We start from the raw sequence: 576,716 nt of genomic DNA on the forward strand, positions 1-576,716 counted from the left end.
GCAGCAGCAGTAGAAGTAAGTATGAACTAGGAGAGAAGGCTGATCGTGGAAACTTGCAAATGTCCAGAGGTATGGCTAAACCAAATAGGGAGACCCAAGGTGGAAGCCAAAAGGGGAAATGGCTCCAGACAGAAAGCAGCCGAAGTAACCGCAAGCAGGTAACAAGGGCCGTCAGAACGGTAGAAAACCGGGAAAAAAGAGGAACCAGGGAAAAGGACAGGAAGCGGTGCCAGAGGGAACCGGAGGGAGGAATAAGGGAAACCACAGAAGGAACGGAAGGCAAGGAAAACGGAAGGTAAGAGGAAAGTAACACAGCGTCTGACTCACGAGGAAAGCAGTGAGTTGCAACGCAGTGTCCGCCCGGAAAGGCGGGGCTTAAGAGCAGAAGTAAACAAAGAAAGACTAGACCCGTACCCGCACCCGGAAGAAAGGGAAAGTGCTAACGATAATACACTCGTCTGTGTGGCCAAATGCGCCAGGTGAGGCGGCGCATGACAATCGCAGGCCACCCAATAACAATGTCTACACCAGGTGCTGTCCTGCATAACAGCATGTGCATGTGTACACAGGCACATATATATGCCCCGAACACCAGCGACAAGGCAGACAGTCATGCAGGATTTGTATGCAGTGGCATGCTTCCCTGTTGTACTAGATGCAATAGACTGCACACATGTTGCGCTACGACCAACCCGATTGACAGAGCACATCTACCGGAACAGAAAGCACTGGCACTCCATCAATGTGCAGGTAGTGTGTGATAACAATGGAATCATTATGGACGTCTGTGCCAATTTCCCAGTCTGCACACATGGCAGCTACATCTTTTGCATTACACCACTGCACAGGGTTCTGGTTTCTGGAAAACATGGCAAGGCATGATTCATTGGTGAGTATGAACACTCATGCAGAACAATAGACCATGACAATAAATTACACTGACAGTTCAGTTGGGGGTGTTCAGTGCATGTGAGATGGAGGTTGGCGAGATCTTCTGTGAGGGCTTCCACTGGGTAGTTCTTGAAGGACCTGAAGGTTTCTCTGATGGGTTTCTGTTGGGAGTGCTTGACTGGGGTGGTGTACAGAATGTTGAAAGGCACAGCCAGGTAGTCAGACCAGTCAAACGGGAGAGGAGAGCTGTAGTGGGGGGAAGGCAGTGAGGTGATGATTAGGTTGAGGGTGTTTCCTTTTCATGCGGTGGGTCTTTCATGTGCTGTGTTTGCCTGAGGGTGTCGAAAAGGCAGAGGAGAACTTCCTACATTGGTTTGGTGGCCTTGATGTCTGGGAGGGAGAAGTTGTCTAGGAAGATGTTGTTGACGTGCGTGAGGGACATGGTGGTGACCAGGTCAGTGAAGTCTCAGATGAAGGTGGTGTTGGGTTAGGGTGGTTGGTAGATGAGCTGGAAGGGGACTTTTTTCTGTCGGGGAGAGCAGGAAGTGACGAGAGAGGACTATGAAGGAGCCAATGTTGTCGGTATCAAGTCTCATGCTTGGCCACAGGAAACACGATTAGAATTGAACAGAAGGTGGCATAGCAGAAAGTCAAATTAGGTTATTTCTTGTGACAAACCTGTATATGGTAAGCCAGTGTCCAGCATACAGATCAATTCACAAATATCTAGCACCAATGCACCATGCTATCCTTTACCCTTAAAGGTGAAGCATAGCGGGGAACATGAAGAGAAGGGGCCACGTATCTGACTTTCGAAGATTCCTAGATTGGCTCAAGGTAGAGGATAGAATAAAATTCAAAGTGGCGTGTTTCATCTACAAGTGCCCGAATGGACTCACCCGGAAGATCTGGTGGATAAGATCACCCATTATTGTCCATGCAGCGATTTACGCTCAAGAGACCAACTCTTGCTCTGTGTGCCAAGATCTAATTTAGTCTTTGGAGGAGACAGAAGATTCAGGGTGTTTGGTCTGAAATTATGGAACCAATTACCACTGGAGATCAGGTCCTCCAAATCTCTATCACTATTTAGAAAGAGTCCCAAAACCTTTCTTTTTAGATAGGTCATATCTTCCACTGAATACAAAATGAGTATATACTCTGAAACTCCACCTGAATTTTGAAACGTCATGAAGAACGCATGCCATCTAATACGACATTAGTCTTTAGACCAACATATTAAATCAAATAATGCAAGGAGTTCCCATAAATGCCTAGCACCTCCCATTCTTATGTGGACAAATCTGTCATGGTGTCATTAATACTGCACACTTTCACCCCAATATTATTTGATTACTAGTTTCTTACTGTCAGGTGTATTGACCCATGTTCGAGCTATTATGCTGCAACATTTGGTGCTGTGGGCTTAGAAAATCCAAGATGGTCGAAAAGCCCACATTGCGCCAGAATCCAGGAAAACCGTGCAGTTTTTGCACACACCAAAATGGTTGCCTAACCTGCCACCCACCAGTGCGAGCGTGACGGGCCAGGAGTGCCATGAGTGGAATGTGTGCCAAAGGAAAAACAGCAGTGCCTGTTAGCTCAAAAACACTTTGAAATCACCTTTGTTTCTCTGAATGCAAGCTCAAAATGCCTATTTCAAACATTGCAAGAAATTCAAAAATCTCACTGAACACCAGCAGACATTTGGGAGAATGAAATCTTGTGTGGATACAAAATCTGGGAAAAGAAAGAGCCTAAAATAAGGATCATAATGAAACTGTCTGAGCTGTGGATGTCAGCAGCTTAAGTTAAATTGGACGGAAAGCCACTAAAATCTAAATGTTTAAAATAAATGAGTGACCTACTTTTGAGTGTCACATAGGTTGCAACTGTTTAAAGGTCATAGTTTTGAACTTAGAATCAGTTTTCTAGCTGCATGTGTAAAAATTGTAAGTTTGTTTTGAATGAAGAAAAACTGGGAACAAAAGTGACATTTGGCTGAAGCCTGGCTTGAAGAGATTGAATTCTGCCCGGCAACTACCCCCAACAGGAGTTGAAACTTGCCCAGCCACTGCATTCTCAGGCCTGGCTACCTTCTGCTGTTCCCACCAAAAGGAGGTTACACCTCTCTGATTGAATCAGGGGAGGAGCACCTGGGAGCAGGGAAACAGAACAATGTACTTTCCTTGGCAGGCAAATGTTATATTGGGGGGGTGTCATAAAATAGCTTCCTCTTGGGAGAAACTGGGGGGGGGGGCAGTGCCTCTGTGAGCAAGCTGATTTGGAGGAAGTGGACAAACCAGAATTTCCACCATGTGCTTTGGGAAACCACACCCCTCTGGGCCAGAGCATGATTTTAAAAAGATGGATAATTCATAGTGCGGACTTGTCAAAATTATATAAATAATATCATCATTCTTGTGATTTTTCTGTGCACATTTTAAGAGGTGTTAGGTCCCTGTGGTATGTTCTGGGGGGGTAGTAGCAGAAAATAGGTTGTTACTCCAAATGTATGTATGTTAATAATCTGACACCTTATCATCTGATACCCATATTCCTTTTGCACATTTGTGTAAAATCTGGAAATGTTTAGAGGTCGTTATCTGGATGAAAAGGGCAGAATTCTGTCAGAAGTGGACACGACATCTTACAAAGACAGGGATCGGATGGTTTGGTGCTACAGAAAATATGTTAACTGGACATATAATATTAGAAAAAAATGGTACATAGATAAATGTGTATTTGGATCAAATATAGATTTGTGTGCAATTTGACAAGGGGAGGGATTTCAGCCAGCCATAAAAATATCATCACTCTGACTCACCTTGACTCACAACTCAGTCCCCCAATCAAGGCAGAAAGGAAAACTAACTTGGCCAATGATAAGTTGTGAGGGGCAGGCTTAGTTATGCCCACGCACACACCCACTTGCAGAACATATAAAAAGAGACTGCTTGGACAGGCAAGGGAGTCCTTTTCCATTTTCTTGCGGAGCATTTTGCCGGACCACACAACATCTAAAAGGAACATCCAGAACTTAGACTCCAGATAGACTAGAGAACTTAAAGCAAAGGCCTAACCCACAAGCTGAGAACTCTTCTCAGCAGGCTTTCAGAATCCAGCAATCCAACCAAACCATTCTACAGCCGGGCGTGCTGTGGGATTCTTTGCCAAGAACTTTTGCCAGAACCGGTAGCAGACCCACAAAGCCGTGCTTTATCCAGAGAGACCAGAACCAAAGAGACCCAGACCAGACCGCTGTGAAGTGCAGAGCAGAACCGGTACTAAAGACCGTCCGTGGCGAGAGAAACGCAGCCAACCTGACCAGACCCTGACGGCCTATTTTAAATTCATAGTGTGAGTACTCAGCCAGAACTGTGTAAAACCAATCTCTTACTTTAAGATAATCTAATTCAAACTATTTTAACCTATTAGAACTGCATCATAAGGAATCGTGTGTCCATCCTGTTGATTCAAACCTTCCAAGCGCATCTGTCGTTCTGAAACTGTAATTTCATTTCTGAAAATCTACCTCCACTAAATCGTCCGTATCTCTTGAACCGTTTGTGCTAGAAGCGAGTTTTCATTTTAAAGCTAAGATTCTAAGCTTTCCAACAAGCCTAAAACCGACTTTCTACTCGTTGTACTTCCTCCGTAATCGCGATCGACGCACTCGGAAAAAAGTGCCGCAAATTGACAGTTTGCTTCATTTCAACCCATGTAAAAAATATCTGTCTTTTGCTTCCATTACTGAACCCCGTTTTCAACCTGATAACCATCCCTGAATCATTGGTAGGGCTGACCTGAACTGATTTAAAGTATCTATAACCTACCCTGAACCTCCTATAGGGAATTAAAAGCATTTTTAGCATATTTTACTTCATTGCCACCACATTTAAAGGGATTTGCCTGATTTAAAATCATACCTGTTTTCCTCTAAGCTCGCTGGGGGGAACTGGAACTTTGTACTGCATTTTGTTTGTATTCCTGAAAATTGTGTGCTCTCCTTCCACCTCCTTATATTGCATAGGGTGGGAGTGAATTGCCACCAGGGGAAAAGTGAACATATTATCTCTTGTGAAACCCTATCAGTTATTTCTGTACTGCATTCTTTCCATCATTGTTTTTACTTGAAACCATAAAAGCATTCTCAGTTACCTTATCCTCCCTATACTAACTCTTAAGTAATTAAATCAGTGTGCTAGTGTAACCTCATCCATTGTTGATCACTGTCATATGCCTAAGTGTGCTATCAAATATTAATTTATTATCAAAGTGTGATATATATATATAGTGTTTAATTGTTCCAATAAACTTTTAAATTGCAAAACAAACCTACTTCTTGGCTCAGTGAGGTCAGGGGGATTCAAAGAGAGGGGCGTTATATAATGGTTTATCATCCAGAGTATAACTTGTCATAAAAATATATAAATAAGTGCTTCCCTTGAGCGTCCCAGGCGAGGCACTGACTTAGTGGGATTGCTGAATTGAAGTCACTTAACAGATTGGGGGCTCGAGCCAGAGATTCTGGATTAGATCTAAAACTTGTGCAGATTAATACGGTGTGCTAACTGACAGGATACATAAATTCTGTTGGATCACCACGCCGTGTTACACTGTAAAAACACCCCTCAAAGGAACTCTCTAAGGAAACGGTCTGTTTTGCAAACATAAAATACAAACTTCTGTAAGTCAGAAAGGAAATCAATTTCAAGAATGACGACCTTGGTAGATATCAAAATAGCCAGAGAACACCTCTTACAGAAGCTATTTGTGAGAGGTGTGTGGGCTCATCAGCACCAGGCGGTCTGGTTGCAGGCAATCGCACCCCAGATCACTGAAACAGGGTCAGATATATGGAGAGATCAGGATCCCTTACATGTGGCCCTGAGTGAACTATATATGGCCCCTAAGACCAAGGATGAGCACAACAAGATTGCCATGGTAGCGGCATATTTATATTTATATGTGGAAGCCATACAGGACAAATGTGCTGAAGGCCAAGATCTGGCAAATAGGCAACTGATGGCATTAGAGAAGGCCCAATCTGACCTGGTCTCTTCTGAGCAGAGGCTGCAGAGGAGCCAGGAGTCAGAAAATGATAGTAGGCAGTATGTTATTAAAATAAAGTAGGATATGGATATCCTGCAACAGGAAAAGTCTGACCAGGATAACAGATTTCTGGCCTTGCAGAAGGAGTACCAAGAAGGTTTTGATGCCCTACTGCAGAGCCAGAAAAAGCTGGAGCAACAACTGGACTTCAATAGGGCATGCGCAGAGCAGGTAGTCACCCTGCAAAGCCACCTAGATAGGGAGAAGACAGAGAGCAATAAACTGATTTTGAAAGACCTGGATACCAAGGCAGAGTTTGATCAAGAACGCCAGAAAGCTGGTGCCTTTCAAAGGCAGAGGGGCGACCTGGCGGCACAGATGCAGGCTGTTAGTCAGGAAAGGGATACCTTAGGCCACTTAAAAGAAAAAATTGAAGAAAATTACCTGGCCCTCCAGGGGCTGGGTGACCTCCAAAAAGAGCATCAGAACTTGTTAAAGCACACCAGGAGGGTGGAAGATGCTCTGGCAAGAAAGGAACAGGCCAGTAGGGATGGGACTCAGGAGGTAACCCTCCTGCAGCAAAGACTGGCCCAGTATTCCAGGACCAACCAGGAAGCGCAGAGAGAAAATGAGGCTCTCTGTCAGCACAATGATAGGCTCCAGGAACAGGTTGCCATGCAGGAGAGACTGATAGAGTCTAGTAAGGCCTTAACTGAGGAACTTGCAACAGGGAGCAGGGGCTGACAGAGATGAAGTTCGCTGGGAAAAGGAAACACCTGAGCATAAATTCAGGAGCCCTAGTACCAGAGGCCTTCATCTCTCCCAGTCCTTGGACTCTGCCACCCCCATGTCCCCTGGCGCACATGAGCACAGGGCCACAGGGATGGCAGATTGCTATCCAGCCAAAAGTACGGGGTTCATAGGCCAGTACCTCTCAGGAATGGATGGGCAGGCATCCGGGTATGGGCACCCAAGCACAGTGCAATTTAGCGGGGAACCCCAGGAAAGTAGGCCCACTAAGGGCATCCTAAAAACCTCTGCCCAGTTAGGTCAGTGGGGGAGTACCCATCAAATCCTGGCAGCAAGGAGGGATCTGAAGACTCCTCTGAGCGGCCCCGGACACAGGAGACTAGGTCCCTACATTCTGCCAGCCATTCTCAGGCTCGCAGAATCCGGGAAAACCTGGAAGATCAGACGGGCACCTCTGGGAGCAGTGTCTCTGAGTCAGAGGATGAGTGGACCAGGGTTACCCGAACCAAAAAGACCAATAAGGCAAAAAAGGGCCTTGCTTAAGGACCCCTTAAAGCAGATCAAGACAATAAGGAGTGTCATCACCCCTTATCACAAGAACGCCAAGTATTCTGTTTGGGAACACTTGGAGCTTTATGAGCAAATGATGGAGACTTTCCAATTGAAAGACAGCAGTAGCTGCATTCAGTATGTAAAATGGACATTCTCCCCAGAATACTCCAGTTTCTTTGCGGGGCTGGAGGACCAAAATCATTCAAGATGGTCCACCTACAGGGCGGCCATCTTGAAACATTTTTCTGTTCACAGAAATCCCCAAGAGGCTCGCAAGGCAGCCTACAATTTGCAATGTTGGGAGGATCAGGCCCCAAAAGAATTTGTGCAGGAGTTAAAGCGTGCTTTTGCGCAGACTACAAAAAGGGCACGCACGGACAGTAAAGAATTTGTTAATATGTTTTTCCATGCCTTACCCAAATACATAATGACCCAGCTCTTGAGAGACTTTCACGAGAAAAGATCTTTAGACTGGGTCATTGAGCAAGCCACCCACATCTATCAGGTGCAGAAACCAGAATCAGCCCAAAAACCCCAAAACCAACAGCACCCCTGCTGCTGCCAAGGTGGCAGAGGTAAAGGTTGCCCCCATTTTAGATTTGGAGATGGGGGGGCCTAAAAACCTGCCTGCATGGAATAATTCTAAGCCCAGAAGGCCCTCGGGCAAGTCACAGACAGGGAGTCAAGGAGGTAATCCCACAAATGGGGTCCCTCGCTCCCCTGACTATATAGGTCCCCGCTACAGGGGAAACAGACCCATCCTGGGTTATGTGTGGACTCCTCCAGCCCAAGGGGGGGGATCCAGCCAAGCACCTGACCCAGGGAACTTCCCTCCTAACTTCCCACAGGAGGGCAGAAATTCCCCAAATCCTGGGCAGAACTTGTTCCCCAGGTATCCACCCAACTTCCAGCCCCAAAATCATCCTTCCTTCTTTCCCCACTTCCCTGAACCCAGACAACCAAATCCGGGAGAGGGGAGGCCAGGGGTGGAGGGGTACCCAAATCTTCCCAAGCCGGGGTACTACCAGAGAAGGGATAGCTACCCTTCCCTGGATGAGCCCAGGGGAGAAAATAGAACCCCGTATCAGCCTGAGCAGGTTTCACAGTTAGAGCGGCAGGTCCAAAATATGGCGCGGGATCTGGGTCACATTCTGAGGGCTCAACAGAACCCTCAGATGAGCATGCCACCGCAGAATGCTCCAAACTCTGGGCCTGGTGCTCCAGAACAATGACGGGGCAGCACCCCGATAACCCACCGGTTCCCAGGGAGGAGTCACAAAGGGAAGGGGGGTGTAAAGCCTTGGAGGAAGCTTCTTTCCCCACTTGTAAACAGCCCCTGGAAACCCAGGAACTGGAAACAAAATCTCCTACCCCTGGAAGTCTGCCACCCAAGGAGCAGAGAGGAGGTAGGAGAAACAAAGGACCCAAACAGACCCAATTTGAGGAGGAGGTACTGATCTTCCAATTTGAGGGAGAGGGATCCCAAGAAGATCCTGGGGAAAGGATCTTTTCCTTCAGAGATGGGGAACTCCTCCCAAGGAAAAATGGGTCTCAAGGGATTCCAATCCAGACTGGGTAGATGTGGGGATTGAGCTGTCGCCGCCCATTATCCTATCCCAGAACCAACAATACCGAAAACCCCTGGTTCAAACCCATTCTGGTAACTGCCTCCAAAAAGGGGGGGCGGCCCAGAACCAGAACCAGGGGAACCTAAAACCGAATCAATAGACTGGGTAGATGTGGGGATCGAGCTGTCGCTGCCCATCATTCTATCCCAGAACCAACAGTACCAAAAACCCCTTGTCCAAACCCATCCTGGTGACTGCCCCCAAAAAGGGGGGCGGCCCAGAACCGGAACCAGGGGAACCCAAAACCATATCCAGTTGCCAACTTTTTCTTTCAGATTCCTGAGACTCTCCACAGAATTTTGCCCAGATCTCTTCTCTCTCAATGTCCGAAACCAGAAGATTAGCCCACCAGTTGTCCAAAAATGTGCATTATCTGTGCCCCCTTGAGGAGAAGGAGGGAAGATACTATGCCCCGGTACAAGTACAGGGGCAGGGTACAATTTTGGCACTGGTGGACACTGGATCCCAAGCTACTCTTCTGTCCAAATTGGCCTTTGATGAACTAAATGCAGGAAGGGAGGAGAATTACTGTAATCCTCTCACCTCTCTTCCTGGACAACTTCAGAACTTTGACGGGAAGGAAATTCCCGTCGAGGGGACTTCAGATTTGGACATCAAAATTGGGCGACACAAGGTCAAACACCCGGTCATAGTAGTGACTACAGAGGGCACCCCTTGTTTACTAGGGATTGACCTCCTGAGAAGGTTGTCACCCCTAATAGATTGCGTAAACAAGGTCCTCTGGACCCAGACTAGTTGACCAATAAAATTAAAACAGAGCATCAACCATGTTAGTTTAAACGGCACCTGCCACATGGTTGAACAAAAATCTGACCAAGTAGAATTTCAATTCTAGAACAACCAAATTCCAGACGTGACAGTGATAGCAGTAGGACAACAGACTGGTGATGGGGGGTCCTCTCTATTTCTGAAAATCAACCTTCCTCCAGTTTAAGGTGGTATTCCACACTGGAAGGAAATACTCTGAAATTCTTTACTAATCCACAATCAGAAACTCCCACTCCTATAGTCCAGAAAGATGTGAAATCAGCTCAGAGCCTGGCTGATGTTCAGCAAATTGGAGAGCAGTTGTTCATCCCAGTTAAATGATGGGAAGGACTCTGTTCTCGCCCGAGTGTGTGTGAACAACGGTAAGAGCTTCATCAGCGAAGCCATGTTCCGCCAACTCCCAAAAGATCCAGCCATTCCCACATTCAAACTGATAGACAAATGGGAAATGGATTTGGAAACACCCAATTCCAAAACTCTCCTGCCAAGCAGGTGTATACTCAAAATCTCCATTGGCAACAAGAGCATAGTCCATAATTGTTGGGTCGTGCGAGACGTCACTGCCGCCTTTTACTTAGGCAGTGACATTCTCAATCGCTTTGCCATTAGTTTGGACCTAATAAACTTCAAAGCTTGGTCCCGATTAACGGATAATCCCATGGGCTTTGATGATCCAGAATAAGCATTTAGGTCAGCTCAATTGCTACCTTATGCAGTTGAAATTCAGGTTAAAGAGGAAGTCACCATCCCAGAAAGGACCTGACAATTCTCCCTGGAAGTGAAAGTTAAAAGAGGACAAAAATTGAAAAACCCTGATGCTTATATTCATCTAAATGCTTCTTTACAACAGCAAGGGTTGTGGGTAAACAGAACACCCTTAGTCAACATAGAACATGACACCATTCCAATAGAGGTGGATGACAGCGACTTAAAGAGTATTACTCTAGCCGCGGGCACCATTATTGGAATGGCGGTTGATGACCGACATTTCTGCATTGATTTAGGAAATTAACTGTTAGGACCAATCCCCAAGGACTGTTTTGACAGTGACAGTGATGACAATACAACACCAGACAGGCTCTTTACCCGGCATGGGGGGAACTTCCTGGTGTACACTTCCTGCCCTTATGGTAAGAAAGATGTGACTTGTGACTTCAAGAGGGATGAGGTGATTTTCCAGGTCCAAGAGGGCTGCATTTCCCCCCTGAAGCCTCCAGTTTAAATCAGCAGTCTGACCAGGGACTTCTCCAGCCAGCTGGAGGAGGCTGCTGAGATAGCAAAAGCAGAAGTCTTTCCAGGCTTCAGGCAGATGGTGGAAGAGAGAGTCAACCTTGCTGATGCCTGTGTGACTCTGTAACAGAAGCAAAAGTTGAAACAAGTTTTCTTGGATTTCCAAGACCTCTTTGCGGTAGACTCATATGACTGTGGTTGCATCGACATCCACACAATAACAATTCCCACAGACCCTGGCATGACTCCAGTGGTTGTGAAGCAATATCGTTTGCCCCTTGCATCCATGGAGTCCCTTACTGAAATAATTAAGAACCTTGAGTCCCGGGGAATAATCCTTCCAGTCCACAGCACCTTCAATAATCCGGTGCTGGGAATATTGAAGCCAAACGGCCAGTGGAGACTCTGCGCCGACCTTAGGGAGCTCAACAAACGGGTCCATACTTCCGGACGGCCTCTGCCCTACATTGACCAAGGGCTGGCCCAGATTCAGGGGTCACAGGTATTCACTGCAATAGACCTGACCAATGGATACTGGAGCATGCCTGTCAGTAGAGAGGACCAATACAAACTGGCTTTTACCTTTGGGGGCCAGCAGTACACATGGACCCGAACTCCCTTCAGATACCTCAAGTCCGGCAATAAATTCAACATTTTCCTACATAAGGCCATGCCCGACCTGGGTGCGAGGGGTAACCTTGCTTATGTAGATGATGTCCTCATCAAAGGTTCATCTGTGGAAGAACATATAGCGGTGATCCGTTATGTTCTGACACAGTTGAGGGCCGCCGGAGCAAAACTTTCCTTTCAGAAAGCACAGTGGTGTAGAACCCGTGTTAATTTCTTGGGGCATGAGATTACTCCTCAGGGTCTCTGTCCCCAAGAAAAGAAAGTGGAAGCACTTCAGAAACTGAAAGACCGCACAACTCTGCAGGAACTAAGGAGCCTCCTTGGACTGACTAATTACAGCAGAAAGTTCAGTGAGGGCTACGCAGAGCTCAGCAGACCCCTGATTCATCTCTTGAAGGGGGGGGTAAAGTGGGAATGGGGTCCAGAACAATCCGAGGCAGTAAGACAGCTCAAAAGAAGCCTCTCACAAGCGCCCTGCCTAGCTTACCCTGTCAGAAACAAGGAGTTTTTCCTGGAGACAGGGTTCTCTAATACGTGCTTGACGGCAGTATTATACCAAAAGCATGACACGGTCAATAAAGTAATCTCCTATGCAAGCAAAACTTTATCCTCTGTGGAGGAAAATATCAACGATTGTGAGAAGGCACTCCTGGCAACGGTGTGGGCATTGAAGAATTACTGCCCGTTCATCCAGGGGGAACACATCATAGTGGAGACTCCACACCAGCCTCTGCAATATCTGGGCAGGAAATGTGAGTAATTCCCGAATCACTTCCTGGATCCTGTCAATGCAAGGCTTTCCTGTGGAGGTCAGATATGGCCAAAACAAGAAGAGTCCCCTCGCGCAAGGTCTGGCTGACTTGCATGATTGTGCCAGAGAAAACTGTCTCGAGGACGAAAGTCTAAAAATCAAGGACAACATGGAGGCATACCTTAATTCCCCACACAAAGTCTTTGAAGAAGACAAGTGTGAGGGAATGCCCACTGTCTATGTGGATGGATGCTCTTACTATGTTGACAACAGCAGGGAAAAAGAACTGGTGGCCGGCGTAGGGAATGCATGGGTGAAGGAGTCCCCAGAACCCTCCGCTGGGTACACAATTGGTCCTCGAAGTAGTCAGGTGGCAGAATTGATGGCTTTGTATCAAGTCATCCTCACTGCTGTCCAACATCAACTCCACAATCTGGTCATAATCACAGTTTCAGATAATGTACGGAACGGGTTCGTGGAGCACCTGGTAAATTGGAAAACCAGAGGCATGTTATGTGCTAATAACAAACCCTTGAAACATTGGAAGTTAATTCAAAACATTGATGATCTGGTCACCTCGAATGGGATGACCATCTACTGGAAGAAGTTCAAGGGTCATTCCAAAGTAGAGGGACCAGACAAAACTGGAAATTACTTAGCTGATCAGCTGGCCAAAACCGGGGCCATCCAAGGGGATCTAATAGAGATTGAGTCCCTGTTGGGGGAAATCCAGGTCACTGCTATCACTAGGTCCCAGACAAATGCTCAGAATGGTCTTTCAACTGCACAATGGAGTAAGGAGACCCCAGATGCTGATTTGATTACGGCTCAGAATGGGGATCCAATAATTAGTAAGTTTTACCAACACACTGAGGACTCTGAAAACTTTCCCCTGACGGATACCGACTACATTGGGAAAGAGGACCTTAGAGTGTTGATGAAATGTCCAAAAATGTTCTGAATCCAAGATGGTTTGTTGGTAAGGAAATCCCAAGCTGGCCATGATCAGTGGGTGGTCCCTACCTCATTCCGAAGCCTGATGTTAAGTCACGCCCATGATGCGGCCACCGCCGGTCATAAGGGGTTTCATACAACACTTGAGATCTTAAGAGAGGTTGCAGACTGGCCACACATGGGGCAGGACCTCGACCAATACTTGAAGGGGTGTCTTGTGTGTGCACAATTTCAGCCAACATCCCTCACACACCGTGCGCATCTCCAAAAGAGGGGGATGACACTGCCATGATCAGATTTACAAATCGACTTCATAGGCCCCGTGATTCGCTCCTCGAGGGGGAATAAGTACATGTTGACTGTGACATGCGTATTTACCAAATGGGTGGAATGTCTCCCAGCCCCAATTTGTAAGGCAAAAACTGCAGCTGCTCTGATGATAAACCAGATCTTCTCTCAGTTTGGTCTACCTCAAAGGATTGAGTCAGACAGAGGTAGCCATTTTACCAGCAAAGTAATGACTAAGATGTGGGAGATACTGGGGGTTAAAAGGAAGCTACGCATTGCTTACCGGCCAGCCTCTTCTGGTGCAGTGGAGAGATACAACAGAACTATAGTGAGCACATTAAAAAAGTTTGTGGCAGATTCTGGGCCAAGTTGGGATATCCGATTACCTCTAGTCCTAATGGCCATCAGATCTACCCCTTCATCTGCAACTAAAATGTCACCATTTGAGCTGATGACTGGATGCAAGATGGTGCTTCCCCAGCATTTGCTCTACAGAACCCAAGAGCAAACGTTGATAAATGCCTCCACAACTCATGAATATGTAGAAAATTTAAGGAAACACCTCCAACATGCTTTTGCCTATGCCCAGCAAAATCTAGAAAGATCAGCTGATAGCATGAAGACCCATTACGATTTGAAAACTTCCAGGAAAGTATATAATGTGGGAGACCGGGTCTATCTATACAATTTCCAAAGGAACCAGGCCAAACAGTGAAACATTTTTGCATACCTGGAAGGGACCGTTTGAAATTGTAGACAAGATCTCCCCAGTCGCTTACAAGATCTGCATCCCCAAAGTTAGTTTGGTGGAAGAGGAAGAAAAGTGGGTCCATATTAATCAGCTAAAGTGTTGCCATCCCAGGCACACTCTGCAGCAACTGGAGGAGTCCTCTGCAGTACCAGAGGGGGCCGCTCCAGAGTAATTCAGTTCGAACCCTAAAATATTGCACATATAGCTTATAAAATTCTATGATTCTTGAATGCAAATTGTCTCCTGATTTAAAAAAATGTATATGTTCTTGTCTCCTGATTTAAAAAAAATGTATATGTTCATGTTTTTTGATTTATAAAATGTATATGCCGCCCCACTATATCAATAGTGGGGGAGAAATGTCTACGAATAGGTATTACCGCTTTGCTTTGTCATCCTAGGAGAGATGAAACCATGGAGACTGACCCTGGAGGACGACCCGGGGACCGGGAGCAAACATCCGAGGGGCCCGGGGTACCGGCCAATACTCCCATCAGGACCGGCAAGGAGAATTGATCGATCTACCCTGATGAAGGAAAAGATGCTGAACTGTGCCATCTGCAGAATCGGAAAAGATGCTGAACATTGCCATTTGCGGAATCGGAAGATGATGATGTGGACATCCCAGCGCGTGGATAAAAACATCGTTTGCACCCGACTCCCCCTCGACTCGAAATCAAAGTGCAGTCGGGCGAGGGGGCTTTGTCAGGTGTATTGACCCACGTTCGAGCTATTATGCTGCAACATTTTGTGCTGTGGGCTTAGAAAATCCAAGATGGCCGAAAAAGCCCACATTGTGCCAGAATCTGGGAAAACCGTGCAGTTTTTGAGCACACCAAAATGGTCGCCTAACCTGCCACCCACCGGTGCGAGCATGATGGGCCAGGAGTGCCATGAGTGGAATGTGTGCCAAAGGAAAAACAGCAGTGCCTGTTAGCTCAAAAACACTTTGAAATCACCTTTGTTTCTCTTAATGCAAGCTCAAAATGCCTATTTCAAACATTGCAAGATATTCAAAAATCTCACTGAACACCAGCAGACATTTGGCAGAATGAAGTCTTGTGTGCATACAAAATCTGGGAAAAGAAAGAGCCTAAAATAATGATCATAATGAAACTGGCTGAGCAGTGGATGTCAGCAGCTTAAGTTAAATTGGACTGAAAGCCACTAAAATCTAAATGTTTAAAATAAATGAGTGACCTACTTTTGAGTGTCACATAGGTTGCAACTGTTTAAAGGTCATTGTTTTGAACTTAGAATCAGTGTTCTAGCTGCATGTGTAAAAATTGTAAGTTTGTTTTGAATGAAGAAAAACAGGGAACAAAAGTGACATTTGGCTGAAGCCTGGCTTGAAGAGATTGAATTCTGTCCGGCAACTACCCCCGACAGGAGTTGAACCTTGCCCAGCCACTGCATTCTCAGGCCTGGCTATCTTATGCTGTTCCCACCAAAAGGAGGTTACACCTCTCTGATTGAATCAGGGGAGGAGCACCTGGGAGCAGGGAAACAGAACAATGTACTTTCCTTGGCAGGCAAATGTTATATTGGGGGGGTGTCATAAAATAGCTTCCTCTTGGGAGAAACTGGGAGGGGCAGTACCTCTGTGAGCAAGCTGAGCTGGAGAAAGTGGACAAACCAGAAATTCCACCATGTGCTTTGGGAAACCACACTTCTCTGGGCCAGAGCATAATTTTAAAAAGATGGATAATTCATAGTGCAGACTTGTCAAAATTATATAAATAATATCATCATTCTTGTGATTTTTCTGTGCACATTTTAAGAGGTGTTAGGACTCTCTGATATGTTCTGGGGGGTAGTAGTGGAAAATAGGTTGTTACTCCAAATGTATGTATGTTAAAAATCTCACACCTTATCATCTGATACCCATATTCCTTGTGCACATTTGTATAAAATCTGGAAAAGTTTAGAGGTCGTTATCTGGATGAAAAGGGCAGAATTCTGTCAGAAGTGGACACAACATCTTACAAAGACAGGGATCGGATGGTTTGGTGCTACAAAAAATATGTTAACTGGACATATAATATTAGAAAAATGGTACATAGATAAATGTGTATTTGGATCAAATATAGATTTGTGTGCAATTCGACAAGGGGAGGGATTTTAGCCAGCCATAAAAATTGCATCACTCTGACTCATCCTGACTCACAACTCAGTCCCCCAAACAAGGGAGAGAGGAAAACCTGGCCAATGATAAGTTGTGAGGGGCAGGCTTAGTTATGCCCACGCACACACCCACTTGCAGAACACATAAAAAGAGACTGCTTGGACAGGCAAGGGAGCAATTTTCCATTTTCTTGCGGAGCATTTTGCCGGACCACACAACATCTAGAAGGAACATCCAGAACTTAGACTCCAGATTGACTACAGAACTTAAAGCAAAGGCCTAACCCACAAGCTGAGAACTCTTCTCAGCAGGCCTTCAGAATCCAGCAATCCAACCAAACCATTCTACAGCCGGGTGAGCTGTGGGATTCTTTGCCAAGAACTTTTGCCAGAACCGGTAGCAGACCCAGAAAGCAGAGCTGTATCCAGAACCGGTAGCAGACCCAGAAAGCTGTGCTGTATCCAGAGAGACCAGAACCAGAGAGACCCAGACCAGACCGCTGTGAAGTGCAGAGCAGAACCGGTACTAAAGACCGTCCATGGCGAGAGAACCGCAGCCAACCTGACCAGACCCTGACGGCCTATTTCAAATTCATAGTGTGAGTACTCAGCTAGAACTGTGTAAAACAAATCTCTTAGTTTAAGATAATCTAATTCAAACTATTTTAACCTATTAGAACTGCATCATAAGGAATCATGTGTCCATCCTGTTGATTCAAACCTTCCAAGCGCATCTGTCATTCTGAAACTGTAATTTCATTTCTGAAAATCTACCTCACTAAATCGTCTGTATCTCTTGAACCTAGAAGCAGGTTTCATTTTAAAGCTAGGATTCTAAGCTTTCCAACAAGCCTAAAACCGACCTGCTACTCCTTATAGTTCCTGCGTAATCGCGATTGAAGCACTCGGAAAAAAGTGCAGCGAATTGACAGTTTGCTTCATTTCAACCACGTGTAAAAATTATCTGTCTTTTGCTTCCATTACTGAACCCCGTTGTCAACCTGATAACCATCCCTGAATCATTGGTAGGGCTGACCTGAACTGATTTAAAGTATCTATCACCTACCCTGAACCTCCTATTGGGAATTAAAAGCATTTTTAGCATATTTTACTTCATTGCCACCACATTTAAAAGGATTTGCCTGATTTAAAATCAAACATGTTTTCCTCTAAGCTCGCTGTGGGGAGCTGGAACTTTGTACTGCATTTTGTTTGTATTCCTGAAAATTGTGTGCTCTCCTTCCATCTCCTTATATTGCATAGGGGGGAGTGAATTGCCACCAGGGGAAAAGTGAACATATTATCTCTTGTGAAACCCTATCAGTTATTTCTGTACTGAATTCTGTCCATCATTTATTTTCCTTGAAACCATAAAAGCATTCTCAGTTACCTTATCCTCCCTATACTAACTCTTAAGTAATTAAATCAGTGGCCCTCATTAGGACCCTGGCGGTAAGAGGTTTACGCTAGCGTTAGCTGCGCCGACCCCTTACCGCCAATTCCGAGTTCCCAGAGCGCCATGGTCATTTTTCCGCCCGCTTTTTGCGGGCGTAAAAATCCATGGCGCTATGGGACCTTGGTGTTAATTACGCCACCGTAATTTACGGTGGCGTAATTAACTCCTTCCCCACTCCCATTATACCCTATGGGGCCGAAATGGGAATGGGGAAGGGTAAATGGGTCAATGGGGACTTACCGCCCCGCCGACCTCGGAATGGGGCGGTAAGTCCACCATCCGCCATGGCGTAAACGGACTTTACGCCATGGCGGAAAAGTCCGTCGATGGCGGAAAAAATCCGCCAGGGTCCTAATGAGGGCCAGTGTGCTAGTGTAACCTCATCCATTGTTGATCACTGTCATATGCCTAAGTGTGCTATCAAATATTAATTTATTATAAAAGTGTGATGTATATATACTGTTTAATTTTTTCCAATAAATCTTTTAAATTGCAAAACAAACCTACTTCTTGGCTCAGTGAGGTCAGGGGGATTCAAAGAGAGGGGCGTTATAAAAGGGTTTATCATCCAGAGTATAACTTGTCATAAAAATACATAAATAAGGGCTTCCCTTGGGCGTCCCAGACGAGGCACTGACTTAGTGGGATTGCTGAATTGAAGTCACTTAACATTACACAAAGGTGTAAAACATTCTCCTCCAATTGCCAACAAATAGGTCTGGATAATTAAGGTTAATCTTTTCCACAAAATAGGGGAGGGTATGTTTAGATAAAAATGGGATGAGTGGTTTAATCATACATGATGCAGCCATGATACGTGGTAATTAACTCTGCAATTTATAATACATTTTACATGTGGAAATATTTATAAACAAACGGTGCAGGAGTCGATGTGCTATGCCCAATTCATGGTATCCACTCCGGCTGCATTCCCATACTAGAAGTAGAATTCAAAATGGTGGTGCCAGCATTAACATTGCTTCCAATCCAAATTGGCACCTCCTAGCAGCTCTTTGCATGGCAGCCTAATCTGAAATGGCATAGCAACAGCATTGCTGGCACTGTATCATAAGGCCTTAAAGCTGCACAGTGCTGTACTCCTCCAACAGTTGTACCAGGCCCCTCCTCAAATCTCCTTGCTGTGAGCACAATTCTACCCAGTACTGTAATATACTTGGGGCACGCCTAGTGTATTAGGAAAGGGCAGAGAAGCGTGCAGAATCTGGAAACGAAAAGGAGCTATACAAGTTAAAGCATAATAACAGAAATGTACAATGCCTACTGTCATAACTGATGTACCCACATTGCAGGCCTTTTGAGCATTGATGTCACCAGTAGGGGAGCAGAGCCACAATCGAGACAGCCAGCAGCAGTGGCAACCTTCTTCCTTTGTGCTGCCTTGAGAGCTCTGCACCAGAGGGAAAAGTAATACAAAGACATATCTTTAAGGTATATAAAACCAGGGGACTAGCTAAATATTTGATTATTGACTGCATTTCTTCCCTGAACAGACAAATTGCCAGTGAACGTTCGATTGGTAAACATTATAACACTGTCAAACACTAGAAATGGCAGGAAAGATACAACATGATCTTTTTCACCATTAGCCAGTGAGGACTGGCCAGCAGGTGCGAAATTATTTCCCTAAGGGGTCTAGTCCTCGTCCATGAGGCTGCATTTTGAAAATGTGCAGGTTCATGATGCTACCATCTGGCTGGCCCAGGTAGAGACAGTTTGCACCAATAGGTCAATAACTAGTCTGACTGTTTTTGGAATAGGTATATAGTATCTTTTAATAACTCTTAAATGAAAGAACCTCTCTAGACCACTTGGAGGGTTTATGATTGAAAGAGAATTTAGGGTCAAACTTGAAATCTATATTTTTGACAGCACTGATGTTTCTGGGCAGTGGGGAAAGTGAAGAAATTGGCAACGGATGGAGCTCCAGCTTTCAGTGTTTGTTTCAGCTGGGTAAAGAGTCTGTGAGATGTGCAGTCTTGTTTTACACTGTAGATATATCTGAGTATCATTGGCATAGATAAACAACTTAAAATGAATACTTCATTTGAAAAGGTGTAAGAGGTATATGATATGTAATAAGCAGAACCCATGATAGTGAAAAGGATAGTGAGAAGCTCCAGTTGGTGCTGCCTGTATTAGAGAGAAATATTGGTATCAAGCTGTCTGTGGTTTTTCTATAGGAATTAAGCAACCCTGCCTGGAGCGAAGGCCAGTCACTCGTTCTTCCTTAAGCAGAAGTAGACAATTTGGTTGATTGTTGGTGTTAAAGGCTGCAGAAAGTTTAAGAAGAATCACACCACCTAAAGCACACATTTTCTAGAATGACAGAGTAAAGATTGCTCATTTATTAAATAGATGTTGCAATTATTCCTCTTCATTTTTCAGCTAGTAGACCTGGCTGGATCTCTTTGCTAGAACTTTCAATCACAAGAATGTTGGGTGAATCAACCAGGTCAGATCTCAGGCAAGATTTTTAAGTAGTTCGACTTAGACTGACTGCGGGCACACATCGGGACACACAAGGCTGGGGATACTTTTCAGTCAATGTGGCTATCAAAGTGGCATGGGGTCAATGCTGTAGTCAGGTTTAGGAAATTTAGTGAAGGGGAATAAACTTGTGTGAGATAAAGGACTTAAGAATGAAGAAGGGTAAGGAGAGGTAGTGGTTGTCTTGGAACTCAGAGATTTAGAATTAGGTTTGGTTAACATTTTATTTATACAGATCTGTATGATGCATTTAGTGATTTGAAATAGGTGAATAGTACAAAGACAATCTGGACAAAGTATTGATTGAGGGAATCACTGTGAGGAGTTCAGTTTGGGTGACTGCGAGAAACTGGCAGACAATGCACCAAACTCAATAAACCACTAATGTGTGTCTGATTGACTGTCTGATAAAAAAACAGACTCACTCGTCAATTTAGGTTGGTGGCAAACAGAGGTGATTTATTCATTGGCTTGAGAATCAGAACAGCATTGTGTCAATAACAAAACCCCTTCTAGCCTAACAGACCCTTTTAATGTTCACTATGGTCACTTGAACTCAAAACACAACCTCTGCCCACATCTTCCAGCAAGTTTATCCCACCTCTTGCCAAACAATGCACTCATTCATAGGTGATTGAGGTCCTACTACCATGTGCATGAACAATAGTGACGTTTACCACTGTATTAAGGTGGAGTGTTACCTAGTGGAAGGCAGGACTCTCTCATTCGGAGGAGTCATTCTGGTCCTGATTCATTTGCTGAGAGGCATAAATCCTCCACCCTGTGAGGTTTTCTGCATCAGTACACCTTTCCATTGTTTATTATTCAATTTCCACCAGGCTCCATATGTCAACTTTATGTCTACAAAACAAAATGCATATTGACAGAGGGAACACATACCAACTCTATGTAGTAATCTTCTGTTCAAAAGAACAACTTATCATGCAATTTGAATCCAGTCTCCATCATATACCAACACACCCATTTTTCAAAGCCTAACCACATGTCAGAGCTAGTCTCTGGGCCAGAAGTCAAATACTGTGGAGGACTTTCAGTTGGTTGCATTTCTCAAATGTCTCTGAGGGTGACCCATTCCCAGATGCAGCCTGCCCAAGTGCCAGGTACCATGTTGCTAGTTGTGACCATATTCCTATCAATGGGCTCTTTGCTTTGAAGGTGCACATCCTGTAGTCTCAACTCCATCCACTGAACTTCCGAAGGTCCTTCCAGGACCACAGGTCTGCTGGAATTCCGAAATTATTGCAAGGATTCTTGGCCAGTTGTTCTGTAACATGTCTTCCTCGACGCTCAGAAGCTGATTGTTTAAGTAGTCCTGTACTCCCTAACAGACAATGTACCATTGCATCATACTTCCAGATGATACAACTCTTTTCATCAGTTCATCACTCTCCACCCTATCTGAGACTTGGTGATCTGTTCCCACAGTCTCCTCATATGGTTGCTTGTAAATCTCTTGCTGCCAATTGCTTGCCTTCCCTGTTAGCTCACTGCTTCCTTTTTCTCTACTTCCCTCAATGTGTTATTCCCCCTATTAACTGTAAATCACTCTTTTGCTTCCTGAAACTAGGTTTGCACGTTCAGCATGCCTGAATTTGCTCTCCAACCAAGATTCAAATTACAGAAATGTGGAGGCAGCAGCGTCCCTGCAATTGCTGCTAGACATTGGAAGACTCTACCAACCAAACTAAGGTCAGAACACTGTTTCTGGGCCTTCCGAAAACAACTGAAAATGTTATTCTTTACACAGGAAGCTCATGCTAAGTCAACATTTCAAGAAGCATACTAGATAATTAAGTAACAAGTCAATTAAAAGAACATTACTGCTTGGTCGCTTTATACTGCCTGCCTTTGTTATGCGTAACTATGTAACCTGTACTGATTTGTCCCATTCTGTAAGAGCAGCGTCTAGATGCCTTGGGACTGGGTGCACTGTATAAATTGCAAAATAAATAAATTAAATAAATACTCTAATAATAATAAAATCAGAACATCTTGATTTACTGTGCTGAGAGTTGCGATTACTTGATATTTTCTGATGTTCCTTTCTGTGTTGGACAGCTGTGTCCAGTGATGATCTCTGCTGCATGTTCTAATCAACCTAAATGGTAATTTAACAATTGGCCCTGTTAAAGTTCTGATCTAAAATGGCTGTATTTGCACCAAACAAGACCTTAGTCACCGGTCCCTCTTACCATTTCTTCTAGTAAATATCTCTTTGACCTGTTGTTGCAACCTAATTGCGGCTCCCTCAGTTTAATTGAAAAAACTGCATTGTGATATGAAATGCAGATTAAGGAACTGGAAAAGTCATGGTACCTTGTGAAGCATTAAAAATGACAGTTCAAAACCTGAGCTATCAGTCTGACTAACAGTATTGTACCACAATGACTGTAAACCAACTATGGTATGATTGCAAAATTCTGTCACCTCAAAGGCATGTGAAACTAATTAGTCTATTGAGGAGTCCTATGATGATGGGAATCACAAAGCGTGTCCCTTGGTATAAAATGTTTTATCAGAATTATTGCAACCGTGATAGCATCAGATCGTTCACATGGTGGAGCAATCAGTAAAGTCGTCAAGTAAAACCATTACATATTCAAAGTTATCGCAGTGGGGCAGGTGAAGAAAATCTACTTTGAGGTTTACATATTGACCACAGGGTGAAGACTGAGCTCCTGGCGTGGATGGGACACGTCTTCCCCACATTATTATGTTGGAAAATGACAGATCTTCTGAAATTCCATGAGCTAAAGCTGCAAACTCTGCGGCACACCAATGTCTCCCCAAGATGGATATCGTTCCTTTCTTGTCTATAAATGCGTGTCCATGATATAGCCTTACTAAGCATGACAGCAATATCGTCTGGGGTACTAAACAGCCTTCTTCACCTCTCCAAAGGGAATCTGCATGGAGCGAATACCCTTTGAGAGCCCAATAGTATTTTTCACTAGAAGGAGCATTTTCCTGTATTAGAGACAATTATTTAAGAGTGTGTACATGTGCTACCTGAGGGACCTTTTTTCATAGGGAGATTATATGCATCCTGTGACTAAGCCACATCTGCTAACTTGGCAGTGAAATCATCAAAATCATTCCCACAGCTCACCTCATTGTCCAGAGGCTGGTGCGCTGTGTATTTGATGACTGTTGTTTGGGGAGCATTATGGCATTTAGGCGATCCTTGCCATACCAATGATTTTTAATGGGAGAACCTGAGGAAACGAGAAGCCTATGTTGCTTCTGCAACTGTGAAAAATCATTGTCCACTTCAAAGGTATATTGAGAATCAGTGCAGACGTGCCCGTTTGCACACTTAAATGAGTGCCACAACTCCTGCAACTTGTGCTGAAGTGACCAGTGATAATCTCCTGCTCTGCGAAACATACACTGATGTACAGACTAGATACCTGCCAGCAATATACCATGGCCCATACACAAAACTAATTAAGTTTTCATTGGGTCTTTAAAAGGGCTTATGTGATAGCAACACAGTCATGTGGTTCTATTTCTCATGGGTTCATCATCCTCAAAAAGGTTCGGGATCAGTGATGTCGGATTCAACACTGGGCATTGGGTAAGAGTGGTACTGAAACAATTCATTAATAAAACATCTCATCTGTTGGCCAGGGATACAGTCATGTGTTGTGTTTTTGTTTTCAGTGATAGAGATACCACAGAGTGTGTTACAGCTATCATCAAGGGAGACCCTAACACAATGTGTTGACACTGCTGCACTGTTGTTGGCGCTGCAGGGAATATATGTAACCAAGGCAGCATGCAAGCAGTGACTACATCAAGTTCTTTTCTATAATGAGCACAATAAGTATTTGATGTAACACATATTTCTGCATTATAACAGCAAGCACAAATGCATTGTTTCACTTGACAATGCAATGTGAAAGTTTTTTTTTTTATAATCATGTAAACTCAAAGCAGGTTCATCAACCAGTTTACACATTATTTTTGAAAATGGTCTTCAGCTCGTGCTGACCATTGCAAAGGGTTTGTTGTGTTAACTTGCATATATAATTGAAATGTCTCACCAGTTCTGTATGAACCAGAATCCATTGTCCACAAGAATAGCTTTGATTTTGTGTGATTGTTCGCAGCTTTGGCATTTTGTATGCAGCATTTTTTTCTGGATGAGGCTATGATTTGATGACACATTACAATATCATGACACAGATAATGTACTCTTGCTTTGCACAATTGTAATTTCTTCTTCAAGGCATTGTGCCCTTTTATAGCCAGAGCAGCCAACAACGTCCTGCTTGCAAGTCTACTACTGCACCAACACAGACTTCCGTGGAAACCTTATACTGTCTAAATCTTTCTTGAACTGCTGTGAAACAGAGTGAGGGGCGTAGTGTACAGCCTGGGGCAGCTGATTCCTGGTGTACTAAATTCTTTTATGGGCAAAAACAAACAAATACTTTTTGTCTTCAAGTATGGGAACAGAGAACATAGCAGAAGACACATATACTACCATAAATAGATCGCAGTTGGGCATCTGCAAGTTAGAATGGTGGCTGCATTTGGAATAATGGGAAATGATTGATAATGACTAAATTCACAGCCATCAGGTCGTATACAAATGTGTAAGTGCCCTTGCCAATCTTCTTGACCAGCAATATGGAGGTGTTACATGTAATGGTAGAAGGAACAATAGTACTTTGCTTCAAAACAGCCTCAATAACCAAAGTGATAATGTTTAAAGTTTACCATTTCAACATTGTGGATGTACATGCAAAGACTGGAGAGGGGTATCTGTACTTCTTCCCCCTATATATGGTAGGGTAAATGCACAGAACACCCCAGGTAGGGCTCTCAGTTTGGTAGCAATGGATGAGTAGCCAGACCTAAGCTTTCAGGCGGTGATGCAGGCTGGTTCTTAAGTACAATGAATCCCCAAAGCCACCAGAAAGGAATGTCCACACACTATGCTGGGTGATAACAAAGCAAATAAGATATATATATATATATATATATATATATATATATATATATATATATATATTTATATATATATATATTTAAATAATAACACTTTGTACTTGGAAATACTTATTCAAAGAATGGAAAAAATATATACACTCTATGTGATATGTGATACCACACAATACTTAAATTCAGTAATAGATACACTATCTACAAGCAGTTTTTAATAGGCATGTGAATTCTTAAATGAGGTGTATCAGCACAGGATAGAGACAAATGATAGGTTGGTTGTGAACAGTGGCAGAATGCTTTCTTTAGACTAGACATAGAATTATGTATGAAGATCCACCCACCTGGGCAATCTGTGATGGAAAAATTAGAGAGTAAGTTATCTTGTCTTTTACAGCCCAGCCCAATAATTAGGCTATATGACCTGAGGAGGGAGGGAGGGCATTCCCGGTCAGGTAGTGCCCCGTGGCCATAGTTAAAAGCCCAAGCGAAGCAAGGGCTTTAATGGAACCCTGAGGGCATTAGCCGACCTGCAATGTCCCCCCCTCTGAGAGTCAAATTGCCATTAGTACCCCGGCATGTTGTGCCGGGTATTAATAGCAATTTTTCTCGAGTTGATAAATGGCCTTGTAACCGTTTCTCAACTTGAGAAAACAAAACACAAAAAAATGACCACCAGGCATCGGGGAGAAGGGACTAAGCATAGTCCCTTCTCCCTTTTGATGGCACCCAATGAAAAAAAAAAGTAAACAAAACAAAATGCCCGCCATGGAAGGGTCGAAGGGAGTATACGTAGCTCCTTCTCATTTTCCATGGTGGCCACTCCGGGATGCTGTGGTGGAAAAGCAGAGGCTTCAGAGCCTTGTCTGCAAGGTTAGGCCCGGCCAAGGGCCAATGACCTTGCTTGTAACAAGCTCATTGACCCTCACCGGGTACTAATCTTCAATAACCTTCTGCTTTCCTCAAAAGGTTCTACAACCCCAAGTACCTGAGAGGCCACAGGAGAACAGGATCCAAGATGAATCTGGGACCCCAGGACAACTCATGAAGCTAGAAGATGCTTTTCCTCATCACAGTACATTTGGTGCCTTGACAAGGGAAGTGGCAGAGTTTCTCTGTGTAATTCTGTGATTCCCTCCGAGGATGGACCCTTCCTGGAAGATGGAGCCACTGGGATGCTGAGTACCAAAGCCTTTCTGAAGTACAGCTGTTTCTCTCTTTGCGGTGCTCTCCTTTGGTCAACAATTTCAATAACCGTAGAAGTCCTGTGAAGATGAAACTTGCTGTGGGTTCCATAAAGGCTTGGCAGATGAGAGTAAGACCCTTGGGACCCTTCAATGACTATTAGGTGTGTAGGGTGCATTGGTCACTTTTGGTGTCTGGTTTTGGAATATTGCAGTTTTCCACCTTTCGGTTGTTCAGTGCTGCAGCACAGACAGCTGGGTGGCTTCCGGTGACCTGGACTCAACCACTGGAGTGGACCTCGGACCTTCGCCAAGTCTGGACCCTTGGGACATCCTTGTTAGCTTCAGGTGGCGGGAAACTCACTGGGGGACCTTCCTCTGCACTCAGTGACTCTGGACTCTCTCTGGTGAGATTAAGTGGTCAGTGGTGATGTCATGCATGTCATTTGAAATGTTCTTAGGCAGTTTGGAATTTTCGCAGCTCCGGGTGTCCAGCAGAAATATGCCAGCATACCCCATCTTCTGGGCGGTTGACAGAAACGGCTTCCAGCGTTCATGAAACGCACCTCTGGACCCTGGGTGACACCAATGGACTTCTTCGACTCCAGCGGTCTGGGCACACCTCAACAGGACCCAGGAATACCCCTTATCCAGATGACAGGCACACAGGACTGGCTTCCAGGGTACTTCTGATGAAGAGTCAGAGAATTTGCACGATGGTCCCTCATAGCTCGGGGAGAGGTCTCCTTGCAGTTCCTCTCTGGATCAGTCCTTTTGAAGAATGTGGCAACTTCTGGATTACACAAAGAAATGCAGCAGCAGACGTGTCCTCCAGTTGGCAGCCAATCAGGCTCACAGGCATTCATGCCATTCACTCCACCAAGACACCCATTACAAAGAATGTGGTTTGGGGTAAGTACCCAGCCTTTCAGCATGCTAAACTGCATTCATGTCAGTTTCAGTCAGGGCTGTCTCATTCATTGTGTCTAGCACACACAGAATCCAGACACCCATAATGTGAGTTCACTTCAGAATGTGAGTTCACTTCAGAATCCATTGATTCCTTTGGCAGTAAGGGTATTCCATGTGTGTTGCAGTCTTCTTAATTCTTTACTTAGTCATCAGATTGCATATCACCTATGCATTCTCTTCTCTAGTCATCTTTTTTCAGTGCGTCACATTCAATTCTCGTGACATCACTAGCTTATCCTTTTACATCTTCACACTTCTTCAAGCGCTCCCTTTAGGAGACCATTAGTCTTTCGGGGGTACTTCTCATAGGGTCTTCTCAACACATACCTTGTCTCAAAGATTCTTCGTGGTATAGGTATCATTACTGGTGTTCCACATGTCACAATTTCTGGTTTGCAGCATGTAAGCAGAATAGGGGCAGGACTTCCTGTAGAGGCATTCAGCTGCTCCTCTACATGTGTGTTCTGGGTCCCCGCTGTGGGAGGCGGGAGACGGGAGCAACAGATCAGCACACACGCATTGTTTAACTTTCAAATATATTTATAATAAAACATGTTTTTGTGGGTAAAAAACACAGATTTTTTTTAATAATACATTTCTGGCCCTGGGTGCTAAAACACGGCCTGCACAACACAGACAGTGGGCCTCATTACACGGATGGCGGTAAGGATTTACTGGTACCGGTAAAATACCAGTACCGGTAAATCCTTACCGCCTTACTACGAGGTTCCTTTGCGGGTTGGGGGATTTAACACCTGCTTTTTGCAGGCGTTAAAAACCAACCCGCAAAGGGACCCAGGGAGCTAATTACGGTACCGCAATTTGCGGTACCGTAATTAGCGCCTTCCCCATTCCCATTATGCTCTATTGGGCAAAAATGGGAATGGGGAAGGGCAATGGTGGAAGGGGGAATTACCGCCCCGCCAACCTTGGAATGGGGCGGTAATTCCCCTTTCCGCCAAGGCGGTGCCCGTATTTTACCGGCATGAACCATGGCGCTAATAGCGCCATGGTTCTCTGCCATCCGTGTAATGAGTCCCAGTGTCACCCCATATTATTGTGTTATCCGGTGTGGTCCGCACAGTGACCCCTCTTAGTGACGCCACTGTTTATCACACCTCATTGTAGTCACAACAGCACCACCTTAACAATCATAATACACTTACCAGAGTATATACAATTAAATACATTTTGAGGAAGATTGCAATACGTTTAGGCAGTTGGTGTTACATATTCATGCTTTGAAATGTGCACAGGCTACTATTGATGGTTGAGTGGTAATTGTTTCTGGTAAAAAATTGTGTACTGTGCATGGGGTGTGAACTGACATTCTTCCAGGGGGCAAGTTGTTTTTTATGCCATTGCCCAGTAGTAAGGAGCTACCTATGGATAACCAGGGATTAGTACAAAGCACTGCAAACCCATCTTCCTCATGGCATGCACACTTCTACTTATACTGGTTTAATTGTCTCCAGTGTGTGCTACTTATTCGTCAGGTGACGATGGAGAAATGAAATTTAGGAATAGTTGGGGGCTATTTCAAACTGAGGAACACACGTGATACCTCACCATTAATTAACATTGAAAGAAGAACATACTGAGACTGGGAAACATTTATTGACAAAGTACTCCAATATGGTAAAAACATATAATAATCAGTATTAATATTGAACTCCTTTTTCCTCAATAAAAAGAGAATCGCGTGTCCCAGTGAGTTTATCCCAGACTCATAATAAAGGGGATAAGAAGCTTGTTGGTATCATGTAAATATGAATCTTGTGTGATGTATACAATTTGGGTTATAAAGAAAAAGTATGATTCCAGCATTCTTGAAATTCTCTGAGGGAATAGACATTTGGTATGGTGATAGGTTATGGAAGTAAGGTTGGCATCATGAAGGATCCGAGTTGTGACTATCTTGGCTCAGCAGTAAATTGAAACAAACCCAAGGAAGGGCCTGCCAAGATATGATCAGTATTTTCCAACTTGCCATAACATATGGAAATCAATTATATACATGTGCCTGCAGTTGTCTGAAAAATTAGGGCAGCTGCCATATTGTTAGATTTTTAAGAACAATGAAAGTTAAACTTACCTGTCATTTTGGGATGATGAATCTTTCTTCTCCCTCAACCTCCATCATCTACAACTCCTTATCCTATCAGCAGGCAGTGGGCATATTGGAGGAGGAGGAGGGAGAGAGCTGAGTATCACCTGTCTTATAAGAGATCAGTTTTCAATCTGAGAGGGATATTTATTTGATGCTTTGACTCTTGTGACCTTTATTTGGACTTTTGATCTTTCCCTTGACTTTCCCGCTCTATTGCTGAAGGTAGTCTACTTCTAGACTTTTTTCAAGGAACAACTAGCAGAGATACAGGGACATCTACCTTAAACATTGCATGGGAGCCAGAGACTGGGACATCTAGAAGCTAGCTGGGCCTGCCATTTGAGGAGCCAGAGGAAGTCTGGGTGCTGGGGAAAACCCTTGACCGAAGCCTTTGACCAGATGTGTGCTGTCCTCAGATGAGCCCTGCTGTTTCCCTGGATGCCCCATAACGAAGCCTCCCATGTAAGTAGATTAATCCAAATGCCAAAAAAGTGTGGGGGAATCTGCCAGCCCTAATCTCCATCTCACATAGAGGGTAGGGGGTGAAACCGGGGAGACCCTTGGCACATTTTATTAAATCTAACTCAAATTGTATTCCAATCGGCCTATCCATTTAAATTGAATTGTGTTGGTAACTGCCTGCCTTAATGTGTTTCATTAAAATGTGGGGCCAGCGGCTGTGTAGATCCTTGGCACATTGAATTGAAGTTAAATAAGTTAATTCCCATACAGAAAATTATGGGATGAGTGTTGTTAGAGTTTGAAACTAACTAAGTTCATGCCCAGTGTGTTACAACCGGTATAGACAATACAGTACTTGGGTGACTCCTCCTTTCCCAAACCTTGTCTCAAGTACAGAAGGGGGATGCCCATAGTAAAAAATAAGTAACCCTAAAACGCTGCCATTCAAGTGAATTTAGAGTGTGCAAAACAAAATGTCCCATTAATTTACTTGCATCCCAAAACGATTTTCCCATCACCCTGCATTTTAAGCAAATAAAAAGCCCAAAAATGTTTCCCATTATGTTCCTTTCCTAAACTTTGCCTTTCAAATAAAAGGCCTAACACGATTTATTTCACTGTGTCTATTTTTAAACCCAGCTTTTGAAATAAAGAGCCCAAAACTATGTTTTTCATTGTGTCTATTTTTCAAAACCCTCCTTCCAAATGAAAAGCCCAAAACAATTTGTTTTCATTGTGTCTATTTTTCAACCCCGCCTTTTTAAAAAGAAGCCAAAACGATTGTGCCACTTTATTCCCACTCACTGTACCTTGCCTTGAAATTAATGGTTGTATATATCTGATACATGGGGGTTGGGTTTTTTGGGAGAGATGAGCATTTTGATAACCCAAGCAATCACTGGGGGGTTGTTTTACATTTCATAATTGTTCATGTGCAAGAAATCCTCTGTTTGGGTTTTGATGTAAAGTCTCTAAGTTTTACCTGTGTGTTGTAGTATCTGTAAATTCATTAGAAATACAAGACAGTCAATTGGTGCAAGTAATTTTAAATTGTCATGTTGTGTTGTGCCATGGCGTTGGTGGCTGATGTTTTGGTTGTTTTATGGTTCTTTGTCATACCTTAAATAAATATATATTCTTACTATACACCAGCCCGGTTCCTAGCTCATTGGTGGTATAGAGGGTATTTGCTGGGGTGGTGCGAGATAGGTTGGATGCCTCACTAAAGTTGAATCTGTTTAAGCGATTTGGGTGCATGCCACCTTGTTTTGGGGGTAAATTAATTGTCTGAGTTGAGAGTGACCACCTAATAAATCGTGACACTATCCTATTTCACTAGACTCTGCCATCACCAAGCCATTGAGCGCTAATGAAATAATCGAAAAAAGAAAATACAAATGATATTAAATATGACTTTTAAAGTTATATCAGTAAGTGATTTCCTTGTTGGAACACCCTTTGATTTAAGTAGACACAGTAATCATTTTAACAATAGAATCTGTAACTCAGGTGTTTTGTAAAAACGATTTACGAATACATAGAAAGGAATGAACCAGAGCTAAAATTGTGAGCACAAACTATTTTGGAACCATATCACCTGTTAACCTTGTAACAGACTTTCAGAACGCATTTCGCGCAAGACACACTAATAGAACCTAGAGTCCCTATCTCGGGAGTTTCTTTTCTAAAATGATTTGTTGATACACGGAAAGGAACTCATTAGTGCTTGTATTGCGTAACCCTAATAAACATCATTCTTTAGAAGTCCGAGGACATACGTACACTAGAATTCATAAGAATACTGAGTCTTTGTACTTATTATTTTTTTCAAAGGGATTGAACTCATCTATCCGTGAACTTGACTTAATACAAATATTTGAGAACATACAGTAATAAGGTAACAACATTTGCACAATTTTATAAAACGGCTGAGCAATTTGTAAAATGGACTTTTAAGGAAGTACCTGGACTAATTGAATATCTTTCTTTATGTTTTTTTTCCCTTTTTTCTTGATATATTGTTTCATATTTGTTCTTTACCTCATGAATCCTCCCCTTTGCCAACCCATGTCTTTCTGTGACTACTCTTTTTAACTATTCCGCCTTTTGTTTTTTATTGTGATGAATATGACTGATACTTTGACTTTATACGCTAAATAATTGCAAAATTAATGTATTCATGCCCTTTCACTTCCTCCTTTTCCACTTTTTCACTCCTAATTGTTTTCTGTTTTGTTATTGTTATATTAAGGCCCTGATTTGAGAAAGGCTAGTGGATGTAGCCGAAACATGTGTCATACAAGGGCAATATGAATAATTAAATCCCTTTTTCTTTGCAAAACTGGATTTTGGCACCGTCTTTAACCTGAGTTCTTCGAATTATGCAACCTATATCAGTGGTTTAGTTGGCATTTTCAACCACAACTCAGGCTAGACGCGACACAGACCTTACTTTTCTTTCAAAATATTTGTGTCTATAATTTATATTTGTCGCCTTGACAGACTGCGCCTACAAAGCCATAATCTGAATATAACAGTAATTATATACTTGTGGATATGGATCAAGTCATGTAAAATGTAACAAGTTGTAAGTGTAATCACCTGCTCTGAACATAATACTAACACTTTACCTATACTTTGTATTGTACTTTGTATTGTACCCTGTACTCACATGTAAGTTTTCCGCAACAGCGCCACGATGCCTAAGGGCCAATGTGTGCTTTACAAATGGAAATAAAGAAATAAATAATTACATAAATAATGCATGTTTATTAAGGTTTCTATGTGAGATTATACCTTCTTTTTTATGGACATGGTATTTAGGCAACAACCTCTTGAAAGTATATACTATATTGAAATTATGAAGCTTATCTATGATCTAACTTAGATTGTTTTATAGGACTGCTTTTAGGGAAATTCATTGTGTTACTTAATACTTTTTAGAAGGGTCAAAGTAATTATCCAGTGGCAGACTGTAGTTAAAAAAAAGGATAATTCCCAAGTTAATTTAGATGTTCAGAATTCGGTATCTTCTTTTTAATTGTCAGTCAACAGGTGGAAATCTGCCTGAGTTACATGGGATTAATCTTTCTGTGAACGATTGGAATCTAGCAATGGTGTAGAAGCCTTGGCTTGTTTGGTTATTGTTATTAATAACATATTCTGGGTAATTCTGTCTCAGGAAGGGTGCCCTGCTAACCAGACCCCCCTTTCAAAAATCCCCATGCCAAAGGTATATTGTACACCTGTGCCATGCTACTTCTGTTCCTGCACTGTTCAGGGTTTGCAGGTGCCCTCTTGACCACTGCACGGACAGCCAAGTCACTTCAGCAAAAGGGCTGCATTGAGGATATGCACCTCTGTTCCCAAACCACATTACTATTGTATTTCTATTTAATGTGCTATGGCCACCTACATTGATCTTTCACATATAAAATCACAATACATATTAAATTAAACACAAAATAAGTCTAGAAAAAAAAGAAAAGGAAAAATAAAAGTAAAAAAAATGAAATATAATCACATTATCACATTATATACACTCAAAAAATGCAATAAAGAGAAGTAAACAGAAGTAAGCTTATTAACAGTTTCAAATAGCATCTAGAAAGATTTGACCAGTTTTCACAGGCTTAAAAACCACTGCATACAAAATAGTTAAAAATGATATCTCAACCTAAAAGACCATAACATATTATTCAACACATTTAATAATCTCTTAGCATCTAATTTGAATTAAGCCAAAAGTGGCTAAACATTTTAAAACCTCCAATGTTAATAAAGTTTTGTTAAGCCTGTCCCAGAATTCATCTGTATTGAGTCAGTCCATTTGTCAACAAAACGCTCTAGACATTATACTCATAACTCATGAAGTGCTGGGCAGGTGACCATAAATTGATTAAATATTTGGTGTGGATTCATCTCTGGGTAGTAGTGACATAAAGCATTGTTCTTAGTATCGACACAACACATGGATAAGCCTTCATTAGTATGAAACAAATTTGAAGAAAATCTTAGGAATTGATTTCTCCAATATGCATTGGGGAATCTATTTAAATACCTTACAGAATTCCAAGAGGTTTATTGGTTTAGACAACCAACAATGTAGAGTTTAGCCACGCATGATATCTTTCGTATTACACCAATCTGCCTCCTGAATTGATTTATTTACTGAACCTGGATAGTTTAATAAATTGTCTATGGTTCAGCCAAAATTGAATCTGCCAAGGTTTTAGGTTTCCTTAAGGATGATATTTTATCCCCTTTCATTTCAGTATACAAATCAGCATACAAAGACGATTCCATTGGTGAGGCTACCTTACTATTTATTGTTAAAATCTTCCAATTGAACCAAGCATTTAACAAAACTTGCCCTAACTCAAAATGTAAGGTATCTTTCGGGAGGACAGGAGGGAAGTTAAACATATTTGTCCAAAGTCTGCCCTCCAATCAAAACCAGTCCAAATCATAGACCTAACCCTCAATTTCTAATCCATACAAAAGTGCTGGAACCACCTTTATGTTATAAAAGTAAATTAGCAGCTTAATTGAAAATCTACAAAATCGTATCTAAATGTTTTGCATTTGATAAGGAAATCAGTATATGTTATCATGCAATCTAGCTAGGATCTGTTTTTGGTTTGCGTGCCCAGAAATCTCAAATCCTCAGATTTGCTATCCTATTAAATCCACCCGTGCATCTGTATCATACATGTGTCAACACTGTGAGTAAGCCCAGCCATAGACAGGTTGTCTGTATTCCCCCCAAAACTGGCTGTCTTTTCTGCAGCCAGCAGGGCCATAACCATTGGGGACTTCCTTCTTTTGATCCTTTGGTGGATCAAGTATCAACCCTTGTAAGAGGATTCAATTCAGCACTACAGCCAAGTTAACGCCTAGTCTAAAATACTGAATGAAAACCCTTATTGATATATCTTTAGGTCCAGTTCATGCGTTCTGGATGACTACCCTTGTATAACACCCCTCTCTTGGAATCCCCCTGACCCCACTGAGCCAAGAAGTAATTCTGTTTTGCAAGTTTAAAAGGTTTATTTGATAAATTAAAATATATATCACACTTTTTAATAAATTAATAATTGAATAGCACACTTAATCTGATATGATAAAGATTGACAACGGAGAATCTGGCACTAGCACACTTCTTTAATCACTAATGAGTTGACATGAAATGGATAAGGTAGCACACTGGTAAATAGGAACAAAAGTATAATGTGGTAGAGGATGCTTTATGTAGGCTCAGGTGGATGCAATATTCAATGAATGCAGTACAGAAAATACTCAATATGATTTCAACCAAACAATGTAATCACTTTTCTCTGGCTATTCACTCCCCCCCTCTTTATGCAATGCAAGGAAATGGGAGGATAGCACGCAGTTCTCAAAAATGCAATCAACTGTAATTCAGTTCAATCCAGCAAGCTTAAACAGAAGTTTGAAAACACAGGCAAATGCTTTGATAGGTGCTAGCAATGAATGAGAAATATGCTGGAAATGCTTTTTAATTCCCTTTCAGAGGTTCAGGGTGAGTGGTATCTAGTTAATATTAGTCCAGGCTCACAATAGCAATGATGCAGGGATAGTTAGCAGGTCAAACGAATTTCTGGCAAATGGAAGGCAAGCAGCAGCAGTTTTTACATGTGAAGAAATTGCAAATCGTGGTAAAATTCGCGGATGCGTGTTCCGCGATTGCGGTAAAACTATAAGGGGTAGGAATGCGGTTCTTGGTGCGATTCAAAGCTACGATTCTAAGCTATCAGAGGAAAGTTACTGCAAGTCTCTAGCCCAAATGGTCGCGGAGATATGAGCGATTTAATAAAGGTCGTTTTTGGGTTTGCAAATTTCAAAAGCTCAAAATGACAAGTGCAGCTTGCAACTAGAAATGACAGGTGACAGCTAGGAGGCAGTTCTACTTAGGTTAAATAGATTGAATTAGATGAATTTAAACTAAGAGATTGGTTCTACACAGTTCTGCTGGGTACTCACACTGTATTCTTGAGTGAAATGGGCCTCGCCATGGATCTGGTCAGGGTTTTGGACTGGGCTCGGGTCTCTCTCTGGGCACAGCACTGCTTTCTCTCTGGGTACAGCACTGCTTTCTCCCTCTGGTCTGGTCTCTAGTTCTGGATAGATTGAAGTCTCTAGTTTGGCTTTCTGGAGGTTGATGGAGGTAAATATGGATTTTTCCGGCAGAGTGCGTTGCAGCAAATGGAATTGAAGAGCCTCTATCTGTCCTGTCTGTCTGCTTTTATGTGTTTGGAATGTGGGTGTGTTCTAGCATCACTGACCCTACCTCTCTCTCAGCTTCTAATTGGTCAAACTTCCATTTATCATTTGATTGGGGAATGAACTGTGAGTCAGCGTGATGTCATTTTACAGCCTGCAGAAAGTCCACTCCTCCTGTCAACTTACACACAAATCTAGATTTGAAACAAATACATATTTGCAGAGGTACATATTGTTTTAAAATCATATGCACCCATCATGCATTACAGGAGGTATACCCTGTTCAAACTCTGCTCTTCCTGGGAGCTTGCATTCAGAAATGGCACATATTTCACTTTTTAACTGATTTTGCAATTTCTGACATTGACCCAACTTTCCATACATGTGTGCAGGGAGTAGGGACATTAACTGATGAAGTTTCAGATTTTTAACATGCATACATTTAGAGTAATATCCACTTTTCCGCTAAAACCCCCCTGAACATGCCACCGGGTCGAAAAACCTCTTAAAATGTGGGCAGAAAAATCACAAGAATTATGGTATCATTTATAAAATTTTCACATGTCCGCTCTATGAGTTATTCATCTTTTTAAAGTTATGTTCTGGCTCCAAAGGGGTGTGGTTTCCCAGGTCACATGGTATAGAAACCAGTCTTTCCAGTTTCTGCCAAGCCAGCTTGCTCTCACAGGCAGTGCTCCTCCCAGCTCCTGCCAAGAGGAAGCTACAATTTACGACTGCGGTAATAAAAACCTTTGCCTGAGTGAAAAGGGCTTTGTTCACTCTCTTGCAGAGCACAGATAATTCAGTTATCAGATAGATGGCATATCCTTAGTGGGGGCAGCAAAAGGAAGGTTGGCCTGGGAACACAGTGGTGACTCAAGTTTCACTGCTGATGGGGGTAGTTGCCAGGCAGAATCAAGTTCCTTAAGCCAGACTTTCAGCTACTGTCATGTTATTTGTTGCTTTTTAAATTAACTTGCAATTTTACACATGCAGCTAGAATGCTGATTCTAAGTGCAAAACTATGACATTTCAACAGTTACAAAGGCATGTGACACCAAACATAGGTCACTTATTTAATCTAAACATTTTCGATTTTAGTGTCTTTAAATCCAGTGCAACTTAAACTGCTGACTCCATAGCTCATCCAGTTTTGTTATAAGCATTGTTCTGGGCTCTTCATTTCCCAGATTTTGTAGGCACACAAAACTCCATTCTGCCAAATGTCTGCTGGTGTTCAGTAAATATTTTGCACATATTGCAATGTTTGAAAATAGGCATTTTGACTTGCCTTCAGGGAAACAGAGTGGTTTTAAAACGCCGGCTTTTGGATAGTGGTGAGTACTGGTACTGCACCCATTTTTGGGATTTAAGAAATGAATTCCCCACAATTCTAGGTTGCATTTGGCAATCAGCATTGCCATTCCCAATGGTTTCAGACTACTGTGCGGGTAGTCCAATGGTGGTTTTAGGCAGCGTCCTTCTGTGCCCATAACATCGGCAAAAATGGGTGGCAGCCTATTCTTCCTGCATTTCCCTGTGCATTTTCTGGGAAGCTCTGGCCATCATGATGTTTTCATGTCAGTACTGCACAGTTTTGAGGTACGGCTCGGATGCATGGGTAAATACATCCCACAAGCCCCCCTCTTGCGATGGCCATTCTATTTCACGAATGGGACTCGCAAGACCTGGGATGTTTCCTCATCTTCTTCCAATAGATGGCACAGTTCAGCATCTTTTCCTCCATCCGGTCGGATCGATCGGTTCTCCTCGCCGGTCCTGATGGGAATATTGGGCGGTACCCCGAGCCCGTTGCGTCTCAGCTCCCGGTCTCCGGATCGTCCTCCTTGGCCCGTCTCAAGGTTTTCTTTCTCCTAGGATGACAAAGGAAGAGCGGCAATACCTACTCATAGACGTTTTTCCACCACTGTTGAGATAGTGGGGCAGCATATGCATTTCATCATACCAAAACATTACATTCTTATTTTGAAAAAATAAAAACAGTATAACTAAGAGACAGTTTCATGCAAATCACAATATTTTAGAGACTAGATGTGGTATGTTTTATGATTGGAACAGAATTAGTCTGAGACAGTACCCGCTAGGATTCCAGAGGATTCCTCCAGTTGTTGCAGAATGTGCCTGGGATGGCAACATTTCAACTGGTTTATGTGGACCCACTTGTCTTCCCCCTCTGCCGAACCGCCTTTGGGGATGCGGATCTTGTAGGCCACAGGGGAGATTTTGTCGATGATCTCAAATGGTCCTTTCCATGTAGGCAAAAATTTGCGCTGCTTGGCCTGGTTCCTTTGGAAGTTGTATAGATAGGCCCGGTCTCCCACCTGATATTCCTTCCTGGAAGTTTTCAGGTCATAGTGGGTCTTCATGCTATCAGCTGATCTTTCTAGATTCCGCTGAGCATAAGCAAAAGCATGTTGGAGGTGTTTCCTTAAATTCTCCACATACTCATGAGTAGTGGAGGCATTTATTAGTGTCTGCTCTTGGGTCCTATAGAGCAAATGCTGAGGAAGCACCATCTTGCGCCCAGTCATCAACTCAAATGGTGACATTTTGGTTGCAGATGAAGGGGTAGATCTGATAGCCATTAGGACCAGAGGTAATCGGATATCCCAACTTGGCCCAGAATCTGCCACAAACTTCTTTAATATGCTCACAATTGTCCGGTTATATCTCTCTACTGCCCCAGAAGAAGCTGGCCGATAAGCAATATGCAACTTCCTTTTGACCCCCAATATCTCCCACATCTTTGTCATTACTTCACTGGTGAAGTGGCTACCTCTGTCTGACTCAATCCTTTGAGGTAGACCAAAACGGGAAAAGATGTGGTTAATCATCAAGGCAGCTGCCGTTTCTGCCTTGCAGTTTGGGGCTGGGAGACATTCCACCCACTTGGTAAACAAGCATGTCACAGTCAACATGTACTTATTCCCCCTAGCCGAGCGAATCACAGGGCCCACAAAGTCGATTTGTAAATCTGACCATGGCAGTGTCATTCCCCTCTTTTGTAAAGGCGCCCGGTGCGTGAGGGATGATGGCTGAAATTGTGCACACACAAGACACCCCTTCAAGTATTGGTCGAGGTCCTGCCCCATGTGTGGCCAGTATGCAACCTCTCTTAAGATTTCCAATGTTGTGTGAAACCCCCTATGACCGGCCGTGGCCGCATCATGGGCGTGACTTAACATCAGGCTTCGGAATGAGGTAGGAACCACCCACTGATCGTGGCCAGCTTTGGATTTCCTTACCAGCAAACCGTCTTGGATTCTGAACATTTTTGGACATTTCATCAACACTCTTAGGTCCTCTTTCCCAGTGTAATCGGTATCCGTCAGGGGAAAGTTCTCAGGGTCCTCAAGGTGCTGGTAAAATTTACCAATTATTGGATCCCCCTTCTGAGCGTAATCAAATCAGCATCAGGGGTCTCCTTGCTCCATTGTGCAATTGAAAGGTCGTTGTGAGCATTTGTCTGGGACCTAGTGATAGCAGTGACCTGGATTTCCCCCAACAGGGACTCAATCTCAATTAGATCCCCTTGGATGGCCCCGGTTTTGGCCAGCTGATCAGCTAAGTCATTTCCAGTTTTGTCTGGTCCCTCTACTTTGGAATGACCCTTAATCTTTTTCCAATAGATGGTCATCCCATTCGAGGTGACCAGATCATCAATGTTTTGGATCAACTTCCCATGTTTCAAGGGTTTGTTGTTAGCACATAACATGCCTCTGGTTTTCCAATTAACCAGGTGCTCCACGAACCCGTTCCGTACATAATCCGAATCTGTGATTATGACCAGTTCGTGGAGTTGATGCTGGACAGCAGTGAGGATGGCCTGATGCACAGCCATCAATTCTGCCACCTGACTACTTCGGGGACCAATTTTGTATCCAGCGGAGGGTTCTGGGGACTCATTCACCCATGCATTCCCTACGCCGGCCACCAGTTCTTTCTCCCCGTTGTTGTCAACATGGTAAGAGCATCCATCCACATACACAGTGGGCATTCCCTCACACTTGTCTTCTTCAAAGACTTTGTGTGGGGAATTAAGGTATGCCTCCATGTTGTCCTTGATTTTCAGACTTTCGTCCTCGAGACAGTTTTCTCTGGCACAATCATGCAAGTCAGCCAGACCTTGCGCGAGGGGACTCTTCTTGTTTTGGCCATATCTGACCTCCACAGGAAAGCCTTGCATTGCCAGAATCCAGGAAGTAATTCGGGAATTACTCACATTTCCGGCCCGGATTCTGTCACTTTGGAGATATTGCAGAGGCTGGTGTGGAGTCTCCACTATGATGTGTTCCCCTTGGATAAACGGGCGGTAATTCTTCAATGCCCACACCGTTGCCAGGAGTGCCTTCTCACAATCGTTGAATTTTTCCTCCACAGAGGATAAAGTTTTGCTCGCATAGGAGATTACTTTATTGACCTTGTCATGCTTTTGGTATAATACTGCCGTCAAGCACGTATTAGAGAACCCCGTCTCCAGGAAGAACTCCTTGTTTCTGACAGGGTAAGCTAGGGAAGGCGCTTGTGAGAGGCTTCTTTTGAGTTGTTTTACCGCCTCGGCTTGTTCTGGACCCCATTCCCACTTGACCCCCCCCTTCAGGAGATGAATCAGGGGTCTGGTGATCTCTGCGTAGCCCTCAATGAACTTTCTGCTGTAATTAGTCAGTCCAAGGAGGCTCCTTAGTTCCCGCAGAGTTGTGGGGTCTTTCAGTTTCTGAAGTGCTTCCACTTTCTTTTCCTGGGGACAGAGACCCTGAGGAGTAATCTCATGCCCCAAGAAATTAACACGGGTTCTACACCACTGTGCTTTCTGAAAGGAAAGTTTTGCTCCGGCAGCCCTCAACTGTGTCAGCACATAACGGATCTCCGCTATGTGTTCCTCCACAGATGAACTTTTGATGAGGACATCATCTACATAAGCCAGGTTACCCCTTGCACCCAAGTCAGGCATGGCCTTGTGTAGAAAAATGTTGAATTCATTGCCGGAGTTGAGGTATCCGAAGGGAGTCCGGGTCCAGGTGTACTGCTGGCCCCCAAAGGTAAAAGCCAGTTTGTATTGGTCCTCCCTACTGACAGGCACGGTCCAGTATCCATTGGTCAGGTCTATTGCAGTGAATACCTGTGACCCCTGGATCTGGGCCAGACCTTGGTCAATGTAGGGCAGAGGCCATCGGGAAGTATGGACCCGTTTGTTGAGCTCCCTAAGGTCGGCGCAGAGTCTCCACTGGCCGTTTGGCTTCAATATTCCCAGCACCGGATTATTGAAGGTGCTGTGGACTGGACGGATTATTCCCCGGGACTCAAGGTTCTTAATTATTTCAGTAAGGGACTCCATTGATGCGAGAGGCAAGCGATATTGCTTCACAAACACAGGAGTCATGCCAGGGTCCGTGGGGATTGTTGTTGTGTGGATGTCAGTGCGACCACAGTCATATGAGTCTACCGCAAAGAGATCTTGGAAATCCAAGAAAACTTGTTTCAACTTTTGCTTTTGTTCCAGAGTCACACAGGCATCAGCTAGGTTGACTCTCTCTTCCACCATCTGCCTGAAGCCTGGAAAGACTTCTGGTTTGGCTATCTCAGCGGCCTCCTCCAACTGGGTGGAGAAGTCCCTGGTCAGAGTGCTGATTTGGACCGGAGGCTTCAGGTGGGAAAGGCAGCCCTCATGTACCTGGAAAATCACCTCATCCCTCCTGAAGTCACAAGTCACATCTTCCTTACCATAGGGGCAGGAAGTGTACACCAGGAAGTTCCCCCCATGCCGGGTAAAAATCCTGTCTGGTGTTGTATTGCCATCACTGTCACTGTCAAAACAGTCCTTGGGGATTGGTCCTAACAGTTCATTTACTAAGTCGATGGAAAAATGTCGGTCATCAACCGCCATTCCAATAATGGTGCCTGCGGCTAGAGTAATACTCTTTAAGTCGCTGTTATCCACCTCTATTGGAATGGTGTCATGTTCTATGTTGACTAATGGAGTTGGGTTTACCCCCAACCCTTGCTGTTGGAGAGAAGCATTTAGATGTATGTAAGCATCAGGGTTTTTCAACTCTTGTCCCCTTTTAACTTTCACTTCCAGGGAGAATTGTCGGGTCCTTTCTGGGATGGTGACTTCCTCTTTAACCTGAATTTCAACTGCATAAGGTAGCAATTGAGCTGACCTAAATGCTTTTTCTGGATCATCAAAGCCCATGGGATTATCCGCTAATCGGGACCAAGCTTTGAAGTTTATTAGGTCCAAACTAATGGCAAAGCGATTGAGAATGTCACTGCCTAAGTAAAAGGCGGCAGGGACGTCTCGCACGACCCAACAATTGTGGACTATGCTCTTGTTGCCAATGGAGATTTTGAGCATACACCTGCTTGGCAGGAGATGTTTGGAATTAGGTGCTTCCAGGTCCATTTCCCATTTGTCTATCAGTTTGAAGGTGGGAATGGCTGGATCTTTTGGGAGTTGGCGAAACATGGCTTCGCTGATGAAGCTCTTACCGTTGTTCACACACACTCGAGCGAGAACAGAGTCCTTCCCAACATTTAACTGAACAGGGATGAACAACTGCTCTCCAATTTGCTGAATATCAGCCAGGCTTTGAGCTGATTTCACATCTTTCTGGACTATAGGAGTGGGAGTTTCTGATTGTGGATTAGTATAGAATCTCAGAGTGTTTCCTTCCAGCGTGGAGTACCACTTTAGACTGGAAGGAAGGTTGATTTTCAGAAATAGAGAGGACCCCCCATCACCAGTCTGTTGTCCTACTGCTATTACTGTCACGTCTGGAATCTGGTTGTTCTGGAAGTGAAATTCTACTTGGTCAGATTTTTGTTCAACCATGTGGCATGTGCCGTTTAAACTAACATGGTTGGCACTCTGTTTTAATTTTATTGGTCGGCTAGTCTGGGTCCAGAGGACCTTGTTTACACAATCTATTAGGGGTGACAACCTTCTCAGGAGGTCATTCCCTAGTAAACAAGGGGTGCCCTCTGGGGTCACAACTATGACCGGGTGTTTCAACTTGTGTCGCCCGATCTTAATGTCCAAGTCTGCCGTCCCCTCGACGGGAATTTCCTTCCCGTCAAAGTTCTGCAGTTGTCCAGGAAGAGAGGTGAGAGGAATTTGGTAATTCTCTCCCCTTCCTGCATTCAGTTCGTCAAAGGCCCTTCTGGACAGAAGGGTAGCTTGAGATCCAGTGTCCACCAGCGCTGAGATTGTACCCTGCCCCTGTACTTGTACCGGGGCATAATATCTTCCCTCCTTCTCCTCAAGGGGGCACAGATAATGTACATTTTTGGACAACTGGTGGGCTAATTTTCTGGTTTTGGACATCGCTAGCGAGGAGATTTGGGCAGAATTCTGTGGAGAGCCTTGGGAATCTGAAAGAAAAAGTTGGCAACTGGAGATCAGAGCCATTGTGGGTTCCCCTGGTTCCAGTTCTGGGCCGCCCCCCCCTTTTTGGAGGCAGTCCCCAGTATGGGTTTGAACCAGGGGATTTTCTTGCGGTTGGTTCTGGGATGAGATGGTGGGCGGCGGTAGCTCAGTCTCCACATCTCCCCAGTCTGGATTTGCATTCCTAGGGACCCATTTTTCTTTGGGAGGAGTTCCCCCCTCTCTGAAGGAGAAGATCCTTTTCTCAGGATCCTCTGAGGATCCCTCTCCCTCAAATTGGAAGATCTGTACCTCCTCCTCAAACTGAGTCTGTTTGGGTCTTTTGTTTCTCCTACCCCCCCTCTGCTCCTTAGGAGGCAGACTTTCAGGGGCAAGAGATTTTGTTTCCGGTTCCTGGGTTTCCAGGGGCTGTTTACAAGTGAGGAAGGAAGCTTCCTCCAAGGCTTTACACCCCCCTTCCCCTTGTGCCTCCTCCCTGGGAACCGGTGAGTTATCGGGGTGCTGCCCCCGTCATTGTTCTGGAGCACCAGGTCCAGAGTTGGGTGCGTTCTGCGCCGGCATGCTGATCTGAGGGTTCTGCTGAGCCCTCAGTATGTGACCCATATCCCGCGCCATGTTTTGAACCTGGCGCTCTAACTGGGAAACCCGCTCAGGCTGATACGGGGCCCTGTTTTCTCCCCTGGGCTGATCCCGGGAAGGGTAGCTGTCCCTTCTCTGGTAATACCCTGGGTTGGGAAGATTTGGGTACCCCTCCACCCTTGGCCTCCCCTCTCCCGGATTCAGTGGTCTGGGCTCAGGGAATTGGGGAAAGAAGGATGGATGGTTTTGGGGCTGGAAGTCGGGTGGATATCTGGGGAAAAAGTTCTGCCCAGGGTTTGGTAAATTTCTGCCCTCCGGTGGGAAGTTTGGAGGGAAGTTCCCTGGGTTAGGTGCTTGGCTGGATCCCCCCCCTTGGGCTGGAGGAGTCCACACATAACCCAGGATGGGTCTGTTACCTTTGTAGCGAGGACTTACATAGTCAGGAGAGCGAGGGACCCCATTTGTGGGGCTGCCTCCCCGGCTCCCTGTCTGTGACTGGCCCGAGGACCTTCTGGGCCTAGCATTATTAGGTGCAGGTAGGTTTTTAGGCCCCCCCATCTCCAAATCTAAAACGGGGGTGACCTTTACCTCTGCCACCTTGGCAGCAGCAGGGGTGCTGTGGGCTTTGGGGTTTTTCTGGGCATTGCTTTTATTTTCTATGGGCTTCTGCACCTCATAGATGCGGGTAGCCTGTTCAATGACCCAGTCTAAAGATCTTTTCTCGTGAAAATCCCTCACGAGCTGGGTCATGATATATTTGGGCAAGGCATGGAAAAACGTGTTTATAAATTCACGGCTATCCGTGCGCACCCTTCTTGTGGTCTGTGCAAAGCCCGCTTTAACTCCTGCACAAATTCTTGTGGGGCCTGATCCTCCCCACATTGCAAATTGTAGGCTGCCTTGCGAGCCTCTTGAGGATTTCTGTGAACAGAAAAATGTTTCAGGATGGCCGCCTTATAGGTGGACCATCTTAAATGATTTTGGTCCTCCAGCCCCGCAAAGAAACTGGAGTATTCCGGGGAGAAGGTCCACTTTACATATTGAATGCAGCTTTGGCTGTCCTTCAAATGGAAAGTCTCCATCATTTGTTCAAACAACTCTAAGTGCTCCCAAACAGAATACTTAGCGTTCTTATGGTAAGGCGTGATGACGCTCCTGATCGCCTTAATCTGCTTTAAGGGGTCCTTGAGCAAGGCCCTTTTTGCCTTATTGGCCTTTTTGGTTCGGGTAACCCTTGTCCATTCTTCGTCGGACTCAGAGGCACTGCTCCCAGAGGTTCCCGTCTGTTCTTCCAGGTTTTCCCGGATTCTGCGAGCCTGGGAATGGCTGGCAGAATGTGGGGACCTGGTCTCCTGTGTCCTGCGCAGTTCAGAGGAGTCTTCAGATTCCTCCTTGCTGCCAGGATTTGATGGGTACCCCCTCCACTGACCTAACTGGGCAGAGGTTTTCAGGATGCCCTTAATGGGCCTACTCTCCTGGGGTTCCCCATTGAACTGTACTGTACTTGGGTGCCCATACCCGGATGCCCACCCCTCCATTCCTGAGTGGTACTGGCCTATGAGCCCCATACTCTTAGCTGGATAGTAATCTGCCATCCCTGCGGCCCTGTGCTCATGTGCGCCAGGGGACATGGGGGTGGTAGAGTCCAGGGACTGGGGGAGATGAAGGCCCCTGGTGTTAGGGCTCCTGCGGTTATGGTCAGGAATCTCTCTTTCCCAGCGGACCTCATCTCTATCCGCCCCTGCTCCCTGTTGCAATGCAAGAGCCTGCATTTGTGCTTTCAGTTCCTCTGTTAAGGCCTTACTCGACTCTATCAGTTTCTCCTGCATCGCTACCTGTTGCTGGAGCCTATCATTGTGTTGACAGAGGGCCTCATTCTCCCTCTGTGCTTCCTGGTTGGTCCTGGAGAACTGGGCCAGTCTTTGCTGCAGGAGGTTTACCTCCTGGGCAATGTCCCTATTGGCCTGCTCCTTTCTTGCTAGAGCATCTTCCACCCTTCTGGTGTGCTCTACCAAGTTCTGGTTTTCTTTTTGGAGATCACCCAGCCCCTGGTGGGCCAGGTGATTTTCTTCCATTTTTCTTTTTAAATGGCAGACTTCCTGGCCTAAGGCGTCTCTTTCCTGACTAAGAGCCTGCATTTGTGCCGCCAGGTCGTCCCTTTGCCTTTGGAAGGCACCAGCTTTCTGGCGCTCCTCATCAAACTCTGCCTGGGTATCCAGGTCTTTCAAGATCAGCTTGTTGCTCTCTACCTTCACTCTATCTAGATGACTTTGCAGGGTGGCTACCTGCTCCGTGCATGCCCTGTTAAAGTCTAACTGTTGCTCCAGCTTTTTCTGGCTTTGCAGTAGGGAGTCCAAACCTTCTTGGTGTTCCTTCTGCAAGGCCAGAAATCTGGTATCCTGTTCTGACTTTTCCTTTTGCAGCACATCCATATCCTCCTTCATTTTAGTGATGTACAGTCTGCTGTCATTTTCTGACTCCTGGCTCCTCTGCAGCCTCTGCTCAGAAGAGTCCAGATCAGATTGGACCTTCTGTAATGCCATCTGTTGCCTATTGGCCAGATTTTGGCTTTCAGCACATCTATCCTGCATGTCTCCCATATATAGGTACAGGTATGCTGCTATCCTGGCAATCTTATTGTGTTCCTCTTTGGCTTTAGGAGCCATATATAGTTCACTCAGGGCCACATGTAAGGGACCCTGATCTCTATATATATCTGACCCTGTTTCAGTGACCTGTTGTGTGATGGCCTGCAACCACACATCCTGGCCCTGTTCGGTCCATTCACCTCTCACAAATAGCTTATGCAAGAGGTGCTCTCTGGCTATTTTCATGTCTACTAAGGTCGTCATTCTAGAGATTGGTCTCTGTCCTGACTTACAGAAGTTTGTATTTTATTTTTGCAGAACAGAACTTTTCTTGGAGTGTCCCTTTTGAGGAATGCTTCACAGCGTAATGCAGCGTGGTGATCCAACCGGATGTATGTATCCCGTCAGTTCGCACACTGTGTTAAGCTGCACAAATGGTAAATCTAACCCAACGTCTCGGCTCGAGCCCCCAATTTGTAAGAGGATTCAATTCAGCACTACAGCCAAGTTAACGCCTAGTCTAGAATACTGAATGAAAACCCTTATTGATATATCTTTAGGTCCAGTTCATGCGTTCTGGATGACTACCCTTGTATAACACCCCTCTCTTGGAATCCCCCTGACCCCACTGAGCCAAGAAGTAATTCTGTTTTGCAAGTTTAAAAGGTTTATTTGATAAATTAAAATATATATCACACTTTTTAATAAATTAATAATTGAATAGCACACTTAATCTGATATGATAAAGATTGACAACGGAGAATCTGGCACTAGCACACTTCTTTAATCACTAATGAGTTGACATGAAATGGATAAGGTAGCACACTGGTAAATAGGAACAAAAGTATAATGTGGTAGAGGATGCTTTATGTAGGCTCAGGTGGATGCAATATTCAATGAATGCAGTACAGAAAATACTCAATATGATTTCAACCAAACAATGTAATCACTTTTCTCTGGCTATTCACTCCCCCCCTCTTTATGCAATGCAAGGAAATGGGAGGATAGCACGCAGTTCTCAAAAATGCAATCAACTGTAATTCAGTTCAATCCAGCAAGCTTAAACAGAAGTTTGAAAACACAGGCAAATGCTTTGATAGGTGCTAGCAATGAATGAGAAATATGCTGGAAATGCTTTTTAATTCCCTTTCAGAGGTTCAGGGTGAGTGGTATCTAGTTAATATTAGTCCAGGCTCACAATAGCAATGATGCAGGGATAGTTAGCAGGTCAAACGAATTTCTGGCAAATGGAAGGCAAGCAGCAGCAGTTTTTACATGTGAAGAAATTGCAAATCGTGGTAAAATTCGCGGATGCGTGTTCCGCGATTGCGGTAAAACTATAAGGGGTAGGAATGCGGTTCTTGGTGCGATTCAAAGCTACGATTCTAAGCTATCAGAGGAAAGTTACTGCAAGTCTCTAGCCCAAATGGTCGCGGAGATATGAGCGATTTAATAAAGGTCGTTTTTGGGTTTGCAAATTTCAAAAGCTCAAAATGACAAGTGCAGCTTGCAACTAGAAATGACAGGTGACAGCTAGGAGGCAGTTCTACTTAGGTTAAATAGATTGAATTAGATGAATTTAAACTAAGAGATTGGTTCTACACAGTTCTGCTGGGTACTCACACTGTATTCTTGAGTGAAATGGGCCTCGCCATGGATCTGGTCAGGGTTTTGGACTGGGCTCGGGTCTCTCTCTGGGCACAGCACTGCTTTCTCTCTGGGTACAGCACTGCTTTCTCCCTCTGGTCTGGTCTCTAGTTCTGGATAGATTGAAGTCTCTAGTTTGGCTTTCTGGAGGTTGATGGAGGTAAATATGGATTTTTCCGGCAGAGTGCGTTGCAGCAAATGGAATTGAAGAGCCTCTATCTGTCCTGTCTGTCTGCTTTTATGTGTTTGGAATGTGGGTGTGTTCTAGCATCACTGACCCTACCTCTCTCTCAGCTTCTAATTGGTCAAACTTCCATTTATCATTTGATTGGGGAATGAACTGTGAGTCAGCGTGATGTCATTTTACAGCCTGCAGAAAGTCCACTCCTCCTGTCAACTTACACACAAATCTAGATTTGAAACAAATACATATTTGCAGAGGTACATATTGTTTTAAAATCATATGCACCCATCATGCATTACAGGAGGTATACCCTGTTCAAACTCTGCTCTTCCTGGGAGCTTGCATTCAGAAATGGCACATATTTCACTTTTTAACTGATTTTGCAATTTCTGACATTGACCCAACTTTCCATACATGTGTGCAGGGAGTAGGGACATTAACTGATGAAGTTTCAGATTTTTAACATGCATACATTTAGAGTAATATCCACTTTTCCGCTAAAACCCCCCTGAACATGCCACCGGGTCGAAAAACCTCTTAAAATGTGGGCAGAAAAATCACAAGAATTATGGTATCATTTATAAAATTTTCACATGTCCGCTCTATGAGTTATTCATCTTTTTAAAGTTATGTTCTGGCTCCAAAGGGGTGTGGTTTCCCAGGTCACATGGTATAGAAACCAGTCTTTCCAGTTTCTGCCAAGCCAGCTTGCTCTCACAGGCAGTGCTCCTCCCAGCTCCTGCCAAGAGGAAGCTACAATTTACGACTGCGGTAATAAAAACCTTTGCCTGAGTGAAAAGGGCTTTGTTCACTCTCTTGCAGAGCACAGATAATTCAGTTATCAGATAGATGGCATATCCTTAGTGGGGGCAGCAAAAGGAAGGTTGGCCTGGGAACACAGTGGTGACTCAAGTTTCACTGCTGATGGGGGTAGTTGCCAGGCAGAATCAAGTTCCTTAAGCCAGACTTTCAGCTACTGTCATGTTATTTGTTGCTTTTTAAATTAACTTGCAATTTTACACATGCAGCTAGAATGCTGATTCTAAGTGCAAAACTATGACATTTCAACAGTTACAAAGGCATGTGACACCAAACATAGGTCACTTATTTAATCTAAACATTTTCGATTTTAGTGTCTTTAAATCCAGTGCAACTTAAACTGCTGACTCCATAGCTCATCCAGTTTTGTTATAAGCATTGTTCTGGGCTCTTCATTTCCCAGATTTTGTAGGCACACAAAACTCCATTCTGCCAAATGTCTGCTGGTGTTCAGTAAATATTTTGCACATATTGCAATGTTTGAAAATAGGCATTTTGACTTGCCTTCAGGGAAACAGAGTGGTTTTAAAACGCCGGCTTTTGGATAGTGGTGAGTACTGGTACTGCACCCATTTTTGGGATTTAAGAAATGAATTCCCCACAATTCTAGGTTGCATTTGGCAATCAGCATTGCCATTCCCAATGGTTTCAGACTACTGTGCGGGTAGTCCAATGGTGGTTTTAGGCAGCGTCCTTCTGTGCCCATAACATCGGCAAAAATGGGTGGCAGCCTATTCTTCCTGCATTTCCCTGTGCATTTTCTGGGAAGCTCTGGCCATCATGATGTTTTCATGTCAGTACTGCACAGTTTTGAGGTACGGCTCGGATGCATGGGTAAATACATCCCACACCCTCTCCTGAGAGGCTGCCCTTCAGCAGAGGTTGTCCTTCTAAACAAGTATCATAGGACACAACATATACAAAAGGAATAACCTCACACCAGAGTGATGTATATCAACGGGCCTTGAATGGTGCAGGGTAAGTGTAGGCAGATGGATCTCAGCATACATGGGGGAGGTTTCCACCATCTTGTTTTTCTCTGTACCTCCCATTCCTTCCTGTCCCCTCCAGGTCATTTAGCACAATGCACTTCAGGTATGATGCAAGCAGGCCAAGCCCACTTGTCACATGAAAGTAGGCTTGCTTTTGTCCAATCCATTGTGCACTTTTGCCTATAAAAGAGATAAAAGAGAGGGTCTACCACACCTTCTTTTATTAATTTTTGGACTTCACAACTTAAGGACAAATTCATTTAGACTACTTTTTGGAGAGTTGGCCTGTCTAAGGTGTTCAACCATTTTTGTGAAGAAGGAGGATTCCAAGGCATAGGCAAGTGCTGCTCCCTACCCACTCCCACAGCACATTGGTGGGGAGGGGCTCCTGTTTAAAACAAGGACCTGGTATTGCGTACCAAACCGCCATAGGCTGGGGGAGCGGATCCTGAAATAACTCAGTCTTTCCTTGAGCCCATGCAGTGGGTCACACATCAACTGGAGGACCAGATCTGACAAGGCTCCTGGTAAACCGCATTGACCAGTCAAGACACATTATATTCATATCGTCTGCACTTGAAGCAGAGCTACAATGCTACTTCTGACACTTATTCAAACTTTAAACCACAGCTGCTTCACACCTGTCAAACTGACTTGCTGCTGCATCATTCCAAGTGGAGCATGTCACTTGCTTGTCTCGAAAACAAGAGCCGCTGCCCCTTGGAACTCTTAATCAGATGACCAAGGTCACTGCATCGAGCCAATGAACCTCAACCCAAACATTTGGAGGATCTCTTCACACGCTGACCCGCACAAGTGGTTACCAATGTCTCAAATTGGCTCAACCTACAATACAACCCTGGTGAGTCATCCGAACCACACAACCCAAACACCCCACTCAAGCCGCACCGAGCTCGAGCTCCAAAACAACTAGAATTCACCTTGCCGCTTGACCCAGTACGACTCACTGTGACTGCATGCAAACCTGGCTTGACCTGCATCGCATTACAGTTCAAAACCTGTTCCGCCACTGAATGAATTGAAGGCTTAACACCTCTATGCTAAAGAGCATCAAAGACATTATTTGAATGCTCCCTAAGAAAAAAAAGAGAAATGCTGTTATTAGATAATTTTGCTCTGAACATGAATCCACATAACCATTATTGACAACTGTTGTGTCTTGACTGTCGTGTAGCCGAAGAGTCCTCGGTCCACAAGTGCCGCACAGAGAGAATCAAAGTCACTCTCTGTGCCGCCTTTGAGGCCACAGGTGGGAGATGTTCTTTCCGGAACTGCGGTACTCGTGGAACCCCGAACCACTGTAAAGGAAACACCGGTTAAGTGTCAAGCCAAAACAGAATCAACAACCAATCAACAAGTAAGTGGAACGGTCTTACCAAAAGGTGTCTGTGGAGTGGCGGTTGTACCTATGGGGAAGGTTCCGAGACCCAGCAAGGCAGTTCTTTCAGTATGTAAGTATCAGAGCAAGGTTGCAAGTGCCAGGCCCACCTGATGCCAGAATCCGCACAAGGAGGGCGGAACGTAGTAGGAGTCCGTGAAGCAGTCCGTGGTCGTAACAATGATCCAAAAGCAAGTACCAAAGCCAAGTGTTATCCGTTGCCAGTCCGTGAAACAAATCCGAGGTCAAGATCCAAAAAAAGGGGTGAAACAAAAGGTATGTATCGCCGTACAGGAATTCGAAGAAACAGCTGTGAAGCACCGAAGCACCGCAACAGAGCCGTTTAAATACTGGCGCTGCTATTTCCTCCCGGTCACATGACCCGCGAGCGCATAACGTGAGTGTAGTCCAGAAACACGTGAGCGAAAGGCGGCGGTCATGTGACGCAGAAGAAGTCGGTCTAGCAGCCGCCACGGAAGACGCCAAGGGGGCAGACGTCTCCGCGGGCAAAGAGCATGCCGACCCAAGCTTTGTGGCAGTCGGTGCCGTGGCAACTGGGGCGAAGAGAGAACCTGTGAGTCCCAGAACCGGGCAAGAGGGCGAGGGGTGTTTGGGGCACGGGGATGAGGAATGGGATCCCCAGAGGGAATGGAATGCGTGACAACAACCGTCAACTTTGTTATAATTTCAATGAATTGAAAAAGCCCAGCCTTGAGAAAGACTGTTAATTAAGGTTGGAACACATGATGGCATAGGGGCAACAACTTAGGTGAAGGGGCAGCACCTCAAGGTGTAGAGTTATTACCAATGGGTTCTAATGTGATTTACTGACTAGGGTCAGATTTACGATTATTAATTTGTTGTACTTTCCATGTGATTGGATCATGCAAGGTTGTGAATTTGTATTTTAGAGTGTAAGAAGGACAACTCTTGTACTAAACTATGTGATATCAACTTTAAAGTTCAAGTTTGTGGCAACAATGTGAAACAGTGTTACTGCATTATCAACTTTGTTTTGGAAAAAAGAGTTACATATATGTGTACATATTTGACGCTAAAACCTAAGATTTAATAAGTGCTTAATATTTGATGCAAACGTAATAATTAGCATGCGTTCAATTGAATGATTAGACCCTTGGTCTGGTCTTATTATGTTACTCTGAACCAACAAAAGCTAATGTATCACTCTCAATACTGCTTATTTTAGAGGGAGTTGCACATGATGCAAGGTGTAGTTGATTTACTGATTTACAAAAAATTCAAAGTCACATTGAAAAAACATTTCTGTGCAGCTTTTTGTAAATCAGGTCACATATGTTGAATCCACAGTTGGAATGTACATAGTGGAAACTTGGTTTGACATTTGTGCATGCTTCTAGCCACTAACATCACAAGCACACATCTGCATGAATCTAACCCGAGTGTCAATGAAGAGGCAGAGCTTAAACATTTATTTCAAAAGAGTATTCGCTGAACTACATTATTACCTGGTGGGATATTTTGATGGCCTTTAAAGGGTCTTGGGAAATGTTCTTTTACTGCCATCTTGCACTTGCAGGGCATTGAAAAGCATGGGGTCCTCATTGGTGTGATAATATTTCTGTTTCCATTTCATCCATTGAATTGCAAGGCTAGGTACCTACTTCTGTTGAATATGCTTTAGACAGGAACCACACATCTACTGACTGCATTTACAATGTTGTGAGTTATATTTGCATCTATACAAAACGTTCGAGAAATAACGTTTGTATGTCAATCCTTTGCAGTACAGCAATGTCCAAGCTAAATTCCTTTCACTATATTACTAATGCTTTGCGTGACATGTAACCTGCCACTGCAACTGCAGCCAGTGAACTCAACTCTGTAGATTTGCTGTAGAGTGCTATACTGAGGGTCCCCCAAAACATATGAAAGTAATACATAAATATATAACTAAGTGGTTCCTGGTCGCAATACCATTTGCGTATAAGAAAGATGCTTTTCACGATAATTATAGAGGAACACAGAAACACGAATGGTTACTCATTTTGTGGCCATCCACATATGTTGGACTACAACTCCCTCGTTTCTTCACCACTGACTATGTTGGCTACGAATCAAGGAAGTTGAAACCAAAACATGAGGAGGGACGCATACTATAACCATGTTAGAGCTAAGTTAGATAGCAGTTGATGTCCATGTTTAATGTCAGACAATAGCTGAAGTTAGAGAATACATGTAAGTTACCAGCACACACAATAACAACTCCCTTCCGTGCATGAGAGCAAGCACCTCAATTCCAGATGTTTATTTATTTATTTTATTTTTATTGCATTGCTCATTTCTAACAGTGCAGACAATTAAAATTGTTTAGGCACAATGTCTATATTAATATAATGAAACAAATTCAGAATTAATTATATGTTATTGGGGTGTTTTTGTCTCCTTTTATCTACATGTAATAATACTTCATTGGGGTAATTATGGGATTCTGTTTTTGTTTAAGTTCACAGTGTTGACACTGTAGCACTTGCAGGAGAGGCACCTGGCATTCAGGTGGCAGGAATGTAGGCTGAATCCTCTAGTACAGCTTCACATTCCATCCTGGACACAGAAATCTTTCCATAAGCCTCCATATTTTCTTTCGCCCATTTGCCCTGCCCCCAGGCATCAGCCTGTAGCCACCCAGGAATCACACACTCCCTTTGTCCCATATTTCCAACAAGACCCTTTGCCTGCCCCGTGGTCTCCAACGGCATCCCGCTCCAAACTGAATGCATGACAATGGAAATAATAACGGGGATCTGCATGACCTCCCTTTACTGTTTCTAGAAACAGCTAATGTCCCTTGAAATACAATGGCCATTAGCAGTATGCAATTTTGCCTGGGTTGCTAATTATCATGCTTATTTGATTAATGGCAGTTGGTGAGCAGGTGCAAGTGGATCTCGGTCACCTGGCATAAGCCCCACCTACCTTCTTAGCCCTGCCTCTTCCTTCCTGCTCTTAACTAAAGGGCGTCTCTGACCCAGGCATCTGAAGTGAAGGGTAGATGAAAAAATGGCAATTCCTGATTGGACCTGCAAGGACTGGGAGGAGCCAGGACCTGAATCCCCTGTTCAGACAACAGGAAAGCATGAACCAGCATGTGTTTTCTCCCTCTGTCCCGACAGGCAATAACCACCATCACCAGACTATGCCAACATCAACGACATTGCCCCTCCTCTAAGGCATGGACTGCACAATGAAGCAACCTGACCCGCATGGGCCTCAAGCCCATCAGCACCCCCTCACCATCCACAACACGGAAATTGATACTCCCCAACGTCCTCTCAGCTATCACCCATGCAGCAGAGATTGCCAACCTCATCACTACACACAAACTTGACGCCATCTTCATCACCAAGATCTGACTGACACCCACCTCCACCCACATCCTATATGTCCGTGTCCCCGACAGCTACAGCATCCAACATGGAGACCGGCAGAACAAGACGGACAGAGGTCTTGCAGTGATACACAAGACCCTTGTGGCCCTGCACCAGAGTTGATGTTGACAACATTGGCTCCTTCAAAGTCCTCTCCTTCCATTTCCCACTCTCCCCCATGGACCCAATCACCTTCCTTCCATCTCATCTGCTGACAACCCAAACCCAACAATGCCTTCATCAGACTTCACCGACCTGGTCACCACCATGTCCCTCACACATGCTCACAATATCTTCCTAGACGACTTCAACCTCCCAGGCTACAATGCCACCAAACCAATGAAGTTCTCCTCACCCTTCTCATCACCATCATCATCACACAGCACATGAAAGACCTAACACATGAGAAAGGTAACATCCTCGACTTAACTATCTCTGCACTGTCTTCTCTGGACTACAGCTCTCCTCTGCAGCCTGACTGGTCTGACCACCTAGCCGTGCCTTTCAACATCCTGCACACCACACCAGTCAAGCATTCCCAGCAGAAACCCAGCAGACAAAGCTTCAGGTCCTTCAAGAACTTCCTAGTGGAGGCCCCCACAGAAGACATTGCCAACCGACACCTTACATGGAATGAACATCACCCAAACTAAGACTCTCTACTGGAAGCACTCAACACAACCCTCTCAGACTCCATCGACCAACACATGCCTCAGAAACAACGCACCTGCAAATCTAAACCATCAGTATCCTGGTACATGCAAGAACTCAACTTTGGCAGAAGAGTTATCAGGAAAAAGAGAAACCTGGCACTGCTCTAGGACTGCACATGAGCTGGTAGTTCTCAAGGAGCTCTGAGAAACCCAGCCACAAATATTCAACCCAGCCAAATCCTCCTATTATCAGAATACCATAGCAGAAGCTGACAACAAAAGCAGAGCCCTCTTCAAAGCGGTGAAGCACTGTTGAACCTGCTACCCAACCCTGCCATACCTCACTCCATCAAAAAATCCACTGCCATCAATACATTCATCAACAAAATCAGCAAGATTCACTAGCAGATATACACCAGCTCTGCATCAACAGAGCCACCTCACGTCCCTCCTCACAATATCTCCACACCCTGGACAATATTCAAGACCATCTCGACAGAGAACCTGGAAGAAACTCTGGCCACCCTCAAAGCCACATCACATACAGATGACATCCTCCCTGCATCCATCCTCAAGACCCTCCACACAGAGGCTATCCTTCCCTACCTGGAGATCAACAGCTCCCTAACTTAAGTAACCTTCCCATTGACCCTAAAAACAGGACAAATCCTCGCTCTACTGAAGTAATACAATCTGGATCCTGACAACCTAGCTAACTATCGTCTCATCACCTAGGGAAGATCATTGAGAAAGTAGTAGCCACACAACTGCAGCAACACCTCAACACCAACAATCTCCCCCAAACCTACCAATCTGGATTCAGACCTAGATGCGGCATGGATACAGCAACCATAAAAGTGGTTGATGACGCCCTCAACATCCATGACGACGGCCACCCCTGCCTCCTGGTTCTGCTCGACCTCTCTGCCGCTTTCGACACAGTGGACCACCAGGCGCTTACGGACACTCTACATCAGAACATGGGGATCAGCCAACTTGTACTACACTGGTTCAAGTCCTACCTACCAACTGCAAGCAGTTTGTTCTAGATGGCCAATGTTACCCGTCACCTGTGGAGTCCTGCAGGATTCCATCCTCTCCCAAGTGATCTTTACACTATACATGGAGCCGCTGGTAGCCCTCCTAGCCACAGACAGCATCCACATCTATCAATGTGCCAATGACACACAGCTATAACTCAAAATCAACTCCATCAATGGCATTCATAGGCTGAAAACCTGCCTCTCGCTGGCCCAGTCTTGGATTTTCAGTGCATATTTGATACTCAATCCCACCAAGGCCAAATTCCTACTCCTCACCAACAACACTGAACCCCCCGACATACAGACCTGGCTATCAAACATGAACTCAGAGGGCATCACACATGAGCTCAACTCCTGCGCCAAGTACCGGGGGTTCCACTTCGACAAAAACTTCTCCTTCAAGACACGCAGAACATATCTATGAAAACCCAGACAGCTTGCTATCAGCTCTCCCTCCTGAAAAAAGCCATGCACTTCCTGCCTCTGTAAAGCTTTAGATCCACTGTTCAAGCACTGGTCCTATGCTACCTGAATGGGGGCAATTCCCCCCTCAAAGGCCTCACATCCTCCTCCCGTGTACACCTGTGAAGTATCCTACATGTGACCGCATGCCTCATCAAGGGTCTGTGCAGATATGACCAAATCACCTCCGCCCTCATCGAGCTTCACTGGCTTCCTGTGCATGCACACATCACCTTCAAGTCTTGCTGCATCATCTATAAGGTAGTTGCCCAGATGTCACCCAGCTGCCTTGTGGAGTAACTGAATCTCTGGTAGACCATGCACCACCAGAAGCCAGGACAAGTGCAGACTTGAAATCCACAACTGCAAAAATAAAAGGACCAGAAAACAAGCCTTCTCTGCCAATGCCCCAAGACTATGGAACGTCCTCCCTGTCCTCAGCATCTGACTCACCCTCACACTCCTACAATTCCAAAAAGAACTCAAGACCCAACTCTTCCAGGACTCTCTCCTCCTCAACACCTAGGCCATCAGATCGCTCTCTCCTCCCCACTACGTGGTACAGCTGTACCCAAACTCTGTCCCCACGTATATCCTACCCTCTGCCGTCCATATGTTCTGTTGTTACCACTGAAAGCGCTCTGTTATGCATCTGTATTTGTGTATACCTCTGTAAAGCACTCCATTGCTTCTCGGAGTTCGTACTCAATAAATAACATAATACCATGATGGCAGACTGGAGATGACCAACCAGTACGAGGTGAAAGCTCAAGCGAATGACATTGGGAAAGCGGGCACTTACCAACATATCTCCCAGGCCATTAACTCTGTTATGTCACATTTCTATGGGTGGGAGAACCTGTTGCAATACCAGGATAGTCATGTTTGTAATTTTATTTAATTATAGTATTTCTGTATTGGGGTAATTAATTGCAGTCCAATATCCTCTCAGACACACTGTGTACGGGCTCAAAACAAAATAGAGTGTCCTGTAACCTGTGTCCTGAAGGAGGACTGGTGCTGTGCTTCAAAGTGGCGCATTTGCTATCAAAAGCCTTTAACTTGCCTATGTTCCAGCCACAACCGGCTGTTATAATCTGACAAGCAGTAACCCTATAATTGTATGTTCATGAATGTAGAGCCCTGTTGTTTGAGAACAGTACATCGAACGATGGCACAATCCCCTCGGCTGTCGAGCCAAGCATTGTGAAACCTTCCTCTCGCCAAATGTAACAGTGGAATCATCAAACTTCCTGACCACTGTGGAATGTGACTGGAGACCTACCAATCCCAGAGTCCCGTGGCCACACTGTCTTTCTTGTTGAAAAGAGAAAGATTGCTCAAAATATAATCATGTGGTTTGCTTGCACAAAACTGTGCTTTTCTTTTCAGGCATTAAGTAACTACAACAAAACGGTCAAGAACAATCTGTATTTCTCATGAAGTCCACTAACATTTCCTTTGGCTTGCATCGTCCGGGAAATCTGTCATTATGATCCTGTAATCTCTTCCCGCACAGGGCTAACAGCAGAGGCGTTGCTAGGAGGGGGCTGAGGGGGCTATAGCCCCTGGTCTTTTCGTTGTAGCCCCGGATAGAATCTCAGGATCTACAACCAAAAAGGCTAGCTAGCCCCCAGTCCCGACAGTTCCAACATCAGCGTAGCCCCGGGTCTTTTCCAGACCTAGCAACACCCCTGGCTAACAGGAACATTGGAGTTTTCCATCCACCCTGCCCTCCGCTACATGCTAGCAGCTTCGCTTTTTACTGATTGTGTAGCATGTATGTTTCGATTCTTAATAGCAGGGTTTGGCTCCTACCATTCAATGGTGCCTGGCACATGCTAAGCTACTGTAAATGAAGATGCCAAGAAAGAAACTTTCAGAAATCCAAAATGGAATAAATTCAACAATACAATCATTGAAGTGCACTCCGTGGCCTGTTTAAGAATACTTATTCACTTCATCCAAGTAAAGGGATTTATTTGTGTGTGTGCATCCCTTCACATGTGTGCACAGCGTTGCGTTACTCCCTATCCCAAAAAGGCATCACCAGGTGTGCGTCATAGAACGGGGGATTTTCGTGCCCTTTTTCCACCCTGCACATAATTGCACAAACCAAGGAGTGGAAAGTTAATGGAGGTTAACATGTGTGGAAAAGACAAGTATTCTCCTGTGCCTATTCGGATCATTGTGCAGTGCCAGGAAGGGTGCGTTCTAACCTTTCTTTGCATAGATTTCAACATGGGCCAGTAGCTGTATGAAAATAAGAAAAAATAAAACACTTCAAAAAGAAGTGTAGCTCACCAACTATGACCATGTTAGTCCTTCTGGGACTTGGGCAGGCCCGGTATACATTATTTGTACTGAATGAGGGCTTACTAAATCTGATATTATGACCATAGCAGTGACAACAAGGTTATGCAAGTGTTCGACTAGTTAAACAGTGTGCCATAATAGTTCCCATATTGCTCCTAGTAAATTGCGGTTACAGGATTAAGATCATCCCAGAAAATGCCTTCAACCTGCTGTCAATTGTGCATGCCATTGCTGTTGCGGATAAGTACATAATCAACTTAATTTATACATTACCCCGAGAAAATGTTCATGCCAAATTCAGTGTACCCCCCAAAAACTGCATGTCAGTAATAAACCACCCAATAGAAAATGTCTCTGTCGCTTTCACTATGGCTACGACATTTGAAGCCTTCTTCAAATTGTCCCCAGAAAAATGTTTCATGCCATTTTCCTACTGCAGCCCAAAAATGCCCATTTTTAATGTTACAGTGCCCAAAGCAAATTGCCCACGAGAATCTTATATTGTCCCAGAAAAATGTCTAAATAGGCTTGCATTGTGCCGAAATAAAATATGCAATGACCGTATAACAGTGCATGCAGCAGACAAATGTCCCATGTCAGGTCAGTTTCAAATGATGTGCCCAGAATACATAAAATGCCGGAATCATATACTTCCTCTATATCTCCCTCTCTTTCTCTCCCTTTCTCTCTCTGTCTCATGCACACACACAGACATACATACACACACACACACACACACACACAGTCTACCTGGTATGTGAAGTGACTCCTGGAGGTCCACCACAACATGGCACTGCACACAAATGCATGTGCTCGACAGCATAAACACACACACACTTATTTTGTTCAGAGTAGCCTTTAGTAAAAATATCAATGTTCCCATTTTGGACAGGTTGTTGAAATGGAATTATATTACAATTTGGTGTGAATAAATAACAAATTATTCATTAGGGAAGTGCTCTTGTGAAATATGGTTGAAGAGACTGCATGTATGTTTCCAAGGGTTTACCCCCCAAATTCCAGAATAAAAAGACTGAATGCACATTTAGTGTGCATTTGGCCAGGTAGAAAAGATCAAAGGCCATAATACCAAACATGGGGAGGTGGGGTTGTGGGGTGTCCCCCGCGTACCTAGTTTGGTATGATGGGCTGCAGGGAATGCAGGGGGGTCCCCTGCATATATTAAACAGCCAATGGGGGACAAGCAAAATCCCAAAAGCTCGAATTACAAATGCGATGAAGTGGACTTCGTAAATTTGGGATTTGGTTTTATAGCACACATCAATTTCCAAGTGTATGAAATGTGTACGATTATCTTTGTAGGGATGTGTTGTTTCTCTAGTAAGTACATTTTCGAATTCTTGTGGAGCATGTTGTGTGTTTATGGTGAATTTAACAATCCCTGCACAGCAGTCCAATGCATGTCTTATCCCTATGACAGTGTATATAGTGTCAGGGTTGTTAGTGACATTTCTTGCAGGATGAGCTTTTGTAAACATAGCTTCGCTGAGCCATCCAAGTCAATATTGTCCACAATTGGTGGCAACCGGAATAGAAGATTGATTGCTTCATTTGCATAGCATCTGCTGTGGTTTCTGTTTGTGTGAGCTGTCTTTTAAGATGTGTTCTTTTGTGAGGTACAGGGTACATATCCAGATGTGGAGTGTGCAGTGCACACATCCTGTTGTAGTCTAGGATGCTAGGAATGTCAGAGTTGAATTTTGTTGCAACAAAGTTTACTAAGAATAGACTGGTGAGAGTATGAAGAAGATATATTTCTATTTAACTTATACCTTTTTTGAAGTCTCTGCTGCCAATGTCTACAAGATTGTGGTTGGGAGTTAGACCATGTGACTTGTGAATGGTAACAGCATATGCAAGAGACAGAGAGGATTGTTCTCTGCATACATATATTGTCAACATTTTTTGTTGCTATAGACTTAATGTCTTGATAGGATGTAAGTACCCTTTTCCACAATGAAGCTGGACTAAGTGAATGACTTGTGAATGGTAACAGCATATGCAACATTTGATCTAGAAAATGTTCTCACATTTCACATACAAGGCTGTACCTGTTAAATGATCTGCAGCTTTGTAGGACCCACATTCTCTATGTGGCTGAATTTTGATAGCAATGCTGTACAGCTGGTCTTTTAGCACAGTTTCTCAGCTTTGGTCATATAAGGTCTGGCATATCTTGCAAAGGCAGTTGAATTGTCTGCAATTTATTGAATGGGTATGTTAGCATTTCATAAAAGGACAGTGATAGGATCGTAATCATTGATCTACTTGGATGTTTCATCTGTTTTAATGTTGTATGGGTTTTTGGGAGATTCACATTCCACACTGTGCCTAACTGAAGACTTTCAACTATTTACTTGACCTTTGGTACAAACTGGTCAAGGTAATCCAAAGCCACATTTTGTGAAGCATTTCTCTCTGTTTTTGTATTCACATCGGCACACTTATGTCATTGGAAATGTAAGATTTGTGTCCGTAGGTTATTATGTATATTTGTTTATTTGTTTGCTTGTTTATTAATTTACAATGCACGCCAGACCCAGAGATAGCAGGGTACAGCAGTAAGAATATGCGAGGCTTACAATGTTACAAAAATATACAAATTACAATGTTACAGAAATATACAATATAGAAAGTTGCAGAAATGTACAATTTAGACTTTTACAGAAGTATACAATTTTGCAAGATGGAATGCAAATATATACAGATAAAGGATGTAGGTGCGGGATAATTTACAATTGTCGTTAGAAGTCCTATACATTTGTTGGCAAAGTTCTAAATGTGCAGGTTATGTATAATACTGCTAGGTCTAGGCTTGAAGTGACTCATAGGAAGGTGGCTAGAGGTTATTGGAATTAATGTGTTTGATGAAGTTCCTTCTGAAGTGTAAATAGGGTTGGTCCCCTCTCAGGTTGTGTGGTAAAGAGTTCCAGAGTGTGGCAGCTTTCACGGGAAAGCTATTGCCGCCAATTGTGGAGAGCTTGAATCTTGGAACTATCAGGCAATTGGAGTTGACAGTTCTAGTCTGTCTAATGGATAGCTTTCTCTTTATTCTATCCATCAGGTAACTAGGGGCAGCATTATTAAGAGCTTTGTAGGTCAGGGAAATCATTTTTAGTTGGATTTTGTTATCAGTAGAAAGCCAATTATGTTGGCGTCTAATGGCGGAGATGTGCTCTCTTTTATTCATGCCGAGCGCAGTGCATTGTTTTGTAAAATTTGTAGCCTTTGGTTGATAGTTTTGTAAGTCCCACTGTAGAGAGCATTGCAGTAATCAAGTCTGGAGCGTATTAGTGCTCTCGCCAGGATCATGCTTGTCTACGGAACGGATGTCACAGATAGGTAGTTGTCAGTCAATTGAAAAACAGTGTCATCACTAGCGTAGCCGAATTTGGGAGCATTTCTAATTCACAAAAGCATGTTTATCTGTGGTGCTCCACTAGATTGATTTTCTTTACTTCAACAGAACTGTTCTTCTTCTCCGAGTGGGGGACCATTTGTATTAGAGTTGAAGTGTAACATGGCAATGAAACTATGGTGAAAGTTTCTTGAGTCATTGACAGGATCGAGAGAACAGAGCTTGTTTTCATGTACTGTTCATGCCAATTCCGTCTTTATTTTGGTTTGCAGTGCCTAGAAAGTCATGCAAGTCATCCCATTCATATTTGTCACAACTTAAAGTAACACACTATGAGGGGGGGCATAGGTTCCTTAACATGCAATATATATCTGCAAGATGTCAGAACCAGTATTTCTTCATACCACAATTATTTTCAAATAGATTTGTAATACTGGACTGCAACACTTCATCTTTGTCTTTTATCTTTTGAAGAAGTTGAGTAGCTGACGTGTTTAGGAAATGGGTGCCTGTTTTTAGTGTTTGTCCAACTCTAATGTTTCTTTCATGGTGTATTTGGAATGTAATGGACACATTGTATACTGGTCAAGAATGTTCTCAAGTAATATGATCCTCACATTCAAATTGACCAGTTTGTGGTGCATTTTCATTTATGTCTGCTATCTTTTGTAAGTTTTCCTCTATGGTTATATCTTTGTAGTATTAATTGTTTTGTTTAAGACACTCTAAGGCTTCTTTTACCTCAAGTCAATTAGTTCTTGCCAAATTTGTTTCTCTTTTGTTGGCATGCCATTAACTATTTGGGGTGGGAGCAAGCCTGATTTGCATATGGCCTTTCCCCGTCTGCATTTGTTTGGCAGGTAACAAATAGTGATCTGGAAGATTGCCCAGAACAATGCCCGAGGCTAAGATTCAGTCTAAACCTTCCAGCCATTGCCTGTTTGTTTTTGCTTTATCACCCCAAGTGGGACGGGTATGCCAAGAGGTGGGTCCAGTGCCTGCTGGGCCTAAAGACCCAAGCTCCTTCTCACTGATGAGGCCCAATAAGCCTGAAACATGTCTGGGGATGCTTGTGGTCTTGTGCAGAAGGAATGTAACCTAACAGTTTGGGCCAGACTGTCCCTTTTGGGGTGGGACTAAGCCTGATTTGCATATGGCCTTTCCCATTATGTAATGGCTTGGCAGGCAAAGAACCATGGTCTGTAGGGTTGCCCAGAGCAATGCCAGAGGTTAATATTCAGTCTAAACCTTCCAGCAATTACCTCTTTGTTTTGCCTACCCCATTAACTATTATAATCAAAGATTGCTATACTGGCCGTCCTACTCCTAATGGTTATACATTTTCATTACGGTCTAATGGTAAGTATACTACTTTGAGTAATTCTGATGCAATCAATTTGGCAGTTTTGGTTTGGAGGTGTAGCTTGGAATGGTTGCAGAGTTTGAATGATGATACTCTCATATCGATTAAGTTGTTGGAAAGCATTTGGAACTGGAAACATTTGGAAGTTATTATTGATAGTTTGAGGTGGTGTTTGGTTACTATCGAGCTTTGTATTGCAGTGTGTGTAAACTTTTAAGGGATCAGTTATTTATTTATTTTTTTTATTTTATTCATATTTATATAGCGCGCAAGTAACCCACGGGCATTGAGGCGCTGTTACTTGCAAAAATCTTAGTTACAGGCATATAGTCATTCATAGGTACAGTATGAGTTCGACAAAGCATAGAGCTGACATTTTGGTTGGTACAGTATGTCATTACAGTACAGTTTATGCATTAGGAATATATGAGATGTATTCGACTAGTGCAACGCATCTTATGTGAATAAGATTGTTTTCAAGGTTTTGCGGAAGGTGCTGAGGGAGGACTCGCCTCTGATTGTGGGAGGTAGGGCGTTCCAGTGCGTGGGTGCGAGATATGGGAAGCTGGATCCGCCCGCTCTGACTTTTTTTACTAATGGCACAGAGAGCATGTTAGTATATGGTGATCTGGTTGGCCTCGTAGAAGAGACGGGGTGGATCCTCTGGGAGAGGTAGTCAGGGGCAGTGAGGTGAATGCACTTGTGGGTCAGTGTCAGTGTCTTGAAGATGATTCGTTCTTTTATTGGGAGCCAGTGTGCTAGCTTTCTGGCCTCCGAGATGTGTTCCCTTTTGGCAATGCCTTGGGCTGCCCGGAGAGCACTATTCTGAATGATTTGCAACCTCTCTAGGTTTCTGTTGGAGGTGCCTAGAAAGAGTACATTGCAATAGTCAAGCCTGGATCCAGTGATGGCTCTGGCTATGTTAGTGCAGTTCTCTTTGGAGAGAAAGGGCCTGACTGCGTTGATAAGTTTGGCATGGTATGCAGCTGCAGAGGCTATAGCGTTGACTTGTTTATCCATGGATAGGTTGGAGTCCAAGTAGACTCCAAGGGTTTTGACTGATTCTGAGACAGGTATTTTGATAGAGTCTATGGTGAAGTGGCTGAATTGGGAGTGTCGGGGGGAAATTCTGCCGGGGTCGGCCGGGCCGTCCGCAGACCTCCGGGCAGGGAGGCCCCAACACCTCCCGTATATCCCAGGTGTGAGATAGAGTATGAGACGCACACAAGGAGCAAGGCGACTCTGCTGTTTATTTATGCAAAACGGCAGGGATGGTTCAAGGAGCGCACGCGTTCGTCCTGACACACACTTAATCGTGGGGCTCGCAGGCCCTTTTTACTGCATTATGACGCGCTACTTGCGTCACTTCAGAAAGTTACCAAAAAACCTATCGCCACTCTTAATTGGTTGCTCGAGTGGTAGGGTTAGTATAGTACACATATAGAGAATGATATTAGTGGTCAAGGTGTAGTCAGGTGGTATATCTGGGTTGTCCCTTCAATTAGATACATAAGAATTGTTACATGAAGACCCCTGAGGATTGGCTAATGTTACTGACGTCTGAGATAAGAGCCCCATGTTCTGATTGGTGCATCCGTGAGCTCCCCAGCCTGGGACCACCGTTGTTCCCAGCTCTCGGTGTACCTGTGCTTGCAACAATGTTTCAATATGGGTACATGCAGACAATGTGAGGATTTATTCATAGGTGGAAGCTGACCGTTCCCACTGTAGCAGGTGTCCATTGAGCCTTTCAAGTGTCCCGGCCTGTGTCTCGTAGTGAGGGACCCAGACGCCTTTTCTCTCCTGGGTTTTGGCATCTCGTCAGGTTCGGCTTGGTCACGTGAGGCGGGACCGTGTTTGAGGCAGAATTCTGCACAATTAATATTGTTTTTCCACTGTGTGTCTGGTTTAATTTGTAGATATGATTTTAACGTTGGTACGCGGAGTGCGAGGTTGCAACATCGTGCCTTTGATGATTTGTTCTTGGATGTGGGTTTGCAACATTGCGACCTTGGCTGGTTGCTCCACCAGGCTCATTCTGCAGGATCAGCAACCTGACTTTTGCTTGTTAATGTCCACGGGAACTCTTGCTCGAGGCCTACTTGGGCCTGGTGCATAAGTGATCCATTTCGTGCATGGGTGCTTTAGGTTATAGTGGCATATATTTCCATGATCAGTATCGTGTTTCCATTATACCTCTCATGGTGGTAACGGGTTTCAAGAGAAGCGTGAGCAAGCGTTATAGATGAGTTCATGATGCATCTTGCGTTTCTGCATTCTGAAAGCCTATGTAAAAATAATAAAGATGCACGTCCGTGAATATGCCTGTCGCCTACGTCAGAGCACTGAGTATGTTCTTCGTGTAGATTGGTGTGGAAATGTTAAGTGTGTATATTTGTACAGATGTGCTTCCCGTTGTCTAGGTCGTCATGGCATCTCTAACGACGTGTGGTTTTTAGTCTAGCTGATCCGAGCCGCAGGTGTCGGCATGGCCAGTGCGGGCTGCTGGGCAGGCAGGTGGACACATCCGTATGTTCCTGTACCAGGGTACCTGGTCGTCTGGTAAATGGACAAACTCTTCTCGTGGCGGGTGTCTGGGCCGTGACCCTCTAGGCCAAGCGCGAGAGGTGAAGGACGGGAGTCTGGTCTTCCATTCTCCCACTTCAGTCCCCCCTCTGGTCGACTTGTCGACCACAAACATATCCTTCTCGTTATCTCCTCTTACTCTCCATATCTTAGTTATCCCTCCGAGATGTCCATAATGGTTTACATGATCTTCAAATGACCAATACATGTATTCACATGTTCCTCCAGGAGTACAGTATACCCATCTTCCTATGTAGCTCCTGGGGTTCCTTGGGTTCTCGATCTTCACTGATGGTGGGTCTAGATGATTGGTGATGATTTGGGTGCGCAACTTCTCCCTTTCTTGTATTATCACACCTGTATGCTGGCCGTCATCTGCTGGCATTAAGGGGTGCATTCCCACCATTTCCAGCAACTCGTCAGTCGTGCGTGCCTTCCGGGCCTTCCAAAATCTAATTATGATCAGGGCAGCTCCAGCCAAAATAGCACATCCCACTATTATTTTCAGTCCATCTGACAGCCAAGATGGCATCCATGACCATAATAGTGAAAACCAGCTCTTATCCTTGTTTACACCGTTACTTTCCTCCATCATTTTGGAGTGCATCTGGGCCAATTGTGAAACTGCTTCTGTCAGTGTACCATTGTCAGCATCGTTGGCAGGTATGAACGTGCAGCAAGATTGTCCTATCTTTGCACAAACTCCTCCCTCCATTGCTGTGAGAAGGTCCAATACATATCTGTTCTGGAGTGCTACCATCCTTACAGCTCGCAGCTCCTCTTTAATTGCGTTGAACCCATTTACTGTTGAATTGATGGTCATCATTAGTTCCCACCTGGTTATTTGGAGCCATTTTGCGTTTGCGTATGCCTGCAGTCCCGGATGTATTATTGAGGAGAAGAACATTGCTGCTCTGCTGAATAGTCTGTGTTCTGGCGGTATTGATGTTAGTTCCGTTTCCGACCTTCCCCACAGGTAATTTCCTGTCAAGGGCTCTCCTTGTCTTTTTCTCCTATTTAAGACAGTATCATTGCTGTTGGTCCTGTTTTCTTGCTCCTTCTGGAGTGGTGCAGATCTCTTTCTTCTCTTATCCCCTTCATCCATTTTAGGAAATTTCGCCACATCGACATGCTTCTTAGGTACCACTAGTGATGGTACATTGACGTGTACCATTGTGCACACACCATTCCACAGGGGAGGCAGTGTATGATATGCCTTTTCTCCACAGGCCCAATAATGGTCCATTATTACTGCTGTTCCCGCTCCCCCCTCAGGTAACTCCATCACGCTTGCACAATTGGTGTTATATCCTACATCCTCCTCTCCTTTATGCTGGTAGCATACTTTGGGCGCAGTCAATGGTAGTATAGTTATCGGGTCTTCATCTTCTTCTACCCATGTGAGCATTGGTACATACTTGATCCACGTCGTCCAACATCGATGATTGTGTGTCTCGATAGTTGAGATAGTTTCTTTTGTTACCATGTTGCTGCCAATCACTCCTATCTCCCAGCTGTTGCCCAGGAACACCTTTCCTGTTATCGTCAGTAGCGGCCTCTCCCAGCATCCTTGTTTACCCGGAACTTCAGTGGCGTACCAATCACATGGTAGGTACTGCAGTGTTACCTTCTTTGTTTCTCCTTTTGCAGGGCCACTTGTTATGTACCTGAATGCTTCAGCATGTAAACTGGTCTTGTGATAACTCAGATAGGTCTTGAGGAAGTTGTTTTCATATGGGTATGAGTCTCGTGTTTTCCATGTCATGTGCACTACTGTTCCTTGAAATCTTCCTTTCGTTTGAAACAGGGCCAAATATATTATGCACTGTGCTGTTTTTTCATCTATTTCTGTGGCAACAAATGTTCGTGAAGCGCTCATGGCGTATGGTATTAATGAGCAAACGTAACAGCTGTCCTCAGTTGTCTGCTTACCAATGCGGGTCATGTGCTGGTACCATATGTTGTTTGTGACGTGTGCTGAATCTTGTACATAATTATCAATACCTTTATTGTCTGAGTATGTGCTGCGTTTAACTCTATTTTGCTTGGGTGCAAAATTACTATTACCACCTGACGTAACACCTGTTGCAGCAGGGGACGGGGGTATATTAAGTTTGGGTGCAGCAATAAAATCAATAGCATAGCTGTACTGCCAGACAGAAGCAGCCAAGAACCCGGTGATCATAAAAATCCCTATTATTTTTATTACATATGCTAATTTCACCGGCATTTTGCTCTTACCTTGCTGCGGTCCTGGCAGCTTATTCTTGCGACGTTACAGTTGCCCGCCTGAAAAATCTCAAAAGTGCTGGTTATTAAATGTTAGCTTTGTTACCTTTAAGCTCTCCCTATCAAGTAGTCATTCAGTGCCCAGGCGAAGAGCTGCTCCCACGCTACTCTAAGTGATGGGTCTCTTAGGACCTGCAAGTATGGGTGGAGGTGGGGCATGTGATATTCTATGGCCAGGAGGAAGGCTGTGTAGTAGACACGTACCCTTCTCCTTTTTAAGTATGTTGGCCTCTTTATTTCGTATACAAATTGGTGTGACAATTCTTCTGGGTAGTTATCATCTGGCAGCACCATCTACACCTGCACACTGAATTTGTTAATTAGCTTTTCTTAACAATACAATATTACGCAGTTCCTGTATGTGCGAGAGAAAAAGGAGAACATTCACGTGTTTACATGTGTATTGGTGCAAGCAATGTCCTTCAGTTTTAGTTACAACTGTACTTAGCAGTCAATGGGGGGGGGTTTGCGCTCAGATGGCGGAAGTATTTTTACTCTTTGAGCGTGTGACCATGGGGTGGGCAGTGGGATCACCCCCTTCTTCGTCAGTTATTGTCTCCGAGGGAACAATTGGGTCGTTGTCTGTGGTGGGACTTTCTTCCGCTGTCGGCGATGTTGTTGCTGTTCTTCCAATGGATCTGTCGTTGGTGCTGGGGCGGGTCTGCAGTTTGTAGATCTTTACGTCATGTAGGTGGTTCCAGGCACGCTTATCCTTTAGTTTTACTGCTCTTGTTGATACGTCCTCTACCAGATGGGGGCCAGTGAACCTCTTCTGGTTCCACTTCCTATTGAAATTGCGAAGTAGTACGTGGTCACCTTTGGCAAGTTTGCACGAGTTCTCCTTTCCCAATTCCGTACTTTCGTCTTTTTCTTGATTGCTGGTTGACCCGCCCCGTGTGCGCTCGAGCTGTTGAGACACAAACACGACACTAGTAATCAAAGAAGACACATATTGATACATTTCATCACCTAACACATTCGCTGAACTTTCGTTGTCGGTGAATGCCCTTGACGTTGGTGTTAGGGGAAGGCGCATTTGACGTCCAGTAACCACTTCGTGAGGGGTGAGGTGGTGGTCGGACCCTGGCCTGTTTCTGAGTTCAAACAATGCTAACGGAAGGCAATACAACCAACTTTTCTTTGTTGTTTGTTGTATTTTAGCAATTGCCTCCTTCAATAGGCCATTCAGGCGTTCACATACACCATTAGCCTGTGGGTGGTATGCACATGCAAATTTGTGTTTAATGTTCAGCAGGGATGTGATATGCTGGAACATTTCATTTGCGAAATGGGGGCCGTTGTCTGATCTTAACACCTCGCACACTCCCCACCTGGGGAAGACCTCCCTTACTATGAATTTGGCTGCTCTAAACGCATCAGGGTGTGAACAGGGCCCTGCTTCAATCCACCTAGAAAATGGGCATACTACTACAATCATATACCTATTGCCTTGACAGATGTTGATCATATCAACATAGTCAATGTGAAGGTGCCGAAAAGGTCCTTCTGGCCGGGGTATGGTACCTCTTATCACTTTTAGAGTATGACCGGCCGTAAACTGTTGACATGTTAGGCAATTGCTAATAAAATTTGACACATGGGAGGTTAACTCGGGACAAAACCAATCTTCTCTAATTCGTGCTGCAATTATTTCCTTGCCTGTATGGGCAGGGTGATGTAATTGGCTCAAGGCGGTATTTAACAGTGCCAACGGTATTACAACTTTCCCAGTGCCACCCTGGCGCCATAGTGCGTCGGTTGGTGACATTGTGCATCCTCTTTTCACCCATACTTCTTTTTCGGCCATTGGTGCGGCCGCTTGTAGCTCCATAATCTGTGTAGCTGGGAGATGGGTGTACCCTTCTCTTATTAACATCTCCCTCGCTATCCCCCTCCCTCTCCCTCTCTGTGAGTCTGTGGGGTTCCATATCTCACCAAAATATGCAGCATATTTCGCATGTGCGTCTGCTGCTGCATTTCCTTTTGAGACGTAGTCATCTCCATTGGTGTGTGCGGTGCATTTTACTAGGGCTAGTTCTTGGGGGTTGTTTATTACTTCAATTAGTTCAGCCAACAAGAGGGCATGTTGTACCGGAGTGCCATCAGCTCTCCTAAACCCTCTTCTTCTCCATTTTGATAGCCCTGAGTGGACAGTGGATGTAACATATGCACTGTCGGAATATATAGTTACTCTTTTATCAAAACTTTCCTTTAATGCCAATATTAGTGCAAAGAGTTCCGCGGCTTGAGCAGAGTAATGCTGTGGTAATTGTACACACTTCATAGCCACACACACCGGCGCCTCCATCATTTTTACTACTGCTGCCCCAGTCCTTCGTATCCCATCTCCTTGATCAATAGTTGATGACCCATCAATAAACAAAAGCTCACCTCCCTCTAGTGCGTTTTCTTCAACTTTCCTAGTACATGAGTATAATTCAGTTACTTGGGTGCAGTCGTGGGCGTAATCTCCCTCTTCAATTACTTCTGCTAGGAACCTTGCAGGGTTAACCGTGCTACATCTAACAATTGCTAGTTCAGCTTTAGACAAAATAATCTCATAACCTGATGCCCTCTGTGTCGTTAATGTGGACTTAGGTTTATTTAATATCGCAAATAGTGCATGTTCCACAAATAGTGTAGTTGGACACCCCATAGTTATTGCTGATGCTTTTTCTACTGCAAAAGCAGCTGCAGCGAGACCTTGTTCACAAGAGAAGTGTCCTAACATTATAGGGTCTAAGTGACCGCTGTAAAATGCTACTGGTTTATAGCCCATGCTAGTTTTTTGGGCCAACACTGCTTTCATCACTGCTGAGTCGCAATGTGAAAATATAAAGAAGCGCCGCTCATAGTCTGGGGATGCCAGTACTGGAGCAGTTGATATCGCGTCTTTTAATTCGTCAAATGCCTCCCTCATTTCCATAGTCCATCCCAACTTTTTCTCCCCTTTATTTGTTTCCTTCAAACCCTCAAGCAGGGGTCCTATGTATGAGCTGTAATCAAATACCCATGCTCTACAGTAGTTGCACAGCCCCAGAAATTGCTGCAGTTCTCTCACAGTCTGTGGCACGGGAGTGTTTGAGATGGCCTGTGCTCTTTGTGGTGCAATCCTTCTTCCATGTTGGGATATCAGTTGGCCAATGTAAAGTACCTGTTCCTGACAGTATTGTATCTTTTCCATGTCTACCTTGTACCCCTTTTCTGCCAGTATCGTCAACATTTTTAAGGAGTCCTCTCTACATTTACTTTCGTTTGTACTGCAAATTATTATATCATCCACATACTGTAACACTGTGCTTTCCACCTCAACGTTACCCAAATCCATCTGTATTACTCTATTGAAAATTGAGGGCGATTCACAATACCCCTGTGGTAATCTGGTATGTTTCCACTTTGTATTTCGGTAAGTAACGCTTGTCAAATCTTGTGAGTCTGGGTGTAATGGTATTGAGAAAAAAGCATTTTTAAGGTCAATCACTGTAAATCGTGATGCTTCTGCTGGAATGCCACACAATATTGTGGCCGGGTTTGCTGTTACTGGATACTCTGCTTCTACTATGTTGTTCAAGGGTCTGAGGTCCTGTATGAAGCGCCAAGACCCCCCTTTAGCCTTGCGCACCGGGTACACAGCTGTGTTACATGGTGATTCTGAGGGGACCAATATGCCATTGTTTATAAGGGCCGTTATGGTTTCATATATGCCCTCATCTGCCTCTTTTGACAATGGGTACTGTTTCACTCTTGGTAGTATGGCACCTTTTTTCAATTTTATCCTTACACCCCCTATGCTTTTTATGCATCCTACGTCATAAGGGCTAATAGTCCATAATGATTTGGGCACCTTTGACATATCCTCCTTAAAAAATGGGACTGGGGTGCCTGCGGGTGCCTCAAGTGCCATTGCAATTTTCTGTGCTACCTGTTTGTGAGCCACTCTTAGCCATATTTCTACACTCATCATGAACACCATTTCATTTTCTTCCTTTTCTTCTGAGAACAGCTCTTCATCTGACACCTGGGTCAGCCTACATCCTTCTGCTAGTGCTATCACCGCCCTCCATGCTCTCCCTTCTTTATCTTGGGCGTGCACAGCAACATAATCAGCCGTTGCAATAATGCTCTCAATGTCCACTACAAACACCTTCCCTTCTAGTTCATTAACTGGTGTTTCTGGTCGGAATAGATAGGCTGCGGGTCTCCTCCATATTTTCCCTTCTATCCCTGGCATCCATGCAAATGCCATGTCTGTGCCATATTGGAATATCTCGCCATCTACTGGCTCCGCCCTAATCGCTGTCTGTCCACAGTATGCTTGCAAAATCTGTCGTGCTGCGAGCATGTTAATCCCTGGAGTAGAGCAAATTATGCCATCCTCTGTAAAGGAGATCGTCATGTTCAACCTGTTCATTATGTCCCTCCCCAGTATATTTACTGGTGAGGCACTATAATACAAAAGTGGAACTGACAGATCATAATCTCCAATAGATAACGGAACGTTATCAGTAAATGGAACCAACCCTTTAGCCCCAGAAAATCCTTGGGTGTTCATGGCTTCGCCTGACATCTTAAATTTACCTTCCCTTATGCAAGACCGGGTTGCCCCGGTGTCAACAAGAAATGATAATTTTTTGTCACCTATCGTTACCTCTATGCGTGGTTCCTCCGCACTATTAGGTGTTACTGACAGGATGGGACACACCAAAGTCGTCTGTGGGCTGGCCTATTGGGGGTACAATGATTGGCCATTCCCTGTGTAAGGGTTGTGTCCCAACACCGTCACCCCACCCAATTGTGTTCGTTCATTTTGGGGTGGTGGTTGTATTAACGCTACTTGTTGTTGTGGCGGTGGCAGATACTGTGTTATTTGTTGTTGTGGCAGTGAATAGTTTTGTGGCTGTTGTGGTTGTTGTGGTTGGCCACTCCCTTGTTGTGACATCTGCTGTTGTTGTATGCCCAGCTGTTCTTGTGAGGTCCTAGGTTGTGCTTGTTCATTCCATGCTGGTGTTCCTGGCCTGACCCTACATGTACGTGACATGTGTCCTAATAGTCCGCAGCTCCAACACACAGGTGGTTCCCTGTTTTGCCATGGGAAGCTCCCTGTGTTGTCCTGGTATACGGGTTGCCCTGTGGGGTAGTTATTTCTGAGTCCCCCAGCCTGTTGTTGGGTATTATATCCATATCCTCTCCCTCTCATAAACCCTCCTCTCCCTCTGTTATAACTATAATACCCAGTTCCTTGCATTGGGTACCCTCCTCCCATGTTTGGTGCGTGTGATTGCAGAGGCGGCACTTGCTCTATTACCCCTTGTGGAGGCGCTATTTGAGCGGGATCTTGTGCAGCCACTACTTGCGTTGGGCTTTGGGCCATTGGTGTGGGCGTAGTTATTAGTGCCCCTTCCATTGTGTATTTAGTAAGTTTTTTCTGTACTAATTTGGCCTCTTCTGTTTTCCTATCCTCTTCCTTTTGTTTCATTTTTCCTTGCCATGTTCTGCAGTGATGTACTATAGTCAGTTGTATTTCTGGCCATGGTTTTGCTTCCATCCCCACTACTTTCTTTAGTTGTTTTTGAACTCCTTCTGGGAGCCCTTGTACTAGTATATGATAAAATATGGCTGGTGTTTTGTCCCATTGTTCTCTAGTTTCCATGCGCCACTTCTCTTGAATATCCTGGATATAATCAACAGGATCCTCGTTTTCACCCATCTTACGGGAAGTAATGGCTCCTATGTCTGATGTGTCTGGGTACTGTACTCTCAGTGCCTGCCATAGCGCATGTCTGCAGTTTGCAAATGGTGCCCCATCATGCGATGTGTTCGTTATTGTTACCCCATGGAATCCCGCTCTTTTCCAAATGTCATCCGCTCTATCCCCTAATATTGATATTAACAGGCCCTTCACATCTCCTACTGCTAGTTTCTGTCCTGCTGTGTGTTTTTCCATTTCATATATCCACTTACCCGCACCTCCACTTAGTGATGGGAGCCTACATTTTATATTTTCTTTATCCGTATGTTTCCAAGGTACATACTGTGGTCTAGCCCCTCTTCTCTCTAGCAGTGGCATTAAATTCTGTCTTGCGTCACCCTTTACGCTCCATAATGTTGAGTCTTCACACCCCTCCTCTTCCCCCATTTCTTTTACTTCTTCAAAGTCTTCCTTACTACCTCTGCTCCTACCTCCCTCTTCTTCCTTTCCCCTTTTTTCATCATTTCCTGTGTTCAATATAGGTATGTTTATTTGTCTGTCTTGCCTGCGACTAGGGAGGTCCCTAAGCCGACATGCATAAGGTGTAAGTTCATTCATGAAGGGCGCAAGCTTTATTCTGTGCAGAGAGCGCGCGGTGGTTGAACATGTAGGGCGTGACGTGGGAGGGCGCGGTGGTGATGTAGGTGGCGTGGTTTCATTGGTTTGTGTTTCCCCTATTCTTTTCACTTCCTCCTTACTTCTCTCCAGCTCCTCCCATCTTCTACTCATCCAGGGCGAATCTATGTTTGTTCTAGTGAGGTATAGTTTATCTAAGCTTTCCCTTTCACTCTTCCTTCCATCATTCTCCACTCCTCCTTCCTCCTCACTGCAAAAATCGTTCATAAATGGTACCCCCCACTCTGCCCTTTTTCCTTTTATTGTTACTGTTTTTAAGTCTATTAGGTCTCTTTCCCCCTTTCCGTTGTTACCAACTGTTCCCCTTAGTGCTGATGTTGTTGCTACCTCTCTACTTTTATATACATCTCCCCATCTTTCACTCTCCCAACCCCTCTCTTCTCTTCCTCCTTCACTCCTCTCCTCCATTTCCCTACTATTTTCCTCCCTTTTCCTTTTCAATTCCTCCATTACTTCGTTGCTCATCTGTTCCAATATCCTTTCATCCTCTTTCTTCCTTTCCCTTTTCACCCTTTCTCTTTCTACTATACTCTCTATTACCTTCCCCTCTTCATATTTCTTAGTTGCCTCTGATATTATCCTCCTCCTCCATATTTCCATTTCTTTTTCCTTTTCTTCTTCTTCCTTCTTCTTCTCTCTCAGCACTACTCTTGATATCCTATCTGCTGCTCCTTTTACCCTTTCAGCTTCTCTCTTTTGCTCCTCACTTCGTTCCCTTAATTTTTCCAATTCGTCCTTACCTTCTTTCCTTTTCCTCACTCTCTCTCTTTCCTCCCGCTCAAGTTGTTTCACCAGTTCATTCTGCTCGTCCCTTAGTTCTGCTAATCTTTCCTCCAAAATCTCTTCCTTCTGCCGTAGTAGCTCCTCTCCCCTCATTTCACTCTCTCTGGCACTATCCTCGTTTGTTCTCTTTACCGCCTCCCTTTCTTCTCCAGTTAGTGAGCCTCGTAATTTCAACAATATCTGTGCAGCTACCCACTCATCGTTTCCTATCTCTACAGTCTGCTCTTCTCTAATCCTCCTGTCCCCCATTGGTATCTTCCCATGAGCCACATATGGTGGAGGGCTGTATGCCGGGTTTGAGTATCCTTCAGCCGCCCTTAACTGTCCTATTTCTCCTAATTCTCTTAAAGGGTACAACCCTCCTCCCTCTGTTTTCACACCCGGTGTTATGGGTATCTCATTGCTCGGTTCCTTTTTTATGTCGTCTGATTTATTAATCTTTTCTCCTCCCTGTCTTTCGTTCCCCGTATTCTTTGTGCTTTCGTACTCCTTTTCCCCACCCGTTCCTTCTTTCTTAATCTCCTCTTCTTCCGGTGTTTCCCCCATAGTGAACATTCCATTTGGTCCTGGTCGAGACCCCTGGAACATCCTCCATAAGTTAAACACCTCCACATGGTTTGCCAACTTCTTCCCCTTGTATGTATTGTGCAGATGGTTTAGTAGTGAATGTTGGGCATATGGATCGAAACTACCATTAGGCGGCCATGGTGTTAACATTTTGTTGTCTGTCCCCTGGGTCCACTCTATGCTGTACTTAATTAACTTCTCCCTATGTGGTGGCAGTGTGGTGCATATGTGCTGTAGTGGGGTAGTGAGGGTGTTCCCCCACCCTCCCGACCCTCTCCCGTATGACATAATTTCACTCCCCTTGTTACCCTTCCCCTTACTTAGCAGTTTACAGTATACAACCTTGTATTGCTTACCTCGCCCCGCAAGTGTGGGGACTTACGACAATCCTTTGACAATTTATGCAATAATAATAAATATAATGTTATATTATATTCCTTCCCCTACGGCCCCCTGCGGCCGAAGCGCACGCAGCCCCCTGCGGCTGCGTACCCCTTACGATGATCTTAGACAGTCGTCCTGTTTCTCCGTTCTCCTCCCCCTTTTACACTTGCCGTGGCCGGCGTTCTCCGTGCGCAGCCACGCCCCTTTCCCCTTCTTCTTTCGATCCACTGGTTTATAGTTTATCCCCGTACCAGCTCCTTTATTATGCTTCTCTTCCCCACCATTCTCAAACCCAAAATTCCTTGTGCTCGCTATATCCTATTAAATCCCTACTGGTGACGTCACCGATTTCTTCGAGCTACTGGTATATTCTTGTCATGTTTTTTAAGTTCAAAATACACTTGCAATCTACCCCGCTAACCCTACAGCTGTCTTCCTGTCTCTCCTGGAACAAGGTAATCTCATCAATATTATAACCGGACTGCGCACGCTGCGTCGCCTCGCGTGTGATACGCCCCTCAACAGGAGGGCTTAACCAGCCAATTATCTTCCGTTTTGGGCAACTATGTAACTAGCTACCGGCCACAGGGAAACGTCATCTACCTATCGAGTTTCTTGCTCGAACAATAGGGAACCTCATCTACTCATTGATCAATAAATGTCAAGTCGTAGGAAACCACACACACCCATCCACACACTTAGTCGCAATTTAAACCATCAGTGTCTTACGAGCGGCTGCACGTGATGTTTTCGTGCCCCGCCCCCCCTCTTTCGCGTAACGTTAGCTCACTGTTACGAGCGGCTGCACGTGATGTTTTCGTGCCCCGCCCCCCTCTTTCGCGTAACGTTAGCCAACTGCTCTCGCACTCGTTTCGCTACCATTCATTCCATTTGCAACACTCAGTTAAACCTTCGCCGCACATCTCTACAATACCTCCCCCCTCCCTTATTTACTTCCTCCCCCTCCCTCACAATTTCGCATTGCTTGTTGTGCGTGTCATGCTCACCAAGTTCTCTCGATGCAGGGCCGCTCGACTGCGTGCACCCTCCAAGCGGCTCGCCACCTCCCCTCGTCTGGACCACGTCTGGACACTCGCCGACCGCAGGCGGGATACTTCTCAACCGGCTCCCGAGGGCCAATATCCGGATTGCGCTGTCCGGTCTTCTCGCGGCTCCGCGATGGTCCTGTAGTCCTCAGAAGGGGGCAACGGCAGAGGGGCCGCGCCGCCGGGCCTCCTCGCAACGGGAGTGCCTGGAAAAACTAAAAATAAAAGTTGATCTTAAACAGATCTCAGCAGTGCCTCCAACTTTTCGGGGGGAAATTCTGCCGGGGTCGGCCGGGCCGTCCGCAGACCTCCGGGCAGGGAGGCCCCAACACCTCCCGTATATCCCAGGTGTGAGATAGAGTATGAGACGCACACAAGGAGCAAGGCGACTCTGCTGTTTATTTATGCAAAACGGCAGGGATGGGTCAAGGAGCGCACGCGTTCGTCCTGACACACACTTAATCGTGGGGCTCGCAGGCCCTTTTTACTGCATTATGACGCGCTACTTGCGTCACTTCAGAAAGTTACCAAAAAACCTATCGCCACTCTTAATTGGTTGCTCGAGTGGTAGGGTTAGTATAGTACACATATAGAGAATGATATTAGTGGTCAAGGTGTAGTCAGGTGGTATATCTGGGTTGTCCCTTCAATTAGATACATAAGAATTGTTACATGAAGACCCCTGAGGATTGGCTAATGTTACTGACGTCTGAGATAAGAGCCCCATGTTCTGATTGGTGCATCCGTGAGCTCCCCAGCCTGGGACCACCGTTGTTCCCAGCTCTCGGTGTACCTGTGCTTGCAACAATGTTTCAATATGGGTACATGCAGACAATGTGAGGATTTATTCATAGGTGGAAGCTGACCGTTCCCACTGTAGCAGGTGTCCATTGAGCCTTTCAAGTGTCCCGGCCTGTGTCTCGTAGTGAGGGACCCAGACGCCTTTTCTCTCCTGGGTTTTGGCATCTCGTCAGGTTCGGCTTGGTCACGTGAGGCGGGACCGTGTTTGAGGCAGAATTCTGCACAATTAATATTGTTTTTCCACTGTGTGTCTGGTTTAATTTGTAGATATGATTTTAACGTTGGTACGCGGAGTGCGAGGTTGCAACATCGTGCCTTTGATGATTTGTTCTTGGATGTGGGTTTGCAACATTGCGACCTTGGCTGGTTGCTCCACCAGGCTCATTCTGCAGGATCAGCAACCTGACTTTTGCTTGTTAATGTCCACGGGAACTCTTGCTCGAGGCCTACTTGGGCCTGGTGCATAAGTGATCCATTTCGTGCATGGGTGCTTTAGGTTATAGTGGCATATATTTCCATGATCAGTATCGTGTTTCCATTATACCTCTCATGGTGGTAACGGGTTTCAAGAGAAGCGTGAGCAAGCGTTATAGATGAGTTCATGATGCATCTTGCGTTTCTGCATTCTGAAAGCCTATGTAAAAATAATAAAGATGCACGTCCGTGAATATGCCTGTCGCCTACGTCAGAGCACTGAGTATGTTCTTCGTGTAGATTGGTGTGGAAATGTTAAGTGTGTATATTTGTACAGATGTGCTTCCCGTTGTCTAGGTCGTCATGGCATCTCTAACGACGTGTGGTTTTTAGTCTAGCTGATCCGAGCCGCAGGTGTCGGCATGGCCAGTGCGGGCTGCTGGGCAGGCAGGTGGACACATCCGTATGTTCCTGTACCAGGGTACCTGGTCGTCTGGTAAATGGACAAACTCTTCTCATGGCGGGTGTCTGGGCCGTGACCCTCTAGGCCAAGCGCGAGAGGTGAAGGACGGGAGTCTGGTCTTCCATTCTCCCACTTCAGGAGTCTAGATTTTTCAGTGTGTCAGGTGAGCCTACCAAAAGGAGTTCAGTCTTGTCAGAGTTGAGGCATAGTCCATTGTCTGCCATCCAGGCTTGGATGGTGTTGTAGAGGTTGTTGAGGGTCATGGAGTCAGTGTCATAGTTACCAGTGAGGGTTAGGAGGATCTGTGTGTCGTCGGCGTAGTTAGTGTATGAAATGCCCATGGCGTCGAGGATGAGAAAGAGTGGTCGTGTGAAGATGTTGTAGAGGGTGGGTGAGAGGCAGGAGCCTTGGGGCACACCGCAGAGAATGGTAGTTGGCGATGCGGATGCTGAGTCCGAGAATACTTGCATGGTTCTGCCTTGTAGGAAGGAAGTGATCCATGCTGTGGCTTCAGGGGAGAATTTGGCAGTAGAGGAGAGGTGGTGGCATAGGACGTCATGATCCATGAGGTCGAAAGCCGCGGATAGGTCAAGAAGTAAGAGAGGTGCTGGTTTGGCCATGTCTCTGGCATCGTCCATTTGGTTTTTCAGGTCAAGTAGGGCGGTTTCAGTCCCGTGTCTGGGGCGGAAGCCTGATTGGCGGAGTCCTAGGAGTTTGTTCTCCTCAATGAAGTGTTGAACCTGCAGGTAGGCTGCTTTGTCCAGTATTTTGAGGAGGAAAGGGACAGTGGTGATAGGTCTATAGTTGTTGGGGGATGTGGGGTCGAGAGTTGGCTTTTTTAAGAGAGGGCGGACCCAGGCTTCCTTGAGGGAGGCAGGGACTTTCCCAGTAGCAAAGGAGGCCTTTACAAAGGCTGTAAGGAAGGGAGCTAGCGCTTCAGAGCAGTCTTTGATAATGGTGGCTGGGCATGCATCACCTTTGCAGTTGGAGGGTTTGATGTTCCTCATTATGTTGGTGATGTCTTTTTCTAGAATGGGTTTGAATGAGAAGGGTTGGGGGGATCCGGGGCTGGTGGTGGGGCAGGGGTGTGTGTGTTGGGTAGGGCTTGCTTAGTGGCTAGTATTTTGTTTTGGAGCAGGTTCAATTTATTTTTCATGGCTGTTTGTATAGCATCACACCAGGCCTTGTCTTTGGTGAAGTTCTGGGGGGCGGGCGTGGGTGTTTCAAGCTCCCTGAAAATGGCAAAGATTTCTTTAGTGCTGGATTGTGCTTCAGAGATTCTGGATTCAAAGGATTTGGCCTTAGCTAGGGTGATTGGTTTTTTATATCTAGTAGAGCAAGATTTAAAAGTCGTCTTGTCTTTGTCGGAGTGAGACAATTGCCACTGAGTGAGAGCGGCCTTTTTTTCAATGCGGAGTGCGAGGAGGTCCGGGGTGAACCAGGAGTTGGAGTGGCTGGTGGGTTTGGGCTTACGGGGTTTAAGGGGGGCAATGGAATTAATGGCTGCTTTGATGGCAACTTCGTAGGCTGTTGCGAGTGTTTCTGGGTCTGTGGAGAAAGGGGGTCTGAAGGCTGGGCCTTGGAGGTTATGTTGTATTTATGTACTGCTGTTAGATACAAGGCTAATTGGAAACAATGTGATTTCTCATTGTTGTCTATCTTGTAGGACATATCTACTATTTTTGTAATTTTCATATAGAATGTTCTGTGACAATATATACATACTCTGTCTAGAATGTTTAACTAATGGTTTTTCAATGTTTGCTATTTCTTTTATTTAGTTATGTGTTTGTAAGGAGGTTAGTGATAGAAAGTTTTTGGTTAATGTTTTCAAGTTAACTGTGTTTTCAATTTTTTTTATGTTTTCTAATTTGAGTTCAGTTCCAAAATATTTACTTTGTATGTGTTCTATTTGTCCGAGGAGTTGATCAGCTATTCCATTTAGAAAATTATGATTGCATTTTTGTAGTTCTAAAGCAGGAATGTGTTAAGGATTCCAATCGTGCATCACACACCGGACCAGGACTCTTGCCCTTAGACTATGATGCAGCGCTCAATTAGAATACTTTTTCTTTATTTTCTGTGAATTCAGATTGAGCTGGCACCCAACCCGTGTCACACCCCCTTTTGCAAATATCCCGGGTCACAATGTGTCATGTACAGGCGTGCAAGCAGGGCTAAGCAACGGATGCATGGCCCTTTAAGAACACTACGACCAGGTGCTTGGAAGTTGGCATGGCAACGCTGGCGTCCTCTTGGCGTTTCCCACGGTCGACGCTGGGAGCCGCGGAACGCTGTCATGTGACCTCTCCTTCTTAGTCTCCGCCTTCACTTCGTATCGGTGCTTCTGATTGCGAGTGGTGGCCCCTCGTACCTAGCTCATTGTATCCTGCTCCCTTGAAATCCGGTCTCTGTAACCCTTTCCCCTCCCCCCCGCTTCCTCCTGTATACCTGATTGCCTCGTTTCCTCGACCCGGACCGTTACCTGGCCTTGATTTTGGACTGCTTGGTTCTCGTCTACTGCCTGCATCGTTCTTCGACCTCGGACTGCATACGGACTTCTTGCCTTCGCCCTTCTGTTGTGGTTGCTCTTCGCTTTTGTCTTCTGGATCCTCACTCACCTGGACTGCGTGTGGTCAATATTGTGGAACATTTGGAAACTTCGAAATTTGGATTCTTGACCTTGGAACACTTGGAGTTTTGGATTGTTGAACTTTGGAACTTTTCGAACTTGCGACGCACTCTAACAAGTGTGCCTTAGGCGTCCTCGTGCCGGCGGGATAGGTGGTTGGGTTCTTCTTGGACTGGGCATCGTGGACTTCGGAGTTCCTTCCCTTCCCTGTCCCATCTGGTTCTCCCCGGTGTTGATCCGCATAAAACACGGTAAGCCATAGTCTCATAGGGGAAAGGGGGTGGTTATCAGAATTTTGTGGAACGTATTGCAATTTGTCACTATTTTTCGGGTCTTGTTCAGAAGGGCGGTTGGTTATACTTTCTGTATTGTGTTAACTCCTCACTTGCAGATCCAACGCCTGTCCTCGACTACCCGTACCACCCATACTCTGCATTTTCAACTCCTGCGGCACGTGTCTACTTCTGGGTCATCTGGATCTCATCAGGTATCCTTTCTTTCCTCTGATTGATCGCTCTGGCTGTCCATTTCTGGAGCCAGAGGGTTCCATCAGGTGGAAGAATTCTTCGGCTACACGACGTGGGCAACTGGATTCTGACATAATCAGAAGCCTTTAAAATGGATACCAATGAGACGCTGTCCACTATTTTACAATTGGTGGCCGATTTACGTAATGACATGACTGCGGCTCACTCAGCCACGCAGCGACGCATTGATGAGTTGCAGGCAGGGTTCCAACCCCTTGGGGCAGCAGCGCCTTCCTTGGCTAGTTTCTCTGGGGCAGGTGCTGGTCCTCCCCAACAGGGTGCTGGACCGGTTTATATGACTGCCCAGTTCCCTTTGGCCCCGCCGGAACGGTTCAATGGAGACCCCAAGACATTTAGGACCTTTTTGAACCAATGTAGACTGCAGTTTCTGTGCCGTCCTGCTTCTTTTCCGGATTCCACTAGCAAGGCGGCGTTTCTGTTATCCCATTTAGGGGGTACCGCAGCTGCTTGGGCTAATCCGTTGCTGGAAGACGGCAGCCATCTTCTTTACAACTGTGATGCCCTAATCGAGGCTATGAGTCGTGTGTTCGACACACGTTATGCCACACAAGCCACTGATTTGGAACTGCTCGGTCTCCAACAAGGCAGTTCGCCTCTTTTGTCCTTCCTAGCCAAGTTCAATCAGTTGGTGGCGGAAACCAGTTGGCCCGAAGAGAAGAAGGCCTCTCTCTTCTATAAAGGGCTATCCGATTCCCTGAAAGATACACTGGCCACCGTTCCGGTAATACCTACAGCTTTTTCGGAACTATTGGATTTGGTTCTCCAGATTGATTCCCGACAAGCAGCCCGGAGGGGTGAGAAGAGAACGACTCCCCCTGTTGCTCTTTCCGTCCCTTTACCTGCCGCCGGGTCCTCGGAGCCCATGCAGATCGGGGCACTTAGATCTCCTCTGTCGGCTGAAGTTAGGGAACACCGGAGAAAGAATGGTCTATGTTTCTATTGCGGAGGATCCGATCACTTACTCTGAGAATGTAGCAAAAAACCTGCTAAGAAACAGGGAAACGCCAAAACCCGGTGACTGGAGGGGTCCGGATGCCGGGTATTTCTTCAAGAGACCCCACAGGTTGCAGTCCTTATTGTCTTTCTGTCTCCCTGTCGTTCCCCGGTTCTGAGAAATGGCCCGTGATGATGGTCCTGGACTCAGGAGCCACGGGGAATTACGTGGATGCTGCCTATGCCCGGGAGTTGGGTCTGCCGGTTATGCACAAAACATGCCCTGAAGTGGTGAATTCGGTGGATGGCTCTTCCTTGGTCTCTGGGTTAGTGACGAAGCGAACTACTGACCTCACCATGATCACAGACTGCGGTCATCAAGAGGACATATACTTCGATCTCATCGCAGCACCACAGTTCAAGTTCATTCTTGGCTTGCCATGGTTAAAGTTGCATAATCCCTCTGTGGATTGGCATTCTGGGGAGGTATGTTTTCCGTCAGAATACTGTGAAAGCAATTGCCTAACTATCAGCTCAGTGATCACCAGCCCTAGTCAGGCTCTTGCTGAAACTACCCGTACTGTGGGGGCAGTAGTCAACACTGTCCTTCCTATGGTGTACAGGGATTATCATGACGTATTCGACGCACGTGGGGCAGAGATACTCCCACCACACAGGCCCTATGATTGCCCTATTGAATTGATCCCTGGAGCCAAGATTCCGTCTGGGCGCATATATTCCCTAACCCCTCAGGAGGACGTGATTTTAAAGGAATATATTGACAAATCCTTGAGTACTGGCTTTATTCGTCCTTCTCGCTCACCTGCTGCCTCACCCATGTTCTTTGTCCCTAAGAAGGAGGGGGACCTGCGTCCTTGCATCGATTATCGTGCTTTAAATGCCATCACGATCAGGAATCAATATCCGATACCTCTGATTTCAGTCTTATTGGACCAATTGGGTGCAGCCAAGGTATTCACTAAATTGGATTTGAGGGGGGCCTACAATCTCGTACGGATTCGCAAAGGTGACGAGTGGAAGACGGCCTTCAAAACCAAATATGGCCTCTTCGAATACTGTGTTATGCCCTTTGGCCTGTGTAACGCTCCAGCGACCTTTCAATACTTTATCAACGACGTGTTTCATGACATGCTAGACCAATATGTAGTCGTATACTTAGACGACATCTTGATCTACTCTCCTTCAGTTGACACTCACGTCATCCATGTATCTAACGTTTTGCAACGTTTAAGGGAGAACCATTTGTATGCCAAGTTGGACAAATGCAAGTTTCATGAAACCGAGGTGGAGTTCCTAGGCTATGACATCACTAGCCGGGGAGTGCAGATGAGCCAGTCCAAGATTGCCGCGATATTGGAGTGGCCTTGTCCTAATACCTTGAAGGCTCTGCAATCCTTTTTAGGCTTTGCGAATTTCTATCGGCGGTTTATCCAAGACTTCTCAGCCATTGCCTCTCCACTCACTAAACTAACCAGCACCAAATGTGTGTTCAAATGGAACAAGGACGCTCAACGGGCCTTTGAGACCTTAAAGTCTGCCTTTACCACGGCCCCCGTCCTTCAACATCCGGATCCGTCTTTGCCTTTCATTGTAGAAGCAGATGCGTCAGATGTTGCACTGGGAGCTATCCTGTCCCAGCTTTGCCCGGAGTCTACTGGTTTACATCCTGTTGCGTATCACTCCAGAAAACTCACCTCTTACGAGAGGAACTATACGATCACCGAACGGGAATTGTTAGCAGTGAGGGACGCCTTTATGGTATGGAGACATCATCTTTTGGGGTCCTCCGAACCGGTTCGAGTATATACTGATCATCGAAACCTCTTGGCACTGCAATCGGTGAAGTGTACCACGGCGCGTCATGCCAGGTGGCATGAATTCTTTGCCATGTTCAACTTCACTATTACCTATCGCCCCGGTTCCCTGAACTCGAAGGCGGATGCTCTTTCCCGCATCCATGGAGTCCCCGAACCATCCGAGCTTAAGGGCGCTCTTCTACTGCCCAATCAAGTGGTGTGTGGGTGTACCTTACGCCCCTCTCTGAAAACAAGGATCCAAGACTGGGTGAGAACCAACCCCTCCGAGATTGCTGGTCTGGGATTGGAGATCATCCATACATTGCCTTATAAGAAGGATAAGATATATGTACCTGATGCCGACACGAGACACACAGCCATACAATGGTGTCACGATTCAGCGATAGCTGCACATCCAGGTACTGGGAAAACTCTTGACCTTTTGAGAAGGTGGTGCTGGTGGCCCTCTATGTCACGCGACGTTAGGGAATACATCGTTTCTTGTGCCACTTGTGCACAGTGCAAACATCAACCGGGCAAACCTGTGGGCCTACTTCAACCCATGCCTATACCAGAGAGACCTTGGCTTATGGTTTCTATGGATTTCGTAGTAGAGCTTCCAGTGGTCGACGGCTACGACACTATATGGGTGGTCGTGGACTATTTCACTAAATCAGCCTTGTTCGTACCCTGCCAGGGGATTCCTTCTGCTCCGGTGTTGGCGGAACTGTTCTTGAAGAACGTCTACCGAAGATTCGGTCTGCCCTCCATTCTCGTTACGGACCGGGGACCACAGTTCACTTCTCGTTTTTGGAGAGCAGTAACTTCAACGTTGGGTATAGACGGCAGGTACTCCAGTGCATACCATCCACAAACCGATGGGCAAACTGAAAGGCTTAATGCCACCATGGAGCAGTATCTACGATGTCTTACCCACCAACGCCAAGATACGTGGGTTTCCGTTCTTCCTCTGGCGGAGTTCGCCTACAATAACTCTATGCATACAGCAACAGGTGTTTCTCTGTATTTTGCCCTGTATGGCCAACACCCCCGTTCTTTGCCCAGTATTGCTGATTGGCCGTTACACAATCCGGCTGCCTCTGGTTGTCTTAGGAATCTATCCGATACCCACACTATGGTCAAGAATCAGCTGTTACTGGCCCAGTCTCGTACTAAGTCTTCTGCTGATGCACATCGCTCCCCGGCTCCTAGCTACCGACCGGGGATGAAGGTCTGGCTGTCCACAAGGAACCTACGTTTGACTGGTCGACAAGCCCTGTTGCCGCGGTTTGTGGGTCCCTACAGCATCCTGCAGGTTATTAACCCTGCTGCCCTCCGATTGGCCCTTCCTGCTAAGTGGAAGGTACACCCGGTATTCCATGTCTCTCTAGTGAAACCATGCCACCCATCTACCAGACTACCTGCTCGTCCCCCGCCAGTTAAGGTGCGCGGGTTTGATGAATTCGAGGTGGGTGCGATCTTAGATAGCAAGGTTCGAAGGGGCAGGCGACTCTATCTGGTCGATTGGAAGGGCTATGGTCCCGAAGACCGTACGTGGGAACCTGCGATAAACATCCATGCTCCGGCCCTTCTGTCTCATTTCTGGTCTGCTCGGGGGGTGAGACCCCCTTTGAGGGAGGATACTGTCATGTACAGGCGTGCAAGCAGGGCTAAGCAACGGATGCATGGCCCTTTAAGAACACTACGACCAGGTGCTTGGAAGTTGGCATGGCAACGCTGGCGTCCTCTTGGCGTTTCCCACGGTCGACGCTGGGAGCCGCGGAACGCTGTCATGTGACCTCTCCTTCTTAGTCTCCGCCTTCACTTCGTATCGGTGCTTCTGATTGCGAGTGGTGGCCCCTCGTACCTAGCTCATTGTATCCTGCTCCCTTGAAATCCGGTCTCTGGAACCCTTTCCCCCCCCCCGCTTCCTCCTGTATACCTGATTGCCTCGTTTCCTCGACCCGGACCGTTACCTGGCCTTGATTTTGGACTGCTTGGTTCTCGTCTACTGCCTGCATCGTTCTTCGACCTCGGACTGCATACGGACTTCTTGCCTTCGCCCTTCTGTTGTGGTTGCTCTTCGTTTTTGTCTTCTGGATCCTCACTCACCTGGACTGCGTGTGGTCAATATTGTGGAACTTTTGGAAACTTCGAAATTTGGATTCTTGACCTTGGAACACTTGGAGTTTTGGATTGTTGAACTTTGGAACTTTTCGAACTTGCGACGCACTCTAACAAGTGTGCCTTAGGCGTCCTCGTGCCGGCGGGATAGGTGGTTGGGTTTTCTTGGACTGGGCATCGTGGACTTCGGAGTTCCTTCCCTTCCCTGTCCCATCTGGTTCTCCCCGGTGTTGATCCGCATAAAACACGGTAAGCCATAGTCTCATAGGGGAAAGGGGGTGGTTATCAGAATTTTGTGGAACGTATTGCAATTTGTCACTATTTTTCGGGTCTTGTTCAGAAGGGCGGTTGGTTATACTTTCTGTATTGTGTTAACTCCTCACTTGCAGATCCAACGCCTGTCCTCGACTACCCGTACCACCCATACTCTGCATTTTCAACTCCTGCGGCACGTGTCTACTTCTGGGTCATCTGGATCTCATCAGGTATCATTTCTTTCCTCTGATTGATCGCTCTGGCTGTCCATTTCTGGAGCCAGAGGGTTCCATCAGGTGGAAGAATTCTTCGGCTACACGACGTGGGCAACTGGATTCTGACACAATGGACCATGAACCAGGCCGGTGGGTGGTAATACAATATTTATTTATTTGAAATTCAAAAGAAAATCACACAGTTTGAATAATGGGCAGCACTCACCAATTGGCTGATAATTACAATGTAAACAAATGAAATTGGTTGACGTTCTACAAGAACACATCCAAAGCACAAATTAATAGGAACACTTTTTCTCTTCGGGTAGAAAGCACCCGAGTTAAGATTTCCCCCTGCAATGCTCCCTCAAACCCCAATTAATCGCATTTTGGGTGGATAGAAAGGTGCAGAAAGCAGTCAGGGATATTAGACAGCAAACAGAATCAAAATCCGACCTTCAATAACAAAATAAGAGGCAAAAACCCTTTGCAATTGCATAAAATGACACTCAGACTTGACAAAGAATTAATTTACGTGCGGTTGAATAATGAGGTAAATAAGATTTATCACAATATCATGGATGTAATATCACTAACAACTACAAGGCAAGGTATCAACAAAGAGCATACAGTACAAAAAGCAACTTGAAACTAAAAACACAGTGCAGCCAAAATCACACGTTGAAAAGTTGCATGTTTCTCTTTTGCAGATTTAAATGTCAAAATGTTTATTTATTTTTTTAACGGGTGAAATATAGAGAATCGGAATGCCGATTTTACGCTGGGTGGTAGATGCACATCACAGGGATAGTATACAAATGAAAGAGTGACTCTAGCTGAACAACTGGATGAGATTTTCAATGTTGAAGGAGATTTGGTTTTGGGAAAATAAAAGCAGTTAACAGAGAAAATCGATTTAGAAAGAAAGGACAAGTTTTACTTAAACTAGATTATCAAGAAGATAGTGCTGCCCATGAGACAGGTATAGCGGCCGTCTTAACCCACGTCAAACTGTGTGTCTCTTTATGTGGAAATTAATTAAATTATTCAAAATATGACTAAGGACTTACGCAAGACAGAAATGAATGGGAGAATTATGCTAACACTAGAAAATCAAGGAACAGAATATAGAGAGGATTCAGACTATATTTACCAAGTTATCAGAGTATGGATGGGATTACTTAAAAGATGGAACCAAGACAAGGTATCAAGTTGGGTATACTATGGGCCTCATTATGACCGAGGCGCTAATGGGTTAACAGCGCCGTAAAAGGCTGCGGCGCCGTTAACCTATTAGCGCCTAATTACGAGGTCCCTTTGCGGGACCCAACCTTACCGGCTGGTTTTACCAGCTGTTAAAGTAGGGACCCGCAAAGGGACCTTGGTGCTAACTACGGTGCCGCAATTTGCGGCACCGTACTTAGCGCCTTCCCCATTCCCATTGAGCCCTATGGGGCAAAAATGGGAATGAGGAAGGGCCGTGGAGGAAGGGGGAATTACTGCCCCACCAACCTTGTAATGGGGTGGTAATTCCCCCTTTCTCCATGGCGGAGTCGGTAACTTACCGGCATGGACCATGGTGCTAATAGCACCATGGTCTTCTGCCAGGGTCGTAATGAGGCCCTATGTGTTGCTAGAGGATTGAGTAATACTCAGAATCAGCGCTTAAGTTTGGGATTTGGGACAGCCAACCGGTTTTCTGGACTCAAAGGATCTGGTTACAACAGCCTGTACAAGGCAAAAGTCATTAGAAATTGACATATGCCCAGAGAGCTAGGGTTTCTTTTTCAGGGTTTCTTTTTGACACTGTGTAGCCAAAAGTCAAGCGTTTTTCCGTACGGCTGAAAGTGAAATCTCTGGTGATTTCCCAGATCATGCCTGCACAGACATGTTATTCAGTGATAATGCTTTCTTTTGCTTGGAACACAATCTGAATATATATGGGCACAGTCAGATCTCCCTGGATCAGAATTGTATAAAATTTGAATAGATGAAAAATATCATCATGGTGCCATCATTTTGAATGCCAAATATTGCCTTTTTCAAGGGGAAATATGGAGCTAGCAGCAAAGCAGCGCTGCTTTTCGATTTTCCTCTTGGGTGAATCTAAGAAAACACACTGGGAGACTTTCTCAGTGTGCTCCCTGTTCCATCTTGGTGCTCAAAGGAGCCAGTGCAGCCATTTTGCTGGTAACTGCTGAAGTGCAGCTTGGTGATGGGGGAAATCTGCTGAGTGGGTAAATGTACCCCAAAAATTTCCCCCAACTCTCCTGCAACATCTTGTTGAGGGAGAGTAGGGCAAAGTGAGGTTCATCAGGTCAAGTCCCTCTTCCATTGAAGACTGGTATGCCACAATCCTCCAGTCTTTTTTGTGGTGTGGAGCAACACCCCCCGCTTTTCCCTTGGTCTTTCTTTGTGATCCCCGGGGAAGCCCTCCTTGGTCTATGAAGGGGCAGAACCGGTACAAATCTAGTGACTAAATCAGAACCGGTTACTACATTTTCCCACTTCCCGGAAGGTGGTTGACAGCAGTGGGACACACATACATCACAATAATTATAGTACGCAGACAATAACCACAAATAATCCCTCACAAGACACAGATAGTTATGGCTGTTTACTAGAATGTTTGGTAATCCCTTTTGCACTGACAATGAAGAAAACTACTCCCTGTTAGACAGATCTACCTATGAACCTACCTGTTCCCTCCTGGTTCTTCTTTTTCTTGTTCTCATTCTCCAGATGTCTCCTGTATTTGACCTTCTCTTTGCTCCTCAGTCAGCTGTAAAGTGTGCCTACGGTGACCACTCTTTAACGGATTAATATGGACCCATTTCTCTTCTGTCAGCTCTCCTTTGAGATGCAGATTCTGTAGGTGACAGGTGGGATTTTATCTACAATTTTGAAAGGTCTGCACGAGAGAGATATTTGCTCCTTGGTCTGGTTCTTTTGGAAATTTTACATTGTTTTTAAGTCATATTGAGTCTGCATCCCCTGTGCAGATTCCGCTGAGTGTGCACAAATGCATGTTGAAGGTATTTTCTTAGATTCTCAACATACTCATGTATTGTGGAAGTGTTTATCAGTGTCTGCTCTTGTGTCCTGTAGAGAAGATGCTATGGAGCACCATCGTTCGTCCAGTCATTAGCTCAAATGAAGACATCTTGGTCGGAGAAGATGGTGTAGATCTGATGGCCATCAGGACAAGTGGTAATCAGATGTCCCAATTTGGCCCAGAATCTGCCACAAACATTTTTAGAATGCTCAGAATTGTTTTATTGTACCTCTCAGCTCCCCCACTAGAGGACAGCGGGATGCGATGTGAAGTTTCCTTTTTACCCCAAGTATCTCCCACATCTTTGTCATGACTTTGTTGTTGAAGTGACTTACTCAGTCTGACTCAATCCTTTGGGTTAGGCCAAAACACAAGAAGATGTGGTTGATCATCAGGGCAGCTGTTGTTTCTGCCTTGCAATTTGGGGCCGGGACACATTCCAACCATTTGGTAAACAAGTATGTTACTGTTAACATGTACTTGTTCCCTCTAGAGGAGCGAATCATGGGCGCAATGAAATCTATTTGTAAATCTGACCAAGGCACTGTCATCCCCCTATTCTGGAGGGGAGCTCGGTGTGTGAGTGAGGTTGGCTGATTTTGTGCACACACAAGACACCCTTTCAAATATTGGTCAAGACCCATGTGTGGTCAGAATGCAACCTCCCGTAAAATTTCCAGAGTAGTGTGAAACCCCTGCTGACCAGCTGTGGCTTTGTCATGAGTGTGACTTAGCATCAGGCTTCGGTATGCGGTATATACCACACACTAGTCATAACCAGAGATGGATCTCCTTACCAACAAATCATCTTGGATTCAGAAAATTTTGGGACACTTCAACACCCTGAGGTCCTCTTTCCCAATGTAATCGGTATCCGTCAGAAGAAAAGTTCTCAGCGTCGTCAATGTGTTGATAACATTTTCCAATAATCGGATCCCCTTTTTGTACAATGAATAAATCAGCATGTGAGGTCTCTTTACTCCATTGGCAGCTGAGAGCTCTTTGTGAGCATTTGTCCGGGACCTAGTGACACCAGTGACATGGATTTCCCTCAACAGGGACTCGATCTCAAGGAGATCCTCCTGGGTGGCTCTGGTTTTGGCCAGCAGATCAAATAGGTAATTTCCAGTTTTGTCTGGCCCCTCTATTCTGGAATGACCCTTAATCTTCTTCCAAAAGATGGTCCTCCCATTAGAGCTGACCAGATCATCAATATTTTGTATTAGCTTGTGATGTTTAAGCGGTTTGTTATTAGCACAGAGCATGCCTCTGGTTTTCCAATTAACCAGGTGCTCCACAAACCCGTTCCGGACATAATCTGAATCAGTGATTATGACCAGTTTGTGGAGTTGGTGTTGGGCGGCCGTGAGGATGGCCTGATAAACTGCCATCAACTCTGGCACCTGACTACTGCTGGGACCGATTTTGTACCCAGCGTAGGGCTCCCAGGCTTCATTCACCCAGGCATTCCCCATGCCGGCCACCAGTTCCTTTTCTCCATTGTTGTCAACATGGTAGGAGCACCTGTCCACATAAATTGTGGGCATTCCCTGGTACTTGTCTTCTTCATGGACTTTGTGTGGGGAATTCAGGTACGCCTCCATGTTGTCCTGGGTTTAAAGACTTTCATCCTCGAGACAGTTTTCTCTGGCACAATCATGCAAGTCAGCCAGACCATATCTGAACTCCACAGCCTTTCATTGACAGAATCCAGGAAGTAATTCTGGAATTACTCACATTTCCGGCCGGGATTCTGTCAATTTGGAGGTATTGCAAAGGCTGGTGTGGAGTCTCCACTGTCATGTGTTCCCGCTGTATGAATGGGCAGTCATTTTTCAGTGCCCACACTGTTGCCAGAAGTGCCTTCTCACAATCGTTGAATTTTTCCTCCACGGAGGATAAAGTCTTGCTTGCATAGGAGATTACTTTATTGACCTTGTCATGCTTTGTATATAATACTGCTGTCAAGCATGTATTCGAGAACCCTGTCTCCAAGAAGAACTCCTTGTTTTTGACAGGGTAAACTAGACATGGCGCTTGTGAGAGACTTCTTTTGAGTTGTTTTACTGCCTCAGCTTGTTCTGGACCCCACTCCCACTTGACCCCCATTCAACAGATGGATCAGGGGTCTTGTGATCTCTGCGTAATCCTCAATGAACTTCCTACTGTAGTTAGTCAGTATAAAAAGGCTTCTTAGTTCATGCATAGTTGTAGGGTCTTTGAGTTTTAGGAGTGCTTCCACTTTCTTCTCCTGGGGACAGAGACCCTCAGGGGTTATTTCATGTCCCAAGAAGTTGACACGGGTTATGCACCACTGTGCCTTTTGGAAGGACAGTTTTGGTCTGGCAACCGTCAACTGGGTCAGAAAATAACGGATTTCCGCTATGTGTTCCTCCACAGTTGAGCTTTTTATCAGGACATCATCCACGTAGGCCAGGTTACCCCTTTCACCCAAGTCAGGCATGGCCTTATGTAGGAAGATGTTGAATTTGTTGCTGGAGTTTATGAATCCAAAGGGAGTCTGGGTCCACGTGTACTGCTGCCCCCGAAGATAAAGGCAAGCTTGTATTGGTCCTCCCACGATCCAGTAGCCATTTGTCAGGTCAATGGCAGTGTATGCCTTTGACCTCTGGATTGGGCTAACCCTTGGTCAATGTAGGGGAGAGGCCATCGGGACATGTGGACCCGTTTATTTATATCACTAAGGTCTGCGCAGAGTCTCCATTGGCAATTTGGTTTTAAAATCCCCAGCACCAGATTATTAAAGGTGCTGTGGACTGGACGAATTACCCCACGGGACTCAATGTTTTTGATTATTTCTGTCAGGTACTCCATGGATGTGAGAGGCAAGCGATAGTGTTTCATAAACACAGGGGTCATTCCAGGGTCCATGGGAATTGTTGTAGTATGGATCTCGGTGTGACAACAGTCGTACAAGTCCACAGCAAAGATTTCTTTAAAATCTAAGAACACCTGCTTCAACTTTTGCTTTTGCTCCAGAGTCTCAGAGGCATCAGCTAGGTTGACCCGCTCTTCAACCATTTGCCTGAAGCCTGGAAAGACTTTGGGTTTTTCTATCTCAGCGGCCTACTCCAATTGAGTGAAGAGGTATCTGCTTATAGAATTGACCTGAACAGAGTGTTTCAGGTAGGAGAGGCAGTCATTGTGGACCGGAAATATCACCTCATCCTGCCTGATGTCACAGGTCACCTCTTCCTCCCCGTAAAGGCAGGAAGAGTACACCAGGAAATTCCCCCCTTGCCAGGTGAAGATCCTGTCCGGTGGTATGTCATTGTCACTGTCATTGTCAAAGCAGTCATTGGGGATTGGTCCTATCAGTTTGTTTCCTAGATCCATGGAAAAATGTCGATCAGCAACCGCCATTCCAATAATGGTGCCTGCAACCAGAGTGGTACTCCTAGGGTCGCTGTTATCCATCAATATTGGAATGGTGTTGTGTTCTACATTGACTAATGGTATTGGGTTTAACCCCAACACCTGCTGTTGGAGATGGGCATTGAGGTGTACATATGCGTCAGGATTTTTTAGTTTCTGTCCTCTTTTGATTTTTTATTAAAGTGGGAATTGTTGGGTCTGTCCTGGGATGGTGACCTCCTCTCCAATTTGAACTTCAACCGCATGCGGCAGAAATTGGGCTGACCAAAATGCTTTTTTCAGAATGATCAAAGCCCATGGGATTGCCCCCTATTCAGGACCAGGCCTTGTAATTAATCAGGTCCAAATTTATTGCAAATCGATTGAGAATGTCACTGCCTAAATAGAATGAAACAGGGACATCTCGCACGACCGAACAATTATGTTCTATGCTTTTGTTACCTATGGAAATATTTAGCATACACCTGCTAAGCAGGAGATGTTTGGAATTGGGAGTTTCCAGGCCCATCTCCCACTTGTTGATCTATTTAAATGTGGGAATGGCTGGATCTTTTGGGAGTTTTCTGAACATGGCTTCGCTGATGAAGCTCTTTCCGTTGTTCACGCACACACAGGCGAGAACACACTCCTTCCCCTCATTTAACTGAATAGGGAGGAAGAACTGTTATCTAATTTTCTGAATGTCAGCTAAACATTGAGCTGGTTTTTCATCACTTTTGACTATAGAATTGGGATTTTCAGATGGCGAATCAGTATACAATTTCAAAGTATTTTCTTCCAGTGTGGAATGCCTCTCAAAACTGGAAGGAAGGTTGATTTTCAGGAATGGAGAGGAGTTCCCATCACCAGTTTCTTGTAGTACAGCAATTACTGTCACATCAGGTATTTGATTATTCTGGAAATTAAACTCAATATGATCAGATTTTAGTTCCACCATGTGGCATGTGCCATTTAAGGTAACATGGTTGACACTCTGTTTTAATTGTATTCTCCTGTTAGTCTGAGTCCAGAGTACCTTGTTCACACAGCCTATTAGAGGGGACAACCTGCACAGGATGTCATTCCCTAGTAGACAGGGTGTTCCGTCTGGAGTCACGACTATGACTGGGTGTTTCACCTTGTGTCACCCAATTTTTGTTTCCAAATCTGCAGTCCCCTCGACAGGAATTTAATTCCTGTCGAAGTTCTGGAGTTTTTCCAGGAAGAGTGGTGAGAGGAATCTGGTGTCTCTCCCCCTTCCTGAATTTAGCTGCTCAAAGGCCCTTTTTGACAGAAGAGTCGCTTGGGATCCAGTATCCACCAGTGCAGAAAATGCATATTGCCCTTGCACTTGCACTGGGGCATAAAATCTCCCCATATCTCCTCAAGCAGACACAGGTAATGAGCATTTTGAGCAAGTTGGGTGGTCGATTTCTCTGAGTCTGGGAATCTGTAATAGAAATGTTGCATTCTGAGATAGAAGGGATTTCCGATTCCCCTTTTTCCCATAGCTCTGTGCTGCCCCCTTTTACCTGGGGGCAGTCACTAGGACCAGTTTGTGGGGAGGATCCCTCCTTTACTATTTCTTTCTCAGAATGGCAATTCTGGGGTTCAGGGATGGGTGACTCTGAATCAGCCCCCACACCCACTCAGTCTTCATTCAGACCTCTTGGGAACCATTTGTCTATATGAATTCCCTCGTCCCTGAAGGAGAAGATTTTTTCCCAGAATCCTCTAAATATTCTTCCCCTTCAAACTGGAGGGCACTAACTTCCTCCAAAAAATGGGCCTTCTGGATGTCTTTATATCTCCTACCCACCCTCTGTTCCCTGGGTTGCAGATTTTCGGGGGTAAGAGATTTTAGTTCCGGTTGCAGGGCATCCAGGGGCTTTTCACGGGTGGTGAAGGAAGCTTTACACCCCCCTCCTCCCTGTGCCTCATCCTCGGGAACCGGTGAATTATCGGGGTTCTCTCCCTGCCATTGTTCTGGGGTGCCAGACACTTGGTTTGAGGGGTTCTGAGCTGCCACGTTCATCTGATGGTTCTTCTGAGTCCTCAACATGAGATCCAGCTCCTGTGTGAGGTTCTGGACCAGGCACTCCAGTTGGGACACCCATTCTGGCTGGAATGGGGGTCTTTGTTCATACCTAGGGGGTTCACGGGAAGGGTAACTGTCTCTTCTCCTGGAGTACCCTGAGTACTGGGAATTTTGGTAACCCTCCACCCTTGGCCTCCCCTCTCTGGTACAGGGGTCTTTGTTCATACCTAGGGGGGTCACGGGAAGGGTAACTGTCTCTTCTCCCAGAGTACCCTGGGTACTGGGGATTTTGTTAACCCTTCACCCTTGGCCTCCCCTCTCCCGGATTGGGTAGTCTGGGCCCCTGAAATCGGGAAAAGAAAGGAGGGTTGTCCTGCGGGTTGGGGTTTTGTGGATACCAGGGAAAGAAGCTTAAGCCAGGATTTGGGGGATTACTGCCCTCCTGAGGGAAGTGAGGGCAGTACTTACCTGGTTGGATCCCCCCTTGGGCTAGGGGAGTCCATACATACCCCAAGATAGATTGGTTTCCCTTGTCTCTGGGACTTATGTAATCAGGAGAGTTTTGGTTCCCATTGGAGAGATTACCTCCCTGACTGCCACCTGTTACTGATTGGTTAGAAAGCCTTCTTTGCCTCTGAATTGTCTGGTTTTGGGTAGGTGCATTTTTAGCCCTCCCCCCACATTTCTAGGTCCAAAATGGGGGCAACCTTCACCTTTGCCACCTTAGCAGCAGCGGGGGTGTTGGTTGGTTTGGTTTTTTCTACCACATTTATATTTCCGGCAGGGTTTTGGACCTCATATATCCGGGTAGCCTGCTCTATTACCCAGTCCAGAGATCTTTTATCATGGAAATCCCTCACCAACTGGGTCATGATGCATTTTGGAAGCACATGAAAGTAGGTAGTTATAAACTCTCTGCTATCCGTGCGCACCCTCCTGGTGGTTTGTGCAAAGGTGCGTTTTAGCTCCTGCACAAATTCTCATGGGGTCTGATCTCCGCATTGTAAATTGTAGACTGCTTTGCGAGCCTCTTGGGGATTTGTGTAGGCGGAAAAAAGTGCTTCCAGATGGCTGCCTTGTAGGTGGACCATCTTGAATGGTTTTGGTCTTCCAGTCCAGCAAAGAATCTGGAGTACTCCGTAGAGAATGTCCATTTAGCATAATCTATGCTGTTCTGGCTATCTTTTATATGAAAAGTGTCCATCATTTGTTCATAGAGTTCCAAATGCTCCCAAACAGAATAGTTTGTGTGTTTATTGTACGGTGTTGTGAAATTCATAATAGCCTTGATCTGCCTAATGGGGTCTTTCACCAGTGCTCTCTTTTGTTTATGTGCCTTCTTTTTCCGTGTCACCTGATTCCATTTGCCCTCAGACTGAGAGGTGCTACTGTTTGAGGACCCCTCATGCTCTTCTAGGCACTCCCTGATTCTGTGAGCTTGGGAGGGGCTCGTAGAATGGTGGGGCCTAGTTTCTTCCAGGGTTGGCGGAGGGTTCTCCCCACTGGCCTGAATGGGTGGAGGTCTTCAGAATGATCTTTTGGGGCCTCATTTCCTGCTGTTTTTCTGAAAATTGAGCAAGGTTGTTCCTTTGGAGATAGTATTTCTGCAGATCTAATTCCCTGAGTCTCCTCATAGGAGGCTTCCTTGTCAGAGACATCAACCATAATATTTGTGTATCTATACAGGAACACCTGCCCCTCAATTTCTGGGGTGCGCTGACCTGTCAGCACCATTATGCTAGGCCTATTTAATTCTGAAAACCACATGGTTTCTGGCTCATGTGAACCAGTAGACATGAAGTCAGCAGTGTACAAAGTATTAAATGGGTTTGAATCCCCTAGTACAGAGGTCATCATACTATGATCAGGGGTTGCCCTGTCCCTCACTACTTTTTCAGGGTCCCTCCAGTTTGGATTAAATCTAGCATACTCTTTCTCCAACCTTGCCAGTTTCTCCTTCTCAGCCCCATCCCTCTTGATAATAGGCAAAGATCTGAGCCTTTTGCTCGGCTATCAGGGCTTTATTGGCCTCTATGACCCGCTCTTGAGCTGCCACTTGCTGGTGGAGCCCATCTTTCTCCTCACAGAGGGCCTAATTATCTTTATGTGCTGCCTGTATAGTTTGGCAACACTGAGCCAATTTTTGTTGCAGGAGATTCACCTAGGGACGTCATTTCACCAAAATGCCAGGGGTAGCAGAAGTGGCATCACACGACTCTTGATCCCCTGATGACATCACAGGAAGTGATATCATTTGACCCCACCCCAAAGTGATATCACGGGAAGCGATGGAACACAACCCTTCACCCATTGACAAAACAGGAAGTGGCATCACATAGCATTGTACACTACGAAAAATATGGTTACGATATTACTATAATGTGATGTACATTTCATACAAGAATGGCTCGCCAAATGTATCATTAAGATCAGTGTATGTAGGCCCGTATTACCAAATTACTGTTAATGCAAGCAGACGTCCATGACCAAATGGTAATGATATGTTATTATATAGCACTTATGCTTAAGCGCTTTATATAGAAAAAATATACATCCAATATCACCCATCCTGTGTTGGTAAACATTTATCGACCTCAGAAGGATGAAAGGCTGAGTTGAGGTGTTTAAGAACAGACTAAATCAGTGACTCACCCCCTGAAGTGTGCCTGCAATAAACCTTTAATGAGTCTAGAAATTATTTTATAGAATTCCAGAAAGACACATTATTTGGTATTCCTATTCTTTCTTATTTAGGGTCAGTGCTGAAAGTGTTAGACTTGTGACACTCCTGTTCTTATTTTTCTTCTTTTTTTAAGGGGCCTGAACAAGAAAGCCAGCCACTCCAGAAGTAAAGAGCCACATGGTGCTGGCCACAGCCCAGGAGCTTGCATTACAAAAATTGCACACAAAAAATCCCTTTTTTTAAGTGGTTGCAAGGGAGACCACAGAGGTAGCAAGGGAGACCTCAGAGGTCGCAATTGCAACCTCTGGTGACCCCTAAATGACGTCCCTGGATTTACCTCCTGAGCTTGTGCATTTTTTAGTTTGGGTGTTTTCTTCCAGAGCACCTTCTACCCATCTGGTGTGCTCCAATAACTTTTCGTATTCTATTTTGAGTTTGTTTAGTTGAGGCCCAACTCTCTTTCCTGTAAATCTGTTTTTAGGTTGCTTACTTCCTGACATGGGGCATTTTTCTCCTGATTTAGGGTGCCCCTCCGTTCCGTCAGGTCATCCCTTTGTTGCTTGATAGCATTTAATTTCTGGTGTTCTTGATCAAAACTCCAAGTTGGAGTTCTTTACTGATTCATTTGTTATTCTCCTCTACCAACTCTTTGATCTGATTTTATAAAATAACTATCGGCACTGCGCAGACTCTATTATATTTTTTTGTTGATTTAACTTCTGTTGACTCTCTGCCAGAGAGTCAACTTTTTCCTGACACTCTACTTTCAATACATTCAATTGGGCCTCTTGGTCTGAAATATTCTTTCGCTGTAGGGCCAAGTCCTCTTTTATCTGTTTAATATAGTGTTTAACTTGGACCTCAGAATCTTGGCCCTTTTGCATTTTTTGATCCGCTAATTTTAGCTCAGTCTGGATTTGAGTTCAGATTGATTTTGCGCAAGAGTTCTATTTTCTTCATGCTTTTTCCGCATCACTGCCATATGGAGATACGTGTAGACTGTGATTCTGACAATTTTAGTCTGCTCCTCTTTAATTTTCGGAGTAATGTACAACTCGCTCAAAGCTTGATGTAATAGTCCACCGTCCTGTCACATGTCCATGTCCATGGCGGTGACCTGTTGCATCATTTCTTCTAGCCAGACTTTCTCATCTTGCTGTTCCCATTCCCCTCAGACAAATAATGTGTGCAGAAGGTGCTCCCTAGCCATGTTGATCTCTACTGTGGCCATTTTGGAAAGTGTTCTTTCTTTATTAACTTATTTATGTGAGAGTAATCTGTATTCTGTTGCTCTTTGTCTATTTTGGGGTTGATTTGGCTTTAATTTTATACACACGCCGGGGATTTATGATCTTTGTTTTGGGAGGCGCTTCTACAGCATAACCAAGTGTTCCAACCACACAAAGTATCACTACCTTGAAGGTTAGACTGCTGTGTTAAGTTGGGTGAATACACAAACCCAATTCCTGGCACGAACCCCCAATTTGTTAAGGATTCCATTCGGGAGTCATACACCGGACCAGGACTCTTGCCCTTAGCCTATGATGTAGCGCTCAATTAGAATACTTTTTATGTGTTTTCTGCGAATTCACATTGAACTGGCACCCAACCCGTCTCACAGCCCATTTTACAAATATCCCGGGTCACAATGGACCATCAACCAGGCCGGTGGATGGAAATACAATATTTATTTATTTGAAATCACACAGTTTGAATATTGGGCAGCAATCATCAATGGGGTGATAATTACAATGTAAACAAATGGAATACACTCGGTTGACCTTCTACAAGAACACATCCAAAGCACAAATGAATAGGAGCACTTTATCTCTTCTGGTAGATAGCACCCAAGTTAAGATTTCTCCCTGCAATGCTCCCTCAAACCCCAATTAATCGAATTTTGAGTGGATAGAAAGGCGCAGCAAGGAGTCAGGGATATTAAACAGAATCGAAATCCGACCTTCCCTCACAAAATAAGAGGCAAAACCTATTGCAATTGCATAAAATGACACTTGGAATTGGTATATAATGAATTTACGTGTGGTGGAATAATGAGGTAAATATGATTTATCACAGTACCAGGGATGTAATATCACTAGCAACCTCAAGGCAAGGTATCAACAAAGAGCATACAGTTCAAAAAGCAACTTGGAAGTAAAAATACAGTGCAGCCAAAATCACACATTGCACAGTTGCATTTTTCTCTTTTGCAGTTTTAAATGTCAAAACGGTTTTTAAAAGAACAGTGAAATATACAGATTTGGAATGCGGTTTTTAGGCTGAGTGGTAGATGCACATTACAGGGATAATATAAAAATGAAAGAGTGACTCTAGCTGAATAACTGGATGAGATTTTCAATGTGGAAGGAGATTCGGTTTTGGGAAAATAAAAGCAGTTAACAGAGAAAATCGGTTTAGAAAGAAAGGACATGATTTACTTAAACTAGATTATCAAGAAGATAGCACTGCCCATGAAACAGGTTAAGCGGCCGTCTTAACCCCCTTCACGCCTCGTGTCTCTTTATGTGGAAATTAATTAAATTATTCAAAATATGACTAAGGACTTAAGCAAGACAGAAATGAATGGAAGAATAGCCCTAACACCAGAAAATCATGGAACAGAATGCATAGAGAATTCAGACTATCTTCACCAAGTTATCAGGGTATGGATGGGATTACTTAGAATGTGGAACCAAGACAAGGTATCAAGTTGGGGTATACTCTGTGTTTTTATGGGATGGGGCAATACTCACAATCAGCACTTCAGCCAACCGGGTTTCTGGACTCAAAGGATATGGTCATCCGGCAGACTCTCCTGGCAAAAGACAGATGGGCTAAGGTCTGGTCACGGCACAGCGACACCTCAGCTGGATGAGGTGGGTAAGCAGGGCAAGCAGGCGGCACTGGAGAATCCCAAAGTGGGCTCAGCCACCTTTACCCTTTCTCTCTGAATTTAGTGGGATTTTGTTATGGAGTTTAGTGCTGAAGGGTGGTTCTGCCTGGATAGGAAGGCCTGGATCAACTATCCCTTTTCTGGCAGTGGGGTCTGGAATCTGCAGGGTGAATCTGGAATGCCTGGATATGCAGAATGCACAGAAGCTGGAAAATTCATAACGGAGTCCCCTTGTCTCTGTCATCCTCAACCTTTATAAGGTGGGTGACATCACAGGATTTATTGTGGGCGCAGGCTTTCGCTGGACATGCCACTAAACAACTGGATTGGTCAGGGTCTATTATAACCGCCTTCCTGTCAGCAGGTTGGATTTTTAGAGACATGACATCAGCTTTATGATGTGGGTGCACTATGCCCTGTTACTTACCGCTAGTTGAACAGGTCGGGCATTGCTCGACCTTTGGACACTAGGGTAGAGGGAGCAGCTCTGGTAAGCCTTCAGTCTAAGCTGGTATGTTCAAGATATTGAACTCTCCAGAACCAGACCTCCTCAACCTGAGGAGCTCTTTAATGCAACACACCCAATGAATTGGTTACCCAAAAGAGCGGAGATACCCACACCGCTATATCAAGCTGTGGAAAAAGGAAACACTGTAACAAGGCAATGATTGGGTAACACAACACAAGTACGGTGTTTGCAAGAGAGAACAATACCTGAAAAGGGGGCTTGATAAGGCTTGGTAAAGGTATCAAGTAGAGTAGTCGAGAGGCAACTACTAAGAAAAGAGAAAAAGAAAAATGTTGGGTTAACCTTAATTATGCCCGTACAGAATCCCAAAATGTACAGAATATAGTTGGACAGCTTACCCTAATAGGAGAGAGTTAGGAAATTCAACGTCAGGATAAAATAAGAAATAGGTAATTAGTATTAGTAATTAGTATGGGTACTACCCCGAACGGCACGAGGGACGCAACTAGTTCCGGGGTGGTGCATTGGTTCAGGATAGCGTTCAGGTGCACAGTAATCACTATGATGTTGAAGTATTCCAGTTAAGTTGATCCAAAGGAAAGCAGGGCAGGCACAGTAACTCGAATCTCAATCCTGAGAAAAATGCCCAAGCCACGAATATACAACAGTACTGACAAAGGAGATAGATAAAGAAAGAACAGTCTTACTTTAGGGATGAAAGGCAGCAGCTCTTCTTAGGCAGCAATGAAACGCGATGAATAGAGGTTTCTGGGCGGCTGGGAGTTCACAGCACAGCTTGCACAAGGCTGGAAGGGATTGCAGTGATAAGGAAATACACCGCGGAGCCAGCGAAAGGGAAGTGTAGGATGGGGCCCGGAGGCAAGGGGTTTGGCAGACGGACAAGACCACTGTCGAAGAAGCTGAGTCGACAAATCCAAGGAACAGGCAAAGAAGGGTCGATGAAGGAAATCCAAGGTCAATATACAGATCAGCACAAGGTAAGTAAGTCCGCTAATTAGAAGCAGCGTTCTGGTCTCCGCGGGCTTCTTTTGAACACCTCTGAGGTGTAGGGGGGCGGAGCCTATCCCACCGTAAACGTGACAGTGAAGTCACATGACTTCCACGGAATCGGGACTGTGAGAATGGGAGTCCCCGTCTCCATGGTAACCTCCAGCGTTGCCATACGGCGGAGGCACTGAGGCGAGGGGATTTCGTAACATGCCCAGACCCTCCCAAGGTTATGGTACATTTTTACAGTTATGGCGCTTTTGAAACTTACATAGGCAAATTGCATATTTCATACAGAGCATGGTTTTCTCACTCCCAGATCCGTACGACATTGTTTTGCCCTTCTAATAGTTTTTCGCGATTTTCTGTGAGAAATATTCGACCTAAAATTCTAGAACTTTATACATGTATACCTATTATCATAAGGCATGTTAGTATTGAATTTTAAGGGGCACCAGATACACTTTCCTCAGAATATACACTTTCCCATCATTTCAGTCCCCAACATGCTAGAGAAGGCTTAATTTAAAGCCACCAAAATTCCATTTAAACTGTAGCACTTTTACATTACTGCATTGTCCTGTTATAAAATTAACAGTTTTTAAAGTGTATTCATTAAATAGTCTTTTGAGCCAAATGGGCAGCATCGTCTCCCAAATAAGGGCAAAACTTCCAAGGCTGTTCTGGAGCTAGCTTTGAAGCCCCCCACTTGAAGTTGCGGGGACGTGTTAGTCAAAAAGTAACACGTAGGTGTCCCAGAAATCCATTGTAGCAGACTGGAGCACAGACACAAAGTCTGATGAGCGTGTGAGATGCATCCTCCTGGACCATTCATTGGGGGAAGGCCACTCCAGTTGTCAGCACCCAAATGTCCTTTTAAACTGAGCAGGAAACCTGCCTTGCTGGTTCCCCAGTGCATCCAATGTATTGAATTATTTATTTTATTTTGTTTGGTTCTGCATCAGAAGCAAGTCTGTTTGAAATAAAACATTATATTAGATTTTACCCAAACCCCCCTTAAATTTCTAGGCAAGGACAGGGCCTTATTCAACACTGCACTTTCAAACAGGCATTTTTTCTTGTTCGCAAAAGCACATTTTGACACGTGATGAATTCTGTTGGGATGTCTCATTCAAATTCGGTTTCTCTCCCATCTGGATTCCAGCATTGTTTGCAGCCCTAGCCAATTTCCTTTACACACCAGTCTATACAAGACAAAGGTCCATTGACATTGACATATGCACAGAGAGCTAGGGTTTCTTTTTCAGGGTTTATGTTTGACACTGTAGCCAAAAGTCACGTGTTTTTCCGTACGGATGAATGTAAAGTCTCTGGGGATTTCCCAGATCATGCTTGACACAGCCTGTCATTCAGTGATAATGCTCTATTTTGCTTGGAGCACAATCTGAATATGTATGGGCACAGCCAGATCTCCCTGGATCAGAACTATGTAAAGTTTGAAAAGATCAAAAATAGCATCAGGGCGCCATCATTTTAAATGCCAAATATTTCCTTTTTCAAGGGGAAATATGGAGCTAGCAGCAAAGCAGCGCTGCCTTTCGATTTTCCTCTTGGGTGTATATAAGAAAACCCACTGACAGCTTTTATCAGTGAGCTCCCTGTCCCATCTTGCCCAATAGGTGCTTTGCAAGACAGTGTAGCCATCATTTTGTAGCTGCAAAACAAAGTTTTGATGCGAGGCAATGGTGCTGAAAGGAGCCAGCGCAGCCATTTTGCTGGTAACTGCTGAAGTGCAGCTTGGCGATGGCAGGGAATTCTGCTGAGTGGGTAAATGTACCCCACAAAAGGTTTTGCACTGTAGAATGGTGTGTTGCTAACATTTTAATATGTTGGCAGGTGCTTTGACAAGCAGTTCCTGAAATGCAGGCTAATGAATGTCGTTGTAGTCCAGTGTAGATGTGCACATGGCAGGAGGCCATGAATTTGTTTTTTTTAGTTTAACATAGTGATTGTGGAATTGTAGTAAACATTGGAACGACGGCACACATTGCATATTGAGCGGCATCCGATTTGACACTGGACAACGTGTGTGTAGAAAAGGAACATTTGGATGAAAGTATATTGGTGAAGATTGTTCTATTAAGGATTCTTTTGCCATTATGGTGTCTGCTTCTACGTCATTGCGTCTTCCATTAATGTTTATGGCAATTTGGTGTTTTTGTTGTTGCTTATAAGCTTCTTCATTGAATTATGTTTCTATGGTACTGGTGTGAAACCATATACATACAAATAATTTAGACTTGTTATCTATGTTCACATTGTGCATGTTTAGAAGTTATTTCTTTAGCTTTTAAAATGAATTTAGTTAGTGGTTTCATACGGTTTAAAACTAATATAAAGGATGTTCTTTTTTGTTTGAAAGCATAGACAATCAGAGCTTCAAGTATCAGTTTTCTTTGGTAATTTTTAAATGAGGAACATGACTTTTCAGATCTTTTTATGATATTGATGAGAACTCTGCACTGGGAACTTTTTTGTAAAATTGATTTTTGGAATGTTTTACTGTGGCTACATTGACATTGCTAGATACAGTTTCAGGTTCATTTTCAGTTGTGATGTGTGTACTACATATTTGTTTACTTTTCTTTTTTGAAGGAGGAACAATACTTGTATGTGTTCTATAAATTGTATTCAGGCAGGGTGAGTATATGACTTTCCCTTCTTTTTATCTGCTCAATCTTTTCTTTGTTTTCAATGGAGCTGAGTTTTAGGAGGCATTGTTTTGTATCTCTTAGAGAAAAGACAGTGTGTACTTTAATGTTGCAGAAGGGTTCTGTGGGTGTGATTGTACAGGGATGAGGAAGAGTCGTGTATGGGTTATGATGTGGATACATATTGGGTACTGGGGAAAGGAAGAGGGGTGTTGGAGTGGTGATATAGTTTAGAGTTGTACAGTAGGATGTGGAAGAGTACTGTATGCATAAAGGGAGCTATGCAGTAAAACATTTGGAGAGGAAGAGGTTGTAGACCTTTGGTGTACTTGTTTGAGAAATAGGGATTTGGGATTAATGCAAAATATTGTGATTTCAATAATTGCAAGAGGAAGAGTCAAATTGAGCAAGCAATGCATTGGCAGTAGTTAAGGCACATGAGGGAGAGTAGTGTAATTATAAACACTTAGGTTAATGTTTGCCATTGGGATGAGGAACAAGGACATTGGAGTAATAATATAGAGTAGAATTGCGCATTGGGATGTGGAAGAGGAAAGTATAAATAATGGGATGTATGGAGTAAAACATGTGTAGAGGAAGAGGTTGTAGACTTATGGTGTAGTGGTGTGAGGAAGAGGGATATGGAGGTAATGCAAAATGATGTGAATTCATTATTAGTATGAGGAAAATGGGAAAAGGAGCAAGTAATACATGGCTGTTAGTTAAGTCACATGAGGGATAGTGTTGTTCATATAAACATACAAGTAAATGTTGGATACTGAGATGAGGAAGAGGGATGTTGGAGTATAATATAGTATAGTTGTGCAGCACAATGTACAGGAGGAATATCTAGATAATGGGAGGAATGGAGTAATACATGTGTAGGGAATGAGGTTGTAGACATCTGGTGTAGTGCTGTAAGACAGAGAGAGGTGGGCATAATGCAAATATTGAGATTTGAGTATGGTATGCGGAAGGGGAAACACGGGATTGAATGGATTGTTGTTAGTGAAGTCACATGAAGGAGAGTGTTGTATGCATAAACAGGTAGGTTAATGTTGGATACTGGGATGAGCAAGAGGGGTGTTGGAGTAAAAATATAGATCAGAAAAGTGCAGCAGGATAAGGGAAGAGGCATGAATAGATAACGGGAGGGATAGAGTGATGTGGAAGAGGGATGTTTAGATAATGGGAGGTATGGAGTGACAGATTTGTAGAAGAAGTTGCAGACCTCTATTGTCGTGGCATGAGGTGCAGGGATGTGGAGATAATGCACAATAATGTGATTTGGGTAATGGTCAGAGGAAGGGGAAATACAGACATTGATGGATTATTGTTAGTGAAGGTACATGATGGAGAATGTAAGAATAAAGATGTATATTAATGTTAGGTGGGTTGAGGAAGAAGGTTGTTTAAGAAAGAAGAGACAAAGATATGCATAGGTGATAGGAGGTGTCGTACAACAAGGTTTGTAGAGTGAGAGGTTTTAGAATTGTGGGGTGTTAGGTAAATTATATCAATTGTAATTGGAAAGTGGTTTATCAAAGAAGTATGTGATGTTGATGGGGATTTTGTGATACATTATTTGTAGTGGTATTTAGCGAGTGGTGGTGTTATTGAATAAGGAGTATGACAAATCAAAGGAATTTGTCTTTAGTCCCCAGGAGTGAGCCCCCCTGTGAGGCGAGGCATGTGAGCCCACTCCACAACACCCTCTCTAGGGGTCGAGGCAAGTGGGAACTCACCAGAAGTTATTACGCCTTAGGGGTCAAGGACACTTGTTCCCATGAGGAACTACCTAAAGCAATGTACTCTGTGGTCTACATGAGATGCTCCAAAATACCAAAAACCTTTAAACACCAAGACTGGGATGAAGAAAAGCTTAATAGATCTCTATTATTGAATAGGAAAAGAACATGTTAGTTTAAATTGAGATATCAAATCCACTGGGATAAGCCTTGAAGCCTGTGAGTTTCAAACACGCTTGATGCAAAAGAGCGGGATGCCAGAGCCACAATGCAACCACAGTGCAAGAATACAAAAGGGCAGGAACCCGGAGGAAGGTGGTGGCAAGACCCCAAAGCAGGATCCATGGTGGACAGCCAGACCACACACCATCAATGATACTATTGCAAGTAGAGAGTCACAGGGTGCCCGGTCACTCATCGGAAAACACTGAGACACCAAGAGGAGAAGAGAGACCACGAGGAGGAAAGGGCAGACAAAGACAAGGCACAGGCAGTCTGGGACAAGAGAGAAGGTCCCTGGGTAACAAGGCTCCTGAAGATATTCTCCCACACAGTCGAAGGTAATGGGGAGAATGGGAATAACAAGAGACTCCAAGTGAATCATTATGCAGTGCAAGCAACTCATCTCAGAAGTCATGAGACAACATTAACCTGAAAACAAATGAACCTATGATGTTGTGAGACAAGAGAAAGAATTACAAAACATCTGAATACTGAGAGAGAAGAACAGTCAGTACTTTAAGTGGGGCGGGGCTAGCTGGGGCAGAGCCCCGGCAGTCTCCAGAACAGGCTCCCAATCTGGGGCCCTTCCGGGGCCCACCCTGACTAGCCCTCGCCATGCTCACACTTGAGCCGGCCCATTTAGCGACTGAACCATTACACGAGCTGTCTGCAGGTGTCAGAACTTCAGATTAGAAGAAAAGAAAAAGCATTGCCTTTTCTTTTTTCTAAACCGAAGTGCAGACACCTGCATGCAGCAGGTGTAACTGTGCAGCGTGGACTGCCTGATAGCGCTGTACTCTGAAATAGTAGGAGGGCTGGACTGCTTGTTTGTTTCTGAGTAAATAGCCTTCACCCAGCATGATGCCCCTGGGCTCCTCACACTGGCTGATGGCTATTTATTCAGAAACAAAAGGAGAGCTGGGCAATCCAGCCCTCCTCCTGTTTCAGAGTACAGTGTCATCAGCAGCAGGGAGCACTTACATTCAAGGAGCCTGTGGTAAAGCATTCACCACGTGGCTCCTTGAATGACAAGGCAGCCTGCTGGGTGTGAGCTGGAGCACACTGGTGTCACACCTTTGGTGCACCCAGTGCCTTCTTCTGTTTAAAAGGAGGGGCTGGGGGCATCAAATGTAATAATGCCATTGCACCCAAGTTCTACTTCTTTAGTAGCCCACACACTTAGGTGAGGGGGGTTTCTCGATAGGTGTGTGGCCTAAGCACACCCATACCTAGGCCACACCCCCTAATGAGAGTCCCCCTCGATCTGTAATCTCACTTAAAGCACTGAGAAGAGTGGATAACAATACCCGGCGAAAAGTAGAAAGCAACTCAAAATTCTGTAGAAGAAGAATATCGTCAGGCTCCCGAAGATATTCCCCACACTCCTCCTCACCTGTTTCCTCTATGGAACTGTCCAATGTTTCTGATGTCTTCTTCCTTCGTGGATTTCTCTGTTCTATAGGCTTCTTCTCTTTCTTCTGATGAAGATAAGGAAGTGCTCCCTTGGAGGCCACCTTGACTGGGAGTTGTAAACCAGACCAGGTGAACCCCAGGGAGCAGGACCCAATGTATCAGGGAAAAAGCCTCCTTGCCTCCTTGGTAGATGGAGTATGGCTGTTGGATCCAAATGTTATCTTCCGATGGAGTTGCTTTGTATTGTGGTAATCCGGATCTTGATAAGTAACGAGGAACTCTGGGAATCGTAGTTCCGAGGAAAGAGAAGTCTGCTGACAACGTTCTCCGTTACAACCCGATCTTGGTAAGTTATAAGGAACTCTGGGATTTGTAGTTCCACAAAGGGTAAGGTTCGGGCTGGTCTTCACATAAATAGAAGCACAGAAGGATGCTGGCGGTAAGTTCAGTATGAAGGAAAGCTAATGGTTAGTATTGTACGATTGGAGGTAAGTGGTAAGAAGGAACGAAGCTTGCAATAGGGAACCGGAAAGGAAGAATAAGAGGCAGAAGCAGAGGCTCCAGTGAGATGGAGGAATACCGGATCAGAGGAAATGAAAAGAGATGAAGGTAAGAATAGTTATCTCGTGAACGCCGGTATGCAAGGACATATGCGGAATAAGGGTGTCGCGAGTAACAGAACACCAGTGCGGCGAAGGAATGACGCTGTGCAAGGAAGAATAAGAACTCTGACGGCGGAGCGTGCAGAGACGGAAAAATCTAGGAAAGAAAACAATTGAGGTAAGAAAGGGAGAAAGGTGTGAAAGGAAATCAGAACGAAAATAAATAGGTAAACAAACCACAATACCTTAAGGAATGAGATTATCACCCAAATGCAGGGAAAAGGTACAGAATGTGGAGAGAACTTTACAGAAAGAGAAATAGTAGAGGAGCGTTGTACTGTAGAAGTAAGTCGCTGGAACAACACAGAAGCTGTGAGTGGGAACCATAGATGATACAACGCAAAGTTTGTATCCAGATTCTTGTAGATAAACAGTCCGTGGCCATCTTGGAAATAGACTAGACTGTAACAGTGGGACACCGAACCACCATATTATGTGTACTTCCATTTCTGCCAGCACTTCCAGGGGCGGTGCATGACAAATATAATAACAAAGTGTGAGGACATTATGTGCCAGAATTCAGAGGAACTATTCAATCAAAATATTTACAAAGTCAAGTGGACCAAAGCAAGTTAGACTATCATTTCTCAGGAGTGGGAGTCTACCAGAGCAATTGTACTTTCCAAGGCTATACTGAAGCTATTACCCTGGAATGTAGATCTCATAAAAGATCCCCAAAAGGAATTCCCAAGGTGGAGGGAACACTTAGAAGTCCATTTGAAGAGTTACAGAGACTGCTCTTATAAATCATGAGAGATTATTTAGGGATTATGTATTAAAAATAATCCTGCAGACAGTTTCAAGAAGTACCATTAGGAAAAGGAAGACATTCTCCAGATCTAAGTTAGTTTTCATAGAGGTAGGGTCAGTTAGGATAGTTTTGGACAGCAGACGTATTCCTTTGGATATTCATGAATGACTGATGTGCACTATACTAAGTAGCATAGACAAGTTTCACCCATGGTGACAGGGAAAGTTAGGGCTTATTGTTTTACTGTAATACAATCTTGTGAACCATGTCCTCAGAGTGTCTGCACCCATCTTCTGACTCACCACAGGAGGCATGCTCTGCTTCAATGGAGCAGAGTGTGAATGCTGCAATGGAATGGGGAAGTAGGAAATACTCTAGAGTATACTATGAATTGATAGTTTAGGATAATACACAGTATATTTATGATATTATAATAGTTGCAAATTATAGGGCACATCAATATGCTTACTTTGTAGAAATGGAAGAGTGTTCATTAATTTGTATATTTCTTTGGTAATCTGTTTTCTTATGTAAATGTAAATGAACGATAGTTGTCAAGTGTGAATATTGTTTACTGTTATAAGTAGTAAAATATGGTATTCACTATGGAAGGAGAAGTCATGTTAAAAGCAGTAATAAGCTACTGGGATGGGTTGTGCATTGAACCATGTTTTGTAGCATAGAAAAACACTTGCAGTTGAAGTGAAGTTAAAGACAAGGTTGTGTAATATAAAGGCTTGCAATAGTTTTGACAGAAGCTAGGTCATTTTTTTAAAGAAAGTGCTATTATTTGTTGTACTGTCGTTTGATAATGGAGGTAACTTTAATCATAGAATTGCATAGTTGCCAACATACAGAAGTACAAGTTCCAGAATGCAAAGGAAGACAAAAAACAGGACTGGATGAGCACCAACAGATTGGAATCGGAATTGTGGAGTGCTATTAGTAGCAGCACATCGAAGAGACTCTATGTATGGAGAAAGCAGTAATTATGTATGTGGATAAGTACTGCAGTGATTCTTCAAATTATATTACAAAAAAGGTTGTATAAAATATTACTTTGGAAAATCAAAGCCTACCTATAGCATGTCTTCTTAGATGTAGATGGCGTAATGTAGATCTTGTTAATTCTGGAAATATAAATCTGTAAAGGTTTGTACAGTAGGCGGTGAAAGAGGGGTCTCTGAATCAGATCACAAATGCACTTAAAACGATACATCTGAACTGTTGAACTTAGGTGACGGGGTTAGATGTAAAGTTTTTGGATGTGATTGGTGGATGGGTGTGTGACTGTTAGAATGTAGTAAATCACAGAGTGTTGCAGAGATAATGGTAAAAATTGAAGAAGGACTGCCCTATTCCCTGACATCCATGGACATATGCGACTGTTCGCGGATGGATTGCATGTGCTACCGAGGCTCTTTTACCATGCCCTGCAGGGAAAGAGGACTGAAGAGACCGCGGACACTGTGCATACTTACGATGTCGGGAGGCTCAACCAATCAGGGTTTTACTGTGGTGGACCTCAGCAAATGCTTCATATCTTATTTGAATTGCTGAAAGTGTGGAGATCAACAAGAAGACTATTTGGATTATAGGAGATGTGTAGTTTAATTGGCTGCAGATATACATGCAGAGCAGTTCGTCATTTCACATAGGGCCTCATCACACGGACAGCGGTAAGGGTTAACGGTCACCGTTAATGGTACCAGTGACCGTTAACCCTTACCGCCTTACTACGAGGTCCCTTTGCAGGTTGGAGACTTTAAAGCCTGCTTTTTGCAGGCATTAAAAACCAACCCGCAAAGGGACCAGGGAGCTAATTATGGTACCGCAACTTGCGGTGCCGTAATTAGCACCTTCCCCATTCCCATTATGCCCTATGTGGCAAAAATGGGAATGGGGAAGGGCAATGGGGGAAGGGGGAATTACCGCCCCACCAACCTTGGAATAGGGCGGTAATTCCCCTTTCCTCCAAGGCAGTGCCAGTATTTTACCGGCATGGACCAAGGTGCTAATAGCACCTTGGTCCACCGCCGTCCTGTAATGAGGCCCATAATCTTGGCTTTGAAAAATCGTTGGATGTCGGTTTGGAGTTCATGACATGAAATGGAGTCAAGTATTACCCATGTATGAAGATATGATGAATTTGAAACATCAACATATTATTGTAGTACATTGTGGAGGTAATAGTTTAGGGTATGTAACTGGTGTATCTTTGCAGTTTTCTATGAATGATACTTTCAAAAGCATGATGGAATATAATGTTTATTTTTTCACAAATTACTTAGAGACAGGTGTGGAAAAGATCCAAGTTGTTTTCTCCACAAATCGAAAAAAGGTGGAATGTCAGTAAAGCTGTATATGTATTTCAGCAGGATTTTGGAATGTATTCTTTTTGAAAATGATAATATATACGACATGATTGAGTGAACATTTTCAGGAAAGATGGAGTACATCCAAAAAGTATTGGAAATGACCATTTTCTTTGCAATATTCAAAATGCATTGAAACATTGTTTGCACAAGAAAAGAAATTGGAAGATGGATATGTAATGAAACATTTATGTAAGCACCCATTGTAAGTATACATATAAAGATCAAAGTCTTACACAAACAAAATGGCTCTTTTGAGAGCCAACATTAAAAAGACAAAAAGAATTGAAGTTCATAAAGCTTCCATTCCCCATTTTTTGACTGTATTGTCCGCTGAATTATTCTCGTGTCCACAGTGAAGAAATAGCAAGGGAGCTCATGATGTTTAGTGGTGCTATGTGAATGGAAGCTGTACAAGCCTTGATTACTGCTTTAAAACCTTCTATTTACGTCACCCTGTATTTTTTATAGTTTGTATGGCAGAGAAGAGGGGTGGAAAAGACCATTATTTCTGTCACCTTTTTTCCTCTGTGCCATACAAATGCACACATATTTGAAATGGCATGCAGTTAAATTCCGAAGGAAACAATAGAGATTCTGATGGAGTTAACCTGCTTAATGTATCAATATAAAGTAGAATGAGGTCATAAGGATAGCCCATTTTCTTGTATTCTATTTTTATACTTTGAAAGGTGTGTCCCCATGGAAGTTTTTCTTTCAGGTTTAAAGATTCTTTGTTTTTTTTATTTTCTGGCAGAGAGAGGGGGAGTGAAGGAGGTAGGGCAGGGGAAGGGAACCAACCACTATAAGGGCGGGAATGGTCGACAAGAAAAGATGTTGAGCACTGGTTATAAAAACTAAGGTGGGGACAATTCTTTTCATGGACCTTAACAGTGGACTATAAGGTGCTGTGGAATTTCTCCCCCTGCAAAATAAGTGCATCATAGTACACAAATAAAACAGATGTCTGTAGAAGGTATGGGTCAATTTACTCCTGTACGGCCAGCAAAGCAGCAGGAGTAATACTCTGCTCCACTGAGGGGGAGTGAGTGGTGGAAGGTATGGAAGATGAGCAGTGATGAGGTGTCTCGACATCCAGTGAAAGGATTTACCTTTGTGAGGGCAGTCAGGTGGAAATTACAGATGAGGCGGCACATGGAGTTGGTGCTGAAGAATACTGCTGCTTCTTGCTGCCTCTGACTGTTGCTTCACATATGCAGTGAAGTGTGCACAGGCAGCCTGAGCCTTCCGCACTCTCCCAACAGTGTTTAAAAATAACCACACCTAGGACTCTCTCCAACCACTTCACATAGAAGGTACCTCTTCTAATGCATCCTCATTCTTGTCTGCCACCAGCAGCTCACCTGCTGTGGTGCTCCTGCTCCCTTGTCCAGGTACTCCATGTGGATGTGGTGGTGCTCGCCGCCACTGTGGGGGAAAGATGACCTTGACTGATGTCATTTACAGAGGTTTTATCTCCCAGATTGCAGCTCCCAAAATTGGTCCTCTCAAGAGGTCGCTGATTGAGAATGACTAAAAGAAACTTCCATAGTCTTTCGTACTGACCGTGAACTTCGGAAGGCTAAAATATCAGTTAAAAGTTGTCAAAAGTTCAGAGAATAACAAAGAATGCTAGTAACAGTTGTAGAAGAGTAAAGTGTATACTTGAGAGTTGCTAGTGTGGACGCAAATTGGATTTTAAATGTCTGCTGAAGCATGGACATCTACCGCGGACACGTCATCACACAGCACTGGTATGGTCATGTTAAGACATTTGCGGCTGTCTGCAATCACATCATGGCATTTGCAAACGTTAGCACACCCGGGTGACATCACACCGGTGCACTGCGAGGACCGCGGCTGAGCCCTGACATATGAAAACTAATTAAAAGTGCATCACATCATTTTGGACACATGTGATGATCCCGAACGTCCGCGCATCTTGGTGACATCACTGGGACGTGCTATCTGGACTTCAACCACGCTGTGACATTCGCAATCCAATTGAAAGTAACTGTCGCCTAGGACGTGGCAGTTAGTTTGCGAATGTCACCACGACATGTGACATTATTGCATGTAAAGGTGCACAGACACAAACTTGCATATAGGACTTCAAATTGTCATTAAAAAAAAAAAATCAACACATATTTACATTATATTTACCTTAATATACTGTATGATATGGAGGAAGAATAACAATGGGAAACAGAAATAGGGAAATTTGGGGGTGGTATATGTTCATGGATGGACGAATTAGGGATAGAAATCTCACCAAAATGTTGATCACTAATATCTTCTTGAAATGATTGGATTGATTGATGGCAAAAGGGTCAAAGGTAGGGGAAGGGCAATGAAAATCAATATTTTGTATGACATGAAATTTTACATATGTAGATAGTAATTTGATTTGTCACGTGCGTCATCTGTACACATACATTCTTCATCTGACTTTCAATGTTATCCAGTTTGTTTTCAGTTTGTTTTTCCTATATATGATTAGTTTGGTCTTCTTCTTGGTCTACATTATGAAATATAAGAGATATATAACACATAGAGTTTAATAGTTTATGAATATGTAACAGTACTGTATTATTTTGTAAAATATATGAAATAATTTACCATTAGTTGTTCCTTGGTCATATCTTCTTTTGGAAAATATAGCTCAAGTCATTCCAAAGTGCTTCTAACAATGCTGATGGTGTCGCACAATAAATCATTTATAAGTCCAACCGTATCAAACATAAAATCTACATATTTTATTTAGAAAAAATAAACAATTTCATAAAAGATTCCTGTGTAGATGCACAGAACTCCCAAACCTAAAACCAGGTTATAACAAACAATTACACAGTACATATAGTTATGAGATACAAAAAAACACACATTGCACGTTTAGGATCGGAAAAAAAACAACAACAACATTTAACATAAAAAATCATTAAACATTAATTTGTTATGTTCTTATATATTGACCCAACATTGATATTGATATTGATATTGATATTTTGTTTCTATCGCGCTCATACACCAGTGTTTCAGAATGCAACAAGGGAAGGGGAACAGGGGAGAACAAAAACAACAATCTTACTAGACCCAGTGACATTGAGAACGCGCAAGTGCAGGGTAGAGGGGCAGGGGGAGAAGTGCATGAAAGGGGAACAAAAGGAGAGTGCAGAGCGAGGAGGAAAAAACACAAAAATTATAATAAATTAATAAATAAAAAGGCAACAAACAATGGGAGTGCAGCCAGCAAGTGGCCTGGAGGCAGTGCGTGAGAGTGGCAAGATGAGCAGGTACCTGGGACAGAGGGTGGTCAGGTGCATAGTGCCCAGGGAGAGTAGAACCAGCAAGGGAGAGGAGGGGAGAAGGCAGAAGCAAAGAGGAAGGTCTTGAGGTGCTTACGGAACCGGAGGTGGTTCTCCTCAAGTTTTAGAGTGGCAGGGAGGCTGTTCCAGAGGCAGGCCCCAGCCGAAGACAGAATTCTACCCCAGCTTGTTTCTTTGAGAAACGACTGACCCGGAGGGAGTTAGAGGTAGAGGAGCGGAGTGCTTGAGATGGGAGGTATTTGCAGAGTGATAGCTAAAGGTATGTTGGACCCAGGGCCTGTGAAAGCCTTTTGGACAATGCAGAGGGTTTTGAATGTAATTCTTGCATCCACTAGGAGCCAATGGAGAGATTTCAGAGCTGGAGATAAGGCTTGAGGCCAAGGACAAGTCTCGCAGTCCTGTTCTGCATTAAGTTGCAAAGGGCGGAGAGTAGAGGCAGATAGACAAAGAAGGAGGCTGTTGCAATAGTCCAACATAGAGAGAACCAGACCTTCGGAGACAGTGAGCTTCTGGGGGAATGAGAGGAAAGATAGAATACCTATGAGGAGGTGCAGTAGGAAGTTTGACTTTTTTGATACATCAGCGATGTGGGCGGAGAAGGAGAGTGTGGAATCAAAGGTGACACCAAGGTTCTTGGCCTAGCAGGTGGGGATAGGAGGAGGATCAAGGGAGGCTGGCCAGAGAGTGAGGGGAAAGGAAGATGATGGTGTGCCAATGAGGAGGATCTCCCTCTTCCTGGCATTCAGCCAAAGATCGTTAGCGGCACATCAATCTTGAATGGCAGTTAGGCAATCAGTGATGAGAGAGGTGGAGAAGGTGGCCGAGGGCAGCCTGAAAATGAGTTGAGTGTCATCCGAACATGTTTCTGTCCAGTGACTCATTGATGTTAGGCATTCATCAGGGGTAGCTCTTCTCATGTAAAGGTAAGCAACCATCCATTTTAGTCCTGGTAGATCTTATGTGAATTTTTATGAAAATCTATAAGAAAACATTAAATATAATAATAAAATTGTGCTATACACCACCTTATCAAACTCCTCTTGCTCTAAATTCAGTATGTCAATATTCAAAAAGGCGTCTTAATTAATGAAACACCTTTACTTTTAGTCCCAAAGACTGCTTACTACCCCAACAAGTCTGCTGATAAGAATACCTTGAGCTCAAAGTGTTCCAAGTTTCAATCGCTGGAAATGCAAATTAATCACAGTGGTTTTCAGCCAAGTAACATATTCCCTTTTGACGGGTATCAGGTTGACACACTATGTAGAAACATAAACACAGACACCAAACACTGTGCCATAACCAAAGGTTTCATTACCTAGAACTGCACTTGTCTCCAAACATCAAGATGCCCCTACACACATACCTTTTTGTATCCACCTAAACTTGTAGGCTTCAAAGCACAGCGTTCCTCATGACAAGCATCCTTCTTCTTATAACACCAGGGATCTGAAAAGCAGTATTTTCCTTCTTCCCCCTCAATCTATAATACACAAAATGGAATACACTGTAACTTGAAAAACGTGTAGCTATATTAGGGTATGGGGTTTTATGGCCTTGTATGCGGATCCTGTGCTACAATCATTAGAGCCAGATAAAGGCATTCTATTTCATGACTTTTGATGAATCATTAATAGCTGAGAACATTATCGTTTGTTTTTCTTGTTTTTTTCATTCTGCTGATTAATGAATAACAACTATGTCAGTATAATGTTGTAAGTTTTGCTCTCTTCATTCATAAATGAGTCCATAGAAATTTATTTTTAAGACAAATTTAGAAAAATTAAAAAAGAGATAAAGCAGTACATACAAATGTGTATCAAACAAATTAACACATATCGGTGTACTTATGTTTTTCCAATTCATAATGTGCAACTAGGGGTTTATTGGCTACCTTATTCTTCAAACTGTATTGTGTTCACAAATGTGTTTTTTTATGCATCTTTTTGTTTTTCCTACATAAATCAAATTACAAGGAACTTTATTCCATAAATTACCCATGATGATCCGCAGTTAGAGAAAGTGCGGAACTCCCAATCCTTTCCATTAAGGTCAATTGATTTTAGATTCCTTGTAAGTGGGCAAACTACACATCTGCCACATTTAAAGTGGCCAATGACCGGCGGAAGGTGCCACAAACTAGTTTGATTAGGTCTCACCTCTTTTTTTGGATACGTGTGGACTACCAAATCTCTGACATTCTTTTGTCTCTTAAAAGCGAAACGTGGTGTAATAGGTTTGAAGTCAGGGGTTTGTACGATATGCCAGTTCTTTTTTATACTTCTTCTGAGTTTATTGCTAATGGGACTGAACGTTGTCACACATGTCATCTTATCCTGTTGAACCTTGAGTTCTGGATGTAAACATCTATCTCTATTCGAGTGTCTTGCTCACTTGAAGGCAGCATGCACTATTTTTCTTAGGATAACCTCTTGTTTTAAGCCTTTCTTTCAGATCTTTTCCTTCTTTCACATAATCTGACATGTCCAAACAGTTTCTCCTAATACGCAGGAATTATCCTATTGGGAGATTTTCCCGTAGGACCAGCGGATGGAAACTATTAAATTGGAGAAGAGTATTTTTATCAGTGGGTTTACGGAACAGACTAGTGGACAAAAGACCACTATCAGATTTTTGAATTAATAGATCAAGGAAAGGAATTGAGGAAGGGTCCCAAGTCAAGGTCAATTTTATGTACGCATTCTGGTTGTTAAGCCACAATAGGAATTCCTGCAAAGTAGTAACATCACCTTTCCACACCATAAAGACATTGGCCCTCATTACGACCCTGGCGGTAAGGGGTTTACGCCAGCGTTAGCTGCGCCGACCCCTTACCGCCAACTACGAGTTCCCAAAGCGCCATGGTCACTTTTCTGCCCGCTTTTTGCGGGCGTAAAAATCCATGGCGCTATGGGACCTTGGTGTTAATTACGCCACCATAATGTACGGTGGCGTAATTAACGCCTTCCCCACTCCCATTGAGCCCTATGGGGCCGAAATGGGAATGGGGAAGGGTAAATGGGTCAATGGGGACTTACCGCCCCGCCAACCTCGGAATGGGGCGGTAAGTCCGCCATCCGCCATGGCGTAAACGGACTTTACGCCATGGCGGAAAAGTCCGTCGATGGCGGAAAAAATCCGCCAGGGTCGTAATGAGGGCCATTGTCTATATACCGATACCACTGTCCTATATGTTCTTTAAATGGATTGTTGGTATGGTATATAGACATGCTTTCGTAATAATCCATGTACAAGTTTGCTAAATCGGGGGCAAAAGTTGCCCCCATACTCGTTCCATGGATTTGACGGAAAAAAAACTCTGTCACACAAAAAGAATTTTCTGTGAGTGCTAAACGGATACACTCAAGTATGAAGGCTGTGGGAACTAGCTCAAGAGTGGAAGTTTGTTTATTTAAAAATTGTTCCATAATTCTCAAACATTCCCCTTGGGGTATACTCGTATATAAAGCTTTTACGTCTAATGTGACGCGGATCGGGTTGTTTTGACACGGGAGCTCTTCGATGATATTTACCAAACTCGTTGTGTATTTTACAAAAGACTTCATGGTTCTAACAAAAGGTCTCAGGAACCAGTCTGAGTATACCGAGAGAGGCTCTAAAACTAAATTTATCGCACACACAATTGGTCTGCCAGGGGGGGAAACTGCATTTTTATGCACTTTGGGTAACAAGTAAAAAGCAGGTATAGTAGGATTGCTTTTTAACAAGAAACTGTGCTTGTCTGCTTCAATCCATCCTTCAGATAGAGCATGGTCCATCAAGCTCTTAATCTCCTCTTGGAGACGTGGTGTAGGGTCTCTATCCAGCATTCGATAGAAATTCGGACTCTGGAGATGAATTCCAATTTCTTTATCATAAAGTATTCTGTCCCAGAGGACAATGCCTCCCCCTAAGTGAACAACGGTGGATTTATTCCCTTAATACAGCTACCACGGCCTTGAACACAGCCATGGAATGGAATTTCCTTATCACTCTGTCATGAGGTGGGGCATTATTCTGCCACATGTTTTACAAACGAGGTCTAATAACATTCTGAAGATAATGGAGATTTCTCCTTTTTTCTTTTTCTTAATCCACCCTTGGTTTTCTTCCTCTTTTTCCACTCTTGGATTTTTTGAACAAGTAAGAGGTTGTTTCCCAGTAATTTAATATACGACATAAAGCTTCTAAATTAGTGAGGATAATTTTTCAATACCATTTGGAAATGGTCCTCCTATGGGAACATAAAATCAAAATCAATAATCCCTGTATTGCACCGTTTCAGACAATATTTGTTTATACTTCAATGTGGAACATGAGATTGAGAAACACTACCCCTTTAACCGGTGGAAAGCTTTATCACGTGATTGATCACATGACCGCTCAGATAAGGATAAAATGTTCAGCCGTCACTCGATCGCGAGAACGCGACCGATCGGGTGCTGTTTTTGCCGTGGTGTTCCTGAAGAGATTGCGAACATAAGGTAAGCCGCATCTGCATCGCGGGGGTGTATTAGCTTCGTTTGTTGTGATGAGCAAGATGCACTTTGCGGAGCTGTGGCCCGTGATTAGACATATGCACTGTTCCCTGGCTGGGAGGAAGAGCAGGGTACATTAGCGGTCTCCTCGAACGAGTGCACCCATTTGGGGCGCCATCTAAATAATTAAATAACGGATGCATTTTATTTGAAGCAGAATATATAAAGTCTCCTTTTTCACTACAACATTTCAGGCAATCGCTTTAGAGGTTGACCCCACGCTTTATCGTGTTTTTATAAAACACTGCTGGGGACAATTTTCCCTATCATCAAGCAGACTCAAATGAGTGATTTACTGCGGATGAATGTGCTAAAAATTAAAATAAATATGCTTTGAATAAAGATGCTTGTGAAAAGGTTTGGTTTCATAACCACAACAGGTGGTAGAATATTGAGACTAAGTACAGTGTTACTAAGCACTAATGCTGAGAATAATTTTGTGTGGCGCAGTATTTATGAAATAACTGAGAGTGAGTGGCTATTCTAAAAGAAACCTTGAATTCCGTTTTAAATGAGTGAGATGTTGTTAATTAAGTTAGACTATGAAATAAGGAGATTTATTCCTTATCAAATACAGGTTCCTTATACAGGTGGGGTCCTGCGAACAAATAAGGGTTGACCTGCGAATACCCGGAGATAAGAAATAAGAAAACAAGAAAATATGACCTGTCACGGCTATGATTGAGCCGTTTTTTGAGCTCATGTCTATCCAGGATGTAAGTTAAGGCTTGGTGATATATATTGATGGTTGTGCTCGAGTTGGGGCAAAAGTATCACATGTTGTTTAGAAAGATGCCAACCAGAAATTCTTTCTTTTTTTGATAAAATACACGTAAAAAGTTTGTGATTATTAGTATACGTACAATGTATGTTATATAATATGTATATCTTTTTGAAATGAGAGAACCATTGTCGTTTAAAACTCTGTATGTTTGTTTTTAGATTGTGCTAAACCTGTTGGGGTATATGAAAGAGGTTTCCCATCTGATCTAAAAGAAATTGTATGTCCTGAAGAAGGCCGTGAAAAACCATTGGGTGTAGAGACACTAGAGATAGTGCCTTAATCTCAAGAAGTGCCGAAACATGTCGACACTTGACAACAGACTCACTAATTATTGAAGTCTTGTATCTTAACACTGCTTAAGTGAATTAAGTCAGTTCTTCATTAATCTAACTAACCCCTTACAGATGATACTGTTTTTAGGAAAGGATTAAGTAGATCATGCAGTGTTGATTTGTTTGATACACATTTGTATGTACTGCTTTCTCTCTTTTTTAATCTTTCTAAATTTGTCTTAAAAATAAATTTCTATGGACTCATTTATGAATGATGATTTTTAGTGTCTTTTTGAGTATATATGAACAATGTGGTTCTGTCTCATTCAATAGTATGTGGTAGCTGCCATATATGGCTGTTTCAAAATGAATTTTTGATAATTTTTAATAATTTTTGATTCTTTTGATTGTTTTACTAAGTTGGAAAGTGTTAACTAACAACTAAGAAGATATTATATATCACCAAGCCTAGCCTTTAGTTGACAATGAGTGGGGTAGTCAGTAGTCTAATTTTTTTGTAGTGTATCTAGCTTTGCTCTCCCGTTCCAAAACACTGACCCCCCTTAAACAAAAATTGAGGGAGATTACCTTTTTTGAGGTAACTGTGTTCAAGTTTCTACACAGTGTGTCGACCTCATACCCATCAAAAGGGAATATGTTACTCGGTTGACGTACTGCATTTAGAGCAAGAGTAGTTTGATAAAGGGGTGTGCAGCACATTTTTTATTGTATTTAATGTTTTCTCATAGATTTTTATAAAGATTCACATATGATCTACCTATACCAGGACTAAAGTGGATGGTTGATTACCAATTATATGAGAAGACCTACCCTGATGAATGTCTGAGATCAATGAGTCACTGGACAGAAACATGTTGTGTCAATATATAAGAACACAACAAATCAACTTTGAAGGATTTGTTATGGTAAATGTTGTTGTTGTTTTTTCCAATCCTAAATGTGTAATGTGTGTTTTTTGTATCTCACATCTATATGTACAGTGTAATTGTTTGTTATAACCTGGTTTTAGGTTTGTGAGGTCTGTGCATTTCTACACAGGAACCTTGTATGAAATTGTATATTTTTCTAAATGAAACATGTAAATTTTGTATTTGATATGGTTGGACTTATAAATAAGTTATTGTGCAACACCATCAGAATTGATAGAAATAATTAAGTTTGTTTTCCTTTTATATTACATAGCATTGTCGTGGTCTCCCCAGACCGTGGAAAACAATAGGTTTATGCAATAGATCTTGTTGAAGGGTCCTTTGATTTCCGATTTTCATCTATTTTTTGAGTGGTATATATGGAGGCTTTTGGGATCTCAGAGGTGACAAATTGTTTATGATCGGTCGAGACACTGTTATGACTAGACACTTGGCCACCATTGTTTTAAGATGGCATCATGTTCAGATAAATGTCTTGCCTACAGTGAGGACTATGGGCCTCATTACGTGTATGGAGGCAGCCATGCCCTTAATAGGGGCATGGCTGCCTCCATACCGGGTTCCAGTACCGGGTTCCTCCAATGAGGACTTACCGGGCTATTCCAACCATGGAGGACCCGGTAAGTCCTCATTGGAAAACCCATCCCCATTCCCATTTGAGACCCTATAGGGCTCAATGGGAATGGGGAGGGAGCTAATAACGGGCCTGTTAATTACAGGCCCGTTATTAGCTCCTTGGTCTCCTCGCGGGACCTGGAAAGGACGTCTGGTTTTACCAGACATCTGTTCCGGGTCCCGCTAGGGGACCTTCTAATCAGGCATCCCGCAATGAACGGTGCAGGTCCCATACCGGCACCCTTCATTACGGGAGCGCCATGGCTGTAATGAGGCCCTATGTCTAGAAATTACTTGAGTCAGTAACGTTCTTAGGTTCATCTGTGGATAGTGAGATCTTACAAAATAATGACCAACGGGATGAGCTATCACAACTGAAGAAACAGGCTATAAGAACCAAGCTATTTGGCATCATTATGATGGAGAATCTAAAGAATCAGGCTCTTCCACCAGGTTTGGTGGTCAAAAATAAACCCTGCCTGTTTCTCGACAACAAAGACTTCATAATAAAATGGAGCTATATTGCAAATAAGTGTCGGCGAGATTGGTTAGTACTAATTATCGATGCTGCACAGTTAATGTCCAAACAGATTGAGATTGATTGATCTAAACAAAATACAAGAAAATCTCAAGAAAGAGCTATCCCTAGATGTTTCAAAAAATAAATGGCTCTCACTCCTTAAGGAAACAACAGATTAAAAAAAGAAAATGCTCTTGAGAGGATAAAAATAATGAAAAAGGACTTACAGAATTTTAGTCATGGATAGATCCGTACACCACAGAAAATCATAAATTTGGAAACTACACTTCTGGTAATAGTCAAAGAATGGTTTGTTTCTGGGACACATCCTATAGTTCAAGTGATGACGGTAACAATGGTACCAGCATTAATGAGGGCAATGATCGGGGTACGACCAGAGGTAGAGTCTACCATGGACAAAATTGTCGTAGACAGGGTAGGCCTTCTTTAGACCAAGGCCCACGAAGAAATGATTGGAGTACCGCTCAAATCAGGACTTGAAGCAAAACTCAGAAATAGTGGTAGTCAATTTGCCCAACTATATTTTGATTACTGCAGAAGAACTTACTCTTAATAAAGGTTTAAGCTACGTGATTACAAAACACCATGACCCTTTTGAATTTAGGATGGAGTTCCAACAATTTATGCACAAATTACATCTCAAGGATTCTGTTGAGGGTGAAGAAAGCCGAGACAGCATTAATCTCAGCTCAGCTACCTACGGTGGTGCAGGAGCTCCATCTGGGCACTGCAGGAGCAGTGTTCTGCCCAGGAGGAAAGAACCCCTCTCAAGAATATTTATGGTAAGCAGACTGCCATCCTGCACCCATTTTATACAGCTGCTCCAAAAACAACTTGAGCAACTCCAATTACTGATGTGCGTGTATCCTGCACATCCGATTCCAATCTAATTTGAAAAATGCTGCTAAAATTGTATTTTGCCGCCTGCACGCCAAATCTACCATTAAGTACCACAAGGAGTGCACCCTTCAAGATGGCGGACCGAGACCTGCTCGCCTAGCACCTACACCCATCCAAGCCCAAGACCAGCTGCCTGGAATTGGATTGGTTACTGGTGGCTTCATTTTGGCCTATTGGGCGCCGGCAGGCGTAAGCCGGCCCACCTCACCAAGGCCCAGGAAACAAGGCTGCTTCCTGTCCTCAGCTTGTCACCAGCCGTCCATGCCGTCTGCAGGAACCTCTGCACGAACGGACACCATGCACGACTAAGGTAACATTACCCACTGTCCTCCCTGACTGTCGTCCCCTACCCTAGAGGCCTCTCAATCTGCCCACATACCGATGTGCATGTTGCAGTTACTTGCACAAGCCAACAATCCATGTAACATTGGCACTTCAGGCTCTCCCAAGCCAGCCCGATCCACTGACCTTCAAACAATGCTGTGTAACATACACACACTTACCGCTTGATGAGCAGCTGCCATGAGCACACTCTTGATTTGATTACTCAAGCGCAGAACCGGCATCTCCCTTATCCTACACAATTACAAACATTGTACACACACGCTCTCACTGTGTCTATAAGCCTGTTCTTGCCCAGGAGCCCGCAAGCACTCCAGCCCAGAGGTCTTCATGCATTGTCCCTAATGTACTGTCCTGCTCACATTGTGTAATTGAGCCCGTTCTGGCCCAGGTGCCGGCTTGTTTTCCTCATTGTGCCACTGCATCTCGTTCTGGCCCAGGTGCCTCATTGTGCCACTGCATTTTGTTCTGGCCCAGGGACCTCATTGTGCCACTGCATTTCATTCTGTGGCACTGCATTTCGTTCTGGCCCAGGTGCCTCATTGTGCCACTGCATTTTGTTCTGGCCAAGGTACCTGCTTGTTTGCCTCATTGTGCCACTGCATCTCATTCTGTGCCACTGCATTTCATTCTGGCCCAGGTGCTTCATTGTGCCACTGCATTTCATTCTGGCCCAGGTGCCTGCTTGTTTGCCTCATTGTGCCACTGCATCTCGTTCTGTGTGACTGCATTTCGTTCTGGCCCAGGTTCCTCATTGTGCCACTGCATTTCATTCTGGCCCAGGTGCCACACTGCCTCATTGTGCCACTGAATTTCGTTCTGGCCCAGGTGCCACACTGTCTCATTGTGCCACTGCATTTCGTTCTGTGCCACTGCATTTTGTTCTGGCCCACTGCATTTCGTTCTGGCCAAGGTGCCTGCTTGCCTCATTGTGCCACTGCATTTCGATCTGGCCCAGGTGCCTGCTTGTCTCATTGTGCCACTGCATTTCGTTCTGGCCCAGGTGCCACACTACCTCATTGTGCCACTGCATTTCGTTCTGGCGCAGGTGCCACACTGTCTCATTGTGCCACTGCATACCGTTCTGGCCCATGTGCCTACTTATTCACCTCATTGTGCTACTGTATTTCGCTCTGGCCCAGGTGCCTGCTTGTGCCATACTGCCTTCATTGTGCTACTGAATTTCGTTCTGGCCTAGGTGCCTTCATGTGCTCTCGCCCAGTGCCCTTCATGCATTGCCCATATTGAGTACTGATCTGGCCCAGGTGCCCATAAGTACTACCTCACATGGTGCCATTGAATGGTGCATTGGCCCAGGTGCCTCCACGCACACTGACATACTCCTGCCGATTAACCGCGATAGATGCTAAGACCAACAATTCTGCTATGCATAATGGCCGCTACCCTATACTCTGGTCTGAGTAGCCACGCCCACCTTACTAAGTTCCCGCTAGGTCCCACAGCTCCCGCTAGGCCAGTAGCTCTTGCCCTACCCACCACAATCATAACAGACACTAATAACCCCACCACTCCCCTCCTTTAAAAAATACTCTAGCGTCTCTGAGTACTCAACCCATGCTTCAACACCCTGTGACACGTTCAACAGAAACCACAGACTCTGCACTAGACTTGCCAAACTATTTGAACCTCTGAGAAGATCTCTACCCCCCACTAATCGGAAATCCAACTATCAGTATACTATAAGACCCGGCCTCTCTAAATCGCCAATCACCTCATTCTACCTCCAATACAAATACCCTCCAAACCAATCTTATCAAGCTCAAGCCTATTGATTCCAATAAAGCCAAGCATATCCAGGTCAAAGCTGTCACTGAGGCACTCCCCCTCAAAGGAGCACTCCTCAACGCAAGATCGCTTGTCGCCCACACTCTTGACATAGCTGACCTAATCCAAGAAAATAACTTGGATTTCCTTGCTATTACCGAGGCATGGCTACACAGCGCAGCAGGTCCATCCCTCATGTTAGCCATCCCTGATGACTAAATAATATCCAGAACAAACAGAGATGGTGCACGTGGAGGTTGCATCGCCATTATATCCAAAACATGTCTCTCCCTCAGACTTGCCCCCAACCTCTCGCCACAATCCTGTGAATCCTTATTGTTTAAACTTCAGATAAACAATTCAAAATCACTCACCATTCACCTAATGTACAGACCTCCAGGTCCCCTTGGTACTTTCAAAGAGGATCTACACAATATACTCACCAACAACCTTAAACCCTACTCTCAACTACTCCTACTTGGGGATCTAAACCTAGGTTTCAATGACCCTATGGACAAAAACGCCACAGACATAGCTAACTCCATTAATGCACTAGGTTTGTCCCAAAAAGTCAAACAACCCACCCACCTGAAGGGGAGAACTTTGGATTGGATAGCGGAACACAACTGCACAGCTACTATGTCATCCGTCATGCCTCTACCTTGGACAGACCACTCACTGGTGTCCTTTAACTTATCCACTGCTAGGCCCACTCCCTCGGCCCCTTTACTAACACCAGCATGTTTAACCAGAAGCAAAAAGAGCATCACAGCAAAGAAAGTAATCCCGGCTATCCTACCCACTCTAAATTCTCTGCAAGAAAATCTAGATCCTAGCACACTTGTCCACGAATTCAACAACATCATACTCACCACCTTGGATAAAATTACCCCCTTAAACTCAGATCCAGCAAACCCAAAGCCCACCTAAACAGATGGTTCACACCACAACTCAGGGACCTAAGCCTCCTGAAAAGAAAAAGTGAAACCAACTGGAGACTATGCCGCTCTAATGACAACAAAGCCAAACTATCATCTCTCTCCTCACAATACAAGAAGGAAGTTTGCCTGGCCAAACGCAATTCTTACGATGATCGCATAGCTAAATCAAACTCTAACATGAAGGAACTCTTCCATTCTAAAAGAACTAGAGTCACCAATAGCCACTCCCGATATCTGCACCAAGGACAAATCCTGATGTACAGACATTCAACAGGCACTATCAAATAAAATTAATATGCTCCAAGGTAAAATTCAGCACAAAAAAGAAACACTGTATCTCCAGCATTCGCCCAACACCCTGCCGGTCAATGTTTCGCCTATGGCTCGCAATAACAATTTATTTTACTTCACAAACATGTCTACTCTGGAAGTAGAAAAAATAATTCTCTCACTCAAACCATCCAATTGCAAAGGTGACCTCTGCCCACCACAACTTATAAAAGATGCTGCCAGAGACTTATCCCCCTTCACCTCCAAACTTATCAATGCCTCCTTTACCTCAGGAACCATCCCAACCAACCTAAAACACTTGTGGATGCTCCCACTCCTCAAGAAACAGATACTAGACCCCCTCATCCACACCAACTACCGCCCCATTACTACGGTACCCTTTTTACTTAAAATGTTGGATAAAGCTGCCTACATCCAGATACAAAAACACCTAGAAGTGCATAAACTCCTAGGTGATAGACAATCTGGCTTCCGTCCACTACATGGGACGGAAACTGCATTAATTGACCTGAAATCCCAAATCGACGAGCTGAGAGACAAAGGGAAGACAGCACTTCTGCTCCTACTTGATCTCTCTGCAGCATTCGATCTTGTGGATCATAAAATCCTCTGCAAGCACTTGGACTCGGCTACCCACTTCTCATCTGAGGCCATTAGATGGATTGAGTCGTTCCTTAGCGAAAGAAGCATGCAAGTATTCTCTCCTTCGGCAGCAGCAGACCCCATCCCCATCACATGCGGGGTTTCCCAAGGCTCCTGTGTCTCGCCCACTCTATACAACATCTTCACCAAACCCTTGTTTGATTATCTGGACCATATAGATATCACCTACACTAACTATGCAGATGATACACAGATTCTCCTCCCGCATTCTGGGGATGACAGTAAGGACTCACAATTGGTGAACAGGGTATACCTTATCACCCAGGCCTGGATGGCCACCTACGGCCTCTGCCTGAACGATGATAAGACTGAGCTGATAATCATGGGCACTAATGCTAACATCAAAAAACTAGGCCAGGAATTCTCCTCATTCAATATAGACGGAAATATCATCAAAGTCTCCAAGGAGGTAAAAACCCTTGGTTTCTACCTTGATTCCACCATGTCCTTTGACAAACAGGTAAAATCCGGCTACACCTGCAAGCTGATAAGAGCTGGCAAGCCATTCCTCTCCAATGAGAGCTGCATGATCTTAGCCAAAGCCGTAATACTCTACAGAATTTACTACTCTAACGCCCTATACAGTGGTGCCAACATAAGCACCACGCGCAGACTACAAACACTACAAAATAACACCCTGAGAGAGGCACTCGGCATAAATAAAAGAAATCACATTTCCTCCATCCGACGTCACCACAAATTGAATTGAATTGAAATGTATTTATACCGCGCATCACTGACCCGTAGGCTTAAGAGCGCCGTCATACAATTACAAAATTACATAAATGATGTTAGAAAACAAAAAGAAACCAGAACAAAAAAAAACTATGATGCATAGGTAATTCACAAAATAGCCAGATAAAAAAAATAACAACACGATACATTATACAGCAGTGTCCTTAGCGAATAGGCCAGTCAGTTCAGAACAATTCTTAACTTAGAGGGAGAATTAATATCCATATTTTTCATTCTATTCAGGAACGACGGAAGAGAGCTATGGCCACATCCAACAATAATGCAGTCAGTGTTATCGGTGGAACTCCAGTTATTAAGCTGTATCCTTCGGAGGACCTTCAGATCCTGCAATCTAATACAGTTGGGCCCCACTCTGTAATTGAGTCAGGAAATAATTGTATTCTTCAGTGATTCCCTGGATTCAAATTCCCTGGGTTTATCAACGTCTGTAATAATAAGATTTCTAGGGTCCAGAACAAAACTCCTAATATTGGGATCCTCAATTTGGCTATTGTAGATTTTCTTTGGCGGATATCTTTGGGTAGTCGAGGAGCTGGAGATAAAGCTGATTTGGCTGGGATCAAAACATTCTTCATCAGTGCAGTATCCCCTGAGTCCAGAATATGGTGTTCCACCCTAACCTGCAATGATCGATCTTTGCAAAGAGCCTCACCACGGTCCGTATGACAGCCTTGATGAGGCCCATTCCATGAGAGGGGCGTTTGAGAGGACTTATCCAGTCTATGATGTTCTTTCTGTCCCAGTTTACGATCATTTGCAGGATGGGCAATGGGAGAGTGGAGCTAATGGCAGTCACCCAAACTTGAAAATCCTCAAAGTTAGCACAGGCAGAGAGTTCTCGTTGCATACCTTCTTTAAACAGCGGCCAGTTAACTGATGACCTGGACACCCCCATTTCGCTGGTATTACTATCCCTCTGCCCTTTGCATACCACATCCAGCATTTTGTTTGATGTGACAACTCTAACATCAGCTTCCAGAGGCAAAAGGCTCTTTGAGTTGTGAGGCTCCTTGGCTGCTAACGCCCCAGAAGTACCCCCATAAAATTAAGGTTGATCCAGTACCAATGCCGTAGGACAGGGTAAATTAAAAGAGGGAGGAGTGCAATAATTCTCACAGCCATTGTTGATGAGCATAAGATTAGTAAGCATAAGGCGTTCTCTTTGGAGCTTTTGCCTTCTTAAGACACTCAGTGCTAAGACATCCGATATACGGTTGCCGCTTCTCTGGGGAGTTAGAGGCGATTGTGATGGAGGATTCCCCTTAACTATAACTTCAGACTGAGAAGACCGATCCCTAAGCTCAGTATTCATAATGTCTGGAGATATCCCTCTAAGATGATTATTAAATTAACTGCAACTGGCTCTCCACCAACAACAAAATACAATTAAAAATGATATCTCTGACCCACAAAGCCTTAAATAACGCTGCCCCTAGCTACCTCATAGACAAAATTCATAGGAGAACTTCTCTCAGACCCACCGGAACTGGCAATGTCAACTGCCTGTCAGTACCCAGATTCAGGCTTACCACGGTCGGCAGCAACAGTTTTCCAGTGAGGGCGGCCAAAACCTGGAACCTACTGCCACAACATCTGAGAGCAGACCAACCCTACCCACACTTTAGGAAAAACGCTATCAAACATATCGTCTCCTCGGACCCCTAGTGTCCCCTCCACAGACTGCGACCCTGTCCTGCCTTACCCTTTCCGCTTCCCATTGCAATCCTTGTATGACTCTGTCAACAAATGCATACTGTATTTTATTCTCATCCTACTTTTTGATGACTCTACAAATATGTATATATTGTAATTTATTCTTAACCCACTTTTTGACCTGCTGTAATACTCTATGTCTGTACATTTTGCTGTAATATTCTATGCCTGTATATTTAGTAACCATGTAAGCCTTGCATTTTCTTAATGCTGAGCCCTGCTATCGCCGGGTCGGGTCCGCATAAAAAGTGAATAAAACAAACTAACAAACAAACAAACAATTACAGTGGACTTTGTAATCTTCCACTTTCTGTGCCCCGGTACATAGTTTTGTGCATGAGTCTATTGTGTTTGAAAAAAAGATTTTGACAGAAATTTCCAAATTGGAAATTATAGACAGAGGAGTCAAATCCAATTTCAGTAAAGAACAAAGATCCCTTATGCAAAAACTAGCTAGGAATAACCAGATCATAGTCCATCAGGTGGACAAAGGTGGGGCCATTGTATTACTTAATAGGTCCGACTATGTAAGAGAGGGCAATAGTCTACTTCAAGATAAGAACAGCTATCGAGTTTTACTCAAAGACCCCACTGAGGAAATGGTGAAAACTATCGATGACAAGGTTATCTCGGCTTTGGAAAACAATATGATTGGAAAACAGGAAGCAGAATATTTAAAAAGAAAAAACAATTGAGTACCTGTTTTTTATATTCTTCCTAAACTACATCAAACTAAAACCAACCCCTCTACCCCCCCCGTTGAGCAATTATATCAGGGGTAAATTCCATTCTGGAGCCATTATCCAAATTTGCAGATGTTTATTTGAGACCTTTTGTTCAACAGATGAAAAGTTATCTGAAGGATACCACTGATGCCATTAATACGATCGAAGGGGTTATGTTTACCCCTGGTGTTCATCTCCGGATTTGTCTAGACATTCAGTCTCTATATACTGTTACCCCACAAAATGCTACCTTAGAGGAGGTAGAGGAAGCACTTTTGGGTCGCACAGACAATCATCCAGTGAGTAACAGCTTCATATTGTGGTGCACTAGATATGCACTCACCATGAATTCTTTCCACTTCGAATTGATTTTTTACCAACATGTTGAAGAGACTGCCATGGGGGCTCCTATGGGCCCAAATGTGGCTAACCTATATGTCGAAATGTTTAAAAATGTGACCATCTATGCTGACACCAACCCATGTAAAAATAAATTGCAACAGTGGTCACGGTATATTGATGACATTTTCATTATATGGGAAGGAGATAAACAATCGGCAGAAGAATGTGTGATTTGGCTTGCGAACAAAATAGGTTTGTGAAGTTTAAGTAAATCAAAGAACTTGAAATCATTTTCCTTGATATCACCATTTTCCATCAGACGGGGGCACTGTAAGTCAAAACCTATGGTAAAATCACAGACCGTAACGCACTGTTACATTTTTCTAGCCATCACGCTCAACATATTAAATGTAACTTACCTTTCGGCCAATTTATAAGGCTGAAACGCAATAGCAGTCTTAAGGAACATTTTGTGGCCAATGCCAACATCCTCCATAATAAACTAGTGGTGCAAGATTACCCTGAGAAACATAACAACCTAGTCTTTGTCAATACTTTCTCCGATGTTTCATATAAGATCAAGAATGTGTCTTGTAAGAACTGGAATAAGGTATACAGCAAAGAAAACTCTCTCCCTCTGGTAGCTTTTAAGAGAAGCCAGCATTTAAGAAACATTCTCACCTGAAACGACATAAGAGAGAAAAAACAAATTTCAGCTAAACAAACTACACTATGGGGTCTTGTCCTGATTATTGGTAATCACCCATGTGGTTGTTGTGTGCCAATTCACATCTGTAGTGAAGGGGGTGGATATTGGACTAGTCTCCCCATGGATTATTAAATAATTTTGTAATTGTAACAGCACGAACGTGGTCTATATGATTACATGTCCTTGTGGTTTACACTATATAGGCAACACAAACCATAAATGTAAGACTCTTATGCTTGAGCATAGGAGTTGCATCAAGGCCCTGGTTGCACAAGCACCAATTGTAAGACACTTTATTGAGAAGGGCCATTCACATGAGGATTTAAAATGGGTGATCTTGAAACGACTGCATGGAATAAAGAGATTACAGATCAAAAACCTTGAACACAAACTAATTTTTAAAACCTGCAGCCACATAATTGGTTTAAACGAAGATGTAGAGTGGCACATTGTTGGTAGGCGCTAATATAAATTGCCACATTGTTTTTGGCCTGTAGTGATTAGGGTATGTGGTTTTGTGGCCTTGTATGCAGAGCATGTGCTACAATCATTAGAGCCAGATAAGGGCATTCTGTTTCATGACTTTTGATGAATCATTAATAGCTGAAAATGTTATAGTTTGTTTTGTTTGTTTTTTCACTCTGCTGATTAATGAATAACAACTATGTCAGAACAATGTTGTAAGTTTTGCTCTTTGGATAGTGTCAGAGATTAATCAATTATTTAGAATATATGCATCTCTGAATGTTTTTATATACACATGTAAAATCATGTATATTATAAAGTATGTGGTATGAGCATTGATGTTGAAAATCTATGAGGGAGGTGTGCATTGTTTATCGTTGTAACCACCATATTTAGTATTTTAATGCATTGGTGTGCAGCATGACCTTGAAAAAGCTTATTATGTCTGAGATATGAATTGCATAGTGACGTTTCCCTATGAATCTTTAGATGCACTTCTATTTACTTTCCGCTGCGCTAGTCCTGTTTCTATGTTTATGAGTGTCGGCATCCAACTAATAACTTTTCTGGCATAGTTTGTTTCAGTTAGTCCCCTTTCTATTGCCTTGAACCATAGAGTTTTTTTGAACGCGGAGTACGGCAGTTTTTTGTTTGCCGTGCCGGTTGATTTTTCAATCTAGAAGACTATGGTCTGAGGACACGCTGACTTGCAAGCTTACCGGTGAGCCTATGTGTTGGAATTTTCAGTCAATTGTTGGTGGCGCCTTGGATTAAACATGGTGTTCATTTTAGATCTATGTTGACTTCACATGATAAACGGCTATAGGAGGCAAAAGCTTATTCACTATGGGTTATCAAAAAACATAACATGAGTGTGATAAGGTGATTAGTTTGCCACAGTAATGTGTCGTGGTATGACTATTGCAATATTAGTTTGCTGCAATCACATTTATATGGAAACATGGTATACATACATGTTTTTCGAGTTACAGTGTATTCCATTTAGTGTATTATAGATTGAGGGGTCAAGAAGGAAAATACTGCTTTTCAGATCCCTGGTGTCATAAGAAGAAGGGTGCTTGTTATGAGGCATGCTGTGCTTTGAAGCCTACAAGTTTAGGTGGATACAAAAAGGTATGTGTGTAGGGCCATCTTGATGTTTGGAGACAAGTGCAGTTCTAGGTAATGAAACCTTTGATTGTGACACAGTGTTTTGTGTCTGTGTTTATGTTTCTACACAGTGTGTCGACCTGATACCCATCAAAAGGGAATATGTTACTCGGCTGAAAACTGGTGAGTTTAATTTACATTTCCAGCGATTGAACCTTGGTACATTTTGAGTTCAATGTATTCTTAGGGTGCTAATCAGTCTTTTATTGGAACTAAAAGTAAAGGTGCTTCATTAATTAAGATTCATTTGTGAATATTGACATACTGCATTTAGAGCAAGAGGAGTTTGATAAGGTAGTGTGTAGCACACATTTTATTATATTTAATGTTTTCTTATAGATTTTCATAAAGATTCCCATATGATCTACCAATACCAGGACTAAAGTGGATGGTTGCTTACCAATTATATGAGAAGAGCTACCCCTGATGAATGTCTGACATCAATGAGTCACTGGACAGAAACATGTTGGGTCAATATATAAGAACACAACACTTTAATTTTAATGATTTTTTATGTTAAATGTTGTTGTTTTTTTTTCCATTCCTAAATGTGTAATGTGTGTTTTTTTTATCTCACATCTATATGTACTGTGTAATCGTTTTATTATAACCTGGTTTTAGGTTTGTGAGGTCTGTGCATTTCTACACAGGAACCTTGAATGAAATTGTGTATTTTTCTAAATAAAATATGTAAATGTTGTATTTGATATGGTTGGACTTACATTAGTTATTGTGCGACACCATCAGAATTGTTAGAACTAATTAGGTTTGTTTTCCTTATATATTACATAGCATTGTCCTGGTGTCCCCAGACAGTGGAAAACAATAGGTTTACGCAATAGACTTTGTTGAGGGTTCCTTTGATTTCCGAATGTCACCTATTTTTTGAGCGGTATTCCAGAGTGTTTGCCATTTCTATTACAATATATACTGTTTATATTAAGTTATATAATATGTTCACACACTTATTACAATTACATTCTGCATGTTTAAAAATCCAATGCAAAGGATGTTTCTTGTTGTGTTTCTGTTTTAGGAATTGTTTACACAAGGTGTACAGTTTTCTTCAATATTTGGTACAATCTTTAATATTGTGTTATCATTTTGAAAACAGTATTTCTTTTTTAAACGTTTTAATAGATGTAAAACATAGCTGTACTGATTGTTTTGATTGTCACTCTATGTATTTTGTTTCTACTAAAAGAAAAAGAAACATTGTGTCTGCCAGTGTTTTTGGCTAATATTGATGCCATCTGTCCCCTGGTACGTCTGCATACTAGCGATACTGTCTGCAGACATAGCTATTATGTGGCAGCGGAGAGTGATTTTTAAGCTTAAAGTTTGTAATGAGAAATGTTCAATTAGGTTGCACTAATAAAAACCTAGGAAATGCTGTGAAACAACTTCAGTTAAAGGGTTAAGTTGCACTACGTTGCGGTTTATTTCACGGTCACACCCAAGTTAGGGAACTCCTTCCCCCAAGATAAATGTGGTGCACAATAAAGCGTTTTGATTTCAGGTTCTTTTTGGTAAGGCCTCCACCTGATCTCTCACAAAGCCCCAACAAATACCCGGGGCCACAATGGACTAGGAACCAGGACAGTGTTTATTAATAATAAATGTATTCATTCATTTATTTAGCCAAATATCACAAATAGAATACATCAGCCACCATTGTTGTGGCAACACAAGAACAAAAGGACTTCTGTAAAGGCACTGACAAAGATATAGGCTGTCACAGTTAATTTGTTTCAAATCACCCACCAATACAAGAAAAGAACAACACACACAGTGATTTCAAACAAGGTTATGCTTTTTCTCCGAGCAACGACCACCGTCCAAACATCAGTTTGACTTGACTCCTCTGAATGGAAGACAGTGGCAGAGAAGGGAAACACACTGGGAACATTGGATGTGGGGTATTACTGGCAGAAGCAACATGAAAGAAAGGACAGCAATGGAAATTTGTTTTGCCACACTTAACAAGCACAGGTATGGCTTTAGGGTTTTGGTCAGAGCCCAATGGGAACACCGGTTTTTATTTTAAGCACAGCTGCAATTTGACCGAATGAAAATGCAAATGGGAAAATGTGTTTTGCCACACCTACCAAGAACAGGTGTGGCTTATGGGATTTTAGTCAGAAAAGCATGGGAAAATTGGTTTTGGGTTGGAATTAAAGATGCAATGTGAGAAAGAATAAAAAGCAGGGGGAAATTCGTTTTGCAGTGCACAATGGGTATACAGTGGCAATTTCATTGTGCACCTTGCCTATGCCAAGGCGGTACCAGGCTTCACCCATCTGATTTAAAATGATAGGGATCAATGGGGAATTCAGTTTTTACACCCTGAACACAAATGTGGAACAGGACTTTTCATTAATTCTTTTGGCAGTTCTTTATGTCTATACCGGTTCAAAACACGCTCGGAAAAGATTGTTGATTTTGAATGCCAACAATACAGATCCCATGAATTAATTCAACAGGTTAATTCATTGATTTACTTTGATTTACTTTGATAAATATGCTAGGGATCTACACAAACTAACAGGATATTTTCATGGGGACATACCTTATCAATGTTGGAAGAATACAGGGCTGAAACAATCTTGGCTTTGGGTTAGTTCTACTTAAAGGAGAGGTCTGAACCTGACATCAGGGAACATCAGAGCACTGCTGGGACCGCAAGGGGCAAGTCAAGGCTCTCCTTTGAGTCCTACAAGGGGTCCCAATCAGTTTCTATGTCTCCTGGTTCCTGTCTCCAATGAAAAATACTAATGGATTTCTTTATTGGACATGTGACCTGGAAGTTACAAGTGCTGCAGAACAGAATTGACTGTATCTGGTTTCCACTGCATTTCTGATCTAAAAAGTATTCCTTCTTGTATTGTTAAGGAAGGGCAATGATGGATGAAGACAACCGGGCCTGAATCTCCAGGGCAACAGAGGGAGGTCCTGGAGTTTAGTTTCAAATTTGTAGAAATGACCGTCCATATACCCCGCAGAAAACAGCCTGTAAACTCGTACATGCATGCATTTGAAATGACATCATATAAGGCACACAGTTTCAAAATATGTATTTGTATTACTTTCAAATTGTCCTTATGTGTTATGAGAACACCATGCCCAAGCTTGAAAGTCGGTCGGGCATTTTGCTTAGCATACTGTCACTTTGGAGGGGAAAATGAAAATGACAATCTTTTATTTAAAACACATGAAATACTCTGTTTCACTTCAGCTGCTTGAAGCACAATTCCCATTGAACATACTGTGCACTGCTGTTTCATATGTGTGGGTGCAGCTCTCCAGGGATTTGTCAAAACATCATTGCCACATGTCTTTCTTTTCCTTCATGAAATGCACTTCGCATATCTTTGCATTTTGGGATTGAGGCCCACTTTCTTTCCTTTGTGATTTAGGTTCACTAGGCCTAATGTCCATCATCATTTCTGTGCTGGCCTTTTATTTCTTTGCATGTTCACAAATGATTCTAGTCTCTTTATTTCTGGCATCCAGGGCTATATTTCACCCGACAAGTTCCCCCCTCCTGGATCTTTGATTAATGAGACAGAGAGAAGAGCAAGGAAAGAGTGGGTTTCAATTTCCTTGTGGTCTCGGTTTGTTCCAGGGATATCTGTGGGAGCATGTCTTCTCTTTTCCTTGTCCTGAAGGAGTGGCGCTCTGGTCTGTACACCACTCGTTTCGGATTTTGGGTTTTGGTCCTGGACCCCACCCTTTCCGTTGGTTCCACCTCTCGCCTTTAGAGGCAAAGAGTTTTTTAATCTGCTGAAAATAAAGGAGAGGTTAAGTATTTCATACAGTACTGTTTTCCCCCGGTATTGACGTGTGAATTGACAACAACAGAACAAGTTGCATATGACATTGCATAGCATCACAGTCTCTGATAATTACACTTACATTTAATAACTTCATAATCAGTATAAGTTGTTCTACTCCCTGTAAATGTGTGATTCTCTCCATCCGGGTTTCCATCCTTAACCTTTATTCTTCAGATGGCTCCTGGGTTCTACCCTCACTGGGTTCTTCAATCAGTCACTAGTTCTGCCTCAGGTGACAGCTTTTCAACTGATTGATATGAACCCATTTCTCTTCCATTTGTTCTCCTTTAGGGATGTGGATCTTATATACGACAGGTGAGATTTTATCTCCAATTTCAAAGGCGCCATGCCAGGAGGAGAGGAACTTCCACTCTTTGGTCTGGATCCTTTGGAAATTGTACAGGTAGAACCTGTCTCCTACTTGGTACTCTTTCTTGGTCGTCTTTAAGATGTAGTGGGTTTTCAACCCCTCTTCCTTCTTTTCTAGATTTTGCTGAGTGTAAGCAAAAGCATGCTGAAGGCGAAGGCCGAAAACATGAGAAGTAAGTGATTGATCATTAGGGCGGCTGCTCTTTCTGCTTTGCAATTTGGGGCCAGGAGACATTTCACCCACTTGGTAAACAAGCATGTCACGGTCAACATGTACTTGTTCCCCTAGAGGACCGAATCACGGGCCCGATGAAATCGACTTGCAAGTCGGACAAAAGCAGTGTAATTCTCCTTTTCTGTAGGGGAGCTCGGTGTCTGAGGAAACTTGGCTGAAACTGAGCACACACAAGACACCCCTTCAAGTATTGGCCGAGGCCCTGACCCATTTGTGGCTAGTATGCAACCTCTCACAAGATTTCCAAAGTTGTATGAAATGCCCTATGAACGGCGTGACTTAACATCAGGCTTCGGAATGAGGTAGGTACCAACCACTAGTCACATCCAGAGATGGATCTCCGTACCAACAAAATGTTTTCAATTCGGAACATTTTTGAAAACTTCATCAACACCCAGAGATACTCTTTCCCAATATCGGAATCAGTCAGAGGAAATTTCACGGGGTCTTCAATATTTTGATAACATTTCCCAATAATCGGGTGTTCTTTTTGTGCCATAATCAAATCAGCATCTGTGGTCTCTTTACTCCACTGGGCAGTTGAGAGTTCATTTTGGGCATGTGTTTGGAACCTCTTGATCGCAGCAACCGGCGTTTCCCCCAAAACGGATTCAGTTTCTATGAGATCCCTGTGGATGGCTCCCGTTCAGGCCAACTGGTCAGCCAAGTAATTTCCACTTTTGTCTGGTCCCTATATTCCGGAGTGACCTTTAATCTTTTTCCAGTAGATAGTTATCTCATTAGAGGTGACCAGATCATCAATGGATTGTATTAATTTCCCAAACGTGAGAGGTTTGTTATTCGCACACATCATGCCTTGATTTTTCCAATTAATCAGTTGCTCCAAGAACCCATTCCTGACTTAATCTGAATCATTGCTTATGAGCAGTTCTTTGAGTTGGTGTTGCACAGCAGTGAGGATGGCTTAATGTACGGCCATCAACTCTGCCACGTGACTACTTCAAAGTCCTATCTCGTACCCAGTGGAGGGTGCTGGGGCATCATTCACCCAGGCATTCCCAACGCTAGCCACTTGTTCTTTTTCCCCGTGATTATCAACATGGTAGGCACACACATCCACATAAACTGTTGATATCCCTTGCCACGTGTCTTCCTCATAGACTTTGTATGGAGAAGTAAGGTACGCCTCCAGGTTATCTTGGGTCTTTAGACTTTCATCCTCGAGACAGTTCTCTTGATCACAGTCATGCAAGTCAGCCAAACCTTGCGCTAGGGGACTCTTCTTGTTTTGGCCATATCTGGCCTCCACAGGAAAGCCTTGCATTGACAGAATCCAGGAAGCAAATCTGGAATTACTCACATTCCCTGTTTGGATTCGGTCACTTTGGAGATATTGCAAGGGCTGGTTAGGAGTCTCAACACTGATGTGCTCTCCCTGGATGAACGGGCAGTAATTCTTCAACACCCACACTGTTGCCAGGTGTGCCTTTTCACAATTGTTGAATTTTTCCTCCACAGAGGACACATTCTTGCTTGTGTACGAGATTACTTTGTTACCCTTGTCATGCTTTTGGTATAATACTGCTGTTATGGAAGTATTTGAGAACCCTGTCTCCAAGAACAACTCTGTTTTTTATGGAGAAAGCCAAACACAGCACTTGGGAATGGCTTCTCTTGAGTTGTTTCACTGCCTCAGATTGCTCTGGACCCCACTCCCACTTGACCCCAGCCTTTAATGAACGGACCAAGGGTTGTATGACCTCTGCATAGTCTTCTACAAACTTTCTACTATAATTTGTGAGTCCAAGAAGGCTTTTTAGTTCTCGCAGTAGTAGGGTATTTTAATTTCAAAAAGCCATTTTTGCCTGGGGACTGAGACCCTCATGGGTGATTTCATGCCCTAAGAAGTTGACACAAGTCTTACACCACTGTGCCTTCTGAAAGGACAGTTTCGCTCTGACTTTCTGCAACTGGGTCAGAACTTTCAGCTATCTGTTCCTCCATAGTAGAGCTCTTGATTGAAACGTCATCTACGTAGGCTAGGTTTCCCTTTTCACCCAGCTCGGGCATGGCCTTATGCAGGAAGATCTTACATTTGTTGCCAGAGTTTATGTATTCAAAGGGGGTTTGGGTCCACATGTATTGCTGCCCCCCGAAGGTAAAGGCAAGCTTGTACTGGTCTTCCCTACTCATGGGTACTGTCCAGTAACCGTTGGTCAAGTCAATGGCAGTATACACCTTTGACCCTTGGATCTGAGCCAGTCCCTGATCGATGAAGGGAAGGGGCCATAATGAAATGTGGACCCGTTTATTTAACTCCCTAAGGTCTTTGAAAAAAAGTCTCTATTGGTCAATGGATTTGAGTATCCCCAGTACCAGGTTGATAAAGGTATTGAGGACTGGATGAAATATCCAACGGGATTCTAAGTTTTTATTAATCTCCGTGAGTGACTCCATAGATGCAAGATGCAGCCGGTATTGCTTCACAAATACAGGAACAATCCCGGGGTCCATTGGTATGGACGTTGAATGCATCTCTGTGCTCCCACAGACATACGATTCGACAGCAAAGATGACCTGAAAATCGAAAAAACACCTGTTTCAGCTTCTGCTTTTGCTACTCTGTCTCGCAGCCATCAGCAAGATTGATTTGTTCCTCAACCATCTGCTTAAAGCCTGGAAATACTTTGGGTTTTGCAATTTTGGCAGTATCCTCCAATTGGGTGAAGAGATTTCTTTGTGTTATGTGTTGGCCTTGACATGAGGTTTCAAGGAGGGGAGGTAGTCACTGTTGATTTGAAATACCATCTCATCCTTCCTGATGTCACAGGTTACCTCTTCACCATCATAAGGGCAGGAAGAGTACACCAGGAAATACCCCTCCTTGCTGGGTGAAAATCTTTTCCAGAGGGATACCATTGTCACAATTGTAACAGTCATTTGAAATTGGTCCCATGATCCCATTCCCCAAGTCAATAGAATAATGTTGGGCATTAACTGCCATTACAATAAAGGTGTCTGCACCCAAAGTGATACTTGTAGGGTCTCTATTATCCACCAATATTTGAATGGTGTCATGTTCTAGGTCAACTAGTAGTGTTGGATGTAAATACAAACTTTGCTGTTGGAGTTGATAATTCAAATTTATATATGCATCCTTGTTTTTGAGGTTCTGTCCTCGCTTACTTTTTTGGGGAATTGTCATACCTGTCCTGGGATCGTGACCTCTTCCCCCATTTGAACTTCAACCGCATACCGTAGAAATTGAGCTGACCGAAATGCTTTCTCAGTGTTGTCAAAGCCCATGGGGTTAACCCCCAGTCAGAACCAGACTACCTTTTAACTAATTAGGTCCAAATTCATTGCAAATCGATTGGGAATGTCACTGCCTAAGTAAAAGGCAGAGGGGACATCTCTCACAACCCAACAATTATGTTCTATGCTTTTGTCGCCAATGGAATTTTTAGCATGCAACTGCTAGGCAGGAGACTTTTGGAATTTGGAATTTCCAGGCCCATTCTCACTTATCAATTAACTTAAACGTGGGAATGGTCTGTTCTTTTGGGAGTTTTCTGAATAATGTTTTGCTAGTGAAATGTCTTCCGTTATTCAGGAATACTCTGGCGAGAACATGCCCCCCCCCCTATGTACCTCAATAAGGAAAAACAGCTCTTCAGCCTTTTTCTGGATGTCGGTCAAACTTTGAGCTGGTTTATCATCATCTTTTGTCATGGGATTTGGATTTTCCTCAGATTGTAGAAAGGTATAAAATGTCCTTCCATTGTGGAATGCCACTTAAAACTGGAAGAAAGGTTAATTTTCAAAAATGGAGAAGGGTCCCAATCACCAGTTTGATCTCCTAAAGAGATGACAGTGATGTCTGGGACTTGATTGTTCCTAAAGTGAAATTCTATTTGGTCTGATTGTTGTTCAATCATGTGCCACTTAAACTCACATAATTTGTGCTTTGTTTCAGTTTGATTGGCATGTTAGTCTGAGTCCAGAGGACCTTGTTCATGCAGTCAATCAGGGGTGATAACCTCCGCAGGAGGTAATTCCCAAGTAGACAAAGAGTGACCTCTGGAGTCACGACTATCACAGAGTGCTTCACCCTATGTCGCCCAATTTTGATCTCCAGATCCGCGGTCCCTTTGTCAGAAATATAATTTCAATCGAAGTTTAGCAGTTGTCCAGGAAGAGGTTTGAGGGGATTTTGGTGACTCTCCTTTTTGGACAGAACGGTGACTTGGGATCAAGTATCCACCAAAGCTGAGAATGTACATTTATCCTGTACCTTGACAGAGGCATAACATCTTCCTTCCCTCTCTTCAAGGGGACAAAGAAAATTTACATTTTGTGTCAGCTTGTCAGTTATTTTTTTATATTGAACAATGTGTGATCTTGGGCAGTTTTCTGTGTCAGAGTCTGGCAATCTGTAAAGAAAATTTGGCACCCAGATATGTGGGGAATTGGGAAACCCCCTTTTTTCCCTGATTCTTTGCTGTGGCCTTTTCCTGGAGCCAGTTACCGGAACCTGTTTGGGGGAGGATCCCCCATTTCTTTCAGAGTCATCTGGGTGACATTGTTGGGTTTAAAGAATTGGTTGCTCTGGGTCAGTCTCCATACTTACCCAGCCTAATTTGGGGTCTTTTGGGACCCATTTTTCCTTGAGAGGGATTCCTCCATCCTTGAAGGAGAACTTGATTTCTCCTACTTACCCTATGTTCCTTAGGTTCCAGATGATTGGCGGTAGGTCATTTGTGTTCAGGTTCAGAGGTTTCTAGGGGTTTTTTTCAGGTGAGAAAGGAAGTTTCCTCTAGGGCATTGCATCCCCGGCTCCCCGGTTCCCCCCCCCCCCCGGATTGGTTGTCGCGATTTTTTCCCCGTCATTGCTGCGGGGCACCAGACCCGGGTGTTGAGCTGTTCTGGGCAGCCATGTTCATTAAGACCCAGGTCTTATGTCTAATTTTAGAACTGGCTCTCTAGTTGAGACATTCTTTCTGGTTGGTAAGGGGGTGTAGATTTATATATCTGCTGCTCTCGGAAAGGGTAGCTGTCCCTTCTCCCAGAGTAGCCCCAGTATTGAGGGTTTCCCGGATAACCCTCCATTGTGATCTCCCTTGGTGACTTCCTTCTCCCTGATTTGGTGTTCTGTTGTTCTGGAAGCAGGGAGAGGGAGGAGGATTGTTCTGGAAATTGGGGTTTGGAGGGTATCTGGGAAAGAAGCTTAAGTTGGAGGGTGGAGTATTTCTTCCCTACTGGGGGAAGTTCTGAGGGTCGTTTTGAGGTAAGTTTTGAAGGAGGTTTCCTGGGTCAGTACTTACCTGATTGAACCTCCCCTTATGCCGGGGGAGTCCATACATACGCCAAAATGGGTCTGTTATCCTCGTATCTCAGGCTGATATAGTTGGCATGATCAGATGGAGCATTTGTCAGGTACCCTGCTGCGCTTACACCCAATTGGGATGGATCAGACGGTCTCCTCTGACTCTCACTCTGCTTATTAGTGGGAGGAGTATTTTTAGGCCCTCCCATTTCCAAGTCAAAGTCAAAATCGGGGTATTTTTCACCTCTGCCACCTTTGCAACAGTGGGGGTGTTTGAAGGTTTGTTTTTTTTTGGGTATTTTTGTTCTCAGATGGCTTTTGCACTTCTTAAATCTGGGCAGTCTGTTCTATCACCCAATCCAGGGTCCTACGCTTAAGGAAGTCCCTAACCAGTTGAGTCATAATATATTTCGGGGTTTTTGTGGAAATAAGTATTAATGAACTCCTAGCTATTGGTTTTCACCCGCCTAGAGGTCTGGGTATTTGCCCGCTTCTGCTCTTGCATAAACTATCTAGGTGCTTGGTCTTCTCCACACTGCAGGTTGTACACCACTTTGCGGGTTTCCTGAAGGGTCCTGTGAACAGAGAAATGCTTTAAGATTTCTGCCTTGTAGGTGGAACATCTTTGGTGATCTTGATTCTCCAGGCCTTCAATGATGTCATCATCTGTCATACAGTTCTAGATGCTCCCATACTGAGTATTTGACATATGTGTGATATGGTGTCCTAATGCTCCTGATGGCTTTTATTTGCCGAATTGGGTCTTTTACAGTACCTCCCTTCTGTTTGGAAGCCTTCTTTTTCCACTGAACCTGAGGCTGCACCTGAGTCCACTCGCCCTCTTGACTCCTAACTTCTACTATTGGTGGTCCACTCCCTGTCAACCAGGCGCTCCCTACCACTATGAGACTGGGAATCCCTCCCAGAATTACGAGGTCTTGTCTCTTCTCCCATGGGGTACTGTGGGCTCTCTGGGTCACTTCCCTTGGGCTCCCCATTTTGAACAGGGAAGTACTCATATTCCCCATCCCTTTTTCCGGGTGTGGTGGAGAATTTCCCCCTCCTCCCAGAATGTGTGATGGTTTTCAAAATACTCTTTTGATGCCTGGACTCTGGTTCTTCTCTGTCTGCAAAGCAGACCAGGTGGTCCCTTTGTAACTTATGTTTCTGCCAGTCTAACTCCCTGATCTTCTCAACATAGGAACCCTCCTGGTCAGAAGTATCTGCTAAAGTATTTTTAAATCTTCATAAAGATGCATTTCTGTCATTATCTGATAGGGACTTGCCTTCCGGCTCTGTTATACTAGACCTTATTGAGTCCAGCTGCCTCATGTTTCCCTTTTCTTGAAAACTGGCAGGGATGATGTTAGCAGCACCCTGTGCATATAATGTAGTGAGATGGCTTGAGGCCCCTGGTAAGGAGGTAATCACACCATGTTTGCCGGGTGCCCTTCCATAGTCTAACTGTTTGGGGTGCCTCAAAGCCTGTTTGTATCTAGCCATTTCCTTTCCATAACCCTGAGATTTGTTCTTCTCAGCCCCGATCTCTTGGTGATATATAGAGGCCTGACTTTTATGCTCTGCTAGCAGAGCGAACATTACTCACTTTTCTTCATGTCCTTCCTTAATCAGCACACTTCCTGAAACAGGGCACTATTAACCTGACACAATATACTATTCTCCGTGCTGAAATGCTCTCCCTGCTGTTTCAGAGGGCTTAGATTTTGAGGCAGCTGATCGAATTCCACCTGGGAATCAACCATCCCTAATGATCAACTGACTAATCTCATCTTTCAGTTGCTTAATCTGTGTTTAAAATGCATAAATGTCCTCTAAACTGGCTCTGTTGTGTACCACTTGCTCACTTAATTTTTGTTGACTCTCTCTCAGAATTTCAACACCTTCTTGATGTTCCTCTCTCAGTGCAGAACATTGGGACTCTTGCTCTAAATGTTTTTGCTGCTGTGCCACTAACTCACCTTTTAGCTGCTGAATAACGTTTTCTAATTTTAACTCCGAATTTTGATTCTGTTGCACTTTTTCCTCTACTTGCTTAAACTCTCTCTGTGCTTGATCCAAAAGCTCAGATTGGTTTTCCACAGAGGCTACACTATCCTGGTATCTTTCTTCCATGATCATCATATGGAAGTACACATATGCTGTGAGCTGAGCCATTTTAATTTGTTCATCTCTAGTGGTCTGTGTCATATAAAAGTCTGTCAGGACCCAATTTAACAGCCCATTTTCCTGCCACATATCCACATTTACAGAGGTAATCTCATCCGTCATTCTAGATTGCAACATTTCATACTCCTGTTCTACCCATTCACCTTTAATAGACAATTTGAATAGAAGGTAGTTTCTGGCAAGATTGATTTCTATGGTGCTCAATATGAAATGTGTTCTGCACCTACTATACTCTCTATACAAGGGCAAATTCTTATCCCTGTTCCTGCTTAGTTTATATTTGCAATAACAACTCAATGATTATTTTTATCTACACACACCACCCTGAAACACAGGATACAGGTCTAAATGGTGCCTTCACAATGCAATACAACTTTCCATCCACTAAATGCAATAACACCATCAATGAATGGTCTGCAGCTACTACACTGTCACGAGTGAAAACTCTCTAGCAATCATGGCACGAGCCCCCACATTTGTCGCAGTTTATCACACTGTCACACCCAAGTCAGGGAGATCCTTCACCCAGAATGCATGTGGTGCTCAATAAAAGCACTTTGATTGATTTCAGGTTCTTTTTGGTAAGGACTCCAACCAGTGTCGCACACAACCCCAGTGCCACAATGGACTAGGAATCAAGCCAATGTGTATTAAGAATGTATTTATTAATTTATTTATTTAGCCAAATATCACAAATAGATTACATCAGCCACCAATGTTGTGGCAAGACAAGAACAAAAGGACTTCCATAAAAGGCACTTGCATAGAGATAGGCTGTCACAATTGATCCATGTTAAATCACCCACCAATACAAGAAAATAACAATTCAACACACACAGTGAATTCAAAAGAAGGTTATGTTTTTCGCCCAGCAACCCTCACCCCCCAAACCTCAATTTGACTTGACACCTCTCAATGAAAGGCATTGGCAGAGAGTGGGAACACCATGGGAAAATCAGATTTGGGGTCTTACTCACAGAAAAAAACATGCAAGAAAGAACAGCAATGGAAATTTGTTTTACCACACGTAACAAGCACAGGTAGGGCTTTAGGGTTTTGGTCAGAGCCCAATGGGAAAATTGTTTTTTGTATTAGGCACAGCTGGAATGTGACAGAATGAAAATGCAAATGGGAAAATTCATTTTGCCACACCTACCAAGAACAGTTGGGTCTTATGGTATTTTAGTCAGAACAGCATGGGAAAATCTGTTTTGGGTTGGAATCACAGATGCAATGTGAGAAAGTATGAAACACAAAGGGAAATTCATTTTGCAGAGCACACTGGGTACACAGTGGCAGTTTTTTTGCACCTTGCATATTCCAAGACACTACCAGGCTTCACCCTTCTGATTTAAAATGAAGGGGATCAATGGGGAATTGCATTTATACACCCTAAACACACACGTGGAACACGGCTTGGGATTAATTATGTTGGCTGTTCTTTATGTCTATACTGGTTCAAAACACATAGGGAAAAGATTGTTGGTTTTGAATGCCGACAAAACAGATCTCGTGAATTCAATAGGGGAATTAATTGATTTACTTTGATAAATATGCTAGGGATGTACACAAACTAACAGGATATTTGCAACTGGAAAATAACTGAACAATGCTGGAAGAATATAGGGCCTACACAATCTTGGTTTTGGGGTAGTTCTTCTTAGAGGAGAGGTCTGGACCTGGCATAAGGGAACATAAGAGCACTTCTGGGACCACAAGGTACCAGTTATGGCTCTCCTCTGAGTCCTACAATGGGTCCTAATCAACTTCTATGTCTCCTGTTTCCTGTCTCCAATGCAAAATTAGGTCTCTCTGCTGGGATGTTGTTCACCAGGTTTTAACAGCAGCTAACATCTCAGAATTTATTGGAAGAAGTCCAGCTTTGATGCAAACTGGCTTATTTATTGGGAAAATGACATCACAAACGTGTCTTGATTCTCATGAAAGGGATTGGTTAATGATCACTACCCACTCCCTGCCTGTGTGCTGATAGAACAAGGTTATGGGGGAGTGTTTTGGAATCGCTGTGGGAGGAGAGAGGTGGATCATCTCTCTTTGACATGTGGGCTCAGCATGCTTTAGGACATTCAAATCTCACCATATGGCAAGTACCCTTATTTCCAAATCTTTACATGTATAAATACATTTTTAGAACTATATTTTAAGGTGAATCACATAAGACTAAGCTGAACTATGCATGCCTTGTCTATGCAGAGATACAGTTTTTCTTCATTTACTCAGGAACCATATCTAGAACAAATATGCCATTTTATAGTCATAGTAGTAATGATTACTGGCATGCTTTTACCAACTTTTACATCTCTTGCAATCACAGGAAAGCATAAATCACTTTTTCATTAATAATCTTAGTTGTGTTTATCCCACCTACATCATGTTAGCATGGTTAGAAGGGGCTGACTGTCACCTTTAATAAAAGTCTGCAATGACAGTTGTGTGATGTACGCTGTCCATTGTATGCAATACAATCAGTTTTTCCCATGTTAAACCAAGGTGCAGTTTCACTCCTTCTTTACTGGGCCCCACCTTTTTTAAAAGTTTAATTTCTCTTTAGACATGTGACCAGCAGAGTTTAGTTTAGCCTGTGTTTAGGTTTTCCTCACCATTCATAGCCCCAGAGCCACTAATGGATTTCTTTTTCAAAAGTGCTGCAGAATAGACCTGACTTTATCTGGTCCCCACCGCATTTCTGATCTAATACATATTCCTGTATTTTTAAGGAAGAGCAATGATGGATGAAGACAACCAGGCCTGAATTTCCAGGGCAACAGAGGGAGGTCCTAGAGTTTAGCTTCAAAATTGGAGAAATGGCAGTACATGTACCCTGCAGCAAACCGCCTGTAAACTTGTACATACATTATTTTTAAATGACATCCTATAAGACGCACAGTTTCAAAAATATATGCGTAGTATTTTGAAATTGTCCTTATGTGTTATGAGAACAACATGCCCAAGCTTGAAAGTCTATTAAGCATTTCACTTAGCATACTGTCACTTTGGGAGGGAAAACAGAAATGACAATCTTTTATTTAATACGCATGAAATACTCTGTTTCACTTCTGCTGTTTGAAGCACAATTCTGGTGTCCCAATGAAGATACTGTGCACTGCTGTTTAATTGTGTGGGCGCACCTCTCCATGGATTTGTCAAAACATCATTGCCACATGTCTTTCTTTCCCTTCATGAAATGCACTTCGCATATCTTTGCATTTTGGGGTTGAGGCCCACTTTCTTTCCTTTGTGATTTAGGTTCACTTGGATTTATGTCTGCCATCATTTCTATACTGGCATTTAATTTCGGTGCATATTCACTAATGACTTTTGCTTCTTTATTTCTGGCATCCAGGGCTGTATTTCACTCCACAACCACAAAGCCCCTATGAAATTCATTTATTCCAAAATCTTTTAAAGGGATGTTATAGTTGCAATGTAAAATCAAAAAACCAAAGAAATGTGCCAGTTGTGATGATGGCATCTTTGATGTCCCTAGTGTTAGCAGAGCATGGTGGTGGCGCTAGTTATGGTTGCATAGCTTACCATAACTGGGGAATTCCTTTTCCTTTTTCGATTACATTGTAATGATAACGCCCGTTTAACAAAAGTTTTGTCACTGAATTTCATAGGTTTTTCTAAGTGCAACTTAACATAATGTCCATTTCACTGAAGTTCTTTTCACTAAATCTCCTACATACATAGTAGCTACTGTGCTTTAGGAGACTGCCAACAAATTTATTAATTTCAACCCCAAGGAGTGCACTTGGGTAAGCTCAATCATTGACACTTCTTTCAGTAAAGAACAAAAGGTAGTTCAGAACAGTGATTTAAATGTCAAATACAGAAAGCTCCATATAAACAATATTTTTCTCTGATCAAAGTAAACAAAGCAAAGCTTCAGTCAGATTACGTCTGAATGACCTTTGCCTTCTGAAATATAGTTTATCTGAATGTATCATTTCTAATATTATTACTGAGTTAAAACAGGCATAATCACCTAAACACTTAAGTATGTACTGTTTTGTAAAACATGTAAATGCCCTCGGCCAAGTACACATGGAAGACAGCATTTACAATGAATTATTGTAGAATCTACCTGATTTTAGCAGGTGCTAACAAAAATGTCAGATTCCATAGGAATACATTGGTTTTGCAACAGAATGACAATGACTTGTGGATGTACAGGCAGGTGCTTTTTACAGATGAGAAATGTACTTCAGAAATGATCATCCCTGTGCTCTAGCACATTAGAGCGTTTTTGTTCTAGATGGAATTACAAATAAAGATCTCACACCAAATAACTGGAAAGATTTAAAGAATATGGCAAAATATGACTGTATTCACATTTAATAAAGCAGGTAGAACTGACAGGCATCAGACCTATGCATGCACACTCACACATAAACTTGATTACACAGAGGTCTATACGTCATCTATGACTACATCCTATATGGCAAATCAGAAAACTATCAAAGGAAGGGATTGATTAAGGGGACTTATCTAAATATAGAACATATAAGCATTCATATATATATATTGGTGCCCCTTATCTGTAATACACGCCTTGAACGACCTCTAAATATGTATAGTACAGATTATAGCAGACAAAATAACAGTGGATTGGTCTATGCAACATTGTATATTATGGAAATCATTTGTGAATCCTGTTTGTAGTGGCGCTGGATTTTGAATATTGTCACCAGTTAAGGTAGTACATGAGGCATGCACGAATGATAAGTCTTACTACTTTGGTTTGTTTACATAATAGGTTTATTGGCATATGGTTGCCACAATCTTAAATCACATGTAGTGCTAATCACATAGAGAGAGCAGACTTGTGTTTCAACCAAAAGGCCTTTGTCAAGGTATGTTAGGTAATGCTGGTGTATATTCCTGAATTGATGGAAGGCTGGATGGCAACTGCAAGGCCAGACAGGCCTCTGGAAGGGAGATGCGTGGTTGTGGTGATCTTGTATGTTATGTTGCCCCTTAGACCCCCTGCTTGGTTGGCATACTATGTCAACCTTGGACTTTCTGCTCTTTAGCAGCACATATGTGCTATTAAACCTAGGTGCTTTGAATTGTCTTCCATCTGTTGTTGACCTTGTAGTCTGCTCACTGTCCTGGAACATTTGAGGGAGAGTGAGCACACCACTTTCTTCGCCTGAGGCTCTTATGAATAGCCCCTGTCTTCGACATCTGAGTCACATGTGAATAGATCATAGATGTGTCCATTGCAGCCTCTTATTACTGTTATTTAATTCAATCATGCAGAGTGTTTTGCTCCTCTTTTCCTCTAGAGGCTTGCTCACTGTACCTTGCATCGACGTTAAATGTCCAATAATTTGTCTGTTGCAGAGGTTTTCTTCTTCCTTAATCTAAGAAGAATGTCTCACATTCAGGGCTTATGTTTAGAACACCCCTTGTGCCTGCAATTTTTCCTTAGAATAGAATCCTTGATCCTTGGCCAACTTTGACTCGATCTTGTTTTGCACAAAAACTGTATTTTCCATTGTCTCCTGATTCCGCAGCCTTGGTCTGTCTCTGAGGTTGCTTGGTTGAATTCGACATGAGCCAGCATCCACGTTCCTATCATGGCCGTACTTGCCATGTCATATATTGCTGTATAGCAAGCCTCTATATCTCTCATCTATCTTGTGTTACTGCATATTTACTGTTTTTGGCCAGTACGTTACTTCATCTTTTTAGTATTTGTGATTACTTGAGCATTAGGTGCATATTTCTCTTGGTGCTTCAGTTACATCCTCACTCTTAACTATTTTCATATAATTTTAGCATAGGTTCATAAGTCTTCTTCATAACATCACTCTGTCCTCATAATATTTCCCTTAATGCTCCATGATGTCCACAGGTGTGTTATGACATACTTCAATGTGACATCCTTCCACACTTTCAGTGCGTTGGTACTTTCTATATGGCTGTCACAGTGCATAACATCTCTTATGCACTCAATGCAGTATAGGCATAACACATGGTATCCCACATATAGCCCTTCTCCTGCTGTTCCATTATGACAGCAGTTAAGGAGCATGAGCTGGGGAAAATGGGTCCATCTGCTCCTCTACATCCTTTTCCATGCCCCATTCTACCTCCATAACATGGAAAATTAGCCATAGTACAAAACATGGTGTCAAACATCGCATACATTTGTTATGTCCTTTTTAATCACTGTGTCAGGCTATGGAGACTTAAAAATAATCCCCTAATGACTTGTAGCAAGATAACATAAACTTGAAAATATAAATGAGAATACACAATTAAGCTTTTCAGGAGGTGTATGTGACCTAAATCTATAGTTTACTCGACTTTTGCTTTCCATGATATGTTAATGTTAATGTTAATGTTAATGTTAATGTTAAAGGATATTTGGACCACGCACTAACACCACTGGAGTGGTCCCCTGGCACTCTGGCGGCTCTGAAAGAGGGAGGGGGGGTTGAATTAGTGGTAATAGGCTGGAAAAGTGCAAGAGAGCAGTGATTTGCTGTTGGCAGCCTCAGCATGGTGGGTCCGTTGGCTGGGCTTGGGGTGTTTTACGATCGGTAGTCGTCATGTGCTGCTGTGCAAGTCTATGTGTGGTTTGTTTTGTTGTTGCAGTGTAGTGAAGTTTGTGCGGATTGCTGCATTTTAGGCTTGTGGTTGTGTTTGGTTAGAGATTAAGCTGTGTATGCAGAGAGGTGAAATTGTTAGTGGATTGGTTAGTTGGCCTTCTGTCCTTGCAATTATGTCTAGGTGTGATGCTTGCTATCATTCATTATTGGGCATATATTGAGCATTAAACATAGACATTCCATACTGTAAGTGATTTCAATCTGGCACACACCCAAGTCAATGCCTAGCATGTAATGCACAACTGGAATCCTTATTTATTTTTGTCTAAAGATTCTTTACTCTGAATGATATTACACTCATATCACGCCCCTCTCCTGGAACCCCCCAATCCCCGGTCATACTGAACCAGGAATCAGGCTGGTTTGCAAAATAAAAATATTTAGTTAGGAATTTACAATTGAATCTCACTATGTTTTAATGGGTACACAATAATCACCAATCTGGTCATGTAACACTGAATAATCTCTTTAATACACAAGGAGTAATAGTGAGCAAAACAATTCAGCACAGAAATAATACTTTTTGTGTGTGTTTAGGTCAGATAGCACTATGCTAAAAGGTTCCACCTGCACACCCCTCAACCCCCCAATAGGCAATGTAAAGAGATAGCAGGAGAGAGAGCAGGTATTAAGTAATGTCAGAATTCAAACAGAATATCAATCCCAATTTCCCCCAGCAACACAAGAGAAAACCAGAATTAATTGGCAAGCTGTCAGAATGGATTTTAAAGTTATCTTAGAATGGACTGGCAACAACACTTAATATGGTCTAAATTGCTGAAATTGTTATAATTCTTATGGGAGCCGCTTTGGATAGTTGCACACAAACACTAGCAATGACTTAATACCAAGAAACAATTTGAAATCTGAAAATTGAAGTTTGAAGCACTCAAAAGCTGTATGACATGTGTCAGAATTTTCCTAAATGAAAATTTGTGGCAAACATTTCACTGCGCAATAATCGCAATAACAGCAGAACCGTATAGATTTGGGATGTGGTTTTAGATGCGATTTAAAGCTGTAGAAATTTGGTTTCTAGCACAAAAACTGAGGAAGTTATGGACGTTTTAGTGGAGGTTGTTTTTTCGAGATAGGCGCAATAATGGATAACGGGAATGCAATTTTAAAATGACATATGGAATTTCTTACACTATAGGATGACTATGAGTAAACAAATACCACACAGGAACACAGGCACTTGATCAGGGTGACTGCCTGCAGAGGAGCTTGCCTTCTTCAGATGAAAAATATAAGCGCAAAGATAATTTTAACAATACTAGTACAGGCGGAAGATAGGATAGTTTGGATGGAGAGTTCAAACAATTCAAAAATACTCCTAACAATACAGGTTCAGAATACAAGATAGGATGGGTTTAAGATAGGGATTGAATATGGACAGTACATATGCTAGTGACACAGTTCTTTCTATAGATACTCACTAGATATGTTTTTCAACGTTACTGTCAGGATTCTGGCCAGGGAACTGGATCTGGTTTTAGGACAGACTGCTGGGCACATGGGATTAGGCAGTGTCAAGGCGCTCTGGTCACTGCAGGGCACCGGACTGGATTGGATCTGCAATGGCACTTTGGTCACAGCAGGGCACAGGATTGGATTGGATCTGCTCTTCTTGTTTATGATGGAAATTATTTTCAGCAGACAAGCAGTACAGTGCAGCCCAGCTGTCTTTTGGTTCCCATTAGAATTGTGGGATTTTGGTTCTGGAGTTTGAGGCCTAGCTGAAAGTGGTTCAGCTCTGCAATGGGTCTTTCTGCTTTGCCAAGTTTTTTTTTGGAGTCTGGAGCAAGGAAGATGGGAAGTTCAGCAGCAGGGTGCTCTGCCAGCATCGGGATAGTGAGTGAATATGTCTGTCCTTATCTGCCCTCTGCTGTCTCTATTTATGCTATGATAAAGGGGGTTTGTGTGCTGGTTTAGCCTAAGCTTGCCCCTTTGACAGGCGATTGGTCAGAGTCTCCTCTCTGCCTTGATAGGATGAGATAAACAGTGTGTCACATTCATGGTGTGGGTTTATGAGGCTTAGAGTCCACCCCTAGCCTCTTGAACATAAAATCTACTTTTAACACAAGACATATTTACATGTGAGTAACCTCTATAACAATCACATAGACAGATTACATATTTTGTGTAGCAGCTATTCCTCAAAACCCTGTCGCTGTGGGATCTTGTGTCTGCTTTTCACCCAATTTCACCCTTTTCATCAGGAACACAATGTCCAATTTATCAGCACATTTCTATAAGTTTGCGAGTATAACATGGGTATAAGTGTATAAAGTTTCATACTTCTAGCAGAAATACATTTGGTGTAAAATCACATTTTCTGCCATTTATTTCCAGAACATGTCACACGATCTTCCCACCTCTTGAAATGTGCAAACAAAATTTAGATTTACAAATCTGTTACTTTTGTATTTTTGACAATTTTAAGTGGTTAGTTAGAAGTTTTTTAATAACATGTTCTTTGTGAATGTTCAGCCACAGATAGCTGTTCGGGTCTGCCTCTTTTTGTCTCCTTTCAGTTCAGAAGCAGTCTCCTCCCTGCTCTCTTGGCAGAAGCCATTTTACGACTGTCCTCACACCTAGCATTTCCTGCTTTGAAATTTGCCATTGTTTCCTTCCCACTGCAGACCAGGTTCTTCCCAAACCCTATAATTATCACTTTGGTGTGATTTCCTGGTGGAAGGAGAGGCCTTGCCTCTGTGAGGAAAGCTATTGTTCCAGTTTGGTAGTTTTAGCTGGCTTACTTTAATTGTTACTTCTGTTGAACTTTCCCGTAGCATAAAACAAACTTGTGGGATCAAATCAAAGCTAAAGATTTTAAACCACGGAATCAGAACAATTACATGATGGGTTATTCTCAACAACAGGCCTCTTAGATTGCAAACATTTGATTTCAGTGTATACATGTTTAAAGTTTAATCAGGCAGGCTACTGACAGCTGTCATTCAGGCAGCCCAGGGTACTGCACCCAGATTTTGGCAGATTCACAGACAGGCCACTTTTGCTGTGGAACTCCCTTGATGCTTTCAGCTTTTCAGGACGTTGTAAGTTCCCAATGATTTCTGACAATAAGTGAATTGTAGCACTCAGCAAGAATTTTGGATGTTTGAGGGTGTTTTGTACCGGCATTCTGCAGTTTCAGCAACAAAGAAACAGTGATTAAAAGCAAGATTTAGGGGTTTACTCTAGCAAAGCACTGCTTTTTCCTTCTGTGCTCCATTTTCACATGTTGTAGAGCCCAGTGACATGTTTCAGGAGTGAGATCTCTGTTCCGCCACTGACAACAATCATGGCAGATTGGGCAGCCATCTTTTTGTGCTTTGCAAAGCGCAACTTTCAGATGTTTTGGCGCACACAAGGGATTTGCGGCCATTTTATTATTTCTGGCACCATCAGAACACAGTGATTCCGCCTGGCAGAGCAAAAGTGGGTTGAAACATCCCACAGAGCCCCCCCCCTCACGACTTGAGGTTGACTGCCCATCAAGGGGAAGCCGGGAGATTGGGATGTTCTTTCTTTCTTTAGTCCAGGTGGAGAAAGCCAGCTGCTTCTCCCATGTGTCTTTCCTTCCGGTCCCAGAGTGGTTCTCCTTGGTACTTAGAAATTCTTGGTTGCAATGCTATGAGACAGAACAGAGCATGGTTATGGACATTTCCCCACTACTATTCATGTAGTGGTGCAGCAGCATAAATTGAATACAATTTACAATATTCCCCACCTATATTTACTAATGGTTTTAACAGTTGGAATGGTTTTAACAGTTGGATTCCTCTAGGTGTCCGGAATGTCGCCCTCTGGGTTTTCGGTTGGCTCTTCTATTAGCCGCAAAGTAAACCTGGGATGGCAACTCTTCAGCTGGTTTATGTGGACCCACTTGTCTTCCCTTTCTGCCAAACTGCTCTTGGGGATGTAGATTCTGTAGGCGACTGGTGAGATTCTTTCTACAATTTCAAAAGGACCCTGCCAACTTTGGAGAAATTTGCGCTGTTTGGCTTGGTGTTACACTTCAGGTTTCCCTGCGGGCCTCCTTGCGGAATGCGACTTCTTTACAAGCTCCTCTTTGGACCAGATACAGGCTGCCATGGCGCCTGTACCAACTACAACGGACTACGGTTCAAGCTGACACGTCTTGTACGTGGAAGTCGTATTGCAAGACACGCCCCCTTACAACTATAAATCCACCGTCTTTCAAGGGGCTGGTTGCTGCTAATTAGCGTTACAAGCTACACGCGGTTACGTCCGTTACTTCTTCGTGTCTTCCCACACGACTCCTCATCTGAACTCCTGGTTTTGACCCTTGCCTGATTATTGGATTGGCTTGTCTCCTCCTTTATTCCTGTTTGTGCTTGTTTGGTTTTTTGACTCTGAACGTTACTGGATCCGGCTCCCTTCTGTCTCTTGCGGTACTTCATTCCAGGTTGCTGCTTCTGCATACTGAACCAAAGCACAGAACCTGCTGTCAACCATCCGGAACTTTTCTACTCCTACTCTGGATACACGTGTGCTCAGGTACATGCTTAATTGGCAAATTCCATCTCTGCTATCATTTCTCTCCACGACTTGTTTAGATATTTGTCTCCTGTTGGATTCTGGGACATTGAGTGACTATCCTCTGAACTTAGCTTCAAGTGCATACAAACGCTCTGCTGAAACTGCACCAACCCGGCACTAGTGCGACCCTCGTGCCGTCCGGGGCTACTGCCCTATACTAACATTCCTGTTTGTTATTTTCTCCTTTCGTTGTCTTCTGTTTCCTGGATTCCTTTCCTCAAAATATCCTATTCAGGTCAGTTGTTACCAATTCGATATATATAAGTTGGAACTGGTACTTTAAAGGCTCTTTAGACCATTCCCACTCATTTTGTGTTATATTCCTTGTAGATCCATCCCGGGGAAGCTCTACTCCAATACCTATCTAGGTAGTTTCCCATTTAATTTAACTGTTCTGATTACTTGCCTATACTTCAACACTGTCTAATATCTTTGTATTCCTTTGCAGCATTGGTATTGGCGGTGTTTGTTCTCCCTGCTCTTTTATTCAATCGACACCTCTGTCTGTCCTGACTGAAACAGCACAGAGGTACATTGTAGAAAAGAGCCCCTCTTTGAGGAAGCCTGAGTCTTGTACTCAGGGGAGCCGGGATGGAAGGCTGAATATCGATTCTTGTACCACCATCATCTCCTCCGCATCTTCGGCCTATTACGGAGTGGTGAGTAACAGAATTAGCAGCCACTTAAAGTGTCCACGGAGGCCAGTGATGCTTTCACTCAAATCATGCAAATGGTCACGGATCTACGAACCGACTTGACCAATGCACAAGAGGCACTGCGCCAACATATGGACGCCATTCAGGCTTTGGTTACCACACCAGCGCCACAGATGGCCGGTGCTGGTGCTACAGCATCAGGTTCAGGGTTTCCACCTCCACAGCAGGAATCAAACCCGATCATGCTTACAACCCACTTCCCTCTAGCTCCTCCTGAACGCTTCCAAGGCGATCCTAAACAATACCGAACATTCATTAACCAATGCAAACTGCATTTTTTGTGCTGTCCCGCTTCATTTCCAACCTCTACAACTAAAGCGGCTTTTGTCTTGTCACATTTAGGAGGCACTGCAGCCGCATGGGCTAATCCATTGTTAGAATCCAATAGTCATGTTCTCTACAATTGTGATGCCCTTCTTGCTATGATGAGTAAAGTATTTGATGCACGTTACACTACTCAAGATACTGACCTGGAACTCTTAAAGCATCGACAAGGGAACAACTCTTTATTGGTCTATTTAGCCCGCTTCAATCAGTTGGCAGCAGAAATTGACTGGCCTGAAGAAAAGAAGACAGCTGTCTTCTATCAAGGCCTCTCAGATGAACTAGAGGACATCCTGTCCACTGTTCCTGTAGTCCCCACGGCATTCGGCGAACTACTAGATTTAGTCCTTCAGATTGATGCCCGTAAATCCGAAAGACGTGGCGAAAAGAAACCAGCATTGTTCAGCACGGTTTCAGCAGAGGCCTCCTCTTCTTCACTTCCTGCGCCAGAACCTATGCAGATTGGTGTGGTTAGGGGACCACTTACCCCTGCTCAATGAGAATATCGTAGATCACACAATCTCTGCATGTACTGTGGGCCCTCTAACCACTTATTGCCTGAATGTCCCAAAAACCCCAAAAGAAAGGCGGGAAACGCCAAATCCCGACAGTAAACAGAGTCCCTATGTTGGGAAACTCACCTTTGGACTCTACATTACAGAATCCGAGTCATCTAGTCCACCTACCTGTTACATTTTCTTTAAATCACAGTGTTTCATTCCAGACAACAGCCGTGATTGATTCAGGTGCAAAAGGTAATTATGTTGATCAATGCTTTGCCTCTATGTCAAGAATACCACTGGTTCGCAAAGCTATACCTGAAACAGTGAATGCAGTGGACGGTTCAATTCATGTATCAGGAATGGCAACTCACCAAACGGTTCCACTACATATGAGTATATGAGTACCGATGAAGGCCATACTGAAGAGATATCATTCGATATTATCAAAGCACCAGCTTACAAAGTCATTCTGGGTATTCCATGGTTGAAGCTTCATAACACTGCCATCGACTGGTCGACATCGCAGATTCAGTTCCCTTCCAATATATGCAATACCCGATGTACTACATTACTTGGTATTACCCAGGATAGTCCGGATCTGGGCACTGGTTTCTCCTTCTATGCATATTGGAGCTGTTTCTAAAAATGTCTCTGTGGTACCATCTCAATATGCAGATTATGTAGATGTCTTTGACAAAGGGATGGCGGAGACTCTACCTCCACATAGAGCTTATGATTGCCCAATAGAACTAATACCGGGAGTAAAGATACCATCCGGCAGAATGTATTTTCTCTTTCTCAAAGAAGATGAAGTCCTTAAAGATTATATAGACACGGCCTTGGCCATGGGATTCATTCGTCCATCCAAATCACCAATTGCATCACCACTTTTCTCTGTTCCTAAGAAGGAAGGGGATTTACGTCCCTGTATTGATTATCGTGCTTTAAATGCAGCAACCATAAAAAAACAGTACCCTCTTCCTCTGATCTCTGTCCTCCTTGATCAATTAGGATCTTCCAAAGTATTTACTAAGCTCGATCTTTGAGGAGCTTATAATCTCATCCGTATGAGAGAGGGGGACGAATGGAAGACCGCTTTCAAAACACGTTATGGTCTATTTGAATACCTTGTCATGCCCTTTGGGTTATGTAATGCCCCGGCCACCTTTCAGGCATTTATGAATGATTTATTTTATTACATCCTTGATCAGTTTGTTGTTGTCTACCTGGATGACATTTTGATTTATTCACAAAACCAGGAAGATCATGAAAAACATGTCAAAACAGTGCTCCAATGCCTGAGAGATCACAAATTGTTTGTAAAAGCCGAAAAGTGCATATTTCATGCCTCAGAGGTGGAATTTTTGGGATATGATCTTACTAACAATAGGGTGCGCATGAGTCAGTCCAAAATTAGTGCTATCCTGGAATGGCCTGTGCCCAATCCAGTCAAATCTTTACAATCATTCCTGGAATTTGAAAACTTTTATAGACGCTTCATCAATGGTTTTTCTGAAATCTCCACACCTCTTACTTCTCTGACAAGTGCCAAAGTGCCATTTGTATTGTCTACAGAAGCTCAGAAAGCTTTTGATCAATTAAAATCAGCCTTCACTTCCGCTCCTGTCCTCAAACATCCTGATCCCGAGCTTCCTTTTTTTGTTGAAGCTGACGCTTCGGGTTATACTCTTGGGGCGGTGTTGTCACAAACCTGTCCACATTCGGGCAAGATTCATCCTGTCGCCTACTTCTCTCGTAAATTGACAGCTTAAGTAAGAAATTATTCCATTACGGAACGCGAACTCTTAGCCATCAGAGATGCATTCTTGGAATGGAGACATCACCTTCTTGGGGCCAAACACCTTGTAACAGTATACTCGGATCACCGCAGTCTGTTAGCCTTCAAATCTATGAAATGCCTTACAGCTAGACAGGCGCGGTGGCATTTTTTCTTTTCACAGTATCAATTTGTTATCACTTACTGTCCTGCTAAAGCTCAAGTTTCGGCTGATACTCTCTCTCTCCTGCATGCCGATGGCCAGTCCCAACAGATCGAAGCCCTTCCTCTCCTACCGAACAAAGTTGTTTGTGGTTGTTCGGTTCAGCCATCTTTGCGTTCAATCATCCTTGATTGGGTCTCAACCCATCCAAAAGAGATCACTGACTTCAATCTGAAAGTTATTCAGTGTATGCCATTCATTCAAGGGCGTGTCTAGATACCCTCAGGTCAAGCTAGAGTATTAACGCTCCAGTGGTCTCACAATTCTTTGATTGCTGCACATCCAGGAAGTCAAAAGACTCTTGAAGCCTTACGGCATTGGGCTTGGTGGCCTTCCATGGTTCGTGATGTAAAGGACTACATTTTGACTTGTTCCATATGCACTCAGTGTAAATCCTCTAGAGCCAAACCAGTAGGCTTGTTACAACCTCTTCCTGTTCCGTACAAACCTTGGCAGATGCTGTCAATGGATTCCATTGTGTAACTTCCTGACGTTCAGGGCCATGACACCATTTGGGTGATTGTTGACTATTTCACAAAATATGCATTGTTCATACCTTGCTCTGGCTTGCCTGCGGCTCCGGAATTGGCGAGACTGTTCTTGACGAATGTGTTTCGTTTCTTTGGATTACCCTCGGTTATTGTTTCCGAGTGTGGTACACAGTTTACGTCACGATTCTGGAAGGCTCTTACAGGTTCTCTGGGTATTGAGGACAGGTACTCCTCGGCTTACCATCCTCAGACGGATGGGCAGACTGAGAGAACTAATGCTACTATCGAACAGTACCTACGCTGTTTGTGTCTTCAGTTCCAACAGTCTTGGTCTACTTCTTTGCCTTATGCTGAGTTTGCATATAACAACTCTATGCATACTTCAACTGGGGTTTCTCCATTTTTTGCCCTGTATATTGGTCATCCTATGGCACTACCACTTGATCCAGTATTACCGGCCGTTAATCCAGCAGCAAGAGATTGTATAAGAGATCTTGATAAGATTCATTGGGATGTACGCTGTCATTTACTCCAAGCAAAAGAATGTGCCAAGAAATATGCCAACGTGCATTGATCACCTGCACCAGTCTATCGGAGTGGCATGAAGGTGTGGTTGTCGTCCCGTAATTGTGGGCAAACGCTCGCTTCTGCCCAAATACGTGGGACCCTATGCCATTACTAATGTTATCAATCCCGTGGCAGTCAATTTCTCCCTGCCGCGCTCATGGTGGATACATCCAGTCATTCACGTCTCCCTGATCAAGCCTTTCATCCAGGGGACCCGTCTGCCTACACGTCCTTCGCCAATCTTGGTGGATGGAGAAGAGGAGTATGAGGTCTCGCATATCCTGGACTGCAGAGTGTCTAGGGGTACGTTGTTCTAACTCGTGGATTGGAAGGGGTATGGGCCTGAGGACCGTACGTGGGAGCCTCTCTCCAATTTACATTGTCCAGATCTTCTGAGGAGTTTCCATTCCACCAGGGGGTTGCCGGAGTCTTTTGGGGGAGGATGCTGTTACACTTCAGGTTTCCCCACGGGCCTCCTTGCAGAATACGACTTCTTTACAAGCTCCTCTTTGGACCAGATACAGGCTGCCATGGCGCCTGTACCAACTACAACGGACTCCGGGTCAGCTGACACGTCTTGTAGGTGGAAGACGTATGGCAAGACACGCCCCCTTACGACTATAAATCCACCGTCTTTCAAGGGGCTGGTTGCTGCTAATTAGCGTCACAAGCTACACACGGTTACGTTCGTTACTTCTTCGTGTCTTCCCACACGACTCCTCATCTGAACTCCTGGTTTTGACCCTTGCCTGATTATTGGATTGGCTTGTCTCCTCCTTTATTCCTGTTTGTGCTCGTTTGGTTTTTTGACTCTGAACGTTACTGGATCCGGCTCCCTTCTGTCTCTTGCAGTACTTCATTCCAGGTTGCCGCTTCTGCATACAGAACCAAAGCACAGAACCTGCTGTCAACCATCTGGAACTTTTCTACTCCTACTCTGGATACACGTGTGCTCAGGTACAAACTTAATTGGCAAATTCCATCTCTGCTACCATTTCTCTCCACGACTTGTTTAGATATTTGTCTCCTGTTGGATTCTGGGACATTGAGTGACTATCCTCTGAACTTAGCTTCAAGTGCATACAAACGCTCTGCTGAAACTGCACCAACCCGGCACTAGCGCGTCCCTCGTGCCGTCCGGGGCTACTTCCCTATACTAACATTTCTGTTTGTTATTTTCTCCTTTCGTTGTCTTCTGTTTCCTGGATTCCTTTCCTCAAAATATCCTCTTTCAGGTCAGTTGTTAGCAATTCGATATATATAAGTTGGAACTGATACTTTAAAGGCTCTTTAGACCATTCCCACTCATTTTGTGTTATATTCCTTGTAGATCCAACCCGGGGAAGCTCCACTCCAATACCTATCTAGGTAGTTTCCCATTTAATTTAACTGTTCTGATTACTTGCCTATACTTCAACACTGTCTAATATCTTTGTATTCCTTTGCAGCATTGGTATTGGCGGTGTGTGTTCTCCCCGCTCTTTTATTCAATTGACACCTCTCTCTGTCCCAACTTAAACAGCAGAGAGGTACATTGTAGAAAAGAGCCCCTCTTTGGGGAAGCCTGAGTCTTGCACTCAGGGGAGCTGGGATGGAAGGCTGAATATCGATTCTTGTACCACCATCATCTCCTCCGCATCTTTGGCCTATTTCGGAGTGGTGAGTAACACTTCCTTTGGAAATTGTACAAGTAGACCCGGTCTCCTACTTGATATTCTTTTTTAGTTGTTTTAAGGTCATAGTGGGTCTTCATACTGTCTGCAGATCTTTCTAGATTCCACTGAGCATAGGCAAAAGCATGTTGAAGGTGTTTTCTCAGATTCTCAACATTCTCATGTGTTTTGGGGGAATTTATGAAGGTCTGCTCTTGGGTTCTGTATAACAGATGCTGGGGTAGCACCATCCTTTGTCCAGTCATCAGCTCAAGCAGAGACATTTTTGTTGTAGAAGAAGGGGTAGATCTGATGGCCATCAGGACAAGAAGTAATCGAATGTCCCAACTTGGCCCAGAATCTGCCACAAACTTTTTTAATATGCTCACAATAGTCTTGTTGTATCTCTCAACTCCACCACTAGAGGTTCGCTGGTAGGCAATGTCTAGTTTCTTTTTGACCCAAAGTATCTCCCACATCTTTGTCATCACTTTGCTAGTGAAGTTGCTACCTTGGTCTGACTCAATCCTTTGGGGTAGTCCAAAACATGAGAAGATGTGATTGATCATCAGGGCAGCTGCTGTTTCTGCCTTGCAATTTGGGGCCGGGAGACATTCCACCCATTTAATGAACAAGCATGTCACAGTACTTGTACTTGTTCCCCCTAGAGGAGCGAATCATGGGCCAATAAAATCAACTTGCAAATCTGACCATGGCAGTGTCATCCCCTTCTTTTGGAGGCGAGCACAGTGTGAGTGATGTTGGCTGAAATTGTGCACACACAAGACACCCCTTCAAGTATTGGTCGAGGTCCTGCCCCATGTGTGGCCAGTATGCAACCTCTCGCAAGATTTCTAGTGTTGTATGAAACCCCCGAAGAACGGCTGTGGCTGCATCAAGGGCGTGACTGAGCATCAGGCTTCAGAATGAGGTGGGGACCACCCACTGGTCATGGCCAGCTATGATCTCCTTACCAGCAATCTGTCTTGGATTCAGAACATTTTTGGACATTTCATCAACACTCAGAGGTCCTGTTTCCCTATGTAATTGGTATCCATCAGGGGAAAGTTCTCAGGGTCCTCAATGTGTTGATAAAACTTACCAATTATTGGATCGCCTTTTTGAGTAGTAATCAAATCAGCATCTTGGGTCTCCTTACTCCCTTGTGCAGTTGAGAGTTAATTGTGAGCATTTGTCTGGGACCTAGTAATAACAGTGACCTAGATTTCCCCCAACAGGGACTCAATCTCAAGTAGATCCCCTTGGATGCCCGGTTTTGGCCAGCTGATCAGCTAGGTAATTTCCAGTTTTGTCTGGTCCCTCTACTTTAGAATGACCCTTGATCTTTTTCCAGTAGATGGTCATCCCATTCGAGGTGACCAGATCATCAATATTTTGTATACATTTTCCTTGTTTCAATGGTTTATTATTAGCACATAGCATGCCTCTGGTTTTCCAGTTAACCAGGTGCTCCACGAACCTGTTCCGTACATAATCTGAGTCTGTGATTATGACCAGTTTGTTGGACAGCAGTGAGGATAGCTTGATGCACAGCCATCAGCTCTGCCACTTGACTACTTCGGGGACCGATCTTGTACCCAGTGGAGGTTTCTGGGGCATCATTCACCCTTGCATTCCCTTCACCGGCCACAAGTTCCTTTTCCCCGTTGTTGTCAAAATGGTAGGAGCACCCATCCACATAGACAGTGGGCATTCCCTCACACTGGTCTTCTTCATAGACTTTGTGTGGGGAATTAAGGTATGCCTCCATGCTGTCCTTGATTTTAAGACTTTTCTGCTCGAGACAGTTTTCTCTGGCACAATCATGCAAGTCAGCCAGACCTTCGCGAGGGGAATCTTCTTGTTTTAGCCATATCTAACCTCCACAGGAAAGCCTTGCATTGACAGAATCCAGGAAGTAATTCAGGAATTACTTTTCCACCACTTAGCAAGCCCCGCCAACCTGGTGCCTTCCTGCTTGCCGCTCTTTTTCACCACTTAGCAAGCCCCGCCCCCCTGGTGCCTTCCTACTTGCCGCTCTTTTTCCCTACTTAAGGAGCCCTCCAGCCTCTTTTACTTTGCAGATGAGGAGCAGGTGCAAGTGTATCTAGGTCACCTGGCCTAAGTACCGCCCACCTTCTTTGACTGCCTCTTCCTTCCTGCTCTTAACTATTAGATCAAGGGCATCTCTCACCCGGGCGTCTCTAGCGAAGGGCAGATGAAGAAAAGGGCAATTCCTGTTTGGACCTGTTCGGACCAGGAGGACCCAGGGCCCGACCCCCTGCTCAGACAGCGGGTAAGCATGCACCAACATGTGTTACTCTCTGTCCTCACAGGCCATCCCCATCCCCTCTAGTCCCCCCATGATGTTCCCTTGTGCCCCCACCACTCTCACACACAGGTGTTGCCTGTTTTGCTTGATTCTTCTACCCCGCTACCCCCTCACCCCTCTCAAGCCTACTTCTGCAGGAGTCTGCCCTGCTAAATTCTGGTTTCACCATCACCGTCTTGTGAGCAATGCTGGATTTGACTTTTATGGACTTCATTCATTCACGGTGCGTCACCCTTTCTCAACTCTCATGCTGAACTTACTTTGCATCTTGTTCTGGTGGCCCTGAATCATGCTGTTCCCATCTTCATCTTGTATCCTGGCTTGCAACATAATATCTTACTACTGACTTCTGCAATTGTATTCACTCTCCCCTCTTGCTTCTCCGCTCTTTTGACTGCTAACTCACTGTTCTCTCCTCCTCTGCCTTTCTCCCTTTACCTATCTCCTCCGCTCCTCCCGTTACTTTCTTCTATGCACTTACTTTATCAGAATTGTCCCTGGACCTAGTATGATAGCAACCTCATCTGTCTCCCCCTTCCCCTTACTGGATTTTTCCTCCCCAACCCCCCTCCAGCACTATCTGAAATGTCGTCAGGGCTAGTATGATAGTCGCTTGTTTTGTTCCTCCCCTACCTTTCTGCACCCTTCTCCCTCACCTTTTGCTTTTCTCCGGCTCTACCAGAAATGTCGTCAGGCCTAGTATGGTAGTTGCCTGTCTGTTTTCATTTCCTTCCCACTCTCCCCCTCCCTTCCTTATCTATGTCTTAGCTCTTGCACTATCTCAAATGTCACCAGGTCGAGTACGATAGTTAATTTCACATCCTTACTGTTCATGGCCTGTAAGAATGTCATTGTATTTTCCCTTGTTCCCTGCCTTGCCTTGAAACGCTTTGAAACACATTGTGTATAGGCGCTTTATAAATAAACTATCATATCATATCATTATCATTCCGGCCCGGATTCTGTCACTTTGAAGATATTGCAAAGGTTGGTGTGGAGTCTCCACTATGATGTGTTCCCCTCGATAAACGGGCGGTAATTCTTCAATGCCCACACTGTTGCCAGGAGTGCCTTCTCACAATCGTTGAATTTTTCCTCCACAGAGGATAAAGTCTTACTCGCATAGGAGATTACTTTATTGACCTTGTCATGCTTTTGATATAATACTGCAGTCAAGCATGTATTTGAGAACCCTGTCTCCAAGAAGAACTCCTTGTTTTTGACAGGGTAAGCTAGGCAAGTCACTTGTGAGAGGCTTCTTTTGAGTTGTCTTACTGCCTCGGCTTGTTCTGGACCCCACTCCCACTTGACGCCCCCTTCAAAAGATGGATCAGAGGTCTTGTGATCTCTGCGTAGTCCTAAATGAACTCTCTGCTGTAATTAGTTAGTCCAAGGAGGCTCCTTATTTCCCACAGAGTTGTGGGGTCTTTTATTTTCTGGAGTGCTTCTACTTTCTTTTCCTGGGGACAGAGTCCCTGAGGAGTTATCGATTGCCCCAAGAAATTGACACAGGTTCTGCACCAATGTGCCTTTTGAAAGGAGAGTTTTGCTCTGGCAGCTCTCAACTGTGTTAGGACATAACAGATCTCCGCTATGTGTTCCTCCACAGTTCAGCTTTTGGCTAGAACATTGTCTACATAGGGCAGGTTACCCCTTTCACCCAGGTCGGGCATGGCCTTATGTAGAAAGATGTTAAATTCATTTTCGGAGTTGATGTATCTGAAGGGAGTACGGGTCCACGTGTACTGATGCCCCCCGAAGGTAAAGGCCAGCTTGTATTGGACCTCCCTACTGACAGGTTCAGACCAGTACCCATTGGTCAGGTCAATTACAGTGAATAGCTGTGACCCCTGTATATGGGCCTGCTCTTGGTCAATGTAGGGAAAAGGCCATCGGGAAGTATGGACCCGTTTGTTGAGCTCCCTTAGGTCAGCACAGAGTTTCCACTGACCATTTGTTTTCAAAATCCTGAGCACCGGATTATTGAAGGTGCTGTGGACTGGACGAATTATCCCACGGGAATCAAGGTTCTTAATTATTTCAGTAAGGGACTCCATTGATGCGAGACGCAAGCGATATTGCTTCACAAACACTGGAGTCATGCCAGGGTCCGTGGGAATTGTTGCTGTGTGGATGTCGGTGTGACCACAGTCATGAGACCACCGCAAAGAGATCTAGAAAATCTAATAAAAATTGCAAGATCACCTCATCCCTCCTGAAGTCACAGGCCTCATCTTCCTTACAATAAGGGCAGGAAGAGTACACAAGGAAATTACCCCCATGCCGTGTGAAGATCCTGTCTGGTGTTGTGTCATTGTCGCTGTCATTGTCAAAACAGCCCTTGGGGTTTGGTCCTAACAGTTTGTTACCTAAATCTATGGAAAAATGTCAGTCATCAACAGCCATTCCAATAATGGTGCCTGCTCCCAGAGTGATACTCTTTAGGTCTCTGTTATCCACCTCTATTGGAATAGTGTTGTGTTCTATGTTGGCGAGTGGGGTTGGGTTTACCCCAGCCCTTGCTGCTGGAAATGAGCATTAAAATGGACATAGGCGTCAGGATTTTTCAGTTTCTGTCCTCTTTTAATTTTTACTTCCAGTGAGAATTGTCGGGTCCGTTCTGGGATGGTGACTTCCTCTCCAATCTGAATTTCAACTGCATAAGGCAGCAGTTGAGCTGACCGAAATGCTTTCTCTGGGTCATCAAAGTCCATGGGGTTACCCGGTAATCGGGACCAGGCTTTGAAGTTTATTAGATTCAAATTAATGGCAAAGTTATTGAGAATTTCACTGCCTAAATAAAATGGATCAGGGGCACCTAGCACGACCCAACAATTATGGACTATGCTCTTGTGGCCTAAGTACATTTTGAGCATACAGCTGCTAGGCAGGAGATGTTTGGAATTGGGTGTTTCCATGTCCATTTCCCATGTGTCTAACAGTTTAAATGTGGGAATGACTGGATCTTTTGGGAGTTTGTGGAACATGGCCTCGCTGATGAAGCTCATACCGTTGTTCACACACACTCGGGTGAGAACAGAGTCCTTCCCCTCATTTAACTGAATAGGGATGAACAACTGCTCTCCAATCTTCTGAATATCAGCCATGCTTTGAGCTGATTTCTCTTCCTTCTGGACTATAGGAATGGGATTTTCTGATTGTGAATTTGTATAAAATTTCAGAGTGTTTCCTTCCAGTGTGGAATGCCACCTTAGAGTGGAAGGAAGGTTGATTTTCAGAAATGGAGAGGACCCCCCATCACCAGTTTGTTGTCCTACTGCAATTACTGTCACATCTGGGATTTGATTATTCTGGAAGTGGAACTCAATTTGATCAGGTTTTTGTTCAACCATTTGTCATGTGCCATTTAAACTAACATGGTTGACATTCAGTTTCAATTTCATTGGTCGGTTAGTCTGGGTCCACAGGACCTTGTTTACACCATCTATGAGGGGAAACAATCTATGCAGGATGTCATTCCCTAGTAAACAAGGTGTGCCCTCTGGAGTCACAACTATAACCGGGTGCTTCATGTCCAAATCCGCAGTCCCCTCGACGGGAATGTCCTTCCCGTCGAAATTCTGAAGTTGTCCAGGAAGAGGGGTGAGAGGAATTTGATATTTCTCCTCCCTTCCCGAATTCAGTTGATCAAAGGCCCCTTTTGACAGAAGGGTAACTTGGGATCCAGTGTCCACCAGTGCCACAATTGTACATTGCCCCTGTATCTGGACCGGGGCATAAAACCTTCCTTCCTTTTCCTCAAGGGTTAAAAGATAATGCACATTTTTGGCCAACTGGTGGGTTAGTTTCTTTGCTTTGGATACTGACAGAAGGGTGATTTGAGCAGTATTCTGTTTGGGATCTTGGGAACCTGTAAAGAAAAGTGACAGCTAGATATGGGGGAAGTTTTGGGCTCCCCTGGTTCTGATTCTGGGCTGCCCCCCCTTTTTGGAGGCATTAACCAGAATGGGTTTGAACAAGGGGATTTTCGTGCTGGTCATTCTGGGGTTTGATGATGGGCGGTTCTAACTCGGTCCCCACATCTACCCAGTCTGGATTTGGATCTTTTGGCACCCATTTTTCTTTGGAAGGTGTTCACCCATCCCTGAAGGAGAATATCCTTTTCCCAGAATCCTCTGAGGACCCCTCTCCTTCAAACTGGAAGATTTGCACCTCCTCCACAAAATGGGCCTTTTTAGGCTCTTTATTTCTCCTACCCCCCGCCCCCTCTGTTCCTTGGGTTGCAGACTTTCGGTGGCAGGAGATTTTGGTTCCGGTTCCTGGGTTTCCAGAGGTTTTCCACAAGTGGGGAAGGAAGCTTCCTCCAAGGCTTTACAGCCCCCTTTCCCCTGTGCTTCCTCCCTGGAAACAGGTGGGTTGTTGGGGGACTTCCCCTGGCATTGTTCTGGAGCACCAGACCCTGGATTGGAGCAGTTCTGAGCTGCCATGCTCATCTGAGGGTTCTGTTGAACCCTCCGCATGCAACCCAGATCCTGTGCCATGTTCTGGACCTGGCGCACTAGTTGGGACACCCACTCTGGCTGGTACGGGGTCCTCAGGTCTACCCTGGGTTGATCCCGGGAAGGGTAACTACCCGTTCTCGCATAATACCCCTGGTTGGGAAAGTTTTGGTACCCCTCCACCCTTGGCCTCCCCTCTCCCGGATTGGGCTGTCTGGGCTCAGGAAAATGGGGAAAGAAAGAAGGGTTGTTTTGGGGGTTGAACTTTGGCGGGTACAGGGGAAAGAAATTTGGTCCGGCATTTGGGGGATTGCTGCCCTCCTGGGGAAAGTGAGGAGGGAAGTTTCCTGGGTTGCCTGCTGTCTGGTTGGACTCCCCCCCCCCCTTGGGCTGGAGGAGTCCACACATAGCCCAGATGGGTCTATTTCTCTTGTAGCGTGGGCTGATGTAGTAAGAGGAGTAAGGGGTGCCATTTGTGGGGTTACCTCCCTGTCTCCCTATTTGGGATTGGACCGAGGGCCTTCTGGGTTTGGGGTTGGTCGGATTCTGCGTGGGAAGGTTTTTAGGCCCCCCCATCTCCAGATCTAAAATGGGGGCAACCTTCATCTACACCACCTTAGCAGCAGCAGGGGTGGTGGTCAGTTTGGGGCTTTTGCACAGATTTTTACTTTCCAACGGCTATTGTACTTCATAGATGCACGTTGCTTGTTCAATGCCCCCGTCTAGTGATCTTTTCTCATGAAAGTCCCTCACTAGCTGGTTCATAATATACTTAGGGAGAGCATGAAAGAAGGTGTTCACAAATTCCTTACTGTCATTGCGCACCCTTCTAGTGGTCTGCGCAAAGGCGCGTTTCAATTCCTGAACAAATTCTTGTGGGGCGTGATCTTCCCCACATTGTAAGTTGTAGGCTGTCTTCCGAGCCTCTTGAGGGTTCCTATGAATGGAATAATGTTTCATGATGGCCGCCCTATAGGTGGACCATCTGTAATGGTTCTGTTCCTCCAGCCCCGCAAAGAAGCTGGAGTACTCAGGAGAAAACGTCCACTTTGCATACTGAATACAGCTTTGGCTGTCCTTCAGATGGAAATTCTACATCATCTTCTCAAATAATTGAAGGTGCTCACAAACCGAATATTTGGCATTTTTGTGATAGGGCGTGATGATGCTCCTAATAGCTTTTATTTGTTTCAGGGGATCCTTCAGTAAAGCCCTCTTGACTTTGTTAGCCTTTTTAGTTCTTACCACCCTGGTCCATTAATCCTCTGACTCAGAGGCACTGCTACCAGAGGTGGCTGTCTGGTCTTCTAGACTCTCCCGGATTCTGCGAGCTTGGGAATCGCTGGCAGAGTATGGGGGCCTAGTCTCTATGGACCTGTGGCACTCAGAAGAGTCTTCTGACTCTTCCTTGCTCCCAGGATTGGTTGAGTACCGCCCGCCAATGTTCAAAGACCTTGGCCGTGAGGCCAGCGGTGCGGGCTGCACTCCTATATCCACTTAGAAGTGGCTTATTTCAAGTGAGTCAGAAAATCAATCTCACTGGTACACACAATCTGATGCAGAATGCTTGTGTTATATATATACGATTTATTCGAACAAAAAAGCAATTGTTGTCAATTAATATCTCCTCTTAATGCAAATGCTTTCTGGGATAGGCCAATGCTTTTCGGACTAAATCCTTCATCAGGGCCTCTATATAGTCATAAGTTACACAAGTTAAAGTCACAGTAATACCAAAAAAAATAATTAAAAACAAGCAATATCAAGTCCATAGTCAAAGTTGTCAAGTATGCACACAGGTGCAAAACATAGCAATCAGTGAATACCACATTACCAAAGCGTTTATCCCACATATAAATAAGTAAATATGTATCACCAATAACATGAAATAAAAGTGCCACCATTTCAAACCCATCAGTGCACAAACAAGAAGAAATATTAAATATACGTACGGAAAAGAGGAATGTTGAGATATTGAGCGTATAACCATACCAAAGGAGAGAAGACAGAAGTGTCATTTAGTCATTACCCACGGTCACATCACTTAGGCATAATGCTAGGGAACTGATATTTACACTAACCTGGCCTCCCTGTAAATAAATGAAGCCTTCAAAAATGGCTGTGCGTTCACCAGCAGAGATCGCAGTATTTCCTCTGGCACGAACGATTTTCAAAACAACAATCTATAAATATATGTATCCATTAGGTATTACTCATATAGGGTCTACTCTTCTTATCATCCATACTGCTGGAGACACGAGCTTACCTGATGCTGTGTATACACTCGTCTCAATACACGGTGAAGCCGCAGAAACTCGCGTTTCACTGAATGTCTACTGTTGTTTAAAGATTACCATGGAACCCCCATGTTGCTAATGCCTTTGCTAGGCCAACCAAAACTGGCGGCCATATTGGAGTGGTGTATTCGCTGCCTATCTCAAATGAATCTTAGTGGAGATTCGAGTGTACATCACAACAATACATAAATCCTCTAATTTAGGATTGACACCTAAGCCTGTACGTCCTAATTGTGAAATTTAGATGAAAAAATAAAAATTAAGAAAAATCTTATTACATAGAAGAAGAACTATACTTAACCAGACTGATATAATAAAGAGTCTTCAGTGTACAAAACCTAATGCTTATGTTGTGTCTGTCTATCGTGGGCACGGGAGGGAGCGGAGGTAAAACCGGATAAGGAAAAGGAAACTGATGTATCAACGTGTCACGTCCGTGTGGTACGATGGAAAAGACGTTGCTAAACAACGGTATCTGGAATCACTGCTGTCTGAAATCCTCAAGTGTGGCAGTGCTAGTGCCTAATTATTAAAGAATGTATCAGAGAAAGTGTATTATAAACAAAAGTAAATAGCGAAGACACACATGTTACTGTGAGCTAATATACTTCAAAATATATCTTACGTGGACACGTGTACGAGCGAAAAAAAGAAAAGGAAAAGGAAAAGAAGAATGACTACTCGCTTGTCACGTACGTGTAGTGTAATAGAGAAAAGAGTGGTAAAATAAGGAATGAAAAATAAAGAATAAAGTATAGTAAACTGCTGTCTGGGATCCTCATGAATGGCGGCGAGTGCACCTCTATATTCAAAGAAAGTGGGTAGGATAACTACGAGAGCTGCTCAGTAGCTAAAACTCAGAAAAAAACTCCATTCTTGTTATCTGCAGTAATTCATATTACTTTACCGAGTGCCAAATTTCACCCCACAGCACAACCCTTTTACTTAGTGTAGCATGTTTAGAAAAACATTGGAATCATCCAGAATAATAGAATGTCAATCAATAAAATCACATAGTAAACCCCTGTGAATGTCAACAAAAATAGCAGTGGTGACTCTGGACCAACTTAAGAGACCAAATCCATTCATACTACAAAATTGAGTCTCATCTCTCAAAAACCCAGATCCTAGTTGGATAATACATTAATGTGGAGAGTCTGTCATCCTGTGTGCTAGCATGGATCTTCAATGAATTCTAACACATAGTTATAACATCTCAAAAAGAAAACATTCTCATAGAAAGCAACTCAAATCCAACTCCTCGTTAATTCCATCAGGAGCAAGAGCATCCAATTTGTCTATCCAAAAGGCTTCTTGTTGTGCCCTCCATTTCTTCATATCTTTGTTATGTCTTTTCGTGGATAACACCTCCAGTACTGCATATCTCAATTGTGTAAGAGAATGTCCATTTGCTTTAAAATGTCTAGCCACAGCCGAAGTCATGTTATTATTGCGGATGCATGATTTATGTTCATTTATTCTTAACCTTATTTTACGTGCTGTTTCTCCTACATAATAGATGCCACAAGGGCATCTAATGGCATAGACAACATTCTCTGACAAAAAAGTTGCATGGTACCTCAACTTAATTTTTGCGCCAGTTTTAGGGTGCATTATTGTATTTCCCTTCATCACATTGTTACAATTGCTGCAACTCATACATGGATAAGTACCGGGGTGCTTATCTGGTTTTCTGTTCGAGTCTTTGCCTCTTGTGTTCACCAGCATATTCCGTAAATTGTTGCTTCTTTTGTAGGCAAAAATGGGTAGTTGTGGGAACAGATCCTTAATTCGGGAGTCACTGTCAAGACATTCCACCTGTTCCGAATTATGTCCTTTATTTTGTTACTTTGTATAGCATATGTCGTAACAAAGACAAGTTCCGGTTTAGTCTTTTCTTTTCTTTTGGTGAGCAATTCTTCTCTAGTCATTGTTCCTGTCTTAACAGTTGCTGCTTGCAAATCGACTTCAGGGTAACCTCTTTCTTTTAATCTTTCTTTAAGATGTTCCAATTGTCTCTCGTAGTCTTCTGGAGTACCCCCCGCCCCCACTGTCCTAGCTGGGATGAGGTTTTTAGTATGCTCTTAGTGGTCCTGATCTCATGGAATTCCCCACCAAATTTCACTACCTGATCTCTTGGTAAGTTACATTTCTCTGATTCTCCCCTCACTTGAGTCTCCCTGATCAGAGAAGATGGTGCTAGCACTTGGGAACCTATACATAGATGCCCGCCCATCCATTTCTGGGAGGTGCTGACTTATTAGCCCCATATTCCCCATTGGGTTGAAGTCTACCATCCCCATGGCCCTTGTTTCATGTGAGCCAGTGGACATGGGGGTGGCAGAGTCCATGGGATTAAAGAGATTAAAGTCTCTGGTGCCAGGGTTCCTGAGGTTATGCTCAGGTGTTTCCCTCTCCCATCTGACCTCATCTCCCTCAGCCCCTATTCCCTGATGGCATGCAATAATCTGACCCTTTTGTTCTTCTATTAAGGCCTTACTGGTCACTATTAGTTGCTCCTGCATGGCTATCTGTCTATGGAGCCTGTCATTTTTCTCACAGAGAGCCTCATTGTCTCTTTGTGCTTCCTGTCTGATTTGGGAGTATTGGGCTAATTGTTTTCTGCAGGAGACTCACCTCCTGAGTTTGGTCCTTACTGGCCTGATTATTCATTGCCAGAGCATCTTCCACCCTCCTGGTATGCTCTCAACAGCTTCTCATAGTCCATTTTGAGTTCACCCTGTCCCTGAAGGGCAAGGTGATTTTCTTCCACCTTGGTTTTTAAATGGCTGACTTCCTGGCCTAAGGCATCCTTTTCCTGAATTAGAGTACCCCTCTGTGCGGCCAGGTCATCCTTTGTTTTCTGAATGCACCAGCTTTCTTGCGCTCTTCATCGAACTCTGTTTGGGATGCAAGATCTTTAATAATTCATTTATTATTCTCCTCTTTCAAGGATTCTAGGTGGTTCTGTATCGTGACTACCTGCTCTGCGCAGGCTCTATATAAATTCCGTTTCTGCTCCAGCTTTTGTTGGCTCTGTTGTAGAGAATCCAACCTTTCTTGGCACTCTTTTAGCAGTGTCAGTAATTTGGTATCCTGCTCTACCTTCTCTTGCTGCATGAGGTCCAGATCTTCCTTTAATTTTGTCAGGTATTGTCTGGTTTCTCTGTCTGAATCTTGGCTCTTTTGTAGCCTTTGGTCTGCAAAGTCCAAAATAGTTTGGGTTTTCTCTAGGGATTGTACTTGCCTTTTTGCCAGATCTAGGTTTTTGCCATATTTTTCCTGTATTCCTCCAATGTGGAGGTACAGGTACGCTGCTATTTTGGCAATTTTACATTGTTCTTCTTTTACCCTTTGGGCCATATACAGTTCACTAAGTGCCTGGTGTAATGGACCCTGATCCTGCCATATATCTAATTCAGTGACAGTGGCTTGTTGTAAGATTTCCTGCAGCCAAACATTCTCATCCTTCTCAGTCTATTCACCCCTGACAAACAATTTGTGCAGTAGGTGTTCTTTTGCCACATTGAGTTCCACTGGGTTCACTATTCTGGAAATATTAATTTCCTTCTGACTTATTTCAGGGTTACTTTTACCTTTGTAAAACAGGCCCAACTCCTTTGAGTATTGCTATTGAAGGGTGTTTTTACAGTGTAGCACAGTGTGGTAGCCCGATATACGACTCATATCACGCCCCTCTCCTGGAACCCCCCCGGTCACACTGAACCAGGAATCAGGCTGGTTTGCAAAGTTAAAATATTTATTTAGGTATTTACAATTTAATCACACTATGTTTTAATGGGTACACAATAATCACCAATGGGGTGATGTAACATTGAATAATCTCTTTAATACACAAGGAGTAATAGTGAGCAAAACAACTCAGCAGAGAATTCATACTTTTGTGTGTGTGTTTAGGTCAGATAGCACTATGGTTAAAGGTTCCCCCTGCACACCCCTCAACCCCCAATAGGCAATGTAAATAGATGGGAGGTGAAAGAGCAGGTATTCAGTAATGGCAGAATTCAAACAGAATATCAATCCCAATTTCCCCCAGCAACACAAGAGAAAAACGGAATTGATTGGCAAGCTGTCAGAATGGTTTATAACGTTATCTTAGAATGGACTGGCAACAACACTTAATATGGTCTAAATTGCTGGAATTGTTATAATTCTTATGGGAGCTACTTTGGATAGTTGCACACAAACACTAGCAATTATTTAATAACAAGAAACAATTTGAAATCTGAAAATTGAAGTTGGAAGCACTCAAAAGCTGTTTTACACGTGTCAGAATTTCCCTAAACGAAAATTTGCGGCAACCTTTTCACTGCACGATAATCACGATAAGGGGAGAACCGTATAGATTTGGGATGGGATTGTAGATGTGATTTAAAGCTGTAGATGTTAGCTACAAGCAGAAGTTGAACCTTTGTTACTAGCACAACAACTGAGGAAGTTATGGACGTTTTAGTGGAGGTCGTTTTTTCGAGATAGGCGCAAGAAAAGAAAACGGGAATGCACTTTTAAAATGACAAATGGGATTTCTTACACTGGAGGACAACTATGAATAAACAAATATCACACAGGAACACAGCCACTTGATCAGGGTGACTGCCTGCAGAGGAGCTTGCCTTCTTCAGATGAAAAATATCAGCGCAAAGATAGTTTTAACAATACTAGTATAGGAGGAAGATAGGATAGTTTGGATGGAGAGTTCAGACAATTTAAAAATACTCCTAACAATACAGGTTTGGAATACAAGATAGGATGGGTTTAAGATAGGGATTGACTATGGACAGTACATATGCTAGTGACACAGTTCTTTCTAGAGATACTCACTAGATATGTTTTTCAACGTAACCATCAGGATTCTGGTCAGAGAACTGGATCTGGTTTTAGGACAGACTGCTGGGCACATGGGATTGGGCAGCGTCAAGGTGCTTTGATCACCGCACAGCACCAGACTGGATTGGATCTGCAATGGCACTCTGGTCACAGCACGGCACAGGATTGGATTGGATCTGCCCTTCTTGGTTATGATGGAAATTATTTTCAGCAGGCTGTCACGCCGCCCGTCCTGGGGTCTCCTTACCTGCTACGGCACTCCCCGTCCTGGAGGCTGTATCCTCGTTTTCGGCTTCGAGGTCCGGGGGCGTCCTGGGTCCCGGGCGCTTCCGGGTCTCCTACGCGCACTGCTCTGCGCATGCGCGGGCGCCCGCTCTCTGCTCTTCGCGCATGCGCAGTGCGCAGGATGCTCGATTCCGGAGGGTATGCGGCTCAAGCCTCGTTGTGGGGTGCCCGATGCCTGGGAGACGGCACGGTTTGCGTTGAAAGCCTCCCAGGTGCTGGCGGGCTTATTTAAGGAGCCCTGATCCTTTTCCAAACCGCGTCTCAACGCGGTTTGTTCGGATCGTGTCTTTGCTGCCTTGCGTGGTATTCCCGTTGCCTGTTGCCTTCCACCTTCCTTGTTCTGCCTGGGGGATTCCTGCCTACCTCCTTCCCGTGTACTGCCTGGGGAACCCCTGCCTTCCTCCTTCCCTTGTTCTGCCTGGGGGATTCCTGCCTACCTCCTTCCCGTGTACTGCCTGGGGAACCCCTGCCTTCCTCCTTCCCTTGTGCTACCTGGGGGACCCCTGTCTTCCACCTTCTCCGTCTCCCTCCTTCCTTCCTGCTCCAGTGGTTCCGCTCACCCTCCTTGGTTCTGGTCCCAGCTCAGCCCGTCCTGGTCTCTATTCGCTCTGAGTCTTCCCCTATTGTTCCGTGCTACTCTCCTTACCAGCCTGCTCTTGTTGCTTCCTTGTCATCGTCCCTGGAGGGACCGAGCTGCTTCCAGTCCCCGGACCTGCCTTCCATCGGAATCCCATTAAGGACCCGGACCATCTTCTCAGAGGCTCCCCCTGCCAGTGCTTGCACTGTCCTGACGCCACTCAATCAGGGGTGAGCCAACCTGTGGCGTTGGGAGCCGGCTCACCTCCAATCCGGTTCTATTTGGGCTGGTGTTGGGCTGGTTCCCCGCGCCATCTGTCACGTCTATCCGGATCTTCTGACAGCCTGGCCTCATCACCAAGGAACCCAACCGGACGAACAGGTACGCAGCGTTCTCGTGACGCTATTTACAACAGATTGAGACGCCTGTCTTCTGACACCTCGGACTCTACGATGGAAGAGGATCCGGGTCTTCGTAACGAGCTTCAAGCTCTTCGTGCCGAGATGGCGGCACTCCGTCAGGAAAACGTAGCCTTGCGCCAATTGGTGACACAGAACGTTGGTGCCATTCCACAACCTGAAGGTCCCATGGCTCACACAGCTCCCATCAAGTTCGATGGAGATCCCCGCCGTGTGGGTGAATTCTGTAATCATTGCCGCATACACTTTCTCTTCCGTTCATCTCACTTTACCAGTGACAAGGCCAAGATCGGATACATATTGGGCAACTTATCTGGTAACGCGCTTGCCTGGGCAACTCCTTTGGTCGTTACTAATAACCCAATCTTGAATGATTTTTTAGCCTTCGAGAAAGCATTCTTGGATGTGTTTCAATCCCCCAATCTGGCCTCAGCAGCGCAGAACCAACTGATGGATCTACAACAAGCCAATACCGACATCATCACTTACATCAGCCGTTTCCGTCAATTGGCAACTGACTCCTTATGGCCAGAGGTAACGCAAAAGACCTTGTTTCGCCGGGGATTGAGAGAGGAATACAAGGACGAACTGTTGCACATACCAGAACCTGATGACCTACAGAAACTCATCGAACATGTTCTGAGGATAGACCAGAGGTTGACCGAGAGAAAAGGAGAGAGACGACGGTTTGAGAAGGGAAACCTCAGACCACTGACTCTTCCTACTGGGATATCAGCACCTACGGATGCTACCCAAGAACCAATGCAACTGGGAGCTGTAAGGGGCCCATTATCGGAAATGGAGAAGAAGCGCAGAAGAAGCCTGCGACTGTGTTTATATTGCGGAGGCGCTGGACATTTTCTGGGAACCTGCCCTCTACGTCCTATCAAGAAAGGGGGAAACTAGAAGACCTGTCGTCTAAGGGAAAGGCTACGACAGGTCCTTTCTTGCTTTCAGACCTTTCCAGCCCTGGGTTACAACTGCCCCCTATGCAGCCTGCCGTCTTGATGACTCTAGAGATCACTTTGAAATGGCTTGATAAGACGATCGATGTCCATGGTCTATTAGATTGCGGGGCCTACGGTAACTATATTGATGAGGCATTCGCCATCAACCTTGTTATGCCTTTAATTACCAGAAGAACGGTTATACCAGTAGAGGTCATCGATGGTACACCCTTGGCTTCCGGTCCCATTCGGTTGCATACCATAGGCATGCTGTTACAGGTCAAGGGGCATGAAGAAAGGATTGCCCTCGACGTCATCAAGTCACTATCGTATCCTGTGGTTTTGGGACTGCCTTGGCTTTTGCGACACAATCCTACGATCGATTGGGAGTTCCGTACTTTGAGATTTGTTTCTGCCTTTTGCCTCCGTGAATGTGGCTGCCACAACACCCCCTTGAAGTCTACCACCTCGATCCCTCTAATCCCGGGAGAGGACTCATCTGCCGTATGTTCCCTGTCCCAGATTCCGAATGTTTACGCCGACCTTTGTACGGTGTTTTCGGAACCCAGTGAAATACCTCTTCCTCCTCATCGGACGTTTGACTGTCCCATAGACCTGATCCCTGGTGCTGTGATTCCTCATGGGAAGTTATACTCTCTGACTCAGGCTGAAAAACAAGTACTCCGGGAGTATCTGGATGAATGTTCTAAGAAGGGTTACATCGTACCCTCCAAATCCTCCGCCGGTTTCCCGTTGTTCTTTGTCAAAAAGAAAGAGGGGACCCTGCGGCCCTGCATCGATTACCGTCAATTGAATGACATAACACTCAAGGACAGGTACCCATTACCTTTGATTCGGAACATCATGGAGTCCTTATGTTCTGCCAATATCTTCACTAAATTGGATCTCCGGGGAGCCTACCACCTGGTTAGAATCAAAGAAGGCGACGAGTGGAAGACGGCATTTAAAACACCCTTTGGGCACTACGAATACAGGGTAATGCCCTTCGGGTTGTGTAATGCCCCAGCCGTCTTCCAACGGTTTATGGACAACGTGTTTGGCGATTTGGTTGGCATCTCGGTCTGGGTTTACCTAGACGACATCCTAATCTTCTCAGACGATCTGAAGGAACATGTCTCGCATGTCCGTGAAGTACTTATACGTTTGTCACGTAATCACCTGTACGCCAAAGCCGAAAAATGCTCGTTTCACCGGAATAGCATGGAGTTCCTGGGATACGTAATCAGCAATGCAGGTATACACATGGATTCGGGCAAAGTGAAGGCTATTCAGAACTGGAAACAACCACATGATTTGAAGTCCCTTCAGCGGTTTTTGGGGTTCGCCAATTTTTATCGGCGCTTTATTCCACTGTTTTCACAGGTCACGGCCCCATTGACATGTCTGACCAGTGTTAAGATACCTTTCCTTTGGGATCAAGAGGCATCGACAGCTTTTGAGTACTTGAAGACAGCGTTTAGTACAGCTCCTGTTTTGCGTCATCCTAACGATGAGATGCCATATGTCATCGAAGCAGATGCCTCCAACTTCGCTGTTGGAGCGGTCCTACTACAACAACATCCTACATCTGGCGATGAACACCCTGTGGCCTATTACTCCCGGAAACTCACCTCTAGTGAGCTGAACTATGCAGTCATTGAAAAAGAACTATTGGCCATCAAGACGGCGTTCGAAGAATGGAGGCATCATTTACTTGGTGGTCGTTTCCCTGTAGAAGTACGTACCGACCATCGCAACTTGCAGTTCCTACGAACATTGCAGTGTCGCACTGCTCGCCAAGCCCGATGGGCCTTCTTCTTCTCCCACTTTGATTTCAAAATCACATACATCCCTAGCTCCCAGAACCAGAAGGCTGATGCCTTATCTCGATCCTTGGACAAGGAAGAAGTGGGAGCCGGTTTGGACACACCTATGATATCTCCCAAACACTTTCTACTAACCTTAGCTCCGCATCTCCAGAAGATCATTCAAGAGACGTTTAGGGATCCGAAACGTGTCGATCTGCTGAAGAAACCCCAGATCTGCGAACGCGACGGTTTTTTGTTCTTCCTGAACCGATTATACATACCTTCGGCTGCCCTTCGCTTGGACATTCTCCATGGTTTTCACGATTCTCAAGTAGCCGGTCATCGTGGTATCAAGGCTACCCAGGAGTTGATCTCCAGACAATTCTGGTGGCCTGGATGGGCCAATGAAGTAAAGTCGTATGTGGAAGGTTGTCCTATCTGTGCTCAGACGAAGACACCTAGAAGAAAGCCTTTGGGACTACTTAAGCCTACTGAAACTCCTCCCTACCCTTGGCATACCATCGCCACCGACTTCATTGTTGAGCTTCCGCCCTCTGCAGATCACACTTGTGTCATGGTGGTTGTGGATTGTTTCACTAAATACGCACACTTCATTCCTTTCATAAAGATCCCAACTTCCTCCCAGATGGCTTTGGCATTTCTACACAACATTTATCGGTTACATGGACTCCCTGAGAAGATCATCTCTGATCGTGGTTCACAATTCCTTTCTTCTTTCTGGCGTCAGGTGTGTAGTCATCTAGGTATCCACAGAGCCTTGAGCTCAGGCTATCACCCGCACACCAACGGTCAGACCGAAAGGACAAATCAAACCCTGTAGCAATACTTACGTTGCTATGTCAATGCCACTCAGTCAAACTGGCTTCAGTACCTGGACTTGGCGGAAGTTTCCTATAACAATGCGGCCCATGCTGCCACCGGCATCAGTCCTTTTCTATGCTCAACTGGACAACATCCCAAGCTGGTTCCTTTCTCACCTGTGGTGTCCAGCTCCGTTCCGTCTGCGGATCACTTGGTCTTCAATATTCAGAAGCAACATGTCCTGGCCCGGAGAACCCTTACGGAGACACGTGAGCGCATGAAGGAGCAGGCTGATAAGGGCCGAACCACGGAACCCGATCTCCAGGTGGGGGATCTGGTTTGGTTGTCTTCCAAGAACCTACCTATTCGTAATCTACCCACTAAATTGGCACCCAGGTTCTATGGGCCTTTCAAGATTGCCAAGCGTTTGTCCTCAGTGGCTTTTCAATTGGTACTGCCCCGCACTTGGAGGATACACCCTGTCTTCCATGTCTCCCTTTTGAAGCCCTATGTGAAGGATGTCTTTCGACGCTCTGGTCCTCGGCCCTCCTCTGTTCTGGTACGGGGGGTTCCTGAGTTTGAGGTTCGGGAGATCTGTGATTCACGGATTCGTCGGGGTGTGCTCCAATTCTTGATCGATTGGAAGGATTATCCCGCTTGTGATCGCACTTGGGAGCCGCACTATGGTGTGCACGCTCCCCGGCTTATTCGTGAATACTTTCTTCGTTCTCCCTGGAAACCTGGGGCCCCGGGCCTTTCTGGGAGGGGGCATGGTGTCACGCCGCCCGTCCTGGGGTCTCCTTACCTGCTACGGCGCTCCCCGTCCTGGAGGCTGTATCCTCGTTTTCGGCTTCGAGGTCCGGGGGCGTCCTGGGTCCCGGGCGCTTCCGGGTCTCCTACGCGCACTGCTCTGCGCATGCGCGGGCGCCCGCTCTCTGCTCTTCGCGCATGCGCAGTGCGCAGGATGCTCGATTCCGGAGGGTATGCGGCTCAAGCCTCGTTGTGGGGTGCCCGATGCCTGGGAGACGGCACGGTTTGCGTTGCAAGCCTCCCAGGTGCTGGCGGGCTTATTTAAGGAGCCCTGATCCTTTTCCAAACCGCGTCTCAACGCGGTTTGTTCGGATTGTGTCTTTGCTGCCTTGCGTGGTATTCCCGTTGCCTGTTGCCTTCCACCTTCCTTGTTCTGCCTGGGGGATTCCTGCCTACCTCCTTCCCGTGTACTGCCTGGGGAACCCCTGCCTTCCTCCTTCCCTTGTTCTGCCTGGGGGATTCCTGCCTACCTCCTTCCCGTGTACTGCCTGGGGAACCCCTGCCTTCCTCCTTCCCTTGTGCTACCTGGGGGACCCCTGTCTTCCACCTTCTCCGTCTCCCTCCTTCCTTCCTGCTCCAGTGGTTCCGCTCACCCTCCTTGGTTCTGGTCCCAGCTCAGCCCGTCCTGGTCTCTATTCGCTCTGAGTCTTCCCCTATTGTTCCGTGCTACTCTCCTTACCAGCCTGCTCTTGTTGCTTCCTTGTCATCGTCCCTGGAGGGACCGAGCTGCTTCCAGTCCCCAGACCTGCCTTCCATCGGAATCCCATTAAGGACCCGGACCATCTTCTCAGAGGCTCCCCCTGCCAGTGCTTGCACTGTCCTGACGCCACTCAATCAGGGGTGAGCCAACCTGTGGCGTTGGGAGCCGGCTCACCTCCAATCCGGTTCTATTTGGGCTGGTGTTGGGCTGGTTCCCCGCGCCATCTGTCACGTCTATCCGGATCTTCTGACAGCCTGGGCTCATCACCAAGGAACCCAACCGGACGAACAGGTACGCAGCGTTCTCGTGACGCTATTTACAACACAGGCAAGCAGTACAGCGCAGCCCGGCTGTCTTTTGGTTCCCCTTAGAATTGTGGAATTTTGGTTCTGGAGTGTGATGCCTAGCTGAAAATGGTTCAGCTATGCAATGGGTCTTTCTGCTTTGCCAAGTTTTTTTTGGAGTCTGGAGCAAGGAAGATGGGAAGTTCAGCAGCAGGGTGCTCCGCCAGCGTCGGGATAGTGAGTGAATCTGTCTGTCCTTATCTGCCCTCTGCTGTCTCTATTTATGCTATGATAAAGGGGGTGTGTGTGCTGGTTTAAGCCTAAGCTTGCCCCTTTGACAGGTGATTGGTCAGAGTCTCCTCTCTGCCTTGATTGGAGGAGATAAACAGTGTGTCACCTTTATGGTGTGGGTTTATGAGGTTTAGAGTCCACCCCTAGCCTCTTGAACACAAAATCTACTTTTGACACAAGACATATTTACACGTGAGTAACCTCTATAACAATCACATATACAGATTACATATTTTGTATAGCAGCTACTCCTCAAACCCCCCTCACTGTGGGATCTTGTGTCTGCTTTTCACCTAATTTCGCCCTTTTCATCAGGAACACAATGTCCAATTTATCAGCAAATTTCTATAAGTGTGCGCGTATAACATGGGCATAAGTGTATAAAGTTTCATACTTCTAGCAGAAATACATTTGGTGTAAAAACACATTTTCTGCAGTTTCTTTCCAGAACATGTCACACAATCTTTCCGCCTCTTGAAATGTGCAACCAAAATTTAGATTTACAATTCTGTTACTTTTGTATTTTTGACAATTTTAAGTGGTAAATTAGAAGTCTTTAAATAAAATGTTCTTTGTGAATGTTCAGCCACAGATGGCTGTTCGGGTCTGCCTCTTTTTGTCTCCCTTCAGTTCAGAATCAGTCTCCTCCCTGTTCTCTTGGCAGAAGCCATTTTACCACTGTCCTCACGCCTAGGATTTCCTGCTTTGCAGTTTGCCATTGTTTGCTTCCCCACTGCAGACCAGGTTCATCCCAAACCCTATAATTATCGTTTTGGTGTGATTTCCTGGTGGAAGGAGAGGCCTTGCCTCTGTGAGGAAAGCTGTTATTCCAGTTTGGTAGCTTTAGCCAGCTTACTTTAATTGTTACTTCTGTTGAATTTTCCCTTAGCATGAAACAAACTTGTGGGATCAAATCACAGCTAAATACTTATTCAAAATTTTAAACCATGGAATCAAAACAATTACAAGATGAGTTACTCTCAACGACAGGCCTCTTAGATTGCAAACATTTGATTTCAGTGTATACATGTTTAAAGTTTAATCAGGCAGGCTACTGACAGCTGTCATTCAGGTGGCCCAGCATACTGCACCCAGATTTTGACATATTCACAGGCCACCTTTGCTGTGGAAATCCCTTGATGCTTTCAGCTTTTCAGGACATTGTAAGTGCACAATGATTTCTGACACTAAGTGAATTGTAGCAGCCAGCAATATTTTTGGATGTTTTAGGGTGTTTTGTACCATCATTCTGCAGTTTCAGCAACAAAGAAACAGTGATTTAAAGCATGATTTGTGGGTTTCCTTTAGCAAAGCACTGCTTTTTCCTTCTGTGCTCCATTTTCACATGTTGTCGAGCCCAGTGACATGTTTCAGGAGTGAGATCTCTGTTACACCACTGACAACATGCATGGCAGATTGGGCATCCATCTTGTTTTGCTTTGCAAAGCGCGACTTTCAGATGTTTTGGTGTGCACAAGGGTTTGCGGCCATTTTATTATTTTTGGCACCATCAGAACACAGTGATGCCGCATGGCAGAGCAAAAGTGGGTTAAAACATCCCACAATACATGGACAGTATGAACTGCAAGACTGCATTGTTTGTGGAAAACAGAGCACATCATGGTCCATCCTTGCACACCAAAGCATTTTAGATGTCTTTACAAGATTGCCTGCGATCATAGCTGAATGAAAATACCCCATTTTAAGATTGAAAAGTGCTAGAGGTAAAACTGTATATGTGATCAAAAAACGTTTGTCACACTGTTTTCAGTTTTCACCTTTACAAATTATTTGAAGTCCTGGGGTGAGGAAACCGGAAGAATCTAAGGAGCTAATTTTGCTGTGGGGTCATACAAATGAAAGACATATAATCCTTGTGTAAGGGTTTTATTTCTTGCATACACCTCATGTGCCATTTCCTGCATTTGTTTGGAGGAGAGGAGGGGCAGCATGTTTCCGACACCCCACTTCACTCTGCATAAAGCTACTCCACTATTTGTGCTAGCATGCATTTCTAGACCTGTGCAAATGCTGGATATCCCCATGGAGCCAGCTGACTTTTTTCACCTGCAAAAAGCAGGCAGACTTCTTAGGCATCCGCTGTTAACGCTGCCTGCCATGCATACATAGCAGGCAGTGTTTACTCTGTCTCAATGGTGGAGTCCTCCCCTTTTGCACTCTTCTCCGCAAAGGATGACAATTTGTTGGCAGGAAGCCATTTCCTTTTTTTTTTATTTGCTTTTATTGGTTTTATCATATACAGCAAAGAAAAGAAACAAAAAGGAACAATGAAGAAACATCAAGATACATACGAAATAATGCACCGGTTAACACAATTAGGTACGGAAAAGAAAGAAAGAAAAAAATAAAAAATAAATAAAAATAAAAAAAATAATAAAAATAAATAAATAAAGCTTAATGTCAGCTCACAGTGTCATACAGTTATCTCAGTTCTCAATGAAGGTGCATTTCCTAATACTCAAAAAGAAAAAAGAAAAAACAACTCCCCTTTCCTCCCTCCCCCCCTCACTTAACTTGGCACCAGTTCGTTTTTCGCAATTAGAGCGTCGAGACGTTGATAGGGCAATGTTTCCGACTCCAGTGTCTGACCACACAGTGCTCGCTTGTATCAAGAGATTTTCCCTTTTTTTTTCTTTTTTTCCAGTCACTGCTACCTGGGCATTGGATTTCCATTAGGTCTCCTCAGGTTCATCTGATAGGGACTCTTTATCTGGCGATAGGTGTCGACTTTTAAAGTCCATCCATAGGGTTTCACATTGGGCTGCCCTTCCATGCAGAGTGGCCGTTATTGTTTCCATCAGGTAGATGTTGGTGGCTAGGGCAATCCATTCACTCTTACTACAGACTGTACCGGATTTCCATTTGATCGCCAGGAGAGCCCTGGTGGCCAGGAGTAGATAGGGGGTCAGGCCTGTCACTCTGTTCCACTCGTCCGCATCTCGTTCCAAGGCAAAGAGCACCAGGTAGGGGTCAGCATCTCTCTGAATACCATCGATTTCCTTGATCCACCCCAGTACTTCGTTCCAGAAAACTTTGATGCGCGGGCAACCCCACCACATATGCCAATAATTAGCCGTTTGCCCACATTTCCTCCAGCATGTCGGACTCATTGACTTTGACATTTTGGATAGTCTGAGGGGGTCGTATTGCCACCTATGCAGAAGTTTGATGGCATGCGATTTGTACTGACACGATAGCGATGTTCTAGAGGCAGCCCTGCACATTAGGTTCCATTGCTCGAGTTGTATTTCTTCCCCAAAGTCATTTTCCCACCTAGCCTTCAGAGGATCCGTGGAGCCGTCTCCCGCTGCTATTACTTCCTGGCACATTATTGATATGAGACCTTTCCTCTCCACTCTAGAGTCCAATATTTTCTCAAATGGGGTCAATTCTCTGTTCAGTTTGTCCTTCCATTCAGCCTTCATCAGGACCCCTTTCAGTTGGATGTATTGGAATGTGGATAGTGTACCTATGCCCAATGCTTCCGTCAGTTCCGGGAGGGAGATATAGGAGTCCTTCCTCTGGAGCTGGCCCACTCTCTCTAAGCCAGACTCATACCAGGATTGGTATCTGCCAACCTCTGGTATTGTTATGTCACACGGGAAATGGGGGTCTGCCGCTCTCTTCCCCTCCTGGCGAGTCTACCCGCGCATCTGCTTCCGGGGGCTCGCCGGGAGGGGAGTGGCGGGCTACAGGGCTGGCGGCCTTCGGCGCATGCGCGGAAGGCCTCTCTCTCGGCTCCGCGCATGCGCCGTGGGCCGAACTCATCTCCCTAGCGGGGCTTGCTTCTCAAGCCTCGTTATGGGTCCGCCGGCGTCCGGAAACGGAACGGCTTGCGTCCCAGGCCTTTCGGGCGCCGGCGGCCCATAAAAGAGGCCGCAATTCTCAGCGAGTCGCGTCTCAACGCGGTTCGCTTCGCTTGCCTCGTTGTTCCTGCCTCTTACTTACCATCGGCCTGTCCTGGGCCAGCCTGCCTCCTGCACTTACCTGTGGCCTGTTCTGGGCCAGCTTGCCTCCTGCACTTACCTGTGGCCTGTCCTGGACCAGCTCTCTTCCAGCCTTACCTGTGGCCTGTCCTGGGTCAGCTTACCTCCATTCCTTACCCGTGGCCTGTCCTGGGTCAGCTTACCTCCATTCTTTACCCGTGGCCTGTCCTGGGTCAGCTTACCTCCATTCCTTACCCGTGGCCTGTCCTGGGTCAGCTTACCTTCAGTCCTTACCTGTGGCCTGTCCTGGGTCAGCCTATCTCCTGCCCTTGCCTGTGGCCTGTCCTGGGTCAGCCTACCTCCTGCCCTTACCTGTGGCCTGTCCTGGGTCAGCCAGTCTCCAGCCCATACCTGTGGCTTGTCTTGAGCCAGCCTGCCTCCAGCCTTACCTGTGGCCTGTCCTGGGTCAGCCAGTCTCCAGCCTTACCTGTGGCCAGTCCTGAGCCAACCTACCTTCAGCCTTACCTGGGGCCTGTCCTGAGCCTGCCTGCCTCCAGCCCTGACTTGTTGTCGGCACTGGGTCTGCCCATCTTCAGACTTACCCGGGACTTGCCCAGTACCAGCTAGTCTCCAGCTGTTCTCTCTCTCTTCCTGTTTTGCCTGCCTCCGAACCTAATCCTGCAAACCTCTGGAACTATCAGCACCAACCGGACTTTCTATCAGCTGTAATTCCTCACTGTTACATTGGTTCCGGAAGATTCATGATATCTACAATCAGCTCTACCTAAAACTACAGTGTCACCATCTTGAGCTATCAATCCTCGAGTCACGCTCATCTGGACAGTACTTATCGTGACATTGGGGGTCGGTCCACCCTTCACCCAGTTCCTCTTTTGGGTGGCGGAGGGGCTGATTCCTCGTGCCGCTAATTCATCAGTTCCTGGACTCCAGACTGGCGACCTCAGCAAGACCAACCACCAAGATTACAGGTACGCGGTCCTCTCGGGCCGATCAGCTTAACAGATTGAGACGCCTGCCTTCAGATTCGGAGATGGATGAATCGCAAGAAATGAGGAACGAATTGCTGGCACTCAGAGCTGAGATGACCGCCCTGCATCAAGAGAATCAAACATTACGCCAAATGATAACACAAGGAGCACCCAGTTCTTCTCAGACAGAGGGACCATTGGCTCACACAACACCCATCAAATTCGACGGCGATCCTAGACGGGTGGCAGAGTTTTGTAACCACTGTAGGATCCATTTCCTCTTCAGGTCCACGCACTTTAACAACGATAGGGCCAAGATTGGCTATATCCTGGGGAATCTAACTGGGAACGCATTAGCTTGGGCAACCCCGTTTGTGGTCACGAACAGTCCTATTTTGAATGACTTTGCTGCCTTCGAAAAAGCCTTTCTGGAAGTATTCCAGACGCCGAACCTGGCCTCCGTCGCACAGAATCAGTTGATGGACTACAAACAGGGAAGCAATGACGTCATCACCTACATCAGTCGCTTCCGACTTTTGGCTACCGACTCTCAGTGGCCCGAAATTACACAGAAAACGCTGTTTCGTCGAGGCCTGAGAGAGGAGTACAAAGACGAATTACTCCACATCCCCGAGCCGGAGAGTCTTCAACTCTTGATAGATCAAGTACTTCGTATTGACCAAAGACTAACCGAACGAAAGGCTGAGAGACGTCGGTTTGACAGAAGCGGTTCCCGGACAACCAACTCGCCTGCTGGTTCATTTGGATCAACCGAGTCCGGATCTGAGCCCATGCAAGTAGGAGCCATGAGAGGGCCTTTGTCGGAAGAAGAGAAGAAACGAAGGAGGTCTTTGCGTCTGTGTCTTTACTGTGGAGCAGCTGGGCATTTTCTGAGTATATGTCCTTTACGTCCACAAAAGAAGAAGTCGGGAAACTAGGAGACCTGTCGTTTATAGGAAGGGCAACGACAGGTCCCGTCTCCTCCTCAGACCCTTCGGTTATTTGTTCCATTCGTCGGCCCATGCAACCAGTGGTGCTACAGACCCTAAAGGTCAGGATTAAATTACCAGACAGAGACCTGGAGATATCTGGTCTGCTGGATTGTGGGGCTTCCGGCAACTACATCGACGAAACATTCGTCGCCCGACATAAAATACCACTCGTTTCCAGGCCTACTCCCTTGTCGGTGGAGCTTATTGATGGTACCCCCTTGTCTTCGGGGCCTATTAACCAGTTCACGGTCGGTTTGGCTCTTCAGATTACTGATCATTACGAAGAACTCTCCTTTGATGTTATTAAGTCACCTAACTACAAGATGGTCCTAGGTCTACCATGGTTACAACATCACAATCCGTTGATAGACTGGAGAACTCAGACTTTAACCTTTTCCTCCGAAAGGTGTGCTCAAGGATGCAAGCTATCTGTTCCCACCATGACCGTTTCGACTTCTCTAAAGACGGACAACAATGGGGTTCATCTATGTTCCACGTCTCTGGTTCCACAGGTATATGCCGATTTCAAACAGGTATTTTCTGAACCCGGCAACATACCCCTTCCTCCACACCGGTCCTTTGATTGCTCCATTGACCTGTTGCCGAACCATGTCATACCTCATGGGAAGTTGTACGCGTTGACCCGTGACGAGAAGCAAGTTCTTCAGGCATATTTATCTGAAAGTCTAGAAAAGGGGTACATTGTACCGTCAAAGTCACCTGCAGGGTTTCCCCTGTTCTTTGTAAAGAAGAAAGAAGGCACGTTGAGACCCTGTGTCGATTACCGACAGTTGAATGACATTACAGCCAAGGACCGGTACCCGTTGCCTTTGATACGTAGTATCCTTGAAACCCTGCATACTGCACGAATTTTCTCCAAATTGGACCTCCGTGGAGCTTATCATTTGATACGCATCAGGAATGGGGATGAGTGGAAGACAGCTTTCAAAACATCTTTTGGGCACTTTGAATATCGGGTTATGCCCTTCGGCTTATTTAATGCCCCCGCTTTTTTTCAGCGATTTATGGACCACATTTTTGGTGACCTGTTAGGATTATCCGTTTGGGTTTATTTGGATGACATACTGATATTCTCTAAGTCCTTGGACGAGCATGTGGAACACGTTCGTGAGGTCCTTCATCGACTATCCATCAACAATTTGTTCGCCAAGGCAGAGAAATGTAGCTTTCACCAGACCAGTATCGAATTTTTGGGATTCATTATCAATCAAGAAGGAGTTGGGATGGATCCCAAGAAGGTTCTAGCCATACAAGAATGGAAACACCCACACGATATCAAGGCTCTCCAACGATTTTTGGGGTTCGCAAACTTCTACAGGCGCTTTATTCCACATTACTCGCGGATCTCGGCTCCCCTCACCAGTCTTACCAGCAGCAAGATCGCTTTCGAATGGAGTCCTGTGGCTTCCCAGGCTTTTGGAGTATTAAAGTCGGCTTTTATGGCTGCTCCCATCCTGCGCCATCCCCAGGAGGACTTGCCCTACATTGTAGAGGCCGATGCTTCCAGCTTCGCGGTCGGAGCAGTCCTTCTCCAGAAAGATCCAGCCACACTAGTGGAACATCCAGTTGCCTATTTTTCTCGCAAGTTGAGTTCCAGCGAACGAAACTACGCGGTGATAGAAAGGGAATTGTTGGCCATCAAGACCGCATTCGAGGAATGGAGACATTTTCTCCTCGGAGCCCGTTTTTCTGTAGAAGTGCGAACCGACCATCGCAATCTGCAATATCTCCGCTCTCTGCAATGTCGGACTCCTCGTCAAGCCCGGTGGGCCTTCTTCTTCTCTCCATTCGAGTTCCATGTCACTTATATCCCGGGAACTTCCAATATAAAAGCAGATGCTCTCTCCAGGTCCTTGGAAAATGTTGATGGGACGCAAGGTCCTGAACAGCCATTGATTTCTCCTCGCCATTTCCTGCTGGCTTTGTCCTCTCACCTTAAGTCCATCGCAGAAGCCACTCGGTTGGACCCCGAAAGAACATCCCTTCTTAGTCGTCACTCAGTTTCTGAACGAGAGGGACTCTTGTTTTTTCAGAAGAGACTTTACATACCTAAAGGAGCCATTAGGAGGGGCATTTTACATGGATTCCATGATTCACCCATAGGAGGACACCGTGGAGTCAGAGCCACTCGAGAGTTGGTTTCTCGACAGTTCTGGTGGCCAGGTTGGGCGACGGAGGTCCAGAAGTACATCGACAGCTGTCCAATATGTGCACAGTGCAAGGTTCCCAGAAAACGGCCATTGGGTTTATTAATGCCCACTGAAACAGCTCTCTATCCATGGCATACAATCGCTACTGATTTCATTGTGGATTTGCCCCCATCTGAAGGTTACACCTGTATAATGGTGGTCGTAGACTGCTTCACTAAACTGGCTCATTTCATCCCATTTCGGAAGATCCCTACAGCTACCCAAATGGCTTCGGCGTTTCTGCATGACATCTACCGGCTGCACGGCCTACCAGAGAAAATCATATCGGATAGAGGAACCCAATTCCTTTCTTCATTCTGGAAACAGGTATGCGGTCATTTAGGAATACATAGAGCGCTAAGCTCAGGCTACCACCCACAGACCAACGGGCTGACCGAAAGGACCAATCAGACTTTGGAGGGGTACCTCCGTTGTTTTTCTAATGCCACACAATCTAACTGGAAAGATGGACTAGATCTGGCCGAGGTTTCATATAATAACACCGTCCATGCTTCCACCGGAGTCAGTCCATTCTTCTGTTCCACTGGTTTACATCCTCGATTGATGCCCTTTCAACCCATTCCTTCTAGTACTGTTCCTTCTGCTGATGATCTGGTCAAACACATTCGGAATCAACAAGAACTGGCAAGCAAGATCCTAAGTGAGGCCAAAGATCGGATGAAGAGACAGGCAGACAGGAAGAGGAGTGTAGAACCCGACTTTCAGGAGGGTGACAAGGTGTGGTTGTCCTCAAAGAATTTGCCACTCCGCAATTTGCCCGTCAAACTGGCTCCTCGTTACTTGGGTCCCTTTGTTATTACCAAACGGTTGTCCTCCGTATCCTTTCGCCTACGCCTACCCTCTTCCTGGCATGTACATCCCGTTTTTCACGTGTCCCTGTTAAAGCCCTATGTGGTCGATGCTTATGGCCGCACTCCTCCCCGTCCGGCCTCTGTCCTAGTGCAGGGTGTCCCGGAGTTTGAGGTACACGAGATCTGTGATGCCCGTTTCCGTAGAGGGGTGCTCCACTATTTAGTTGACTGGAAGGGGTACCCAGCCTGTGACCGTACATGGGAGCCACGCCAACATGTACATGCACCCCGGTTGTTACGTGAGTTCTATGTACGGTTTCCCTGGAAACCCGGAGCTCCGGGCCTTCCTGGGAGGGGGCATAGTGTTATGTCACACGGGAAACGGGGGTCTGCCGCTCTCTTCCCCTCCTGGCGAGTCTACCCGCGCATCTGCTTCCGGGGGCTCGCCGGGAGGGGAGTGGCGGGCTACAGGGCTGGCGGCCTTCGGCGCATGCGCGGAAGGCCTCTCTCTCGGCTCCGCGCATGCGCCGTGGGCCGAACTCATCTCCCTAGCGGGGCTTGCTTCTCAAGCCTCGTTATGGGTCCGCCGGCGTCCGGAAACGGAACGGCTTGCGTCCCAGGCCTTTCGGGCGCCGGCGGCCCATAAAAGAGGCCGCAATTCTCAGCGAGTCGCGTCTCAACGCGGTTCGCTTCGCTTGCCTCGTTGTTCCTGCCTCTTACTTACCAGCGGCCTGTCCTGGGCCAGCCTGCCTCCTGCACTTACCTGTGGCCTGTTCTGGGCCAGCTTGCCTCCTGCACTTACCTGTGGCCTGTCCTGGACCAGCTCTCTTCCAGCCTTACCTGTGGCCTGTCCTGGGTCAGCTTACCTCCATTCCTTACCCGTGGCCTGTCCTGGGTCAGCTTACCTCCATTCTTTACCCGTGGCCTGTCCTGGGTCAGCTTACCTCCATTCCTTACCCGTGGCCTGTCCTGGGTCAGCTTACCTTCAGTCCTTACCTGTGGCCTGTCCTGGGTCAGCCTATCTCCTGCCCTTGCCTGTGGCCTGTCCTGGGTCAGCCTACCTCCTGCCCATACCTGTGGCTTGTCTTGAGCCAGCCTGCCTCCAGCCTTACCTGTGGCCTGTCCTGGGTCAGCCAGTCTCCAGCCTTACCTGTGGCCAGTCCTGAGCCAACCTACCTTCAGCCTTACCTGGGGCCTGTCCTGAGCCTGCCTGCCTCCAGCCCTGACTTGTTGTCGGCACTGGGTCTGCCCATCTTCAGACTTACCCGGGACTTGCCCAGTACCAGCTAGTCTCCAGCTGTTCTCTCTCTCTTCCTGTTTTGCCTGCCTCCGAACCTAATCCTGCAAACCTCTGGAACTATCAGCACCAACCGGACTTTCTATCAGCTGTAATTCCTCACTGTTACATTGGTTCCGGAAGATTCATGATATCTACAATCAGCTCTACCTAAAACTACAGTGTCACCATCTTGAGCTATCAATCCTCGAGTCACGCTCATCTGGACAGTACTTATCGTGACATTGGGGGTCGGTCCACCCTTCACCCAGTTCCTCTTTTGGGTGGCGGAGGGGCTGATTCCTCGTGCCGCTAATTCATCAGTTCCTGGACTCCAGACTGGCGACCTCAGCAAGACCAACCACCAAGATTACAGGTACGCGGTCCTCTCGGGCCGATCAGCTTAACAGGTATGCGATCGTTCATGCCAGGAGACCATAGATGGCTGAGAGGGGATGGCCAGGTGGTGATCCTGCGCATCTCCCGATTCGCACGCCATACACTCCAGATCATGCTCAGTATAGGATGGCCCTTGATTTTCCGTAGTATCCTTTTGTGCGGGGTCCATAGCCATTCTGATACTGTGGCCGGTGCAAAGTAATGATTGTCCATTTGGACCCATTGGAGGTCATTGTGTTCTCTGAGGTGGGGAATCATGACTCATAATTGGGAGGCGATGTAATATGATCTCAAGTGCAGGAGCCCAACCCCTCCTCTGTCCTTGGGGAGTATCAATGTGGTGTATGCAATTCTAGGTTTTTTACCGTGCCATATAAATCTTATCAAGATCTTCTTAGCTTCCCTGAAGAACGTTTTGGGTATTTCGATTGGTAGCATTTGGAATGGGTACATGGAGCTTGGGAGGCATGTCATCTTAATCGCGATGATGCGGCCAAGCCAAGAGATCGTAAGTTTTCCCCATTTCGTAAGGTCCGCAGTGAACCGCTGGAGGAGTGGAGGGAAGTTAGCTTCAAATAAGTCATTCAGGTTCCTAGTGATCTGTATACCCAAGTATTGTAGAGTGAGGTGTTCTAGCTTAAGACCTAGTGGGTGAAACTTAGGGTCATTTTCTGTCCTAGTTCCCTGAAGGGGTAATAGAATGGATTTTGCCTTGTTCTCTCTAAAGCCGGGGAATTGGCCATACTCGTCCATTAGTCTAAGGACTTGGGCAATTGACTCTGTGGGATTGGTCATGTGTAAGAGAATGTCGTCCGTATATAGCGCTATTTTATATTCCATCGGGCCTAGTCGGATCCCTTCTATCGCAGGGTCAGATCTTATCCTTTGTGCTAGGGGTTCTAATGAAAGGGCGAAGAGGATCGCGGAGAGGCGACATCCCTGTCTAGTCCCTCGTTGTAATTCAAACCAACGGGAGTATTCCCCATTTACGGCTATCGATGCTGTAGGAGATGTACATATCGCCCATATGCCCCTCCTAGTTTTGGGGCCTATTCTAATATTCTGCAGAACGGCTCCCAGAAAATCACACTCAACTCTGTCAAAGGCTTTTTCGGCATCAATTGATAGCAGGACGGGGTCCCCAGGGAGGTCGCGGGCCACATGATGAGGTGCAATGTTTTGCGCATGGAGTCGGCTCCCTGTCTCCCGAGTATGAACCCAACTTGATCTGAATGGACCAGGCGGGGCACTAGCGTTTCTAATCTAGCAGCCAATGCCCTGGAGTAAATTTTGGCATCAAGGTTGAGAAGGGAAACAGGGCGATAATATCTGCAGCTTTTGGAGTCCCTACCCTCTTTGGGACTCACTGTTAACAAGGCTTTTTTTTTAAAGGAGTCCGGGGCCTGCCCTGTCTCTAATATTACCTTAAATAGAGCCGAGAGGAAGGGGGCTAGTTGTTTGGCAAAGGTCTTATAGAAACCGGCGGTATAGCCATCTTTACCTGGGGATTTACCTAGTGTTAGCCTTTTGATCGCTTTGTGCACTTCCTGTTCATTAATCGGGGAATCCAGGAACTCAGTTTCTGCGTTCGTTATCGTGGGCATAGGGATTGAAGATAGGTAGGCTGATGGGTCAGGTTGGCCGGGAATTATCTCAGAGGTGTAGAGTTTCTCATAAAATTTGGCAAAGGATTCTGGGATATTGGATGGGGTATGGGGAGGGGGGACTGGGTCCTCGATGATTTTGTTCACTCTACGTTCAACTCTCTGTTCCCTAAGTCTAGCGGCCAATAAGGCGTCGGTCTTAACACCTTTCTCATAAAATTTCTGTTTTAAAAATTGCAATTTACGCACCACTTGATTGTGCTCCAAGAGCCTCAATTCTTCCCTTTTCAACTGCGCAGTTTTCAATTTGTCAGGGTCAACTCTATGTTCTTTTTTCATCTCTGCTTCTAATAGACCTATATCGGCCCTCAACTTTAGCTCTATAATTTTCCATTCCCTTTTCTTTGCGGCCCCCTCCCGTATTAGAGTCCCTCGCCATGTGGCCTTCCCTGCCTCCTAGATCACTTTTTTGGAAACCTCCCCATTGTCATTAATTTTCAAGTACTCTTCGATTTCGGTCTCCATCGTCGCTTTGAAAACCGGGTCCTTCCAGAGGGTTTCATTGCACCGCCATTTCCCTCCCATGGTGGGTAGGTCCGCCCAAGAAATGTCAGCCTGCACCATGTCGTGTTCCGACCAGGTTATTGGAATAATATCTGAGTGCTGTGTGGTTGGTATGAGGTTGTTCGACATGTATATATAGTCAATGCGCGTAAAAGTGTGGTGGGGATTTGAATAGAAGGTGTATCCAGCTACACCGGGATGCATTATTCTCCATATGTCCCTCATGTTGTACAGGTCCATTATCTCGACAAGGTCGGTACGGCCCTCTTTAATCTGACCCTTTGTGTCTGGATTCGCCGGTTTCCAATCAATACCTGAGTCTGCCCATTGGTTGAAGTCACTCCCCAGAATTACGTGCCCCGTTGCCTCCATCATTATTTTTGGGATTACTCTCTGTAGGAATGCAGTCTGACCAATGTTTGGGGCATATACAGTGGCAATAGTCACTTTTACTCTGGCTATTTTCCCCGTGATCAGGAGGGCCCGACCTGCTACATCAGACCATGTCTTTTCTACCTCAAATTGGATGCCCCTCTTGAGCAGGATGCCAACACCACCTTTTCTCAGCAGGCCTGAGCCCCAGAATTCCAGACGCCCCCGCTTCCCGATGATGCTTCTCTCCTCCCCCTTGGCAAACTTGGTCTCTTGCACGAGCATTATGTCAATGTTGGATCTGCGGAATTCCCTTGCTACTAATGACCTCTTAGTTGGAGAGTTCAGCCCTTTTACATTAATGGACGCCACTCTGAGTGAGTCTTTCTTTTTTGGGTTATCAAAAGACGCCATCTTCGAGTGTCTCTGAGGTGTCTCTCAAGACTGTTGGCCAGACAATTGCCCACTTCTCAAGGCCCATATCAAGGTTGGTGTTGCAAACAAATCCAAATGGTGCTTTCATTATTCCCATATCCCTTTCCCTCATAAGTTGTTGAGGCTCAAGGAAGCCCAAGAACTGTGGGTGCTGCATCAGCAGCTTTTGGCGGCGTCCGAAAAAGACTTGGTGACAGTGTTCCATCCATTGTCGGACCATCAATGGGGACCGTTACCTCACGGTCCCATTCAAATTTTCCATTGCAACATAAGGGTGAGCTTTTTCCCACTTCCCCCCTCTCGCTTCATGTAATACAACAGTGGTAACAACAATAATCATACAAAGATATAACAATATAACGTTACGTGCATTCCCGGGTTTGTCTCACTCGGGTTCCTACCCCCTCTTACTTCAGAGGGGTGTTCTACTTCCATCGTCCCCCGAGCACTTGCCGTCCCAGCTCTCGGTCTCCATACGACCAGCGTCCCGTGCTTCAACCATGGGTACTAGTGCTTCTGGTCATGGCATTCAGGAGGAACATCCTCACTTTTCATTATCGGGTGTGTTATTGGGGTGTCGGTATTTTCTGGATCCTTTTACTCTTTTGCGCCTAGGTCCCTGTTGTTCCCATTGCATTCCGTCTCGTCCGTCATCCCCATTTTCGTTGTCTTTCGGGCCTGTATTCAGAAGGTCAGCGATGCATTCTTTTATGTCATCCTCTGATCAGAGGACGATTTTCCTACTTCCTAGTTCAAAAGTTAGTGAGAACGGGTAGCCCCATCTGTATCGTATGCCCTGTTCCTTGAGCCATTTTGTCAGGGGGCTGCAAAGGCGTCTAAGTGCTAACGTAAGCGCAGATATGTCCTGAAAGATCGTAATTTGAGCCCCTCCCATCGTGAGTGGGCCTCCGGATCTGGCCTTCTCAAGAATCCTAGGCCTGTCCTGGTATCTAAGAAATTTGGCCAGGACCGAGCGGGGGCCACCGGGGGGTCCACCAGCTCTGTGTATTTTTTCAGTTTTGGGCTCATCGATTTCTTCATCGGCCGTTAGAATTTTTATGATATCGTGGATCGTGTCCTTGAGATCCTTTTCGGTTTCCCCTTCACGTTCCGGGATTCCAAAGAAGCGCAGGTTATTCCTTCTTTCCCTATTTTCTAAATCGTCCATTTTAAGGCGCATCTCCTCTTCCTTTTTCTCAATGTTCCGTATCCTCATGTCCATTTGTATCTCGAGCGTATCGATCAACGTCTGATTGTTTTCGACACCCTCCAATCTTTCTTCGAAGCTGTCCATTCTCTGGGTGATCTTATCGATTTTGCCACCAAGGTTGGAGCCCATGCTTTTGATCCCACTTAGTAGTGCCGCATAGTCCCCCCTAGTGGCCGCGGCTCCCGCCTCTGAGGCCTCCAGCGACATGGTGGAGATATGTCGAACAGTCGGAGAGGATGGGGTGTATGCGAATCTGGAAAGTCTATGTCGCACGTTCATAAGATGAACCCACCGTCAGAGGAGGCACACGCCCCTGGATCGGGGGCTTTGCCCTCTGCAGGGTCGCGTGGGGTCTTAAGCACAGGACAAATTCGGATGCTTTGCTTTTGATGTCGGGATGGTCTTCAGTGCGGCTTGGGTTCTGCGTATCACCAGGCCGCGGTTCCTCTTCCTCAGGCCGTTGACTCAAGCGCAAGGGCGCTCCTCACATGTATTCAATGTGGGGCCTAATAGTGTCTGGGTTCGGGGGTCTAAGGCACGATGGTAGTGTGGTGCCGTAGATCTTCGTGCTCCTCGATCGGGGCTTGGGTCCGGGGTGAGAGGAGACACACGCCCCTGAGTCGAGGGCCTTACCCTCTCCAGTGTGTCACCGGCGATTAAGTTCCGGGGCGTTCATACACTGATGCAAGGCTGTCATTCTAGGCGGCAAGGCAGGGTGGCAACTACTAACTCGGATCCTCACCCTGTAGCCTGATGTTAGGGTTGGGCCACAGTCTATGACCGGCAAGAACGAGGGTTTCCGCTCGGGATTCTGACGGCACGGTGTTCCTGGGGAACGAGCGCGCTAAAGTGTCTGGACCCTCCTTAATTACTACGTTCCGTACCCGAGGGGCACATCCATCCACATTCAGCGGGGGCTGGGAGATTCGCCTTCCAAGCACCGCCCACACGATTAGTGGGCGCAGGAAGTCTTCCGCCAGATTGCCGTGACGCGAGGGTGCGGTCTCACTGTCGCTGCTGGGCCCCCTTCGGGCCTAGATGTTCACACGGTGGTATCTCCGCTTCTACCGGTCCAATTTTGATCGCGTTTGCTCCCAGGTGAGGGGGGGGACCCTCATACAGTTCCTCAGCACTTCTCAACTGGTGGGGGGGTCGTGAGACAGGGGCTCAGGTCGCCTCAGGGACCATGGGTGCTGGAGCTCACACAGAGGTGGTGTTCATCCGCGCGCCCCCTGTTGGCCAGTAGCCATTTACTTTTAAGTGTTCACATAACGGCTCCCTGCTGCCAAACCACAAGATTGAATAAAATGAGCTCTTAAGTGTGCACACATTGAATATATTTGACTTCCTTTGATTTAACAACAGGTGCATTGTTTACATGCCTGGAGACAAATACCTGACAAGTTTGATGAGCATATGGTATTTTGGACCAGGTGTATAAATGTCATATTTTACCATCTAGATAACATCACGGACTAAATAACCCAATACATGCAATGGTTATTTTGGAATACTTGGAAGATTCAGTGGAACTAGTGAAGTTGCATTTAAAACGTGGGTACCCTCTGCCAGTACTGGTTGCACCATAGTAGTAAAAACTGCTTTGTTTCAAAAAGAAAGGTCCTTGAGTTTGTTTGATGTACAACAGCATTCATTTGATATAGCTTCGTGTTCATAGATCTTTGAGAGGCAGATGTGGTGAACAAAGCCTTTTAGACACGCAGGTCCTTCATCAGGGAAATATCTTAAAATAAAAACACAAGGGATCATAATAAAGAAACATCCGCTGGCATCTGCACTGTAGCATACATCATGCTAAACCGTGTAGTCAAATAAAGACAATAAACCTGACATCAAGTGGAGCCAGAATGAACAATCCCTAATTTATACATACAACGGTGCAAAGTACTAATTCATGTTGAAAATGGAATCTCTACACACTTACTAATTGCAAAAGTTATACATTCTTTGTAAGGCATGCCTTATACATTATTTGTAAGGGATGCATTATACCCATGTTGGATTGTACCCATTCGTTGTAAGTCATGTATTATACCCATTTTGCATTATACCCATTTTTTTAAGGCATGCATTATACCCATTTTGGATTGTAACCATTCTTTGTAAGGCATGTATTATACCCATTTTAGATTACACCCATTCGTTGTAAGGCATGTATTATGGTCATTTTGGGTTATGCTCATTCTTTGCAAGGCATGTATTATATCCATTTTGGATTATACCCATTCTTCGTAAGGCATGTATTATACCCATTTGCGATTATACCCATTCTTCCTAAGGCATGTATTATACCCATTTTTGATTATACCCATTCTTTGCAAGGCATGTATTATATCCATTTTGTATTATACCCATTCTTTGTAACACATGTATTATACCCATTTTGGATTACACCCATTGTCTGTAAGGCATGCATTATACCCATTTTGGATTACACCCATTGTCTATAAGGCATGTATTATACCCATTTTGATTATACCCATTCTTTGTAAGGCATGTGTGACATAAGTACAACTTATAACAGGTAGTTAATACCTTACAGTCATGAGATCAGTCTGCTTTTTAAAATGATTTGTTCATTTTACAGTGACAATTAAGGGCCTTTCACTGTGAAATGTTCGCTAGTGCCCATGTGGAATAAGGCATTAAAATTGAAGTAACATTCTTGGAGCCATGGAAGGCATGGAAGTCGTGCAAGGTGCACTCAAGCTATTGAGCTAAGTAGGACGGATCTCTTTGAGTCCTCCAGAGGCTTCATTAATGTCTATGTAAATGGCACCTGCATGGTGCGAGGCCCTCAGGCTAATCTCCCCCTCTTTGATAGGTGGTTCCCTTGCCTCATCAACTTCCTCTCATCTCCAGCTGTCCTCTACACTCTGCCCCTGGCTACCTCCCCCTCCTTCACTTCCTCCTCTGCCTCATCTCAAGCTCCTTCCACAGTTCTGCAAGGCATATTCTGATTTGTACCCCTCCCGGAAGGTCTTTAAGGCTGTGAACCTTCTCCATCTTGCCACTCTCAACTCTCGCTCGGCTGTTAAACACTCTGATGACATCTGTCACATCCTAGAAGAACTTGACCTTGATGTCCTCGGTCTCACTGAGACGTGGTTCACAGGCAGCTCTGTCACAAGTTTTGACACTCTCCTCCACAACGACTACAAGATCTTCTCAGCCCCCAGATCCAACCGGCCTGCTGGGGGTGTAACCCTGATCTTCCCCGAGTAGATTCCTGCCTCTCTCATTCCCACTCAGGCTTACTCCTCTTTTGAATGCTTAGTCTACAGTCTCTGCCTCTCTCCTAGCCATTCTCTTACTGTTGCTACTCCTTACCTGCCTCATGGTCAAATCACCTCATTTGTCTCTGAGTGGGCTGACCTCTCCTCCTCCCTCTTGTCCTCAACCACTCAACTCCTCCTCCTTGGTGATCTCAACATCCATCTTGATTCTACCTGTCCCTCATCTGCACTCTTTCGCGACCTCTGCAATTCACTCTCACTCTCTATCCTTCCCTGCAGCCTGACTCACTCTGCTGGTCACACACTTGATGTCTTGATCTCCTCAGGGCTCCCCCTCTCTACCACTCTTACCACTCCTCTCTCCTGGAGTGATCACTGCCTCCTCTATTCTCATCCCTCCATCTCCTCTCCCCAAGCCAAGCCCACTCCTCGATTGCCACCCACCTTCTCAGATATCCGGCCCATGAAGCGTGTGTCAGTCGAGGCCTTCGCTGCAACCTTCTCCCCCCTCCTCCAACCGAGGCTGACTCATACCCTCACACAGCCCTCTCTCTTCTCTACTCCTCTATTTCTGCTACTCTCGATACTCTGGCCCCCGTCATGAGGATCCGTTTGAAGTCCAAAGCCAAGTGAAATTCTTGGTACGACTCTGACCTAGCTACACTTAAACGTAAGTGTAGGGTGGCAGAGAGGAAATGGAGGGATCCTTGATCATCCTCTGACAAACTGGCCTGCCGCCAGTTACAAAGTCATTACCGACTCGCTGTCCGAACTAAGAAGAGAGTCCACATACAAACCCGTGTCTCAGGGGCATCTAGCAATTTGGCGGAACTCTTCCAAATCTGCAAGGAGCTGGCCAACCCTGCTGCAGTCTCCACCCCTCCTCTCGCCTCTCAGCCTCTCACTTTATCTCTAAAACCCTGTCCTCTCTCTCCTCCTCTCCACCTCCTCCTCCCTCTCCTTCTCAGCCTGCTGACCCCCCCTCAGCTACCCCCTCACCCTTTCTCCTCCTTTCCTCTTTTCTCCCCCGATGAGGTAGCTAGACAAGTCTGATCTATGAAAACCTCATAAAAACAGGTCCATCTCTGTTTGTCTAATACCATTAAGGACCACATCGACACCCTTGCTCCAACCCTTGCTGATTTCTGTAACCTCTCCTTTGCCTCTCGCTCTTTCCCCTCCCCTCTTAAGCACTCCCTTATGCATCCTCTCCTCAAGAAATCCACTGCTGATAATTCATGTCCGGCAAACTATCGCCCAATTTCCATTGCTCCCTTTTTGGGTAAGCTTCTGGAAAAGCTGGCCATCTCTCAGCTTAATCTTCATTCTAACTCTGTTGGCTTCCTCTATGACAACCAATCTGGGTTCAGAGCTGCCAGAAGCACAGAAACTGCTCTCCTGAAAATCTGTGAAGATCTGCTCTCCAACCTCGACTCTAACATTCCCTCCGTCCTCATCCTACTTGATCTCTCCTCTGCATTTGAAATGGTCAACCACACCACCCTGCTTAATCATCTCTGTGACAACCTGCATATCACTGATCAGGCTCTGGCCTGGCTGACCTCTTTTCTTTCTGATCGTCCCTCCCAGGTACAACTTGGGTACTTCATATCTTCTATCTCCCTCTCCACCTGTGGTCTCCCCCAGGGGTCTAACCTCTCGCCCTGGCTTTTCAACCAATACCTGGCAACTCACGCCTACTGCATCTCCATTTTCTGCTCAACTTTCCAGTGCTACACCCAACTCATTTTCAGGCTTCCTTCAGCCTCCTCCTCTCCTTCCCTCATCTCTGATTGTCTAATCACCGTTCAAAATTGTTGTGCCGCAAACGATCTTTGCCTAAATGCCAAAAAGACTGAGATCCTCCTTATTGGTACACCATCTGCATCCTTTCCTCTCACTCTCTGGCTGGCCTCCCTTGGCCCTCCTCCTACCCCAACTTGTGTGGCTAAGAACCTCAGGGTTATCTTTGACTCCACACTTTCCTTCTCCGCACACATCTCTGATGTCTCCAAAAAGTCAAACTTTTCTATTGCACCTCCTTAGAGGCACTCTGCCTTTCCTATCTTTACCTGAAACGCTCACTGTCTCCCAAGCTCTGGTTCTCTCCAGACTGGATTACTGTAACAGCCTCTTTCTAAATCTACCTGCCTCCACTCTTCACCCTTTATAGCTAATCCAGAACAGGACTTAGAGACTTGTCCTTGGCCTCAAGCCCTGGGATCGTATCTCTCCAGCTCTGAAATCCCTTCATTGGCTCCCAGTAGATGCAAGGATTACATTTAAAACCCTCTGCATTGTCCACAAAGCTTTCCGGGGCCTGGTTCCAAAAATACCTTCTACTATCCCTCCGTAAATACCTCCCCTCTCGAGCCCTTTTCTTCTCTACTGCTAACTCCCCCAGGGTTAGTCATTTGGCAAAGAAACGAGCTGGGGGTTGATTTCTGTCTTCGACTGAGGCCTCCATTTGGAACAGCCTCCTGGTCACCTTAAAACTTGAGGAAAACCATCTCTGGTTCCCAAAGCACCTCAAGACCTTCCTGTTTGCCTCTGCCTTTGCCCCCCTACTTCCCTGTTGATCTGTTTCTTCTCTTGGCATTTTGCACCCGGTCACCCTCTGTCACTCGGGCTCAGGTACCTGCTCACCCCTCCAACCTCCTCCACTGCCTCTAGGCCATCCCCTGCACTGGGGCTCTGTATCTGTACCCATACAGTCCCCTCTTACTTTTCTTCTGCACTTATAAGATATACCTTATCTGACAAACTTTCACCTGCCAGTTTCTGGCCGCACTACCAAGGTTTATTGCCCTTATTTGTTTAATTATTTATTTTATTTAGTATGTATTCTGTTCTCTCCTCTGTTCCGCACTTTCCACCCTCCTTCCATGCACTATCTCCCTCTTCACTTTTCCATGCACTTCGCTTTCTTGAATGTCACTGGTCTTATTAAGACCGCTGTTCTCTTTTTGTTCTCCCTTGTTCACCTCCCTTTTGCCTGGTCGCGCTCTGAAACACTTGTGTACGAGTGCGATACAAATAAAATATAATTTAATTTCATTTCATGTAAGGCATGCAACGTTGCAAACATACATTATTAGTCCTCTGGGGAATTTGTGGGCCTGCTTGTGCATTGAAAGGCATAGGGGATGCATTAAGGGCATGACAGCCATTAAATGCGTATACAATTTGCATCACACTATATGTGAGGCATTATTTGGTGTGGAAGGCAAGGGGAACTTAGAGACATGGAAAGCCTAACACGCATTTGTAGACGTGGTGATGATAAAGTGGCACTCTATGCTCATCTAAGGCTTTTCCCCAGGGGTATGCGGCTGTACTTGGGCTTTTGAGGCAATAGTAATAATAATAATTTAGCATTTACATAGCGCTACGAACCCTCGGGTATCTGAGCGCTGCTTTTATTACCCACGGTGTGTGATGCTCATTTATCGACCTCGGAATTATGGATTCGAACCTGCGTCAGCAGCCTCGGCACAGATGCCAATGCGAGCGCTCTACTCGCTGTACTCGCTGTGCTATCAGACCGGCTAAATGCCTAGGTATAGTAGTCTGCACCTTATGTTAAGGCAGATAAAGACAGATCTTGCCCCAGACATCTGTGCAGAAGGCAGGAGGAAGGTTAAAATCCCAATTTAGACCTTCATTATGCTGTGGTCTAGTAAATGAGTACCATTACAATGGTTGATGACGCACATTACCACAGCGCTTGGAAGTAGGAGGAATCTGGCATTAAGCACCATAACACATATTCCTATTACTACCTGCCAACCAATTCAATTGAGATTCACATCTCCACCCTCGTCCACTGTTCTTCTGTCAAATTACACCAAATAATGCATGCCTCTCGCCCATTCCAAATGCCATTGCTCTTTTCCAAATGTGCAAAGCTTATGAGGCCCATAACTGTTGTCTATAATTGTGGCATGAGACTGCGGGTGTTCACGGGTCTTTATATAGACAGGACATCAGGAAGACTACATTGAAACTCGAAGGTCAGGGGAGCTCTTGGCCTTAAAGTGCTTTGCCTCCTTCAGTTATGTGGTGATACAAGGGAAGCCGGGGCAGAAGGGGGGAGGTTTAGCAGGGGGAAACGATTTGCCAACACTACACATTAGAGCACTAGCTAAGCATACGTGTGGGGGCGCTGTTTTGTTGGGACTGAATGCAGGGGCAAACTCATTAAACCGTATTGTGTCGGCAGAACTGTACGCGCTGCTTTCATTTGCTCCTTTCTGTGCTGTTGTCACTGCAATGTTGATGTATATTCTGTTTGTAGAGGCGTTCAACGGATGTCGGCCGTCTAGAAATCAAATGCAAGGTTGTCCAAGTGATGCAGTCCCATGTCTCCCGCAGCTGGGATCTGATTAGTAGAAATGCGAGCTCTGCACACCAGCGCGTTCTTTTGAATGATATGGTAATGTCGTTGGGCGTTACTGCAGCGCCGCTTGGGCATCCAGACTGGGCAATAGGTTAATTCAAAGCACACGGCAGAGTTTAATATGTTCTCGAGTTTCTGTGATTCACGAATCACCATGTAAAGGCATGACACATGCAGCAGACGGCTTGAATCATGCCGAAGTCATCCAATGAAAAGAGAAACTCCTTTTAAGATATTCCAACGGGACTGACTGCTGTAGACGTCTTGTTAAATGCAGGGAAGGACCCATTCTTGGCTTTTGAATAGAATATTTGAGGCATAAAAAGTATTGAAAAGTGCTACGCCGTGCACTGTAATGGGATGCATATGGTGGTTCTTAAAGGCTATTGGCTAGAAACATTCTTTAGCTACTTCCGGAAATTATATTTTAATACACAGCACCCCGCAATACCCATGCACAAGCCTGCTAATAATGCTCATATAATACATCAGTGTCGACAAAATGCATGCAGAAGTATGTTATTATTAGAGGCTAGTTGTGGCATCACGTCAGCTGTGTAATTTGTTATTATGCTTCATTGGTGACATCACAATGCCTGGGCTTCAGCCAGCACAGAGCAGCATTTCAGCTGTCAATGCAGCTCGCATTTCAATCATGATAGAATTTCAAATACCCTGCTTATAAATTCGTGTTCATTAACACTTGACAGCCATCGCTTGCCGAAGAGCTTTTTATGGTAAAATGATTAATTTGAGCGCTGCTTGAGTTTAACAAATGTGGGCAAGAATGTGCATGCTATTACTTATTTTAAAGCATAACAGGAAAGCGTTTTATTCCAATGCATTTTCTTAAACTGCTTAAACTATTTCTCTGCAAAGGCATTCCAAGCGGCATATTAGCTTTTTAAAATCTAGATTTTACATTGATCAGCAACTGAAAGATCTTTTACATTAGATTAAGAAAGAGACGAGGCATTAAAGGGGAGACAATGGGCCTCATTTCGAGTGGGGCGGTAAGGGATACCGGGCACCGGTAAGGAGACCGGTGCCGGTAATCCCTTAACGCCCTACTACGAGTTCCCTTAGCGGGTCCCTCCTTTAATGCCTGGTCTGACCAGACGTTATGGACGGGACCCGTTAAGGGAATTCAGAGCCAATACCGGTACCGCAATTTGCGGTACCGTTATTAGCGCCTTCCCCATTCCCATTGAGCCCTATGCGGGCTCAAATGGGAATGGGGAATGGCTTTTTCAATGGGAATTTACCGGTCCCGCAAAGGTCGGACTACACCGGTAAATCCCCATTGAACGAGGCCGGTGCTGGACACGTTATTGGTGGCAGTCCTGGCGCAAATAGCGCCATGACTACCACCAATCTCGTAATGAGGCCCAATGTGTGGCCTTATATTATAGGGAATACAATCCGCTCTACAACTCTACAACCTACAACTTCCTGTGGCACATTACAACCGTTTACTGATAAGGGACTATTTATGCTAGCATGTTCATTTTGTGCTCTGCTGCAGTTTACCACACGTGAACAAGAATCTGCATGCTATTACTTACTTTAAAGGACAAAAGGAAAACCCGTTTTAATGCATTTTATTAAACTGCTTAAACTATTTTTTCTGCAATATTTCAGAAGGTGCATATTTACTGCCCTGAAAAGAACATCACAACTAATCAACTGCTCTGTATTTAGTTATTATGCTTCAGTTGTGATCTTGCTTGTGCAAGCACAGAACATAAATTCTGCTGGAAATGTAGCACTTATTTGCATCCCTTGCTTGTAAAATGGTTTTCTGTGAGACTATACAGCTACTACTTGACAAGGAACTGTTTATGGCAGAATGTTTAATATGTGCACTACTGGAGTTCAACAAACATTTTCTTAAACTGCCCGAACTATTTTTGTGCAACTAATTTCAAACTGCATATGAGCTTCTTGAAAACTCAATTTCATATTGATTGATATTTTATTTCTATCGCGCTCGTACAAAAGTGTTTCAGAGCGCGACAAGGCAAGGGAGTGGAACAGGGGAGAAGAAAACAGCGATCTTATTAGGCCCAGTGACATTGAGAACGTGCAAGTGCATGGGAGAGGGGGGAGGGGAAAAGTGCATGGAAGGGGGGAGAGGTGGAAAGTGCGAAGCAGAGGAGAAACAGATAAATAACAATAAATAAATAATATAGGCAACAAACAGTGGTAATGCAGCCAGCAATTTGCAAGTGCAAGGTTTAAGGTAGCAGACAGGGTAGGTCTGATAAGTGCAGGAAGAAAAAGGGGGGGCTGTATGGGTACAGATACAGACCCCAGTGCAAGGGGTGGCCCGGAGGCAGTGCGGGAGGGTGGCAGGATGAGCAGGTACCTGGGCCCAAAAGACAGAGGGTGGCCAGGTGCACGGTGCCAGGAGAGAACAGATCAGCAGGGGAGAGGGGGAGTGAAGGCGGAAGAAAAGAGGAAGGTCTTGAGGTGCTTCCAGAACCGGAGATGGTTCTCCTCAAGTTTTAGAGTGGCAGGGAGGCTGTTCCAGAGGGAGGCCCCAGCCAAAGACAGAGATCTACCCCCAGCTTGTTTCTTAGAAAAACGACTGACCCTGAGTGAGTTGGAGGTAGAGGAGCGAAGAGCTCGAGAGGGGAGGTATTTGCGGAGGGATAGCTGAAGGTATTTTGGACCCAGGCCCCAGAAAGCCTTGTGGACAATGCAGAGGTTTCTGAATGTAATCCTTGCATCCACTGGGAGCCAGTGGAGAGATTTCAGAGCTGGATAGATACGATCCCAGCGCTTGAGGCCAAGGACAAGTCTCGCAGTCCTGGTCTGGATTAGTTGCAGAGGGCGGAGAGTAGAGGCAGGTAGATTTAGAAAGAGGCTGTTACAATAGTCCAAGCTAGAGAGAACCAGAGCTTGAGATTCCATGAGCTTCTGGGGGAAGGAGAGGAAAGGCAGAGTACCTCTGAGGAGGTGCAGTCGGAAGTTTGACTTTTTAGAGACCTCAGATATGTGGGCGGAGAAGGAAAGGGTTGAGTCAAAGATGACCCCGAGGTTCTTAGCCTCGCAGGTGGGGGTAGGAGGAGGGCCAAGGGAGGCCGGCCAGAGAGTGAGGGGAAAGGATGGTGAAGGTGTGCCGATGAGGAGGATCTCCGTCTTGCTAGCATTCAGACAAAGATCATTGGCGGCACACCAATCTTGAATGGCAGTTAGGCAATCAGAGATGAGAGAGGGAGAGGAGGTGGCAGAGGGAAGCTTGAAAATTAGTTGAGTGTCGTCAGCGTAGCACTGGAAATTTGAGCAGAAAATGGCAATGCAGTGGGCGAGAGTTGCCAGGTATTGGTTGAAAAGCCAGGGCGAGAGGTTAGACCCCTGGGGAACACCACAGGTAGAGAGGAAGATAGATGAAAGGAAGGACCCAAGTTGGACTTATTGGACCTATTGATTAAATTGATCCGCAAATGAAATACATTTTATATTAGCTTAAGAAAGAGGCCAGGTGTTAAAGGGGTGGCCATTTGTGGTCATGTATTATAGGGAATACAATTGTCCCTACAATACAAAAAAGGGCATTGCAGCGCAGGGCATTGCAGCCACTAAAGCACTTAATGGAAGCTGGGACAGACTTTACACATTTCTTTCTTCTACATCGACTTTCTGTACCACTTTACAACCACTTACTGATAAGGGACCGTTCATGTTGGCATGTTTATTGTGTGCTCTACTGCAGTTTAACACATCTGAGCAAGAATCTGCATGTTACTACTTATTTTAAAGTACAAAAGGAAAAAGTTTTTTCGATGCATTTTTATTAAACTGCCTAAACTATATTTCTGCAATACATTAGAAGGTGTATATTTTGATTTCTTAATCCATATTTTATATTGATCAGATAGCTCAGCAAATGGAAGATTTATAACATTATATTAAGCAAGAGGACATGAATTAAAGAGGATGGAAGGGAGCAGCCATGTATTATAATTAATAAAATACCCCGTACTGTACCCAAAAGGATATTGAACATCATCTCAGAGTTCTGTGACCTTATAAAGGAACTATCTAGTCATATATCTCCTCTGTGACTTGCAGAATCCTCATCAGTTATGGTAGGGGGTACTTTAGCCCACAGACAGTGCGTGGCAAACTGAAATATTTGTAGAAAAGCCTCGGAATATTGTTCTACTTACAGGCCAGTTCTACCATCACAACTCACCTTAAATTAGAAAAGATCATCACAACTTCTCAACTGTTCTACAATTAGTTGTTATGCTTCAGATGTGACAATATAATGCATGCTGCTTGCACAAGCACGGAACAGAATTGCAGCTGTCAATGCAGCACTTATTTAAATTGTGAGGTCATTTCAAATCCCTTACTTGTATAATAGTTTTCTGTGAGACTATACAGCTGTTACTTGACAAGGAACTGTTTATGGTACCATGTTTAATGTGTGCACTGCTGGAGTTAAACAAACATTTTCTTAAACTGCTTAAACTATTGTTTTGCAACACATTTCAAGCTCCATGTTAGCTTTGTTGACACATAGATTTTATTTTACATTGATTAAATTGATCAGCAAATGAAATATCCTTTACATTAGATTAAGAAAGAGGCCAGGTGTTAAAGTGATGGACATTTGTGTTCATGTATTATAGGGAATACAATTCGCCCTACAATACAACAAAGGGTATTGACAGCCATCCACAGAAGGACTTAATCAAAGCTTGGACAAACATTAAACATTCCTTTCTTCTAAAACCACTTTCTGCAGCACTTTACAACTATTTACTGATAAGGAAATGTTTATGCTAGCATGTTTACTTTGTGCTCTACTGCAGTTTAACACATGAAAGCAAGAATATGTGTGCTACTGTAGATTTTAAAGTACAAAACAAAAACATGTCTTAGATACATTTTTGCAACTGCTAAAACTATTTCTCTACCACACATTAGAAGCTGCATTTTTTTAATCCAAGCAGATTCTACATTGATTATGTTTATCAGCAACTGGATGATCTCTTAAAACACACTAAGCAACAGCAAAGGTATTAAAGGGGATGACAGTGTATGTCCATAGATTATATCAAACAAAATACCCCTACCGGGAGGATAGCTCCGAAGCAACGTGCTCACCTTGGAAGCAAAATGACACAAAGCAACACAGGTTTGATCCCTGGGGCCGCGCTTAAAAACCTCTGGATATTTAGTGCTTTACAAATATCCTATGATATCATACCATTTATAAAAAAGGATATTGCAAGTTACCATGGTGTTCTTTGACTTTATAAAGGAACTCACCCTTATAAAGCCTCTATTTAGTCAAGGAACTCATTGGTTACTTGTAATAATTATTCCATACATTTCTTAATGTGTATTCTGCTTTACATGAATACATTTCATTACTTGAGCCTGATGTTATTTTCAAATCCTATGTACCAGGGATTAATGTAGCCACAAAACATATATGTGTATGCAACAGAAAAAGGTTGTCATTTTGTTTTGTGGCAAAGTGTACCTGTTTACCTGCTCTGATATTTGTGTCGTGATAATTTGAGACTACAGCCTGACTAAAGGCCCTTGCTGAACGTCTCTCAGGAAATACCAGGACAATTAAAAGTAGAACTTAACTGGAGATGAAGTCCATGAGACCTATGCAGTATACCAGTCTCTTGCCTACGCTTTACTCACAGCCCTCATATGGTATGCACCTTTATCTTTGCTTCAGTTAGTATACTCTTTTCAGGTTATATCTGCACATAATATTTGTGTTACTGTTTTTGTATGTATTCACTTCTTTCCTTCCTTGTTTTCTCATCCCCTGGAGTGAAATGATATCTGTAATAGTCAGGAGTCGCCAAGTCATATATCCATCTTTTCATATGACAACTCTTCCTATGTCCCTATTGATCTGTTTCCAGCAACCATGCCCTCCCAATACCTGTACCCCGTAGCAGTTTGTTCCTGTCCACTATAAATTCACCACAATCATCCCAGTAAACAGGGCACACACGGCCGCCCCAACCACAATCTTTCTTCTAGAGAGTGCTATTGATGCTTCCCCAACACTCTAAAATGTTTGAGTGGGTCATCTTCACCTATGTAGTTTGTTTTCTTGAGTGTAACCCACTATACAATCTCCTCCAATCAGGCTCGTGGAGCAGACACTTTCACCAAAATTGCTCTCACTTAAATATCCAACTCTTTAAACACTGCTCACTACTCTCAACTCTCTTCCTCCCCATACTACTTGACCTTCCTGAAGAATCTGAAACTTTGGAACATTGGCCCCTCCTCAAAACCCTTGATTCAGAGACAACACACTTAACTTGGTGTGCCCACAACTGTCACGCTCGGCCGCGGTTGGCGGCTGTGGAGACGCTGGCGATGGGGCGGCCATTGAATTGGACGTCACGCTGACGGCGTCCGCATCCAGCGGTCTAGTTTTTTCCGCGCTTCCCCGGCGGAGCCTTTGTAACGTCACCTAACCCGGAAGCCCGCGCGTTGCAACCTTCGCGTCAGGCTTCGGGTTGGTACGCTACAGTTTTCCTTTCCGTGGCTTCGCCACCGCATTCCCCCTGCTGCTTCGCTCCTTCCTCTCTTGTTCCTCCTTCCGTTCCTCGTCCTCTCCCTTTGTCTCTCTCTCCCTCATTGACTACTGGGACCCCCTCTTAAGCACTCTCATTGGGTCGCGTTCCCTACTGGCTCCTTTCTCTGCTTGCCGTTCTGCCTTCCTAGGTAGACACTCCTGTCTCTGCCCTATTTAGCGGGCGCCTCGAGCTCCATTTCGACATTATCCTGATATGCCCTGCAGTCTTGACCAGAACCACTACTGACCTGCAAAGAAGGGGTTTTTTGTGCCTTTCAGGCTTTTTCCCCTACACCGGTCTACCCCGGTTCGGGGGCCCCCTTTTTTGCCCCGAGTTTGAGGGGCAGGGTGGCTTCCTCTCGGGGTAGGTCCTCTCATCATACCAGAGAACAGGAAGTCTGGAAAAGGAGATTCGGAGCTGAACCGGAAGAGATACCCCAAGGTGAGCAGGAGGGTATTGAAGATAGAGGGGGATCAGGGGTGAAGTTAGAAGAAAGTGGGAGTACACTTGACAGATTGCAACGCCCGGAAGTAACAATGGCCACCCCTGAACAGGTACAGGAGTTAGTGGCCGCAGTGCAGGCCTTGAACGTTGAACTACAGAACGTTAAGGCTGATAATCTAACCTTGAGACAAATGATCACTTCACGAGAACCCAGGGATCATGATTTACCTCCCATGGCTTTATCTACTGGCAAGTTTGACGGAACCCCAAGGCGCCTCAAAGAATTCCTGGAAGCATGTTCTATGTATTTTACGTTCAGACCTGGTCTGTTCTCCACTGATCACACCAAGGTGGGATTTATGGTTTCCAACATGACAGGGAACGCCTTAGCTTGGGTCACTCCCCTGGTGTCAAACAATGATCCTGTGATAAGCAATTTTGGTGGATTTGTGACCTTATTGCGCCAGACCTTTGAACAGGACGAGATAGTCCATGTAGCAGCAGAAGAGCTATTGGATGTTCACCAGGGTTCCAGTGACCTGTTGACGTATATCTCCACTTTTAAGCGCTTGGCTTCCACCGCGGGATGGCCAGAACAGGCCCAGTATACTGTGTTCCGTCGTGGACTGAAGGAGGAGATTAAGGACGAATTGGCAAGAATAGCTCGTCCAACAACCCTGTCGGATTTGTTTTCCATAGTCACCCAGATCGAGTATCGTTTGAGTGAACGTAAGGCAGAGAGAAAGAAATATAAGTCCCCTGTCTCCCTCCCTCAAGGCACCCATTCGGTACCTTCTCTAGCTCACCCCAGCAACAAGGAAGAACCTATGCAGATTGGGTCTACCAGAACTCCTTTGTCATCCGAAGAGAGAAGACGCCGTAGAGAATTGGGTCTTTGTATGTATTGCGGCTCGGATTCCCACCTGCTTCGGAATTGCTCAGAAGTACCGCCAAGACGGTCGGGAAACGAACGACCTCGGAACTGAAGGGGACGAGTGAACGAGGTCGGACTTTTAGTCCCTATCTTACGGTGACAGTGACGTCACATTCAACTACGCTGGACTCACGTCTTATGGCAGTTCCCATCCAATTGACTACACCGAAGGAAGTTCTTACCACCATGGCCTTGGTGGATTGTGGCGCTGCAGGAGTGTTTATGGATACTATGTGGGCACACAAACACGGTCTAACACTTGTACAAAGGGAGGAAGTCCAGAAGGTGGAAGGAGTCGATGGGTCTCCGCTTTCATCAGGTCCTATCACCCACTCCACCGAAACCATGATGGTTCGCATCTTTCACCATTCGGAACAGTTACAGTTCGATTTAATTCGAGCAGCACATTTCCCAGTAATACTAGGAATCTCCTGGCTGAGGATGCATAACCCACTAATAGATTGGACACGGAACACTTTGGCCTTCACTTCCTCCTACTGTAGACACAATTGCGGTATCCATCCCGCAGAAGAGCCGGTACAGGTCCTTACTCCACTACAACAAGGGGTAAATGAGATTTGTAAAGTTCCCCAAGAATTGACCGAATTTTCTGACCTCTTCAAGGACAACTCAGTTTTGGAACTACCCCCACATCGGCCGGAAGACTGTGTCATCGAGCTACAACCTGATGCCCTGGTGCCATTCAGCCGCATGTTCTCCTTATCTCTTACGGAAAAGAGGGCCCTGCGTAAATATTTGGATTCCCATTTAGTTAATGGCCTTATTCGACCTTCCAAATCACCGGCAGGTGCATCTCTCTTCTTCATACCCAAGAAAGATACTTCAGAACTGAGGCCCTGTATCGATTACAGGGGCCTGAACAAGGTCACAATTCGGGACAGATACCCAATGCCCCTGATAGCTGACATCTTGGAAGCAGTCCAGGGTTCCACAATATTTTCTAAATTGGACCTTCGCAGTGCCTATCATCTCCTGCGAATTAGAAATGGGGATGAATGGAAGACTGCTTTTCGGACCCCGTTTGGCCTTTTTGAGTATCGGGTGATGCCATTCGGCCTGGTAAACGCACCCGCCATATTCCAACGCTTTATGGACCGCATGTTTTCCGATCTGCTATGTTGTAGTGTCATTGTTTATTTGGATGACATTTTGGTGTTTTCAAAAACCAATTCCGAACACGTGTGTCATCTTCGGACAGTATTCCAGCGACTACGCTCGCAACAGCTATTGGTCAAGCTTGAGAAATGTCTCTTCTACCAACCTTCTATTCCATACTTAGGGTACATCCTCTCTCAAAAAGGAATCAGTATGGATCCCAGGAAGGTATCAGCCATCCTGGATTGGCCAATTCCAGCATCCCAAAAAGACGTCCAACGGTTTTTGGGGTTAGCTAATTTCTATAGAAAATTTATCAATCACTTCTCACAGATAGTGCTTTCAATCACCGCCCTCCTGAAAAAGGACACCAAACCTTTCTTTTGGTCGGAATCGGCCAACCAAGCCTTTTTAGATCTGAAAGGAAGATTCTGCTCCGCTCCAATTCTGTCTCAACCGGATCAGGACCAGCCCTTCATAGTCGAGGCAGACGCCTCGGCCCACGCATTGGGAGCTGTTCTCCTTCAACTTAAGGATGGCACAGAACATCCCGTAGCCTATCTCTCTAAAACCCTTTCAGCTAGCCAGAGGAATTACTCGGTAATAGAAAAAGAACTGTTGGCCCTCAAAGTTGCCTGTGAAGAATGGAGACACTTACTCCAAGGTGGCACCCATCCTTTCGTGTTACGCACGGACCATAAGAACCTAAAGGTACTCGGAAGCATGGAGTGTGTCAACTCCAGACAGGCCCGGTGGGCGCATTTCTTTAGTCAGTACGATTTTGATATAACCTACATACCAGGCACTCAGAACTGCTTGGCCGATGCCCTATCCAGAAGACAGTCTTTCGAGCACCTCACCCCCCCAATCGGGAACCCTCTGTTTCCTCAAAACAGGATTGTGGGATTAGTTTCTTCCTTTCTGCAAGAAGTCAAGACGGTAACCAGACCGGACTTAGTCACTTCAATACCTGGAAGTCTGCGCCCACAAATAGGTTGGTCGGAAGGACTTTTACTAGTGGGTCAGCGTTTGTATGTTCCCTCCGAAATCCTACAGCGGAAGGTACTGGATTGGGGCCATAACCATATGACAGCTGGACATAGAGGAGTAAAAGGAACCACTGAGTTGATCTCTCGCTCATTCTTTTGGCCATCACTATCTCAGGATGTGAGAAGACACTGTAGAACGTGTACGGTGTGCGCACAGAATAAGAATCCCACCTGCAAACCCTATGGGTTATTGACTCAACCAGAATTACCCAACAGACCCTGGACTCAAATTTCTACAGACTTCATTGTAGACTTGCCAGTATCCCAGGGTTCGACTTGTCTCATGGTTACCATAGACACGTTTACTAAGATGGCACATTTTTCTGCATTACCAGGAATACCTTCTGCCCCCCAGATGGCGGAAGTCTTTCTTAGGGACGTATTCAGACTCCATGGTCTTCCCGATAAGATAATCTCCGATAGAGGCACTCAATATACATCTCGTTTCTGGGGAGCCCTATGCCACCGACTAGGGATAGAAAGGGCCTTATCATCTGGCTTTCACCCCCAGACCAATGGCCAGACGGAGCGAATTAACGCCTCCCTCGAGCAGTACCTCAGGTGTTACATTAACAAAAATCAGGACAATTGGGTTAGCCTTCTACCCACGGCAGAATTTGCCTACAACAACACAGTACATTCGGCTACGGGTCTTAGCCCTTTTTTCTGCTCCTATGGGGTTCACCCTCGTAGTATACTTCCTGTGTTTCCCTCACCTTCTAATATACCTACTATTGAATCTACCTTGGATCACTTAACTACCGCACATTCTACCGCTCAACGGAGTTTGGCTTCCACTAGGCATAGGTATAAGGTTTTTGCTGATCGGTCTCGCTCGCCTTGCCCTGATTGGAAGGAGGGTGATCGAGTTTGGTTATCAACCCGATTCCTGCCTAGATGGGTGCATTCGACCAAATTGACCCCCCGATTTGTAGGGCCCTATAAGATCAACAAGAAGATCAATCCTGTGGCCTATAGATTACAGCTTCCCAAATCCATGCACCGGGTACACCCGGTCTTTCACTCGTCCCTCCTTCGGCCGGTTGATCCCCATATCTCAGTCAAAAAGGCTTTTGGATTGTCCGGTAATACCAAAGACCTGTCCGAAGAATATGAGGTATCGGCCATTCGTGATTCCAGATATCGCAAAGGCAGGTTGGAATACCTGGTTTCCTGGAGGAACTACCCTAGTTCAGAGGACTCCTGGGAGCCTAAATCCTATGTTCGTGCACCCAGAATGGTCAGGAGTTTTCACCGTGCTCATCCGGGTAAGCCCGGGGGACCCAGCCTTGGAAGGGGGCATACTGTCACGCTCGGCCGCGGTTGGCGGCTGTGGAGACGCTGGCGATGGGGCGGCCATTGAATTGGACGTCACGCTGACGGCGTCCGCATCCAGCGGTCTAGTTTTTTCCGCGCTTCCCCGGCGGAGCCTATGTAACGTCACCTAACCCGGAAGCCCGCGCGTTGCAACCTTCGCGTCAGGCTTCGGGTTGGTACGCTACAGTTTTCCTTTCCGTGGCTTCGCCACCGCATTCCCCCTGCTGCTTCGCTCCTTCCTCTCTTGTTCCTCCTTCCGTTCCTCGTCCTCTCCCTTTGTCTCTCTCTCCCTCATTGACTACTGGGACCCCCTCTTAAGCACTCTCATTGGGTCGCGTTCCCTACTGGCTCCTTTCTCTGCTTGCCGTTCTGCCTTCCTAGGTAGACACTCCTGTCTCTGCCCTATTTAGCGGGCGCCTCGAGCTCCATTTCGACATTATCCTGATATGCCCTGCAGTCTTGACCAGAACCACTACTGACCTGCAAAGAAGGGGTTTTTTGTGCCTTTCAGGCTTTTTCCCCTACACCGGTCTACCCCGGTTCGGGGGCCCCCTTTTTTGCCCCGAGTTTGAGGGGCAGGGTGGCTTCCTCTCGGGGTAGGTCCTCTCATCATACCAGAGAACAGGAAGTCTGGAAAAGGAGATTCGGAGCTGAACCGGAAGAGATACCCCAAGGTGAGCAGGAGGGTATTGAAGATAGAGGGGGATCAGGGGTGAAGTTAGAAGAAAGTGGGAGTACACTTGACAACAACTCTCTAATCATTCTTCTCCTTCTCCTACTTCTCTAACAGTTTTCCCCCCATTGCAGTACTCTTCACTCTATACAACTTCTCTCTTGTAAAACTCATATTTTCCTTCGGCCTTCACCATGCCTTCCTCGCGACGGCACAGTTATCTTGTTCTTTTTCCCATTCTTTTTCCCTGATATTTCAGATCACATCACCAGCTTGCCACCCAGCCCCCAATGCCATCACCAACCTCCCTGCCCCATCGCCTTTTCTCCTGAACACCCCACTCCATCACCTATGGCATACAATCTTGGGGTTCTAATTGACAGCAATCCAAGACTGTAACAATTCAGCATGGCTATCAACATGGTAATAGGATTAGTTTACTTAACTCAAGGAAAATTGGCCCCACCTCTCTCACCATTCACTTATTAGTCTAATCTCTAACCCTGTTCTCAGTGAATGTGACTATTGTTCAAACCTGCCCCTTGGTCTCCCTCTCCAATCCTACACACCTCTAAACAACGGCCTCATTATTGCTTCTAGAAATTCTATAAACCACCAAGATCATCTCCCACTTATCCACCCTGTCACCTTCTGGGGTTTTTATCTATCAAAACTGCACTTTCTTCAAATTCCTATCCAAATATACTTATAGATGTATGTTCTTGCCCGGTTTCCCTAATCACCACCTTCACTTCTCTCTCTCTACTCACTTTCTCGTTCTCTCTTTTCCTCTTTGCTCCATTCTCTCTGCACCCTGCTCTCTTAATTAAGAGTCATCTGTTAGCCAGTGAAGGGTCGCTCCACACCTCCCAACACAGACCACGGACTGACCCCACCCCACAGTTCATCACTTTGTTCCCTCTTGCTATTGTACAAAGGTACAGGTACCACAAGTTCAGGCTCCAGACCTTAATCTAAAATGTAATATTAAATGTCCTGGTTCATTCCCACTGTATGTCCCACTTTGCAACCACAATATCACATGATTCTTTCAAAATAAATGAATTCAGCCCGATTATAAAGGCACATTACTCAGAAGCCCCATATTTTTTCTCTGTAGGGCAGCCTACATGAGTTGTTTCTATGAGAATCTGCTCAATAAATATAAAAAATACATTTGGATCCTGTGGAATAAAAATGTATGTTGCGTGTTTCCTGATTAATGTGCTAAAATGTCATTGAGAAATTGAAACAACAGATACAATAGGATTCTGAAGGAGTATTGCTAAGGGTACCTAAGTGCAAGTTTGGTGGCTGGTTGTGGAATGAAGAAATAGAGTAGTGTTGAAGAGTATGGTGAAGTCTAAAGGAGGAAAAATGTGGCTGACGTGTGTGAAGAATCAGTGCTGTGTAGGTGTGGGTTGTAGGGTGTGTTGCTGTATTAGGTGGTGGGGTGGTATAAGATTGTGGAATAATGTAGATTGGTCTGCATCAGTGTGGTGAGCTAGCACTAAAATGCTTAGAGAGGGCTTCTGTAATTTTTTCTATTGGCTCATTAAAAAATAAGAATTACACAATTCCATTTTAAGATACCCCTGGTGTCGCCATTCAAGCACATTATCTGTATTCTTTGTAACATACACATTTCCCTTAATCTTAGAATCTCCCAATCCTATATTAGATCACACATAAATCAAAGTATGGATTGGCACCCCTCCATATGCAGAAGGGTCAATATCGTTCCTTTTCAACTCTCCCACCCCCTAATGCAAATTTAGCTTGTATTCAAATCGATTCATCAATGTAAATGTCTACTAACATTCAAACTTTGCTATTGTCCACACAATGATTGTTACATGTGGCCTATAATAATCTAAGTGTTTTGGCCGTGGCAGAAACTACCGTGGCCGAAACATTTGCATGAGAAAGGTTGCGAACTACCAAAAGTTTGCACCTTTCTCATGCGAACACACATACATACTCACACCCACACACACACAATACACACAAAACGTTTGGTGTTCGAACCTTTGGTGGTAGCATTTTTAGAAATTTTGTTCAAAGCGACAATTTTTTGTCGGTCAAATCGCCCTATACCTTCAACGCCAGAGTCACAGACGTGGCAATTACTTGTACCTCTCCCACCCCAGAGACTTGTGAAATTCGCGACATTGATAGTATTTGTCCTTAGCTCCCGAAAATGTGTGCAACCAAAAAGTGGTTTAATGGCATTCAAGTATTTCTCAAAGCCAAAGCCCACTTTCCCTAACGAGTACTCTGGACCCAGACTCAGTTTGTAACATTGATCCACCATCCTCCTTCTTGACAGCAAACAGCGGGACGTTTTACCCTGGCAGCACATGCTTTTTGTCTATAGTAATTGGATCAAACCATAGACTACTCTGATCAGGTCATTGAGAACTTGCTTCACATGCACCATTACCGGTAAAGCTCTCTCCCTTTCCAAGCTCATAACATGTGAGAGTGCGTCTCTATATGTCATGAGGCTAGGTGAGCAGCACACCTTCACCCGCTGTAATACCAGTCTTAGGCTCACCTCATCACCTATCGGGTGGAGATCAGTTTGCGGATTGAGGTATTCAGACCACTCAATGGATGCATTAGCAAATTCTTTAAGAAATTGTTTTTGAGTATTGCAAGGGGTTGTGGGTTTGCATAACACCATGTAGGGCTGATAGTTTAGCTTGTGCTCTGCACATGTCAAGGGTTGGTGTTATCGCTCCCCCACCATGGCTGTTAAAGAATATTTCAACCACGCCACCATATTTATTGAGGTTAGCACATGGATTGTTTTTGCCTGGTTGGTTTCCATTGGAGCATGAGTCTCCACCAGAATCAAAGAAGAGCGAATAATTCCAGGTGCTGAGGAATTCTGTGAAGTTTACCTCTAGCTCATTAGCCGGGAAGGTTTTGAATGCACAGTGCTTAGTGAGGAAACACTTAGCCTGACCTTTGTGGCCCGTGGTAGAGTGGGTGGTCGAAAGTGGGATGGTGGCATGGTCAAACTAGTTGAGTGGGAACGTATCTCATCATGAGCCAGGTGCGCCAATTACATTTCCATTCAGAAACTGAAAAAAGGAGAGCCTGACAAATCAGGGACTGACACTGCTACCGTTGATCTAATGTTTGCAAACTAGGACAACCAAAATGCAGCTATTTACATTTATTGGAATGTGTGGTGTGGTCCACCCTGACCTGCTTAGCCAGTTCCAGCTCCTTCCCTGCGTGAACTAGGGGGACTGGGTATAAAGGACTCCCTTTCACCATTAACCAATGCGTTCCTCCCAGTATGTATGCTTGTTGATCAAACTACCTCTCTGCTACTGTCAGCCCAGCATTTCCCATTCCGTATTCATCTGCATTATCAAAGTGTCCAGATATCACTATCTCTCAACACCAAGTCTCAGGGTTCTGTGCACAAACGCTTCACTTGATGGCACATGTTTTTCTGCACTCCTTTCCACTGACATCAGCTTTGAGCACAAACACAGCCTCCTCTTATGGGTGATCACCGTCATGTGCAAAAGGATACATGAGATCAGTGCTCAGATCCTTAACAGAAACTTTAGGATTTCTCGCCTGTTGACCACCAGCTCACCTGGTACTAGGTTATTCTGATGATTACATTTTACAGTATTGGAGCTGGTCTTGCGTGATCTAGTGGATGGCCTTTGGGATTTTCCAGGTATTTAACCTGTAACTGCCATGGGCTTTCCCCCCCAGTGCCAATGCCTTTTTTGGTGATTTCGGTATGTCGCCATTCAATGCCTTCTAACATTTACTCTTTCATTAACCCCCTTGGCAAGAGGGAGGTAATCCCAAGGACGAGTTACCTCACCATTGGCACTTAAAAGGTTAAACAATGCAAGGATCAGCGACACACTCTTCAATGCAATTCTTCAAGCAAGCAGATTTTAGCTTGAGCTCAGTTTAAACAGCAAATCAGCCTCTCAAGAGGTGGCGATGAAGCGTTAGATACGCATACATGCTGTACCAGGGGCATCTTCTGAATTACTTTAAGTTTCGTTTTTTAATATTCATTGTTTGGTACTGGGAAACTCCATAAGCCAGGGGAAAGGCCCGGAGTACATTTTGGAACCTATGTGATAGTTTAAATCCCAAGAAACAGCAAGGGCGTGAGAACTTCGTTTTGGAAGGGCACAAGACACTCTGAAAAGTTCACGAGGCACTGGGTTCTCTGGCACAAGACACCAGATTGCTTGGAGCATGACAGAATAATGAAATGATCTTGAGAAGATAAGAGACGTTTTTGTAAGGAACCCTGGATGACAACGAGGAGTCTCTGAGAAAATAATGCAGCATACCTATGAGGGGTTCCTGAAAAGCCCTTCATTCTGGGCAAACGGCTTTCATCACCTCACGATGTGATAATAGACATTGATTTTTTAAGTCTAATTGCGGGCAGGAGCAGCTCTTTCTGTGGGAGGACTAAAGTAGGCCAAGGGACGGATTCTATAATGGTACAAGTGATGGTCTGAAGGGATTAATCTAAGATGTTTTCTCACGCTCACAGTGGCCTTTGCTTTTGAGCACATATCTGAAAACGAAGACGCTGTTTCTGCCCCCTAACCCACATCGCATTCCCTGTAATAAAATATGCTTGTGAGAAGATAGATGGTGCTGGGGACTGCACGCGCATGCCCACTTGCAATACACACAGCAGGACAGAGTGAACTTTACCCAGTGTGTCTGCTAGAAAAGGTGCAGAAACACCTCCACGTGTGCCATGGTGCAGTGCACAGAGAACAGAAGTGGGGGGGTGGCGGTGCCATTTACCAAGTATACAAATAAATCAATGCTGTAAACCAATAAATAAAAGTGCGCTTTGGCACCTTCTCCTCCAGGGACGTCATTTCACCAAAATGCCAGGGGTAGCGAAAGTGACATCACACGACCCTTGACACCCTGATGACATCACAGGAAGTGATGTCATTTGACCCCACCAAAAGTGATATCGCGGGAAGCAATGGAACATGACCTTTCACCCGTTGACAAAACAGGAATTGGCATCACATAGCATTGTACGATATCACTAGAGTGTAATGTACATTTCATACAAGAATGGATCGCCATACGTATCGTTAAGATCAGTGTGTATCGGCCTGTATTACCAAATTACTGTGAATGCAAGCAGATGTCCATGACCACATGATAATGATGTGTTATTATATAGCACTTATGCTTAAGCGCTTTATATAGAAAAAAAATACACCCAATATCACCCGACTGTGTTGGTACTCATTCATTGACCTCAGAAGGATGAGATGCTGAGTTCCAGCGTTTAAGAACAGACTAAATCAGTGACTCGCCCCCTGGAGTGTGCCTGACATAAACCTTTAATGAGTATAGCAATTATTGTATAGAATTCCAGAAAGACACATTATTTGGTATTCCTATTCTTTCTTATTTAGGGTCAGTGCTGAAAGTGCTAGACTTGTCGCACTCCTGTTCTTATTTTTCTTATTTTTTTTAAGGTTCCTGAACAAGAAAGCCAGCCACTGCAAAAGTAAAGAGTCACATGGTGCTGGCCACAGCCCAGGAGCTTGCATAAAAAAATAAAATTAGAAAATAAAAACTTTCTTCAAAAGTTTTTTTTAGAGGTCGCAAGGGAGACTTCAGAGGTCGCAGTTGCGACCTCTGGCAACCCCTACATGACGTCCCTGTTCTACTCCTTTACAAAAGTGCGCACACGTATGTGTGCTCTGGCGGGACTCACCGTGTATGATGCCATGGCTGAAGCTGCGGGTCCAAGGCATGGTTGCTTAGTGCAGTGCCTGGGCCAGAGGTGATGGCAGCTGTGACTTGCGGAATCAATGTTTGGGCATCTGAGGGAATAGGTACACATTCGGTGCACGCAAGCTTTCCCTAATACAGAGACACCTGTGTCTCACTACATAGGGCACAATGCGAGTCTCACACTCTGCGCAAGTGTAAGAGCAATAGGGGGTGGCAATCTTCACGTGTTTAATGCATGTGGCAAGTTACATGTACAAACCCTGCAACCGGATGTCACTGCAGCATTTGATTGTTTTATCTGCTTCTAGGAATGAAGTGACAGAAGTGAAAGGAGCATCCATCCAATTAAGGTGAGTCTGATGGTGCTGGTTTAGGATCATACAAAACCTGCTGTAATAACACCTTCGTTGGACAACCTAGTCTGGCACACTGATTGCATGCATGTTCATCCAATCAGTGTGTGACAGAGACTACCATATCCAACTGATTGCATGAATACCCAACAGGCTGGAAACAGAATGACAACTCCTCTGACATTACAACTAAGTATGATATTAGTAAAGTATGGTGTAGAGGAACAAGTAGATATGTCATCCCTAGTTGCCACTCCCTCACCTCTGTCATACGGGAACAGCAGGACAAGAACCCTATGTGGGACACCAGGTATTATACCAATACCACATGGAATGCATGAGAGACGTTATGCACTCTGACAACCGTAAAAATGTACCCTCACACTGAAAGGGTGGAAGGATTTTGGCACACACCATTGGGCATCATAGAGATATAGGTGAAAGCTGATGAGTGCAGAGTGACTACATGAAGGAAAGATGCTGAGACATACTGAAACGATATGCAAATACTTAAGAGTAAGGATGTAACTGAAGTAACAATGAAACATTTAATCAAATATGAAGAAATCATATATGTAAAGAAAATAAATAATCATATATGTGAAGAAAATAAAGTAACCTGTTGACTAATAAGAGTATACTAGTAGAAACGCAAGGTAGACGAGTCATCTAGAAGCTTGCTGCAGAGGAAAGCACAATGTGGTAAGAGCGGCCATGATGCAAAGATGGACGTCGGACTTGTATTCAAACCAATTAAATTACCCCAGAGAAAGACCAGGGCAGCAGAGCCAGGAGGCACTGGAAAAACAGTTTTGTGTGAGAAATAAAGAGGAGTCTATTGGCCTGGGATCAAGGATGCTCCTTCAAGGAATAATTGCAAGGCACAAGGGGAGTCAAAAGGATAAACCATGTTAGTAAGACATATTTCTCTTAGATTAAGAATCTGGCAAATCACTGGCTTTTAAAAAATGTTATTAGTAGATAATATTATGCAGACAATTCTTTCTCCAAAGAGGTAATCTGCTAGCCACATCCCCCTTTGTCACAACTCCATGCCGAAAGCATAATGTACTTGTGCCCTGCTGCATCAGTAACCTGATACACAGCACCTGCCGTGCTCATGGCACAGAGCAGGTTCAAAGGTCACAAGATGCCCACTCGACCACCGCAGTGACAGAGCAGTCACTTCAGCTCAGGGGTGACTTTCAAGATATGGCCCCTGTACCCAAACTAGGATGGTCACAAGCACCCCAAGATGGTGGCATGCTAATCTCTAAGAATAAGCTATGCTTGAGTTTAGGCTTAGTGCACAACAATATTTATGTTCATGGCTGCCACATACAAATTGATATTGCACTTGTGTCAGCTCCTGTGAGTCAGCTCGGCTTTGGAAGGAATGTATATTTGGTTCAGACGGGCTGATACTGCCACATAGTACGATGGAAACCCAGAGGACCCAGCCTCTTTTTGATACTCTCTGGGAGGGCAGATAACCTCCTCCCCCAGAGACAGTCATCCAGCAGGCAGCTATGTTTGGCCCAGGTAAAAGGAGCCCACCCATTCAGGAGTAGTAGTCTCACACATCATGCAGTGATTATATCGAGAGAAAAAAAAACAATTGAAATAATACTGAAACAATAACTAAAAATAAATATATGTGGGTGGGGGTAAGGGCTTATAAAGTGTGGGGGTGATTCAGGGTGAGGTTAAAAGCATGGGGAAACAGGGTTTAAAAAAATCTATTTTCTTTTTTGGTACTATTTAATTCACTAATTTTTGATTCATCATAATCTCATGTAACCCCTGACACCAGGGTGCTGCATATTCAAAGGTCTTTGTTGTGAGTATGATGGAATGAGGCGGGGGTAGGATATGCAGGAGTGATCTGGACACTGGAAGAAGCCTTACACCATCTTGTTTCTCACTGTCTCTCTTTTCCTTTCCTGTCTGCTCCACTTTCTCTGGAGAAAAGCAATTTGGATACAAAATTAACAGGGCAAATCCACTAAAGCAAGGTGACTTTAGACCAATCACCCGAGGACTTGTGCCCTTAAAAAAGGAGTCTCAAACCATTTCAGCAGAATTCCCTCAGCACCTCAAGGATCCTTTAAGGCCAAAGAGATGTTCTGAAGATTCTCACCTGGACTTCCCTTGGGTCAGTTGCACTGTCTAAAGCACTCCATTATAGCTGAAGAAGGAGCTGTCCAAGACAGAAGGAATATTTGTCCCCTAACCACTCCCAAGAAGCATTGAGAATGACCAGTGCTGTGGCATAGGACCCAACATTCTGCATCGGATGTTCCGTCCCAGAAGATCAGACCCTGAACTGGAGTATCCTGTACTCGCGTCCTTTGCCAAGGCCTCACAGTATCCCGGAGGGCCAGACCAGTATGCTGGTATCTGTATTCTTCCAATCAGCCAAACCTTTGTACCAGCTCAACAGAGCATTGTGTCCTAGCAAAGCATATCACCTGCTAGGCCCTGAGTTTCTGCTAAATGCTGGAACCTGAACCAAATCTCTGGATGGTCACTCGCTGACTCTAACCGAGGGTTACAACAATGGCTCATTACAGCTAGCCAAAAACCACCACCCCATTTATTGCACATCTATGCACCATAAATCACGACTTCAATGACTTCCACATCCAATCTTGAACCGCTGGAGTGTTCTTAGCCAACCTCTCCCAGATGCCAAAGCTCAATGAAGCCTGGACAACTGTGAAGCATTCTTGGGACTGCCCCAACCTACGTCACTTGAACCGCAACAGTTCAACCGCACTCGATCCTACTCAACGTGCGCTTGCTGCCCAGAGCTCCATGATTCTACATGCCTGTCTGAGCCTGCTCAGCTCGCACCAACTTTCGAACCAGGGTCTGTTGCGTCAGCCCACCAGAAACTGAATCCAGGTACTGCAACACGGAACTGCCTCCACAGTCTACTTGAGCTCTAGAGACAGGTTAGGTCACGATCACTGCTGATCTCAACCCAATATCCAATTTATGGCAGTACCATACCTACCACACATGCAACTACACTCAGAGTGCTCTGTTGCATCTTCCATGTTCTTTGTTTTGGGATGGGTTATTGGATAGTCATCTTTTTTATTCGACTTGCAGATGATGTGCTTTATTAAATTGCTTTATATTTTTATAGAATCTTGATTGGACATTCACTTTATTTTGGACTGTGATACTGTGTGGTCTGGGTCCTTACTGGTTCATCTTCACACTCCTCTTGAGAGTATAGCCTTCCCTCTGCCTGCGTTACCACAAAGGCAAAGGAGGTATATCTCTTGACTGTTCATGTTTTACCTTTATGGTTGTGCTGTTTTTTGTTTTTTAGAAGTGTGAGGGCTAACTCAGCCATTTTACCACTGCTCATCCTTGTACTCCTGCGAGGCAGAATCCAATTTGTCACAGTAGGCGCTTCATCAAAAGTTACCTTTAAGTCTTTTAGTGGCAAACTGAGTACTTCCACAACTTTCATTTGTACAGAGAGCACAGCTTAAATTTTTCAATTCCAGCCATAAATTTAAAAAGATCACTGGGCAGATTTATTCAGAAGGGTTTTAAGCAAGCACTGTAGAGAAATTTGGGTTTCTGTTATGACTCAAACATTTCATGCAATAGTCATTGCCATTATTTGGACACAGTAGATCATTGTTCCATTGTGCATAAGGGGCCGCACTCTGACCCTAAATGGTATAGGAACATTTAATTTTTTAGACACCAACTCTAAGGTCTATAGTAGAATCCCTCAAAACAACCAGGATGATAGTGCAGAAAGTCATACTAATATGTTGCACTGCCAATCCGGTTTTCACTCAGGAATGTGCACATTGGATCAGTGTTTTAAGTTATACATGATAATTGCAAAGCAAAACTTAAATACAAAATGTGTCATTTACTTAACATGCATGCAGCTTAGAGTAGTTTTTGATTTCCCCGACCGACCGTAGTCAATTGTGAGCTATACTTTTCCATCTAGACACTGATGATATGATATGATATGATATTTATAACGCGCCTATACACAAGTGTTTCAAGGCGCAACGAGGCAAGGGAGGGGGAACAGAGGGAAGACAGACAATGATCCTACTAGGCCAGGTTTCATTCAGATCGCACAAGTGCATAGGAAGGGGAAAGGGGAGAGTGCGAGGGGAAGAGGGGGGACAGTGCAGTAAAAGGATAATAGAATAAATAACAATAAGTAATGTATGGCCAGCAGCTGGCAAGTGCAAGGGTAAAGGGTAAGTGCTGGCATCAAGTGTCAAGTGCTGGTAAGAGACTGTAGGGCTACAGAAAAAACAGTCCCAAGTGCAGGGTTGCAAGGAAGGCAGTGCAGGTGTGCAACTGGCGGGGGAGTGGACCTAGGCCCGAGATCATAGGGTGGCCAGGTAGCCAGTGCAAGGTCAGTTGCAGCCAGGAAATCAGCAGGGGAGAGGAGGAGAGAAAGCAGAAGCAAAGAGAAAGGATTTGAGCTGCTTCCGGAACCGTAGATGGTTCTCCTCAAGTTTCCGGGGGGCAGAAAGGCTGTTCCAAAGGGAGGCCTCTGCCGAAGAAAGAGATCTACCACCAACTCGTTGCTTGGAGAAGCGACTGACCTGGAGGGAGTTGGAGGTGGAAGATCGAAGAGCTCGAGAAGGAAGATGTTTAGGAAGAGAGAGTTGAATGTATTGAGGCCCTAGGCCCCAGAATGCTTTGTGGACAATGCAGAGGGTTTTGAACTTAATCCTCGCAGTCACTGGGAGCCAGTGCAGAGATTTCAGTCCTGGAGAGATACGATCCCTGGGCTTGCGGCCAAGGACAAGTCTCACAGTCCTGTTCTGGATGAGTTGCACAGGACGGAGTGTCGAAGCAGGCAGATTTAGAAAAAGGCTGTTGCAATAGTCCAGCTTAGAGAGAACCAGAGCTCTGGAGACAGTGAGCTTCTGGGGAAGGAGAGGAAAGGAAGAATACCCCTGAGGAGGTGCACCTGGTAGTGTGTCTTCTTAGAGATGTCGGAGATGTGAGGAGAGAAGGAGAGAGTGGAGTCGAACATAACACCAAGGTTTTTTGCCTCCCAGGTGGGAGTAGGGAGAGGACCAAGAAAGGCTGGCTAGAGAGTGACAGGAAAGGAGGGTGTGGGTGTGCCGATGACGAGAATCTCTGTCTTACTGGCATTAAGGCAGAGATCATTGGTGGCACACCACTCCTGGATGGCGGAAAGACAGTCAGATATGAGAGAGGGAGAAGAGGTGACTGAGCGTAGCGTGAAAATGAGCTGAGTGTCATCCGCATAGCACTGGAAGTTGGGACAGAGCATGGAAATGTGGTAGGCAGGAAATGCCAGGTATTGGTTGAACAGCCAGGGAAAGAGGTTAGACCCCTGGGGGACACCATAGGTAGAGATAGAGATAGAGTAGAGGAAGGACCCAAGTTGAACTTGGGAGGGTCGATCAGAGAGAAAAGAAGTCAGCCATGCCAGGGCCTGACCAGCGATCCCCAGGTTATCACAGAGTCGGCTGAGCAGGATGGCATGGTTGACCGTATTGAAGGCAGAGGAGAGAACAAGTAAGATGAAGACACAAGGGGTGTTGGAATCAAGGTTGGAGAGAAGGTTTTCACGGATGTTCAGGAGAGCAGTTTCTGTGCTCCATGTGCGATTGATGAAGTACATTATGAGTGTTCACAGCACAAACACTGCCAGAGTCTGTTTTTGGTAAGGGGGAGAACCTGACTTAACTTTTTTTACATTGAGAATAGGTTGCACCAAGGCTGTGTATTGGCCCTTCTGTTTTGTTTTGTTAACTAAAATAAGTGGTTGAAGTCCTGCTGAATGCTGTAATAGACGTTCTAATGGTGACTACCGCTGTATTATCCCCCATCTCTTATATGCACTGATACAGTATTAATAGTGAAAACTAACACACTAAAAATGTTATCATTTGCTTTTGGAAATTCCTACGCTAACCATTTCCTTGGGGTTAATGGCATCAAATCCAAATTAAGGCTGCCTGATCCGAAGAAAACCCTGAGGAGATCATTTAATAAATATTGTGAGCAGCATTTTGGAAATATTTAAAACCAATGAATACTTAGGAATAAGATGTGTGACCACACTTGATTGTACACCACACACAAGAAATATAACAGCTACAGTAGGTCAGTCATGTGGTGCATTAACAACGTATAGTAAGTGGGTAGGTCCTACTCAAAGTGAAGGCTACTGATTGCATATGATGATGCAGAATTAGTCCATACCTGTCTGAAATGTGGGGTAATGGAAAGGCCAAGGAAATGCCTTGAGTTATAATAAATAGTCGTTTTAGATGTTTGCCTGGGATTCCAATTTTAATATCAGTAGAAATATCTCACTGGGGACTGAGGATGCCCTTTCTCTCAGATGAAATGATCTAAAAGCCTTTGATGTACTGGATTAAGCTCTCCAAACCTGACACCCTGAACCTCTCAAAACACCTTTTAGAATATAGAATGCATTTAAATTCCTGTAAAAGATAAAGTCAAGTCAGGTTTAGTCTTGAAGCATGGATCAAAAATAATTCTCTAATCCCAGCCAAAGAGATTAGAAGTAAACTTCAAGAGCTACTGGACCTGGAGCTCCTTAGCACGGTTGCTAGTGCAACCTTGTTCAGTATAATCGGCACAGCTACTAGATGCAGAGAACCAGATCCCACAATTGCATACAGTCATCAGGGTTCAGCCTGGACAATTACCCGCAAAAGCTGTTACCCTTCCCAGGAATGTACGAGAGAATTCTTTGGTTGTCTAGGGTACCAGTCAAAAGTGTGAGGGTGTCTAAGTTCATAGGACAACTCGCACTATGTAATAGATTGATGGATCTCCCAGTACCCATGTTGTTTATAGTAAGGGCTCATACATGGTATCGGGGCCAGTATATTGTCATTTGGAGCATATACACTTAGAGGAATAACGCTTGCTTATCCACAGTAACCTCTACCTAACTCCAGAGATGGTCTATAATAGCTGAAGGGCCCTGGGGTCATTTGAATCCTTGTTACTTGTGGAGTGTACATTTTCCTGCTGCTCCCTTTTTTTTAACTCAGTTTAACCTTCGTTTCTTTGCAGCATTTTGGGATGGGTTTTACCAGCCCTACTTTGTTACTTTTAGGTTACTGAAACACAGAGTTTCTCTGGACAACCCTTCTGCGCGTGCTGTAAGGAAAATGCAATTATAAGGCACTATTAATGACATTTGGAGAGATGTTTTCTGTACATTCATAGATTTGAACTCTTTGATGCAGCAGATTAGGTGGTTGTTTCCTTAATGTCTACTTTAAGCGACAGATGTACATGTTACGGTTGTTTTAAATCAGAAACTGACTTCCTCTAGGTTACCATGTCAATCGTGATATAAAGCATGAAGTTTATATCAATACCTCACATTAGGGGTGGGCATTTCTTTTTAGGAAGTCCCCATAAGTATATAATGGAGCAAATATCATCTAATTTCACTGACCCTTGCAACTCCCTCTACCCTTTCCTCAAAAGGAGGTACAGAAGGCAGAGAAGAGAGCAATGCTGCTAGCCGATCTAGGTTAATCACCTGAAGGTGCATTGACAAGGAAGATTGAAAATCTGTCCTTTTGGATTCCCAGGTAGGGTACACCAGACAGTAAAGGTCCTCAAATCGTTAAGATTAGGGATCAGCTGGTAAAACCCATCCCAAAATGCTGCAAAGAAACGAAGGTTAAACTGAGTCCTGATTCCTGGCTTGCATTTGCTTTTCCTTGCAACATAATGTGTAATTACTGACTTCTGCAACTGTATTCATTTCTCCCCTCTTGCTTCTCGACTCTTTTACACCGCTCTACTCTTAGTCTCTCCTCTTCTCCCTTTCTTCTTTTCCCTCTCCCCTCTCTCCTTCTACTTACTTATTCTATGCACTTACTCAATCAGAATTGCCCTCGGATCTAGTATGATAGCAACATTGTGTGTCTCGTCCCCCTCCCTCTCCTTTCTCATCCTCCCCCTACCCCTCCAGCACTATCTGAAATGTCGTCAGGCCTAGTATGTTAGTTGCTTGTTTTGTTATTCTCGTTCTCCCCCCCCCTCATCTTTTGTAAAATTCCGTCACTACCTCAATTGTCGTCAGGCTTAGTAAGGTAGCCGCTTCTCTGTCTCATTTTCCTTCCGACTCCCCCTCCACTCCTTATCATTGTTGAAGCTCTTGCACTACCTGAAATGTCGCCAGGCCAAGTACGGTAGTCAATTTCACATTCTTTTTGTTTCAAGGACTTGTAAGGATGTCACTGTATTCTCCCTTGTTCCCTCCCTACCTTGAAGCGCTCTAAAACACATTGTGTATAGGCGCTATACAAATAAACTATCATAATATATCATTTAGGAGAATGAATGCTTGACCCATCCATGTTGTGGTAATTCAGCACAGGCTGATTGTTACTGCAAACATGTATACAGGTATCTGCAACATCAGTGTGCCATGCCCCAAGTACGCTCCCGCTAACACATGTTTCTAAACAGTTTTTGACACATTTGTTTAATGGAGCCCTCTATTATTAGTTGTTATTGTAAGACTTGACCCCCCTTTACTGACTGGATGCTAATGTGTATGTTACTCAATGTGTGATATTATTGCGGATTCTGACCCGTGGTTTGCGCTGCAGACAACTAGGATCACTGGACTTGGTTTATTTACAAATCAAAAGCCATATCATCCATCCCTTTTGTATCCCGTGTTACCAACACCCACAACAATGCACTCTGCCCCCTTCTGGACCTCCCCAAGCGCAGTGCCGCCCCAATGCCACGAACTGTCACACTACCAGCTATGCCTTCGCTTTAACTGTACCAGCTACTCCCACATCACGTTCACATAACAGAATCTGCCGGGGAAATGAGCAAGGGGCAATGTCTGACACCTTGGCAGTCATTTCAGTGGTCACATTCTCTCTTGTATTAGAATGCCTCGTGCAGTCTGTCCCTTGCCACCAATTAAACAGCACGTACCATTACGAATGTTTGCTCTGGGATGCTAATTGCTATAATGCCCTGTTCAGTGGGGTCTGCAATATAGCAATTACCTAAAACCCATGTTAAAGACTTCATGGACCTATTATTAACTTGGATGTTGGCCCGATACGACCTGGTGAAGACCCACGAACGCAGCATCAGTTATTCCTGTTGCCCCTACGTGGACCATCGTCAATAGATGTTCTATTCCTCTTCTGTGCATTAGATTGATGTAATTGAAGGGCTTGGGTTCTTTCTTGCATCACACCCTGCAGGGTCGATGCATCTATTCAATAGTAATACAATATCTTCTTAGGAAGGTGTTGCTCGCCTCTATGCACTCTGGGATTTCAGGTAAAGCATGTCAAGCATCTATTGTCCCTGTTCTTCCTGTACCAGGCCATTGTGTTACACACGTTATAAAACTGAGCTGTCCATATAGCGACATGTGTGTTTTTTGTGGGATTACATGTGGTTGTCTGTGTTTGACACATCATTCTTGTATGTAGGTTTTGTAGGCCTTACTATTAGGTGTAAATGGGGGAAGGCGAAATTAGCAGCAATAACAGACTCAGAGCAAGGAATCAATGAGCGGGTCATGGCCCCATTGTGCAGACCCAACTATGTAACATTCAAAGCACAAATACGTCACTTGGCCAGGACATAATCCCTATTCAGCTACATCAAGATGCATCGATCAGTAATTAAACACACCTCCCTATCACCACACCACACGCACCCCTACCACCACACCACATGCACCCCTACAACCACACCAAATCATGCACCCCTACCACCACACCACAAGCACCCCTACCACCACACCACGCACACCCCTACCACCACACCACACACACCCCTACCACCACACCACGCACACCCCTACCACCACACCACACGCACCCCTACCACCACACCACATGCATCTCTACCACCAAAACACATGCACCCCTACCACCACATCACACACATCCCTACCACAACACACACATCCCTACTACCACACGGGCATCCCATCATCCTCATCTCTTCTGTATCTGCCATCAGAATGGGTTGGTTTTTACAGTCTCCCTCTTCGCAATCCCCTCTCATCCCAGCCTCACCTGCTCTCCTAACCACCCACCTCTCCCAACCTCACCCTTCCTTATCCACAGGATACGCTAAATAATTGTGCAAGGCTAGGCACTGTAAGAGAACTGCATTGGTGACAGGCACAGTACACATACTTGATAACATAACTTTAGGAATATTTTGACTGCCAAAAGAAAACCAGAGGCCACACTGCGAGCTGTAGTTAGAAGGGGATGAACCTGGTGTTTGCCAGAGTTCAGATGCTGAAAAGAATTCTTAGCCAATAGGGTGTGGCATGGGAATTTAGTCAATATTTTTGCCGTCCTGACGTAAGTGAATTTGTGTATTTTGTGCATGTGCAAGCACTTTTTGAAAAACAATGATATAGACACATGCTGATTTTATATGGGCATACCTCAGTGGCATTACATTTATCTGCATGTTTTGCAATATGGCAATAGCAAATCAGTTTTTCATTGAGTATTAACATGATTGTAGAGCAAGCATCATTTGTTGAGAAAGTTCCTCTAAGGGTCGTTTGTAAGTAAACCTCTCTGAAGCAGTGCCCTTTCTTGTCTAACTTAGCATATACATGCTCCTTTGTGGAATTTGCATCTCTTCCACCAGATTATGTGCCCGATTCATGGAATCATTTGCCCGTAAAGTAGGGAACTTGCACGCCAAACTGCGTGCTTAATCCCGTTAGTCAATTCATGTAAATGAATGCACAGGTATTTCCTTGGACTTGCATGGATTTTGCGGCAGCCCAGCACGCCCCTGCGAGTGGCCGAGTGCCTTGTACGAGACACCATGCAGAGCGTGGGCGTCTCTTGCGCAGAGGACGTGGAAGGAGGCGGAACTCAGAAAATGGAGACAAACATGCGAAAAAGTGGGCGTTACGAGGGACGGCCTGCAGGCAGTCCATTGCACGCCCACTATTGTTTGGAACAATACACATTACGGGATCTGACCGCACAATCTCTGGGCAGGGAAATGGCCATGCAAAACTCTCATACTATCTACCACTCGAAGGCAGGCGTACAATCACTTGTGCATATGATTCACCGGGCAGAGGTAAGATTGGGAGTCGGATTTAGGAGTGTGTGCATATAACCGGGGTTTTGATCTAACTTAGGGGGGCTTGTATGCAGTGCAGTGGGGTGCAGGAACGATTTACGGGGGTTTTCACACACATTTTCTGAGTTTTACCTGAGTTACAATACATTGCACACATGTTGTTGGGGTGTCAGTAACAGTTACAGCAGACCCAGTGAAGGGTCCTCGACATGCAGGGGGACACTGCACACTGTTTTGAGGGTGCATGTATTCACGCTCGGGGAGAATGCAAAGGTGGCTGTTTCTGTCTGTTTTTGATTTGCCTGAGGGCGTGTCGGGGGCGTTCCGGTCATGACTTGCATTTATAGTTACTTTGTGAAAACAATTCCATGAATACGCAGAGCGCGTAGAAACACTTCAGCGCGGAGGCTCACGCATTGACAATCTCGGCGCGCGGGCGTTGCAGGATTTATGCACACTTTTCTGTGAATCGGGTCCTATATGTTGAGGTTGACATCTACAACATCAGCCTGAGCTCCAGGTACCATACTTGCTGTAAGAGAGAGAATACCATAAAACAAACCAAGGTTTTGCAAATCAACCAGCTATACAGCGAGTGGCCTGTCTTGATGCTGTTATTTTTTAACAGTGGCAGCCCAATTGAAAGAAACTATCTTTTTTTCTAATTATACAGCAATCTATAATCCTAACTGCAGCACTTTCCTGATTGAATCCTTTGTAAGCATGTTTAGCCGCACATGTCCAGACCAAAGCGCTTTGAATAGAAGGTATTTGCCAGCTCAAGTGTATGGAAAAAAATATAGACTAAGTTTAACTCATTAATTATTCATATTCATCACAGGTACCACTTATAATTATCCCTATTCAAACATCTTTGAATGAGGGGTTAGTCTGTTACTACTCGTGTGAAATAGCAATGCAGCCCGCACTTGAAGTGTCCAACTGGCAGAGAATTCATGTTTTCTCTCGCCTGCTCTTGGTCTCTTAAGGTAATTATTTTTCGCAAATCCAGCATTCATGTTATGAAATGGAGATTGGAGAGAAGAAATGGCGATTCCAGAATACAGCTGCGTGCCTCCCTGATATCGGCTTGCTTCTATTTCAAGTATATTACGCGGAGTTATCCATGGGCCATATCACCCATTCTAAATTCTGAAACCACATTAGAGGTTGAAACATTGGTCTCGGTCCTTGTCATTCAAAAGGCAAGGGGCAGGCACTTTTACCTTGTAAATAAGAAGCAGGCACAATGGCTGCCTTGTGATTGTCAATGGCACCTCGGTACATTGTGACAAGGGGCTTTGTATTTGCACAGCCAACCACTTTGCACAGAGCAAGCTTTGCAAATAAAAATTCAGTTTATACCTTAGTATGAGGTATTTCTTGATGGAAACAGAGAATTGGTATTATGTTCCGTAAATAGTGTTGACTTAAGCAATATCGCTGGGCAAATCGTCTGTTCTCGTGAAATATTCATTAATGTATAATTGTTTAGATTTATTACATCTGAGATAGGTCCTATTGCTTTTATAATTATCAATACTTTGATCATGATGATGAGCGACCCCACCAATGCAACACAAGATAACACTATGAAACAGGACCAACCAAAGAAATATCCAACCGCTAAGCCAAAAAGGAACAACATAAGACGAAGGGTTAAGCTAACACAAAAACCAACCCGGCAACTCCCCACTAACCCCGCTAATAATTCTCTAACACTTTGTATACCCACCACCCAACCCAGACCGTCAGCACAAAACACCCAAACGACACACACTCTTCCAACTCTCCTCAGCACACAACACGCACATGAAACGCCTGCATACAACCAGACACAAAACAACACACAATGCCAATCAACTAAAACCGTACCAGCACACAGTGACTGTTTTTTTTTTCGAAACTGAACCTACCAACAGCACATAAAAGCTCTCTTGTGCTTGTCTCCCTCAACCCTACTAACTAACCACACAAACCGCCCTCCTTTTCAAATCCGCCAGAGTACATGGAGACATTGAAAAAGGGCGGCAGTGCGTGGTACAAGTCACAATAACATTATTATTATTATTATCATTCATTATTATTTCCAATTTTGTTTAAGTGCAAATGTTGAACCAAACTGCATTAAAGCACATTATACTATTATTAAGTATAACAGAATAATCGAAAATACAAAATACACCAAGAAAAGAAAAAATGCATCTTTATAACAATAATAACAAGCATTGAGAATGCCATCAGTTTGGGTTCTTGTGCAGGCTTGGTAAAGGCACTTGCTAGGCATTGCTGTAGTGGTATTAACTGGTTATTGATGACACAGATACAAAATAGTACGAGTACCGGGGCATCTAATAGCATAGCCTGGAAAATGATGACTAATTACACACAAGCCAAAACAGCGGCTTTGCCAATGCTTGTTTTTAACAGGACTTCAGTGAAGGAAATGCATCATAAATCGAGTATCTGAAGGCAGACCTGGTTAAGACATGTTTATTACACCAGTAGTGTGTTCACAACTCAAATCAAGTTATTCCCTCTTAGAAGGCACTTCAAATGCAAAGTTTGATGGGAAGATTTGATTAAAGCAATCTCAAAGTATTCCTATGAGGAGGTTGTTTGGCATGATGGGGCAGGAATAGGATGTGAGGGGCCACAGCAATAAGCATGACCATGGGCAGTCGATGGGTGCGCAAATATCCAATCAACACAAACAAGCTGTGTGTCCCGCCTCATATGCCATTTCTCCATATCTGTACTCTGAATGCAATAGTTTTGGTTTATAGGTGTCACTAAAGCACCACCTAAGAACACAAACTTAAAATGTTCTTAGGGCTGGAGAGGAAACCACATACAAAAGAAAATATTCAATAACCAAGATTACAACAATTGCCAAAAAATGTAGGAACCTCCAAACGCGGTATTATTCAACTTCCCAAAAAAACTCACCCTGACCATGATTGCTACAGATAGCATGGAAAAGCATGTTTTGTGACATTCATCCTTAACGTCTGATTTACTAAGCCATTGTTAAATGGGGCTTTCCCCTTGAAAAATGCTTTTGTAAACCAGGACCTTCTTGCTCACCCAATGTAATTGCCATCATGGTCTGCAATGGACAAACATGACAGCAACATACTGCCAGCTTAATTTTTGTAAAACGTGCTAATCGTTGCATGTTTAGGATGTTCATTGCACGCTCACGCTTTATATGGCAAGTCTGGGCAGGGTAGTGACATTTGTTTGCATGTGTAATGAACTCTGGGTAGATTTGCAGATGCTTGCTCTAGTGCAAAAAGCACTATTGCAGTGCATTGATGCACCAGGGGAAACGGCTGGCCTCAGGCACATATTGCACTGGTGCACAACGTCATTGAAAGAATATATATATATATATTGCAACAGGTCGATTGACTGCACTTGCACCAATGCAGGCTGTGTACAATTTGCCAATGCATATTTAGGGCCGGATTCACAGAAGCCCTTTATCAAGGTGCAATCCCATAGGAAATCTATCTGTGAATAAGGCCCTTAAAGTGTTATTTAGAGCTAGTGCAGAATACACATGGTTCAGTGGTCAATGTTCAACACTTGTCAAGGTTAAGTGTATTAGGCCACGTGATCCTCATCTTGTCGAAGATTGATTTTGCCCACATTAGCACCCTGGGAGGGGGTGCTGTGCAATCAGGAATCTTGGAAGGCAGGTTGTATTCTCTAGTACAAGCCCGTGTACCGAGTACCCTGGGTGGCCAGTGTCCCATTCCCGTCTTATTCCGTGCTCCCCCTGCACCACGTATCACCCATCTAGTCTTCTACATGTGTGATAATGGTGTCTTTAAAAAAATATACCTTACTGACACAGCCCGGCACCGTGCCGTGCAGATGTAAGTTTAGACCGTTGTCCTGTTGAAGATGTCATGGAAAACGGACTTGCTGACCGCAGCGCCCCGAAGCAACGGGCTGCGCTCGAAAGGTAAATTTGTTTTCCTTTAAAAAAATAAAGCACACCTTTAGCACACGTGTAGGGACCTACCTGCGGCCTAATGGAGATATGCTCCTCCGCAGCGTGCTGACACTTTCGGTAACGGAACCGCCACCCTTGTTACGTACAGTGTCGGCCAAACGCCTCAAGGCATAGTGCCTCAGTAAACAGCCCTAGTGATTTTTGCGTAGTACCGAAGCATAACTGCAGCTCTCCGCCCTACTTCCCTTAGCTGCTGCTGTGGCTGGAAACCCCATGTGCATTGGGGAAGTCTATGCTCTTCGTTTTCCATAAGGGTTTTGAGTTTGCTAGTGGTTTATTTGTTTATTTATGTATTTGTATACTGGGCCAAAAGCCTGAGGGCATCGGTGAGCAACATTTACACGTTAGGTACAAACAAAAAGAAGACAGGACAGTCAGATCCGGCAAAGGGAAATCAGGGCGCAGTTATCTAGTTACTTGAAAAGGGGAGTTTTGAGAGCTTTGCGAAAGGAGGTCAAGGCAAGTTAACACAATGCTGATGCTTTCAGAACATTTTGTGAAGTCTCTATTCGGATTCAATAAATAACTGAGCACAATGCGTTGAGAGAGGCCAGAATGGATGAATATCAGACAGAGATTTGATAAATGCACACCCGGGGAGTGCTCATAGTCCATGTTGTTCGTGAATTATTCATCATGCTGTAAAGCATGGTCATGTATGTTGGTGCTACATGCAACCCACTATTAATTTAAAAATCCAATTAGCATATGCGTTCAAAAGCCTCTCACTAGCTCTCGCTCTCAAGTTCTTCAGCAGAGACTAACACAATCCAGTAGAAATGCTGGCAGCGCTGTGGCAAACTCAGGGCTTCTCTAGCAAGCACGTGACTTACACAACCCAGACCCATGATGCTATAGGAGAAACGGCACCGTGTTGCTGGAAACGTGCTCCAGCGAATGTGCAATTCTGCACAGTATTAGAGTTAGGGCACACATTTAACTTTTACTTTCATAACAGTGTTTGCCCCATTGCACATATGTTCAGTGAGAGGGCCCTATGCTAACAGTGGGACATATATTAATTTGCACCTCCCACCGCTCAGGCACTGTTAAGCAACAGGAGTCGCAAAACGGATTGGTCTTTTGGCCAAAGCCCACCTCCCTGCCCCATCCTTGTCCCTCGGGGGGATAGAGGGGATGAGACCCCAGAACCACCACCCTTTACTTCCTCACTCCTCCCCGCTCTCCTTATCCAGGTAAAATCAGTGGTACCACTGCCCATCCTCTCCCACCTTAACCATCCCCCTCTCAAGCTCCACTAGCTCCATATATATATCACTCATCAGGGCAAGAGTTCAGGAACTCCATTGTGTAGGTTTTGCGGGGGGCTTGGAGTCTTGGAGAATCTATTCCACCTCCACACCCCATGTCCAGCCCCAACTGAACTTCGAACATATTATTTTGCAAAAAATGTGGAAAGTGCCCCTTCCCTCTCAGCGAGTGAACGGTGGGAAATACTGTCAAGAGGAGAAGCCTCATTACGAGGCTTGCGCTGACGGAATGAAGGGGGCCGGTACGGGACCGGCCCCCTTTATTCCGTAAGGGCTGATTACGAGCTTCCCCTCGCGGGACCCGGTTCATATGTCTGGTAAAACCAGAAGTCTTTTCTGGGTCCCGCGAGGGGAAGAGGGAGGTAACAACGGGACACTTGTAATGTGCGCGTTATTACCTCCCTCCCCATTCCCATTGAGCCCGATGGGGGCTCAAATGGGAATGGGGAATGGTTCCTGCAAGGAGGACTTACCGGGTCCTCCTATGTCGGAATGACCTGGTAAGTTCACATTGCAGGAACCCGGTTTGGAGGCAGCCATGGAGCTAGTAGCTCCATGGTTGCCTCCAAACTCGTAATGAGGCCCATTGATTATTGTGGCAGTAAAATTCCTAGAAAAATGCCTGGGAAAGAGGACCACCTCTGTTAATCAACAAGGACTAGATGGAAAAAAATGACATTTTTAATATTGATGTATGACCCGTTGAGATGGCCTCTATTTTGCTAAAATGTTTCAGTATTAAACTATTGTAAGCAAATAATAATACAAAAAAAAAAAAAAAAAAAGATGGCGCACTCATCTCCCCTCCTCGCCCCGCCTGTCTCCTTTCGTGGTGAATGCATTCTGGGACAGGACATTTCGCACTTGATTACATGCAGCATTTGCTTACCAGTCTGCATGGAGCGCCCCCTGCATTAGCTCTAGAGTAAACACTGCCAGGGTGCAAAAATGAATTGATCGAATGTGATTTTTGCCATAGCGTGTTATCATGCAAACTGCACTTCCTCCAGTGCAAAGCTTCCATAACATGGCCCCAAGGGTCAGAGGAAATCTCTTATCCTTGCCATTTGGAAATACTTTACATGACAGAAGAAATGTATTACAAAAAGTAAGAGAGCGTTCATAAACTCAGATCTGGAGCACATTAGCCGATGGGCATATTCCTTTGCATCCTCGAGAAGCTGAAGCACGAATACAGAGGAGCTCAACGGGGCTCATGTCAAACGCCCTGGGGCTACATGCCAGTACTGAAACACGATAAACATAAAGTACTGCGTGTGCTAGCTAGGGGCTGATATGCTGGCTCTTCCCCGCGGAAATTAACTCTGGCTGTGGAAGCTTGAGGTACTCCAGTCAGTCACATTTCGCAAAGCATGCCAGCCGGCTGTAAAATGCACTGGTGTGTAGAGGGGCCAGCCTGCCCCTACTTTTTGTGAGGAGGTGTCTCGGTGCTGAGAAATGGCTCTGGTGTCAGGAGCCCTGGCTTGACCTTGCTACGCTCTCACTTGACTATGTTTACTAATACTAGGGAAATCACGTCTGGCGCCATGCATCTGAGTTACATCTGTCAACATTGGGAACACTTTGGAGCAGGACCAATGCCAATGCATACGGATAATAAATAGTCTACCTTTATAAGAGCCAGATCTGCTTTGAGTTAAAACCGGCGTTGATTGGTATGTTGCATTGAGGGTTACATGTGATATATACTTATAGTCCACGTTTCCATGGTGCGTTTTGTGTGTGTGTGATATCACCCCTTACAAAACTTTGAAGTGCTCATACTCTAGATTTGGCTTACCCTCTTGACCACAATGAGACATCATGGGAACACCACTCTACATCACTGGGACCCATTTCATTCAGTTTTCCCCATTATAGCGCCCTTTAAAAAAAAAAAAAGCACACTCTGCCTGTCATCACCCCAACTACCTGGCTGATAGCTACTGGTAGATCACATCGAAGACAATTAGTACACGTTTTTGACCTGATTTCACCAAAACCTATATTGGTGGGGAATTGGGCTTGGGTATTGACAAAGGTGGGGGGGGGTGTGGGGAGTAGGGTTGAGGGGGTATGGGGGACACAGTATAGCTCAGTGGCAATACGCTCCTCTTGGAAGCAAGACAGCACAGAGCAACACAGGTTCGAATCCCAGGCCCATGTTTAGACACCTCTTTCTGTTTTTATAAATAACCAATTATAACTCATATAATCCATTTTCAATTAAATGTGGCAAAGCAGTAATGGATTCGATGAAATCACATAGTTCCTGCGGATATATATGGGGAATGAAGGACTGACGGAGGAAAGTACCACATGCAGTAGATGTCTCTTGCCATAAACTTTCAATCTCTCTTGCAAAGTAGGAGACGAAATCACATAGTTCCTGCGGATATATATGGGGAATGAAGGACTGACGGAGGAAAGTACCACATGCAGTAGATGTCTCTTGCCATAAACTTTCAATCTCTCTTGCAAAGTAGGAGACGAAATCACATAGTTCCTGCGGATATATATGGGGAATGAAGGACTGACGGAGGAAAGTACCACATGCAGTAGATGTCTCTTGCCATAAACTTTCAATCTCTCTTGCAAAGTAGGAGACGAAATCACATAGTTCCTGCGGATATATATGGGGAATGAAGGACTGACGGAGGAAAGTACCACATGCAGTAGATGTCTCTTGCCATAAACTTTCACTCTCTCTTGCAAAGTAGGAGACGAAATCACATAGTTCCTGCGGATATATATGGGGAATGAAGGACTGACGGAGGAAAGTACCACATGCAGTAGATGTCTCTTGCCATAAACTTTCAATCTCTCTTGCAAAGTAGGAGACGAAATCACATAGTTCCTGCGGATATATATGGGGAATGAAGGACTGACGGAGGAAAGTACCACATGCAGTAGATGTCTCTTGCCATAAACTTTCAATCTCTCTTGCAAAGTAGGAGACGAAATCACATAGTTCCTGCGGATATATATGGGGAATGAAGGACTGACGGAGGAAAGTACCACATGCAGTAGATGTCTCTTGCCATAAACTTTCAATCTCTCTTGCAAAGTAGGAGACGAAATCACATAGTTCCTGCGGATATATATGGGGAATGAAGGACTGACGGAGGAAAGTACCACATGCAGTAGATGTCTCTTGCCATAAACTTTCAATCTCTCTTGCAAAGTAGGAGACGAAATCACATAGTTCCTGCGGATATATGTGGGGAATGAAGGACTGACGGAGGAAAGTACCACATGCAGTAGATGTCTCTTGCCATAAACTTTCAATCTCTCTTGCAAAGTAGGAGACGAAATCACATAGTTCCTGCGGATATATATGGGGAATGAAGGACTGACGGAGGAAAGTACCACATGCAGTAGATGTCTCTTGCCATAAACTTTCAATCTCTCTTGCAAAGTAGGAGACGAAATCACATAGTTCCTGCGGATATATATGGGGAATGAAGGACTGACGGAGGAAAGTACCACATGCAGTAGATGTCTCTTGCCATAAACTTTCAATCTCTCTTGCAAAGTAGGAGACGAAATCACATAGTTCCTGCGGATATATATGGGGAATGAAGGACTGACGGAGGAAAGTACCACATGCAGTAGATGTCTCTTGCCATAAACTTTCAATCTCTCTTCCAAAGTAGGAGACGAAATCACATAGTTCCTGCGGATATATATGGGGAATGAAGGACTGACGGAGGAAAGTACCACATGCAGTAGATGTCTCTTGCCATAAACTTTCAATCTCTCTTGCAAAGTAGGAGACGAAATCACATAGTTCCTGCGGATATATATGGGGAATGAAGGACTGACTGAGGAAAGTACCACATGCAGTAGATGTCTCTTGCCATAAACTTTCAATCTCTCTTCCAAAGTAGGAGATGAAGGCACAGAGTTCTGGAAGCTCAATAAAAGAACAACCATCACTCTCAAGGCAGTCGGAGTTGTGATGCACTTCTTTCCCGTATCTGCCCACAGCAGTGGGCATACGCAGTAAGCACAGGCCAGGGATTGGAGGTGGGCAGTGCACATTTGACGCAGCAATATATTGTGAAGCTCTGGTAGTTGTAGTTCAGCTTTGCCATCCTACAACAAGAGCAAAAGATGTCAGATATCATAAAAGGTAAAATGGCCTCTTTTGAAGAGCTACCATTCTGAACCACTGCCACAGCAACAGGGCTTGCCCCGAGACCACGACACTGGTCCCAACAAGCCTGTGCCATTTTACCTTAAGTGACAGAAAGGGAATGTTCTGGAAGTTAACATGAGGATACTCAATACATTTTACCTAATGATTTGGAGAAAATCCTCATAGCCTACCATCATGTGTCTTATCAATATGCTTGTGAATTCCCACCTGCTATAGAACAAGTCTTCAGTTGGTCCTCTAAAAAGACTCAAAATCAGGGACTTCGAAATGTAAGGGAAGCACATATGGAAATACGTTTAGCTACGAGCCATATCAATAGGAAGGCAGACAGCGCCATCTTAAAATGCACAGGCAGCCATTCAAGGAACGCCTTCCCAACTGTTTCACTAGTGGAGTTTTCCTTGCTAAATTATCTGGACCTTTTTGGATCTGACCCTGACTTTTGGACTTTTGGACCCTGTGAATTGGCGGTTTACATATCTTGCTTTGGCTGGTTATAAGATAAGGGATAGGACTCCCTCTAATACTGTGGCAGGGGAATCTGTTGATGAAAGGAACACAAGTGCCGCCAATGCCTGGTACAGGGAGGAGACTCGGGCTAAAGGTTCTCCTTGAGCCGCTAGGTGTGCCCTGTACAGGATTCTATGATCAGGCAATGGAGAGAAGTTGTGCCCTGCGCACGCTTCCATGCAGTTTTCGTTTCTGCTGGATTACTGTACAACCAGGTTCAGGAGGTGGGAAGGCAGACTAAGAGTGCCCATCGAGCAATTGGGTGTTTTCTGCACTGGTTCTATTTTTCGTTTCTGTGTGCCTGAATTGGTGTCTTTCTAGTTGTATCCTTTATACATTTTTCACATGTGTTGCTGCTGTCTTTTGCTTATTTTGCACGTGCCACTCTGCTAACAGGACATCATCACTCAGCACTTCTACACTGTGCAGAAATAGGGCATTTCGCGTATGCCTTCTGACCCATCACATTTTTAATACAGTGTACTTTATGCATAGGCACATAAGCTGTGATGTGGTAACACGCCTCGTTTGCATTGGTGCGTGTCATTTTTTTTCTCTGACTGGACTACCATCTGGACAACTGTAAAGCCAGAAGGAGGGTAGGGGAGTCGGTTTTGAAGGGCACCTCTCCAGTTATTGGGTTCTGCCTACACTGGTTTTCTTTTTAGAGCATTTTTTTATTCGTGTTTTTACAGTTTTATTTCAATGTATATTGTTGATGATGCCATTTCTTGTTTATCTGCAGGTACCTGTGATAATAGCACATTAGCACATTGCACTTTTTTATACCATGCACAAACAGGCATTTTTGTGCATGCCTTTTGGTGCATAGCACTTGAGCGTCTCACACTTTGTACCCTGTCTATAAGTTAGGGGTTGCTTACAGATGTCCCCCCTAATTCATGGAACATTTACTTAGGTGCAAAGTGACTTTGCACTGCCAACAAACACCTTAAACCAGGCCTAATTCACAGAGCTGTGCAAACCGTATTTTTGCAGAGCAAAGTCACTTTGCACTGCAAAGGTACTCTGCTCCGCACTAAATGGGCCTAATTCACAAAAAAAGCACTATGTCTGTTCTACTTAGTGCTTTTTTTTATTTTTAAACTAGGCACAATTCACGCAGTGCAAAAATACACCTTGCACCGCTCTGTATATTATGCCCAGTTCAACGTGTTGTCAGGACAAAGTTACTTTGCACATACTAAAGTTCCATGAATTAGGGGTCGATTCATGGAAGTTATAGCGTAGATAATAGGCTACTTGCACCCAATCTGCGCCCAATCTGTGCACGCAACTCTGTCGATTCATGGAATCGAATGCACAACACTTTTCCTGGACTTGCGTGGATTTCCCGCTGGCCTGTCACGTCTGTGTGAGTTGTCCAGGACCTTGTGTGAGTCTCAGAGCAGAGGGTGGGCGTGGCCTGGAAAGAGGGCTGGGAAGGGGGCAGAACACCGGAAATGGGGACTTGCTTGCAAAGAAGTGGGCGTTCTGAGGCACTGCCTGCAGGCAGTCCCTCCCACACCCTCTATTGCGCGGCAATAGATGTATTTGTGGAATCGATCGCGCAACGTCTCCACTGGGAAATATCCATGCAAGCCCTTCATAGGATCCGCCACCCAAAGGCTGGCGTAAGTACACTTGCGTGTAGGATTTTCAGTGCGCAGATGGTATTGCATGAAGGATTCGGGATTCATGTACTGAATCAGGGTTCCGATGTAACGTAGGGTTGCACGTAAGCTGTGTAGCGGGGTACAGAAACATTTTACGTGAGTTTGCAGCACAATTCCAAAGTTATTGCTGAGTTTTGAATTTTCATTCACATGTTGTCGGGGTGCCGGATACACTTGAGAGGGACCCTGCGCAGGCTCCCTGAGTCACAGGCATGCTTATGGGGGACCCCCACACTGTTTGAAGGGTGTGTGTATTCACGCCCGGGGAGAGTGCACAGGTAGCTGATCTGGCAGTTCGCATGTGGGTGTGTCGGTGCGTTCAATCCGTCACTTGCAAATACGGTTACTTTGCTCAAACAATTCCATGAATACGCATTGCAGCATTTCTTTTTCTGCACGCAAGCTCATGCAGTGTCCATCTCAGCGCATGGCCCTCGCATGATTTCTGCACAAAATTCCATGAATCAGCCCCTAAGTCTGTAGCAGTGCTCGGAATCCTCTCCTCTTACCATTGCCATAGCAACCATTGTAAACTAAACTGTAAACGAAACTGCAATCAAATACGGCTGAATCAATAGCTGCTGGTGCCTCTTCATGTAGCGCGCTATAACACTCTACATATGTCTCCACTTGTGGCCTTAAAATGGATACAGCCGTATTTCATTACAGTTTCATTTAATTCAGTAAGCCAATAGTATGAATATACTCGTTTAGACACGAGCACGGTTGTGCAACACTTTCAGTCATTTGCGCAACGGCAAAGAGCATTTTACTTATCTCACTTACAGATTTTCCTTGCTATCATATATGTTTTTTAATTGAATTATTCCTCTTCGCCTCCAGAATAGGGAATCGTTACCAATTCGGGGAACATTCTTATGATTACAACACCAATCGAAATATTGAAATCCTATCGGTCAGTGCTCTTTCATTTCCTCCGTTTTCAATTCTGATTGCGATACTCCTCCCTGGGATGCATTAGTTTTGGACTCAGAAGCTTAGTGACACTACAGGTCAGTGCTATATATACATTACACCTTCTCCACAGCTCTGAAGTGTATTAAGGACTTTTAACATTGTAGGTCACTTCCGTTGGACTAGTAAGATTGGGTTTGCCTCACCTTATGATGCACTTGTGTGCTGTGTTGCCCTGGGTGTTTCAGCACATGCCATCTAATTGATTTTGTATGTAATGCGCAGCATGTCGCTTCAAGATTGGCTAGCATGGAACATTGACAGTAACAAAACCACCAATGTTTTAACAATTGTTTTTCTTAGTTTTTGTTTTCTGTGTTTGTCCTTCTTTTATTATCCTCTCATTATTTGTATCCTTTATTTTCTCTAATTGTCCTATAAAATGTTTGATTCTATTCATGACATCATGGCTCGTTCACATTTGGACACACACATCCTTGGTTCATTCCCAGTGTTCACGAAAGCACTGGCACCATTATGAGCATTTTATTTTTGGGATTATTGTTCGCAAGCTCAACTAACAACACTATAAGACTTTTTTTTTTTTTTGTTGTGTATTTTTTGTTGGGTATTTATTGTTGACCATAGTAACTGTCTAGAGCCCTAAGTAGATATTCACTTCACAAAACACGTGTTGGCTCATGGTGTGTATGGTTTGTTTGATGTAAGCATGCTCACATTTAATAGGTTAGAAACAAGAGAAATGAGGTCACACAGATGATTACTACACTTCTAATCAAGCACATTTGATTCCACTGGTGGAAGGGGACAAGAAGCTAAGTAAAAAAAAATAATCATTATAAACATCATATTTTAATATTTATCACAATCAATATAATAGCATACAAATGTACATTATATTCACACAATAACATAATAAAAAATACATTGTAGTATACATTCATGTAAGCAAATTGAATGAATTGTCAAAAACAAAGAAAAACTAGTACTCCGAATGGCCAAACATTTACTAACAGCTGTATAAAGAATCCTCTGTAGTTAAATGAACGATGTTTGGATTGGCCAATTCTAAAAGTGCTGACAATAAACTGCTAAGTGCCAAAATGCTGGCAAAAAAAGTGCTGAGTGCCTACTACATGTAAACAATACCTCTGGATTATCAAAGTAGTTTCAGAGACACTATTTATCTAATTCCCACAAGGGCTGATGGTCGCCTTACTCAGGGCGTACTAGTAAGTTGCAACTAACAATTTATAATGACATTCACAAATACACTTAATAATCAAACAACTGAGATCCATGCTTGTTTCATTGTTGGCTTTCAAACTTGATTGTCGATTTCAATGTCTTTGAAACATGAATGAAAGACAAAAACAAAAGAAAAAGAAGAAAAAATACATATATATTAAAAACAAAGAAATGACTGAGCTTTCTATACCTAACCACCCAAATAGAATTCAACATTTATGAACTTTCCGTAATAGGCCGAACAATTTTAGATTAATTTACCTATATTAGTCCATATAAGGCGCAGAGAATAATAATTTTTTCACGCAGCCCAAAACGAAACAGATGGCCTTTATTTTGCATCTGTGGAGATAAAAAGATACATGGGATCCAATTAATTTTCCCAAATTCCAACCATGTTGCAAACCGAAAACAAGGTCCAATTGAACACATTGAGCTGCCTCTCTAAAAATATATACTGACCTGAATTATTTATCAATGCAGAGTATATGTGTCTGTGAGATACTAATCCCGCTCTGCGTAGGTTTAAGAAGATGGTTTCATAATAAACAACATTTTTTCAGCCGTAACATGGGCCTCCATTGCTGTCAAAAGGCAATCAAATAGAGCCTAAATGCATACAAAGGAAGGAAAACGCATTTCAAACACTGAATAAAGACTAGGGGCATCTAATGGCAATTAAACAAACATAGAGACTGCCAGATGTCTAACTTAGTCAAAAATGCATGTCTGTATTCTTGCTACCCTTCCATTCCTCTTGGGCCGACGCATAAAGTCAATGCATTTCTACCAAGAATCTTTAAGTGCCAAAAAATATGCCTTTTTCACTATAATATACGTTTAGATGTGGCAAAAGGCTGATTAGAGTAAGCCCCCTAGCAGAGCAAGTTTAACTAAAGTGAGTCATTTGATATACAATTTTAATGTTGCAATCGAATCTTGGTCTTTTGATACATTGAGTTTTCACCTCTCTATTCACAATTGTTGGTTATGGTGGCAGCTTCAGATGTTGTCTCGTTTAGTGAGGAACAACTGGTGGAGGCCATTAATGTGCCTTCATGTTTTGATAATCTTGAGGCTATGGCTAACTCAGGAGACGGGGCAACCGTCACTAGCGATAGTATCCTCAAACTTAAGAAGAAAAGATTTAGAACAGAAATGCAAAGCCACCTGTTGACAGAATACCTTAAAAAGAATATTATCCCTCAAGGCCTCTTGGTTAGAAGTGAACCTTGTCTATTTATAGATGATGAAGAATATAAAACTTTATTCTCAGGTGTTGCGACTAAATGTTGTCGTGACTGGATGCTGTTGACAATAAATACAGCTTTAAAGAAAAGTGCTATCATTGAGGAGGAAATAGAAAAAGCTGAAGCATTATTTGCTTTAGATACCACAATTATGAACATCAAAGAAAAACTTGAATTGATAGAAAAACATACTAAAGAATTTGTGAAAATAACCACTAATAAAAAGATGGACAAATTAAAAAAAGATATTCAAGCTTTCTCCAAAGAAGTGGCTCACCCTTATCTTTCCTCAGATTATCAGGGCACTGGCCATTGGCGAGACCCTAATAATCCAGAATTTGGACAGAATCCCTCACAGAAGAAAGTGACTTTTGCTGATACATCATCGGATGTCAGTGGATCATACCCTACCAAAAATAATGGAGGCAATAGAGGCCGCAATTGGCAGAGAGAGCACACAGGGGACTTGGGCAACCATACTGGCATTATCAGAATTAAGCACAACAAGCCAATTTTGTTCCCCAAGGATCTAACACTACATATCCACCTCCTAATCTGTCACAAGGGTCAGCTATGTCTTCTTCCTGATATTGCTACTTGGTGGAAGTCCTTTGTCTCCTGACTGCTTGACTTTGTGTGTTCCTGCTCCCCCTGACAGCAGCACTGCGAGCCCCGTTCCCTGGAGGGGGCGGAGCCTAGCGTGCACACGTGACGGATCACGTGACTTGAATCAAGCACAAATTGCCGGCAGAACCGCCCGTGCAACGCTGATATTGCTACTTGTGGGAGTCCTTTGTCTCCTGACTGCTTGACTTTGTGTATTCCTGCTCCCCCTGACAGCAGCACTGCGAGCGTGTTGCTCTTGCTGCGAGTCCCGTTCCCTGGAGGGGCGGAGCCTAGCGTGCACACGTGACGGATCACGTGACTTGAATCAAGCACAAATTGCCGGCAGAACCGCCCGTGCAACGCTGTTATTGCTACTTGGTGAGAGTCCTTTGTCTCCTGACTACTTGACTTTGTGTGTTCCTGCTCCCCCTGACAGCAGCACTGCGAGCGTGTTGTTCTTGCAGCGAGTCCCATTCCCTGGAGGGGGCGGAGCCTAGCGTGCACACGTGATGGATCACATGACTTGAATCAAGCACAAATTGCCGGCAGAACCGCTGTGCAACGCTGATATTGCTACTTGGTGGGAGACTTTGTCTCCTGACTGCTTGGCTTTGTGTGTTCCTGCTCCCCCTGACAGCAGCACTGCGAGCGTGTTGCTCTTGCTCGAGTCCCGTTCCCAGGAGGGGGCAGAGCCTAGCGTGCACACGTGACGGATCACGTGACTTGAATCAAGCACAAATTGCCGGCAAAACCACCCTTGCAGCGTTAAGCCCCAGAGGCAGTAAGGGCTGGAGATGCTGTTGTGCTGTTTGGCTGTGACCTGTGAGTAACTGGAACTTGGGTCTTGTGCTGTATAATTCATCCTCAAGCACCTCTTCAGCTCTAAGGGTTTGGGGTGGAGAGTCGGACTCTGGCAGCTCCACAAGCTGTCGGGCGTTCCCTACTCTGAGACTGAGCGCTCCTCTTGGTTCTTTTGACGACTGTGGCTATTCCTAAAAATCGATACATTCTGTTTATGTATTGATTAAGAACATTATCAACTCTAGTTCTTAATACATCTTTTCTTTTAATTTTTAGGGTGGGGGGGTTGCATAGATCCATTTCCTTCTGTATTTTTAATCCATGAGTGTTCTTGGGACATTTGTCATTTTTGCCTGAGGTTGCCTCTGGTTTTTTAGTGTTATATTTTTAGATCGCAGTGTTCATAATTTTATCGACTGTTGTGTACGTTGTTTTGTGTATTTTAAGGAAAAAATTAATCATTGTATCTTAGGTCTAGTTTTAGCTTATCCGAGTATTGTTATTTTCTCAAGTCCCCTGTATTTCTTTCCTGGGCCTTGGTTCTCTCTGAATGACACGTAAGGGACTGCGAAGTCAGACAGCTATGGAGGCCTCACTGGCTTCAACTCCGTCCTCTACTGGTAATTTACCTTCTGTTTCACCAGTTACTACTCTGTTAGATGCTCCCTCCCCGGTTATACTGGGGAATTTACATCATGTTCCGGCAGCTGTCCCCTATAACCCTTTACTCCTTAAAACCCTGGTCCAGGCTCAAATTCATGTCAGTAATAGGTCTGAGGTACTCAATGTTATGGGTATTATTCCACGCAATACAGCTTATAACAGCTGTATTTTTAATGGAACTAATGATATCTCGATAGATACACAGGAAGAACATCTAGCAGGTACCTTAGCCTCTAATCTTGCGGAAGGTGCTACTCTTCAAAAGGATAAGGGCCACTTGGATTACTCTAACAACAATATGGTTAATATTGTTCTGTCAACACCTGCCCACCCTCATCCCAGGACACCTATATTATCTGTTATGGCGGCTGACCCTGTAGCAAGTGCCTCTGCATTACCTATGGTGACGGTCAATGGGAACATTGTTTCTCCTCCCACTGAACCTTCGCCAGAGGTTAATTCCGCAGCTAGGGGCATTAATCATACTTCGACTATTCATGTCAATTTGTCTACGAATGTGGCTGGAACTCCATACACTCCTACAGGGCAGTCTATACCTATTTTGATCAAAACTCCATTTAACAAAACCCATAATTCAATCCTCAAAACAAAATCCAATCTGGGTACCCTAGGGAAACCAATTCAAGGGAAAAATATTTCACACTTCTTTGGAAAGAGGACTACATCTAGTACCCTTGTTAAATCTCTTCACTCACTTCCAACAGTGTCTTCATTAGATCACACTAATCTAGTCGATGTAGTTAAGAAATTGGAGATTGGAGACCCTTTAGCTCAGGATATTGACGATATCAGCATTATAGAATGTGCAGACAAGGCAATTGCTGATAGTCACCTGGGCCCCAATTGTAATAATACAAATAATGCCACCCAGCAAATCTGTGACGATTCCTTTGCAGGCTCTCCTTCTGATCTCATCAATTTTATTGATGAATACACAGAGAAACAAAATTGGTTGAAAGAAAGGGATCTACTCCCAGACTCAAAAAAGGATCAGGGCAGCAAATCTATCTTACATCATACTCTTAAAGGGGCAGATGAAAGAATTAAACTTTCTCAACCTACTATCTCTGCTCTTAATATGGTTCTGAGTTCCTTTAGTGAGTTAGTATGATAATATATGGTCTGAGGTCAGATCTCACTCTCTCCTCCTATCGGAAATCTATTCTACGTTAGAGGGCCTTGACAGATTTGAAGAGTTAGTTAAAATTATTAAGGAAGAACATCCACTTTTGACCACACACGGTCCTGACCCAATCTCTCCTAATCAACTACTGTCTGAAGCCCATATCGTACATAAAGGGCTCACTGCGACCACACCAAGTATACAAGATGTAGTTTTAGTTAAGGGCCTGGTTCCCACGGTGCCTCAAGGCCCAGCTTTGGATTTCTGTAGCCATCCATCTATGATTTTGACAACTATTCCCGAGGGTATGCGAGAGGTCACTGGATCGAAGGCAGTACATCTTACCCCTCACACCAAACTCACTATGGTACTTATGGAGGAGAAAGTTCAAGAGGAATCGGTCGGTCCACTTCCTAATCTTATTGTTCAAGGTCTTCCCCTTGTGGGTAGGTCTTTAGAACCAGTAGATACTTCTAAGGGTGCCCTCATCGCCTCTTCATCGGAATTTATATCTATTCCGACTTCAGAGAATCCATCTGTTTCCACTGAACCCATCAAAGAAATTTTACATCAAAAAGTTTTGCCCTGTATAGAAAGGAAAAGGAAAATTACTCAGCAAATGAAGAAAAATAAAAATCAGAAGAACGTGAAAAATCTAAATTCATATACGAACCAATTTTTCAAAAATCTCTTCATGGCAAATACTTTAGCTTCTTCATCTATGACTCCCGTTCCAAAGGGGACCGGGAATTCTGTTGAACCAGTGGCTTCTCTGACCCCTATTCCTACTATGGTGGCTACTGTGGCCACTGCTGACTTACTTACCACTACAGCAGCTCTAACTCCCTTACCATATGGTTTGGCTGATGGTCCCTCGACTAACAACACTCCTTCCCTAGTAGTGGGACCTAATATTGAGGGGGCAGTGGACTCTGTGGCTTCTAGTACTTTGATAACAGTTCCAACTCCACTAGAGCCGATCTCCATTAATGCCTCTACGGTGCTAACTACCAATATCATTGCAAAGGATTCCTCTTTGGCTGCAGTACTCCCTATTATTCCTTCTAATTGCATATCAGGGATAGATCAGAGCCGTTCAGAGACTACTCTGCCAACGATTACAGCAAACTTGGTTAACATTGATATGGTCAAACACTTATTCCGGGAGATCCTGCTTCCTAAAACTGTAGGTGGGGCAGTGCCTAAGCCTAATATATGCCCATCCCAGGATGGGGCTTCTTCTACCCTGCCCCTACCTTTGGCCCCATCGCTCATTTCTGTTACTGAGGGTCCTCCTGCTAATATTGAGCTTATAACGAGGGTCGGTGGTACGGGAGTTCAACTACAGAGGGATTTGTCTGCCCCTCTCTCTATTAACCCATCCTCTTTAAGTTTTCCTATTGCGGGCCCGATTATGGGCCGTGAAGGTGTCCCCTCTGGGCTCGACTCTGTTCATTACAACACTCCTTTCAATTTATGTGAAAGATTTCCTGTGGGTCCAAATGGTATTCAAAATAGGACTATACTAAGAGGTGCTAGGGGCCCCGATTTGGTGGTTGATTCATTAACTCAGTTTACTAAAAAGATCTCTGATTCTCTACCTGATTTATCAGAATCGAAAGTTCCTCGTGACATTATACAGCTTACCAGCCTTTGGGGTCAAGATACGCCAATCTGTTTAAATCGTGGTAATATTTTAAAGATTTTTCATCAACTTCCCTCGCTCTCGCTCATCTCTAGCTATGACATGGACAGCATTTTCTTCCCCATTCGGGATCGGGTAGATGTAAGCAATATCGTTCTTAAATCAAGAGTGGTTCTGGACTTGATCATGGGGCATAGGGAAGGATTAAAGCAACTTGGCTTTGAAGCAAATTTACTGGAACCCACTCAGTTCTCCAGTAACAATGGAGGGGGTGCATAATATAGGGGTAATCTCACTATGGTATATCATCCGGAAAGAACCCCACAGCCCCAACGCAGGCAATTTATGCCCAAATCTAATGGAAACTTTTGCAATTGGGCACAGGTTACCGCAGGTCTGTGGAAATGAGTACCCTCTGATTAATTTAGAACTCTCTCCAGATGTTCCTCCCGTGAATAGCTTTGGGTTTCTCTCCTGGAATTCTAGAGGTAATTCTCACCTCTTTACGAACTTAGACACTGTCATTCTGATTAGGGCTTCACATTGTTTCTTTCTCCAAGAAACCTGGATGCTCTCAACTCCCGTTTTAGATGGGTTTGATATCTTTTCTCAAAATGCTAAGCCCAGCTTGGGAGGGAGGCCGTCGGGTGGTCTTCTTATAGGATTAAGAACTTCTTTAGGTTTTAGGACTAAGGTGCTTGTGGACACGCATTTTGGTATCTTGGCCCTGGAGGTGTTCTCTCTTGCTCTAACGGTTATTCTACTTCTGGTTAATGTATACTGGCACAAGGGAATCTCTCCTCTTGAGCCGTTTCTGCAAGAGTTAACGGATATGCTTCTTTCTTGGAGATCTTTGTACCCCAGGGGTAAACTGATCCTGGCAGGTGATCTTAATTCGGATTGTTCTATCTCTTCCGAATCCAAATATGACGACTTGGGATTGGCTATGGAGGATGATTCTCGCCTAGGCCTGAAATTCGCACGGGGTCGCCGTTGGAATCTCGCCTTGGAATCAGTGGGTCTAACTTGTCTCAATGGTTTTTATGACGCTATTAATTTACCTCGTCCCACATGGCGTAGATCCTCATCAATATCTACCTTAGACTACGTGTTTGTAGATCACTCTCTTATTCCTTTCTCCTCTAATGTCGAGGTTTCTTTCAATTCATGGAGTGATCATGGTATCCTCCGGGTCTCATTTCTCTGTCCCTTTCCCACTAAGTTTTTGCCTGTGGGGGGTCCTACCCATCTCCAAACTGTGGGACAAGGGACAGGGGTACGTTGGACTCCTCTTAATATCAGTGTACTTAATCATAAACTGATTCTTTCTTTTAACCATACTTCTCTCAGTTGAAAATTAGCAGTTTTTAATATAGTCCATTTTGATAGCTTTCTCAATGCTCTCCAGTGTAGTATTCATAGCCAGCTCAGGAAAGGTGTTTCTAAATTATCTCACCCTCATAGATTTGACCAAGAATTGGCCAATGTAAAGGGTCTCACTAGGAAACTCATTAGAGATATACAAGCCCTAGATCTTGAATGGGCTGACAAAAAAACAAAAATTAAAACTATTCGCCAAAAATATAAAAATTATTGTAAGTCTAGAAAAGCTACTATGCTACAAAATGATGCAGAGCCTATGCTTTCAGTGCTCATAAAACGAGATCTGAGGGCATGTTGGGTTACGGTATCTAGTTTAGACAATGAGGCGGTGGCCGACCAGCTGAATGCCATCCCTGAGGTTCAATGGGTTGGGCACTACACTAAACTCTTTGACATTGGGGGTGAGGAATTAGTTTCCTGTCTGTTGGGGAACAACCCCTCTAGGGACTCATGGAAGCCTCCTACTGATTCCGAGACAGTACTAGGACTCATCTCCAATGCCAAGAAATCTAGGGCTCCGGGCCCTAATGGCCTCACTAACAATACATTTAAAGCTGAGCCAGATCTCTGGGCTAACCTTTCTTTACTCTTTCAAGATGTCGTTAACTCTGGGAAGGTACCTACTAGTTGGCAAACTGCTCATATTGTACCAATCTTTAAAAGAGGCTTGCGTAACGAGGTCAAAATTATAGGCCTATCTCGCTTATTGATGCGGATTGTAAGCTTTTTGCCTCCTTGTTGCTCTCACACCTTAACGTTTGGATCAGGGAAAATCATATTCTCCCCAAACATCAAACGGACTTTAGGAAAGGCCACTCAACTAATCTCAATGCGTCTCCCATTTTTTTTATTCAGATAAGGATGACCACGGAAGGACGCCACAGTGCCACCGTACAGGTGGGGTGGTGGACGATCCTCTGTGACCGTCAAATAAGGAGAAAAAGCCAAGGGCACAAAAAACCCCTATGTGATTTCCTCAGGCTGAAGCAGAACGGTCTGGGGTCCTCGGAACCGCAGGATGATGTCAGATGAGATAGAAGGAGATCCAGAAGCTGGCAAGGGGACGGTTCGCAAGAGAGCAACCAAGAAGGAACAGTTTGAATGTCAGAGGCAGTCCAGTAAGCAAGCAGGGATCTGGATTCACAGGTAAGTAAGCAGGCATAGTTCAGGAGGCAGAGGCAGTCCAGTAAGCAAGCCGGGGTCCGGTACACAGGTAAGCAACTGGACAAAAGGGAAACCAGAAGGGGAAGCAAGTGAGAGATCAAGGAGTAGGAGGAGCCAAGAGCCAAGGAACGAAAGGAGACGAACAGAAGTCCGAAGTGAAAGTAAAAAAGGGAAGAATGCCGAGAGAAAGGGGGAAGAAAGGAAAGAAAGAGCGAGAGGGCGGAAGGGAAGGCAGAACCCGGGAGGGGTTTAACAAAGAGAAAGAAAGCAGAGAAGCAGAAAACCACACGGAAGGCAAGAACACAGAGCGATAGCAACCAAGGCAAAACCAAGGATACGTTGCAACGCGTCTGTAAACTGGAAGCAGTGGAATAAGTGCTACTGGTTACGTGCACAAAGCAAAAAGGCTAGACCTGCACAGGTCGTTTGGGGAAAAAAACGTGAAGGAACATTCAATGGTGGCGCCAACGATTACAAACTCGCCATCTTCCCCAAGGTATGACAGTATGCCCCCTCCTGACACTCACCCCCTGGGCTTGCCGGGATGAAAGCGATGAAACTTACGCAGCAAAAGAGGGGCTTTGATGTGGGATTTAGGCTCCCAGGAATTTTCTGACCAGGGGTACCCTTTCCATCCTACCAGATACTCTAATCTTCCCCTGTGAGACCCCGAGTCACATATCTGGGCAACTTCATATTCGTTTTGTGCAGTGTCTGTAGGCAAAGGACAGTGTTTGGGGCTACATGACCATATATCCTCTTGAAAGGGTTTTGATTGGGATGTGTGGAATGCAGGATGTATTCTCTGAAGTCCTGCGGGAAGTTGAAGATGAAAGGCAACGGGGTTTATTTTGTGTGAAATCTTGTAAGGCCCTATGTATCTGGGAGACAATTTAGAGGGATGTACCCACTGGGGTAAATATCTTGTGGAAAGCATGACTCGAGATCCCACTTCCCACCCTGGGACTGGTCTCCGGTGTTTGTCTGCATGGGTCTTCTAGTGATCTTGTGCCTCCTGAAGGCTCATCTTCGCTTTCTCGTGGACTTCTTGAATAAGCGAGAGGGAAGAATCAACAGAGGGTATGTTAGTGGAGGTTACCGAGAAGGGTTGAATGCAATGCGGTTGATAACCGTAGGTGCAAAAGAAGGGGCTAAAACCAAGAGCAGAGTGAGTAGAATTGTTATAAGAAAATTCAGCCAAGGGCAATAGGGGGACCCAGTTATCCTGTTGTTGATTTATAAAACACCTCAAATATTGTTTGAGGGTACCATTGAGTCGTTCGCTCTGCCCATTTGTTTGAGGGTGGAAGCCCGATTTTAAAGCTCTCTCAATGCCTAATCTTTCGCAAAAGGCTTTCCAGAAGCGTGAGGTGTATTGACTACCTCGATCTGAAATGATTTTAGTGGGTATCCCGTGTAACCGAAATACATCCTTTAAAAAGACTTCAGCCATTTCGGTAGCAGAGGGAATCCCAGGCAGGGGGGAGAAATGAGCCAGTTCAGAAAAAGAGTCTACCACCATCATAATACAAGTACCGGCCTGGGGTGGGGGTAATTCGATGATAAAATCTGTCGAAATGGTATTCCAAGGCCCTGGAGGGATGGCACCGGGTTCTAACAATCCAATCGGCTTTTGATGAGGTACCTTGTTACGGAGGCAAACGATACAGGATTGTACATACTGATCGATGTCTTCTTTCATGTTGAGCCAATAGAAGTGCCTATGTAGGTAGTCTTGGGTACCCTTGATGCCTCTGTGTCCTGCAATCTTGGAATCATGGCACCAGGATAGCGCTGTTTTCCTTTGAGCTGGCGAAGGTAGATACAATTTATCTTTCACCAGATAGAACCCATCCTTGATGTCATATGTGGTATTTTTGGGGTGTCGTTCTACTTCAAATTTTCCTCTGGAAGATTCCCTGACTTGTTTAAGAAACGTGGAATGTTCTCCAATGCTCTTGGTACGAGGAAACAGAAGTTCCTTTGTGTATTCTGTCTCTGCTGTGTAATCACTGCGGTGGGAAAGAGCGTCCGCCACCAAGTTCTGATCACCTGGTATGTAAGTGATGTTAAAGTCGAATTGGGCCAAAAAATGTGCCCATCCTGCTTGACGAGTATTGTAACACTCAAACTGCCTAAAAAACTTGCAGGTTCTTGTGATCAGTCCTGATGGTAAAGGGATATTCGCCTCCTTGAAGTAGATGTCCCCACTCCAGACACGCCAACTTCATGGCGAGTAGTTCTCGTTCGATGACCGAATAGTTTTTTTGGCTGACATTGAGAGTCTTAGAAAAGTAAGAGATGGGATGCTCTTTATTTTGGTCTACCTGTAGCAGAACCGCTCCAACCGCTGCCGCAGATGCATCGGCCTCCAAAATGAAGGGAAGTCTCTGATCCGGCCGACATAGAATGGGTGCTGAACAGAAGGCTTCCTTGAGAAGATGAAAACTGTCCTCAGCTGCTGCAGACCAATGGAATGGAACTGAGGACTTCTTAACTAGAGATGTGATGGGCAATACCTTTTGAGAGAAGTTCGGAATGAACTTTCGATAAAAGTTTGCGAAACCCAGAAATCTTTGCACTTCTTTAACAGACTTAGGTGAAGGCCAATTTAGAAGTGAAGTGACCTTCCGGGGATCCATTGAAATTCCTTTGCTGGAGAGGATAAACCCCAGATAAGAGATTGAGGAAACCGAGAATACACATTTGTTTAGCTTGACTGAAAGATGGTTGTCTTTTAGTCACTGGAAGACTTCCTTGACATGTTCCTTGTGTTCTTCTGTCGATCGAGAAAACACCAAAATGTCATCAAGATAGACTATGATTGTGTGACACAGTAGATCCAAGAAGAGGCGATCCATGAAGCGTTGAAAAATGGAAGGGGAATTGACTAACCCAAAGGGCATTACCTGATATTCAAAAAGACCAAATGGAGTCCGAAAAGCCGTCTTCCACTCATCCCCCGCCTGGATCCGGAGTAGGTGATAAGCATTCCTTAGGTCCAGATTGGTAAAAATGGTGGATCCCTGAACAGCTTGAATGATCTCCATTATAAGAGGCATGGGATAGCGATCCTTAATGGTTACCTTATTCAAGCCCCGGTAGTCAATGCAGGGACGTAATTCCTGAGACTCCTTCTTAGGAATATAGAATAAAGAGGCCCCCGCCAGAGACCTCGAAGTCCTAATCAGCTAGTTGGCTACATTTTTGTCCAAATACTCTATGAGGTAATGCTTTTTTTCCAAAGACAGAGGAAACATCCGACAAAAGGGGACAAGGGCCCCTGGAGTGAGGTCTATGCACAATCTTCCGGACGGTGAGGGGGGAGATCCAAAGGTATCTTTTCGGTAACTACCTCTGTGAATTCCTGAAGATGATTTGGCAGGCAATATACAGCTCTGGGTTCACAGCTGCTTGCTGTCTTCATGATCTCGAATTTGGGTTCAGGCAGACATTCCGCCTTACAGATAGCGGGATGAAATCTAAGAAGATTTTTGGTCCAGTTAATAGTGGGGTTGTGCTTCCATAACCAGCCGATCCCAAGGATGAGAGGAAAGTGAGCCGCGTGGATGATGTCAAAGGCGATCTTTTCAGTATGTTGCTGTATAGACATGACGAGTTCTTCAGAGGTGTGAGTTATTAGGCCGGAGCTTAAGGTTTACCGTCAACACCTACCACCTTCTGATCTTCCTTCTTGGTGATGTGAGTCACTCCCTTCTGTGCAGCCCAATGAGTATCCATAAAATTGCCAGCAGCCCCGCAATCCAATAGGGCCTGAGACAGTATCTCAGAATCGCCGAGTTGTAGGGTCACAGAGAGAACCATGAGGCGAGAATCTTCAGTTATCTTCTGGGAAGATACAGAAAGAGTGGCATAATGACTGGTAGAGGCCCCTCGGCAGTGAGTCCTAACACTTACAGAGGGCGATCATTTCCCGATCGTCTCGGAGGAACATCTGCACAGTCCCTAAGAAGATGGTTAGAAGCCCCACAGTACATGCACAGACTCCCATCTCAGCGTCTCTTCCGTTCCTCAGGGGTAAGAGGGGCCCGAGTGGTCCCTATTTGCATTGGTTCTTCTCGGTGGGATCGCGAGGAGGAGGAAGGAATGGGAGGAAGGGGGTCCAAGGGAGGAGACATATAGAGTTTAGATCTCTTTTTCTCCGCCCGACATTCCGTCAAGCAGAAATCGATTCGGAGGGTAGCCGTGACAAGATCATCAAAGGTTGTAGGGCAAGCTATCCGGGCCAACTCGTCTTTTGAGGTCTTCTCTTAGGCCACGTCGGAAAATGGCATACTGCGCTTGCTCTTGCCGTCCTGCTTCTGCTGCGACTTGTTTGAAGGTCGTGATGTAGGTAAGTAGATCAGAATTACCTTGACGAATGTCAAGCAGATCTTCTGACGCTAAGAAGGTACTCTCGGTATGAAAAAAAGTTTGTTGTAACAATTTTTTGAAGGCACTGTGATCTTGCAAAACTGGGGCGGTTTGGTTAACCAGAGGAGTGGCCCATGCCAGGGCATTACCAGTCATGTGGGTAATCATAAACCCAATTTTGGCGTGATCCAAAGCAGAGGTCTGAGCACGAAATGAGAAGTGAAGGTTACAAGCGTCCAGGAATTCTTTGACCCTTTTGGGTGCTCCGTCGAATTTTCCTGAAACCAAAGGAAGTGGAGGCAGATCTGTCAAAGGGCGCTCTCTCTCTGTCAGACGCTGCTGTAAAGCAGTGTTGGCACCCTTTAGAATCTGTAGCTCTAAGTTCAAGATGATGTCAAATGAGATAGAAGGAGATCAAGAGGCTGGTAAGGGGACGGTTCGCAAGAGAGCAACCAAGAAGGAACAGTTCGAATGGCAGTCCAGTAACAAGCAGGGGTCTGGTACACAAGTAAGCAAGCAGGCACAGTTCGGGAGGCAGTCCTGTTAGCAAGCATGGATCCGGATTCACAGGTAAGTAAGCAGGCACAGTTCAGGACGCAGAGGCAGTCCAATAAGCAAGCCGGGGTCCGGTACACAGGTAAGCAACTGGACAAAAGGGAAACCAGAAGGGGAAGCAAGTGAGAGAGCAAGGAGTAGGAGGAGCCAAGATCCAAGGAACGAAAGGAGACGGACAGAAGTCCGAAGTGAAAGTAAAAAAGGGGAGAATGCCAAGGGAAATGTGGAAGAAAGGAAAGAAAGAGTGAGAGGGAGGAAGGGAAGGCAGAACCCGAGAGGGGTTTAACAAAGAGAGAGAAAGCAGAGAAGCGGAAAACCACATGGAAGGCAAGAACACAGAGCGATAGCAACCAAGGCGAAACCAAGGATAAGTTGCAACTCATCCGTAAACCGGAAGCGGTGGAATAAGTGCTACCGGTAACGTGCGCGAAGCAAAAAGGCTAGACCTGCACAGGTCGTTTGGGGTAAAAAAACGTGAAGGAACATTCAATGGCGGCGCCAACGATTCCAAACTCGCCATCTTCCACAAGGTGTGACATAATCTCCCTTTCCCATCACCAGAAAAAGGGGTCCCCCCATTAACCGATTATTTCGAAACCAGGCGACTGGCATATCAAAGATAGCCAAACCTTCGGCTGTCTATAACATCTCCAAAAGACATCTTAATGAACAAAAGATTAAAGTGTTGGAAAAAGGGTTTCTTTTGTTCCAATGAAGAATCCTACCAAAATGGAGATTGAAATAGAGCTTTGCAGCCTTTTTTGTAAAATAGAGTTAAGGGATTTTTTCGGCAACACTTCTCCTCCTGACTGTGAAAACAGAAAAATATTATGAGGCCGGGAAGCCCAAAAAGAAACACACCAACACAGGTTACAAAGAAACATACAAGTGCTTTATTTCAAGCTACAACAGTTACCAAGTCAATTGACAAACGGATAGCTATTCGGCTCTCAGTATAACATAACGAACTTCAACGAGGGTTCGATGTGTTAGTGAGAGACCGCACATTTGAATACCCGGGCTATTTATACAATTTGTCCAGCCCTTGGCCAACCCTCTTGCGGGTTAACCATTCTGCGAAATACAATTCTGGTCTTAGGTTTCCTTGCCAGGTCAACCTTTAATATATGCATTTCGATTAGTTTCGCTGATATAAGTAGTACATTTACTTATAGGTCAACAGTAGGACAAGGTCTCTGTTCGCAACCCCGACAAGTGGCCTGCAGGCATATTAATTATTCAGCTGTACGGAGGTCACAACGGCCAGAATCTTATTCAGAATGTCATTTGGCCTCCGTTTTGATGTTCAGGGTGACTTCTGCATAACAAAAGAACCTAAAATGGCGGCTTAATCCAAGATGGCGGCTTACATTGATTTCTCTAAGGTCAAGACCTTGTCGTGGAGTTTTTTCGTGCATGATGTTTTAGACAACTTGGCGTAGGCCAATACACATACGACTATTACAATAGGAGGCATAATATTATTTCTATTCCAAGAAACCCTCCTTTTGGCCTATGCCAAGTGCTAATACTATTTCTAATGTCTTTGTAAATAACTCCATGCATTGTCGTCCATACATCCTGAACCGTTATCTGAAATATCTATAGCCATTAGGTCGTTCACCAGAACCTCTTGCAACACGAACTCTTTAGATGCTGTATCTGGAGCATACACTTTATGTCCTATCGTGCTCACCGCCTGAGCACAACATCCCCCTAGCATTGCACATATACTAGGTAAACATTGGATACAGCAACAAAGGAATAGCACAATTCCCAAAATAACCAGTATGACAGAAAGCACCTTCCAACCGCAGGATCGTAGGGAATCCCAGAACCAAGCACTAATACTCCAATCTTCCACAGGAACATGCACTTCTGAACTAAGGACGTGCAAGTTCTGTATTGCTTTGAAAATTGTCAGTGAGGAATCTGGTACGAAAACACCACAAGTGGACCCCACTAATTTACATACTCCACCACGTTCTGCCAGAATGACATCTAATGCCATCAGGTTTTGGAGCGCTACCAATCTTATTGCTTTCTGTTCCAGTGTCATATTATAAAGTATATCCATGGTCCGGTTGATGGTTCTCTCCACTACTCTTGCTAGCCCCCTAATATTTTCAGAATTTGCTATCTGTCCCCAGAATGGCACAACTGATTTTGTTATATCTCCCAATATTTTCCCTGGGGTATCTCCATTCTCGTCCCGCCGTGGGCGAGCCTTAGAAACTTCCAATGTGCTAGCTATGAATACCCCAGGTAACAAGATTCCTAAATAACAGGTTCCCTCCCAATCCTTGGGCAACCAGGGAAATGCTGTACTACCGCAAAAAAAATAGACAGGCGCCCCTACATACAGAGGCCTGTTCTCTCCGGTCAAATTTACAATGTTCACACAACCTTCAAAATCTCCCATTGACCGGGTACCATTCCTTTGTACACAGAAGGGAACTGAATCGGGGCTATGGTTAATGGAGTAGGAAGGAGGCACGGCATCCTTATTGCCTATCGGAGCCATTTTAAAGGAATATAGAGTTTGGAAAGGAAGAGACAGTTTATCAGATGGCCTAATAGAAGCAACATTAGGCTTACTTCTATTTGCAAAAAGCGAGCATCCCAGGGGAGTCAATTCACGTTTCTCAAAATCATTTAAATTAGTTCCATCAAAGTTCCCTGAGATGCTGTCATTCCAACGGCCAAAGAATAGTGCTCTAAGAGAGGCATAGCAAGCAGTCGTTAAAGGTAAAGGGTGAATATACCATCCTAGCCCCTTGTTCCCATGTTGCGGTAAATGGGTGCAGATCCAGCAATTACTCTTATTAAAAATGGCATGCGTTGAATTCATTATTATCATCAAAGTGTTGTTATGATACTTTTGTCTATTCTAGGAGTCCCTAGGTGACAAAGTATGAAGGTGTACAGAGGGAGCCAGAGCAGTAGGTACAATTTCAATTGGCAAAAGAGGCTCTAGAGGATACATTTCTTCAAAGTACCAGAGTCCCACGGCAGTAACTATACAAATTCCAATTACTATCATCACAACACAGCAATATATTTTCTGGGCCCAGGCACATTGTTCATTGTCCGAGTTGGTCACCCCCTTATTTACAAGTCCAATGTGAGCAGCAGCGGTGGAGGTGGCAGACATCGTAGTTTCTCAATCGACGACCCCAATGTTCGTTGCTGGCGACACTACGGTCGCGCGACTTCTTAGTCCTTACCCAACCCTAGCCAGCAGAATCCCTTTTTTTTTCCCAAAACTTTCCTTTGCAAGAACACAACTCTCAATGACTCTTTTCTTTTCCAGATGTACAGGCAAAACCCATGCCGTAGTTCTATTTTCTTCGTCGAAGGTCGTACCTGGTGGTTCCCGGTACTGTTTGATCCAGAAATAAGGTACCGTCACTTCCTGAAGGAAGCGACTTATCAGAGGTGACGGAAGTCGCAGATCTTGAAACAACGTTTTCCGGAAGTGACCTTTCCAAAGAGTGTGGAGACAAAATGGACTGTTCCCCAAGCTCCACGGGCTCATAGAGATTCTCCGACACACTCACAGCGCTATTTGCTACTCCAGGATCTGAGATTGTAGCATCAGCAAGGGGTTCTGCTTCTTCTGTAACGTGTGGCGTTGGGTGAGGAAGTTTTTTGACATGCGTCGCGTGGATCCAATGCTTCTTTCCAGCCACCCGCACTGCTGTCTGGGTGACCAACAGCACCTGGTAGGGTCCCTGCCAGCGAGGCGCGAGGCAGGAAGACCTTTCGTGGGCCTTCACCAGGACCCAACTTCCAGGCTAAATATTGTGTCCTGGGCCCGTAAACCGTACAGGTAAAGCTGATCGAACCTGATGATAAATGAGATACATATTTTTAGTCAACTGGTTACAGTAGTCTACAAGCAATACATTTTCAACCTCTCTCAGCGCTTAAGGCTTCGGAAGACCCCAAATATTAGCAGGTCTCCCCATCACTACCTCAAATGGAGAGAGCCCAGTCTTAGTTTGAGGTGTGGCACGCATGGCTAACAATACAGTATGTAAGGCGTCTGGCCATTTCAATTTGGTGCCAGCGCATGTTTTAGCAAGCTTATTCTTTAGGATACCGTTATGTCTCTCTACCAACCCAGCACTTTGAGGATGTCTAGCCGAATGAAATCGCTTTTCAATGTGTAATGCTGTGCATATCTGCAAAATTACTGCTGCAACAAAATGTGGACCGTTGTCCGACCAAATTACTCTTGGCAGCCCAAATCGTGGGAAGAATTCCTTTACCATAGTCTTCGCAGTGGTCATGGCAGTAGCATCCTTAACGGGGAAAGCCTCAACCCCCACTAAAAGCACAAATGATCGCAAGGACATATTTTAGATTGTTACACCGTTCTATCTCAATAAAATCAAAGTGGATGACCTCGAAGGGAACAGAAGGAGGCCCAAAACTACCCCTTGGAGTTACTGTCCTCTTCCCCACATTGTGCTGTAAGCAAATCAAGCAATTTTGGACATAGCGCTGCGCGATCTTCAAAATTTTATCATTTACCGAGACTTGTTCTAACATTATTTGTGATCTGCTGAGCACACACATGCGTAGGACTGTGTGCCATCGTAACCATCGCCAGCACATATGAATCAGGGAGCAACCATTTCCCTTCAGATGTATCCACCCAACACCCATCTTCATCAAGTTTCCCCATCCCTTCGGCCCACTTTTTAGACTCTTCTATTGTGGCATCAGCTTGGATATCTCGCACAGACCCAAAACCCTCAACCATTACATAGGCATCTCTTGTTTCTCTTAGAGCATACATGTCTGCGCTAAGGTATGTGGCCGTTTGCCTGGCTATCTGGTCAGCAAAAGCGTTCCCTTTCCCCATATCATCTATGACCTTATGATGCGCTGCACATTTCATGATCGCTAACTGACTAGGGAGCGCGAATGCCGAGAGCAATTGCACTATCAGGGGACCATGCTGAATCTTGGTCCCATGTGAGGTTAGGAACCCTCTTTCCGACCAGAGCCTCCCAAAGTTGTGAGCCACCCCAAAGGCATACTGGCTATCAGTATATATATTTACTGTACGCCCTTCAGAGAGTTCACAAGCTCGGGTCAACGCTATAATCTCTGCGGCCTGCGCGGAGTTATGCAGAATTCTCTTAGTTTCAAAAACCGTACTCAATGTAGTGACTGCATAAGCAGCTGTAGATGTACCATCTGGAAGTTTGAAGCAGGAGCCATCACAAAACAGCTCCCCTTCTGTATTATCCAAAGGAGTATCTATAAGGTCTATCCTGCCCTTCGTTTCCTTTTCAGTAGTATACAGGCAGTCATGTGATTCTTCGTCACCGCAAACAGTATTTTGCGGGAAAGGTAGGAGTTCAGCCGGATTAAGAACACAACACCTCTTAATTTGAATGTGAGGGGCAAACAAAGTCAATTCATACCTCGTCAGCTGTGCAGAGGTGAGGTGCTGTTTTTGGGTTTTATTCAATAGGACATCTACAGAGTGAGGTACCATCAGGGTTAAATCATGGCCTAGGACCATTCCCTCACTCTGTTTTACAGACGCGGCAGCAGCAGTGACAGCTCTCAAACATCTTGGCAAAGTGCATGCGACAGGATCAAGGGTGGAAGAGTAGTAACCGCATGGTCTATTCTTCCCTCCGTGTTCCTGTGTTAACACAGCCAAAGCACATCCATCACATTCATGCACAAACAACACAAAGGCCTTATTGTAATTTGGAGTACCCAGAACTGGTGCAGAGCATAAAGCGGTTTTGAGAAGCTCAAATGATCGTTGATGTTCCGACTTCCATGGCAGCGGTGAAGAAATGCCCTTCTTCGTCAAGGCCAACATCGGTTTTATCACTAGTGAGAAGTTCGGGATCCACAGCCTACAGTAAGAAGCCATACATACTAAGGCTCTGACTTCCTTCTGTGTATTTGGAACAGACATGCCAGAAATGTGTTTTATTCTTTCAGGTGTCAATCTTCTCCCCTCCTTTGACAGGAGATAGCCTAAATAGGCGACCTCCTGACAACAATATTGAAATTTCTTAAGCAAAGCTTTATGACCATGTTCAGCCAAATGAATAAGCAACAATACAGTGCCTTCTTTACAAGCACTTTCAGAATCTGCAGCTAAAAGCAAGTCATCGACATACTGAAGCAGTGTACAAGTAGATGGCAATTCAAGGGTGTCAAGCTGCTCGTTCAAGGCCCTTCTATAAATGCTTGGACTTTCAGTATAACCTTGAGGTGCACGAGTAAATGTGAACGAACGTCCCCCCAAGGTGAACGCGAACAAATATCTACTATCATTGTGTATAGGAATACTGAAGAAAGCATTCTTCAGATCCACAACACTAAAGTGAGTAGCTATAGCAGGGATCATCGTTAGTATCGTTGTCACGTCAGGCACAATTGGAAATTGTGGGGCAACAACTTTATTAATAGCGCATAGATCAATTATGAAACGGAATGGGATTGCATTGTCGCCTTTCTTGTACACGGGTAAAATCGGGCTGTTACATAAACGACCTGCAATCTCTTCGATCACTCCTCGATGCACAAAATCGGAAACAATGCACTTCAAAGCACGCTCGCCCTCAACTGATATTTTATATAGTGGAATGCGTGGTAGTTTAACTCCATGCTTCAAAACTATTTTTACAGGTTCAACCTGTAATACCCCGACATCATTGTCGTCAACCGCCCACAAACATTACGGGACAACGCTAAACTCAGGAGGCAATGGTCGAGTCAAAAACTGAGAACTGGGAAGTTGCTGTGGTGAAATCGTCAGTCGCACTCCGTCAGAGGAACAATGAATTACTGCATTTAATTTCTTCAACAGATTTAACCCCAGCAAATTTTCTCCACAGTTTGAAGTCAAGAGGAATGGACAGTGGTCCGTAAAGGGACCCAAAGAAACAGGCACCGGCGAAGAAACCGGGCAAGCAACTGGTATGCCAGAAAACCCTACAGAAACATTAGTTTGCCCTGACAGTGGAATGTTTGGAACCTGAGAATGATCAATGGAGCACTTCTGTGCTCCAGTGTCTATCAAGAACTGATGTTTCCTATTCCCCACTAACAGTTCAACGTAGGGACCTTTTTGACTAACGGGAATAGGTGAAGGTTCCAAACCCTGTTTCGGGCAATCCTAACGGAACAAGATGTCGTCGAAAGGAAGCTCTTCAGAAAGGTAGGCAGCAGAAGGGTGATCAAATATGTTTCTTCTGTCCACACTCGAAGTCTGATTATCCCGTGAAAAAGGTTGCTGAGGATCTTGTGAGAACTGACCTCTATCAGGGCCCCCCACTCCGGGGCGACCTCTAGATCGTCTACCCATACTCCCTAATGTGTTGTTTGACCTCTGTCGAAGGACGGGGCACTGTGCACGCCAATGACCTTCCTGGCGGCAATAGGCACATTGATTAATATTCACAGGACCGAAGGGGACATTCCCTTTTGGAAAATACTGACCTCTGGTCTGTGAATTACCTCCTCTGGGATTTCTAACAATTTGCTGTAACAATACTTTAGTCTTCAAATCTCCTTTCCTCTTCTCTATTCTATCTTTTTCATTATTAACACGGTTCTCATAATACTGAGCCATGTGCAAAACTTCAGATTGGGATTTCGCCTGTCAAGCGCTCTCAGAGGACATAATCTGTGACTGGATGTCAGGCAGCAATCCACGCACAAATTTGTCCACGAACAACCTTTTCCCAGACTCTGTGCCCAAGTCCTGTCCACTGAAGTCAGAGAATACCTGTTTGAATCGATTAAAGAATTTGGTGGCACCTTCAGATTTTCCTTGAACACAGGCCGTAAGCTTTTTCCAAATAATTCTTTTCACAGGAATTATGGTTTTCAATTTTGCAACAATTCTATCAGGCAAAGTGAGTATTACCTGAGGTGGTTTCTCACCAGCTGGTCTTTCCCCATCAAACCTAGTTATGTTAGCCCACGTATCTCCCAACCCAGGCACATCGTCTATTGTTCGAACCTGCTTCCATAAATCTACGGGCAGGAGTACAGGGAATAGCAGGTCAATATCAATTAGGGTGAACACAGAGGACTGTAAAACGGACTCTATCTCTTTGTAGAATCCTGTCGGATTTTTCCTAACATCAGGAATTGATTGTCTAATAGTGTTCAGTTCCTGTCGCGAAAACGGGACGTGAACAAATTGTGATACATAATGTGCGGGAATGTCCACAGCGGGTGCACCTGTCCCAGCGTAAGCAGGAATCTCAACCTTCGGGACAAATGTTGGAGGAACCTCTCTCATAGGCAACTGAGATATAGGTAATTCCGATCGCTTACTAAGCAACAGAGCCAGGTCGAGCGCTAAGGCAGTCGAAGAAGTGTCGGGCGAAAAAGCCCTCTTACAAATACCCAATAACTCTGTAGGACAACTAACCTTCTTCCTTACACATTCATCCTGCAGGTACTGCACCACTACCTGAATCACCTTCCTCTGCATTTCTATTGTATACTGACTATACGTGTCATACACTTCATCTGGCGGTATCGATGAATCCGAGATCCATCGAATCGCATCTTTGGTACAGATTCGTACTTCCTCAGATGCCGATTTACGACACGGAAGGAACCGTTTCTGTACATACATACTGTCGTCTTCATCATCCTCATCCCGCAATTTTTCTAAGTCCCTCCTATACTCAAATAACCTCTCAACATGACCATGTACTTTCTCCTCAGTGTCCCTCGAAAGTGCTAAAGTATTCAGATCCCTCAGCCCTTGTGGGAGATCTGTATTATGTAATCTACCCCACATTACACATAAATAAGTCCCCAAACCTTCAATAAAAACATGTTTCTCTGGAAAATTGCCCATATTTGATAATGTGGAAAAAACATCAGCTTGATCACCTCTCTCCATGCAATGCTTAGCCCATGCAAATAATTCCCGTTTCTTTTCTGCAGAGACAGTATTTCGAATGACAATCTTTGACTCCGCACCTTGATCAACTTCAGTCGGTACAGAACCACTCGGGAGCAGAGGTGCGGGCAAATTCAATGGAGGTATTAAAGTAGTAAAAAGTAGGGAAGAGGTGGTAGCGTAGGTGGAGGAACAACAGCTGGAGGAATAGGGGCAATAGGTTGTACAGGGGGAGCAGGAATAGCAGCAGGAATGGGCAGAGCACCAGGGAGAGGATCATATGGAGGTGGCGCAGAGGCACCAGGCCTGCGTTCGTTTAACAATTTATCAATAAATTCTTCGGAAACATGAAAATCTCTAGAGGGATAGATTTTCTGGATACCGAGTGAGAAAGCCCTATCCATACTCTTGACTGACTCTGAATGTTTTTCTTGATCATATAACAACGCCTTTTCGGCATTCGTTTTATGACGGCGTGCATGCTTATCCCTACTTTTAAGCTGCTGCAATGCTTCTTTTTTCCAATTCTTCAAAACATCAAATGCTGCAGGTCTGGCCTTCTTCTTTAACAAGACCGATTCTAGGTATTCAATACGGGGATCTCGAAACTACCATTGATTGGTCACTGAAATTCGGGGGCATGTCTGGTTTGTCTGTGCCAAATATCATTAAATACTTCCAATGCCATGCTTACAGTACATAGTACATGCCGGCGACCCCTCCTGTGGTGCCGGGCGGCTAAATTCCAAAGATTGTCGATCGCTGCGGAACAGTGCCCTAAAGCAGCTAGACAATTTCCCAGGCATTTCACAAAAAATTGGTGTTACCTGGTCAATAATTGTGTCTGCAGATACAATACGCCAAATTCAAATTGTCAGGGTTAAATTAAGAGTCGGGTCACGACTACACCTGACCAAACCTAAGGAGGACCGTACGGTTTACCAAAGAACTTACCTAACAAATTTTACCTTGTGTTTGGTGGTTTCGACAAATCTGCCCGCCTCAAAAATGGACCCTCGTCAAGATGCCCTGTCAGACCACACGACTATCGTCCAAGGATCGGATCGTGCAGCGCTGCCGAGGTATCGCGTCTCGTTTGGTCGGGCCCGCAGTATCACACCATCCGATCCCGGTTCGATAGCCTGCGTCAACCTTCAATGATCCGGCATCAATCTTGAGGGTCCCTGTTCGGGCGCCAACTGTGAAAACAGAAAAATATTATGAGGCCGGGAAGCCCAAAAAGAAACACACCAACACAGGTTACAAAGAAACATACGAGTGCTTTATTTCAAGCTACAACAGTTACCAAGTCAATTGACAAACGGATAGCTATTCGGCTCTCAGTATAACATAACAAACTTCAACGAGGGTTTGATGTGTTAGTGAGAGACCGCACATTGGAATACCCAGGCTATTTATACAATTTGTCCAGCCCTTGGCCAACCCTCTTGCGAGTTAACCATTCTGCGAAATACAATTCTGGTCTTAGGGTTCCTTGCTAGGTCAACCTTTAATATATGCATTTCGATTAGTTTTGCTGATATAAGTAGTACATTTACGTATAGGTCAACAGTAGGACAAGATCTCTGTTCGCGACCCCGACAAGTGGCCTGCAGGCATATTAATTATTCAGCTGTACGGAGGTCACAACGGCCAGAATCTTATTCAGAATGTCATTTGGCCTCCATTTTGATGTTCAGGGTGACTTCTGCATAACAAAAGAACCTAAAATGGCGGCTTAATCCAAGATGGCGGCTTACATTGATTTCTCTAAGGTCAAGACCTTGTCGTGGAGTTTGTTCGCGCATGATGTTTTAGACAACTTGTCGTAGGCCAATACACATACGACTATTACAATAGGAGGCATAATATTATTTCTATTCCGACAGATATGAGTACAGACTTACATACACCATTCAAAAATAATTCTGGGTTTACACCTACGCTACAAATGGTCACTAACGAAATAGCTATCTTTGAGAAAGCGGTTCACAGAGACTTCAATTCCATTTATAACACTGCTAATGGAACTAATCATAGACCATGTTTTAATTTCAGTAAAAAAGAATGGAGTAGCCTTAAAGACCTTAAAAAAAATCCCACGATTGTGATCAAACAAGCGGATAAAGGGGGAGGAGTGGTGGTTATGGATGCAGATCAATATGATGACAAAATTATGTGCCAACTCGATAACCCTACATTCTATTGCAAGTTAAAAGGAGATACTACAGACAGCATAAGAAAATACATTTTGACAGTGGCCTCACGTGCACGTGATGCAGAAGCCATTAATGAGAAGGAGCTTGCATTTCTTACTATAAAGGGTACCAGAACTCCCTTGATATACATACTCCCCAAGATTCATAAAGACCCAGTGAAGCCTCCTGGGCACCTGATAGTGTCCCTATGAAGCCCTGTGTTAGAACCGTTCGGTCAATTTTTGGACTTTTTTTTCAAACCTTTGGCAGCATCCACTGAGACTTATCTTGCAGATACTACGGATGCTATTACTCACCTAGAAGGTTTGTCTTTTGATTCCAACACAGAAATTTTACTAACGTTGGATGTAGAATCTTTGTACTCTAACATACCTCAACGGGAATCTTTAGTAGTTATGAAAAACTTCTTGGACTCTAGACCAGGTATCCATCAGGTCCCCAGTGAAATTCTAATAGACTTTCTCGAGATAGCATTGTCCTGGAACTTCTTTAGATTCAAGTCCTCACATTATTTACAAGTGAAGGGAACGGCAATGGGGGTGGCTTTTGCCCCTAATTACGCAAACTTCTATATGTGGGATTTTGAAAAAAGATCCATTCTGTCTAACACTAATCCATTTAGATCCGCAATTAGAGTATACAAGAGATACATCGATGATATTATCATCATATGGGATACGTCGAAAGGTGATTACCAGGAGTTTCTCACATGGGTTAATAATGTAAACATTAACCTTAAATTTACCATGATGGCCAGTAAGTCTTCTTTACCTTATTTGGATCTTTTATTTAAAGATGGAGGTGGACATATCATAGTAGACCTATACCGAAAAACAACGGATCGGAATACCATTTTAAGATATGATAGTTTCCACCTGCAATCTTTAGGGGAATGTATTCCCTATGGGCAGTTCCTTAGAGCTAGATGGAATTGCTCTAGGGTTGAAGATTATACTGCCCAAGCTAATATCATACAAGATAGACTTCAGGGACGAGGGTACCCTACTCACCTGCTCAGGCAAGCTCGTAAAATAGCTAAGTTCCAACACTGAGATATTCTCTTGACCAAGTCCAATCAAGAAAACATCACTAAGAAACGAATAGTCTGTGCAATGACTTTTAATACACACCATCAAAAAATTAAAAAGATGATCACGAGTCATTGGCACCTTCTACAAATGAATATCCCTGATCTGCTGATAGAGCGTCAATTGAGACCAAACAAAACACACTCTCGAGTCTTTGGGGCCATAAAGCCATTACTGGGCATTTCCCATGCGGCTTTTGTAATAAATGTGCATATACTACCGCTTGCACTTCTGTAACCATCAATTCTAGACTGTGGCACCTCAATCAACACACCACATGAAACACTAAAAATGTTATTTACGTGATAGTTTGCCCTTGTAATAAAACATATATCGGCAAAACAACAAGGCCTATCAAACCCAGGGTTGGAGAACATAAATTTAAAATTCGTACTAAAACTATTTCAGCTCCCCTAACAGCACATTGTTTGGGACATAACCACACTTGTGACGACCTGAAATGGTGGATATTAGAGAAAGTCTCTGGCGTTGATTCTAATAATATAGCCGTGAGACTGGCACAGCGAGAGCAATGGTGGATGTACAATACAAATAGCTACGAATCTGGCCTAAATCACCAAGAAGAATGTCTTCATTGCATTCTCTAATTTCTAGGCCAGTTTCTTTTCCCAATTAGTGACTTTCATAAATTGGCTCATATGTGAATTTAATTTGAGGTGATAATTGCATGCTGTTACACTTGCACTCACGTTAGGCCCCATGTCTTAGCTGTTTGGGCTTGATTTATTATTATTTTTTAATTTCAAGTCTTTTACCAACTTTTTAGTCTACATTTCATGTCCGTTTAATATAGTGGCATTTTTTTCTAATACACTATTTAAGAGGTTAAGGAATCCATTGGCCACGGCATCTTTTTAAGATATTCCGCTTTATTTCAGCAGATTCATGGACATTTAAACATATCTGCATACATACCTTATTCCTTATAACTCCAGCATATTCCACTTTACTTCGGTACATCTATTTCATTCAAATATGTCTGCTTATATGCCTCCCTTCATTACATTTTTAGTCCACTCTTTAGCTTGATTATAATTCCCATAAAACGGAACTTGTCCTACTTCTTTGTCAAGTTCCAGGCGAGATTCGAGCTTTCGCCATTAACAGGTTTCGGTACTATAAATAGGAGACACGAAGGAGCTTCCATTAGCAGTCGCGTCTTTATAATCAATTGCACGTTTACACGGCAGACGTATGGCGGATACAATTGATTCATAAGTGAGGTAAGCACTGCTGCGACTGTGAGCTATATTTTAGTGATGCATTTCTGAAAGAAACTTGATCCGTTTTAAACAGCAGGATCGAATGACTCACTTTAGTTAAACTTGCTCTGCTAGGGGGCTTACTCTAATCAGCCTTTCGCCACATCTAAAACGTATATTATAGTGAAAAAGGCATATTTTTTGGCACTTTAAGATTCTTGGTAGACATGCATTGACTTTATGCGTCAGCCCAATAAGAATGGTAGGGTAGCAAGAATACAGACATGCATTTTTGACTAAGTTAGACATCTGGCAGTCTCTATGTTTGTTTATTTGCCATCGGAAGCCCCTAGTCTTTATTTGGTGTTTGAAATGCGTTTTCCTTCCTTTGTATGCATTTAGGCTCTATTCGATTGCCTTTTGACAGCAATGGAGGCCCATGTTACGGCTGAAAAAATGTAGTTTATTATGAAAGCATCTTCTTAAACCTACGCAGAGCAGGATTAGTATCTCACAGACACATATGCTCTGCATTGATAAATAATTCAGGTCAGTATATATTTTTAGAGAGGCAGCTCAACGTCTTCAATTGGACCTTGTTTTCGGTTTGCAACATAGTTGGAATTTGGGAAAATTAATTGGATCCCATGTATGTTTTTTATCTCCACAGATGCAAAATAAATGCCATCTTTTTCGTTTTGGGCTGCGTGAAAAAATTATTGTTCTCTGCGCCTTATATGGACTAATATAGGTGAATTAATCTAAAATTGTTTGGCCTATGACGGATAGTTCATACATGTTGAATTCTATTTGGGTGGTTAGGTATAGAAAGCTCAGTCATTTCTTTGTTTTTAATATATATGTATTTTTTCTTCTTTTTCTTTCGTTTTTGTCTGGCATTCATGTTTCAAAGACATTGAGATCAACAATCAAGTTTGAAAGCCAACAATGAAACAAACATGGATCTCAGTTGTTTGATTATTAAGTGTATTTGTGAAGGTCATTTTAAAATGTTAGTTGCAACTTACTCGTGCGCCCTGAGGAAGGCGACCATCAGCCCTTGTGGGAATTAGATAAATAGTGTTGCTGAAACTACTTTAAAAATCCAGAGGTATTGTTTACATGTAGTAGGCACTCAGCACTTTTTTGCCAGCATTTTGGCACTTAGCAGTTTATTGTCAGCACTTTTAGAATTGGCCATTGCAAACAGCATTCATTTAACTACAGAGGATTGTTTATACAGATGTTAGTAAATGTTTGACCATTCCGAGTATTAGTTTTTCTTTGTTTTTGACAATTCATTCAATTTGCTTACATGAATATATACTACAATGTATTTTTTAAGGTATTATTGTGTTAATATAAGATACATCTTTATGCTATTATATTGATTGTGATAAATATTAAAATATGATGTTTATAATGATTATTTTCTTTCACTGATCTTCTCGTCCCCTTCCACCAGTGGAATCAACTGAGATTGATTAGAAGTGTAGTAATCATCTGTGTGGCCTAATTTCTCTTGTTTCTAATATATTGCTCCCTTGGTCCACAGAGTTGGGGATACCCATCATTGTTGACTTCCACATTTAATAGGTTGCATTATTCTATCGGTGGCAATAAATTACCCACACACTGTTGGAGAGCCTAACCATTGTGTTCAATATATAAAGGATCACACCACTACAAATGTATTTGATTGGGTGCATTTGAAACGTAAAACTTTTGTTCCTAATTTTAGAAGCATTATTGATTATAGCCTGATCTCCATGTCATGCTGGAGACACAGAAAAGGCTTTGATATGCTTGATCGCTGTGACAGTGACCACGACCCATAATCCCTGTCCTGGTCATGGGGTAGTGTTTTGGCTCCTGGCGTCGATCTGCACCATAACCACCGATTGGCTAGGCTAGATGTACCAATGGACAAGCTTTGTGCTGGAGGACGGATTTAGCAACAAATTACTTGAGGGAAGCTATGAAAGCCAATGTGGATAAACTAGGACTTGTCTTGATTCACACTGATTTCGAGGGCTTTGTTGATTTCATTGATCAATGATCAATCCAATGTCAATGCATAAAGAGGTTCCTGTTTAAGCAACAAGTTCTGTAACAGTCTTTCTTTAACATACATTTCTCCTAGGTTTAGAAAATGCTGTTTTTCTTTAGTACTTCTAGAAGCTCTGCACACTGTCCAGTATTCTCTCCAGCCAGGACTCTTCATGCAATTCCAACTGCCTGGTGTACTCTTCAGCTAGGACTTTGCTTGTGGTTTTCACTTGCCTGGTATACGCCTCTGCCAGGATGTCTTATGAGATTCAATTGCCTGGCTTCTTTCCCTTGCCAGGACTTTTTATGTGATTCAATTGCCTGGCTTCTTTCCCTTGCAAGGATTTCACATGTGTTTCAATTGCCTGGTGTCTTGCCTTGCCAGGACTTCTGATGTATTTCACAGTTCCTCTGTATCACCAATAGCGTGTGTATTGCTCTTGGCTTGGGATATATGTTTGCGGAAAGGTTTGATCAAGTTTCGTCCCACACTTGCATTTCATGCATCTATAGCTCATTGAGGATTGTCCTTTGCCTTTTCTGCATTCAAACAATGTGTTTGTAGTTTTAACATTGGTATCTCATTCAAATTGTTATTGGTGCAGTCTAAGGTTCCCCCCAGGGTCCGCACTGGCTTTGGGTAGACTCACCGGTTCTCCCCAGCATCTCCAGTCCGGTTTGTGCCTCTGCGCTGTGATGCTTTCACGTGCTTTCCAAACCAGAGTGCAATGATGTCCTTCCAGCCTCCCTCATGGCTCCTCAGTCACACGGGTACTTTACTTCAGCTACCAGAATAAAAACTTCACCTGTGTGAATTGCTGAGCACCCAGGGCCCCTCTTGTGGCTCCCAGCGTCTCCACTGCACTTCTGTCTCCCACACAGCATTTATACTTCTGAATTGGAGGCCTTCTCTACTCTGCCACACCAATAAGTGATTTTCTCATTCATGAGCCTCTGCATAAGAGTCAACGTCACAGTACTGCCATGCTCAGTTATGTGCCTGCCATGGTTAAATGTCCCGTGCACAGGTGATTTGGAAAAACAACTAGACTGCATTTTGTGCTTCAAGTGCTTGTATCCTTGTACAAACGCTTCCATCCTCCTTGTCTCAGTACTTGAGCGATTCTGGAAGTTAAAGTCCATGGGTGTCATTGGACTCACGGTGTTTAAATATTTCTTATCAGTGTTCCTGAATCAGGGAGTTTCCACTGTTCAGGGTATGAGTAGACATATTTAGTTGTTCACCAATCAGACAAAGAAGAAGCCAACTGTTGTCCGTTCTCCTCTGTCACATTGGTTTAATTTATTAATGTATATGTCCTGAATATCAGTTTTTGTAAGAATGAATTGTGAATATGTTGCTGTTTTTAAGTAGATGTATTGTCAATTTAATTGTTTTTTATAAATATTAAAATATGTATATTTTTGGAAAATCCATGATGATCTGCCTAAATTCATGTTAAAGTGGTGGAGATAACTAAGTCAGGTGGCGCCTGATAACTAACATAGGACAGAAAGGAAGGAAGCTGTTCTGTGGCAGTTTGTATACTTTGTATTAACCTGTCCTCACCCACACAGCCCCTAACAAGAGGACACTGTAGCTCTAGGTAACTGATGCTTAGTGTGTTATGTCATTGGTGGCTGTTTGACTAGACAAATATGAAGAAGAGGTTTCTTTACATCCTCTAAAAGGGGTGACACGCAGCTGATGATAGGCCATTAAGGTCTTGACATCTCCCTGGTAGTTATTGCCTCCCATGAGATCCTCCCTCATAAAGCCACACCAGAGTCAGGATCAGGTAGTGGCTGCCATCCCTTGGTCACATGGAAGGAGTTCACTGCCGGGGAATCCCTGATGACTCCATTGGATTCATCACAGCACGTAGAGAGATTGGGTGCAGATGTTCCTCACTGTGAGAGGAGAAAGCTACCGCTCCTCAGCTCTGCTGATGATGAAGTTCTTCTAGCTAGAATACAGTATCCGGTCATTGCATCTAAAAAAAGCATCGACAAAACATACCATGTCGAAATTGTCGAAAAAACAATTGAATGCATCTTTTTCAATGGTAAAGGGTATAGTTTAGTAAAAATGTGTTTAAACCATTAAAAAGGAGAGTTGGGGGAACCCCCATGTTGGGGGAACCCCCATAAAAAGAAAATTAATTTGATGGGTTTTTTTTAGATGCTTTGGTGTCATTGGTATGTTTTGTCGATGCTTTGACTGTTGATGCAATCACTAGGAAACTATAATACCCAAGTCCCTGCAGACACTACTGGAAGGATCTGTCAGGTGTATGACACAATTATGACTTAAGGTCAACAAAGAGACATGTTTTTATGTGTTTTTTATTCAACAGGCAGGATAACACGAGGATTTTCCTACGAGAATGTAAATTAACATTTTGCTGACAAATTTGAATATATGGGGATTATTTTCAACAGCCGGATTACATGGAAGCACAAAAATGGTGGTAGGAGATTGAAGATTAAACAGGCTTCAGGGAACTTAATTAGATTTGCCAAAGGCTTACATGATTCATCAGTTCCACATCTATTGACTTCATACAAGGGGAACAGGGTGGGAGTAGGTGCCTATAGTGGTGAATTATGGGCCACAAGTAAATCATGGGGGATCAATCTGGGGAGAATTCATTTCTCTTTTTTGCATACTGAAGCTTCCTGCTTCAACTGCATCGTATGTAACCCATCTTGAGACAGGGCAGGCTTGTATATCTGGCACTTTGCATCTTAATTGTAATAGCTAGTGGGTATCGTAGGTAGACACGGTTTAGCGCTGACCAAAATAACAAATAGTGGCCTGTTTTGTTACTGAATTGCATTGTTAGTGTTGTACTCAAGTGGATTTTATACAGACTACGTTCATGCCTGTACTGCAGCATGGGTTTTACAAGATTGACATGTATACCCTAATTGTCATGGATAATAACGGTCATTGGTATTCTGATCCCCAATGCACTAGTACCATACTAAATATGACTCACTTTTTGGTATCTTTCTAATGTGCACCAACTAATTAATACTTTTCGACATAAAACCACATCACATTTTCCAAACAATGCTGTTGAAAAAATATGTTTATTTTTATTTTTCTTGATCACCAATTTTCCTTTCAGCAATATAATATTGTCATTATTTTCCTTTCAAACATACATATAGCTCCTCATGACTTGAAAGTATAATCCAGACATTCATTTACTTTCAATGAATAACTTATCTCTTCTTAACACAATTCTTATGGTTTTAGTTAAAGTTCTTATACCTCTTCTCTCAACACGTGTTTCACCATGTGTTTGACATGGATCTTCACGAGAAAATCCTTTTCTTATTTTTAAATGGTTATTGATGCCAAATCAGTCAGGTGATATTTTGTATACCTTTTTCTCCATTGCGGTTATTTGTCACAGCTGGTTTTCAAGTCCTTCTTACTCAGAGATACAATTGCCTCTTGGTCATCGATCTGCGGACCAAATAAGAAAAGGATTCTCTCTGCATTTTAAAAGCAGCATTGCAATAGTATAGATGCAGTTAGATTGCAGTTGGCGTATTCTAACTGTTGATAGGTGTATTTGGTATTTTCGGAAGCAGTTAGATTCCTATTGGCATATTCTAACTATTTTGCTATTGAAAAGTAGCATTGCAGTATTATGGATGCAGTTAGATATCAGTTGGCATATTCATACTGTTGATAGTTTTACATGTCAGTCACTACATTTAGGTTTAAGGAATATTATGTAGGCATGTGTTAGATTTGCTGGTAATCTCTGCTTTAGAGAAACAGAAGATCTGTTACATTCAAACCAACCACTTCTTTTTGTAATGTATGCAGCATAGTGACCTGCAGTGGTTGTGGCACCAGTGCGGTAGATTATGCATACGGTTTTGAAGGTTTTCTTGACAAGAGATACTTGCCCGTGTTTGAAGCTAATAAGTTTGCAGTTGTTTTTGATACAATCTGCGTTGAACCGTAAAAGCACTGGTATCAGATATTGGCTATGTGAGTTTATGTGCATGGTGGAACGTTTGTCTGAATTGCAAAAGGGGCATAATATCCTTGATTTGCATTTTGGAAGAACAGATGAAATGAAATGGATTCACAATTTGTTATAGATACATACACAAATCGTTCATTAAAGATGTGCTCTAGCGAAACATGGTTGCAAATAGTGCAAGTATGTTTCCACATGCATGACATCTGGAAGATGTCATTCATAGGTATGTTTTTGGTTTACTGTGCTTACAGAAAGTACATTAGACTTTTTTTGTGGATCTTCCTGTGTGTTTATGGTGAATCGTACCATTCCTGTACAGCAGTCCAACTCTTACGTTCTTCCTGAGACACTATAAGTGTTGTTAGGATTATATGTGGCATTTCTATGACAGATGATCATTTGCAAACACAATTGGTCTGAGCGGTTCAAGTAAAGGTTTTGAACAATTGATGGCAATGGGAACAGAAGATTGATTGCTACATTTGCATACCAATTTACACCAGTTGTGTTGGAACATTTTATTCGACCAGATAGTTCTGTCTCTGTGTCATTTGTTGGACCTCCACTTGTTTTTATAGAAGAAATATTTATCTTTATATCTACTGATAGATGTGCAGTTGTGTTTGCACTAGATAGTTTGTGTTTGTACTGCTTGATAGAGTAGCAGTTGTTTTTTGTTTCTTTGGTGGTATTTTTGGGAGATCTCTTAAACTTTCTGTTTGCATTAATTTTCTTTTTAATACTTTACCTTTTTAAGGAATAGGGTACATATCTAGATGGGGTGTGTAGAGTGCACGTAGTCTGTTGTACTGTAGAATGCCAGGAATGTCAGCCTTGACTTTGTTTGCATCAAAATTGACTAGGAATAGTCCTTTGAGTTTACGTAGATGTGAAAGTGTTATATAACTCATACCTTCTTTAAAGACTGTGCTGCCAATGTCAATCAATGCTTGATCTAGGGTTAGACCTTTCGATTTGTGAATAGTGACTGCCTACGCACGAGACAGAGAGAATTGTTCTCTCTGTACATGCATGTTTTATGTCTTTGAGAAGCAGGAATCATGCTGTTGACCATCCTGTCCTTTTAACTTCTGAAAGTTTGTCAAAGTGGATGTTGACAAACTGAATGTTGTTGTCATGTGGATACTTCTGGAATTCAACAACTGTACACATTGCTCCATTGACTAAACCTTGCTCTACGTCAAGGTTATGTTTAAGAATCACTCTGCACTTTAAACACAACATTAACATTTCTCCAATCCAGCTGTGTTGGAGATATATTTTTCTAAGCTATTTAGATGTGCTATTGCTTGTTGACACATAGGGAGTGTCATGCTGTGCACTTCCAGATTGTCTGTTTAGCTAATATGCAATATAATTTGCATTTCTTTTTTAACTTTGTCTTGTTGAATTGACTACAGCTTGCTAGGGTTGGCATTAAGGACATGCAATTTGTGTGCTAATTGTTCCATGACATCAGGAGCAGATGTCTTATGCCCATTTAGCTAAAGGCTGATTCTACTATTTAAGATGCATTGTGCATCTTTAGAAAGAAGACTAATTCTAATCCTTTTTAAAATGTTAGCATAGGTGAGGTCTGCAGAATGACACATGTTTTGAATTAGATCTCTGTATTGGAAATGTTGCCAGAGATACATTTTCTATGCTGCCAAGTGTCTTGCCGCACTGTTTGTGTCCTAAGGCTTTAAAAATAGGTTCACCTTTCAATGGTGTTAACTGTATGCGATCTCCAAAAACAATAACTTGTTTTCCTCCAAAGAGTTGTTCGTAGTCTGTTTTTAGGACTTCTTGCAATCTGAGGTGAATTAAAGCCAACATTAGGTTGGAAACCATACTTACCTCATATAGTAGGAGAATTTCAATTTGTTTCAGAATTCTGCATACTTCAGAAGCAGCTTCTGATGATAGTTTGTAGATTTTAATCTGTTTTTGAGTTCTACTGTAACGAGCAGTATTCAGTGTAAAGTAATACCTCCTATGTTTTAGGAAGCTAAACCTGTGGGGGCTTGTACAACAGCTGAAAGGTTGTTGTTTGTTAATTTTTGTAGGAATTTGTCACGATTGTGCCACTGGAGCACCAATTGGCACCCATCGCAGACTATTTGGGACTCATTTGTTTCTGTAATACTCTCTGGACAGCACCTATTCATATTATTGTATTTAATTTCCATTTGCAAGGCTTTGGAACTTTCTTATTTACTTTTATAAACTACATGTCCCATAATTCACCTTGTGGCAGTTCTCATTTCCTGGCTATTCCTATGCGGCAGTTCTAGCACTACAATCCCCAGAAGCCTTATAGAACAGTGTAGCTTTCGTTTTCCCAGGACTAGAGAGGGCAGAGGCCAATTACATTCAGGTGTGCTGCTCCAGGTGCTGCTAATTAGCCTGCTTCAGCATAGGGCAGGTCAGTATTTAAGCAGCTGCCTGCAGGAACACAGATCTCTTGAATTGAGCTTTCTTCCAGCCCTCTGTTGCCTTATTCCTTGGCAATTAGCTGTTTCCTGTGGTTTCCAGTTCCTGCTCTTGTTCCTGAGCCCTGTGCTTCCTGCCTTGCAGCCCGGCTTCTCATCCTTCTCTCCCCTGGCTTTTGCCTGCACCTCTGTGCTTCCCATATTGCAGCCCTGCTTCCTTGTTGGCAGCCCTCTGTTCTCTGGCTACATCCCCCTTGCTCTCTTTCTTGTTTGAAGCCCTCTGTTACCTGGCTAATGCTCCCTTGCTCTCTTCCTTGCCTGAAGCCCTCTGTTCATGATTCCTGTCCTTGACTTACTTGAATCTTCAGTCCTCCCCTTTGGTTATCCACTTCAGGTGTATTGTTTCCTTAATTGATCTCTGCTAGCTTTCTCTTGTCTTTCCAGCCCTGAGTTACCATTCTTGATTCCTGTGTACTGTTTTCCGGTCACCGTTCCCTGCATTTTGATACTAGTTTTCTGCCCTTCCTTTTTTCTGGTTCTCTGTCCTGAACCTTGCTCTCTTTGACTTCCTTTTCCCTGGATATTTCTGTTCTTGTCTTCACTTGTGTTTTATGTAATTCCTATGTACAGAGTTTGGCTGCTGGATTTCGTGTTTTAGTGTTGTACTTTGTGTCATTGTTTACAGTGTACTGGTTCCTGTTCCAGGAAGCAGTCATTGTTTGGATCCTGCTGGACCTGTACAGGCTTCAGTCTTGTGAGTACTGTTACCTTGTTCGTGTCTTAGGGTTCAGATACAGATACCCACTGCTGTTGCTCCTAGCCATGAGCATTCAGTGTGGGCCCCTGTAATAGCAATCTGTGCAGAAGGCTTTAGTTTCCCAAGTTCCGTGAAACACTCTTTCCCCATTCTGTTATCTTTGTATTCCCTGCCCCTTTTTGTTCACAGCTTCTGTTGCCTATCCTTTCTTGTCTACAGGACTCCTTGTAATCCAGCTTCTTGTGTGCTTTTCTCCCTTTGGTTTAGTGGGCACGCCTCTACCCTCAGGCCCCTCCTGACAGAATTTGGTGATGATTTTAATTAAGAATGTTTTTCCAGAACCAACTTCATCACTTACATAGAGGAGCAGATGTTAATATTTTTTACAGATACAGGTTTTACTTTCATGCTTAGATCATGTTCAATTTCTTCAGTCACTTCTAGGTAAATGGTAAGTTGCTGTCACGATCCATGCCCCTGACACCCTCAGATATAACAGCCCCATGGCAGCAGTGGGGCTAAAGCCCTTCACACTGGCCCCAAGGGCCTTAAAACTCCATCGGAAACATACATGGAGTCATTCCTGGTGCCTTTTGGTGCCAGGCTCATTATCAGGAAGAAAGCAATACCAGTTCTGGACCTTAATCAACATGGAGGCCTATTACACAGCTCAGTTCTTTAGAACCCAGCCATGCGGTCTAGTGTTTTGGGTGTGCTGGGCCTGGAACTACTTGGCCTGGAACTACTTTACCTGGGCTATTTAAACCACACCCAAACAGCAGAACATGCTTCATGTTATTCTGCACTCCTGCAGCGTAACTCTCACTGTGACCAGCTCCTGCTCATCTGCTTCTCTGTCGGCCCGATCCTGAAGCCTTAGATCCAGATTCCATTAGTGAGCAAGAACACTTATCTGAGAAGTAACCGGTCTTGAATCCATCCTGCGCTTCGTTTACCTCACCCATCTAAGGAGTTCGCCGCAACCTGCAAAGGTAAAGAAACAAGGACAGCATTAATAACAATTCTTATCTGGGCAAGCAGCGAGTCCTGGCAGTACTCTGCGCTTCTCTTACATCGCCCATCTTCGGGTTTCACCGCAACCTGCAAGGGAGAAGGAGCAAGGTCGGCATTAACAAAGCACTTACCTGGGCAAGCAGTTTTCGATCGCTCATCACTCCGGAGCATCACCACAACCTGTACAAAGAAGGGAAGAGAACACAGGTTAGCAATTAACACCAATAAACAGCGCAGCGCTCTGCGCATCAATAACTCACCGTGGTCTTCCCATCAGCGCGGCAACTCCGAGATCGCAAACATCCCTGTGAAAACAAAAGTTAGGGAACAGAGTAGTGGAGCAAGACACCAAGAATACAGAGAAAACAAAGGTAAAGAAAGAGACAGAAAAGACATTGTAACTCACCTGGAAGACAGCACGCAGAGTCGGAGTCCCAGCCGGTCTGGACCCGACATAAGGGCACACGGACCAGTGAAGCAACTAGTTCCATGGAGCGCCCGCACCAATCACGCGCCCTTGCACAGAGACGCAGGACGGAGAGTTCAAAGCACAAAAACCTAAGGTGAACAATAACCCCAAGGGAGGGGATTTGGACCAGAGGGAGGTGGGAGTCCACCTATCACAGAACCAGTATCTTTACCCTCCATTCTCCTGTTATAGGCGCTACCGAAAGTCTGGCACATAACCAAGCAGAGAGGAGTCTAGGATAGCGCTTAGACCTCCATCCAGCATCGTGTGGTGCCCCCGTGGATACCAGGTGAGCGTAACAGTTGCTCATAATTTAACTGTGATTTCAACACTGACAGGTTTTGTACTGGTTGTTTATATTAGTACGTGGTATTTTCTACTTCACTCATGGCTAGTTCTGCTTCATTTAGAATGAGTGGTTCTTCAAGTGGTTCTTGGCTTCCTGTAAGAGAAGGTTGAGTGCCCTCAGGAGTGTCTTCATCTAGTTGTGCTTGAACTTATTCCTCTTGTTGGCGTTCATTGTCCACATTTTTTTTTTATTGCTTGAAATTGGCATTTGTTATACTGCTTTCATTTGTATTAGATGCAGCTTCAAATGAGTCATGGTTACCAAATGATTCTTCTTCTTTTCTCCATGGTTTAAAACATTGCAGTAGGGCCATGTAATACAGTTCTCTATGTTGAGGAGTTTTAAATGATAATTGTATATGATTAATTATGCTGGGTTTGCTAAGTTCGATGAGGTTTCCTTCACAAGCTGAGACAACATATTGTCCAGTTTTTGTCATCTGGTTTGACATTATTTATGTAGGAGTAATTTTGGGCTATGTGGTGGAAGCACATATTTCCCAAAGCAGTACTTCTGTGTGGATAGTATGTGTCTAATACATTGTTTTTTAAAATGTCCTGAATGTTGGGATCATTTGTGACTATTGTTTATATGTCTTGGTAGTATTTTAGCACTCTTTTTCTGAATGCAGTGGGACCAAGGCTTAGCCAGACTATGTGTTCAGATTTGCCATATAAGGCTGTGCCTGTTAAATGGGCTGCAGCTTCATAGAATCTGCATTCTCTTTGAGAGACTCTTTTCATGCCAAAGCTGTACAATTTTGGGACAGTGTTTTGTCAGATGACATGTCATCCAAGAGGTCTTTTAGCTCTGTTTTCTCAGCTTTGGTGGGATAGGCTGTGACATATCTTGCAACAGCAGTCGAATTGTCTGCAATATATTTTATATCTATGTTTGCATTCCACAAGAGGACAATGATTACACTGTAATCATTGATGTACTTTGAAGCTTTGTTTCTTTTAATGCATGTGTTTTTAGGCGATTTGCCTTTCACATGTCTACATCGGCTGTATTTTCGAACAGGAGCTGGAATATGTATTCTACATTTTGTCTGAATCTGAGGTTTTCAGAATACATTTGTAAAGAGCGATATCATGATGCTGTTATTTGCGTGGATCTTTCATCACATTTTCCTGTAGGAAAGAGTAGAGGAAAGGAACGTGCTTCTAGACTTTTCTCCCATATGCTGATTGGAGATCCCTTGGCTTGATGCATTTAATATGTTTCTAATGCATCGACTATGGTGTATTTGGAGTGTAGTGGGTGAATTGTATACAGGTCCAAAATATTGACTGCAGTAATAGGATCTACGTGTTCAAACTATTCTGTCTTTATATCTTTGATAGTATTCATTGTTTTCTTATAGATATTGTAGGGCGTTTCTAACTTTGTTTAAGTCTATTAGTTGTTGCCCATTTATTTTTCTTTTTTTGGTACACCATTAACTAGGATAATCAAAGTTGGATGTATTGGCTGTTGCACTCCTAGAGTTTCTACATTTTCATTAAGATCTAAAGGCAAATATACTACTTTGCCACAAATGTCTTTTAATAAGTCAGAAGAAATCAATTTGGCTCTATTGGGTGGAAGGCGTATTATAGCTTGAAATGGGAGTACTATTTGGAGTATAATGCTATCATACAAATTACATTTTTGGAGAGGTTTTGGAAGTGGGAATAAAAAAAGTTATTAGTGACACCACGTGATCGCATTTGGTTATTATCAAGCTTTGTTTTGCAGCATGTGCAAAGTATTGAGGTTTCACTTATTTTGTATGTATCTACTGTTACAAGATATAAAGCTAATTGGAAGCATTGGGATTCCTCATTGTCCTCTATTTTTAAGTCATATCTACAATTTGTGTGCTCTTTTCATAAAAAAAGTTCTGCGACAACAGACACATACTTTGTTATATCAGCAGATATGCTTGTAATCTTTGTTAATTCTTTTTTGTATGAGTTTGTTAGAAGGTTTGTATTGGTAAGGTTTTCGCTAATGTATTCTTAAGTTACTGAATTTTTTAAGTCATCTTTACTTCCAAAATATTGACTTTCTATGTGCTCTATTTGTTGAAGGAGTTTGTTGGCTGTTCCATGGAGGAGAATTTTATTAAAATGTTGCAGTTGTAAAGCAGGACTTTTTACATAGTACAGTCTCTGCAGAAGATTCTGTATAATGGAATGGTGTGTTCCTAACATTTTGATGTGGTGGAAGGTGCTTTTGCTAGCAGTTCCCGAAATGCAGGCCAATGTCCTTGCAGTCCAGTGTAGTTTTGCACTGGACAGGACTCCATGGTTTGTAAAGTTTTTATTCAAATGTTGTCTTTTACTTTCACATAGTGATTCAGGAGTTGTCGTAAGCATTTGAAATATTGTTGGCATACGTTACACATTGAGCTGCATGGCGATTTGTAGACTGGACGGATCGGTTTGGTGAAAGGAACAGTTTATTGAAAGTTTGTTGGGGATGTGTTTTCAATAAGGGGTTCTTGTCCACAATGGTGTTTTCCACCATTTCATACCTTCTGCCATTACTACATGTGGCAATTGTCTTTTATGTTCTTGTTTATAAGCCTCTTCATCAAAATATGTTTCTTTGCTGCTTGTGTGAATCCATTCACATCACAGAAGTTTGAAAGGTATCTATGTTGACATTGCACATGTTTAGAAGTACTTTTTTTTAAATGTACTTATTAATTTTGTTAGTGGTTTCATTCTGTTTAAAATTAATATAAACCATTTTATTTTCAGCTGAATTGCACTGTCAATTAGAGCTTCCAGGATTAGACTTCTTTTCCACTGTTTTCATAAGATTGTGAAGTGGTCTACAGTGGAAATTTGATTGTAAAATAATAGTTTTGGAATGCTTTACTGTGGCTATGTTAACATTGTTAGATATAGTGGTAGGGTCATTAGCAGTGTTCTTTATACATTATTTTTTTTGGAAGAGGGGCTCTAATTTATTTAGTGGTTGTTGGTTTAGTTTTGCTGACTTATTGTTTTAGCAGTGTTGTTTGAATATATGTTATAAATTCTCCTACAGGTGATGAGTATTTGGCATGCTTTTATTTTTATCTGCTCTATTCTTTCTTTGTTTTCTACATAGTTGCTTTTTAGTAGGCAATTTGTTCTGGCTGCTGGAAAAACGGAAATTTTGGGTTTCAAATTTGCAGAATATATTTGCGTGTATTGTGAATGAGTGTGTGAAGATGATGGCAGACATAAATAGAGGGCTGTATGATTGAGTAATGGGTTGATGGTTGTGCTTGGGAAGGTTGTACGGGTAGCTGTGTGTGTAGATGTGTGAAGGGCCTGCGTTAGTGCGTAAGAGAGTGGTAGTGTGAATGAATAAGCAAGCACATTACAATGTTTTCAGGGTTATAGTGGGTGTTATAATGATGGTGTTTAGGTGAGAATACAAAGAGTGTACATGTTGAGGTGTAATGAGCAAGAGTGAAACAAATGTTGTTGATTTAAAAGGAATTTTGTAGGCTACTATGCGGCTAAACTATACTGTATGAGTAACAGAAAGAATACTACTACATTAATGCACTTACTTTGTATGATATGATATGATATGATATGGCATTTACAACGCGCCTATACATAAGTGTTCCAAGGCATGACGCTGCAAAGGAGTGAGAACAGAGGGAAGCCAGACAACAATTCAACTACACCAGGTGTCATTCAGATTGCGCAAGTGCAGGGGAGAGGGGAAGGGGAAAGTGTGGGGTGGGAAGGGGACAGTGCAGTACATGGGGAAAGAATATATACAAATAACAAGAGAAGTACAGCCAGCTGTTGGCAAGTGCAAAGGTAAGTGCAGGCATAAAGTGTCAAGTGTTGGTAGGGGACTCTAGGATATAGGAAACAGTCCCCAAGTGCGGGGGTTGCCAAGGAGGCAGTGCAGGTATGCAACTGGCGAGGGAGAGGAGCTGGGCCCGAGATCAGCGGGTGGCCAGGGAACCAGTGCAGTTTCAGGCAGGACTTTAGCAGGGGAGAGGAGGAGAGAAAGCAGAAGCAAAGAGGAAGGTTTTGAGGTGCTTCAGGAACCAGAGATGGTTCTCCTCAAGTTTTAGGGAGGCAGGGAGGCTGTTCCAAAGGGAGGCCCCAGCCGAAGAAAGAGATCTACCACCAATTTGTTGCTTGGAGAAGCGACTGACCCTGAGGGAGTTGGAGGCGGATGAGCGAAGAGCATCAGAAGGAAGATATTTTGGAAGAGAGAGTGGAAGGTATCGAGGCCCCACACCCCAGAATGCCTTGTGGACAATGCAGAGGGTTTTGAACTTAATCCTCCCAATCGCTGGGAGCCAGTGCAGAGTTATCAGTCCTGGAGAGATACGATACCTGGGCTTGAGGCCAAGGACAAATCTTGCAGTCTTGTTCTGGATGAGTTGCAGAGGACGGAGAGAAGAAGCAGGCAGATTAAGAAAGAGGTTGTTGCAATAGTCAAGCCTAGAGAGAACCAGAGCTCTAGAGACAGTGAGCTTCTGGGAGAAGGAGAGGAAAGGAATAATACCTCTGAGGAGGTGCAGCTGGTGGTGTGACTTCTTAGAGACGTCAGAGAGGTGAGGAGAGAAGGAGAGAGTCGAGTCAAAAATGACCCCAAGGTTTTTAGCCTCACAGGTGGGAGCACGAAGAGGGCCAAGAGAGGCCAGCCAAAAACCGACAGGAAAAGACAGAGCGGGTGTGGCAATGAGGAAAATCCCAGTCATACTGGCATTAAGGCAGAGATCATTGGCAGCACACCACTCCTGGATAGCAGACAGACAGTCAGAGATGAGAGAGGGAGAAGAGGATCTGAAGAGTAGTTTTATTCAGGTTGTTGTCTTCCTGGAGGTTGTTGTTAATGACAATTGCGAAAGAAGACAATTAGTGGGTATATATGGTAATGGTGACATAATTTTAGAACTACAAGGCATTATTTATGAATATAGGAGGAGTTGTTGGGAATAAGAGATAATAACACTTGGCATCACTACCTGTATGGTGGTAACCCTGCCGGTAATGCACACAGGTTTCCACCAGATTCCTAATCATTTTTTCGGGATCTAGCTTCCGGGTGCCACCAGTACATTACAAGTCCCATTGGCCTGGAAAGTTAGGTGCTGGAAAATGTTAGTCCTTATTCCTGTGGAGTCTAATAGGACTCTACTGGAATGAGGACACAGGAGCACTGGCACTGTTGCTAATGGGGCTGGTGGTTCTGTGATAAGTATGCCTAACGGGCCACAGCAAGAAAGTGTGAAATGTTTATACAATGCAAAATTTAAAATGCTGAGCATTTAAAAAACTGTCCTTTATGGGAAACTGTACATGAAAGTTAAAACATTGTTTTGTGGATATATAGCAGCACTGTGCGTAGCTTTTTCATAAAAAAAAAATGGAGATGGAAAATATTTGTTGAACACTTTTAAGTGGCATGTGTGTGAAAGTTAATTATGTTGTCAGGACATGTACACTTGCCAATGTGATGCATTCCAATGTGTAGTTGCTTATTAAATGATGGGTTTTTTTTGCTTGTATTTTGGGAGTTGTGGTTGCACATTTTGCATTAGAATAGGTGCACTGCAAGTCCCAGAATGCAGACAACAAGGTAGGAGCCAAAAAGCATGTACAGATTAGAAAGGGGAATGTTAGCAATATGCAAGTTAATAAAATTGAATACACTGAGTGTTATTTCAAAATGTTGCACAAATTGTTTCCATTTTCTTTCATTTATTTTTTTAAAATTACACATAGTACTGTTGTAAATGTATAGATGCATTTGTTAGTTGAACATGAAATGGTGCTGAAATAGATATTTTTAAACGCATTGCATTTTGCCATTTTTCATTCCATGTACATGCCATGCTTGAGTAACATACATGCAGTTTTCATTTTGACTTTGCATTTTGGGAGTTTTAGTGTAAATTTGTTAGTGGGAGAAGTGATATTAAAAGTGATACAATGAAAGAAATAATTAACACTTGGTAGATTATAATGGGTCATATTGGCAAGTATGCATGCACTGTAAATATATTGAACTTTAACACAAGATCTGTCATTTAAACATGCTGTAGAAATGTTCTAAATGTGGTTTACTTTTCTTTCACAAAAAAGACACAGACAGTGCTGCTGGAATAGAACATATGTATTTTTAAACTGTTATGAAAATTCTCATTAAAAGAAAACTATGTAAACACACAGCATTGTGGTTATTGAGAGGGTAAGTGTGCCTGGCATGGAAAGGGAACTGTGGGGATAAGCCAATGAGGTGTTCTGGTTGTGGTTTATAGGAAGAGAGGGTAGCAGTTCTTTTCATTGCTTTATGTAGGGAAGATGGCTGTGGTTGTTTCTATGAGCAGGCTTACGGTGTGGATGGTGGGAGATTCTTGGATGCTTAATCTGAAAAGGTACACAGAAATGTGTGGCATTTCTGGTAACATTGGATTGGAGGGAGTTGAGGTTTCTTGGTATAGTGTGCCTGGCCCAAACTGGGGGAGTCTATTAGCATTTTACAAAAGTATGTCTCATTTTAAATGTCCAGATTTGATTGTGATACATTGTGGAGGACATAGTTTGGGCTACATTAGAGCAATATATTTGCAGATTGCATTGAAAGATATGTTGCAAGCATTAATGGAACTATTTCCACGTGGAAAGATTATCTTTTCACAAATACATCCTAGGGCAGTATGGAGATGCACCGATGTGTTTCGTCCCAAACAAGAAGCAGGAAAGTGCCTTGTAAGCAAAGTAAGCAGAGGGGCGTGTACATTTTTGAATGGTGTTGGGATGACACTTTCTGCAAATGAGAACACAATATGTTGAGTGATGGAATGACTTTCACTGATTTTGGAAAATCTCATCTTTATCCAAAACATTCAAAATGCAATCAGAAAGTTCCTGTAAAAATGATGTAGAGTGCATGTGAAAAGATGTCTTTGTAGTTGTAGGAAAACAAACAAAAAATCCCCCCATAAAATCAAAACTGAAAAAAACGGTTCTTTAAAGAGCCTCAATGGTCCGCTAAATTCTTTAAAGTAAGTGTAAACCTCCCCACCCCCTTGAAGTAGGTGTTCTGTCCGCGGACACTGTAGTAGTCCATGGATGGCATGTGCTACATCTGGGTCTTTTGAGGATGCATGGAAATGGGACTGTGCAGCACAGGGGATTAGACAATCAGGTTTCCTGGATATGGTATACAAGGAGAGAGGCTGTCAGAAGCTTTGTTTGCTGAGAGAACGGCAGATGACTACGGCAATGTCTTTCAGGATGCAGAGTATATGGATTTTGGGGGACTCCTGGATTCATTGGCTGAAGGTGTATGTTGAGTACTGTGGAGTGGCTGAAAATCTTAGATTTTATGATTTTCATGTAGAATGGTATGGAGTAGGCAGCATGAAGTGGGTGGCCTCGCTCCCATTTTTATGTAAATATGGTCACACTAAAACATCCAGACATTATCATTGTTCATTGTGGAGGGAACAGTTTAGGGTATGTGACTGGAATTTCATTGCAGTTTGCAATGAAGCAGACATTCAGAGAATTGAAGGAAATGTTCCCCAATTCAAGATTGATGTTTTCTCACATTGTCTAGAGACAGATGTGGATGTGCCCTAATACATTGAGTCCACAAATGGAGAAACCAAGGCGCAATGTAATAAGGCTGTGTATGCATTTTTGGGAGATGTTGGCATGACGTCTTTTCATAATGAAAATATTAATTTGACATTGCCAACATTTTCCGTAGAGACGAAGTACATCTTACTGTTGCGGGAAATCCATTTTTTTTGTTTTTGCAAAACATTCAAAATGCTTTGTAGCAATTTTGATAAATGTACAAAGCATTTTTCAGTAGGTGCAAAAAAAATATATGGACACACGTGGAAAATAAAATGCCTACTTTAAAGAGATATTTCAGTTTAGTACAATGTTCTTTTGGTGGGCCGTAATCAGGTAGGGGCAGTATTTCTCATGCTCCTTGACTGCGGCTTCGAAAGCACTCTGAAACTGCTTCTTCCTATACAGTGGTGTGTCGAGGTACATACACAGTACTGTGACCCTTGAAAGATAAGGGTCAACAGTGTTATGTATGGCCTGCAATGCTTTCTGCTGGGATCATCTGCCCCACAGGTGTGCCCCTTGTGGTGACATGAGCAGAAGATGAGGTAGAGGGTGTTAGCCTTCTCGTTCCTTTGAAAGGTACCACCTTTCCCCCTGCTCCTTTATGATTTGACTTGAGGTGGTACTGCATGCAGGTGGTCCCATAGGAGTACAGAACCGGTTTTCCATAACTGGGTACAACCTTGCACTCAGTGCATCTAACCGTATCTGACTGAGCCGTTTGTACACCCCCTAAAGTGGTAAATAGCTACAACACCCTGGACTCACGATGGCAGCTAGAGAGAGGCACTTCCAGTAGCTCATCTTCATCTTCCTCTTGATCCTCCTCTGTATCTCCACACCTGTTCCCCTCTCCAGGCCCTCCAGATGGTGGTGGTGGTGGAACTGCAGTGGCCATAGCAGATGCAATTATGGTCTGCAATAAGCTCAGAAGTACCAGCAGGTGCTCTCTCCTGGATAGCCCGATTGAGAATGAGGAAAAGTAATGGGTGGGTCCCTTCAGAGGGGCTGCCCGCCGACCGTGCAACTGTCCTCGGACTATCGAGCCACAAATGGGGCAAAAAAAGACACAGTTTAGGAGCTCTACAAGGGGAAGGTTTCAACATGAAACATCCTATATTGGCCAAAAATGTAGTTTTAAATGGTCAGCGGGTACGGACACTGTCCGCAAACATTTCTGTCACACTGCATGGGTACAGTCACATGATGATGTCCCCGGAACATCTGGGGACATTCCGGCTGTCGCAGACACCTATTGGGTGCCCGGGAGATGATGTGCGCATGCGTACCAGTGTCTGCAGGACAGGGGCAGAGTCCCAGATCTAATTAAAGGTATGCCACATGAGAAGGGTCATGTCTGGACATGTGTGGTGTCGGGGGGCACCTCCATTTTGGTTACGGACATTCTGGACAGTTGTGCAGCCTGAAGACTCATAAATGGGCTTTTAAAAAAAACTGGCAGCAAGACTACACACACACACATATTTATTGAAAAAAAACATACATTCAATTAACAGAGAGGTGGGGAATTGGAATGGAAATCATAAACGGGAGAATTGAGATTTTCCATACGATGTTCATGAGGGCAGGAAGGGAGTCAGGTGTCATCATAGTGTCTTTCATTTACATTCAAGAAATTTGATGGGGATGATTGGTTGGGAGAATGTTAACAGGTACAGGTGAAAGCGAAAATTTTCCTTCACATGATTCTTCACAAATGTCAGCAACTGCATGAACGTATTTTTCAGTTCATCCATTTTGATGATAACATCGTCAGTTAATTATGTACATTAGGGTTTAGGGGCTCTCTGTGCACACCTAAGAAGATAATGACAATTTTCCTAAACCTACCATAGAAAATTTGAAAAATTCACGATTTAATGATTGAATAGATTATTCGACTTTTAGAAAACTTCACACTGCACATAGAACTTATTTATACATTTAACAAACTAACCTTTTGAGTAAGGTATTTAAATGTTTTATTTGAATTGGAATACTTTTTTTTTTAAATGTTGTGTGCATACTTATTTTCAGCACCCATACACATAATAAGTAAACACAGTATATCTAAATTCTTCCCTAAAACTCATATTAATAATTACCTCTCATTTTTTTAAACATTGCACTATTTGTTTTTTTGTATCTACATCTGACTGTTGACTTGCTTCATATGTAAACAGTCATGCCCTTCTACACTCCCTCACACTCAAAATAATGTACATGGAACCATGTATGTAACCTAGCACTTATAGGGAACACTTGTGCATATTAAAATATACAGTGTTTTATACAATAAAACAGAAGTAGAAGATTGCAGAATGTTGTTTTCTCTTCTAATTTATATGATCTTCAGAATATTACTTCTGCATGTATTTAGTACTGTTTTTAAAGTAGATCCTAACAACAATCCATCTCCCACATTACATAAAACACGTATTACCCTATTTTTCCGATTCAAACTTTTATTTTGCATGTTTATATGCACAAAGAATATTACACATATATTTTAAAACATTGCTTCTAACAACATTAAGTAAGCATTATTTAAACCCTTTGGTAATCCAGCTTCGTGTGTCACTACAGAGTAATTACAAACAAGCCAATCTACTTCTGTACGCACCCATGTTGTGAAATGTCCACATTCAATGGATGCCCCTTAGTGAAAGATAATTGTGCATGTTTTAAATGTTTTCTTACTAACACGATCTTGACCAAATGTATAATTCTTTATTGATGTGTTAATTTTCCTACCATGTACACTGTATCTTTGAAACATAATCAATACATACTTATTAAAAACTAGATTTTGCAGTGTTGATTGTAAATTACAACCACAGTCACTGCGTTGCATATCATGGAATGCTTTAAATACATGATCAGAAAAGTGTAAATTTTTCTGATCAGGCACATGTAGATACAGAACTCTTTCACAGAAATCTGGAGTAAAATAACATTTCTTACATTTTGGACACATATAATTCCACACGTAACTAATTTCTACATACCTATCCACATTGCAGTTTCCTTCACTAATAAATCAAAGACAATCATTACAATTTCTTTACTATCTTTGTGTGTATTTTAAGAACATTGTTGATTTCCGCTTGCAACGGCTACTATATTTCGGATGACATTGCTAAATGTAAACTGAGTGGATTTTCATCTACAGATATTTGAAACAACATAGAAAAAGCTGCATTACAATAGCATTCAACTCCTGTATCATTACTAAATCTGCAATGAGAGTATGTTATAGTTGAAAAACTCTCCAACTCTGTTAAATTCCAATGTTTTTTAGTGTTGAAAGGACTGATTTCATTTGAATGTGCTTTCACTGGCTCCTTACATTTCCTGGATGAGTGCTTCACAGGTTCAAGTATAAGGTTCAGGTGAGAAGCATGCAGTACATGCAACCTATTATATTCTTCAATGCAAGACATTTCAGCTGTCACTTTTCTATCATCAAAGTGTATTAAAAATAAACCTTCTAATGTTTGCACACATGACAAAGCTAAACATGACATTCCTTCTTTAAACACTGTATGACCAATGTCAACAAGTGCTGCTTCTAAAGTCAACACACACACATCATACATACCCTGTTCCTACAAACTACTAGAAATTAAACTAGGAGTAATTTTAGTGAAAAAAGAGACAGACTGCAGATATCATGGCTGGTTTGAAAACTGTGTGGCTAATTGGAGACAGTTGGCTCTTTTGTTTGCTGGCTTTTTGTCAGAAACTAAATAGTAACATGGACCTAGGTTTGAGAGATTTTACAATTAAATGGTTTGGATTGCAGTGAATGTGTTGGTTCCAAGTCTTTACGAAATTGTTAAGTCTGAGAAGTAGATGGCATCCAGACGTCATACTAATTCACTGTGGATGCAATGTTGTGGGGAATGTACAATGAGTGTCCCTTACTTTAATGATAAAACAAGACTTGGGAAAAGTAGTGGAACTATTTCTTCACACCATCTTTATCTTTTCCAATCTCACTCTAAGGCAAACATGGAGATGGACCACCAGATTTAATGGTAAAATAGAGAAATCCCAGGGAAATGTCAATAAACCAGTTTCAGCATTCATGATGGACCACAACCAATTATGGATTTCGAATAACAACATACAGTTCAACATGGCCAATTTCTATAGACATGACGGAGTACACCTACCCGACGAAGGAAATGCAGTGTTCCTTCATAACATCAAAACAGTACTCCTGATGTGCTAAAGTTCTACACACAGTGTACACAAAAACAGTCCTTTTAAGGACTACTCATCATACATAAATACACAAATACCATAAATAATAACAAACTTTTTTTTATAATACCCGCAGCTACAGTTCATTGGCTTTTACCATAACCGCAGCTACAAGAAGTCAGTTAAAAGGGGACTGACTTCATGTTTTATACTATAATCCAACTTAAATAATAAATAAAGTACAATACTACTCATGTACTTATGTAAAGTAACTGAAAAATAAGAAAGCATAGAAAAATATGTAACAATAAACTAGATAGGCAAACATTTCACTGCCACAAAATATAATGGACAGACCAAATGGCAGAGGAGGCGGTCTGGCCATTATAGCAAAAACTAACCTTGCTTTAAGACTCTTAGCTCAACCTCCCCTCAAATCATGGGAATTGCTCATAGTCAAATTGCCTATCTCTAACTGCCACACCTTAACAATCGACTTAATATATAGGCCACCTGGACCGATTGGGACCTTCAAAGAGGATGTATCTAGCCTCGTAGCCAACAATACGAAAGACTCCATACAAATCCTATTACTAGGCGATTTTAACTTAGGATTTAATGACCATGATGACAAACCAGCCCAATCTATAGCCACTATGCTAGCTGAACATGGCCTAACCCAAAGAGTTTGCACCCCATCACACGACAAAGGAAGGACCCTGGACTGGGTTGCTACCTTGAACTGTGATACTACCATCAACAAAATCACCCCTCAACAATGGACAGACCACTACCTTATCGACTTTGCATTAACTTTGAATAAACAAATTACCAAAGAGAAAATTATGACACCACCCCTACCCACCAGAGCCCCCACCAGAGCCAAACAAAATATCACTCCAGACAATCTCCTGCCATTGCTACTCCTGACTATCAATGCTCTTCCCAACAACTTGGATCCTGAATTCCTTGTAGAAAGTTACAATAATGCCATGAAGAAAGCATTAGATACTATTGCTCCTCTAAAGCTACAAAAGAGCAAACAACAAGCACACCTAATAGCCTGGTTCACCCCTCACCAAAAAGAAATAAGAATGCAAAAAAGGAAATTAGAATCTCAATGGCGATACACCCTATCCGAAGAAAATAAACTGAAACTTAAACATTTCACTAATAATTACAAAAAGGAAATCCTACTCACAAAAAAAACATCTCTTTAATGAAAGAATCTGCAATGCAAGTTCCAATACCAAGGAACTATTTGCCATCCTAGGGGAGCTGGAATCCCCCGTATCCCCGCCTGACAACATAGCCAAAGACAAACAATGGTGCACCAGCACCCAAAACGCTCTAGCCAATAAAATAAAAACACTCGAAACCAAAATCTCCCTAAAAAAAGTCTCTTTAACTCCTAACGAGACACCATCCCCCTCTAGCCCTACGACAACCAACACACTAGGCCGAGACCCATTCAAATTTGCCAATATCTCCATTCAGGAAACCGAAAGGATTATCGCATCTCTCAAACCGTCCAACTGTAAGGGAGAGAGCTGCTCAGCCCAACTAATTAAGCATGCAGCAAGGGACCTATCCCCTTTCATAACCAAACTGATTAATGCATCCTTCTCTACCAACACTATCCGAAGCAACCTAAAAGAATCATGGGTTTTACCTCTCCTCAAGAAGCAAACCCTAGACCCCTCTATTCCCACCAACTACAGGCCTATCACCACGGTACCCTTCCTTCTCAAGATAATAGATAGAGTAGCATACTTACAAATCCAGCGCTATCTTGAATCTAACCAGCTCCTAGGTGCCTGCCAATCTGGGTTTAGACCGCAGCAGGGTAGAGAGACAGCCTTAATTGATCTCAAAGTACAGATTGATGAGCTCAACGACAAGGGAAACACTACCATGCTACTCCTCCTTGACCTGTCGGCGCCCTTTGATCTGGTGGATCACACAGTCCTGTGCGAACACCTGGCATTGGCCGCCCACTTTTCAAGCGAGGCCATAGCCTGGATCCAATCATTTTTGGACAACCGTACAATGAGAGTTTTCTCCACATTGGCATCAGCAGACCCTATCAAAATAGTTTACGGTGATGATAAAACTGAAATCCTGCTCCTCGGATCCGCGACCAACCTAACAAAACATAGCCCAAACTACTCCACAATCAACATTGATGGCAACCTAATTACAGTTGCCAAAGAAGTGAAAACACTAGGCTTTTACCTTGACTCTGCCTTGACACTGAAGAAACAAGTGAACTCCCTAGCATCCTTTACTGCCTACACTTGTAAGCTCATTAGGGCATGCAGAGCCTTCCTCACCCAAGCTAGCTGTTGTTAAGAAAGGAAGAAGGCCTTGCCTATGGCAAGAGGTAAAGTGCACAGAATTGCACAGGGAACAACTTAGGATCTAACAACGTGCATAAAATACCCAAGGCTTGTGTATGTATAACCCAGGAGTGCAAATAAAGTATTACCAATATACAATAAAGGAATGTAGGGTAAACACTTAAGACCTCCTTATAACCGAAAGGAAAGTCTGCAAACTCTTTACCCACTATGCTCTTACAGATACTGACAGCGCTAAACCCACGTAGCGGGCAAGCAAGTACAGATTCTGTGAACTGACACTCTGTAAAATACTGAATAAGGAACATTCAAACAGTACTCACGAGGACCGGAAAGACCACTAGAATGTCAGTAATATCACGAACCCTGTAGATCAAACAGGAACCCAGAAGGCTGTAAAAGCAAAGGGTTAAAGATAACAAAATACATAAAACCGTAGTCAGGGGAAAGTATGAATTGTGATGTTAACTTGTGAGGAAAACAAAAGGGGATACACGCTGGAACATGTTACAACAACACCCACACCTAATATACGATGGAAAGTAAATGCAGAGGTGCAATGGAAAATATGGAATGGACTCTGAATGAAGTAGGATCAGGAGCAGGGGAAACGCTATTACAAAAGGAAACCTATCCCACCCAACCAAGGGAAAAAGGTAGTAAATAAATACTAATAAGGTAAGATTAATGCATCAAGCTTTTCAGTAACCAGGACAGCATAAAGAGACAGAACGCACCGGAAACCTGGGCTGCAACTAAGAGTTAAGCACAGAGAAAGGCTGTCTGCAGACAGAGGAAGACAGAAAGGGAAAAGCATAAATCAATTAGCACATAATCCGAAATCCAGGGCAGAGGAACAAGATACAGGAGCTAAGGAACTGGGCACAAAGGCTAGGGACTGGAACTAGGTACAAGGCACAGAAACCAGGAACAAGGAACAGGAGACTAGTCACAACAGGAACACTGCTACAATGACCAGCGCCGGACTGAAGCAAACTGAGGCTTTTAAAGCTGCTAAACGAGCACACCCCTCAGGCGTGCCGCCTGCTGCACCTGCAGCCACAGGTGTTGCCTATCCTCCACCCAGCCTTGTGCTGCAAGGGAGGAGACGAAGCAGTGAGCCAGGCATTCTGGGAAGCAGGAGGTGAAGCAGTGAGCCAAGGCATTCTGGGAAACATAGTCATTTGATTTAAGTAACATGCTGGCTGCCAGAGAGGAGATGAAGCAGTGAGCCAGGCATTCTGGGAAGCAGGAGGTGAAGCAGTGAGCCAAGGCATTCTGGGAAACATAGTCATTTGATTTAAGTAACATGCTGGCTGCCAAAAACCTGGAATGGATCCGGAAGGGAAGTAACTTGGATTATAAGGGTTTAACATTCCCAATTCATCAGAACACTGTAGCATAGGGTTCGAAGGAAATGTCCAGTAGGGAATAAACCCCAAAACATGCCCCCAAGTGGCGGGAACGGGAGCGAAGGGAGCGAGCCGTGACACTACACCCCCTCCCACGGCCGACTCCAGGCGGCCGTTACTCGCACAAAACGTCCTCTTTCCACGACAGGAGCGCTTCGTCTTCAGAAGTGGCACTGACGGAGACGATGACCCACGGGCAGAAGCAGAAGGACTGGAGTGAATAGAATCAGGCCGCAGTCTATAAGAGCCATAGGCAGGTTTTCGGTGAGGAAGAGACTCATGGATCGAAGAAAGGCATGAAGGACTTGCAGGACCTGAAGCAGAATTGGAAGGTCCAGGAAGATCAGTCTCTGGAAGCGAACACTTATACCACATTGAGGAGGGAGGCAGGCTGGTGCGACATGCTTTGGACAATGATTGATGCTCTGGTAGCCCCCCTGCTGTGAGCGGACACACAGGAGGTGAGAAATCAGCAGGTTTCAGGAAACGTTCATGTTCAGACAAAGAAGGTGGCGGCCGAGGTAGAGGTTCGGATCTTCTCCCATCATCCATTTCAGTAAAGGCCTGTGGTTGAGGGTGACCAAGGTTCGACGGCATCTGTCCCACGCCTTGGGGACCTGGAAGTCCAATGGGTTGTACGAGGTTGGCACTCCTGATGTCAGTCATGTAGCCACCTTGTTGCTCATGGAACACAACCGCAGGAACGTTTGGCATACCGATAGGACTGATAGACGCAGTACGTGGCACATCAGGCACATTCGCAGCAGGAGTAATAACGGGCACATTTTGAACTGCAGCAGTAATGTCCTTCCTTTGGCTGCTAGCACCCGAATGGTGCAGCAGTTGGGGGGCCGTGCCCGTCCCTTCCTTCAGGCTCATGTGTGATCTGGCAACAAAAAGGCTGTCAAACGGCTGATCCAAACCGGTCCCCAAATGTGAACCGTCCAGCCCGTTATCCTGGTTGGCTACTTGTTCGACGTCTGGGCCATGGCGGATGGTATCCGTCTCCCAATTGTAACACTTCAGGCAAGACCAACGGCCTTGTATGTAAGACCCTCCCGAGTCGTGATCCAGCTTGATATTTCTGGCAGAAGATTCAGACTCAGATGTAGCATATGCGGGAGGTGCTGATTCTACAGTCAAGCAGTTGGGAGTATTAACTTGTGTAAGAGGCAGGCCTTCTGGTGATCCTCCTGAAGCATAAGAAGGGCAGATTGGACGTTCATCCGTAAATGGTTGTGATTTAGGAGGTAGCTCTGAAGTAGATGTATCTGCAACACGATTAAACAGAGCAGACAGGTGCACCTCCGATGTTGGCAGCGAGGCTGAACAGGATACAGGTTTTTCATGAGCTGGAGCCAAACTAGCAGTAGGCTCAGGGACCGAAGACAGGCACTCAGGATGTGCTACCAGAGGCTCCGTGGCTAATGGATAATCTGCTGGATGAGTCACTGTAGCCGAAAACAGGCATGCCAGAGGAAATTCAGAGGCTGAGGGCATGCAAGCTGGAGCCGTTACGTTAGCTGATGACAAACTTGTCAAAGTCTTTGACTCTGACCACGTACATGGTGAAGGCTCTTGAGTGATTGGCAGACATAGCAATTGTTCATTGATTGAAGACACGTTAGACAAAGATGACTGCAGAGCCGTGGACTGGATAATCGAAGAGTCAATGGTTGTAGGAGGACAAACAGAAGTCCCAGAAGTCAACAAACACATTTGTGGCTCAGGAATGGAATGCACCTCTAGGGCGGTTGACTCCTTGGCACCAATAACAAAAGACTGAGCTGTAACCATGCCGTCCCTCTCCTTAGTGGATGACAGAGAGTCTCTTCCTTTGTAAGAATCAAATTCAACCAGAGGGATCACCGTAGTAAAGTCTCTGTTAATCAGGATTTCGTCAAATGTCCATTCCTTTGTCTCAACTTCTGAAGGTGGCAGATTATCAATCAACAGTTCAGGAATCGCCTGCCGGGTCTTTGTTTTAGTATACTGTGGAATGAGTTCATCAAAACAAGAATTATGTACTGTCTTTGATTGTTCATTGTGACATAATTTGGCAGAAGAAGGAATGAACACAGAGGTAGCATCGTTTTCCACATCAGCTTGAATGTTTACTTCAGTCTCAGCAGCTAGATCAAGGGCAGAACCTAAGCCTACGGTAGTGACTGATTCTGTGTATGCCACCATTGTGGATAATGTTTGGGAACCAGAAGCATGTATGTGTTCAGACTCTGAATTATGACTGACTGCTACAGAGGAAATCTTAGGTAAAGGAGTGACTTGTAAATCCTCAACTGATAGCAATTCTTGACAAACGGTAGAACAATTGTCTGAGTCTGTGCTCTGAATAAGTGCTGTGCAAGAAAGAGGACTTTCACTTCCAATAGATTTTTTATATTGACAAGTATCATGACCTACTAAAACCCCCTCACTCAGAGATTGAACAGTCTTCACTTCATCAACGGATAAAGTTTGAGGTGTAGTCAGAAAAAATCGTAAAGTTTTATTCTCCTCTAGTAAACTGATGTATTCTCGTTTTAACTCCTCAAATTCAGCTTTTAGCATGCCCAGGCTTAACTGTACATCCCTATCAGTAGGCACAAGGGAAGGCATGGTGACATCAGGGCTGGATCCTACCCTAGTCATACGGACGTTTACTGATTGTACATTGTCATTTACTGCTTGCAAGTCTTGTGATCTATACTCTCTCCTACCGACTTGGTCTGTGTTACCCTCAAGTAAACTACTGACATCAGACCTCTTGACATTAGGGACTACAGTAAGTACTTGTGCAGAGGAGTAAGCAGTTGACTGAGGGCTGAAAACTGAAGATATGTAATGAACCCCTTCATTCTTTATGTTTGAATCATGAAACTGTTCAATCTGAGGTAAAGCACAACCGGAATCATGGGGTTCAACAACAGATGTACTCGTATTTAGTAAATCTAACAGTGTTTTATTTTCCGCTGCTAAGGCTTGTGCGGGCATATCTGGATCGAAATTAAAGACAGAACTAGGATCAGGCAATGTACGATGGGCCATCCTATGGAAAAAATACTCAGCACGTAAATACCCATTCGTATCAAGGAGTTCCTTTAAGTCAGGATCAATGATTTGATTGTCACAGGAAGACTTAGGGGAAGCCTTCTGTACTAACTTGTTAGTGACCTTGCTGCCTTTCTTTCTTAAACTGGCCCTATTCAGACGGGAATAATGGCTGGTCATTCTGTTAAGAAAGGAAGAAGGCCTTGCCTATGGCAAGAGGTAAAGTGCACAGAATTGCACAGGGAACAACTTAGGATCTAACAACGTGCATAAAATACCCAAGGCTTGTGTATGTATAACCCAGGAGTGCAAATAAAGTATTACCAATATACAATAAAGGAATGTAGGGTAAACACTTAAGACCTCCTTATAACCGAAAGGAAAGTCTGCAAACTCTTTACCCACTATGCTCTTACAGATACTGACAGCGCTAAACCCACGTAGCGGGCAAGCAAGTACAGATTCTGTGAACTGACACTCTGTAAAATACTGAATAAGGAACATTCAAACAGTACTCACGAGGACCGGAAAGACCACTAGAATGTCAGTAATATCACGAACCCTGTAGATCAAACAGGAACCCAGAAGGCTGTAAAAGCAAAGGGTTAAAGATAACAAAATACATAAAACCGTAGTCAGGGGAAAGTATGAATTGTGATGTTAACTTGTGAGGAAAACAAAAGGGGATACACGCTGGAACATGTTACAACAACACCCACACCTAATATACGATGGAAAGTAAATGCAGAGGTGCAATGGAAAATATGGAATGGACTCTGAATGAAGTAGGATCAGGAGCAGGGGAAACGCTATTACAAAAGGAAACCTATCCCACCCAACCAAGGGAAAAAGGTAGTAAATAAATACTAATAAGGTAAGATTAATGCATCAAGCTTTTCAGTAACCAGGACAGCATAAAGAGACAGAACGCACCGGAAACCTGGGCTGCAACTAAGAGTTAAGCACAGAGAAAGGCTGTCTGCAGACAGAGGAAGACAGAAAGGGAAAAGCATAAATCAATTAGCACATAATCCGAAATCCAGGGCAGAGGAACAAGATACAGGAGCTAAGGAACTGGGCACAAAGGCTAGGGACTGGAACTAGGTACAAGGCACAGAAACCAGGAACAAGGAACAGGAGACTAGTCACAACAGGAACACTGCTACAATGACCAGCGCCGGACTGAAGCAAACTGAGGCTTTTAAAGCTGCTAAACGAGCACACCCCTCAGGCTTGCCGCCTGCTGCACCTGCAGCCACAGGTGTTGCCTATCCTCCACCCAGCCTTGTGCTGCAAGGGAGGAGACGAAGCAGTGAGCCAGGCATTCTGGGAAGCAGGAGGTGAAGCAGTGAGCCAAGGCATTCTGGGAAACATAGTCATTTGATTTAAGTAACATGCTGGCTGCCAGAGAGGAGATGAAGCAGTGAGCCAGGCATTCTGGGAAGCAGGAGGTGAAGCAGTGAGCCAAGGCATTCTGGGAAACATAGTCATTTGATTTAAGTAACATGCTGGCTGCCAAAAACCTGGAATGGATCCGGAAGGGAAGTAACTTGGATTATAAGGGTTTAACATTCCCAATTCATCAGAACACTGTAGCATAGGGTTCGAAGGAAATGTCCAGTAGGGAATAAACCCCAAAACATGCCCCCAAGTGGCGGGAACGGGAGCGAAGGGAGCGAGCCGTGACAGCTGTATCATTCTTGCCAACGGCCTAATACTTTCCAAACTTGACTATTTCAATGCCTTTTACTTGGGAGCCAACAAATACATCATTGACAAAATACAAACATTGCAAAATAACGCCCTTAGAACTGCCCTTAACCTACCCACCAGAGAGCACATATCTAACGTAAGAAGAGAACATAAGTGGTTAAAAATCAGTGACAGAATTTCACTTAAAAAAGCCTCACTTACCTTTAAATGTCTCAACAACGCAGCCCCCATTACCTGGCAGCAAGAATAGTGAGAAGAACATCTACCCGCCCTACCAGAACTGTCAACTCCTACTGCCTACAGATACCCAAATTCAGACTGAAGAAAACAGGCAGCAGCAGCTTTCCGGTTAAGGCAGCGCAGTACTGGAATGCTCTCCCACTTGACATTAGAACTGACCAATCCTATATAGCTTCAGACGGAATATTCTCACATGGCTACATTCCAATGACTCACAAGATTAACCTCGTTACAACCAACACCTGTAGGTCTTGCCTAATCTGACTGCATATATGTATATTCTTCAACAGATTTGCTGAGACAACTACCTGTAATGTTTCATATGCATCTTGTACCTCAGTGTGTAACTAAGTTTTTAAGTATCCATGTTTTTCTGCTCTCTGTTGTGCCCAGTTACCCTCGGGTTTGGCGCACCATACAAATCAATAAACAAACAAACAACTTAAAATACATTGTATGGCACATCTAAAACTAGGCTTTAATTTCTCCTTTTTATATTCCTTTTATTAAACTTTTTTCTTCTATTTTTCTCCAAAGTCTCCCCTGCTCAAAAGTCTGAAAATACAAATCTAAAATAAAAAATAGTCTCTAATACCTACCAGGTCACTGATCACAGCCAGTGATTTTTCACCCAGACGCCACTAACCCATACAAATAACTTGCAAAAATAAATGAAACAAACACACACACACCCCAAAAATGTAGTTTCGACTACAGAACTACTCTTACCCGCTGGTATCCGTAGTCCTGCGTAGCCTAGGGTATATCCGCAAATATCAGCAAACCGACTGAAAAATAAAAAGAAAATTATTCCCTGCCCCCCTCAGGCCATCACCAATAACCCCCCTCATATGTGCCAGCTCTCCCCACTCCCAGGATGCCTCCTCACCTCCCCTGCCCACTCCCTTTCACCCCAGAACACATGCTGCTTCTGTGATGCAGTTTGTATTCAGATGTCGGCTATTTGCGGCTATAGCCAAGACTACAGAAACTTTGTGTTGTAAACTCGGTCCCTGGACCCGCTCTAACTCCCAAATTTCAATCAGTACCCGCTGCCCCATACTCCCACCTCTACCCTGAATGCATTTGTATGCTTTCTGACCTGACTATAGATTTATCCTGGGTTTCATTTTTCAATAACCTCGGTTATAGCCGCGAATATCTCTCGCATCGAGAGAAAAACAAGATGGCGGTTGTTTCATTTCTGAAAACCATAATCCGGCAATGTACCATGTGGGATATGTCTACTATTTTTTGGTGGGAAGCGGCACCCGCTTCTCCGATTTAACTACTGCACAGAATATCCCCAAACCATGCATGTCATGTGAGTCAATGCTTTGTGCCCATGTTATTTTGGACCTGGTCCAAATCTTTCCAGCGGTTTGGGCTGTGCGCTTTGGCAAAAATGCACCTTTTTTGTCTATGTAAAAAAGAATGGGAAGTAAGCCACACTTTTTGATACCTGAATCAAAAGTTATTAACAATAGAATTTTGAGGGGTCCCTATGTGCCTCCGACTCACCTTAACTATAGGGCGGCTATCGCTGCCCTATAATATTACAATGGCATTCCCTTTCTATTCTTTCCTCCCTTAAGGTGCCTAGATATCCTTCTATATGAGCACCTAAAAGAAGATAATGAGAAAACCATTTGGCAGCATAAAGCAATCTTATAGAGGGATCATGAAGTAAAAATAACCAAATCAGTCAACATTGGTGCACATGGGCATTGGGGTGCAAATTAAAAACAGTAGGGTGAAGGTTCCTGTCATTTTGGAGCACAGAATGTATGAAGGGTCCATCTCTGGTTCAGGGCATCTGAGGGAGAGTTTATTCTCTGCATGAAAAGCATCTGGAGTAAATTGGGTGTTCTTAATGCAATGCATTCTGGGGCATGTAGTCTCTGTCAGATATGCATATACAATGTGTTTTGGAGCAAGGTGAAGATTCCTGTAAATGTAGTATACAGTATGCATGGGTGGGCCAGCCTTAGTTTGGGGCACAAAGAGATAGATTGTAGCCTATGACAGAAATCCGTCTACAGTGAGCTCTGGACTTAATGCAGTGCATTCTAGCATCTATAGCCTCTGCCAGATATGTGCCTAAAGTAAGATTTGTGCTATAACTGTAGCATATGATGGCACAGGTAGACTCTGCCAGATATGAGACTACAGTGAGTTGTGTGCTCTAAATGCAGTACATGCTGGGATGTGCAGTCTCTGCCAGATATGCACTGGCAGCGTGTTTTAAGCAAGGCAAGGGGGTGCTGGTGATGCATTGTATAGTGTGCATGGTTTGGCCATCTCTGGCACAGGGCACAGAGAGAGAGTGTAGACCCTGCCAGATATGTGTCTACAGTGACCTTTGCACTTTCACCTCAATGCACCCTGGGATATGTAGTCTCTGCCAGGTAATTGACCACACTAAGTTTTGAATTCATCAAAACCTGACTTGGATTGTTCTTCACCCACAGGATTTGCCTGAATATCTGTGGCATCAATGAATAAAGTGGGTTGCTCATTTTAAGGTCTTGCTGGTGACGTGGTAGACGTTGAGGATATCAACTTTACAATCAAAACTGCCCTTGCCCATTTAACTTTATACAAATCAAGCTTAAACCTTCAAATGAAACCAATCCTTATTTACTAAACCTACTTCCATTTAAATTGAAGAAACCTCTCCATGGTCAACATGAATCAATCTTTAATTTTATGGAGAAAGGAACAAACCAAATTAAATATCTGCTCTGGAGCAAGAAGAGGTGGGGTGGGAATTCCTCAACCACCTTCTCCAGATGGATTTTAGACAAGGCATCAGTTGTATAGGGACATTATTTAAAAACACATATTTTGAATATATTTTCAAATGTTCCCCTCCATTGAAGTTATACGCTGAAGAACTGTGCTATGTGGCGTCTACTGCTCTACAACCAAGGAAAATAAACTGTACATAATGAAACTATACCACCCATGCTAAATCAAACCAGATCAACATATTATATTGTACATGCTATCAAGCTTCATGTTTTCAGAGAAATACACTACCTATTATCGTGACTCTAAGTGAAAATGGTTGATGCATTTAAGTTTAAAAGATGTGAAATGATGCATATGTTGTGTTTGTAAATGTGATATATGACAACTTGTGCAGTATTGAATTATATGAAACTGTAACCAATGGATGGCCTGCCTATGAACTGAATTCACAAGAATATTTCCTTTGTAACTGACCTGAAAGATTAATACAGCAGCTATGTTTGCTAATGTGAGGTTTCTGTCTCTAAAAATCTAAAACATGCATGGCAATATATGTATTAAGCTTCAACTATACTAAATTGTGGGATCGTGTTAAAACTGTGAACTTGTATAAAAAATGACTTTGACAAAGGGTGAGTCATTGTCAAGACAAGTGGTTGAAGCTGAGCAGTGGGCATGAAGAGCCATGGGCCTTTAACATTGAACTGTTATACTTAAATAGCATATTGTGCATTTCAACCTTTTACATATTCTTTAACCAGCTAATACACCAATTAAACCATTAATTACCATGTGTGCAATTTAATGAGCTTTTCAAGAGCAGATGGCTGGTAACCGCTAATTGATGACACCTACATACGAAGTCAAGTTTTCAAAAGTGAAATGTGCAGACACCCACTTTAAAATGTGCATGCATTTTACCTATTTGAAATAATTATTCTTTTTGTAACTTTTGCTTTATTGATGTGACCGAAAAACTGAATAGTCTCATGAATTGGCTCGATGAACCCGAATAAGATGTAGAAAACAATTCAATTGAGACATAATTCATATATATTGACAGCACTATGATTGAGATGACAGAAATGAAAACTGAATCATCACTTTCTCCTTAATCAAAGTATATTAGTGTTCATTCCTACATACTAAACTTAAAGAGTTATATCAAAGATTAATATGTCTGCCAAGCAGAACATAACTCCTACGACACACACAAGCTCAATGGGGGATTGGAGCAGGTAGAAGGCTTGCTTGAGTGTGAGTTCAAGAAAGAAACTAATCGTGGAGCCCTTCCAATCAAAATGAGCCATATGAGGCCTGACCAGGAACGACCCAACCGCGTATACAATGCATGACTCTATGGGGGAAAAGAGGACTGGATAATATCTTTCTTTCTGCATGCAGGCTCACTGAATTTAGAAGAGATAACTTCTACTAAAAATGCAAAGGGTCATGGGACACTGGGCACAGGAGGAGTTTCCAAATTGGGCCACAGGGAGACCAAACCTTAGGGAGGCACCTTGTTACCTGTCCCAGGCGGCTTGGAAGAAACAGATGACTTGGAAGTCCAGTGTCATCTCATCCACAAGACAGACCACCAGTCCAAGTGGTCCATAAGCAGAAGCTGATTCATTTGAACTGTATTTTATGTTACTACTAAAAATGTAAGTGAACCCACTTCCCATTGTTCATTTATAATATCCAATCACTTAGCAAGCAATAGAAACCTAGAAAAGGTCGCTGGAAGCCATTCATTTCTCCAGATAGAATAAATAAATACATTCCTTGGATATTTTCAGAAAGTGAATTGCATCCTGGAATCTCTGACTTCCTCACGTGATTTCACTGATCTGTTAAAGGATTTAACATTCTCAGTGTTCTGCCGCAACTCCTATAGACACATTTCCAAAACTAGAATATTGTCCCAAGATTGAAAATGTAGACAGACCAAGTAGGACGGAGGTGGACGGGGTGATTATTTTAAAGAAATGCAATTTAGATACTTTTTAGTTAAGTTATTCCTTTTCTTCTACCCAGTATAAAAGGAATGCAATACCATTTAAAATCTATCTTTTAATTATTCCCAATTTGCAAAACAAACTAATTTTGAAATTCTCTTTCATGTGCTCTGAAATGATTCCCTTCCCACATATTCTTTGTTGCATGTGTTCACTTAAACAACCTGATAGATCATTTCCATGGGGTTCTGTGTGATATATCTGCATTTTGAAGCCCGCATACAAAAAAGACTGGGGGGGTTTTTGGCTGATATGGGGGGGCTTCAAAAGCAGGAATATCACTTCTATGAGGCGGTTGGCAACACCTCAGCAAATCTGAGCCCCCGTCCACACCATCCCCAACCTGTCCTGTGCGTGTGATAGTTCATAAAAATAGGGGGTTTCACCCCAAAGCCTCCTTTCCTTCCCTGCTACCTCCCTTCCTCACCAAAGTATTCCCTGCAGCCCCCACACCACAGACACGCTTATACACACACAAACACAGTAGGTAGTGGTTGAAGTGTACATCAAGAACTAGTGGATGTTCCCTGCTGGCGTACACCCATTCCTTACAAACTCATCATGCCCTCTCCCATACACAATGCAAACTCCCAAAGAGATGTACACGCAGTTTAAAGAAATGTTTCATATGCCTCTCAAGACATTTAGCCTTGCATATGCCCCTTGCACTGCCGTAACTCTCCATTCTTCCCCACTCGTTGTGACTCATTCCCACTGATTCCAACTACTGCATTGCTGTACTCCACTTCCTCTGCCATTCTCAAATACTGTCTTTGTTTGCTCTAAAATAGTTTTTAGCTGTGCCCCCTTCCCCATTGAAAGTAGCTGTTTACCTGAAAATCATGATTAGCTGTGCCCCCTTCATCATTGAAAGTAGCTGTTTGCCTGAAAATCGTTCTTAGCTGTGCCTCCTTCCCCTTTGAAAGTAGTTGTTTGCCTGAAAATAGATTTTAGCTGTGCCCCCTTCCCCATTGAAAGTAGCTGTTTGCCTGAAAATTGTTCTTAGCTGTGCCCCCTTTCCCCATTGAAAGTAGCTGTTTGCTGGAAAATCGTTTTTAGCTGTGTCTCCTTCCCCTTTGAAAGTAGCTTTTTGCCTGAAAATAGTTTTTAGCTGTCCCCCCTTCCCCTATTGAAAGTAGGTGTTTGCCTGAAAATCGTTTTTAGCTGTGCTCCCTTCCCCCATTGAAAGTAGCAGTTTGCTTGAAAATCGGGTTTAGCTGTGCCCCCTTCCACCATTGAAAGTAGCTGTTTGCCTGAAAATCGTTTTTAGCTGTGCCTCCTTCCCGATTCTAAGTACACGTGTGCTTGAAAATCGCTTTTAGCTGTGCCTCCTTCCTATTTGTAAGTACCTGTTTGCCTGAAAAGCATATTTATCTGTGCCCCCTACCCCTATTGAAAGTACCAGTTTGCATGAAAATTGCTTTTAGCTGTGCTCCCTTCCCCCATTGAAAGTACCTGTTTTCCTGAAAATCGTTTTTGGCTGGGTGCACAACTGTTACTTACCACCTACATTTTTACATACAGCGTTTGCTGTTGAGTTCATCCTGCATTAATCGTCCTGCACATCCTACCTTGTCCTCAGTGCCCCCTTCGTATCCACTGTCCCCAACCCCTGTGTTTTTGCCTGCACCATCCCTAAGGCCCCCCTCCATGTGCCTCTGTACATCAGGCTGGTAAATGTCCTCCCCACAATTGCAGCTAGCTATGTCACTATTGTAAGTGTTTTCAATCCGGCACACACACAAGTCAACGCCTAGCGTGTAATGCACAGCTGAAATCCTTATTTATTTTTGTCTAAAAGTTCTTTATTCTGAACGGTATACCACTCATATCACTCCCCTCTCCTGGAAACCCCCGGTCACACTGAACCAGGAATCAGGCTGGTTTGCAAAGTTAAAATATTTATTTATGTATTTACAATGTAATCTCACTATGTTCTAATGGGTACACAATAATCACCAATGGGGTGATTTCACACCGAATAATCTCTTTAATACACAAGAAGTAATAGTGAGCAAAACAATTCAGCACAGAAGTAATACTTTTGAGTGTGTGTGTGCAGATCAGATAACACTGTGGTTAAAGGTTCCCCCTGCACACCCCTCAAAATCCAATAGGCAATGTAAAGAGATAGGAGGAGAGAGCGGGCATTCAGGAATGGCAGAATCACACAGAATATCAATCCCACTTTCCCCCTTTCAAACACAAGAGAAAACGGAATTGACTGTCAAGCTGTCAGAATGGCTTTTAAAGTCATCTTAGAATGGAGTGGGTAAAACACTAACTAGCGTAAAAAATGCGGAAATAGTATACATTCTTATGGTAGCCGCTTTGGATAGTTACACACAAACACAAGCAATGATTTAATACCAAGAAACTTTTGAAATCTTAAAATTCAAGTCGGTAGCAATCCAAAGCTGTTTTACACGTGTCAGAATTTCCCTAAACGAAAATTTGTGGCAAACTTTTCACTGCACGATAATCACGATAACGGGGGACCGTATGAATGTCGAATGCGGTTTTAGATGTGATTTAAAGCTACGGATGTTAGCTACAAGTAGAAGTTAAAATTATGTTTCTAGCACAACAACTGAGGAAGTTATGGACATTTTAGTGGAGGTCACTTTTTCGAGATAGGCGCAAGAAAGGAAAACGGGAATGCGCTTTTAAAATGACAAATGGGATTTCTAACACTAGAGGATGACTATGAACAAAACAAATACCCCACAAGAACAAAGCCACTTGATCAGAATGACTGCCTGGCCGGGACTCGCTTTTTTCAGATAAGAAAAGATCAGTGCAAAGATGGTTTAGCAATACTAATACAGGCGTTAAGATAGAAGGGATAGGATCAAGAGTTTAGACAATTCAAAAATACTCCTAACAATCCAGGTTCTGAATACGAGATAGGATGGGTTTAAGATATGGATTAACGAGACAAGGTACATAGGCTAGTGACACAGTTCTATTTATAGATACTCACTAGATATGTTTTTAAACGGAACCGTAAGGATTCTGGTCCAACAAAATTCTGGTCAGGGAATTGGCTCTGGTTCTAAGACAGACAGCTTGGGACATCGGATTGGATCTGCAATCAGCAAGGCACTCTGGTCACAGAACGGCACAGGACTGGATCTGCCCTTCTTGGTTCTGATAATTATTTCAGCAGGCAAGCAGTACAGCGCAGCCCGGCTGTATTTTGATGCTCCCCTTATGTCTGGGGGGTTCTGGTTCTGGAATTTGAGGCCTAGCTGAAAATGGTTCAGCTATGCAATGGGTTTCTGCTTTGCCAAGTTTCTTGAGTCTGGAGCAAGGAAGATGGAGAGTTCTGCAACAGGGTGCTCTGCCAGCGTCGTGATAGTGGGTGAATCTGTCTGTCTTTTGGAGGGGTGAGCTGTCTCTATTTATGCTATGAGAAAGGGGTGTGTGTGCTGGTTTATCCTAAGCTCTCCCCTTTGACAGGCAATTGGGTCATAGTTTCCTCTCTGCCTTGATAGGAGGAGAGAAACAGTGTGTAATGTTTATGGGGTTGTTGTGGTTTTATGAGGCTAAGGATACACCCCTAGCCCCTTGAACAGAAAATCTACTTTTGGCACCATACATATTTACACATGTGCAACCTCTATAAGAAACACATATCCAGATTATATATTTTATATAGCAGCTATCCCTCCAAACCCCATAGCCGTGGGATCTCGGCTCTGCTTTTCACAGAATTTTACCCTTTTCATCAGGAACACAATGTCCAATTTATGAGCACATTTCTACAAGTGTGAGCGTTTACCATGGGCATAAGTGTATAAAGTTTCATACTTCTAGCAGCAATACATGTTGTGTAAAATCACATTTTCTGCCGTTTCTTTACAGAACCTGTCACCCGATTTTGCCGCCTCTTGAAACGTGCAGCCAAAAATTACATTAACAATGCTGTTATTTCTATATTTTGCACAATTTTACATAGTAAGTTATCAGTCTTTTTAAAATGTGTGCTTTGTACTTGTTAAGCAACAAATAGTTGTTTAGCTCCACCCCTTTGTTCTCTCCCTGGGAGCCCAGGAGCAATCCTCCTTTGTTTTCTCCTGGAAGAGGCCATTTACGACTGTCTTCGCACTTCGTCTTTCCTTAGGAGCAGCTGTTCATTGTTCCTCATGCCTCTGTAGCACAGGTTCTTTCCAAATCCTATAATTACCGCTTAGGTGTGATTTCCTGCTGGAGAGGAAAAGGCCTCTGTGAGGAAACCTGTTATTCCAGTTTGGTTCCTTTAGCCAGGCTTACATTTAATGTTAATTCTGTTGCATTTTTCCTAAGCTTAAAACAAACTTGTGATTTCCAAATAGCAGCTAGAATTCTCATTCTAGGTTTTAAACCATGGGATTAAACAATTATAACATAGGTTACTCTCAGTAACAGGCCTCTTAGATTGCAAACATTTGATTTCAGTGTATATACATGTTTAAAGTTTAATCAGACAAGCTTCCTGACAGCTGTCATCCCTGCAGCCCTCTGCTGTGCAGAGATTTTGACATCCACAGCCAAGCCACTTTTGGCTGTGGAAATCCCTTTATGCTTTCAGTTTTTCAGGACCTTGCAAGTTCACAATGAATTCTTAAACTAAATGAATTGTAGCACCCAGCAAGAATTTTGGATGTTTGAGGGTGTTTTGCACCAGCATTCTGCTGTTTCAGCAATAAAGAAAAAAAGGATTTAAAGCAAGATTTTGAGGTTTCAGTTAGCAAAGCACTGCTTTTTCCTTCTGTACTCACATGTTCTGGAGCCCAGTGACAAATTTCAGGAGTGGGATCTCTGTTCCACCACTGAAAACATGCATGGTAGATTGAGCAGCCATCTTTTTGTGTTGCAAAGCGCGATTTCCAGAGGTTTTGGCGTCGCACAAGGGGTTTGCGGCCATTTTGTGATTTCTGGCACGATCACAGCACAGTGACGCCACATAGCAGAGCAAAAAGTGGGTTAAAGCATCCCACAGAGCCCCCCCTCACGACTTGAGTTTGACCGCCCATCAAGGGAAAGTCGGGAGATTAGGATGTTCTTTCTTTCTTTGGTCCAGTTGGAGAAAGTTGTCTGCTTCTGGATCGACATGCTCTCCTCGTTGGTTCTGGATGCAAGTATGGAGCGATACTCCGGGCCCCTTGGGTCTTTCCTTCCAGTCCCCAAGTGGTCCTCCTTGGTACTTAGAATCCTTGGTTTCAGTGCTATGAGACAGAACAAAGCATTGTTATGGAAATGTCCCCACTACTATTCATGTAGTGGGGCAGATGCATACATTTGACATACACTTTACAATATTCCCGCCTGTATTTACTAATGGTTTTTATGTTTGGATTCTTCTAGGTTTACGGAATGTCCCCCTCTGGGTTTCTGGTTTGCTTCTCTATTTGCCACAGAGTATGCCTGGGATGGCAACACTTCAGCTGGTTGATGTCGACCCACTTGTCTTCCCCTTCTGCCAAACTGCCCTTGGGGATATGGATGTTGTAGGCGACTGGTGAGATTCTGTCTACAATTGCAAAAGGACCCAGCCAACTAGGGAGGAATTTGCACTGTTTGGCTTGATTCCTTTGGAAATTGTACAAGTAGACCCTGTATCCTACTTGGTATTCTTTTTTAGTTGTATTAAGGTCATAGTGGGTCTTCATACTGTCTGCAGATCTTTCTAGATTATGCTGAACATAGGCAAAAGCATGTTGAAGGTGTTTTCTCAGATTCTCAACATACTCATAAGTTGTGGAGGCATTTATCAAGGTCTGGTCTTGGGTTCTGTAGAGCAGATGCTGGGGTAGCACCATCCTTCGTCCAGTCATCAGCTCAAACAGAGACATTTTGGTTGCAGAAGAAGGGGTAGATCTGATGGCCATCAGGACAAGAGATAATCAAATTGCCCAACTTGGCCCAGAATCTCCCACAAACTTTTTTAATATGCTCCCAATAGTCTTGTTGTATCTCTCATCTCCACCACTAGAGGTTAACCGGTAGGCAATTTGTAGTTTCCTTTTGACCCCAAGTATCTCCCACATCTTTGTCATCACTTCACTAGTGAAGTGGCTACCTCGGTCTGACTCAATCCTTTGGGGTAGTCCAAAATGCGAGAAGATGTGATTGATCATCAGGGCAGGTGCTGTTTCTGCCTTCCAATTTGGGGCCGGGAGACATTCCACCCATTTAGTGAACAAGCATGTTACAGTCAACATGTACTTGTTCCCCCAGAGGAGCGAATCACGGGTCCGATGAAATCGACTTGTAAATCTTACCAAGGCATTGCCATCCCCCTATTTTGGATGGGAGCACGGTGTGTGAGTGATGTTGTCTGAAATTGTGCACACACAAGATACCCCTTCAAGTATTGGTCAAGGCCCTGCCCCATGTGTGGCCAGTATGCAAGCTCTCACAAGATTTCTAATGTCGTATGTAGCCCCCGATGACCGGCAGTGGCTGCATCATGGGCGTGACTTAGCATCAGGCTTCAGAATGAGGTAGGGACCACCCACTGGTCATGGCCAGCTCTGGATCTCCTCACCAGCAAACTGTCTTGGATTCAGAACATTTTTGGACATTTCATCAACACTCTGAGGTCCTCTTTCCCAGTGTAATCGGTATCCGTCAGGGGAAAGATCTCAGGGTCCTTAATGTATTGATAAAACTTACCAATTATTGGATCCCCTTTTTGAGCCGTAATCAAATCAGCATCTGGGGTCTCCTTACTCCATTGTGCAGTTAAGAGTTCATTGTGAGCATTTGTCTGGGACCTAGTGATAGCAGTGACCTGGATTTCCCCAAACACAGACTCGATCTCAGGTAGATCTCCTTGGATGGCTCTGGCTTTAGGCAACTGGTCAGCTAGGTCATTCTCAGTTTTGTCTGGTCCCTCTACTTTAGAATGACCCTTGATCTTTTTCCAGTAGATGGTCATCCCATTCGAGGTGACCAGATCATCAATATTTTGTATTAATGTTTCATGTTTCAATGGTTTATTATTTGCACATAGCATGCCTCCGGTTTTCCAGTTAACCAGGTGCTCCACGAACCCGTTCTGTACATAATCTAAATTAGTGATTATGATCAGTTCGTGGAGTTGGTGTTGGACAGCAGTGAGGATGACTTGATGCACAGCCATCAGCTCTGCCACTTGAGTACTTCGGGGACTGATTTTATGCGCAGCGGAGGGTTCTGGGGCATCATTCACCCATGCATTCCCTACGCCAGCCACACGTTCCTTTTCCCTGTTGTTTTCAACATGGTAGGAGCACCCATTCACATAGACAGTGGGCATTCCCTCACACTGGTCTTCTTCATAGACTTTGTGTGGGGAATTAAGGTATGCCTCCATGTTGTCCTTGATTTTAAAACTTTCGCCCTCGAGACAGTTTTCTCTGGCACAATCATGCAAGTCAGCCAGAACTTGCGCGAGGGGACTCTTCTTGTTTTGGCCATATCTGACCTCCACAGGAAAGCCTTGCATTGACAGAATCCAGGAAGTAATTCGGGAATTACTCACATTTCCAGCCCGGATTCTGTCACTTTGAATATATTACAAAGGTTGGTGTGGAGTCTCCACTATGATGTGTTCCCCATGGATAAACGGGCGGTAATTATTCAATGCCCACACCGTTGCCAGGTGTGCCTTCTCACAATCGTTGAATTTTTCCTCCACAGAGGATAAAGTCTTACTCGCATAGGTGATTACTTTATTGACCTTGTCATGCTTTTGATATAATACTGCAGTCACGCATGTATTTGACAACCCTGTCTCCAAGCAGAACTCCTTGTTTTTGACAGGGTAAGCTAGGCCAGGCACTTGTGAGAGGCTTCATTTGAGTTGTCTTACTGCCTCGGCTTGTTCTGGACCCCACTCCCACTTGATCCCCCCCCTTCAACAGATGGATCAGAGGTCTTGTTATCTCTGTGTAGTCCTCAATTAACTTTCTGCTCTAATTAGTTTGTCCAAGGAGGCTCCTTAGTTCCTGCAGAGTTGTGGGGTATTTTATTTTCTGGAGTGCTTCCACTTTCTTTTCCTTGGGACAGAGACCCCGGGGAGTTATCTCATGCCCCAAGAAATTGACACGGGTTCTGCACCACTGTGCCTTTTGAAAGGAGAGTTTTGCTCCGGCAGCCCTGAACTGTGTCAGGACATAACAGATCTCCGCTATGTGTACCTCCACAGTTGAGCTTTTCATTAGAACATCATCTACATAGGCCAGGTTACCCCCCTCACCCAGGTCGGGCATGGCCTTATGTGGAAAGATGTTAAATTAATTTGCCGGAGTTGATGTATCCGAAGGGAGTCCGGGTCCACGTGTACTGCTGCCCCCTGAAGGTAAAGGCCAGCTTGTATTGGTCCTCCCTACTGACAGGTACAGTCCAGTACCCATTGGTCAGGTCAATTGCAGTGAATACCTGTGAACCCTGGATCTGGGCCAGCCCTTGGTCAATGTAGGGAAGAGGCCATCGGGAAGTATGGACCCGTTTGTTGAGCTCCCTTAGGTCAGCACAGAGTCTCCACTGGCCGTTTGGTTTCAAAATCCCCAGCACCGGATTATTGAAGGTGCTCTGGACTGGACGAATTATCCCACGGGACTCAAGGTTATTAATTATTTCAGTAAGGGACTCCATTGATGCAAGAGGCAAGCAATATTGCCTCACAAACACAGGAGTCATGCCAGGGTCCGTGGGAATTGTTGTTGTGTGGATGTCGGTGCGACCACAGTCATATGAGTCCACTGCAAAGAGATCTTGAAAATCTATGAAAACTTCTTTCAATTTTTGCTTTTGCTCCAGAGTCTCGAAGGCATCAGCTGGGTTGATTCTCTCTTCAACGATCTGCCTGAAGCCTGGAAAGACCTCCGGTTTGGCTATCTCAGCGGCCTCTTCCAGCTCGATGGATAAGTCCATGGCCAGAGTGCTGATTTGGACTAATGGCTTCAGGTGGGGAAGGCAGTCCTCATGCACTTGAAAGATCACGTCATCCCTCCTGAAGTCAAAGGACACATCTTCCTTACGATAAGGGCAGGAAGAGTACACCAGGAAGTTCCCCCCATGCCGGGTCAAGATCCTGTCTGGTGTTGTGTCATCATCGCTATCACAGTCAAAACAGTCCTTGGGGATTGGTCCTAACAGTTCATTACCTAAATCTATGGAAAAATGTCGGTCATCAACCGCTATTCCAATAATGGTGCATGCGCCCAGAGTTATACTCTTTAGGTCACTGTTATCCACCTCTATTGAAATGGTGTTGTATTCTATGTTGACTAGTGGTGTTGGGTTTACCCCGAACCCTTGCTGTTGCAAATGAGCATTAAGATGGACATAGGTGTCAGGATTTTTCAGTTTCTGTCCTCTTTTAATTTTTACTTCCAGTGAGAATTGTCGGGTCCGTTCTGGGATGGTGACTTCCTCTCCAATATGGATTGCAACTGCATATGGCAGCAGTTGTGCTGACCGAAATGCTCATCTGGGTCATCAAAGTCCATGGGATTACCCGCTAATCGGGACCAAGCTTTGAAGTTTATTAGGTCCAAACTAATGGCAAAGCGATTGAGAATGTCACTGCCTAAATAAAATGCAGCAGGGACATCTCGCACGACCCAACAATTATGGACAATGCTCTCATTGCATATGGACATTTTGAGGATACACCTGCTAGGCTGGAGATTTTTGGAATTGGGTGTTTCCAGGTCCATTTCCCATTTGTCCCTGGTTCTGATTCTGGGCTGCACCCCCTTTTTGGAAGCAGTCACCAGAATGGGTTTGAACCAGGGGATTTTCATGCTGGTCATTCTAGGTACTGATGATGAGCGGTTTTAACTCAGTCCCCACATCTATCCAGTATGAATGGGGATCCGTTGGGACCCATTTTTATTTGGGAGGAGTTCCCCCATACCTGAAGGAGAAGATCCTTTTCCCAGGATCATCTGAGGACCCCTCTCCTTCAAACTGGAAGATTTGCACCTCCTCCACAAAATGGGTCTTTTTAGGCCCTTTATTTCTGCTACCCGCCCTCTGCTCATTGGGTTGCAGACTTTCGGGGGCAGGAGATTTGGTTCCGGTTCCTGGGTTTCCAGTGGCTTTTCACAAGTGGGGAAGGAAGCTTCCTCCAAGGCTTTACACCCCCCTTCCCCTTGTGCCTCCTCCCTGGGACCCGGTGGTTTGTCGGGTTTCTTCCCCGTCATTGTTCTGGAGAACCAGACCCTGGATTTGAGGAATTCTGAGCCGCCATGCTCATCTGAGGGTTATGTTGAGCCCTCAGCATGTGACCCAGATCCTGTGCCATGTTCTGGACCTGGCACTCTAGTTGGGACACCCGCTCTGGCTGGTACAGGGTCCTCAGGTCTATCCTGGGTTGATCCTGGGAAGGGTAACTATCCCTTCTCGCAAAATACCCCTGGTTAGGAAAGTTTGGGGACCCCTCCACCCTTGGCCTCCCCTCTCCCGGATTGGGCTGTCTGGGCTCATGAAAGTGGGAAAAGAAGGATGGGTTGTTTTGAGGGTTGAAGTTTGGCGGGTACCGGGGAAAGAAATTTGGTCCGGCATTTGGGGGATTACTGCCCTCCTGGGGAAAGTGAGGAGGGAGGTTTCATAGGTTTCCTGCTGTCTGGTTGGATCCCCTCCCCCCTTGGGCTGGAGGAGTCCACACATAGCCCAGGATGGGTCTGTTTCCCTTGTAGCGTGGGCTGATGTAGTCAGGGGAGTTAGGGGTCCCATTTGTGGGGTTACATCCCTGCCTCCCTGTTTGGGATTGGCCCAAGGGCCCTCTGGGTTTGGGGTTGGTCAGATTCTGCAGGGGAAGGTTTTTAGGCCCCCCCATCTCCAGATCTAAAATGGGTGCAACCTTCACCTCTGCCACCTTAGCAGCAGCAGGGGTGTTGGTCGATTTGGGGCTTTTGCTAAGATTTTTATTTTCCAATGGCTTCTGTACTTCATAGATGCACTTTGCTTGTTCAATGACCCAGTCTTATGATCCTTTCTCATGAAAGTCCCTCACTAGCTGGGTCATAACATACTTAGGGAGAGCATGAAAGAAGATGTTCACAAATTCCTTACTGTCAGTTTGCACAGTTCTAGTGGTCTGCGCAAAGGCGTGTTTCAATTCCTAAACAAATGCTTGTGGGGCCTGGTCTCCACACATTGTAAGTTGTAGGCTGCCTTGCAAGCCTCTTGAGGGTTCCTATGAATGGAAAAATGTTTCAGGATGGCCGCCCTATAGATGGACCATCTGGAATGGTTCCGATCCTCCAGTCCCACAAAGAAGCTGGAGTACTCAGGAGAAAATGTCCACTTTACATACTGAATACAGCTGTGGCTGTCGTTCAGATGTAAAGTCTCCATCATCTGCTCAAATAATTCACGGTGCTCCCAAACCGAATATTTGGCATTTTTGTGGTAGGGCGTGATGATGTTCTTACACACCGTGGGTAATAATAAGCAGCGCTCAGATACCTGAGGGTTCGTAGCGCTATATAAATGCCTAATTATTATTATTATTATTATTATTATTATTAATAGCTTTTATTTGTTTCAGGGGGTCCTTGAGTAACGCTCTCTTGACCTTGTTAGTCTTTTTAGTTCTGGTCACCCTGGTCCACTCATCCTATGACTCAGAGGCACTGCCACCAGAGGTGGCTGTCTGGTCTTCTAGACTCTCCCGTATTCTGCGAGCTTGAGAATGGCTGGCAGAATGTGGGGGCCTAGACACTTGGGACCTGTAGCGCTCAGAAGAGTCTCCCAGGATTGGCTGACTACCCCCCCACTGTCCTAGCCCGGAAGAGTTTTTTAGTATGCTGTTAGTGGGCCTAGTCTCATGGAATTCCCTACTGAATTTCACTGCCTGACCTCTTGGTAAGTTATATTTCTGAAGATAGTATGCTCTTAGTGGGCCTAGTCTCATGGAATTCCCCACCGAATTTCACTGCCTGACCTCTTGGTAAGTTATATTTCTGAAGATTAATTCTCTGATTCTCCCCTATTGGAGTCTCCCTGATCAGAGAAGATGGCCCTAGCACTTGGGAACCTGTACATAGCTGCCCGCCCATCCATTTCTGGGAGGTGCTGACCTATTAGCCCCATATTTCCCATTGGGTTGAAGTCTACCATCCCTGTGGCCCTTGGTTCATGTGAGCCAGTGGACATGCGGGTGGCAGAGTCCATGGCATTGAATGGATTAAAGTTTCCTGGCGAGAACAGAGTTCCTGAGGTTATGCTCAGGGGTTTCCCTCTCCCATCTGACCTCATCTCTCTCAGCCCCTATTCCCTGATGGCAAGCAAAAATATGACCCCTTTTTCTTCTATTAAGGCCTTACTGGTCTCTATTAGTTGTTCCTGCATGGCTATCTGTCTATGGAGCCTGTCATTTTTTTCACAGAGAGCCTCATTGTCCCTCTGTGCTTCCTGTCTGATTTGGGAGAATTTGGACAATTTTTGCTGCAGGAGGCCCACCTCCTGGGTCTGATCCTTACTAGCCTGATCATTCTTTGCCAGAGCATCTTCCACCCTCCTGGTTTGCTCTAACAGCTTTTCATAGTCCCTTTTGAGTTCACCCAGACCCTGAAGGGCCAGGTAATTTTCTTCTAGCTCGGTCTTTAAATGGCTGACTTCTTGGCCTAGGGCGTCCCTCTCTTGACATAGAGTTTATCATGAACCACCATTCGCGTCCCTTCTGGACTTCGCGGTCCCTGACCCATAGGGGACTGAACTCAGTAGTACTTCCAACATGGCCGCTGAACGTGGAATGCTGTTTGCCAGTCTCTGCGTTGTACACTCTACGTTCTGCAAAGCAGACACGCCCCCCAGCTCTGTGCGTCTCTGCGCTACCGCTTGCAGTAGTCGGACGTGTGTTGCAGGAGCTCGTTCAGTGCTTACTTTTGATTCCTGGTTCCCGGTCCCCTGAATTCCTCTTCTTTCTTCCTTCCCCTTATCCTCACCTTTGCATATCCTGGATTTCCATCGCATTCGGGTCTCCGAGTGCGAACCTCATTATTTCCTGGTCTTTGTCCCGGACATCTGAGCGTATCCTGGAGCTGGGTCACAAACCACATGCTGGAATCCGAGGACCCATGCATGGGGTTATATAAATCCCGAACAGTGCGAAAGAAGACATCTCCGAAGATCATGAGCAGACAATACAGACAGGTGAGAAGGGGGATGACCTGTGACAGAGTTCCCCTCTGCTCAGCCAGGTCGTCCCTTTGTTTCCTAATGACATGTCATTTCAGGCGCTCCTCATCAAAATCTGTTTGAGTGTGGAGATCCTTCTGTATTAATTTATTATTTTCCTCCTTTAAGGATTCTAGGAAGTTGTGTAATGTGACTACCTGCTCTGTGCAGGCTCTATTAAAATGTAATTGCTGCTCCAGCTTTTGTTGGCTCTGTTTCAGAGAATCCAACTCTTTTTAAAGTGTCAGTAATGTAGTATCTTGTTCTGACTTCTCTTGATGCAGGAGATCCAGATCTTCCTTTAATTTTGTCAAGTACTCTATGGCTTCTCTCTCTGAATCTTGGCTCTTTTGTAGCCTTTGCTCTGCAGTGTCCAAATCAGTTTGGGTTTTCTCTTGGGATTGTACTTGCCTCTTTGCCAGATCTAGATTTTCCGCATTTTTTTCCTGTATTACTGCAATGTGGAGGTACAAGTACGCTGCTATTTTGGCAATTTTACATTGCTCTTCTTTTACTTTTGGGGCCATATACAATTCACTAAGTGCCTGGTGTAATGGACCCTGGTCCTGTCATGGATCTAATTCTATGGTAGTGATTTGTTGTTTGATTTCCTGCAGCCAAACATTCTCTTCCTGCTCTACCCATTCACCCCTGACAAACAATTTGTTCAGTGGGTGCTCTATATAAATTTCCTTCTGACTTATCTCAGGGTTACTTTTACCTTTGCAAAAATGCCCAACTCCTTTGAGTATTTCTATTGAAGGGTGTTTTTACAGTGTAGCACAGTATGGTAGCCCAACAAGGTGTATGTACCCCGTCAGTTAGCACGCTGTGTTAGACTGTTTCAAGTGGTATGTCTAATTCAGGATCTCATGACGAGCCCCCAAGATGTAAGGGATTTCAATCCGGAACACACCCAAGTCAACGCCTAGCGTGTAATGCACAACTGAAATCCTTGTTTATTTTTGTCTAAAAGTTATTTATTCTCAACGATATACCACTCATATCACGCCCCTCTCCAGGAAACCCCCGGGTCACGCTGAACCAGGAATCAGGCTAGTTTGCAAAGTTAAAATATTTATTTATGTATTTACAATTTAATCACACTATGTTCTTATGGGTACACAATAATCACCATTGGGGTGATGTCACACTGGATGATCTCTTTAATACACAAAGAGTAATAGTGAGCAAAACAGTTCAGCACAGAAGTAATACTTTTGTGTGTGTGTGCAGATCAGATAGCACTGTGGTTAAAGGTTCCCCCTGCAAACCCCGCAACCCCCAATAGGCAATGTAAAGAGATAGGAGGAGAGAGCAGGTATTCAGGAATGGCAAAATCACACAGAATAGCAATCCAACTTTCCCCCTTTCAAACACAAGAGAAAACAGAATTGACTGTCAAGCTGTCAGAATGGCTTTTAAAGTTATCTTAGAATGGACTGGGTAAAACAGTAAATATGGTCAGAATTGCGGAAATAGTATACATTCTTATGGGAGCCGCTTTGGATAGTTACACACAAACACAAGCAATGATTTAATACCAAGAAACTTTTTGCAATCTTAAAATTCAAGTCGGGAGCAATGCAAAGCTGTTTTACACGTGTCAGAATTTCCCTAAACGAAAATTATCAGCAACATTTTCACTGCGCGATAATCCCGATAACGGGAGAACCGTATGGATTTCGAGATAGGCGCAAGAATGGACAACGGGAATGCGCCTTTAAATGACAAATGGGATTTCTAACACTAGAGGATGACTATGAACAAAACGAATACCCCACAAGAACAAAGCCACTTGATCAGAATGACTGCCTGCCCAGGACTCGCTTTCTTCAGATGACAAAAGATCAGTGCAAAGATGGTTTAGCAATACTAATACTGGAGGAAAGATAGAAGGGATAGGATAGAGAGTTTAGACAATTCAAAAATACTCCTAACAATCTGGGTTCTGAATACAAGATAGGATGGGTTTAAGATAGGGATTAACGAGACAAGGTACATTTGCTAGTGAGACAGTTCTATCTATAGATACTCACTAGATATGTTTTTAAATGGAACCGTCAGGATTCTGGTCCAACAAAATTCTGGTCAGGGAATTGGCTCTGGTTCTAAGACAAACAGCTTGGCACATCGGATTGGATCTGCAATCAGCAAGGCGCTCTGGTCACAGCACGGCACAGGACTGAATCTGCCCTTCTTGGTTCTGATGATAATTATTTCAGCAGGCAAGCAGTACAGCGCAGCCCGGCTGTATTTTGATGCTCCCCTTAGGTCTGGGGGGTTCTGGTTCTGGAATTTAAGGCCTAGCTGAAAATGGTTCAGCTATGCAATGGGTTTCTGCTTTGCCAAGTTTCTGGAGTCTGGAGCAAGGAAGATGGAGAGTTCTGCAACAGGGTGCTCTGCCAGCGTCGGGATAGTGGGTGAAGCTGTCTGTCTTTTGGAGTGGTGAGCTGTCTCTATTTATGCTATGAGAAAGGGGTGTGTGTGCTGGTTTATCCTTACCTCTCCCCTTTGACAGGTGATTGGGTCATAGTTTCCTCTCTGCCTTGATAGGAGGAGAGAAACAGTGTGTCATTTTTATGGTGTTGGTGTGGTTTTATGAGGCTAAGATGCACCCCTAGCCCCTTCAAAACAAAATCTACTTTTGACACCATACATATTTACACATCTGCAACCTCTATACGAATCACATATCCAGATTACATATTTTATATACCAGCTATCCCTCCAAACCCTGTAGCCGTGGGATCTTGGCTCTGCTTTTCACAGAATTTTGCCCTTTTTATCAGGAACACAATGTCCAATTTATGAACACATTTCTACAAGTGTGCGTGTTTACCATGGGAATAAGTGTATAAAGTTTCATACTTCTAGCAGCAATACATGTTGTGTAAAATCACATTTTCTGCCGTTTCTTTACAGAACCTGTCACCCGATTTTGCCGCCTCTTGAAACGTGCAGCCAAAAATTACATTAACAATGCTGTTATTTCTATATTTTGCACAATTTTACATAGTAAGTTATCAGTCTTTTTAAAATGTGTGCTTTGTACTTGTTGCAATCCCCCTTTCTTTTCTCCTGAAGGAGGCCATTTACGACTGTCTTCACACTTCGCCTTTCCTTAGGAGCAGCTGTTCATTGTTTCTCATGCCTCTGTAGCCCAGGTTCTTTCCAAACCCTATAATTACCGCTTAGGTGTGATTTCCTGCTGGAGAGGAAAATGCCTCTCTGAGGAAACCTGTTATTCCAATTTGGTGGCTTTAGCCAGGCTTACATTTAAATGTTAATTCTGTTGCATTTTTCCTTAGCTTAAAACAAACTTGTGTTTTCAAAATAGCAGCTAAAATTGTCATTCTAGGTTTAAACAATGGTATTAAACAATTACAACATAGGTTATTCTCAGTAATAGGCCTCTTAGATTGCAAACATTTGATTTCAGTTTATATACATGTTTAAAGTTTATTCAGGCAACTTCCTGACAGCTGTCATGCCTGCAGCCCTCTGCTGCGCAGAGATTTTGACATCCACAGCCAGGCCACTTTTGGCTGTGGAAATCCCTTTATGCTTTCAGTTTTTCAGGACCTTGCACGTTCACAATTAATTCTTAAACTAATTGAATTGTAGCACCCAGCAAGAAGTTTGAGGGTGTTTTGCACCGGCATTCTGCAGTTTCAGCAACAAAGAAAAATGGATTTAAATCAAGATTATGGGGTTTCAGTTAGCAAAGCACTGCTTTTTCCTTCTGTACTCCATTTTCACATGTTGTGGAGCCCAGTGACATATTTCAGGAGTGAGATCACTGTTCCACCACTGACAACATGCATGGTAGATTGGGCAGCCATCTTGTTGTGTTGCAAAGTGCGATTTCCAAAGGTTTTGCACGCACAAGGGTTTTGTGGCCATTTTGTGATTTCTGGCACCATCATAGCACAGTGATGCTGCACAGCACAGCAAAAAGTGGGTTAAAGCATCCCACACTATCCACCTCTCCTATCTTCTCTAACTACTTTTCTATTTCATATCCCTCTCCTATCGCTAAATTTGGCAGGAAGAAACTTAAGAAGGACATACTGGGCTCCAACCCAGTTCTTCCTATTGCAGACACCTATGTCATGGCTTCCACCAGAGAGACTCTCACAGACATCCTCATTTTCGTTACCCCACCCAACCTATGGACCCGTTACATGGTCGCCTTTCTCTCTGCTATCACCTCTTGTCTCATTAATGGTGGCACCCACTGGGAGGTCCTCCTTGACCTTTTTGCCTTTTCTAGGATCATCATTGATGTCAATTTGAATGGAACCATCATGGCTCAGGGTGCTCAACCCAACCTTCTCCTCTTTGACAGATTTCTACCTTGCATCTCAAGCCTTACCTCACCCCCTGGACAGGTTCCCTTGACAGACGTGCCTTCCTCCTCCTCTGCTCAGGCTCCCTTGCCTAATGTTCCTTCCTTATCCTCTGCACAGGCTCCCTTGCCTACTGTGCCTTCTTCCTCAATTGCACAGGCGCCCTTGCCTTACTCAATTGCCCCAGCTCCCTTGTCAGCCTTGGCTCCTCTGCCATTCTGCACTATCCCTCTGGCTCCCTTGCCACCCTCTGGGGGGGACCACCATCCCCTGTGCCCCCATAGAAGACCTTCAAAGACGGCAAGCTGCTCCATATTGCCACACTTAATTCTCACTCAGCTGTCAAACACTCGTCTGACATCTGCAACCTCCTTGAATGCATGGATCTAGATGTGCTCGCCATCAAGGAGACATGATTCAAGGACAGGTCTGTCACAAGCTTTGCCACACTCCTCCCTGAAGGATCCAATATTCTCTCTGTGCCCAGGCACAAAGGGTCAGAAGGGGGAGTGGTGTTGATCTTCCTGGAATGGATACCTGTGTCCATCATCCCCACTCAGGACTACTCGTCCTTTGAGTGCCTAGTCTGCAGGCTTTCACTCTCTCCTATATCTTCTCTCCTTATGGCCACCTTCTATCGGCCACCAGGACAGTCCACTCTTTTCCTCTTGGAATGGGCTGACCTGGCCTTCTCTCTACTCTACTCCTCCTCTCTGCTCCTGCTGATGGGTGACCTCAACATCCATCTGGACTCTCCTGACTCGTCAGGACCTTTGTGCAACCTCTGCAATTCTCTCTCCCTCTCCATCTTACCCTCAGGCTCTACGCACACAGTGGCTCAAACTTTGGATGCTCCTCATCTATTCCGACATCCCACTCTTTCAATCCCTCTGACTACTTCTCTCTCTTGGATGGACCACTCTCTTCTCTCTTCACACTTGAAGTTCTCCTCTCCTCTTGCATAGGTGCACCCGATGTGGCCACTCAGATTCAAAGTCACCAGACCCATGTAAAGAGTGACAGTGGCTGTCTTTGCCTCCACCTACTCTCCACCTCCTACTCCTGCGGCTGACTCCCACCCTGACACAGCCTTGCTAACTTCAATCTCTCTAACACCCTTGATATTCTTGCCCCTGTCGTGAGGGTCCAATTGAAGGCTTCTAAAAAGTGCAATTCTTGGTACGACTCTGATCTGGTTGCCCTTAAACGCAAGTTTAGGGCAGCTGAGCAGAAGTGGAATTCATCAGGCGGACCCTTTGACAAACATGCCTGCTGCTTCCTTCAAAGGCAATATCGACTCTGCATCCACACCAAGAAAAGAGTGTTTATTCAAGCCTGCTTCACTGCAGCATCAAACAACACGACCAAACGTGTCCAAGTCTGTAAGGAACTGGCCAATCCTGCAGCAGCCTCCTCTTCCATCACACCCACTCGCGACCTTTGCTCGGCCCAGGAAGCACACTTCAGCGCAAAAACCCAAGACATCCTTTCCTCTCTCACTTCCACACCACATCATACATCAACACCTCTGGAGCCTATCTTTGCCCCTCCACCACTTCTCCTCTCTTTTCTCACTATCATCACACCTGATGAGGTCACCAGTTAAGTCTGGTCTATGAAGGCCTCATCCAAATAGGTAGTCGCCTGCCCCTCCAAAACCATTATGAACACCATTGACTCACTCACTCCAGCCTTGGCTGATCTCTGCAATCTCTCTTTTGCTACTGGAGTTTTCCGAACTTCTCTTAAGCATTCCCTTGTGCACCCTCTGCTTAAGAAACCCTTTGCCGAGCCCTCCATTCCAGCAAACTACCGCCCCATCTCTGCCACCCTTTTCCTGGGCAAAACTCCTGTAGAAGCTGGCTCTCTCTCAGCTCACCCGCCACACTGAATCTGCTGGTTACCTCCACAAACATCAGTCAAGCCTTCCATAGGCACAGAAACTGCTCTACTGAACACCCCTAAAGACCTGTTCTCAAATCTTGAAGCTAACACTCCCTCTGTCCTCATTCCTCTTTCCCTCACCTCTGCCTTTGACACAGTAAACCACAACCTCCCGATTGCGCATCTCTGTGACACCCTGGGAATCACAGGTCAGGCTCTGGCATGGTTAACCTCCTTCCTTTCCAACCGCTCATCCTAGGTGGAAGTTGGGCCCTTTCTCTCTACTATCACTCTTTCAACCTGTGATGTTCCCCAGGGTTCTAACCTATCCCCTGCCTGGTTCTTCAATGTCTACATGGCCACCCTGGCACGTGTGATTGCCACTTTTATCTCTAACTAGTGTTATGCGGATGACACAAAACTCTCCTTCAGGCGACCCTCAGCCACCTCCTCTACCTCTCTCATATCTGACTGTCTGTCCGCAATTCAGTCATGGTGTGCCGCAAACAACCTCTGCCTCAACACCAGTAAGACTGAGATCAGTTACATTGGGACTGCTGCTCCCGCTGTCCCACTCTTTCTCTGGCCAGCCTCATTTGGTCCTGCGCCCGCACCCATCTCCGAGGCAAAAAACCTTGGGGTCATCGTCGACTCCACTCTCATCTTCTCCACTCACATTTTGGACATCTCTAAAAGGTCAAATACAAACTGCACCTCCTCTGAGGTACTGTTCCTTTTCTAACCATGACCCAGCGGCTAATTGCCTCCAGAGCCCTGGTTCTCTCAAGGCTGGACTACTGCAACAGCCTCTTTCTCAACCTCCTTGTCTCTGCTTTGCACCCTCCGCAACTCATCCAGAACAGAACCGCAAAACCTATCCTTGGCCTCAAGCCCAGGGACTGCATCTCTTCTGCATTGAAATCCCACACGCTCCTTGTGGCTGTGAGGATCAAGTTAAAGAACCTCTGCATTGTCCACAAGGCTTTCTGGGGCCAGGGAACTTCCTATCTGCAACAATGCCTACCTAAATACTGTCCTTCCCGAGCCCTCCGCTCATCTACCTCCAACCTTCTGCTTGTGAGCCGGTTCTCCAAGCAGAGATTTGGTGGGAGATCTTTATCCTCAGCAGGGCCATCCCTCAGGAATAGCCTCCCTGCTACCCTCTGTCTTGAGTCTGATCTCCTTAAGTTCCGGAATCTGCTTAAGACATTCCTCTTCTCCTCCTCCTTCTCTCTCCTTGTACCCTGCCAACCTCTCTCTCTGCTCTATCTCTCCTTTTCCACACAGCTGTCTGACTGACCGCCGGGTGTACCTTAGAGTTTGACAGGTACGTGGCATCCTCAATAGTCCTCTCGCACTGCCTCCAAGGCTGGCGGAAGAGGCAGACCTGAACTCATACTACTGCAATTTACAGTGTGCGCAGACTACAAAACCTATCCTTGGCCTCAAGCCCAGGGAATGCATCTCTTCTGCATTGAAATCCCACACGCTCCTTGTGGCTGTGAGGATCAAGTTAAAGAACCTCTGCATTGTCCACAAGGCTTTCTGGGGCCAGGGATCTTCCTATCTGCAACAATGCCTACCTAAATACTGTCCTTCCCGAGCCCTCCGCTCATCTACCTCCAACCTTCTGCTTGTGAGCCGGTTCTCCAAGCAGAGATTCGGTGGGAGATCTTTATCCTCAGCAGGGCCATCCCTCAGGAATAGCCTCCCTGCCACCCTCTGTCTTGAGTCTGATCTCCTTAAGTTCCGGAATCTGCTTAAGACATTCCTCTTCTCCTCCTCCTTCTCTCTCCTTGTACCCTGCTAACCTCTCTCTCTGCTCTATCTCTCCTTTTCCACACAGCTGTCTGACTGACCGACGGGTGTACCTTAGAGTTTGACAGGTACGTGGCATCCTCAATAGTCCTCTCGCACTGCCTCCAGGCCTGCACTTGCCTCATCACTACTGCACTGGGTCAATGACCCATGAGAGTGGCATTGCTCAGCACTTACCCCAGTTTCTGACTGACTGGCACATGTGGACCCCCCAAACCCACCTTGGCACATGTCCTCCCCTTTCCTGCACCGTCTGTGCACTTGCACGATCTGAACGCACCATGCCTGAAGATCGTCTATCTATCTTCATTATCTCCCCTCATTGCATGGTGGAGCCTCATTGCACTTGGAAAAACTGCAGAATCGTCATCATACCTATTTGCTGTTATCTTCACTGTTAATTGTATTATATGCACTTACTCTGCCTGTGCAGGTTTGTAGTATTCAGAAATTCAAGGGCTCTGAATGTCTGTTGATTTTTCCCCTTGTTCCCTGCCTCCTTGAGCCCTTTGAAACACTTACCTTGTGTATAGGCGCTTTACAAGTAAACATTACATACTACAGCATACCATCCTTACGTGATACATTAGCATTATGGAGCAAGCGCTGGACTGGCTGATTTGTTTTCCTCACTGAGTGTCCTTACCAGATACAAATGTGCTGTTTCTGCTGGACCACCTCACATTTTACCTGTAGAGTATCCTAGGGTTTTATTCGATAATTGTGGCTTCTGTATATCCTTGTTTTAAAAAAATAATATCCAGTGTTACGTTAATGACACATAGGTTTCTTTAAACTTCCCTGAACCCATTTGTTGTTCTTTTTTTATCTGTATTTTATTTTGTGTGTAGATAATAACGTGTGTGTCAATGCTAGTAAGATGGAGATATATTTTTCCTGAGAAACCTGTGCCATGTTTTTCTCCTATGCTCTGGCCACTGTTTTTGGGCCTCTACCCTCACCATACTTTGAGGCTAATAACATTGGGGTTATATTTAAGTCTTGTCTTCCCTTTACTCCTTACATTTTGTAGCTTGTGCAGAAATCTATTGCTTCAAGTTTAATCTCCTTACAGGGATTGTACTGTTGCTCACCTTCCCCCAGAAGATCATACTTTGTAGAGCCCTGGTTCTGTGTAAGCTGGGCTGCTGCAACAGACTGTTCCTTAACCTCTGCCTTTGTTGTGTATGCCTCCTTTGGCTAATCTAGAACAGGGCTGCAAGATTTATCCTTGGCCTCATGCCCAGTGATCATACCACTGCATATCTAAAATGTGTACATTGGCTCCTGCTACATGTAAGGACTCCAATTTGTCGAACTTTGTTTCCTTACATACTGCTCTGCTAGAGCTCTCTGCTGCTGTAACTTAAATACTCTGTTTGGCAAACGCTTTTTGAAACAGAGACCGGGAAGAATGTCTCTGTCTTTGGCCGGTGCGTTTCTTTGGAGCAGCCTTCCTGCTCCTCATATACTTGAGCTGTACTTCTTTAAGTTCCAGAAACTTATGAAAACTCTACTTTTGTGTTCTTGTTTTACTTAATCTCTTCTCTGCTAACTGATGCCACTGCCACTGAGACTGGTGGCCTGGTCTCTTTTGATTGTTACAGGTTCCAGGCTTTATATGTAGGCAAAACCAGTAGACACCCCCCCGACCTCAGCACAGCTCTTGCAGGTATACCATATGGCAAATGTGTACCAAACCCTTGGGACTCCTCTGCCCCAGTACGTAGCTAGTGGCTTAGTTTGGTATGTCTTGGCACTTTCCTTCTGGGCTTGGATGAACACTTGGTAATCCATATTCCTCTTTCCATTCATGCACTTGTTTTACTTTACAATGCATATATGCATTTAAAGCCACAGTGTGTACACGCTATTTTGGATAAACAAGTGAAATGCATATGCAAACGATTTTTAGAACAAGTTTTAGTGGCAGTTGGTGTGTGGAAGTGTAATATGTTGATAGGTTTATATGTAGAGTTTGTTCAATTGATTGATGGATATGTGTGTGAATGGTTTAAAGAAGGCAATGAGGGAGTGTTACAAACATAATAGTACAAAGGGTAGAAGGGCTATATTGTGTGATGGTGTTCACTTGCAATGCAGAATTTCTAATAACGCATGGTCTAGAGGGGGCACTTCAGAGACTGTGGATCCTCATGAAGGGCCATGGATTATGGTACATATTGTATGATTGAGAGAAGTATTTGGTACAGAACATTTGTCTGTGCTTTTTTCTTTTTCTCTAGTATACAATTGTCCATTATTCAAATTAGCATATTTGAAAATGCTAATGGGAATTTTGAAAATTATTATTGAGTCTAATTACTTTACTGAAGAATGTAAAGTAGATGAAGTATATATGCATATTTATTTACTTCTACCTTTTAACTGTGAAGGGTGGTTCCTCAAGGAACCTTTATTGTTGTTTATTTTTTGCAGGTAAAGCCAGGAAGTAAGGTGGGGAGGGAAATTAGGGAATGGGCACTAACCACAGATATGGAGGGGCTGGTAGGCAGGGGAAGATGTTGTGAGTGCATTAAATCTAAGGTATGGAGCAGTGTTTCTCATGCTCTCTGATTATAGCTTCAAAAGCACCTCAAAACTACTCCCTCCTACAGACTAGTGTGTTGCAGTACATGCAGAGTACTGTTGTTTTGAAAGATATGGATCAGCAGGCCTCTTTTATGACTTGCAAGGTAGCTGGTGGGATTTTGTGTCTGACAGGAGTAGGCTGTGTGGCGGCAGTATTTGTTGAGGAAGATGAGGCAGAGGAAGATAGCCCATTACTTCCTAAAAAAGGAACAACCTTTCTGAGAGCATCCCAATGGTTGGATTTGGTGTGGCGGTGCATGGAGGAGGTCCCGTAGGAGTACTGCCCAGGTTGTCTGCGACTGAGTACAGTGCATTTCACATTGGTAGATTTAGTCTTTGGTACATTACTAATAGTGGTAAAGAAGTGCCACACCCATGATTCTCTTAGGCACTTTCTATACCTCATCTTCCTGCTCTTGCAAGGGTACATTTTGAGCTTCAAAATTCATAGATCAGCTAAAAATGCAGTTTCAGAATTCTTGTGAAGCACGGACCCATTCGCGAAATGCAGACGTGTTTGCAAGCATGTCATTATGCTGCGCGTGTGGTCATGTGACACTGTCTGGAAAGTCTGCAGTGACGTCAGAGGTTCACGAACATCAGCGAACACAAAAAGAGTGGAAAAAGTTGGAAAAAGTGTGTAGAAGTGTTGAAAATGTTGCTACAAAGTGTGGAATGGCAGTGTTTTAAGGCGACGGAAATTTTGATATATTGGGGTAAGTATGAAATTAGGAAGTTGTGGCAAATTAGGGTGCACTGTTAAAAACCAATGAAATTCAGTGAAAAAACTTTGTTAAAGATACTTTATGGTTAAGTTGCAGTAATAAACACCTATGAAATACACTGAAAAATGTTGTTCAAGGGACATTATGATTAAATTGCACTAATAAAAACCTATGAAATTCAATGAAAAAAAATGGATGTTATGGTTACAGGTAAAACTGAAAACCCCCAGCAATTCACCAGTTATAGTAAGCTAAGCAACCATAACTCTCGTCACCACCATTAGCTGCTAAGACTAACACCCAGGACATGAAAGATGACATCTCAAATGTGGGGTTTGAATATATGTATATATATATATGTGTGTAAAAACAAAGTAGCCAAAATTAGTGCACTGCCTAACTCGTAGCTGGTGTTAGGGAAAGGAAACTTTCACTGAGCTCCTTAATGTATAAAAAAACACATGTAAATGGAAGGTTGTAGCACTGCAAAAAACCCACCACAAAACATGCCAAAAGTATTCCCAGCACTCAAGACCAAAACACCTTCTTACAAAAAAATGTTGTTTTTATTCATTATAAAAACAAGCAACTAACTGTGCAAATATGCAATAAAGGGCAGGTATAAATCAAAAACCTCCCCATGGCATACAGGTTAAACAACACTCACCCCCCAGGGTGGAAAATCGTCACGCGTTCCGCCTGGATATACCAAGCTTCCTCAGGCTGATCAAACCTGAGGAAGCGTGGGATATCCAGGCGGACACAACCCATTTAAAACATAAGGAAAGCAACTCGAGCGAGCAGCTCCTCCCCCTTCTCATCATCTCCGATCAGGTGATCGCTTAGTGCCGCATTGAAAACCACATAAAGCGGGCCGCCATGATAGAATGACTATGTAGTCATTGTGTACACTGTGAACACAGTGCGCTGGCCATAAATTAAATGCCAGCATGATATGTGAGTGTTGGGGCAGTGAGCTCTTTGCTCCACGTTGCGTTTCCTTAATTAAAATCTTTAATTTCTTTACACTTTTTCTTGTGTTTAGTTGCGCCAGTGCACCTCTCTATAACATGGGTAAACCTTATCAACCTTGACAAGAGTCTACCCATCACGTCCCTGGGTTTGTAGTGTGTTGCTCTAGAAGCTAAACACGGCATGGCAACAAACTCATTAAACACCATAGCTCTCCTTTGTATATGTAGGACATAGTGCCCTCTGGTGGAGAAAAGCTATATCTGTTTTAGTTCAATCTTCAGCATAATGCTCTTGCATGCTTGGAATAATTTCCACTATGATAGCATTTGCCTATAAAGTGCATTTCCATTTGGATGTTCAATCCTGTTTGTATAAAAGACATGTATTCATCACAGCAGACATGGTTTCTAGATGTGACTAATGCATACTAATAGAGACAACATTCAGTTAATGATCTAATGCAGCGAACCGCATTACATCTACAAAAACTTATCAAAGTTTAAGTGCTTCAAGTTTTCAAGTTTCAACATCATATTGGATAATAAAGTGCTAATGCAATCAACCCTGAGTTGTAATACAATACTCCACAACTGTAGTTTTTACTGCCCATTGAAATAAGTCATTCCCTCTTGTCAACATAGACAACACTAAGGGGTTGTAACAAAATTACCAACCAGGATCTGTTGTTGCATACACTTACATCGACATTGATCCAATCTTTTGGAGAAATACAAACATCTCTGGATCAATGTTGAGTCCATTAGGTCTTAAGGTATCAAATTTACAAATTAGAGATGCCTCTAATTGCCTGAGTTTCAGTTCTCGGTTTCCCAATCTCTTGTGTTGTGGGACATGGGCAAGACCAACAAATTACATTTCCTCCACATTACCACCATGTTTCTCTATAAAATGTCCTGTCAAAGGGTTGGTTATATCTCCATTCTTAATGGCTCTATAATGTTGGAGGATCCTGAGCTTGAACATTCCTATGGTCGATCCAATATAATGAAGACCACAGGTACAGGTAATAGCATATACTATAAATGTAGTCAAGCATGTTATTCTATGTTTATATCTCCATGATAAACCATTAGAACTAACAAATGGAGTTTTCGATACAAAGCTACACATTTTGCAATTCGCGCATTTGCAAAAACCTCCCCGGTCTTGTTTCAAAAAGTGGCCTGACTTGGTGGCTTCTGTGACCACCATACTTGGTGACAGTATATTCTTAAGGGTGGGCGCTTTACGGTATGTCACATTGGGAACTCCATCTAGTACCTTCTTAAGATCAGGATCTGTCAGGAGCACATTCCAATGTCTTTTCATAATCAATTTAATATTTTTGGCTTGATGATTGTACCCTGCTATGAATCTAATCTTCTCCTGTTTCTTACTAGCTTGAGGCCCAAACAGTTGAGATCGTTTCGGAACTTCTGCTTTCTTAAAGCAGTCTGTGACTACATTTTTATTGTAGCCTCGTTTGACAAAACTTTTACCAATCTGCTTGGCTTCTGCCTGGTAATCTAGTTCTTTACTACATGCTCTTTTTGCGCTCAGAAACTCTCCAAAGGGAATTGAATTTATTAATGGGGTAGGGTGGTGACTCTTAGCATGCAGAGTGGAATTCGAACTTGTTTCTTTCCTAAATAACTTAGATTCTAAACTATTATTCTCCACAATAAATAACACATGCAGAAAGATCAATTCTTTTTTGCTGTGTACACATGTTAATTCCAAATTCAGATTGTTAATATTAATAATGTGGACATAGTTATGTAGCTGAATCTCAGTACCGTCCCATATGATGAACAAGTCATCTATGAATCGGTACAAGACAACTATATGTTTAGTAAATTCTTCCATCTCTTCTCTCCAAGCTATCTGTGTCTCCCACCACCCGATATATAGAGATTGGCGTAAGTTGGGGCCATACATGACCCCATGGCCGTACCCTGAGTTTGTTTGTAAATAGAAGTACCATGTAAGAAATAATTGTGCTCCAAGCAAAACTGAAGCATTTCCAATAACATTTTGTTGTGCTGTCGATGACTGATAGATCTAAATTCTAAGTAGAATTTACAAGCTTCAATGCCCGCTTTGTGTATGATAGATGTATATAACGAGACAACATCCAGGGAGACTTAGATGTATTGTGGTTCCCAATTGACGTTGTCTACTTTAGTCAACAGGTCAGAGGTGTCTCGTATATGTGAACTAAGACTGATAACAAATGGTTGTAGGAAGTGATCTAGAAATTTAGAAGTATTTTCTAGAAGACTCCCTATAGATGAAACTATAGGGCACCCGGTGGGTCAGTTAAACTCTTATGGATCTTCAGATTAAAATAGATTAATGGAGTAACATTAATGGAGTAACATGAAAAGGATTTTTTAGAAACCAGTACTCCTCATCACTGATCAATTCCAGGTCACACCACTTGCGTAACATTGAATAATATAATAAATTGGTTTCCAATAATACACTGTTCTCTGCCAGTATATAATTGCTGGTGACACTCAATTGCCTCTTCGCTTCCATATTGTATTGATCACTGTCCAAGATCACTATCCCACCCCCTTTTTCCGAGGGACGTATTACTATGGTGTGGTTTTCTCTTAGGTTCTCCAATGCCTTGTATAGCAGGTAGTTGAGATTTCTAGATGATGGAGATATCTTCACCGGCAATTTCTTGAGATCTTTCATAACAAAACTTTCAAAAGTGTCAATCGGGCCACAGATGATGTTAGGACAAAAAATCGATTTAGGTTTCAACTTGCTGGGACAAGTGATGTCTGTGGGTATACCAAATTCTCTTTCCAATGTTGCATTGTCCAATGTTGACACTAACTCCCATTCAGACTCAGGTTGTGATCCCATGTTCGCAAGACATATTAAACTTGTCATGTCTTTGTCTGTGAGGGGAGATATCTCTCTACTGGATGTTTCTCTATTTTTGGTTCCTTCATTGACCTTCGTTGCATGGAACTTGGTTAGTTTTAACTTTCTCAGGAATTTGAAGAGATCCACCCTCGTAGATGCGTAGTCATAGAGATATGTGGGGCTAAAGGATAGGCCTAGGGATAATACCAAGTTTTCTTCTTGTGTAAGTCTTCTGGAGGATATATTGAAAGTCTTTCATTGTAAGTTTTCCTGCCTCTCGGTCTCCCCCTCGGATTGTTGCCAGATCGTGTGATCAAATTGGTGCATTGCTTATGCTGGCATCCCCGCCTTGTCCTCTTTTTCCTGTTCTTCCGGCTGCAACTCTTCCTTGTCCTTTATCAGCTTGACTCTGTCAGTTTTGGCATATTTGATAAGGCTCTCAATCATTTTAAAGGAACATTCATTGGTATGTTGCGTCCATTCCTCTATTAGTTTGGGATCAATGTCCTCGAACGTGGGGATGGTTAAGATTCTTAGACCCCTTGGGATGCGTCGGACTTCTAAATATGTTTGGAGCGTCATCGCCTCCCACCACTTGGAGATTTCCTTTTTCTTTATTTTTTCCAATTTGTCTAGTTTCTGTTGTATAGTTAAGCTCGCTGGTAAGCTCCCATCTACCACGTCTGCTGTGGCTGCTTTGTCATGGTTAAAAAGAATGTGTGCCGTGGCTCGTCTTTTCGCTTCAACCTGATCTGCCATCTTGGTTGGATTGCAAGAAAGGTGATGTTAAAAACAAAAAACTGAGCAAGTGGGAGCTGAAAAAATCACTCTCCTCTCTATACACTCTCACTCCACTCCACGAGGCTGAGGTGCGCTCAGTAGGTCTCCCCAATTCCAGATCAAATGTCTCTAAACCTTATATTTCCTCTTCATAAATCTGGAATTTCATTCAAGAAAATTTGGGGGCTACACCATTGCCAAATGAAATGTTAAATAAGTTTTTGCATTTTCACAGACTAAGTGTCTTTAGCCATGGGAGGCGGCATCTAATGGCTATATATGTAAAAACAAAGTAGCCAAAATTAGTGCACTGCCTAACTCGTAGCTGGTGCTAGGGAAAGGAAACTTTGACTGAGCTCCTTAATGTATAAAAAAACACATGTAAATGGAATGTTGTAGCGCTACAAAAAAACCACCACAAAACATGTCAAAAGTATTCCCAGCACTCAAGAGCAAAACACCTTCTTACACAAATATTCGTTTTTATTCATTATAAAAAACAAGCAACCAACTGTGCAAATATGCAATAAAGGGCAGGTATAAATCAAAAACCTCCCCATGGCATACAGGTTAAACAACACTCACCCCCCAGGTTGGAAAATCGCCACGCGTTCGCCTGGATATACCAAGCTTCCTCAGGCTGATCAAACTCCACATCCGTGTAAACACAACCCATTTAAAACATAAGGAAAGCAACTCGAGCGAGCAGCTCCTCCCCCTTCTCATCATCTCCGATCACGTGATCGCTTAGTGCTGCATTGAAAACCACATAAAGCGGGCCACCATGATAGAATGACTATGTAGTCATTGTGTTCACTGTGAACACAGTGCGCTGGCCATAAATTAAATGCCAGCATGATATGTGAGTGTTGGGGCAGTGAGCTCTTCGCTCCACGTTGCGTTTCATTAATTATAATCTTTAATTTCTTTACACTTTTTCTTGTGTTTAGTTGCGCCAGTGCGCCTCTCTATAACATGGGTAAACCTTATCAACCTTGACAAGAGTCTACCCATTACGTCCCTGGGTTTGTAGCATGTTGCTCTAGAAGCTAAACACGGCACGGCAACAAACTCATTAAACACCATAGCTCTCCTTTGTATATATATTCAGGAAAAAAACTTTTATCCTATGTATATGTATCACATGATGTGACTGGATCCTAAGGAAAGTAGTGTGAGTACAATGTATACAAATATGAGCATATACAGGGAAAGTACAGTAATAAAAAAAACAACAGAACTATCAGAAAGTGCTGATAACTCTACTGATTATCTTCATGCACAGAAAGGATTGCTGTCTTTCAAGCTTGTGTCTTCCCCTATGTATATGTTTCATATGATATGACTGGACACTAAGAGAATTACTATAAGAACATACTTGAAGGATAAGTCTACAAATATAGTACGTTTACAATTTTTAGTTCCTGACTGTTACTGAAGAAAACCATATGGCCTAGATGTGTCAGTAAAGGAAAAAAGAGCGAGTCAGACATGTGATGTCATCAGTGATGTCATCAATGGCATTTGTGATGTCATCTTTGATGTCGTGGGTGTTAGTCTTCGCAGTGTATGGTGGTGGCGCGAGTTATGGTTGCTTAGCTTACCATAACTGGCGAATTTCAAGGGTTTTTCGGTTTTACTTGGAACCACAATGTCCCTTTAACAACGTTTTTTACTGTATTTCATAGGTTTTTAGTAGCGCAACTTAACCATAAAGTCCCTTTAACAAAGTTTTTTTGTTTACTGAATTTCATAGGTTTTTAGTAGCACAACTTAACAATAATATCTCTGACTTTATGTACAAGTAACATAGAACATACTGAATCCCCTCTACTGAATTTGATGTCCGCAAACTCTTCTGATGTCCGCGGACATATGCGGACAACAGCACCACTACCCAAAAAGTATGGGGGGTATGTTTATTTGTTATATAATAACATATGAACATTTTACAAATTCAAAGACCAGCACAAATACACATTATATGTAGTAATAAATAAGAAGTATAACCCTTATATATAACACATTAACCATTCATTTAAATACAATATGTTCTAAAAATGGAATATACCAAAAGAAGAAAGATAGTCTTCCAACATGATTACCTCACAGAAACTCCACAACTAAGAGCAATAGCAGATCTACAGACCAGTAAGAACACACCTTACCAGACGCTAGTAAGTGTACTGCATTTTACTCATATATTTGTAAACTTTCTGTATTAGACACAAAAAAAGTGATATTATGTTTTTTTTTCTCACAGAAATGTCTAGTACTCTGGAGTGGCTAGAGGAGCATTTCCCACGTGAGGAAATGTCTGAAGATAGTGAACCTAATGGTAGACACTTTACTATATAAACCAATTAATAAATATTATTTTATATACATTTAACATATACATTTTTTTTGTACAGACCATACAAAAATTGAAAATACTAAAGAAAAAAAAGTATTGGATAAGACTCTTCAGCACATAGAAGAAACAATGGACCTACTCATGGCAAATTTTAACAATTTAAAAAACTTTCTGGAGGCTCACTTGAAACAAACAACTACATACCATTGTCCCACATGTACCTGTCCCCCCTCACTATATCCCAGTCAATTATCCCCAAACCCTCTCCATGAACCAAAAGGTTTTGATGAGACTTCCATCCCTTGTTAACCTCAGATAAATCCTATTGAAACCCCCAATTCTCCTGTTTTTGTTTCAGTTTCCGCCTCACCTTCTCTGTCATAAATTTAACATCCATATAAAATAAAGTAAAATTATTATATTGAGTCCTAATTCATTTCTTGTCTTTTTTAAAAAGCAGTTCAGGTGTCCGTGGACAGCACGGGTGTCCAGATTGTCCGTAAAGAAATGAAAATGCGAGCATCCTAAGGACACTATATCTGTCCGTAATGTTCGCATGCAAGTTGAAACTGTTGTAAAACAGAGCTGGTGTTCGGAATGTCCGCAGTCAAACTACCACATGCGATGTCTTCAAATGTTCATCAATAAACAAAATGGAGGTGTCCTGAGGATGCTAGACCTGTCCGTATTGATCGCAGGCGAGTTGAAACTGTTCTAAGAACACAGGCAGTATCCTGAAATGTTCGTAAATAAACAAAATGGGGGTATCCTAAGGTCGCTATACCTGTCCATATTGTTCGGAGGCAAGCTGAAACTGTCGGAAGAACACACACACGGTGTCCTAAAATATTCATAAATAAACAAAATCGGGGTGTCCTGAGGACGCTAGACCTGTTTGTGCTGTTCGTAAGCATGTTCAAACTGTTCTCAGAACACATCAAGTGTCCCGGGATGTTCGCAAATAAACAAAATGGGGTGTCCTGAGGATTCTATGCCTTTCTGTATTGTTCGCAAGCGAGTTAAAACTGTTCTAAGAACAAACGCCTGTCCGTAATTGTTCATTTCACTTGTGACGCACTTCTAATTAGTTTCAGGACCCAAACAGTGTCCGTAGAACACCAACACACATGCGCAAAACAGTTTGAGTGCATTTGAAGTCCTGCGGACACCCACTCCCTTCGCCGCCATGTCCACGAAGCTATCATATGGCCACACCCACGCTGAGCGTGTGTTCTGACTGCGAACACTGTTTGTGTCCCTGAACAATTTAAAACTAATTTTTCAAGCAATCCACAATATTTTTCAATAATAACTCACCATAGCACAAGTCCCACATAGTAATCCTGAGTTTGTACATACTTTTTGGGACTTTTTAAACCTTTTTTTGGTGTTCGATCTGTCTGCGGACAGCATGCATGTCCACGAACCGCGCACAAGCACCCCTATAATAGGCCACACCCTAGAGCTCATTCTCATTGTGTTTCTGGCTATTTTACAGAACACAGTGCATTTTCCAGCCACATTTCCTGATTTTAATGGGAAACCTGATGGCATCCATGGCTGCAGTACTGCCACCTGGTGCTACATCTGCCTCCGCACTACCCCCACCCCCTCCACCACTACCACCTCCCCAAGGGCCTGAAGAGGGGAACAGGAGTGAGGATGCTGAAGAGGATGAAGAGGATTACGAGAAAGAGGTAGAGGAACTCTCTACTACCAGAACTCGGCATGAGTCTTAGGTGTGGCGGTTATTTACCATTCATGGTAATGTTCCTAAGGCACGTGCAAACCAAGTCACCTGCAAAAAGTGCAAAATGGTACTCAGTCGCGGGAGGCCTGGTTCATACAGCTTTGGGACAACTACCATGAAGCGACACATAAAGTCATTCCGCACTGGGGCCATTTGTAAGGTTGTACCTTGCAAGGAGCGTAGTAGGTTGACTTCCTCTACTTCATCCTCTGTTTCTGATCCTGTCACCACAAGGAACACTCCTGTGGCACAGCGTATTCCTCAAACTGCCTCACAGGCCATACGCAATACTGATGACCTTTACCTTTCGAGGGTTACAGTTGTGTGTATGTACTGCAACGCAGTACTCTGCAGGGGGGAGAGACTTCAAAGTGCTTTTGAGGCTCTCGTCTCAGAGCACGAGAAGATCTGCTCACTACCCAAGTAAAACCCACTCTACATCTTCCTCTCTACACCCGCCCTTTCTTATCCCCGTGGTTTGTGTCCCGCTTACCCTCCTTTTCCCTCTTCTCCTAGTGTGTCGTGTATAAAAAAACAAAAAAAATATAAAACAACAAAAATAAAAAAGGCTCTTTTCAGAGCCGCCTTTCACAGTTTAAAAATAGAAGTGAAAATAAATGAAGCAGGGCCCTGTGTATTTTTTAGAAGTCCGCGGACAGTCCGCGAACATCTCAAATTTTGGGGTGCTGCCCTATCATAACCATTTTTATTTTTCTCTGAGAGGAAGTGGTGGCTTTGAAAAGAGCCTTTTGGTGGTGTTTTTTTGTGTTTGAAAAATGTGAAATGCTCAACACCTACTACAAAATGTATGCTGTAATTCCAAAAAAGGTTGCAATGCATTTTGTACATTTCTCAGAAAAATCTGATTGCCAGCATAAGTAAGTTGGACTTAATCTCTGCGAAAAATGTATGTGCTACAAAACATAATATTTTCATTGTGAAAAGAAGACATGCCAAAATCTCTTAGAAAGGCACAGCCTTAATGACATTGCGCCTTGCTTTCTCCATTTGTGGACCAAATGAAGAAGAACGAAGCCACATTTGTCTCTGCACAATCCGTGAAAAAATTACTTGATAATTTGGAAACCTGTCCATGACCTTCCCAAGTCCTTCTTTCATTGCAAATTGCAAAGAAATTCCAGACACATGTTCTAAACTGTTCCCTCCACAATGAATTACAATTATGTCTGGATGTTGCTCTGTCTCCAAAGTAGCACACAGAGGTAGCAAGTCCAACCACTTCATTCCACGTACTCCATGCCAGTGCACTTCCACATGTGGGAATCCAAGATCTACAGCTACTCCACAGCTTTCTGCATGCACCTTCAACCAAAATCCAAACAATCTGTTTTCTGAAACACACAGCCATAGCTATCTGTTCTTCTCTCAGCAAAAAGAGTATCTGAGAAACTCTCTCCTGTCACAACACACCCACTTAACTTTAGTGTCCAATCCATTGGTCTGCTCATTCTCATTTGCATGCCTCCCCACCCCAAAATCCCCGGATGTAACATGCGATGTCCGCAGACTACCGCCATGTCCGCAGACATATCATAACATGGACAGGCCTTCTACCATTTTCATTTAACTTTCTGTGCTATTCCCTCATTGGATATAGCTAAGAAGTCACACAACCATCCACCAATCACATCGAAGACCTCTAAATCTAACTGCATCACCATAGATCAGCATTTCAAATGTACTGTTACTCTCTCTGAGTACAAGTGTCATATAATTGGAAAGCACCTTCTACAAGAAATACTGTACAAGTCTCCAAGATTTCTACTTGCAGCTGCATGCATATCCATTTGCATGAATATAAACTACAGGTATGCATATTTTCTGTATAGTACATGTACAATTCTTATCGATTCATATAAACAGATTAACTGACTTTTAGCTTGTATAATCTATAAAATGAATTTACTGTCATTGTTTCCAACTCCTATAATCAACTGTCACTTCCAAACCTATCTGCTATTTAATTTCTTTTTATACACACAATTGCAAAACATGTTGAACTAACATATTTAAAGTACAATATAAAGAGTTAACATACTCTAAGAAAATTGCATGCCCACAGTATGTTCAAATATCAAACGACAATACGTGTACAAAAACATGAAAATGTATTTATTTATTTATTTATTTATTTATATAGCGCGTAAGCAGCCCATGGGCATTGAGGCACTGTTACTTGCAAGAGCTTAGTTACAGAAATAGTGGCATTCAGTGGTACATTATGAATTCCACAAGGCACAAAACAGATATTTTGGTTGGTACAGTTAGACATTACAATACAGCTTATGCATTAAGAACATATGATATGTATTCAACTGGTGCGGCACATCTTATGTGAATAAGATAGTTTTCATGGTTTTGCGGAAGGCGCTTAGGGTCAATGTCAATTAAAAAAATCAATGTCTAAATTAAAAACAGTGCTATATACAAACAAAATTACTAATTTGTTTCCTTTACAATTGCAGTGAAGATCATTCTCCTGAAAAGAAGCAGCCGAATTTGAAGTACAAAGAACAACTGAGAAGAAACCTGCTCATTCCAGAAAAAAAGTAAGTCGAATACCACCATAATATTTGTAATATTACTCAAACACACTGTAAGGTTAATTCATGCTATTTCTGCCCCTAAAAATAGAGATTATGCACCATTCTGTCCACATATCCCCATTTCTTAAACAGAGATTTACAAGCAGACTGTCGTACAAATTCCTATTTTTCGGCACACAAATTACCCAACTCAGCCCCTAGAACGTTGATTTTATAGAACAAACAACTGTTTTAATTGTATATCATTAGATTTATTATTTGCACTTCTCCACACCACTAGCTTACTTTCTACTGTCATCTGAACCCCAGTTTAGTAGCACATAAATTCAAGAATACCCATCCCAACGAGTTGTAGTTGCCCAATGCATAATGGCACACCATTACATACATCTTTATCATCTTACTCAGACACTCATGCACACAGCACACATACATTGCAGAACACCCCAACCCATACCTTCTTTATTTTTTCAACATACCCTAAAGAATGCCTACCAAAAATCAAGTCCGTAGAAAGCAGTGCAGAAGCATAGCAAATGAAAATAGAAGTGTCCAAAATAAGCATTCCATCTATAGCAGAATTTGTAAAAAAAAGTTCAAACAAAACAGCTAATACAGTCATTTAGCGAAACAAAACAAGCTTCAAGTACAGAATCTTTGCCTCCTCTATCAAAATGTAAAACAAACCAGAAAACAACAAAAATTCAGCTACCACTACAGATAAAACTGCTCCTATAAATCTTGATATAGTGCAAAGTAGGCATACCAAAAAAAGTATTTTAGCAAAAATGTTCCGTCACAGAGTCCTTCAAAATCTTATAAAAACAGGAGAGAAATCAAGCACAGCCCTTAAAACCTATCGTAGGAAATTAATCTTAGAAGTGTTGATAGACAGTGCAATCCTTCTCAAAAGAAAATTATTTATTTTAGTGTTAAACTAAATGAAACCACTAACAAAACTAATGACTAAATTACATAAAAGACTTCTCAATAAATGAAATGTCAACAGAAATAACTTCTTAAGTATCTGTGGAGGTGAGTGGAGTCACACTACAAGCACAGAACCATATTTTAATGAAGAAGCATACAAACAAAAGCAAACAAATACAATTGCCATACATAGCAGTGGACTAGGTTATGAAAAAGTTAATAATACCATAATGGAACAAGAAATACTGCTTACAAAAATATCCCCAGAAAACTTAGAATTACCTCACCATTCAACTGAATCAGAACGTCTAGTATACAAATGTCCATGCACGTCAATGTGTAACATTCCCAAAAAATCTTTCAAGTCATTATGCCAATTCCTTAATCAATATGTGAAAGGCAAAGACAAAATCAAAATTAAACTACTGCAAAATATGGATACCTCTCCAGTGCGCAAGTACACAGGACTACAAGGACATTCATTGGCCTGCATTTCAGGACCTACTTGCAAAACCACCTTCCATTATATCAAAATGATATCAACACATCATTCAACTATAAGACATCTAGTATATAAACTGTATTATGCTAAAAGCCCTGCTTTAGCACAAGCCAATTTTAATCACATTCTTCTACATGGTACAGCAAAATGCCTACTTGAAGAAATCGACCATATCCAGAAAAAATATTTTGGAAGTGAAAGCCAATTACAGAATGAAATAGATTTAAAGCAAATTAGCAACAATTCTATTCATGGCAACCTTCTACTAAACACATACAAAAAAGAAATACTGAAATTTAAAAGTACATCTGCTGAAGTACCAAACCATGTGTGTGTATGTTGCCATAGAACTTTTTATAAAAGTAACACAAAAACTGTTTGAATTAGCTCTCCTTATAGCGGAAAATAAATATGAAATCACTGACCCCTTAATACCTTGCAGTTACTGCACTACAAACTTAACAACAACCAAACTCCTTCACGGGCTATCACAAATAATTTGGAATTATTTCCACTACCAAAACCCCTACAACAACTCAATTTGTATGAGAGCATCATAATTCAAACAGTGCACCCCTTTTAAGCAATAATACGCCTTCAACCAAAACAGCGAAATTACCTCCCTCTGAATTAGTGAAAGGTATTCGTGGAAAAGTAATGTATTTACCATTAGATCTAAAACAAAATGTGCACACTCTAGTAGTGCAATGTCCCATTGAGCAATCTTTAATTATCTTAGTAAATGGTGATCCTACAAAAGACAAAAAAATTTGGCAACAACTGATAGATTTACATAAAGTTAGACAAGCCTTGCAATATCTAAAAGACAATAATGAATACTACAAAGAAATTAATATTGAAGAAAACTTGAAGGATACCACTGAAATAATTCAAGAGACACAAGAAGCTGGTCAATTTGAGCCCCTAGATCCTGCTACAATATCCAATACTTTAGACCATTATACAATTCATCCATTGCACTCTAATGACACTGTAGAAGATGCACTAGAAACATACCAAATGTGTCAAACAAAAGGATCACCAATCAGCATATGGGAAAAAAGTATAGAAGCACATGCTTTTCCTGCACTCTTTCCTACTGGCAAAGGAGGAAGGTACGATGATAGACCTATTCAAATAACAGCATCAGAATACCGCTCGTTACGGATGTATTCTGAAGATCCCAGATTTAGACAAAATGTGGAATACATATTGCACCTACTCTTTGAAAGTGAACCAGCAACTTTATGTTATGGAGTTGCACACACATTAAAATCAGGATCCCACTTTCAAAATATGTCAGCTACACAATTATTACAAATCTATTAGAAAACATGGTGGTACAAAAGAGTACTGGTTTCAACGTCATGGAGATGTACGTTGTATGATAAGAAACCTTGGCCCACCCATTTGGTTTGTTACATTAAGTTGTAACGAATATGCATGGGAAGTTTTACATGATTTCCTACGCATATGAAACAAAAACAAAACAAACATAGATATACTAACACCTGGAGAACTTTGTTCTCTAGATCCTGTTAATGTTTCAAGATACATTTGATTCATTGCTATGCTACACTTTATTTGTAATAAAACTGCTCCTCCCCTCGGAGAAGTGCAACACTTCTTTTGGAGAAAAGAATACCAAGCCAGAGGAGCACCACATATCCACATGCTTTTATGGATTAAAGATGCTCCTAAATTTGGTCAAGACAATGACGCCACTGTGTTACAATTTATTGAAAAATATGTACTTGTGCAATTCCATCAGAAGCAACAAATAGTGATCTTCATGCACAAATTTTCCAATTTCAAAGACACAAATGTGGCAAATATTGTCGTCGCAAATACAAAAACAAAGGGAAATACTACACCAAATGCCGCTTTGGTTTCCCTAGACCAGTTACAAAAACTGGTCAAGTGAACAACTTCATGTCTTCAGTTAGACATAGTGTTAAAGGTAAATCACCTAAAAATACATATTACATAAAAAGAACAGAAGAAGAAAAATATATCAATGATTACAATGCAATCATTGCCCGCTTATGGAATGCAAACATAGATGTGCAGTACATTGCAGACAATTCCACTGCAGTTGCACGATATGATACAGCATACTTAACCAAAGCAGAAAAAACAGAGCTCCAAGAACTCTGGAATGACGTGTCATCAGACAAAACATTGTCTCAGCAATTATACAGCTTGGCATAAAAATCCTCTCCCATAGAGAATGTGGCTCTTATGAAGCAGCAGATCGTTTAACTGGTACTGCTTTGTATGGAACATCTGAAAACATAGTATGGCTAAGTCTTGGTCCTGCTAAATCTAGAAAAAGAGTTCTAAAATCATACCAAGATATAGAAACAATAGCCAAACATGATCCCAACAGCCAAGACATTTTAAAAAACTATTTACTGGACACATACTACCCAAACAGAAGTACCACTTTGGAAACCATGTGTCTATACCACATAGCCCAAAACTTCACATACAAAACATAATATAAAACCTGATGAAAAAAAGGTAAATACAGAGTGACAAATTGTGAAGGCAGCTCAGTAAAACTCACCAAACCAAATATAATTAATCATATCAAATAGTCATTAAAGATTCCTCAACATAAAGAACTATATTACATGTCCCTCCTACAACTCTTTAAACCATGGAGAAAAGAAGAAGAAATGCTAGATAACTATGACTCCTATGAAGACGCTTTCAAAGCAAATGAAAGCACTATAACTGATGTAAACTTTACACAGTACAAAACAATGTTGCACAATGAACAGCAACACGAAGAAGAACTCCAGACCCAACTAGATAAGGACACTCCTGACAGTAGTCAACCTTCTGTAACAGGAAGCCAAGAACCACTGGGAGAGCCATTAATAACAAATGAGGCAGAATTAGCCATGACAGAAGTAGAAAACACCATGTGTCAGTATGAAGATAAAGAAGACTTAACTATTCTACAATCAAAACTAAACAATGAGCAACGTAGCATTTTTAAAGAAATAAAAGAAATTGCACATGGTGTACAGCATGAAAACAAAGAATGCACCTGCCAAAATTACAAACCTATACTACTGTACGTCAGTCGTGAAACTGTTTCTGGCAAGACATTCTTAATCAAAATCATCAGTAAATTCCTTCAACAATTGACAAACAACAAACTGTCAGCTGTTGTCACTGCCCCCACAGGTTTACCTGCCTACAACATAGGCAGTGTCACTTTACACCGATTACTACTCCTGCCAGTAGAACACCAAAACAAATTAGACTATTACGAACTTTCTACAGAAGCTGCAATGAAACTATGCAGAGTATTAAAACAAATGAAAATGCTACTAATAGATAAAGTGAGCATGGTCTCCAACCTAATGTTGGCCTTGATTCACCTCTGATTACAAGAAGTACTCAAAACAAACTACGAAGAGCTCTTTGGAGGAAAACACATGATTGTTTTCAGAAATCTTCTTCAATTGACACCAGTGAAAGGTGAGCCTATTTTTAAAACCTTAGGACACAAACTCTGCCGTAAAACTGTTGGCAGCATTGGAAATGTCAACCTTCAGCAACATTTCCAATACAGAGAATTAACAGAAAACATGTGGCAATCTGCAGATCTCACTTATGCCAACATCTTAAAAAGTATTAGAGTTGGTATATTATCTCAAGAAGCACAAGCAATATTGAAAACCCGGCACATTCATGCATTTTATGGCGATAATGCATGTGCTACGGATGTTATGCCGGTAAATTACCGGTACCGTCATGGAGGAAAGGGGAATTACCGCCCTATACCAAGGTTGGCAGGGCGGTAATTCCCCCTTCCTCCATTGCCCTTCCCCATTCCCATTTTTGCCCCATAGGGCATAATGGGAATGGGGAAGGAGCTAATTACGGTACCTCAAATTGTGGTACCGTAATTAGCACCCTGGTCCCTTTGCAGGTTCATTTTTTAACGCCTGCTAAAAGCAGGCGTTAAAGTACCAACCCGCAAAGGGACCTCGTAATAAGGCAGTAAGGGTTAACGGTCACCGGTACCCTTACCGGTGACCGTTAACCCTTACCTCCTATCGTGTAATGAGGCCCATAGTAAATATGTAATACTAATGCTTCTACGTTACAATGCAGATGGTACCAAAAACAACTGCAAGCTGACTGGATTCACACATGGTCAAGTATCACTTGGTAAGAAAACCTTCATAACAATAGGTATAATCTACGACACAGGAGCCACAACCAATACAGGTCACTATACTGCAAATATTAAAAAAAATGTGGATGGTTCAAATGTAATGATAGTACTATTACTCTAAAGCAGAGATTACCTGCAAATCTTACAAACGCTTATTTAATGTTCTTAAAACCAAAATGTATTAACTAAACTGTACTAAACTTCTATTAAAAAACTATGAACTGTTACATTATGCCAGCAGCTATATAACTGCCCCAAGATTCAACAACAACTAAACAGATAAATAAATACCACTAAATTATATCAAACAATAAACAGTTAGAATACGCCAACTGGTATCTAACTACCCCAATATTTTCAATAACTAAACAGATAAATCAATACCACTACATTATGACAAGAAATAGACAGTTAGAATACGCCAACTGGTATCTAACTGCCCCAAAACTTTACAATATCCAAACAGATAAATCAATACCACTTCATTATAACAAAAAATAGACTCTCTAACTGCTCCAAAAATCTGCAACAAGCTAATATATAGAGCATTAGCCAGAAACAACAAATGAACACTGAAAACAAACAAACAAATAAACTGTAGCATAACAAAAAAAGTTTTTTTTTTTTAATCCAACATGGATTTTTTTTTCTCCCACAGACCCAATGATTTTAGCAACAAGCACAGAAACTGAGCAAATTGCACAGGACACTGGTTTGTAATCTACTAAATATGAGGGATAAAAAAAAAAATGTTGATTATTCAATGTTATAAGTCATTACAAAATACCAATACTAACATGATCTTTTCTTTTATCACAGAAATAAACAAGAAATACATGTACTCCAGTTACTAAACCAAACAGTAAGTATATTATATTAAGTACAACCATCACAGCAAATCACACCCATAGTGACTTATAACTTTGGTGCTTATAAATTGGGTCTTGTCCATGCACCCAAGACTATAGGCCCTGCCCACAACCACCACAGCATATCACACCCATAGTGGCTTATAACTTTGTTGCTTATAAATTTGTTTATCACACCCATAGAGTCAAACATTTTAACTGTGCCATATTGGCACTTTTAATGTCTGCAGACATGATGAGTGTTCTTAGAACAGTTTCAACTTGCCTACGAACAGTACGGACAGGCATAGCGTCCTCAGGACAACCCCATTTTGTTTATTTAAGAACATCCCAGGACACATAATGTGTTCTAAGAACACTTTCATCTTGCCAGCGAACAATACAGACAGTGTCCTCAAGACACCCCCATTTCGTCCATTGACGAACATTTCAGGACACTGCATGTGTTATTAGAACAGTTTTAACTTGCCTGCGAACAAAAAGGACAGGCATACCGTCCTCAGGACACACCCATTTTGTTTATTTTCGAACATTTCAGGACACCGCGAGTGTTCTTAGAACAGTTTCAACTTGCTTGCGAACAATACGTACAGGCGTAGTGTCCTCAGAACACCCAATTTCATTTATTTACAAACATCCCAGGACACTTCATGTGTTCTTAGAACAATTTGAACTTGCTTGTGAACAGTATGGACAGGCATACCTTCCTCAGGACACCGCCATTTTGTTTATTGACGAACATCCCAGGACACATGATGTGGTCTAAGAACAGATTCAACTTGCCTGTGAACAAAACTGACAGGCTTACCGTCCTCAGAACACACCTATTTCGTTTATTTTTGAACATTTCAGGACACCGAAAGTGTTCTTAGAACACTTTCAGCTTGCTTGCGAACAATACATACAGGCGTAGTGTCCTCAGAACACCTCCATTTTGTTTATTTACAAACATCCCAGGACACTTCATATGTTCTTAGAACAATTTGAACTTGCTTGCGAACAGAACGGACAGGCATACCGTCCTCTGGACACCCCCATTTTGTTTATTGACGAACATCCCAGGACACATAATGTGTTCTTAAAACAGATTCAACTTACCTGCAAACAAAACAGACAGGCTTACCAGCCTCAGAACACACCCATTTCGTTTATTTTTTAACATTTCAGGACACCGCGAGTGTTCTTAGAACAGTTTCAACTTGCTTGCGAACAATACGTACAGGTGTAGTGTCCTCAGAACACCCCCATTTCGTTTATTTAGAACATTTCAGAACATCTGCGTTGACCGCGGACAAAGTGAACACAACAGGGGGGGCTACCACCTAAATAAATACAACATTTAACCCATCTCTTACTCCCCCACTCTCCCCAAACAGTTTTACACACCATCACACTCTACTGAATAGTATTTTTCCACCAAGTTTCACCGCGCTGTCCGCGGACATCCGCGAATCCAAGATGGCGGCGTTCTCAAAAATCTGACGCGCTTCACGCTCTTCTCCGTCCAATCATCGAACACGTTGCATGTCCGCGGACATGACGCAAGCCGGTTGGCCAATCAGGACACTGTCCACGGTGCGAACAGGGAAGTGTGTCCACGGACCGAACATAGATATCACTGATTTTTTGTGACCTACTTTTTGGTCATTTTTTAAAAAACTACTGGACGGATTTTCACCAAATTTGCAAAAGCACGCTTTTGGGACCAAGCCGCTGCTCCTGGTCAAAATTTGGTGACAATCCGTCCAGCGGTTTGGCATGTAGGCGTGAGCAAAGTTTTTTCCCCATTCAGTCTATGGGAAAAAAATAAGTTTTGGGAACCCCCCTATAACTTTGCCCCCCCTGGACCAAACCTCACCAAACTTTGCAAAACAAATCAGAGTGACCCATATACTTTTTTTTGCAAAGTTTGGTGAGGATTTGTCCAAGGAGAGTGAAGTTATAAGCCACCTAAAAAGGGGCTCTTCCTATGGAAACAGCAACTTATGATATGATATGATATGGTATTTGTAACGCGCCTATACACAAGTGTTTCAAGGCGCGACGAGGCAGGGAGGGAGGGAAACAAGGGGAAGACAGACAAACGATCCTACTAGGCCAGGTGTCATTCAGATCGTGCAAGTGCAGAGGTAAGGGGAAAAGGAGAAAGTGGAGGGGGAGGAGGTGGGGGGGAAAGTGCAGTACAAGGTAAGTAGCGTAATAAAATAATAAATAATAAATAATAAATAAAAGGGCCAGCTGGTGGCAAGTGCGAGGTAAGTGCAGAGCAAGTGCTGGGAAGGGGGCTGTAGGGATGCAGTGACAGTCCCACAGTGCAGGAGGAGCCAGGGAGGCAGTGCAAGTGGAGAGTGGCTGGGCCCTGGACCGAGGTCACAGAGTGGCCCAGATGCAGGTTTAGTGCAGACTTCAGTGGGGAGTTTAGCAGGTTTAGCAAGGGAGAGGGAGAGAGAAGGCAGAAGCGAAGAGGAAGGTTTTGAGGTGCTTCCGGAACCGGAGATGGTTCTCCTCAAGTTTCAGGGAGGCAGGAAGGCTGTTCCAGAGGGAGGCCCCTGCTGCGGAGAGAGATCTACCCCCAGCTCGTTGCTTCGAGAAGCGGCTGACCATGAGGGAGTTGGAGACGGATGAGCGAAGGGCTCGTGAAGGCAGATATTTAGGAAGAGAGAGTTGAAGGTATTTAGGCCCCAGGCCCCAGAAGGCCTTGTGGACAATGCAGAGGGTTTTGAACTTAATCCTCGCAGCCACTGGGAGCCAGTGAAGAGATTTCAGTCCTGGAGAGATACGGTCCCTGGGCTTGAGGCCAAGGACAAGTCTCGCAGTTCTGTTCTGGATAAGTTGCAGAGGGCGGAGAGTGGAGGCAGGCAGATTAAGATAGAGGCTGTTACAGTAGTCCAGCCTTGAGAGAACCAGGGCTCGGGAGACAGTGAGCTTCTGGGGGAAGGAGACGAAGGGAAGAATACCTCTGAGGAGGTGCAGCTGGTAGTGTGACTTCTTAGAGACGTCAGATATATGAGGAGAGAAGGAGAGTGTGGAGTCGAAGATGACCCCGAGGTTTTTAGCTTTGCAGGTAGGGGCAGGAAGGGGGCCAAGGGAGGCCGGCCAGAGAGCTGCAGGAAAGGAGGGAGTGGGTGTGCCGATGAGTAGAATCTCAGTCTTACTGGCGTTAAGGCAGAGGTCGGTGGCGGCACACCATTCCTGGATAGCAGACAGACAGTCGGAGATGAGGGAAGGAGAGGAGGAGGCCGAGGGTAGCCTGAAAATGAGCTGGGTATCGTCCGCATAGCACTGAAAGTGGGGGCAGAGAGCGGCGATGCGGTGGGCAAGGAGTGCCATATACTGGTTGAAAAGCCAGGGAGAGAGGTTGGATCCCTGGGGGACACCGCAGGTGGAGTAAAAGATGTCAGAGAGGAAGGAGCCCATTTGGACCTGGGAGGGTCGACCGGAAAGGAAAGAGGTCAGCCATGCCAGAGCCTGACCAGTGATACCCAGGTTATCACGGAGACGGTTGAGCAGGATGGCATGGTTGACAGTGTCAAAGGCAGAGGAGAGATCGAGCAGAATGAGAACACAGGGAGTGTTGGAATCGAGGTTCAGGAGCAGGTCCTCACGGATGTTCAGGAGAGCAGTTTCCGTGCTTCTGGCCGCTCTGAAGCCGGATTGATGGTCATGAAGATTACCAACATATTCAGCATGGAGGTTAAGCTGGGAGATGGCCAGTTTCTCCAGGAGCTTGCCCAGGAAGGGAGTAATGGAGATTGGGCGATAGTTGGCCGGGCAGGAGGGGTCGGAAGAGGGTTTCTTGAGGAGGGGGTGCACAAGGGAGTGCTTGAGGGGGGATGGGAAGACTCCAGAGGCGAAAGAGTGGTTGCAAAAGTCAGCTAGGGCAGGAGCCAGGGAGTCGATGTGGTCCTTGATGGTTTTGGAGGAACAGGGGTGAACCTGTTTAGACGAGGCTTTCATAGATCGGACTTGTCTGGAAACCTCATCAGCAGAAAAAGGTGGAAAAGCAGAGAAGGAGGGCGGAGGGGTGGCTGCAAGAGAGCAAGAGGAAGAGCCGGGAAGAGAGGGAGGGAGGAGAGAGGAGGAGAGCGAGGACAGGATGTCCTGAGTTTTTGAGATGAAGTGCGAGGCCAGTGCAGTGCAGAGGGCCTGGGAGGGGACAGGAGAGGTAGAGACTGCAGCAGGGTTGGCCAGCTCCTTGCAGATTTTAAAGAGTTCGGCCGAGTTGTTTGATGCCTCAGAGATGCGGGCTTGGATAAGGGCTCTCTTCTTGGTGAGAACGGAGAGCCGGTATTGCCTTTGGAGCAGGCGGCAGGCCAGTTTGTCAGAGGATGAGCATGAAGCACGCCATTTCCTCTCTGCCACCCTGCACTTGCGTTTTAGGGAGACGAGATCCGAGTCATACCAGGAGTTACATTTGGCTTTGGGCTTCAGGCGGATTCTCATGACGGGGGCAAGGATATCGAGAGTATCAGATATAGAGGAATAGAGCATGGAGAGGGCTGTGTCAGGGTGGGAGTCAGCCAAGGGGGGAGAAGGAGGCGAGAAGGTAGCAGCGAAAGCCTCAACTGACACGCGCTTCATGGGTCGGATGACCGAGAAGGTGGGTGGCAGTGAAGAGGGTGGCTTTGCCTGTGGGGTAGGGAGGGAGAGGTGGGAGGATAGGAGAAAGTGATCGCTCCAAGAGAGAGGAGTGGAGAGAGGGAGGGAGAGGGGAAGGTCAGAAGAGATCAGAGCATCAAGAGTGTGCCCTGCAGAGTGAGTAGGCGCAGACGGGAGAATAGAGAGTGAGAGAGAGTTGCAGAGTTCGCAGAAGAGACCAGTGGGGGGACAGGAGGCATCGAGGTGGATGTTGAAGTCACCGAGAAAGAGGAGTTGGGTGGTTGAGGACAGGAGTGAGGAGGAGAGGTCAGCCCACTCAGAGAGGAAGGAGGAAATTTGACCAGGTGGCCGATAGATAGTAGCCATGGTAAGGGAATGGCTAGGAGAGAGAGAAAGTCGGCAGACAAGACATTCAAAAGAGGAGTAGGTCTGCGTAGGAGTGACAGTGGCATGAATCCACTCAGGGAAGATAAGGGCAACACCACCCCCTGAACGGTTGGGCCTGGGCACGGAGAGGATCTTGTAGCCGTCAGGTAGGAGTGTGTCGAAGCTGGTGGCAGAGCTGGCAGTGAACCAAGTCTCAGTGAGACCGAGGACGTCGAGGTCCAGTTCCTCAAGAAGGCGACAGATATCAGAGGAGTGCTTGATGGCAGAGCGAGAGTTTAGAGTGGCAATGTGGAGAAGGTTGCCACCCTTGAAAAACTTCCGGGGAGGGGTACAGATCAGAGGTACGCCCTGCGGAGGTGTTAGAGAAGGAGTTGAAGAGGGAGCAAGAGAAGGGGCAGGGAGGGAGGGGAGAGGCAAGGTAGCCGAGGACAGAGGAGGGGGGACAGCGGGAGCGGAGAGGAAGTTGATGAGGCAAGGGAAGCGTCTATCAAAGAGGTGAAGGTTGGCCTGAGGGCCTTGGACCAAGACGGTCCCGTTAGCATAGACATTAATGATGGCTTTGGAGGAGTGGAAAGGGGCCAAGAGGACATCCCAACGGGTGCCACCATTAATGGGAGAGGTGGAGAAAGGAGAGAGCACAGTGACCATGTGAAGGGTCCATAGGTCAGGTGAAGGCACGAAAAAGAGAATGTCAGTGAGAGTTTCCTTGGAGCAGGCGCTCGTGTAGGTGTCAGCGATAGGGAGGCCTGGGTTGGAGAACAGGATGTCCTTTTTAAACTTTTTCCTACCGGATTTAGTGAGGAGAGCAGGATAGTCAATGGAGAAGCAGTTAGAGTAGATAGGCGAGATAGAGAGCACCATGGAGTAGGAGGGGAGGCGGACGACACGGGTATGCAGACAAGAAGAGAGTGGAGGGCACTAGTTTACCACAATGCAGAGCAAACAGTAATGCGTAGAAGGTCAGGGCCACCTAAGTATGAGAATCCTGCGAGGGGAGAAAAAGCACCCTAGTTTAACACAATGCAGAGCAAACAGTAATGCGTAGTAGGTCAGGGCCACCTAAGTTTGAGAATCCTGCGAGGGGAGAAAAGCACCCTAGTTTAACACAATGCAGAGCAAACAGTAATGCGTAATAGGTCAGGGCCACCTAAGTTTGAGAATCCTGCGAGGGGAGAAAAGCACCCTAGTTTAACACAATGCAGAGCAAACGTGGTTGTGTAATATATATATATATAATGTATTATAGGGTAGCGCTCACCGGCCTATAGTTAAGGTGAGTCGTACTCCCATAGGAACCTCCAAAAATTCTATTTTTAATAACTTTTGATTTGAGTAATGGATTTGGCCGAAATCTTGAAGTTGGTTAGGGATAAGCCCCCCCTAGTCTGCAAAACATCATAAAGATTCATTAAAAGATCAAATAAAAGTAATTAGGAAGACAAAAATGTGCAGTCTATTCCCCATCCATTTTTCCATAGACAAACATGGTACATGTTTTTCCAGACCGCATAGCCCAAACCGCTGGATGGATTTGGACTATATCCAAAACAACCTGAGCACAAAGCATTTAAAAAGGCCTTTTTGTGGTTTGGGGTTATTCCATGCAATAGTTTTATTGAATATTTGACAGAGGATGGGGTGCCCCTTCTCAAAAATAGATAGCTATATCTAGGGTAAATAGGCAAACCAGGGTTTTTAAAAAAATGAACAGCCGCCATCTTTGTTTTTGGTCAATGCGACGGATTGCCGAGGTTATAGCTGAGGTTATCAGAAAATGAAACGCAGGAAAAAATAATTTGCAGGTAAATGCCATTAGTCTGGAGGTGGGGGGGCTAGAGGGCAACAAGTGAAATTTGGCAGTTAGAGGGGTTCTAGGGACTGAGTTTGCAACACAATGCTTTTCTGTAACATCGGCTATATCCGCGAATAGCCGACATCTCAAAGCAAACTGCGACACAGAAACAGCGTGCGTTGTGGGGGGAAAGACAGGGGACAGGGAAGGTGAGGAGGTGAGGAGGCCATCTGGGGTGTGGGAGGAGCTGGCAGAGATGATAGGGCACTTGTTGAGGGCCTTTTATTTTGGCAGTCTTTCCGATATTGTCGGCTATAGAAAATGACAGGGAATCACGGCTATCTGTACTTCATACATAAAATGACTACAGATAGCCGAGGTTATCTGTAGTTTTGTACCTGCAGCTATAGAAAAAAGTTAAACAAAATTAAAAGATATTTTGACAGGTACAGTGACATCCGGGGTGAAAAATTACCCATGGACAGTGACACAATAGGCATCCAGGTAGTTTTGAATCTAAGACTGACCCTGCTTAGATTCAAAACAAGATAGCGGTTGCCACCCTGAGGTAATGTTGTTTAATAAATTAGCACAAGTTAAAAGACCACTTAGAGCAATGTGGCCTGAGGGGGCAGGCGCCTTCTTCGCTTTGAAGCTAAGCAGGGTCAGTCCCAGTTACTGCATGTATGCGAGCAAGCCCACAGTTACAGATGACGTGTATTTTCTTAGTTTTATATATCTCATAACACACTAAGAAAACACATGGCATCCACATTATTTTTATTTAAAAACATGCTGATGTCGGACCTTGAAATTAATGCACTTAGATACCATTATATTGCCAGTTGCTGAATTGCATTCTGGTATTTGTAGTTTCCCATTCAGGATGGGGGAAAAATGGCACAATTGTTGACTTTTTGCCTAACATAATTTGATAATGATGTATATATTTGAGTGACAATATAGTATGTATACTTTTCAAGTTATCTTTATAAAGCAGAGTATTATTGAAAGCCAGCAATGTGGGTGAGGAGGGGAAATTATAGGCCAAGTAAGTCATGAGGTTTTGCCCATGATGCGGCAAGAGAGTTTGCAATCCTGGACACTGCAGTTATTTGCCCGTGATTGTGGCTGATGTTAACTGCACAAGTAAAGGACACATGTGGGTGGACAGTGTAACATTTTTAAAGAGGGCGGGCGCAACCCCGTTGTGCTTTAGTAGTTGAAAGGTATGTGTGCCAGTACATTGAGGCCTGAGGGGTGTAATACATGAGACGCGTGAGGTGTAGGAGGGTGGGGGACGCCCTCTAACAAACACTTTGCATACTCTCATTAATGCTTCTGCCGTGACAAAAAGCCTGCAGCCACGCCAGTGCGAAGTGCGAAGTAATATCAGCGTGCAAAGCGAAGGGTATTTTCTGTTCCTCCATCGTTTAGTCTGTGGTGAAAATAATAATTATAATTAGGTTTTGATTTGCGAGCGTGGGTGTCGCCTGCATGGTTTTGTGCCCTAGCTGACTTTATTATGCCTGCGTTGCCGGTACTGCTCACACCATGGTGTATGCCCCAGACTGATGTATGTTGAAGTTGGTGGTAACCTACAGACATGGCCTGTGCAAGTCATATCAGCATGCAAAGTTAAGGCTGCTTTCTGTTTCCCCGCTTTTTACTCTGTGGTGTGAGTAATGATTAGAATTACATTTTAATTTGCGACCGTAATTTAGGGGCCGGTTCATGGAACAAATGTGCTCTGAAATTTGTGGCGCATGCTGGTGCACGCTCCCTCTCTGCGCCAGCCGGGTGCGCCGCTTCTGCGCCGAATTCTATGAATCACCCCCTTAAAATTAAAGCAGGTGTCGCCTGCGTGACTTTGTGCCCTAAATATGCACCCTAGTCACTCTTTTCATTACAACGCTACAATTACTTGGAATGAACTCTCGTATGCTTTGCAAAACTGGAAAGATGGTGGAGAAACATGGAGAAACACAATAACATTCACATTGATGCAAGGATTGGACAAGTTGAACGTGGCTTCTTTTTGGCTCCCATTTGAACCACAGAGTTGCCTCCAAATAAACCTCCATCTAATTTCCACATGCATTATTTTGTTACATGAATGATATCTATTTTACCCATTATTTACATGTGCAGGGCCCTGTTTTGTTAAGTAATTTGCTGTAAATAGGTAGTTGTGCTAAATGCAATCACATCTGAATTCACTGTGCATTAATGTAGCGAGAACCCAATGCCCTCTAGGTCCCCAAATATGGGGGTGGCCCCTATGTGCACCCCGAAGTTCCCCGTGAGTTTGTCTGCTATTTAAATATTGCATTACATAATAGCATTGTGGCCCTATTTGTGTTGGTTAATGCGCTCATGCTGTGCAGAGCCCGTTTTCCCGCATGGCAGGTGCTCCTACACGGAGACTTTTACCTGTCGCAGATAGAAACACACATGTCCTAAGTCCTGATTTGCGAGTGTAATTTAACATTAAAGCAGATGATGCCTAGAGTTGTGTTATCAGTGTAATGGTGTTAAAAAGTATACCGAGGGCCATATGTTGTGCACTGATATTTCTAATAGGGAGGTGCTGTGCTGCCCTACCATGAATAAGTCGAGCATCCCGTAGACAGGCGGGGACAGAAGTGTACAGCACGAGGGCCTCATTTGGGCCACTTTCAATTAAATATATATATATATGGATAAACCAATTTGGCTAAAAGATGGCGCTCTCCCTCATTCAGTGGCTGGTGCTAGAAAAACGAATTTAGCCAAATCCGTATATGTAGGGAAAAACATATATATATATACCTTTAGGATGCTGCAGCTGGGACGCATTTCCTCATGGAGAAAAGATCCGAGGGAGTGTGCTGAGTGCGCGCGGTCTGCTGGAGGGCTGAATCTTGTGTCCCTAATGTGCGCCGCTAGGGACTGGACACTAGGGACATCTTTCAAAGGTGCGCCTTCTCATCAACCACACAAAAATCCGCGGTAAGCAGCCTGCACAGTACAATGTCCGTCACACCAGATGTCTGGGCTCAGAGGTGGCGGCGGATCCACAGAGCGTACAGCCACGAATAGCAGCAATTACCTGGGGTCTGCATGAGGGTTGCTTGCTTTTGGGGTGCCCTTTCCACACCCCTTGGTGTCACCCCAAACTTGCGCCATTAGCAGACGCCAAATCGATCTAGGAGAATGTACCCGCCACAATCCACTGTCCCCTGCTCATAGTGCCCAGCGGGTCACCCCCTTCAGTTCTGTCTGTTCTGCAGTTGTCATGGTGTCCTCAACAACATCGCTCATGTGGCGCCCGTAACTTAGAATACTCTGTGTACTCGAATGCACATTGTGCACAAGATTTGCCATCTATCACGGCAGTGCATTAATGTCAGCTCAGTGGGTTGTGCGCTGATCCTCGCGGCACTTTTCAATGCTAATGCAGCACACACAAGTGGGGTCATTCCGAGATTGGAGGTAGCCATGGTGCTATTAGCACCATGGCTGCCTCCAATACCGGGTCCGGTCTGGCTGAATGGGGACTTACCGGGTCATTCCGACCCTGGGACCCGGTAAAAATCCCAATTCAGTAAACCATTCCCCATTCGCATTTGAGCCCCCATAGGGCTCAATGGGAATGGGGAAGATGCTAATTACAGGCCTGCAAATAGCGGGCCCATTATTAGCAACCTGGTCCCTTAGTGGGACCCGCTAAGGACGTGTGGTCTGACCACACGTCCTTTGCGGTTCCCGCTAAGGGACCTCGGAATTGGGTGGTAAGGGTTTACCGGCACCGGCATCCAGTGCCCGTCAACCCTTACCGCCCAACTCAGAATGACCCCCAAGATCTCATCTCAGCTGTTTCCGCTCTCTCTTTCTCTGTAACGTGGATTTTGATGAGTGGGGGGTTGCTTTTTTGTTTCTTTGCTGTTGTGACAACCCTGCAGGCTTGCATGTTAGCTATACACACATGCCCTCATTCCGTGCTCTGCAACCTGCTGCTTTCCAGCTGTGTGGACTACATGTCCCATGATCCTTTGCTACTGATTTCTGCGGCTGTGGTTGACTGGAGATGTAGTTAAGAACATCTGGAGACCCCAAAGTTGCAAACCCTTTCTTAAAATTAAGTTAAACTTGTGTTTGCTCTGCTTCCCACTAACCAATTTGTTTTAAATATCACTGAATTCGGCATGGGGGGCACATTTGAAGGGTAGTTTGTTTTATGAAGACGCGTATCCCAGTATGGAAGATGAATTATTGGTCTTGGGGTGACTAGAATAAATAAAATAGCCAAAACTATGTCAATGTGTGTATTATAAGGGTCCCAGCACAAAAGTAATGCCTATTATTATTATTAGTATTATTATTATTATTATTATTATAGTTTTTGAGCGTAGATCTATCTATCTTTGTGAAGCAACTGAGCACTCTATAGACCATTTTACAACCATACAGATACATAACAGATACATAATAGAGACCTTTTCAGATTTAACAACAGAACAGATATACAGCAGGGGGTGGGATATAGAGAGGCACAGAGGATGGGTACCACTGTACCGGGTGGTGGGTCGAAGAGGGGTGGGTGGCCTCTTGCGAGTCCAGTGGCACAAGGGTCGATGTGGTGGCCTAGTGGTTGAGGTCGAGAGATTTCTTGAAGAGGTGGGTCTGGAGTTTGAATTGTAGGCGCGTGTGGGGGTGAGTCTGATGCTGATGGGGAGGAGGTTCCATAGTCTTGGGGCTAGGCAGAGAAGTTTTGTTTTCTGATCCTTTCCTTTTTGAAGCAGCGGATCACAAGTATGCATGTGTCCTGGCTTCTGGTGGTGCGCTTTCCATTGGAGATTCTGAGCTTCTCTGCAAGGTAGCCGGGTGACTTGAGGGCAACTGCCTGATGGCAAGACATGAAGTGATGTGTGCATGCAGTGGGAGCCAGTGAAGGTCGATGAGGGCTGGGGTGATGTGTTTGTATCTGCGTTGATGAGGCATGCAGCCGCATGTAGGACACTTCTGAGTGGCACAAGGGAGGACGACATAAGGCCTTAGAGGATAGTACCAGTGCATGAACAGTGGTTCTAAAGCTATCCAGAGGGAAGAAGGGCTTGACTTTTTGCAGGAGGGCGAGCTTATACCAAGTTGTCTGAGTTTTCTTAGCTATGTGTGTCTTGAAGGAGAGGTGTTTTTCAATGTGGAACCCGAGGGCTTGGTGCAGGAGGTGAGCTATGGTGTGACGCCCACAGAGTTCATGGTTGATAGCCAGGTCTGTATGTCTGGGTGTTACGTGTTGTTGGAGAGGAGTAGGAATTCGGTCGAGAGGTTGAGCTTCAAGTATACATTGGACATCCATGACTAGATGAGTGAGAGGCAGGTTTTGAACCTATGCATGTCCTTGTTGGAGTCGATGTTGAAGTATAGATGTGTGTTGTCAGCGTATTGGTGGATGTGGATGTTGTGTGTGGCTATGGGGGGGGGTCCCAGCGGCTCCGTGTCTAGATTGAATATCATCACTGTGGAGAGAATGGAACCTCTAGATCTGGAGCAGTCCCGCTGAACAAACTGCTGGCAGTTGGTGAGGTAGCACTTGAACCAGCATAGGACAAGCTTGCTGATCCCCATGCACTGATGTAGCATGTCCGTAAATGCCTGGTGATCTATTTTGACGAAAGCGGATGAGTGGTCGAGTAGGACAAGGAGGCATGGGGGGCCAGCATCAAGGATGTTGAGGGCATTGTCGACCACGTGTTTGGCTGCTGTCTCTGTGCTGCATCTGGGTCTGAACCCGGATGGGTAGGTTTGGAGGAGGTTGTTGGTGTTGATATGTTGCTGCAGTTGTGCGGCTACTGCTTTCTCAATGATCTCACCTAGGAAGGGAAGATGGATGATCGGGCGATAGTTACCTAGATTGTCCCAGAGTTGGTTTATTTAGTAGAGGGAGGATTTGTCCTGTTTTTAGGGTCAATGAGAAGGTACCTCGCTTTTGGGAGCTGTTGATGATTTCTAAGTAGGAAGGTAGAGCTTCTGCCCGGAGGGTCTTGAGGGTGGATGCTGGGAAGATGTAGTCTGTATATGGTGTGGCTTTGAGGATGGCCAGGGTTTCTACCAGGTCCTTTGTTGAGGGTCTTTAGAATGTTGTCCAGGGTATGGAGATTACGCAAGGAGGGACGTGAGGTGGGTCTGTGGATGCACAGCTGTTGTCTATGTGCTGACAAATTCTTCTGACTTTGTCGGTGTGGACAGTGCTGATGATGGTGGATTTTTCAACGGAGTGTGGTATAGCAGGGGCGGGTAGCGGGTTGACACAGTGCTTGACTGCTTTGAAGAGGGCTCTGCTTTTGTTTTGGCTTCTGTTATGGTGTCTTGATAGTAGGAGGCCTTGGCTGTGTTGATGAGTTGTTGGCGGGCTACTCAGAGTTCCTTGAGGAGTGCAATTTCAGATGCGGTTCTGGAGCACCACCAGGTTTTCCCTTGTTTCCTGATGACTCTTTTGCTGAGGTTGAGTTCTTGCATGTACCAGGGTGCTGATGGTTAAGATTTGCAGGTGCGTTGTTTCATGGCTACAAAGGACAAAAGTCAGACGCTGTACAATTTCAAGGACATGCCTCAGAATTTGCTACTGCTTGTTTTTCTGTTAACACACTTGTCTTTTAGGTGACCTCTGGCCTCATGAGCAACACTACACAGATGCAAGCAATTTAGGGAAATGCAATGGCAAAGCAAATAGGTTTCGGGTGCTCCATTTTAAGTGTGCTGTAAAATGCTCTGAATAAGACCTTCGACTTTCTCGGTTACTTTCTCTTCACCCCTGCTTTCTTTTTACCTTCCTGTTTCCCTTCCCCTTTTCTTTTGCTTTTCCTTAGGCTGGCCGTCTTTCTTCCTTTCTTTCTTTCTTTGTTTCTTTGTTTCTTTCTTTCTTTCTTTCTTTCTTTCTTTCTTTCTTAGAAGAGAGTTCCTCAGGAAGGTCACTTCCTTGGAGAAAGCTCTGCAACCCCATCTTTGAAAGCAACATTTTCGAAAATAAGTAATTGGTTGGCTGAATCGAGGTTTCAAAATGGATGAAAGGGTTTAATTTTATCTTGCAGGACTTTGGGGGTCATTACAAGTTTGACGGTATCCTGCCCGTATTACCGCCAGGATACTGGCAACCGTCAATAACGTTCTTGTAATGCCTGGCATATTAAGAGGTCAGGTGCCGGCAGTAAATCCCCTTTCCTTGGAGTCCCATAGGACCTCATGGGGGGATGTTCCCGGTATTACCATTAACGGTATTACTGTGCCAGTAATACCACTTATTTTTCCAGTAGCAATTGGATTTACCTCCAGGACTTAGCTGGAGATAAATCCTCCTTCCCTACCGTCAAACCCGTAGTTTGCCAGTCCAGTAATAGTGCTGGTACACGTTATTACTGGCAATTTATTACCGGACCAGAAACCTTTGCGTCATGTTTGAAAGAAGGAGCTTTGTGCTATTGTATGGGTCATAGGAAGACAGTCGAGTTGTGCCAAACCCAAAGAGATGCATAATATCTTTGGCACCTTCACAAGAAAACTGCCCACAGCATTTTGGATGATTTATGTATGGAAGGATATTCTTGAAACGTGATTTGCCATTCTATTGCTATTTTAATTTATGCAGGTTTTATCTGTGTAGGTTTTATTACTTTGTCAATGTATTCATGTATTTAATATCTTGATACTGCATAGAGCCTGACCGCTGCTCTACACGGACATGGTGCCTCTGTTGAAATTGAATGGGCACACTTCCGTGCTAAATACGTCACATGAGAGCCCGTGTGCATAATGCCTCGGTATGATCTCAACAATTTACTTGATGCCTGTACAAATGACATGTTGCTTTTATCTTTCTCGAACACTCGTGCCTATGGTTGTCATTCGAACTCTGTAAAGGACTAAAACAGGAATCAGGAGCACTGGTCCTGTTCTCATCTTGGACACAAATTGAAGGGGGGGGTTGGTTTTTGTGATTTTTTTCTTATCAGTATACTTCATGTCATACTCCTGTGTTGCTCCTTTCTTGTTACATGTTCTTCCTTTGTGCTCATGCTTGCATAAAATTTGTATCACTTTCATCTGTAAAACCAATAAAACTGAAATTTCAAAAAAAATAAAAATACTTACACAATTGGGATTCACTGCATTTTTTGGAAAATCTTTCTTTGGCATTCATGATCATGACCTGGTGACCCCACAAGCATAGTTGTGGGGAACCTTCTTCGTTCTTGAGAAGGTGTGCTCTGATGAGTGAGACCCCGTCTAGATGTGAGACTAACACCCAATGTATATAAAACTGTGCACCAAGATGTGCACTGAACCCAGTGAGTGTTTCTGTCCTACCGCAACTACTCTATAACATTTTCACCTTAGTACCCACTCCTGTGTCGTGTACACTGCTCTCTCAATTCATTGTCAGATTTAACTTTATATTGCCTATCTATACATAGATGTATACAGAGACAGAAGTATCGAGAGGCAGAGACATTGGAAAAAAGAGAGAAGGGGAAGAAAAAAGGAAAGAAAGAGAGAAAGAAAGAAAGAAAGAAAGAAAGAAAGAAAGAAAGAAAGAAAGAAAGAAAGAAAGAAAGAAAGAAAGAAAGACCTGTCAATGCAAATTATATCTTGTGTGTGAGCATGTTTCCTTTCCATCAGACAGCACCATGTATTTCAGTGGGAATGTTTTGAAAACACGTTTGCCTTGAGGTACTAAATATATCCCTATTCCCATGGTCATTATTCAGGATGATGTACACAAAACCAATCCATTTTGACCAAATGTGTGTCTCTATTCCAGTCGTAAACCTTTTTTTAGGGTCAACAAATGTATTATTTTAAATCCATTGGTGTTCACTTAGACGGAAATCTTCCGTAAGAAAGTTAATTAAAAACCAAAACAATAACGAGATCAATAAACACATAAAAAAGGACACTGATTTTCCCAGTCACTGACAGCACAGTTCAAAGCATATTTCTAATGGCAGCAGAAGGGTTCCATGTGTTAAAATCGCTGCAGAAATGGCCGTTTACACAAAAAATCGCGGCAAAAAGGCAGTGGTTTTGCCACTGTAATACATGTAAAGGATGCGGGGGACACCCCCGCAACCCCTAGACCCATTATACCATTTAAGGGGAGCGGGGGACACCCTTGCAACCCCGGCTACCCTAAATTGTATAATGGGGTACACCTTTACCGGGTAAAACCACAGCATTTTTGCCGCAATTGTTTGTAAAGGCTTCATTTTTGCCGCGATTGTATTACTGCATACCAGCAGAAGATGATGTGCTGGCCACGTTACAGTAGGTGGAAGTCAACTTCCTGGGAAAAACATCATGAATCTTACGTATCAAAGCATGGCGTTCCCAAATAACACACCGTTTGGTACATTGTTTTCAGCCTAGCCAATCAGGTACAAGAATTTAGAGCAAATTACGTGCATTGTGATCTTGTGTATGCTTCGGAATACTTACATTTGATTCACAATGCTCCCTTAGTGTGATGGCACCACAGAAACTGTGCTCCTTCACCCTGCTTCCCCATCCTTGCATGACGAATGTTCCTGCACAATGTCTCTTCTTAACCAGACATGTCTCTCCTTTCGCACCAACACCAGAGACTATTTTCTCCTGTACCTCTCAACTGCAGCACAATTGTCTTCTGCCCTTCATTCTCCAATGGCCTCTGACTTGTACAGCATGTGCACCCATACTCCTCCCTCTATTTTTTTTTTTAAAAAAGGGCTACAGTTTATTCCCCTCTTATGACCAGCTCTGATGTCTAGATAATGCTGCTGGGCAAACCCAGGCAACAGTCCAGCTGACTGTTTCACTCTCTGGTCCTGATCACAAGTTTGGCAGTTTCTCAGCTGGGATACTGCCCAATTTTATTAGCGTTAGTGCCCACCGGTCTGGAGGTATAACCGCCGGATCATGGGTTGGGTGCTAACTGTTCGTCCCCATTCGGTCCGCTGGACCCAATTGTGAATTTTTGATGCAATTATGACGCGCTAATAACACCTGCTGTAATTGTGCTGAAAATAGATATGCTTCCATTGTGTTTACCCCAGCTGGGGTAAACACACTAGACTCGAGATTTGGTCGACCCTTAAATGCGGTGATAACACCGTTACCGCCCAACTCATGATCCGGCTCTCTGTCGAAACACTCACAGACAAGGCCAAGGTGAGGCCCCTCATGAACGCACACACCAGACATCACCTCCCCCACAATGATGCAAGTTCCTACGGGCACATCGGGTAACATTTCCACTGAGTTTTTTGCTATCCTGTGGTGCATCAGAAAAATCTGAGGAGACAGTTTCAGATGCATAGGGGCCGACTACAGGGGGTAAAGTGGGCACATGCCCCTGTTCTCCTTGTACAACGGGGGCAGGCGTGTCCATTTTCCCTAATAAAGTGTATGCATGTATTTATATGGGTGCTCGTGTTATGTGTGATCAAAAACGAACAAAGAAATCCCGATTGAGTGCCACACTCTGCTCGATGGTCACAAAAGCATGCTATGACACTGTCACTGGGTATGGCATGACTTGTGGCTCCTCTCCTGCTGTTCTCAGGCATGGCGAAGTGAGTACAACGAGATATAAACCAGGAAAAACAAATGCCCCTGTAGAGGCTGGAATGATCCAGGAAGTGATGTTTCACACTCCACCGAGTGTAATAGACCCAAAGACCCTCTGAAGGATAATGCCTCTCTGAGGTCCTCCTGCTAACAAGGCTAAGAAACCATCAACCAATCTTTGTGGTGTTCATCCCGACCCCCAGGTGTTGCTCTGATGGCCAGAGATTCTTGTCAGTTTCCTAATGCTTTGTATTCACTTCTCCTAACCATCCAGCCCTAGAACCTGGATGGGAGGCTCTTCCAAAACAGGATTCAGTCATTCTGTCGAAGAAAACATCCACTACTTGAAGGTGATTACAACTTGGTGCAAAACATGCACACTTTGGCAGCATTGGGGATGAGGATTCGGTAAGTGCAACCAAAAAATGTCAGCCCACTTCTGAAAATCCAAAGTTGGCACGGGGCAGGATTCTAGGAAATGTGTCACGCTCTGCCTTCCTTGCTTTGCTAAAACCGGGTTCAGGCACCTAATGTCTTGTCCGTGGGGACAAAGGCCTAATTAAAACACAATGAGAGAACACAAAACAGCTGGCACGCGTCATTATATTTTGTTGCTACATATGTACGACAGAGCACTATTGAACGATATGAACATGCTACTCAAATATGGCGGGAGAAATTATACCAGTGTATATTGATGCGATGAAAGACTAGTGCTCCTTTTCAACAAACAGCATGTTCTCATTCTGTTGCCAGAAACTAAAAGGCCATTATGCACCAGGTCGCCGTCCTGATGTTCCTGGATGCTGCGCAACATTGCATTTCTCACGTCTGTCAGCGTTCTTCATACTGGTTAGTAAGCCAGGGTGTAGCCATTATTGTCAAGATGCTGCGTGAATAGTACAGCGACAGGCTGTGCTTTGCTGCCCCTATCGCCCTCCCATTTGCAGATTCACCAGTGAATTAAACAGTTTAGAGACAGTCATAATCGGACTGGGGCATCAAATGGTCTCGGCCACCAATGGAAAAGTGGCTCACAGTCGGAATGTATTCCTTTTGGGTCACACCATTTGAGTAGTCCCTTCTCCTACCTTTCCTCCTCCACACTCCCCCTTCCTCCTCCTTCCTTCTTCTTCCACTCCCCCCTTCCCTGTCCCTCTCCCCTTCCTCCCTATCCCTCTCAGTTAATTGCTCTTCTCACTGTTTTATTGCTTGATCGATTCATATTGTAATTGCTTCACTGTTATTTCGTTCATGTTTTATGTATTGTTGTTCCATGTACAGCGCTTTGGCGTAAGGCACTTTATAAATAAACAAATACAAATACAAATACAAATAGTAACCAAGGGGGAGTTGTAAAGAATATGTATTCAGTAACACTGGCCAAACAACTAGCCACATGGTGAAGTAACTTATCAACCTGGCCCACATTGGCCAAAAAAGTGGCCCACTTTGACCACAAAATCCAGTCCACACTAACAGTTTGTGTTTGCTTCCCCGGAACTGAAGGTTGCAGTATTTGTGGTTTTAGACGCTACCATCAATTTTTTTCTATTTTCATGAAACAGCTGTGCGCACTGACAGTGTCCCTCCTGTCTCTCACCAGACGCTAGTAAAGCCAATAGAAAGCTGGTTGGTGAACTAAAGGGGTCAGGAGGCACCGCCTCCTCAGAGAGCAGTCAGATTCTTAATTGGTAGTGCTTCCTCTCTGCCATTGATGGTGAAGGCCTCTTCTCAATGATTTGCACTGGAGCAAATCAGGAGATGCTTGAGCATCTCAGATTTGTTCCTGTTACCTCATAATGTATTTGCACAGCATAATACTAGAGCAAATCCAGAGCTCCTCGAAACATTTCTGAGGTGCCCTTGTGCAAATCTGTGTGAATCTTATTTGCATGTGAGGTTGTCAAATACGGCATTGTATTCTATTGTAGTTGTCATTTATATAGTACTTTTCCCATGTGTATGGCCTCAACACGCTTTGTGGGAGGAATGCCAGGGAGACCGAAGTCCAGGGCATGGAAAAGTTCTATGAGGAGGCTTAAGATGCGTGTGTGCATTTGGTCAGGATTAGGACCCAGCAGGGCTGGCTAGGCTCTGGTAAGCTACCCAAGAGGTCAGGCTTGGGGAAGGGTACTGAGGGAGGTCACGACAGAACGCTAGTGCAGGAGACTCAATATGTACCCAGCTAGAATGAAATTTGACATAGGATGTCGGTGTATTCTAATGACATAGGTGTTGAGGCAAGTCTGGTGTTTCAGTGTGAAACATTTATGTGAGCAGCTAGACTGAATTTGTCATAGTTGTAGCTGCATTCTAAAGTGCATGGATGGGAAGCTGTGGCTGTGGCAGGTGTCCAACAAAGTGGTGCATTTGTACATACCTTAGGTTCAGGTATAAGATAAGAGTAACACATCTAAGATGCTCAGGCATCTCCTAATTTGCTCAAGTGCACATTTTGGTGAATCAGGTTCCAGTTCACTATATAGGTATGCTGAATATGCTCCTGGCTTGCACTAACAATTGTGGTACGAGCTAAACATTTAAAAGTGCAAAAGAAATACACAATGTTTTAATTGTACACTATTTCCTTGTTTTAGAACACAATCGTGATTCACAGCGAGTTGTGGTAAAGCAAATCCGAAGCTACCATGCAGCATCTGTGATTTTCACCTGCTCCTTTACACCGGATATACAACACCTACAGGGAGACTATTTGGAGATACGTTGAGCGTCTTTGAGATGTTCACTTGCTAATGTAGTTCACACACACCTGCGCGCACTTGCTCACGGACAGCTCCCATTTTTCTACAGTTTTAGGCTTTGTGAATCAGGTACACGGTTGCAGGTACACACCTACGATGTTCATGGGTCAAACTCCTAGCCAATGGTAAACCCTACTGGCCGGTTCGTTTTTCCAAATGTTATCATAGAGGGAGGGAAGGCAAGGCAAGGGAAGGGAAGGGAAGGGAAGGGAAGGGAAGGGAAGGAAAGGAAGGAAGGAAGGAAGGAAGGAAGGAAGGAAGGAAGGAAGGAAGGAAGGAAGGAAGGAAGGAAGGAAGGAAGGAAGGAAGGAAGGAAGGAAGGAAGGAAGGAAGGAAGGAAGGAAGGAAGGAAGGAAGGAAGGAAGGAAGGAAGGAAGGAAGGAAGGAAGGAAGGAAGGAAGGAAGGAAGGAAGGAAGGAAGGAAGGAAGGAAGGAAGGAAGGAAGGAAGGAAGGAAGGAAGGAAGGAAGGAAGGAAGGAAGGAAGGTTCCATTGCAGGTTTTTCCATCGATAATTCGTCATATTTATTTCCATTGCAAAGGTATGTAGGGGGTAGGTTAGGGTACCATTAATGGCTGAGGGATTGGGGGTCTGTGGTGGGGGTCTCCCCCGCATACATTTAAGTAAAATGTCCTACAAAAAAGAAAGGAGATGAATGTTTCCACAATGAATAAAAAAATGATGAAATCGTATAGAACCTATGCTACATACTGTCACTGGCATTGGCATTTGCAGAACCGACACTGTAGAACCAGAACCAGGTGAGCATTCTCAAAATATGTATGTCCTGTGTGTATTACCAACATTTTCGGTGAGATGGAGAGTTTGCTGTGAGGTTGGTTTCAAGAGTGTGTATGGGCACTCCCGCAGCATCCGTTGGCCAATGGCTGAGAGGACTAGCAAGAACTGTGTGCCTGCAAATGGTTTTGTTTGTTCCTAGCCCAACTGTTGTGATAGGGTGCACATCATTGCAGGCCATTCTTGATAAGTGTGTTTGTGTCGTTTCCCCTGACTCCACAGACGAATGGATATTGTAATGTGTTTCCTGTGTAGTGAAAGTGCTGTGTCCATGTATCCAAAAGCGAATCTGCACTGATATGTATAGAACCCGGAAGACAGATAGGTGCTGGGCTTTGGTCGTAGGTGTGGGGGACAAATGTCCCAGTATAGATGGTGCAGTAAAAAAGTGGCTATGTTTCATGTAAAGTGAACTAGACCAGTCCAGCTACCCACGAACACTGAAGTGTGTACCCATGCACATATGTGTTGCTGAATGTGAGATACTCAGACAAGAACACATGGATAGCTTCAATGTCTGACACAGATGCTGCAACGCAGGACACAGCAATGGCAAATGTTAATTATGTCATGCCGAAAGGAGGCTGAGAGTGTGGATGACAAGTTTGTGCTGGACATGATTGTATATTCTGAGACTGAACCAACCACCATGCCTGAGGATACACTAGATGACAACACCAGTGAAGGGCCTTTAGAGGCCATTGAAGGTGAGGTTTCAGGCATACTACCAACCGCAAGCCAATCACACGAGGCCCTGCCATGGCATGACATGTGCTTCGACAGGCATGCACTAAACGTACCGCACAACGCGCATAAACAATCAATGTATGTATTTATTTTTACTTTTATAAAGCACACAAAGCCCATGGGAGTCAAGGCGCTGCTTACGGGTTAATCAATGTATTTACGGTTGATCAAAACAAGTTAAGTACATATAGTCAAAGAGTCCGTGGTCACCGATCAGTGCAGCAAAGGGCCCTGGGAGATTAGCAGAGGGAGGAGGAGATGGGGTGGCATCAGGTGTCCATATATGAAGCTGGCCTCCGTCCATGTGACTCTGGGAGAGGGATTGCATGGCGCCCGCAGCAAGGTGGCCTTGACCAGGCGGGTAATGAGGACTAAGGCCAGCGAGACCCAATGGCCCATTGTTCCAGAGCTGAGATGTGTGCATCCCCATACTGCTCAGTGGCAGGTGGAGATCTTGCTGTGACAGCTCTCGAATACCCTTGCTGCCAACAACTGCATTGCTGCACCATGACGAGCTATGTGGCACCGGTGCTCATATAGTTGAGCAGCAGCTCGACACCCAGTGCTGCTTCGCAACTGCAGAATACCCAAATAGAGCTCGCCCTATCAGGGACACCGTTGGTGGCACCCGAGGCACTCGAATCGGACTGCAAGGAGGGTGAGAGCTCTACTTCGTTAATAGACATGTACGCAAGGGCAATGGCAAGTTGGGTGATTACACATAGCTTTCTACCACAGCGGCTCTTATTTACAGTTGATATTAGATTGCATTCAATTTCTTTTAAAACATTATTTTGTCTGGTGTGAAAGAAATGCAAACATTTTGGCAGTTACACTGCATCACATGTCTCATTTAATGTATGCGTGCTCGAGCAAGGGGACAGGCGTGTCTTGCTGTAGTATCTATGTTTCAAGATGGCGTCCATGGACAATGCACGACACACAGCTCCGTCCACGTCAGCGTTCGTTCCTGTCATGGGGATTAGCAAGGCTTATTGCTACGTGTGCATAGGAATTGATGGGAGCTTGTGTCTGCACCAGTGAAGTACTGCACTTCTTTTATTTTAAAATATTTTTTATTACAGTTTGTTACAAACTTTATAAAAAGAAAATCACACTTTTTTCTACATGTACATTTTTTCACTTCTCCAACTCTTTCAGCATGAAGTGAGCTGGTTGCGGTGTAACTACACGGTGCAGCATATTTACTCACCTGGCAGAGGCAGCAATTACCCTTGTTCTCATGTGGTGCTCAGAAGCAAGTCATGTAGAGCCACCGGATAATGGTCTGATTAAGTTTTAATCATACATGCACTGTGGTCACTGTGTCAGGGGCCAGGGGGCAAATATACATGATTATGTGAACTATCCAGAAACCAGGGCATCCCTATGGCCACTGCAACTTCCCACAGTCCATCTATTGCGGTGTGTGGCAAAAGTGGCTGTGTGTGCAGGTTATGATAGATCTACATTTGCAAGAGCGAGCCAAGTGCAGTGTAACGCAGCACACAAGCTTCAACAATGATGTCACAGACAGTGGGAAGGTTCTACAGAAGAACTCCCCCAGAATTGTCTAGGCATCGGAACCAGAACCTAGGAATACCAACAGCACATTCTATAGGATTCCTGGTACGACTGAGGACCTGAAAAACGTGAGTGGGCACAATAGCAGGGGGAACCACTGCCACATGTGAACAGAAAGACATGTGATGTGCTCAGGAATGTCTAGAATGGTTAGGTATCATGACGTACGTAGCAAGCAACCATGCATCTCTATCCAAGCCTGCCACAAGCTGGCATACACACTGCCATGCAAAGGGCTGGTAGATGTAGTTATTGGGTGTAGATTGTGTGTAGATTCGCGCCTGGAAACACTTTGTCTATAATAAATAAATAGTTGTTATTCATGGTCATGCTTTTGTTGCTGGCATCAGTCAGCAACTGGACATTAACAGTATTCCCATGTATCCTGTTTTTATAGAGAAGTTCCTTGCACTTAGAGGGTCTGAGCGTGCCATGGGCGCGGTACATGGCACTGGACAACCCTAGGAACCATGTTATCTAATAGAATGCCCTTCCGATTGCTGACCGCCTGTGTTTATCCTAGAGCTGGTACATGCATTGCCTTGATGATGCCAAGATGTTGATAACTTGATGTTGTGCTGGCGACTGAGGACTGCGATATTCTCTCTGCGATTCCACTGGTACTGCTCAGAAATGCACGGCTGCAACCAACTACACTAGCAAGGCAAGGCATGCCCTCACATGGTAGGTGAAGTAAGGTGGGGGTGGGGGTGGTAATCAGATCCACCAGCAAATGTTGCTGAAAGTGGGAGCTGAACATGGGAGCTGCTATTGAAAAGATCAGTGAGTGTATCTTTGTGAAGAAGGTCTCCTCCATATAAGTATAGTGAATGTATTTCGGACACATCGTTGTGTATGAAGCCTGCAGTTTGTCTAGAGGTGTTTGCCATTAAAATAGCTGTGCAGGCAGAACGCTCTGCAGCTGTGCTTCTTTACAGTGGCGTTGTCCCTCTGTAATGGAAAGCCGCCCCTGAAATGAATGTCTTTTGTATGACAGGGTGATGAACCACGAGGTGCCTTGCGACGGCCCTTAAACCAGAAGAAAGTAATTCCCAAGCTGTCAAGAACTAGAGCGGATATTTTCTCCTGGGAGAATTTAACAGGAACTGAGATGAGCCAAAACCTTTCTTAAAATAATCGGCTGTGATGATAAGCATACCATTTTACCGCTGCCAAAGTAAATGACAAATTCAAGAGGTTCAAATAATTTAAATATTGTAGAAAGAATTTGGTGGACTTTGATATGAATCTATTTAAAATGTGTTCTTTATCCAAGTGGAAGCTGCTCAAAGTTGAAGCAGCACTTCCGAAACCTCCACGTCATGACGTTAGGCGATTCCCTCCACACGTGATTCCCTCGCCACCTGATTTCCTCCCCAGCATCTGCTCTGCCTCTTTGAGATCACTGTTAATCATGAATCATGCATGCACGCATCTATTAGCATCAAACATTGGGGTACAGAGATATTGGCAAGTAAAATTAGGCTTTGGTATAAACTCAATACTGCAAAAGTGTCTATTGAACAGCAAGCAATCTTGCAAGGGTGACACATTTCAGTGTAATTTGTAACCTGCAGTTACACCTGAATTCATAGGAGAACCAAGCCACAGCCGAGCCAGCAACGCATGAATACGGTGCAGTCTGCCTCCCCAGTCTCACACAAAACAGCTCATAACAAAAATCCAGTACCTGCATCATCCTCACTGCTCCTGCAATCAGAGGCGTTTCTAGGGGTGTGGGGGGGGCTAAGGTGGCTATAGCCCTGGGTCTTTTGGTTGTAGCCCCGGATGGAAGCTCAGGGGTTACAACCAAAAGGCTAGCTAGCCCCCGGCCCCGACAGTTCTGACATTAGCATAGCCCCAGATCTTTTCCAGACCTAGTGACACCCCGGCCTGCAATGCAAACCCAAAACCTGATGTCATGCCTTCCTGCCCCCCCCACCCACCAAAGCAGAGAGAAAACCTATACTTGGCCTCCCAATTTTGGAAGATATGACATAGTGTAATTAAAAGATTTGACCACTATCACACACTTTATGTAAGATGAGATTTGATCCCAGTCTGCACTCTAGACAGTTTACCACACATCCTCTCTAGCTGATATCAATGTTTGCTAATGTACAGTTTTAAGGAGTTAAATTATTGCTCTGTTTTATAAAATGACTTAGAAATACACACATTACAATATAAAAAATCCTCACAACTATATAAAACCAACTATATAAAACCTAACAAAAAGCAAACAGAGTGATAATCATCCTGAAAGGAACTTGACATGTTCAAGAAACAAAGTAATGTCAACTTAAACAATTCCCTGTGTGTTGTAACTGTACTTTCGAGGCTAAGAAAGACAAACAAAAAGCAGGTATATGTAGTCATTGTTTCACACAGACAGGCAAAGAGCTGGTTATACTGCACAGCTTCTAAGGGGCTGTAACCCGAGGGAAGCTATCTTCGCTCTTTCCGCAGTCACCAGAGGGAGCGAAAGGCACATGTTCGGGATAGTGGGAAATTGAGGATACAAGCTAAAGGTAAATGTGCCATGTGGAAAGTCACATGTATAGACAAGCATATCCCTTGCAAAAACGCAGTGTGAACGTCAACAGACACAGTAAAGCAAAATGTCCAAGGCAAAGCCTCTTGCCCACCAAACAGTGTAGTTAATGAACAATTTTACTTTTCGTTTATAAGAGAAACATGGTTCTTCCGTAATAGAGTAATGTGCAAGTTAAGGGGTACTTCAGTCTGTGCAATGCACAATATATCGTATTTACCCTTGTTTTATTTTTGGAGAAAACACTGTAGTTTAATGCATTGTGCAGCTTTTTGTGTAGTGCTAATTTAATAGAATTATTTCAAAGTGATTTCAATTTGGCAGTGAAGGGAAATATGACCCATTTAAGTAGAGAGATTTCCTAAGGGTGGCAGATATTGGCCAAGGGTTGAAGCTAGGTTATTCGGTTGCACAGTTTGCAATTTTTCAAGTTTCACACCACACATGTCCACATTACATCGTTAGTTTTACACTAACATAGAATTCCTATCAAACGATAAACAAAATAGTATGGCCAAGTAGAAGATTGCATGCAGTGTTTTTTGTCACTGGGTGGTGTGAGAAACCTGAAGGTGTCTCCCTATCAAAACATCGAGGATCTGTCTTCCAGGTGGCCAGGAAACGGCCATCGCTATTGGATCCTATTCCCAGGGGTGGTCCAGTGAGGGAGGATCACCTGGAAGGGGGACCTCGGGGAGTGGGAGTGGAAAACTGATGGGTGATGTGGGGTACATTTGCAAGCCCTAACAGAAATTCCCTTCAACCAAAAAAAGAAATGCATTGGAATAATGCCGCAGAAGCGGATGCACTGTTCTTCCCTTTGCGCATGTGTGGCGAGCACTGTACACTGCCACCCAAAGAATGGCTCTGCATTGTTTATTTCAAGAGTAAATCATCAGAAAATGACCTACGCTCAGAACTGCATCACATTTACTGCTCTGTCCTTTTGAAATACTAAAGCTGTGCATGACATCCAAGTCGCATTTGCAATGTATTCTTTCTTCATGTTAAACAACACAAAGTTGTGCCCTTCCTGGAAACACACCCCTGCATGCTTTATTTCTTCAAATTGCCAAGAAACGAGGCAATATATCTCAGGAATGGCATTGCTACTGAAAAATAACTGGAGGAGCAAATCATTTTGTGTAGTCATTCAACTCAGCTTGTGTTTTCTTTTGCAGTGAACCATCGCGCTTTATTTGCATAAAGAAAGAAATGACATGGTGTTTTGCTTTTCCATGTGAAAGATCAAAGAAATTCTTGCCAGCATCTCTCTGTGTCCAGAAACTGACGGTAGATGTAAAATCCCTACAGAAGGTCAATTAAAAAGAAACTGTTTGGAGCAGAAACCGCATTTGTAATTTGACATAAAAGAAAAATGAACACACATGTAAAACTGCTAAGCAACTCAGGAAAATTCTGTTTGAAAACTAAACGTCAAGTGACACCCTGTGCTTGCACAGAAATGTGATTGAATATGGTGCTTTGCTATACAATGTATGTTATATTTATTCCCAAAAAAGACTTGGTTTCTGTTAAAAGAAAAAAAAAACCTGGAACCAGCAGAACAGGTTTGGCCCAGGCACTTGCTTCAAAGGTGCCCTGCCTCCCATGGGAAAAGAGTTACTTCCACAAGTGAACCAGCCCCCATGGGTATATGAAAGGCCCAAAGTGTGGAAGTTTGCTGCCTCATCAGACTGGCCGGCATCCCTACAGAAAGGAACAAAGGACCCAAGGAAAACTAGCCTTTTCACCAAGAGGTCTGATTTCTTTTAACACCCCTCTCCAGCCCCAACTGCATGGCTTCAAAGGGCATCATGGAAACCCTTTGTTCAGACTGTCCCTGGGGAAGACAATTTGGCCGTGGTGGTTGGAAGGTCCGCCCACACCCGTGGCTAATTCAGCCCATTGAATTTAAAAGAACTGTTGTACATTAAGACATTTGTTTCAGCACCCTAAATAAGCAATAATTCGATATTATGCCAGTATTTTATGTGATTTCTAAACAAGCAAAAGGAGACCCAGTGCTAGTTGCTAGGAGCTGGGGAACTGGAATAGAAGGAAAAATGAATTTCTAGAAGTATAAATGATTAAGAAATAACACTTGGTGAAAATATGCAAAATAGTAGTGGGCATACATGTAGCCATTTGCAGAATTTTAAATATTATGTTTCTCCTAAAAATGGTGAAATTGTGCCCAAAAGTGATGCTACCTCACACAGAGTTGGCAACTGGACTGACCAATTCCATGTGAAATATGGAATCTGCATATCTGTTCCTTATGATGGTGACTTTTGACTAGTATAGATTTGAAGTTTTGCTCCATAACTTACATTTGTAAATAGTAACTTTGGGGAAAACAAAGGAAGTTATAAATGCACACACATAAAATGATGTAATTTCCCCTGAACCAATCAACCCAGAGGGAGGAGAGAACACCAGAAGCCTGGCCTAATCCCAGTTGAGGGGTAAGTCCAGAGTACTTCTCCCCAGGGTGTAAAATTCTATGATGTTACTTTGCCTATATAAGTAGGAGACAGAGAAACACAAGAGATTCAAAAACTCAAAACCAGATTCAGAGGCAGCTGATTCCATCCAGGCAGGACCATCCACATCCAGGCAGAACCATCCCACCTGATAAAGCCATACCCAAGCATCCAGAGAGAAAGGAGGAAAGGCAGCTGATCCCATTTAGGAGAGCGCAGTGACCAGACCTTGACCATCTGACCAATCCCACTATCCACAATGACCAGATCTCTTGACCCCACTGTCCCATTGACCAGATCCTTGGCCACGCTGTCCAGAGACCCCTGCTGGCTGTCCAAATTCACAAACTCAAGCTTATCTTGTAAGTATCATATCACCCAGTACCCACACACTGAATAACACACACGTTTACCCTTGCATCCTATTCAAATCCTTTTCAAATCCCATACAAAATCCCAAATTACTAGTATCATCTGTTCACTTTTCCTTAGAAGAATTTGTGCTAGTCCATATCTGTTAGCATATTCCTTTTATCATTATTTCAGTTATCTGTGTAAATCCTTAGTACCATTTGGAAATAAATTAATTATTTCCCCTATAAGGAGGTACGCAGTGCGAGCTGGTTATGAACCCCTTGTGTGCAGTGCCTTTCTTTAATAATATAGTCATAATAAAATAGCCTCAGTAGAACCAGTCATTGGGCAACAAAAAACAAATGTGTCCGTGTATTTTGCTTTTCTCTAAATTCCGATTTGCCTTTTCCCCATAAAAAACCCAAACATAATCCCATTAAGAATATTCCCTTTCCCCAGAATCCTGCCTGTAATGCGCCTTTGTTTCTTATCCAAAAACTGGTTGATTTCCAATTTTGACAGCTAAGCCCCTTTTCTTATCTGCTTGTCATTTTAAAGCCAGTGTAAAATAAGAGTTGCAATTCTGCCGCATGTGTTTTCTTGTGCATTGTCTTCCTCCCAGAATTGATGTTCTTACCTGTGTCACGTTGCCTTGGTGCCCTGTTCAGTAGTCTGTAAGCTTCCTTGTCTCTTTAGTGCAGCCACACCCATTTTTGTCATAGCTATCCTTCTGAAATTTTAAACTGAGATACAAGAAACAAGTAAAATCTGAGTATGCCATTTTGCTCCTATTGAAGGTTTTCATTTTCTTTTCTGGCCTCCCATCTTGGGGTGGTGTGCTGAATTTTAAATCTGATTTTTCCCTCCTCTTTCTGACTCCTTGCCACAGCTTTCCATCCACAAATAATTTAGTCAGCAGGTGTTTGGGGAAGTGTTGCAGGGGGAGTGCCTAACATGTGTGTTATCTGTTATTTTGAAGAAAAGTAATTTTGTTTCCACTTCTATTAAAAGGTTTATGTATCCTATGTTAGGAGTGTGAAGTAACTGTATTGTGGGATGTGTGCATGTAAACTGCAACACCGTGGTGGCTGCTGCCCTAATTTTGATTTGCTTGATTTTCTTTGAATTCTAAAAATTTTAAAAAACTGTCATTGTTTCACACTGGCCAGGTTCATAGTCCATTGCGACACAGGGTATTTGTTAAGGTGGATGTGAGATGGGTTGGGTGGAATCAAGGATCAATAAAGATAAAAAAGTGTTTTTATTGTGTGCCACATTCATTGTCAGTGGAAAGAGTCCTTATCTTGAGTAAGCTTAATGTTTACACCCGTGACAGCTTAACTCAGCAGGCTAACTCAGTAAAAGTAGTGATACTTTTGGGGGCTAGAAAACGGTGTTACACTGTAAAAACCCCATCCCAAAACTCATATCATAGGTATCAGGACTGTGTGTAAAAATAAAGTAAAGTTAACCCTAAACTGTGCAAGGGCAGGGTACATATTTGTCGTTGCATAGATAATTAAATAAAGGAAGAACACTTTTCATGATGAGCATTGTCGAGATTATAATTGCTAGGCAGCACCTTCTGTCCAAACTATTCATTAGAGGGGAATGGACAGAGCAGGAGAAGGAAGCCTGGCTATCCAGAATGATGCAAAAGGTCACCTCCACAAGCATGGATGCGTGGCAGGACAATGGCCTGTTACATCAAGCCCTGACTGAGTTTTACATGACTCAGAATATCAAAGAGGCACAGCTTAACATGGTCCGACTCACTGCCTACATATACCTCCACATGGTGGTTATGGAAGAAAAATAGCAAGAAAGTATAACCTTTGCACAAAACAAGTCTGGCCTCGTAAATCAAACCCAGAATGAATTAAAACAGGTAGAAGAACACTTGCAAGAGAGCCACAATTCTGAGTCAGAGTTGAGAAAGCTCATCCAACATAAAAGAGTTGGCAGTACAGCAACTAACAAATTCAGAACAGGAGACCGAACTAGCTACATTAAAAGAGGAATGCCAAGAAAAGGTTGACTTTCTGGAAGAGAGTCAACTAAAATTGCATCAACAAATATAATATATCAGAGCCTGCTCAGAGCAGATAACCACTTTACAAAAACAGATTGAGAAATTAGAAGAGGAGAGTAATAAATTGATCATTAAGGAACTCCATTCCCAAACAGAATTTGACCATGAACGCCAGAAGTTAGGTGTTATAAAACTACAGAGGGATTACCTGACTAAACAGATGGGCACCCTGTATCAGGAAAGAGACGCAATAGGTAAGGAAGTTTGCCAATTAAAAACAGACCTACAGAAAAGAGAGTCAGACCTACAGGAACGGAATGACCTAAAACTGAGTTTGCAAAATTAATGGGGCATGTTGGACAGTTAGAAGGTGATCTAGAAGAGACCAGACTGGCCTAAAACGTGTAGAGACAGGAGATTCATCTCCAGCAACATAAATTGTCTCAGTGTTCCCAGGCAATACATGAAGCACAAAAAGACAATGAGACCCTTTGTGATGAGATCAGGGAACTCCAGAACCAGGTAGCAGTGCAGAAGAAGATAATAGAGGTCAGTCAAGCTGTAATAGCAGAGCAAAAGGCTCAGGTCTTTGCCTACTAGCAATAGGTAGGGGCTGAGAAGGTAAAACTTGGGAAGTTGGAAAAAGAGTGTGCTCGGTTGAATCAAAATTTGAGGGACCCCGAACAAATAGAGAGGGTCAGAGCCACCCCTGTTCACAGTGTGATGCCCTCTGTACCAAGGGTCTCAAACCCATTTACCAGCTTGTATGCCCAAGGTACTGCTGACTTCATGTCCACCAGTTCACAAAAACCTTGAACCATGAGGCAGCCAGACTTAAATAGGCCTAGCATGATTGAGCATCCCTGTTCAGGTTTAAAAATGTCATGGCTGATTAATCTGACCAGGAAAGCTCCTATGACGAGAACATAAGGGAGTCAGACGTTCAGAAAAATCAGCTACAAAGGAACCACTTGGTCCGCTTTGCAGAGAAAAAGGAGTCTGAGTTTAGGCCCCAAAAGAGTATGTTGAAAACCTCCACCCAATCAGGGAAGTGAGGGGAGTTCTCCACCAACCCTGGAAGCCGGGAGGAGTCAGAAGACTACTCTCCTGTGCAAAAGAGGAAGTCCAAGATGACTGATCTAGAGAGCCCAAGGCACAACAGGGGAGATGAGACTAGGCCCCATCATTCTGGGAGAAACTCCCAAGCTCAAACAATTAGGGAGCATCTAGAGGATAGGAATGGAACCTCAAATAGCAGCAGCTCTGATCCTGAAAGCAAACAGACTCAGATGCAGTGGTAAAAGAAGACTACCAAACAAAAAAGGACTCTGGTGAAAGACCCTGTAAGACAGATAAAAGCTATTAGACGTTTCATGACCTTGTACCATAAGAATGCCAAATATTCTGTCTGGGATCATCTGGAGCTATATGAACAGATGATGACATCTTTTGACATTAAACATGATCAGAATTGTATAGAATTGAAAAAATGGACGTTCTCTCCAGAGGACTCCAGCTTCTTTGCTGGGATGGAAGACCAGAACCACTCAAGGTGGTCCACCTACAAGGTGGCCATTTTGAAGCACTTCTCCATACACATAATCCCTCAGGAGGCCTGCAAAGTGGCCTACAATCTGCAGTGTGGAGAGGATCAGGCCCCAAGAGAATTTGTTCAGGAACTAAAAGGGGCTTTTGCACAAACTACTAGGCGTGTGCGCACGAATAGTAGGGAATTTATAGATACCTATTGTAAAGACGCCGGTGGTGGTTTCTGTATTTCCACTCTCTACATGGTAGAGGAGAGGCACAGAGGACCCCTGCCAAGATTCTCTATTATTGGTGCCTGGTCGAGCAATCAAGGCCTAGTTTCTCAGGAGTTGATGCGAGCTGGTTCTTAAGTACAGTCTATTCACCAAGCACCCACAAAGGAATGTCCACACACTATATCGGTTACAACACAGTCTTTATATAATTATTATTCAAAGGTGTATACAATATCACGATAACTCACGTTGTACTCCGAAAATCAACAATGGTAAATATATACAGTTCTAAAGTGGTACCATTAACGTTATCAGATCTCATTAAAGTGCATACAGTCAGAATGACACACAGATCAAATAAAGAGGAAACCAGCAGTAGAGAGAGGAAGGAAAGCAAGATGGTTGAACACTTGGCAGAATACTGGCCCCGTACCACTAGACACAGTTCTGTGTGGAGATCCCCCCACCTGGGCAACCTGTAGAAGAAAGATATAAGCCCAGACCATATTTTGTTCACACTAGACTTACCAATAATTCTGCAACCCCAAAGTACCTGGTGTTGTAGAGTTCCTCGTTGGGGAAACGATGGCCCTTCTTGAGTGTCATCCCTTTAAGGCAGGAGTCATGGGTCGTCGAACGTCTGACAGAGAACAGGACGAGCTACGACGGTATAGTGGCTGCGTCGTTCCTATCGGTGCTCGTTGACGGGGACGCGTAAACATCCTACAAGGAAGACACGTGCGGGGCACCTCGATAGTTCTGGACCGCAAAGAGTTTGAAGAACTGCGGACCAGCAAGGCCGTCGAGTCGTCAGCATCTCTGTTGTCTTTGGGTGGCGGGAAACCCACCGGCGGATGCTCCCTGGTGCGTCGACGGTCAGGCCTTCTCCAGCAGGATACAACGGCGATGATGCGGACAAGAGAGTCCAATGAATCAATGAAGTTCTTAGGCAAAACGGGAGCACGGCGGCTCCAGTCGGCGACGACAGTCGTCGACAGTGGGCGACAACAGTTCGGGCGCTTCTCCTTTTAGTTCCGCAGCAGTCCCTGTATCAGGTAGGCAGCCTGTCGAAGGATTGTCTACCAGGGAGCTTTGACAAAGATCAGTGGGGGCACGATGGTCCCTCATAGCTCGGGAAGAGGGCGCCTTACCAGGTCCTCTCTGGGTTAGTCCTTGGAGACACAGCAGCTTTTTGATTGCGTAGGAGAGCGACAGCAATTCTTCTCTTCCAGCAGGGCTTCAAGGTCAAGCATCAGTTTCACTCCAGTTACTCTTTGTAGGTTGGACTTCAGCTCTGAACACTTCTGAACACAATTCCTAGCATTGAGAGGTCCCCAGATATACTGTTGATCTCCCATTCATTCCGCTGGGTCACACTCAAGCATCCAATCACTACGAAGGGCATTCATGCAGGCACGCAACCAATCAGATGCATAGTGCATTCAGGCCATTCACTTCTCTCCAGACACTCACAACAAGTTATGTGTATTGGGACAAGTACCCAGCCATTCAACACGCCACACTGCATTCATACCGGTTTCAGGCAGGGCTGTCTCAGTCATTGTGTCAACCACCAGATACTAGACACCCACAACATAGAATGCGTATTCGTCACACACTCCATTCACCCAGGTCCCACCCACAGGCGTACCCACAACATACGGTCATTCGGAAGGCTCCAGCCAGTCTGGTCAGCACTTCCCCACACTACAGTCAGTCAGGGGGAAGGGACAGAGTCAGGGCTTCCCGGGACTTTGGGAAGATCAAGGTAACAGGTGATGGAAGGCAAGAGGCCATAGGGGCCATTTTGTCTCCATCAGGAATCTACCGATTCCAATGACAGGGCCTGGGCATCGCAAAATGGAGGAAGCTCTGGGCACCAGTCAATTCAGCACAGAGCTTCCACCAGCCCGTACCCTGCTCTGTGGGTCACACACAGGTGCCCAAAAACATACACTGGGGGCACAGGGTTGTACCCCCTCCCATGGGTGCCATAAGGGTATCCCATGGGTCTGTTCACCAAAACCAAAGGAGAGAGCTGCACCGGCAGGAGTCCCACATGAACGCCTGCACAGAAAACATGACAGAACACGATAAAAAGCACCAAAGGACAAGGATACAGCGGCCCTGTCCCTCCGATGCATTTCCAGCATCACACCTATTTCATGCACTCCCAAAATACATCTTGACACAAAATCAGAGGCAGAGAAGACCTTCTGACCAATCACAAACAGGTGGGAGTCAGGTATGTTACCCCACAAATGTACCCCTTAACTCTGCCAATTACACCAGCACTAGGTTCAATGGCAACACTCCCATCTTGGGGTATGTTTGGACTCCCCGGCCCAGTGGGGGATCCAATCAGGTGACTAAAGCCCCAGGAAAACTCCCTAGTAACCTTCCACATTCTGGTTGAAGCTTCTTCCCCAGGTACCCTCTAAACCCCAACATCCAGGACAACCCTCCTTACTCTCCTCGCTTTCAGGAGTCCTGACCTCCAAATACGGGAGAGGGGAGTCAAAAGATAGATGGAAACCCCAAGTACCCAGGTTACTCCGGGAGAAGGGATTGTTACCCTTCCCGAGAGCAACCCAGAGTTGATTCAAGACCCCCGTACGAGCCGGAGCAGGTGTCCTAACTCGAGTGCCAGGTCCAGAACCTAACTCAAGAACTGAGTTGCATGTTGAGGGCTCAGCAGAACCCTCAGATGAACATTGCGGCTCAGAATAACTCAGACCAAAGCGTCTGGCACCCAGGAACCCAGGCAGAGAACACCGAAAACCAACTTTTTCCAGAGGAAGGGGTACAGGAGGAAGGCGGATGCAAAGCCCTAGAGGAAGCTTCCTTCCTCACCCGTGAAAAGCACCTAGACACCCCGGAACCAGAACTTAAATCTCCTGTCCCCAAAAATCTGCAACCCAGGGAACAGAGGGTGGGTAGGAGAAACAAAGAGATAAAAAAGATCCATTTTGTGGAGGAGGTTAGGGTCCTCCAGTTTGAAGGGGCAGAATCCTTGTAGGATTCTGGGAAGAAAGTCTTCTACTTCAAGGATGGGGGAATTTCTTCCAAAGAAAAATGGGTCTCAAAAGCCCATAACCCAAACTGGGTAGGTGTGAGTACTGATTCAGAATCCCCCATCCCTTAACCCCAGGAATGTCATCCAGAGAACATAACGATAAATGAAGGGTCCTCCCCACAAACCGGTTCTAATGACTGTCTCCAGGTAAAGGCGGACAGCGCAGAGCTAAGGGACAAAGGGGATTCCGAAACCTTGCCTATTTCAGGATGGCAAATTTTCTTTACAGATTCCTGAACTCCGAAACAGGAAACTGTCCAAAACCCCACAGTGTCGGAGTCCAAAATAAAGAAACTAACCGCCCAGCCGGGCCAAAATGCTCAGTTCCTTTGACCCTTGGAGGAGAAAGAAGGTAGGTTCCATGCCCCCGTTCAAGTGCAAGGGCAATATGCATTATTAGCACTGGTGGACACTGGATCCCAAGCCACTCTTCTGTCCAAAATAGCTTTTGAGCAGGTAAATTCAAGAAGGGGGGAGAAACACCAGATCCCTCTCACGCCTCTTCCTGGACAACTCCAGAACTTCAACAGGAATTAAATTCCCATCGAGGGGACTGCTGATCTGGGAATTAAAATTGGGTGACACAAGGTGAAACACCCAGTCATAGTCGTGACTCCAGTGGGAAACCCATGACTATTAGGTTGTCTCCCCTGATAGACTGTGTGAACAAGGTTCTCTGTACTCAGGCTAACCGGCCAATAAAATTAAAGCAAAGCATCATCTATGTCAGTCTAAATGGCACATGCCACATGGTTGAACAATGATCTGACCAAATTGAGTTCCATTTTTAAAACAATCAAATACCTGACATTACTGTAATTGCTGTAGGACAACAGACTGGTGATGGGAACTCCTCTTCATTACTGAAAATCAACCTTTATTCCAGTTTCAAGTGGCATTCCACACTGGAAGTAAATACCTTGAAATGTTATACTAATCCCCAATTTGAAGATCCAAGTCCTGTAGTGAAAAGTGATGAACAACCAGGTCCAAGCTTGGCTGATATTCAAAAAATGGGAGAGCAGCTGTTTCTACACATTCAGGTAAATGAGGGGGGAGCCTGTTCTCACCAGAGTAGGCCTGAATAGTGAAGATAGCTTCATCAGCGAAGAATTATTCAGGAAACTCCCAGAAGATCAGACCATTCCCACTATTGAATCGGTTTATCAGTGGGTATGGGGCCTGCAAATTCCCTATTCCAAACATATTCTGCTTCTGCAGATAGCACAACGAGGCGAGTAACACACTGCAGTTCTAGCGAAGGAAAAAGACGCCAGGAATTGAGAGGGTGGCGAGGAGAGAAGTGATGGTGTCATTTTTGTCCCAGATCCACAGAGCCTTTGTGGAAGAGAGAATAAGACAGCAAACAATAGCGCAAGTGTCATTCATCAGATGTCAGCAGTGCTAACGAACTTTAAATGAACTTTAAAAAAAGGAAGAGGATACCAGCTGCAGAGGGAAACCGGCACCACATGGGTGCTAAGTCAAAAGACTCTGGACAAGCCCAATATAAGGGAAACTACAACTGCCAGAAGGCCATAGGAGGGCCAGCGAAATAGGTAACAGTGGTCATGCAGAGGGTCGAGCAAAATCCCTGTACAATCCAAAGACTTTGATCTACAAGCACTATGAAAGCAAGGGAAGTGAATCCTGCATTGAGAGAAAGCAATGGTTGTGAATCCTGCATCAAGAGAAAACAAGGGAAGTGAATCCCATAACACTTGAGAGTGAAGTGAAAAAGAAGTAAAGAGGCATCTGAGCCTGACCGAGGGAGTTCCAGGGGTGAAGCCATCACCCAAGCAAAAGCCATTGGGAAATTGAGGGAGGAGAAATCCTGCAAGAGGCAAGAGGGGTCCGAGCCCAACTGAGGGAGATCCAGGGGTGAAGCCATCACTGAGAAGATAAAAAGGCAAGAGGGGTCCGAGCCAGACCGAGGGGGATTCAGGGGTGAAGCCATCACCCAAGAATATAAAGACAAGAGGGTTCCAAGCCTGACCGAGGGAGATCAGGGGTGAAGCTATCACCCAAAGTTAATTGATAAATGAACTTTTATATGTTTGTGGAATATGACACAAGAAGAGTCAGCACCCAGAAGAGGGGGACTCAGGGGTGAAATCGTCACCCTACCTGAGACTGTGATAAGCGATTGAGAAGGGTCGACTCCAAGAAGAGGGGGACCCTGGGAGATCCAGTCAACCACCGAGCATTGGAAACATTGTTAAAGGAACTTTTGTTTTGTTATTTGACCACATCAGGCCTCGAAGGCAAGAGATTTTCACAGGAAACAAGACTTGGCCATCGATTGTCCTGAGAACTGCCAGTGGAACCGTCTTCTCGTGTTGGAGAAGCGCAAGACCATACTGTGCTTCAAGTTCCCATCTTATCTCATGTCCAAATGTGGGGAAGGAAGACCCAGGGTATCGCACCCTGACATATTAAGAACACATCCTTTTCTTGAAAACTATCCCACACCCCTTTTTGTATTTTTTGTGATTTTTGGCAATAGGTTATATGGTAAAGGCCCTTTTTGTTTTGACACAACACTACTAGGACTGCCTTATTTTTTTATTTGATGGTCAACGCTTGTTCCCATCTTAGATTTAGGTTTAGAATATGCATTTGTCCAACCTGTATACAGAATGCATTGTTCAATAAACACCCTTGAACTGTGATCACTTGTGTTTGTCTTGTTGTCACCATATAAGTTCTTCACAGTGGCAGTGTCACTTTAATTTGCTCTGTGAATTTAACAGAGAATGAGGTGATGCTTTGGCTGGCTCCAGTTGTGCCTTTCCCTCACATTGTCATTCAAGCCGAGCCAGAGCCAAGCATATGGCTCTAACCACGCTCAAGACGGCTCCCTATGAAGCTTATGCACAAACACATTCACATCGTGGAGGAATACACAAGGTGTTCCCTGCACTGTGCACAGTACATAATACATCACAACAAGAATAGACATCTTTCACAATTGACAATATTTGCTCAACTAAAAAGCAATAAAGCTACCCTGCCAGTATGATGCACTATACGTCTGGCAAAGCCGTCGTTCATTGAGTTGAGAACTTGCTTCAGGACTCAGAATCTGTGTACAGACTCCTGAGGTTGATTAATTAAACATCCAATTTAAGAGTTTGTTTCCACCCAAAATATTGGCTAAGAATGACTATGCCATGTATGGCCTTCACAATAAACCGCCAGCATCACTTTTCTTTTCAAAATGTCATATCCTTCTGCTGGGGTCTCATGCAATGTCACAACAAAGAGTTACAGCACTGGTCCCATAAATCGGAGGAAAGAAGAGAGCACCTAGTGTCACAGTCACTTCAATCAGTGGCTCGCCCTCACCCATCCCATCTTCATAACCTGCAATGCTGGTCCATGGACACCTCAAAAAGGATGAAAAAGAAGCACAGAGTGTCCATCTAAAACATAACATTATACATGGCTATCTTCCAATATTTACATGTGTTTAATGTGCTACAAGTACAACACAGGTCTTAATCCCTCCGCGCATGCACGTGTGGCTGTTTACATTGGAAGATGGATGTAGAGTGGGTGGGTAGGTTGTGTTTAAGGGGCAGCACAACGAAGAGATGGTTTGCAAATGAAGGGGATGCAGCGTAGCTATGGACTGAGACAGAGATTCCTGTGGGTGTGACAGTTTGAGGTTAGCGTGGTTTGGGGAGGGATGGGGGATGGAACCATCCCTCCCTGGAAGCCAGAGGCAGGGGGTGTGGGCTAAAGAGGGGCCCCGCTTGAAGAGGTGGGTTGGATGGGACCAGGCCAGTGAGGTAACACTTTCAACCATACGTGACTCCCATTCCAAGTGAAATCACAGACAATTCAAACTCAGCTCGCATTGTCTGTCAAATGTCAATTGAAACCCTGTTGATGGGAGCCCATCCAGAATAAGCACCTGGGGCGGGGGTCGAAGCGAATCAGGTTCCACAAATCATAGGCAGAAACCTCTGATCTCAGCCCACATTCCAGGGAACCCTCCGGCTACCTCCCCCAACTTGCAAATCCGTCTTCCGCCCACCATTCCATTTTAGTTTAACTATTCCCCAGATTCCCTCCACTGTCCCACTTACCTTCACTGCCTCTCACTTTTCAAACCACCATAGTAATGGAAGAGGGGCTCTGTATGGAGCCCTGCCTTCTGCAACCAAGGTGGCCATTTTAGAAAAGGATGTTCATTCATTGAACAGGATGCATGCAGTGTCCGCTTTGGTAACCCGGGGTGCTAATGGCGTTATGCACCCATTCCACAGGGAACACCAGGGGTAATGGCTGGGTCCCCTGTTAACTGCCCTTGCTTCAGTCGGGCCGTTAACTAGGGCTGCTTGGACGTTACCCCCAGTGTTACCCATGGAACGGATGCATAACGCCACATTCTAGGTATAGTAAACTGCCTATCTATTAGGCAAATTTCCTGAGCTAAGTGTTCAGAAAAAGAGAGAGTAAAGTCCGCCACAAGCATAGGTCAGGTTCTGGAGCTCTCAAACTGACAGAGTATCCCAACGTATGAGAATTGTCTGTGTGTACTGAATAACTGATTTGTAGGATATTACACTTAATAAAAAGCAATCCATGTAATTAACGTAAATGCAGGTGGAGGGAAGTTTACATTTATACTCTTAATAATCTTCAGAAGCAGACTTTTCAAAACGCCTCTGCTGCACAGTTATATCTCTGACATGCGTTTCTTAAATAATAATTAATTAATTCTTTCCACCAACTGACCGCTCTAATTGGAATTCAAATAAGCCGCAGGCTACCTATTTTATATTAGTCACGGGTGTTTTCATTTGAACAGTCATGTTTAATCATGTGTTTCATATTTTAATTCCCAGAAATAAAATGCTCAAATAATTAGGTGGGTTATTTGCGATCAAGAAACATGAACAGATTACTTACTGCTAATAACATTATCCTTCTTTTCCTTGTCACTAACCCTTAATCAATGAAGTGCCCTGCCACGTACGATACATTTGCTTAAATGTCTTGAAACATATTTTGTATATGCTGACCCCCCACAGCTCTGAGGCGGGAGAGTATAAGGATCAGAAAACTATGATACTACCTGTCCATACCTCATCAGTAAGCTCACTTTCAACACTACTAATGCAAGGTGGGAGGGAGAGGAACATAGGACGGGGACAGAGGAGAAAAGATTTTAGAGTAATTAGATTACCAGCAAGTAATCTATTCATAATCTCTTCATCCTTCTTCCTCGTTCCAATCCATACTCATTGAGATCATGAAATGAAGTTGCGTGGATATTGCATAGCAAGTAAAATGAGTGCAACACTTCAATACCTTTCATTAGCACCCTGGGTGGGGGAGCCAGCCAATCAGGTGGCTCAGAACGCAGCCTTGAGCCGCCTGTAAAGGTCTGCCTTTCAAGTGGCCTGACAGCCAGCTCTCCCCGCCGCCATCTTCCCTGACCCTCGTTTGTTTTTTATTTGAACCCCCACCCCTCCACTTACATTATTTTGACTGCGGCGTCCCTTTCCGTCGCAGCCGCACCTTCCTCTCAGTTTCCCACGGCCGCTATGGAAAGGGAAGAAGGGCGCCGTAAGGAGCACTGCCTTCCCTTTCCATGGTGCCCATGTTGGTAAAGGATGTTCCTTCCTATAATGGGACGCACGGGGCGCCCCGTTGCTGAAAAGAAAATCCTTTTTTTTAGCACCCTGGGTTGCCGCTTTGGTAACCCGGGGTGCTAATGGCGTTTTGTACCTGTTCCACGGTCAAAACCAGGGGGTAACAACCCTGGGCCCACATTAATGGCCCTTGTTTCGCTCGGGTCGTTAACTGGGGCTGCGGGTCGTTACCCCCCAATGTTGCCAATGGAATGGCTACATAACGCCACAATACTGCACTATTAGTAAAACAAAAGTGACTGTGACACAGATCCAAAGGATGGTCTGCTAAGGCCCATATATATCATATAGTGATTTACAATCATGTCAAGGTGAGGCTCATGCGACTGCCAAACAAATGTCACTCATTTGAACCCTGTTCAATGCGGCACTTGTAGAGTGATACTTCCCATTCACAAGTGGGGGTACCAAAAAAACTCATATGCTACTGAGATGGTGGGCTTGATCCTCCAAATGTGATTGGCTGTTGGTGGAGTTCTGTTTATTGCCCTGAGCTTCACACTGTCTTGCAGTTGCTATATGTTGAGGTAGTAAGGGAGGTGTCTTCCTTTTGTCTAGTTGATGGGGGAGGAGTGTGGAAGGGGCAATCCTGCACTGTTCACCCACTCTCCAAATCTGTGTATTTCCCGGTCATCATGCACGTAGAAAGAAGTCCAAGATTAACTTGAATATAAAGAGTCAAGAAGGACATTGCAGGAGGCCTGTTGGTACAGGACTGAAGAAAGAGCAACATAAAGGAGATCACCTAATTCTTCCAGCCTATGAGCCGATGACATTGCCACAGGGAACATATATTTTTATAAGAAGATGCTCCTTGGTGCTTTCATCAGGCACTCACAAGGGGGTGTTGCTATGCACTTGTGTGCGCACAGCCGGTCCCAGTATTCAAAGGGAAATGGATCCTGCCAAAGGACATCTTGAACACACTAAGAAATATGATATCATGCCCTCTACCAGCAAGTAGAAACCCTTCCACTCAAATGGAAACTTAGGTGGGTCATGAAAGGTACGCAGCGATGATCAAAGTGCCCTAGTTGCAGGTAAAAGGGCCCATCCTACAATTCCCGAACTTGTCACACATACTGCTGAGCATGAAAATAAAATACTTAGTGAAACCCTAACAATGGATATATGCTGTTGATGGTATTTTTCCTGGTGCTTTACGCCACGGGAATGCATGAGGGATGACGCAAGAGTAGGTTTGGTGATAGTGAACCAGGAATGTTGTTGAACCAGGAATGTGTAAGCAACAGATGGGAGTGTGAGATATATATATATATATGGGTCACATATAGCAAATATAGCTCTTTATCCCAGCAGACACGCATCTGATGTGAAAACAATGAGTAGATCTTGACAAACGTTCCCCAACTTTAAAATCACGACATTTTAGGTGATTCATCAAGTACGAACTTCAGACAAACCTTTTAAAAAGTGTGTCTAAAGTTTGCCCACATTGATCAATGCAGTTCATTTGTTTGGAATTCCCACCCAGGCAGCATGCATAGAGGCTGGGTGTCATTGCAAGAGGCAGGCTCAGGATATTTAGGGAAGGTCAATAAACTTCAGTGCACTTAGAGTAGTTGCAGAAAGAAGAATATTGAGAGATAGTGAGTAACTGGGATCCAGTTAGTGTCATCTTTATTTATGTGTATTTATTTATTTGTTTATATAGTGCCAAACGCGCACGAGCATCGGGGCGCTGACATGGAGACGTTGAGGCATTTCACATAAAATCACAGGACAAGGCGCACAGTAAAGTCATTTAGGGATATCAGTCTCCTTGGTCGGCTTATCATTTAAAGAGGTGTGTCTTAAATTTTCGCCGGAAACTTGTGTATTTCTGTTCTAGCCTAAATGAAATAGGCAGATTATTCCATATCGTGGCTGCTTTAATGTGCAATGTTTTTCCGAGTCTGTTAACTTTCTTGAATCTGGCAATTTCAATTTGACCTTTTGCCTGGGACCAGAGTGCACGTCTTGGTACATACGTGTCCAGTTTGCTTTTAAGGTAGGAATGGGCATTGCCATAGATACATCTATGAGTCAGCATCAGAGGTTTAAATGTAATTCTTTCCTCAGCAGCTAATCAGTGTAGATTCCTTCTATCCTCACTGATGTGTTCCTTTTTGCGTTTCCTTTTTATAATCCTGACCGCATTGTTTTGAATGGTTTGGCATTTGGCAATATGACTCCAATTTGCTCCCAACATAGGGGCATTGCCATAATCCAACCTTGTTAGGAAGGTGGCTCTGGCTATTGTTGAGCAATTGGCTTCACTCAGGTAGAGGCGGATTGTTTTGAGGAGCCGAAGGTGGTATGAGCAGTTCTTGTTTAGTTGGAGAACATGGGCTTCTGCGCCCATGTACATCACTAGTGTTTTTACTCTATCAACCACCTTCATAGGGTGTCTTTTATGTGAAAGGATTGATATGAGCTGTTAAGTTTGGCCCTGGCATGGCTAGGGCCAAAGACCATTAGTTTTAGTTGCATTTAAACAGAACCAGTTGTTATTCATCCAGTTCTCAATGGATTTGTAGACGTCCTCGCTGTCCTGTTCATAGTCCCCACTCAGTTCCACCACTAGCTGAGAGTTGTTGGCGTACTGGGTGAAAAAGGCTCCCGGGTTGTCAAGGACCATACATAAGAATCTTATATACAGATTAAAGAGCAGTGGGGAAAGGCTAGCCCCTTAAGGCCCACCACAGCTGATGGTCTCCACAGATGAGAAATTCTTACCCCATTTAGGGTTGTGTGATGCTTTTAGAGATGGTGAGTGGATAAACTACAAAAGTGCAATCAACAGTAATTTTTGGAGGCCCGTGGCACACCAGTCAGTGTTGGTTTCTTGAATTGAGCGGACTAGACCTGTGTCATCAGGTGGCACCTGGTAGGAGGACCATGAGGAACCAAGAATCCCTGAGGGCAGTGGGATGGTCGCAAGAAGTAGCCAGACATGCTGAGGACATTATTCAATCTATTTAATTATATTATTACTATAGCTAACTAAATTAAATAGGACAGGAGAGTTCTTATATTCACCTTGTCATCTCTTCTCTTCTCTTCAGGTAGTCTTTCTATTTACACTGTATTCTGTGGTACAGAGATTTCTTAACATAGTCTCATTGGATGGTCTCTGAGATCAGTGCTTGTAGTTCTTCAGAGACACTCGGTTTTCATGCTTTCTGTTGTCATATTTAAAATATTTCCTCTGGTGGTGGTTCCTCACACTCTTGTCATCCCTTGCAAACACTTCCCAGCCTTTAATGTCAAGCTTTCCTGAGATGGGTTTATCTTGAATCTTTTGAGGCTTTCCTTGTAATTAATTATCTGTCTTAAACACTCTCCTCTTGTATGCTGTTCATAAGGTATGTTCCTTTCCCCTCAAGGGGTTTGTTAGCAGTTTCTGCTTGTTCACCACCCTTTGTATATTCTTTTCACTTCCCTTGTTAACTGGTTTCCTTTTTAATATCTCCTCTTCAGGACTGGGACAAGTTTCTCTTCTCTTATAATAACCATCTTCCACAACTGGGTTATTTGTTATTTGTTTTACTCTGCTTTTTACAATTCAATGACAGATTCATATATTTACTTTTTCGTTCTTAGAACCAGGAAAAGTTTCTCTCTTCTTATAATAACCCTTTTCCCCAGACAGGTTATTTGCTACTTGTTTTCTCTGCTTTTTAGAATTCCAACTACACAAGTATTATCTTTACCTTTTCGTCCTTAGAACTGGGACAAGCTCTTCAAAGTGATAATGGTGCCATGTTGTCCTCCCTCTTCTCCCATTTTCTCTGGTACCTCTCTGTTTGCAGGGGAAGGTGACAGGGCTTGGCTTTCATTTGTGTATGCTTTCTTGCTTTTCTTGTTCATCGGCTTTTCATTCGCTGTTTCTCTTTGGGTCCCTGACGTACACTGGCAAGGATGATCGGAAGCTGTTGATGCTTCCAGCAATGTTGATTTTGGTGTTGTTATTTGGGCATTCTGCCCACCAAGCTGCACTTGTGGTCGCGCCACCACTGGATACCTTGTTCCTTCTTTCCTCCTCACTATGCTTTCCTTGCATCTGCACATGCCGGGCCTCTGGTACTTCATACTAGCCTTCTCTTCCACGTTGAAAGTCACGGGCTGTGCGACTCACCTTTGCTCCAACTCCACAAGGTGTGTTCATGCCAGAGAGCATCCCCTGCACAATTGGCTCTCATCCTCCTCTTATTAGGCTCATCCCAGTTAAATATAACTCTCTTGTTAAAGAAACATCTTCCTTTTCTTTTCCACATGGGTTTCACTTTGCATTGTATTCTTAAGGGGTTTGTTACCAGTTTCTGCTTGTTCACCACCTGGGTTTGGTAAACCCCTTTTGTATATTCATTTCACTTCCCTTGTTAACTGGTTTCCTTTTTAATATCTCCTCCTCAGGACTGAGACAAGTTTCTCTTCTCTTATAATAACCATCTTCCACAACTCGGTTATTGGTTACTTGTTTACTCTGCTTTTTACAATTCAATGACAGATTCTTATTTTTACTTTTTCGTTCTTAGAACTGGGAAGAGATTTTCTCTTCTTATAATAACCCTCTTCCCCAGCTGGGTTATTTGTTACTCGTTTACTCTGCTTTTTAGAATTCCAGCTACACAAGTCTGATCATTACTTTTTTGTCCTTAGAACTGGGACGAGTTCTTCAAAGTGATAATGGTGTCGCATTGTCCTCCCTCTTCTCCCGTTTACCCCGGTACTTCTCTGTATGCAGGGGAAGGTGGCAGGGCTTGGCTCTCATTCGGGTATGCTTTCTTGCTCTTCTTGTTCATCGGCTTCTCATTTTCTGTTCCTCTTTGGGTCCCTGGCGTACACTGGCATGGATGATCAGAAGCTGTTGACACTTCCAGCAATGGTGACTTCGGTGTTGTTGTTTGGGCATCCTGCCCACCACGCTGCGCTTGTGGTCATGCCACCACTGGATACCTTGTTCCTTCTTTCCTCCTCACAATGCTTTCCTTGCATCTGCACACGCCGGGCCTCTGATGTTTCATACTAGCCTTCTCTGCCTCATTGAAAGTCACAGGCTCTGCAACTCTTGTTACCAGTTTCTGCTTGTTCACCACCTGGGTTGCTTAAACCCCTTTTGTATATTCTTTTCAATTGACTTGTTAACTGGTCTCCTCTTTAACATCTCCTCCTCAGGACTGGGATGAGTTTCTCTCCTCTTATAATAACCATCTTCTCCAACTGGGTTATTTGTTACTTGTTTACTCTGCTTTTTACAATTCAATGACAGAGTCTTATCTTAACTTTTTCGTTCTTAGAACTGGGAAGAGTTTCTCTCTTCTTATAATAACCCTCTTCCCCAGCCGGGTTATTTGTTAACTGTTTTCTCTGCTTTTTAGAATTCCAATTACACAACCCATATCTTTACTTTCTCATCCTTAAAACTGGGATGAGCTCTTCAAAGCAATAATAGTGCTGTGTTGTCCTCCATCTTCTCCCATTTCCACTGTTACCTCTCTATATGCAGGGGAAGGTGGCAGGGCTTGGCTCTCATTCGGTTATGCTTACTTGCTCTTTTTGGTCGTCAGCTTCTTATTCTCTGTTCCTCTTTGGGTCCCTGGCGTACACTGGCATGGATGATCGGAAGCTGTCGACGCTTCCTACAATAGTGATTTCTGTGCCGTTGTTTGGGCATCCTGCCCACCACACTGCTCTTGTGGTCACACCACCACTGGATACCTTGCTCCTTCTTTCCTCCTCACATTGTACTAGCGTTCTCTGCCTCGTTGAAAGTCACAGGCTCTGCGACTCACCTTTGCGCCATCTCCACAAGGCGTGTTGATGCCAGAGGGCTTTCCCTGCACAATTGGTTCTCCTCCTCTTCTCATTAGACTCATCCCATTTAAATATAACTCTCTTGTTAAAGTGACATCTTCCTTTTCTTTTCCACATGGGTTTCTCTTTGCATTGCATTCAAGCAAATAAAAGATGTCAAATGATTTGCTATAATAGGCAGTCCAATGTATGCGGCTATAGTAGGTGGCTAAGGGAGTCCCTCAAAGGAACGAGAGTCCATTCCCCGAAGGGGGATATTCTCCCTGTGAGGTCCCACTTGCCTGACCCCTAAAGAGGGTCTTGTGGAGCATGTTCAGCTCCCTAGCCTCACAGGGGTAATCTCCCTTTTAAGTGATTTCAATCCGGCACCCACCCAAGACACGCCCAGTGTGTAGTGCACAATTGAAACCCTTATTTATTTTATCTATAAGTTCTATATTCTGAACGATATACCACTCGTATCATACCCTTCTCCTGAGACCCCCTCCCCCAGTCACACTGAACCAGCAATCAGGCTAGTTTGCAAAGGTAAATATTTATTGATGTATTTAGAATTTAATCACAATATATTTTAATAGGTTAACAAAAATCACCAATGGGGTGACAGAATACTGAATAATTTCTTTAATACACTAGGAATCAAGTAATGAGAATCAAAGCAAATGCACCACAGAAAATAATACTTTTGATTTGGTTTGGTACAGATGGCACTTTGGTTAGAGGTTCCCCATGCAACACGCCTCAACCCTCAATAGGCAATGTAAAGAGATGGGAGGAGAGAGCAGGTATTCAGGAATAGCACAAATCAAACAGAATATCAGTCCCACACCCCCCCTTCAAAGACAAGAGAAAAACAGAATTGACTTTTTAGCTGTCAGAATTGGCTTTGAAATTGTCTTGGAATTGACTGAGCAAAAACACCAAATGTGGTCAAAAATACCTAAATTGTTATAAATTCGAATGGGAGCCACTTTAAACCGTTGCAAACAATCACAAGCAATGATTTAGTCAGAAGAAAACTTTTGAAATCTCAAAGTCCAAGTGGGAAATAAATTAAAGCTATTTCACAAGTGTAAAATTTCTCAGAATGTAAAATCGTGGCAAACATTTCCTTATGCGAAATTCGCTATAACGGGAGAATCACACTGTTTTGCAATGGGTTTGTGGGTTCTATGGATAGGTAAGGATGTTGAGTACAAGTAGGAGTTGAAAACAGAGGGAGTTATAAAGGTTTTAGTGAGAGTCGTTTTTTTGCAAAATAGGCGCGAGAATGGAAAACAGAAATGCACTTTGAAACTAAAATATGGGTTTGATTACACTATATTATGACCATGAAAAAGAGGATGCCACACATGAATCTCCACAGTTACATGGCCAGCATAACCCTTCATGTCGTGGAAACTCAATTTCTTTATTTACTTGAGTTACTCAAAAACCCTACTGACTCATGATTTTATAAAACAAATGAGAGAAAATCAGCGCAAGAAAGGTTCTGACAATACTATGATTCTGAATTTAAAAATGGGATGGGTTGAGATTGGGATAAGACATTGCAAATATACTAGGGTCACTTTTCTTCCTATCAATACTTACAAAATAAGTTATTAAATTGGACCATCAGTTCTCGTCATGGATTGGATCTGGTCTAGGAAGAACAGCACATCAGGCACGGGAATCAGGAAATTAAGTGAATCGGTGAGTCCCTATGTGTTGTCAGCTGTCTCTATTTATCCTTTTAAAGTACATCACAAAATGGGTGTATTGGCCGGATTAGCTAAACCTGCCCCTGTGAGCTGGGAATGGATCAAAACTTCATCTCCGCCTTGCATTTGAATGATTGGATCAAGGCCGGATGACATCACATTTTATGGTTTTTAGTTTACAGTTCTTAGAAACCTCCCTTTAACCACTGGTCTCAAAATCAAATTTTATACTAAATACACATTTCTACATTGGTCACCTTTACACAAATCACACACAAAGAATCCATATTTTATGTAGCATCTGTTCCTCAAAACCCTGCAGCTGTAGGATCTTGTCTCAACTTCTAAAGAATGTTGTCCTTTTTGCTATGAACACAATTTCCAAACTTTATGCAAATTTCCACAAATGTGTGTGTTTAACATAGGGATGTGTGTGTAAATGTTCACAATTCTAGGATTAATACCGTTCACATAAAACCACATATACTGCCATTCCTGTCCAGAACATGGCACACAGTTCTGCTGCCTCTTAAAACGTGCAGCCAAAAATTAGACTAACAGATCTGTCCTTTGTATATTTTTCACCGCTTTGAATCACAAGTTATGAGTCTTTAAAAATTGTTCATTGTTCATGTTTAACAGCAAATGGTACGCCCCTTTTGCTCTCCCTGGAGTCCAGGAGCATCCCCCTCCTTGGGGAAGTTCCTTCCAGGAGCCATTTACAACCCTCTCACACCTCTGTTTCCAGGGCTCAAGGGACTGCTATTGTTCATTCTCTTTCTGTAGACAAAAGTCTGGGTTAACCCACAATTATAATCTCTGCGTGAGTTTCTGCTGAGAGAATGTCCTTCCCCCTGGAAGAAACCTATTTGTCCACTTCCAAAGGGTTGCAGCTCAGCCAATCTAATTTATTCTTAATCAAAAATCCAGGAAAAACCAAATTTGTTGCATCAAATATAAATACATTACTTTCTTAGCTTTAACTCTGTGGGATAAAAAGCAACTGAGATCTGTATTCTTTTTATCCACAATCCTATTTATGTTTGCTAATAGGGCAGACGTTTTAGTTTAGATCACTTTGAAGTTTCATCAGTAACTGTTACGCTCACCTGGTTCCACGGGGGCGCCACCCAGCAGTTGGGGTTCAGATGTCCCTCCTTGTGATGCCCAGATGCGACCAGCGAAGAGTTCTGCCTGGAATACAGGTAAGCTATGTTCAGGACTGAGCAACCGGAGTAAACAGCCTCCCACCTCCCTGTAGGTCTGCGACCCTTCTGGACTTCTCCTCACCTTGTTTTAGATGTTGGCGGATTCTCCGTCCTGCTGTCTTGGCAGGGGCGTGTTGTGCTTGGAGGGCAATGGCGATCGAGTTGCTTCACTGATGCCGACCCATCTTGAGTCTTTCAGGTAGGTCTTATTGCTGTGAATATTGCTGTTCTTGCATGCTTTTTAAACAATGTCTTTTTCTTCCTAGGTAAGCTGAAGTCCAATATGTGGCAAGGCGGAATCTGTGTTTCGCCGCTAAGTATGGGTGTTTTTAGAGCACTTTGATGCAGTGAGTAGGCGCTATGAGCTGCACTTAAGATGCCTTGCCTTTGCTAACCTGTTATCTTTTCCTCTCCACAGGTCGCGGTACTCGGCCGGACCATGGAATTTCCGTAGTGATGCTGATTGAGGAGCGGCTGGCGAGGTAAGCCTTTCGGCGCAGTTTGTTAATTGTACAATGTCTAATGCCTTGTTTCTTCTCTTTTACAGGTCCGTCGATCCAAAGGAGTGCTGGTTCCAGGATGATGGTCGGGAGAGCTGCGGACCGCTGGCGATGAAGTTCAGGTAAACTGCTGCCTTTTCTGAGGATGTCTTCTCCTTTCCTTTGCAGGTGCTGTTCTTCCGAAGTTCGTGGCTGAAGCTGAACACGGTGAGCGTTACGTTGCAGAAATGCAAACTAACGCGAAGCATGTCAGTCTATTCGAGTGTGGTTTAAATAGCTTCAAGAAAGAAGTCCAGGTAAAATAGTCCCCATGGTACCACACCCAAAAACACTACACTGCAAGCCTGGTTTCAAGGAGCCAGTTTATGACGATGCCTCCACATGACTGCCATTAATGAAAAGTAGTTCCCAGGCACAAGTCCATATTCAAACATGAGCCTGGCGCCAAAGGCGCCAGGACTGGCCCCAAGAAGGCCTAGGCTGCAATTTCTTGGGTTTAGTGGGGACTGGAATCAAGACTCTCCCTGGCCCATAGGTTGGCCAGGGGATCTTCAGAGTGTGGGTTGTGACAGTAACTCATCTGACAGCTGTCATTCAGGTAGCTCAAGGTACTGCACCCAGATTTTGACAGGGGCTGTCAGTTTGCAGACAATCCAGTTTTTCTGAAGAAATGTTTTGTTCTTCACATTAGGACATTATATGTTCGCAATGCTTCATTAGATTACATGAATTTTAGCGCCAAACAAGATTTTGGATGTTTGTGTTATAGGCATTGAGTTTTTAGCAACAAAGCAAATGTCATTTATAGGCACATTTTGGAGTTTCATTTGCAAAGTGCTGCTTCTCCCTCTGCACTCTGTTTGCTGGTCATGGAGCCCACTGGCACATTTTCTGCAGGGTGTGCTCTATTCCACCACACATGCACCAGCGGTGGCATGTCGTACATCCATCTTTTTGCGTGTTTGAGTACACAGTTTTTGTAGGGTTTTGGCGCGCACAAGAGTTTTGCCGCCATTGTTGCAGTTCCTTGCACCATCCTATCAGTGATGCCGCATAGCATAGCGGAGTGGGTCAATACATCCCTCACCCTCTTGGGGAGAAGGGATGCATATTTGCAGTTCATCACAGCAGCTTCTGAGAGAGGACATTTGCTGAATTTTGTTGGGAAGGAGATGCATAGATTTGAGGAAATGTGTGGTACACAATCAATGTTTACCTCTTGAAAAAAGTGGATAAGATGTGCTATTTGGTGACAACTGGGAGTAAGAGTGTAAGGAGCCTGGAAACCCTCAGGGCAGATTTGGGTTTGTCACGCTTGCCTGATGTGTATGTAATAAAGTTATCCATGGCAGGTGGACCTTGAGAAAATGGGAAAACATGAGGACAGATTTTCAGAGTAGTACACTTCTCTTATTTTGCTGGTAGAGAGAAGCAAAATTCAATGAGGGGGGTGACACATATATGACACATATTTGCACACCGCCAGCATACCGGAAAACGGTAATACAGTTACTGGTGCCTGATCCACAGAATAACCGGCAACTTACAGGTGCCTGCAACAGTAAATTAATTTCCATTCCATGGAGTCCATGCATTGGGGGATTGCCATTATTACCAGCTCAGGTAATTCTGGCTGGTTTTTTTCCAGTGGCGGGCCTGACTTACCTCCAGCTCTTAGCTGGAGGTAAATGAAGCCACCCCACTGGCAAAATGAAATGGGAAAAGTGGCAGTAATGAAATTAGCACCACCTTTTTCCCACAACACCAAACTTGCAATAAACCCTAATGTCAGCGCTCAATGAGTCAGCAAGAGGAGGAGATGTGCTGCTCATTGTATATTCACATCTGTAACAGTATTTACTGTCTACACTGTGCATGACAGAATTGCACATGGTCAATGAAAGATATCAAATTCAGGTTCCCTGCTCTCCATTTCATGTCACACTAGGGTGCCATTACCACTACAAGGAAATGTAGGGTGTGCAGACATTTGCAATAGAAGGTCAGGGGAGAGAAACACATGAACTCAACAGGAGGAGATTGAAAATATCAGTTCTCTATCTTGGCTGCTGCTAGCCTCTGATAGGTCAGAAAGTAATGATGGTGATGAAATGGGTGATGATCAGGACATGCTTCTGAGAAGCACTGATGCTGAGGAGTATGAGATAATTACACCACAGATGAAGAACAGACTGTAGGGTAAGTAGAAGCTCATTCTTTCTCTAGTCTTTTTTAAAAAACAGGCTTCCTGTCACATGTCGGAAAATACATCACATCACTACATGGCTCCAGAACACCACCAGCAGCACCCTCACCAGCACTATCACAATTGCATGAAAATGTGCTGTGGCAACCACACTTCCTGAAAACGGCAGTGACCTTGTAACTAAATGACTGCTTCCTTGCAGGAGTAGAAGGATGAGAAGTTGCTAAATTGATGACTCAGACCTCACAGTACTACAAACCAACAGGGATCCCAATCAAGTGAATCAGGCACAGTCAATATATATACCACCTTCTCCTTTGGTGATAATGTGGGCATAGGGTAGGCTATACTCTTAAGAACGGTGTGAATGATGAAAATAGCAATCTAAACAGCAAAAGTCCAACAGCACAAAGTAAAGGAATGTTCAATAATGTTTCTCTAAAATATTACCTGGACGCGTTAGCGTCCATGTAGTTATGGTTAAATTGGTGTTTCCATAGGAAGAGCACTTTTTGGGTGGCTTATAACTTCGCTCCCTCTGGATGAATCCTCACCAAACTTTGCAAAAAAAAGTATATGGCCCACTCTGAATTTTTTTGCAAAGTTTGGAGAGGTTTGGTCCAGAAGGGCAAAGTTATAGGGGGGGTCCCAAAACTTTTATTTTTTCCTATACACATAATGGGAAAAAACTTTGCGCATGGCTACAGCCCGAACCACTGGACGGATTTACACCAAATTTGCGGCAGGGGCGGCGGCTTGGTCCAGAAAGCGTGCTTTTGCAAATTTGGTGTAAATCTGTCCAGTAGTTTTTTTAAAAATGACCAAAATATAAGGCAAAAAAATTAGTGATATCTGTGTTCGCTTCGCAGACGGACTTCCCTGTTCGCTCCGCGGACAGCACCCCGATTGGCACATGGGCTTGCGTCATGTCCGCGGACATGCGACGTGTTCGCTGATTGGGCGGTGTGGTGCGTGATGCGCGTCAGATTTTCTGTCGCGCCCGCCATCTTGCATTCGCCGCCGATCTCGGACATCGCGGTGAAACTTGAATTAAAAATTGTATTTAGTGGCGTGTGTTGGTGTGTAAGAGTGTTTGGGGAGGGTGGGCAGTATGAGATAGGTTCAATGTTGTATTTTTTTTTATGTGCTAGACGCTTTTGTTGTGTTTGATTTGTCTGCGGACAACACGGCTGTTCTGGAATGTTCGTAAATAAACAGAATGGATTCAGTGTCAAGTTGAAAGTGTTCTAAGAACACTTGTGGGGTCTTGGAATGTTAGCAGGGGGTGTCCTGGAGACGTTGTGTGTATTGTTCGTTGGCAAGCTGAAAGTGTTCTAAGAACACTTGCGGTGTTTACGTACACAAAGAAAATGGGGGTGTCTTGAGGACGCTGTACGTATTGTCCTCTGGCAAGTTGAATGTGTTCTAGGACCTTCTTTGTGTCCGAGGACATTAAAATGGTTGCAATGCTTGAATCTATGGGTGTGATATGCTGCGGTGGTTGTGGCCAGGGTATAGAATGTTGGGTGCATGGCCATTTGGCCATGTACCCAACACTCTATGGCCTGGCCACAACCACCTCTGCATATCACAGTCATATGCCATGCACCCAAGAGTCTATGCCCTGGCTAGAAGTATCGTAGCATATCACAGTCATATGTCATGCACCCAAGAGTCTATGCCCTGGCCACAAGTATAGCAGCATATCACACTCATAGTGGCTAAGAACACTCGTGGGGTGTTGGAATGTTTGCAGGGGGTGTCCGGGAGAGGTTGTCTCTATTGTTCGTTGGCAAGCTGAAAGTGTTCTAAGAACAGTCACGGTGTCCTGAAATGTTCGTACACAAAGAAAATGGGGGTGTCCTGAGGACGCTGTCGGTATTGTCCTCTGGCAAGTTGAATGTGTTCTAGGACCTTCCTTGTGTCCGTGGACATTAAAATGGTTGCAATGCTTGAATCTATGGGTGTGACATAGTTATATGCCATGCACCCAAGAGTCTATGCCCTGGCCAGAAGCTCTGCAGCATATCACAGTCATATGCCATGCACCCAAGAGTGTATGCCCTGGCCAGAAGCACCACAGCATATCACACTCAGAGTGGCTTATAACTTTGGGTCAAAATCAAATTTATAAGGAACAATGTTATAAGCCAGTATGGGTGTGATATGCTGCGATGGTTGTATTTATGATGTTATACTTACTATTTGGTTTAGTAATGGGAGTCCATGTTTTTCTTGTTCATTTCTGTGATAAAAGAAAATAGCATGTTAGTATTAGTATTTTATAAAGAGTTATTACATTGTACAATCAACATTTTTTCTTTTTTTTTACCCTCATATTTAGTCGATGACAAACGAGAGTATTGTGCAATTTGCTCAGTTTCTGTGTTTGTTGCTAAAATCATTGGATCTGTCGGAGAAAAAAAATCCATGTTGGATTAAAAAAAACCTTTTTCTGTTATGCTACAGTTTATTTGTTTGTTTTCAGTGTTTGCTTGTTTCTGGCTAATGCTTTATACATTGGATTGTTCCAGTTTTTGGGAGCAGTAAGATATTAGGCATTTGTTTGGATAATATACAGTTTTGGAGCAGTTAGATACCAGCAGGCGTATTCTAACTGTTTATTTTTTTATACAATTTTGTTGTATTGATTTATCTGTTTGAATATTTCTACATTTTGGGACAGTTAGATACCAATTGGTGTATTCTAACTGTCTATTTTTTGATTTATTTGAGTAGTCCTAATTTATCTGTTTAGTTGTTGTAGCATCTTTGGGCAGTTAGAGAGCTTTTGGAATATTGTGACAGTTTTATTTTTTTTACTACAAGTGTACTTAAGGTTTAAGTACAGTTTAGTTATCAAATTTTGGTTTTAAGAACATTAAATAAGCGTTTGTAAGATGTGCTGGTAATCTCTGCTTTAGAGTAATGGTACTATCATTACATTCAAACCATCCACATTTCTTTTTTATATATGCAGTGTAGTGTCCTGAGTTGGTTGTGGCTCCTGCGTGGTAGATGATACCTATTGTTGTGAAGGTTTTCCTACCAAGTGATATTTGACCATGTGTGAATCCAGTCAGCCTGCAGTTGTTTTTGGTACCATCTGCATTGTAACGTAGAAGCATTAGTATTACGTATTTACTATGTGTTTGTATTACTAACATGGAGCGATTATCTGAATTGCAGGTGGAACATAATCTACCGTGTTTTGCATTTTGTACAAGTTGCTGAAATGGAACCGATTCACAATTAGGTATTGATATATACACAAAGCGCTCATTGGGGATTTGTTCTTGTGTCACATTTTTGCAGAGAGTGCATGTATGTTTCCACATGTATGAAATCTGGAAGATTTCATTTATAGGTGTGTTTTTGTTTTCCAGTACTTGTAGTAAGTACATTAGAAATTCTTGTGGATCTTCCTGTGAGTTTCTAGTGAATTTCACCATTCCAGCACAGTAGTCCAATTGTTGTCTTATTCCATAAACACTATACGTGTTGTCAGGATTGTTTGCTTCATTTTTGTGAAGTACTAAAATTTGCACACACAATGGGTCTGCACTGTGTAAGTAAATGTTCTCAACAATTGGTGGTAATTGAAATAGAATATTCATTGCTACATTTGCGTAGCAACTTACACCAACTATATTTGAGAGTTTAAATGGACCATGTAGTTCTGTATCTGACTGCTTTTTTTGGAGTTTGTCTTCCTTCTTTGAAGAAGTACCTGGTTTACTTTCCCTAATTGATTCCTTTTTGAGTGTGGTACTTGATGAAGTTTTAGTTTCTTTTACTCTTTTTGGAGGATTTGCAGTGACATCCTGTTGCATTTCTGTTTGATTTAGTTTTTTTTTAAAACATTTTCCTTTTTGTGGAACACTATATGTTTGTAGATGGGGGGTGTATAGTGAACGAAGTCTATTGTATTCTAAAAGGCAAGGAATATCATTGTTTATTTTACTTGCATCAAAGTTGATTAGAAATAGACCGTCAAGTGTACGTAAGCGTGATAGTGCTACATAGCTCATGCTTTCTTTAAAGACTGTGTTACCAATGTCTATCATTGCTTTGTCTAAGGTAAGACCTTGTGATTTATGAATGGTGACTGCATATACAAGAGTTAGAGAAAATTGTTCTCTGCGTACATACATGTCTTTGAAGAGAAGGAATCGAGCTGTTGAGCGTCCTATTCTATTAACTTCTGAAAGTTTGTCAAAGAGAATATTGACAAACTGAATTTTGTTGTCACGTGGGTATGTTTGAAAGCCAACAACTGTACCCAGTGCTCCATTAACTAGTCCTTGGTCTACGTCAAGGTTACGTTTCAGCATTACTCTGCAGTTTAAGGATAATTTTAACAACTTTTCCAAGCCTGCTGTGTTTGAGATTGATTTTTCTAAACTGTTTAGTCTTGCTCTGGCTTGGTCACACATGGGTAGTGTCATTCCATGTACATCTAGTTTGTCTGTGGCGCTAATTTCCATTATTGGTTGCATTTCTTTACTTAACATGATTTCATTGAATTTGAAACAGCTTGCAAGAGTTGGCATTAAGGCCATACAATTGACATTGTTGTGGGCTAATTGTTCCATAACATCTGTAGCACATGTATTATCACCATAAAGTGCATGAATGTGCCGGGTTTTCAATATTGCTTCTGCTTCTCCAGAAAGTATATCAACTCTGATACTTTTTAAGATGTTGGCATAAGTGAGATCTGCAGATTGGCACATGTTTTGTGTTAATTCTCTGTATTGGAAATGTTGCCAAAGGTTGACATTTCCAATGCTGCCAACAGTTTTACGACAGAGTTTGTGTCCTAATGTTTTAAAAATAGGCTCAACTTTTACAGGTGTCAATTAAAGAAGATCTCCGAAAACAATAATGTGTTTTCCTGCAAAGAGCTCTTCATAGTTTGTTTTGAGTACTTCCTGTAATCTGAGGTGAATCAAAGCCAACATTAGGTTGGACACCATGCTCACTTCATCTATTAGTAGCATTTTCATTTGTTTTAATACTCTGCGTAGTTCCTTTGCAGATTCTGCAGAAAGTTTGTAATCTAATTTGTTTTGGTGTTCTACTGGCAGGAGTAGTAATCGGTGTAAACTGACACCACCTATGTTGTAGGCAGCTAAACCTGTGGGGGCAGTGACAATAGCTGACAGTTTGTTGTTTGTGAATTGTTGAAGGAACTTACTGATGATTTTGATTAGGAATGTTTTGCCAAAACCAGCTTCACCACTGACATACAATAGTATAGGTTTGTAATTTTGACAGGTGCATTCTTTGTTTTCATGTTGTACACCATGTGCAATTTCTTTTGTTACTTCTTGAAAAATGCTACGTTGCTCATTGTTTAGCTTTGATTCTAGTATAGTTAAGTCTTCTTTATCTTCATACTGACACATGGTGTTTTGTACTTCTATCATAGCTAATTCTGCCTCATTTGTTATTAGTGGGTCTCCCAGTGGTTCTTGGCTTCCTGTGACAGATGGTTGACTACTGTCAGGAGTGTCCTTATCTAGTTGGGCCTGGAGTTCTTCTTCGTGTTGCTGTTCATTGTGCAACATTGTTTTGTACTGTGCAAAGTTTACATCAGTTATACTGCTTTCATTTGCTTTGAAAGCGTCTTCATATGAGTCATAGTTATCTAGTATTTCTTCTTCTTTTCTCCATGCTTTAAAGAGTTGTAGCAGGGACATGTAATATACTTCTTTATGTTGAGGAGTCTTTAATGACAATTTGATATGATTAATTAAATTTGGTTTGGTGAGTTTTACTAAGCTGCCTTCACAGTTTGTCACTTTGTATATACGGTTTTGTTCATCAGGTTTTATATTATTTTTGTATGTTTAGTTTGGGGCTATGTGGTATAGACTCATGGTTTCCAAAGTGGTACTCCTGTTTGGGTAGTATGTGTCCAATAAATTGTTTTTTAAAATGTCTTGGCTGTTGGGATCATGTTTGGCTATTGTTTCTATATCTTCAAATGATTTTAGAACTCTTTTTCTAGATTTAGCTGGATCAAGACTTAGCCATACTATATTTGCAGATTTACCATACAATGCAGTACCAGTTAATCGATCAGCTGCTTCATAGGATCCACATTCTCTATGGGACAGCATTTTTATGCCCAAGCTGTATAATTTCTGAGACACTGTTTTATCTGATGACAGGCCATTCCAGAGGTCTTGGAGCTCTGTCTTTTCTGATTTGGTTAAGTATGCTGTGACATATCGTGCAACTGTAGTAGAATTGTCAGCAATGTACTGCACATCTATGTTTGCATTCCATAAGTAGGCATTGATTGCATTGTAATCATTGATATATTTTTCTTCTTCTTTTCTTTTTATGCAATATGTATTTTTAGGTGACTTACCTTTAACACTATGTCTAACTGAAGATATGCGGTTGTTCACATGACCTGTATTTTTGACTAGTCTAGGGAAACCAAATCGGCATTTGGTGTAGTATTTCCCTTTGTTTTTGTATTTGGGACGACAATATTTGCCACATTTGTGTCTTTGGAATTTTAAAAATTTTGCATGAAGATCACTATTTGTGGATTCTGATGGAATTTCACAAGTGACATATTTTTCAATAAACTGTAAAACAGTGGCATCACTGTCTTGACCAAATTTAGGAGCATCTTTAATCCATAAAAGCATGTGGATATGTGGTGCTCCTCTGGCTTTGTATTCTTTTCTCCAAAAGAAGTGTTGCACTTCTCCAAGGGGAGGAACAGTTTTGTTACAAATAAAATGTAGCATAGCAATGAAGCGATGGTGAAAATATCGTGAAACATTAACAGGATCCTGTGAACAAAGTTCTCCATGTGTTAGTATATCTATGTTTGTTTTGTTTTCGTTTGATATGCGTAGGAAAGCATGTAAATCTTCCCATGCATATTCTGCGCAACTTAATGTAAGAAACCAAGTGGGTGGGCCAAGGTTTCTGATCATACAACGTACATCTCCATGATGTCAAAAACCAGTACGCTTTTGTACCACGCATATTTGCTAATAGATTTGTAAGATTTGCTTGTAAAACCTCATCTTTTTGTTGAACTTTTTGTAATAATTGTGTAGCTGTCATATTTTGAAAGTGTGATCCTGATTTTAATATATGTGCAACTCCGTAACATAAAGTTGCTAGTTCACTTTCAAAGAGTAGGTGGAATATGTATTCCACATTTTGTCGAAATCTGGGATCTTCAGAATACATTCGTAATGAGCGATATTCTGATGCTGATATTTGAATCGGTCTATCATCGTATCTTCCTCCTTTGCTAGTAGGAAAGGATAGAGGAAAAGCATGTGCTTCTATACTTTTTTCCCATATGCTGATTGGTGATCCTGTTGTTTGACGCATTTGGTACGTTTCCAGTGCATCTTCTATGGTGTCATTAGAGTGCAATGGATGCATTGTATAATGGTCTAAAGTGTTTGATATTGTAGCAGGATCTAGGAGCTCAAATTGACCAGCTTCTTGTGTCTGTTCAATTATTTCACTTGTATCTTGCAAGTTTTCTTCAATATTAACTTCTTTGTAATATTCATTGTTCTCTTTAAGATATTGTAGGGCTTCTCTAACTTTATGTAAATCTACCAGTTGTTGCCAATTTTTTTTGTCTTTTGTACGTACTCCATTTACCAAGATAATTAAAGATTGCTGCATTGGACGTTGCACTCCGAGAGTGTGCACATTTTCTTTTAGATCTAATGGTAAATACACTACTTTTCCATGAATACCTTTCACTAATTCAGAGGGAGGTAATTTTGCAGTTTTTAGTTGAAGGCGTATTATTGCTTGAAATGGGTGCACTGTTTTAATTATGATGCTCTCATATAAATTAGGTTGTTGAAGGGGTTTTGGTAGTAGATACAATTCCAAGTTATTTGTGATAGCATGTGAAGGAGTTTGGTTGTTGTCAAGTTTTGTAGTGCAGTAAGTGCAAAGTATTATGGGGTCAGTTATTTCGTATTTGTTTTCTGCTATAAGGTAGAGAGCTAATTCAAACCATTTAGAATCTTCATTGTCTTCTATTTTGTATGATAGGTCTATAGTTTTTGTGCTACTTTTATATAAAATTCTGCAGCAACATACACACAAGTGTTTGGTACTTCAGCTGAAGTACTTTCAAATTTGAGTATTTCTTTTTTGTATCTCTGTAGTGAAAGGTTGCCATGTGCAGAATTGTTACGAAGTTGGTTGACAGCTAATTCATCTTGTAAGTGGGTTTCACTTCCAAAATATTTTGTCTGGATATAGTCGATTTCTTCTAGGAGGTCTTTTGCTGTACCATGTAGAAGAATGTTATTTAAATGGGCTAGTACTAAAGCAGGACTTTTAGCATAGTACCGTTTATAAACTAGATTTCTTATACTTGCATGATGTGTTGATATCCTTTTGATATCATGGAAGGGTGTTTTTGCAAGTAGGTCCTGTAATGCAGGCCAAGGAATGTGCTTGTAGTCCTGTGTACTTGCGTATTGGACAAGCATCCATATTTTGCAGTAGTTTAATTTTGATTTTGTCTTTGCTTTTCACATATTGATTGAGGAATTGGCGTAAAGACTTGAACATTTTTTTGGGAATGTTACACATTGACGTGCATGGCCATTTGTACACTAGATGTTCTGATTCAGTTGAATGGAGGGGCATATTTTTGTAAGGAGTTCTTCTTGTTCCATTATGTTATTATTAATTTTTTCATAACCTCGGCCACTGCTATGTATGGCAATTGTATTTGTTTGCTTTTGTTTGTAAGCTTCTTCATTAAAGTATGGTTCTGTGGTTGTAGTGTGACTCCATTCACCTCCACAGATATTTAAGAAGTTATTTCCATTGACATTTCGTTTATTGAGAAGTCTTTTTTGTAATTTAGTTATTAGTTTTGTTAGTGGTTTCATTCTGTTGAACACTAAAATAAATAACTTTGTTTTGAGAAGAAGTGCACTGTCTATCAACGCTTCTAAGATTACTTTCCTACCATAGGTTTGAAGTCTTGAACCTGGTTTCTCTCCTGTTTTCATAAGATTCTGAAGGACTTTGTGACGGAACATTTTGGCTAAAATACTTTTCTTGGTATGCTTACATTGTACTATATCAAGATTTATAGAAGAAGTTTTATTTGTAGTGATAGTTGATTTTCTGTTAATTGTTTTTTGGGTTGTTTTACTTTTTGATAGAGGAGGGAAAGTTTTTGTACTAGAAACTTCTTCTGTTTCACTACATGACTGTCTTAAATGTTGTGTTTCAACTTTTTTTTATAAATTCTGCTATAGATGGATGTTTATGTTGGAGACTTTTCTTTTAATTTGCTCTACTTCTGTGTCCCTTTCTACGGAGTTGCTTTTTGGTAAGCATTCTTTAGGGTCTGTTGAAAAAAATACAGAAGGTATGGGTTGGGGTGTTCTGCAATGCATGTGTGGTGTGTGCATGAGTGTTTGAGTAAGGTGATAAAGATGTATGTCATGGTGTGTGATTGTGCATTGGGAAGTACAACTAGTATGGATGGCTATTCTTGAATTAATGTGTTACTAAACTGGGGTTCAGATGACAGAAAAAAGTAAGCTAGTGGTGTGGAGAAGTATAAATAGTATATCTAAAGCTATACAATTTAAACAATTGTTTTTTCTACAACATCTAAATTCTAGCGGCTGAGTTGGGTAATTTGTGTGTCGAAAAATAGGAATTTGTGGGCCATTCTGTCAGTAAATCACTGTTTAAGACAGGGGATTTTTAGTCAGAATGGTGCAGAATCTCTATTTTTAGGCACAGAAATAGCATGAATTAAGCTTACAGTGTGAGTAATAATTCAAATATTATGGTAACATTCTACTTACTGTTTTTCTAAAATGAGCAGTTTGCTTCTTAGTTGTTCTTTGTAGTTCCAATTCGGCTGCTTCTTTTCAGGAGAATGGTCTTCACTGCAATTGTAAAAGAAAGAAATTAGTAATTTGGTTTGTATATAGCACTCTTTTTAATTTAGACATAGATTTTTTAAATTGAAATGCTCAGCGCCTTCCTTAAAACCATTAAAACTATTTTATGACTAACTGTAGGAAAGAAAATATCTTCACTGTGGCTTGTTAAATTCATAATGTACCACTGTATACCACTATTCCTGCAACTAAGCTTTTCCACGTAGTGAGTCCATGTCATAGCCTGCATTTCCACGTAATAGTGAGTGAATGTCATAGGCTGCTTGTCCTATTTAAATGTAAGTAATTATATAAACTAAAAAAAGTAAAACCAAATATGTGTTTGTACAAATATTATTCTTTGAGATTTGATCATAGAGTGTGCATGTAATTTTGTTTGATTATATGTAGTCTATATATTTTATTTGAAAAAGATTAGTTTAACATTATTTGCATGTGTGTGTGTGTACGAAGAAATTAAACGGTATAAAGGTTTGTAAGTCACAGTTCATTTTAGGATAATGAAAAAATGATCGTAGATTCATTTTACAGATTATACAAGGTAAAAGTCGGTTAGAAAATGTGTTCATGTACTGTATAGAAAATATGCATACCTGTAGTTTGTGTTCATGCATATGGATATGGACGAAGCTGCAAGTAGAAATCTTGGAGATTTCTCTAGTATTTCTCGTAGATCGTGGGTGCCAATGGTATGAGATTTGTAGTCCGAGAGATTCACCGTACATTTGCAGTGCTGATCTATGATGATGCAGTTACATGTAGAGGTCGTGGATTTGATTGGTGGATGGTCATGTGATTTCTTAGCTACATCCAATGAGGGAATGGCACAGAGAGTGAAGTGGAAATGGTAGAAGGGCTGTCCATGTTACGATACGTTCGCGGACATGGCGGTAGTTCCAGGACACCGCGTATTACATCCGGGGAATTTGGGGTGGGGAGGCATGCAAATGAGATTCAATGTAGCAAGGGATTGGTCAGTATAGTTTAGTGAGTGTGTTGTGCTAGGAGAGGTTTTCTCTGATATTCTTTTTGGTGAGAGAAGAACAGATAGCTATGGCTGAGTGTTTCAAAAAACAGATTGTGTGGATTTTGGGAGACTTGTGGATACATTGGTTGAAGGTGCATGCAGAAAGCTGTGGAGTATCTATAGATCTTGGATTCCCACATGTGGAAGTGCACTGGCATGGAGTGCGTGGAATGAAGTGGTTGGACTTGCTACCTCTCTGTGCAACTTTGAAGATAGAGCAACAGCCAGACATAATTGTAATTCATTGTGGAGGGAACAGTTTAGGACATGTGTCTGGAATTTCTTTGCAATTTGCAATGAAAGAAGGACTTCAGAAGATCATGGATATGTTTCCAAACTCCAAAGTAATTTTTTCACGGCTTGTGCAGAGACAAATGTGGCTTTGTTCTTTCTCATGTGGTCCACAAATGGAGAAAGCAAGGCGTAATGTCAATAAGGCTGTTTGTGCTTTCCTAAGAGATTTTGGCATGTTCTCTTTTCACAATGAAAATATTATGTTTCGTAATACATACATTTTTCGCAGAGATGGAGTCCATCTTACTTATGCTGGCAATCAGATTTTTCTGAGAAATGTACCAATTGCATTGCGACCTTTTTTTAGAAATGCAGCAAGTATTTTGAAGTAGGTGTTAAGTATTTATAATTTTTGACATACAAACACCTCCCAAAGGCTCTTTTCAGAGCCACCACTTCCTCCCAGAGAAAAAAGCAATGGTTACAATAGGGCAGCGCCCCCATTTTTTTTATTTTCGCGAACTGTCCACAGACTTTCAAGAAATAGAAAGGGCCCTGCATTCTTTATCGTTACTTCTATTTTTTAACTGTGAAAGGCGGCTCTGAAAAGAGCCTTATTTTTTTTTTATTTTTGTTATTTTGTATTTATTTGGTTTTTTACACACAGCACACTAGGAGAGGAGGGGAAAGGAGGGTAAAGGGGGGACACCAACCACAGGGATAAGAAAGGGCGAGCTGAGAGAGGAAGATGTAGAGTCGGTTTTATTTGGGTAGTGAGCAGGTCGTCTCGTGCTCTGAGACGATAGTCTCAAAAGCACTCCGAAGTCGCTCCCCCCTACAGAGTACTGTGTCACAGTACATACATACAACTGTGACCCTCGAAAGGTAAGGGTCATCAGAATTCTGTATGGCCTGTGAGGCAGCTTGAGGAAGACGCTGTCCCACAGAGGTGTTCCTTGTGGTGACAGGATCAGAAACGGAGGATGAAGTAGAGGCAATCAACCTACTACGCTCTTCGCAAGGTACAACCTTGCGAATGGCCCCAGTGTGGAATGAGTTCAGGTGTCGCTTCATGATCGTACTCCCAAAGCTATACGAACCATGCCTCCCGCGACTGAGTACCATTTTGCACTCGTTGCAGGTGACACGGTTCGCACGAGCCTTAGGACCATTCCCATGAACGGTAAACAACCGCCACACCCAAGAATCACGCTGCGGGCGGCTAGTAGGGATTTCCTCTACCTCATTCTCGTCATCCTCTTCTTCCTCCTCTGTATCCTCATTCCTGTTCCCCTCTTCAGGCCCTTGGGGAAATGGTGGTGGTGGAGGGGGTGGGGGTGGTGCTGAGGCAGATGCAGCACCATGTGGTAATAGTCGAGCCATGGATGTCATAGGCTTGGAGATGGAAATCTCAAAATCTGCAAAGTATGCAGCAAAATGCAGTGTGCTCTGTGGAATAGTCAGAAACACAATGAGAATGCGCTCTAGGGCGTTGTCTTATATAAGGGTGCTTGTGCGCGGGTCGCGGACATGCACGTTGTCCGCAAGACAGATCGAACATCAAAAAAGGTTCAAAAAGTCACAAAAACTATGTGGAAAGTTAGGATTAGTATGTGGGATTTGTGGTATGGTGATTTTTTAATGAGAAATATTGTGGATTACTTGGAAATGTACTTCTAAACTGTTCGGGGACACGAACAGTGTCTGCATTTAGAGCACGAGATGAGTGTGGGCGCGGTCACATGATTGTTTTGTGAGCATGTTCGCTAAGGTAGCGGCCGTCCGCAGGACACCCAATGTACGGACATTGTTTTGGCATTCGTGTTGATGTTCCATGGACTGTGTTCGGGTCCTGAACTAATTAAAAGTGTGTCACATGTAAAACGAACAGTTACGGACAGCCGTTTGTTCTTAGCACATTTTAATTTATTTGCTAACAATACGGACAGACATAGCCTTTCAAGCACAGCTCCATTTTCATTTATTTACGAACAATTCAGGACACCACAAGTGTTCTTAGAACAGTTTCTGCTTGCTAGCAAACACTACGAACAGGCATAGTGTTCTTAAGGACACCTCCATTTTCGTTTATTTACAAACATTTCAGGACACTCCGAGTGTTCTTAGAACATTTTCAACTTGCATGAGAACATTACGGACAGATGTACTGTCCTCAGGACAGTTACATTTTCGTTTCTTTACGAACATTTCCAAACAACCGCGCTGTCCGTGGACACCTAAATTGGTTTCATCACAAAGAATAGAAAGTAATTACAAAAGAATATAAGAAAAGTAACTTTATTTCATATATTTATACAATTATGACTGGGAAGGTGGGGCAGAAACGGAAACAAACACAGGAGAATTAGGGATTTCTAGATAACTGGGATCAGGTGAAGAAGGGACGGAAAGCTCATCGAAACGCTTTGGTCCATAGACAGGGTTTGGGGTTAACTGAGTGGGATAGGGTGAGGGGGGACAAGTGCAGGTTGGACAATGGTGTGCTGTTGGTGGTTTCACATGATTTTCCACAAAGTTTTTCAAATCCATAAAATTTTGCATAAGGTCGTCCATTTTTTGATTAATCTGTTGTAGAGTGATATCCTCTGATTGTTGTTGTGAGATGCTTGGAATTTTTGTATGGTCTGTAATAAAAAAAATGTTTATGTTAAATGTATACAAAATAATATTTATTAATTGGTTTATATAGTAAAGTGTGTACCATTAGGTGGACTATCTTCTAACATTTCCTCTCGTGGGAAATGCTCCTCTAGCCAGTCGAGAGTACTACACATTTCTGTGAGAAAACAAAAAAGTATTATGTTTTTTTTCTAATATAGAAAGTTTATAAATATATGAGTAAAAAGAAGTGCACTTACTATGTCTGGTGAGATATGTAATCACTAGTCTATACATCTGGTCTTGCTGTTGGTTGTGGAGCATCTGTGAGGTAATTATGGTGGAAGCCACTTTATCTTCTTTTGGCATATTCCATTTTAAAACATATTGTATTTAAATGAATGGTTAGTGTGTTACATATATGGGTTACATTTTTTAAGTATTACTACATATACTTTGTATGTGTGCTGTTTTGTGAATTTGTTAAATGTTCCTATGTTATGATATAACTATTACACATACCCCCCCAGAGATTTTAGGTGGTGGTTCTGTTGTCCGAACATGTCTGTGGACCGTCAAATTCAGTAGAAAGGGTTCAGTATGTTCCATATTATATGTACATAAAGTCAAAGTTATTATTGTTAAGTTGTGCTACTAAAAAACTATGAAATTCAGTAAAAAAAACTTTGTTACAGGGACGTTATGGTTAAGTTGCACTAATAAAAACCTATGAAATTCAATGAAAAAACTTTGTTAAAGGGACGTTATGGTTAAGTTGCGCTACTAAAAACCTATGAAATTCCGTGAAAAAAATTTGTTAAAGGGACGTTATGGTTAAGTTGCGCTACTAAAAACCTATGAAATTCAGTGAAAAAACTTTGTCAAAGGGACTTTATGGTTCCAAGTAAAACCGAAAAACCCTTGAAATTCGCCAGTTATGGTAAGCTAAGCAACCATAACTCGCGCCACCACCGTGCACTGCTAAGACTAACACCCAGGACATCAAAGATGACATAACAAATGTCATTGATGACATCACTGATGACATCACATGTCTAGCTCACTCTTTTTTCTTTTGCTGACATATATAGGCCACATGGTTTTCTTCAGTAACTAAAAAATGTATTTTATTTGTAGATGTATCCTTCAAGTAGGTTCTTACAGTAATTCCCTTAGAGTCCAGTCACATCCTATGAAACTTATACATACGGGAAGACACAAGCTTGAAAGACAGCAATCTTTTTTGTGCATAAAGATAATCAATAGACTTATGAGCACTTTCTGATAGTTCTGTTGGTTTTTTTTATGGCTGTACTTTCCCTGTGGGTCCAATCACATCAAGTGATACATATACATAGGGTAAATAGCAGCTTTGAAACAGAGCAATCATTTATTTGCATGAAAATAATCAGTTAAGTTATGAATTGTTTCTGCTACTACTTGTGCTTTTTTTCTAACTTCACTTTCCCTGTCTATACCCATATTGGTATGTGTTCTTGTGTCTTTGTGTTTTGTCTATAGTAATGCAATTATGTAATACATGTGTTTTATTAGCTACGTATTACATATTTCACAGTACACAAAAATCTATTAAGAAAACAATTATCATTTCATTATTCAACATATTAACATTACGAATATTATACCTTCAACTTGTACGCTGCACACAATGTTATGTTTCTGTATGAGTAGCTTAGTATACTAGATAGAACCCCATAATAGAATGCTATTTATATCAATGCATCGTTCAATGCACTAATTAGGGTATGATATTTATTGCAATGATCCTTGACACTTGTTTCGCAACATTATAATAAGAATCCCTTGTACACATATTTCATGAAAAGTACATACACATGTGATGTCATCAGTGATGTCATCAATGACATTTGTGATGTCATCTTTGATGTCCTGGGTGTTAGTCTTAGCAGTGCACGGTGGTGGCGCGAGTTATGGTTGCTTAGCTTACCATAACTGGCGAATTTGAAGGGTTTTTCGGTTTTACTTGGAACCATAACGTCCCTTTGACAAAGAATTTCATAGGTTTTTAGAAGCACAACTTATATATATATATATATATATACTTTACTTAAACACACAAATATGCAATAATAACTGTCTATAAAAAACAGTAGCAAAAAACGAGCCCTGTGGAAAGAACACAGAATATGAAGAATGCATGTGGTGCAAAACCTAAAGCAAATGTAGCAGGTGTGACAGCCAAGACATTGCAAACCATGTCACCAAAAAGGATATTTCTAGTTGCAAATGGCGGCCTTAGCAGTCACAAGGGCCCAAATGTGAACCAAGGGGACTGGGGCATCACAAAAGTACTTTACTATTTCTTGGGTAGTTTGAAGGCATCGAGTCAAATTTCAGAATGCTGTATTTGTGGATCAAACGATGATCGGATGAGGGGAGTCATGCCAATCCAAGAGGCAATCTGGTGTTAAGATGGTTTGAATCGAGCTCATTATGTTTCAAAGGTGGTGTCCAAGCGATGTAGTCCAAATGGCGCACCAGGGTTGCATTGGAGGTTGAGCTAGTGTGTGATGAAGGTAACCGCTAGGCAGAGTCAATGAGTGACACAATGCTTAAAGCTTATAGCAGTTCAAGTTGACATCTGGAGAGTTTTGATTGTATTATGTGGGTGGTTTAATAAAATGTTTGAAGAGTCAGCAGTTCTAAGTCATGAACAACTGTGAGTTACTTTTTTTAACAGAAGATGTGATGTGCTCTGCTTGGTAGAAAGCAGCGTAAAGGGTCAGGGACATGATTGTCCTTGTTCTCTTCCCTCTCACCTGACAGAGGCTAGCTAGCACCTGTTGGAGTCTTTCACATCCAGTGAGGGTCCTGGTTACCAGTGCAGTTGGCAGAGAGTGCAGGTATTGGTCCAACAGCAGTTTAGCCTAAATGTTCCCTGTGGGTGGGTAGGGAGCAGAGCATGTCTCTGCCTTGGCACACCTGCTTTCAATTCACAACGCGGGACATTGGAAATGACCTCTTTCCAAAAAGAGTCCAAACAACTTCTTCTAGAGTCCTTGAAGCTCCAGCATTAATCAAAGAAGGAGAGGGTATATCCTTCCTTATAAAGGCAAAGTACCACAGGGATTGGGCAAAAGCAAGCCTGCTTTAAGGTGATGAGTCCCTTTTAAGGTAACAAATGCTTTTGCCTTCTTGGATCATACCCTAACGGCTTTGCTGTGCAGCAAGTGGCCGGAGGAGACAGGAAGAAAAGAGAAGCCCAGGAAACCAAGGTGGAGGAAAGCTTATCCATTCCTTTCTGCTCTGTCTTGATGTCTAACTCCACCCCCTGTCAAAGCTTACAGCTTCAAAGTCCCTTTCATAAACAACACCCTAGTGTCAAACTGGCTATTTTGATTATGGCGTGTCTCTTTGAGGCTTGTTTACCAGGACTCACCTGTTGAGAGCGATTTGGCAACATAACATTTGGGAGTAGCTGATGAAAGCGTTACGTGTCAAATAAACACAACTTTTGAAAGAAGAAACACTGGTATTTCGCTTGAAGGGAAACCTTTGAACAACAACTGGCCATGCGATAGGTGCATCTGCACCGCTAGAGTATGCAATCCATTTGGCTTCAGTTAATGGAAGTTGAAGAAAATGAGTCCCTGTCCAGGTCTACCTAAATAAGATACACAACAAATTAAGGGTTAAGAGACTATTTAGCTACACAATACCAACTCACCATTTGTCCTGAAGAAGGCCTTTGAAACAACATGGAAGAACCCACATCAGGATGGGTTTGATTCCTTAAATAAAGGCCGAAATGCATTGACACATCATCCTGACAAAATGTTATCACTTTTTGAACAATGACCACTTGGTAAAAACAGTGGGGAATCATTCACAGTTTTTGAAAAATGGTACAACAGTATTTCAACTAGATGGCAAACTAGGAAAGCTAATTTAGTGATAACCCATGAAAAAGTGTACTGAGTTGAGGAAAGGGAGACAGTTGCAGTTCATGTTCCATACTTGTTTGTTAGAGAGGTATTACCATATATCACAAAGGATCGAAGGGAGGACACACCCCAGTCTATTGTCCTGCTTGCTGTAGCAGATATAGGGAGTCTAGTGAGAATATGCACAGTCTGTCCATACCTGGCCTAACCTCAATGTGTTGACATGAGTATGGAAAAAATCAGATGTGAACTGTCATCCACCATACGAAAACCTAGGTATGGTTTTTATTATAGATTGTTCTGCCACAAGGCAATCGTTTATCATAATTAATATGGTTTTGGATCAGAGGTGCAGATTTTAATGCAGATTTTAATGTGACACCTGTCTGTATTGACTTTGCTCTTGCAATATCTTTAAAATATGGCATATGTGACCTTTGTACCTGATATAGTGACACCAAAGGGATGTGAAAACAAAATCAAAATGTCGAGGCTGAGTACCCCAAAAGGAAATACACCGAGCACAGGTTACAAAGGAACATACAAAGTACTTTATTTTATACTGAATCCAGTTACGAAGAACAGAGCAAAAATCAAATAGCTATCGGCCCTCAGTGCAACACAACCAACTCCAGCGTGGTTCAGTGTGTTCAGTGAGAGACGCTGTACATTAGAATGCATTGTTTTTTCATACTCTTTGTAAGCACGATGTCCAGCCCTACTTCGGGGTAATATTCCGCTAATACATCACCGATCTAGGGTTCATGCCAAGTCTCACACATCCGCATATAACTGGTTTGCTCTTAATACATATATCAACAAGCCTATACGGAAACCGTGTATTCTGGGATTTCCCATGCAGATCTTCTCAAAAATTAATGCAATGTAGTTAAACAAATGTTCTACGTTCAGTATTTGAATACATTGTTCTTAACATATGCTCGCAAATTAGTTTCATTGCACGAGTAATCCTGTACACACAGGTCAACGAAGGACAAGGTCTCAGTTCACAACCTCAACAAGTGGCCTGGAGGCAAGTTACATATTAGCTACATACAGAGGTCAAGACAGCCATATTGTATTTCGGAATGACATCGTCCACTATTTTAACTCACAGGGTGACTTTACAAAGCGAACCTAAAATGGCGGATTGACCTAAAATGGCGGCTTTCATTGATTTTAAGGTCAGGACCTTGCAACACGGATTTCTTCGCAAGCGATTTGTAAGCAGCTTGGCGTAGGCCAATATACATATATTTATTACGATAGGAGGCACGATATAATTTCTCTTTTGACAAACCCTCCTTTTGGCCTATGCCAAGTGCTAAAACTACTTTGGATCTCCTTGCAAATAACTCCATGCATCATTGTCCATGCACCCTGAATTGCTGTCGGAAATATCTATTGCCATTAGGTAATTCGCTAAAATTTCTTTCAACACATATTCTTTGGAAGATTTATCTGGGGCATACACTTTATGTCCTATCGTACCTATCGCTTGTGTGCAACATCCCCCTAGCATCGAACATATACTAGGTAGACACTGAATACAGCAACAAAGAAACAACAGGATTCCTAAAATAATCAGCAAGACCAAAAGTACCTTCCAACCCCAAGATCGCAAGAAGTCCCAGAACCAAGTGCTAAGATCCCAGTTTCCCTCGGGAACATGCACTTCTGAACTAAGGACGTGCAGATTCTGTATTACCTTGAAGATGGTTGGGGAGGAATCTGGACCGAAAACACAGCAAGCGGACCCCACGAATTTACACACTCCACCACGTTCAGCCAGAATAACATCTAATGCCATCCAGTTCTGAAGTGCTACTAGTCTTATCGCCTTCTGTTCTAATGTCATATTATAGAGTATGTCCGTGGTCCGGTTGATGGTTCTCTCCAGTACTCTCACTAGTCTTCTGATATCTTCGGAATTCGCTATCTGCCCCCAAAATGGCACAATTGATTTTGCTATATCTCCCAAGATTTGTGCTGGAATGTCTCCATTCCCGTCCCGCCATGGACGAGCCTTTGAAACTTTTTTGTACTAGCTATAAACACCCCAGGTAACAGGATCCCTAAATAACAGGTTCCCTGCCAATTCCTGGGCAACCATGGGAATGCTACATTACCGCACACAAAGTAGACGGGTTCACCTACATACAAAGGTCTGTTTTCCCCAGCCAAATTTGCAACGTTGGCACAACCTAGAAAATCTCCCATTGACTGAGTTCCATTCCTCTGTATGCAAAAAGAAACTGAATCGGGGCTATGATTAACAGTGTAAGAAGGAGGCATGGCATCCTTATTGCCTTTCAGAGCCATCTTAAAGGAAATCAAAGATTGTAAAGGACGAGACAGTCTATCAGAAGGCCTAATAGAATCAATGTTAGGTTTACTCCTGTTTGCGAAAAGCGAGCATCCCAGGGGAGTCAAAACACGTTTCTCAAAACTATTCAAATTGGTGCCATCAAAGTTCCCTGAGATGCTATCATTCCAACAGCCAAAGAACAGTGCTCTAAGAGAAGCATAGCAAGCAGTTGTCAAAGGTAAAGGATGGATATACCAACCTAGCCCCTTATCCCCGTGTTGCGGCAAATGTGAGCAGACCCAACAGTTAGACTTATTAAAAATGGCATGCGTAGCATTCATGATAAATAGCAGAGTGTTATTGTGGTACCTTTGTCTATGCTAAGAGTCCCTAGGGGACAGAGTATGCAAATGTACACAGGGAGTAGAAACAGTAGGTACATTTTCAGTGGGCAACAAGGATTCTATAGGATGCATTTCCTCAAGGTACCACAATCCTAAAACAGTGACTATTATAAACCCAAATATCATTATAAAAACACAGCAATACGTTGCCCAAGCATATTGTCCATTGTCCCGGTTGGTCACCCCCTCATTTACAAGTCCCATACGAGCGGTAACGGTAGCAGGCATTGTAGTCTTCACACGGATACCCCCAATGTTCGTTGCTGGCGAGCTCCTGGCCACTTGACTTCTTAGTCCTTCCACAACCCTAGCCAACAGAATCCCCTTTCTCAAATTTGGGCAAAAACAAGCCCTCGATGATCCTTTTCTTCTTTGAATGCACAGCTGAACCGTGCCATAAGTCTATCAGATGCACAACAAAACTGTGCCATAAATCTATCAGATGCACAGCAAAAAAGTCTATTTTCTCGGACGCAGATTGTACCTTGTTTTTCCTGGTACTGATTGATCCGGAAACAATGTGTCGTCACTTCCCGTTGGAAGCAACATATCATAGACAAGTGAAGATGCAGAATTTGGAACAGCAGTTTCCGGATGCAAAACCTTTGGAGAGTGTGGAGACAAAATGGCGGCTTCCCCAAGCATCACAGGCTCAAAGAGATTCTCCGACACACTCTCGGTGCTATTTACAGCTTTGGGATTGTTGGGATCGTTGCTTGCAGCATTAGCGAGGGGTTCTGTTTCTTCTGTAACGTATGGCACAGGGTGAGGAAGTTTCTTAAAATGGGACGCATGGATCCAGTTCTTTCTTCCAGAGACCCGCACCGCTGTTTGGGTGACCAACAGGACCTGGAACGGGCCACGCCAGCGAGGCGCAAGGCAGGAAGAGCGCTCAAATGCCTTGATGAGCTCCCAACTTCCAGGCCGTATACTGTGGCCCAGGCCCTCGTATTGCACAGGTAAAGCTTCTCGTACCTGGTGATAAATCAAATACAGGTTTTTAGTCAACTGGCTGCAATAATCTGAAAGTAATACATTTTCAACATTTCTCAATGACTTGCATTTAGGAAGGTTCCAGATATTGGCATGTCTCCCCATTACCACCTCAAATGGAGAGAGCCCAGTCTTAGTTTGAGGGGTTGTACGCATGGATAATAACACGATCGGTAAGGCGTCCGGCCATTTTAGTTTGGTGCCGGCACACGTCTTAGCGAGCTTGTTCTTGATGATACCGTTGTGTCTTTCTACTAGTCAGGCGCTCTGAACATGTCTGGCCAAATGGAACCGTTTGTCGATCTGTAATGCCGCACATACCTGCAAAATTACAGCAGCGACAAAATGTGGACCATTGTCCGACCAGATAACTCTTTGTAGCCCGAACCGCGGGAAGTACTCCTTTAACATGGTTTTTGCAGTAGTCATGGCTGTAGCAACTTTGACGGGGAAAGCCTCAACCCATGTACTAAAAGCACAGATGACCACCAGCACATATGTTTTATTGTCACATCGTTCCATTTCAATAAAGTCAAAGTGGATAACTTCAAAGGGGACAGAGGGTAGCCCAAAACTTCCCCTTGGAGTTATTGTCCCCTTTCCCACATTGTGTTGTAGGCAAATCATGCAATCCTGGACGTAGCGCTGGGCAATTTTCGAAATGTTGTCATTTGCCCAAACATTTTTGTCATTTTCTGGGCACATACATGCGTAGGACCATGGGCCATGATGACCATCATTATTGTATACGCGTCAGGGAGTAGCCACTTCCCTTCAACTATGTCCACCCAACACCCGTCATCATCAAGTTTCCCCAAGCCTTCAGCCCACCTCTTGGATTCCTCTAACGTGGCATCAGCTTGGATATCCCGTACAGACCCAACATCCTCATCCATTGCATAAGCATTTACAGTCTCCCTTGAAACATACATCTCCGTAAGGGGATAGGTAGCAGACTGTCTAGCTATCTGATCAGCGAAAGCATTCCCTTTCCCTATGTCATCTGTAATCTTTCGATGTGCTGCGCATTTCATAACTGCTAACTGAGTAGGGAGTGCAAGCGCTGAGAGTACTCGTACTATTAGGGAGCCATGTTGGATTTTAGTGCCATGTGAAGTTAGGAACCCTCTCTCTGACCAAAGTCTCCCAACGTTGTGAACCACCCCAAAGGCATACTGACTATCAGTATATATATTTAGTGCAAGCCCTTCGGAAAGTTCACAAGCTCGGGTCAATGCTATAATCTCTGCGGCCAGCACAGAGTTATGCATGATTCTCTTGGTTTCCACAACCGTGCTTAATGTGGTGATTGCATAAGCAGCTGTGGATGTACCAACCGGAAGTTTGAGGCAGGAGCCATCACAAAACAGCTCTCCTTGCGGATTATCCAAAGGAGTGTCTTTCAAATCAATTCTACCCTTTGTTTCTTGTTTGGTAGTATACAAACAATCATGTGACTCTTCATCCCAGCAAGTAGTATCTTGCGGGAAAGGTAGGAGTTCAGCCGGATTAAGAACACAACACCTCTTAATTTGAATGTGAGGAGCAAACAAGATCAATTCATATCTTGTCAACTGTGCAGAAGTGAGGTGTTGCGTTTGGGTTCGGTTCAGTAGAACATCTACCCAGTGAGGCACCATCAGGGTTAGATCATGGCCTAGGACCATTCCCTCACTCTGTTTTACAGATGCAGCAGCGACAGCTCGCAAACATCTGGGCAAAGCGCATGCTACAGGATCAAGGGCGGAAGAAAAGTAACCGCACGGCCTATTCTTCCCTCCATGTTCCTGCGTTAATACAGCCAAAGCACATCCATCACATTCAAGCACAAACAACACAAAAGCTTTTTCATAGTTTGGTGTGCTCAAAACTGGTGCGAAGCATAATGCAGTCTTAAGCAAGTCAAACGATTGCTGGTGTTCTGCGTTCCACGGCAATGGCGTAGAAATGCCCTTCTTTGTCAAAGCCAACATCGGTTTGATCACTAGTGAAATAGTGAAAAATTTGGGATCCACAACCTACAGTAAGAAGCCATACCTATCAAGGCTCTAACTTCCTTCTGTGTATTTGGGCAGACATGCCAGAAATGTGTTTTGTTCTTTCAGGTGTCAATCTTCTTCTCTCCTTTGACAGGAGATAGCCTAATTAGGCAACCTCCTGGCAACAATATTGAAACTTTTTAAGCAAAGCTTTGTGACCATGCTTAGCTAGATGGATAAGCAATAACACAGTGCCCTCCTTACAGGCGCTCTCAGAGTCAGCAGCTAAAAGCAAGTCATCAACGTACTGAAGCAATGTACAAGTAGAGGGCAATTCAAGGGTATCAAGCTGTTCTTTCAAAGCCCTACTATAGATGCTAGGACTCTCTGTGTACCCTTGATGTGCACGAGTAAATGTGAAAGAGCGTCCCCCTAAGGTGAACGCGAGCAAGTATCTACTATCCTTGTGTAAAGGAATACTAAAGAAAGCCTTCTTTAGATCCACAACACTAAAGTAAGTAGCTGTAGCTGGAATCATGGTTAAGATTGTCGTTACATCAGGCACAATAGGAAATTGTGGAGCGACGACTGTATTAATGGCACGTAAATCAATTATGAAACAGAATGGAATTGCATTATCGCCTTTCTTGTACACGGGTAAAATCGGACTATTACACAAACTTCCTGAAATTTCTTCAATCACCCCGCGATGCACAAAATCAGGAACAATGTATTTCAAAGCTTGCTCGCCCTCAACTGAAATCTTATACTGGGGAATGCATGGCAGCTCAATTCCATGTTTCAAAACTATCTTAACAGGTTCAATCTGTAAAACACCGACATCATTGTCATCAACAGCCCATAAGCTCTCTTGTACATTAATGAATTCTGGCGGCAAAGGTCTAGTCAAGAATTGCGAGACAGAAAATTGCTGTTGTGAAATCGTCAAGCGCACTCCATCAGAAGAACAATAAATCACTGCATTTAATTCTTTTAACAGATTCAACCCCAGCAAGTCCTCTCCACAATTCGAAGTCAACAGAAATAGACAGTGGTCTGTAAAGGGACCCAAAGAAATGGGTACCGGCGAAGAAACCGGACAAATAACTGGTGTGCCAGAAAATCCTACAGAAACATTGGTTTGCCCTGACAGTGGAATGTTTGGAACCTGTGAATGATCAATGAGACACTTCTGTGCTCCAGTATCTATCAAAAACTGATGTTTCCTATTTCCCACCACCATTTCAACGTAGGGACCTTTCTGATTGACGGGAATAGGTGTAGGTTCCAAACCCTGCTTCGGGCAATCCTAACAAAACAGAATGTCATCAAAAGGAAGCTCTTCAGATAAATATGCAGCGGAAGGATGATCAAATATGTTCATGGTTTCCACACTCGAAGTAAGTCTGATTATCCTGTGAAAAAGGTTGCTGAGGATCCTGTGTAAACTGACCTCTACCAGGGTGCCCTACACCCGGGCGACCTCTGGATCTCCTACCCATATTCCCAAATGTGTTGTTCTACCTTTGTCGAAGGATGGGGCATTGTGCATGACAATGACCCTCTTGACGACAATAGGCGCACTGGTTAATGTTCACATGACCCAAGGGCACATTCCCTTGCGGGACATACTGACCTCTAATCTGAGAACTACCCCCTCTGGGGCCTCTAACAATTTGCTGTAATAGCACGTTAGTCTTCAAATCACCTTTTCGTTTTTCAACTCTATCTTTCTCTTTATTGACACGATTCTCGTAGTACTGAGCCATGTGCAGTACTTCTGATTGCGATTTCGCCTGCCAAGCGCTCTCAGAAGACATAATTTGTGACTGGATGTCAGGCAGCAATCCACGCACAAATTTGTCCACAAATAACATTTTCCCAGACTCTGTGCCTAGGTCTTGTCCACTGAAATCCGAGAATACATGTTCGAACCGATTAAAGAACTCGGTAGCACCCTCAGACTTTCCTTGGACACAGGCCGTAAGTTTGTCCCAAATAATTATTTTCTCTGGAATTACAGTTTTCAATTTTGCAATAATTCTATCAGGAAAAGTCAATATCACCTGAGGCGATCTTTCACCAGCTGGCCTTTCTCCATCGAGTCTAGTTATATTCACCCATGTATCTCCCAACCCTGTTACGTCGTCTATAGTTCTAACTTGTTTCCACAAATCTACGGGCAGGATACAGGGAATAACAAATCGATATCGCCTAGGGTGAACACTGAGGATTGCAAGACAGACTATTTCTTTATAGAATCCTGTCGGATTTTTCCTAATATCAGGAATAGATTGTCTAATAGTATTCACTTCCTGCTTTGAGAACGGGACGTGAACGAACTGCGATACATAATGTGCAGGAATGTCCACAGCATCAGCCGCAATCTCAACCTTTGGGACAAATGTCGGAGGAACCTCTCTCATAGGCAACTGAGAAGTAGGTGGCTCTGAATGCTTACTAAGCAACAGAGCTAAGTCGAGCGCTAAAGCAGTCGAAGAAGTGTCAAGTGAAAAAGCTCTCTTATAAATACTCAATAACTCTGTGGGACAACTCATCTTTCTTTTTACACAATTATCCTGTAGGTACTCTATCATTACCTGTATCACTTTCCTCTGCATTTCTGGCGTATACTGACTATATGTGTCATATACATCAACTGGAGTTATCGACATATCTGAAATCCATCTAAGCCCGTCCTTCGTACAAATTCGTGCTTCCTCAGATATCGATTTATGACAAGGAAGGAACCGTTTCTGCACATACATACTTTCCCCCTCGTCATCCTCATTCTGCAACATGTCTAACTCCTTCCTATACCCAAATAACCTCTCAACATGCTCATTTACTTTTTCCACAGTGTCTCTAGAAAACGCTAAAGTATTTAGATCCCTTAACCCTTGCAGGAGATCTGTATTATTTAATTTTCCCCACATTACACATAAATGAATCCCTAAACCTTCAATAAAAACATTTTTCTCAGGAAAATTATCCATATTACAAAGTGTGGAAAAAACATTAGCTTGATCATCCCTCTCCATACAATGCTTAGACCATGCAATCAATTCACGTTTCTTCTCTGGTGGTACAGTATTGTGAGTGACAACTTTTGACCCAGCACTTCGATCGACTACAAGCGGCTCAGGACCACTTGGAAGAGAGGGAGCAGGCAAATTCAATGGAGGTACTGTGACTGGTGCGATAAGAAGAGGTGGAGGAGCTGGAGGAAGGGGAACATTAGGAGGAGCAGGAACAACGGGAACAACAGCAGGTAGAGCAGGAATAGCAGGAGGAGGAGGCAAAGCAGCAGGAAGAGAAACATATGGAGGTGGCGCAGAGGCACTAGGCCTTCGTTCATTTAACAATTTGTCTATGAATTCATCGGAAGCATGGAGGTCTTTGGAAGGATAGATTTTATGAATTCCAAGAGAGTAAGCCCTATCCATATTCCTAGTCGATTCAGAATGTTTATCTTGGTCATACAATACTGCTTTTTCGGCGTTCGTCTTATTACGGCGCGCATGTTTTTCTCTACTTTTAAGTTGTTGCAACGCTTCTTTTTTCCAATTCTGCAAAACATCAAATGCTGCATTTCTAGCCTTCTTCTTTAATAGAATTGACTCTAAATACTCAATACGAGGGATTTCAAAACTACCATTGCTTGGCTACTGAAGTTCGGAGGCATGTCTGGTTTGTCTGTGCCAAATGTCATTAAATACTTTACTTCCAATGCCATGCTTACAGTAAATAGTACATGCCGGCGACCCCTCCTGTGGTGCGGGACGGCTAAATTCCAAAGATTGTCTATCGCTGCAGAACAACGCCCTGAAGCAGGTAGACAATTTCCCAGGCATATCAAATTATTGTCAATAATTGTGTCTGCAGATACAATGCGCCAAATTCAAATTATCAGGGTTGAATTAAGAGTCGGGTCACGACTCACCTGAACAAACCTAAGGAGGTCCGATCGGATTTCAAAGAATCTAAGCTAACTAATCTTACCTCGTGTATGGTGATATTCGGCAAATCTGCAGCCTCGATAAGTGGACCCTCGTCAAGATGCCGTCTTGGACCATAAGCTAATCGTCCAGGGACCATGTCATGCAGCGCTGCTGAGGTGTCGCGCCCTTTTTTGTCACACCATCCGATCCCGGTCCGATAGCTTGCGTCAACCTTCAACAATCCGGCATCAATCTTGAGGGTCCCCATTCGGGCTCCAACTGTGAAAACAAAATCAAAATGTCGAGGCTGAGTAACCAAAAAGGAAATACACCGAACACGGGTTACAAAGGAACATACAAAGTACTTTATTTTATACTGAATCCAGTTACGAAAGAACAGAGCAAAAATCAGATAGCTATCGGCCCTCAGTGTAACACAACGAACTCCAGCGTGGTTCAGTGTGTTCAGTGAGAGACGCTGTACATTAGAATGCATTGGTTTTTTATACTCTTTGTAAGCACGATGTCCAGCCCTACTTTGGGTTAATATTCCGCTAATACATCACCGATCTAGGGTTCATGCCAAGTCTCGCACATCCACATATAACTGGTTTGCTCTTAATACATATATCAACAAGCCTATATGGCAACCATGTATTCTAGGATTTCCCATGCAGGTCTTCTCAAACATTAATACAATGTAGTTAAACAAGTTTTCTACGTTCAGTATTTGGATACATTGTTCTTAACATATGCTCGCGAATTAGTTTAATTGCACGAGTAATACTTTACACACAGGTCAACGAAGGACAAGGTCTCAGTTCACAACCTCAACAAGTGGCCTGCAGGCAAGTTACAGATTAGCTACATACAGAGGTCAAGTCAGCCATATTGTATTTCGGAATGACATCGTCCACCATTTTAACTCACAGGATGAATTTACAAAGCGAACCTAAAATGGCAGATTGACCTAAAATGGCGGCTTTCATTGATTTCAAGGTCAGGACCTTGCAACACGGATTTCTTCGCAAGCGATTTGTAAGCAGCTTGGCGTAGGCCAATATACATATATTTATTGTGATAGGAGGCACAATATAATTTCTCTTTTTCGACACGGAGGGCATACTTGTTCACTATGCTATTGGAACACAGCTTTCTGAAAGGGGGTCTGTTTAGCAGACCACCCATTCTGAAAATGCATATTTTTTTAACTTAATAAATAATGTTTAAAAATACATATTCTAAACACTTAAGAGAAGGCAATTCCTAACATACCTCTGCCAAAAAGAGTGTCAACCACCCTATTAATGTTTTGACACTTCCTCAACGTGAGAAACAATACTGATGCCATCAGTGCAAGAATGTTGAGATCTGGTCTGTGGGGTGTATTGACCCACACTGATATACTATGCGGCCTCACTCTGCTCTCTATGGTGCCAGAAACATTGAAATGGCAGTAAAAACCTTTGTGCAGACCAAAAACTCCAAAACCGCGTTTTTCAATACACAAAAAGATGGCTGCACAACAAATGCATGTGTGGTGGAACAGAGCACACGCTGCAGAAAAAGTGGCAGTGGGCTCCATAACAAGAAACAGAAAATGCAGAGGGAAAAGCAGGGCTTTGCAAGTGAAACTCCAAAATTCGCCTGTAAATGACATTTACTTTGCTGCTAAAACTCCAAAATGCATGTACCTAACACTTCCTAAAGCTCAAAATCTTGCTTGGTGCTAGAATCCATTTAACCTGGAAGCACTGTGAATGTACAAAGTCCTGAAAGGTTAAGAGCAAAACATTTTTCAGCAAACCTGGATTGCCTGTGAATGACAGTTCCTGTCAAAAATCTGTGCGCAGTACACTGGGCTACCTGTGAATGACAGTTCCTGTCAAATGGGCTCTCCTGATTAAGCTTTAAAGTTATCTAAACACAGATTTCAGTTGTTTTTGATCCCACAGGTTTAAATATAAGAAAGTAATTTATCTATGTCATTTGATGCAGCAAGTTTGTTTTCTGCTGTATTTTAAGTCAAGAAATCAAGAATAAATTAGCCTGGCTGGGCTGCAAGAAGTGGAAAAACAGGGGGAGGGCATTCCTCTCAGCAGATACTCACTGACATATGATAATTGTGGGGTAGGACAGACTTTTGTCTGCAGCCAGAGACTGAACAATGGCAGATTCTCCAGGCCAGGAAATAGACGTGTGAAGAGGACGTAAACTTGGCTTGCAGATGGTTCCCAAAGGTGCCAGCTACTCCCTGAGCTCCAGGGAGAGATAAAAAGAGGGAGCATTTGCTGCTAAGAATATATAATGAACATTTCTTTAAAGACTTATAACTTGCTATCAGAAATGGTGAAAAATATAAAAAGGACAGATTTGTTAGTCTAAATTTTGGCTTCACATTTCAAGACGTAGTGGAAGTGTGTGGCATATTCAGAACAGGGCTGGCAATATATGTGATTTTATGGGAACTGTATTTATGCTAGAATTGTTAAACTTTACACACACATTCCTGTCGTAAACACACATAATTGTGGAAATTTAGAGAAAATTTGGAAAATGTTTTCATGGTGAAATGGACAGAATCCTGCAAAAAGGCGAAACAAGATCTCACAGCTGCGGGATTTTGATGAACAGATACTCCATAAAATATGGAATCCTTGTATGTAATTTTCATAGAGGTTACAAATGTATAAATATGTATTTAGGAAAAAAATTGATTTTGATACTAGTGGCTAGGGGAGGTTTCTAAGGAGGTTTCTAAGGACTGTAAAAGCCAAACCGTAATGTGGCATCATCTGTCCTTGATCCAATCACTCAGGTGCAAGGCGGAGATGAGGCTCTGATCCAATCCCCGTCCACAGGGGCAGTTTAGGTAAGCAGGCCCATCCACCCATTTTTGTGATGTCATTTGAATGGATAAATTGAGACAGCTGACAACACATAGGGATTCACTCTTCTGATTCCAGCGAAGTACTCTGATCCAGCATTCAACATCCAGCCTTCAACATCCTTCCAGATCCAGATGCCAAGGATCAGGCCAAGCAGTAGCTGAACCATTTTCAGTTAGGCCCAAATCCTCAACTTATCCTTACAACCCAGTGAAGCACTGTGATGTGAGAAAGCATCCTGAAACTAGCACCTTGAAAACCATCTGGCTTGCTACCATAATGCTTGCCCAATGAACTCGCCATCCTGCTGATTTGAAATACCCAGAAACAAGAAGGGCAGATCCTGTGCAGTTCCGGTGACCGGCCTAGCTGATCCAGTCCCGCGCCTGATGTGCTGTCTTTCCTTGATAGATCCAATCCATTGACCAGAACCGTGACTGTCGAAAATCTTAAATTCCAGTGGATTGTGAGTATTAATAGGACACTAGATAACTATTGTATACCTTGCATTATCTTGTTCCATTCTGAGCTCTGAACTATCCCTACTTTCCTAACCAGTAACATTATCAAAATCTTTAGGGCTATTTTATTCTGTCTAGTTGTTAAAACGCCATTTTCATAGTCATCTTTATTTGTGTAACTCTGATCCATAAATCCCACTTTGAGTGTTTGGACTGGTGCCGCCAGGGAAGGTGATAGGGATCTGTTACTGAAGTCATGAATCAGTCTCAGAGCTTACATTGTTCCGACTTGGTTGCCTAACCTGAACGCTCTAACCTTGAATGAAAGCATAAACCACATTTTCAGATTCTAAACTGAAGTCCTTGTTCAAATCTGTGTCTTTATTTTTGAAAAACACCTCTCACTAAAACCTCTATCTCTCCCTTAGTTTTTAAGATAGAAGCAAAATTTCAACTCCCACTTGTACCTGACATCCTTAGCTACAACTCAAAAGAAACTGTGCGATTCACCCATTATAACATTGACATTTGGAAAAGTTTTTACACGTGTGAATTACCTTTACATTATTTCCCATTTGGCCTTTGAGATACCAACTGTTTCCTTTTGATTATATCATTGCTTGTGTTTGTTCAAAGCAGCTCCCATAGGAATTTATAATAGTTTAAGCATTTTTTAACCTATTTTGTGTTTTTGCTCAGCCAATTTCAAAGCCAATTCTGACAGTTGAAAGGTCAAACCCGTTTTTCTCTTGTGTTTTAAAGGGAGGAACGTGGGAGTGATATTGTGTTTGGTCTGCATTATTCCTGCATTATTCCTGAATACCTGCTCTCACATCTATTTAAATTGCCTATTGGTGGGTTGAGGGGTGTTGCAAGGGGAACCCTAACCATAGTGCTATCTATTACAAACCAATTAAAACATATTTTATTCTTTGTTGCATTCTTTTTGTGTTCATTACTTCATTCTTATTGCATTAAAGATATTATTCATTGTTCCTGTCACCCCATTGCTGATTTTTGTTACCTATTGAAAATATATTGTGATTTTAAATTCTAAATAAATAAACAAATAATTACCTTTACAACTAGCCTGATTCCTGATTCAGTGTAACCTGGGGGTATGTTGAGGAGGGTGTGATATGAGTGGTATTTCATTCAGAATATTGAACTTTTAGATAAAAAGAAATAAGGGTTTCATCTGCGCACTACATGCTGGGTGAGACTTGGGTGTGTGCCTGATTAAAATCACTTACAGGTCTTAGGGAGCATGTTGATTTGGAATCTCTGCAGACAGCTATCTGAATGCCCAGGGTCTGGATCATTCTCAACTGTGAAACAGTTTTTCTCATTCCCCATCAGCCAACTGTGAACACAGTCAATGGGATAATCAACTACTTCAGAGCTCAGCTGTACCGAGCATGCTCCAAATTCAGATTTACAGGCACCTGTATGGCATTAATTCCCTACCCAGAGCCTGGGAGATCTTGAACTGATGCCCTGCACAAACCATCATTTCAGCAGTGAACATTTGTTTGGCAGGCAAATGCCTGCTGGCCTTTTTGTGCTATCTGCACATCCACAGGCATGACATAGGGTCTGAAGTCAGCTTTGCCTTCCTGGGGAGATCCTTCCTCCTGAGAGTAGTTACCTTTGCACTTACAAGACCACCCAACTACAGGTAGTGGATTTAAAGGGCTCTGGGTTGCCTCTCCAGTCTTAACAGTACCTCAGCATGACTAGACAGGGCACACTGTTTCCTCAATTTTTACATCCACTCCCTGCTTGTATAAATGATTTGAAAACTGATCAGATGTCGCCGTTACCTCTCAGTGACCAGCAAGTGTGTTAGGAGACAAGTCTGGTAGGAAACTCCTGGGGTGTATGTTTACAACCAACTCCTGGCTGCACACTGCTTCAGAATAAATGGGCTCCCTGTCAACGAACAGAGCAGTGGTCTTGCCTTGCATCCGTTCCCTGATATGGAATAGGCCACTCTGCACCAGTTCCATTTGTTGGAATGCATCATAACCCAGCACCTGATCTCCTGTCTACTTCCACAGACCAAAAACCAAAGAGAGGTAGAGCTGCTACTGACCAGGTTTGTCCCCAATATTTGTCAGTAAATGAAACAACTGTATCATGATATTGGGAATCCTGGTGTTTTAGGTGCTAATAGGTGAGATCTCTGAGTTTGTGACCCATGGGATTGTCCAGAAAGAAAAAGAGGGTTGAACAAGGAAACTCACATACAACAATGATTGTGAATAAACGTGATTTGTATTAAAATTAGAACCATTCAAAAAAGAGAAGGAAAGCATTTATGAACAACTTACATATGACAAAATCCAATAGTCTTCGACAGACCAGTCAGATGGGAGCGTTCTTCTGTACCTGACAACACTCAACATGACCTAGGACTCAAATTGAGGGAAACGCACTCAGTTCTGGCAGGCCCTTCAGTTCTGAAACTATCCTGTCCACCAGATCAGATTCCTTTTGTATGCCAGTAGGCAACCCTAAGATCACTGAATCCAATGTATATGTTGGCACCTTAGTTGCCACTGAGCCCTCTCCCACCAGAGTTTGTGCCTCAGCAGACTTTATGTCTGGATTGGGAGGTACCAGTGAGACAAATTTCCTGCACTCTCTAACTGAGAAAACCACAGGGGCTATGGCCTGAAGTGCCTCATCCTTTGCTGTTCGCAGAGACCGTGATGTAGTAACTGTTTGAACAATGTCTGGGTAAGGTGCGATCAAAACCCATACGGCACACTACTTGAATGGGGTTTTGAACTGCAGCACATTACAAGAATGTTTTGCTCCTCAGCCTAAGCTCTACTATTCCCAAGGGACAGTAGCTAAGCCAATAATCCACTTCACTGGCTGGTATGCTTCTGGTATGCACTAATCTTCCTTCACCCATTCTTACCAGATAACTGTGAAACTAGCAGCAGTTTCACAAAAAGCAGCAGACTGTTGCTAATGTATGGTGACATGCTCCTAAAATGTATCTGTATTGGTGGGTAGTAGAGACCCCTTAACATATCTGTTACTTTTCGGAGTTAGGGAACATTTAGGCACTCCTTGGACTAGTGGAGCTTCATCTGGTAAGATGCCCACACTGACTATGGTCTCCTCAATGAGACCAGAAACACAATCACCTGTTTGGGTTTCCCCTTGCAGGCTGGATATCCCTTTCTATGTGTCAAATATTCACAGAAAAACAACCCCTGGGTTTGGAGTTTGTGGGGTCTTCTGTTCTAGAGGTGCCCACTCTCTACTTTTATCAGGAGGTTGACAAACATAGGCCCAGAATTGCCCTTTATGTTTTGGGGACCTTTCTTGTGTTTACTATTATCTATGCCTGAGTGTTTTGATAGACTTGCATGCTCACATAACTGTGTCCAGACTTTTCAATCTCCTTAGGGTCTGTGATGCTCTTGTCCACTAGATGATGGTGTAACTCCAATTAGCAATTTCTAAGGATCTGCTCATGTTCAGCCACATTACATATACCCTTAACTTTATTACCTGTGACCCAACTGTTCAACTATTTCAAGGACAGATATTCAAATGCCTCAAAGTCTTCATCTCCTCCTTTCTTGGTCTCAATTCTCTAAAGCTGCTGAGGTACTGTTCTGGGGTCTTCCTATCATTCCTCTGGATGGCAGCTTTCGTTTTTTCAAAAATGGGAGTCAACTTAATTGTTCTATCAGTTCAAGCCATCAGTAGTTGGCACAAATAGGCTGATCCCTATAACTGTTCTTCAACCTCCTGGAGGCAGTTCCAATGTCTCAAACCAATCAAAACTGTCTCTCCCGATATCATATGGTCGATCTCAGTCCTTGGGGATTTGGTGCAAGGCTTTCCTTAAGAGCCACCGAAGGAGATGCTTACAAGAAGTTGTGAGGGTCTCACTCTGATTCTTCAGTTCCTGAATGTTACCATATCTCTTTGTTTCTATTTCTGTACAGTGTGTGCGCCTTGTTGAAGCTTGGTGGCTACAGGTGTTACCCGACCTCACAAAGAAACACAGAGAGGCAGGTTCCCAGCCTATTTTATTGCTTGATACAGAAAGACAGGCAGGCTAGAAAGAATACACACAACATATTCCTAGCTGGCCGGAGCTCAAAGTGTTTAACTGAGTATGGACCAAATCAGATGTGGAATTAATAATTATGTGAGCTATCATCCACCATACCAAAACCAAGGCATGGCTTATTATAAGAGACTTGTCTGCCACCAAGCAGTAGTTTATCATACATATTATGGGTTTGGATCAGAGTTGCTGATTCTAATGCAAAGACTGTCTGCAGGACACATGTAACCTTAGAGTCTGCTCTGAGCTACTGAAGATCAGGAGCTGTAGGTCAGTAGGCTGGTGCAGCAGGTCACATAACTTCATTATTCTTTTGGCTTGAAGGCTTTTGAAGGGGGATCTGTTTAGCAGACCACTCTGTCTAATATGGAATGACCTGCATCATTGCATTATTTAATGATAAATAAAAAAGTAGGGCATGTGTATACTTACTATATGGTAATTCCTCACAGGCCTCACGTTGGAACTCTTTTTACCACATTTTGAACAGGTTATGTGAGAAGTGCAATGTGGTCATATATTACTACTCACTTACAGCTGCACACGAGTTGTGGCATTTTTAACACTGTGTCAATTATAGAAGCTCTGTGCGAAGACCTTTCGCGGAGGCCAGAAACCAGGTTAAACATCACATTGTATCCTTGATTCATATTCACCAAATGGTGTACATTCTCAAGGTTGACCTGACCAAAATGGCAAAGGCATGTACCTCGGCAGATGATTTAAATGCAGTGCAGCTTCTGGGGGACCTGCATTCAATCTTGCAGGGTAATCCACAGGTAGTTGGATTTGAAGTTTACATTGAGTACCTGCTGGCTAAAATTAAATATTTTCACTTTTCATCCTCATGTCTTTGAGGATAAGGATTCACAGCAAGCATTGCAAGGAGTAGGCGTTCTTCGAATGTGCAAGGATGCTTTAATGCAGTGCTTGCAACATCAACTGGAGAAAGAAGACAGGCAGCAGGAAGAACGACAACAAGCAGGAATGTTGCCAAGTACACCAGTCATGTCAATGTCATGTCACACATAATTTCATGGTGGACAGCACATCTCTGACACTGTTGAAAGGTTTGTGAGTAGTGTGATCACATGCCTAGCATTAGTATACTCTCTGGGATAACCTCTTCAGTTGCTGGCATCTTGATATCAGGGAGACCATCAACAGTAACATCAGTGGACCATCAGCCACACAAGTGCTTGATGTCTATGCACTGGAAAGACATGATGTCTCACTATTGTATTGATACAGAAAGTTGTCAGTCAGGCCAGCTGTACATTTGCAAGTTGCTAAAGAACTACTAAGCTGCCTCCTCCACCTTGCCATTTGAGAGTGTTTTTAGTGCATCAAGGACAATTGTTTCCAGCTATAGGAGAAGCGATACAGTCCCCATGTTGAATGATTGACCTTTATAAGAGTAAAATATCACTTCATTGTAGAGGACTACTGAATGACATATACCCCTAGCAATCAAACCATCAGAGATGATGATGATAATGTGTTGCCCCATACAAATCCAAAATGGTGTTTGATTGTTTAGTGGTGTGTGTGCTTTAGAAAGAGATAGCTGCAGAAGTGGCCATGATTAAGATTCCCAAAATATTTGATGTCTAACACATGCAATTGACTATATTATGAATAATGTTTTTGAATTCTTATGTTGACTCATAACTTCATCACTTGTGAAAGGTTCTCAGATTCTTCAACAGGGTACAGCCACTTACAAATGATCTAGGGCTCTTTCACAGTGTGAAGCAAACCACAAAGGTACTTGATTCCTCCCACAGGGCACAGCCACCCACAATGGTTCTTGAGCTCTTTCACCTGGAGCATCCAACCACCTACCAAGCTTCTCAGATTCTCTCACAGGCTGAAGCCTCACTCCAAGGTTCTCTGTGCCCTTCACGAAGCATAGCCATCCACAGAACTCCTTACATTCTCCCCAGAAGGCGGCATATAATTCTCCAGCTCTCCAATAGATTGCTGCTACTCTCATTGGTAGAGTCTCCCTGTGAGGGCTGTTTGCCCCAATAACTGCCACATTCCTTAACCTGTGCACAACACACTACAGAAGGGTAGAAAGGACTGCCGCCAATGAATGCAATAGGTTCCCTCAGTACTTCATTATGTAGATCAGGTTGTCCTTCCTAAATAAAAATGGTGCCTGTATTCAGGCACTTATTTGGCAGGCTAGACAGGTGCGACGATGTTGGCACAGAATGTTGTTTGATTCTGTTGTTCTGGAACCTGACCCTGTGACAGACTAAACCCTGTCCCTGCTTACCACTGCTGAAGGGTGCAGTGATGGCTGGATGATCACTAGCAGCCTAGGAGAGAGAATAAGACTCTTCCACCTTGAACATCCTGGAGAGCAGTGCCTCTTCTATGCCACTTCACCCTCTTTCCACAACCATCACTGTGCAGAAAACCTCATGCCCCACTTCTGATGATCTTCCCTGGTGGCATGTCAATAAAGTGCCACACCCAGGAGGATAATGTGAACTGTGTACAGGGGTTGATGTCACTGCTCCCTGGGGCTCCTCACCCCTCAGGTAATCCACCCATATGCTGCAGAAACACCAGTTGTCCTTCTCCCTAAGTCCCTCCTTGTGCCCTTGTTTACCCCACTCATCAGTAGAACCCTCTGCCAGCCAGGTGGAGACCTCTTTTTCTTATATCCCTCCTTCACTTGGTGCAGTGGCCTGTTCCTCCCATATTACAAAAACACCATCCTACTGCTCTACTGGTCTGTCTCTGTGTGGGAACCCACATGAGGCCCTGCCCCAACGAATCTGAGGAAATCTGCATGAAGATATGCCTCCCCTGAATTCATGGGAGTGTTGGCATGAGACACTGCCACCCCAGTTGTTATGGTACTTGTTTCTGGGTCCCCATGCAATGCCCTTGCCTCCTCTCCCATTCCTAACACCTCACCAATGCCTCAGTCTCTCCCACCCGGTCCGAGGGTTGGTGATGCTGTGTGGAAGATACACCTCCTGAAAGGAGAAATGCAGCTCCTTCTCCTCCTTTGTCCTGACCATCTTTAGCTTAATTTCCCAGCATCTAAGGCACGTAACAGCAACTTGCTTAAACAGCAAAGCTGAGAACCATTTGCACTCTTCAAGAAAATCAAACACATGCATTAAAAGTAGCCTAACGTGATAACCAAATCAACACAACAAGAAAACAAACATGAGAACATATATGTGTACTGTGGTGGTTCAGAAGAAAAACAATGACTCTGGTTTTCCATCCCACAGTTATTCTTTATTAAAAGAAAAGAGAGAACTCAGAGCTCTCCCTAGGCTACAGGTGTTCCCTACCTAGTCAAGCTAACTAGGGTGCTAGTCAGTCATCAGTGAGAGTTCAAACCAATTCCGTCCTCTGTCAAAAACTAAGCTGTCCTGACCCTGCCACTATTTATAACAACTAAAGTATTTGAGGGGGTGTTTCTTCCACCAAGTTTGTTTTAATAGGGTATCTTCAGATAGTTCTTAGAGACTGTTTCTATCAAAATAGTTCAATATTGGATCCATCAAGGTCATGAAGGTCTCAACTGTCTGTTTCATTTGCTTATTTTTTCCTTTGTGTTCTTTTCATCTTTTATTTGGAACTATCCCTTTCCTTTTCTTCTTAAGATTTTCTCTTTACTGAATGCCCATCATGTATCTTGACTTGGTTGAGTCTGAGGACTGAAATATTGCTAGTCTTGCCTTTCGATTGATCCCAACATTATATTGCAACTGGGATGAGTAAAAGCATTCCATTTATGATTCATACTCGTCTCATATACTTCACCCTCTGTCCGGACTGCAACGTGTATGAGCATTCCAGTAATGATTCTCACTCTTCTCATATATGCTTGATCTTTGTATTGATTGCGATGAGTTTGAGCGTTCTAGTAATAATTCTCACTCTTCTCATTTATTCTTGACACTTTATCTTCACTGAGATGAGTATGAGCATTTCAGTAATGATTCTCTCCGGTCCTCCTCCCGGGTCTCCCTCTTTCCCTGTTACCTGGATTACTTGCGGCTTATGTCACTGGGTTCTCTGTCAGGTTGGGACCTTCTCCTTCGAGTGTCAGGTCAGCCTCTTCCTCCGTTCCTATGTCAGTCAACTCGATCCATGACCCTTTTAGCAAAGTGTTGTCAGCGTTGATAATAGATCTCTAGGTCCACCGGGACAAGGTCATGGCAGCATTTTTCAGCCATCCAGGCTCAGGATGCCTTGCCTCTTGCTAGGCTTTTGGAGTCTCCTCTCTCAAGTACAACTCTGTGTTAGAGAGAGTACCTGGCCTTCTCTCTCCCTTTGAAAAAAACTGTCTTAATCTTTTTACATTTCATGAGGGCCCACGCAATGGAAAAGGCTTAACAGGAAATGCAAAACTATTTTTCTTGGGAAAACGAATATAAAAGCAATATTACACAATGAATAATCATGAGGTAAAACAACACAAAAACTAGCTGAAAAAACACACTAAACAACAACAACTACAGATTAGATCAATATAACAAATTGGTAAAACTCCTCCAAACACCTTAGATCACTGCTCTTAAATTCCATAATCCCCCCAAGCACCGACCCTGTGTGATCCTGCCCTGTATACACCTCCTCTCACAGAAAAGCAAAGCCCAAAAAGGAACAGAGAGTGAGTTCTGCCTTATACAGAGTGTTAAGATCCTTTTATGAGATGTATTGGTTCTAATTGGATGAGCAAACTTGACAAATCACCCAAGAAGATTCTCACTGGCTAGAGAACCAAAAAAGAACCTGTTATTCATCCCAAGATCTGTAGCTCGAGATTGTGTGAAGAACCATTGAGAGAGACATAGACAGCCATGTACACTTAATCCAGGGTTCATCAGTGCCCAAACCCTGTTCCATTCTCAGGGTAGTGATGAATCTTCATTAAAACATGTGTCCATTGCCAATGTTCCATCTTTGAGGAGTTTGTTCAGGTACAATAATTATAGTTTGGTGTCTAAAGAGAACCCCCTGAGAAGATAGCCATCCTTCAACCAACACCCTTGATTTCCCCAATACTTGGTGTCACTTGAGCCTTGGGACAGAAGTCAATTGCGGGAGCATCCCTTTGACACCACCCATGATTGAAAATCGACGTGAAGTGGATTCTGGTGAAGGCCAGGCCCATGGGACCCAGAATTTTGTGGTGGCAAGACCCAATTGAACTCTAAGTGGTGGGTGCACTGTAGTCCAATGATTCTTCTGTAATTTGTTTGCTTTTTAAAAAGGGAGAGAGCTATTCCTTTAGAAAATGTTGATTGCACCCTCTATAACATATAGTTATTTAGTGAATATCAATGAGAATCTCCTCAGGTTCAGTCGCATGAAACTTCTTTTTAGCATGATGTGTACTACATTGGTGCTTAGTATGGTCAGACAGTGATTCATGGATGAGCTAGTTCTACAGGTAGGCTGGATCATAATATTGTGTATGTGGAGCAGCCATATCTTGAATACCAGGACCCTGAAGAAAACCACGGGACAAAATGAAGCACGAAGGGTAGGCCACATAACTGATACTAAGCACCTTCAACTGCATACTTCTGATATCTCCAGAGTTGAGAGGAGGCCACATGCAAATCTAAATCTCAGGAGGCTATCAACGATTGGATCTTCCACCCTCTCAACACATGGGAATGATTTCATGCAGGGTGTCCCTCACATATGTCTTGACCTGTTGATGTTAATGAAGAGGCACCTTCCCCCTGAACACTTTGCAGACAAGAAGAGTATGGAGAGGATCATCATCCCCCATTTTATTTGGGGCATAACAAGATTGCACTTTTCTATGGGAACTGCTGGATCCCCTCCAGGTGTCCTATCTTCCTATGTGGATCCCTGGGCCATTGAAAAATTATTGCCAAGGTCCAGGGTATAATTGGGAGCTATATGCAGTATCCCTCAAAACAATAACATCAAGGCATCTATAACTTATTTCACCTAAGCCTATGTGACCAGCTTAAGGCAGCACATTATAATTCATGGTTAATGGGACACAAGGCCCCACAAGTCAGGATGCCATTAGGCAAAGGGTGATTTGGTTTCAGCTTAAAATCGATTGAAAGCACATCATCCCACCAGATTTACCGACAGGATACCACCAAACTTGAAATGAGGCCCAATGTCTCATGTACATTGCAAAATGGTTTGGCAGGTGCTGGCTATGTTTCTGTTGTTTTATTTGCTGGAGGAGCACATATATCTCAAAGGCTGTGAGTATAGAGAAAAGTTGTGAAAGCCACTTGAAATATTTTCATTTTGTTTCAGGAATTTGCATGCCATCTCTGCTTCATTGTCTCACCGTGGTTAGATGGGCGCCACCCTGATGATCCATGCAACCACAATGTGGCTCTTGTGTGCCAGCTTGCATAGTCTCTGTTGCGTGGATGGTGTGGGTGGAGAGGAAGTCTAGTAGCAATGATAGTGCTAATATTTTCTGTAGGCATGGCCCTGAGATTTGGCACTGAAATATGGGTGGTGAGAGCAGCTTCTGCTGCGATGTGGTGGCCAGCTTTAACAGGTGCAAAAGCCTGTGGTGAATGTGTGAGCATGTTCAGGACATATCTGGAGTTCATAAGGCACTCTTTCCCCTTCTGTCTGAGCATTCTGGAGAAGGAGAGAGATCTGTGACTGCTTCCCCTACATAGAAAATCCACTCTTTCGAACTGAAGGCTATCAGCCACAATTTTTTCTGTTGTCAGAATCCTCTCTCAATGATGTAAGCTATATTGAGGAAATAGACTGATCTGAATAGTATTGGACATGCAGCCATCCTGCCTGCATCAATTTTATTTTATTTCAGGATGCTACTCCTCTAATCTCACTGCTCTTGTAATCAATACCAGCTGCCAGTGGTACAACACATGTACAGCCTAACTGATCCATGACGGCGGACCTGCAATAAGTCACTTGTCTGGAACAAGCATTGACAAATTGGTAGGATTGTGGTTATCATATACTTTCCCATAGTCACTGGATGGCCAGTGGTCTATAGATAAACGACATGTTAGCAAGGTGCTGCCTGTCTCAGGAGGTGGGGCACCTCAATGATTAAGGAGTAAGAGGAGGAAGAGGGATGAGGAGGTCATGAAACACAGTGAAGACTTTTATCTTATGGTTCGTACAAAGGTCTCTGCTCAGTGAACATACATTCCGTTGATCTCCATAGGGAACCAGGCTGCACCTCACTGAGGAGGTCCAACAAGGCCGAAACATGACTGGGGTTGCTTGGTTTTCTGTGCAGAGGGGACCTGACCTAGCAGTTCGGGCTGGGCTGCTACCATTGGTGGCGGCAGCTGACTGATTTGCACATGGCTGGACCCCTTTTGCAATGGCGCAGACGGGCTAAAAAACGGTGGTGTGGAAGGTTGCCCAGAGCAATTGCCAGTGGTTCAGATTCATTCGAAACCTTCCACCCATCACTTTTGTAGTCACTATCTCAGGAGGTGGGGCACATCAATGATTAAGGAGTAAGAGGAGGAAGAGGGATGAGGAGGTCATGAAACACAGTGAAGACCTTTATCTTATGGTTCGTACAAAGGTCTCTGCTCAGTGAACATACCTTCCGTTGATCTCAGGAGAGAAAAGTCAAAGTTTAGAGCACCTACGACCTCTGTTGAGGTAATCCCATCTCCTTCGTGTGTCCCTCTGTCCGCATCTTCTATGGCTCGCCCATACTGTTTTTAATTGCAGCAAATTGCTTGCACCTTTAAATAAAGATCTGACATGGAGTCACATGAAAGCAACACAAACTATAAAACATGACCAGGGCCCTAAGGGGAGTACTTTACCCCTTTGGGCAAAACATTCCTTTGCCACAGTGCAGTTGCTTTCAAAGTTTTATATTTAGGCTCCCAAAATACTCTGGAGTGATGATTGAATGACAGCAAACTGGCTAGCTTAAAATAGCCAAAATAAGTGTACCTGTCTTGATGGCCCACTGTTGCCCAAGCTTCTGGTGATGGGTCAGGTGTGGAGCAAGGAATGATGGGAAGACACATTGATGGAGCAGGGTCCGGTGGTCCTCAGTCAGTGTGGGGTGTTGATGGAGCAGGGTCCGGTGGTCCTCAGTCAGTGTGGGGTGTTGATGGAGCAGGGTCCGGTGGTCCTCAGTCATTGTGGATTGTGGCTGATGAGCAAACGATGCAACCCTGTCAGAAACATGCTCTAGGCTCACCTTTTGTTCATTACATGTATTGAACTATCACTGGTTCAGGCGCTCAGGTGAGTGAACATTATTAGTAATATCCTATGTACGTCTAAATTGCCTGCACTTTGGGCACCTTGGCAACACTAGCACTTGACACTGGATGTCTGAACTTACCCTTGCACTTGCCATCAGCTGGCTGCACTTTTATTTATTATATATTGTCTTTATTTACTGTTATCCTATTTACTGCACTGACCCCTTCCCTTTCCCCCACACTTTTTCCCCTTCCCCTCTCCGATGCACTTGAGCGATCTCAATGTCACCTGGCCTAAAAAGATCACTGTCTCTGTCTTCCCTCTGTTTCCCCTCCCTTGCCTTGTCGCGCCTTGAAACACTTGTGTGTAGGCGTGTTATAAATGCCATATCATATCATAAACGTTAAGGAGTCAAGAACCCAGTTGTGCTTGGGCAGATGCGAGGAAATGACTCCAGGTGGAAAGCCACAGGAGGTGTTGCACGGCTCGATCAGGGACACGAAGTAAACTAATGGAGGAATCTGAGGAGAGTGGACCTCCTACCATATACTACACGTTGGAAAAAGGTGAACCTTCTGCTGGGGCCCATATTTGGCAATGAAAACCAACTGCCCGTCTGGAAGGTAACTTATTGGGTTCCCTGTCCACTTGGTCAGATCTCTGGTTCATCTGAGCTCCTATTAAGGGGCTTGGAGTTTAGAGGGCAGGGCGCCCCATTGAGATTTCCATCTAGTCATGTAGGTATTTTGATACCCTTATGTGTGGTAGGCCACCTTGACCTTGTTCCCTGTAATGGACGTAGCCCGTAGGCATAGTGGCCACCCCCTGCAATGTTACTTGTACTATGAAATCTTCTTTAATTGATACACTGGACATGTGAAATAAAACCGGTTAAAACCAGTTACTTTGTTGTTATGGTTATGGAAGAGAAGGTCGCCTTACCTAAGTTTCCTCACAGCTGCTCTGGGGAGGGCTTTGATACATAGTGTCCCCCCATCTAGAATGTGGCAATGCCTAGTGAGCCTTAGAGAGTCAAAGGGAGGATAGCTCAGCTGCAACGTGCTCGTCCTGGAAGCAAGGCACCATGGAGTAGTACCGTAGGTTCGATCCCCGGGTTCGCACTTAGGACCTCAGGGCATTAAGTGCGTTATAAATAACAAATCATATCAAAATCAAGGGAGAGGAGCAGAGAGCAAGTGTATCAATTGGGTGAAATTAGTTAATAAGCTATTTCAATAACAGAGTTTTAGGTGCCATTTATGTTTACGTTTTTTTAAAGTAGATCAAATCAACCTTTCACCGATCTGTGGGTAAGAAATTGAGCGCATCGAAATCACTAAGAATAAAAGAACTTAGAAGCTGGAGTCCGCTATTAGCGCATGGAAGTCAGTCTCAGCAAATCAGAATGATTGGCGTGCCTTCTATAACTACTGGTATTGACTGCATTCTGAACATGCTGTTTCAGAAGCAGACAGGGAAACAACAATGTCATTTCCAGGCAAGATGTTGTTTCAAGTAGACACTTCCTCTGCTGCAATATGCTAATTAACACACGAAAGAGAAAAGCATTGGGCCATAATGTCACCTTCTCCTAGAGAAAGCCTTTGCTTTTACATGGCATCTCATTCATGCTGCTGTTAAACGTGTCAACCAAGTTTCAATTAAAATGCTTAACATGAAGACACCATTGTTGTTTTATTACTGCGAAATTAAACCACATTTAATTCACTAACTCAGTTTCTCTATTTATTTTACTCACTCTTAAAGCACCACTTTTTTCATCAGCATGAATGCTCCAGAACATGCATTGCTACTATCACAGTGTGCGAATAGCCTTATAGACCTCAGGAGTCTATTATGGCTTGGGATAATTACCCAATCTCCAATTTATAGACCGCAGCTTTGCCTCGGCCATAACTTAGTAGCTGGTCATTAGCACATAATAATGACCTTTCCCTCTGTCCATATCACTATAGTATGCGCCACATTAAAGAAAGTGAACAAACACTATGTTCACTTGTGGCAAGTAGCCATATCTTGATTTTGAACGTGTCACTGATGTGTTTTCAACTTTATGTATAAGGTTAGAGATGGTCACGGGCATGGGGATCGCCCCTTGCGTATGAATGGTTATGGTTGCCCTTCTTTAGTTATCCCCCCGGTGTTCCAAATTTGAGATATGTGTCCTATCAGTGATTTATTTCATGTACCTTTTACATTTTGGGTAACCAGTGTTTGCGTGTAAGCTGAAAACTATCCTTAACGTCTTTCTTCAGTACTTCCTAAAAGCAAAGAATGTGTAATAATCCATCAGAAAAAGGTACCTGGACATTCGTGGGACAAGAAACATGTACCTGATTCTAGGTTCCTCTGCTTCATATTTGCCTCGACGATTGTTTAGTCTTTATCTCATTCGCTCCATGTTTGTGCACAGCCCTCGGTGCATGTTACCTAGTGGTTTGTTGAGTTAAGCAATTCTGTTGCTTGAGCTGAGGGGGTTCCATGTGTTAAAATTGCATCAAAAATGGCCGTTTACACAAAAAATCGCGGCAAAAGGGTTGTGGTTTTGCTGCCGCGATCCATGTAAAGGATGCGCGGGGAGACCCCCGCAATACCCAGACCCATTATACCATTTAAGGGGAGCGGGAGACACCCCCATAACCTCCGCTCCCCTTAAATGGTATAATGGGGTACACCTTTACCAGGTCAAACCACAGCATTTTTGACGCAATTTTTGTTAAAGGCACTATTTTTGCCGTGATTTTAGTACTGCATACTGCTGAGGGGAGATACAGGAAAGGTCTGGAAATGTTCTTGAACCAATCACAATCCATCGAACAACTGACACCAGGGGAAGATTTGCCTGTTTTTAAATTGCAAGGTTGTTTAGTCTGGTGTATCTGGAAGGCGTTTAAGTATGGAGGTTGTATTACTCACATTTTAGGTAAGCCCATTGTAAATGACCCTACTTCAGCCCCAGCAGCATTTTTCCAATCAATAGATTGTCTGATTTAAGCAAAACTGAAGGGTGATGGCAATCAATTATAACCTCGAACAATGCACTTCGCAAACCACTCTAGACCATCATTTTTTCAGCCTGCCAAGACCTTACAGAAGGTGAAAAATCATGTGAAAATCTGGAGTCTTGCCGCCTCAAAAGGGGTAGTTCAGTTTGAATTGCTAAGGCACAGCCGTTCGGCACAAGAGCACAAGCATCCCACCACATGTTCTAGCCTCATTGGCCATCATCAGTGAGTGTAGCTTAGGCCTGGATTGTTCAATAGGCCAGTGTCTCTAAAGGACATAATGAACACTAGTGGTCAATCCCATGAAGGTCAAGGTTTAAATGAGATGATCTCCTTCCCACAGTGGCTACGTCTAAAGAGAAATGGAAGGCACGTTATAAGAAATCCCTCCCTTTTTTTAAATGAAGTTGGTCAAGGTATTGCTTCCTCTCTTTGTCTTTTACCCAGCTAGATAGCTAAGGCAGTCAGAAAAAGTGCACCTTTTTTTAATCACAGGGACGAATCCCCAAAACATTGGAGCGTGAGTTGAAGTGATTGTTTTCTGTAGCGCGATACACAATCTGGAGGCAGTGAACTCGTGGGTGCAGCGGGACAGACATCGGACCTCATATGAAACCTTGATTACCATTCACATTAGTGCAATCGATTCCTAGTTTGCGGATGTCTCGGATTGCATTCATTGGCCCAAATTGTGGGAGCCACTACAGTTTATGGAGAAGACAAGCACACTCGTCACAATTGTGTCAGAGCTGCACCGATATCTCACTCTAGCGTTCATTTCCTCCGTTTAACGGATATCATGCATGTGTTTCCATCTACTTGTGGAGTTCCATAGGGGTGTGTGCTCACACCCCTCATTTTCAATGTATATGTTAATTATGTTCCCTTAAAGTTAAAACCGGTTTATGTTTGGATACACTGAAGGCAGCTGGCCAGAATATCTGCCCCTCAGTTTGTGTAGCCAATGCCTTGATGCATGCATCGCTGCCTCTGAAGGTGTTGATGAAAGGTTACGCAAAGTGTGTGGTAGCCTGTGACTTGAAATGTAATGTAAGCAAGCCACGCAGTCTGTGCTTTGGTCGCTACAGTGCAAGGCATCCATCAATGATGGCAGCAGGTGGGAGACTTGAGCGTGTTAACTACCCCTGTCTACCTGGAAGTCACATTGTTGTTCAAATTCAACTAGGTCTCTAGGTATCAATGTCCAAGTGTGTAGACTAGCTCAGATGATCATAGCCTTGCTCAGAATTTGGAAGGCTAGGAGCAGTGTATCCTAGCACCCTTGTGCACGCATTCAGGGCCCACAGAGCATTTTTCAATGGGATTGCACCATTATAAAACATTTCTTAGAATGAGACCCTCAATCTGTTCATGTCATTATAGCACAGCGGGCTGGAGCCATGAATATGCTCGGCTCAATCAGCTAAAAGAAGATACATTTTTGTGGTCACGTTTTGGCTGGTCATAGTGCTTCAGAACAATCCCATGCCTGTAGAGGATGGTTTTGGCTACGTTGAAGATATAATCAACTGAAGATCTCTAAAGGCTTGCATGCATTTATGGAAAAAACTAGACCTGTGTACTTCCGCAAGACATTATACAACATGTATTGCAGTTACAGGGTTGGCACACGAAGCAACTCTCTGAGCTATGTCCAGTGCACATTATTTAACACGGGCTTCCCACAGGTCTACTCTGATCCCGCTCCCTTCACAAGCACTTGCCATCGTTTTACTTCCACCGAGAGAGCAACGGGAGCGCTCAGTTTAGGTCTGGACATTCTGCTGAAGACAATCTCAGATGGATCTTTGAATCTCGCCAATGAGCTGTCTTGCCCAATTTGATGACTAACCTCCTTCCTTCGGTGAGTGTAATTGGCAAAAGAAGCGGCTGCCTTTCTGACACTGGACATTGCTATTGTGACAGTATCGCTATAGAGGATTCAACACGTTTCCCCCTTTTTGCCCAGCTTTTAAATCACTTAGAAGAAAATAGCTCATTCCAATGTCGAGAAGTTCTGGAACCAAATCGACGTGTTCTGCTTTACAGCATCTGTTATCGTTTCCTAATAGACACACTGTGCTTGCCTTGCATCGTTTTACTGAAAGCGCACGGAATACTTGGATGGATTGCGACTTGGTTCCTCTTAATTAAAGATTTGTAATTTATGTATATCCTTGCCGAGCTGTTTGTGGTGCAATAGTTGTATGTATATTATTTAATTATGTTTATATTATTTGAATGATCTTTGAACTAACGGTCATGTGTTAATGGATGTTCACATCTTCCCAGCGCTGGCGGACCAGGGTTATGGTGCGTCCTGCTGATGTCCTCAACGCATTGTTGCAACCACTTGGGCCATCTGGCTTCCTACCTTAGAGGGAGTGTACCCTCCCACCATTCAGGCCTAATGGGCATATGCTTTTCACATTTACAATCAGGCAAATTACCTTCAACCCACTTAATTGGCTGCTACAAGATATATTCAAAGAAAACACATGTTTTTTTTAACAATAGAGCCAGAGTCATTCAGTGAGTGAGACTAGTACACACTCACAATCTTTGAGGGGTCAAGCTGGCTCAAGTAGCAGGGCCCTGTGTGACCAGTGTATGTACATACAGGGTTCCACCTATGTTATACACATGACATGCATATTTTCTTGTTTCTGCTAAATGTACTTTGGTCAATGAACTCTAATTATACTTTAGCCTGCATACCTCTGCCCATGAAGTTTTCATTCCCAGCGCAACTGTGTGTATATGACATTCAGACACATGCTTGTGTGGGATGATCTTTGGCCAGATTGACAATGGTCCGAAATTTAATTCTATGTCAAGACCCGGAGGCTCAGATTATGCTTTACTCTCATCTTTACCTTCTCGCGCAGCATCATTAACAGTAAAAACAATAACACAACGCGGAAAACTACAATCCCATGTATTTTAAGTCTTTGGGAGTCCTTACTGTTATTGGTTCTTCCAAACACGTGACTTTCTCAACCAATAGATCACATCCATTCCTATAAACACTGTCCACTATCTTACATCCTCCTCTTTCTCTGCTACTCGGACAGCCAGTTAAGTGCATATTTTTTTATCATACTTGCATTTCGTGTGTAAGTGTGTGTTATAACTATTAAGGCCAGCGCTAGTGTCATCAGGGCAGCGTGAGCGCAGTACAGGAGAAAGTATAAGCTTGTTCGTTGCTGTCACGACGGTGCACTGGTTTTGGTGACTGCAACTCTACAAGCTAACAGAAAGGGGCCATTACGGTCACGGATGTGATGGGAGTGCAACAGAATTGATTGTAGCTCCGACGCTCACCTCGGTGCCCCCGGGCATCAAGTTAGTTAGAGTTAAGCAGTACAAAGACTAATTAGGAGCCAGAACAGGCGGTGCGCATGCCCAATGGGGTCAGCAGTATGAATGAGCGGAGCGTATTGAGCAATACGAAGTCAAAGGCTGCAGACAGAATGCTCGAAGGAGCGACACTGTGCCACCTGCTAGGCAATAATAATTATGAATTGACAAACATAATACTTGACGGGCATTTTCACTGCACACAATCTCTGTCCATATATACATATATTTGACGGGAACAGGCCAAAGAATGCTGTATTGGTTGTGGACAATCTCCCTATAGAATATTGTACATGATGTCCATCTCCAGTGAAGAAAGGAGTTCCCAGGTCAGCCAAAAAAGAATCCAGCCCAGGATGGGGCAGGTCATACAGAAGGCACTGGGGGCCAGTATGGGGCATGAGTCCCACCAGTTGTCCTTCACGGAGGACTCCTTGAAGTCCTCCCAATTTATGGAGGAACTCAGGGGAGCGAGTGGACCTGGGTCAGAAAAAGGGGGAAGGAAAAAGCACCTGTAAATCCCGAGAGGCCAAGACCCCCCAGGCTCACCACAGAAAGTAAATGGCAAGAGGAAGTCATTGAGCTCCAGAACAAAGGAGAGCAGATAGCAAGATGCAACCTCAGAGAGCTCAGAGGATTATGTAGAAGATGACTGGCAAAGTCAGTTGTCAGAGGATCAGGTGGAATTAATATCCTCTGATGAAGAGGGGCTGAAAAGAGCTTCCAAGAAAAAGAAAGCCACTGACATTGAGGAAGAAGCCGGGGATGATTTCAGCCTGTACGCCTTGAGCTCTACAGAGTGAGAACCACCTACAAAGGTTGCAGTATATATAAGAAAGCACCTCAGGATGCCATTGGCAAAGTAGGCCAGGAATAAACTCGAATTGGCTGAGGCCACATCTTCCTGAAGGCATAGCGGAAACTCCAGAGATCGATGACCGGATGGTAATGTTTATGGGAAGATATGTGAAAGACATTAAGAAAGGTCTCAACAGGTCTTGGGGCTCATGCAAGGACAAGAATCTTGACATGGTCGGACCGCTGGCAAAGCTTTTGCAAATGGCCGAAGAGTTGAAGGACAAGAAGGAGGTCATAGACCCAGTGATCTTGACAGGAAGGGCCCAGAGAGCGATTTGTCTAGGCTAATAGTGCAATTACTGCAGACAGGAGGAGGTCAATTTGTGTAAAGATCGACCCAAAGCTCATTGAGCTAGCCATGTCCAAAGCAGCCGCAATGGCCAAAGAAAGGTTGTTTAGCGGCTCCTTCATAAATGAGTTGGCAAAGTTTGCAAATTCCTTGGCAACAATTGACAAAGCTTAGGCATCCCTGAAGAGTGTTTTCGTCAAGCAGATTTTTGGACGAGCTGGGAGAAGCACGGACCACTCTGCCAACCGGTACTTATTGAACAGGTCCTACAATAACAGGAACCAGTGGAAGCAAGATGATAGAAAGCTCAACTTGCTCTACCCTTCGAGAGGAAGGAAGGGGAAAAGGAAGGGAATGGGGACAAGCAGATCACCAGCACCAATCTAACACAGTTGAGAACAAGCACTGATGCTCAAGAATGAAATGTAGAATTTCACGCGGTAGGCGGGAGATTAGCACGTAGAGAGCTGGTTTTTACATATCATCAGATTCTTGGGTTATAGATACACTTCAAGGTTTTCATATGGACTTTCATACCCTAGCAATTCAGGAGAGATGGCCTAACGAGTTGGTACAGAAAGCAGCAGATGAGGCACTTATAGACATTAGGGGCTGGAACAGAAGACAGCCATAGCACAGGTGTCAGATAAAGCAGGAATTTTCTTAAGCAACATATGTTTGGTGAAAGGGTGTCACAAACTGTGGCCAGTCATGAATCTAAAAGAACACAACTGTTGTGTGGTATACCAACACTTCAAAATAGAGGCTATACACCTCCTGAGAGACATACTACAGCAAGGGGACTGGCTGGTTAGAATAGATCTCAAGAATGCATACCTGACAGTACCCATTGTTTCAGAACAACAGACATTTCTAAGGTTCCGATGGAGGGGTTTGATATGGGAATTCACATGTCTACCCTTGGGGCTGGTGTCAGCCTCATAGTGTTTCCCAATGGTGATGAAACTGGTGGTAACATTTCTAAGAGAACAGGGGATCAGACTGATCATTTACCTGGATGCCATATCCATAATGTGTTAGGACAGGATTTTGTTCAATGAGCAGGTGGACACCACAATAGATCTTCTGCTATGCCTAGACTTTGTGGTGAACTGGGAGAAATCTCTCCTACATCCAGGGCAGACCATGTACTTCCTGGGGTTCATTGTAGATACAGTGAAAGGGGTGCTGACTCTCCCCCTGAACAAAGTAAAAAACATCAAAAAAGAGATAAGGAATACCCTGGCGAAAGAAGCAATGTTGTTAAAAGGGATAGCCAGGCTGGTGGGGCACCTGGCATCTTCGATACAAGCAATATTCCTGGGTCCCCTATGCTATAGAGCCCTCCAGACACTAATGATACAACATCTCAGGAAGGGCGTATACTACGAACAAAAGGGACCCCTAACAAAGGATGCGAGAGAGGAGTTGAGTGGTGACTTCAGCATATGGATGCATGGAATGGAAGAGCAATATTTGGCTCATCACCAGACCTAATAATAGAGTCTGATGCCAGCAGATGGGGTTCGGGTGCCCAATGTGGAGATCTGTCAAAAGGGGGCAGATTGTCAGAGAAGGAGTTGAACTTTCACATCAACTGCCTGAAGCTCCTACTGGGTTTGTTCTCAGTGAAATGCTGGACACATGACAGGGCACCATGCTTCATTCTCCTCAAACTTGACAACGTGTCTGCAGTCCATTACATTAACAGGCACGGAATCCATAATTCTAGCAATTCTAAGAAAGGAATTTTGGCATCTATGCCTACAAAAGGAGGTGTCACTGATGGTGGAATATCTTTCAGGCTGTCAGAACAAAGTAGCCAACTGGAACTCCAGATTCCTCAGAGATGCCAGCTATTGGAGGCTGGATAAGATAGTTTTCCAGATCCTGGTGGCAAGATGGGGCCCATGCAGAACAGACCTATTTGCATTGCGGTTGAACAGATAAATTGCTTGATTCTTCAATTGGAGACCAGACCCCTAGGCTGAAGCAATAGACGCATTCCTACAGACCTGGGGTCTGAACATAGAATATGCATTCCCACCATTCTCAATGATAGAGAGGATGCTGGCACATGTCACGGATTTAAAGATACGGCACATTCCAGACCAAGGCTCTTTCCACTGCCCAGGGATTATGGCGCACAATATAAATGCTTTCAAGTTTATTTAATTCAGATTCAGCTTTGAGAAGGCAGCCAACCCATCTCACACCCCCCTTGACGAACACCACGTGTCGCAATGGACCATGAACCAGGCCGGTGTGTAATAATGAAATATTTATTTATTTTTGAATTTGAATAAAAATCAATCATATTCAATAGAGGGCAACAAATCACCAATTGGGTGATAATTACACAGTAACATGATAGGATACAATTAATTTAGCTTTCTACCATCAGACAAATCAATGCAAAAATGAATGTGAATTAGATCACATTTCAGTAATACTTTTAAATGGCACAACTGTTATGCATTCCCCCTGCAAGTCTTGTGTGGGTGGAGAGAAGTAGCAAGGAGTCAGGTACACTCTGCAAAAATCGGATTGAAAATCTGACCTGCCTTGAATGGGAGGCGAAAATCAGATTGAAAACCCTTGAAATTGAGAAAAATGGCACTCAACATTAACTGTACAGTTATTTTACATGTGCGGTTGAATAGATAAAACAGGAATGTGTGTGGCTGTACTAAAGAAGCAATACAACTTACAAGCTACAAGGCAATGTACTAAACAACATGCATATACGTTAGAAAATTTACTTTTGGAAGGAAAAACAGTGCAGCAAGATTCACGCATGGCAAAATTGCAATTTCTTAGTTTTCACAGGTTTTAAACAAGCAAACAGCTTAGAAAATGAGCTAAACAGACAGAATCAAAAATTGGTTTTACTGATGAGATACCAAGGCACATAAGAGGTATGATACTAAAGTGAAAGGGTAACTCTTGATGAGTGAAAGTATGAGATTATAGGAAAGGAAAATTGTTTTGAAAAGGGAAACACTTTCACAGGCTACTCGGTTATGTTAGCAAATGATTGGTTCTACTGCAACTATATTTTAGTGGCTAGATATTTAAAGAAAGACATGGTACGCAAGGAGGTTAATTAGCAAGGTTAACCTATTTACACCACGTTCATCTCTATGGGAAATTAATATTTTTTTCAAAATAGTACTAAAGTACTTACAACAGACTGAAATGATTAGGAAATAATTGTGCTAACACCGGGAGACTAACACAGATTATTTCAAGGACAGGATAAACGAAGGATTCTGACAATTTAAGAATTTACTAGTGTATTTATAGGATTTTTATGGGATTGGACAGAATGCAAGGTAACAGAGTGATATATGCAGCTTTTTGCTTAATGGGGAGGGTAATACTTAGAAAATGCACTTGAATTGGGTAGTTTGGACAGCTAACCGGGTCTCTGGGCAGCGGGACAAGGATTTCTGTAGGGTTTAGTTCTGGATAGTGGTCTGTCTGGATAGGAGGTTCTGCCTGGATATGGATCAGCTACCTCTGACCTGGCTCTGGAGTCTTGCAGGGTGAATTTGGAATGTCTGGATCTCTGGATGTTGAAGGTTGAATTTTTGACTCTCCTGACTATCCCTATGCCTCCTCCTTTTATAAGCAGGATGACATCAGAGGATTTTTACTGTTTGGGAGAAAATATCCTGGGCATACTTCTAAGATAGGATAGGTCAGGCTGTGGATGTCGCCACATCCCTATAAGTGGATTGGATCCAGGTAAGTGGCATCAGTTTTAGGGTGTGTGTTTTATGATGTGCTTTGTTAAACCACAGTTATTTTTTCCAAAATCACTTATGAAACAAAACCCTTATATTTACAATTGTTATCCTCATGAAAATTAGATAGGCAGACCGCATATTTTACAAGGAATATGCCATTCCAATCCCCAAGTTTGTGCAATGGTGGTTTGTCCTTCTGGCACTCTTTTGTGATTTCTATGGAACACATTTCACCTAAAATTCCACAAATGGCACACATAAGCTTATCAATGTCGGGCATATTTCCATTAAATTTGACATCTGTGTCATGTACACTTGCCTCAGAAAAATCTCTTTAATGCCATTTGCATCCCCCACATGCTAGGAAGGCCCAAATAGTCTCATCTTGCTGATACAAAAATTGCATTAAACACCATCATATTTTCACATTACTGCTTATTCAGATTACTGAAATAAATGTCTTAATGTAAAAAGTCTTTTAAATAAAATGTGCTGGCTTTGTTCCCAAAAGTGGGAATTCTTTCCAACCCTCCCTCCCCCAGTCAAATGCCTTTCCCCCTGGCCAGATTGCCCAGAGGTTGCCATGGCTTCTCCGTTGAAGTTCTTCAGATTGCATGCAGGGGATTTCACACGTCTGAGGCAAACACATGGGTTGGAATCCCTTTTTGTTCTTGGGAGATCTCTGCCATGCAGTTTGAGGCACCCTGTAATTATCACACCTGTCAGTCCAAAGCATCAAATCACGGGGAGGTCAGACATTTGGCCTTTAAGCCAAAATGGTCTGAGAGGAATGCCTGCCTCAGTTAGGCTGTTGAAGTTAGTTTTGTGAACAAAAATAAAATACACAGAGTTTAATATATCTATATTTTTGCATCTTTTCTTCCCCAAAGGTACAGTTGTGTTTCTTGGCATTTTACAGTATTCTTTCCCATTTAGCTTCCATAATGTCATTTCATTTCTCTGCAAAGTAAAGTAACAGAGGTTCATTTTATTTTATGTCCATTTAACAAAATGCGGGTTTCCTCGCATTTTGCTATCAGAAGCTTTCATAGCCCTGGTCAATTTCTGTACACGGGGATATTTTCAAGAAATTGGTTCTTTGAAACTCATACCAAGCAAAGGGAAGACAGTGCTTCTTTTGAAGAACTGTGTGTGTGTATTAATTTGTTGCAAAAGTGAATGCTGGCAGTACGGACTGAAATTAATTTCTCTGCTCTCCACAGATTTGACTTGACACAACAATGCCGTTCAGGGAGGAATGGCCCTCATTTGATGGTGTTCATCCTGAATATAGATGGGCATGGCTGTGTTTTACTGGAAGCAAACTGTGTAATGTTTAAATGTGGAAATAGCACCAGTGCACGGTCATTTTAAACACAGAACATTTTCTTTTTCGGTTTGAAGTTTTGAGCAAACAGCATAGCAGTGCTGAGCCATTCTGCCTTGGAATCCTTCTCTTTGGGTTCACATGAGAAAACAAAATGCAGCCGTTCTCGGTGTGTCTATGTTTCATCTTGCCCCATATGTGCTCAGTAGAGACAGTGCAGCTATTGCTTCTGTAACTGCTAAAAATGCAGTTTTGGCGATGCAGGGGAATATCTGCTCAGCAGACACAGTGCAGCCATTATTTTTGTAACTGCTAAAATGCAGTTTTGTGATGCAGGGATTTCTGTTGGGCTTGTAAATGTACCCCACACACAGGTGAGGAGACAACACGTGTCCATGATTCTAATAACTCTGGATTGGAGGTGTGAAGCTTGGCTCCCAGGTCTGTTAGAGATGTCTCACGACAATCTGATAGCTCTATCGAGATGCGAGCTGATAGTGAGGGATGCAGCAGGGGGCGTTCACCTGCTGGTTAAGACGGACGGCCTCAGATTCATTGCATGGGCAATTTCAGGGGATCCTGGTCTAGGCCAGGACTATTGAGCGAGGCTGTGCATATCATTGAGGAATCATGGGCTCCAGGGAGCAGGAAGGCCTACAGATCAGCATGGTGAACTGGCATAGCTGGTACATGGAAAGGAACGTACATCTCTCTAGAACATATGTGGTGCACATAGCCAACTTCCTAGCATAGCTGGCTGCGCAAGGCAAAGCATACAGAACATTTAATACGGCCCGCTCAGCGATATCGGCAGGACACCCAAAAATAGAAGGGTTGTCAGTCGGGGAATACCTGTTGATATGAGATTGCTGAAGGGTGTTAGGTTGCCTAGACCTCCGAAGGTGAAGTACGACCAAGTGTGGGACATAGATAAGGTTTTGAGAATGTTCACAAAATGGCCTGACAACAGTGAACTAATGAGGAAAGCTTTATCCAGCAAAGTGACAATGCATCTATGTATTTTGTCATGCAAGAGAGTTTCTTACGTGAGAGCTCTAGAAGTCAAGAGGAAATCAGTTCCCCCACGGGGGATAACATTTCATATCACGAAGTGGACAAAAACGAATTTGAGAGCAGTGTCGTATGAATCTTTCCCGGATCAGTTTTCCCCAGTGAGATGTATATTGCCATATATTGCCATATGGAAACATGACGAAAGACCTGCTCATTGCACTAAGGAAACCCTTTGGGGCAGTAGCTCCCACAACTCTGGCAAAATGACTCAGATGGGTGACGAACCAGGCAGGAATTGATACTGAGTGCTATGACGCCCACTCAGTGAGGCTAGCGATGGCCTCTAAGGTCTCTAAGGCTTTCCATATGGCAGTCCGACTGGAGGACATTATGAAAGCAGCAGACTGGTCGAAAGAATCGTCATTCAAAACCTTTTATTTTAAGCCAGTAGAAAAGGTGGCAGCGTTGGTGGTAAGTAAGCTTTGAACAAGCATAATCCGATCATCCGGGTCTTGACATAGAATTCATATTTTCACCACATATGTTTCAGAAAGTCATAATTTTATTAAAGACACAGAGGCGAAGGATTAACCCACACTAGTAATCGCGATCAGTGCATGTCAGTCAGCGTTTACCGTTTGGGGCACAAAAGTTGAGAGGACCAGCGAAAGAAAGAAGAGGATTTAAGATGGAGAACAGTGTTTATAGGGATGGATATGATCTATTGGTTGAGAAAATCACGTGTTTGGAAGGACCAATAACAATAAGGTCGCCCAAAGACTTGAAATGCATAGGGATTGCAGTTTTTTCCCTTTGTGTTATTGCTCTTACTGCTAATGTTGCTGCTCGAGAAAGTAAAGGTGAGACTAAAGCATAATCCTTCACCTCCATTTCGTTAATAGAATTATGACTTTCTGAAACGTATGTGTTGAAAATCGAATTTGCAGAATATAATGGGGCAGGCAACAAAACATTGATGCTGGTGGATATGCTAAAAACTGGAAACTTTACAATTTCGGGTAGCTGTGAAGTAAGGAATTTCCTAAAATTATACATGCTGACAAAAAAGCTTTCCATACCCATACTGTTAAGAAAAGGACTTCATCATTTGCATTGTAAAAATGTATACAATTGAAGCTGTCAAATCTTCACAGTACCTAGGTGCACCTTACATAAGAGGTGTATTTGTAAAGAGCAGATTCACCCCCGAGGGGGCATCTTGGCACTAATAACAGATGTTTATTGTTCCCAACGTAATGGTACTCATTTTGTCGACTTCAAAGGAATAAAGGACTGAGTGGCCTGCCGGGGTTTGAACCTGTGAACATGCGGTAAAACACAGGCCCACTATAGTGGATGCGTTAGTTCACTGGGCCAAAGACGCAGCTATACAAGTACCAATTACATGAACTAGCTGACACATGTGAGATATCTGATTAAATGAACATTTATCGTTTCTGAAATGTGTTACAGTTAAAGGCCTGCTTCGGTCATTCTGCTGGCTACCATTATAGGAATCAAAAATATGTGGTTGGACAATTAATGAGAGTTGAGAGCTCTAATACGACCCTCAGTTTCATAATATGTTGTCTCACACGTGTCAGCAGGGACTGAGCATCATTTACAAAGAGTCAAAATGTATATTCTTGCTTGCTCAAAGCCACATGCAGGCTTGGCTGGCTGAACCTAAATGCTATAACAGCCAAATGGGAACCAAGAACCTCACGTGACACTAGCTCACATGCAATTGTTATATAACCGAGAACCTGCTGCATTTTAGGATTTTTCTGCCCTATGTACATCCCTGTTAGGTACAGAACACTCTTAAAAATACTCAAAAGAATGCACTTTAGACATCTATGTATATCAGTGTTGAAGTATTCACGAATGCTCAATGAACCCTTGCTATGTTATGCTGTAGGAAATTGCAATTAATGCCTTTAGGGTGAGGACAAATATGAGGTGTTCAGTTACATTTATTGGAAATGTGCTTTTTATTATGTAGTGATTTTATTTGGCTTTTGAAGAAGAATTAAATTCCATTATAAATAAAGCTAAACATGTCTTAAAAGCATGGTTTGGTCAGAAGATCACGCAGGATAGAAAATATGCTGGTATTTTACCAGCATGAACCATGGCGCTAATAGCGCCATGGTTCTCCGCCATCCGTGTAATGAGGCCCATAATGTTACTGTAAATATGCCCGCTAAGACATTCAGGAAATCTTCTACAGTGCCAGGACATTTTGCAGCCATGACAGGAAATGCAACCCACTGTTCTAATGACATTTGCACCGACTGACCAACCCAGAATATAAATAAATCGGTGCAACAGTTTTTTTTTTTTCTTTTTATATTGCTCGCCGGAAGTGCATTGAGGTGAATAAGACCAGCTTTTTATTCTTCGCTTTCATGGTAAAGCATTATTTTGCCTTTCTGGTTGGCCCGCACATAACAACATAAAATATCTTTGCAAGAATACTCTATGGAAAGTTCAAAGGGCGTAACTTTTCAGACAAACTTTCACAAAAAAGCATTGACTCCACCACGACTTCTCAAATACAGGCATTGTGATCCGGGGTGGACTGAGAACCAAAAGGGGCAACCACGATTTTGGTGTATGCCTTTGTGGCATTCTGACAGGTTCGGGCACTCGGCCATCGTGGGCATAGATTTGCCGGGCACTGCGAGGAGAGCAAAACGAGACACAGAGCGTAGAAATTGGGAAGGTCAGCTCCTCCGAAGACAGCGCTATGGGGCTATGAAAAGGTGCATATATCTATAAAGACCCATGCTAAAACCATGCTCTCCTTTCCATCAGGATCCTTTTGTAAGTTCTTCTGATGATAAAAAAGACAGGTGTTACACATTAACAACACTGGGAGTGTTGCAGGGGTGTTGCTAGGTCCGGAAAAGACCCGGGGCTACGCTGATGTCGGAACTGTTGGGACTGGGGGCTAGCTAGTCTTGTGGCTGAAGCTCTTGAGATTCTATCCGGGGCTACAACCAAAAGACCCGGGGGTATAGTCCCCTTAGCCCCCCCCCTAGCAACGCCTCTGGAGTGTTGGGTGGACTAACTGCACCCGTCAGGCATCCTTGCTCCACCTCAAGGTTACAAATGGATTAAGGCCAACATATATTCCCTCTTAGGAAATGTGCCTGCTTTTTACCCCCAGAAGAAGCAGGCGGATCCCAGAGGAATCCAATATACATGCTGCCTGCAATCATTCATGTAGAAATAATCCTTTACACATTTTGTAAGTGTTTAAGCGACTTTTTTTTTTTTTATTTGTATTTTTTACCGTGACGTGTTGGAAAATAGTAAACATCCGTAGGGATGACCTTCTGCAGGGAGGTGCAAAATGTAAAAGGTATTTTCAGTGCAGTTTAAATTTAAAATTAAATGCTTCGTGCCTGTTTTTGATTACTTTATGACAGCTTTGTCTGTTTCTTTGTTTCTTTGTTTTCTACTATGTGGCTCTTTTGAGACGAGCAACAACAGTTTTGTAAAAATTGCTAAACGCAATTAAACACAAAGTAAATAAATAAATAAATAAATAAATAAATAACAATTAAATGTCTTTGCTCAGTAACTCCCGCAAACCTCGCAAACAAAATACGTTTCCGGGAAAGCTACATCGACATTTAAAATAGCTTCCTGCTTTAAATTGGACAGCACACGTCAAGTTTATATAACATTTTAAAATGGAGAACGACTTACAAGTAACGTTTTTGCTCACTTGAACTAATGGGTTTGAAAGTCAGAGGCACAGAGGCGCCGCTTTCCTTTCATTCAGAGCAGGAACTCTTGAACTACTTAACTTCAGTTGCTGCTCAAGGTCACTTGTTTCACCATAGACAGCACAAAATGCATGCTTACAAAAGTCTGCTGGCTGAAAAACGACGAGATAGCAAAGCTGTGCTAATCACCAGCATCAGGAGGAATGCCAGTGCTGACAACTTAGAAAGGTTTGAGAGGACATAATGTTCTGTTTTGAAAAGGTTCCACATCCCCAGGTGATTTCATCATTTGATAACTATGCAACCATCTGAGCAGCGTTTTCAGGAACAGCTAAGGAGTGAAATTGGTGTTCATTCTATCTTGGTGCCTGCTTTGTCGGGGCATGCCGTTCGTGATGCAGTTTTTCATTCTTTTTTTAAATGGCTAAACCTGTTAAATTCCCATCACAGCATTTAGCTTGTTTCTCTTCAAAGTACAAACATAATGAGGAGCTAGCAAAGAGAAATTGGCCCTCATTACAAGTTTGTTGCTAAATCGCTGGTAATTCCGACATGCCGGTATTACTGTCTCCAGCAGTGTGACTGCTGAATTTACCAGTGCATTACAGGTCATCGGGCACAAGCACCACCCCCCTGCCAGAAACAGTAATAACCAGATGTCAGAATTACTGGCGTAGTCAGCAATACACCGGTATTACCGGCAAAAGTATGCTGGTTGGTAATACTGAAACTGCGACCCAAAATGCCTGAGTTACTGGTGCCAGAAATTGCACCACCAACAGATAATCACTGGTGGCCATTTTTAAAACACAATCCACTGTGAATCCCCCACTCCCAACTGCCATCCACTACAAAAGTAGGTGCCAAAATATCTGGGAGCAAGAAGTACAGAGTACCTGATGTCACCTAAGGAAACCGACGTGGTGTAGTATGACAAAGCCCTCTTTGGGGATGGCCACAGGAGGACCAATCCCAGGAGGAAGACAGCCATCTGGTAGGAAGTGGCAGACAGGGTCGCTTGCCGAGGGACTGCCATAAGTGGTGAGACAACTTGTGCGTGGGACGACTTGTGCCTGAGGGTCCTCAACCTCCTAGCACAACACAGGAGTGAATCTGCTGCCACAAGAGGAGGGACGGTGGCACTGTTAAACCTCATGCCCCGGGAGGAGAGGTGCAGCTCCATCATGCACATGGACGGAATAGACGGACAGCAGAGGCAGGAGCTGGGACCCAAGGTGATAGTGGTAAGTACAACAAACCCCAGGTAAATGCAAATGTTGAGTCCAAATACATGCAACCCAGGCAGAGAAACACCAAATGGGCAAGGGAACAGGCCCGACACGTGCCTGTTACAGCAAATGGCCCGATCACACACACATGCCAGGGGATGCGGGTTGACGTAGTCATGCACAAGCAGTGTTGCCAAAACGTACAGCCTCACACATGGACATATAATGAGTGCCCATGTGGGCCAAGCCAAGGGAGAACGGGACAGAAATCCTAGGCCCAACACATACACAACAAGCCACCTTTGCAGACCAAGAGTCAATGTGCACTCCCACCACCCACAGTAGAAGCACAAATCAGAGCAGACAGACGAATCTGCATGACAAGACCAGGACACACACAATGTAGCATGAGTGTAATGCAAACCCACAGATATGACTCCCAGAAGATTAACTATGTGTGGGAATCCCCTTGCATCATAGACCCAAGGGAGCAATCACAATGAAATCTAGAAATATGGTGTCTCACGAGATAACAACTTCAATTATTCAATTTTGTAAAAGATGTATCAACGTACATATAATAAACAAAGACAATATAAAATGTTCAAGTTTATCTGACCTTTAGGTAAGTTGTAGTGCAAAAAAGTTCATAGAAAGTGCAATTAAAGTGTAAAGTATAATTTGGCTTTCTCTGTTATACAACATTGCATTATTTTCCTTTATATGGCACAAATCCCAATGTAAAAAACACCTATTAGTTAGATACCAGTGAATTATCTACAAACCTCATTCATTACAGTGATTGTCAACTAAAGGTAGTTCAGAGGTGCACCCGGCTCCTCTATGTTTTGCATAGTACTTCCCTTGTATTAGTTTCGACCAAGCGACATCTTGGACTACAATAGCTCTGAAGCCTGTCTTCCTCAGGACTGGACTGTCATACATGTATTGTGTTTAAAATCTTCAAAACACCTTCACGCAGAGGCTTTATTGTTATCTAAAAACATATATAAAATAAATTAAAATCTTTCTATTTCGCAAAACTGTCTGTCCAGCAACCATCAACGCCTGCCAATAGCTCCAATATATATGTGTGTATACAGAGGGAACCAATAACCATTAGCTCTTCTTCAATTGTTCAATAGGATAAGTCTCCACCCTCATTTGGGATTGGTGCAGTTAATTAAAACTGGAGTAGAGATTTTAAAATGTTCATAGGTCCCGCCGGAATGCTTACTAAGAGGCAAACTATATTAGTTGACACCATTCCACCTGATTATTCAGTCCATTGATGTAGCTCTGGGTTTGATACATCCACCACTGTTCTCGTTGTGATAATTTAATAGCTGTGATGCGTCCATCAGTAACACACACTTGTTCTATTGCCTGCCATTTTAGATTTTCTGGGCCATGTTCTTCAGCCACAATGTGGGTGACTAGAGGTTGTATGTTCTAATTCGAGATTTGTGTTTCCTAAATACTTACTTTAATCGGTCTAGAGGTTTTGCCTATAATGGTGTTATTGCATGGGCAAGTAATAGGATAAATAACATTATGACTATTGCATGTCGTTTGACTTCTTAACATCCATGTTTTTTTCCTGTTGATTCTGAATGAACTGCAAGCGGATGTAGATCAACAATTAATGCATCTGTCAAATGGGGAATGGCCCAAAACGGGTGTCATACCCCACATGAACGTGAGTATACATGATATGATTTTGCTAGCTCTGTCCTCTTTGGATAGCCAATATTTAAGCTTCCTTTCTTTTTTTTAAAACAAACATTGGATGTAATATAGTGGGATTGTTTAATTTCAATAAGTACCAGTGTTTGAAAATAGACCTCCTGATTTCATTGTGATATGTATTGGATGTCATAGCACACACCAGCCATTCATTCTTTTTCTTTTCTCTATTGTCTTTATTTAGAAAGTTTTCTCTTTGTTGATTCTTTGCCCTCTTTCTCGATTGTCTCAATAACCTTGGTGGATCCCCTCTTTTAGAGAGACAATCCGGTATCAGGTTGGATTGAACAGAGAAATCTTCCAATTCCGTGCAATTTCTCCTGGCTCTCAAAAAATGGCCATAAGGAATGTTATCTCTGAGTGCCTGTGCATGCAAACTATTATCCCTCAATATAGTGTTGCTATCTGTATCTTTATGGAATAGACAATCAGTCAGCCATTTTCTTCCTTAATATGTAAGTCTAGAAATGCTATTTGACTCGTACAATAATGCATGGTAAATTTCAAATTGTCATTCTGTACGTTGATCTATTTTAGGAAGAGATGATAGTCTCCCTCTTTGGTATCCCAGATGATAATCACATCATCTATATACTGTTTGTACAATTTCAGTGCTTTTTTAAAAGAATGCTATCAGCTAAAATGCAGAATTGGTCAAATTTCCATATATATAGCATAGCAAAGTTTGGAGTAAATGCTACCCCCATTGTTGTCCCCTTGATCTGCATATAGTAAGACGTTTTAATTTGTGTCCAATGCTACCTCCAAAAGTTCGACCAAGAACTCCTCTTTCATCTATAGAGTCTCAATGATTCTCTCTGTGGAATGTTAGAATATAGAGATTCTACATCTAGCATTAGAAGGATGTCCATACTGGGATCGAATTGTGTCCCCTCTATTTGATTAATGACATCACTCGTGTCTGCGAAATGGGTATCTGTTTTGGCAATCAGGGGTTTCAGAAAGAAGTCTAAGAATTGGTTCAAAAATCGAGCCACATAATGAAACTATTGGTCACCAGGTGGGTTAAGAGGATCTTTATGGACTTTAGAGATTATATTAAATAAAGGTGTCCTAATGTCCAGAGGGTTCAGAAATTCCAACACCTTTTTTTATTTAAACAGCCAACGTCAAAGCCTTGGAAACTAGACCTATTTCTTTTGAATTACATACTTGGGATCACCTCTCAACTTGAGGTAGAAGTCACTGTTGTACAGTTGTCTCAATACTTCAGTGTCATATTTGACACTATCCCATACTACAAGTCCTCCACCTTTTCAGCTTTTTCAATTTGGATAGATTCATAATTACGCAAGTCTAACAGATTGTCTGATTCTAGCTTGTTAAAGTTAAAGCTATAATTTTGTTTATAGTCTAATTTGCCAAAGATCGCATTACATTCCTTTAGGACTGCTCTCTCAAATATGGTTGTTTCCTTGGAGATCATGGAAATGGAAGTAATAAAGGTAGACTTAGGTCTACACGGCGTGCTTCCATCTACTTTTAGTATTAAATTGTTTTTTTCTTCCATACCGAAATAGTCCTTAAATCGTATCTTTCTAAAGAATTGTCAGAGTTCAATTTCATAATCCATTTTTTTAGGATTTCTCATGAGAATAAAGGAAAAACCTTTTCAAAGACATTAAGACCTTTTTCTGACAAAACTGTTTCTGAAATGTTGAAAACAGCCCCTGTTTTCTTTACCGTCTGTAAACCCTCTTCCATGTTTCGTATAAGATCGGTATCAGTGGAGCTCCTTGATCTGGTGGAGGAAAAGGGAGATCCTGTGGTTGTTAGTTCTGAGGAGAGTATGTAGGGGGATCATTTTAATGTTGATAATGTTGTTGTGAATATTCACCTGTCCTTCTACCACGAGTATTGTTCCTACCCCAGGATCTTCTATTCTGTCGATAACCTCTAGCCCATCTATAGTTATGAATGTCTCCCTCTTCTGTGGATGTATCAGAAAAGGTCACTCTTTTTCTCTGGAAATTTTGCCTGACTGCGCTCTATGATTACTCAAGTCATTCCAGTATGCTGGTCCCATAGAGTCAGTGCTAAGATATGGATATACTGTGTCTTTTGGAACATTCTGAATGTCCTTTCTAGGCTTATCCATTTTTTTGTTCGTGGTATTTTTAAGGAACTCATTAACGTGTTTTCCTATTAATTCCAACTTTTCTTTGGCATTTTGTATTGTAGAGTCCGTCGAGAAAGCCAATTCGGCTTTCTCTAGCTCTTCACCTATCTTTTGGCTCAATTCTTTGTTGATGGTCAACAGCATCCAGTCTCTGCAACAATTTGTAGCTACTCCTGCAAGTCCTGTCTCATATTCTTCATCGTCTACGAAAAGACAAAGTCCATTATGGGAATGTAGGCCCACTGGTATAATGATTTCTTTTAGATATTCAGTTAGCAGATAACCGTGCATCTGGGTTCTACATTTCATTTTCCTAACTTTAAAATGGAGTCGCTAGTTGTAATAGTGACACCTCTGTGTTCCAGATTAGCGGGAGATTACCAAAAAATGATGGGACATTAATTGCTTCTACTAGTTGTTCATCACTAAATGATACAATACCCAGTCAAGCCATTCAAGACTGGAGAACAAGAGGAAGTCTATTTCAAGGTACAGATATCTATCTCACCTCCACTCAACAACATATGAACTAGCCCCACTCTAAATCAATAAAGTACCCACTCAGCAATGTGCTGTATATGAATTTTAAACTATTTTTGGGAATCCACTTGCATTGTAGACACCTGGGGAGCAATTGCCATGATGAAATCTCGAAATATGGTGTCTCACGAGAAAGCAACTATAATTATTCCATTAAAAAATATATATATCGAGAAGGGAAAACAAAAGCACAATGCCCTAGAGACCACAGCTTGCAGAGAATGAGTTTATAATAAAAGGCAGAATATAAGTGCAGAGCACTTTATGCAAACCAATTAATTCATGTATTTTGAAGATAAGGGCACTCCAGAATGTCAACACTTATTGAGCATGAATAATAACCTTAGGCAAAGTTTTTCTTCACTTTCTGTGATGTATTCTCTTTAACTAGAGGTAAACGAAGGACTGGTGCCCTTGTCACACACAGGAATGAATATGACGCAGTGAATGGACGCATTCTTGTGAGCACCGAAAAGGTAAGAAAATTAGCGTGCAATGTGTTGGGTGATTGCCGAGATGTGGGTAGAACTGAACGGGGTCATTTCCTGATATTATAAAACTATGGTTCGTTCCCATTGTAAAGATACAAATAAACTGCGTAATGTCGAGATTTGGGTAACACTGGACAGGGTCATTTCCTGATACTATAAAACTATGGTTCAGTGCCATTGGAAAGATACACATCGAAAATTGTTGAGTTGCATATAGACACATTGTGATGCCATAAAATAATGGCGTGCAACAATTGAAAAATTGCCTTACTGTTAGGAATGTGAATCTTGGAAAATAAAGATTCTAGAAGATTAAATAGAACAGAGTTGGGATTTTGAGTGGCCCCATGAGGTAATTTAATAATGAATATGCTAAATACCAGAGAGGAGGACAGAAAGAGAGAGTAGTAGTTGCTCAGCTGTGTAAAGCACAACTAATGTGTATTTACAGCACTGATCACAGTTTATATATTTTCACTTGTAGATGACGCATAATGAATAAACGGTTGCATCTGTGAAGGAGTTACCACATGAAAGCGCTGTGGCACCTTCAAATGTTAGAAGAGAATAGACGCTAGAGGTAGGTAGTCTTTCTCACTGACACCAAGCTGCATTGTATGGCACCACAATTTCCAAGTTAAAGAGGGTGAATTTTTGCTCCCTCTTTTTCTGGTTTTATGTTTGCAGGATTTAATTAGCTGCACCGATCCCAATTGAGGGTGGAAACTTATCCTATTAGGAAATTGAAGAAGAGCTAACAGTAATTGGTTCGCTCTTTTTACACAGATATATATAGGATCTATTGACAGGTGTTGATGGTTGTTGGACAGACAGTTTTCGAAATAGAAAGATTGTAATTGATTTTATGTATGCTTTCTAGATCACAATAAAGACTGGTGTTGTGAAGATTTTAAGCACAATATGTTTATTACAGTCCATTCCTGAGGAAGACAGGCATCAGAGCTATTGTAGGCCTAGATGTCGCTTGGTCAAAACTTATACAAGGGACGTTCTAGGCAAAACATTGAGAAGCCAGGTGCACGTCTGAACAACATTTAGTTGAAAAAGACTGTAGTGAATGAGTTTTTTTAGATAATTCACCAGCATCTATCTAATAGATGTTTTTTACATGGGGATTTGTGCAATATAAAGGAACCTAATGTAATGTTGATTTACAGAGAAAGCCAAATTGCACTTTACACTTTCATTGCACTTTCTATGCACTTTTTTGCCTGCGACTTACCTAAATGTCAGATAAACTTGAACATTTTATATTGTCTTTGTTTATTATATGTATATTGATAAATTGTGTTTTTTATGAAATAATAAAATATGTTATATTCACAGAACTTTCTAAACTCATATTTGACCCCTGTCCAAGCCCTTTTTTAACAAAATTGAATAATTGAAGTTGCTCTCTCGCGAGACACTTTATTTCTATATTTTATCCCAGAAGATTAACTGAATGCTCATCTCTCCCCAACAGGCACACAGTCCTGTAAAAGTGACGCGCCTGTACTGTCAATGTCAGGCCCAGCAGCTGCAGGCAGATGTGAAAAGCCCCACCACCTCCAGCTGCAGCAGTCCCACCACCTCCAGCTGCGGCAGCCCCACCACCATCATCATCACCATTGCTACCCACCGCTGTAAGTGGCACAGCAGCAATGACGCATGTGGCTACTACCATCAACACACTAGTTGTCAGTGGTGCCACTGTCACTCCTGTGCCCTTCACGCCACCAAAGGCACAGCAGCTACCAGGTCATCATGGCAGGTACACCCCCTACCTGACACTGTGCTTTAGTCTCACTACACCACACCCCCCTCCACTGCCACTGCCCAGCATCCATTCCCTTGATGCATGCCTGCATGCAATTGTGGAGTGCCACACCAAACTCACTGGACTTTCACGCCAGCAGATGGATGAAATGCAACTCCTGCGTGAATGCCTGCAGTTCTCGGGCCACAGGAGTTTCTGGTCTAGAGGCTATGCCAATGCCACCCACCTCTCCCTTTCCCAAAGAGAGCATGAGGACAATGAAATTGCATCTGCCAAAACTGAGGCCATGGGACATGCCATACAATTGACATTGGAACACATGCAGGCCAGGGGTCTGACCCACCATCATCAGTCACAAAAGCTGGGTACTCCCAGCATGGCAGCCCAAGGCACTGCTCACAGCGACCGACTCTGGTTCCCAAAGGAGTCTGTGAAGGGCCTCATGCCAAAGAGGGACCGCAAGTGAATGTCCACTGACTGCGTGCTTCACTGGATGTGTTTGGTGGGGGCGAGGGTTTTTTGGGGAGGAGAGTATTTCAGGGGCAGGGGAGTGTCTGGGGAAGGGGGTATTTGGGGAGGTGAAGGGGGCGTTTATAGAGGGGTGTGTGGGGTGTTTGGGTATGATATGCTATGGCATTTGTAACGTGCCTATACAAAAGGGTTTCAAGGCGCGTTAGTGAGCTGTAGGGAGTGTGTCCATTTACATTGTTGGTGAATGCATAGTTTGCACCTGCATCACTGACTGGAAAAGTAAACAAGTGTTTACTGTGATGGTGGATGATGACCACGAAGGTGCAGGGGGTGTACAGGGTGCAGGGGAAACTCAAAAGACATTCTCTATCCGTTCTTGGCAGGCCATGCACCCCTCTGGCCTCTATGTGCTAGGCCTGACAGGAACTACAAAATCATCATCCTCTGGTGGAGGAATTTCCAGAACTGGGGGAAAGGGTATTTTGTGCCTGACGCAGATGTTGAACAACATTGCACAGGCCAGGACTATCTGCCCCACCTTCTCTGGCATGTATATGAGCACACCCCCAGACCGGTACAGGCATCTGAAACGTGCCTTCAAGAGCCCAAAGGTCTGCTCAATGGTCACCCGGCTCCTCAGATGGGCCCTGTTGTATGCCATTTCCTGTAGCGTCTGGGGATTCCCCAGAGGGATCATCAGTCATGGAAGCAGGGACTATCCAGAGTCACCTACATGGGGTATGGAAACAGGTGTAAGTAATGATGCCCAATAGTAGTGTTGTCTGTGACAGTGGAATCTCAATGGTCCGTCTCTGCATGCATGTCCCATGTCAGATTGTTCCACAATGTTTCATGTTACAGTCCTTGCATGCATAGTAAACTGCTCAAGGGGGTTTTGTATTATGGTGCCTGTAGTGCATTGCATGTGGATATCCTGTTGGGTTTGAAAAGGTCTGGTCAGTGAATGCTACATCTCCAGTGTTGTGATACTCCTGTGTTTTGTGGCCTGTGACTTGAGGGATGCACTGGTGGGTCCTGCATGTGCACAGTGTTCTCCAGAAATACATTTGTGACATTGTTGCATCTGCCCCCCTATGCCTGACACTCATGCTGGTAGGTATACGGCATTGGGAATTTACTCACACAACACCAAGGCTCTTTGTCCTCTGTGACGCCCCATGGAGGCCGGCAGCGTGCTGTTGCAAAGGGGCATTGCTTTGTGAATCGCTTGTGGGAATCCGGCACAGCAGTGCATTATGGTAAGGTGGGTGTAACAGATGACCTGGACATTCAGGGAATTCAGGGAATAGAACTGCTTCTGGATCCTGTAGACTTCCTCTGGCTCACAGGCTGCTGGAACGTGCCACTGGCCAGAAAGTGTAGGACCAACACCAGTTTTAGCAGTGATGATATGGCTGCCCTGATGCCGATCCTGCTCTCAATCTTCTCTTGGATGTTGGTGAGTTGGTCAAGTATGGTCTCCTGTTTAGGCAGTACAGGGTTTGTATATGCCTGTCAGTTAGGACCCAGGGAGTAGTCCTTGTGCGAGAGATCACCACATGTCTCTGCCTCTCCACCAGCATCCCCATCCTTGTCTTCCTCCTCCTCCTCCTCCTCCTCCTCTCCCTGGACTCTGGTTGTCTCTGCTGGTACTCCAGCCTCTGCAGCTGTATATGTGCATGTAGCACCCCAACTCCATGTTTGAAGCAGTGAGTGTCATGGTTGTATTAGGAAGTGTTTTTGGGGTAGGTGTGTGCGATGGTTAACCTGGGGTTGACGGTATTTTCCTTGCCTGTATTACCAGTGTCAGTATTCCAGATAAGATGATACAAGCACTGGTACTTTTGGCAACTGTGTTCTGGCAAACCTGAACCGGCAATACCTGTTAAAGTGCTGGTAAATGGTATTAGTGCTACTTTTACCGTGTACCAGCAACGTTGAAATGAGGCCCGTTCTCTGCTTAGCTGCATCACTTTTTCATTTAATAATAAGAATACTATTAGAGAAGCAAACTTGTCCTGCCTATCCACACAACAACCATTTCTGCTTAGGCTCTATTAGACTATATTCAGCACACAGAGAGTCTCCTTGTTAATGAATTAAGTACATTGTCACATTTGTACTTCTGCACAGTTATCTTTGGGGATCTATGTGATTTACTCGAGAATATTTCTTCGAAGTTTATTTCTTTGAATGTTTTTTTTAACACATTTCACCGCAAATCATTGCGGGGGGGGGAGCCTGCAGTCCCCCCTCCCCCACATTCCCTCCTCCTCAATGAATACCCTAACCCAACCCCCATTTACATTTTCGGGGAAACGTGTTAAAGAAATTCTATGTAATGAGATTCGAAGAAATAAGCCTGTGATGTACGGGTGTAATACCATCTTTGGGAGCCTTGCAGTCATGTGATGTTAGGGTGAAAAAGACCCTGCAGAGTGGACGTTTTTTCATGCAGTTTCTGGAGCTGTGTCCTTTGGGAGACATGCAGAAGTCTACTGGTGGATACAATGGAGTTACCCTCATCTGAAGCAGGCAATGGGAAGGCTAGGTTGCAGGCAATGTGTGCATGTTTTAGTGGATTTTATCTCTATCCAGGGCAGAGGATTGCGGAGTTTCCTGCTTCTCGGTTACTGTACAGTACATTCCCATAACGTTGGGTCTGTGGCGACATAAAGTGATTAAGTGACACTTACCTTAGGAATCCATTCCTAAACATGTATGTAAAAAATAATCAGAACCACCTCATTTTAGGGATAAAACACCAACATTTCCCAGAATCCTCCTACAATTCCAAAGGTTCTGTATGGCTCTGCCAACATAGGTGGGTTAGGAGGATGTAAGTAAAGGGAAGAGGAAGAGTAGGACTAGAAGTAATGAAGATTACCAGTAAGTAATCAGGGCATTATCTTCACGTCCCACTTCCTTGTGCCAGTCTTTACTTTTCAAGTGTACTAGAGAAAGAAGATCAGTCTATAGGAACGAATAACACACCAGCCTGTATGTATTGTGGCACCCAGTGAAGTATTTTTTATACTTATTATTTCAAATTAGTGGAATTCATGGTAGTGCAGCCTGAAAAAACAGCTGAACTAAAAGAGTGATTGGATGACCTGGGAAGCTGGATCAGCTATTGATGCATAAAGTACTGGCAGAAGCCAGGTAACATTTCGGCTACTTTCTAATCTTGGTTGATTTAAAATGTACTAGTTCACTGCAGAGTGGTTACTTGGTGCTGGTTCTAACAGCGTCCTGGGTGGGAAGAACATTAGGACAGGTAAGTGTGTGAAGGCATCAGAGAGTGACAGGTTTTAAGGGCATGGCAGAAGGCTGGGTAAGAAGGCATGTCTGTTAGAAATCGGTAGGTGGTCTCAGATTGTAGGGGCATTGACTCAGATGGGCCAGCCTGTAATACAAGTTTGATAAAATTGAAGAACGGAATAGGGTCGAGGGCTGCACAGTGGGGTTATCTTTTAGGACTATATTAGTTGAGACATTGTGATGCTGCAATGCCTTTTGGAGGGACAGAGCCTCCTGCCCTTCTCCTACCCCTTCTGTTTGTGTGTTTTCTCCGTGTTTTCTTCTACTGAGGTCCAGATGGGACCTCTGACGGTGCAGCTTTTCATTTGATCTTTTGGTGAACAAAGCCCATGGGATACTGTTATGGCAGGGTACAGCCTTGTACCCATTATGTGTGTTAATGGACACCTGTGTGTTTCCCACAGAGCAGGGTATGGGCTGGTGGCAGCTACATGCTGGCTTGGCAGTAATTGTGAGTGTCCTCCATTTTTGTAATACCCAAGCCCTGCCATGGGAATCCATGGATTCCTACACAAGCACAAGATGGCTACTTGGTTTCTAATGCCTTTTACCTTGTGTCCCAAAGTCCAGGAAAGCCCTGACTCTACCCCTTCCTCCGGAGTGGCTGTTGGGTGGAAACACCATATATGTCTCTGCTGTTCCCTTTCCCCTGACTGGCTGCTGGGTGGAAATACCATATAAGGCTCTGAGGCTGCTTCCTGTCAGACTGACTGGAGCATGCACAAGTGTTGTGTGTTGTGGGTACACATTAGGGGTGGGACCTGTGTGAATGTAGTTGAGAGTCTCACATTCTCTGATTGCCTCACATTGCATGATTGGCTGCCTGAATGCATGAATTCCCTTCTGTGTGATTAGCTGACTGAGCCTGGCTCAGTCAGAATGAATGGGGAACAGATGAGTATATCTGGGGACCCAATTTGTTCAGAAGCTGAAGTTGAAGCGGAAGGAAGAAGAAGCTGTTCCTTGAAACCCAGCTGCAGGAGTAGTCTGCTAATGCAATTTCTTCAAGTAATCCCAAAGCTGGCATGTCTCCCAAGGACTAATCCAGAGAGGACCTGCAAAGGAGACATCTCCTCGAGCTACGAGGGACCATCGTGCAAGGCTGCTGCTCTTAATCGAAGTATCCTGAAAGTCAGTTCTGTGTGTCTGCAGTCCGCAGAAGGGGCCTTTGAAGTCCAGAAAAGGAGTGCCAGACATCTCAAGCAAGATAAGTCCATTGGTGTCGCCCAGAGTCCAGAGGTGCGTTTTGTGACCACTGGAAGCCGTTGCAGTCTACTGCCCAAAAGAGGGGCTGCCCTGGCATAGTGTTGCTGGATCCCAACTGCCTCATCACGAGTCTGGCGGTAACCCTTAAATGCGGCGGTAATCGTATTTTCATTGCTACTACCGCCGGTGGTAATACCGCCGGCGGTAATAGCGCTGAACATTCCCCATTGGGCCCAATGGGGAATGGGAAATTCCCGAATGGGCCCATTGGGAAATGGGGATTTACCGTTCCGCCAAAACCGTGATCTGGCACTAATAGCGCCGGGGGTTTGGCGGTAGGGCTAATAGCCCCGGCAGTAATACCGCCGGGGTTAGCACCTAACTCGTGATGAGGTCCCAAGATTTGTAATAGTTCCAAACTGCCTAAGAGCATTTCAAGGCACATCCTCGCCATCACTACTGACCACTTTTCCCACCAGAGAGAGTTCAGAGTTGCTGAGAGCTGACTAAGGTCAGCCGGTGGGAGTCCCGCCACCAAAAGCTAAGGCAATGTCCTGAGCATCCAGAATTGGTGAGGGTTGAGGCCAGGTCACCAGAAGCCATCCAGAGGTCTGTGTTGTGGCTGCAGCACTGAAGAACCAAAAGTCAGAAAACGGTGTTATTCCAAAACCCGTCATCAAAAGTGACTTATGCACCCGTCATCGCCCAACCTCATGGAAGAGTGCTAGGAGTTTTACTTTCATCTGCCAAGCCTTTAAGGAGCCCACAACAAGTTTCATCTTCACAGCACTTCTACAGTCAGAGAAATGGTTCTCCTGTGGCCTCTTAGGTACTTTGGGGTGGTGGAGCCTTTTTAAAGAAAGCATAAGGTTATTGAACATTTTTGGACTGGGCTGTAAAAAATAACCTAGGTTACTCCCTAACATTTCCATTACAGGTTACCCAGGTGGGGGATCCACACTCGGAATTATCTATGTAAGCAAAAGCAAGTATTCTGCCATTGTTCACAACAAACCTGCCATTCTTCCCTATTCTATGCTGTTACACCTCACTTAAGAATCCACCTGCCTATTTAAAACTGTCTGCAGTTAGTGCATCTATGAATGGATTTAAGTATTGTGTGGTACCACATAGAGTGTATATATTTGCCATTCTTTGAATAAGTATTTAAAGTATAAAGTGTTATTATTTATATCTTTAACATATACTATATATGATAGTGGTAGCAAACTTTATTTCATATAAAGAAGCTGTGTTATCACCTAACATAGTGGGTGGACATTCCTTTGTAGGGGCTTTGAGGAAACACTGTACTTAAGAACCCACCTGCGTCACCTCCTGAAAGCTTAAGCCTGGCTGCTCGTCCACTGTTACCAGATTGAGAGACTTGCTGGGGTGTTCTGTGCTTTGCCTTTACCCTACCATGTAGAGGGCAGAAGTACAGCGACCCCCCTCCAGTCTTTACAGATATGATGAGTGAAAGCAATAGCATCCAGCTAAGAGGGAGCAGAAACCAGTATAGAGTGCCTAAAACTCGACTCGCTGCTTGACAAGGAATCAATGTCGTTAGGCCACACAGGGTGAAAAATGTGAAGTTTCATGGAGACCAAAAACATTCGGGGTGTACAGTTTGAAGATTTTGAACAAACGTTATAAGGTAGGCTGGAAGGCTTCTTTGTGTTTCTTTATTTGCAGGACATGGGAGGTGTGGTGGTGGTGACAACGGGTCACTACTCTAGTGCTCCTCATGGGTGAGCCTCCACTGAATTGAATAGCTCCATCGCAGGTAGATTTAGGTGCTAAATTAAATCCCCCACAGATTCTACAGTAGACCCCTTGTATATGACATGCTCACATCAGCCCTCGCCTGCATAGGTACATTTCTGGGATCATGGGAGCACTAGTCCAAACACATGGAGTGCCAAATTTTGCAGATTCCTGCTCTAAAGTAATCTTTACCCGACAAGCATCCTCATACATAGCTGGGCCATAGAAGAACGTGATATAAAAGTTGTTGGTTAAAAATATTGATATTTATATTTTATTTGTATCGCGCTCATACACAAGTGTTGCAGAGCGCGGCGAGGCAAGAGAGAGATCAAAGGAGAACAAAAACAATGATCTTACTAGGCCCAGTAACATTGAGAACGCGCAAGTGCATGGGAGAAGGAGAGGGGTAGGTGCAAAAGTGCATGGGAGAGGGAGAGGGGTAGGTGCAAGGGGGAGAGGTGGAAAGTGCTGAGCAAAAAATAAATAAATAAAAAGATAAATAAGTAAAACATGAATAAATAAATACATAACAAAAGGTAGCAAACAGTGGAAGTGCAGCCAGCAAGTGACAAGTGCTGGGATATGGCAACAGACAGGGTGTGTCTGAATAAGTGCAGAAAAAGAAAAAGGGGGGACTATAGGGTTACAGATACAGACCCCAGTGCAAGGAATTACCTGTAGGCAGTGCAGGATTGGGGCCAGGGTGAGCAGGTTCCTGGGCCCTAAAGACTGAGGAAGACCAGGTACACGATACAGAACATATCAACAGGGGAGAGGAGGAGAGAAGGCTGAAGCAAAGAAGAAGGTCTTGAGGTGTTTCCGGAACCATAGGTGGTTGTCCTCAAATACTTTGGTGGCAGGGAGGCTGTTCCAGAGGGAAGCCCCAGCCGAATACAGAGATCTACCCCCAGCTTGTTTCTTAGAAAAATGGCTGACCCTGAGGGAGTTAGAGGTGGAGGAGCGAAGGGCTCCTGAAGGCATTTTGGCCCCAGGCCCCAGAAAGCCTTGTGGACAATGCAGAGGGTCTTGACTGTATTCCTTGCAGCCACAGGGAGCCAGTGAAGAGATTTCAGGGCTGGAGAGATATGATTCCAGGGCTTGAGGCCAAGGACAAGTCTCCCGGTCCTGTTCTGGATGAGTTGCATAGGGTGGAGAGTAGACACAGGTAGATTTAGAAGGAGGCTGTTGCAATAATTCAGCCTAGAGACAACTAGGGCTCGTGAGACAGTGAGCTTTTGGGGGAAGGAGAGGAAAGGCAGAATACCTCAGAGGAGGTGCAGTAGGAAGTTTGACTTTTTTGAGACATCAGAGATGTGGGCAGAGATGGAAAGCAGGGAGTCAAAGATTACCCCAAGGTTGTTGGCCTTGCAGGTATGGGTGGAGGAAGGTCAAGGGAGGCCAGCCAGAGAGTAACAGGAAAGGAGAGTCTAGGTGTGCCGATGAGGAGGGTTTCATTCGTGCTTGCATTCAGGCAGAGATCATCCTGAATGGCAAATAGGCAGTTGCAGATGAGAGAATGAGAAGAAGTGGCAGAGGAAAAGCCTGAAAATGAGTTGACTGTCGTCAGCATAGCAATGGAAATTCTAGCAGAAAATGGCAATGCAGTGGGCGAGAGTTGGCAGGTATTGGTTTAAGAGCCAGGGGGAGAGGCTGGAACCCTGGGGAACACCGCAGGTAGAGAGGGTGATAGAGGATAGGAAGGACCCAAGTTGGACCTAGGAAGGTTGATCAGACAGGTAAGAGGTCAGCCAGGTTGGAGCCTGATTGGTGATGCTCAGGTTGTCACGGAGAGGGTAGAGCAGGATGGTATGGTTGACCATGTCGAAGGCAGAGGAGAGATTGAGTAGGATGAGGACAGAGGGAATGCTAGAGTCAAGGTCGGAGAGCAAATCTTCATGGATGTTCAAGAGAGCACTTTCCGTGCTTCTGACTGCTCTAAAGCCAGACTGATGGTCGTGGAGAAAGCCAACAGAATCAAAGTCAATGTTAAGATAAGAGATGGCCAGTTTTTTCCAGGAGTTTGCCCCGAAAAGGAGTAATGGAAATTGGGCGATAGTTAGCCAGGCAGGAAGGATCAGCTGTGGGTTTCTTGAGAAGAGGATGCACAAGAGAGTGCTTCAAAGGGGAGAGGAAGGCTCCTGAGGCAAAGGAGAGGTTTCAGAAATTAGCCAGGACAGGAGTGAAGGTGTCAATGTGGTCATTTATGGTTTTAGAAGAACAGGGATGAACCTGTTTTGACAGGACTTTCATAGATCAGACTTATCTAGCGACCTCACCAGGAGAGAAAAGAGGAATGGAGGATAAAGAGGGTGGGGAGGTAGCTGAAGGAGGGAAAGAGTTCTCTGAAGGAGGGAGAAGCGGGTTTTTGAGATTAAGTGAGAGGCAAGGGCAAGGGCCATGCAAAGGGCCTGGGAGGCGACAGGAGGGGCAGTGACTGCAGCAGGGTTGGCCAGCTGCTTGCAGATTTTGAAGAGTTCAGAGACAAGGGCTTGGACGTGGGCTCTCTTCTTAATGTGGACAGAGAGTCAGCATTGCCTTTGGAGCATGCGACAGTCCAGTTTGTCAGAGGATGAACAAGATTCACTGCATTTCCTCTCAGCTGCCCTACACTTACGTTTAAGTGTAGCTGGGTCAGAGTCATACCAAGAATTGCACTTGTCTTTGGGCTTCAAACGGATCCGCATGACAGGGGCAAGAGCATCAAGAGTATCGGAAATAGAAGAGTAGAGAATGGATATGACTTTGTCAGGATTTGAGTCAGCCAAGGGTGGGGTGGGTGGCAGCAAAAGCCTCCAGTGACACACGCTTCATGGGCCGGATGTCCGAGAAGGTAGGTGGCAGTGTTGAGGTAGGCTTTGCCTGAGGGGCAGAGGGAGAGATAAGAGTAGAGGAGGGAGTGATCACTCCAGGAGAGAGGAGTGGTCAGAGGAATAGAAAGGAGGAGGTCAGAGGAGATCAAGACATCAAGTGTGTTCCCTGCAGAGTGAGTCGGGCCAGAGTGGAGGATAGAAAGGGAGAGGGAGTTACAGAGGCCACGGAAGAGTACAGAGGAGGAACAAGGAGTGTCAAGATCTATATTGAGGTCACCAAGAAAGAGGAGTTGAGTGGTTGAGGCCAGGAGGGAGGAGGAGAGGTCCGCCCACCCAGAGAGAAAAGAGGTGATCTGACCAGGTGGCCGGTAGGTAGTAGCCACGGTAAGAGAGTGGCTAGGAGAAAGAAAGAGCCTGCAGACAAGGCATTCAAAAGAGGAGTATGTCTGTGTGGGAATGATAGTGGCAGGGATCCACTCAGGAAAGATCAAGACTACACCCACTCCAAACGCTGAATAATTGCCTGTCAACATTCCTTTTATCTGTTGAAGCTTTTGATGAAGTAATAGCTTGGCTATATGACATTAGAGTCACTCCTTGGCATTGCCTCTTAGATTAGATACCCAATATCTGGTTGTACCAGATGTCCTTAACTTAGATCTACCTTCATACCCTCGGAAGGTTTCTTTATGCTGGCAATTTATGGGCCTATTAAACATATGCAGCAGCTAGCAGTAGTCTGCTTGATGTTATTATGTAACTTGGTTAGGGTGCAGGATATTTTATTAAGAAATGTATTATTTGTATATCATCTGTTTAATTGAGACAGTGACACATTTGATATGGTAGCCCATTCCATAATTCCAAAGGTAGTACTATAGCCCAGTCAGAGTACATTAGATGGGATGTGTCTGCATCTGATGTCTGTTCGAGGTGAAAATCGTAGCCAGAAGGGATGTTCCATTTCACATGCAAGTGTGCACAGTTTGTGAAGTTTAATGCTGATATTTTGAGTGTTGTAAAACCTATTTTTGGACACGTGCCTCTTTCCCATCTGGGCTGTAATTTGGGACTGTTGTTTATAGACAGCCCAGATCCTAAAGCGAATGCATCACTCTCACATTGGTGCTGGCAAACAAGGAGAGCTGTTATGAATTAGAGGTGGAAACCTTTATTGGAATATGATGAACTTGTTAACAATAATGAAGGAGAGTCAGGCTATTGTAGAATGGAAAAACCTGTGGCATATGGCATGAATGAAGACCTTTTATAGATATGTTTCCATCAATCAATTGGATTTCCAGACACCAAAGATACATTAGCTAATCTGTGATTGTCTTGATGATTTGTATAACTCTATCAATGCAGGGTATCTTTTAATGATGTTTCTTGGACTGTCACTGACATATTGAAACCATATGCTGACAAAATGAGGGTAGAGCGTTTTTAGTTTTCTATTCAGTTTTGTGTGTACAAATATTGAAATGTAATACATGTCCAACACTCAAACACAAAGTCAATACAGGTGACTGGCTAGGAGAAAGGCACGAGAATATGAAATTGATCCTGTTCAGGATTAATTAATAATGTTTTGTTTTTTTCTGTTTAAGTATTGATTTTATTTAGATACATAGATAGCACTTGATATATTCAGCTGAAGGTATTTACTCCATTATATACTTGCACTTTTTAAATGAATATTTTCTTTGATTTGATGCCTTGCTAATTGTAGATCAGACGTGTGGCTTTGTGATAGATGATTGGTTGTGTGATCTGTAGCTACAGGGAAGGGCACCACATAGGTAAGTTAGTGGCCTTATGGGAGAGCGGGTTCACTGGGATACTTGCTTTGGGCTTAAGGCTACTCAGCATCACAGCGAGATGCTTTATCTGGCTCCTATCCTGTATGTAATTAAGCATCCCCTTGTGATGGAGTAGAAACACAGAGGCCCCTAATGTCAATCGGGGTCATAGGTTACTCTACAAACTCGAAAAGATGCATAAGAATCATGTATCCATTGACCTGGCGATGTCCTCTGACTCCAGGTCTGTTTCTTGATGGTGTAGAATCTTATCTCCCACACTCTTTTTTTTAAATGTTTATTTAAAATTTCACTACAACAAGAATACATCAATCACAAAGCAAACACAAATTAAAAGCGGTGACCCACAATATAAGTAACAGTAGAATACACAAAGAAAGAGAGAAAAAAAAATCTCCCACACTCTTAACAGAAGACAACACCTTGCAGGTGATTTTAAAAAAAAATAATAATTCCATGACCTTACATTCAATGTCAATACCAAGTTTCTACCATTGAGTAACACGATCTTTAACCGTTTGTGGACCGTTTCTGTATCATTCTGATTTTCCCAAATCACACGGCTGAACTTGGCTTTGAAAAGTAAATGCACAATGGCAGAAACAATGGATGTGTTATGATAGAACTCCGAACAAACATTTCTGAGGTAACTGAATCACCCAACTGTCACTGAAATGCACCCAGCCAATACCCAGATGTTAAATAAACATCAGTGGTCAATTAAAGGTAAGGTGTGCTGGCTCACCTCAACCTTTGTCACAACGTTTTCAACACACACCCACTATTGTTGCACCTGAAAACCCATACAGCAGGATGGAGATAGCTACCACCTGTTATAGCCACCCATCATCCAGAAAGCCTTAATGGTAGAAACCAGCCGAGCATGGTCATAAAAACCCATTGACCCTTGCCACCCACTACCAGAAACATTCCAAGAAGGAAGCAACCCCAGGGGTCTGTGTTGAGTAATGCACCCACATGACCTGCCCATTGTGATCCTCCTGTATTTCCAAGCCTTTGCCTGCATGCAGGGTTCATTGCTCCGCACAGAGCTTTCACATGGTCTAATCTGCCATTGTAGCATCATCAAGTCAAGTTTATTTTCTGATAATTCCAATCCATAAAAATATAATATGCAATAAATACCTTATTTACTAATCAATGCAATGCATATCCTAAACCATCATATCCTTCCGACTGGTGACTGGCAGTACATGCATTGGGCCACAAAATGAACCCATTATTGGGATACACTCATGCAAGACTTTGTTCATCATTACAAAGGTATACTCTCATGTTAAGGCCCATATTCCCTTTAGAGTGCACATGTAAAACCCAACTTAAGCATCACATGGCCTCTGAAGAGCCAGTGCAGGTTAGCCCTGTACAGATTCAGTGAATGAACAGTTATATGACAGGATTGGCCAAGGCAACTAAAGCACTCTAGCTGGATATAAACCAACTTCACCATTGAACAGAATCTGCCAAAGGGCTTCTGCCATGCCAGTTTTACAGAGTTAACGTACAGGATCGCTTGAATAAGGGCAGCAACCAAAACCATACGTCTCATCCTAACTGGGGATAGGTGGCTAGTTTATATAAATGATTCTGCTCTTCATGCATTGAAAGATATGTAGTTGCCTCACCCTAATTTAAACAATTATCTGCCCACAAGACCAGTAATAACCATTGTTTCTTTTGGGCTGATACCTGGCACAAAACAGCAACATCATCTCCGCCGGTCTCGTGCCACTCTGGCAGAGGGTTGAAGTGTTCTCATTGTCTTTCGTGCGAGCCACATTATCCCACAATTTGGGCTGATTCAGCCTCAGCTTGGTTTCCAGATTCATAGCAAGGGGGTTTGTAATCATCTCTTAGTAAATCAGAGTTATGCCCCTGTCCATTGTTTGTAGGTACCTTGCCAACCATGGTTTTAATCTGGTAGCTTCCGCACGTTCCTCCCATTAAGTAGCGGGGCAGTTTTGAGAACTTCTTTTCACACAATGGCATGCGACTTGGATTAGAAAGCCAGGTTTCCACCAAGGCTGCACACGTGACATCTCCCATATCTTTTAGCTTCCTGTTCTTTCTGGTTTGACCATGGGGGATCAATTCCGAGGTCAAGTCTCTACAAAAGAAATATCCTTCCTCTTGACAAATCTTCACCCCCATCCTTGCCTGTTGGCATAAGATCTTGTTGCCTAACAAAAACCACTCTGCCATCATTATGCGCCACACTATCACTATTCTGACAATCAAAGGGTACAGAATGAAGGGAATGATCCTCATCTCTCAGCTGTTGCTCCAGGGCATTGAGGTTGGTGTTCAGGAAGCAACTCTCTGCATCTCTTGTGCCTGTCTGTTTATTTATTTATTTATTTATGTATTTATTTATTTTCCCATTATTGCAATTAATGGGATCTACGTTAAAAGACCTTATTGGAAAAGCTCGAGTTACAAAATAGCGGAGCCGACTTGCTCGCATTTTGTAATTCGAGTTTTTCCAAATGGGCCTTTTTGTCCCCGCTTTACATGCGATGTATCCGGGGGCCACCCTCGCAGGCCATAATGCCAAACTAGAGGAGCGGGGGACACCCCTGCTCCTCATGTTCGGCATTATGTGCTACTTTTTATTTACCGAGCCTCAATAAAATCGCATGTGGCTTTTTATTTACGAGCTTTAAGGCCGAAACAGAATGAATGTATGGTGTATTCATTACACCTACTTCCTGCAACTACTGTGGCAATCATCTCAGCCAACGTTGGGTTTGCTCTCTGAAACATTGCCAGATAGAATGGTCATGGGAGCAGCAACCATGCAGAAGGCCCAGAATCTTGGGTCAGACAGTACATGTAAAAATGCGGGTTGGGTTGCCTAGAAGATTTCGCACCTGTAATCCACTTATCAGTGTGACCCCTACCCAGCAACAGTTGATGTGCCTGAGTTACTAATCCCATATATGTTCACTGCATTTATATTCAGAGACCTCGCTTAGAAGAAGACTATACACTCCCAGTAAGGACTGATCACACCGGCAAGGCAATGACCAGCACAAATTGAAACTGCCCACTCTGTGTCCTTCATAGTGTCCCCACAATAGGGTCAAAGGCCAGCCAGGCTGTCACGGCTGGCAAGACCCCATGGCTCATTGGACACCAGGCTCCCAGACTATATGGGCAGCTCCCAGGACTCCTTAAGTGTTCGATTCTGCACATCATTCCAGGCCAGCAAATGGCATGGTAAATAAGCGCCACGTGGTTTCTCCCCACGTCAGCATACAAGAACATATCCAGACAGGGACATACCCATTCCCAATTAACAACTGCCCCAGTAGCCTTGCCAGGTATCTGTCTTTCTGACAAAAGCTGCATCGTTCCCGGCACACCCTGACTTCACACTGGGAGACCCAGAACACGAATGAAGTCAGAATATATGACAGCATTGTCTATTTGCAACCAGCATTTTGCATCCCACTGTGTGTATAGTGTTTATATTGACTATTGGATATCGAATCCCACATATATCTAAACTTATATCTTGAAAACCTTTATAGGATGGGATAAAAGGTTTATTTTTGGGGGGAAACGGTCGAGATGGGTTTTTCGGGGTCGGAAACTGGGCCACCGCCCCCCCCCCCCAAAAAAATACTTTCAATATTAAGGTTTTCGAGATATATGTTTCGATATATGGGCATTCGGTATACAATATCTCGGTATAAAGACATCTGACCCCCACTGAGCTCTAGCTGTTCACTGGTGCGGCCATGCCCTTCACATCACCAGCTTCGGGGATTTCACTGAACGTCTCAATGTTTATTGAACGAATGGATAGGGATGCGGAATGGCTGCTCATCTCTTGTGGGTTCTGCCATCAAGAGACACCCCTTTATCTGAATAAGTTGGAAAGGTGTCACCTTATAAATTACCTTTATTTGTAAATGTATTTTTCGTTTGTTTCAATGACGCTAATGTGAACTGACTGGTTCAAGGTGAGTCTTGCAAAACACATTGAAAGCAATATCGTGCAATGTCTTTATACATGTTTTATGTTGCCAATGTACTACAGAAGAGTTACGCATGATGTCTGACTAAAAAATTGAGTATTTTGTTTAGTCGTCCCAATGTTCTAAGAGGTAAGCTGTCAGCTCTTCAAATAATTCCTGATTTAAAAAAAAAAAAATTGAATGGTATTTTAGAATATTCCCTATTGAAAAAGTTAAGAGGTAATGTGTCAGTCCTTCCATTAAAAGTTTTGCGAAATACATTACGGATGTTCTGGGAGATTTCCCCTGTGCAGTCTAGCGAAAAGGAAACAGTGTGCCCTTTGCATTTAACGAGTCAGGTCCCAGGGAGGCAGTTCAGGGAATGCATCTTCTAGAAACGAACCTATAAATGCATTCATGTCCAACTCTTCTTATTCAATGAAAATGCCACAGCATTTCACAAGTGAGCTTTTGTTTCAGTGCGACAGACCGTTACGCGTGCCTTCCAAAAGGCTTCAGGATCCGTGGTTGTAAGTCGGTCTTTAGGATATTGAATCGCATTATGTGAAGAAATACGACCTGCGTAGGTGCGCAAGCTCGAGCTTTCTTGTGTTTTTACTGTGCACAAATAAGCTGTTTTTCTCTCTCTCAGAATGGGAGCTCTGCTAATCAGGCTGCGCTTTCTAAATTCATCACACTAAAAATGTGCTCCTGACAGGGACCTCTCACACCAGCAGTTGTCGTGCAGTTTGGGCACATGACATGCATTGACTTTCCTGGCAAGCATGGTGGGATCTGCATTTTTCTAACAGCCATGGGCTGCCTTTAATAGCAGGCCCCAGGATCTATATTACATACAAATATGTACGTCTAAGGCCTGGTGGCAGTTTGGTTAAATATTAATGTAAATCTATCTCTGATTTGATATGGTGGCCTGTGTGGAAATGCAGTAAACATACCCCTGTTTTCATACCCAGACTGGCCCTTTCATCCAAGATTCTGCAGACTGTGTGTCCCTTTACAGGCGTGGGTTATGGGTATATTGACAGTGTATTTGCATGTTTAGTTTAATGAAAGACTCTTAATTTGTATTCAACCTTGATTGGATATTTCTTTTATGGTGGTAACAGAGGGAAATGGCCCAACATGTCGTCCTCTCAATTGCAAAAGCCGAAATGCCTGACTTTTTTTTTAAACACCCCCTTTACAACACATATATATGTGGGGGCTATATGATATTATAGTAATACGGGGAGGATGTGGGGGTCTCCGTAGCAGAGTACTATTGTTGATTTGGAGGCTTCCTTGCTTGCTCCCACTCCTCTTGAAAACTTTAGCCCACCCTTGGCCTTTGCTATCTTAAAGAGTGTATACTATTCTTGTGCTGTTGCACATGTATGTTTGAGCTCACTGCTGGTTCAATAGTAGTGTGGGGCTGAGTAGAAATTTAGAAACCACTACCCGTCCTTGAACTCCTGCAGAGAAGCAGCCATTTTGTCAAACATCTTCCATATTATCCCCTGGGCCCCTCCATCATCACAATCCTCACCAGTGGGGCTTTAAACGTTCTTCAGAGTTAAATCACTTGTCTTCCTATCCAGGGGTGCTGGAGGCCACTCCCCTCTTCACTCAGCTTGGATTAAGAGAGCACAGTTACCTGGCTATCATGCTTTTTATTCTGTCGGGCCAATTAGAGCATGTGGCAGCTGACTGTGTGGCTGGGTATCTGGCTCTTGGAGCATCAGGGTGGCCCTTTGTATTGTCCTCAATAGTTGATGTTCACTGCAGGGTCTGGCAGGGTGAACAACCATAGGGAAAGATGCAGGCATCAAACCATGTTTTTGTCAGAAAATCCAATGATGCAGTATGTTTGGGCTTTTGCAGTGGGCGCTTAGCCTTTACAAATAAAGTGACATCCCCTACAGTGACAATGCACAGTTCCCAGACCTGCTGAGGGAACTCTAAATCTATATTCAGCAGACAACACATATATGAAGTTCTCTATATCAGTAGCATTTAGCAGACCTGCCTTTTTATACAAATTTGTCATGAAAATTCTGCTCTTAATACGATGAATCTGGAAAAAGACAAGAGGAGTAGACAGTCCCTTTCTAGATCCCAGATGGTAGAGGCCTTAGAGATTCTCATCACAGTCAGACCCACTCCTGCACTAGGCAGGGCAGAATCAGGTCCGGCCTTGGGACAAGTAGCCACCATTCATGACACAGATCTGATGAGCAGTCCAGAGCTAGATACCGCTCTCCAAGAATGGATAGGAGCCCTGAAAGAGTTCTTCGGGCACGTCAATGTCCACCCAAAGATGGACCTTCCTCTGCAGGATTAGTCAAGAGTACTGCAGGAAGGGTTTGCATTCTGATCAGAAGATCCCCAATAGAGAATCTCTGGAGCCTGGGAAGTCTTGCATTCATAAATATGTCTGTAAAACATACCCTTTTTAAGGGGATGGCCACTTGTGTTTCAAGGTAGAGTCTGTGATCCATAACTACCGATTACGTGTCCGATGCAGCAGAGGACATGGTGCCCAGAGGTCCTGTAGACAAGAAAGTCAACATGGAAATTAAGAAGGTATTTCCAGTTTATAAATCCACTCTGCAAGATTTTCAGAATAAGTACTTTTTGACAGAGGGGGCCTGCATGAAACGAGAAGCCCAACTCATGCCGGACATCGCTATGGGTGCCATATGTATAGTTGCAACTAGAGGCAGCACCTCAGAAGTCACCAAGCCTAATAAACATATTAATGATTGGATGAGGCATCTGAAAAAATATGGAATTTTACATGGTAGTAAAGTAAACCTTAGATGACACAAGTACCACTATCCTCTTCAAGGAAAGCAGGCTGTTCCATCCAAGAAGTACCTTAGCAATCCTAGTGTGTTTAAGGCTACATGGCACCCAAGCACGGGCAGAGAAAATCCAGGATGGCGTGGATTATCCTTTTGAAGAGAGGGGCAACAGAATATGCTCCACATTCCAGAATCAATTCTGGGTATTCGTTCCAGGTGAAAGAGTTCACCCCTGCACGTGGTTAACTTCAGGCTGTTATGGGAGTTTGCCTATTCTGCTCTGCGAGGTAGGGAGGAGAAAGGAAGTCACTGACTCGTTCATCTGGTTTGTTCATAATAGAAGACTATTTTCGTTTTGGCTCTAGAGGCCATGTAGAATATTGCACCCTGAAAAGGGTAAGCAAACCACTCTTTACATTACATATCCTGTGATGATATTATATCCTACTGTGCTTTAAGGATAGCGAGCAAAAGTATGAGTGTTTTATAAGCTTGATGACAGTTTAGCTAGATTTGTAGCAGAAAGCAGCTTCTATACAAATCAATGAAGCTTTTTGATGCAATGTCTCAGACACTAAGAGATGTGCTTTTTGTTACCATTCCTTCAACCATTTAATAATGTAGCTCATTGAAAGCAGCAGCAAGGTGCTCAGCAGATGCAGCCTGGAACATACATACGTGCATACATACATGAATGTATACACACACGTAGTTCAGCAGGGATATACGTGTGCATTTCAGACATCCCTGTAACTATTATTAGGTAGGCCTGTACAAGAGACATGCTGATAAGCCAGCAGACACCATATTCTCGACATTTTGTTGAGTGATCAATGCACCGGATGAATATGAAAGATAATTGCGCTCAGAGAATAAGGGGTGACGCCACTTTTTGTTAATATCAGGAATTCCCAAGTAATCAAGGTCAGTACCCAGAGGACCCTAGGTTTAGGAGCCTGGGGTGATTTATCCGACAGTGGATGACATAGGAGGCATTAGGTAAGAAAGGGAATTTCCAGGTTTGAATACCGTATAAAGAGGTTTTACACTCACAGGGCTGACCTGATGCTGGAATAGACGGGGTGTAATCTTTAAACTTAGCTCAATTTCATGACTAAAAAAAAAAAAAATTATGCTAGTTTTGAATTGCTTAATTGTTATGTGAGATATTTCCAAGCTAATATTGTGCCTTGCTACTCATATTTGATGGATTGAATGTTGCATGTTTACATTTCTTTTGAACTGATCGAAAAGATTTTAGAGTCTTGGACGTGAAGTGTCTTTCCCTACGGAGGACTTGGGATGTGGGAACAGCCTTCAGTAAATTAAGTTTCTTTATTTAATGTGGTACTATCGATGATACAACGTGTTTTGTGACAGAAGTGATCTCTTCTAATGAAAAGATTTGAGTTGTGGTTATTGTGGATTTTGGTTATTTGTGGAACTCATTGAGAACATGAATGCTAGTGAGACTAAACAAGTGATATTGTTGTGACTCTTGAAATTGAAATCCTTGTTTCTGCTAATTGACGTTGGCTTTACTTGCCTCCAGTGCATTGAGTGGTCATCAAATGAATTATTGGGGTTCTACTGTTTATCCCATGCCTCCATCCTTCTCCTCTGTGCATTAGGATATGTCACACCATTTGCTCCGGCATAGCTGGACCATGTGAGAATATTGCAAGGTTCTTAGGGTTGCAATCATAGAAAGCTATGAGAGAGAGAACTACTTGATGCCCACACGCAAATAATTTGTTGTGAAAGCAGATATTAGCTCTGAACACAAAGGGAGACATTCATGTCTCCCCTGTTGTCAGTAAGTCATCAGCTTTTCCTAACTAACATCAGCGGGGAACCCTAACCCTCCCCATCAGGGTCATAGGAGGCCCTTGGAAGGCAGGATTCCCACCTGACATGGAGGTTGTATAACAATTCATGACAGAGTATGTGCGCACCAATGGAGGAAAATGGAAATGGATCCCCGAGGCTGCAGCTCAACGAAAGATGGATGTAAGTTGAAGTTCACAATAAGATTAGAACACATTTCTGTACCAAGTAACAAGGAGAAGGCCTTGGCACTACTGAACAGCATTCAGGATATGCTGGTAAAGGGCAACATTCTTGTTCCCAAGAGGGAGCAAGGTGAGAGGTTTTACTTGACAGTCTGCATGGTCTCATAGGCATCATGAGGATTCTGTATGATCTTAAATCTGTGGGTGAAGATATTACATTTCAAGATTTCAAAATAGACACCTTGTAATCGTTGAAAGCAATTATACACAGAGGGGACTACTGTGACCTTGACAGTTCTGGAGTGTTGTTTCTGGATTTCTCTCTTTCTCCTCAGCGGTATCTGACCTTTTGTCAGCTTGCTCAGCTCAGGTGTGGATTTGACTACAGAGGACTAGGGGCTGAAAGGCCCAGGGTTATCAGAAAGGGTGGCCCTTCGGATATAAATTATGCTGTCTGCTAGGAACACTCAGCCGTACTATTGGGGGTCATTTGTAAAATGGTGTCTGGAAAAGAATCTAATTGAAGATATTTTTCATCATCCAGTGATACACTTCTTTTGTGGGATGTTTTTCAGAAGAACTTGGCAGTAGCAACCCATACGGTGCAATGGGTAGCCATGAAGTTATTTAGTTTTCCTCTGAGTTGATCTGTGATTTTAGATCCGATGGACCAAATCGTTTAAGGGATATCTACTTTTTAACCCTCCTTGTATGGTGTCTCTTCCTTCTTGGGATTTATTTATTTATGTAGATATTTGTAAGAGAGTGCTTAACCCACAAGCACCTAGGTGCTAGTTGCAGGTCTTAGGGTGCTGAGATAAATTCAAGATAAGATGAGCTATTGAGGTTTTTGTAGGGCCCTCACTGTGAACATGTAATCGGTTATCCCAAGCATGTATTGTAATTTTGGTAGTCATCTCTTATATGCATAGGATTTGAGACATTTGGGCTCCGGTATGAAAGCCACCCTGATTTATATGTAATTACAAGGATTCAGTGTTTCAAAGGAGTCTGGGTTATCTGCACAAGCTTTGTACTTTCTTTATTTTTGAAAACAAAATTATATTGCCAGTGTTGTGTCCTGAACCTTCCAGGCCGCATGAAGTGTATCTGCACAGTTTGAATGCAATGAAGTCTGTCTTAACTATTCTGGATACATATCAAGAAGGTTGCAGAGGAAAATATTTCATTGTGGCTTTTGGAGTATGTTGAAAAGGATTTAAACCCTCACTGGCTTCTATAAGCAGATGCTTGAGGATGTTAATAGGCATGGCATATTTACCAGTGGATCAGTGCTGTTTGCAATCATTTTGGGGTGATCAACCAGGACGGTGTACATGATTTCAAATTGGTACCTGTAGACCTCCCCCCTGTAGCTACCCCAACACTCTCTTGAGGCACTTTCAGGTGGATGTGGGGGATAGTAGGTAAGCTTCGTTGAGAACTTCACTATTTCATTTATTCTCAACCTATTAATTATATTTTCTATGTGTCCTTAAAATACTAAAACTATGTATTAATAATGTTGAAAAAGTTGAAATTATCAACTAAACCAACTTTCACTAAAAAAAAGAATACTAAAACCACGGGCTGTTGATTTGTTTAATTCTGGAGGACTGTTTTTCTTTGTATTCAACACATTTGTATTTGGTCTATCATCATTGGTGAGGATTTTGATGAGGGAACAGTTGTTCCATAATGTTCTAGATTACTTACAGTTATAAGGCAATAAGCCCTGAGCCGGTGGTCATTACCGCATCCGGTAATGCCACCGGGGCCTATACCAGGGGCGTTACCGGACACAGTAATTGTCTTGTTGGCGAGGGACCTATTGCCACCAATACCCTGGCCCATTCGACTATGGTACTAATGGTGCATTTTTTTGGTTGCAAGACGCATGTTATGACTTCATGGTCGTGAAGATTATGGGGCCTCTGTCCACAAGTTCCGCTCAGAAAGATAAAAATAACTTCCTGAGCAATCCTTGAGGCCACAGGTTTTTTGAGTGCCGAAGAACGCCAGGAGCCAGGAACACCGGGGACCCCTCGACCGCTGTAAAGCAAGCAATGGGTCAGTACAATGGCAAACAATATACTGAATAGCGAGGTAACCAATATCAAGGGGCTTACCAAGGGTCTGGGGACAGGAAGAACAAAGATGAAAATGGAGGTGTTCCGTGTGGCTGCAGAGTGTAGCAAGTGGCAGCGGTGAGGCGTAGATTGTTGTAGAATAGGCACTGCAAAAACCTATATGAAGAGGATACTCCAAAAGGTAACAGAAGAGGAAAATCCGAAAACAGTCCGTTAAGAGTTCCAAGGTCAAAAGCCAGCCAAGTTGGTCATAACCAGGGGGTAATCCAAAGGAATCCAAGAATACAGTTCAAAGGTCCTGAAAACAGCAGAGCAAAACAATATCCAAGGGCTTGACAGAGGAATCTAAAAAGAACAGTCCGTAGTCCACGTTCAAGATGCGGAGACAGGAAGACGCCGAACAGTGCCTGATTGGGTCAGCTGTGAAGCACTGAATGAGCGTTCCCTCTCCAGTTTTAAAGGGGCCTAGGAGTGTCACATTACCCATCACGTGACCGATGATGTAGCACGTTTCTTTGTCACATGACCCAAGTTTTCAAAACGCTGCTGCCGGGTCTTCCTGAGGGCGTGACGAAGCAAAGGAAAAAGCCGGCGTCTCCGTTGACTGTCTCCAAGACGCCAGGGCAGCTGCCAACGTTGCAATGGGTGACCATAGTGCGTTAAATGTCCTCGTGTGCACCGCTGCCGTGCTGCTTGAGGGAGTGAGGACATGAGATCAGAAGAGGAAGGCAGAACAGGACCTGAGATGGAGGGCTTAGTGACTGCACGGGCATTTGTGTGCGCAAGGTGACCAGTGGATGGTGTAACAACGCATGCGTTTCACAGCCGTAAACAAATAAAATAGGAAATGGGTGACGCAGACTAGGAAACATAGTCTGTTTCCCTTTCCATGACGGCCATAATATATAATGGGCCTCATTACGACCCAGGCGGTAATCTGCTGACATTACCGCCACGGCGTAATGAGCGTTTACGCCGTGGGCCGATGGCGTAAAGAGCGCCACATTACGACCCATCGCGCACGAGCATTACGCCATGGGGGTAATGTAAATAACGCCATGGCGGAAAGGGCCCCTACCGGCATCGTAGGGCAAGCAAGGTGCACTTCCGCCACCGCAAGTAGCGGTCACCGTAAAAAGCAGAACCGGAAATAGCGTCATCGCGGCGGAACGAGAAACAGCACGTCGGCCATCTTTAAAAACACAATCCATTGCCATCCTTCCGAACAACACCAGATCCAACCCTGACACCTGTCCCAACCCATCACCCACCCATTCAACCACCCAAAAATGCCTAAAGTTGTTAAGAAGGCATGTGACCGCCAGCGCCAGGAAAGATTTACCCGGGAGGAACTCTGCATGCTTGCGGAGACCCTGCAAGACAATGCAGCTATCGTTTTCTCGCCGGAAATGACCAGGCCGGCGATAGTAAAAAAGAAGGCCATATGGGCCCTGGTGGCCGAGCACGTCAGCGCGGTGGGGACCGTACCCCGCACCCCACAGCAGTGCAGGAAGCGTTGGGATGACCTTCGCATACGGGTCAGAGCCGTCATCTCTGCGAACCGCAACCTTGCCCTGGGTACCGGTGGAGGTTCGGAATCCCCACTGAAACTCCAACCGTGGGAGGAAATATGTGCAACCACGATTGGCATGCAAGGCATTGAAGGCGTTGGAGGGATGGAAACGGGAGTTCCGACATCAGGCGATGAAGGTAGGTGCCTCAAACAAGACATGCCATAGTCACTGCAGTCCATTCATGTGTAGCACAATGTTGCCCTAGAGTGTAAATGCAACACATTAGCTGGACACTGCCCACAGCCACATGCGAGCTCCACCCTGTATACACTGCTGGCACCCACATACCTCCATCCACATTCCACACAAAAAGGAGACAACCTGCATGGCCCTGCCTGAAATCTGCCTCATCTACTGACCAGAATCATGTCAATCATTGTCATTTCAAAGTCTGCAGACCCATCAATAATGCCCTCCCTCCTTTGCTCCACCACAGGCACAGAATCACACCCCGAGGACCAGGACACCCCTGCGACGAAAAGAGCCAAGAAGGCCAAGAATACCATCCCCGCACCCTCAACCTCAGCTGCAGTGAGGCAGACCCCACAACAAGCAGAATCCACTGCAAGCAAACCGGACGGCCCACCGGCAAGCACCCCAGTAGGCAGCAGGCCAGCAGCAGCACCACCACCTGTACCAACATTGCCTGCCACAGAAGGCACCGGGTCTGCGGCCAGCAGCAACATGGGTGAAACAGCTGCAATTGCTGCATGTTCAGACTCTGACATTGAGGAGCACGACGTCAGAAGCCCCACTGACCTTCTACATTCCCCCTGTTTGTCAAATGCCAGCCCCCATGAGGATCACATACAGGGGCACACAGAGGAAGAGGAGTGGCCTTCTACCCCATGCCCAGTTCTCAGTCCACAGGAGGGGAGCAGCCCCTCCATCACACCACCAGCACTGGGCATGGCCCAGCAGGGGCAGCAGTCCCTCGAGGACATCATACAACGGCAGCAACATCTGTCCACGATGCTGACTGAGCATGCTGCGGAATGTGTGGGGCTAGGGCAACCATTGAACAGGCCACGGAGACCCTAAGGGCCGGAATTGCGCAGAGCACTGCCACCCTGAGGGATGCTATGCAGGCCATGTCAAGGGACATTTGTGGCGAACTTGCCGGGTTGCATCGTGTGCTCACTGAGCTCTCCCACACCCTACAGGACGTGCATGCACGGGAGCAGGCAGGGACATCCTCCGCTGCCAGTTCTGCACAGAGCAGCCTCATCCGACGTTCCGGACGGAACCTGCGCTCCACAGCCAGGGGTGCCCCGGGACCGGGAGAGGGGGCTCGTAACAGCCTGTGGCCACTGTCACAGGCATCTGTAGACACTTACATGGGGTGTGTTGGGGTGTGCAAGGGGGAGGGGGGAGGTGGGAGGGGGTGTGTTGGGGTGTGCAGGGGGAGGGGGAGGTGGGAGGGGTGTGTTGGGGTGTGCAGGGGGGCGGAGGGAGGTGGAAGGGGGTGTGTTGGGGTGTGCAGGGGGGAGGTGGGAGGGGGTGTGTTGGGGTGAGCAGGGGGAGGGGGGAGGACAGATGGGGTGTGTTGGGGTGTGCAGGGGGGGAGGTGGGAGGGGGTGTGTCAAGACAATTTATGATTGAAATACACTTTTTCCTTTTCCGAAATGAAATGTGTGGACATTTTCATTGCATATGTGTGCTTTATTGGTGTACAGTCCACAGTGTGCATGTCCCAGAGACACACAGTGCCCCAGGTGCAGTCTCCATGTGATACACACCAGCCGTGTGTGCTAGAAGCAGTGGTCGATGATATTTTGACGCATTTCACGCCCCTCCTGTGCATCGCCTCCTCCATGAGGTGCCGCCCCATCTGCACCCTCCTCATCCTCATCGTCAGGTGGTTGCAGTTCTGCGTCAGGGGGCAGTGGCACATTCCGTCTGACGCACATATTGTGTAGCATGACACATGCCATGACGATCTTTGCCACCTTCTCATGGCGGTACAGGAGTGCCCCACCACACCAGCTGAGGCATCGGAACAGTGCCTTCAATAGGCCGAATGTCTGCTCTATGACCACAGGGGTACGTGTATGTGCACGGTTGAAGTCCTCCTCGTGCTGGTTCTGCGGGTTCCGGACTGGTGTAAGGAGCCACCTCTTCAGGGGATAGCCTGCATCACCTGTATGTAGGCGAGAATGTATGTGTCAGTCATGACGTCTGATTAAGAACATGATGTGCCACCATGGCTTGCATCCAACTGTTACTTTGGCTCACTTCTACATACACTAATTGATTCACACAATGCAACCAGTATATGCTCATGGCTCTCACGGCCTGTTTTGCATGCCATCACCCAATGTATGCAGAGGGGTGGAGTGCATTGTGAGTGCCCATCCACTGTGTCCGTTCATGCCGTTTGGTTAGTTGGCCTGGCACATGTCCTGTGATGGCAATGCGCACATCATTGCAACATTGCTGTGGGCCTCATCATGGCCCCAGTGAGCAATGCTGATGTAGACAGGGACATTTTGGGGGCCCTGCTGTCTGTGTAATGGTGTGTTGATGTTTCTGTCCGTCATGTGCCTCCTTCGTGGGCAGTTATGGGGGACAGGCCTATCGGTTGATGGTGTTTGGTGACGTGCATGTAGGTGCATTTCATTGTTGACAATGTGGTCTGAATTGGTAGAATGCACTTGCAGATGGTTGTGTCATGGTTGGGACACAACCTCATTCACATGGTAGGGCTGCATACATTGGGTATTGGCTTTACTGGTGTTGGGTGGAGTTTGGGTTGCTTTAGGGTAACATCTGTCTCCGTTCTCTCTGCTACTCACAGCCAATTGGAGTATGCATCATTCCCCCCCTTTCAGCCAGGTGGAGTATGCATCACCCCCCCCCCTTTCAGCCAGGTGGAGTATGCATCATTCCCCCCCTTTCAGCCAGGTGGAGTATGCATCATCCCCCCCTTTCAACCAGGTGGAGTATGCATCATCCCCCCCCTTTCAGCCAGGTGGAGTATGCATCATTCCCCCCCCCCTTTCAGCCAGGTGGAGTATGCATCATTCCCCCCCTTTCAGCCAGGTGCAGTATGCATCATTCCCCCCCTTTCAGCCAGGTGGAGTATGCATCATTCCCCCCCCTTTCAGCCAGGTGGAGTATGCATCACCCCCCACCCCCCTTTCAGCCAGGTGGAGTATGCATCATTCCCTCCCCCTTTCAGCCAGGTGGAGTATGCATCACCCCCCCTTTCAGCCAGGTGGAGTATGCATCACCCCCCCCCCTTTCAGCCAGGTGGAGTATGCATCATTCCCCCCCTTTCAGCCAGGTGGAGTATGCATCATTCCCCCCCCCTTTCAGCCAGGTGGAGAATGCCATATCCCCCCCCCTTTCATCCAGGTGGAGTATGCATCATTCCCCCCCTTTCAGCCAGGTAGAGTATGCATTGGTACGTCATTCACCTACCCACTTCACATTTCCATGGTCATGACATTGGACTCACCGAGTAGCCAGGATCTTGGGCCTGCATGTCGCTCCATGTAGCGTGGTATTGTGGAGTTCCTCAGGACCATAGAATCATGGGTTGATCCGGGGAATCGGGCACAACAATGTGTGATGATCTTGTTCACGTGGAACCACCAATTCCACATGGGTGCAGTCGATGGCACCAATGCAACCAGGTATGCCGGCTAGTGCATGGAAACCCACTTTGGTGTTTGCAATCTCCTGGGCAGTCCGTGGTAATGAGATGTGGTCGTCTGTGTGCTTGAGGAGGGCATCGAGCACTTGGGTGAGTGTTCATGAGAATAATGGTTGTGAAATGCCATGCAAGTACCCCACTGTGTGCTGGTAGGTGCCTGTGGCCAGGAAGTGGAGTACAGACACTACCTTCAGTCGGGGTGGGATGGCGGTTGGAGTTTCTATCATGCTGACGATGTTGTTGTGTGTCATGTCTACGATGGCGGTGATGGTGTCCCGGTCCAAACGATACAGGGTGTGGATCTGCTCAGCAGTGAGGTTGAATGGATTGGCTCTGATGCGTGGGATTGGGGGCTGCCTGCGTGGTGGCACTGGCTGCGCTGGTGGGGCTTGCTGGGCCTGCCTTGCCCTCCTTCTCCTCCTGCGTCTCCTCTGTGCTGCCTGTTGTTGTTGTTGATGTTGTAGCACTTGCATTGCTATCAGGTCCTCCAGCCCCAACATTGCTAGTCGTATTGGTATCATTGTGGAGTGTGACTGGGTGTGGGAAGGGGTAGGATGTGCTCTTTTTGTACTTCCTGAGTCTGCATTGCCTTCACCTGTGCTGTTTCTGTGCACCTGTGGCAGCTGCATTCACTTTACATGGCCATTTACGGTTGGTTTGCGATGGCGTAATTAGCACCATGGCGGTAAGGTACTTAACGGGCTGGGTGATGGCGTTAGGTGCATGTCCGCTTGGGTCGGCATTCGCGTACCTTTCCACCATGGCGCTAAGTACGGTGTGGGAGGTCACGTGCGCGCGCCCTTGGCGCAGTTAGCGGCAGCGTTAACTACGATGCCGCTAATGGCATCGTAGTTAACGGTCACGGGTCATGATCGGACCTAGCGGAAAACGATGGCGGTAACCATTTACCGCCATCGTTTTTCACTTAGCGCCAGGGTCGAAGCTCATTGTCCCTCTCTGGGTACTAATTCTCATTATGTTGGCCCTCCTCCCACATCACAATAGCCATTCTCCGAACAACCCGCTTAGAGGGTGTTGAGTAACAGGGATGTTTGATATATTGGTTATAGAAGGAGGCAACAGTTCATCCTGCCCGCTTTATCCAAGGTGAGTGGGGTGGGGCGGGGACTAGGGTGTCCCTCAAGGGAATGGAGGAATAATTTAATGTAGGGTTATGTGGCATAGCTAAAGCCTCATTGGGGAGTAATGTGATGAAGATTACCATAAATAATCTAAAAAACAAATAACCTGGCCCAGCTTCATTTCGAAAGCCCTCATGCTTCTATGACCTAACTGTTGATCATTTTCAGAGATTGCCAAGTTCATCCTTGATACTATCCTGCACAGTTATTATTTCAAACTATCATGTTTGCAGACATGCTACAAGGTGAATAGATGGCAGATTCAAATCGGTAGTGCCTCAGGGCAAGGTCATTTTAAGGGTCAATATTGCAGAAAGCCTAATTTTACCGGGATTGAAATTTTTTAAATGGATTTACTTTGTGATCTTTTAAAAAAATAAGATTGAAAAACTAATAACAGGGTCATAAACTGATTACTAATGAAAAGCAGCCCTCTGGAGACTGCAATGCAGATGACACCATACGCCAAAATTAAGATCTTGGCCTCCCAAACAAAGGTATTGAATCAAAAATGTGGGCACTTTTCATTGAAACCTGTGATGAATTTTTACAAAGCCAGAGTTGTATCAGCTATCTCCTATGTAGCAGAAGCAATGCCATTTTTACCTGATAAAATAGGGCAACAATTAGAGGGACACTATTGGCGAAAAGTGCTTAGCTTACCAACATCAACACCAATGGCCTCAATGAGAAGGGAGCTGAGCCTGGTCTTTTTGAAAGAGACGGTCGAACTGAATATTACTACATGAGATTGGAAGCACGCAGGAGGAACTGGAGAACAACCCACAAAAAAACAAAAAAAACAACTTAAAGAATGGCACTGGATTAAAACACTGGAGGCAGCATCCACGAAAAAGTTAACCACGTATCTACCGACAAACACACAAAAGGTGAACGAATTGAAGGAATACTTGTTAAAATTTCCTAACAAAAAACTGCCAACAACATCCCTAAGAGCGCGGTTGAACTAAATGAAAAAGAACGAGATATTAGCCATTAAAGGAAAGTCAAACTCTAATAGCTGTCGCTATTGTAACAAAAAAGGAGACAGTAGAAACGATTTGCCATCTGCTGCTGTCCTGTCCCGGAACAACCACAATAAGTGACACATATATGGGACACCATGTTAATGCTCCACAGATTTATGAAGAGGAGGCTTGGTGGTCTCGTACGATGTGCAGAAACAACACAAAACTAGTGATAGCCACGGCACTGTTCTTAAAGAACTTGGGTTTGGAACCAGCGGATGACAAGAACTTCAATTCTTAATTTATAAGAGGGCGCTAGAGGGCCAACCAAGATGGCGGCTCCTCTGTGAGCTCCGGCAATGCTCCCATAAAAATCCTCTAATTCATATGCCTATAGTGTGAAGCCTGACCGTAGCCAAACAGATCCGGCTCCCTGTGCCCCCAAAATCTGCAGGGCATTAAATGCAAAGCTGCAGAGAGCTTCTCTGAAAAGAAGCACCCGCAAGGACGTCTGGCAGAAGAGGAGCTCGCCGTGGATTGCAGGCCTGAACCGCCCCTCTGACCACCTGCGGCTCATGAGTGACACAGCCGAAAAGAACCTCCCCCAGGATCCTCCAAAGTAAAACCCTGTCCTACCGGTGGGTTGGGGAAAAGAAGTAGACCCGACCGGGCGCGTTCCGAACTGTGGCGCCTGGTGACCATGGCATTTACCAGCATGATCTCATGGCCCTGCACGGAGCACATCAGCAATGCACAGCGAGAAGCTACGAAGCCCCAGTGAGTCAGGCCGGCAAGGTCAGAGATCACCCTATGAACAGAGATCCCTCACCGCCTCGAGCCCTGGCCAAACCAAAAAGGAACCCACACACCATCCGCTGTCACAGACGGACACAACCAGTGGCGAGGGCGGCTAGATGCTGGTGGACCCGATCCTCAGGTCTGCAGCCCCTGCAGAAGGCCCTGGCAGAGACACATCGATTATCCACCGGAGGAGGGTCGCTTGAGGCAGCGACAGCCTGGGTCATCCCAAGAGCCCCTGACCCACAACAATAGCACACACAGTGAATACATCAGGTGGAACAGGTACGTGGATACAGCGACCCAGACCCTGCGCTTCCCCTCCCCCTCCAGAGGCACAAAACAGGAGGCGGCCATATTTGGAAGCAGACCCGGAGCCCACGCATGGTGCAATGAGAAGTGCAACATATCCCGCATGAAAGGCGCAGCCGTGTGCAACCAAACCAATGGCTCATAGCCGACACGCTGAACAGTGAAACGGAAGGGACACTAAATCCACCAACAGATTTAAAACCTTCGCTCAGCGGGCGTGCCCCTCTGACACGGTCACTCCTGTGCCTTCTGTGGGGAGACCCGCTGGCTCGCCCCAGGGCGCACACGTCTGAAGATTGCCATCAGGTGACCATGAGGAACATCCCAACACCACTTCCCTAGGAGCCCTAGTGTGTGTCCGTATACACAAAGAGATTGAAGCACCTCCCAAACACAACGGAGGCCCTCGTCCACCTGTAAAAGCAAGAGGAAATATGGAGGCTGAGTACCATCAAAAGGAAATACATCAAACAAGGGCTATAAAGATTCACAGATCTTTATTACTACTGTGCAGTTTACAAAGAAACAAATCAGATTGCTATCTGGACCTTCGTACATCACAGTGAATACCAGCCCTTCAGTGTGAGAAGTGAGAGGTACTGGACACCTGAACATTCGTACATTTACACAATTTTAGTAGCAATGTCCAGCCCCTCTGCAAGTTAATAATCCATGCTCTAGAGTTTGTGCCAAGTTCACTTATGGCTTATACAACAATATGCACACACGGATTATCTTCAGTTTACATACAAACAAGTTACAATGGCAACAGTCTATTCCAGGTTTAGCAGTAAGCCTTAGCACATGTCCCTTCACAATGCAGTTCAGTCAGTGTCCACGTTCGATATTTGCATTACATTGGGTCGATGTATGTCCGTGGATCAGGCTAGGTTCGGGAAGGGTCTGTTACAAGTTGGAAACACAATCCATCATTTTAGAACACAGAGTTACATTTGAACAGAAATCAAAATGGTGGTTGATCCCAAAATGGTGGCGAAGTCGATCTAAAAATCGGCATATTTGAAACGCGGTTTTCTTCGCAGGGCGACTGGGTTTAGACCAATATATATACAGAAGGACTCACAATATGATTTCCCTTTTAACAAACCCACGACTTGCCGTATAATGGCCACAACTCTGACACCTAAGCTGGCAGATTGACCCGCGCAGGCCACAGCATTTATCAGCGGCCCACCGGTGTCTGCAACCAGGTCAGCCAGGGACCTCCTATACAGACATTGCCCAGGATTGCTCCTGTCACCCCCAGGCATTGGACCTCCCCACGCAAAGGCCTCCGTCGCAGCTCCAATCCTCCATGCACCAGCCCTCCCGCAACAGGACCACATACCACAACGCCCTGCCCTTGAACGCCCACTCAAACTGAATTTCAACCGCTGCCATATCACAGGACGGGCAGGTCGAGCTGAGCAGCTGTACAACTGCAACATGCACCCCTGACCCGCAACTACACCTGGAGCACAGCATCAGAAGCACAGCACAGAGAGAGACACCCCCCCACCCCAAGTCCTGCTAAGCAGACCCCCCAATTCGAAGGCCCCTATCCCAGAGAACATTGCCTGGCACAGCAGATAGCATTCCCGAAAACACCAAGACTCAGGAATCATAAACCAGCTTGGAAGCTGAGGAGTAAACTACCACTGGCTCGCAAGTACCGCAGGGCAACGACAGGGCACCAGGGTGACTCACTCCCAACCCCGCAGGAGGATCAGCCCATGCCAGAATCCACCACTTGATGGACACTCTCTGGACATCAGCAATTCACACACTCATTGGCCGCAATATTTGAGCCCAACACACGAGTCACAAACAGTACCTCACACCAAGTAGGAAGACCAAACGGCACCCAGCATGATACCGGTACCCCGGAACTCACTCAAGACCACAGAGGACAATGACCACCAACACTGAGCTCCCACCCAGGTCTCACCAAACGGAAGATCCCCCTCTTCTGAGCACACCGCTGAGACCCCTTTTGGATACCAATCAATACCAACTGCCCACACCCTCCGACCAACCACCAAATAACCCAGCATGGTCAAGACTGACAAATCCCAGAGGAAATTGAACTTTGAACCGGGCACCATTGTCAAAACTCCCAAATCGGGCACTCAACCTGACTCCCCTGAGTCCAGGATGGAGCAAGACGAGGAACCATCCCCACCCATGGAGATCTGCGAGATCCTTCTAGAACTGAAAGCCGGCATAGACAACCTCGACAGCAAACTTGATGCACTTTCATTAAAGGTTGACCAATTATAACACCACCTGGACAAACATGGGGCTAGACTTGACTCGGTGGAACAGAGGGTCTCCGATCTCGACGAAAACACGACCTTGTTAACAGCCAGGGTCACATTACTAGAAAATCAGATGAAAGTGGTCTCCGCCAAAAACAAAGACCTCGAAGGGCGATCACACCGTAACAAAATAAGGCTGATAGGCATGAGGGAGAGACAACTCCCAGTAAAAATGGAGGAGTTTCTAGAGAATTTATGCAAAGAACTGTTTGGTACCTTAGCGCTCCCGCAGCTATTTGTGATAGAAAGGGCCCCAGGGTGCCGACCAGCCGACCTGTCCCGGGGGCCGCTCTGATTATTGCCAGACTGCTAAACTTCAAAGATTGTGACACAATCCTGCAATTGGCCAGGGACAAGGGAGAACTCCAATTCGACGGGGATAACATCCAACTCTATCCGGACTTTTCACCAGCAGTCCACGCGCTACAGAGATCCTTTACAGGTGTAAAATGATGACTACAAGATAACCAAATGCTTTCCTCAATGCTGTTTCCAGCAAAGCTAAGGATCCAAAATGAAGGTAAAGCCCAATTCTTCAACTCACAGGAAGAGGTGAACACCTTCCTAGATCAGCTCGGCTGCAGACCTCTACACAACAATCCATGACCACTTAAGAGACATTGAGCCAGAAGAAACCCACCATGACACCGCAAACCACCCATGGTTGGGTCTATACTGTTCATAAGCTCACACTAAGGCTTCACAAGAATCGCATATCTGTTCATAATCCAGTGGGAGGGGATGAAATGTGATGGGCAGGTTGGGGGTTGCCCATGAGAGGGAGGGATTGGGAATAGCCTTACAACAGTTGGGGACATGCGGCAGCCACAGATCCGCCCACCACCGGCCAACTCCGCAGCCATACAAGCCTTAAGACACTAGCATGCAGACATCGAGTGAATAACACAATGCCAGCCACCCCGCCGAGCGAGACAAACAAAACCACTGTAAATATAATCACCATGCACTACGTTCAAGCTAGCAACCTGGAACATTAGAGGGGGCAATTGCCTGACCAAAACATGGAAGGTAACCAAATTCCTTCGGAGTCACAAAATTGATGTCGCCCTCTTCCTAGAGAGATGTCCGATTCCTACATCCGAGAACCGCTGGGCTCGAGATTGGGGCTGCCACAGATACTTCTCCTCATACTCCTCGTATGCCAGACGGGTGGCCATCCTAACTGACAAAAGATCAAAGTTCAAGCTGCTGGTGATTGAAAAAGACAGCGAGCGCAGGGCCCTCATGGTACGAGGGATCCTTGAAGGTAACAAAATTGTCTTGGTGAACTCCTATGGTCCTAACATAGACAGGACAAACAATTCTGACTGGATAATGACACACATGTGAGAAACAGAATCAACCACAATCATATGGGGGGGGAGACATGAATAAAGTATTGGAACAACAGAAAAACAAATCACGTACACCAGCTGCCCTACCTTCCAAGGCGAGCCTTCAGATTCATGAAATGTGTAAGGCATACGACTTAGAGGACATATGGCGACACAGTCAGGGGGAGTCTCGCAAATACACTTTTCACTCCTGGGTACATGGCACAAGCTCACGGCTCGATTACCTGTTAGTGTCCAAACGCAGTGGTCTCCAATGGGGCCAATGCCAAATCCTCCTGAAAACACTCTCAGACCATTCTACAGTCTCCCTCGACTGCTCCCCTACTAACAAAGGGACAGGCAGACCGCACTGGAGATTTAAACCAGGATCCTTACAAGATCAAGTGTTCGCTGAAGCACTCCGGGCAGAGATTGTCTCCTTTCTAGAGATTAACCAAGACTCAGTCTCATCAGTGGGAACTCTTTGGGAATCACTGAAGTGTTACATTAGAGGGATATGCATGACCAAGGAAAACGCAATACTAAAACTAATTAGAAGGGAACTCACCACTTCTGAAACACGTTTGAAAGCACTTGAATACCCATGCTCTAGGTCAAACAATCTCCACTCCCTTGCAGCCCTCAAAGAAGAACTAGACAATTTCCAGTCCATTGCGGAACAGGAATCGAGATTCATGTCAAGAAGCCACTGTGTCCGCCAATATGGAGAAGGCCAAAAACCTGGGGCCCTCCTGGCAAGACTGATTGCGGCAGATAGAAAGCCCACACCAGTTGACCAGATCCGAAGCCTGAGGGCACCCTGGTGCACACTGAAGACGATATCGTCAAATCCTTCCACGCTTTCTACCAGGACCTCTACAGCTCCAAACACACCACCACCCCAGAGTCCCTCCTTCACCACCTAGAGGATATCAAGCTCTACTGGGTGAACGATGAGCTATGTGCACCCTTGAACAAACCAATTACGCTAGAAGAGATCCTTCAAGTGATTAAAGAACTCCCCAATACTAAGGCACCGGGCCCGGACAGGTTAATAGGTGAATTTTACAAAAGCATCTGCCCCACACTTAGCCCTGATCCTACTACTAGTTTTCGAGGAGTCGCTCACGGTGGGAGCCCTGCCCCCAACCCTCTGTGAGGCGAATGTGATCCTCCTACATAAAACGGCAAACCCCCCGAAAATTGCGCCTCATACAGACCAATCTCGCTGATCAATCTCGATAATAGGATTCTCGCAAAAATTCTTACCTCCAGACTGCTCCCTTTGATAACTGGATTGGTACTCACCTACCAAACTGGCTTCATACGTGGCCGCAATACAACATTCGGTAGCAGGTGAATGTTCGACGTCCTTGAGGCGCTAGATCCACCGTCTCAGGCCGTAGCAGTCCTACTCGACACCGAACAGGCCTTTCGACTCTTTCAAATGGCATTTCCTCTTTGCCGTCCTAAGGCGGCTGGGCCTTGGCGACCACTTCCTCAGACTAGTTTCTCTCCTTTACAACCACTCCCAGTCAAACCTTATCCTAGGAAACACAAAATCAACAAGCATAGAACTGTAAATAGGGATCAGGCAGGGATGCCCACTGCCGGCCCTTCTGTTTGCTCTGGTGATGGAGCCGCTAGCATCCGACCTCCGGTCTCGTCAAATAGACGAAGGTCTCTCCCTTGGCCCGCACAAATTGATAGTCTCTCTATATGCGGATGATGTGGTCCCCAACGTCCACAACCCGGTAGAAACCCTAAACCCAATCATGCATGCAGTTATAAAATGTGGGACCCTCTCTGCCCTAAAAATCAATCACACTAAATCTGTCATTTTCCCCCTAACCCCTGCCACCAAGGAATTTCTTGATGACTAGGGTTCAAATGGGAACACACGAAGGTTAGATATCTGGGAATTATGATGTCCAGGGCCCACTTAGACATTTTCCGGGACAACTACGAAAAAGTGACAGAAGCACTGCAAGACAAAATAAACAGGTGGAAACTCCTTCTGCTCACAGTGTCGGGACACGTCTCCCTGGTTAAAATGGTGATTTTTCCCAAGTTTCTCTACCTATTCACGAACATCCCCCTGCTCCTACCTCAAAAATTCTTCCATCGTTTGCGAAGTTTGAGTCCTGAGAACGATGTACCGCCCTGGTGTCAGACTTTATTGACCTCGGGAATGCACCCCATTAAACCAATTCTGGAGTCAAGTACTAGGGAAGACATCTGCAATAATTGGAGAACACATCAAACCCGACCCCATGGTCTAACCAAGCACCTATCATCTACGACACGGAGGCTAGCCGCAGAAAGATTGCGATGGCATGGGGACGGGGGCGCCCCCCTTCCCTGCAGTTGTGGTTACAAGACTTAGCCCACTGCCAAGAAACGAAAGCAGACTTTATTAAAACTTTACCTCTCCATGCGTGACCCCCGGACATCTGGGGCCCCTACGTGGCCATTCTAATGGATGCTCCAGACACTGGCATCACACATAGTTCGTCATCTAAATGTCACCCCACAGGTTTCTGTGCCCACTCGGCAGATGTCTGCAACAAACAACTCACAGACCCTATGAGCACACCACATCCAGTTTCCCTTAATTGCCAGGGGTGTGGGGGGGTCCGATGGTGAAATGTCGTTACTTGTTTGTTTTCTTTGAAAATCCAAAAATAAAGTTTAAAACAATAAAAAATTCTTAATTTCTAACGTAATCTCTAATCAAAGTTAATCATCATCTCATTTAAAGCAATATGGCCGATAACGACTTCCTATGCTTGGAACACTAATAATTTTACTCACCTTGGAATCAGACACTGGAGATGCTTTTCTTTTTTTTGTCTTGCAAAAACTGTAAATACAATTAAGTCAAGAAAATAAAAAAATAAAACATGAAAGGCATACTGGTGCTAATGAATGATGTCTCAGAAGGTGTGCGAGTTGGTTTAAGAAGAAAAGATGTTGCCGCCTTCATAGAAATATGACTAAGCAGAGAGAGAGTATTCCAGGATTATAACGTAAGGACAGAAACATTTCAAAATTCAGTGTTGACTTTATTTTTATATGGATACCATTTTTTCGGATCATATGTCATCTGCCCTTGCTAATTCCACAGAACTGGTATGCCCTGGTATAGAAAGGAAGACACTGTGATCAGTAATTCTCAGGATCACAGATGATGCCTGACAGTTTTCTGTACAATTTGGCCAAAACAAAATGTTCACCAGAATAAAATAATAAAAGCTCAAGACATGCGGACATTACTAAGCAGTCATTAAAGCTTCTCTTCTCATTCAACCGGTGCTGAGGCTAGCAACCTTTGCTTGGCAGGCAAGGACCCCCTTGCTACATTTACTACACAGTGGTTTTTGCTAAGGGCCTGCCGTAGGAGGACAAAAGTGAGTAATTCCATCACCTAACTAATTATCTTTGTGCTTCTTCTACTGGGCCTCACCTATAATTTCATCCAATGACATTCGAATTAAAGGGGATCTTTCTGTAAACGAATGGCAAACTTCAAGTGTTAGATGATTTAATTATGTATTTTGTCAAATGTAGTAGTTATGACTTTGGGCGGGCTGATTACTTCTCTGAATGCTTTGATGTTTTAATTCACATCTACTGATGTTTTTGTTTCTATGTTGGCTTTTATGATACATTTTATCGAAATAAAGCTGAAATGATTGAATTTATGAAATATGAAGACAGAACCATACAAGCACGTGAGTGATTGTGAAACATGATGTTACTGCACTTTCTATCTATAGACATAGTAAAGCAATATTAAATACACAATAAGCATAAAGAATGAGAGATTATGCAACCAATCGGTATGCTTTGCGTTTGCTCACTTTATAGTCTATGGGTAGAATAGCCTAGGGAAATGTTTATTTTTCTATGAAGAAATAGACAGAATTGTGCAATTTGGTCTGATAAGAATGAACAAGTCCACCTAGCATGTTCTATATGACGGTGCCCACGCAGGAGGATCTACAATCATGGTTTAGCCTTCTATGCCATACCAGAGAAGTAACAGCCATTTGCATATCAGCATGGTCTCATCCACAGGAACACTCATGCACTGAAGTGAGAGGAAATCCTCATCTGAACAAAGGTGCAAACAGCGACCTGTGTTTCTGTCTTATTGGTCAAAAACACGCCCATGGCTTTGCTGTTCATACTCTTGTTTGGCAGAGGCCCAGCATTTTAAACGGAACCGTGATTGTGTGACGCCGTTTTTTGGCACAATCCCATGGAACAGGTTTTCAGGGGTAGTTCATTATCTGTAGAAGGTTGTCACGATTTTGGATTTTTTTTAATGCTTTGTGTTTCAACCTACATTAGTAACAGTAATTCAGAAGTGGATCCCTTTCTCTTTGTGCCTAGAGTGACAGACCACCAAAGCAACATATCCTGGATGACATTTCTAGGATTGCTGATGGCACACTCGTGAAGAACACAATTGCCTACCATGCCATCGGTAGATGTCCTTAGGGCCATGTAAGGGAGAATTCTCAATATGTGCTAATTTCCCTTACCTTTTGAGACCCCAAGCAACTTTGCTGGATTTCTAGGATTTGATTTTTCTACCTGGGAAGAGCGTGGGCCTTTTTTCCCACTCTTCCATGTATTTTGTGTGTGTTTTACTTTTGTGTTCTCTTGTTATGGAGTTTTTAAAACAACTACAGTGCCATCTTCTGTTTCTGTGTGTCACACAGTACCTTCAGTGCAGTGGCACAGGGATGTCTTTTAGACTTCCCAAGGTTTAAAACACCTTCTCTGGGACTGACTACCGTCTCCCAGAGCATGCAAAGTCAAATACTAGTCTCTTTAAATGTACTGGCCCAGCACACACTATCTTCCCATAGAGTGCTGGAGGGGTTGCCTAGCTTCCCCTGAGACAAAACATTCATGTAACAGTAAAATGTTACCCTTTCCTACTTTAAATGGTTGGTGGCAGTGGTTTAGATCACCTACCATGAATTTTCCCGACCTCTAACAACGGTAGCTAAAAATCGGGTCAGCCATGTTTTTCAATTTGGCACCCAAGACCTATCTGTAAAAACAGACTCCTGTCATCTTTTTTCAACATTTCTTTTAGGAAAGGTCCTTCTTGTGTCTGTCTCTACGGGCCAAGCCAGGTTTGGTCCCTTTCTCTGGTGGCCTTTGGCGGGCTTCAGTGCTGAAACCCTCCTCTGGCGCCATGGTGCCTGGGATGGACAGGATGTGAGGGAGGTGCCTGAAACTCCCTGTGCTTAGTCACCTAGGAGACCTGAATGCACTCTGGCATGATTGTGCGGCTGGCTGTCTGGCATGGATAGTCACCCTGCTGTGTGAGAGACAGCCAGACTGGAATAAATGGGGGAAAACGGTTTAAGAGCTGGTCTCTGGGATTTGGAAATCTGAGTCGACCACTAGAATGAAAGAACCGAAGACGAGCTGAAGGAAGAGGACTGCTGCAACTCCTGGACGACCGGTAAAGCCCTGCTGCAAGTCCGAATTGCCTGAAACTCCATCGACTGAGAAGCCCTTCAGGGTTAACTTCTTCCCTTGAGTTTAGTGGGAACAACCAACTCGCAAGCCACCTGGACCATCCCCATCTGGTCGAATTTTCATCAGAGTGCTGTTGAAAACCGGATAGCCAGAGGGAAGGAAACTAGCTTGTGGACTTTAAGGCATGCACACCTTAAACCAACGGCTTGCTAAAGCTTTTGTCCTCATCCCTGGGCAGTGCTGGAACCTCTCAACATCCTCCTTCTTGTCCCCACGACTGAAGCTCAGGAACAGCGAGATCTGCTCAAACTGCCAGGAACAACTGCCTCAACTACAGCTCTTCTTCATTAACAAGGTAAATCTTTTCGGCCATTGAGAAAGTGCGTGCAACTTTCCTCAACTACGAAGGCTTGTACTTCCCTTAACATTCGTCAAACTTTTCGCCTAGCCAAATTTTTCTAATCTCCGTGGCCAAGACTTAGGGCCTCATTACACGGTAGGCAGTAAACCATGGCGCTGTTAGCGCCATGGTTCATGCCGGTAATTTACCGGTACCGCCTTGGAGGAAAGGGGAATTACAACCCTATTCAAAGGTTGGGAAGGCGATAATTCCTCCTTCCTCCATTGCCCTTCCCCATTCCCATTTTTGCCCTATAGGGCATAATGGGAATGGGGAAGGCGCTAATTACGGTACCGCAAATTGCGGTACCGTAATTAGCACCCCGGTCCCTTTGCGGGTTCATTTTTTAACGCCTGCGAAAAGCAGGCGTTAATGTACCAACCCGCAAAGGGACCTCGTAGTAAGGCGGTAAGGGTTTACCGGTACCAGTAAAATACCGGTACCGGTAAACCCTTACCGCCTACCATGTAATGAGGCCCTTAATCGTTATCTACCAGAACTTTGCTATCCTATACAAAAGACTCTGAACCATTGACTTTGGCCCAGGCCTATTGAGAAGAATTGCTGGTTGTATTTAACAGAAACCCTTTGCCCTGCCTATGAATGTATTTGGGCTGTCTATTTGCATAACCTTGTCTTTTTACTCCGTTATTACGTATCTGAAGTGCCATTTTGCTCCCACTTCATTTGGAGCTAAACTTGTTCATTTACTTACTGGTTGTATTTTTGTGGTTTATTAGTGTGTGATATTTTGCGTTCCTTATGCTAGTGTAATGTTTTCTAAGTGATTGAGTAAATAAATGTATATTCTTTTACCGAGAAACCTTGAGTAAGTGTTTACTTGAATCACTGTATTAGTTGGTCGTTTGTGTAACTTGTTCTACTACTCACTTAAACTCTAGAGATAAGTCTGGCTGCTCAGCCATTGCTACCACTTTACTGTGAAGTACAGGCTTGTACCAAAGGTGAAATTGTGCTTACACGTGTCCGAATTGCCTCTAGTCCTAATTGCCTATAGTGTTCCAAAGGGTACTGCAGGTGATTCTGCCTAACAGGTCAAGATCAAACTGATGTGCAAATGGATATTTCTCCTCTGGTAATACATGGTCTGATTGTAGGCCTTCCTGATTGATCACCACCACAAAATAACAGGTTATTTATCCTTATTTACTCTCAATGGAGGGGATCTCACAATGTTGACACCTACCACGTTATCTGGGCAGTAAAGCAAGAACCAGTGGAAGGTGGTGAACTTATACCTACCTGAGGAGGAGTTTTTAAGGGGGACTTTTCTACACCCCAATGATTGTATTTTTAATAATTGGCCAAAATCTTGCTTTGTCAACAGAAATGTGAGAACATGTGTTAATACTGGCTTATAGTGCAAAATATGCCATTTCACAAATCATTTTAATATTGGCTGTGCCCAAAACGAAAACATGCAGACTATTTCAGCAGTTTACATTAGCATTGCCACTCTAAAACAATTATGCAATGAGAGTTGTATCTAAAGGAAATAGCAATGATTCCTCGAAGAACATATGTCCGCATTTTTTACTGAAAACTACATTTTCATGCTTATTCTGCCCAACAATAATCAAGAGGATTTTCTCAACAATATATGTCACATTGTCACAGAAAAACACATGTTCATGATACTTGTGCACAAACAAAATCCTAATGCCTTTCTCCACAATATATATGTTAAGTAGAATATATGTTAAGTAGAGTATGTTCCTGTGAATGGTATCTTACAGTGTTGCTATTTTCATGGTCTCGATGCACTGTTATGCTCAAAGGGTTAATAGGGAGAGAGTGAAAATTCAATATATCTTTGCAGTTGCATTGCTGTTTGCAGCTGAGAGGTACCTGAGGTCTGTCATGCAAATCTATGTCTTTGTCTAGAGCATGGAGGCATTGTTTTTCCAGTGGGGTCGGGGGGCGTGTGTGTCCATGCTGCTAGGATACATTAGTGAAGACTGTGGCATGTAAGATGGCAGTGGAGTAGTTTTTTATTGTGTGATGTCTGTTTGAGAGGTTCTTCAATTGATGTGTGTGTGGCTTAGTTGGTATGCATATAATGTGTTTGGTTACAGATGATGAGAATATTATTGCACAGATGTTAGTGGAGGGCCTGGTGGCGAACTACAAACATCAATGTCAGCATGGTCCTGGTGATGTGTCATTTGGCATGCCACAGCAGTATTCTTACTGTACTGGTGCTCTTCAAGTAAGTTACTTGTGATGAAATGTCCTGCGGCACTCTGAAGTGGCCTGGTATCTCTGTCAGATGCACTCATTCATATGCCTTTTGTGAATTGGGGTGCCACTTTTTTGGCACAAGAATGGAGATGCACTAGTGACCTATTGCATTAGCAAGAACTGCCTCTCTGCCAGCCACACTGATTTCCAGGGCCTCACTGTGTTGAAGGAACTTTGCAGCTGTTTGCCATCGTGCTCTGTGTTTTGGGGCCGAAGAAAAGGACCATTCTTGTCCCTATGTCCCATGATTGGGAGCCACAGCCCCTGAGAGCCACATCAGCCAGGATCCCTGTGTTTCCACCATCAAACCAATGTGAGCTGTGATTCAAGTCTATTGAACCCTGTCAAACCAACAGCACCCGCTGTACTGCACTGTTCAAACCAGTTTGCTGCTACACCATGCCAGCTAAGTATGTCATTGCCTTTGCTTGAAAATGAAGGTCATCAATATACCTGTAGTATTCAAACTGCTTTTTTGAACCACCATCGTCTTTGTAGCTGATACACATTGATAACTGCATATAACCACTTGACTCAAACTGAGCATCCAGTCACCAGCACCTTTACCATCAAACTCACTGTTGAACCAACCCTGATGGCCCTCCTGATCTGTGCTTCTTCAAAAACTGTTTCAAACCACAACAAATTTAAGCTCGACACACGCTCCTCATCTGGAACCACACGACACTGAATTCCAGACTGCATCGAACTGCATGACCAACAACAAGAAGCCTGGTTTGATGCGGCTGAACACCCAAGAATAGTGAAAGGTATTATTGACTGATAAGTGCCCCTAAGGGCAATCTTTGGACCCTAGAAACTGGTTAGGTCTCCTTTAATCCCTTGTTTCTACCAGAACATATCCTATACAAACTTTGAGGTTATTTATTGCCCCCCCCGTTTCATTACCCACAGTGCTGCATCTTTCTCTCTTTGCATATGCTTTCTTCTTTCCAAATGGGTGGGGTTTGAGTTTAAATGTTTCCCATTTAGTTATGATTGCATATGAGGTGTTTTATTAAAGTATATATATGTTTATAGAACCTTGATTGGACATTCATTTATTTTGGACTGCTGTACTTTGTTGTATGGGTTGCTACTGTTTTACATTCACACCGCTTTTCAGAGTATAGTTTTCTCTGCTTCCACGTTACCACAAAAGGTGACTTAGGTATTTTCCTTAACTGTGCCTGTTTCACCTTTAAGATTGGGATCACTCTTGTTTTGAAGAAGTGTGAGGCCTGACTATGTGGTTTAGCCACTAATCATCCTTATACTCCTGTGGGGCAGAGTCAATTTGTCACAGTATCAAAGCATGAAAATAACAAATATAGAAAAACAAACTATTGTCCTCCCTTCAGTCCAACCACAGGCCTCTGCAGACAGCTCCCAAATCACGTTCACGATTATTCACTGTCAAAGCATCTCTCTCTCACTTTGTGTCTCAGTCTTCCCCTCTCTCTCTCTCTCTCCCTCACTCTGTCTCTCTCACCACCCCCTCTCTCTTTATCCCTCTCTCTCTTCAATCTCTTAAATAGGTACAATATGCATTGTGTTACGGTGATGAGCCAGAATACTGGAACTCCTAGAACAGGGCCTAGGGCAGTCTGGACTCTACTCATTACCAGCATTGGAGCATGACGCTTTGGCTGTTGTGAAGCCCCAGGCACTCTCCTTTCACCTTTCTTTGTATGTTGGTGAGCAAGCTAACTTCACCCTAACTTGCCCAGGTGCTGCCCTCAGTGGGCCAAGCTGCACATTTTGCCAATCGGGTCAACAAAAAGCATTTGTCATGTGGTCATCAGGCAATTTGTGCGGGAGCCAAAATCCCTGGTTTTCTCCCAGACGTCTACCACTGTGTCTCTGAAATGCTTCAAATGCCTCCCTACCAGTACACATAGCCACAGGCCACAATCGATTCCTGGCACCCACCAGCTCCTCTCAACTGGTGCAATCTCCAAATGATTGGTTTCAGAATGATGCTGAAGCCCTGCAAGCGTTTCCACGTGGGGCAATTCAAAGAGCTCCTAAAAATGAAAGTGGGGGGACTCATCAACAAACACACTGGGATGCGACGTTGCCAGAAATGAGCAAATCAAGGTGAAATATGCACACTTCAATAAACTGGCTTCGCATAACCACTCAAATTGAACAGGACCGATGGCATTTGCCTTTCATAAAAACAACACACGCACACACAACCAAGGGAGGATATTTTCCTCTAATAGTATTTTTCAAAACGTTAAATCAGTGCATGTTTTAAACTCCAAGAACCAATACACATGTGTTCCCTGGGACTTGCAGTACCGAAATGAGACATTTCACCTTTAGTTTTGTGTTGTCTTTCATCAGGTTATATAGTGAAGTGGTGAAGTTTCTGGCCTACAAACCTGACGACTGTGGTTTGATCCCCAAGGTCATCTTTAATTCATAAATTCAAAGAGAACATTCAATGTTTCTCATTTTAGCTGGGGGGACTGAATAAAGTTGGTGGACTCCGCCCCCCCCCTGCGTGTACCCTCGACTTGAGCCCTGGGCTTTGGAGATCACAAGAAACAAGGTGGAGTGTGGATTCCTCGACATGCCCGACATAGCTGGTTTCATCATCCATTGGGCTACAGGGAGTGGCATGGCTGCAGAAACGTGAAGTGAATCGTGTCAACAATGAAAGCAAGGAGGTTGAGGGGAGAGGGGAGGATGCTAATGTCACAGCAATGCAATCTTGTATTGGAAGTATAGCAGGCCTTTTGTTACTTAATGATATTTGGATCTCATGTGAAGGCTGAGTGCAGGAGCAAAAGAGTGAACCATGGAAAAGGACACTAGAATGGACAGTTCCATAGCAAACCCGAGCCTCATCTCTTAAGCAAAGACAAGGAATTTGAAGACTGGCCATATCCAGCCTTCAATGTTTCCCAAGGAGCAGGGTGCATATGTCCTTCAGCCTAGGACTGACCAGTTCTCCAAGAAACCATCACTTCTCAAAAAGATATGCAGTATATACTAATTTTAAGAGTGCTTCCTTCTAGACAAAGGGGTGTGCTTTCAGGTATTATCATTTGCTGAAGGAAGGCACAAACTGTCATCAGAAGGGGTGTCATATAGTCAGGAAGCCCTCCACACAGCAACAGACATGTGCAGTACCGGAAAGGGAGAGAGGAGCTTCCTTTCTAAAGTATGTTGGAGTTCTGACTGAATTTGTTATCCACATGGTACACGTTTACATCATTTGGTATGGTTTCCAGCACACGTGTTGAACATGTGTTGTCATGGTTTTGAAACTAGTTCCAAAAGTTACAAAATCATACATGTTTTGGGATTGTGGGCTAATTGTGATTAATTGTTCATTTTCAAATCGTCCCACAATGGCTCAAAACATGATGATTTCTAGGAACATCATGGAATCCTACAATATTTAAATGCACTCGGCTTGAAATGTCACATGCAAAAAACGTGTCTCACTTTCAGATTGGGACCTGCCTTGGGAACTTTGGACACCCCCATGTGAGGCAAATGTTGTGTATTCGGTTTAACAGCGATCCAACAAGTGAGGTGAATATGGGTTTTTCTTTCGGGCTCAGTATTGATTTCACCATAAAAATATCATTTTTTTGACCCATTTGGTGGGCGTTGATGTTTTTTTTTTACCCTGCCTGCACTGCCTCTATGAAATACACTGTCATGATGCGTGTGTCCATAGACTATTACGGGGCTTATCTCAGCAGTGCATGGCAGCATTTAGTGGGTGAGGACGGTGACATGGGGCAAAACTAGGCCAGGGAGACATCAGGCAGACCTGGGGATGGGGGATTTGTATTGGTCAGAACTAGGGCAGACAGACACACATGGGGCAAAAATAGGCCAGAAGGTGTCCTCGGGGACAGAACTGGGGAATGGAGAGCAACATGGTGGAGAATCAGAAGAGGGGAGACAGATGAAGGTGAGCTGGATCAGTGAGCACCATATGGGACAGAGTAGGAGCAGACGAGGCACATGGGGTAGAACTGGGGCAGAGAAACAGACAATGGAGATAACTGATGTAGAGGGTGCAACAGGGGTCCGAACTTTGTCAAGGAGAATGACAATGGACAGAACAGCACCAATAAGCAGCATGAGCATGTGGTTACAGTCGCTATGCTTGCAAAGGTTGTTGGTACATTGTGTTTGTTTAGACAGGGCCTCATGATTATACTTTGCGCACTGGCAGGATAGAAATGTGCTTTACAGCGGCACTGCTGGCATATTGCTTAGTCATTTCACATATTCTATTTAGGTACATCTAGCATGGAAAGGGGACAATGCTGCCTTGTACTATTGAGTTAAGCCTCTTCATAGACTATGTAAGCCCACAAGCTATAACTGCTTAGGTTTCCTATTAACTGTTTAGATGCTCTATTAAAAGCAGTTACCGTAATCCTTTCTTGAAGAGCCTTGCGCCCCACCTGAACATCCTTCGAGCCCCCCCCACCCCGCGTGATCATCTGACTCTTTGTTGCTCTATATCCTAGAGAAGTGTGTCTTCTTAAATAAATGAATACATACATACATTTAAAAAATAATTAACATAAGGGAGAAACAATGAGGAGGGTTGCTGTGCGGGAGGTATTAGGGTTGACTGTGGCAACAAACCACCCCACCCCAGCCCAACCATATTGTTAAACTTAATACACGTATTTTTTTTTTTCGAGCAATGTTTTATTAGGTTCTCCCTTTATTGCCTCTGGAGAACGGCAATGCTTGTCCTGCCACATATTAAAGGGCATATGTGTAGGGACTTAACACTGCAAACTCCATCCCCACAAGAGTTCATTCCTAAACCCAGCTGAATGAACCAGCCTAAATTGGAGTATAGAGTGAAAGGTTGAAAGAGAACAGAAGTCGTCAAGGGAGTGGAGGGTCTATGCTGTTCGGCTGATATGCGAGAACGGAAGCACTTCCCTGAAAGGGCTGCACTTAACCATACGCACACCAGCATATTGCTCTTTTGTTCATGAACCTTCTAGAAGGATTCATATTCTGAATGAACGGGCTCACTGGTGAGGGGGATAGCTCAGGGGCAACTCGTTTGTCTTGGAAGCAAGAAGACAATGCAGCATAATGCAGGTTTGAATCCCAATCGCGCGCTTAGACACCTCTCTAGTATTAAGAGCGTTATAAAACAGCAATTATAATTGCTTATTTGGAGGCTGATTAAACATGCTGGGAGGACCAGCCAGAGGTTTTCTCAACCTTTGCTCGTCAGTTTACTGATAATCTATACAGGTACCAGGTCTGCAGGGAGGTTTGGGCCCCCTTATAGGCAGGATGATGTGACAGTAAGTCAGCTGTGTTTACCATCAACATGATTTGCCATGCTGAGCAACGATTGCCCTAACGCACATACGTACTGTATACGTACAATGTTCTTTTGCCTTCCCTCATGATTGCCATTTTTACATTGCAATCTGTTTCTTAACTGAAGGCAGCGCAGGAGCCTGCTTCCCACTAAGTATTAACAATAGCTTGCAAAAGATGTGCTCTTCCATGTAAATTACTGGTGTTGCCAGATGGTGGGACGACATTATGTCTCTAGCAACTGGAGTACTGAACAGGTTTATGAATCGCTCAGCCGTAAAGGTTCAAGGACTCTTTTGAGAAGGTTAACAAGGAAATATGCAATTGACTCAGAATCAGGGCGAGAAGGCTTTTAGGATCCATGGGCATAATTGTTGATTCAATATTCCACAGGAATGTTTGTTCCCACCTCTGAATTAATGGTGACCTTGAGGAACCTTGATGGTGTGCAGCGCTGTTAATGCTGGTTCATTGTATGTGTGTCCCTGAACAACGCATTCTACTCTGGAACATAAGATGTGCTTCTTTTAACTCCTCATCTTAAGCATTGTTATATCAGAGAGCCTATCTGGCCAGAGCCATCTTGCGGTAGCTATAGTGAACTCGAACTATAAACAGCTGTACTCATGAAGTATTTCCACATTAAGGCCCCAATTCATGGAATCCAGCGCAGAAGTTATGCAAGCGCTGCGTGCCGCATGTCGAGAAGAAGCGTGTGCCAACCAGCAATTGTGCCGCATGTGTATTGGAGGCATCAGTGCCCGTGGCGCATTGAACATCAAGAAGTGCCAGTAACGCCCCCAACACGACCCAGTGCGCAGTAAAAAGCCAGTGAACTGCCTAATACGGCGCACCCCAGCAAATCGCGTACCCCGGTCGACCCAGCCAAATCACGTGGAAAGGCCCACGCGTACTTCTTCCGCACCCCTGCATAATCGCGTACCCCGTTCGCACCAGCCAAATCGTGTGGAAAGGCCCATACGTACCCTTTCTGCACCCCAGCATTATCGCGTACCTGGTTCGCACCAGCTACATTGCATGCAAAGACCTGCACGTACCCCGGTCGCACCAGCCAAATCGCTTGAAAAGGCCTGCACGTACCCCTTCCACACCCCAGCGTAATCATGTACCCCAGTCGCACCAGCCACATCGCCTGGGAAGGGCTACGCGTACCCCGTCCGCACCCCAGTGTAATCACGTACCCCGGTCGCACCAGCCAATAGTGTGGAAAGTCCTGAGCGTTACCCTTCCGCATCCCAGTGCAATCATGTACCCCGGTCGCACCAGCCAAATCGCCTGGGAAGGGCCGCGCATACCCCGTATGCACCGCCAGCGTAATCATATACCGCGGTTGCACCAGCCCAATCGTGTGGAAAGTCCAGCGTGTATCCCGTCCGCACCCCAGAAAAATCACGTACCCCCTTCGCACCAGCCAAATCACATGGAAAGGCCCACGCATACCCCTTCCGCACCCCAGCGTAATCACGTACCCCGTTCGCACCAGCCAAATCACGTGGAAAGGCCCATGTGTACCCCAGTGTTATTGCGTACCCGGGTCGCACCAGCTACATTGAGTGCAAAGACCTGCACGTACCCCGGTCGCACTAGCCAAATCGCTTGGAATGGCCCACGTGTACCCCTTCCGCACCCCAGCATAATCGCGTACATCAGTCGCACCAGCCAAATCGCGTGCAAAGGCCTGCATGTACCCCGGTCGCACCAGCCATATCGTGTGGAAAGGCCGGCGCATGCAGCCATCAGTAGCGAACACACCACGCAGGCAGCCCACACCACATGGGATCACCCATCACCAGTGACCATGCGCCGCAGGCAGCCCACACCACATGGGCCCCACCATCACCAGTGACCATGCGCCGCAGGCAGCCCACACCACATGTGCCCCCCATCACCCATGAACATACCCCACAGGCAGCCCACACCACATGGACCCCCATCAACTGTGACCATACCCCGTAGGCAGCCCACACCACATAGCCCCCCATCAACTGTGACCATACCCTGCAGGCAGCCCACACCTCATGGCCCCCCCATCACCCGTGACCATACCCTGCTGGCAGCCCACACCACATGGGTCCCCCCATCACCCATGACTATATACCGCAGGCAGCCCACACCACATGGGTCCCCCATCACACGTGATGGCAACCTGCAGGCAGGCCCCACCTCATGCCCCCCCACCAACACCTGTGACAGCAACCTGCAGGCAGCCCACACCACATGGCCCCCCATCACTCGTTATCATACCCCACAGGCTGCCCACACCACATGGCCCCCCATCACCCATGACCATACCCCGCAAGCAGCCCACACCACATTGGCACAGCCATCACCCATGACCATACCCCGCAGGCAGCCCACACCACATGGGCCCCCTCATCACCCGTGACCATACCCCACAGGCAGCCCACACCACATGGCCCCCCCATCACTGTGACCATACACTGCAGGCAGCCCACACCACATGGGCCCCCCATCACCCATCACCATACCCCACAGACAGCCCACACCACATGCCCCCCCATCACTGTGACCATACACCGCAGGCAGCCCACACCACATGGGTCCCCCGTCACCTGTGACGGCAACCTGCAGGCAGGCCCTGCCTCATGTCCCCCACCAACACCTGTGATGGCAACCTGCAGGCAGGCCCTGCCTCATGTCCCTCCACCAACACCTGTGACAGCAACCTGGAGACAGGCCCTGCCAAATGTCCCCAACCACCAACACCTGTGATGGCAACCTGCAGCCAGGCCCCGCATCATGTCCCCCCACAACGCCTGTGATGGCAACCTTCAGGCAGGCCTACCTCATGTGCCCCCACCCAACCAGTGACGGCAACCTGCAGGCAGGCCCCACCACATGTCCCCCCACCCCACCAGTGATGGCAACCTGCAGGCATGCCCCGCCTCATGTTCCCCCACCCCACCAGTGACAGCAACCTGAAGCCAGGTCCCGTCTCATGGGACACCCCCCACCCCAAAACACTTTGGACCAATATGCATTAAAGCAGCACATGTGAAAACAAATGCCACCACACGCTGCACACTCCCGGTGCACCTCAACACCTATCCATTGGTCATGCTCCCCAGTACATGCCCCATGGTATCGGAATCCTAAAATCACACATGCATGCATGTGTGCACACACATGAACAACATTGGTCAACAGCAGAGACACAGAACTGAGTCAAGTGAAACGTGCACTAAACCATCAAGACCATACACACTTTGATTCAAACAGGTAAAAATATATTAAAAAATATGTATTAAAATCATACTCAGTAAAAACAACATATAAAACCAGCATGAATTCAATTAAAAAACAAAAGAGCGTGAAAACGGAAATAAAATGGATGTTGAAAATGAAAAACTCAAACATGTGGTCCATGACCATTAATGCAAGTCCAAATAAAAACACAAATGAAAAGAAAACCATTCTTCCATGGTGAACTAAAATTGATACCGGAAAAATACAATTATTTACAAACAACCAGGGTCCATTGTCCCAAAACATGTCTTAAAATCCTAAAAAATGTACATTAAAAACAACTATGTACTGAATATGGAGCAAAATCCAGGAACTCCAAAAAAAGTGAAAAATAAATGAAGCCTACACCTAAAGAACTATATACAATGGCACCGGGCGAGTCTTCCTCCTTGCCATGCTCCCTCTCAGTCTCCGCCAGGGCATTATCGAACGCTGCGTCCACTTCCACAAGGCGGGCCTCCGCTTCCCCCCTCGAGGGCTTGCAGGGACTCCTCCATGCTCCGCTCGAACTCCCTGCAAGTCTCCTCGAGGACCACTGCCCATCTGTGCCATGACTGGGAGGGCAACTAGTGAGAAGGGAGGCAAAGGTGGCTGGGGTGGTAGAGGCGCCCGAGGTGGCAGAGGCACCCCAGGTGGCGGAGGTGTGCGAGGTGGCGGAGGCCCCCGAGATGGCCAAGGTGTGAGAGGTGGCGGAGGCGCCGGAGGTGTCCAGCCCGTGCAGGGAGAGCCATGCTGCCCACCCAACAGGGTCAGGAAGTTGCAGGGGCAGCTGTAGCAACCACCACCCAGCCTCCAGGTCACTCAGGCATGCCTGTGGTGCTCCCCGCCCCGGTCCACTGAGACGCAGGGGCAGATGCTATCCGTGCATCGAAGGGGAATGGACATGCTGTGAAACGTCATGGCACCGACACCCAGGGTCCAGATGCAGCAGTGTCACCTGCAGCACCACCCACCACGGTCAGGTAGCTACAGGGGCAGCTGTAGCAACCACCACCCAACCTCATGGCACCGGCACCCAGGTACAGCCACCTGCAAGGGTACCTACAGTCACACCAATAGTGTGTGATGCCACAGCCCAGGCCACCTGTACTCCAGACCCTACAAACCCAAGTGGTCCCAGCCACTTGTGGTGTCCACATCCTCATAAGAAGGCAAAGCGTTAAGTAGGCCTACAGGCTCAGCCCCAAGGCACGGCACAAGAGACCTGCACATCGAGGAAGGGGAGCTTTAGTGATGAGGAGCTCCAGGTCCTTGTGGACTACGTGCAGGTACACCAACACGACATGCTTTTGCAGGCAGGGAGCACACATACTCCTGCCCAATGTATGGCCCACTGGCAATGTGTTTCTGACTACATTAACGCCTTGGGCCATGAGAGGCGCTCAGCTACTGATGCAATGAAGCGTTGGTATGACCTGCGGCACAGAGCCAAAGGTAAGATGCGTGCCAACTATGCTCTACTCTGACTGGAAGTGGGTTACCAGAAGAGGACGAAGAACTCACTCCACAGGAGGAGATCATGCCTTGGGTCCAGACACATATGCCACTCCTGCTTCCCCTTTCCATGGGCTTTCTAGGAGTGGAGCGTGTGAAAGTAACTTACACAGTGGCATTGGGCTTCCATTCTATCTGTTGGCAGTCTCAAGTCCGACCTGTGTATACACCAATAGCAGGATTCATGATTCTTTGTCCAATGCATGATTGCCATAATTTTATGTTCATACATTGAGATGCATCCTTTGTTCATGTTCCATCTTCAATTTGCCACACAAATTTAGAAGGGTGCCATTTAGAAGAGTGGCATGTGTAAATCATGACACATTGAGGCGCATGTGCATTTGGGTATGGTCACGGTCAGACAGATTAACTCTTAGGTCCTGTGTTTCTGGTTTGCTGTACTGGCAAATTGATGTTCCTGTGTACATGATTTATTGATGAGTGAGTTATTTCAGGACTTTTTAGGTTGTTTGTTGCACGCTTTGTGACAGTAGTATTATGTGTTGGCCATGTATTTCTCTGTTTAGACATTGCATGCCATGGCATGGTGTGTCAAGCGCGTGACATGAAGTGTGGGAGGGTTTAGGTGACATACCGGCATTTAGATGTGTACTTTGTCATGCCGTTTCTGGCATACTCCATTGTGCACACCAGATTGAGATACCTTTAGTACTAAGAGATGCACACAATGTAGCACTTCCCAGGACACATTCTAAGGGTGTTAAGGTTGGGACAGATGATTGTCCCTTTGTCACCATCGATTGTCACCTGGAATGTGCCAGGCATGTGTGCACTCCGCAGGTGTTGGATTTTAGGTGAGAAATTGTGCCATAAGCTGGGTACGGGCAGCCTTGCCACGTGCCCTTTCCCCTCCATTGCGCAGCCACGGTGCATGTGGTTGGGGATGTGGGGGCACCACCGTGTCCACCAGTACGCCACACCGTGTTGTAATGTTGTGTAGGACACATTCTGCCACAATGATCCTGCACACTACTGGTGGCGCATATAGTAGCTCACCAACAGAATGGTCAAGGGAGCGGAAGCGTGACTTTAGCACTCCGAATGTGCACTCTACTAATCCCCTAGTTGCAATATGGGCAGCTTTGTATCTTACCTGTGGTGGTGTGGTGGCGTTCCGTATTGGCGTCATCATGTAGGTGCTCAGAGGGTAGGCACTGTCCCCTGTAGAGGCGAGATGGGTTGTCAATGGTGTGGTTTTGTCTGTCTGAGACATGCATGCATATTCAGGGCCATTTGTACTCACCAATGATCCATGTGTTGCCATGCCTCCCAGCTTCCAGGGCCCGCTGTAGGGGTGACATTCTGAATAGGAAACTATCATGGATGGACCCTGGATAGTTGGCATATACAGGGGTGATGATTCCCTTGGCATCACATACAACCTGCACGTTGATGGACTGCCAGTGCTTGCGATTGCGATAGATGTGTTCTGTGGCCCTAGGTGGATGTAGGGCCACATGGGTGCAATCAATGGCACCAAGCACTTTAGGGAAGTGCGCCATGCCGTAAAAGTCCTGGAGCACGTTCTGCCTTTCTGCGGGTGTTCTGGGCATGTATATGTGCCTGCAGACTGAGGTGCATGCAGTCATAATTGCCAACACCTGGTGTAGGCAGCATGACTGCGCGGCCTGTGAAATGCCCCCGACAATGGCAGTTGTCTGATGAAATGACCCAGTGGCCAAAAAATGCAGTATTTTGAGCACCTTTCCCAAAGGGCTCAGATCTTGGGAGCACAGGGTGGGTGATGTGAGGTAATCCTCCCACTCTGTGACTAGGTCTAATATGATACGGGGTGGAAACCTATACCTGCCATAGACCTGGTCATCAGGCATCCCAAAAAGGCTGGTCCTGAGTAAGAAAATGCGTGCCTTGGCTATCCTCCTCCTCTTGCGGTGTCCCGCGATCACTGCTGCGAAAAATGGGACAATCATCGTAACTGTATTGCGCGTTGTTTTTTTGTGCACCCTTTTTATGCATTGTTTTTGATGGGCGGTGACGCTTACGCCTGCTTTAGTTTGGCCGACGTGTTTCCGGATTAGCACGTCTTTTTCCGTGCGTAGGAGAGCCCTTTCAATTCCATGAATACGTGTTGTTAGTGCGCATGTGGGTGTTGCAAGTATTTTTCTGTGGTACTTCCCACGTAACGCCCACATTTACGCTTATTGTTCCCCATTCCACATGTACCGCCCCCATTTTAGGTGACTGCGCTAGACGGTGTGCAACTTCGCTGGGTGTCTTGCGCAAGGCGTTCGTGGTGTCGCAGTGACGTGTTGGACCCGCACAGATTCAGCGCAAGTCTCCGGTAAGCCACGCGTTATGTGTTCCATGAATCAACAAACGGGCTCTAGTGCGCGTTTTGCACGCTTGAGCCCGTTTTTCAGCGCTATTTTATTCTATTAATCAGGCCCTAATTAATGTGGTTTAAACATGGAGCTAAAGTGCACATTAGAATAGGGAGACCACGTTGGCAATGTTGGAACCAAAAAGCTGTCACTGTGCTTGCATTTCCAAATGCCGCATTGCATGGTGGGGAAAACAACAGAAAGGAAAATTGAATAATTGCATGATAACAACATGTTTCCAGTCACACTAAAATTCCCTCTACTAGGTCAGTTCTTCCCTTTAGTTGTCACCACTGTTACTTTGGATGCAAATATGAACCGGTATCCAATTGAATCATGTGGGTAATACGATACCTTGGTCTGCCAGACACATTCTAAAGGCACGAGTATTGCTTTCTCAGCTTACCGGTAGCAAAATAGTGACACTGTGTAGGCGCAATTGTAACATAATTGAAGACTGGTTTAAAACCGAGCCACTAAAACTGGCTCCAACCCAGATGGGCACTTGATGGTAGTTGATGAACATCCTAACAAGTTTGATAGCATTGTGTAGGGCAGACTGTTCAGACTATGAGATGTCCAGATGGTCAATGGCTATAAGGAGAGAATATAGTCAGTGGCTCAAGCAGCTGAGATATTCAGTCAATAATAGTCGCTGACAAAAAAATGATTGGTGCTCTCAGAGGTTGCAAGTGCAGAAATATATGGTTGATATTAGCAAGCGCCAAGGGGTATTGTAGGAAGAACATTTTAAATCCGATTAATCAGAAGAAATGACTAATTCACTTAAAAGATAAAGGCCATTCATTGATCAGGAAGTCATTCTTGCAGTGTAGATCAGGGGAATACCATTGTTGGCTGGTGAGGAGGATACCGACCAAACAATATTGAAACTGAAGAATTCTAGGGCTCGAGGCCCTAATGGGCTTGCCAACGTGGTCTTAAAAAAAGATCCTATTAAGTGGGCAAACATTTTAAAAATGTTGTTTCCCAAGGATGCCTTAAGCAGGAAATCCCAGTTTTGTGGAAGCAATCTGTACTTCTCCTGGTATACACAAAAGGAGATAGGACCATGCCGGTAAATTACAGATTGCTGTCTCTTGTGGATACTATGGGGAAAATCTTCTCAACGTTTGTTTTGATGGCCCTTCAGACCTGGGTGTATGAAAAGCAGTTACTTCAATTCACGCAGAGAGGGTTCCGACCAAGGAGTTCTACGACACATGATTTGAGGGGCAAGGATATATTATTTCGAAGGGCCTCGACATCTGGTGGGTCGGCCTTTTATACTATCTTTGATGACTTTCGGTCTGCTTTTGACAGTGTGAACTGAGGAAAACTATGGCATAAAATGAAAGCCTGGGGATGCCCCAACTGGCTAATGTGTGTATTGAAATGGTTGCACCATAACACAGGGGGGCGAGTTCGACTTGATGATTCTGGCACCATGTCTGCCCGTGTCTCAATTTGCAGGGGAGTGAAGCAGGGTTCTAACCTTGCACACCTGTTGCATAATATATACTTGGCTGACCTCCCCTTGCACTTTGCTCAGTTGTGGGCTGCTGCCCCAGAATTGGGGGACAGACAATACGGTATATGCTTTATGCCGACAACCTTCTAATGTTTAATAATACCTATAGTGGAGAAAGGGGGATGTTTGCCACCATGGTCTCATACACTGCTGAAAATGATCTAATTATCAATAATCGAAAAACAAAGGTCATGTTGGTTGCAGCCAAGAAGGGTAAGTGTCTCTGCTTTCATTCCAGTCTGGGGAGTCTGGACTATGTGCTGAAATACCCTTATTTCGGTTTAGAAATGAGTGCTAGTCAAAATTACACCAATATGAAAGCATCAAAGATAGTTAAGGCCCGACGGTTGACCCACCTGATTGAGGTATTTGCAAGGCAAACAGCCGGTTATGCAATAGAGGGTATTATTACCCTCTATAGACAGAGTTTTTGACTCATGGTTTTATATGGTCTAAATGCCCTGGCCATGAGCGACTTAAATTGGCTGGACAAACTTGAGGAATATTTTTGCCGATGGATTTTAAAACTTCCCCCTTCAACCTTGGTTGAATATTTGAGAATAGAGTTGGGTTTAGTCTCCTTAAGGGGCTTAATGTTGACAACTCAGGGAGTATTCCAGTTAAAAGCTAACTCTCGCCCTAAATGTGACTTGCTCCTCCTGGTGGGAGATGCTAGAGGGAAAAAACAATATCTTGGTGGAGGCGAATTTGATCGACCGAATGCCAAGTTGTATGAGAATATAAAGTGGCGCCCAGTTTTGCCCGTGGCACTGAGTTTGCAAATTTGAAATATTTATTCCAAAGTAAGCTGAGGCTATGGGACTGGACAAATAACTTGCTCCAGTCCTCTTGGCCCTCTTCCTGCTCCTACCTGAAGGGCAAAAAACCTCGGGATCATCTTCGACTCCACTCTCTCCTTCTCTCCTCACATATTCGACGTCTCTAAGAAGTCACACTACCAGCTGCACCTCCTCAGAGGTATCCTTCCTGTCCTCTCCTTCCCCCAAAAGCTCACTGTCTCCAGAGCCCTGGTTCTCTCGAAGCTGGACTACTGTAACAGCCTTTATCTAAATCTGCCTGCCTCAACTCTCCGTCTTCTGCAACTCATCCAGAACAGGACTGCTAGACTTGTCCTTGGCCTCAAGCCCAGGGACTGTATCTCTCCAGGACTGAAATCGCTACACTGGCTCCCAGTGGCTGCGAGGATTAAGTTAAAAACCCTCTGCATTGTCCACAAGGCCTTCTGGGGCCTGGGGCCAAAATGCCTTCAACTCTCTCTTCCTAAATATCTTCCTTCTCGAGCTCTTCGCTCATCCGCCTCCATCTCCCTCAGGGTCAGCCGCTTCTCCAAGCAACGAGTTGGGGGTAGATCTCTGTCTGCAGCAGGGGCCTCCCTCTGGAACAGCCTTCCTGCCTCCCTGAAACTTGAGGAGAACCATCTCCGGTTCCGGAAGCACCTCAAAACCTTTCTCTTTGCTTCGGCTTTCTCTCCCCCTCTCCCCTGCTAATTTACTGAAACTGCACTGAATCCGCAACTGGGCCACTCACCGATCTTGTTCCTTGGCCCAGCCACTCTCCCCTGCGCTGCCTCCCTGGCAACCCCTGCACTGCAGGACTGTCTCTGTATCCCTACAGCCCCCCTTCCCAGTACTTGTCTGCACTTACCTTGCACTTGCCACCAGCTGGCCCTTATTATTTTATCTTGTATTCTACTAACCCTGTACTGCACTTCTCCTCTCCCTTTCCCCCTTGCACTTTTCCCTTCCCCTCTACCCATGCACTTGCGCGATCTGAATGACACTTGGCCTAGTAGGAACGTTGTCTGTCTCCCCTTGTTCCCCCCTCCCTGCCTCGTCGCGCCTTGAAACACTTGTGTATAGGCGCGTTACAAATGCCATGTCATATCATATCAGTTCATGTGGTGTAAAGTTTACATATAGATTTTTACCAACCCAAAGGTATTTGAGACAATGCCTTAGCCCTGTAGTTCGGAATGTCATTCTAAGATTACGCACAAATCAGTTGCCTGTTTTAGTGTTCAAGGGTGCACAGCTTACAATCCCTCGGCCCCATAGAGTTTGTTGCATTTGCAAAGTGCCTGAAATTATTGAATACCTACGCACGTGTTTACTGAATGCAATGCATATCTCGAAGCATAGCTCAGAGGCAACAAGTTTTCCTTGGAAGCAAGACTATGTGGAGCAACACAGGATCGATCCCTGGGTCTGCGCTTAAAAACCTCTGGGTATTAAGCGCGTTATAAATAACCAATTACAATTACAAAATTTTGGGACAAGGTTATATGGGTATCCTCAGTAAATTTGTGCATAATCTTGAATCAATAAAAGATGCTGCTTTTTGGGATCATCACCCTACATTGGACGTGGCGCTCTATTACATACATTATTATCATCAGAGAGTGTGGAATAGTGTGAAATGGTTTTAATAATTTTTGATGATTTAAAATCATTTAAAGATTTTTTAATGATGGGTAACAGTTTTAATAGATAATTTCTCTTTCCTGCTTATTGACTGATTTAGTTGGGGTGCCCTATAATTCCCAGGTGCACGTAGGGATAAGGATAACTTATACGAAAGCATCGCTTCATTATTGAATTGAATTGGAGTGGACTTCCTGCTGACTGGTGGATTGATAAATGGGTGGATAGATGATTTAGTATGAATTGTATTTTAGCTGATTAGTGCGATATTGTGATTTTGTGATTTTATTGAATGTTGTAAGAATTTGATATTGTTACGAAGGTAAACAAATGTTTTAGGATTGTTCATTGGTGGTTGTAGTTTGTAGAGATTCTTCTTGAATCAAATACAAATAAAATAAAATAAATATGGAACAATTGGTTAAGCCCACTGCGCCATTTTCCCAAATTATGCTTAAAACACAAAGTTTTCAATATCTCAGGTTTGATTCATGTTTATTTTTGCAAATTCACTTGGACTACCATGTCTGTCCTCATTTGTGTTCTGCTTTTGACACCACTGCTAAAGCGAGAGAAATAATGCAGGCAGCATTCAAACCAATCAAATATTTTAGGAGTTGCAGTCCCACATAGTTTAGAATGTTTTCCAGTAATTCACTCTGAAAAAAACGTTTTCACTGAGTCATAGCAAAGTGGGGCCCTTAGAGGGAGGGATTGGTATTGACATCCCCCAAAGGACCATATATCAAGTCCCACTGCCCTACTGGGGCCGTGCAGGCTGCAAGTTAAACTGTTTTCTATTTCGAGCGCTTTTGTGACAGAAATTAACTGAATCACTGAGCCCTATGGAGCAACGGTTAAATCTCTCGCTAATTGTGGACAGATGTCATGGAATCCGGGTGGTGGGAGATCTCTGCCTGTGATTTATGGACCTGTCGTCAACCTTTGATAAGGTGGAAAGGTTGCTTCTATGGTCTAATTTGCTGTCTCAGGGTATTGATGAAGACATTCTGAGTGTCCTGGTTCAACCCCATACTAGAAATGAGGCTTTTGTTATTCATGGCAATTTGAGAATTACAACTGATAAGTTTGCTATAACACAGGGGGGCTCATGTTCTATGAGCACATAACTCAAATAATTGATGTAAAGGCTGTAAAGCTTTTACGCCATTCATTTATGTTGGCTCACATTCAATGATTTGTATGGTGGAGAGGAGGGGTGGAACATAACTTGTGTTTCCGTCGCCTCCCTTCCTCTCCACCATACAAATGCTCCAGCATCTGCATTGGCATGGATTGTTATCTGGAGGCACATGTTAGGTTTCTCTGTTGAATACGTCTGCCCACACTACTTGCATAATTAGCTTCTGAAGCTTCAACTTGCAGCCCATTCAAAAGATAAGGCCTGTCGTCAACAATAACATTTAGCCACTATTAGTGTGGCAACAGTTCGATCAAACCATGACTATTGTAATTCTGTGTATGTAGCAGCTTTGAAGTCTGTTTCATTATGACTTCAGAAAAATAGACTAAAGTTCCCCTTTTATTTAAAGTGCATACCAAAGAAGTACAGCATGTCCGGGTTCAATCTTCATCTGATGTTGTTTGTATTGGTAGAAGGCAATTGCAATTGATGTTCTATGTGGATGATGTTGTAGTCATAGCATGCATTCCAACAGCTCTTCAGGTCTTGATTGATGCCTATGCCAACTTCAAATGCTGAGAGGATAGCTCAGGGGCTGCGTGTTTGTCCTGGAAACATGTCAATGCAGAGCAACACATGTTTGAATCCTGGTCTTGTGCTTGGAGACTGGTCTCTAGTGTTAAGCGTGTAATAAAAGATGAATTCATTACTGATAGGAAACTTAAAATAAATGTGAACAAATATTTGGCCATAGCCATGGGGAAGGCAGATAAATGAAAAAGAGCATTTATGATGAACATCTTCTCTCTGGAGATCCTTAGCTATTTTCTGAAGGAGCGTGCATCTCCAAAAGATTCGAAAAACAGTCCTAAGCAACTGCATTGCGTGGTCCCAGGCGAATGTGAAAAGGGTTAACCAACATATCAGTAACATTGTGTTCCCCAGAAGAATTTCTGAAACAGTGCAAAGGGGATTTGCAAGAGCTGTAAGAACCAATCAGGCCATTGTTATTTGTGTTAGTCAAGATCAAGGGCAACGGTAACGTCCTGCTTTTTCGATTATGAAATGCATATTGAAAAGCATGTTAAGTGCGAAAGTCTGGCCACAATCAAAAAAGATAAGTGGGAAAAAAAGATAGATACTAGGACTATCATTGGCAGATATAAGAATTGGCTTTGCATTCATAAAATCAATAAAAAATCGGCTAAATTGGAAAATGTTATATGGCCTGATGAGAACGCATGTCTCGCACACATTCTGGCATTTGTATCGTTCCTACATTACTGCTATTATTCTGAAAGAGATATGTGGCTTTGTGGAAGTGGGGTGGTATGCCCATGTTAAAAGATTGTATTAGGTCCAGGGGAACACAAACGGTTGAAATGTTTTCTGAGTTAGGCGGGCCGGCCATGAATATTAACGTCTCAGACATACTAGATATATTGGTCAAACTGAAACCAAATTGGGTCCCTGGCCCACGATGGTTTGGCAAATATAGGATTAAAATCTAACCCTCAAATTTGGGCAAGAGTGTTATACGATATGTATACGAACATCTTTACTTGGGATGCCTTTCCGCGAAGCTGGCTTAGTTCTATCATGATCCCAGTTCATAAGCATCGATCATGTTTGGATCCTTGTCATTTCAGATTGCTAGCTATGCTAGACACTAGCAGCAACAATGTTGCCACACTATTTTTACACCTTTTAGAAAAGTGTGCCAGAGAGAAGAAGCTACAGCATTTACAGCAGCTTGGATTTAGGTCTGCGTCTTGAGCAGGACCTTCTTAAATTCCGAAAACACCTCAAGACTTTTCTCTTTTCCTCCTCCTTCCCTTCGTCCCTCCTCTGCTAATCTCACAGTTGCTCTGATCGGTGTCTTGGACCCTTATGCATTCTCTGGCCACCTTACCACTCACACCCAATCTCCCCAGCTTCTGTCTTCCTTCAGCACTTGCCTCAGCACACCCTCCGCATGGAAGACTCACACTTTTTCACCCAACACGGCTCATGGCCTCATAACACTTAGCATACCTTGCACTTCATCTGTGGCTCACCTTCGAGCATGGACACCCTAGCATCTACCCTATTGCCCACTTCCTTGCTGCACTTGCATCTTCTGAATACTCACAAAGCATAGTAGGTTTGGCTGCCCCTTCCCCCACTGTAATTTATTTCTATATACTTTTAATTGTACTGCAATCCCATGTTCCTTCCTTGTTGCCCTGTGGCATATTAGGGGTGTCAAATTAGAGATAGAGTCAAGACCTATATCTCCTTAGGCCTTCCCTTTTGTATTGCTCCCGTGCTGCGGTTTATTATACAAACATTAAAAAAGGTTTTGTGTAGATGATTACACCTTAAGGGATTTATCCAAAGAGTAGGTGGAGACTCGGTAGAGGGACTTAAGGAAATATACAAGAAAGCAAGAATGAAGTTGGGCCTTACTTCACTGCACACTTTGAGAAAAGTGATGTATAGTAAATTCTACTTAAATATAAAGTGTGCGTTGCTAGCAGTCATGCAGTGAGCAGCAACCTTCTTGTCCTCCTGCCCTATCTTTCATTGATACATTGTACTACAGCCAGAATTTTTGTTTAATTGTGAAATGACTGCTCCCAAGCGTGTCCGGAGGAGACTGCGCCACAGTGTGGGTGAGGTGATTGCATGGACTGTCACCTGAGAAGGAGTGCCAGGGTGTGGCTGACTGGCAAGATGGTGGCCTACACTGGGTGGAGAGCAGCAGGAGTTGAACCGGCACCTAAGTGGTGCAGTGAGAAGCCCTGGGTCAACAGCGGGAAGGAGTGTGACAGCCGCTCTGGGGTTTCCATGACCCTGGGCACTGGAAAGGAAAAGTCATTCCCGCAGTGCATACTGCGCTTAGACAGAAATGGTAGGAGGCTGAACGGGCTTCCCGGACAGCTGATGCGGGCCAGACAACATCGGCTGTGTCCCAGCAGAGAAAGAGAAGGTGTCACGATGCCCGCTCCCGGGGAGCCGGCTCAGGCCCTGCGCCCCCGAAAGCGGACATCAAGTCCCCGGGGAAGGTCCCAGCAACCCCTTATAGGGGCCCTTTGGACAGCGTCCTGGCGCCTATGGCGCCAGGCTCATAGAAAACGTCAGTCCTGGCGCCATAGGCGCCAGGCTCATTATGAAAGTGTTTGGGTGCACTTACCTGATGCAGACCATGCTGCAGAACCCCGGCCTCCTTGAGGCCTGAAAGGAACTACTTTACCTGTGGGACTCATTTACCACCCGGGCATGGTCGGGGAAGGATACATACCTGATTGGAGGAAGGACACATTCTAGGAACTTCTTCCAAGGCTATTTAAACCACACCCGATTAGCCACACATGCTTCGCGTTGTTCTGCATCTAGCAGCTGGACGCTCACCGTGTCTGCTCCTGCATCTTGACTTCTGCCACACCTGCCAGCATCCTGAATCACCTGCAAAGGAAGGGAACAAGAGAACAGAAGAAGGAAAAGGCCTCACCTGCTAAATCTGCATCCCAGAGACATTTCGCCGACAATCCTGAAAAGGAAGACATTTATTTTTAAAAGCACATCGCATCGATCACTGCAGCGCCGCATTCTACTCACCTTTACAGGGCGCCTCCATGTTCAGCAGCAACCATCCGGATTCGCAGTCGTGCCCCCGCGCCTAGGGAGAAAAAGACAAGAACAAAGGTGAGAGAAAGAAGGGAAAAGGGAAGCTAAAACTCCATGTCAAGACTTACCTGTTGGGTCATTCCCTTTTCATTTCGGGTCCGCGCCGCATTCAGGCATTTTCGGACCCCGGCCCCTAAGGGGAAAAAGACATCAGCGTTAATGAGTGAATGAAAAGACATTACCAAAACACTCATTAAAGACTTACCTGATTTCCACAAGGATTTCACCGCTCACCTCGGGTCGTGCCTGTTCCCCGGCATTCCGTACCCCGGCCCCTATGGGGAAAAAGACACTAGTATTAGAACATTAATGCATGGACACAAGGGAACCACTTATAGAAAAACTTACCTGGAAGCCAAGCAAGTTTGGTTCTCACTCATCCGAAAATCCAGTGACGTAACTGGATACCAACGCGCCCCTGCATCAGAAGCAGGATGGAGAGCTCGTCCTTCCAGACCCTAAGAAGGATACTTCTGCGAGTCAGACAAGCCAGATCTGGGGCTTACAGTCCGTCTTCCGAAGCCTGCGCATCACCTTAGACGAGGTCACAGCAGCGCGAACCAGGCCAGCGCCCCCGTGGGAGTCAGGTGAGCGTTACAGAACGCGAAGCCTTCCTACAAATTCCCACCCAGGCGCTATGGAAACTTCTGAGACTGATCAGTTGGCCCAATTACTGGGGGAATTACGGGCCGAAGTACATGCCGCTCGTCAAGAGACTAATGCCCTCAAGAGGGAATTAATAATATCAAAGGAAAGAATTGATGACCTGGCCAGACAGCTTTTGCAAGGTCAAGCTGGACAAACTCCTCTACCCTTTTCCGGAGGGAACCCCGCTCCTGTGGTTCCCAGTAACCCTATGCAGATTAATCTACCTGGAAACATGCTGCTGGCCCCACCTGAACGCTTTGCTGGGGACCCCAAACGATTCGCCGTATTCATGAATCAGTGTCGTTTGCACTTCCTATGCAGACCTGGGGCCTTCCCTAATGATCAGACCAAAGTAGCCTTTGTATTGTCATATCTCAGCGGCTGCGCTGCCGATTGGTCAGTTCCACTGGTTACTCAAGATGACCCGATTCTCTGTGATTTGCAAGGATTTCAAGCAAGCATGGAAAGGTTATTTTTTGCTCGACACTCTCAGGGGCAGGCTCTAGATGACGAACTTCTATCCCTGCGACAGGGCAATCAGGACCTCCTATCCTATATTGCAACCTTTAATAGACTAATTGTGGAAACGGGATGGCCAGAGGATAAAAGAGTCACGTTATTTTATCGAGGTCTACGCAGAGAACTTAAAGATGTTTTGGCCCAAGTCGTAAATCCGCCCCAAGAATGCACAGAATATATAGACTTAGTGGTCCAATTGGATCACAGACTTCAAAACAGAAAAACAGATCGGTCCAGGTTTGAGACCCGGGTGTTGGTCAAGACCCACGCTAACCCCAAGGGAGTTGATGTCTCTGAGCCTATGCAAATTGGAGGGGTTAAAGAACCCTTAACTCAAAAGGAACGTGGAAGGAGGCGGCAGTTAAAATTATGTCTTTATTGTGGGAACTCTGGACACTTTCTACGAGATTGCCCGGCAAAACCGCCCCGAAAAGCGGTAGGAGCCGCTGATAAAAACCATGAAGACTCTGTTTCGGGAAACGACTCAGCCCGACAAGCGTAGGGGTCCGCCTGCCGAGCTTGAAAACTAACTCTCAGACCTCGCATTTCATTGTGCCAATGGTTCTCGTAGATCCAGAAAAGCCTAAGCGGTTGCATGCAATAAAGGCATACATCGATAGTGGGGCTATTGGAAACTATGTGGATCGTGAATTGGCCTCTAGGATTAACCTCCCTCTCCATCCTAAAACCAGCAAAGATGTCATCACCACAGTCGATGGAACTGGAATTGCCTCTGGACCGGTAACACATTCCACTACTGGGGTGACTCTTATTGGTCCTGACGGCCATCGGGAGGCAGTTGTGTTTGATGTAATCAGGGCTCCACAGTTTCAGGTTATTCTTGGAATTCCTTGGTTAGAGACACATAATCCTCGAATTGATTGGCGAGCTAAGAGAATAACCTTCCCGGATTGTGCACAAACATGCTACCCAGAAAACCTGAACATTAATCTAGCATCTGTAACCTCTGCCTCCATGCAATTACCTCCGGAATACCAGGACTTTCAGGACGTCTTCCAAAAGGAACAGGCCAACACGTTACCTCCTCACCGATCGTACGATTGCCAAATCGATCTGGTGCCCGGTGCACAACCCCCTTGTAACAGGATTTATGCCCTTACTGAACCTGAGAACCTGCATTTGAGACAATATTTGGATCAATACCTCGCCAATGGTTTTATTCGCCCGTCAACGTCCCCGGCATCCTCGGCTTTGTTCTTCGTGCCTAAAAAAGAAGGCGACCTTAGAACTTGTATCGATTACCGCGCATTGAACCAGATAACGGTTAAAAACCGTTATCCTCTGCCTCTGATTCCTGAACTCCTTGACCAGGTGAAGGACGCTTGCATATACACCAAGTTAGATCTCCGGGGGGCATATCATCTGGTGCGAGTAAAAGAAGGCGAGGAATGGAAAACAGCCTTCCGTACAAAATATGGATTATTCGAATACCAGGTAATGCCTTTCGGGTTGTGCAATGCGCCTGCTGCCTTCCAATTCTTCATGAATGATGTCCTTCGGGAACTCATCGATGTTTGTGTTGTCGTCTATATCGATGACATTCTAGTGTACTCCTCTCCGGAATCTGATCACAGAAAACACGTTAGGGCAGTTCTGGAAAAACTGCACCATTACAAACTATTTGCTAAACTGGAGAAATGTGTTTTCCATACCACAGAAGTTGAGATTCTCGGTTTCATCCTGACACCCAAAGGAGTCCGAATGGACTCAAGAAAAGTGGATGCCATCCTCAAATGGCCATCATCTAGCTCTGTAAAAGGGGTTCAAAGCATGCTCGGCTTTGCCAATTTCTATCGCAGGTTTATCCCGGAATTTTCACGCATAGTACAACCCATTACTGCACTCTTGAGGAAAAATAAACGTTTTGAATGGTCTGAAGAAGCCGAGCAGGCCTTCCAGGATTTAAAAGCTAAGTTTACCTCTGCACCTATATTGAAACACCCACGTCCAGATCTCCCGTATGTCGTCGAAACTGACGCATCCAGCCTAGCCATGGGAGCAGTTCTGTCTCAAAGAGATCCTGAAACCAACCAACTGCATCCCGTAGCATTTTGGTCCAGAAAATTCTCGGCACCAGAGATTAATTACGCAATCACTGACAAAGAACTGTTAGCCATAAAGTCCGCTTTTAAAGCCTGGCGGCATTACCTGCTTGGCGCTCGACATACCATCACGGTGATCACTGATCACCGGAATTTACAGTATTTGAAAACCGCCAAGGCTCAGTCATCACGGCAGCTCCGATGGGCTTTGTTTTTCGCTGAATTTGATTTCATGATTACCTATCGACCTGGCTGCAAGAACGGCAAAGCAGACGCCTTATCCCGAATTGGAATGGGAGAATATGATACAAACTCAGAACCAGTACCAATAATTCCCGAACAGAGAATTCTAGGCATGACTTTGTTACAGACGCTCGAAGACATTCAAGTCAGAGTGAAACAACTCCTGGACCCTACAGTCCTACAGGATTGGATACAAAAGGGATCAGACTTTACCATAGATAATGGTTTACCTTATTACCAAGGACGCTTATTCCTGCCGCACAAGGATTTACACAAACTAGTTATTTCAGGTTATCATGATACATTAATAGAGGGACACCCCGGTATTGCCAAGACAATGGAAAAGGTGAAACGACAATTCTGGTGGCCCTCTTGGCGAAAAGATGTTAAATCTTTTGTGATGTCCTGTGGTGTTTGCGCCCAAAATAAAGGTCAAAAGAAAAGACCAGCCGGTCTCCTTCAACCTCTAGACATACCGCCAGCACCCTGGCACACCCTATCAATGGATTTTATTACAGACTTGACTCCTTGTTCGAGATACAATACCATTCTGGTAATTGTGGATTTGTTTTCCAAAATGGCCCACTTCATTCCTTTGAAAGGTTTACCTTCAGCTTCTGTCCTAGCCAAAGAATTCCTCGAAAATATTGTTCGGCTACATGGATTCCCATCTATACTAATCTCTGACCGGGGAAGCCAATTAATTTCCCACTTCTGGCGCAAATGTTGTCAAATGGCACAAATCGATGTAAGATTATCGACCAGTCACCACCCTCAGACCGATGGTCAGACCGAGAGGACAAATCAGACCCTTGAGCAGTACTTACGGTGTATGTTACAGCAATCTGAAAGCAACTGGAAAGACATTCTTTGGATAGCCGAATACGCATATAATAATTCGGTACACTCTGGAACTGGCAATAGTCCTTTTTATACCTTGTTTGGACATCACCCTCGAACCTCAAACCTCGACTCACCTCAGAACCTCGGAGTGCCCGCAGTAGAACATCTGCATTCTACCATTACCCGAGCCTTCAAAGAGGCAACCACGCATTTACAACAAGCCAAGAGAAAATGCTGACCTACATCGGAGTGAAGCACCTCCGTATCAGATTGGGGATCAAGTGTGGTTAGCTACCAGACATTTACCGCTCAAAGGGCCTCGAACTTTTAACCCAAAATATCTGGGACCTTATTCTATTACGGCAATAATTAACCCAGTAGCGGTTAAACTTGATTTCCCATCTAATATGCGAATTCACCCTGTTTTTCATGTGTCACTTCTGAAACCAGTGGTCCCCGGAACCCGACTACTCAAACCTCCAGAACCTATTCAAATAGGTGGGGAACCCGAATTCGAAGTGAAGAACATTTTAGATTAAAAAATGTTTAGGTCAAAGCTTTTCTACCTAATTGATTGGAAGGGGTACGGACCTCAGGAGACCATGTGCATGCACCTCGATTAGTCAGGAAATTCCACCGTCTCTTCCCAAACAAACCAAAACCCCCGGAGGGAACAACCTTGGGAGGGGCCTTGGGGGGGAGTGCAGTCACGATGCCCGCTCCCGGGGAGCCGGCTCAGGCCCTGCGTCCCCAAAAGCGGACATCAAGTCCCCGGGGAAGGTCCCAGCAACCAGTCCTAGAAAACGTCAGTCCTGGCGCCATAGGCGCCAGGCTCATTATGAAAGTGTTTGGGTGCACTTACCTGATGCAGACCATGCTGCAGAACCCCGGCCTCCTTGAGGCCTGAAAGGAACTACTTTACCTGTGGGACTCATTTACCACCCGGGCGTGGTCGGGGAAGGATACATACCTGATTGGAGGAAGGACACATTCTAGGAACTTCTTCCAAGGCTATTTAAACCACACCCGATCAGCCACACGTGCTTCGCGTTTTTCTGCATCTAGCAGCTGGACGCTCACCGTGTCTGCTCCTGCATCTTGACTTCTGCCACACCTGCCAGCATCCTGAATCACCTGCAAAGGAAGGGAACAAGAGAACAGAAGAAGGAAAAGGCCTCACCTGCTAAATCTGCATCCCAGAGACATTTCGCCGACAATCCTGAAAAGGAAGACATTTATTTTTAAAAGCACATCGCATCGATCACTGCAGCGCCGCATTCTACTCACCTTTACAGGGCGCCTCCATGTTCAGCAGCGACCATCCGGATTCGCAGTCGCGCCCCCGCGCCTAGGGAGAAAAAGACAAGAACAAAGGTGAGAGAAAGAAGGGAAAAGGGAAGCTAAAACTCCATGTCAAGACTTACCTGTTGGGTCATTCCCTTTTCATTTTGGGTCCGCGCCGCATTCAGGTATTTTCGGACCCCGGCCCCTAAGGGGAAAAAGACATCAGCGTTAATGAGTGAATGAAAAGACATTACCAAAACACTCATTAAAGACTTACCTGATTTCCACAAGGATTTCACCGCTCACCTCGGGTCGGTGCCTGTTCCCCGGCATTCCGTACCCCGGCCCCTATGGGGAAAAAGACACTAGCATTAGAACATTAATGCATGGACACAAGGGGAACCACTTATAGAAAAACGTACCTGGGAGCCAAGCAAGTTTGGTTCTCACCCATCCGAAAATCCAGTGACGTAACTGGATACCAACGCGCCCCTGCATCAGAAGCAGGATGGAGAGCTCGTCCTTCCAGACCCTAAGAAGGATACTTCTGCGAGTCAGACAAGCCAGATCTGGGGCCCGGTCCAGTCCGTCTTCCGAACCCTGCGCATCACCTTAGACGAGGTCACAGCAGCGCGAACCAGGCCAGCGCCCCCGTGTGAGTCAGGTGAGCGTTACAGAAGGTGCCTGTTGGTGGCCTGTGCGCACCTCCAGTGATGAGCGGTGGAAGCTTTAACCTGCCCTCCTTCAACGCCTGCTAACAGATATGGAACATTCGTATGGAGTGTTGAACCTTCAGCGGTGTCGCACAACGTGGGGAGAAAAGGCAGGGAGTGACTCTGCCCTACATCAGATACTGTGCTAGTAGAGGAGCACAACAGAGTTGCTGAGAGCAACAGTTTGGGTCCTGGGTAGCTGTTCAAGCAGACAATAAGAGGTGAGGGGAGCCGCCATAACTGAGGTGACTGTTTCTGAAAGTGGGTGCACTGAAGAAGTGAAGAGCAATGGGCTGACAATATGTGGACCTCTGGTGCTTGATGAATGTGGTACACTGATACTTTGTGCATGGATACCTCTCTATGGATCCCAGGGAGATTAGACTGGCCACAGTGACCTGGCTTGGATGCTAAGCTTGTCTGAGTGCACTTGGAATTGGGCTGGGTGCGTGTGCCTTGGATGAACAGTGTCTAGCACTAACAGAGCCGATGCCTGAGAGTCCTGCAGTTGGGCATCAGTAGCTGTACTTGAACCTCACATGGTTGAACAATGGAAGATAGAGTGTGAGACCTGCTGACAACCTTGGTTCGCTCTGGTGGGGGGTGATTCTGAAGGGGTGCTTGTGGGTTGGTAAGCTAGGGACTCTGCTTGAGTGGAACTGAAGTGTGGAGATCTGTGGGCGCAGCCACGGTTTACTTAGGCTTTCCACACAGTTGAAGGTGCCTTCAGCTGCCTGCAGATGCCGGACAAGCACAGCAAAGCAGATGGTTATGGAAGCCTTTGCCAACAAGGAGGCGAGTGGTACCGCACATCCAATGCCACACAAAGGGTCAGAGTCTGCTGCGGTGCCCATGAGTGAACATGGAGAAGACAGGATATTGGCAGTGATAGCAACGTTACAGGCGTCCTAGGAACACAAAATTGACACTGTTACCATATACGTTGGCCTCGTCAGACAAGATGTGTGTTCCCTTGCGAAACAGCTTGGCACCACAGAGTTTCAGGCGCAGGAGAATAGAAATGGTCTTGCTGGGGCAAAGTCAGAGATTGCAATGCTGATAGGGAAGGTACGGGAGTTGGAGCGAAGTGCCAAAGACGCAGAATGCAGAGCAAGGAGGAACAATGTACAGATCCTGGTGTTGCCTGAGGCAGAGGAGGGTGAGAACCGCACTGCCTACATTGAGAACTTGTTATTGAAGGTGCTGCATAATGGCAGGTCACAGTTTTTTGAGGACACTGCAGTGGCCAACGCATGGCTGGACTCCATGGGGATAAGGCAGCTACTGACCAGGAAGAAGGAGGACCCTTGACAGTAATATCTACAATGTGTAGTTGAGTAAACCATTGTGCGTGTACAACGATTTGATAGACGAATGGCAGGAGCTTGGTGGTTGGTGTCCAGACCCACTGCCCTGAATCGCTTGTATATTTCTATTTTTGTTCGTTGAGGGGCCCCTGCTGGCTGTATTGGCAGCCTGAGCGCTTCCACAGACATTTCACCTTTTTTGATACCAGTTGTAAGGTATCAGCTGCTGTTCATCAACCGAGAGTTGAAGGAGGATGCGTAAAAGGCAGTTAGGCCTTAATATGCATCTGGCTATTAGGTCTGTATTTGTTGAGTGGTGTCAGGATTAGTCAGGCGAGTACAAAGGCAGCGAATATGGCAAGGGAAATGTGCACTAAATTACACAGTGAAAGGCTTTGAATTAAACTACGTGCACACAGGAACGACTCATGTATGGTAGAACCCAGGAGTGCAAATAGAGTGTGACAACAAAACCAATATATGGAAAGGGATGTGGGGTAAGCACCTGACCGCGAGGAAAGTCGGCAAGCGCCTTACCCCCAATTGCTGTTACAGGTACTGACAGCGCTAAACCCACGTGGAGGGCAAGCAATGACAGGATCTGTGAACTAACACTCTTGATGGTATTAAATAAGGGAACTAAAGAACAGTACTCACGAGGACGAGATAAACCTCTTGAATGTCAGCTAGCCCACGAATCCTGTTGATGAAACTGGGACCCAGAAAGGCTATAACAGCAATGGGAGGAAAACTAAATACCTAAGTTGGAATAGTGTTTACAAATTAGTGAGGAAAACATAAGCATTCACACAGGAGCTAGCTACAAACGCACACCACACCTAATAATCAAATGGGAAATAAATGCAGAAGTGCAATGGAAAACATGGAATGGATCCCAATAGAAAGTAAGGATCAGGAGCAGGGAAAAACGAAATAACCGATGCAAACTTCTCCCTACCCCTCCAAGGAAAAGACAGGAAGCTAATCTAAGAGGAAGGCTAAGGCATACGGGTTTACAGCAGCAAAGGACAGAGTCAAAGAAATATAGAACACAGACAAACTGGGCTGCATCTAAAAGGGGAAAGCACTGAGAAATGCTGCCTGCAAACAGAGGAAGACAAAAAGGGAATCAAGGGAGCAGAAATCAATTAGCGCATGAATCCGAGATTCAGGGCGGAGGAACAAGAAAACAGGAACTAGGAACTAGGTACAAAGGCAAGGAACAAGGAACAAGGGACTAGTCACAACAGGAACACTGCAAACGATGACCAGCGCTGGACTGAAGTAAGACTGAGGCTTTTAAAGCTGCTTAACGAGCACACGCCTCAGGTGTGCTGATTGCTGCACCTGCAGCCACAGCTGTTGCCTATCCTCCACCCAACCTTGTCCTGCAAGGGTGGAGGTGGAGCAGTGGGCCAGGCATTCTGGGAAGCATAGTCATTTGGTTAAAGAAGCATGCTGGCTGCCAAAAACCTGGAATGGATCCCGAAGGGAAGTAGATTGGAAAATAGGGATTTAGCGCTCCCAATTCATCACAGCACCGTAGCATAAGGTTCGGAGGAAAGGTCCAGTAGGGAATATACCCCAAATCATGCCCCCAAGTGGTGGGAATGGGAGCGAAGGGAGCGAGTCGTGACAGTATACCCCCTCCTACGGCCGTCTTCGGGTGCCCGCCACCCGCACGAGACATCTTCTTTCCATGATGGGAGTGCTTTTTCTTTGGAGGTGGCACTGATGGAAATGGTGGCCTGTGGGCAAAGGCAGATGGACTTCCATGATGGGAGTGCTTTGTCTTTGGAGGTGGTACTGATGGAAACGGTGGCTTCTGGTGAGGAAGAGACTCATGGTTCGAAGAAAGGCATGAAGGACTTGCAGGACCTGAAGCAGAGTTGGAAGGTCCAGGAAGCTCAGTCACTGGGAGTGGACCCTTATAAGTCTTTGAGGAGGGAGGCAGGCTGGTGCAACATGCCTTAGACAATGGTAGAAGCCCTGTTAGCCTTTCTGCCGAGAGTGGACATGCGGGAGGTGAGGAAATTGCTGGCTTCAGGAAAGGTTTATGTTCAGCCATTAGAGAAGGTGGCGGCTGAGGTAGAGGTTCAGATTTTCTTCTGTCATCCATCTGGGAAAAGGCTTGTGGTTGAAAGTGACTAAGGTTTGACTGCACATGTTCTAAGCCTTGGAGACCTGAAAGTCCAAGGGGTTGTACAAGGCTGGTACTCCTGGTGACAGTCGTGTAACCACCTTGTTGCACGTGGGATACAACAGCAGGGACGTTTGGCATACTGATAGGAGTGATAGACGCAGTACTTGGTATTTCAGGCACACTCGCAGAAGGAGCAATAACAGACACATCTTGAACTGCAGCAGTCATTCCTTTCCTTTGGCTACTAGCACCCAACTGGTGCTTCTTGGCGGAATTCTGTTGCACAAGTCCTGTAGGTAATACGCCGGTCTGCACCACCCCCTGTGCACACCCAGGTGAGTGGTTCTGACTCACCACTTGGTCCAGCTTGATGACTCTGAAGCGGGAGCTGGCAAAAGTCTCAAACTCTGATGCTGCATTTTTAGGAGGCTCTGATGCTAAAGTGAAGCAGTTGGGAGAATCGTCTTGTGGAATAGGCAGGCATTCTGGTGCTCCTCCTGAAGCAAAAGAAAGGCAAGCTAGACGTTCATCGACAGTAAATGGTTGGGATTCAGGAGGAATCGCTGGAGCAGAAGAAAATACAGCAGGATCTGATGGTGTAGACAGGTATACCTCTGATATTGGCAGCGAGGCTAAGCAGGATACAGGCGTCTCATGAACTGAAGGCAAATACTCAGTATACTCCGGGACTGAAGACATGCACTTTTGATGGACTACCGGAGGCTCTAAAGCTGAAGGATGATCTGCAGGATGAGTCACTGTAGCTGAAGACAGGCAGGCCAGGGGAAACCTTGAGGCTGAAGGCATGCAAGCTGAAGCAATCTCGGTTGCTGGATACAAACATGTCCAGGTCTTTGGGACTGGCTCTTGAGTAAATGGCAGACATGGCAGCGGTTCGTTGGTTGAAGACACGTGTGCCAAAGATGACTGCAGGGCTGTGGATTGGATCATAGAAGAGTCAATGGTTGTAGGAGGACAGACAGAAGTCTCAGAAGTTGACAGACACATTGGTGGCTCAGGAATGGAGGGCACCTTTAGGGCAGTAGACTCCTTGGCACCAGTAACCAAAGACTGAGCTGTACCCTTGCAGTCCCTTTCTTTAGTGGGTGACACAGAGTCTCTTTCTTTGTAGAAGTCAAAATCAACCAGTGGAATCACCATAGTAAAGTCTCTGTTAATCAGGATTTCGTCAATTGTCCATTCCTCAGTTTTAGCTTCTGAAAGAGGCAGATTAACAATCAACAGTTCAGGAATCGCCTGCCGGTTTTTTTGGTTCTGTATACTGTGGAATGTGTCCATCAGAACATGAAATCTGTACTGTCTCTGACTGTTCGTATTGATCAGAATTGGCAGAAGGAAGAGTGAACCCAGAGGTAACATCGTTTCCCACATCAGCTTTAACATCTACTTCAGTCTCAGCAGCTGTATCAAGAGCAGGGCCTAAGCCTACTGTAGTGACTGAATCTGTGTATGCCACCATTGTGGATTGTGTTTGGAAATCAGAAGCTGGTATGTGTGCTAGCTCAGAATTATGACAAACTGCTACACAGGAAATTTTAGGTAAAGAAATGGCTTGTAAATCTTCAGCTAACTGCAATCCCTGATAAACAGCAGAACAATTGTTAGAAACTGTGCCCAGATTAAGCGCTGTGCTAGACGAAAGACCTTCACTCCCAATAGATCTAACATATTGACAAATATCATGGTTTACCAAAGTCTCTGCACTCAGGGGCTGAACAGTGTTCACTTCCTCAACATCAACAGATAAAGTCTGAGGTGTATTCAGTAAAGAGTGCAAGGTTTTATTCTCCTCTTGTAAAGAAATGAATTCTTGTCTTAACTCCTCAAGCTTAGCTCTTAGCATGCCCTGCATTAACTGTACATCACTATCAGTAGGCACAGGGGGAGGCATAGTGGCATCAGAGCTGGATCCTGCACTAGCAATCTGGATGTGCACCAATTGTACATTGTCCTCTACTGCTTGCAGGTTCTGTGATTTATAGTTTCTCTTACCAACTTGGTCTGTGTTTCCCTTAAGCAAACTATTGACATTAGACCTCTTGGCATTAGGGACTACAGTATGTACCTGTGCAAAGGAGTATGCTTTAGACTGAGGGTAGAAAACAGAAGTTATGCAAGGAACCCCTCCATTCTTTATGTTTGTACCATGAAACTGTTCTATCTGAGGTGAAGCACAACTGGAATCATGGGGTTCAACAACAGAGGTACTCTTGTATAATAAGTCTAACAGTGTGTTGTTTTCTGCGGCTAAGGCTTGCGCTGACATAGAATCGGGATCAAAACAAAAGATAGAACTAGGATCAGGCAATGTAGGATGTGTCATCCTATGGGAAAAATACTTTGCACGTAAATGCCCATTCGTGACAAGGAGTTCATTTAAGTCAGGACTAGTGATTTGATTGTCACAGGTAAATGTAGGGGAAGCTTTCTGTACAAACTTGTTAGAGGCCTTGCTGCCTTTCTTTCTTAAACTTGCCATATTCAATGGGAATTTTGGGCTGGTCATTCTGTCAGGATTAGTCAGGCGAGTACAAAGGCAGCGAATATGGCAAGGGAAATGTGCACTAAATTACACAGTGAAAGGCTTTGAATTAAACTACGTGCACACAGGAACGACTCATGTATGGTAGAACCCAGGAGTGCAAATAGAGTGTGACAACAAAACCAATATATGGAAAGGGATGTGGGGTAAGCACCTGACCGCGAGGAAAGTCGGCAAGCGCCTTACCGCCAATTGGTGTTACAGGTACTGACAGCGCTAAACCCACGTGGAGGGCAAGCAATGACAGGATCTGTGAACTAACACTCTTGATGGTATTAAATAAGGGAACTAAAGAACAGTACTCACGAGGACGAGATAAACCTCTTGAATGTCAGCTAGCCCACGAATCCTGTTGATGAAACTGGGACCCAGAAAGGCTATAACAGCAATGGGAGGAAAACTAAATACCTAAGTTGGAATAGTGTTTACAAATTAGTGAGGAAAACATAAGCATTCACACAGGAGCTAGCTACAAACGCACACCACACCTAATAATCAAATGGGAAATAAATGCAGAAGTGCAATGGAAAACATGGAATGGATCCCAATAGAAAGTAAGGATCAGGAGCAGGGAAAAACGAAATAACCAATGCAAACTTCTCCCTACCCCTCCAAGGAAAAGACAGGAAGCTAATCTAAGAGGAAGGCTAAGGCATACGGGTTTACAGCAGCAAAGGACAGAGTCAAAGAAATATAGAACACAGACAAACTGGGCTGCATCTAAAAGGGGAAAGCACTGAGAAATGCTGCCTGCAAACAGAGGAAGACAAAAAGGGAATCAAGGGAGCAGAAATCAATTAGCGCATGAATCCGAGATTCAGGGCGGAGGAACAAGAAAACAGGAACTAGGAACTAGGTACAAAGGCAAGGAACAAGGAACAAGGGACTAGTCACAACAGGAACACTGCAAACGATGACCAGCGCTGGACTGAAGTAAGACTGAGGCTTTTAAAGCTGCTTAACGAGCACACGCCTCAAGTGTGCTGATTGCTGCACCTGCAGCCACAGCTGTTGCCTATCCTCCACCCAACCTTGTCCTGCAAGGGTGGAGGTGGAGCAGTGGGCCAGGCATTCTGGGAAGCATAGTCATTTGGTTAAAGAAGCATGCTGGCTGCCAAAAACCTGGAATGGATCCGAAGGGAAGTAGATTGGAAAATAGGGATTTAGCGCTCCCAATTCATCACAGCACCGTAGCATAAGGTTCGGAGGAAAGGTCCAGTAGGGAATATACCCCAAATCATGCCCCCAACTGGTGGGAATGGGAGCGAAGGGAGCGAGTCGTGACAAGTGGGGGGATGATCAGAGGGAATTTGTTTTTGAGACATTGGGCCTCATTCCAAGAACTGCGGTCAGGAAATAAGGGTGCCGGTAGAATAGCACAGGCACCCTTTTCGGACTGCGTACTATGAGAATGCTGGTAGGGGCACGAATGCTGCGGCAGGCCTGAAATGCTGGGAAATCAGGCCCCTAGCTGCATTTCTCCCATTTCTCCCACTGAAGCACCAGCACTGTTAGCAACAGTGCCAGTGCTTCAGTCTCCCAATTACCCTGGAGTCTTATGGGACTGTGTGGGAATGGGGATTTACCTTTCCACCACCACGTGTAATATCCTGTTGTCACCAGGATATCAGGCAGCGGAATCAGTGTTAGAAGGTTGGTGGCAAACTGCCAACAGCACCAGTGGGTTAACGCCAACCTCATATTGAGGTCCATTATGTTTTTTCTTGCTTGTGAAAGGTGGCCCGACTACGGTCAGGCCCACATTTGATGACTGGTTGTATGTGGATAAGGTAGCTTGTCTGGGAGTTGGCAAAGGGATGAGTGGTGCAGATGCTGGGGAGTGGAGAACTGTCGATGGGAAGGGGCAAGACCCGGGAATGTGGAAGCATAGCTAGCAAGGTGCGGGTAGCCACATGGAACGTCTGCGGTTTAAATAGATATATCAAACAGGTCCAGGTACTAGCATATTTGCGCAAGAAGGGGGTAGGAATAGCCCATTTCCAGGAGATGCACCTCGTGAAGGACATCCAATCTGGGCTGGCTTGGAGATGGGGAGGACAACAGTTTGGTGACCCCCTTTTCTGCATATGCTAGAGAGGTGCTGGAATGGATTGTGCCGGCTGTCTCTTTTAAACTCCTGGAAACAATCGGGAAGACGAGAGAGGATGATATTTTTTCTTGGGATCCTGGAAGGTAGAGAGGTATGTGTTATTAATGTGTATGCTCCTAATCATGCTGCTGCGTCTTTCTTTAATTTGCTTTACCCGAGGCTGTCCCCATATAGGTGTGCCCAGTGGATATGGGGAGGTGATTTTAATTGTACTCTGGATCCGCTACTGGACATATCGGATAATAGATCCCAGAGGCCTGGTCCTCCAGCAAAAGCTCTGAATAGGCTACTTTGGGATGATATGTGTATGGAGGGTAACGCATGTGACAAACCACTCCTACTCACACTTCTCTGACCCTTATGGAGTACATACATGGATTGATTACATATTGACAAGAAATGAAGCACTCAGAGAATTTGAGTAAGCAGAGTACCAGGCTAGAGTTCTCTCAGACCACACTTCACTGTTTGTTACGTGGCTTAGAAGACAGGACAGACCGGCCAATTCCCACATGAAGTTTAAAGGCAGAAGCCCTCCTTGACAGTGCATTCAGGGAGTACTTGGGGGATGTCATAGAAACCTACTTTGACACTAACACAGGTAGTGTGGCTGGGATGGGCACCCTATGGGAAGCCTTTAAAGTGGTGGTGTGTGGGAAAGCGATAAGTAAAAGAGAGAGATAGATTCTCTCATGAACTTTGAAACAGACATCGGAGCAATGGAATGCAGGGATGCAGACACTGGGAGGGAGTCGAGTGAACTAATTGAACTTAAACAGCAGTGCTTGATTGCATGGGATAGGTTGAGTACGTTTGATTTTGCAGAGTACACACAGAAACTGCATGCAGAGTGTTACAAACCTGGTTGGCTACTGCAGCGGCTGTTTAATAGAGAGGAAAAGAGGAAGATGATCAGGGTTATTATAACATATCAAGGAATCACTAGAACTGGTCAGGTGTTCTCTGGATATTACAAAGCTCTATACTTGTCAGGAGTGGAGGCAAGTGACTCTGACATGGTGGAGGCTCTGTTGCATATATCATTGCCGTGTCTTGGGAGGGGAGCAGAGGCAGATGTTTGATGCCCTGCTCACTGTTGAGGAAGTGTTGACTGCCATGTGCGCCCTGCCGTCCGGGAAGAATGCTGACACGGATGGCCTCCTGCTGGAATTTTACAAAGAATATGTGGACATGTTACAGACAACAGGAGACCTATGAGGTAGGGCACTTGCCCAGCAGCCTGCAGCAATCCATTGTAATTCCTGTGTTGAAACCAATTAAACACCCACTATATTGCAGTTCCTATCGCCCTCTCTCTATGATCAACCAAAACTGTAAAATTCTTACGCCCGCACTAGCAACTAGACTGAAGGATGTGATAAGCGCATGGGTCCACCGAGATCAAACAGGGTATGTTCCAGGTAGGATTACTAGATGGAATTTGAGAAGGCTTCACCGTATTATTGATGACACTTCAGACTTGGAGTTGGATTGCGTGATTGCCTCCTCAGACAATGTTAAGGACATTGATTTTCTTAAGTGGGACTGGTTATACAGGATCTTGCATCGTTTTGGAATAGGGGAGGGCTTCCTATGTTGGGTTCGCCTGGTGTACACTGACCTAAGTGAAAATAGGCAAACAGATCTCAAATGGGTGGTCCTTGAGGAAGGATAAGAGACAGGGTTTTCCGCTGCCCCCTATGCTGTTTATTTTGACCCTGCAGCCACTTGCGGTATGTCTGAGAGTGGAATGCTCTGCAGCGGGAATCCTGATCATCGGTGAAAGACATGTTATGTTAGCAAAATGTATAGCGCGCATATCCACCCAAGGGCATCTTGCTGTGAAAACCGGACACAGAGGACAAGCTATTGTACAACTAAAAGAGATGGCCTAGAACACAAGGATTTTAAGAAGTCGACAAAAAAGAAATTGTTCTCAGTACATTTCAAAACTATAGGCAACTTATTCCAAAGTTTGGTTGCGGAGACTGATGAGGATTGGCCACCAACCCTGGAGAGATGAAATGCAGGTATCACCACTAGGTACGCTTTTAAAGAGATAGAGAGCTTTGTGGACTAGACACAGGGACTTACATTCAACCCTTTTGGCCACAGGGAGCCAGTGCAAGGAATGGAGCACATGGCTAATGTGAGATCCGTAGGGTATGGGCATTGCTACCCAGGCTGCCAGAATTTGGAGGAACTGCAGCCAATGTATGAGCCCAAGAGGTTGAGCAAGTAACAGAGCATTGAAGTAATCATTCTGACTGATCACCACTGAGACAACCATCTGTGGGTGCAGGTGGGCAGGCAGAAAAGACAACACCTTGCGCAGCACTCACAGCGAAAAGTGGCCCACTTTGCATACTGCACTCACCTGAGTGGCTATAGAAAGTGAGGCAGAAAGATAGACTCCCAAAGTCTTCACTGATGTGACAAGGAAAGGTAGATCACACAGAAAGATGGGGACCGCAGAGAAGGATCGGGAGGAAATCCCAGCACGAGAATCTCCATCTTGTCCCTGTTGAGCTTCAGCCAATTGTGGCCCATCCATATTCCCACGGCCTTCAAGTGCCCACACAACCACGAAGACACTTCAGTCCAGTGGAGATCTAAACGCAACAAGATCTGAGTGTCATCAGCATATCATTAGCACTGAAAGCCAAGGGAGCGGATGAGCACAATCAGTTGCCGGATGTAGATATTAAACAACATTGGGGACAAGGCAGATCCTTGAGGAACACCACAAAACAAGTGAGTTGACAGAAGAGCAAAAGGGAGGAAGGGAGAGAGATTGGCCTCTTTCAGTCAGAAAAGATGAAAACAAAGCTAGGACCGGTCCAGAGAGGTCTGGCACAGCCATTCGTAAAAATTGGGTGGAGTGGTCGATAGTGTTGAATGTTGCAGAAAGATCTAATAATATCAGCGCACCCACTCCACCTTGGTCAACAAGCATGGTAAGATCATCAACTAGCGAGACCAGGACACTTTCTCTGCCCCGTCCGGGCCAGAACCTTCACTGAAAGGGGTAAAGAAACAACAAAGATTCAACGAATGAAGAAAGAAGAGGGGGAAATCAAAGATTCAAGACGCTTCATAAGAAATGGGAGAAGATAAATAGGGCTTTAATAGGCCAGAACTGAGACATCCAACAAAGGCTTTTTAAGAAGAGGGATAACAGTGGCTTGTCTGAGATCTTTAGGAATAGAGCCTAGTTGGCAGGATTGATTAACTGCCAGTGAAATCCAGGGAGTAATGGTGGGCATAATATCTTTGAGTACCTTAAGGGGGACAGGGTCTGAAGGGGATGCAGATTTGAGTTGACTGGCTGCCATAAAAATGGCTTCAAATGAAATCCCCAGAAAAAGGGACCTCACCTGGGCACTGACGGTCTAAGGATCATTGAACCTTGGACAAACAAAGCTAGCCGTGTTAGTTTCTATGACTCTCCAGATATCTGTTATCTTTGTACTGAAAAACCAGACAAGAGTTCACAGCGAGATTGAGTGACAGGCACCCTAGGAGTGAAACAAGCAGGACTTAACTACAGAGAAGAGTTCCTTGGACTGATTGAGAGCTAGTTCCACTTTGTGCGTAAAGAATGTTTGATTAGTAGTCCCAATAGCGGCGTGGTATATGTGACTAAACTGCTGTAAAGCTAGTTTCTTCGCGGGACAGTAAGACCAGTGCCACTTCCGTTCTACCTACTTTACTTCCAGATGGGCTGTTCTAAGTTCATCAGAGAACCAAGGTGCAGAAGGAGATTTCCTAGAACGGGTAGCCTTAAGTGGGGCTAGCAAATCAGCTGCTTAGTGGGGCTACCAAATCAGCTGCTTCCTGCAGCATCTAGGATAAAAAGAGAGATCCACTAGTGTGGCAGTTACATTTATCCTGGACATGTGAACCCTTACGGGCAAAGTCTGCTGAACAACAATTACGTTTAAGTACAGCAGCAGGGGTAGAACATGGAAGAACATCTACAATTCACCTCGAATGATATTAAATAGTAGTCTGACCACAATACTTGTTGAGCTGGGAAAACCAAAATAGGTGACTCAATGGAAAAAATAAGCTCAAGCATGCCACCCAACATGTGGGTATCTTTATTCACAAACCGATGAAGACCGAGGTCATTCAAAGCTACAGAAAAGTTAGCCAACATACAAGATTGCAGGAGCTTGTATCTGATGTTAAAATAGCCCAACATTACTAAGTTTGTAAATCACAATTTCCGCAATGCTGCTAATTCCACAAAAGGAGTGAGAAAAGCAGAGTATGGGCCAGGTGTCCTATAAACAATATGAAAGTAAGTAGAATAGGAGGTATTAGCTATCAGGCGCACTAATAAGACTTCCATTTTCAGACTGTGCATTAGGGGGACTACAGAAAGCTTTAGCAAGGATTTAAACAGGATATCTATCCCTTCTCCGGGGTGGGGAACAATGCGGTCAAGATTGAGTATGCTATACCCATCGGGAAGCGATTCGACAAGCATCAGGGACAAACTATCTGATAGCGATGTCGGAGTGAGGCACATGACCTCTGGGGGATGGGCCAGCAAAATCTCATGGATGTGTTCATCAGACAAGCATGAAGCAGCAGCTTCCTCGTATTCTCTTTGGCTCTAGTAGCAGTACCAATGGGACTGAATCCTGGCGGGACAGCTGTGCCTGATGGGATCAAAGCCACCAAGGCTGCACAAGAAAGTATCAGAGCCTACTCCGGTGCCATGTGGCATACCTCAGGGCTCATGCACCTCACCAACGCTTTATAACGTCTTCACTAAACAACTGTTTGAAGTACTTGATTATCTGGGTGTCACATACACCAACTATGCTGACAACACCCAGATACTCATCCCAATCACAGGTGGCTACATAGAGGATACAAAAGCCTTGAATGATATCTATCAAGTCTTCCAAGCGTGGATGGCCCAGCATGAAGTCTGTCTTAATGATGATAAGATGGAGCTCCTCATCCTGGGCTCCCAACAACGACTAAATAGACTCGACCCGCCCTTCAAAACCATCAACATTGATGGTAATTCTATTAAAGTCTCCTCAGACACCAAAACACTAGGAATCTACCTCGATTCCACTTTATCACTTAATAGACAAACCAAGGCAGTTGTCTTCAAATCCGCCTACACATGTAAGCTCATTACAGCATGCCGCCCCTTTCTTACCGCACAGAACTGTACTATCTTGGCCAGGACATTGGTTATGGCCAAACTGTACTACTGCAAAGCCTTATATCTAGGGACCAGCCAATGGAACCTGAACAAACTACAGGTTACCCAAAATAACGCCATTAGAGCGGCCCTCAACATTACCAGATCTTCACACATCTCCGAAACAAGGAGAAGCTTACACTGGCTTTCAGTAACACAAAGAATTTCTCTGAAATCTCTTACCCTCACACATAAATGTCTGAACAATCTGGTCCCCACCTATCTTCCCTTTCGCGTCTCTCACTACACGCCCACCCGACTACTTAGATCGGCTCAAGCACATTGCCTGACCATCCCCAGATACAAATTGCAGAAAGCCGGGGGAAACAGCTTCCCTGTCCTTGTCTCCAAACTTTGGAACTCGATTCCTATAGCTATCAGAACAGAACACTCTCTGACCCTGTTCAAACAAAGATCTAAATTGTGGCCAGCTACCACTGATGCCTAAATTGACTAAATCTCACCACAGGACATCTTTTTGGTCTTTAAATTGCCTTCACCTGTATTGATGCTTCTGCTAAACTGTAGATATTGTGCACAGCACACTGTAAATTATTTATAATTACATTGCAACTGTAGATATTGCTGCACACTATATTGTATACTATGTATAACTTTACTGTATGTATATACTGTGCAAACTCTCTATCCAAATTGTAACCATTACTGTACTGTACTTCCAACCGGAAGACAATGCCCCAAAGGATAAAGCATGGTGTACTAACATACAAAATGCTCTATCAAATAAAATCTAGTCCCTACAATGAAAAATTGCTAAACAAAAAAGGCCTCATTACCTCTCACTGACCAACAAACTAGTCAACCCTCAGTGACCAGGACAACCACACCTTTTAGATTCAAGACTATCTCCATAACTGAAACAGAAAAAATACTATGTTCCCTCAAACCTTAGAACTGTAAAGGCGACACATGCCCATCACAGATAATAAAGGATGCAGCTAGAGACCTAGCCCCTTTTATCTCCAAGATGATAAATGCCTCATTTAAAACTAATACAGTACCAGCCAACCTTAAAGAATCTTGGGTTCTACCATTACTAAAAAAAAAACTCTGGACCCCACCATCCCTACTAACTACAGACCTATTACCACTGTGCCATTTCTTCTTAAAATTTTAGATAGAGCTGCTTACATACACATCCAGGACTATCTGGAAGCCAACCACCTACTTGGCTCACGACAATCGGGCTTCCGCCCTCTCCATGGCACTGAAACAGCATTGCTAGACCTTAAGACACAAACTGAAGAATTAAAGGATAATGGAAAAATAGCTCTGCTTCTCCTACTGGACTTGTTGGCAGCGTTTGACTTGGTGGACAATGTAGTGTTATGCAATCACCTCCAATTTAACCTCCAATGCTAACTTCACCAATGATGCTACAGCTTGGGGCCAATCCTTATTAGCTACCCGGACCATGAGAGTCTTCTCTACTTCAGCCTGTGCCGACCCTATCAAAATAACATGTAGGGTCCCACAAGGCTCCTGCGTATCGCCTACTATGTATAATATCTTCACCAAGCCTCTGTTTGACAAGTTGGATAGACTGGGTGTCACCTACACTAATTATGCAGATGACACTCAGATCCTCATACCCCTTTCGGGCAACTTCGAGGCGGACTCATCCCTGGTGAACAAAAAATACACCCTCATTCAGGCATGGATGGCATCCCATGGCCTCTGCCTGAATGACGAAAAAACAGAGTTACTAATCTTAGGCTCTGAAGCCAATATCCAAAAACTCAGCCCAAACTGCACATCTTTCAACATTGATAACAACCCTATCAAGGTGATGTCTGTAGTTAAAACTTTAGGATTCTACTTGGACTCCTCTCTCACTCTCAAAAAGCAAGTCAACTCCCTTGCCTCATCCACAACGTACACTTGCAAACTCATCAGAGCCTCCAGACAATACCTCTCGAGAGCGAGTTGCACCACACCAGCCAATGCTCTTATTATGTAAAGATTAGATTACTGTAATGCCCTGTACTCAGGAGCCAACAAATATGTTACAGACAAAATTCAAAGACTGCAGAATACCACCCTGAGGGCAGCATTGAACATCCCCTGCAGAGAGCATATTACCAAATTCTGGAAAACGGTTAACTGGCAGAAAATAATGGACAGAATTCTCCTCAAAACAGCATCCCTCACTTCCAAATGCCTGAATAACTTAGCACCCCCATACCTAATGGATAAAATTACTAGGAGAACAGCTACCCGCCTTACGAGATCCGCCAAGCCATTTATGCTGGAGATTCCTAGGTTTAAACGCTCGACAGCAGGAGGAACCAGTTTCCCTGTTAAAGCTGCACAATGTTGAAACAAATTACCAGTTGACCTCAGATTAGTGCAACCCTACCCTAAATTCAGACATAAGATACTCAATTGGCTACACACCTATGACACCCAACTGATGAGCTATATTTCTACCAATCCAGCCCTTACACGACCCTTTGTCTCCACCAAACTACACGGTATTGCTTTGGATTTAATGTATCTTGTACCTTGTATCTTGTTCCTATCGCAATCACTGCTCTATGTATTGCTACCTTTGCACTGTAACTAAGTTTTAAGATTTCTTGTTTCTGTTGCGCCCGTCTGCCCAAGGGCTTGGTGCGCATTACCAAACAAATAAATAAACAAACAAACAAACAAACAAACTTACCTTGTCAAGATATGCGCCTGGTTGCCCTTGGGCCTGGCTGCGCTATATAAATAAATAAAAACATACAAATCAGAGTGGTGCACAAGTCAAGACCACCTGGCACGTCCGTAGCCCGGACGAGCCCAGACAGGCTTATCTTAGGTGCAACTTCAGTTTTGTTTTAACCATCCTTTAAGAAGAACGCAGTGCAGATGAATTTAGCTGAACATCCAAAGAATACAGAGTTCCCCGGCCGCACACTAAACGCCATGACCAAACAGGGGACAGGGCAGCTTGGTCACATTGCCTAAATTTGGGGCAAGCTGGATGACTGATTCATTACAGAAAAAAAATAATGGTCCTGAAGAAGATGGTTAAAACAAACCTGAACCATCGAAACCAGTCGACCTTTCTGGCCATGGGGACTCCCATGACCACATAGATATTCCTGTCAATTAAGGGGGATACACATACGAAAAGGAATCATCCTAAACTCACACTACGTGAGCTTTTTTAAGGTGTCCCAGCTAGATGGGTACATTTTTTAATCAACTAACACAACTTCTGCATGCGGCAAATCAGATGCCCTAGGGTGAATACAAAATATACAGAAATCCCAAGGCTAAATGATGTCCATGAACGTTAATTAACTGTTCTGACAAGATCTAATAACCAGTCTTTCCTTTTGCAGCAGCCATTAGTTTGTGTGATTTTTTCTGGTTGCTCTTTTATGGTTAACTAATCTTATTGTAATCTGGTATTCCCATACATTTGTGAGAAGAGGGACAGTTTCCTCTTTATCTATCCCTACTAGATAGGTGTTGCACCATCTGCCATCTAGGGCTAGGCACCCCCATTAGGGTAAGGGCGTCCTTCCTTTAGGGATAGATAGCACATTGTTCTTCCCATTGCTGTTTTGTTGTTTAACTATTTGTCCACCAAGCTTGCATTAATGTTGTTTCTCCCAAAGAACCGTTTAATACTGAAAGCAAGATCAGACCAGTTTTGACACACTAAAGCACATAATCTTTAGCGAGCCAGTGTTAAAGGTTTTTAATTTCAACAAGGAATTCATACTCCATACAGATGTGTCTAAGGTGGGTCTTGGAGCAGTCCTTTTCCAAGAATATGATGGGGTGGAACATCCTATACTATATGTTAGCAGAAAGCTCTTTCCTCGTTTACAAAAACAATGCTATTATTGGGTAAGAGCCCTTGCCATCAAGTGGGCCATAGTTAAGATACTATTGTGCTGGGCCTAGGTTTTGACTGGTTACTGACCATTCCCCTCTGACGTGGCTAAGGTTGAGGAGATATCAATCCCTGCATAATGCATTGGTTTTTAGATCTCAAAGCCCTTTTGCTTTTCCATTGAACATAGGAAGGGAAAGGACCAGGGGGATGTAGATTTTCTTTCAAATTACCTTGAGGTGAAGATGGGTGAGCCAACTCCATTAGAAGGTTATATGATTATTCATAGGATCTCGTCACTTCTAACCAGTGGGAGCCCTTGTCTGTGAGGCTACAGAGGTGAGGCTGCTACCCAGTAGTCCCCTTAGGGCTGGTGGAAAGCAGGACCTCACATGAAGAGACTCCTCTCATGGGGATAAGGTCTCCCATTCTGTGAAGGAACTCCCTAACCCTTTTCCCTGTCATAAATACCTGATAACACTGCAATCTGTTATGGTAATGTCTCTTCCATCTTTGATCCACAAAGTAATATGACCTAGACAAAGAAGAGCCAAATAAACTTGCAGAGTAATAACAGGTTACCTTAATGTGGTACTGAGAAGAGTTGGCCCCAAGGGGGCATACAGATTATCTCAAAAAAGTAAAGGACTTTGACTTTACACTGGGAACGATCTAGCTACAGGAAATAAAGACCGCAAAATTACTGCAAAATAGAGAGAGCAGCTGGCTTGAAAGCAGCAAGCACGGGAAGTTCTAACCTTGAAACATGAAACTGCTGGAACGCTGATCCCCAATGGCAGGGATATTCAGCAACGGTCAGCAGAGCACTGCAGTGACAACCAGGCGCCTGACAAGTGGAAGAGGAGAGAAGAAGCCAGCGTTGGCATGACCTCTGGGAAGTGGACCATGCGGTCTGCAACAACATCAGAGCCATCTGCTGGTCCAATAGCACAGCGAGTAGAGCACTCACTTTGACATCTGTGCAGAGCCTGCTGATGCAGGTTCGCAATCCCAGCAGGGCCAAACTCAGCCTTTCATCCTTCTGAGGTCGATAAATGAGAACCACACACTGTGGATAATAATAAGCAGCGCTCAGATACCAGAGGGTTTGCAGCACTATATAAATGCTAAATGATTATTATTTATGTTGCCCAAGTGTCTGCAGAGCTGCAAGGACACAGTGGGGAGCGGAGTGAAGAAAGCAGGAACTGCTAAAGCAAAGTGATACCTCCTATCACCCCAAGAATAACTGGCAATGCCTGAGTCAAAACATTTAACAGGAGTAGGGGGAGACCCAGCAGGGATTTGGTGCAGCTATAAAACAGTCAAGAAAGCCTTTGGAGTTTTCTCCATCATCACAATAGTGATACCCAAATAACTCAGGGCCAAGAAAGCCTTGGGAGTAATCTCCCTCATCACAGTAGTGATAAGATAAAGTCTCAGGAGGATAGCAAGGGCCAACGTGCTCGCATTGGAGGCAGGATGACACGGAGCAACACAGGTTCGATCCCCAGGTCTGTGCTTAGAAACCTGTGGGTATTAAGTGCGTTATAAATACAAAATCATATCATATCATATCAAACCCAAAGGACTCAGACTCAGGAACACCTCACAAGTAATCTCACTTGTCACAGTAGTGATACCCAGATAACCAAGAGTCAATAAAGGCTCTGGGGTAATCACCCTCATCACATTAGTGATACCAAGAAAGCCAAGAATCAATTGTGCCATCAGGAGAAATCGCCCTCATAAGATTAAAGAGGACACTAGACAACAAGAGCTATTTGGAGATATTATTCATAACATCATAAGGCTGGGAAGAATTGCTGGAACTGTAAGGCAGGATTTCAGAAGCACTTGGGCAGAAGTGAAGAGGTTTTTGAGGACTATTGTAAAAGAATATCCCAAGACAGCACTCAAGGGTGTGCAAAGTGGATCAGGAGAATGAAGTTATTCTCCTGATCATAGACTCTTTGTTGAATCAGAAGATTGTGCATAAGATTTCTGGAAAAGAGATAAAGATGGCGCCAGTTCATCAGGAGAAGGGAGTCATTCTCCTGGTACGATTGTCCATTTGATGCTGAACCCGTTTGTATATTAGTGGTAGGGTTAGTGTAGGGTTTTGGACAGAGGATGGATACTGTTTGTTTGGACAAACATCCTGATGACGAACACCCAAATTGATATTTGTTTAGGTGGGGATGACCCTTTAGAAGTAGAGAGAGGTAGGAAATGTTCTTTGTTTCTAAAAGATAACTTGTTGAAACAAACCACCACTTTGCCAGACTCCTCACTCCACTCTACCACAAAGGGTAGTGATTAACTTTCTGTAATATCATTCTATTAACTGTTTCACACTGGGATTTTAGACATTTAGGGAATGAGGTTTAAATGCAGGTTAGTCGATTCTGCCTGGAGGGTAGGATCATTATTATCACATCAGTAATGTTGCTGTATATATGTGCATTTTATGAATGGCCACTTTGTGATTTGAGTTTTACCAATATATTGGTCATTTTTTATTGAGATTTCATCTGTACTTTTATGTAACTCTTTTTGCCAAATAAAGTATTTTGAACTTGAAACATAAAAGGTGCCTCCATCATATATAGGTGTCCCTCGCACACTCTGGTTTCTTGTAGTCATATGCAAGGCTAAGTAGACCATCTCAAAATTGATCTACAGGATCCCACAACTTTCCTAATGAGATTGTGATATGTGTGTGTGTGTTCCCAAATGCTTTTCCTACATCAGAAATCTTCCAGGGTGTCATTTAGGAGCCATACATCTTCAGGGTATTTCAGGAAACGTTCCAGCAGGTCCAGACTCACTTTTGGGGAAAACATTATACACACAATAACTTACAGCTTCTGGAGGGGTGAGAAAGGTTAGGGGAAATGGTGGGGTTGGGTGAGCCTGGGTAGGGGAAAGTTAGCAGGAGGAAACAAAGCCAGATGCATCTATAAAAGTCATCAAAAAAAGACAGCAATCTGAAGCCTGCAGTAGGATATCTGAGTGGATTAATGCAACTACTGAAGAAATCAATCTGTATCCTGCAGGTTCAAGGTTTAAATCATCTAGGAATGAGGAACTGAGGCTTTCATCAATCTGAAGTTGATCAAATTAGTAAAGCTGAAGTGGAGAATTGTGATGATGCATGTCAGACCAGCAGAGTCAATCACATTTAAAGTAGGCCTGGGTCTTTTGTTAGAATTCAGAGGTCAACGCAGTGCATATTATTCAGGTTTGTATTATTTCACTACAGGGAATTCGTAACAGATATGTGCCCCTGAAAATCATACAAAACTAGGGAATAAGTCAGTCATGTGGTATGTGAGTATGAGATTTCACCCTGTTGAGTTTGCTTCGATGAAGAGTATTGGAGTTATTTATTTATTAATCGGGAGAGTCCAGGATTGCTTGTCAATGACCTGAGAAATGCCAGTAAGGCTCAGACAGAGTCATTCACAGTTGAAGCATTTATGTTGTACACTTGTACATTGTATTTAGGTAGGGTTGCAATGTTATGCGATAGGTACATGGTAAAAAGAAAACACACACATACGATATTTCTACAGTACGAGGCGTATTGGGAGCAGGGAGAGCCATACATGGTCCCATCACTAACGAATACAAGGGACTGGCCAGTTCATTTGCAGGACACCTCTGTGAATAGGTTGGCCTGTGAATTTCTAAAAGGAATGAAAACAAAAGTGCACCCTATGCACTTGTTCATTTACATTACATTTTATGGATTTGGCACTGTATGCTTTTTTTAAGATTACATTGTTTTGCCATCTGCATCGAAGAGATAATTTTGGTTTCCATATTAAAAAGTCAGCCCAGTGCAGCCATTAATCATTTTGGCCCTTTGCTTTCTTTGGGCATCCCTGGATCTGGACATCTGAGTTATTCCATTAACTGTATATTTTGTTTGCTTGGAAGATGCACAGGCAGGAAAAAGTCTGACCTTTTAAACCGATGTTTCGAAACATTTCAGCAGCATGGATTATCAACAGCTTCACCCAAATGTTCCACCTGGATCATCAAAGGCTTAGACGAACCCGGATAACTGGAATATAATGAAAATTCGGGTGATTTCGGTGGTCGGGAAATGTAGTCACTAAGGCTTACAGTTAAGGCCCTGTATTGGCCACCAGTAACCAGAGGGATTCTGTTTTAGACTGCTACATTGGTACTTAAGAATCACTATGGCCAATGCGCTCTTTACATTTACAATAGTTGTTCTTCTCGCATAACTGCCAGGAACCTCTGATCTTCAAATGATCTGTTTGGTGTACCCAGGTTTAAACTAGACCAGGCCAGAGAAAATGGTAGGGGGCAAAAATCTGAAATGCCATCTGCTTGTCTTCAAGACAACAAAAAAAACCTGTTTCTTTTCAGCAATTAACTGAAAACCCATGCGTTCCAATTTTATTTAGGAAATTAACTTCTCAGTTTACTCTTTTGTAGTTATTCATTCTTTAAGGATGACAACGCTGTAATACCATCGGGTTGATCATGCCACATGAAAACAATTAACAAAACATAACGGTGCAGGAGAGTCTTGTGATCCTGGGCAAACACTACAGCAATAGTTCAGAGGCCACACATGCCATGTGTAATTTTAGTCATACATAAAGTGCACCAGGGTGTACACGTACATTAGGACTTTACATGTTACTGCTAGCAATCTGCATGTAAATTACACGTCACAAATCCAGTATGGAACTCGTGGAGAAAAGAGAATCTTGTTAACCGATGTCTTTGCACTAGTCACAATGCGTACAGTACCACTAAGAAATTAATTTAAACGTGTTATTTATTTATTTGTTCTCATGACTGCAAGTATGTTCTTGCATCGTTTGCCCTCACTGGGGGTTTGCTTCAGGGTTTACATTAGTAGGCATTCTATCGCGCACTTGCTGCAACACTTGCGCCTAGATTAATCGGGTGCACATTTCTAGTGCAGATAAGTGTGGGGAATACATTGGATATCGTTTCTAGCTGACATGACCCTCGACCGACAAGACCTCCGTCGCACCTCTAAGAATGGACATTTTTTCAGAACTAGAAATAAGTTGCATGCAAATCAAGGCCACGTACGCACATTGGATATTTGTGAATTTTGAATTCCCTGAACGCACACAGTAATCTCCTCTTGTGATTCTAATATCAATATGCACGACTTATGATGTTCATGAAGGTGGAAAAAATGTGCATTCTAAAAAACGTATATTACCACTGATGCTTATTCTCCGCTTTTTTTTCTGCATGAAACACTATTTAATGCGCCATTCATTAATATTTTATAATAAAGTAAACCACATTATCTTGTCATAAAATTAATAACATCACACATTTATGTTCGCACAACCTTTCCCAATGTGTGCATTCTTTATTATGTGATCATTTGATCTGGTTCCTACAACTAACTGTGTGAGTTGGACCTCACTGTGCACCATTGTGCTACCCCACCTCTGAGCTATATTCAACCTGCCCTTACCATTGATCAGATGGTGCCAGCAGAAGCAAACGATATATTCCAGATAACAAATGAGGGGGATAGCTGTAGTTTTAAGGAAATCTTCATTTTCAAAAAGGGTGTGCCTCTTGCTCCTCCCTGCACAGTCCTCCTTTTAACAAGCAGTTATTCAATTGTTGACTATACATTAAATTAAGGGGGGGGAGAGTGTGTGTGTGTGTGTGTGTGTGTGCGTGTGCGTGTGCGTGCGCGTGCGCGCGTCTTTTTTTTTTTTTTTTTTTTTGTATGTGTTCATTTAGAACTTTACAAAAGAAAAGAAAGGAAGAGGCGAGAAAATGACTTGCACAGAGGTAGCCCAGAAAGAGTCCAGTGGTTTCACGGGGGATGGGACCGTTTGCACTCTATCCTCTGCATGGTGAGTTGCAGTATTTTGATTGAAGCTAGTAACCAGCAGTTTCGGTCCCCACCTATCAGTCTATTCCAGCAGGTGGCTTCATCCCACCCATATTCTTCTGGGCTAAAGTGCTTTATGTAGGCTGATCTTAAGTCTAAGGTTTCTGGGCATGAGATCAGTAGGTGCCTGATGGATTCAGTTTCGACATTGCACAGACGGCATATGTTAGAGTCAGAGAGGCCTCGAATATTCAGGATCTCGTTTGTTTCCAGCAGATTTAGCCGGATTCTTAACATGTAGTTTCTTGCTCTCCTATTTGGGAATTTTCGGAGGTATTTCATCGGCTCGTTTAATTTGGAGAGCGTGGTGGGAAGATGGAGAAGGAGTTTGTTTTTGATGACTAGGTCTTGGGTCTGGATCCAGTCTAGTTCTTTCAGTTTCTTATAAACTCTCAGAGGGTTTGTAATGAGGTCAGCTTCCGTGCACGTCACTGATTCTAAGATGGACGTAATTTTATTTTTCCAGGTTTTTAGCATTTTAACTTTGCCGCTTTGTAGTTCTTTGTTCAGTAGACCAAATATTTGTTCAGTGTCGGCCGTAATGCATTTCCTGAATAACCTAAGTGAGTTTAGGTTTACTATTGCTATTAGTGACAATAGGCTTAGTTCCTGGCGGATTGCAGCAATAGATGTAGACTTTGGAAGGCTCGGGACTGATTTCCAGAACTTGCTCTCCAGTTTTTGCCAAGTTCTTTCTGGGATTGTTGGCATGGCCTCAGCTCCGTAGGTAATTGAAGGAACGACTTTTTTCTTATAAAAGTCTATTACAGGAATACACGAGAATTTACCAAATTTTGTGTCGATTGCCTTTGCTTGTGAGGCTAGTTTCCCCAACTTTATTTCCAAAGCAAACTGCATAGATATTTCGTTTTTTGAGGAGTCGATCTGGACGCCTAGGTATTTATAGTCAGGAACCGGCTCGATCTCTTTACCCTCTAAATACCATTTGAATTTTTCAGAGGATTTATTTTTCTTCCGTTCTCCTTCCAGAATGATTATTTTTGTTTTTTCTTGGTTTATTTTTAAGTTGTTTTCGGCTGTGTATCTCAGGAGATTTGTTAGTTGTCTCTGGAGACCGATCTGGGTCTGATCCAGGAGGATTAGATCGTCAGCATACAAAAGGTAGCTTATTTTTGAGGATGCGAGAGACGGCGGAAACGTATGCTCCAGATCTACTGAGTCGCCGTAATCTCCGAGGTATGCAAGGAACAAGGCAGGTGCTAGCGGGCATCCCTGTTTTACCCCTCGCCCAGTCTCGATTTCGTCTGACAGATCACCTCTTTGGGAAAGTCGAACCCTGAGGGAAGTATCCGTGTGGAGAGCTTTGATTGGTTGAAGTATTTCTTGTGGGCAACTCCATCTCTCCAGTTTTTCCCATAAGCGGTGTCTGTCGACGAGGTCGAACGCCTGCGTTAGATCGATGAAGGCGATGAAAATTCGTGATTTTTTTCCCAGACTTTGCTTTTTAGGGTGCTGATCGCTAAGATGTTCGCCATCGTTCCCGTATTTTTCTTGAAGCCCGATTGGTAGTTGTCATTACATGGGGCTTTTTCAGCCCAGGATTGAAGACGGTTCAAGAGTAAGCTTCCAAAGACTTTGCCGATGCAATCCAACAGGGCGATAGGGCGATAGTTTCGGGGGTCGGTGATGTCCCCCTTTTTATAGATGGGGACGATGATAGCTTTTGTCCAGGACGGCGGCAGAGATTGCTGCTCAGAACATTTCTGAAAGATGGAGGCTAACAGTGTTGCCCATTCCTGGCAGTTGTTTTTCAGATCGATGTTTGAGATCCCATCTGGGCCCGCAGCTCTGGAAATCTTCAGTTTTTTTATATGGTTGCTAATTTCTTCTCGGTCATTCAGTTGGATCCAGGCTGGCTTCTGGGCTGTGGGGTCCCGACAGATGATTTGAGCGGGGGCTTAGAAGACCGAGGAGAAATGCGTGATCCATTTGTGCTCCGGCATGGCGTTGATTGTGGAGTTGTTCATTGAAGGCACTGTGGATTTCAACAAAGACCAAAATTCTTTGGCTTTGTTACCATTGATGGCTTTTAACATATTTTCAGCGTCTTGTTGGTATAGACGGTAACGATGTTCTTTCACCCATAATTTATAGGTTGCGGTTGCCGCTTTTAATTTTTCTTTATTTGACAAGTCGTTTCCTAATTGTCTTTTGAGTTTTCGCAGCTCCCTTCGTTTGGCCACCAGGGTAGCATCATAGGCGTGCTTTGGGGGTGCATGGACAGGGGTTTTCTGTTTTGCGTTCGTTCGGTGTTTTAACAGCAGAGGTACATAATCTAGATTCTTTACGCCCTTGGGTCTATCTTCCCCGGTGTAATTTGCCAGCAGAGTTTTAACCGCTCGGGTTGTCAGGTTTAATCGGTTTCCACGGGCGTTTGATTCTACTTCCATAATATAGGGTTTGGGCGCCTTGTGATGGTTTGCCAGCGACATTGTCAGCTGATTATGGTCGCTGGCTGTAGTCTGTCGGACTTCGAAGGATTGGACTTTGTTCAAAAGAGGTCTGGATACATAGATGTAATCTATGGTCGCTTTTAGTGGGCCTTGTTCCCAAGTTGGCAGACGGTTTTTATTTGGGAAGGCGAAATTCAGGTTTTCGAATTTTCTAGAGGACATCAAGGAGGACCATAGGAAACCTCTTTTCAATGCTGTTGTAGTTTGCGAGGATGCATCCAATGTTCGCAATTCTCTGGGACATTTGGCGTTCAGGTCGCCACAGATGATGATTGAAGAGACCTGACGTGTTGCTTGGATTTCATCGATCAGGTTTTCCATCATTAAGAGGTAAGACTGGTGGTTTATTGCCGCCGGGTTCCAGTAAGTGTTAATCACCACTATTTGCAGTGGATTGGAGAGGGGTTTTTCAGACCATTCGCATAGTACTGCTAGGATTGACAGATTTGCTTGAAGGGTTGACTTGAGGGTCAACCCGATTCCCTGTCGGCAGGCCAGGAGAAGACCTGAAGTCGGCCGACCTAAGGCTCCTTTGTTGGCTGGGGCCAGAATTATGTCGTACCCGTCCATAGCTGGGTTTTTTCTGAGCCAGGTCTCTTGAAGACAGATGATGTCAAATGAGGCTAAGTTTGCATCGCCCGTTGTGGTGAGATGTAAGTGACCTCTTGTGTTCCATGAGCAGAAATTTAGTGATGATATGAGCCGGTTGACGTTCCGTTTTCCCTTGGGCTCTACAGGGTGACCTGCGAATTGCTATTTGGATTTAGACCCTTGTGATAGGGCCTTAGGGAGCCAGGCCCACAGCTCCTGTAGTTTTGCGGTTGATTTTAAGACTGTAGAGGCACTTTCTGTTTGGGCTCTGATGTTCGACCTGTTGTTTTCCGCCATAGACACAGTCTTAGTCAAGTTAAGTCGATCTACTTTTGGGTGTTCAGGCTTCAAGGACGTCGCTTCTGTGGACTCGTTCGGCTTGTCGCACCTAGGGGTGACGAGTTTAAGTTCTCGATGGCTCTCAGGTAGCTTTGGGGATAAATTTACCACTGTTCGGGTTAGCCCTGAGAGTCTTTGTGGCTCCACTTTTGGCTCTTTCCCAGAGATTTTGAACTTTCGGGTCGATTTTTTTTCTGAGTTGGTTTTTTCCCTGTTGTGCCCCTTTTGAGGATCTCTTTGCACTATATAGCCTAGCGCAGCCAGGTCGCTTGTTGCATCCACAATTTTCGACCTTATGTGCTTCGAGGTTGGATAAATATAGGCTTTTGCTCTTTCGTTCGAATGGTATGGGTCAATGATTTTTAGATCGTTGGACTTGATCTTCCGGAGGGTCGGCATCAGGCTGAATAGCGTGAGGATCCCTCTTCTATTCAGTATGATGTCGTCGTTGTTTTCAGCGTGTTGTTCGAGCTTGATCGGGGACTCCCCTGTGGAGTCGTGTCTTTTCCGGTGTTGTTCAGTCCTTGAAATAAAGTTGGACCGCAAATGTTGCCCCCTCTTGTCAGATTTTCTTGATTCTGAGTGTGTATTTTCTTTGGACTTTTGGTGGGGGTCCCGAAATTGTCGTGCTTACTGTGGGCTGAGTTGGTTGCTTGTTAGGCAGAAACCTGTGCAGTTCCCTTGGGGAACACTGCAAAAGATTTAAGACTACAGGTATAGCAGTAAACCCACTTGGTAGCAGTCTGCACCACCCAGATTTACTTGGTAGCTGTGGCTGAGCAGTCAGACTTCCCTCAAGAAGAGTTAGGCAGTATGTAAAGTATACACCATAGGTACTCAAATACAATAGCACAAGCAAACACTGACCAGAGCTTGGTTTCAAAAGTATATAGTTATTTATTTATTAAACACACATAAGTTGAAATCACTCTAGCAAAAATATAGTAAAAACTCTTCAAACACAGTTATAATGAAAGCAGTTTCAACCCTTACTCCTATCTAGACAACTCTAGGTTAACACCACATAATTCGAACAGAGGTGAGTGCTTAACGTTAGATGACACTCTAGTAGGTTCAAGAAAGGGATAAAAGAAACAGAAATAGGTTAAACACACCACTCTAAGGTCCAGAACACTTGCAATAGGCTCAAAGAAGTACAAAGTCACAGGTGAGCAAAAGTCACTAGGCAGGGCCCACTCTTAGAGTAGCCGGAGCGAAAATGTGCCCAAGATCACACTGTTAGTAGGGATTCAAAGTCTTGCAAAGAGTTAGAAAGAGTTTAGAGTGGCTTAGAAAGTTTAGCCAGGGTGTCCCAGGCACTCCCAGGTTCGAAAGCCGGGGGCTAAAACTA

The sequence above is a fragment of the Ambystoma mexicanum genome, chromosome 2q (assembly GCF_040938575.1).
Source record: "Ambystoma mexicanum isolate Mex_15411 chromosome 2q, UKY_AmexF1_1, whole genome shotgun sequence".
Lineage (NCBI taxonomy): Eukaryota > Metazoa > Chordata > Amphibia > Caudata > Ambystomatidae > Ambystoma > Ambystoma mexicanum.